Source organism: Chiloscyllium plagiosum, unplaced genomic scaffold (genome assembly GCF_037043375.1).
Source record: "Chiloscyllium plagiosum isolate Xiang-an unplaced genomic scaffold, Cpla_swu_hap1 HiC_scaffold_13, whole genome shotgun sequence".
Classification (NCBI taxonomy): Eukaryota; Metazoa; Chordata; class Chondrichthyes; order Orectolobiformes; family Hemiscylliidae; genus Chiloscyllium; species Chiloscyllium plagiosum.
In genome coordinates this window covers 25,085,829-25,651,351 of record NW_028270151.1, presented here as the reverse complement: position 1 = coordinate 25,651,351, position 565,523 = coordinate 25,085,829, and the positions used below count along the sequence as shown (strand labels likewise).

General features: G+C 43.1%; 4 protein-coding genes and 1 pseudogene across 12 annotated transcripts; 1 reads left to right on the top strand and 4 right to left on the bottom strand.

Annotated features, from left to right (window-relative positions):
• Nucleotides 1-125,711: 125,711 nt before the first annotated feature.
• Nucleotides 125,712-129,785, bottom strand: LOC122556116 (ribosomal protein eL22-like 1). Its single transcript, XM_043702577.2, has 4 exons — nt 129,675-129,785; nt 128,294-128,398; nt 126,843-126,964; nt 125,712-125,965 (listed from the first exon to the last, which is right to left on the bottom strand). Exons 1-4 carry the CDS (start codon nt 129,681-129,683, stop codon nt 125,821-125,823), a joined length of 381 nt encoding a protein of 126 aa, XP_043558512.1. The 5' UTR covers nt 129,684-129,785; the 3' UTR covers nt 125,712-125,820.
• Nucleotides 129,786-131,373: 1,588 nt separating this feature from the next.
• Nucleotides 131,374-153,940, bottom strand: LOC122556117 (eukaryotic translation initiation factor 5A-1-like). 2 transcript variants are annotated; one of them, XM_087993381.1, is made up of 5 exons: nt 153,810-153,940; nt 146,414-146,601; nt 144,969-145,073; nt 135,508-135,639; nt 131,374-134,235 (listed from the first exon to the last, which is right to left on the bottom strand). In XM_087993381.1, the coding sequence occupies exons 2-5, from the start codon at nt 146,576-146,578 to the stop codon at nt 134,170-134,172; spliced, it is 468 nt and encodes a 155-aa protein (XP_087849507.1). In that variant the 5' UTR covers nt 146,579-146,601; nt 153,810-153,940; the 3' UTR covers nt 131,374-134,169. The 2 variants fall into 2 exon arrangements, with proteins under 2 accessions (XP_087849507.1, XP_087849508.1); XM_087993382.1 differs by having other exon boundaries at nt 153,919-153,937.
• Nucleotides 153,941-220,267: 66,327 nt separating this feature from the next.
• On the bottom strand, nt 220,268-263,234 carry slc2a2 (solute carrier family 2 member 2). 2 transcript variants are annotated; one of them, XM_043702579.2, is made up of 11 exons: nt 263,097-263,234; nt 258,622-258,717; nt 249,245-249,438; nt 247,358-247,482; nt 245,511-245,626; nt 243,699-243,861; nt 238,086-238,273; nt 236,856-236,960; nt 227,032-227,133; nt 224,511-224,714; nt 220,268-221,402 (listed from the first exon to the last, which is right to left on the bottom strand). In XM_043702579.2, exons 1-11 carry the CDS (start codon nt 263,130-263,132, stop codon nt 221,202-221,204), a joined length of 1,530 nt encoding a protein of 509 aa, XP_043558514.2. In that variant the 5' UTR covers nt 263,133-263,234; the 3' UTR covers nt 220,268-221,201. The 2 variants fall into 2 exon arrangements, with proteins under 2 accessions (XP_043558514.2, XP_087849506.1); XM_087993380.1 differs by lacking the exon at nt 249,245-249,438.
• Nucleotides 263,235-285,884: 22,650 nt separating this feature from the next.
• Nucleotides 285,885-550,668, bottom strand: LOC122556119 (TRAF2 and NCK-interacting protein kinase-like). Of its 7 annotated transcripts, XM_087993377.1 has the most exons (34): nt 550,306-550,668; nt 510,177-510,242; nt 415,019-415,075; nt 391,998-392,123; nt 383,135-383,245; nt 380,014-380,104; nt 375,969-376,099; nt 373,314-373,368; nt 373,100-373,178; nt 372,037-372,212; nt 370,334-370,400; nt 369,353-369,560; nt 356,924-357,040; nt 349,086-349,172; nt 346,819-347,010; nt 344,258-344,662; nt 336,037-336,201; nt 334,689-334,949; nt 331,935-332,041; nt 330,592-330,767; nt 328,075-328,172; nt 323,429-323,452; nt 311,178-311,377; nt 309,273-309,402; nt 305,078-305,245; nt 300,057-300,159; nt 298,464-298,634; nt 296,768-296,911; nt 296,330-296,464; nt 290,182-290,282; nt 289,956-290,105; nt 288,873-289,032; nt 288,644-288,783; nt 285,885-287,996 (listed from the first exon to the last, which is right to left on the bottom strand). In XM_087993377.1, the coding sequence occupies exons 1-34, from the start codon at nt 550,360-550,362 to the stop codon at nt 287,913-287,915; spliced, it is 4,542 nt and encodes a 1,513-aa protein (XP_087849503.1). In that variant the 5' UTR covers nt 550,363-550,668; the 3' UTR covers nt 285,885-287,912. The 7 variants fall into 7 exon arrangements, with proteins under 7 accessions (XP_087849503.1, XP_087849504.1, XP_043558519.1 ...); XM_087993378.1 differs by lacking the exon at nt 323,429-323,452 and having other exon boundaries at nt 550,306-550,666; XM_043702584.2 differs by lacking the exon at nt 344,258-344,662 and having other exon boundaries at nt 550,306-550,664.
• Nucleotides 508,817-509,077, top strand: LOC122556897 (signal recognition particle 9 kDa protein pseudogene; annotated as a pseudogene).
• Nucleotides 550,669-565,523: the final 14,855 nt, after the last annotated feature.

Genomic DNA, 565,523 nt, shown 5'->3' with positions numbered 1-565,523 from the left:
TATTTCTAGGGGGTTGCAGCATAAGAATAAGGAAGTCTTACTGCAACTGCACAAGGTGTCAGTGAGATGTCTCTGGAGTACAGTGAGTATTTTTCACAGAATCATAGAATTCCTACAATGTAGAGCCAGGCCATTCGGCCCATTGAGTCCACACCAACCATCTGAAGAGCATCCCACCCTGACCCCACTTCTACCCTAGCCCCATATATTGCATTTCCTATGCTTAATCCACCTAGCTTGCACAACCCAGGACGCTATGAGCAATTTAGCATGGCCAATCCACCTAACCCACATCTTTGGATTGTGGGAGTAAACTGGAGCACCCAGAGGTAACCCATGCAGACATAGGGAGAATACACAAACTCCCCTCAGTGGTTAGCACTGCTGCCTCACAGCACTAGGGTCCCAGGTTCGATTCCAGCCTCGGGCGACTGTAGGTGTGGAGTTTGCGCATTCTCCCCGTGTCTTTGTGGGTTTCCTCCGGGTACTCCGGTTTCCTCTCACATTCCAAAGATGTCGGGTCAGGTGAGTTGGCCATGCTAAATTGCCCACAATGTTAGGTGCATTAGTCAGAGGGAAATGGGTCTGGGTGGGTTACTCTTTGGAGGGTCAGTGTGGACTGGTTGGGCCGAAGGGCCTATTTCCACACTGTAGGGAATCTAATCTAATCTAATCCCCACAGACCTTTGCCCAATGTTGGAATCAAACCTGGTCCTTGCTGCTGTGAGGCAGCAGTGCTAACCACTGAGCCACATGCTGCCTGTTTTGGTTACCTTATTTAAAGAAGCTTATTATTTCATTTTAGGTTAACTTGAATGATTCCCAGTTTGAATGGGTTGTCTTGTGAGTAACAGTTAACGAGATTGGGACCTAACTCATTGGAATTTGGAAAAATGAGAGGTGCTCTCATCAAAACATATGGATTCTTAATGAGCTTGACAGGGTAAATGCTGAGAGGCTGTTTCCCCTCATGGATTAAGGGGTGTCAATTTAAGATTGAGATGAGGAATTTCTTCTCTCAAGTATTTATGAGTCTTCAGAACCCTTTGCTCCAGAGAGCTGTGAGTCAGAATTTTTGCGTACATTGAATGTTGAGATAGATTCTTAATCAGTAGGGGCATCAAGAGTTTGGAGAAAGGGCAGGAAAGTAGGAGTGAGGAATGCCAGATCAGCTATGATTCTATTGAATGGCAAAGCAGGATCGAGGGGCAGAATAGCCTACTGTAGTTTCTATTTTGTATAGTCTTATGGACTAAGACATGGGAGCAGAAGTAGGCCATTTAGACCATTGAGAGTACTCTCCCATTCAAGGAGATTATGGTTGCTCTGATAATTCTTAACTTCACATTGCTGCCTTTCCCCCATAACCTTCAATTCCCATGCTGATTAAAAACCTATCAAGCATGAAAATACTTAATGACACAGTCTCCATATTCTAACATTCCATTTGCCTGCTCTGTTAAAAGCTGAACACAGATGTTAGCTTTTTGTCAGTCATGCATGAGGACTCCCAAATTTCTCTTGTTCTCTAGCGTTCTGCAATCTTTCTCCATTTAAATAATTTTCAGTTACTCTATTCTTTCTGCCAGAAAACATAAGCAAGAAGACAATCCATTTTGGCCTCCTCCATTGGTTCCCAACATCACAGATGCAAGTCTTCAGCCAATTCAATTCACTTCATATGATATCAAGAAATAGTTGAAGGCATTGGGTACTGAAATGTCTAGGGGCCCTGACAATATTACACCAATAGAACTGGAAACCCGTTGCATACCCAGCCAAGATATTCCAGAACAGCAACAATACTAGCATCTAATTCACAATGTTAAAATTGCCTAGATATGTTCTGTATGCAAAAAGTAGGTCAAATCCAACCCAGTCTATTACCAACCATCAATCTATCTTGATCATCAGTAAAGCGATGGAAGGTGTCATCAACTGTGCTATCAAATAGCACATGTATAACAATAACCTGCTCAGTGATGCTCAAATCAGGCCTATACAGCTCCTCATCTTTTTACATCCTTGGTCCAAACATGAACAAAAGAGCTGAATTCCAGTGAGGAGGTGAAAGTGACTGCCCTTGACATCAAGGCTACATTTGATTGAGTGTGTCATCAAGGAGCCCCTACAGCACAAATGAATGGGAAGTGGGGAAAAAGTCTCCACTAGTTGAAGTCATATCTAGTAGAAAGGAAGATAGTTGTGATTGTTGGAGATCAGTCATTTCATTTCCCAGGCATCTCTGCAGGACTTCCTCAATTTAATGTCCTCAACCCAAGCTTCTTCAAATTCTTCATTAACGACTCTCCCTCAGAAGTGGGGATGTTTGCCGGCAATTGCACTATGTTCAGCACCATTCACAATTCTTTAGACAATGAAGCAGACTATGTCCAAATGCAACAAGTTCTAGACAATACCGAGCTTAGGTGAATATTCATGCCACACAAATGCCAGGCAATGAATATTTCCAACAAGAGAGAATCTAAACATCACCCCTTCTTGACATTCAATGGTATCGGTATCACTGAAGTTCCCACTATCAACATCCTGGGGGTTACCATTGATGAGAAACTGAACTGGTCATATAAACATATTGGCTATCACAGCAACTCAGGGACTAGGAAACTTGCACCCATAACTCACCTTCTGACTTGCTAACCTCTTCATTCACATATAAGGCACAAGTCAGGAAAGTGTGATGGAATACTTCCCACGTGCCTGGATGGTTGCATGACACCATCCAAGATAAAGTAGTCTGCTTGATTGGCACCACAACCACAAATATTCAGTCCCACCAATACCTTGGTAACAGCAATGGGTACTATCTACAAGATGCAATGCAGAAATTTGCCAAAGATCTTTAGATTGCACCTTCTAAGCCCACGACCACATCTAGAAGGACAAGAGCAGCAGATATATGGGAACATTATTTCCTGCAAGTTCCCTTTCAAGCCACTCATTTGTACTGGAAATATATTGCTGTTCCTTCATTGTTACTGGGTCAACATCATGGAATTCCCTTCCTAATATCGTTGTGGTTGTACCTATACCAAATGGACTGCAGATCACCACTTCTTTCTCATGGGCAACAAGAGATGCGAAATCAGTGCTGGCCCAGACAACCATACCCACATCCCAATACTTTTTTTAAGTACCTTTCTATAACTTCTTCAGTATAAGCATCCAATATTTCCCTTCTGATTCTACTTTTGTCCTGTTGATAACTGTGTCCTTTCTTTATATTGCCATGAAATTACGCCACCAAAGTACAGATATGCCATCTATATTTTACTTTATTATTTCTAACTTTGTAATAACCTATAATGTTTAATTCCCAGTCCTGAATTACCTATAGTTGGGTCTCAATATTTCTTAGTGTGCTTGAATCCCATCCTCCCAAGCATCATTGCCTCCAAGTTCCTAATTTGTTATGAATGCTCTGTATTTCTGTATTGGCATTTTAATTCATTTTTAATAGAATTTTCTCTCATCTTATGTTTCACCATCCTTTAGACTCCCATTCTATATATATTTATTCCCTTGGCATTAATATCCTCTCTTGCATTCCTCTTTTCTACATCCATTTGCTGTGTTCTGATTATATTTAAGCTACTAATCTTTCTTGTAGGTGGCTTCTCCTATTTTATGAGTTTAAAGCCCTTGTTACTCCCTACTTACCTTTTTGCCTCCCATTCTATTGATGCAGATTCTTCCTGTCCCAGAAGTAGTACAAATGTCCAATGGAAAGGAACCTGCTCTTTAACCATGTGTCAGTTCTCCTGAATTGTCTGCTTCTTCGCCAATTTGCACATGGCTTGGAAAATATTGAGAAATTATTACCTTTAAGTTCCTGTTTTTAAATTTGGAACTTAACTCCTGATAGTCTTTCAGCGGGACCTCCTCTCTGTTCCTATTTGTGTTGTTTGTTCTAACATTGACGACAAAACTTGGATTCACTCCCTCCCTTTATAATTCCTCTAAAGACAGCATGAGCTTTCCCTAATGCAACACACACTTAGTAATGCACCATTTGGGTTGGAATTTTCACGTATTAAAGTCAATACAAATCATTTATGGAGAGGGTAACTCTGCACTGGCTAGTATCATACCATACATCTCCCTTTGACATTCAGCAGCATTTCCTTTGGTAAATACTCCATAATCAACATTCTGGGAGTGGAAATTTAATTGGACCAGCTACATAAATACGTTGGATGCAAGTGTAGTTTAGAGGCTGGAAATTGTACCTCTAAAACCAGCTATAAGGCTCAAAGTGGGAGAAATGGAATGCTTACCATTTGCCTGGTTGAGTGCCGATCCAAAAACACTCCAGACTTTCTTAGGCATCCAGAACAAAGCTTCTCATTTGATTGGAATCTTATCACTTCCTTAAGCATCCATTTCCCCCACAGCTGGCACACATTGAGAGTATTATATGCCATCTACCAGGTACACTACAGCAACTTACTAAGTCTCTTTTAACACCATCTTCCAACAACACAACCTGTACTATATAGAAGGACAAGGGCAGCAATGCTTGGGAACACTGCCACCTGCAAGTTTCCCATATTAAAGGTAAAGTCATCACAGTCCCACGTGAGTATTGTTTAACAGACCAATATTTATATGTTCTATTAGGCAGCAACAAAATGGTTTTAGAGATTTACAGGCCTGTTATTATAAATCTATAGTTTTGCACAAACACCAGTTTCCACCTTACCATTCCTTATCCAGAAACAAATTATCCACTAGGGAAGAATCCATTTCTGAAATATATCACAACCCATTTGGGAAAGTGCTCTGAATCTCAAACCCCACCATTCCTAGTGTTGCCACAAAAATGAAGGAAACCAGGGGAGGCAGTGGTGTAGTGGTATTAATCCAGAGACTCAGGTAATATTCAGGGAACCTGGGTTTGAATCCTGCCATGGCAGATGGTGGAATTTGAATTCAATAAAAATCTGGAATTAAGAGTCCAACAATGACCACAAATCCATTGTTGAGTGTCAGGAAAAACCCATCTGGTTCACTAATGATCTTTAAGGACGGAAACTACCATCTTTACCTGGTCTGGCCAATATGTGACACCAGACCCACAGCATTGTGGTTGACTCTTAAAAACCCTCTGGGCAATTAGGGAGGGGGCAATAAATGCTGGCCTAGGCAGCAACGCCCTCATCCCATGAATGTGTTTTAAAAAATTACTCAGAATATACAAAGTCTGTTGGAATCAGAATACACAAAGTTTGCTCACTTGTCTGTTGGAATCAAACTTACAGAAAACACGGATCAGGTTCCTGTAATTAACAAGAACTACTATCTATTACAAATAAGTTCATTTTAATCACAAGTGAACTGCTATGACCTGTCTGCAGTTCTGAAGAAGAATCGCTGGACCCAAAATGTTAAATCTGATTTTTCTCCACAGATGCTGTTGAGCTTTTCCAATACTTTCTGTTCTTGTTTCTGATTTCTAGCAGTTTTTTTCTTGTTTTATGAAATGTGGCTTTTGGCTTTTGGCTTTACTAATTAACACTCTAATCCCCTTTTTAAAACCATTGCACACAGATACAAAGGTACAAACAAAAAGACAAAGTTGTTTTAAAGGTGGAGGGAAAAATGAGCTTCAAAGTATGGGGCAGGAAGGTTTTTTCAGACTGTTCAACATGAGTTAGCAGTTCACTTAATGGTTTCATATAGAGACATTAAGTAAAGAAGACAACACTTACTGAATATGGATATTTGGAAAGAAGTCACATCAGCCATACCAACTGAACAAGAAACTGTAATGTGTAAACAGGATGACTCTTCACTGAGATTTAACTATCTACAAGGTTGTTTTGCAGGTAAAAAGATTTTTTATTATTTCTAAAATTTTAATAAAACCATTTCTACTACTCTTTATATCATGTGAAATAATTATTGCATTTTCTTCTCTTGGCATAATAATTTGATGCTCTTTATTAAAAGTACTTTGACAGCTTTTCATGTATATGGTTAATGACTGCCACAATAAACAAAATCCAAAATAAAATGATCCTTCAAGTCATTGTTTAATAGACTAATATTTATATGTTCAATTAGGCAGCAAAAAATGGTTTCCGTGATTTATAAGTATGTTGTTGTAAATCTATAGCACAAATGCTAGGTTACAACCCACTCTTCCTTATTCAGAAGCAAACGGCCCCAACAGTGAGGAATCCATTTCTGAAATACATTACAACCCATTTGGGAAAGTGTTCTGACTCTCAAGACCCACCATTCCCACTGATAATGTTTCACTCTGGAACCTGATTTATCTGGTATTACCATCAGTTAGAACCATGAAACAATGATGACACTTCAGAAAATTGCAGTACTTAATAGTCTTTGCAGTAAATTCCTACCTTCCATTCACAAAGACTCAGCTCTTAACTGTTTTTACTGTTGTAATGCAAACAATTTGCACACAAAAAGATCCCATTACCAGCAAAGTGAGATGGACTGAATTATGTGCTTCAGGTTTTAATTAAGGATTGAAGTATTCGTCAAGATCAAGGTGTATATACCTGCTGTTCTTCTATTAGCACTCTGAGGCCTTTTATATCCAGGTGGCACCTTGATACACCACTATCTTAAAATCAATAAAGTCATCATATTCCTGCCAGACCAAAGGGCTGGTTTCTCATTTGAAAGAGACAACTGATAATCGTTCTTTTTATTTCAAAAATATACTTTATTAATAAAATAATTTGATGGTCTGTACAGTTGGTCATGCCATACATACATAAACATTTACATACTGAGATCAGAATTTATCATTTTCATATGCAGGTCTGTACGTTTATCAATCATATGTCCATATATTTAGCTGAGGCGTCAGCAGGGCCCAAATGACTGCGTGACCCCCGTTCTTTTTAGGCAGGCAGATGTTACATGGTGGTCTTTCCCCACCGCGCCTTGGCGGCCGCTGCCCCAAGCTTCAGCGCGTCTCAACACGTAGTCCTGGACCTTGGAATGTGCCAGTTTGCAACACTCAGTCGGGGTCAATTCCTTCAGCTGGAAGATCAACAGGTTTCGGACCGCCCAGAGAGCGTCCTTCACCGAGTTGATGATCCTCCAGGCACAGTTGATGTTCGTCTTAGTGTGCGTCCCGGGAAACAGACCGTAGAGCACGGAGTCTCGCATCACGGCGCTGCTCGGGACGAACCTCGACAAACACTGCATTCCTCTCCAGACTTCTTCTGCGTAGGCACATTCCAGAAGGAGGTGTGTGACAGTCTCGTCCCCTCTGCAGCCACTTTGAGGGCAGCGTGCGGTGCGGGAGAGAGTCCGAGCGTGCATAAACGATCTCACAGGCAGAGCCCTTCTCACCACCAGCCAAGCCATGTCTTGGTGCTTGTTGGAAAGTTCTAGCGATGAGGCATTCTGCCAAATGACTTTGACAGTCTGCTCAGGGAACCGCTCGATACGATCCGTCCTCTCCTTTTCCTGAAGGATCTCAAGGACACTATGTGCTGACCACTTCCTGATGGACTTGTGGTCAAAGGTGTTTTTCTTCATAAACTTGTCCACGAAGGACAGGTGATACGGAATGGTCCAACTACTCGGAGCGTTCTGCGGCAGCGGGGCCAGGCCCATCCTTCACAACACCGGGGACAGATAGAACCTCAGTACGTAGTGACACTTGGTGTTTGCACACCGAGGATCCACACACAGCTTGATGCAGCCACACACAAAGGTGGCCATCAGAGTGAGGGTGGCATTGGGTGTATTTTTTCCCCTGTTGCCCAGATCTTTATACATCAAGTCCCTTCGGACCCGGTCCATCTTTGACCTCCATATAAATTGGAAGATGGCCTGGGTGACTGCAGCGGCACAGGTTCTGGGAATAGGCCAGACCTGTGCCACGCATAACAGCAGTGACAGTGCCTCATACTTTATGACCAGGTTTTTTCCCATGATGGAGAGCGACTGTAGCTTCCATCTGCCTAGCTTCTGCCTCACTTTGCTGATACACTCCTCCCAAGACTTGGCGCACGCCCCAGCCCCCCGAACCAAATACCCAGCACCTTCAGGTGGTTGGTCCTGATGGTGAAGGGGATCGAGGATTGGTTGGCCCAGTTCCTGAAGAGCATGGCCTCACTCTTGCCTCAGTTTACCTTGGCCCTCAAGACCCATTCGAACTGGTCATATATGCCCATGAGTCTGCGCACGGACAGCGGATCTGAGCAGAAAATGGCAACGTCATCCATGTACTGGGAGGCCTTAACGTGCAGGCCTCCACTGCCAGGAATAGTCACCCCTCTCAGGCTCGCATCCTTCCTGATGGACTCGGCAAATGGCTCTATGCAGCACACAAACAAGGCAGGAGAGAGAGGGCAGCCCTGCCTGACTCCAGATCTGACTGGGAAGCTATCTGATTCCCACCCACTGATAATGGTTTATCCAGAGGACAAGAGGAAAGGTTGAGAAGGAGACTCATTCATGGTTAACCTCAGCTAGTGCAGGAACTGAACCCATGCTTTTGGTATTACTGACTGCAGTACGGTACTAGGTGTGTCAGTCTTGAATTTAATTACATTTAAGAAACCTGGTCAGACATGCCCATGACAAGTGGGACTTGAACCCAGATCTTCTGATCGAGTGGGAGGAACATTACAACTATACTCCATGAGACCTCCCCAGTCCAGGTTTTATGTTTAAATCTTTCAACCAGGTCTTGACCCTCACAGCTTTCTGACTCAGCAGCAAACTGTCAACTGTTACAATTAGCATATTATCAATGAACTAGCCAACTTTGCAATGAAAGAGGACGATGTGGTTGAAACTGCCAACATTTAGACATAAATGTTAATGAACAATCATCATTGCCAAATTGCCAATAGCTCCTCACTGAATTGAAGGAGATAGTGGAGGACAATAATGTCATAATGACTGACAACTTAAGCTACTTACTGCAATGAGTCCAAAAGCACTTAAACAAATGAAAATTGAAATCACTGGTGCCATGATAGAAATACTTAGAAGGCACTTCCTGATATTCCTTTTTCTTCTCAGCAATTAAACTACTGAATCTCTTTAATTACTTTACCCAAAATTGGGCATGAAAATGACAGAGAATGTGGGTGGTGGAGTTATCTGTATGACAAATATTTCCTTTCCACTGACTAAACATTGATTATATTTACCTTCAAAACAATTAATCTCCAGTTGTCACTGGCATTAATTATTCTGTCCCCAGTTGCCTTGGGGAGGTAGTACTGGATATTTTCTCAGAACAATGTGTTGAATGGGAGGCACTTGCTGGGTCACTACAGTGACCATTAAAAGTCAACCACATCAATGCATGACTGGAGTTACATGGAGGCCCGGACTCACTAATGATGGAAGATTAAGAAGACCTTGAAGGAAAAGAAGAAGAAGAGACAATGCAAAATAATGGATTCAGTTCTATAGAGAATGCAGAGGTAGGGGATCTGTGTGTAGATAAACATGAATCACAGGCCATGTTGAGAAAATTACAATTAACACAGATGAGATTCTTGGCTTTATAACTGGAAGCATGGCATAAAAGCAAAGAAGTTTCAACCAGCTGTTACAAAATGTTTAATTTGGCCTCAACAGGAGTAGGGTGTTCAGTTTACAGAGGCTGTGAAGGCATTTGGAAAGAATGCAGAAATGGTTTGGGAGAATGGTTCTAAAGATGAGAGAATTCAGTCACAGAGATATATTGATGAAGTTTAGATTGTTCTCTGTAGCGAAGAGGAGGTTGAGAGGAGGTCTGATTGAGGTTTTCAAAATCATGAAGACACTGTGAATTTGGAGAAACTGCTCCCATAAGTGGAAAGCTCAAGAAAAAGAGGTCCAGCAGCAACTGTCAAGAGAGAAATAATTAACATTTCATGTTCAATATGATTTTTTTTCAGGGCATTCTGAAGAAGAGTTGTATCAGATACTGCCAGATCTGCTGAGTTTCTCCTGCACTTTCTGTTTTTATTTCCGATTTCCAGCATTCACATTACTTTGCTTTTATTTTCTGATTAAAGGTGGGCAAAGGAGCTGCAGGCAAACTGGGGATTTAGGAGTTTTATTATTGCAGCGAACGTGTGGGTGCTGGAATGAGCTGACTGAGATTCTGATGGTGGCAGATTCAATCACAGCTTTGACAAGAACATTGCACAAGGACCTGAAGAAGAAAGAATTGTAAAGTTCAGGAGAAAACATGAGGAGTGGGACTTGCAAAGTAGCTCTTGGAACTCACAATGGACTGAATAGACTCCATCAGTCAAATCATTCCATGACTAATGAACTGGTTAATCTGTTGTAACAATCTGTCAGCTTCATGGTCACTTTTACTGACATCAGCTTTTTAAATTTGATTGTAAATTGTCCCACTTCCATAATGGCAGTAGAACTCATGGGTCATGACTCACTAGTCCAGGAACATAGCCATTTATGTTATTACATCTACAGCAATTTTGTATCTCGCAGTTTAACAGTGAATTTTAGCAAACTATTTGACTGAGGGGGTGCAGCATTGTATCGCTCTGTCCTTACAATAATTAAACATGCTAGTGCTGCATCATATGACTCTAGAAGGTGATCTGGAATGTAGAAACTTAAATAGTTTCCCCTTCCAATGGGGATAGAGTGGGTCAGGGTCTGAGATAATTTAGCCTGTTGTGCCTGTACTAGCTCTCTGGAACCGTTATTCACACAGTTCAATTTCACACTCCCAAACCCACAATTAGTTCAGGCAGAGACTTGGAGGGCAAATAAATAAAAGAAAGTTGCTTCTAGAAAGCCTTTCCTTGATCGTAATGTATCTGATAGTGTTCAATATCTAATTAAATGTTTTTGAACAATAATCTATGCTATGCTGATCTATAACTATGATGATCTGAGGTTTGCAAAGTTGAGTATGATAAGTACACTGCCTGTTGTAGATGGTAAAGGGGACATGTTGTATGATACAATCCACAAGTCATTGGGACATGTAACTCACATACTTTAGGCACTGGTACTCATATCACATCAAATTACACCACATTACATTATTCATTTGTATGATAGATGGAATGTACTCCTGGCTTGATGGCAGTAGCCTGTTAGTGACAAACACCACTCCTGTAAAGCAATAACATGAGATTCAGCTCTTGCTCAAACTTTCAGACACCATCCTGGGTAATCTGAGACAGAGTGGATACCATTCTGGGCAAAAACTGGTGGCTAAAGGTGCTATCATGAATCTGTGCAATATGTAACAAGTGATGACTTGATCATGGATCTCTTATAATGCAGAATAGCTTTGGCATTCCTTACCTCAGCATCAAGCTTGCACAGTGAACAAGTGACTAGGGCTCTATTAACAAGGTTGACAACAGGTTGATATTGTAGCACCTGGAATTGTAGGAATACCAACAGGTATATAAGGAGTCAAAATAGACTTCCAGGAGATAATAATATAGGAGCAAATGATATGTTTCTCAACTAATAAATCAAGGAAAGGGAGCTCACTTGATCACTCCATTTCAACAGTTTTTTAAAAGTACAGGATGGAGTTTATTGAGCTGTGTATAGAAACTCTTTGATGCAGATGCAGATTCAAACAAAGCAAACACATGTATCAGAAATGTGCAAGGAATAAAAGATTAGTGACATTCAATCAAAAATGTGCTTCTTTTGTAACCAACAAGGATGTTAGCAACAGCTAGGCCAAGACAGGATCACGTTGGCAACGTCACCTATGTGACCATAGTTGATGTCATTGAAACTGAGCTCAACAACATCAATTTACTATGTTCAAGAGTTCAATGAAGTGGTGGCACATCTAGATTTTCATGATTGAGTGGCATAGTGCAAATGTCAATAGCATCCTTGCCTACAACAGCAATATGCAATGCACTATATGTGTTTCAGATCTGGTGTGGTGCCAGATGAGTAGGGCGTATATCCAAAAGACTGCTGGACCAAATCAAACATCACATCTTAGTCCGTTCACGGTGAGGATCGTGCTGATTGTGTTCAACTAGCCTGTGTCTGCAAGGCTCAAAACAAGAAGGTGAGTAGAACCACATAATAAGTCTATTCTAAGTGGTGTCAGTTAAAGGATAAAAATTAGCCAAGGCACTGGGGAGAACTCCCTGAGTGTTTTTTAAATTGTGGTTGTGAGCAGTTTTTTTTCTAAGGTCCACTGCAGCCATTCCAAGGGTCTGCACATTGATGTGCTGACATCAATCCCAGTACAGGTTTCAGAAGTCACTGCTGCACAATGACCTCAGAGGTCTGCACAATAGAAAGCAAAATCAGAAGGAAAATGAGTTGTGGGTAGACCTGAGAGGGCAGACTGGGGCACAGTTTAATGCTTGGATCCAAATGAAGAACTCTGATAGTGCCGTGCTGCACTGGGAGAGCTAGATGGGAATTTATGCTAGTGTCTGAAAGGTGATTGAACTCATCATTTTCTGATTTTAAGGCAGGATGCATCTCACTGGCTCATATGTGAAGGGAAATGGGATTCCTTTAGAAAGAAAGTTGAAGATCAAACCTACAAACAGAAGTGAATTATTAGTGCCACTTTCATGCATATTTCATTGCATGAAATATTACCTGCTGTTGTCAGGTGCAACATAATATAAACAAATTCAAGACTTCAAATTACCTCTTGAAAAATGAACTACTTCACTTTCTTTAAGGAAAGCAGAAGGAAAATCTGCTTGAAACTCGCTTGATATTAAATGAAGTGCAACTTATCACTTATTCTGTTTTGTCAAAGTGTCAGCTAAAACAGGGTGAGATAGCACATCACAGTTGCAGTGTATTTCATTTACAAGATGCATTACTTCAAGGCTTCATCAGCAGCACTCCCCAAATATGTGATCTCCACCACCTCAAGCAGCAGACACATGGGAACACTGCCACCTGCAAGTTCACCTCCAAGACACTCATCATCCTGACTTATTGGTGATTCGATCATTATTGCTGGATCAAAGTCCTAGTAATCCTGACCAAAAATACTAGGGAATATTTTTGTCACACAGTGTGGTATACTCTGGACTCAGAGGCAGGGAGCCAGAAGGTAGAAAGGAAACTTAAATCAGCAAGGTGGTTTTAGATCAGAACCCTACTAGCTTCCCACCTCAAGTGGATACTAAGTTCTATGCAGGAAGGACCAAGTTCTTCCATGGTGAGGCATGATTGAGGCACTTAAGTGGTCAATTAAAAACTATTTAAGGGTCTATCCCTACCTAGACTGCATTGAGTTAGCTCTAGGTAGAACAAGAAGAAGTCAGTTGACTTGACTGGTATGGGCAGACTGTCAACTGGAGAATTGGGGGTTAGGCGGGGGAGTCCCTTACCCTGCATTAATCACTGCACAATTGAGAGATTGGACATAGGACGGGGTGGGGGAGCTAGTCTTCCCTCTGGCCTCCATGGCACCCTCATCCCCACAATATCAATATTCGAAAACTTCACTCCAATAGCACTCACTCTGGTCACTTTCCTTTATTTATTCACAGGATGTAGTGCCATTGGTTAGGCCAGCACTTATTACCCATCCTAATTGCTCAGAGTTCATTTTAGAGTCAGTCAGTCTATGTCACATGTAGGCCAGACCAGGTAATGACAGCAGTTTGCTTCCCTAAAGGGCATTAGTGAACCATGTTGGGTTTTCCCAACAATTGACATTTATTGTCTTAATTCCAGATTTTTATTGAAGTCAAATTCCACCATCTGCAAGGCAAGATTTGAACCCAAGTCCCCAGAGTATTAGGGGCGGCATGGTGGCTCAGTGGTTAGCACTGCTGTCTCACAGGGTCCCAGGTTCAATTCCAGCCTTGGGCGACTGTCTGTGTGGAGTTTGCAGATTCTCCTCGTGTCTGCGTGGGTTTCCTCTGGGTACTTCGGTTTCTTCCCACTGTCCAAAGATGTGCAGCTCAGGTGAATTGGCCATGCTAAATTGTCCATAGTGTTAGGTGCATTAGTCACAGGGAAATGGGTCTGGGTGGGTTACTCTTCAGAGGGTCAGCGTGGACTTGTTGGGCCAAAGGGCCTGTTTCCACACTGTAGGGAATATTATCTAGGTCATTATATTAATAGGAGAAAGTGAGGACTGCAGATGCTGGAGATCAGAGCTGAAAATGTGTTGCTGGAAAAGCGCAGCAGGTCAGGCAGCATCCAAGGAGCAGGAGAATCGACGTTTCGGGCATGATTCCTGAAGCAGGGCTCATACCCGAAATGTCGATTCACCTGCTCCTTGGATGAGGCCTGACCTGCTGCGCTTTTCCAGCAACACATTTTCAGCATTATATTAATAGTCTAGTGATAATACTACTAGGCTATTGTCTCCCCTTTTCCTGAGAGTTGGGAAGGTGTACTTGCATCAACAATGGCCTCCTTCACGATACTGCTGAATAATTTATGTCTTCCTCAATCGGGATCTTAACTCCACGGGCACTCACTGAACTCAACCACCAGTTGGGCAGCAGATTTCTGGAAGATCCAATGGGCTTTCTGTGGAACAGCTTCTGAAAGGAATAAAATGATACCTTTGCCAGGAATGTTCACATCCCAGGCAGGGAATGAGAAAACTGGTTACAAAAACCACTGTTATCAAACTCCCATACATAATTGTCCTGTCCTGCCAGACCCAAGCAAAGAATACCATCACAACCCACACTGCTCCCCCACCTCTAATTTCTGAAGGATTTATTTCTTGGGTAGTTCTGCCAGGATTCTTTGTACTTCCTGCAATTTCCCTGCTGATAGCCCCATCCCCTGTCTAGTTTACACTAGGAGATCGGAGAAAAGCATTTGCAAATTGCAGAGCCACCCAGTGATGTTAACATCACTCATCTACCCATCTCAAACAGAAGTAAAGCAACATTGTCAACAACAGCGACTCTATCTAGGATGTGAAATAGAAAGATTGTCCTACGGACATTTATAGGACCATAATTATTTAGTAGTGACACTGAGTTACATGAAAAAATATTAGACCAGGGGATTGTGGTAAGCTTTAAGGAGTAGCAATGGAGGAGACAGTGGTAAAGAAGTGCAGATGTTTAGGGAAGAAATTCCAGATCATAGAACCCTGGAAATTGTAGGCATGGCCACCAATTCAGCATTGATTAAATTTGGGAATGTGTAAGAAGCCAAAGACCAGCATTAACATTTTAATGGGCCACCGTGGGCAGCACAGTGGCACAGTGGTTAGCACTGCTGCCTCACAGCGCCAGAGACCCGGGTTCAATTCCCGCCTCAGGCGACTGACTGTGTGGAGTTTGCACATTCTCCCCGTGTCTGCATGGGTTTCCTCCGGGTGTTCCGGTTTCCTCCCACAGTCCAAAGATGTGCAGGTTAGGTGAATTGGCCATGCTAAATTGCCCGTAGTGTTAGGTAAGGGGTAAATGTAGGGTTATGGGTGGGTTGCACTTCGGCGGGTCGGTGTGGACTTGTTGGGCCGAAGGGCCTGTTTCCACACTGTAAGTAATCTAATCTAATCTAAAAAAAAATGGAATACAGCAACAACCTTAGAGAGTTGAAGGGCTGGAGGAGGTTACAGAGAATGGGAGAAGCAAGGCCACAGGTGGATGTGGTCGGATTTGGATAAGAATCTTCAAATCAAGGTGTGACTGGACCAGGAGTCAGTGATATCAGTGAGATGTCAGAGGTAATATATTGACATGGACAGAGAACTGTTTGGCAGTTAGCAGACTTTGGAATAAATGGGTCATTTCAGAGTGGCAGGCAGTGATGAGTGGGGTGCTGCAGGGTTCAGTGCTGGACTTCAGCTGTTCACAATATACATTAATGATTTGGATGAAGAAATTGAATGCAATATGTCCAAATTTGCAGATGACACTAAGCTGGGTGGCAGTATGTGCTGTGAGGAGGATGCTAAAGGGCTGCAGGGTGACTTGCAAATACTAGGAAAATGCATTCTATTGTGGATAAATGTGAGGTTATCCTCTTTGGTCACAAAAACAGGAAGGCAATTTATTATCTGAATGGAGGCAGTTTAGGAAAAGGTGAGGTACAACAAGACCTGGGTGTCACGGTGGAACAGTCACTGAAGGTTGGCATGTAGGTGCAGCAGGCAGTGAGGAATATAATGGCATATTGGCCTTCATAGCAAGAGGATTTGAATGCAGATAGTTCTCCTGTAATGTGCATTTCATAAACACAATTTGGCTGTGAATTGTGAATTGCAGACCTTTGTTTTATAAAGTGAACTCCCATTCACTGTTATATGATTCCAAACACTGTATTACCAGCTGGCTGTGATTTATTCTACAGGTGCATCTACTGCAACAGGTTGTCGTCTGTGTGTGTATTTTTTTGCTTCTCCTCCAACTAAGGTAGGGAAAGCGAACATTGGATTATTTTGCTGGAATGATTAGATTCCCTACAGTGTGGAAACAGGACCTTCAACTAGTCCACATCGACCCTCAGAAGAGTAACTCACGCAGACCCACACCCCCTAACAAATGCACCTAACTCTACGGGCAATTTAGCATGACCAATTCACCTAACCAGCACATCTTTGGACTGTGGGAGGAAACCGGAGCACTTGGAGGAAACCCACACAGACGCAGGGAGAATGTGCAAACTCCATGCAGACACTCACCCGAGGCCAGAATCGAACCCGGGTCCCTGGCGCTGTGAGGCAGCAGTGCTAACCACTGAGCCACCGTGCCACCCCAAGAATGCTTACTGGGATCATGCATAGAGGTGGGGGGGGGGGCTGGAAGTCAAGAAGCGGGTAGAGAGAGATAGAGAGAGTGTGAGAGAAACAGGGAACAAAAGAAGGTGCAGATATAATTACTGACTATCTGAACCTTCAACACACGGTGACTTTACAGGAGTGGGTGTATGTCTGTGGAAGGAGGGAGGTGTGAAACCACTCCCCACCCTACCCATACCTAAGTTATGCCTGATCCATGTTCACCCAGACTCCATTTGAAAGGAGGGTGGTGGATCTGAGAGTCTCGGCCCCTCATTCTCTCTGAAACTCAAGACCCATCAAAACCTCCAGCCATCAGAGTATTCCAGCCCTTTAGCCGCCCCTTCAAAAAAAGCTCAAGCTAAAAAAAAACTTCTGCAAGTTTCACGAAGTTTAATGGCAGAGAGCAGGTTCTGGGAATACAACAATACACTGGGAAATTTCACTTGTAACAACTTGGCATTTCTGTAACTAGTCAGAAATGGACAGGTTTGCTAAACTGGAGTCCCTAATTCTGTTTTTCCCACAAGCCCTATTACTTCTATTGCACGATTTTCTATAACATGACATCACACAGGAACACAACTACTGCGTTATAGGAGAACTACCTGTATTGGAGTAAGGATGTCTTGCTGCAGTTATACAGGACCTTGGTGAGGCCACATCTTGAGTATTGTGTGCAATTTTGGTCTCCTCGTCTGAGAAAGATCATTCTTACTCCTGAGGGAGTCCAGCGAAGGTTCACCAGACTGATTCCCGGGATGGCAGAACTGACATATGAGGAAAGATTGGATCAACTGGACTTGTATTCACTGGAATTTAGAAGATTTAGGGGAATTTCATAGAAACATATAAAATCCTGATGGGACTGGACAGGCTAGATACCAAAAGAATGTTCCCAAAAGAATGTTGGCGAAGTCCAGAACTAGGGGTCACAGTTGAAGAATAAAGGGTGAGCCATTCAGGACTGAGATAAGGAAGAATTTTGTCACCCAGAGAGTTGTGAATCTGTGGAATTCTCTCCCACAGGAAGCTATTGTGGCCAGTTTATTAGATATATTCAAGTTGGAGCTGGATGTGGTGCTTGCGGCTAAAGGGATGCAGATGTATGGGGAGAGGACAGGAATGATCAGTTACAATTGTATTGATAGTCGTGTAGGCTTGAATGACTGAATAATCTCCTTCTGCATCGATTTTCTATGTTTCTATGTTTAAATGAGTCCAGGGCTGGTGGACAGGATTGGCATGAGTTAGGAATGTGAGCCAAAGAATTTGAGTTTGCACTCAAGCTGCATTTTAAATCTCTCTGTGGCAAGTGGCAGGGTCAAAAATTATGGGCGCCAGTGTTTTGCCCTGGGACCCAAGCCTCTGAGCACAGTAGGGCCCATAGATCCCTAGTCCTGGATATTGGGTGCTGACTCCCTGACGGAAAATTTGCACAGCTATGGAATATAGAACAAGTGAGTTGACTTAATGGAATACAGTAACATTGGATCAAATATCCATCCACCGTACAGCAACTTTTGCAATTTCAATTGTTATCTCCATTGCAGGAGATCAGAGATTAGTGAGTAATTCATTGCTTTGCAATGAGGTTCAGCAATGACCCGACCTTTGAAGCAAGTTGCAATTCTGCAGTCGAGTCCTGAAATTCACTTTCAAGAGTCAAGAGTCAAGAGCAGCGTTATTTGTCATTTCTACCATATACAACTGATACAGTAAAAAACGAGATAGTGTTTCTCCTGGACCAAGATATTACATGGACAGCACAAACTACATGATCATACTTAGGGCGACATAAGGTGCATAAGAAGTGCAAAACACACAAGACAATTCTGAAAGTTGCAGTCAGTCAGTCACTGGAAACAGGCAAGAAAACAATGAGTCAGGCTGCTTAGCACTGAAAGTATCATGGGCTTCAAATTCACTCTTCGCTGTTGGGAACGTGCTTTCATTAATGATAAAATTGTATTGATGCACACTGAAATATAATTCTAAAAGAATTATTGACCTTTAGATAAAAGTGATGACAGGAAGGGGGGGCATCTGATGTAAAGGACAACCGCTGTTTGTCTTTGAGCCTGCTTCATATTCATACATTAACCTCTGCTCTTCCAGGAGCTGCAACGTAGCCTTAAATGATGAGGAATCTTGTGGACAAATGCTGCAAGCATTCTCGTTTCCCCAGCTGTCATTTATCCCACAATAAAATTGTTGCTGAAATTGTGAATACATCAAATTATTTCCTCTGGTTGGGGAGAATTTAAAGCCAGATCTATCAAGGAACATTCTTAAGCAAAGTGAAGATAGAATCTGAAACTCTCTCCCTCAAAAGGTTGAGAATTCTGCACATCAATGGAAATCTTTACAAGCAATTTGGAGAAAATGATGTTAAATAGAGTTCAGGTATTGCACATCAATAGTCTGTTAATCTACATGACCAGCACAACTAGCTGGATGGACTGAATATTGTCTCATTGATTTTGTTAATCCAATAGCATCCATGCTTTTAATTTCTTTACCCTGATATCATTCCTCTTTCTTCATTCAAATTTAAAACACCTTAAGGTCAAAGAAAATGCTGATTAATCAAATACTCCCTTTTTCCTTAGAATTCATAGAATCCCTACAGTGTGGAAACAGGCCCTTCAGTCCAACAAGTCTACGCCAACCCTCTGAAGAGTAGTCCACCCAGATCCATTCCCCTACCCTATTATCCTATATTTACCCCTAACTAATGCACCTAACCTACACAACCCAGAACACTATGGGAAATTTAGCATTGTCAATTCAACCAACCTGCACATCTTTGGATTGCGTGAGGAAACCGGAGTACCTGGAGGAAACCCACGCAGACACGGGGAGAATGTGCAAACTTCAACAACAGCCCTGATACAAACACTCTCAGGACAGTTACAGCTCAGGGTTAAATACAGAATAAATCTCCTTCTAATATTTTCAACTGAAAGGTAAGTTCCCTCTACTCTTTGAAGCAGAAAGTAAAGCTCCTCTACATTATCCCCATTAGTCAGAGCTCCTCTACATTATCCTCATCAATCACTCCCACTCCCTGAGTTCTATACTGAGTAAAGCTCCCTTTATTCTTTTAAACTGAAGGTAAAGCATACAGAAATTGAAGCTCCCTGTACATCGACACTGTCCCAGTCAAACACCCCCAAGACTGGTGTAGCATGGTATTAGATACAGACTAAAACTCCCACTAAAATGTACCTGTTAAACATTGCAGCTTCAGAATAACTTGAAGAATCTTACAATGGTTCACCAACTTGAGAATATGGGATTTGAAGACTAGCTCTGCATTGCTGTGGTAGAGCCAAGAGAGTGGCCAGAAAGGGAGGGTGGATGAAGGGAAAATGGAGCTTATTGTAGCAGATTTCATGGTTCAGTTTAGAGCAATCCTATCAGTCTGTCCTATTTTCTGAATGAGCATGACGCATCCAGGACAGATCAAGAGAATATAAGAGTGGGCAGCGACATGACAGAAATATTCCATCAGGAGAAAAGAGAGTAAATGAGATATTGCAACAGAGAGGTGGTGAAGGAAAGATTTCAAAGGAAACAAGAACAAGGATAAAGGGAGAAGGGGAAGAGATAGAATGAGAAGTAAAATGATGGCGAAATACAGTAAATTAAAGGAAACACTTAATAGAATTCTAAGAGGTAACACGACATCCTGCTCAGGGCTGAATGTAAATTTGGGAATAGGCAGAAGTGAGTAGTGCAGATGCTGGAGATCAGAGTCAAGATTAGAGCGGTGCTTGAAAAGCACAGCAGGTCAGGCAGCATCTGAGGAACATGAAAATCAATGTTTTGGGCAAAAGCCCTTCATTGGGAATTTGGGAATACATTGCTGCTCTTGTCTGATCATTGTAATCTGCATCTGATTATGGCACCTTACTTATCAATCTACTGAAGAAAATATATAGATGAAATAAATTGTATTACACAACAGAAGGACAAAGAGTTCCACATTATCAACCTGGCAGTTAAGGATGTTGATTATCTTCCCAAATGGCTACTATTCAATCCAGGCTTTAGCATCTCCAGTTTCTAGGAAGCTGGAAAATTACCTATTTGGAAAATCTATTTCATTCCCACATCAAATATTGAAATAACTTGTCAATAGGTTTAATTCTTCAGCTCTCCACCTGGTTTCTTGAGTTTTTTGAACTTTATTGTCCCTGGTCAATATAGATATTGAGCTAGAATGTCACTAGAACAGCAACATTTACATTGCAATAATCAAATATCATTCAACAGTTCCATTTTGTTGGTGTATTTGTGACTTTCCAATAAATATTTATTATGTTTTATTATTATTCAGGAACATGGATTCTAGATTCGATATAAATGGATTTTTGTTTTTTAGTTCTGTGAAGATTACCTGTTTTAGTTGAAGTATCAGAAGTTCATTTTTGTTTAGCAGCCTGCCCAAAATGTAATCTAATCCAAGCAAGGCACCTGATGTAATGCTTGCTGAAGTGCTTACTAAATTGACAGAAGAAGGGTTGTTTTAGTTTGGTGGTCTCCAGGCTACCAGAATGAGAAAGAGGTCTCAAGCTGTTTTAATAGTTCAAGTAGATAAGATTGAAGAAATCCCTGAGCTTTTCTTAGAGTTCAATGAGGAAAGTCAGTGTGTGTAAATGTTGCTGCAGAGATGGAGAGAATCATATTTGGTGAATGCACAGAAAGTCACTGAAAGGAAACACATGTGACTTTGTCAGTTAGGGACTTAGAACATAAAAATGGGAGTAGGCCATTCAGCCCCTCAAATCTGTTCTCTCATCCAAGGATATCACGGCTGATGTGTGGCCTAACTCCATATACCTCACTTTGATCCATATTCCTCAATGCATTTGATTAACATAAATTTATCGAACTCAGTTTTAAAGTGAAGATGGAAGCAATATTTCACTGGGTGTCTGGGAAAAAGATTTGAACCTTTTGTTTACGCTATTTATGATAAGATCTTTCCAAATTGTCTTTATAGTAAGGTTTTTTTCATTCCTTTGTGCAATAAGCTTTACTTCTTCAAAGTACATTGGCAGCCTCATGTGAAAGGTTAACCATCTCAGTAACCAAATTTTAAAAGTAAAACTTATGATCTTTCAATCAAGTCTCATTCTGGAATCTGACTTGTCCCAAAGCAACATTTGCTGGGATTCTAGCACCTTTCCCAATTTTTTGAAAAGCCTTGAATCAGTGCCTCACAGATGGTTTGCATAGCTGAAAATGTGTTGCTGGAAAAGCGCAGCAGGTCAGGCAGCATCCAAGGAGCAGGAGAATCAACGTTTCGGGCATGAGCCCTTCTTCCTGAAGAAGGGCTCATGCCCGAAACGTCGATTCTCCTGCTCCTTGGATGCTGCCTGACCTGCTGCGCTTTTCCAGCAACACATTTTCAGCTCTGATCTCAAGCATCTGCAGTCCTCACTTTCTCCTAGATGGTTTGCATAGTTTTGTTCTATTTGTTCACAGGGGTGAACATCACTGGCTAGATCCAGTGTTTATTTCACATTCCTAATTGGCCTGTCAAAGATGGTAATGAGCTACATTCTTGAATTACTGCAGTTTGTGAAGTGTCAGGGCACCAGCACTATTATTAGGAAGGGAGCTCTGGGATTTTGACCCAGCAGCAGTGATGCAAGAGTGATAAAGTTCCAAGTATGAGGAAAACAAGCAGGAGGTGGCATGCTCATGTATTTAATGTCTTTGTCCTTCTAGGTGGTAGATATTACAGGTTAGGAAAATGGTGTCAAAGGAGCCCTTGTAAATTTGAGCAATAAATCCTGTGGCTCCAATAGCAAGTCAAAGATTGGGAATTCAATGGTGTGTAGCTGATTTCATGACTCCCCAAAGCCTGTTCACCATTTACAGGGGTGTGTTGGAATACTTCCCACTTGTCTGAATGAGTGCAGCTCCCAAATCACTCAAGAAACTTGACTCCATCCAAGAGAAAGGAGCCTAATTCATTTATTCCATTCTCCCTCCCGCAACTGACCGACAGTGGTTATACTGTGTACCATCTACAAGATTTACTGCAGAAATTCATGAAGGCTCCTTTGACTACACTTTCCTAATCTTTAATGTAGCCACCTAGAAGGACAAAGACAGTAGATGCAGCGGATGCAGTAAATGATGTGTGTGGAGGTGCAGGTGAATTTGTGGCGGATATGGAAGGATCCCTTGGGGCCTTGGAGGGAAGTAAGGGGCGAGGTGTGCACGCAAGTTTTGCATTTCTTGCGGTTGCAGGGGAAGGTGCTGGGAGTGGAGGTTGGGTTGGTGGGGGGTGTGGACCTGACAAGGGAGTCACGGAGGGAGTGGTCTTTTCGGAACGCTGATAGGGGAGGGAAATATATCCCTGGTGGTGGGGTCTGTTTGGAGGTGGCGGAAATGACGACAGATGATACGATGTATATGGAGGTTGGTGGGGTGGTAGATGAGGACCAGTGGGGTTCTGTCCTGGTGGCGATTGGAGGGGGAGGCTCAAGGGCGGAGGAGCGGGAAGTGGAGAAGATGCGGTGGACCACCTCTGGGGAGAAATTGCGGTCTTTGAACAAAGAGGCCATAGCCAGACCATAGCGACACGACGGCTGGAGGAAGAGCGTCTCATCTTCCGCCTAGGAACCCTCCAACCACAAGGAATGAACTCAGATTTCTCCAGTTTCCTCATTTCCCCCCCAACCCTCGAACTCAGCACCACCTTCCTAACCTGCAATCTTCTTCCTGTCCTCTCTGCGCCCACCCCCACTCCAGCCTATCACCCTCACCTTAACCTCCTTCCACCTATCGCATTTCCAATGCCCCTCCCCCAAGTCCCTCCTCCCTACCTTTTATCTTAGCCTGCTTGGCACATTTTCCTCATTCCTGAAGAAGGGCTCATGCCCGAAACGTTGATTCTCCTGCTCCTTGGATGCTGCCTGACCTGCTACGCTTTTCCAGCAACACATTTTCAGCTCTGATCTCCAGCATCTGCAGTCCTCACTTTCTCCTAGAAGACTTATCAGCCTAAGTCTGACTATTGTCCAGGACTTGCTGCATATGAACGTGGGGTTGTTGCAGTGTCTGAAAAACTGCAAAATGTACTAAACGTTATAAAATCAATGACCCAATGACTGGACACCACAGACCAGAACAGATCATATCAAGGGTCTACAGAAGTCAGTAAGGAGAAACCTTCCATTGGTGGAAAGATTGTGATTCAGAGGACACTGATTTAATGGTATTGGCAAAAGAGCTAAGGGTAACATGAGGAAGAATTTTGTGCACAGCAGGTGGTTGGGAACTGGAATGTGCAGTCTGAGATTATGCTGGTGGAAGATTCAGTTTTGCCTTTCAAATGGAGATTGGAGTAATATCTGGCAAGAGCTATTTGTAGGGCTACATGGAAAGGTGAGTGTGTGGGACTGGCCAACTTTAACCCTGAGACGGCTGGAACTAACACAATGGACCGAATGGCCTACTGTGCTGTACGATTATACAGGACATGCTCAACTTATATAGAACACCAATTAGACTCACCTGGAGTATCATTTACAGTTCTCGATGACACATTATAGGATGAATGCAAAAGCATTAGAAGGAGTGCATCAAAGGTTTTCAAGAAAGGTACCAGGGATCAGACGCTTAGGAATATAGATTTGAAAAGTGGGTCTGTTTTCCTTGGAGAGGAGTGGGCTAATGCAAGATCTGATAAAAGTTTTCAAAGTCATAAAGAGTCTAGACAGAGTAGATGGGCAAAGATTGCTCCTGTTCATAAGAGGATCAAGACCAGATGGCACAAGTTTGCAACAGAAACAACTATGGGGTGAGCAAAAGCTTTTTCACACAGTGTGTAGTTAGGGTTTGGAATGCACTGTCTAGAAATATGGTATAGACATGTTCAAATGAGGGAATCAGATGATTTAAAGAGAACAATGTGCAGGTTAGGGGAACTTAGCGCATTAGCACTAAGCCAAAATTCTCAAAGAGTCTGCGTAGACACAATGGGCCAAATGGCCTTCTTCTGCATCGTAATAAATTTGTCATTCTGTGATATAATCTGATAAATCTAAGACTGGTTTCAGGTTTGGTCCCTGCTCAGAGATAACTCATGAGAAATGCCTTCCACATCCCCTTTTATAGAGGAGTACACTTTAAGTGTTTTTTCTTTCAGAATATTATCCATAATAGCTAATTACTATGCGTTTGCATGTGTGAGAGCGAGAGAGACATGCTTGTAGTTGTGAGTTTCTTCATGTGTATTTGCACGCTTGTTTGTATGTGTGCAGGCTTGAGAGTGTGCACTTGCATGTGTTTACACACACTTATAAGTTGCTTTGTTGTTCTCTCTCAATGCACTTCATGCTCAACTCTGCAGGATGGAGTTTTGCAGAAATACATCAGGCACAGATCCAATGTTGATATTTAATGAATTTCATTAGGGGTTCTTTTTGCAAATTATTTCTTCAAATGGTCTGTCTACTTCATAATGATTTTATAATGTAGAAGATATTTTCTAAAAAACAGTGAAGCTCAAAGTATTCCATTTCTTGCCGCTTGTGACTCTTCAGGTTAACAGCCACTGATTCTGAGCATTCAATGGGCTTGGCAGGAGCTAGCCCAATAAATTAAGTAACTTGCATTTCTCTAGCACCTTTCAGTTTTCTGATGTCTCAAACGCTTTACAACCAGTACAGTCACTTTTGAAAAGTCACTACTGCTATAGGAAACGGTGAAGCAAATTTGGACACAGCAAGATCCCACAAACAGCCATGTGATAACAACCTGTTTTCTCATGGTGTTGGTTGAATGATAAACAGTGAGTCGGGATATTGAGGAGAACACTATCCTCTTCACCAATGGAGTACCAATCAAATTGACTCAAAGGAGACGCATGTGCAAGGTTAAACTACTGCTGTTCTGGTTTTGAAGAGGACTGCTCTTCCTCTACAGAACTCAACAGAATCTGCATCCCACAGTGCTATATAAACAGTCATCAGATGTTGCACTGACTGCAAATGGAAGCACCAGAAGATAATAACCAAGGATAGGAAATTGTTCCAGATTGTGGGTCATAAAAACCATATCGTTAGAATCATATCTGCCCCTCAGAAAAACACAGACAAAATAAACACCAAGCTTCTGAAATTATAGCAATTTCAACTCATGCAAATTATTTGGACCATCCAATCACTATTTAACAATGAGAGGTGACAGCCTAATGGATTGTTAATCCAAAAACCCAGATAATTTGGGCGGCACGGTGGCACAGTGGTTAGCACTGCTGCCTAACAGCACCAGAGGCCCGAGTTCAATTTCCGCCTCAGGTGACTGACTGTATGGTGTTTGCACGTTCTCCCCGTGTCTGCGTGGGTTTCCTCCCACAGTCCAAAGATGTGCAGGTCAAGTGAATTGGCCATGCTAAATTGCCCGTAGTGTTAGGTAAGGAGTAAATGTAGGGGTATGGGTTGGGTTACACTTCGGCGGGTCGGTGTGGACTTGTTAGGCCGAAGGGCCTGTTTCCACATTGTAATCTAATCTAATCTAATCTAATAATGTTTGTAACCCATCACGGCAGATAGTGAGCAGATGAAATTGTTGTCAATTGTTTACCAATGCCCCTGAGAGAAGGTAACTGCCATCCTTACCTGGTCTGACTTACATGTGACTCCAGACTCAAAGTAGCGTGACTGACTCTTAACGCTCCTTTGGGTAGTTAGGATGGACAATAAATGCTGGTCTAGTCAACGATGTCCTCATTCCATGAATGACTTTTTTTTAAATGAAAGACTTCCATTTATATAGCACCTTTCACAATCATAGGATAAGCCACTTTACAGTCAACTGTTGTAGTATAGACACTGCTATAATGTAAGAGTTAAAAATCACACAACACCAGGTTATAGTCCAACAGGTTTAATTGGAAGCACACTAGCTTTCGGAGCGACGCTCCTTCATCAGGTGATAGTGGAGGGCTCAATCGTAACACAGAATTTAAATTTGTACACCCTAGTCCAACACCGGCATCTCCAAATCATAATGTAAGAGCGCATGCTAGCCTGGCTCTGCAATTTCCCACAAACTTTCTATTCTTTGATTTATGCTCTTTGCATTAATAACGTCACAGGATCTTTTCTGCCCACTTGGTTACATTTTGCTAACTATTTATCAGAGAGACAGTGTCAGCCTGGACTATGAGATCAGCTATCTGGAATGGAGGTACAACTGACAAGTCTCCGACTCTGAGATAAGGATCTGAAATAGAATTTTCGTGTAGCTCAAATTCCTAAAGATTCAAATTGGCCTCGGAGCTCCCCAGCTGCTGACAGCATCTTTATCAGTACGCATCATTTCATTTTATTGTCCATATAGACGGGTGTAAATTCCAAACCAAATTTTAATTTCTGCAATCCGGAGCAGACAGAGGCACCAATCCACTGACCCGATACTGCTCAACCAACGTGCTGAACAGCCTGTTCCAAAATAGTGGGGATTGGCAGGAGACCTGATTGCAAAAGGGAAGTGGCAGTGGCCCTAGCAATTTTTGTGGAACTGTGATCCATGAACCTACTCTTTTTGACTACAAATTAAAAACGTTCATGTTCATGAGCATTTATTTCAACAATGCATTTCTCCTCTTTCAATACACCAGAGTTGTAAATACAACTAGAGATAATGTAGATCAAGAATGAAGGAACTGATGGTTAAACAGAACTGCATTGTACTGATACAGTGATATTGCATCATTATCCCTCGTGAACTTTGCCTACCACAGCACATTCTGGGCAGCCCTTGATACAGGTCAATCTAGGTCTGAGTTTTTTTTCATTCATAGCATGTGGGTACTATAGGTGTTATATTGCCCAACCTTAATTGCTTATCGGCAGCTATGAGTCAACCATATGTTATGGATCCACAGTCACAAGTAGGCCAAACCAGATAAGTACAGCAGGTTTCCTGCCCAAAATTAGAGAACCAATTTATTTTTGTAACAGTAATTCTCAATCTTTGTAGAGACATGTGACCTGTTTTTGTTTTGAATTCCAGATTTTATTGAAAGCAAATTACGCCATTTGCCACTTTGAGAATTGAACTGATTTCCCAGCACATTATCTTGGGGGTTCTGGGTAGCTAGTCCATGACTGTCATAGAACCACTCCCATACTGCTGGAGCACTGTTTCTTTCTTTATCTATGTGTAACTATCTCTCATTCTCAGTAAGTCCTGCAAATTTCTTATCTACGTTCTAATGTACAGAATACTGATTACAATTCTCTAGCACTCCAGTGCTTCCTTTCTTCATTGAATCTCAATATCATAGATTAGATTACCTACAGTATGGAAACAGGCTCTTCTGCCGAACAAGTCCACACCGACCCACCAAGGAGTAACCCACCCAGACCCATTTCCCTACCCTATATTTACCCCTGACTAATGCACCTGACACTATGGGCAATTTAGCATGGCCAATTCACCTGGCCTGTACATCTTTGGTTTTTGGGAGGAAACCGGAGCACCGGAGGAAACCCATGTGAACGTCAGAATTCTATCATTATGTTAATCATCATTATTAACTTCTTTATTTTCCTTTTTATTCCATGGATTACATGAGATATTTGCAATTTTGGATTTTTTTTGGTTGGAATTATGAGAGGTTTGGCCTTAATTCTGAAGTATGTAGATAGGATAGGATCTGGAAAGAAAAGTCATGGATTTAGTTAGGAGCAGGTAGGATGTGTGTAAGAGTCTAAACTATTTTGCTAAACATGTATGCAAGGAATTTCTCATTTTGAGATCTCTTCCTCTCCTGACCTGTTCTTTGCTGCTGTGTATTCAGTGATCCCGATATCTCATTAGTAAACAATCAGTGTGGATTTAATTAAAGTCACAGCAAACACACAATCTGTTAGCAGCTAATTCACAACCTGCCTAGTTTCCTGAAGCAGAATAAACTGGATGAACTTTATAGAAATGACAGTTGAATTTTCATTTGTTTTTCAAGTTTTTAAATATCAACTATTAAGAAATAACTTGCATTGCCTTTGTGCAAACTCAGGCTATCACAGATGTTTTACTGCTGATTTGAAGTCCAAACAATGTTAGAACATAAGAACATAAGAAATAGGAGCAGGAGTAGGCCATCTGGCCCGTCGAGCCTGCTCCACCATTCAATAAGATCGCGGCTGATCTTTTGGTGGACTCAACTCCACCTACCCGCCTGCTCACCATAACCCTTAATTCCTTTCCTGTTCAAAAATCTATCTATCTTTGCTTTAAAGCCATTCAATTAAGTAGTCTCAATTGGTTTACTAGGCAGGGAATTCCATAGATTCACAACCCTTTGGGTGAAGAAGTTCCTCCTCAACTCATTCCTAAATCTGCTCCCCCTTATTTTGAGGTTATGCCCCTTAATTCTAGTTTCTTCCACCAGTGGAAGCAGCATCCCTGCTTCTGTCTTCTCTCGTCCCTTCACAATTGTATATGTTTTGTAAAATCCCCCCTTCATTCATCAAAATTCCAATGAGTATAATCTCAATCTAATCAACTCTCCTCATAAGCCAACCTCCTCAACTCCAGAATCAAACTTGTGAACCTCCTCTGCACCTCCTCCAGTGCTAGTACATCCTTTCTCAAGTAAGGAGACCAAAACTATATGCAGTATTCCAGTTGTAGCTTCACCAGCACCCTATACATCTGCAGCATAACCTCCCTATTTTAAAAATTTAATCCATCTGGCAATGAAGCACAATATCCATTTGCCTTCATAATTACCCGCTGCACCTCCAAACCAACTTTTTGCATTGAGAGAAAGTAATGAGAGAAACAGAAGAGCTAATTGACACACATCAAGGTCCGATAAACAACAATGGCGTAATGAAGAGTTGATCATGCTTTTGATGATGTCATTCATTCAGGGATGTGGGCTTCACTGATTAGAACAGCATCTATTGCCCATCTCTAGTTGCCTTTGAGGACGTGGTCGTGGTGAGCTGCCTTCTTGAGCCACTGCAGTCCATTTGGTGTAGCCACACCCACAGTGTTGTTGAAGAGGACAGAACACTGCACCTGCTCCTCTTCAGAGTAATTTTCTGATGAAAAGCTGGAGTATAGAAAAATGGAGGTTTTTTTTAAATCTACACAATGCAATAGTCAAGTCACACCGACAATACAGTGAGCAATTTTGGATCCTTTCATCACATCCCTAATGAAGAGCTTATGCTCAAAACGTTGAATCTCCTGCTCCTTGAATGCTGTCTAACCGGCTGTGATTTTCCAGCGCCACACATTTTGACTCTGATCTCCAGCATCTGCAGTCCTCACTTTCTCCCAGTTTTGGGTTCCTTATCAAAGGAAAGATATATTGGTTTGAAGGCACTCCAGAGAAGGTTGTCTAGATTGATCCTGGGTCTGAAGGAATTTTTGTATGAGCAGAGATTGAGTACATTGGGCTTGTACAAATTGGAATTCAGAGTGAAGAGGTTTATCAGAGATTTTGTAGAGGCATTTAAAATCACAGAGAATTTAACTGAGTAAGAAGGGAGGAACTGCCAACAGTGGCAGGAGGGTTTGTAACTAGAAGAATACAGATTTAAGAAGAATCAAGGAAAAGAAGAAGTTCTTTTTATACACAACAAGTTCAGATTCAGTCAAAACTTTCATATGTAAGGGGTTTGGAGTTTTAATTTGAAGAGTTTACAGAATTTAGTTTAATTGTTTACTGTAGCTAGAATCTAACTGTAATAGTAATTATTGTACAACAAACAGGGCCATGTTTTTTTTTATCCACTTGCGTGTGAACATTTGATAGTTTGGAGACTTTGTGTTTTATTTTAAAAGTTTTAACTTTGTGATGACTCCAGGAATAGTGGAGCTTGATTTCCAGCACACTACCCCAGTGAGTTGGAATAATATAACTGACCTTCCTCAGGTGAGGCACAGGCACACTATGACTGATGCAAATTTCAGTCAAGTCCTGGTATCATTTCAATTAAGTAGGCTTGGCCAAAAACAGCTGACAGAGGCCCAAGTTTCCTAGGCAACTCCTTGCCCATTTCTCTTTGTTGCCGTGTTAGTAGTTTCTCTGACCTCTGCTGTGCGAGGCAAACTCTTTTCTTCTTTCTCAGAATGTAGTCACATTCATAAGGTCAGCCCTAACTCTCCATTTCAGATTCTCTTTGCTGTGTCAGCTGTTGCTCATTGGATGACACTTTCATCACCACCTCCAAAGATTCAGGGTTTAAGTTCTGCTTTATAGACTTGACCATAAACACCTAAGCTGGCACGCAATGCTGTGATGCTGCAACTGTCATACCAGATACCCTAACAGCAGAAATAGCTGCTACCATGACTACCAAACATCCTGTTACATTCTGGCTGGAGGGACTGCAGTCTCCAGTCTCCAGAAAAGAAGCAAGCAGGCATGCTGTGATTCATGGAAAATCTGTTTAACTACAAGAACCTTCTTTGTAACTCTTAATCACTCATGATTTCCAAAGAAACCCTATTGTCATGAATACAGGTTATTAGATTCTAGCTAGTAGTAAACAATTAAACCCAATTCAGTAAGTTCTACAAGTTAAAACTCTAAACCCCTTACAACTTCTTCCATACACACAGACAGATAGGCAGACATGAGGTAACTATGAGATTGCATTGAAAAACAAAGATCACCCATTGTTTAGAAACAGGGTATTTATAATTACATTGGATTCTAGAAGGTGCGATTTCAGAAGTGCTTGATGTTAAATTGAAGCCCCCATCTGCCTCTTAGATAGACATGAGAATCATGCATGAATTCAAAGAAGAACAGGGATTTCTCACCAATTTCCTGGCCACTATTTGTCCACCAAACAATGACAAAAAATAGATTGTCTGAGCTTTAATCACATTACCGGGAGCTCACCTTATACATTTTGGCTGTGAAATATTGTGCAATAAAACAGTATGAACACTAAGACAAAAAATAACTCAAAAAAGGAGCAGCTGTTATTCTCCTGTCCTCCAGCTTGGGTCACTTTTAGAATATTGCCTGCAAATTTGGTCTCCTTCCTATCAGAAGGATGTTGTGAAACTTGAAAGGGTTCACAAAAGATTTACAAGGATGTTGCCAGGGTTGGAGAATTTGAGCTATAGGGTGAGGCTGAGTAAGCTGGCGCTGTTTGCCCTGGAGTGTTGGAGACTGAGGGGTGACCTTATCGAGGTTTACAAAATTATATGGGGCATGGATAGAATAAATAGACAACGTTTCCCTGGGGTGGGAGAGTCCAGAACTAGAGAGCATAAATTAGATTACTTACAGTGTGGAAACAGGCCCTTTGACCCAACCAGTCCACACCGACCCTCCGAAGAGCAACCCTCCCAGACCCATTCCCTTACACCTAACATTACAGGCAATTTAGCATGGCCAATTCACCTAGCTTGCACATTTTTGGACTGTGGGAGGAAACTGGAGCACCCAGAATAAACCCATGCAGACACGGGGAGAACATGCAAACTCCGCATAGACAGTTGCCTGAGGCAGGAATTGAACCCACGTCTCTGGCGTTGTGAGGCAGCAGTGCTAACCACTGTGTCACTGTGCCACTCATAGGTTTAGGGTGAGAGGGGAAAGATACAAAAGAGACCTATGGGGTAATCTTTTCGCACAGAAAATGGTGTGTATATGGAATGAGCTTCCAGAGGAAGTGGTGGAAGCTAGTACAATTACAGCATTGAAAAAGCATCTGGATGAGTATATGAATAGAAAGGATTTAGAGGGATATGGGCCAAATGCTGGCAGGTTAGGATATCTGGTTGGCATGGATGAGTTGGACTGAAGAGTCTGTTTTCATGCTGTACATTTCTATGACTCTATGACTTCAAGTGTACTTCATCATCGGTAAATCCCTTGATGGTGTGCTGTGGAAATGAAAGACATGATATAGATATGAGTTTTTAAGTATTTTTTCTGAAAGGTGTTTTCTTCAATATATGAATAAATAGTCGGTCACTTAAAAAGATTGTTCAGAATCAATCTCATTATTGTGGGTCTAGAGTGTCATATTGGTAAAGATCGGTTAAGGGCAGCAGAGCTTCCTCCCATAGATCACAGATGGGTTTAATAAAAATAAGTAACTAACATGGACATTCATTTTTTTATTCCAGATTATTTAAATAATTGAACGTAAATTCACCAGCTGTCATTGAATCATGTCAACTCCAGGTTGTCTCTGAAGGAGCTCCTCAGGGTAGCATCCTAGACCCACCCATATTCAGCTACTTCATCAATGACATTCCCTTTATTACAATATCAGAAATGGGGTTATTTGCCAATGATTGCACAATGTCCAGCATTATTTGTGACTCCTCAGATTCTGAAGCAGTCCCTGCTTGAACACAGCAAGATCTAAACAAAATTCAGGTTTAGGTTGACAGTGGCACGCAACATTCACAACACACAGGTACCAGGCAATGACCACCTCCAATAAGAAGGAATCTAGTCATTGCCCCATTGGCATTCAATGGTATTACCATCACTGAATCCCTCAGTATCAAAATGCATTCTTCAGAAATGTTTTTGGAGCAATTTCATTGACTAATCTGTTATGACACCATCAGAAAGCAGGTTATACTAGAAATGGTTTTGAACAACAAGAGAGGATTATATATTGGCATTGTATCAAAAATTCCTAGGTAACAGTGATCATAACATGAATGAATTTTACAGACAGTTTAAGGGAGAAAAGGTTTGGCCAAAGAATATTATTTGAAACAAGGGCAATAATGAGGGCATAAAAGCAGAGCACTTGAAAGTGAACTGTCAATTCAGGTTATGGGATTGGTCAATAGAGATGTAGTGACAAAAATTTAACGGGTGCTATGGACTAGGCCAGACCAATCAAAACATTCTTAAGCAGCCAGCCCAGACCATAACTTTGCAATTTGTTTTGGTAAAAGTACAGTGAAAATTACCAGGAGTACGTTAGCGAGGTTGACTACCAGGTTTTAAAATAGACAAAGATGTATTCACAAAATTACACAATGAAGCACAAAGAACAGAATAAAGAACCCCTACAGAACTCAGTCTGTCCAAACTAGACTTAATTCTGCTGTTCCAAATATATACAACAGTCCCAATAAGCAAACTCTCTGAAAAAAAGTACAAATGGAACACATGCTTACAGGTTGAAGTTAGAAGGGCAGAAGGAGAGAGAGAGAGAGAGAGAGAGACAGGTTTCACACTGCTGAACTCCTAACTAGTTCGGAACTAAATTGCTCAGCTGGAGAGCTGAACAGTCCCCTTTCATTATACAGGTCACTTCTAAAACATGGTAAAAACAATGACTGCAGATGCTGGAAACCAGATTCTGGATCAATGGTGCTGGAAGAGCATAGCAGTTCAGGCAGCATCCGAGGAGCTTCAGCAAAATCGACGTTTCGGGCAAAAGCCCTTTCATCAGGAATCATGACCACTTTGGCCTGAAGCTGCATCTGTTTACATATAAACAAAAAGGCCTCTCACTACCCTTTAATCTCTGTACTAAACCAGTCTAATTGGAACCAGGAGCTTGTTTATTACCCCTCTGGGGGAAAAAAACAAGGACACAGTATCCTTGAGAAAAGGAACAGCTTTTCAAAAAAAGAGACCAGTTTTGTGACAGGATATATTGCAGAAAACACAGAAAAGATCCAGCCCAACAAATAAGAAAATTTCTAAGGATGGCCCTGTCAGTCATGATTAACTAAAAAAGTCCAAGGAAGTGTTAAACTCAAAACAAAAGGCATATGGTTGTACAAAGATAGATGGCTGATCCGAAGATTGAACAGAATACAAAAACAGCAAAGAATTACTAAAAGATTAACAAGGAGGGTAAAATGAGAGCATCAAGAAAAAGTTGGCCAAAAATATAAAAACCTGATTGGAGTAGTTTCTTCAGATCTTTAAATAAGAAAAATAAAGTTAATGAAAAAGTTTTGGTCCCATAGAAAGAGTCCAGATAATTAGTAATAGAAGATAAAGATAGAAGACAAATTGAAGAGATATTTTCATCAGTTTTCCTTAGAAAGAATACAAATAAAATCCTGGAAAGGTTTCTTAGTCAGGAATTGAAAGGGAGGTATGTCATACTGAAGACATTGTAAGAGTTATGAGTTGACAAGTCCCAGTGCCTTTGGTTAATTTCATCCTGGGAACTTAAGAGAAATAGGTAGTGAGATAATTAATGTGTAGGCTTTAATTTTCCAAAAGTTGTTGGATTCAAGAAAGGTTCCTTTACATAGAAAATAGGTAAAGTAACTTTTTCATTATTAACTAATTTACTGAGGTACTATGAAGAAGGAACATGTGCTGTGAGTAAAAGGGAATCAGTGGATGCATTATAGTTGAATTTCCAGAAGGCATTGATAAGGTGTCACATCAAGGATATTGCAGAAAATAAAAGCTCATAGTTAGGTGGGTAACATGGATAGAAGGCGGCTAACAGGAAGCAAAGAGTGGGAATAAATGGTTCTTTCTTTCAGGCTGGGAGGATGTCATGAGTGACATATTGCAGGGGTCAGTGCTGGGCCTCAACACTTTACAAATTATATAAATGATGTGGATGAAAGGACAAGAAATATAGAAGCAAAATTTGCCGATGATAAAAAAATTAGGTAAGGAGCCAAGTTGTGAGGAGAACAATAAGAGTCTCCAAAGGGGTGCATTTAAGTCAGTGGGCAACAATCTGTCAAATAGAGTGTAAAGTGTGAAATCTTACATTTTGGCAAAAAGAATAAAGAAGCATATTATCTCAATGATGAGAGGTTTCAGAACTGTGAGATGCAGAGAGGTCTGGGTTTCCTAGTGCATGAATCAAAGAAAGTTAGTACACAGATACAGCAAGTGATCAGAAGAACCAAAACAATGTTGTGTTTTTTTGCAAGGGGAATTGAATGCAAGAATGGGGAGGACATTAATGCGGGCCATTGGTGAGACTTATTAAGGAGTACTGTGTACAGCACTGGTCACCGTCCTTAGAGAAAGATGTTCATATATTATAAGCAGTTCAAAGAAGGTTTACTAGACTAATACCTGGAATGAACTGATTGCCTTCTGAGAAAAGGTTAGGCCTGTATCCTCTGGAATATAGAAGAGGTGTGATACATATAAGATCCTGAGAGACTTGATCAGTTGGATGTAGAAAGGATGTTTCCTCATATAGGAGAATCTAGAACTAAGGGGTCACCCATTTAAAACAGAAATGAGTAAAACATCTCTCACTCAGATAGTTGTGAGGCTTTGGAATTCCCATTCTCAAAAGGCAATGGATGCAGAATCTTTAACTATTTTCAAGGCAGCGGTAAATAGATTCTTGATTTCCATCGATTCAGGAACGTAGAACTGAGGTTAAAATTGAATCAATCATGATTTTATTCAGTGGCAGAGCAGTTTCAAAAGGCTGAATCACCTATTCTTTTGTTCCATGTGTATTTGTACATTCATATAGAAGCTGAAACGTGCCAGGTACAGCAATTCAGAGGATAAAAACCTTGCAGCAAGCAATTCACTTCATGACTCCCCAAAACCTGTTCACCATATTCAAGGCACAAGTCAGGAATTTGATGAAATACTCTCTACTTGCCTGAATTAGTGCAGCTTCAGTAGCACTCAAGAAGCTTAACATCATCCAGGTCAAAGCAGAGCACTTGATTAGCACCACATTCATAAACATTTATTGCATCTACCATCAACATTCAGTTGCAGCAAGTGAACCATCTGTGTCAAATCACCAAATGGTCTTTAGCCAATACCTTCCAAACCCACAACCATCATCTAGAAGGATAATGGCAGCAGCTTTATGGAGACATCATCACTTGCAAATTGCCTTCCAAGCTACTCACAATACTGACTTGGAAATATATTATTGTCTGTCATATATTATTCACTGTCACAATCAAAATCCTCGAACTCCCTCCCAAACAGAATTATAAGCATAATTATACCAAATGGACTGCAGCAGTTCAAGTAGGCTGCTCATTTCCACCTTCTCAAGGGGCGATTAGAAATAAGCAGTAAATGCTCGCTCAGCCAGTGATGTTCAAATATCCTGAATGGATTTAAAACCAGTGTGTTTGGACCGTTAGCATATGCATCTGGATTGTTGTGGTTCTTTAATTGTATTAAAATTGAATAATAACAGCAGCTATTGTTAATTTAATCTGTGCTATTGATGTACATTAAATGGCTCTCTGGCTGAGGAATCTCATGTCTCTGTCTCAGGATAAGGGCTTAGCCATTTAGAACTCTACACTCAGGAAATTATGAATCTTTTGAATTCTCTATTCCAAAATGTTGTAGAATGTCAGTAGCTCAGCATATTCAAGATTATAATTGATAGATTTTTAGTGTGAGGCAATTGAGGAATATAAAGATCGTCCAGAAACTTGGACTTAAGGTAAAAGATCAGTCATGATTTTGTTGTATGGTGCAGCAGGCTCAAAGGGTCAAATAGGCTTTTCTTGCTCCAAATTCTTATGTACATATGTTCCTGTCAATCACAGACTTCAGTGGGAGCCTGCCTGCAATAGTAGTAGACTCACCAACTTTAAGGGCATTTAAATGATCATTGGATAAACGTATGGATGATAATGGAATAGTGTGGGTTAGATGGTTTCACAGGTCAGTGCAACATTGAGGGCTGAAGGGTCTGTACTGCACTGTAATGTTCTATGTTTGAAGTGATTCATGATCACTTCATTTGAGAGAAAAATTAACAGAAGCAAGAAATTCAAATATTTGATCTAAATTCTGTACAAATGCTGGATCTGTTCAGCATCACAACAGTTCTGTTTTAGATATATCAATTTCATCAACTCAGGTTTACAAGAGAAATTCCAACATTGCCTCTCTCACTTTCCAAATGATAGCTTGTAAAAGACATGCAAGCTTGTGAAAGACATGCAAGCTTTCAGAAAGAATTGTTTCCATCTACAACTTCCAATTATTTTGTCCTTATGTGTTGTCACTACTTGACTCTTCAATTCTTCTGCAAAAGCTCATCTACAATTCATAAAACTAAAGGTAAAGTCACCATAGTCCTCTTCTTTCATTAGAAAGAGACAACTGATGATGGTTTAACCTGAGGATCACCATGCTTTAGGCAAAAGGAGAAATTGAGAAGGGGGGACACTCATGATAACTTCAACCAGTGCACAACTTGAACACAATGTAGCAGCAAATTACTGCAGATGTTGAACACGCACTGTTAGCAATGACTTTACAGTGGAAATCAGTGTTAAATTAACACAAAAAAGCAGAGGCACTATAAGGAGACATTTTTAAGGCAGTGTGTTGTTCAGATCTGGAATATACTAACTGGAAGGGTATTGGAAGCAGATTCAGTAGTAATTTCAAAAAAGAATTTAAAAATGCTTAAATGAGAAAAATATCTGGGTTTTGGAGTAAAAGTAGGCTTGAGTAGGACTAAGTGGCTAGCTCTTGCAAGAAGCCAGCTTTAGCACAAGCCTCCTTCTGCATCATAAGTTTCTAGCATTCTATAAACATCAATCAACTCTTCTCCATTGTAGTCAGGTAAAAAAATGGGTCATTTCTATAACAGACCTCTGATCAACAATGCTAATGCAAAGTGTGACAAGACGTCACTGTTAGAGGTTTGCAGAGAACTTGGATGAATATGAGGCTAGAGGTGGTTACAAGAATGCAAATTTTAAAATTAAGTTGTTTGGAATGGAGCCAGTATGAGTCAGCGAGCACTGAGGCTGTGATTGATACAGACAGAGAATAGTGCACTGCTAAACTTAAATTTGTGAAGGATGAAAGGTGGGAGATAAGCCAGGACCGCAAAGGAGTGATTGTATCCAGAAGTTAAAAGAAACATTATTTATCAGTTGCACTTCAGTGTTGTATGGAAATTGGCATCTATGAGAAAGTCCTAGTAGAACCATCTACATTATATCTGGCTGAAAATACTTGTAAATCATTTCGAACCTGACATGATAGAACATGTTATGATCAATAACCTTCTTCTCCTGTTAGTTCACCATTATTCTCAATTAAAATAGTAGGACGACAGAACTTCACTCATATCCATTGTTTGAGGACAACTTAATGCTATCTACTGTTTTGGTGTTTCTTATGCTTAATATTCTGATTACTCATCATAGTTACTTCACCAGCTTCGTTTCTCATTTTAAGGTGTATCCTCTTATTTTTGGAACAGCCTACCTTGCTGCACATTGATGCAACACTTGTTGGTGATGGTTAGAGATACGTGATCCATGTCATCACAGAATTAGAAGGAAGGACTTGTATTTCACTTGATAAGAAACAAAAAGAACTGAAGATGTTGGAAATCTGCAACAAAAACAGAAATTACTGGAAAATCTCAGCAGGTCCAGTAACATCTGTGGAGAGAAATCAGAGTTAATATTTCAGGTCCAGTGACCTTCTTCAGAACTGATGATAGCTTGAAAAGGATGGTTTTTATGGAGAAGATAGAGGAGGGAGAGGGGAGGAATAAATGATAAGTGGAGGCAGAGCATAAAGAGAAAGAAAGACTGTTGGACGGACAAAGGATTAGATAACAGTCAGTCTCGGAGAATGAATAGCTGCTAATGGGGATTATTTGTGGCTGACAATGGGTTGTGTGTGCTAACAGCCCGTGTGAAGACAAGGCCTGGTGTTTGGGATGGGGAAAGCATGCAGAAAGGTGCTCAAACCCTAAAATTGTCAAACTTGATATTAACTGTAGAGTTCCAAAGTGGAAAATGAGTTTGCACTGAGCTTTGCTGGCGCACTTGCAGCAAACCTGAGACTGAGATGTTGGCCAAGGAATGCCGTCGTGTGTTGAGGTGGCAGGCAATGGGAAGTTCAGGATTAAATGTCGAGGAAGGGAAGATAAGAGTCAGAAGTTTACAAAATTATGAGGGGCATGGATAGGGTAAATAGGCAAAGTCTTTTCCCTGGGGTTGGGGAGTCCAGAAGTAGAGGGCATAGGATTAGGGTGAGAGGGGAAAAATATAAAAGAGACCTACGGGGCAATGTTTTCACACAGAAGGTGGTACGTGTATGGAATGAGCTGCCAGAGGATGTGGTGGAGGCTGGTACAATTGCAACATTTAAGAGGGATTTGGATTGTAATATGAATAGGAAGGGTTTGGAGGGATATGGGCTGGGTGCTGGCAGGTGGGATAGATTGGATTGGGATATCTGGTTGCCATGGAAGGGTTAGAGCGAAGGGTCTGTTTCCATGCTGTACATCTCTATGACTCTGTGACTCTTAGATGGACTAAGTGAAGGTGAGAGCCAGGTGAAAACTGGAAGTGAAATAAACTTTTCCAATTCCAGATAAGAGAGGGAAGCAGTACTGATGATGCCATTGATATATTGGAGAAGGAGTTGTGGATAGGGACCGGAGTAGGACTGGATCAAGGAATGTTCCACAAAGAGGCAGGCATGACTTGGGCCCATGCGGGTACCCATGGCCATTCCCTTTGCCCTTGTATTTCTCTCACATCTTATGTAAAGAGGTATCAATATGCTGTATAGCTCATTAAATACATTTTGAAAACATAGTCATGTTGTAATGTTGAAAACACATCAGTTAGTACACAGGAAGCTCCCATAAATCACTATGAGAGAAGAGAATAGTGATATTAGCTGGCTTGGTGATATTAGGTAAAGTATTATTGACTAGAGTACCCACAGTAAATGTCCCTGCTTGTTTTCAAACAGCAATATCTTTTGCATCCGATTGAAAAGACAGATTAAACGTTGCAATGGAAAGCAGGCAGCTCTAGCACAGCAGCAATCCACACCTCAGAAGATAGTCCCGAGTCCTCAAGTAATATCATTGAATCTGCTTTCAGCAAGAAATCAGATTGACAATGCCTCGGTGTGATGTCGTATCAGGAGAATTGTGCTTACATCAGAATTATGTTCCTTTCATTTTACAATGAAGCATAAGCTTGGAGAATCGGCACAAAGTGTAGAGTGAAATTTGAATCCTTCAAAGGACCACAGTTCACATTGTCAACTAAATCCTGAGCTAAAAAGAACAGCTGCCAAAACCCTTTACTGTCGACCTTCTATTTACTCAAAACCAGTTCAAAGAAGATTGATTGAAAACGTCACCAAGCTATTCATCGCAGAAGGGAACAAAGATGAGTCACTGGAATGAGTCAGTGAGAACATTGCGGAGTTTATATAGAATTTAAATGCCATATCTTTATTAAGGAAGTACACTTTAATTTGATAGTGGATAATGGATTTAAAAATATTAAATTGGATATTGTCAAAAGGATGATAGATTTCTTAATATTCTTAATATGCTTGAACAGAGAGAGAAATCTGCAGGAGTTTGAAAAATAAGTTTTTCTGATCTATTGTATTCCATGCCATCTGCTCATAGCTCAGTGGAAATATCTGTGTCAGCTGTTCATAAGAATATACAAATGAGGAGCAGGAGTAGGCCTTTCAACCCCTTGAAATTACTATGCTATTTAATATGATCATGGCTGTTTTGAATTCCATATTCATATCTAATCCTGATAACCTGTGACTTACTACCCTAACAAAAATATATTTCTCCTTGCCTTAAAAATATTCACTTATTCCACATTCACTTCTCTCTGTGGAAGAAAGTTCCAAAGTCACACAACCCTCAAAGAGGAAATAATTCCCTTCATCTTGATCCTAAAAGGGTGATCCCTGATTTTAAACAGTGTCTCCAAGTTCTGGACTCACCCTCAAGGGAAGACATAATTTCCACATCCACTTCCTCAAGACTAATCAGGATCTCATACACTTTATTCAAGTCATGCTTGGTCCTTTGAAAACAAGCCCATTATGTCCACCTTATCCTCAGAAAACAATCCACTCATTCCAGATACCAATATTGTCAACCTCTTCTGAACCTCCTCCAACTCATTTATATCCTTCCTTCAAGAAAAAAGACCAAAGCTGCACATAGTATTTGAGATGTGCTCTCACCAATGCCCTGGATAGCTCAAGCCTAAATCCTTACTTTTATGATCAATTCCTCTCATTTGAGTTGCAATCTAGAGTTTTAAGCAAATAATCCAGGCTAATCTACTCAGTAAAATGCTAAGGGAGTATTTCACCATCAGAAGTGTTCTATTTCAGATAAGGCATTTGATAGAGACACAGTCTACCCTCAGGAAATTAACAGGAAAAGACAGTAAAGGTAAAAATAAACTATATCCTCTGGTGGGGGATGTTGGAACTGGGGTGCATTGTCTAAAAATTAGGGCCAGACCTTTCAGGAAGTACTTCGACCAACAAAGCGTGGTAGAGGTTTGGGACTCACTTCCACAAATGGCAACTAGTGCTGGATCAGTTGGCTGAGGCAGATAAATATTTGTTAAACAAAGGTATTGAGAGATATGGGCAGGTATATGGGGTGAGGCCACAGATCAGCCGTTACATAATTGATTGGCAGAACAGGCATGAGCAGCTGACTGGCTTAGTTCTGTCCCTATTTTCCTTTCTAAAAGATTCCGTTGTCACGATTTCACAGAAAAGAGTTCTTCTGGTATCCTGTGCCTGTACTCATTCTCCATGCATGATGCTGAAGGAGAATTTTCTCGTAATTAATATGTGACTGCTTGTGGATCCTTCTGTATACAAATTATTTGCCATGTGTCCTACATTGCAACAAGAACTGGTTTGTGTGGTTTATTGTCACCAAACTTCTTTTCTCGACTTTTCTCTATTCCTTCAAGTGATGGGGCATTGATAAACAAAAGATGAACATTTTAATGAAAACTTACAAAAGTATATTGAATACTTATCAAACTTAAATGATCATTTTTGGGGTAACGATGAACTCCAGTCCATGCAATGTCCACAGGCCTACACTGCATCAGTGTCCACGCTGTCTCTCCAAGGACCATGGTGCGGACATTAATACTGAAGAGGGGCATATGGTCAGTGTTCCCATCCCCTCTATGGACTACTGCCTGGAGCTATAAACAGCTACCTTGGTGAGGATCAGGAATTGGTACATACCTATACCAATTGGTACATACCGATACCTGCACCATATCTATTCTGCATAGTGAACCCATAGATCAGGACCTCCTTTATAAATGGTGAGCCTAGACCATGACTCATTTTCAGTGATGGAGGATTGACCACAGATGAATTTAATTAATTTATTTATTGTCACATAGAGTCATAGAGTCATAGAGATGTACAGCATGGAAGCAGACCCTTCAGTCCAACCTGTCCATGCCGATCAGATATCCCAACCCAATCTAGTCCCACCTGCCAGCACCCGGCCCATATCCCTCCAAACCCTTCCTATTCATATACCCATCCAAATTCCTCTTAAATATTGCAATTGTACCAGCCTCCACCACATCCTCTGGCAGCTCATTCCATATTCTAGATCAGTGGTGCTGGAAGAGCACAGCAATTCAGGCAGCATCCGAGGACAGGCAAAATCGACGTTTCGGGCAAAAGCCCTTCATCAGGAATAAAGGCAGAGAGCCTGAAGCATGGAGAGATAAGCTAGAGGAGGGTGGGGGTGGGGAGAGAGTAGCATAGAGTACAATAGGTAGGTGGGGAAGGAGATGAAGGTGATAGGTCAGGGAAGAGAGGGTGGAGTGGATAGGTGGAAAAGGAGCTGGGCAGGTCGGACAAGTCCGGACAGGTCGAGTTACTGGAGGTTAGAAACTAGGATGAGGTGGGGGAAGGGGAAATGAGGAAACTGTTGAAATCCACATTGATGCCCTGGGGTTGAAGTGTTCCAAGGTGGAAGATGAGGCGTTCTTCCTCCAGGCGTCTGGTGGTGAGGGAGCGGCGGTGGAGGAGGCCCAGCACCTCCATATCCTCGGCAGAGTGGGAGGGGGAGTTGAAATGTTGAGCCACTGGGCGATTTGGTTGATTTATGCGGGTGTCTCTGAGATGTTCCCTAAAGCGCTCTGCTAGGAGGCGTCCAGTCTCCCCAATGTAGAGGAGACCGCATCGGGAGCAACGGATACAATAGATGATATTAGTGGATGTGCAGGTAAAACTTTGATGGATGTGGAAGGCTCCTTTAGGGCCTTGGATGGAGGTGAGGGAGGAGGTGTGGGCACAGGTTTTACAGTTCCTGCGGTGGCAGGGGAAAGTGCCAGGATGGGAGGGTGGGTCCAAGGGGGGCGTGGACCTGACCAGGTAGTCACGGAGGGAACGGTCTTTGCGGAAGGCGGAGAGGGGTGGGGAGGGAAATATATCCCTGGTGGTGGGGTCTGTTTGGAGGTGGCGGAAATGTCGGCGGATGATTTGGTTTATGCGAAGGTTGGTAGGGTGGAACGTGAGCACCAGGGGCGTTCTGTCCTTGTTGCGGTTGGAGGGGTTGGGTCTGAGGGCGGAGGTGCGGGATGTGGATGAGATGCGTTGGAGGGCATCTTTAACCACGTGGGAAGGGAAATTGCGGTCTCTAAAGAAGGAGGCCATCTGGTGTGTTCTATGGTGGAACCGCTCCTCCTGGGAGCAGATACGGCGGAGGCGGAGGAATTGGGAATACGGGATGGCATTTTTGCAAGAGGTAGGGTGGGAAGAGGTGTAATCCAGGTAGCTGTGGGAATCGGTGGGTTTGTAGAAAATGTCAGTGTCAAGTCGGTCATCACTGATGGAGATGGAGAGGTCCAGGAAGGGGACGGAGGTGTCAGAGATGGTCCAGGTAAATTTAAGGTCAGGGTGGAATGTGTTGGTGAAGTTGATGAATTGCTCAACCTCCTCGCGGGAGCACGAGGTGGCGCCAATGCAGTCATCAATGTAGCGGAGGAAGAGGTGGGGAGTGGTGCCGGTGTAATTACGGAAGATCAACTGCTCCACGTAGCCAACAAAGAGACAGGCATAGCTGGGGCCCATACGTGTGCCCATGGCTACCTCGTTTTTACCAGCTCATTCTATACACGTACCACCCTCTGCATGAAAAAGTTGCCCCTTAGGTCTCTTTTATATCTTTCCCCTCTCACCCTAAACCTATGTCCTCAAGTTCTGGACTCATCGACCTCAGGGAAAAGATTTTGTTTATTTATCCTATTCTTGCCCTTCATAATTTTGTAAACCTCTACAAGGTCACCACTCAGTCTCCGACACTCCAGGGAAAACAGCCCCAGCCTGTTCAGCCTCTCCCTGTAGCTCAGATCCTCCAACCCTGGCAACATCCTTGTAAATCTTTTCTGTATCCTTTCAAGTTTCACAACATCTTTCCAATAGGAAGGAGACCAGAATTGCACGCAATATTCCAACAGTGGCCTAACCAATGTCCTGTACAGCCACAACATGACCTTCCAACTCCTGTACTCAATACTCTGACCAATAAAGGAAAGTATACCAAACGCCTTCTTCACTATCCTATCTACCTTCGACTCCACTTTCAAGGAGCTATGAACCTGCACTCCAAGGTCTCTTTGTTCAGCAACACTCCTTAGGACCTTACCATTAAGTGTATAAGTCCTGCTAAGATTTGCTTTCCCAAAATGCAGCACCTCGCATTTATCTGAATTAAACTCCATCTGCCACTTCTCAGTCCATTGGCCCATCTGGTCAAAATCCTGTTGCAATCTGAGGTAACCCTCTTCGCTGTCCACTACACCTCAAATTTTGGTGTCATCTGCAAACTTACTAACTGTACCTCTTATGCTCGCATCCAAATCATTTATGTAAATGAAAGAAAGCAGAGGGCCCAGCACCTATCCTTGTGGCACTCCACTGGTCACAGGCCTCCAGTCTGAAAAACAACCCTCCACTACCACCCTCTGTCTTCTACCTTTGAGCCAGTTCTGTCTGGCTCAAATAGCTAGTTCTCCTTGTATTCCATGAGATCTAACCTTGCTAATCAGTCTCCCATGGGGAACCTTGTCGAAAGCCTTACTGAAGTCCATATAGATCACATCTACTGCTCTTTCCTCATCAATCTTGAGCAAATCTCAACTGCCTCCACCCAAAGTCTAAATGATGTCATTCGATTGGGTTGAGCTCAATATAGCATGGACATCAAATACCTTACAAAGTATGTGAAAAATACTTCAATGATTGTAAAGCACTTTGTGGAGACCTGTGGCACTGAATGCCAGTGTGCAAGTAGAAGGTCTTTGTTTCTGATTGTGGAAATATACAACCCAAGCACAACAAGCAGAAGAATTCACTCTTTTGCCATCCCTGTCTCCATATCCCATCTAGACAAACAACTTCACGAATGTGAATTGAATTTGCATGTTTAACACAGCCCCAGGCTTCAAACTGACAATCTCACACTTGGGGTTTATGCTTACAGCCCGATGTATTGTGAACACTTCTGTCTGATTTCCTTTCTCACTTACGGCTTTCACACTTGCAGCTTAAGCCATTGCAGTTTTCAACACTGAGATGCAGCAACAGCTGCAAATTTATTTTTCACTCTTGGCATGTAGGTCTCACTGCTAAGTCTGGCATTTATTTTCCATCCCTGCTCACCATGAGAAGGTGAGCTGCCTTCTCAAAGGACCGGAGTCAACGTGGTGAAGTTGGACCTGTAGCATGATCATGATACAATACAACTGAGTGACATTTTGAAGTCACTCCAGAGGGTGTTAAGAGTCAATCACATTGACACACAATAATAGCTGTTTATCAAGATTCAGCAAGGAAGAATTTACATTTCTATAATGCCTTTCACATTCTGAAGTGTTTTGCAGTCTGTGCACTACCGTTGAAACGTAGTCACTGTTTAAATGTATGAACCATACAGCCAAAAAACACAGAGCAGCTCACCCACCAAAGCCACATTTGTTTTAGAGATTTTGGTTGAAGCCTAAATATTCATGATGTGAATCTTCCATCTTCATCTTCAAATCATACTAAGGAATCTTTTACATGATCTGAGATGGTAGACAAACTCTCAAATTAATGCATCACCCAGAAAACATTCAGCATTTCCTCCAGTCTTGGCTGGTCAACGTACCCAAATTTCTGGAACTTGACTTCAATTCACACTTTGCTGAATCAGAGCCACTTAGTCTTAGCAAGGTAGGATAAAGGGAAAAAAGGAACTTATCTAAGGTTTGATTCACAGAGAGTGAATAGTTCTTGGAACGGACTGAAGAAGAGTTAGGCATGCGGCAATCCAGTTGTGAGGTGGGTGCTGGGTTTTCTGTTTGGATTAGTTAAGGTGGGCTGAATAGGCTACCTCATCTACAACCATAGAGTATGTTGACTAAGATCCAATTATTTTCAAGTTACCTCCAGTCCCACTGTTTGGGCTTTTCGCAACCCGACCGCAAGCTATGCATGACAGACATAAACAGTCTTCCCACTGTCATCAGAATCCAAAATATAAAACAAGCATCATGACACCTCCCAGTCATGTTCACTCACCAGAGGCTCCATGGCACCATATGAATTATTGTACTTTGTCGGGTCATAACTTCGTGTCACCGGCAAGCTGATGCTCAGGTTAGGGTCTGCTTTAATTTTCATTCTGCAATTTGTCAATTGCATGCACGTATATAAAGTTATTTCCGTACATAATAATTACTGTTGCTTAATTAAATTAAAATCTAATTAAATTAAAAGCTGCAATAGAAGACAAGCCCTTTACATTTATCTAAGTGCAGGTAGTGGCGAAGTGGTAATGTCAGTGACCTAGTAAACCAAAACCCCAGGGTAATTTTGTGAGAAGATTTGTAGCTCGGGTGCTCGTTGTTGTGGTTCTATTCGCCGAGCTGGGAATTTGTGTTGCAGACGTTTCGTTCCCTGTCTAGGTGACATCCTCAGTGCTTGGGACCCTCCTGTGAAGCGCTTCTGTGATCTTTCCTCCGGCATTTGTAGTGGTTTGAATCTGCGCTTCCGGTTGTCAGTTCCAGCTGTCCATTGCAGTGGTCGGTATATTGGGTCCAGGTCGATGTGCTTGTTGATTGAATCTGTGGATGAGTGCCATGCCTCTAGCAATTCCTAGAGGCATGGCACTCATCCACAGATTCAATCAATAAGCACATCGACCTGGACCCAATATACTGACCACTGCAATGGACAGCTGGAACTGACAACCGGAAGCGCAGATTCAAACCACTACAAATGCCGGAGGAAAGATCACAGAAGCGCTTCACAGGAGTCTCCCAAGCACTGAGGATGTCACCTAGACAGGGAACGAAACGTTTGCAACACAAATTCCCAGCTCGGCGAACAGAACCACAACAACCCCAGGGTAATGTTCTGGGGGCACAGGTTCAAATCCCACCATGGCAGATAGTTAAATTTGAATTCAATGATTAAAAAGCTCACCCAATGATAGCTGTTGTTAAAAACCTATCTGATTCACTAACGTCCTTTAGGTAAGGTAAGCTATCATCCTTACCCAGACTGGTCTATGTGAGATTCTAGATGCACAGCAATGTGGATGAGTCTTAACTCCCCTCAGAAAATGAGGGATTGACAATAAATACTGGCCTAGCTGTAAACATCCAGGTTTTATGAACAAGTTTATACAAGCACCAAAGTATGTTTTATACAGAATCAGTACATAGAAATAAAGTCACTTTTAATTCAGCCGTTAGTTTCCCAGCACTTCACAAGAAGCCAATAGTCTTTCAGAGTTCGATTTAAAGTGTTTGTGTACATGGAATCATAGTCCGTGAAAGCTACAGCACAGAAAACAGTCCTTTGTCCCAGCAAGTCCTTGCCAGTCAAAAACAGCCACCTAACTATTGTAACTCCATTTTTCAGCACTTGACCCATAGCCTTGTATGTCTTGACATCGCTTGTGTACATCTAAACACTTCTTACATGTTATGAGGGGTTTTGCCTCGACTACCCATACAGGCAGTGAATTCCAGATTCCCAATACCCTCTTTCTGGTAGGATCTTCCTCACATCCCCTCATAACCTCCTGTCTCTTAGCTGAAATCTATGCCCTCAGGTCATTGATCCCTCCACCAAGGGAAAAACCTCTTCCTGTCTACCCTGCATATACCCTTCATAATTTGATACATCTCAAGCAGTCTCAAAAACAGAAATTACTGGAAACGCTCAGCAGATCTGGCAGCATCTGAGAAGAGAAATCAGAATTAACGTTTTGGGTCTGGTGACCCTTCCTCAGAACTATCTCATCAGTCTCCACTTCTCCAAGCAAAACAACCCCAGTCTATGCAATCTCTTTTCATAACTAAAACACTGCAGCCCAGGATTGCCCTGGGAAATCTCCTTTGCACCCTCTCCAGTCCAATAATGTGAATTCTAGAATTGCACTCAATATCATAGAGATGCCCTAAGCAACCTTTATACAGTTCCAGCATGATCTTCCTCCTCTTAAGCTCTATGCCTCAGCTAATTAGATGATTAGATTACCTACAGTGTGAAAACAGGCCCTTCAGCCCAACAAGGCCACACTGACCCTCCGAAGAGTAACCCACCTAGACCTATTTCCCCTTTGACTAATGCACCTAATACTATGGACAATTTAGCATGGCCAATTCACCTGACATGCACATCTTTATGACTGTGGGAGGAAACCGGAGTACCCGGAGGAAATCCATGCAGACACGGGGAGAAATGTGCAAACTCCACACAGACAGTCACCCAAGTCTAGAATCGAACCTGGCACCCTGTTGCTGTGAGGCATTAGTGCTAACCACTGAGCCACCAGCTATCCCCTATACCTTCTTAACCACTTTATCTACCTATTCTGCTGCTTTTAGGGATCCGTGGATATTCACACCAAAGTCCTTCTGATCCTCATCACCTCCCAGGGTCCTACCATTTATCATGTATTCCTTTACGTTATTTGCCTTACCCAAATGCATCAACTTACACTATCCAGATTTAATTCCATTTGCTACTCGTCATCCCGTCTGACCAGTCATCTGTACCCTCCTGTAATCTAAGGTTATTCACCTCACAATTTGCCACTCCAACAATTTTCATGCCGTCCACGAAGTTACTGATCAATTCTCCTATATTCAAGTCTAAATCATTGTATAAATCAAAACCAGCAAGGACCCCAACATTGATCCCTGTGGAACTCCACTGGACATAGGCTTCCGGTCACAAGAACAAACCTTGAGCATCACCTCAATACCATATGGATATCTAAGTGCATTTATTCCTCCACAGTTTTTAGTTTGTCACTGACAGAGACACAAGAAGGTTTCTTTAACATAGTGTTAGAAGAACTGTGTTCACCAACAGGAATGCCAGTAACAAGAAGCCTGAACTTTTCCAGGCCATGAATGACATGAACAATGGAAATCAGTTGGGAAAATATGCTGAGAATAGAAAGGTGAGATTCCCAACGTTGAGAAAAAGAAGTCTGACTTTCCACTGAAAGTTTTAATAACTACATGAGAATCTCGCTAGTGAGTGGAAAAGGATTCTATTTACATACGTTAACATCTTATTATTGTGGAATCTTGTTTCATTTATCAGCAGCTTGCTATTTTCCAGAAGTGGAAGATACTACATTCCAGCAATTCTTGATAAGAAAATCGTAACAATAACCTAACAGCTACATCTCAAGGCATCTTCTGGGACCCTAGCATCAATGGCCTGTATCCTCCATCCACAGAGGTTGGCAATGGCATGAACCAGCCTAACCACAATAGCATGGCACATTTGGGACTGAATATAATATAGTTAAGCACTTCAGTACTGCAGTTCAGATCTCACCGGCACCTTATATTGCAACACTGCTGCCAGATTGCTTTGCACGTTTATGCATCAGAACTGATTACATCTTGGAGTTCTTGCATACGAAGCACTCAGTCAGTCACTTTGTCCTTACTTGGATGCTCACAGCATCTCTGCCTTTCCTTGCTTTGTCTTACCTTGCTTTGCCTTTTAACATAGGGAAATAGCCAGACAGTTTATCATGTTTGGCAGCAATGAACTGTGGAGTGCACTAGTTGATGGATATAACTTACTTGGACTTTCAGAAGGGCATTCATTAAAGTCCCACATAAGAGATTAGCATGTAAAATTAAAGCATGGGATTGGGGGTAATGTACTGTCATGGAGAGAGAACTGGCGGGCACAAAGGAAACAAAGACTAGGAATAAATAGAACATTTTATGAGTGGGAGTCAGTAACCAGTGGGGTACCATAGGGATTGGAACTTGGACCCTAGTTATTCACATTAATTAATCATTTAATGAGGGAACTAAATATAATATCTCCAAACTTGCAAATGACACAAAGCTGGTTGAGAGAATGCTTAGGTTCAATGAGTGGGCAAATGCATGGCTGATGAAATATGGATAAATGTGAAGTTATCCACTTTACCAGCAAAAACGGAAAGATAGATTTTTATTTAAATGACAATAGATTAGGAAAGGGGACATGCAATGAGACCTAGTTGTCCCTTATTGCCAGTCATTGAAAGTAAACATGCAGGAGCAACAAGAAGGCAAATGGCTAGCTTTCATAGTGAAGTTGAGGGAACAAAGATGTCTTGCTGCAATTGTATAGAGCATTGGTGAGACCACACCTGGAGTATTGTGTGCAGCTTTAAACTCCTTATCAAAGGAAAGATGTTCTGGCTATAGAAGAAGTGCAACAAAGGTTTACCAGATTGATTTGTGGGATGGCAGGACTGACATATGAAGAGAAACTTGATCTTTACTATATCCACTGGAATTTAGAGGGAATGCAGGCAAAATCTCTTAGAAACCTATAAAATTCTAACAGGAATAGACTGGGTAAATCTAGGAAAGACGTTTCTGATGACTAGCAAGTCCAGTACCAGAGGTCACAGTCTAAGGATTCAGATAGACCATTTAGGCTTGCTATTTTTCAGTAGCCCTGCAAATCTTTGTCCAGATTATTTATATAATATCCATTTGAAATCGACAATTGAATCTGCTCCACCAGCCTTTCAGATAGTAACGTCCAAATCAGAAGAACTCACTGCATAAAAATCTCCTTATCATCCTTTTGTCTTCTTTACCAATGTCTTATTTATCAATTATCTTAAGTCCCTGTCCACTTGAGCTGAAACAAACTCACAATTGGCTCACTGTCAATTTCAGGAAGTTTCATTGTGAGCCCAAATAACATTTCTCATACAGATTGGCACTGCTTTCATCAGTATCTATGCCTCACATCTGCATGCATTTACAGCACCACTTTTGTACTATCTTGCACTCTTGCTCACAAGTGTCAGGATCTTCCAATGTTTATGCTGCCAGCACCATATTTAAACCCCAGCTGCAAAGTATGTCAAACATCGCCAGCCTGGTCTGAAGAAGCCATCTAGGTCAATGTGGTTTCTGTGGGCTGGAAGAAGTTGATCTTCTATGCTCTGCAAAGGTAAGTGCCATCATCTTCTCTCTGCCACCTCACACTGATTCTTACTCTGCCATCGTACTCAGCTCCCAGCAAGGTTATTGACTACCATTCTCAATATTTAATGCAACATCTTCCTTCAATTACCCTCTCTCATCCTATCTACCAAGCTGCTAAAATGTCCTGCCTTCTGTGTTGCCTGTTCACTCACTTGGGCCAACTCTCCACTTTCCCTGACTGATAAAGGACCAGACCCTGTTTAACAAAAGTCATAGAAACATAGAAAATAGGAGCATTCGGCAGTTGAAGCCATTCATTGTGATCATGGGTAGTCATCCTACTCAATAGTCTGTTCCTGCTTTTGCTCCATTCCCTTTGATGCCCTTAGCCTCGTGAAATATGTCTGACTCCTTCTTGAAAACATTTAATGTTTTGGCCTCAACAGCATTTTGTGGCAGAGAATTCCACAGGCTCACCACTCTCCACATGAAGAAATTTCTCCTCATCCCAGTCCTAAGTGGCCTGCCTCTTATTTTGAAACCACAAACAGCCATTTTCTAGACACCTCAGCCAAGAAGAAGATACTTCCTGTTTGAACCTTTCAAGCTCTGGAAAAAATATATATGTTTGAATGAGATTACCTTTGATTCTTCTAAACTCGAGAGAAAAAGGTACAGTCGATTCAATGTTTACTCATAGGACAATCCCTCTATTGCATGGGTTAAGTTCATGAAACACCATTTCATTCCCTTAATGGCAAGTGCAGTATATCTCCCCTTCACATTTTGTGCTGTCTAGCGCTTTCAATCAAGGTACAGCACCAGGTGTTGGAGAAGATAACATCACAGAGTAGATCTGGGATTCAAAGTGGAACCTGGGAGAAGGAGTCAACAAACATCAAAAATTAATTACATGTCATTGTCAGTTGATAAACAGAGTATTTAGCCCAGCTTATCTCGTAGTGTATTCTTCACATCCCAACCAACTTTACTTCTCCTTATCAACATTTTTTTCTGCTCCCTAACACAAGAAGTTATAATACTGCCGAACCTGGAAATGTAATACAAAAATAATAAAACCTGAAATTGTTGGAAATATTTCAGCATCTTGGATAGTATCTGTGGAGAGACCTCTCCAATAACATTGTGGGTTTAGGGTGTAGGTTTGCTCGCTGTGCTGTAGGTTTGATATCCAGACGTTTCATTACCTGGCTCGGTAACATCATCAGTGGTGACCTCCAAGTGAAGCGAAGCTGTTGTCTCCTGCTTTCTATTTATATCTTTCTCCTGGATGGGGTTCCTGGGGTTTGTGGTGATGTCATTTCCTGTTCATTTTCTGAGGGGTTGATAGATGGCATCTAGAACAATGCGTTTGTTTATGCCGTTGTGTTTGGAGTGCCAGGCCTCTAGGAATTCTCTGGCATGTCTTTGCTTAGCCTGTCCCAGGATAGATGTGTTGTCCCAGTCGAACTGGTGGGTGTTTTTTCATCCTGTGTAGGGCTATGAGGGAGAGAGGGTTGTGTCTTTTTGTGGCTAGCTGGTGTTCATGTATCCTGGTGGCTAACTTTCTTCCTGTTTTTCCTACATAGTGTTTGTGGCAGTCCTTGCATGGAATTTTGTAGATGACATTGGTTTTGTCCATGGGTTGTACTGGGTCTTTTAAGTTTGTTAGTTTTTGTTTGAGAGTGTTGGTGGGTTTGTGTGCTACTAGGATTTCGAGGGGTCTTAGTAGTCTGTCTGTCATTTCTGAAACTTCTTTGATGTATGGTTAGGTGGTTAGGGTTTCTGGCTGTGTTTGGTGTGCTTGTCGTGGTTTGTTCTTGAGTATCCGTTCTTCTTGAATATGTTGTATAGGTGGTTCTCCTCTGTTTTCCGAAGTTCGTCTGTGCTGCAGTGTGTGGTGGCTTGTTGGAATAGTATCCTGATACAGCTTCGTTTGTGTGTGTTGGGATGGTTGCTGGTGTAGTTAAGTATTTGGTCAGTGTTTGTCGGTTTTCTGTATACGCAGGTTTGTAATTCTCCATTGTCCTTTCTTTCGACTGTGACGTCCAGGAATGCAAGTTCGTTGTCGGTTTCTTCCTCCTTGGTGAACTTTATGCCTGTGAAGGTGTTGTTGATGATGTTAAATGTCTCCTCTATCTTGTTTCGTTTTGTGATGACAAAGGTGTCATCTACGTAGTGGACCCAGATTTTTGGTTTGATGGTTGGGAGGGCTGTTTGTTCTAGTCTTTGCATTACTGCTTTTGCTATGAATCCTGATAGCGGAGATCCCATGGATGTGCCATTGGTTTGTTTGTAGACTATGTTGTTGAAAGTGAAGTGGGTGGTTAGGCACAGGTCCACTAGCTTCATAATGTTTTCGTTGGTAATGTGATTGATGGTGGTTGGTGTGTGTGTGATGGTCTCTTCTAAAAGTGTGGTAAGTGTTTCCTTTGCCAGGTCGATTAAGATGGAGGTGAACAGTGCTGTTACATCGAATGAGATCATTGCTTTGTCTTCCTCTATTTTGGTGTTTTTGATGATTTTTAGGAATTCCTGGGTGGAGTGGATGGAGTGCTGTGACTCTTCTACTAGGTATTTTAGTCTTGCGTGTAGTTCTTTGGCCAGTCGGTAAGTTGGTGTTCCGGGTAGTGAGACTATGGGTCTGAGGGGGGCTCCTGGTTTATGGATTTTTGGTAGTCCATAGAATCATGGGGTGTTGGTCCCGTCGGGTTTCATTTTCTGGAATTCCGTCTTGTTTAATTGTCCGGAATTGTAAATCAGGATTCATAGCAGAAGTGGTAATGTAAAGATTAGAACAAACAGCCCTACCAACCATCAAACCAAAAATCTGGGTCCGCTACGTAGATGACGCCTTTGTCAGCACAAAACAAAACAAGATAGAAGAGACATTTAACATCATCAACAACACCCTCACAGGCATAATGTTCACCAAGGAGGAAGGAACCGACAACAAACTCGCATTCCTGGACGTCACAGTCGAAAGAAAGGACAACGGAGAACTACAAACTGCGTATGCAGAAAACCGACAAACACTGACCAAATACTTAACTACACCAGCAACCATCCCAACACACACAAATGAAGCTGTATAAGAACACTATTCCAATGAGCCACCACACACTGCAGCACAGATGAACTTCGGAAAACAGAGGAGAACCACCTATACAACGTATTCAAGAAGAACGGATACTCAAATAATACAGTGCGCAGATTCCTCAAGAACAAACCACGACAAGCAGACCAAACAGAGCCAGAAACCCTAACCACCTAACCATACATCAAAGAGGTTTCAGAAATGACAGACAGACTACTAAGACCTCTCAGAATCCTAGTAGCACACAAACCCACCAACACTCTCAAACAAAAACTAACAAACTTAAAAGACCCAGTACAACCCATGGACAAAACCAAAGTCATATACAAAATTCCATGCAAAGACTGCCGCAAACACTACGTAGGACAAACAGGAAGAAAGTTAGCCACCAGGATACATGAACACCAGCTAGCCACAAAAAGACACGACCCTCTCTCCCTCATAGCCCTACACAGGATGAAAAAACACCCACCAGTTCGACTGGGACAACACATCTATCCTGGGACAGGCTAAGCAAAGACATGCCAGAGAATTCCTAGAGGCCAGGCACTCCAAACACAACGCCATAAACAAACACATAGTTCTAGATGCCATCTATCAACCCCTCAGAAAACGAACAGGAAATGACATCACCACAAACCCCAGGAACCCCATCCAGGAGAAAGATATAAATAGAAAGCAGGAGACAACAGCTTCGCTTCACTTGGAGGTCACCACTGATGATGTTACCTAGCCAGGTAATGAAATGTCTGGATATCAAACCTACAGCACAGCGAGCAAACCTACACCCTAAACCTCAACCTGAGCTACAAACCTTCACAAACCTTGCAACAATGTAGGTAGATTTACACCACAAAGACAGCAGTGGTTCGAGGAATCTCAGCGCCATCTTTCCAAGGGCAATAAATGTTATTCCAGTCAGTGGCACTCACATCCCATGAACAAATAACATAACAAGAAGATTCAAGAGTTCAGGTCGATGAATTTTCAGCAGATCTCGAAAAAGTTGGGAGGAAAGAAATGAATGAAAGGCAGGATGTGAGACAGAGGTGAAGGCAGGAGCAATTAAATGACAACAGCACTGACGGTACAAAGATAAAAGCTGGAGAGAAAATCAGTAACAGTAAAAGCTGTTTGAGGGAAACCAAAAGGCTTGAGGATCTGTTTTAAGTAAACACATAGATATTAAGCTGAGGCAGACCAGTTCTTTGTGTACACACTGCTCCAATTTCAGGAAGGATTTCCCACACAAAGGCCATTGTAAGTATAAACAGATTTATTACAGAGCTAGCACAGGCAAAGACCATGGCCAAACAAATGTTTTTCAGAGGCATTGAAAAGGAGATAGAAGGAAACAGGGGAAATAATTCATTCAATTCTAAAAATGGAAGGAGTGAAGCCTGGGGGAGCAAGGATACAGGAAGAAGCAATGGAACTGAGTTCAGCAAAAAAAAATTGAGTCAGGCTGGTCAGAGATGATGTCAGGAAGCATTTGTTCACATGAATGATAGTGGAAGTTAAGAGCCAAAATACTTTTTGAGAATGTGAGTCAATTGAAAATTTAAGGACTGATAACATTTTTGTTTGGGAAATAACACAATGGGTTACAGCTGGTAAATAGGCATAGTTTTGATCTCATGACTGAAGGAAGGATAAGCTTGTTTTAGAGCAACTGTAGCGAAGATAGATAGATTCCTGGGATGAGGTTAAAAATCACACAACATCAGATTATAGTCCAATAGGTTTATTTGGAAGCACTAGCTAATGCCTCCAAATAAACCAGTTGCACTATAACCTGGTGTTGTGAGTTTTTTAACTTTTTCCACCCCAATCCAACACCAGCACCTCCAAATCCTGGGATGAGAGCATTGTCTAAAGAAGAATGGTTCCCTAATAGTAGAAGAGGTGATTAAAAGCAGATAAAATGTTCAATGACTGTTTGCTCAGAAAGTGTCTCCCTTGGCTGGAGAATGTAGAACTGGGGTGGCAGAACACAGCACTGAGATGAGAAGACAAGTAGACAGTGAGTGGAAAGTGGAGACTGTAAGAATCATGAAGATAGCATTAATAAGGGGAAGAGTAGGCAGAGAGCAGATGAACGCTAAAGAACTGCTGACCTGAAGTGCATATACTTTAATTCAAGAATTATAGTGGGTAAGACAGATGAACTTAGGACTTTGATTGGTGCCGGGGAGTATAACGTTATTGCAATCACAGAGACTTGGTTGAAGGAAGGGCATGATTGGCAACTAAATGTTTCAGGATATAGATGCTTCAGACAGGACAGGGGGGGAAGTAAAAGGGGGTTAGGAGTTGCATTGCTGGTCAGGGATGATATCACGGCTGTGCTAAAGGAGGACACTATGGAGGGCTTGAGTAGTGAGGCATTATGGTAGAGCTGAGAAATAAGAAGGGTGCAGTTACATTGTTTGGGCTGTATTACAGGTCTCCCAACAGTGAGCAAGAGGTAGAAGAACAATAAGTAAATAGATTATGGAAAGATTTAGAGGCAACAAGGTAGTGGTGATGGGAAATTTTAATTTTCCCAACATTGAATGGGATACATTTAGTGTCAGAGGTCTGGATGGGGCAGAATTTGTAAGGAATGTGCAGGAGAGTTTTCTAGAGCAGTATGTCTATAGTCCAACGAGGCAAGGGGCCATATTGGACCTGATGTTGGGAAATTAGCCAGGCCAAGAGGTAGAAGTTGCGGTGGGTGTTTCTTTGGGAACAGTGACCATAATTCTGTAAGTTTTATAATACTCATAGACAAAGATGAGACTGGTCCTAAGGGAAGAGTACTAAACCTGGCCAAGGCCAATTATATCAAAATTAGGCAGGAACTGGGAAATGTAGATTGGACACAGCTATTTGAAGGGAAGTCCACAATTGATATGTGGGAGGCTTTCAAAGATAGGTTAAAGATAATGCAGGATAGGAATGTCCCGTTGAAAGCAAAGGGTGGGAAAGGTAAGATTGTGAACCACAGATGACAGGAGAAATTGTACAACTAGCCAAGTGGAAAAGGGAAGCGTACATAAGGTCCTGGCAGCTAAGAACAAAATGGGCCCTGGAGGAATATTGGAAGAGTAGGACCAGTCTTAAAGAGGAATCAAGCAGGCTAAAAGGGGTCATGAAATAGCTTTAGCAAGCAGAATTACAAGTAGGGATATTCTGGGTAACAACAGACCAGTGAGCCTGACGTCACTGGTGGGAAAGTTGCTGGAGAAGGTACTGAGGGATAAAATCTATTTATATTTAGAAATGAATGGGTTTATCAGTGATAGGCACAATGAGTTTGTGCAGGGTAGATCGTGCCTTACCAACTCAATAGAGTTCTTTGAGGTCGTGATCGAGTTGATAGATGAAGAAAGGGCTGTAGATGTCATTTACATGGACTTTAGTAAAGCGTTTGATTAGGTTCCCCATGGAAAACTAATAGAAAAAGTGAAGCCACATGGTGTGCAGGGTATTCTATCTAGACGGATAAAGAACTGGTTGAGCAACAGGGGACAAAGAGTAGTTGTTGTCGGGGGTTTCCTGAAATGGAGAAAGGTGACCAGTAGTGTTCCACAGGGATCAGTGTTGGGGTCACTGTTGTTTGTGATACACATATATGATCTGGAAGAGGGCACTGTTGGTATGATCAGCAAGTTTGCAAATGACATGAAGATTGGTGGAGTAGCAGAAAGCATAGGGAATGTCAAAGAACATAGGAGAATATAGATAGACAGGAAAGTTGGGTGGAGAAGTGGCAGATGGAGTTCAATCCAGGCAAATGTGAGATGATGCATTTTGGGAAGTCTAACTTTAGAGCAAATTATACAGTTAACGGTAGAGTGTTGGGAAAGGTTGCTGAGCAGAGTGATCTGGGAGCTCAGGTCCATTGTACCCTGAAGGATGCTGCACATGTGGATAGAGTGGTCAAGAAGGTATATGGTATGCTTGCCTTCATCGGAGGGGGTTTGGAGTATAAGAGCTGGGCAGGTCATTTTAAAATTATACACGATGTTGGTTTGGCCGCAATTAGAATACTCTGTACAGTTTTGGTTACCACATTACCAAAAGGATGTGGATGCTTTGGAGAGAGTGCAGAGAAGGTTTACAAGGATGTTGCCTGGTATGGAAGGTGCAAGCTATGAAGAGAGGTTGAGTAGGCTAGGTTTGGTTTCATTAGGAAAAAGGAGATTGAGGGGGACCTGACTGAGGTCTACAAAATCATTAAGGATATAGACAGGGTAGATAGAGATAAGCTTTTTTCCAGGGTGAAGGAATCAATAACGAGAGGTCACAGTTTCAAGGTGAGAGGTGAAAGGTTCAAGGGGGATACACGTGACAAATACTTTACACAGAGGTTGGTAGGTGCCTGGAACGCATTGCCAGCAAAGGTAGTGGAGGCGGGCATGGTAGATTCATTTAAGATATGTCTGGACAGATGCATGAGTAGGTGAGGAACAGAGAGATACAAATGCTTCGGAATTGGGTGATTGGTTTAGACAGTGGATTTGGATCGGCTCAGGCTTGGAGGGCCAAAGGGCCTGTTCCTGAGTTGTAAGTTTTCTTTGTTCTTTGACATTTCTTCACTCAGAGAGTTGTGAATCTTTTGAAATTTCTATGCCAGAGAACTATGGACGTTTAATCATTGAGTATATTGAGTTTAGAAGGATAAGGGTGGATCTAATTGAAACTTACAGAATACCGAATGACCTGGATGGATAGATGTTGGGAAGATGTTTCATGGGTAGGAGAGACTAGGACCCGAGGGTGCAGCCTTAGAGTAAAGGGAAGATCTTTTTAGAATGGAGATAAGGAGAGATGTCTTCAGCCAGAGAGTGGTGAATCTATGGAATTCTGTGGAGGCCAAGTCATTGAGTATATTTAAGACTGAGATAGATAGGTTCTTGAGTATCAAGAGAATCAAGGGTTATGGGGAGAAAGCGGAAGAATGGAGATGACAAACCTGTCAGCATGATTGAATGGTGGAGCAGACTTGATGGGCTGAGTGGCCTAATTTCTGCTCCTAAGTCTTATGATCTTATGGTCTTAATTGAGACTAAAATCATCAGGACATTAGATTCTATGGGAATCACAGATGTGCATACAGTATGACGAAAGGGAATCAAGACTGAAGTTCATCCTGATCATATTGATTGGAAAAACAGAATCAGTGAGCTAAATGACCTCTTCCAGCTCTTATTGCCAAATGCTTTCAAATTGGATTGAGATACATATCAGTAACAGGCTGAATGGCCTCCTCCTGTTCCTATGATTCAATATTCCTTTCTATGACATTTTAGAGTTAACTGTGATATTGTACAAAATCTAAAATAGGTATTTTGGCTAAATATAATATGACTGGTATTACAACATTGGCTAATACTGTGACATCAATATCTATTTCTAAATTTGGAGTTTCATACTGCAACCCTGATAGAATGAACCTGTATATCAGTGCGTACACAGCATGCATATTCCTGATCCAGCCATTGATTCTACCTGCCGTAAATGAAACAAACTTTCTGCTCTCCCAAAAAAAACTCTCATTTGTATTCTTGCCGAACTGTTCCTGAGACAAAGGTGGGACACATTTAGCAGTAACATGGAGTTGTATTTGAACTCCTTCTCAGAATGTTGCTGATAAGGCCACATTTACTGTCCAGACCTGGTTGCTCTGGGTATAACTTGTTGGTTTACTGGATGAATTCAGAGGGTAATCACAACTCAGTCATGTTGGTGTAAAGCTGGAAACACTGGACTAGACAGAATAACAAAAACAAGTTTCAGTCCCTGAAGTTACTAAACTGTTTTTTCTAACAATCTGGTCCAAAGCTTCCACATCCTTCCTATAACACGGTGACCAGAACCGTACGCAATACTCCAAATGTGGCCGCACCAGAGTTTTGTACAGCTGCAGCATGATCTCATGATTCCAAAATTCAATCCCTCTACCAATAAAAGTGAACACATTGTATGCCTTCTTAACAACCCTATCAAATTGGGTGGCAACTTTCAAGGATCTATGTACCTGGACACTGAGATCTCTCTGCTCATCTACACTACCAAGAATCTCACCATTAGCCCAGTATTCTGCATTCTGTTACTCATTCCAAAGTGACTCACCCCACACTTTTCCACATTAAACTCCATTTGCCACCTCACAGCCCAGCTCTGCTGTTTATCTATGTCTCCCTGTAACCTACAAACTTCTTTGTCACTATCCATAACTCCAGCCACCCTTAGTGTCATTCGCAAATTTACTAACCTATCCTTTTGTGTCCTCATCTAGGTCATTTATAAAAATGACAAACAACAGTGGACCTTGCGGTACCCCACTAATAACTGAACTCCAGGATGAATATTTCCCATTAAACACCACCCTCTGTCTTCTTTCAGTGAGCCAATTTCTGATCCAAACTGCTAAATCACCCTCAATCTAATGCCTCCGTATTTTGTGCAATAGCCTATTGTGGAGAATCTTATCAAACGCCTTACTGAAATCCATATACACCACATCAACCACTTTATCCTCACCCACCTGTTTGGTCACCTTCTCAAAGAACTCAATAAGGTTTGTGAGGCATGACCTACCCTTCACAAAACTGTGTTGACTATCCCTAATCAACTTATTCCTCTCCAGATGATTATAAATTCTATCTTTTATAACCCTTTCCAACACTTTATCCACAACCGTAGTAAGGCTCACATGTCTACAATTTCCAGGGTTGTCGCTACTCCTCTTTTTGAACAAGGGAACAACATTTGCTATCCTCCAGTCTTCTGGCACTGTTCCTGTAGACAATGACAACATAATGATCAAAGCCAAAGGCTTGGCAATCTCCTCCCTGGCTTCCCAGAAAATCTTCAGATAAATCCCATCCTGGCCTGGGGACTTATCTATTTTTTACACTTTCCAGAATTGCTAATACCTCCTCCTTATGCACCTCAATCCCATCTAGTCTAGAAACCTGTATCTCAGTGTTCTCCTCAACCACATTGTCTTTTTCTAGTGTGAATACTGATAAAAACTATTAATTTAGCACATCCCCATCTCCTTCGATTCCACGCACAACCTTCCACTACTGTGCTTGTCGTGCAACACAGCAATAAGATGAGTGTGAGTGTTGTCAATTGTGATGGAGATTTGAGGAGGAAGGTGAAGAAAAAATGAGTTGCAAATTGGAGTGCTGTGCAGCAGGACGAAAAGGAGTTCAGGCAGTGATAATTGCCAGTTGAAAGTTACAGAACTTTCACTTTGACGGACCTTATGAAATAATTAAACCTGTTGTACAGTGAATCCACACACTTGTTGCTCACTACATTTACCAATTTGCAACTATGTTGATCAGATCATGTAAATAATAAAACATTGACAAATGAATTACAATAGAGAAAAATACAAGGTCATCTAATTTTGATGTGAAAAGAATAGAATTGGATCAAGCTTTCAAAATGTTGATAAACTAGAAATGGTGGCAGTTCAACAAAATGTCATGGGGTCCAAATACAGGTATCCTTAACACATCATGAAGATACACCAAAATAAAGCCCGTACTTTGGCTGTACAAAGCTCTGGTTAGACCACACCCCTGGAATAATCTGACCCTTTCCGTGAACATTACCAAAAGATTAATATATTGGCCTTGGATGGATTGAAAATCCAGCACTACTGGACATCATCCAAAAAGCACAGAAAAACTTTGCTTGTGTGAAATTCTTCACATGAAGAGTGGTGGAAGTTTGTAATTCTGCTTCATAAATAGAATTAACTGTTGAATTGCTGCCATTTTGGTCTCATCCTTGTCAATTCTCCTATTCAAACAGAATTATTGCAATTTGCTGGAAGGACAACACTACTGGCGTTAGCTGTGCTTGCCTGGACTCACTAGAACAATTCATATAATTGCCTCCCCTGTGATAAACTCAGAGAGACTCTGAGATTTAAGAGACATGCTCCTGTCACACCGCACACCTATGTGGAGAATTCAAGATATACTCATCTGTTCTCTCCTAAATTAGACTGCCCGAAGCAACACTTGCTTCCTCTCAGTTTAACAGAACCAAAACTCTAATTATATGCCTCATTGAAGCTAAGCAGTGGATCTTACAACAGCCCTGTTTCGCACACAGACTCTGATTGTGTTATGAGCAAGGGTGGAATAGTGCATCATTGTTCTCGTCCCTCTGGTTGTAATATAAAACAAAATTTTTATTCCAGTTACCAAGATAATTAATTAAGTACCAAATCCATATCGTATTGTTGAATAAAAAAGTTTCATCAACCAAGTTTCTTAGTAAACACGATTATGGGAATTTTATTCAATTAAGGTGCAAAAATTAGTTACCATATACATTCAGTAATATAGATTAGATTAGATTAGACTAGATTAGATTAGATTATTTATAGTGTGGAAACAGGCCTTTCGGCCCAACAAGTCCACACCGACCCACCAAAGTGCAACCCACCCAGACACATTCCCCTACATTTACCCCTTCACCTAACACTATGAGCAATTTAGCCCGTATTTACATAGAGATGTAAGTACTTGTTTGTACTTATAAGTACTAGAGATAATAGTACACCACAATGATGTGGCTCAAGGGTTAGTACTCCTGCCTCATAGAACCAGAGACCTGGGCTTGATTCCACCTGCATGGAGTTACACATTCTATCCTTCTCTGTGTGGGTTCCCTCCGGGTGTCCTGGTTTCCTCTCACAGTCCAAAGATGTTATGGCAGGTTTTGGGCTGAATTGGCCTGCTTCAACCGTGTAGAGATTCAATGATACTTATTCCTCTAAATATTCCCTAAAGAACTCATCCTTCAGGGAAGTAGCAAAAAAAACTGATTTATCTGCAGAGATTGGCTTTCTTATAAAGAAAAGGGCATTTTGAGGTTGGATATTATCTTAAAAGCAAAAGGATAAAGCTTTGAACTTTTAGGAGTCTGTGGTCAAGTCACTGAAGTCAGGAAATACAATCTTAAGACGTTCGCTCAAACTTATTGAAAGTAACAAATGTTTTCACCCTGAACTAAACATGGATGTTTTCCTTCCAGAAATGGGTGATCTGCTCGGCAACTTATTCTTAGCAAGCATTTCTCCAACTCAGCTTGTTCTTACTTTATTTTCCTTCAACTGAACTGGATAAAACAAGAATCTCTCTGAGCCAGATGCTGTTCAAAACAACCCCAGCAGGATCCATAGCAAAGTCATTGATTATCACCAGTCATGTGATTTACAGGAAGCCTCATTTTATAAAAAAAACTCTCTAATGTCCACAGTCGACTTTCACTGACCTCTTTGAAAAAGCATTCAACCCTGAACATTGAATCACATTGAATCCAAAGTTGTATTTGCCCAATATCTACACAATAGCATGATTCATCAGGAATCCTGAGTAACTAACCATTCTTTCATAACTCAGGAAGAACTGAATTATCACTGTCGTTTCATCAGAGATAGCCTGGGATCTACCTTGCTGATGTGTGAGTCTCAGCACAACACTATGCAGACCATATCCCCACTAACAAAACTTGCAATTATATAGCATTTGGTATAATAAAATGTCCCAAGATGTTTCTGAGAGGCATAAACAAATTTGATACTAAGCCACATGCAGAGTTATTAAGTCAGATGACTGACATCTCAGTCAAAGAGGTAGCTTCTAAAGAACATCTTAAAGAGGTGAGGTGGAAGGGTTTACAAAGGGAATTCCTGAAATAGATTAGATTGCCCACAGTATGGACAGGCCCTTCAGCTCAACAAGTCCACACCAACCCTTCAAAGAGCAACCCACCCAGACCCATTCCCCTACATTTACCCCTGACTAATGCACCTAACATGATGGGCAATTGAGCATGGCCAATTCATCTGACCTGCACATCTTGGATTGTGGGAGGAAACCAGAGCATTCAGAGGAAACCCACATGGACACAAGGAGAATGTGCAAACTCCACACAGTCAGGCGGGAATCAAACCCAGGTCCCTGGTGCTGTGAGGTAGCTGTGCTAACCACTGAGCCACCGTGCTGCTCCAAATAGGGGCCTACGCGTAATGTTCTTTAATGAAGGAAACTGCAATCCTTTTATGGGCTGGCCTAAATGTGACTCCAGATCCACAGCAATGTAGTTGATTCTTAACTGCCTGTCCTCATCCCAAGTCCAATGAAAGAAAATGCAGTTGAAGGTACAACTAAAAAAAGTAAAGGAATTAAAGTCAGTAGTGGTCCAGCGGCCAGAATTTCTGGACAGCTGGGATTTCGTAGGATTGCAGGGTGGGAGGACATCACGGATATAGTGAAGCTTTTTAGGGATTTTAACATAATGTGAATTTTAAGTTAGAGGTGTTGCTGGTCAGGTTGTAAATGTACAGAAACACATACTTAGATGTGAGAATAGGCCATTCTGCCTGTTGATCCTGTTCCCCCATTTGATATGATCATGGTTGATCTGGCTTTGTCTGCGTACACCTCCCCCACCTCCACTCCCTCACCAGAACCATGATGCTATCAAATGAGACAGGCTGAAATGTTTTAAATATTTTGTGTTTATGTTGGACTTGCTGCTGAACATCTGGGCTGTTGAAGCAGCTGAACTGAATTGATAAGTGTTGATAACTATATACAGTATTTGTGCAGTATTTAGACTCTCCTATTTTTGAAGAATTTGTTTCTCTGCCAGTTCGTCCTTCAAGTGACATAGTGAAGTAGTCAGGAAACTACTCTCAAGGCCTTTGCCAAAGTTTGTAGTCACCAGGAAGCCATGCAAAAATAGAGCAGATTGACTGAACAGTCTCAATGCAATAAAAAGGCCTGCAGCACAATGCAGAGCATGCATTAACCCACCAATGAGAAAAAAATGATCAGTAGGTTACCATGGCAACTTTTAGCCACAATTGGTGAGGAATCAAGGCTGTAGGTCGACTCATCCTAATCTAATTTTATTTTTATTTATTGATGAGCTATGAGCATTGCTAGCTACACTAGCACATCTCAATCACCTTTAATTGTCTTGAGAAAGTGACACAGAGCTACGCTATTAAAACGCTGCAGTGCTTCGAATGTAGATGCCATTGGGGAGAGATTCCCAGGATTTTACTCACTTACTGTGAAAAAACAGCAATATAGTCCCGAGTCAGGATGGTGAGATACACAGACGGGAACCTGCAGGTGATAGCGAGCATATGCATAGGCTGCCCTTGTTCTTCCAGCTGGTAGAGATCGCAGGTTTGGAAGGTACTGTTGAAGGAGCTGTGGTGAGTTACTGCAGTGCATCTAGTAGACACTATACATTGTTGCCAAAGTGCATCAAAGATGTAGGGAGTGAATGTTGAAGATGGTGAATTGGATATGAGGCTGCTTTGTCTTGTATGGTCTTGAGCCTCTTGAATGTTGTCAGAGCAGTACCAATCCATGCAAGTGGAGACTGTAACATCACTTTCCTGACTTATGACTTTTCGAAGATGGACAGGCTTTAGAGAGTCAGGAGATGAATTACTCGCGACACGACAGGATTCCTACCCTCTTACCTCCTCTCATGGCCACAATAGTTCTATGGCTCGTTCAATCAGTTTCTGGTCAGTGGTAACTCTCCAGGATGTTGATGGGGTGGTTGGGAGGGGTGGGGGTGGTGGGCAGGGGGGTGAGGGGGAGGTGTTGAATTCAGAAATGGTAGGGTTTTGAATTCAAAATATTTCAAATAAAAATTAGATTGGTTTCTTTCAGATAATAATGTTTTGATATCCAGTATCTCAGTAATTTGGTACATAACATAGAGAAACACTTGTGAGGGGAAGGTGACCTTGGATTTTTGGTTCTCAAGTCTCTCCATCTCTGTGGATTTTCCCCACCTCATGGCTGGATCTATTGTCAACTCATTGACAGATATTGATCTCTGGGAAAGTCAACAACTCTATTAACATTGCATTATGTGCCTACTGAAGAGATGAATTCAAACATTTTTATTCGTGGTGCTACCTCTATTATATCTGTGACCAGTAAAGCACTTTGGTTCATTTGTTGACTGTAAAAGGCACAATATAAATGCAAGATATTGCTTCTTTTATATTTGTCTATTAATTGCTATGTTTGTTTACACACTCAGATCTTCCATTATTTAGAAGCAGGAGGAGGTCATTCTGCACATTGATCGTGTTCCACTCTTTGATGAAATCATGTTTGATTTTCATTCATTCACAGGGTGAGGGCATCACTGGCTAGGCCATCCCTGAAGGCAGTTAAGAGTCAACCACATAGTTGTGGGTCAGGCAAACCATGTAGTCCAGACCAGATAAGGATGGCAGTCTCCTTCCCTGAAGGACGTTAGTGAATCACATCGGTTTGTCTTGAAAATTGACAATAGATTCATGATCATCATTAGGCAGTTCATTCCAGATTTTCATTGAATTCAAATTCAACCATCTACCATTGTGGGATTCAAATCCAATCCCCAGAACATTACCTGGGTCTCTGGATTAACAGTCTAGTAATAATACCACTAGGTCATCACCTCCCTCTTTCCACATATCTTGGTTCCCAAACTCATAATGCCTATTAATAATAGAAATCTATGAATTTCACATTGGAGCAATTTCATTAATCTCCAACAGTCAGAGCTACTTGCGAGAGGGAGTTGCAGATGTCCAACCTCCCATTGTATGAGGGAGTGTTTCCAGACATTACCTCTGAATGGCTCTGGCTCTACATTTACTGCAAACCCTCTTGTTCTGGATTCATCTGCCACTTCACCAAGTCATTAAACCCCTCCATCTTCAGTATTCAAGGAGATAAAAGCAGTGTCAATACGATCTTTGTAAAGACATTGTAAGAAACCTGGACTCTTGCAAGGGTCTTCAGAAGATCCAAAGTCCTGGCATGGTCAGGGTCTCTGCTATCTGTGGCATGTTACTGTTCTCTCCTTTGCCAATTACACTCCCATTCTTCCAGAAAGTACAGTAAGCTATCAAGGCACAGAAGAATTTTGTGGGATTGGGGCAGCATGGTGGCTCAATGGTTAGCACTGCAGCTTCACAATGCCAGGGACCCAGGTTGGATTCCAGCCTTGGGTAGCTGTCTATGTAGAATTTGTATAATCTTCCCATGCCTACGTGGGTTTCTGCTGGGTTCTCCAGTTTCCTACCATAGTACAAAGATATACAGGTTGTCTGCAGTGTCCAGGGATGTGCAGGCTGGGTGGATTAGCCTTGGAGAAATGCAGGGTTATGGGGAACGGTTGAGGGGAGCTGGGTCTTGGGGGGTTGCTCTTCAGAGGGTTGATGCAGACTCAATGAGCCAAATGGACCCTTTTTCATTGTCGGGATTCAATGAATCAAAGCCTAATGGCATAGGAGAGCGCGATAGGGAGAACAAACTTGTAGAAAAGATAGAAAAAGTTCAGCTTGAGGTTATGCAATGAATATCAATCTCTCTAATTGCATATCGCAGATTGTGACAGAAGTTAATGAGAACACAGTAAAATTTCTTAGCTTCTGACAGATTAAATGCAATTTTGCTGAAAAACAGAATTTGCATCAATGTTTAACTCAGACAATCTCCAATCTAGCAATAACAGCCTAAAAAAAAATCATGTTTGACTGTTGATGACTATGAGTGAAGAGTTGTTTTCTGTAATACCCAAGGACACTAATATTGTGTCACTTTTAAACTCTGCCTAGCTGTCATTTTCAGAATGTTTATTTCATGTTATGTTTTGCCAATTTTCTCTGCTGAGTATCGCTGACTCTGACTCAGTGAAAAGCAACATCTCTTCATCATGAGCGGACGACATTAAAACAGGGGCACAAAATTGAAAAAAATCCCCATATTCAGTGAGCAGACAAATTATAAACCATAACCCTCAAGGGAAACCATGTTAAAAATTGACTACAGCAATCAATCACTGGAGTTTAATGAAGAAAACCAAAATTGTTTGCCTCTCTCATCCTGAGTCAGAAGTTGAGGATCCAAATCTCAGTATACAGACTCAAAAGCAAAGGTCTATGTTGTCTCTCCAGTGCAGTATTGAAAAAAATGCTGCAGTCTTTTTTTAGTTGACATATCAAACAGTTATCTTATCTGCCTACTTGGGTGGATGGAAAAGATCCCATAGCCAATACTCAGAGTACAGAAGTGAAGGATCCCCCCCCATGCCCTGGCCCAATATTTATCCCTGGGCTAATATTACTAACTTGGATGGGAGTAAGGGCAAGGTTGACCTAGAACAGCAGTAAGGACTAGAAATTCAGGAGGAAGAAGACTCTGAGTGCACTGGCTCTTCAGAGGAACACAAGAAGGCACTGAAGCTGATGTGGAAAGGGCAGCAATAGTGGTCCACTTAGTTGCTAGGGATGCTAGGGATGCAGAACCAGTGGGGTTCTGTCCTGGTGGCGATTGGAGGGGTGAGGCTCAAGGGCAGAGGAGCGGGAAGTGGAGGAGATGCGGTGAAGAGCATCGTCGACCACGTCTGGGGGAAAATTGCAGTCTTTGAAGAAAGAGGCCATCTGGGTTGTTCGGTATTGGAACTGGTCCTCCTGGGAGCAGATGCGGTGGAGACGAAGGAATTGGGAATATGGGATGGCGTTTTTACAGGGGGCATGGTGGGAGGAGGTGTAGTCTAGGTAGCTGTGGGAGTCGGTCGGTTTATAGTAAATGTTCGTGTTGATTCGGTCACCCGAGATAGAAATGGAGAGGTCTAGGAAGGGGAGGGAGGAGTCTGAGATGGTCCAGGTAAATTTGAGGTCGGGGTGGAAGGTGTTAGTAAAGTGGATGAACTGTTCAACCTCCTCATGGGAGCACGAGGCAGCACCAATACAGTCATCGGTGTAACGGAGGAAAAGGTGGGGGGTGGTGCCAGTGTAGCTGTGGAAGATGGATTGTTCCACATATCCTACGAAGAGGCAGGCATAGCTGGGGCCCATGCGGGTGCCCATGGCTACTCCTTTGGTTTGGAGGAGTCCCATATTCCCAATTCCTTCGTCTCCGCTGCATCTGCTCCCAGGAGGACCAGTTCTAATACCGAACAACCCAGATGGCCTATTTCTTCAAAGACCGCAATTTCCCCCCAGACATGGTCGACGATGCTCTCCACCACATCTCCTCCACTTCCCGCTCCTCCGCCCTTGAGCCCCACCCCTCCAATCGCCACCAGGACAGAACCCCACTGGTCCTCACCTACCACCCGACCAACCTCCATATACATCATATCATCTGTCGTCATTTCCGCCACCTCCAAACGGACCCCACCACCAGGGATATATTTCCCTCCCCTCCCCTATCAGCGTTCTGAAAAGACCACTCCCTCCGTGACACCCTTGTCAGGTCCACACACCCCACCAACCCAACCTCCACCCCCGGCACCTTCCCCTGCAACCGCAAGAAATGCAAAACTTGTTCCCACATCTCCCCCTCACTTCCCTCCAAGGCCCCAAGGAATTCTTCCATATCTGCCACAAATTTACCTGCACCTCCACACACATCATTTACTGCATCCGCTGCACCCGATGTGGCCTCCTCTATATTGGGGAGACAGGTCACCTACTTGCGGAACGTTTCAGAGAACACCTTTGGGACACCCGGATCAACCAACCCAACCACCTTGTGGCTCAACACTTCAACTCCCCCTCCCACTCCACCAAGGACATGCAGGTCCTTGGACTCCTCCGTCGCCAGACCATAGCAACACGACGGCTGGAGGAAGAGTGCCTCATCTTTCCCTAGGAACCCTCCAACCACAAGGGATGAACTCAGATTTCTCCAGTTTCCTCATTTCCCCTCCCCGCACCTTGTCTCAGTCGCAACCCTCGAACTCAGCACCACCTTCTTAACCTGCAATCTTCTTCCTGACCTCTCCGCGCCTATCACCCTCACCTTATCACCCTCACCTTAACCTCCTTCCACCTATCGCATTTCCAACACCCCTCCCCCAAGTCCCTCTCCCTACCTTTTATCTGCTTGGCACACTTTCCTCATTCTTGAAGAAGGGCTCATTCCCGAAACGTTGATTCTCCTGCTCCTTGGACGCTGCCTGACCTGCTGCGCTTTTCCAGCAACACATTTTCAGCTCTGTTCTCCATCATCTGCAGTCCTCACTTTCTTCTTGTAACAAGATATCCCAACTTTAATATTCATTCTAACTTGCAATAAAAACCAGCATTGCATTTGATTTCCTAGTTAGTTGCAGTACCTGCATATTAATTTTGTTGCAATTCATGCATGAGGACACCCAGATCTCTCTATTCCGCAGCATTCTGCAGTGTCTCTCCAATTAAACAATATTTTGCTTTTCTATTCTTCCAACAAAATGGATAACCTTATAATTTCCTACATTATGCCCCCATCTGCCATTTTATTCCTAATCACTGGACCTATCCAAACCGTTTGTATCTTCTCTGTGTCTTCCTCATAATGGAGTTTACGACCACTCTTGTATCATCAGTAAATTTGGTTACAATACATTTGGTGCCTTCATCCAGGTACTAATATAGATTATAAATAGTTGAGACCCCAGCTTTGACTGCTGTCACACTCCACTGGTTATAATTTGCCAGACTGAAAAAAAATCAATTTGTTCCAAATCTCTTTTTTCAGTGAGTTGTTCAATCTATCTTTGTTAATAAATTACCCACAACAACGTGCAATTCAGTCTTGCCCTGCAACCTGTTGTGCGAAATGATGCAAAACAAATTACATTTACAGGGAAGAGCAGAAACTTAGCAGTCTCACATTGTGTTAAACACCCTCATTGTATCCTCATGTACCTACTATGTGTTAGAATCATAGAATTTCAGTATGATAGAAACCTCTAGTGTGGAAGCAGCCATTTGGCCTATCGAGTCCATACCAACCCTCTGAACAGCATCCTACTCAGACCCACCACCTTACCCTATCCCTGTAACCGAACGGCTAATCCAACTACTCTCTCTGGATCAGTGGTGCTGGAAGAGCACAGCAATTCAGGCAGCATCCGAGGACAGGCAAAATCGACGTTTCGGGCAAAAGCCCTTCATACGTCGATTTTGCCTGTCCTCGGATGCTGCCTGAATTGCTGTGCTCTTCCAGCACCACTGATCCAGAATCTGGTTTCCAGCATCTGCAGTCATTGTTTTTACCTGGCTAATCCAACTAGCCTGCACATCCCTATTGGCCAAATTAGCATGTTCAGTACCAAACCACCTAATCTGCACACCTTTGGACTTTTCTTTCTCCGCTATTCTGAAGTGATGCAACCCTGCATCTTCAGCAGAGCTTGCAGACTCAGCTGATTCCTTGGATGATATGTTTGTCATATGAGGAGAGATAGAGTACATTGGGTCTGTACTCGCTGGAGTTTCAAAGAATGAAAGGGAATCTTGTTGAAACCTATAAAATTCTGACAGGGCTGAATGGACTGGATGTAAGAATAATGTTTCTCCTGTCCGAAGGGACTCCAAAACTAGGGACACAGTCTCAAAATAGGTCATTTCAAACTGAGATGAGAAAGAAATGTTTTCTTTGAGAGGAAGTGATTCTACAGAAATCTTTACCATACAGAACTATTGAGGCTGGGTCATTAAGTATATTCAATGCTGAATTTTTAATCAGTAAAGGAATCAAGAGCATGGGGATATGACAAGAAAGTGGAGATGATGAATATCTTATTAGCTATGATCTAATTGAACCACTCAATGGCCTAAGTGGTTCATTTCCACTCATATGGCTAACGGTCTTATAGACTTATCTTCATTTGGATCTGTTGTTGTTTTTTTCACTGTCACTGAGTCAAAATCCTGGAACTTCCTCCACAACAGAAGTATGGGTATAATTACATCCCATGGACAGTTCGAGAGACAGCTCATCACCACCATCTTCATGAGGGCAATTAGGGATGAGAAAGAAACGCTGACCTAGCCAGCGATGTTGCGATCTCAGGAAAGAATAAAATAAACTCCATCCATGCTCTGAAATATAGACATTTTGCAAGGTGTCACCATCTATTTTGCTACTTTCTATATCTTCCATATCCTTTTCCACAGTAAATACTGATGCAAAACATTTGTTTAGTATCTCTCCGATTTTCTGCAGCTCCACACAAAGGCCGCCTTGCTAATCTTTGAGGGGCCCTATTCTCTCCCGAGTTACCCTTTTGTCCTTAATGTATTTGTAAAAACCCTTTGGATTCTCCTTAACTCTATTTGCCAAAGCTATTTCATGTCCCCTTTTTGCCCTCCTGATTTCCCTCTAAAGCTTACTCCTACTGCCTTTATACTCTGAGAATTCATTCGATCTATCCTGTCTATACCTTACATATGCTTCCTTCTTTTTCTTAACCAAACCCTCAATTTCTTTAATCATCCAGCATTCCCTATACCTACCAGCCTTTCCTTTCACCCTAACAGGAATATACTTTCTCTGTATTCTTGTTATCTCATTTCTGAAGGCTTCCCATTTTCCAACCGTCCTTTACCTGCGAGCATCTGCCCCAATTCAGCTTTTGAAAGTTCTTGCCTAATACTGTCAAAATTGGCCTTTCTCCAATTTAGAACTTCAACTTTTAGATCTGGTCTAACCTTTTCCATCACTATTTTAAATCTAATAGAATTATGGTCGCTGGCCCCAAAGTATTCCCCCACTTTCACCTGAGTCACCTGCCCTGCCTTATTTCCCAGGAGTAGATCGAGTTTTGCACCTTCTCTAGTAGGTACATCCACATACTGAATTCAGAAAACTGTCTTGTTACAAATTCCTCTCCATCTAAACCCTTAACACTATGGCAGTCCCAGTCTACATTTGGAAAGTTAAAATCCCCTACCATAACCACCCTATTATTCTTACAGATAGCTGAGATCTCCTTACAAGTTTGTTTCTCAATTTCCCTCTGACTAATAGAGGGTCTATAATACAATGCCAATAAGGTGACCATCCCTTTTTTATTTCTCAGTTTCACCCAAATAACTTCCCTGGATGTATTTCTGGGAATATCCTCCCTCAGCACAGCTGTAATGCTATCCCTTATCAAAAATGCCAATCCCCCTCCTCTCTTGCCTCCCTTTCTATCCTTCCTGTAGCATTTGTATCCTGGAAAATTAAGCTGCCAGTCCTGCCCATCCCTGAGCCATGTTTCTGTAATTGCTATGATATCTGAGTCCCATGTTGGTAACCATGCCCTAAGTTCATCTGCCTTCCCTGTTAGGCCCCTTGCATTGAAATAAATGCAGTTTAATTTATTAGTCCTACCTTGTCCCTGCCTGCCCTGACTGTTTGTGTTCTCAACTGTACCAGTCTCAGATTAATCTCTTTCCTCACTATGTCCCTGGGTCCCCCCATCGCCTTACTAGTTTAAATCCTCCCAAGCAGTTCTAGCAAATCTCCCTGCCAGTAAATTAGTCCCCTTCCAATTTAGGTGCAATCCATCCTTCTTGTACAAGCCACTTCTACCCCACAAGAGATTCCAATGGTCCAAAAATGTGATTCCTTCTCTCATACATCAGCTCCTCAGTCATGCATTCATCTGGGTAAAAACAATGACTGCAGATGCTGGAAACCAGATTCTGGATCAGTGGTGCTGGAAGAGCACAGCAATTCAGGCAGCATCCGAGGACAGGCAAAATCGACGTTTCGGGCAAAAGCCCTTCATCATTCATCTGCTCTATCTTGCTATTCCTGCCCTCACTATCTCGTAGTACTGGGAGTAATCCAAATATTACGACTCTTGAGGACCTCCTTTCTAAATTCCTGCCTAACTCTCTGTAATCTCCCTTCAGAATCTCTATCTTTTCCCTTCCTATGTTGTTGGTTCCAATGTGGACAATGACCTTTTGCTGGTCCCTCTCCTGCTTGAGAACATTCTTCACCCTCTCTGAGACATCCTTGATCCTGCCACCAGGGAAGCAACACACCATTCTGATTTTTCGCTGCTGGCCACAGAAACGTCTGTCTGTACCTTGGACTACAGAATCCCCTAACACAATTGATCTCTTGGAACCCGACTCACCCCTCATTGCATTAGAGCCAGTCTCAATACCAGAAACTTGGCTGTTCGTGCTACGTTCCCCTGACAATCCATCACCCCTTACATTTTCTAAAACAGCATACTTGTTTGAAATGGATATAGCCACAGAAGGCTCCTGCACTAGCTGCCTACCTCTCTTACCTTTCCTGGAGTTAACCCATCTGTATCTGAGACTTTCCCCCCTTCCTATAACTGCCATCCATCCCATACTGTTGCTGTTGCAAATTCCTCATTGCTTCTAAGTGTCTCTCCAACTGATCCATTCGATCTGATAAGATTTGCAACCAACAGCATTTATTACAGATATAATCTGCAGTAACCCTTAAACTCTCTTGAAACTCCCACATCTGACAAGAAACGCATAACACTCTACTAATGGCCATTTTTGCTCCTTCACAATCTACAGACCCAGAAAATAACACCGTCTATTTACATGTTCTAGCCTGACCATGAAACCATTGCCAATTCTTGGAAACATCTATCTGGTTCACTAATGCCTTAATAGTTGATCATTAAACAACTCACTGGACTTGGAAGAAGTTGCACAAATATCCTCATCCTCAATGATGGAATAGTCCAGCATATTGTGCACAGAAAAGGCTGAGCATTTGGAATAATCTTCAGATAGAGGTGCCAAGTGGATGATCCATCTTGGCTTCCTCCAATGGTCCCCAGCATCATATATGCCTGTTTTCAGCAAATTCAATTCACTCAATGTGCTTTCAAGAATTGATTAGAGGCACTCGTTACTGTAAGAGCTATATGCCATGACAACATTTCAGCAATTGTACTGAAGGCTGTGTTCTAGAACTTGCTGCACCCCAGCCAAGCTGTTCCAGTACAGCGACAACAGTGGCATCTACTTAACCATGCAGAAAATTGCCCGGGTAGGCCTGTACAAAAAAGCAGGACAAATACAACCCAGCCAATTACCACCCCATCAGTCTACTCTTAATCATCAGTAAAGTGAAGGAAGATATCATCAACAGTATTATGAAGCAACACATGCTCAGCAATAACCTGCTCACTGACATTCAGTTTGGGTTCTACCAAGGCCACTCAGCTCCTGACCTCATTACATCTTTTGTTCAAACATGGAATACGGAAGATGGTTGTGGTGGTTGAATATTAGTCAAGCCAGATCCAGGAGATCTCTGCTGGAGTTCCTCAGGTTAGTGTCCTCGCTCAACTATCTTCAGCTGCTTCATTAATGATCTTACCTCCATCATAAGGTCAGAAACGGGATATTCACTGATGATTGCACAATATTCAGTACCATTTGCATCTCTTCAGATATTGAAGCAGTCCATGTCCAAATGCAGTAAGACCTGAACAATGTACAAGCTCAGGCTGAAGAATGGCAAGTAACATGTCACACAAATGCCAGGCAAGGACCATCTCCAATAAGAGACAATGTAACCGACACATTGGCATTCATAATTTGCGTACCTCATTATCAACATCCTGATGGTTACCATTGAGCAGAAACTGAACTGGACTCACCACATAAATGCAGTGACTACAAGAGAAAGTCAAAGGATAGGAATGCTGCAGCATGTAACCCACTTCCTGACTCCACAGAGCCTGCCAACCATGTGCAAGGTACAATTCATGACTGTAATAGAATGTTCTCTAAATGCCCACAACCTCATTCTGCAAAGCCACAGTTGAAAGAAAGAAAATATTGTATTTATTTATCATCTTTCACATGCTCAGGACATCCCCATCACACTTTACAACCAACAAAGTTCTTTTGCAGTTTAGTTATTGTCATAATGCATGGAAATATATGCACAGTGAGATCCCAAATACAGTGTTGAGACCATTAGTTGCTATATCTGGTGATTTTGGTTCAGAAATAAATATTGTTCCAGGATACCAGGAAGACACTCACAAGGCTTTCCTCAAATAGTGCCAGATGAGCATTTACATTCACAAGAAAGGTCAGCCAGATTGCAGTTTACTGTTGTATCAAAGATACAAAACCTTTGGCAATGCAGCTATACTGGTTTCTCAACCTAGTTCGTGAGTTAAGTCTTTGGAATGTAGGAGATGATGTCATAATCTTCAGATTCAGGTGAGAGTCAGTGATCCACTGAACCATGATGGCTCCTTGCCAAAATAAGGTATTTGTCCATTTGAAGACAGGAATGCTGGGCTTCCTCCACACATATCAGAATGTGATTAAGTACTCTCCACTCTCTTCAATGAACACAGTTCCAACAGCACTAACGCAGATCAGTACCATTCAGGAGACAGCCGCCATTCAAGTTGGTTCACTACATTCTCAAGGGTAATTAGAGATCAACATTACATGATGATCATATCAACAGTGCTCAGATACCAGAATGAATAAATTGTGCTTGAAAGGGTCAGCCATTTAGTTCTGAGATGAGAAGTCTCTTCACTCAGACTGAGGTGAAGTTTTGGAATTTCCCACCACAGAGGGCTACAGCTGCTCAGTCATTGATATTCAAAATAAGAGGGCACCCAAACAATTAAGGGATGTGCAGTAGTGTGTGAAGATAAGGTGGAGATAAAAGAACAGACATAATCTAGTTTAATTACAGGTAGGTTTATTGTGGCAAATGACCGATTCCTGCACCCGTTTCTTCTGTTCTTATATCTTTCAGAAGAAGTGCTGGAAGGGGAGGTCTACTTTTCTTCTTAATCTTGTCCATCCAGTTGTCTAAATCTTGCAAAGGCAATCTTAGATTCCCATCCCTTTTAGGCAAGTAAAATAGTTGGGTCAATATTCCATGAGTTGAACTCTTTTGAGAGGCCATTGTGCCTGATTCACTGGGGAAGTGCTTTCAATAAACCAAACATATGTAATTTTCTGAGAGGCAGATGTAGCGGATCAGAAGAACTGGGATATTCGCTATCCTTTATTTCTGCTTATTAGGCCAAGGCTTCAGGGATGGTGATAGAACATAGAACATAGAACATAGAAGAATACAGCGCAGTACAGGCCCTTCGGCCCTCGATGTTGCGCCGATCCAAGCCCACCTAACCTACACTAGCCCACTATCCTCCATATGCCTATCCAATGCCCGCTTAAAGACTGTTGTGATGGTGTCACAACAGTCTTAATTCTTAAAAGAAAAACAAATTATACTGGAGCAGATGGTTTTCATCAAGAATAGAAGGATTTCAATGTAAATAATGCTGGCTTCAGTCCTTCACATGTGGGTGATATCTTTAAACCGATCAGCTTCAAGCCATAAAACAGTGACTAGTCCATTGCATCTCCAGGAGGTGTGAGATGTTGTTCTGGAATAGTCCCAAGAACTGAGTTAGTGACAACAATAACTTGCACCCATGCTGTGGCATTAAACATCACAAGCTGCTCACAGGTGATCAAAAGCTTAGTGCATCTTAAAGGAAGAGAGAGAGAGAGACAGTAATAGATATGAAAGTGTTTAGAGAGGCAATTTCAGTGCTTTAGGCTTTAAGTAGCTGAAATCATGGCTACCAGTGGTGGAATGATCAAATTTGGGATGCTCAAGATGTCAGAATGAAAGGAGGGCAGAGATCTTGGAGAGTTGAGGGGTTGGAAGAGATTTCAGAGATGGGGAGGGGCAAGGCCATGAAAGAAAACAAAAACTTAAAATTTGAGGCGTGGCTGAATTGGCAGGCAGGAGTGAGCACACAAGGTGATAGTTGAGTTGTTTTAATTGTATTCTCCAGGTTCCATCATTAGCCCAGACTGAGACTGGCCTGATTTCAGTTTGTTGTTCCCAATCAGAAAACTGGTATAGACCCACAGAACACCACAACTCAAAAGTATTTGCTTGTGTATGGTATTATTCTCTACATAAGCTCCCCTGCAACATCTCTCCCCTACAACACCCAATCTAACCAAGAGATGGTGATGTAGTGGTGATATTACTGAGTTAGTAATCCAGAACTGCAGGTTAATGTTCTGGAAACATAGGTTCAAATCCCACCGTGGCAGACAGTGGAATTTGAATTCAATAAAATATCTGGAATGAAAGTCCAATGGTGACTATCAACAACAGTCAATTGTCATAAAAAAGCCTAAACAAAAACCAAAAGAACTGAGAATGCTGTAAATCAGAAACAAAAAGAGAAATTGCTGGAAATTTCAGGTTGAGTGACCTTTTCTCAACCTGAAACATTAACTCTGATTTCTCTCCACAATACTGCCAGTCCTGTTATGCTTTTCCAGCAATTTCTGTTTTTGTGTCATAAAAACCCATTTGGTTCACAAGTGCTCTTTAGGGAAGAGAATCTGATGTCTTTACCCAGCCTGACCTACATGTGACTCCAGACCCACAGTAATGTGGTTGACGTTTAACTACCCTCTGGATAATAAATGATGGCCAAGCCAGTGACACCTGTAGTCAAAATTAGAGTGGTGCTGGAAAAGCATAGCAAGTCAGGCAGCATCCGAGGAGCAGGAAAATCGATGTTTCAGGCAAAAGACCTTCATCAGGAAAGGCTTTTGCCCGAAACAGCGATCTTCCTGCTCCTCTGATGCTGCCTGACCTGCTGTGCTTTTCCAGCACCACTCTAATTTTGACTCTGATCGTCAGCATTTGCAGTCCTCACGTTCACCCAGTGAAACCTATATCCCATGAAGATCTTTCTTTCATTCAATGACAGAATACTTGTTTACACTTGTTAATGAATTCCATTCAGCAACCATCCTAGGCACTGGTGTCACTTGTTCTGCAGTTTTAAAAGTAGAACTTGCATTTACACAGCCTCTTTCATGACTCCAGGAACTCTCAAACTTACAGCCACAGAACTACATGCTGAAGTGTAATCCACACATGAGAGAAAGTATTCTTTTCTGATTGATAAAATATGGCAAACATACAACTAGCATTGTACTAGGTTTGAGCCAATATACATATTTTGCTCTCTTAAGCAAACACTGCTCAGAATACAGGAATCATAACTCACAAGTGTTGAGTTACATTTGTGGTATATTTGTTTCAAAGCTCATGTCTCGCTGATTCAGTTACTGGCACACATGAGCTGGTCAAAGCTTAAGTTATAATCAAGCTGCATGACCTCAGGTGCATCCTTCACATTCCATTTCTTCAAAAACATGCTCTTGTTGCCATATTTAGACAAAACACTAAGGATTTGACCTTATCAGGGGATTAAATTCTTCAGAAATGAACAAATGGCCCAAACTAATCTCAAAATAGCAGGGCCCCACTGCATTATTTGAAAGTCTGTGCACAGGAGAGTCTGTTCATTAACCAGAATATCTTTCTTGATCCCTATCTAGTAAACTGTGTTGGAATGTTTCTATGTGTTTGACCTATTTAACCCTGAGCTGAACGTCCAACTCCATATGCTTTCTATCATATGCATTACCTATACCCACCTCTATAAAGTGCCGCATTCACTCACTGGCCCCTATCTGACTACACTTTCATTTTAAGATTCTCATCTGAGTAGTTTAAGCTTTTTGTGATATCACTTCTCCCAATTTCAGTCACCACTTCCAGCTCAACAGCCCTTTAAGATGCCTGCCCTCCATCAATTCTGGCCTCGTTAGGCATGCCGAGTTTTCATTGCACTGTTCCAATGTCTATTTTAATGGCTCATGGTAACATTTTATTTGGTAATAATTCCTGCAAAGTAAATTAGGATGTTTTACTAAGGTTTAAGCTGTTGCTGTAGTATATCCATGAGACGGTATTTACACAGCGTATGTGTTGCTCGGAAATGTATGTGCATGTCTGAGAGCACCTCCATGTGAAGGGAAGTTTGTCTGAATGTAACAGAGTTTGTGAGTGATTGAATATGTGTCTAGAAATGTATGTGAGTATATCTTATGAAACATTACAGCCTTACAAACTGTGAAAATGTACAAAGCCAGAAGTTCAAGTCAAACAACAAAAGTAAAATATTGGATGTATTTATGCGTATGATCCATTGTATTGCAGGTGTGTAATATATAGAATCATAGAATCGCTATAGTGCAAATAGAGGCCATTCAGCCTATCAAGTCTGCATTGATTCTCCAAAGTTCATCCCACCCTATCTCTGCATTCACCTAATCTGCATATTCCTGACAATGTGAGGCAGCAGTGCTAACCACCGTGCCATCCCAAATATTGCCATTATTTGTGAACTTCATGTTAAAAGCAGAGGAAAAATTAATTTTAATTTTAGTTTCTGTGAAGGTAACTTGTTGTTTTAACTCAGATCAAAAAGTCATTTTGGACAGTGAACTAAAGACAGATTTCGAAGGAAGTGTGTGTCAAATTAAATGGCATAGCCAGTTATTTGGAAGTTAATTGTAGAATGTTTAGACAATTAAATTTGATGACCTACACAGAAATAGATGGTCAGGTATCACTCGTTGGTTGAGTTCAGAAGAGAAGTCATACCAGCTCCTTCTACTGGTATTTCTGCTTCGTCTTTCTTTATTTGGAGAAGTCTCAGGCTGTATGAGTTGCTAGAAATGTCCAGGCTGTCAGCATCGGGAAAACAATCTTCAGATTGTCAGAGCTGAAAAGGAGTTTTAAGCTTTTTCAGCAATCCAAGGTGAGGGTCTGGAAAGGGGCAGTTGATTCAGAAAGGGCAAAGAAAGGGTTGATATTTCAGAGGGCTTGAGTATCTGTGAAGGATATTGCCAGGAAATGTATTGAATTTTTCTTTTTGCTATTGATGAGATTTTTCCAAAGCTTTGTTTTTTTAAAAACTATTTTATGTAATGACCTTGATTTTTAAAAAAAGTGTACAATTGGCAGTCTTATGCAAATATGTTCTGTGACTGACCACCATGGCAGTTAAATTGTAAAAACACAAGTTATGATCTATCTAGCTAGGTTTCACTTTGGTATCTAACTTGTCCAGAATTACCATCAATTGAAATCATAACAAACTGTTCACTTGTGAGTCAGAAGGTTATACATTTGAGTTTAGTTTCAGAGACATGAGGATATAATTCAAGCATAAGGTACAGTGAGGGACAGCTGCGATCTCAAAGGTGCTATATTTTGGCAGGAAATTAATCAAATCCCTGTCTGACATCTGATGTTGCTGTAAAGATTCCCTTGGTGCTATTATGAAGATTAGCATGAGATGTCTACCCAAAGTCTTGAATCTAAGTTACTTGCTCATTCAATTTCAGTAAAACAGATTATCTGGTAATTATTTAATTTCCGTTTGAGGAAGCATGCTGTGCACAAGTTGACTGCTGTATTTCCTACAATAGAACAGAGACTACACTTCAATAAATTTCTCCAAATGGCTATAAAGTACTTTGTAACTTATTATTATTTTGTACAGCCAGGGAAATAATTATAATTTGATGTTAAAGTTAACAATCCAGTCAGTGACTTCTTTGCACCAGAATTGAAGTCTCAGGGAATGAGTTCAATGTTTCGGCAGTGGTTGTGGGTGGTCAGTCACATTCTGAGGTGTTCCGCATCTTCAACTTGTGGAGCAAGTGGACAAATCTCCCTGAGCCGTTCTCAAGCAAATTAGGTTTGTCCAAATGTTTCATGGAAGTGGTAACTTAGGAGTTTAGTGCTCAGGTCAGTTAGAGGGTTGAATACTGTTTTATTTATTTACTTAATGGGATGTGTGCATTGCTGGCTGGCCCAGCATTTACTAACAATCTCTAATTTCCCTTAACGAGATGGTGTTGAGCCACATTCTTGAACAGGTGTAGTTTCCATGGTGTAGGCACACATACACTGTTGTTAGGGAGGGAATTCCAGAATTTTGACCCAGCAACACTGAATGAATGGTGGTGGAGTTTGGTTGGGTTCAAGATCACTACAGGTTTGCTCCCTTGTCCAGAGGGTGGGGGATGTGGGTGGAATGTAGCCAGACTTCCATTGGATACAAAATCTCACAGTAACTCTCAGGGCTTTGTTTACCCTCTTCTGTGCTCTCAGGAAGGCCTCCATTGGGATTTGCAGACATAGTTAGAGCTATAGCCAACCAGATTCACTGACTGGTACTATTCTTTACATGGGATTTAGATGCCCCGATAAATCCTATTGGCTTTTCATGTGACTTCCAGCAGTTGGCCTGGATGTGCCCTCTCTTTCAACAATTAAATACATAGGCTTCTCTTCATCAATTTTTGTCTCAACACCAACTTTTGAGTCGTGAGGGGGACCTCTTCTCAGTTTCCTTTGCTTTCTCCACCTCTACCCTTTTCAGTTGGATGACACTGATTAAGGAGAAATTCTTCTGGAACATGAGTCTGTGGATCAATTCATACTCATCAGACAGTGCAGCTGCCTTCCCGGCCTCTGTTACTTTCTGTTCCTCAACGTGTGTTCTTATTGGGAAGGATATAGTTTTTAAACTCCTCATGGAGAATTAATTCTCTGAGATTTCAATACTCACACCCACTGATCAAAAGCAAGTTAACTTAAGCTTTCTATATTCCAGGGACATCCAGTCAAGCTGCTTTCTGAAGGTAGTTTTAGGTTAAACTCCCTTTCCTTCTCATGTCTTGGATTTCTCTCTCTTCTCTCCATGCTCTATCTCCTTTCTTATTTTCCCTTCCTTTTCTTTTTCCTAAATGTCTAATTTCCGCTGCTTCAATGTTAATCTCTCTGTTGCTATTCACTTCATCATCCTTAATTTCCACTGCAGACTGCTGCTCACCCCTTTTGAAACCAGGGTTTTCTGATTATGAGGCAAAATTACCATCCTAAATGCCTCACTAAAGCTTTTAATTGTCTGAAGGGCAGAACTTCTCGAAAGTAACTTCTCCAGATTTTCCTAGAAAATACATTTTACCAAAGATGAATATCTCTATAATTTAGTTACACAAACTCAAGAATACCTTCTCGCAGTTTTTGTCTCTTTTGTTTTCAAATTGATTTCGAAGGACAGTTTGCTTTCCCTAATCTACCTTATTCCTTTCGTATGAAGATTCAGATTCCAAATAAGGAGCCACAAACTTCCTACTGAAGAAGAGTTCTGAAGATGAATCATACTGGGCTCAAAATTTTAACTTTGTTTCTCTCTCCACATACATGCAAGATCTGCTGAGTTTCTACAGAATTCTCTGTGTTTGCTTCAGATTTCCAGCATCTGCAGTATTTTGCTTTTATTATGACCAGTCTGCAGGTGAGAGTTACCACTTTATTATCATCCTGGGTCATGACCATTGAAATGCCCTAACTTTGTTCAGCCTTAACCATGCTACCTTTCTACTTCAGATCCTTCAGACTTTCTGTTCCATCATTAGATTGGAAGACAGTGAGAAACTTTGTCAGGGGATTAACTAGATCAGATGGAGTCTTTGCTTTAACATTATCCAGTGCAAATTCTGTCTTGGAATTGAGACCTATCCCTTTACCTCCAAATCAAATTCAATATCATTTGCCATTGCAAAACTTTGGGCATTAGGGATGGCTGTATTAATACAGTTAGCAAGGAAGTTTGGACACTAGGAATGGCCATATTAATCCAGTCAGCAAGGTCAAGCTAACCACCACAAGCCCAGCACTCAATTCAATACCGTTCTGTTTCTAAATGGTTCCAGGGTCCTTTCTCTACCCAGGGCCGACAATAAATGTTAATTGTTTGAAGGAACAACCCCTTCAATACTGGAATGGTCACCAGCACAAACCAAACACAACCAGGACTTTGGGATTGATCCTGGGCTAAAAGGATAAATTATGAGGACTAGTTGGGTAAACTAGGCTGTAGAATTATATATAGAAGATTAAAAGGTGATCTACTTATGGTGTTTTGACCCCTAAGAAGGATTAAGGGATGCAGAGATCAGGTGGGAAATGATTATCTCTGATCCTTTTAAGTGGCAGAACAGGCTCAATTGGATGAATTATCTTCGCCAGTTCCATTTTTTTCTGTTCCGATCTTAAAGATGATGAAAGGATTTGAGAAAGACTATTCTCCCTGGTGGAGTAGTCCAAAACAAGATGAAAGAGATCTTTAATTTGCTCAAGGAGGTACAGGGGTGAAATTAGAAAGCACCTTCTCACAGAACATAAAGTGAAAAATCTGGACCTCCAAAAATGCTGTTGAGGCTGGGAGATAGAGGCTGGCTTGGATAGAGCTCTGAAGGGTAGTGGAATCAAGGTTTATGGGAATAAGGCAGGAACAGGATATTGATTGAGGATGATCAGCCATGATCATAATGAATGGTGGTGCTGGCTTGAAGGGCAGAATGGCCTACTCCTGCACCTATTGTCTATTGTCTATTGAGACAGCTAAAAATGGAATTGCTGAGGCTGAGAGATTCATGTAAAACAAAGGCTATTTCAGATTCCAGAACCAAAAGATATCAATGATGTCAGTTGTGATCTATTGATTGGCAGGAAAGACTTGAGATCTCTTCCTCTTTCTTTGGATAGAATCATCCTGGTTCCCTGAAGGAAGGTTCAGACGTGTGACCAAGAGACAAACAAAAGAATCTTGTGTCATTGGCTTCTGACCTCCTGCTGTGAGAAGAGAGCAAGGTCTTTGGGCATCTGATGCAGATGGGGTGGACAGTTCAAGAGGCTCCACATGCATAATCTCTTGGGTCTGGCCATGATGGTCATTAACAGGCCCAGGCAGTGGGTCAATCAAGGGTTTCTCTGCACCCAACGTCCTTCCTAGTTTCTGCTGCGACATCCATGCTGGGGTTTCCTGGAAGAGGGAACTTCTAGTGTCTGCTAGTATGTTTCAGCTCTTCTGCGATCTGTTGTCACAATGGGGGCTGGAATACACCATTACATGCTCTAAAATGATAGTTTAGAATCATTGAGTCATACAGCACAGAAAGAGAACTTTTGGTCCAACCTGTCTGCACTGACCAGACATCCCAATCTGACCTAGTCCCATTTGCCAGCATTTGGCCCGTATCCCTCTGAACCCTTCATATTCATATACCCATCTAAGTACATTATAAATGTTGGAATTGTACCTACCCCACACTTCCTCTGGCAGTTCATTCCATACACTCATTATCCTGTGTGTGAAATTTATGTTTGATAAGTTTCTTTCCTGCTTTGATTTTTCTTACCATAACCCTGGGTGGTTTGGTCTCTTTCTGATGAGAAAGTGAACTATGGGACTTTTACCTTTACCTCTTTGTTGGCAGAGCTGTCAATGCTAATTTGATTTAATTTTGTCCACCGTCTTATTAAAAAGAGAGATGAGCGATCAACCCCAAAGTCAAACTACTGGTAGTTGGTACTGCAACCAGTAACAAATGTGGCTTACTTTCTGTTCTAGACATCTGAATATTATTTATAAGAAATGTTTATGCATAGAAACAAGAGACTGGCATGAAATCTACTGTAATAAACACAGCAAGAGACCTATTAATGATAGTTTTAAAAAATTTCAATAAAGCCAAATCTTCAAAGGATAATAGAAGTGGTAAGTCAGGAAAGCTTATTTGAGGGAAATGGCTTTGAAGGAAACAAGGACAGACGTATTGGACTCTAAACATTAACTCTGTTTATCCCTCCATAGATACAGACAGACTACTTGAGTTTCTCCAATATTTTCTGTTTTTATTTCAGATTTCCGGCATCTTCAGTACTTTGTTTTTATTTATAACTTGCTACAAGGACCGGCTATTATCAAAGGATCCAAAGGGGCAAATACAAAATGAAGTCTTACCTGTGATTTAGCACAGAAGAAACTACAGAAGGTTTATGCACAGCCCAAACCATCACAAACGCAGAGGCATGGGATTGAGGGTGATTTAGCAGTTTGGATTAGAAACTGGCTTTCTGAAAGAAGTCAGAGAGTGGTGGTTAATGGTGTGCCACAATGATTTGTTTTGGGACCACTGCTGTTTGTCATTTTTAGAAATGACTTAGACGCAGGCATTGGTGGATGGATTAGTAAATTTGCAGATGACACTAAAGTCGGTGGAGTAGTGGACAGTTTGGAAGAATGTTACAGGTTGCAGGGGGACTTTGATAAACTGCAGAATTGGGCTGAGAGGTGGCAAATGGAGTTCAATGCAGCTAAATGTGAGGTGATGCACTTTGGGAAGAATAACAGGAAGGCAGACTGCAGGGTCAATGGAGAGGTTCTTGGTAGTGTGGATGTGCAGAGGGATCTTGGAGTCCATGTACATAGATCCCTGAAAGTTGCCATCCAGGTTGATAGTGCTGTTAAGAAGGCATATGGTGTGTTACATTTCATTGGTAAAGGGATTGAGTTCTGGAGCCGCAATATCATGCTGCAACTATACAAAACGCTAGTGCGGCCACACTTGGAATATTGTTTACAGTCCTGGTCGCCATCTTTCGGGAAGGATGTGGAAGTATTGGAAAAGATGCAGAGGAGATTTACCAGGATGTTGCCTGGTCTGGAGGGAAGGTCTTATGAGGAAAGGCTGAGAGACTTGGGTCTGTTCTCATTGGAAAGAAGAAGGCTAAGAGGGGATTTGATAGAGACATACAAGATAATCAGAGGATTAGATAGGGCAGACAGGGAAAGTCTTTTTCCTAGGATGATGACGTTAGCTTGTACGAGGGGGCATAACTACAAATTGAGGGGTGATAGACTTAAGACAAATGTCAGAAGCAGATTCTTTACTCAGAGAGTGGTAAGGGCATGGAATGCCCTACCTGCCAATGTAGTTAACTCAGCCACATTTGGGAGATTTAAACAATCCTTGGACAAGCACATGGATGATTGTGGGTTAGTGTAGGGGGACGAGCTGAGACTACTTCACAGGTCAGCGCAACATTGAGGGCCAAAGGGCCTGTTCTGTGGGACCAGATGGGCCAATGGGCTGAAAAGTAGCAGATGGAGTGTAATTCAGATAAATGCAAGGTGCTGCATTTTGGGAAAGCAAATCTTAGCAGGACTTATACACTTAATGTTAAGGTCCTAGGGAGTGTTGCTGAACAAAGAGACCTTGGAGTGCAGGCTCATAGGTCCTTGAAAGTGGAGTCACAGGCAGATAGGATAGTGAAGAAGGCATTTAGTATGCTTTCCTTTATTGGTCAGAGTATTGAGTACAGGAGTTGGGAGGTCATGTTGCGGCTGTACAGGACATTGGTTAGGCCATTATTGGAATATTGCGTGCAATTCTGGTCTCCTTCCGATCGGAAAGGTATTGTGAAACTTGAAAGGTTCAGAAAAGATTTACAAGGATGTTGCCAGGGTTGGAGGATTTGAGCAATAGGGAGAGGCTGAACAGGCTGGGGCTGTTTTCCCTGGAGCGTCGGAGGCTGAGGGGTGACCTTATAGATGTTTACAAAATTATGAGGGGGATGGATAGGGTAAATAGGCAAAGTGTTTTCCCTGGGTTGAGGAGCCTAGGACCAGAGGGCATAGGTTTAGGGTGAGAGGGGAAAGATATGAAAGAGACCTAAGGAGCAACTTTTTCACACAGAGGGTGGTACGTGTATGGGATGAGCTACCAGAGGAAGTGGTGGAGACTGGTACAATTGCAACATTTAAGAGGCATTTAGATGGTTATATGAGTAGGAAGGGTTTGGAGGGATATTGGCCGGGTGCTGGCAGGTGGGACTAGATTGGGTTGGGATATCTGGTCGGCATGGACGAGTTGGACCGAAGGGTCTGTTTCCATGCTGCACATCTCTATGACTCTATGTTCTATGTTCTAAAAACCGACTATCATGAAAGCCATCCATCCATCCATGGGGTCCATTTACACTTCTTGTAGCTGCGGAAAGGCTGCCAACATCATCAGTGATCCGTCCCACACCAGTAATGCTCTCCTATAACCTCTTCTGTCAGGCTGAAGATACAGAAACTTGAACACATGCACCAGCAGGTTCAAGAACAACGTCTTCCTTACCATTAATAGACTGACTAATGGAATCTCTAACTTCAAAGAATGTTGATCTTGCTTTGCACACCTCCTGAGAAGTGTAACCTGTGTGCCTCACTCTGTCCAAGCATCCTATGATCTGTATGTCATTGCTTCCTATAATCTGCTCACAAATAAAGCTTTTCACTGTACTTAGGAACATGTGACAATAAATCAAATCAAATCTATACAGATTTGACCAGGCTTTCAGACAACTTGCAAGATTGAACAAGAATCCAGAAACCATTCTTTCTCCCATGGTGAGTCAGTTAACTGTGCTCAGCATCAACAATGTCTCCTCACCTGCACCACTTGAGGTCTCACTCTTACTCAAGTGTGGTTGTTAAACCGAGTTAAAAATCACACAACACCAGGTTATAGTCCAAGAGGCTTATTTGGAAGTAAAAGCTTTCGGAGGGCTGCTACCTACCTGATGAAGCTTGTCCTTCCAAATAAACCTGTTGGACTGTAACCTGGTGTTGTGTGATTTTTAACTTTGTCCACCTCGGTCCAACACCAGCACGTCCACAACTTTGTTAAACAAGGGAGGGGATGAAATTGACTGACAGTTGAATGTTAAGAAGAAGTAGCTTCCATCACTATTTCCAGGAGAATGCAATGCTTTCGATCATCAACAATAAAAACTTGTATTTACATAGCATCTTTAACTAATAAGATGTCAGAGAAAGCTTCACAGGAAGACAAACGTAACAATGAGTCAGGAAGACGTATTATCTCCTAAGTGTTGATAAATGACTTAAAGAACAAAAGATAAGCAGAGAGGTGCATAGAGGAAATTCCAGAGCTCGGGGTCCAGGTGGCTGAAAGCACATCTATCGATGGTGGAGTGATGAAATTTAAAGATACATGAGAGAATTGGAGGAGCACAGAAATCTCAGTGAGTTATAGAGTTGGAGGAGATTATGCAGTTAGGAAGGGGCAAGACTGTGGAGGGATTTCAAAACAAAGATGACAATTTTTGACAAAAGCAAAGCACCTGAAACATTTTCTCTCCATAGAGGCTGCCTAACCTCAGCATTTTGAACTTTTTCTGCTTTTATTTGAAAATTTTGAAGACAAGCTCTGTCCGAACAATTGGAAACAGCATGGGTGACAGACAACGGGGACTACATACAAGGAGAGGACACAGAGATCAGAGTTCCAGACAATCTCACGTTTATACAGAGTAGGATTTGAGAGCCAGCCAGGCTTTGTGAAATTTAAAGATAACAAAGGCACAGTTAAGACTTCAGCAGCAGATAAACTAAGGCAGACATGGATACATGATCTGAATTTAGAGGGATATATGTTGTAGAGAACATTTGGACTTATCTACCAGAAGGTCAGAACAGCATACAACACAAATCTATTTATTCTGTCTCCAGCTTGTACCAGGTACAAAAGAGGTTGCAGGATCAGAGCCTTTCACAACATAATCCAGATGTTGTTTTGTTTATCAGGTTTCTGCAGGCACACAGGGTAGATCTCTGGCTTTCTGTGTTACTATAAAACAGGTGATAAGAAATTCCCAAATTGGTTTATATCACTCTCCATGTTTAATTCCGTAGGAATCGATAATTAAAACTGGCGGCTGACAGATCATCACCCCCTTCTAATTTTGCATACTAAGTCAAAATCAACCCCAATGTCTTGTAATCAGAATACCCTAGTTGTGGCAAATCAGAACCTGTGTATTACCTTGTTTAATGCAATATCTCTCTCTGTCCTTCACGTGCATGTAAAAGTTCCCGCAGCTATTACTTGGAAGCAGGGTGAAGAACTTCTCCCAGTATCCTGGATAGTAATTAATCTCTCAATCAGTTATGCAAGAATAGATTGTCTGGTTTACACATATTTTGAGAATTTGCTGTGTGCAAATTGGTTGCTATGTTTCCTACATTACAACAGTGACTACCCATCCAAATGCACTTCACTGGTGGTGAGTTGTTTTGGGATTCCTGATATGGCAAAAAGCACTGTAGAAATTGTAGTTGGGTTGAGAGGTATATTGTTGTATGATGAATAATCACTCTTTTTGTCATGGCTGGGATCTGGGAAACTACTTGATTAATAGTTTTCAGAAAAAGGGATGGAATTTGAAAACACAGTAATCATTGCTTTAAGAACACATTTTTTCAATCAAAAATATCAAAAATGAATGCTGCTCACTTGGAAAATATGCAGAAAACAATTAGCAGGTGCCCTGCCAAGCAAGCAAGTAGTGTTTGTTCCCTTTGAAGTGTAAGTTGAAAGGGGTTTTCTGCTGTTTTCTATATTACTGCATTCCTGTCGGCATCTGGACTCCACATGGCCATGGGCACACCTGCAGATCTCATTATCCCAGCTGGACAGACTGGAACACACACTTGGTAAGAGTCGGGCAGGGGAGAGCATGAAGAGAACATGAGAAAAAGGAGTGGAGGCAGAGATGAAACAGGAAGGAGAAGTGGCACATGGTCTTTTCCACTGCAAGGGGCGTCATATGCAAACACAATTTGTCACCAAAGTCCTCAATCTCCACCAAGCATCCCCAAAACACACATTCTCACTCACACACACATTGAGGATCAATTAACTCAGATAGCTAGAGTGTGGTGCAGAATGAGCCCCAGTGATGTGGGATTAATCTTCTGGCTGTGGTATGTCATGAAGACCTTACTTCCTCACCATATCCCACATTGTGTAGTATATCTCTTAGTTTTATATATAGTGCAATATGTCTCTTAATTATACATGGTAGATTGGCTTTCCCTGATGAAAAAAGACATCAATGGTCATTCAAGGAATATGGCTAATCACACAAATGTGGGAAAAGGACAGAGGGCATGACAGGACAAAAGGAAAGCCTGTGACATGGTGGATGACCGGAGGGATTAAATAGCAAAACGTTGGATTGAATTCAGAAGTATGGTTCATAAGGCCTTGGTGAGACCCACCTGGAGTATTGTATGCAGTTATGGCCTCCCTACATAAGAAATTAAATACTTTTATAGCAGAAGTGCAGCAGAAGTTCACTAGACTGATACTGGGAATGGCAGACTGTTCTATGAGAGATTAGATTGACTTGGGCCTATATTCACTAGAGTTGAGAAGGATGAGAGAGATTCAAATGTTAAAGATTCTAACAGAGCTGGACAGATAGCAGGGAAAGAGAAATGTAAAGGAGAGTGATCATGGAGAAAGACACATTTTAGATGAGATAACAATAGAATGATACACCATTGGAAAAATTGATAGTTATGGTTACAATCTAAAATTGGTAAGGTTTGATGTTTCTTTGTGGAGTAAAGGATGCTGCAAACTACTCTGGAAGTAAAGGAGAAGGCAAGGTCCAAAACCACGGCTATAGTCTTGCTAAATCATTGGTCAGGCCTCAACTGAGAAATTATGCTTAAATTCTGGGCTTAGATTTTAGAAAGGCCTTGGAGAGAGTGCAGAGAGGGCTTTTTAGAATAGGAGCATGTATGCAGAACAGTGATATGGAGAGGCTGAACAATCTGAGATTGTTCTTCTTAGCGTATAGAAGGTTAAGAGGAGATTGAATCTGAGCTTTCAAATATTGTTGGGAGTTTGATAGTGTAAATAAGGAGAAAATTCTTCCATTGTCAGTGGTAATGAATGCTGAGGTCTCAGATTCAGCACTAAAGAAGTAGCAGATGAGGAATTTTTTTTTAACCCAGTAAGTTTATGTAATCTAAAATGCATTACCTGAAGGGGCAATGGAAGTAGATCCAATAACAACTTTCCAAGAAAAATTGGTTAAGCATTAAAGGCAAAATCTTATGAAAGGTGGGAGCACGGGACTAATTGGAAAGGTCTTTCAAAAAGCTGACACAGACACAATGGGCCCAATGGCCTCTAGCAGCATTGTATCACTCCATTGTCTAATGGTAGGTGGCTGATAGGTTTGACCATGGACTGTAAGATGTAGGAACAGAGGCAGTCCATTCAGTCCATCGGTCTGCTCTGCCAGTCAATGAGATCATGACTGATCTTATAATCCTCAACTCCACTTTCCTACATTATTGCCAATAACACTTGATTCCCTTACCGAGTTTGTGTTGAGTCATAGAACCTTCCAGTGCAAATAGAGACAATCTGGCCCCATCCAGTCTGCACTGACCTTCCAGATAATATCCCACCTAGGTCAACCACCACCCCGCCCCACCCTGTCTTCATAATCACCTCTGCTGCACAACCCTAGACACCACAGACAATTTTGCACAACCAATTCACCTAACCTGTGAATCTTTGGATTGTAGGAGGAAATGGGAGCACCCGGAGGAAACCCATGCACACTCGGTGAAAATGTGCAAACTCCACACAGACAGTGGAGTCAAACTCAGGTCCCTGGCACTTTGAGGCAACAGTGCTAACCTCACCAGTCCAGGAGAGCACATTATTTGAGTCAGAGAAAACTAGTGTTGATAGCTTAGGTGAAAAACTGTGACAGACATGTTGACAAAAGACTGTGAGACAAGACACATTGTGTCACAGAGAGGAAGGGCGTTGGATGGAGATGACAGACGGCAGATGGTAAACTATTCTCAAAATTACACAACTTCCAAAAATGCCATGGCATATTTTATGTCCTCCCAAGAGCTGCTTAAAGTGACTGTAATATGCTTAGAAAAGCTGCATCCAGGTAATTGCAATGCTTTAACAGTCCTGACAACATCTGATAACAGAATGACACACAGCACACAAGTCTATTTATTTCTTCTCCAGCTTGTACCAGGTTGCAGCATCGGAGCTCATCACGACATAATCCAGATCTTGTTTCCTTCATCAGATTTCTGCAGGCACTGTTACCATGAAGTGGGTGATACTAGATTCTCAGACTCCCCACATTCAATCCCAGGGACTCAGTGAGTAAAACCGGCAGCTGGCTTGCAATTGTCCCCTTTTGACCTTCTCACACAAAGGTCAACCCCAATGTTTTGATATAACACTTCATGTGGATAGCATCCTGAAAATCAATCCCTGCTATTCCCAGAGTTATCACAAAAGTTAAAGATTTTATCAAAGTACACAGAAATCGCCAATTTACTTCTCTGTTGAGATCCAGGTTCACAGAAGACACAAGACAGTTTCAATTTTCAATAAGAAATGCTATTTATTACAATTAAATAGTTTATAGCTACAGATAAACATCTTTGAACTGTCAACACATAGTTCTACTCACTAAAACTCTAAGTCCTTCATAAAAACCGACCCTACACACATATTGACAGACTCACACACACAAAATAAATGGTGTTATTACAGAGGGAATAAACTGGAAAGGCAGTTCAATGCCCCCTGTCCATGTACTTCACTGAAATTTTGTTTTGATTTCAATTTTGACTTAGATTTTATTGTCATGTGTATTCAAGTACAGAAGTACAGGAGTATAGTGAAAATTACATCTTAAGGTACAAAGGTATTTAGGTACAAAAAACTTAGGTGGAAAGTAGCAAAAGGAATATACTTAAAAAGTTAAGCATTACCTTGATAGAGTAAGTTGAAAAATAAAGAAATAAGGTAATCGTTATCATTAAAGCCCTTCTAAATAAAACTAAAAGAATAAAGGAATAAAGTTAAAAGTGCAGCAATATAAAAGTACAATTGTTTGCCAAGACTTGCAGTACTTCAATCTCTCTCCTCAAGGTATTTTTTACTTCTTTGTAGGAGGAAGAGAATTAGTTCACAAATTGCAAAGTCTGTTAGTTACTGTTAAAAGCCACAGCTTACAACACTTGGGAAATTAAACTAACTTTCTTCAGGCTTTAATAGAGAGCCAGTATCACTGGAATGGACTGAATGACCTCTCTGCTCTGTTATCATTTATTCTTTCCATGAATTGAAATTCCATCTGCCCTGTCAGGTGAATGTGAAAGATCTCAAAGTCACTATTTTAAAGAACAGGGGAAGTGTCTTTGGTCAATATTTCTTCCATTTCACAGGCAGCTTCTTGAGAACAAGGATGACTGTCCTGAGAGAACAAAACAATTCAACATTGAATCTGCACACTCAGCTACACAAGGGCAGGTGGTGTTTGAAGAGTTGGGTGAATGGGATGCTCAGATTTTTTGCACATTCTTTCCACTGTTCAAGTTTGGCCTGTTGGACACACTTGAAATGATTGGTACCTTCACTGGTGCTTCTTCCCCAGTTAAAACAGCCTCGGACTCAAGGTTCCTACAATTCCGTGAAGCTATTACATTTTGGCATCAAGGATTTGTGGATGAAATTGAAGTGTTTCATCCTGTAACTGCTTGTCATAATGAGGTTTGGGGGAAAGAGTTTGTTTTGGAAGTCTTGGATCAGGCCTGCCCAACACAATTGATTAACCTTAATCAGCACACTGATTGGGGCAGCATGGTGGTTAGCACTGCTATCTCACATTGCTAGGGTCTCGGGTTCGATTCCTGCCTTGGGCGACTGTCTGTGTGGAGTTTGCACATTCTGCCCGTGTCTGCGTGGGTTTCCTCCAGGTGCTTCGGTTTTTCTCCCACAGTCCAAAGATCTGCAGGTTCAGTGAATTGGCCGTGCTAAATTGTCCATAGTGTTAGGTGCATTAGTCAGGGGTAAATGTAGGAGAATGGGTCTGGGTGGGTTACTCTTCAGAGGATTGGTGAGGATTGTTGGGCCAAAGGGCCTGTTTCCATACGATAGGAAATCTAATCTAAAATACTGGGGATGTTGACATGAGACAGGACACTGATATTGGAGAGTCGATTTGCAGAATTTTCAACAGGTATTGCTGGAGATATTTCTGAAGTGATTTGAAATGTCTCTGATGCCAGCAAGGAGGGCTAATGTCCTTCCATCACTAAATTAATTATCTGATGAGAATCACATTGCTGGTTGTGGGAGCTTGCTATGGACAAATTAGCTGCAACGGTTCCTACATTACAACAGTGACTATCCTTCCCAGAAAGTATTTCATTGCCTGTAGAGTACTTTAACTAAAATAGTGGAAAGTGCAATGGAAATATAGGTCTCATTTCACAGGCAGCAGGGGGGTACAGCTATTATAACTCAAGAGCTGAGTTCATGTGCTGAAAATATATTACTATTCACAGTCTCTTTGTTGTTTAATCTGTAGCAGTCATTGTTAAACCTGCTCACACTCGGGTGCGCAGATGCCAAATCCCACATCTGCTTTGGGCTATTTGCTCCATCAATCACCAACACAGGTGACATGCAGCACATATGATTTTCACCATGAGCGTGGCATTGAACTGGATGAGCTGAGGGCAGCAGTGGAGAAATCGAAACCATCTGGAACCATCCCAGGTTGTGGGGGGAATTCGAGAACTGTGAGGTACGTGCCTCCTTGCACTGTCTTGAAACAATAGCATTTTCAAGTTCAGCAAACAGCATCCCAAGACAGCAAAAGAACAGCTCTATTACTCAGTCATGTAAATTCAAGAAGATCAGAAAGAATTTGCATTCTCATTCTGGCTCAGCAGTTTAGGTTACACCCCACTCTGGAAATTTAACTCCTTCCCTCAACTATATCCACGTTTCTGCCCCCTCTCTAACATTCAAGCATCTTCCTGCAGTTCACAATAACACATTAAATAACCAACATCATGCTCTACTTCCTCCACTTCCTCTTGCTCCTTCTTCATTCTCCTCCCTCCGTCATTTTCATCCCACCTTCATTTTCCTTACTCCAGTGTCTTAGCAAACTATTAAGTTCACAATTGCAAGTTGATACACCATTATCTTTTTCACCTGCCATGTGGTTGTTACTGGCTGGGCCAGTATTGCCCACCCTGAGTTGCCATTGAGAAGGTGGTGGTGAGCTGCCTTCTTGAACTGTTGCAGTCCTTGGGATGTAGGGACACTCACAATGCTGTAAGGGAGAGAGTTTGAAGATTTTGACTGAGCAATACTGAAGGAATGACGATATATTTCCAAGTCAGGATGATGAGTGGCTTAGAGGAGAACTTGCAGGTGATGATGTGCCCGTGTGTCTGATGCCCTTTCTTCCGATGATTGACAGCTGTTGGAGGAGTACAAAGTGATCTGAAGATAGGCTTTGCCAAAAATGACTATTACATGTTGCTCACGATAATTTTTGGGTTTCACAAATTATTCCTTCCCTCCCATTTGTTAAATTCCAATGCGAGCCATTGCAGCGAAATATCAGAGAGCATGAGTTGCAGTTAACCTGTGCTCCACCCCAGAAAATATCACTGTCAGTTTCAGTCAAACACATCAACACTGTATATTCATTCTCTCAGGTCACAACGTCAAGTTGATGAGGCTATTATCAAATCTGTACCATCTACTCCTTGTTGGTATAGTCTCATCCCTCCCTGAAAAAACTTTTATTTTTTAGCTTATCCCCCTGTGTTGTAAATACCAGTTCCACAAACCTAAAGACTATACAACTCCAGAGAATAGAATTAAGTAATGAAAGAACACTGTATTGTTGGAGGTTCGGTACTAAAGGAATGCTGCACTGTAAGAGGTTCGGTACAGTGGGAGTGCTGAATTATCAGACATATCTTTGGATGAAGACATTAAACCAAGGTCTGTCCGCCCACTCATGTGGACAGAAAAGATATCACAGTCACTGCTTGAGAAGGGCAGAGAAGTTCCGCTTTTGTGGTGTTAAGTTGAAAATTTCTGGGAAAGAACCGATTGACTGCCCAGATGAGGCTCCAGCCTAATTCCAGAAACCATCAATTTCAGCTCAGCCAAAACCCCTCATCCTCACCAAATTCATTCACTATCATCACCTGTGGTCGCTGACCTACATTTATACCCAATCTGGCTTCGTCTTGATTTTAAAATTCTCATCCTCCTGTCCAAATTCTACCATAGCCTCATACTTTCTCAAGCCTCCACAACCTTCCACGTTCTCTGCTGTTCTCCAATGTTGCATAATCCCTGATGTTAATTACTCCATCATTGGTAGCTATGCCTTCAGCTACCTGGGAACTAAGCTCACTAATTCTCTCCCTAAATATCTCCACCTCCCTCTCTCTCTGTATCCTCCCATAAGTCACTACTTAAAATCCAGTCCTTCCACCTTGTTTTTGGAAGTCAGGCTCAGTGCTAAATTTCTTTGTGATAATGTTCCCGTGAAATGTCTTTAACTATATAAATACAGTAGGTGCTGTTTGCAGGTTCTGCCTGTATAGTATCAAATACTTCACATCTATAAATGACCAGAGTAAAAATAATTGATAAGAAGATTCTATTATTGTAAGAGAGGGTGTTCCCTCTAATTATATGTGGTTTTGAGATGAACTATTTGGGGATGGATTTGATTAAGTAGAGTGCCACACTGTGGGCAGCCTCATGCATTACACCTTCCCCACAGCTCAAAATCCAACAAAATCCACTTTGGGTACAATTCCAGAGTTGACGGTCACCCTAGGACATTCATCATGTTGAGAAGAACATCTGTACTTGTGTTTACACAACACATTTCATAACTTCAAGCTATCTTAAAGTACTGTCTCATGAATTAATTTCTTTTTCACGTGAAGTCAAATGTAGGAATGTAGGATATGAGGCATTCATTATACATAAAACAAGCTCGAAACAACAAAATGATAATGAGCAGAAAATCTGTTTCAGTGATTGCTAGCTGCAGGACAGTAGAGACAACTTCTCTGATCTTCTCCAGAGTGGCTCTGGGATCCTTTACACCAACTTGCGAAAGGGCCTTGGTTGAATACATTATCCAGCAAACAGCATCTCTGAATGTATTTAGGGTATTGGAGAAGGAGTTCAATCCATAGATTCTAACAGGACCTCCTACTGAGCCAGCTATTACTTACACAGACTTTCTCCTTCAGACAGATTCACATAGGGTTCAATCCACACGTTGCAGTGACATTCATAGGGTGTAAGCAGATTGGCAGGGATGTTCAGCTGTCAGAAAGAATTTGAATTTATGTGGTGTCTTTGGCGCCCACAAGACATCTTAAAGCACTTCATAATTGATACTGTCAAGGAGTAGTCACCTGCTGTAAATGTTGGAAATATGGCAACCAATTAGTGCACAGCAAGCTCCTAAAAGCAATAATGTGGCATGAACAAAATCATCTGCTTCAGTGATGTTGGATGAAGCCTAAATAGTGGCCCAGGGTACTGGAGAGATATCAGTTTTTCTTTTTCACAATAGTGCTGTGGTCCACTTGGAGAGACAAGACAGAGCTCTGATTCAAAGTCGCGTCTGACAGTGCAGCGGTCCCTCAATACTGCCCAAGGAATGCATTCAACTGTCACCCATGTCTCGGTGAATAGCCTCTTCCTGTTCCCGCCTTCCTGTATAACTACAGTAGATTAGATGGAGCGGTGTTTGTGCAGTGTGTCCAGGAAGCTTTTCTAACTCAGTATGTAGATTGTCCGACCAGAGTACCATTTTGGATTTGGTACTCAGTAATGAACCAGGACAAGTGATGGGCTTGTTAGTGGGTGAACATTTTGGTGATGGTGACCACAATTCTGTGACTTTCACCTTGGTTATGGAGAGAGATAGGTGCGTGCAACAGGGTAGGTTTTACAATTGGGGGAAGGGTAATTACAATGCTGTAAGACAGGATCTGAGGAGCATAAGTTGGGAGCATAGGCTGTCGGGGAAGGATGTCGTGGAAATGTGGAACTTTTTCAAGGAACAGATATGACGTGTCCTTGATATGTATGTACCTGTCAGGGAGGAAAGAAATGGTCGTGTGAGGGAACCTTGGTTGACGAGGGAGGTTGAATGTCTTGTAAAGAGGAAGAAGGAGGCTTACATAAGGCTGAGGAAACAGGGTTCAGACAGAGCAGTGGAGGGATACAGGATAGCCAGAAGTGACCTGAAGAAAGGGATTAGGAGAGCCAAGAGAGGGCATGAAAAATCTTTGGCGGATAGGATCAAGGATAACCCAAAGGCATTTTATGCGTATGTGAGAAACATGAGAATGACGAGAACGAGGGTAGGTCCAATCGAGGACAGTAGTGGGAGACTGTGTATTGAGTCGGAAGAGATAGGAGAGGTCTTGAATGAGTACTTTTCTTCAGTATTTACGAATGAGAGGGACCGTATTGTTGAAGAGGAGAGTGTGAAACGGACTAGTAAGCTAGAGGAGATACATGTTAGGAAGGAAGATGTGTTGGACATTTTGAACAACTTGAGGATAGACAAGTCTCCCGGGCCTGATGGGATATATCCTAGGATTATGTGGGAAGCAAGAGAGGAAATTGCAGTACCGTTGGCAATGATCTTTTCATCTTCACTGTCAACGGGGGTGGTACCAGGGAACTGGAGAGTGGCGAATGTTGTGCCCCTGTTCAAAAAAGGGAATAGGGATAACCCCGGGAATTACAGGCCAGTTAGTCTTACTTCGGTGGTAGGTAAAGTAATGGAAAGGGTACTGAGGGATAGGATTTATGAGTATCTGGAAAGACACTGCTTGATTAGGGACAGCCAGCACGGATTTGTGAAGGGTAGGTCTTGCCTTACAAGTCTGATTGAATTCTTTGAGGAGGTGACCAAGCATGTGAATGAGGGTAGAGCAGTGGATGTAGAATACATGGATTTTAGTAAGGCATTTGATAAGGTTCCCCATGGTAGGCTTATGCGGAAAGTCAGGAGGCATGGGATAGAGGGAAATTTGGCCAATTGGATAGAAAACTGGCTAACCGGTCGAAGTCAGAGAGTGGTGGTAGATGGTAAATATTCAGCCTGGAGCCCAGTTACAAGTGGAGTTCCGCAGGGATCAGTTCTGGGTCCTCTGCTGTTCGTAATTTTTATTAATGACTTGGATGAGGGAGTCGAAGGGTGGGTCAGTAAATTTGCAGATGATACGAAGATTGGTGGAGTTGTGGATAGTGAGGAGGGCTGTTGTCGGCTGCAAAGGGACTTAGATATGATGCAGAGCTGGGCTGAGGAGTGGCAGATGGAGTTCAACACTGTCAAGTGTGAAGTTGTCCATTTTGAAAAGACAAATAAGAATGCAGAATACAGGGTTAACAGTAGGGTTCTTAGTGAGGTGGAGGAACAGAGGGATCTTGGGGTCTATGTTCATAGATCTTTGAAAGTTGCCACTCAGGTGGATAGAGCTTGTAAGAAGGCCTATGGTGTATTAGCGTTCATTAGCAGAGGGATTGAATTCAAGAGTCGTGAAGTGATGTTGCAACTGTACAGGACTTTGGTTAGGCCACATTTGGAGTACTGTGTGCAGTTCTGGTCGCCTCACTTTAGGAAAGATGTGGAAGCTTTGGAGAGGATGCAGAGAAGATTTACCAGGATGTTGCCTGGAATGGAGAATAGGTCGTACGAGGATAGGTTGAGAGTGCTAGGCCTTTTCTCATTGGAACGGCGAAGGATGAGGGGTGACTTGATAGAGGTTTATAAGATGATCAGAGGAATAGATAGAGTAGACAGTCAAAAACTTTTTTCCCCGGGTACAACAGAGTGTTACAAGGGGACATAAATTTAAGGTGAAGGGTGGAAGGTATAGGGGAGATGTCAGGGGTGGGTTCTTTACCCAGAGAGTGGTGGGGGCATGGAATGCGCTGCCTGTGGGAGTGGTAGAGTCAGAATCTTTGGTGACCGTTAAGCAGCAATTGGATAGGTACATGGATGGGTGCTTAAGCTCGGACAAATGTTCGGCACAACATCGTGGGCCGAAGGGCCTGTTCTGTGCTGTATTGTTCTATGTTCTATGTTCTATGTACAGTATTTACAGACGAGCAGGGGTGTGCTCCCAACTCACAATCACCAAACTAAAAACGTGATCCACATATTGACTCATTTGTGTGTCTGGAAGCTTGCTGTGCACATTCTTTACATACACAACAGCGACCACATTTCAAAAAGGACTTATTTGGGTCCAAAGAGCTTTAGGAATCATGAATAAATATCTTTCTTTAAATTCCCTGTGCAATGTTGCAGTAAATTTAATAATGAGTTCAGAGAAACTCAAAATGAAGCAATGATTAACTGGAAAGCACCTGTGGAGGAAATGGTCTTTTCTGATCTGACCTATGAGTTGGAAAATGAGTCACCTCTGTCGAGAGGGCAGGAAAGGTCTTTCAGTCTTATAGGTCTTGTTTACACACACTTAGCTTCCTGTCAGGACTCCATCAGGAAATGGCTGTTTCAGAAAAAAAATGGCAAGGCCTCCTGTTGTAAAGCAGGATACAACAATTGACCACATCTTGTGTGCACATCTGGATGACATCACCAGGAGAAAAATGCAGGAAAAAAATTGGAAAATGTCACGTCACCTGCCCCAGAGGGATCATTCCATCTTGGGTACAGATAGAATCATACCATACAGAAACAGACTGAAAAGGGGATAGGGGACAGTTTTCTGGTAATCACAAGAACATACCTAAAGTTAAAAAGTTACTCACAGATAGAAAATGTGAACACATTTATCATATGTTCGGATAATACAATCACATGTATTAATTGGAATTTGATTATATGATATCATCATGTTTCTTAGCTTGAACATAATTAGACAACATAGTCATGAGTGCTAATATGGAATGTAGAGTATGTCAACGCTGTTGGTTAGAGGACTGGATGAGTAAATAAGTAGCTTTTTGATCAAAACTTATCTGTAGAAATGGTTGATTGGAAAGTTGTTATCACGGGAAATAATAATGGAAAAATGGTGTAAAATCTTTGTGTTTGTAATAAAGATTTGAGCTGTGTGGCATTTTTGATATGAAATCTCTTACTCATGAATGAATAAATGTCTGGACAAAGTAAGCCGAGTCTCATCTGGTCTAAGAGGGAATAAAAGGTGGAAATGACCCTGTTAGAGGCCATTTGGCCAATCTGTATGAGATCTATGAAAAAGCTTTTTAATTATTCCAATCTTCATTGTAGGAATTTGTCCTCTAATTCCCTTTTGAAAGTTATTATGAAATCTGCTTCCACCACCTTTTTAGGTCATGGCAACTCACTCTAAATCAATTTCCCTGAGTATACAGTGAATAGTTTCTGTAGTGATTGTAACAAGGCCAGCCAGGTGGGCCTCATAAAAATGAGTTCCCTGATTGTGGCTATTAATCTGGTCAAATCAGGGAACCCTAGCTGAAAGATATAAACAGAAGTGTCTGAGGCTCTGTTCTCTCTGACAGCTAGCTCTGAGAAAGCCGGACCAGGGTCAACTACTATGCGCATGTAAATAAATGGTGACTTGATGATGGGATACTGGCTGTTTTGGAGTTACTTCAATTTCTCATTCACATAACTTCCATGTTGTCAGTCTAAGATGCCTTCTGCCATGCTTCTTTCCCCCTCCCCTGGTCTCCTGTAATCTCACATTTTACATGAACTCACCTCATCCTATCAAACTCATAAAAGATCATCCATCAGACAGTGTCTTTCATCACTTCCTCACCTCCCTCAACCACATCTCCCTCAATTGCCAATATGTCCGTTTTTCAAAAGAAAACTGCCCCAAGATATTGGAACATTCACTCACTAAACCCTTTCACCCGCCTGACATTACCAACAAAGTTCAGTGACAAATAATCCTTCCTCCCACTCTCAGAGGCACTTTGTCCCATTCAGACTCAACTTTCCAATGTTTTCCTGGTCATATCCTCAACCATCCATAAACTTCAGCTCATTCCATATCCTAACCCATGCTCACTGACTGACACTGACTCACCTTTGTCCATCCTCGCAATACCTCCATTTTAAAATTCATACTGTTATTGTCGAATCATGCCGTGGCCTGATATCAGTGCCATTAATACAACAGAGTGTCTCAAGATGCTTCACTGTGGTGAAACAGGAAAAGATTTAGCAGCAGGCTTTGTAAGGCAATATTATCACAAATGATTTGGGAACATTTGATCAAAGTGGTGGGTTTTAAGCAGTGACAAAGGAAGGCAGAAAAATTTAGGGCTCAGGTAGCTGAAGGCACAGCCAACAATGTTGAAGCGAATAAAATCAGGAATACTGATCAAGCCAGAATTATTAGAGGATTACAGAGAGGACAGAAATGGGAGAATTTATTTCTCTTAGAGAGTGATATGACATTGATCCCTTTGCCTCAGAAGGGAGTGGAGATGGGTCAATGAATACTTTCAGGACAGCACTGGCCTGATAAACAGGAGAATAAAATGTCATTAGATACAGATGGGAATGTGGCATTCAAAATGAAAACAAATCAGCTATGATTTTACTACATGATAACACAGGTTTGAGGGGCTGAATGGTCTACTCCCACTCTTACTTCATGTGCTTGTATAGAGCTAGAAGATATTGGAGAGAGAAGTGGAGGGGGGGGGGGGGGGGGGGGAGAGCAATGGGGCTGTCTGTAAACAAGGATGAGATTCTAAAACTGAGGCATTGTTAAACTTTGAGCCAATGTTAGTCAGCGCGCAGATGGGATGATGGCTGAATGGAACTTGTTGCAAGCTAGAACCTGGGAATAGCAGAGTTGGGATAAATGTTGTGACCACTACCCTTCTCTTTCTTTCTAACAGGTGCTGATTTCAAACTTCAGAGCTCAAGGCTTTCTTCTCTCTCACTCTGTGACATGGCGATAAGGCCTTGCACCACTAGGAAGCAGGTGTATTAGAACAATGCACACTGCATTACATGTAGCCTCACTTTCCAGTTCATACAAACAAACTCTGTTTGTTTCTTGATTTTACACATCAGATAATCTGCAGTGGTGGAAATGAAGTGATGAAGTCAGCTGGTTATGACTGGGTCAGAAATCATGTCCGGGATTGAAAAATGACAGAAAGCTTCTAATTAATCCTCTCACTCCTCCAATCCAAGCTCGTAGCTATGTGGCGTTCAGGATGTTCAATATTTATTCCGTGATTAACACTGAATTCTAGCCGGACATCCTCCGGAATCTGGTGCTATTAGGTGGAGCATTGAGAGAAAGCCAGAATGACAGGAAACTGTTCCATTAGCAATTCTGAGAATGAAATCACAATTGTTTGATTGCTCTGTGCCATGTATTTTATAGGCACAGCAATCATTCACACTGATTACAGAGACTTCTAAATATAAAACATTCATACACCAAGAAGGTATTACAAGTTAAAATGGCATGGTTTCTTTAATTATTACTTCCTTCTTTTCTTCAAATGCATTGTAAGGATGTGAGCAGTGCTGTCAAATAAACAGAAATGTGCATTTCAATAGCACCCATTATGGCACTCCAAAGCATTTTGCAGGTGTCATTTTAAAGCATGGTTTTGATGTAAGAAATATGGCAACTAATCTGTGTACACAAGCCCCAGGGACAGCAGTGTGATACTGAATGATTGTTGTTTTTCTGGTGTTGGTTGATGGTTAACATTGTCCAAGGATAATGGGATGAAATCTACTGCTCTTCTTCATACAATTACAGGATTTCTGCCTCTAAGGGAGAGCATCCCTCAGCACTGAACTGGTAAGGAACCCTAATATTTTATGGCTGCCTTTGGAGTGGAGCTGGAACACACAGGCTTCTCACTGAGACAAGACAGCAATACTGTCATCTTCTTCCTCTGATAGACTGGTGAGCAAGGTTATATATTCATATACCCATCCAGATGTCTTTTAATTCTTGTAATTGTACCAGCCTCCACCATTTCCTCTGGCTGCTTATTCTATACATGCACTACCCAATGCGTGAAAACGTTGACCATTGGGTCCCTTCTAAATTTTGATCTCTCACCCTAAACCTATACCCTTTAGTTCTGGACTCCTCCACCCCAGGGAAATGAAAACCTTGTCTATTTACCATATTATGTCCCTCATGATTTTATAGAGCTCTATAAGGTCACCCCTCAGTCTCTGACGGTCCAGGGAAAATAGCCCCAGCCTACTCAACCTCTCCCCATAGGTCAAACCCTCCAACCCTGGCAACATCCTTGTAAATCTTTCAAGTTTCACAACATTCTTTTTTATTCAATCTTTCCTGATTGAATTTTTTGAAGAAATGACAAAGAAGACAGATGAAGGTACAGCAGTAGACATTGTCCTAATGGACTTTAGCAAGGCCTTCAACAAATTTCCACCTGGTAAAATGGTAAGTAAGGCTAGATCACATAGAATCACGGGAGGCCTAACCAGTTGGATGCAAAATTGGCCTGACGGTAGGAAACAGAGGATGGTGGTTAAGCGTTGTTGATCAGACTGAGGGCCTGTGACTAGTAGTGCCAAAAGGATCATTGCTGGGTCCACTGTTGCTCATTGTTTATATAAACAATTTGGATGAGAAAACAGGAGACATGGTTGGTAAGTTTGCAGATGACACTAAAATTGGTGCATAGTGGACAGTGAAGAAGGCTGCCTGACCTGCTGCGCTTTTCCAGCAACACATTTTCAGCTGAAGGGCTCATGCCCGAAACTTCGATTCTCCTGCTCCTTGGATACTGCCTGACCTGCTGCGCTTTTCCAACAACACATTTTCAGTGAAGAAGGTTACCTAAGAATACGATGGGATCTTGATCATCTGGGCCAGTGGGTGAAGAATGGCAAATAGAATTTGCTGCAGATAAATGTGAGGTTTTTCATTTTGGTAAGACAAACCAAGGCAGGACTTACACAGTTAACCATGGAATCCTTACAGTGTGGAAGCAGCCCATTCATCCAATCGAGTCCAAACCAAACCTCCAAAGAACATCCCACCCAGACCCAACCACCTACCTTATCCCTGCAACCCTGCGTTTCCCATGGCTAATCCACCTAGCTTGCACATTCCTGGACCCTATGGGAAATTTTGCATGGCCAATTCAGCTAACCTGCACATCTTTGGACTGTGGGAGGAAACTGGAGCACCTGAAGGAAACCCACGCACACACAGAGGGAATGTGCAAACTCCACACAGACAGTCACCCGAGGGTGGAATCAAATCCAGGTTTCTGGCACTGTAAGGCAGCAGTGCTAGCCACTAAGTCACCATGTCTCCCTACAAATGATAGGGCCTAGGGAGTCTTGTTGAACAGAGAGACTTAGGGGTGCGGTTAAATAGTGCATTGAAATTGACATCACAAGTAGACAGGATGACTAAGAAGGCATTTTATGTGTTTACCTTCATCAGGAGGAGAAAGTAGGGACTGTAGATGTTGGAGATCAGAGACGAGCGTGCAGTGCTGGAAAAGCACAATAGTCAGGCAGCATCCGAGGAGCAGGGGAAATCGACGTTTCGGGCATGAGCCCTTCATCCATCAGAGTATTGAGTAAACAGTTGGGATGTCGTGTTACATCTCTTTAAGTCATTGGCATGGCCACATTTGGAGGACTGCAAACAATTCTGGTTGCCCTGTTATAGGAAGGATGTTATTAAACTAGAAAAGGTACAAAAATGATTTACAAGGATATTACTGAGACTGAAAGGTTTCACTTATAAGGAGAGCCTAAATAGGCTGTGAATACTTTTTCCTGGAATGTAGGAGACTGAGGGGTGACCTTATAGAGGTTTATACAGTCATGAGGGGGACCAATAAGGTGAACAGCCAAGGTTCTTTCCCCAGGGTAGGGGAATCCAAAGCAAGGGGGCATAGATTTCAGATGAGAGGGGAAAGATTTAAAAGGGACCCGAGGGACACTTCATTCACACAGAAGGTGTTGCATATATGGGATGAGCTGCCAGAGGAAGTGGTAAAGGCGAATACAATTACAAAATGCAAAAGATATTTGGTTTGGCAAATGGATTGGAAAGGTTTGGGGGGATACGGGCAAAATGCAGGCAAATGGGACTAGTTCAGTTCAGGAAACTTGGTCTGTGTGGACGAGCTGGGCTGAAGGGCCTTTTTCCATGTTGTTTGACTCTCTGATTCTATATCCACAAGACTAATATAGTTGCCTTCACAAGACAGTCCCTGTATATCCAGGATCAGCATGGTGAGTCTTTTCTGGCCTGCCTGTCATGCCAGTGTGTCTTTCCTTTGATGAGGCCCAAAACTGTTCATAGAATTTCAGCTATTGCCTGTTTTGGCAAGACCTCTCTATTTTTATGCCACGTTCTCTTTCAAATAAAGGCCAATGTTCCATTTGCTTCCCTATTACCTGCTAAACTTGTAAGATGTGACCTCCTCTACCTCGATACCATTTTTAGAAGAACAGTGAAATGTTTCTCCGAGCTTAATCAAAGTTCGATTCAAATTTAACATAACATCTATGCATTTCACTCCTCCTTGATAAACCGTAATGTTTGATTAGCCTTTCTTACTACTTTAAAAATTGTACTGTAACAATGAAAAGTTTGAGTGATTTTAAAAGAGGATTTCTTCCTCCCAAATTGGACAACAGCACATAGCAATATTTCATCCCTTATTTCCCTTGAATTCTACTGTAAACAAATGCAATGACCATTGTTTTACAGAACAAAGCTAGGTTTAATACTTACTGTTGCATCCTTGACTGAGAATAGAAGCACAGGATACACTCTCTTCACTGTAGACAATTTTAGAATCAGTAGAATTGAGCTTAGGAGTGACAGCTTATTAAAGATACCCTGTGTCCTTGCTCCCAAATTCTGTACTGCGGATGCTGGCCTCAGCAACTCTGTGCTTTCCACTGCCTGGGTAGTCAGTAACCAGAGGAACAATTGCCAAATGATTTTTTGGGGAGATGAGGAGAATTGATTTCATGTCGTGAGTTGTTGCATTCCAAAGTATACTACTCGAAAGAGGGGTGGAGGCAGGATCAATAATAACTTTCAGAGAAATAGGCACTGTGCCACTGTGCCACCGTGGGCGGCACGGTGGCACAGTGGTTAGCACTGCTGCCTCACAGCGCCAGAGACCCGGGTTCAGTTCCCGCCTCAGGCGACTGACTGTGTGGAGTTTGCACATTCTCCCCGTGTCTGCGTGGGTTTCCTCCGGGTGCTCCGGTTTCCTCCCACAATCCAAAAATGTGCAGGTTAGGTGAATTGGCCATGCTAAATTGCCCGTAGTGTTAGATGCAGGGGTAAATGTAGGGGTAGGGGTATGGGTGGGGGCGCTTCGGCGGGTCGGTGTGGACTGGTTGGGCCGAAGGGCCTGTTTCCACACTGTAAGTAATCTAATCTAATCTAAACAATTTACTCCACTGAACCAACTAATGAATCCCAGAATAGTTACAGCAGAGAAGGATGCAATTTAGTCCATCATTTCTCTGCTACCTTTCTGAGGAAGCAGTTCAGCTACGGCCACTTTACTTTGCCCTATATGTTCTTCCATTTCAGATAATTGTCTAGTTCCCTTTTGAGTCCCTTGATTGAAGCTGATTCCACCATGTTCTCAGGCAGCAAATTCCTGATCCCAATTATGCACAGCATGAAAAAGATTTCTTAAGTTTTTTTTGATTATTTTGCCATTTACCTTAAATCTGTGCACTCTGTTTCTCAATGCTTCCACCAATAGGAACAGTTTCTCCATTTCTACTCTATGTAGACCACTCCTGGCTTTGAACAGTCCATGTGGAATCTTCCCAGACCCTGTACAGTGTGGGTTAAAGTGAAAAATTAGGCAGAATTGGGTGACATATCCAGCAACACTTTTCTCAACATTGAGACCAAAATTTCTGAATTTTCGATCAAGTCCTGAACCTCGAGGTGAGAATCGCACTGATGAGTGCGTGATGCCTATTAGCATAGATTACTGCTCATTATCACCCTCATTATTATTTAATCTTGCCTCATTAATATTTTATAACATTACAGTTCATTAAAGTCGTAAGAAAGCCTAATCAAACACCAGGGTTTATCAAAAGATAAAGTCCACAGGTGTTAACTTAAAGCTGTATTGAATCTTGGTCAGGCTCTCGTTCTCCCACTCACTAGCTAGAAACTAATTGGTGAGAATTCCTGATGTGAAAGTCAAAATAGATATCTGGTGACTCAGAACAATGTAAGAAACAGGAGCAAGGGATGGCTATTCAGTCCATCAAGTCAGCCATGCCATTCCATAAGGTTGAGGCTGATCTATCCCAGGCCTCAACTCCTTTTATATGCCAGTTCTTCATGGGTCTTAACTCCTTGACGTTTCAAAAATCCATCTACCTCTGTTTAAATACGTTCAGTGATCGAGCCTCCGCTTACTTAGAGAATTCCAGACCTGCATTACCCTCTGGGATAAGAAATTCCTTCGTTCTCAGTTTTAAATGTATGTTCTCTTATTCTGTAACTATCTCCCATTTATGCCCAATTGTGCAAACATCTTCTTAACATCCACTCTGTCAAGGCTCCCTAGAATCTTGTCCTTCTAACTGCTAATGAATAATGGCCTGACCTGTTCAGCTGTCCTTGATAGATCGTCAGAGGAACCTCGATTAGCTGAACGGGATGGGCAGGCACTATTTCATTCAGATAATTGATTATTCAGATAATCGATTTGATCTTAAATAAGGGAAGCCATACTAATCAAACACTGCTCTACCGGACAGTTTATTTAAATCTATAATTTCGATGAGTCTGCTATTGAAACAAATTAATCTTTGTATTCTGCAATTTGCAGGTTAAACTGAGAAGGACTAAACCCTTACCATCACATAAATATACAAAATCACAGCATTAAATAAAGTCCCGGACAGCTTCTACAATCACAAGAGTATTTGTCAGTTTCCATGAACTCAGTGTCGCGATAGAAAGACAGAAGTACTGCCTTGCACGTGCGTTTACTTTCACTGCCATTTTTTTCATGAACGGCCCAGTAAAGTGATGGCAATAAAGCACTTACTTTTGCAAAGGGCTGTTAAAAAAAGTCCAGTCGCTGTTGCTTGAGATGCTTGTGTTTCTTTGTTTTTGCCAGCATTTTCACATGTTCTTCAGTACTTCAGGTAATCCAAAATTCACTTACCCCTTTGGTGTAATGTTATTACGGGATCTTGAGAACATAGAACATTACAGCGCAGTACAGGCACTTCGGCCCTCGATGTTGTGCTGACCTGTGGAACCAATCTGAAGCTCATCTAACCTAAACTATTCCATTCCTTTCCATATGCCTATCCAACGACCATTTAAATGTCCTTAAAGTTGGTGAATCTACAACTGTTGCAAGCAGTGCATTCCAAGCCCCTGCTACTCTCTGAATAAAGAAATTACCCCTGACATCTGTCCTGTATCTATCACCCTTCAATTTAAAGCTACATTCCCTCATGCTAGCCATCGTCATCCGAGAAAAAAGGGTCTCACTCTCCAACCTATCTAACCCTCTGATTATCTTATATGTCTCAATTAAGTCACCTCTCAACCTTCTTCTAACGAAAACAATCTCAAGCCCCTCAGCCTTTCCTCATAAGACCTTCCCTCCATACTAGACAACATCTTAGTAAATCTTCTTTGAACCTTTTCCAAAGTTTCCACATCCTTCCTATAATGCAGTGACCAGAACTGTACGCAATACTCCAAATGTGGCCGCACCAGAGTTTTGTACAGCTGCAGCATGATCTCATGGTTCCGAAACTCAATCCCTCTACCAATAAAAGCTAACGCATCGTATGCCTTCTTAACAACCCTATCAACCTGGGTGGCAACTTTCAAAAATCTAATAACCTGGACACCAAGATCTCCCTGCTCATCTACACTACCAAGAATCTTACCATTAGCCCAGTACTCTGCATTCCTGTTACTCCTTCCAAAATGAATCACCTCACACTTTTCCAAATTAAACTCCATTTGCCACCTCTCTGCCCAGCTCTGCAGCTTATCTATGTCTCTCTGTAACCAACAACTTCCATCATTATCCACGACTTTACCGACTTCAGAGTCATCTGCAAATTTACTCACCCACCCTTCCATGCCCTCATCCATTTATAAAAATGACAACAACAGTGGACCAAAAACAAAGCATTGCAGTTCCCCAATAATAACTGAACTCCAGGATGAATATTTCCCATAAACCACCCTCTGTCTTCTTTCAGGTAGCCAAATTCTGATCCAATCTGCTAAATCACCCTCAATCCCATGCCTTTGTATTTTGTGCAATAGCTTACTGTGGGAAGCCTTATCAAATACCTTACTGAAATCCATATACACCACATCAACTGCTTTACCTTCATCCACCTGTTTGGTCACCTTCTCAAAGAACTCAATAAGGTTTGTGAGGCATGACCTACCCTTCACAAAACCGTGCTGACTATCCCTAATCAACTTATTCCTTTCTAGATGATTATAAATCCAACATTTTACCCACGACTGAAGTAAGGCTCACAGGTCTTTAATTTCCAGGGTTGTTTCTACTCCCCTTCTTGAACAAGGGAACAACATTTGCTATCCTCTAGTCTACTGGCACTATTCCTGTAGACATAAAGATCAACGCCAAAGGCTCGGCAATCTCCTCCCTGGCTTCCCAGAAAATCCTAGGATAAATCCAATCCAGCCCAGGGGTCTTAACTATTTTTACACTTTTCAGAATTGCTAACACCTCCTCCTTCTGTACCTCAATCCCGTCTAGTCTCGTAGCCTGTATCTCAGTATTCTCCTCAACCACATTGTCTTTTTCTCGTGTGAATACTGACAAAAAGTATTCATTTAGCGCTTCCCCTATCTCCTCTGACTCCAAGCACAACTTCCAATTACAATGCTTGATTGGCCCTAATCTTACTCTCGTCATTCTTTTATTCCTGATCTACCTATAGAAAGACTTAGCGTTTTCCTTGATCCTATCCGCCAACGACTTCTCATGTCCCCTCCTCGCTTTTCTTAGCTCTCTCTTTAGGTCTGTCCTGGCTAACTTGTAACTCTCAAGCACCCTGAGGCATCACACCTCATCCTAACATAAGCCTTCTTCTTTCTCTTTACAAGAGTTTCAACTTCCTTAGAAAACCACAGCTCCTGCACTCGACAACTTCCTCCCTGCCTGACCAGTACATACTTATCAAGGACTTGCAGTAGCTGGTCCTTGAATAAGCTCCAACTGTGCTCAACCTCTGCATTTCCTTCCCCATCCTATACATCCTAAATCTTGCCTAACTGCATTGTAATTGTCTTTCTGCCAGCTATAACTTTTGCCCTGCGGTATATACCTATCCCTTTTCATCATAAACATAACAGAATTGTGGTCACTACCACCAAAGTGCTCACCCACCTCCAAACCTAACACCTGGCCGGGTTCATTACCCAGTACCAAATCTAATGTGGCCTCACCCCTTGCTTCCCTGTCTACATACTGTGTCAGGAAATTATCCTACACACAATGGACAACAACTGACCTATCTAAAGTACTTGAACTATAGTATTTCCAGTCAATATTTGGAAAGCTAAAGACCCCCAAAACAACTACCCTGTAGCTCTCACTCCCATTTAAGATAATTTTTGCTATCCCATCCTCTACATCTCTGCAACTATTTGGAGGCCTACAGAATACTCTCAGCAGGATAACCTCTCCTTTCCTGTTTCTAATCTCAGCCCATACCATCTCAGTAGTTGAATCCTCAAACATTCTTTCTGCAACTGTAATACTTGACTAACAGTGTCACACCATCCCTTCTTTTATCATTTTCTCTGTTCTTACTGAAACATTTAAATCCCGGAACCTGCAATAACCATTCCTATCCCTGCTCTACCCATGTTTTTGAAATGGCCATAACATCCAATCCCAGGTACCAACCTATGCTGCAAGTTCACCATCGTATTCCGATGCTCCTGGCATTGAAATAGACAGACTTTAAACCAACCTCTTGCTTGCTGGTGCCTTCTTCGGATAATCCAAAATTCGGATAATTGATATTTGGATTATCGAGGTTCATCCTAGGCTAGTGAATCGCTTTTGAACTGCCTCCAATGCTGGCATATTATTTCTTAAATGCAGGGACCAAAAATACCTAAGAGCTATTTTCTTGGAGCTTCAAGGTTTCTCTCCGCAAGGCATAACAGGTTTTCTTACACCATTGCCCCAAACCTGAGTCATTAACTAGGTACCTATATAATGCCACTCTCGTCTGATAATAGCCAAATTATGCCCCTTGCTAAAGGTGAAAGTATTCAGCACTCCTCGAAAACCTGGTGCTGGTGAGATATTTCGAAGGCTCTTGTGCACCTGGTCAAGCAATGGCAGTCTGGAGCTGCCCTGAATAGTTTGTGACCTTTGGACATGGGATATAAGGTAGTATTGACATCCCACTCTGTGGTCAGGAAGCTCTTTCCCTATGACTGGCAGATGACACCACTACAGCCAGACTGGTCTGACGTAGTCACCTGTGTTTGTGGAGTGCCCAGCAATGCCGAGGAAGGTCAATTACCTCTCTGCTTCACCCAGGTAAATATCACCATCTTTTTTCTGTTATCTCACACTCACTCTGTGTATTCTACTGTACCCTCATCCCCCTCTACTACATTAGATCTCCGCTCAATCTTTCCTTCACTAAAAACAGCAATTTCAGCTTCTTCATGCTTCTTCATTCTTACATCATTGATATTAATTTTCCTCTGTTAATCTTACTCTGGATTGTTCCTTCTCCATAGATAGTCTAAAAATTGTTTCATAATGATCACTGTCCTTGGAAGTTCACCCTCTGTCACCTAATGCACTTGCTCTACCTCATTCCCGAATCAGGTCGAGCAGTGCCACCTCTCTCACTGGACTAGAAATATACTGCTGTAGAAAATTATCCTCAACACATTAGGAACTATAGGGATTCTCAGGAATTATAGGAACTCTTGTCCCTGCCTGTTCATTACTATCCTTGTCTATATTTGGATAATTAAAGACATCAATTATATCTCCTATATCCTGAATCTTTCTGTAATTTCCTTGCAAATCTGTGTCTTCATATGCTTCCTGTTAATTGGTGGACTACACCAAGCAGTGAAATTGCACATTTTTTGTTCATTATCTCCAGCCAAATAGATTATGCACTTATCCCTTATCGGGGTATTCACTCACAGAGCACTACACTACTGATACAATACTATGAACACTTTACATCCTGGAATATTTAATACCTAATCCTGACCTTATATTAATCAGGTCTCTCTTGCAGCCAGAACACCACACTTCCATGTGACTTTTTGCACCTGCACATAAATTTACATAAACCTAATTCAGGCAAATTCCGCAGCCTCCAAACTCATAGTCCCAGAACCCCCCAACCCCGGTTCTACTACTTCCCCAAAATCCACAAACCTGGCTGTCCCAGACGACCTATTGTCTCCACCTGCTCCTCCCCACTGAACTCATCTTCTAATATCTCAACATTGTCCTGTCCCCCTTGGTCCATGAATTCCCCACATACATTCGGGACATCACCCATGCCCTTCACCTCTGACTTTCATTTCCCCAGCCTCCAATGCCTCATCTTCACCATGGACATCCAGTCCTGTATATGTCCATCCACCATGGTGAAGGCCTCCAAGCCCTCCGTTTCTTCCCATCCCACCGACCAAACAGTACCCCTCAACTGAGACACTCATTCAACAACTTCTCCTTTGAATCCTCCCACTTCCTTCAGAACAAAGGGGTAGCAATGAGCACCCGCATGGGCCCAAACTATGCCTACCTCTTCATAGAATACGTGTAACAGTCCATCTTCCGCAGTTACACTGACACCTTTTCCTCCGCTACATTGATGACTGTATCGGTGCCACTTCATGCTCCCAAAAGGAGGTTGGACAGTTCATCAACTTCATTAACACTTTCCACCCTGACCTTAAGTTCACCTGGACCATCTCAGATACCTCCCTCCCCTTCCTGGACCTCTCCGGTTTCCATCTCTGGTGACCAATTCAACACGGACATCTATTTCAAACCCTCTGACTCCCACAGCTTCCTGGACCACACCTCTTCCCACCCCCAATCCTTACTCCACATCCAGCAGAGGTTTTCCTGCACATCCAAAAACCTCACCTACTGTGTCCTTTAGTCTGGATGTGGTCTCCCCCACAGTGAGGAGACAGCACGCCAACTCACGAAATGTTTCAGGGAACATCTCTGGGACATATGCTAAACCACCCCACCACCCTGTGACCAACCACTTCAACTATGTACATGGAGTCCATGTACATAGATCCCTTAAAGTTGCCACCCAGGTTGATAGTGCTGTTAAGACGGCATACAGTGTGTTAGGTTTCATTGATAGAAGGATTGAGTTCCGGAGCCGCAACATCATGCTGCAACTATACAAAACCCTAGTGCGGCCGCACTTGGAATATTGTGCACAATTCTGGTCGCCATATTTCGGGAAGGATGTGGAAGGATGGGATAAGGTGCTGAGGAGATTTACCAGAATGTTGCCTGGTATGGAGGCAACATATGAGGAAAGGCTGAGAGACTTGGGTCTGTTCTCATTGGAAAGAAGAAGGCTAAGAGGGGATTTGATAGAGGCATACAAGATGATCAGAGGATTAGATAGGGCAGACAGTGAAAGTCTTTTTCCTAGAATGATGACATCAGCTTGTACAAGGGGGCATAACTACAAATTGAGGGGTGATAGATTTAAGACAGATGTCAGAGGCAGTTTCTTTATTCAGAGAGTGGTAAGGGCATGGAATGCCCTACCTGCCAATGTAGCTAACTCAGCCACATTAGAGATTTAAACAATCCTTGGATAAGCACATGGATGATGATGGGATAGTGAAGGGGGACAAGCTGAGAATAGTTCACAGGTCGGCGCAACATTGAGGGCCAAAGGGCCTGTTCTGTGCTGTATTGTTCTATGTTCTTATTCCTCCTCCCGTTGTGCCAAGGACATGCAAGTCCACTGCCAAATCCAAGCCACCCAACAACTGGAGGAAGAACGCCTCATCTTCTGTTTAGGACTCTTCAACCACATGGCATCAACATCAACTTTACCAGTTCCCTAATCTCCCCTCTGTCCACCTCATCCCAGATCCAACCCTCCAACTCGGCACCGCCCTTTTGAACTGTCCTAATTGTCCATCTACCTTCCCACCTATCCGCTCCACCTTCCTGTCCAACCCATCACAATCACCCCTCCAACGTGCATCTACCTATCACCTTCCCCCACCCTATTTATCTCTCAGCCCCGTTCCCCCAACCCATATTCCTGATGAAGGACTCAGGCCCGAAATGTTGGTTCTCCTGCTCCTCAGATGCTGCCTGACCTGCTGTGCATTTCCAACACCACACTTTTCGACTCTGATCTAAAGCATCTGCAGTCCTCACTTTCTCCTAATGTTCTGTGCACCTTTCTGTCCCACTCTCGTATTACCTCCTGGTTTCAAAGCCCCTACCACATTTTTTAAATGCTTCCCAGTAGCTCAAGAAAATTTAGCCGTCAAGGACACTGGTCGATGCTGTGTTTAGTTGCAACCCATTCTTTGCCATATACTGAACAGGTTTGTTGCTTATGAAAGGTCCACTGTTATTGTTGGGTACTGGTCCTATCCCCTCCAAATCGCTGTAATGATTAGAAAAGCAAAACCCTTTCTCCTGCGACACCTCTCCAGCCACACGTTGATCTGCTTAATATTTGACTGCCAACCTCTGACCCACTGGGCTGGCTCAAACTACATATTCCATAAATCTCTTGACACTATGTTTAGTTAGTGTTTCTCTTGTGCTTCAATCAAATGTTGTCATGTATTGCCCTCTACTGGCACGTTCAGTAACCTGTAGGATATGTTGCACACTTTCAATGTGAAATTCCAATGTTTAAGACATTGATGGAAAGAGGCTTACAAAACTTAATCGGAATGATATGTTTTATTTATTTATGACCTACAATTTGGTGGGCACTGGCTTACATAGATTGCAGATACCCAGTATCCCAGTAAACACTTCCAGGAGAGGTACAGTACAGGTTTAGATTTAGACTAAAGTTCCCCTTATTCTTTTAAACTGGTAGTAAAGCTCCCCTTACACCTTTACAGTAAAAGTGAACCTTCCTCGCCACATTCCCTCAAACACTCCCAAGGAATATACAACATAGGTTTAGATACAGAATGAAGCTCTCCTTTTAAGCTGAACATAAGACTTCCTCCATTCTGCCCCGATCAAACAATTTCAGAACAGGTACAACATGGGGTTAGATACAGATTAAAGCTTTCTCTACGCTGTCTCCACCAAATACTCCCATGTCAGGTACAACATGGCATTAGATACAAATTAAAGCTCCCTTCAAGTGTCCCCAACAAGCAATCCCAGGATACATACAGCAAGGGGTTAGATAGAGATGAAAGTTCCCACTACTTATATAAACTGCAAATAAACCCCGTCTACTTACTTAAACAATGGTCCATCACACACTTTCAGATCAGGTACAGCACGGATTAGATGCAGAGTAAAGCTTCCTCTACTCTTTTAAACTGAAAGTAAACAAAGTAAATCTGCTTCGAATTAGTTTCTGTAAAGCACTCCCAGGACAGGGACAGAGTGGCGTTCGGTACACAGTAAATCTCCCTCAACACTGTCTCCATCGAACACTCCCATGACAGGAACAGCACATGATTAGCTACAAAGTATAGCTCCCTCTACTCTTTTAAACTGTAAGTAAAGCTCCACAACACCGTCCTGATGAAGCACTCCCAGGACGAACATCATGGGTTTAGATATAGTTAAACTGCAAGTAAAGGTTCCTCTACTCCCTTAAACTGCAAATAAAGATAATTCTTTTAAACTGAAAGTAAAATCTTCCTCTACATTGTTCCATCAAACACTCCCAGGATAGTACAGCACTGGGTTAGATACAGAGTACATCTCCCTCTATACTGTCCTGTTAAAATTTCCAGATAAATAAATACGGTGAAATTTAACATTTTACAAGTTTTTGGAGACTGCATAATGTTCATAAACAAAGAACGTGTTCATTTTCAAGTCTGCAGGTGAAGTTGTTTTCTGTTTTTCAATGAAAGGAAATGGAACAAGAGGAGAGTAAAGCCATTTTAACGTCACTTAGCCACCAATACCCCCTTCCTGATGCCCCAGGCGATCAGATCAGGTCAGGAAGGAATATGGTCCAGGTCAGAGAGAGATTAGGGAGAGTCTGGGACTTGGTTTAGATGGAGCTTTGAAGCAGAATCTGTCGTGCTGTGGAAACTGATTGGGTGGAATGTAGGAGAATCTATAACAGTGAAATCCATGACATATTCAACTAGAACTTTAAATCATAGCGGCTAACATTGCAACACACTACTGCAAGTAACTCATAAATGCTGATACATTGGATAAAAGGTGGTTGACAACCTGCGTGAGAAAAGTTTTTCACACAGCGAGTAGTTAGGCTAGAAAATGGCTGCCTGGTAAAGTGGTGGAGGTAGGCCCAACTGAGGCATTTAAAATTTTGACAGAAATAGTCAAGATGACATTTCTTCCTCTGGGAAACTGGAGCTGGGGGAAACAATTTAAAACAAAGGTTTTACTTAAGGCAGAGGGAAAGAGAAAATATTCTGTCAGCAGGTTAAGTTTGTGGAATTCGAGTGGTAAGGGTTATGTCATTTAATATATTTATGGTTAAGATAAGTAGATTCTTACTATTAAATGAGTCAAAAGATATGGGTGTAGGCAGAAAAATGGACTTGAGGGCACAATCAGGTCAGTTATGATCTTGCCAAATGGTGGAGCAGACTTGAGGGGGTGAATGGCAAACTCCAGCAGGGTACCCAAAGATGCAATTCAAGAGTGCTATTAAAAGAAACACAAAAGCCTTAAATATTAATCATGGCAAATAGAAAACTAGTTTGCAAATTGAAATAAACTGCAACAAATGCCAAGGCAAGAATTCTCTATCACAATGACATGCAGTTTCAAACCTCCAAAGTATCAGCAAAAACCAATCTGTATCATCACCAACAGGCAACTTCATACATGGCTTGTGTAGCCATCGAAAGAAATAGTCATTAATTTCATCTGACCTCCATCAACCACTCCATCTTGAAAACCTACCTTTGACCAGGATGGTGACCACCTGTCCCTCACATGGTTTAATCTTCCACAACAGTTTGAATGCATGTCTGTGAAATGCCTTCAAACATTTTACTGTTAAAATCACAAGATAAAGACACATCATTGTCCTCACAAACAATTGATTTCACTTATTTTGCATCCTGTGCCAATCACTTTAACCTAATACCATTTATTCACCAATTCTAAGCCTGACAGGGCATTTTGCGTATTTTAATTAGAGCATGTTCCACTGACCGATCCTGCTATTCTCTATTTTGTTACTTCTTCGCTATGTTGTAATTTATTTCAGTTAAATTCCTTATCTACTAAACATGGCACACAGTAAACTGGACAGTCAGGTGGACACCAACCCCAGCACCTAAAAAATCATTTTCTAAGTGACACAAAGAACATTTAAGCACAAGATGAACGCCAACTTCAGGGAAAAGCCACTCCTGAATAGCGTGGTGGCTGGAGACCTGGATGATTACATCAGGTGAGCATGGTGAAGGAGCAGCAGAGACTCCATAGACACTGCCTGGGGAATTTCACTATGTCAGTGGCCCAGCGGTATTGGCTAGACTAGTAATCCAGAGACCCTGGGCAATGCTCTGAGGACCTGGCTTTGAAACTCACCACAGCTAATGGTGTAATGTGAGTTCAATGTTTTAAGAATCTGGAAAAGACGAATGGTGACTATGAAATCACCGTCGATTCTGGTAAAATCCCATTCGGTTCATTAATGTCCATGAGACAAGGAAAGTGCTATCTTTACCTGGTTTGGGACAATACGCTGTTGAATAAGGAGTAAAGCTTCCTCTATCCCTCAACCTAAAAGTAAACTGAAAGTTCACTCGACTTTTGTGAGTTGAAATTAAGATTCCCTCAACACTGTTTCCATCAAATATTCCCAGGACAGGGATAACAAAAGGTTCCTCCACTCGTTTAAACTCAAAGTAAACAGAAAACAATTTTTACCTACCATATCTAAATCTCTCTTTCCTTCCCCCACTTGAATGGCTCTCCATCAGTTTGTTCATCCTCCCTGTAGGCCCCTATTGTCCACACATCTTGCAAGCATCTTGCAACTGCTAGACAATTGCAGGAGTTGAGATTCCCCAATTTTAACCCCAAGGTCCTCATAACTGCCTCACTTCACTCATCCTCCTGCCTCAATCACAGAACAATTTTGAATGACCTAATCTGGGAAACAGAAAGAATAGGGACAGTAGACCATGTGGCTCTTCAAGCCTTCTCTGCCATTGAACATGATCATAGCTGATCATCCAATTCTTTACCCTATTCCTGGCTTTGCCCATATCATTTGATCCCTTTAGTTATAAAAACGATACCCATTTCCTTATTGAAAGCTGTGAGAGAATGGGAAACCATTTTGATTTCGGAAGCCATTTTCTCTAGCTAAGTGTGGTCATGCCCATAATAGTGATGTCTCAAGCTATATATAGGAATTGAGTATGAACAAGCCATTTCCTAATCGGAATACATTAACTAAATGGAGAAAGTGAAGTCTGCAGATGCTGGAGGGGGCGTGAGCTGAAAATGTGTTGCTGGAAAAGCGCAGCAGGTCAGGCAGCATCCAGGGAACAGGAGAATCGACGTTTCGGGCATAATCCCTTCTTCAGGAATGAGGAAAGTGTGTCCAGCAGGCTAAGATAAAAGGTAGGGAGGAGGGACTTGGGGGAGAGGCGTCGGAAATGCGATAGGTGGAAAGAGGTCAAGGTGAGGGTGATAGGTCAGACTGGGGTGGGGGCGGAGAGGTCAGGAAGGAGATTAGGAAGGCGGTGCTGAGTTCGATGGATTTGACTGAGACAAGGTGGGGGGAGGGGAAATGAGGAAACTGGTGAAATCCGAGTTCATCCCTTGTGGTTGGAGGGTTCCTATGCGGAAGATGAGGCGCTCTTCCTCCAACCGTCGTGTTGTTTGTGGTCTGGCGATGGAGGAGTCCAAAGACCTGCATATCCTTGGTGGAGTGGGAGGGGGAGTTGAAGTGTTGAGCCACAGGGTGATTGGGTTGGTTGGTCCGAGTGTCCCAGAGGTGTTCTCTGAAACGCTCCGCAAGTAGGCGGCCTGTCTCCCCAATATAGAAGAGGCCACATCGGGTGCAGAGGATGCAATAGATGATGTGTGTGGAGGTGCAGGTGAATTTGTGGCGGATATGGAAGTTTCCTTTGGGGCCTTGGAGGGAGGTGAGGGGGGAGGTGTGGGCGCAAGTCTTGCACCTCCTGCGGTTGCAGGGGAAGGTGCTGGGACTGGAGGTTAGGTTGGTGGGGGGTGTGGATCTGACGAGGGAGTCACGGAGGGAGTGGTCTTTACGGAATGCTGATAGGGGAGGGGAGGGAAATATATCCTTGGTGGTGGGGTCCGTTTGGAGGTGGCGGAAATGACGGCGGATGATGCGCTGTACATGGAGATTGGTAGGGTGGTAGGTGAGGACCAGTGGGGTTCTGTCCTGGTGGCGGTTGGAGGGGCGGGGCTCAAGGGCAGAGGAGCGGGAAGTGGAAGAGATGTGGTGGAGGGCATCATTGACCACGTCGGGGGGGAAATTGCGGTCCTTGAAGAAGGAGGCCATCTGGGTTGTACGTTTTTGGAACTGGTCCTCCTGGGAGCAGATGTGGCAGAGACGAAGGAATTGGGAGAATGGGATGGCGTTTTCAGCTACATTAACTAAATGACCTGCTAATGGGATTCTCTCAATGACAATGACACTTCATCTCCACACCCACTGGCAGGAGCCCCAAGAGCTTTCTTTCTTTATGGGGTTAAAAATCACACAACACCAGGTTTAATTGGAAGCACACTAGCTTTCGGAGCGATGCTCCTTCATCAAGTGATAGTGGAGGGCTCAATCCTTACAGAATTTATAGCAAAAATTTACAGTGTGATGTAACTGAAATTATACATTGAAACACTGATTGTTAAGCCTTTCAGCTGTTAGAATAGTGATAGTTTAACTTCTTTCATGTGTAAATTACAAAACCTTTTTTTTAAAAAGTTGCATTCTTGGGTTAGCTGTTAACAATGGTGATAGCTGGACAATATGTTGAAGGTGTTGGCCCCCTGTGTTCTCTGTCTATGCCATGATTGATTCTAACCTAAAAAGTGAGATAATGGAATTTTACATAAATTCATGCAGTTTGTGAGCTCAGAGTTCTACATGAATGCATGCAGTTTTTCAGCAAAGTACAATGTAACCCTGCAAGTACAAATTCACCCCACAAAATATATGTGTGCATGTGGGTCTTTGTCTGTCTGTGTGTGTGTGTCTGTCTGGGTTGGGGGTTGTGAGTGTGAGAAAGTGTATGTGTGTGTGTGTAGTGAGTGCAGAGTGTCTTAAATCTGTGAGGGGTTGCATGTGTGAGTTTGGGAGTGTGCATGTCTGTGGGTGTCTGTGTGCGCGTCTGTGTGCCCGTGTGTATAGGAGTGCCTGTGTGTGTGTGAGAGTGTGTGTGTGTAGGAGTATCTGTGTGTGTGTATAGTGCAATGGTGGTCACCTATAATGTGACATGAACCGAAGGTCCCGATTGAGGCTCTCCCTATGGGTACCGAACTTAGCTATCAGCCTCTGATCTGCCACTTTTCTCTGCTGCCTGTCCCGAAGTCCATCTTGGAGGATGGTCACCCGAAGGTCCGTGGCTGAATGTCCTGGAGCACTGAAGTGTTGCCCAACTGGGAGGGAACCCTCCTGTCTGTTGATTGTTGTGCGGTGCCCATTCATCCGTTGTCGTAGCATTTGCTCGGTTTCCCCAATGTACCATGCCTCAGGGCATCCTTGCCTGCAACGTATAAGATAGACAACATTGGCTGAGTCACATGGGTACCTGCCATGTACAAGGTGGGAAGTGTCCCCACGCGTAATGGTGGTATCTATGTCCACACTCTGACATGTCTTGCAGCGTCTACCGTGACAGGGTTGTATGGAGTTGTCCTGACAGCCGGGCACCTTGCTGCGAACATGAATTTATGTAAAACTCCATTATCTCACTTTTTAGATTAGAATCAATCTAAACATCATGGCATAGACAGAGAACACAGGGGGCCAACATCTTCAACATATTGTCTAGCTATCACCATTGTTAACAGCTAACCCGAGAATGCAACTTTTTAAGAAAAAGTTTTGTGATTTACACATGAAAGAAGTGAAACTACCACTGTATTCTAACAGATGAAAGGCTTAACTGACAATCAATTTTTCAATGTATAATTTCAGTTACATCACTGTAAATCTTTGCTATAAATTCTGTTAGGATTGAGCCCTTCACTGTCACTTGATGAAGGAGCGTCGCTCCGAAAGCTAGTGTGCTTCCAATTAAACCTGTTGGACTATAACCTGGTGTTGTGTGATTTTTAACTTTGTACACCCCAGTCCAACACCGGCATCTCCAAATCATTTCTCTATGGGGAACCCTAACTAAAACAATGCCCCTGCAGGCAAGACGTCACCAAACTGCTTAATATTAATAACCACAGACCATGAGCCACTCTGCACAGGATGCTACTGATTGTTCAATGCTGGCATTGTTAGCCTTTTTTGATATTATTGAACTATCTATCGTAGTTAGACCTGATTTGTCTTGTGATCAACCTATCAACTGCAAACTGAGGGAAGGGGTTCTGACTCATCAGTGCGGAGCAGCCATTCTGTACCTGAGCCATCATTGACCTCTTTCTAATATCGTGAAATAAACAAGCGTGTCAATTTCACAAGGTCTGCACGTGAACTTGATTTGAATTTGGACAATTCTTTGACAAAAGTATTCAATGTTTTGGCCTCAACTGCTTGCTGTGGAGAGAATTTCACAAGCTCACCACTCCGGGTGAAGAAATTTCATCTCAATCTTAAATGGTCTACCCAGTACTCTTAGACTTTCAGCCCTTGTTCTGGAGTCCCTGGTCATTGGAAATGTCCTTCCTGCATTTACACTGTTTAGTCCTATTAAAATTATGCATGTTTCCATTGTTGATTACAAAAGATCTATATTCATATTGCATAAATGTTCTCTTCACCTACCTATAAAAACTTTTGCAATCAGCTTGTTTCCCCCAGGCTTCCTCAAAGGGGCGACATGGTGACTCAGTAGTCAGCAATGGCTGCTTCACAGTGCCAAGAACCCAGATTCAATTCTAGCCCGAGGCAACTGTCTGTGTGGAGTTTGCACATTCTTCCCCTCCCACAGTCCATAAATGTGCAGGTCAGGTGGACTGGCCATGTTAAATTGACCATAATGTCTCAGGAATGTGCAGGTGAGGTGGCCTAGCCATGAGGAATGCAGGGTTACAGTAGGAGGTGGATCTGGTGGGATGCTCTTCAGAGGGTCAGTGTGGACTTGATGGATTTAATGGCCTGTGTCCGCACTGTAGGGATTCTATGATTCCTCACTTACTCTTATTTTCACTACATCAATCCTTTGTTGAAACAGTTTTATTTTTTAATCTTCAGCTCTACTGTTCTTTTCGGCCAATTTATATGTCCCTTCCTTTGGATATACTATCCCTAATTTCCTTTATCTGCCATGGCCAGGTCATCTTTTCCACTTTACTTTCATACCAGAAAGACAAACCATCACACTTCCTCCACACTCTCTATACATGCCTGCCATTGCTTATCCAACATCTCAAAGTACTTTAGCTTACTCTTTTTAGATTCAGGACTCCAGTCTCAATCAACTATGTTACTTTCCATCTTAATAAAGAAGTGGTGCAACTGTTATTTGGAGCAAGTGTCAAGGTAACTTTGCTCTTTCCCTGAAACATCTGCTCAAGACTCCAACTCAACACCAAGCTAAACTTCCTTGAGCAACACTTACTACAGATGTGCTCACATCAACAACCCGCTGTTTCCACATCATGCATTCCTACTGTATCATATTTAATTTATAAATTACTGAGATCTGTGCTCAAATGAGAGCAGCCTATGGTCCAATAGGATAATGGCAACTTTACCTTTGCATTGTTTTTCCTCATTTTAGTTTACACTTAAAAAACACCAGTTACATCAGTCATCATCAAACTGGTACAACCGCCCTTAACAAGAGTTCATTTGCCAATTCATCAGGGCCCTTCTCACATTATAATGTCCTGACATATGCAAGGTCAAAAGCTTTAACACAATGTGTTTTTCAGCAAATATAAATTTCTGGACCAAACAACTGTTCTGTGAAATTATGATTTATTAATAAGTTAATAACATTTTATATAGATGCACTCTGAAAACCACTTTTTTTGTACAAGAGTCTTTGGTCTCCAAACTCAGGTTTCTGTTCAATCCTCCGTTTCTGACTCCTCTTCATCTTGGCTGATTTGGAAGTAGCGGAGCTCGTAGCTGTCTTTATCAGAAGCGATAACCCGCAGCCAGTCTCGCAGGTTGTTCTTCTTCAAGTACTTTTTGGTCAGGTACTTCAGATATCTGAGGGGGCATAAGAGATGCAGTCAAGATTACTCCCATCACAGTCATAACGCATGTTTCTTACATTACAGTGACTAAACTTCAGTTGATTCAACAATATAAAGTGCTTCAGAAGTTCTACAAAAAGCCCTATAAATGTTAGTATTATTCCGCCCAGGGTGAAGGCTGAAGCCTTCCTCATGGACAGGACACCATTCCACACAGTTCAGTCATTCCTTGCATTAAGTCAAGGTGACAGCATAATCAAGTTCTTCAGATTGAACATCAGTGAAACATCTGGCCCTTAAGCAGATATCTGCACGTTTTAAAGGTCCAATGGTTTTACTAACAACTGTCTGCACTGATACCAACAAAAGCTTAAGTGGCACAGGACACCACAATCAAGCCAACAGCATCATATCTCATGTGAAGCAAGGTACAGTGGCAATATGCTGAGAGAAGATCAGTCAATTAATCCAAAATTAAACCTGACACATCGAAATGGGAGTTGGATAAATATATGAATTTTGCAGGGACGACAACATTTACAGGCCAGTCAAATGGCCCATTCTTGGTGCTGTACCATGCTGTGATGCGTTTGCTACATGATTGGTTGCACCCCCACACCTGATGGTATTAATCAAGTAGCTTGCTCAGAGACAACATGGATTTTCAACCACAGCAGCATCGCACAAATGTCAAATATGACTCTTTCAATGCTCTGTACAACATGTAAATTAAGCATTTTTTATAAAAATAAAACTATTCAAAATAAATGTTGGCAGGGAACACATTCTTAAACCACTTCCGTCCTTGAGGTAATGGCACAAAGTCAGAACTCAGAAGCCTCAACCTCCCATTCCACCTCCGGAAATGACACAAGGAGCAAAATGTTTACCTTTTGGAAAACTTTTTGGCCGACGTGACAGTGATCTTGTTTTTCAGGCTCTCAATCTGGACAATGTTGCCTAGGTTTCCAGTCTTCCCACTGACCTTCACCTTCTCCCGCAGAAACTGCTCCTGTTATGGAACATAAAACCATGGGACACTAGGGAAGGAAACCCTAGGCACAGACTAGGGACGAGGACCCTAGCCAAAACAAAGCAGTTAGAAGGGCCAAGAGTTAAAGGGTGGGACAGAATGAAATTTAATTGTTTGTCAAAAACTCAAGTTCTAGGACCTTGCAGCTGCTAGTTGCCCTCTTCATTTTAGACAACAAAACCAGACTAAATTCAAAGCCGCCTCCTTCTCCAAAGTTATACTCGTTAAAATTCTAAGCCTACTCAGACACGTAACAGGACAACTAACTCAATTAATGTTGCCTTGGGATTTTTTCCAACATTAAAAGGTGTTTGTGGATGTCACAGTAAGGGTAGTGCCAATTTTTTCTGCAGTTAAGACTCCGTCATCTTGATGGGAATGGAGGTGCTGAAACACCTGGTAAAAGCATGCAGTTTCTGTGGAAATCATTCTATCAGAATGAAGTGCTGAATTTAAACCAATACTCACAAAGGGATCAGTACAGCAACAACATAAAAGGCAGTCATTATTGGTAACATTCTACAGAGTCTAACGAAACACAGCTGTTACAAACTATAGTGAACAGAAGTCATGAACAGAACACAGCAATATCTACTGCCATATGCAAGATTGGGGCACGGGGGCATAACCCATTTAATACCTAATATATTTTAAATCGATCCATGTCACTTAAGGCACCCACCTCCACTTAAATTGTGAATAGTCACACTAATATAAACCACCTTCATTTCATCAGCCTTTCTCATGGCCAATTTGTACGGGTGGGGGATTTTTGACCATCCTTGGAAGTATACCAATTCCCAGTGTCACTACCTATAAGGTTCAATAGTTATTATACAGGGTAAAAACACAGTTCTAACTGCCTCCTGTAGAAGCTGTGGAGATCCCACTCTGAATCGACTTGTTCCATGACACACAAGATGATAGGCCACACACTACTGTAATACCCAATCAATCCATCAACACTCAAAGGAAAATTGCCATTCCCACCTCGGAATCCAGAGAATTTGGGGTCAAGGCAGGCAGAAAATAAAGAGGGCAAATTGGTGTTTATGATAATGACCCAAAAGTGCTGGGGATACCCAGCAGGTCAACCAACACCTGGGAGAGAAAAAGGGAATTAATGCTTCGGGTTGACATTAGCATCTTCAACAAATGTTCTGACAATAGATTGCAGATTGGAAACATTAACTCTGTTTCTCTCTCCAGGTGCTGGCAAAACAAGCAAGCAAGCATTTTGAGCAAATTCTGTTTTTAACTCAAGACTTCCAGTGACTCCAGTAGTTATGTCGGTTTTAAATTCCTTACAAAGTTGCTGCAGTCAAGGATGCCATCTTCTACTGGGTTAGAGAGGTTGAGGGTGAATCTCCAAACAGGCTTCTTCTTGGCCTTGAGGTGTACAGATGACTTCTTCTGTGGACAGAAAGGAACATATGAGAAAATACAAGCACCAAATAGCCGCATCTCAACTACAAACTCTGACATTCAGGAGACAGGAGAGTGATGGTGGAGGGTTATGATCAGCGGTCTTCCACAAGGATCAGTGCTGGGTCCACTTTTGCTTGTTATTCATATACATGATTTAGACGAGAATATAGAAAGCATGATTAGTAAGTTTGAAAATGACACCAAGGTTGGTGGTATAGTGGACAGTGAAGGAAGTTATCTAAGATTACAAAGAGATCTTGATCAATTATCAATGGGCTGAAGAATGGCAAATGGAGCTTAATTTGGATAAATGCAAGGTATTGCACTATGGTAAAACAAACAAAGACAAGTCTTATACAATTAAAAGTGGGGCCTTGGGCAGTGTTTAGAACGAAGACCTAGGGGCTCAAATAACAAATTATTTGAAATTCGCATCACATATCAATAGGGCAAGGTGTTTACTATGCTTGCCTTCATTGCTCAGACCTTTGAATATAGGAGTTGGAATGTTATGTTGAGGAGGTACAGGAGGCCTCTTTAGGATCAGTGTCCAGTTCTGGTCGCCCTGTTTTGAAAGGGTATGACTCTGCAGAAAGTTAAGAGGAGATTTTCCAGGATGCAAGAGCGGCCTCATAGAGGTTTATAAAGTAATGCAGGGTACAGATTGGGTTAATGGTAGGTGTCTTTTTCGTCGGGTGGGGGAATTTCAAGAATGGGGGCACAATTTTAAGGTGAAAGGAGAAAAATTTAAAAAGGACATGAAGGGCAACCCCTTTTGTTTAAACAGTGTGTGGAATGACCTACCATAGGATGTAGTTTCTGGAGGCAGTTACAATGTTTAAAAGACATTTGGTTAAGGGCGTGAATAGGAAAGATTTGGGGCGGGGGGGGAAGCAGAAGAAGGCAAGTGGGACTAGCTTGGGATTACGGTCGGCATGGTCTGGTTGGAGCGAAGGGTCTGTTTCCATGCTGTATCACTGTAATGTTATCAAGTGGCGATAAAGTCCAGGCCGGTTGTCAAACAACAAGTTGATGGATATAATGAGTTACGTTTAAAAATGCAAGAAACAGAAGGTGAACTAATCTTCGGGACGATGCACAATGGCTCCCAGCTGCCTACAATGTGCCGCGACAGAGCAGAGTTTTAAAATCCAAGTATCTGGGACGGTTTCTGCTAAACCTTTGCCAACAGGCCACAAAAAATCTCGGCGCTGGCGGAGCAGTCAAGCTGTCGAAAAGCCGAGGCCTACTCCTCACTCACCGGCGCCATTCCTATTCCTCTCCTACTCCCGCTACCGCCAACAATAGAAAAGGACGAACACCCTCGCACCCTACTTTATATAGACACTGACGTCATGACGTCACCACGCAGATCGCCGCCGCCGCGGCAGACAATGTAAAAGGACGAACACCGTCGTACCCTACTTTATATAGACACTGACGTCATGATGTCACCACGCAGATCACCGTCGCCGCGGCCAAAAGAACGAACACGCGCACCCCCCACCTATCTGACACGGACGTCATAACGTCACCACAGATCTCATCCCAGCGACCAACGTACGTGTTCGCCTGTCACGTGACAGACCACATGCTTCAGTCCTCCCTTTATCACCATTCTTTTCTGGAAAGTGTGCAGGATCAGTGTTAGCTGCCCATCCGGAATTACCATTTTTGTGTTTTGCTCAGCCATTGTAGAGGTCAGATAAGTGTCCACCACCTGTCACCCTGGAGTCACATACAGCTCAAACCAGGATAACAGTAAAGCACATGTTTTTAAAAACAATTGGTGGTGTTTGTATAGCAGTTCACGAGGTATGCTATATTCCAGTTCTAAACAACTGATTTTCATTTTCAACGAGCTAACATATTCCTACAGCATTAAATTAGCCCGCACGATCCTCTTGATGAGAAGTTTTTGATAAATGTACAATACAGAGAAGACATTTTCACTTGGGAGACTAGAAAACCCGACACTACCCTATGGTGCAGTTGGACTATTACTTTATCTTTGCTCATGGGTTGTGGTAGCTTTTCATGTTCAAAATATCACTCACGTTTTAAATGATGTCATTGTTGTAATGTTGTACAAATAATATGTACTTCAAAAGACCTTGATTACTGAAGACTACAGAAAGTTTCCATAAATACAAGATTTCCCTTTCCATAAATTTAGGAATTTCTTTTAACCCAGTGGTGAAAAATGGAACTACTATCAAAGTAACTAGGTAGATGAGGGAAGGACATAAAAGAAAAAAAACTTCATTGCACCTCTCACACCATCATTCCTCATATGATCAGAGGCTCCTAACTGCTGCTAGACCATTACAAATGCTAGACAATATCAAAGATAATTTTTAAACTGTTCTCTGCTTAGATACTGATGTAAACTGATGTTTTGAGGTTTTGTTTTTTGAAAACATTGATAGTTTTTATTTTACAAGTAGTAGTTGCCGCCACAGTACTAAAAGGACAATAGAGTAGCTCTCAGAGACACAGATCATAAGTTTAACCCAAGGGTCACCACACCTCAGCAGAAAGCACAACCTGCATTGTAACCTCAGCTGGTGTGGGAATTGAACCTACAGTATTGGTGCTACTCTATCACAAACCAGTTAACCTAGCTATCTCGCTTAAAAAGTTCTGTTTTTCTCGCAACAGATGCCACGAGACCTTTTGTGGTGCTCCACTGCATTTTCTATTGTTAATCTAATCTTGTAAAATGTTCTGTACCTAAAATGTATATCTGACAACAGCCACAAAAGTAATCCTACTGTATTTTCTCCTACCACATACCACACAATATCTGTTTTGCAGCTGAACATCAATACAGCAAAAACAATGGGTTTTGTTCGGTGTTGCAAGTTCTACAATAGTATGGCGACTGGCTGAGTATTCATTCAAACAGCTGATGCAGAAAGGAATTGGAGGGGAAAAAAAACAAATTTAGTCGTCAGGAGAGCAATTATCTGAACAGGTTTTAATCGAAGTTTACAAGTTTTGTGCAAAACTCAAATTTGCATTAGCATTGCTTTATAAATGGCATCACAGGCATTCAGTTTAAACATCTTTTGATACAGCTTTTACTATTTGAGCCCTTATTAGTTGCAAATAAAAAAACCAGGTAAAATTAGTAGCCTGACTCATCTGCTGCTCAATTTATGCAGCAAGCACACTGATACTTACTTCAAAGGAGACCAATGCGATCTTAAATTGGCAAGAATTAGTGAAGTACATATACTGTGAATAAAATATCAAGGATGCTCTTTATTTGTAACAATTTCAGGAAGCTGACAGAAATGTCCATTCTGAATTTGATTTCTAAAGCAAAATAAGTTTTAATTGCATTACAAAACTTTCAATAAGATTTATCATGCATTTAAATATACGCAAATCAAAAGTGTAATATATTACATTAAAATAACTTGACAATTGCATTTTAGTCAACTATTTGATTTGTGCACGCAGATTTAAATCTTTTGAAATCAAATCTTGAGTATCTTTGCCCAGCTCAATGCATCAAATGGCCGGAGAAGGACTCCATTCATTCTCAGTGAAGCACTATTTACTATAGTTACAAAATCAAATAGTAGTGGTTTGCGAGGATGCTAACAATCACTCAACAATCCCCTTGTAAAACAAAATTTTCCACGCAATGGGGGAAGAATGAATGAAACAATTCCACTTTGCTACTTCTACCCCCCACAACAAAGAACACCAGACAAGCTGCGATTGTTCTCTATTAAGAAAGAATTATGGGGCGATGTAATAGCTGTTCCCAAAACTAACGAGGAATTTGGATATCCTAAATGAAAATATTTCACTGGCAGGGCTATGTAACAAGATGACAGATTTATGGTAATTGGCAAATAGCAAAGCAAGGTTGAGAGAAGAAATGGTTATATTAAGTTCCTATTGGAATTTGGTGACCATGGAATGGAAATAGATGCAAGAATAATTGTCAAGAACATACTGGAGTAATACTTGAAAGGAGGACCAAATTGCAGCGCTCAAGATAAACATTGATAGTTGGATTAACTGGTAGCTCTTTCAGACAGCTGGCATCTGTGCTGGCCTATTCAATTCCAGAAGGAGATTGCAGCTCATTTACTGCAAAAATGTGGCATTCCCAATACCAATCCTTAAACAATACTGTCACTTTATTACAAGCTGTTTAATACTGCAAATCTACACTCTGTGATTAGTTGCTTTACACTTCCTCCTTATCAGTCTTACCTTGCTCCACAAGTAACTTTCACACATAAGCTGAACTCAAACCTGGGTGGCTGTGAGAAAAGCACCCAATTTGCTACCTAGTAAATCATTCTCAAAGCGACTGTCCTCTAATTTCAAGCAACCTGCTGTAAAAGGATTGGGTGAAAGCCCAACCAATTGCAACCATTTCTGTACCAAGATGTAAAACTTAAAAAAGAACACAAATCTTGGATTTGGAAAGACAAATAACTGAAAATATTATTTCATAGCCATACATCAACCCAGAGTATTTCTATTACACTTTTTGAAATGGATTTCAAACAACCAAGTGGTCAAATACAAACTACATAGATCAGCAGCCCCACAAAACAGTATTTGTTAAATTACATACAGGTAGCACAAAGAAAGTCAGCCAATAGGCAATGAGTAGTCAGAAAAGATGGAACCCAGTAATACTCCCACATTACAGGAAAGGGTCGGGGATTGGGGAGCAAGGGGTGGAGAAGACAAGCAGGAAGAGGACACAGAAAATAAGCCTTTTGGGAACTTCTGTGAAATCCATTCTGTGTCCTGTTAAAATGTGTACAGGTCAAAATCAGCAAAATTAAAGTAGTTTTCAGGGATAAAGTTCAACTCTCACCACATGCACTTTTTAAAAATGTCACACCAGCGAGTGATGCATTGAACTTGGCAGTCTGATCTAGTTTGATACTGGAGTAAATGAGTGGGTGAGTATGATAGCTACAAGCAAGTAATGAGATTTCCATACACAGCAGCCCGTCCCTTCCACAAAAGGGTTTAACAAAATCATCTTTCAAGAATTTGTGTCTGACAAATACAACACAAAACGCACCTCAAAGACAAGTTCCAGGAAATGATTCACATATTTTAATCCTACTGCATGATAAATACAATGAAAGTAATAAGCAATTGAATATAACAATTTTTAGTCAGTCTTGAGACCTCAAGTGAAATTTTGCAGCATAATACAGTCTCCAGATTTATATAGACTTCTTTTATAATGAAGTATTTGGAAAAATTGCCCCATCTGCCCAGGACAAGCACCAAAATTGTATTAGTAGAATTTCCCAACACCTGGTGCAACAGATTTTTTTTAAAAAACTTAGCAGGAGTGTAACAGAGGTAATAGTTGCTCATGGCTGCTAAGTGTATTGTGTAGGCAACGCTCATTAAGCAATGAGGTTGGACATCAAACCACTCACTGGGCAGGCAGCTTTTGAAATTCACACTAAATGCCATTTCTACAAACAAAAATAGGATCAACGGCAGCGAATGTTACATCACCATACTTTTATTTGGGAGCACCAACACCCATGATTTAGTACAAAGCCAATCAGCCCGCAGCAACAACTTGACCAGCTAATTGGACAGCAAGGTCAAGTCCAGTCTGGTGCCATTTGGAAAAAAAAATTCGAAGGAAATGAGGTCGTGGTGTGAAGGCCATTACTTTGGCGATAGTTAACCTAATTAAGATCCAAGGTTTTGGCCTGAGTGGTCAGGTCTGGTCTCTTGATCCCTGTTTACTGTTTGGTCATATGCTTGATGCCAACAGCAGCCTCTTCATTCATTGCACTCAGAACTGTGATCTAGGTAGAAGAGAAAAAATAAAACATCAGCAAAGCTAGTCACAAATAGAGATCAGGTTTCATTAAGAACATCAGAAATAGGAAAAGTAGACTATTCAACTATATGTTAAATCTTCAGCTTCGTTACACATTATGAAGATTGAAATTCATCAGAAGGACCAGTAGACAGTATCAGCCTGCTTTAAAGGAAAGTTTGTTTCTAAATTCTGGGATTTGATAATAATCACAAAGATAACACAACTAAGTTTAAAAAGCACGATGTCAAAGTCCCAAGATTAGAGAGTTGTCAGAATAAACTGCTTCATTCAGCAGCCAAATATTTACTGTCAATTAATCTAGGGATTTGCTTTAGGAATATACCATGCAGCAAGCATCCAAGTATGGGCCGGGTGCTGGTAGGTGGGACCAGATTGGGTTGGGATATCTGGTCAGCATGGACAGATTGGACTGAAGGGTCTTTTTCCATGCTGTACATCTCTATGACTCTACACTGAATATGAGATGGAGTAAAAATTATCTTGGTGAGAAGACCAAACTGTAGTTCCAATCTTGGCCTGAATGGCCTAACTTTGATTTGAGGTAAGGATCAAGACCCCCTGACTACCTCACTATTGGTCTTTTACAGAAAAAAATAACTTAAGCACCAATTCATCCATCAAGTTGGTAGTTCACACCACTGTATTACTCTGCATGAGCAATACCAGCTGTTGCATGATCTGCTTCACATTTATTTGTCTCATGATGACGGCCAATGGATTGGTTGTATTTATCTCAGTGAGGCGAGACAAATGAGAAGGCACACAATAAATCAATTGGTGGCAGGTCAGATCCACACAATAGAATCTTCAAAAGAAAAGTCACTGACTGCAAGAAAGTGAACAGAACACCACATTGCTCTTCAGTTCTTTTTCCCACTTTTTTAAAACTCCCTAAAACCACCAACTCCTTGCTGATCATCAAACCACAGGCTAGTGCCTCATGGATCGGCCACATTTTCAAATAAGAGATTAAACATTAAGCACAGATGGGAAGCTAACAAATCTAAACCTGATCACTCCCAGTAGTAGCTGATAGGAGCAAATCAGGAATAAGAATCCTGGATTATGATCCATTTCACAAATCTCAGTTCGTAGAAGTTAGATTTAAACTAGAACATGAAGAAAGCTGGTGACTTCGCCATCCTGCAGTGCCATCCATAAATTTGCCAATGTCTTGAGGTTCTAACATTTTTATTGTTTTTTTCCACAGTACTGATCAGCCTGTTGTCCTTACCATTATGTCTTCAGAAGCTTCAAATCTCTGCATTATTTCTTTTCCCAGATCACCTTCTGCTAGTTTCAGATCCTCACGTACATCACCATTATCTGTCATCAGAGACAGGTAGCCATCTATAATTCCAATCAACTAGAGAAAACAGAGAAGTAGGAAAAATACAAAATTTATGAACATCTGCAGCAAGATTTTGAACTGATCATTGATAATTGCCAGTACAGCTCTGTGTAATTCTGCCACTACAAAGGCATTGCTGTGTTACAGCGATAATAAACAGGCAACCTCAATGCAGCTGATATTCCAAATAAATCTCAATAATCAATGTTAGTAGGCTAGTTGACTGTTGCTGATGGGGAGGGGTTGGGGCAAAGGATTATTGAAAGATCATAAAGATCAACCTTCCACACCAATAAGAAAATGATCATCCACCAGTTTGACTATTACTGCATCTACTAGACAAAAAAACAAATCCACCTCTATACCAATGCCAACTCCTGAAGGAGGTAAAAAGCACTTGGGGATAAAAAATTTGTGGATAATTTCATCCCAACTCATAAGCAACTGCCAGAAGACTTCAGCTGTCTAAAAATAATTGTTAGACAGGCAATCAAAAATAGCCATCCAATAATGACCCAGTCTATGTGGTGAAGCAGTATTATGCAGGATTAGAAAGGATTAGCCATTCACTGCTAAAGAACAAATGGTTACAGCACAGAAACAGGCCCTTTGACCCGCCAAGGATGCACCGACCAAGATCCTCTATCTAAACCTGTTGCCTATTTCCTAAGGATCTGTATCCCTCTGCTCCCTGCTGATTAAGATGTATCTAGACAGATACATGAAATGATGCTATCATGCCTGCCTCTACCACCTCCGCTAACAACACATTCCAGACACCCAACATCCTCTTCATAAAGAAGTTTGTGTATATCTCCCTTTTCCCCTCTCACCTTGAACTAGTGACCCCTAGTCATCGAGTCCCCACTCTGGGAAAAAGCTACTTGCTACCCACCCTGTCTATACCAGTCATGATTTTGTAGACCTCAATCAGGTCCCCCCTCAACCTCCGTCTTTCTAATTGAAATAATCCTAACCTACCCAACCTCTCTTCACAGCTAGTGCCCTCTATACCAGGCAGCATCCTGGTGAATCTCTTCTGCACCCTCTCCAAAGCATGCACATCCTTTTGGGAATGCGGCGACCAGAACTGTACGAGTATCCCAAATGTGGCCAAACCGAAGTCCTATATAACTGTAACATGACCTGCCAACTCTTGTACTCAATACTACATCTGATGAACGAAAACATGCCGGATGCCTTCTTGAACACTCTAACTACTTACATTGCCACATTCAAGGTACAGTGGACCTGAACACTCTGATCTCTCTGTACATCAATTTTCCCCAGGGGTTTTCCATTCACCAAATAGTTCACTCTTGAACTGGATCTTCCAAAACACATCACCTCACATTTGCCCGGGTTGAACTCCATCTGCCATTTCTCTGCCCACCTCTCCAATTTGTATTCTGCTGCATTCCCAACAATGCCCTTCACTATCTGCTGCTCCACCAATCTTATTGTCATCTGCAAACTTGCTAATCAAACCACCGATACCTTCCTCCAGATCATTTATGTACAGAGAAACCTATTATCCGGTATTCGATTATCCAAATTTCAGATTACCCAGGCAAGATTGCATGGTCCTGATGCTTGGCTTAACGGTGTTATCCGGCATTCAACAATCTGAACAAAATACCACCCACTCGTGTCATCTGGATAATCAAGGTTCCTCAGTAAATCACAAAAACAGTGGTCCCAACACGATCCCTGTGGGACACCACTGATCAGTTCTCCATTTTGAGAAACTCCCTTCCACTACTTCGGTCTCCTGCTGTCCAGCCAGTTCTTTATCCATTTAGCTAGTATACCCTGGACACCAGGCAACCTCACTTTCTCTGTCAGCCTTCCATGGGGAACCTTATCAAATGCCTTACTGAAGCCCATATATATGACATCTACAGCCCTTACCTCAATCAACTTTGTCACTTCCTCAAAGGATTACATCAAATTAGTATGACATGACTTTCTCTGCACAAAACCACATTGCCTATCACTGACAATCCCATTTTCTTCCAAATGTAAATAGATCTTATCCCTCAGTACCTTCCCTACTTTTGACGTCAGACTCAGTGTATAAATTACCTGGATTATCCTTGCTACCCTTCTTAAACAAGGGGGGGGGCAACAATAACAATTCTCCAGTCCTTCGGGACCTCACCCATGCTCAAGGATGCTGCAAAGATATCTGTTAAGGCCCCAGCTATTTCTTCTCTCACTTCCCTCAGTAACCTAGGATAGATCCCATCCAAGCTGGTGGAGTTGTCCACCTTAATGCCTTTTAGAATACCAAACACTTCCTCCCTCCTTACGCCAACCTGATCTAGAGTAATCAAACATCTATCCCTAACCTCAATATCCATCAAGTTCCACTCCTCGGTGAATACCGATGCAAAGTACTCTTTAATCATCCTATCCATTTTCTGACTCTCTGCATAACTTTCCTCCTTTGTCCTTGAGTGGTACAACCCTTTCTTTAGTTACCCCCTTGCTCCTTGTATTGATGTGACTGAAGGCCGATAAATCCTCAGGGCCACCCAGAGTACTTTAGAAAGTGATACTATAAGTAGTGGTCATCTTCCATGATTCTTTAGATTCTGAAACAGTTGCTGGATTGGATGGTAACTAATGTAATTTTGCGAGTCTAAAACGCGAGGTAGAGAAAACAGGGAATTATAGACCAGTGACTGGCTTTCTGAAAGGCGGCAACGAATGGTGGTCAATGGAAAATATTCAGCTTGTGTGCCACAAGGATCTGTTTTGGGACCAATTTTGTTTGTCATTTTTATAAATGACTTAGACGCAGGCATAGGTGGATGGGTTAGTAAGTCTGCAGATGACACTAAAGTCAGTGGAGTAGTGGACAGTGTGGAAGAATGTTGCAGGTTGCAGGGGGACTTGGATAAACTGCAGAATTGGGCTGAGAGGTGGCAAATGGAGTTCAATGCAGCTAAATGTGAGGTGATGCACTTTGGGAAGAATAACAGGAAGGCAGAATACTGAGTCAATGAAAAGATTCTTGGTAGTGCGGATGTGGAGATGGATCTTGGAGTTCACGTACATAGATCCCCGAAAGCTGCCACCCAGGTAGATAGTCCTGTTAAGGCAGCATACAGTGTGTTAGGTTTTATTGGCAGACGGATTGATTTCCGGAGCCGTAATGTCATGCTGCAATTGCACAAAACGCTAGTGCGGCCGCACTTGGAATACTGTGTACAGTTCTGGTCGCCCCCATTACAGAATGGATGTGGAAGCATTGGAAAAGGTGCAGATTTACCAGGATGTTTCCTGGTCTGGAAGGAAGCTCTTATTGGTAAAGGCTTAGAGACTTGACTCTGTTCTCATTGGAAAAAAGGAGGCTAAGAGGAGGTTTGATAGAGACATACAAGATGATCAGAGGATTAGACAGGGTAGACAGTGAAAGTCTTTTTCCTAGAATGATGACGACAGCTTGTATGAGGGGTCATAATACAAATTGAGGGGTGATAAATTTAAGACAGATGTCAGAGGCAGTTTCTTTACTCAGAGTGGTAAAGGCATGGAATGCCCTACCTGCCAATGTAGTAAACTCAGCCACATTAGAGAGATTTAAACAATCTTTGGATAAGCACATGGATCATGATGGGATAGCATAGGGGGATGAGCTTAGATTAGTTCACAGGTCGACGCAACAGCAAGGGCCGAAGGGCCTGCTCTGCGCTATATTGTTCTAGGAGTCAAAGGCATCAGCAGTGGGGAAGATGCTACAGTTCATCAAGGATTTTACAACAGAGCACTCAGGAAATAGTGGTAAAATGACAGTTACCATAGTTATCAAGGCATTCATGCTTAACAAATCTACTGGGAGTTTTGAGGATGTAACGAGAAGAGTTGATGGGGGTGAGGGGTCAGCGGATGTACTTCATTAGACTTTTCAGAAGGCTTCCAAAAAGGTCCTGCATAAGAAATTAATGTCTAAAATTAAAGTGTATGGAATTTGAGGTAGTGTGCTGAGCTGGACAGAAAGAATTCGGAGGGATAGGATTTACGACTATTTGGCAAAGCATAGTGTGAATAAAGGCAGTCAGCACGGCTTTGAGGAGGGCAGGTCATGCCTCACAAATCTTATTGAGTTTGTTGAGGAGGGGCCAAGACAGGTCAACGAAGGTCGAGCAGCGGATGTGGTGTATGTGGACTTCAAGGCATTTGATAAGGTTCCCCCCATGGTAGGCTCATTCATAAAGTCAGAAAGTATGGGATACAGGGATATTTGGCTATCTGGATTCAGAATTGGCTGGCTGACAGAAGGCAGAGAGTGGTTGTAGATGGAAAGCATTCTGCCTGGAGGTCATTGTTGAGTGGGGTCCCGCAGGGTTCCGTTCTTGGGCCTCTGCTCTTTGTAGTTTTTATAAATGACTTGGATGAGGAGGTGGAGGGGTGGGTTAATAAATTTGCAGCTGGCACAAAGGTTGGAGGTGTCGTCAATAGTATAGAGGGCTACTGCAAGCTGCAGCGCGACACAAACAGGATGCAAAGCTGATAAATGTGAAGTGATGCATTTTGGAAGGTCGAACTCGAATGCTGAATATAGGATTAAAGACAGGATTCTTGGCAGTGTGGAGGAACAGAGGGATCTAGGTGTGCAAGTACATAGATCCCTCAAAGTTGCCACCCAGGTGGATAGGGTTGTTAAGAAAGCATATAGTGTTTTGGCTTTCATTAACAGGGGGTTTGAGTTTAAGAGCTGCAAGGTTTTGGTGCAGCTCCACAAGTCCCTGCTGAGACCACACTTGGAATATTGTGACCAATTCTGGTCGCCCTACTATAGGAAAGATACAGAGGCTTTGGAGAGGGTGCAAAAAAGGTTTACGAGGATGCTGACTGGACTGGAGGGCTTGCCTTATGAAGGAAGGTTGAATAAGCTCAGACTTTTCTCTCTGGAGAGAAGGAGGGAGAGAGGAGACCTGATCGAGGTATACAAAATAATGAGTGGAATAGATAGTATCAATAGTTAGAGACTTTTCCCCAGGGCAGGATTGACTGGTACAGGGAGTCATAGTTTGACGATATTAGGAGCAAGGTATAAAGGAGATGTCAGAGGTAGGTTCTTTACACAGAGTTGTGAAAGCATGGAATCCGTTGCCAGCTGTGGTGGCGGAAGCAGTGTCATTGGGGATATTTAAGCAACTGCTGGACATGCACATGGATAGCAGTGAGTTGAGGGGTGCGTAGGTTAAGTTACCATATTTTACAGTAGGATTAAATCTCGGCTCAACAACATCATGGGCCAAAGGGCCTGCTCTGTGCTGTACCTTTCTATGTTTTATGTTCTAAACTGAAGTTACCTCATAATGCCAATATTAAACTACAAGCACCACCTGTCTGTTCATTCCATGGTCTTTCAGTTGCCACCACAACATAGTAGCTGCGAAGCAGATTTGGCAATGTCATCAGAGATAATTCTTTCCCAAGATTCAGCAAACATTCATGATGCTACAACCCAGAAACAGATCAATGCCTAAGCAAACATTTCCAAAAAAGAGTGCTTCATCGACTTTTACTCCTCTCAATGAACGAGGGCCGAGTTTATCTGTGATACTGCTGCTACTGTTCGGGACGAGGTGCCTCGCTGAAAATGAAACCTTCAATACAACAATGCAGACCACTAAGTCATCTGTACCATGTCAGAATTCGAATATCATTAATTCATCTCACATTCCCCCTTCCCCACCCCCCCAAACAAAATCCACCCCTCATCAAGATCAGAGCTCTGTAACGGACTGAGTGTTTTTCTGTATTTTCATAGTTAAATGTAACTATATTTCCACAATTGCTGCAGAGTTAGCAAGCTGTCAGTACAATACCTGTTGATGAATGAGGATAGACTGGAGAAGTTGGCCATGCTTTCCTTGGACAGAGGGCAGAGGGGAGATCTGACAGAAGTCTTCAAAATCATGAGGATTCTAACAGCATAGATGAGGAAAAACTGTTCCCACTCGCAGAAAGATTGCAAGTGATAGCTTATGACCTGGTTTTGATGAGGAGTTTGATGCACTTCCGAGTGCAGTGTTCTTACCATCAATAAATGACTTGGAGATTCTGGTGTTGGACTGGGGTGTACAAAGTTAAAAATCACAACACCAGGTTATAGTCCAACAGGTTTAATTGGAAGCACTAGCTTGTGGAGCGCCACTCCTTCAGGTGGTTGTGGAGTACACAATTGTAAGAAACAGAATTTATAGCAAAAGTTTCCAGCGTGATGTAACTGAAATTATACATTGTAAAATACCTTGTTTGTTGAGTCTCATCTGTTTGAATGACCATGATAGCTTCACTTCTTTCATATGTGAATCACAAAACCTTTTTTGCATTCTCAGGTCGACTGTAACAATTGGCATCAACCAGATAAGATGTTAATATGTTGAAGGTGTTAGCACAGTGACCCCTGTCTGTCATAATGTTTAGACTTATTCCAATCTAAAAAGTGAGTTAACAGAGTCTTACATGGATTCATGCAGTTTTTGAGCAAAGTACAATGTAACTCTGCAAGTACAAATTCACCCCACAAACATATGTGTGCATGTGAGTTTTTGTGTGCGCATGTGTGTACACACACTCAACCCCCCCACCCCAGACGGACACACACACATTTATAGGGTGAATTTGTACTGTCGAGTTACATTGTACTTTGCTCAAAAACTGCATGAATCCATGTAAGACTCTGTTAACTCACTTTTTAAGATTAGAATCAGTCTAAACATTATGGCACAGACTGGGAGAACAGGGGGCTAACACCTTCAACATCTTATCTGGCTGACACCAATTTTTACAGTTAACCTGAGAATGTTAAAAAAATTGTGTGATTTACATATGAAAGAAGTGAAACTATCATGGTCATTCGAACAGATGAGAGACTCAACAAACAATTAAGGTATTTTTCATTGGATTGATCAATGCTTATGGGCAAAGTTTGTCACTGCCTTCCCCAGATGACGCATCATGAAATTCTCCCACTTCTATTATATTGGAATTGGAAGAATTTGCAGGCGAACAATCAACTTGTTTTGGCCAGATTACAAACAAACTTTCTAATTAAGACAGATAAGGAAAAATTTATAGGGTAGTGAATCTGTGGAACACTTTAGCACAAAGAGTTCTGGAGGTTGGATCGCTAAGTATATTCAAGGCTTCAATGGAAAGATTTTTAATCAGCAAGGGAATCAAAAAGTTATGGGGAAGAAGGGGAGTTCAGGATTATCAGATAAATAGTGATCTACTTAAATGGTGGAGCATTCAGTGTGCTGAATGGCCTATTTCTGTTCCTACATCTTACATAAACCAAATATGAAATGATGGAAAAAAAATTCAAATAGTGAGTAGCCTGGATACAATACCTAGAAGTGTGATGGAGGCAGAGTCAATTGAGGCATTCCAGAGGACACTGGATGATTATTTAAACAAAAACTATATACAGCATTATGGGGAAAAGGAGCAAGTTCAGCATCAAATGAAAATGCTCAGAACTGGCAAGGACATGGGCTGAATACATTAACAATACTGCAATTCTGTAAAGAGTGCAGATTTTGTTTTAAGTAATGTTTGGGTCACTCCTTAACTAGCTAGTTCCACACCCTGTAAAATTGGCCTAAACCTGCAGCTAACACTTACCTGTACAAGAAATAGTCAAAGGTCATGTTGAACTGGACATATGCCAGATAATTGTGCCCTTCCAAAAAAACTGAGAAAATGCAACAACTCTAAACATTACCATCCCCTGACTCGAAATGCACTAATTCTAAGAAACACATGAATGATCTTAGGAAAACTGTTTATGCACTTACAAATTGTAAACCCTATGTATCTGTAAGGTCATGACTTGCAAATCTGTCTATTCATGCCAAAAAGTAACAACCATGGGAAAAATTCACAAATCAGCAAATTTTAATCTGCATTTTAAATGAACTTTGCAATCACAAATTTCATTATTTGCAGGTTTCTCAGGAACAGAACCCTTATGCATCCAGAGGAATGACTACTCAATTCTCTACATTTCTCCAATTTTAAGGTAATGAATGTAGAAATATAGAAAACCCACATCAGAACGCAGGAAATAGAAGCAGGCCTGCTCCACCAAACACTTCATCACAGATCATGTATCTCAATTCCATTTTAAACCATTATTCCCCCATACCATGGATGTCATCTGTCTTCAGAAAACTATTGATTTCTGTATTGAACCTGATTACAACGATAGAGATTCCACAACCCTCTGGAGAAGAGAACTTCAGAGATTCACCACCCTCATGAGTTAAGAAATTTTTCGTCTCAGTCTTAAATTGTCTGCTTACATCTGAATATGTCCACTGGTTCTAGTTTTACCAACCTAAGAAACATCAGATCCACAACGACTGTCACAACCTGTAAACAATTTTGTAAGTTCCTGTAAACAATTTTGTAAGTTACAATAAGATCACCACTCATTCTTCGAAGCTCGAGTGACTGTAGACCCAGTTTCCTCAAATCTCCATTGCATTCCCTCTGTGATAAAGGCATCATTCCTTAGTTAAGAGAACCAAATTGTACCCATTAATCTAGGTATGGTCTCATCAAGCCTCTATATAATTGCAACAAGACAGTGTAACCTCTGTATTTCAATACTCTTGTGATGAAGGACAACATTTCATTCACCTTCCTCATTTCTTGCTGTGCCTGCATGTAAATTTTTAGTGATTCATGAACAAGAAAACACAAGTCTCAGATTGCCATCAGCTGAATGTATGCCGAATAAAGAGTTTTTGCATGTAAATTCACTTTCTAGCTCTTGTTCTCAAGCCATTTATATTACAGGAATTCAAAGGCATGACAAATAATTTTTATTTTAAATGGATTGAGAGCTTTTGCATCAATCATACTTCCAGACAGAAGATTGCAGACCCAACAATGATCAGAGTGAATAAATTCTTAACTGTTGTTTATTCTTCTGAATTTTCCTTCATATTTATTCCTCCAATTGCTGGCTTCTTTGTTAAGAAAAAATAGGTCCTTCCTATCCATATTATGATGTCCCTTGTCACTTTTACATGCCTGTTTAATCTCTCTTTCCTTAAATAAATCTCACCAATCCAATCTTTCCTTGTGGTTAAAATTCTCCACTTGTTCAGATCTACATAAATCTTCTCTGCACCCCTCTATCACATTCTTGTAACTAGAACGCAAATGCCAACCATTTTCTCCTACAGCTAATAAACCAAAGAAAAGCATGAGAGCAAGAACAGTGAACATCATTTCATCTGACCAGTTAACATTTTTTGAGAACAGTTCTTAGATGATATTGGAAAATTTTTCAATTAATAACAGGATCTCACCTGATAATCATTCCTTGTGACTCTGGGGACACTAACGTTATGGGTAGAGGGACAGATATCTTCATATTTCTTTGCAGTGAATATATCAATACCAACCATGTGCACCTGAAAAAACAAGAAACACCAAACATATCACTAAATTTCAATATTGTACAACATTACTAGTCAACAATGTTCAGACCAGCAAACTATACAAGAACTCAGAACCTCAGCAGCAAATCTTAATTGTATACATTTATTTCCATACAATTCGCACACAAACTTCCATAGTCATAGACTCAAAAGACTTTGAATTATCCCTGTGTGGGTTAGGAAGTTTGCAAAACATTAGCTTGAAGGATAACTATTGAAGTGGCATAGCTTGTTAGACTGCTATTTCAAACCATCAGCAATACAAAGTGACCACTAAATTTCTCAGGGCTACTGGGGTCAGGGCAACAAATACGGCCTGCGTGCAAGACCAAGATTCACAAAATGAAAATACTGGTAGAACTGACTACGAAACACACCAAGTGGAACTTAACCATTCAAATCTAGACTCGGCGTTGAGTTACAAAATGGAGCTTCTCAATCTAAAATGTTTAATTTTATTTTGGCTTGGTCAACCATTCAAAAACATTTCAATAGCTCTCCTACACAAAACATTCATCAAAAGTGACTAAATTCTTCAATCCATTTAAAATATTAGAATTTAATAAAATAGTCCAGACACAAGTGAACTTTTTGTTGCTCTTTGGGGAAAGGAAAGTACAATCCTGATGGGGCAACACACAATGAGTCAATGCAGTCCAGATTAGATTCTACCAACAACTCTTCAGATAAGAAAGGTAAAAGCCAGGCTAGGGCATTAACTGTTGCCCAGAGACTGCTGTACTTCAAATACATTACTTACAAGATGCACTGCACAAATTCACCTGGACTCCTTAGAGAGGACCTTCGAAATGCATAACTAACACCGTTAAGATGGACGTGGCCAGCAAAGGCTTGGAGAAGCACCAATTGCAAGTTGTCTACCAAACCGTTCAGCATCCTGACTTGGAACTATATTGCTGTTCATTCTGTGTCACTGGGTTAAAAATCCAGCAACTCCTTTCCTAACAAAGTTATGGTCATAACTACATCAATAGGATTTTGGTGGTTCATGAAGGCACATCACCACCAACTTTCAAGACGAACCAGGGACGGGCAATAAATGCTGGCCTAGCCAGCATCACCCACATCCCATAAATATATTTTTAAAGTGTGAAAAACAATGAAAAAGACTTGATCATCTATTTTCATACTAAGAGATGATTTGAGAGTGGGACACCAAAGAAAATGGATCGAGGTGTACATGTTACCAAAAGAGAGAGAGTGGGGGGGGGGGGGGGGGGGGGGGAGAAGAGGGGGATATTAACATAAGGACTGTCAGCAAACTCAAGTAAAATAAAATTATGAGTAGAGACCTTGGCATGCCCATGCTTGCCAGTCTTGGATGTAGACATTTCAACAATTTTGCAGGGACGCCCTTTCAGAATCACAAATCCATTCTTGCGCAAAGCGGAACATTGCATCGGATAGGTGGTAGACGCCCCAGCATCTCCAGTGGTGAAATCTAGGTTGTCATCCATGGCTCTTAAGTTTAGTGGTGACACTAAAGAGAGAACAGTGACTTATTAAACAGCAAAGGCAAAAGAAATACAGATACATCCACATAGCCCATAAATAAAAATCAGATATAGCAAGGAAGATCCAGATACATTAATGGCAATTCATAGCGGTGATGCTGTAACAGTACTGGATAAAACGTTTGTACCAGATTAAAAAAGTGAAATGAGTAAGAACCCTTTCTGATTTTCTCATCCTTCACCTTTTTTTTGGGGGGTGGAGGGGTGGGAGGTTAATGATATGTCTACCCACTCCACTGCAGTTAAACAATAACACAATAACGTATTCATTAATTAAGCTGAATTCAGAAGAACGAGGGTTCATTGGATTCATGTATTTAAGACTGAAAGATGTTGACAAGGTGGATGTGGAATGTAGTTTTACTCTTGTGAGCAAGTCCAGGACGAGGAGACACTGTTTCAAATTTAAGGAGGCAAAAGTGAGGGCTGCAGATGCTGGAAACCAGAGTTTAGATCAGAGTGGTGCTGGAAAAGCACATCAGGTCAGGCAGCATCCAAGGAGCAGGAAAATCGATGTTTCGGGCAAAAGCCCTTCAAACTTAAGGAGCAGAGTGTACAAATGTAATAAAAACACAGATGGGACAAAGGGATAGAAGAACAGCGAAATGAATGACACTTCACTGAATTCAACATAGAATTTGGAACAAATTAAATGAATTGAGCTGACTGAGATCAATACCTTGCAAATGCAAGGTATGCGTAAATGTGAATTTACGCATACATTTGAATTTGTAGCATCCTGCAGTAAAGCTGGCTTTGAAATCTATGCCGTTAAACCCCAAACACCAATTTTCTCTTCAGTGACATACAAAATATTGCCCAATTCTTTATTAGCAGTTATTGATCAATCAGCTTCTGCTACTGTTCTACACAGTACATTCTAGATCATAGCAATGATCTAGTAACATTGGGAGTATTTCAATCAGGACAGTTCTAATGCCAAGCATCTTAAAACATTGTCAAGACTGTAGTGCTGGAAAAGCACAGCAGGTCAGGCAGCATCTGAGTTGGGGAAGCCCAAAACGTCAATTCTCCCACTTCGGGGGTGCTGTCTGATCTGCTGTGCTTTTCCAGCACTACACTCTCGACTCTGATCACCAGCATCTGCAGTCCTCACTTTCTCCATCTTAAAATATTGTCTCTGGCTAGCAACCCTCCTGTCACAGGTAAGTGTTTCTCATCATTTGTTCTATTAAAGCCACAAAAATGTCTGATAAAGGCAGATCTTAAGGAACAAATTACTCTCAGAAGATATTTCAAAATAAAACCCTCATTAATAAAGATGTAAGAAACCCTCATATCAAACTACTATTCACTCCTTAACAGATCACAGACCCTCCAGGATTTACTAACAAATATTTTTTGCTATAACGTTCCCAAATTTTAAGCACCCAACACCTGTAAAAGGTGGAAGTAGAAATTTATTCTAACAGATCTTGGTTATAGATATTTTAAGAAATTAGAACAAGTGACAGGAAATCTAATAATATCCTCTGTAAACACAGTAATCAAGGCGAGGACCAGGGTATTAAGGTAGCTTCACGGAAAGGACAAGTCCCCAGTGCTAACCCACACGTTAATTTACTCCACAATGGACACGGTGTCTTTACCACTAATCTCCACCCACCACCTCCCCCCAAACCATGGGCAACAGCTCCCCCCCCCCCCGACATCCCCAAACAATGAACAGCAGCGTACACCAACACTTCCCAAAAATGAAATGCCTCACCCACGCACATCCAAAAATAAGTCTGATATTTATTCAGTCCCCTCTCCGCACACTGGATGGAATATTTGCCCACCCTCCTCAAAGGGCAGTCTATGTACCAACACCCACTCAGTGAGCAATATATTTGTTCATCCCCCAGTGGACCCTAACTACCTCCTCTTCCCCCTCCCCCCTCACCTCAAAACACACACGTAGGATTTTTACTGCCACCCCACCAACACACACAATGGGTGGGATATTTAACCATCGGCAGTCCCTCGCAGACGAGGATGACTCTCTTCCCCTCTCAGGGAGAGTCCATAGCTGGCTGTATAGTTCAATGCAACTTCCACAGAGCCATTTTGGAGAGTGGGAATCACCACAGTTCTGTATACCATGAGCTTTGTGTCAGATCTGATGTTGTTATCCTCGAACACCCTTTTCCTCATAGAGCTGAAGACTGCACTACCACATTGGAGGCGGTGCTGGATCTCTTCATCAATAACTGCTATGGATGAGAGGACAGTCCCAAGGTATTGCAAGTAGCCAATGTTCTCAAAGGCCTCCCCATGGACCTTGATGATCAGGGGTTCACTCCACAATACTAGGCCAGGTTGGTAGAGGACCTTTGTGTCGCATATGTTCAGGGTGAGACCAATGCTCTGTCATGCCTCTGTAAAGTTGCTGACAATGCCAGAGTTTGTCCTGAGTTGGCACATATGCATGCATAATCCACGTAGTGTAGCTCAATGATGCTAGTTGGATAACTCATTTTGGCTTGAAGGTGGCAGAGATTGAACAACTGTAGGTGCGCTCTACTCCAGCAGGGAGCTTGTCAGCAGTAAGGCAAAGCATTGCAGTGAGGTAGATCAAGAAGAGTTTCAGGCAATGATGCAGCCCTGCTTGATACTGGTCCAAACAGGAATGAGTTGGTGGTGGAGCCATTTGTCATTACCACAATTTCCAGGTCATCGTGGAGGCGACAAAGGATGGTGACAAATTTCGCGGTGCAGCCAAAGGGAAGGCGGCCACTCCATAATGCCACCCAGTCAATAGTGTCAAAGGTCTTTGTAAGGTCGAAAACCATGTACGGGGTAGATTCTTTTCTCCACATTTCTTCTGCAGCTTTCACATGGTGAAAATCATGTCCCTTCTGCCTGTGGCCAGATGCCACACTATGATTCCAGAGGAGTTCTTCAGCCGCAGGGAGGAGATGGTTGAAGAGGACCTTGGCGACGAGATTATGGCAGCAATTCGGCCTACAATCTCCTGAAGCCAGCAACGGTTTTTTCCATTTGCTGCAAACATGGTACCAGGGGTTTCTATTCTGGGTCCAGTGGCCTACACCAGGTGTTCATAAATGCTCTCGATTAACTGACTCCATTTTTCACTCATTTCCACTCGTTTCTACATTACCACCTGTTAGCGTGCACACAGGCACCTATTGCAACTGCCTGCCTGCCTTCCCTCATCTGATATTCTTCTCGACCTGTCCTTCTTATACAGCTCCCAGGACTGAGGACCAAGTACCGCCGTCCTGTTTCCTGGCACTCAGAGTGGAGCCTAGCATTGGCTGCACAGCCCATTAACTCTCCTCTCACTTGAACACCTATTGTTGCTGCAGCAAAAACGTGTAAATTTCTCCTACCCACTTTCCCAGAATTGATATAAACCCTAGAAAGTTTATGACAACCACCCCAGCCTAGCACTTACATAACCTTCAGCAGTTTTATAACACTCAGAGCTGAGTCATATTATAATATTCTCCCAGACCAGTGACTGTGTAATCAACCCCAAGAGCCTGGTGATATAAAGTTCCCACCCAGTTCAATGCTTTTATAAATGCTTCCAGCCCAGTAATTTTATAACTCCCACCCAGCCAGCACTTATACAAACTCCTATCAGCAGAGTAATCTTTTAAACTACTCACTCCTAGTTCAGCAACTTTATAAAAAGCATCCCCCGCCTCAGCCGTGGGATAATTTACCTTCTCCTCCCACCAGCCCACACACAGGTTATTCACCACCCCACACAGACACAGGATCCTTACCCCCACCCAAACCCCACACTAATTCCCAACAGGTGGACATCTTACTTCTCAAACAGGCGGGATATCGTAACCCCACACCACAACACTCCCTCGACAGGCCAGATGTTGTGACCCCCCACCCCAAACGGGCGGGATGTTGTGACAGCACACCCGCAACAGGCGGGATGTTGTGATGGCACACCCACAACAGGTGGGATGTTGTACCCCCACACCCCCCAAACGGCAGGGTATTGTAATCCCACACTCCCCATCCCCCCCAACACGGACGGGATGTTGTGACCCCACACCCGCCAACGGGCGTGATGTTGTAATCCCACATCTCCCATCCCACCCAACAGGCAAGATAATGTAACCGCACACCCACAATGGGTAGGATATTGTACCCACCAAACGGCAGGGTATTGTAACCACACACCTGCAACGGGCAGGATATTGTAACCGCACACCCACAATGGGCAGGGTATTGTAACCCCCCCAACGGGTGGGATTTGTAACCCCGCACCCCTCCACAACGGGCAGGCCGTGGTAACCCCGCAGCCCCCCCACCCAAACGGGCGGGCCGTGGTAACCCCGCATCCCCACCCAAACGGGCGGGCCGTTGCAATCCCGCACCCCCACCCAACGGGCGGGACGTTCTAACCCCACACACCCCCAACGGGCCGGATGTTGTAACCGTGCACCCCCCAATGGGCAGGATGTTGTAACCGCACACCCAACGGGCAGGATGTTGTAACCGCACACCCAACGGGCCGGATGTTGTAACTGCACACTCCCCGACAGCCAGGATATTGCACACCCACACCCCCTGCCAGACAGGGTATTGTACCCCATACCTCACCAAATGGGCGGGATATTGTAACCACACACCTCCCCCCGACAGGCGGGATATTTCACCCCGCACACCCACAACGGGCAGGATGTTGTTACCGCACACCCACAACGGGCAGGATATTGTTACCGCACACCCACAACGGGCAGGATATTGTTACCGCACACCCACAACGGGCAGGATATTGTAACCGCACACCCACAACGGGCAGGATATTGTAACCGCACACCCACAACGGGCAGGATATTGTAACCGCACACCCACAACGGGCAGGATATTGTACCCCCACACCCCCCCAACAGGTGGGATATTGTAACCCCACACCTCCGCCCAACAGGCATGATATTGTCACCCTACAAACCCCCAACAGGCGGGATATTGCACCCACACACACCCCATCCCTCAGACAGGATATTGCCACCGCACACCCACAACGGGCAGGATATTGCCACCGCACACCCACAAAAGGGAGGATATTGTTACCGCACACCAACGGGCAGGATGTTGTACCCCCACACCCCCCCCAACAGGTGGGATATTGTAACCCCACACCTCCCCTCAACAGGCACAATATTGTCACCCTACACACCCCCAACAGGCGGGATATTGCACCCACACACCCCCCACCAGACAGGATATTGTAACCGCACATCCACAACAAGCAGGATATTGTTCCCCCACACCCCACAAACGGCAGGGTATTGCAACCCCACCCCACACCCCTCCCACGGGCGGGATGTTGTAACCCCCCCAACCGGTGCGATTTGTAACCCCACCCCACCCCCCTCAACAGACGGGATGTTGTATTCCCATATCCCCCACCCCACCCAATGGGCAGGATCTTGTAACCCCACACCCCACCCAACAGGCAGGATATTCTAATCGCACACCCACAACAGGCAGGATATTGTAACCCCCCCCGTCAACAGGCAGGATATTGTAACCCCACACCCCCAAGCAGGATATTGTAACCCCAAACCGCATCCTCCCAACAGACAGGATATTGTAACCCCACACCCCAAACAGGCAGGATATTGTAAACCCCCCCCCCCCCCACCAAATTAGGCTGGATATTGTAACCCCCCCCCAAATAGGCAGGATATTGTAACCCCACCCCCACCCCCAAATAGGCAGGATATTGTAACCCCACAACCCCCCCACCCCCACCCCCCTAAATAGGCAGGATATTGTAACCCCACACACCCCCAATAGACAGGATATTGTAACCCCACCCCCATAGGCAGGATATTGTAACCCCACAACCCCCCCATAGGCAGGATATTGTAACCCCACAACCCCCCCATAGGCAGGATATTGTAACCCCACAACCCCCCCATAGGCAGGATATTGTAACCCCACAACCCCCCATAGGCAGGATATTGTAACCCCACATCCCCCCCATAGGCAGGATATTGTAACCCCACACCCCCCCCCCCCCCAATAGGCAGGATATTGTAACCCCACACCCCCCCCCCCAATAGGCAGGATATTGTAACCCCACACCCCCCCCCCCCAAATAGGCAGGATATTGTAACCCCACACACCCCCCCCAAATAGGCAGGATATTGTAACCCCACACACCCCCCCAAATAGGCAGGATATTGTAACCCCACACACACCCCCAAATAGGCAGGATATTGTAACCCCACACCCCCAAATAGGCAGGATATTGTAACCCCACACCCCCCCAAATAGGCCAGATATTGTAACCCCACACACCCCCAATAGGCAGGATATTGTAACCCCACACCAATAGGCAGGATATTGTAACCCCACACCCCCCCCAATAGGCAGGATATTGTAACCCCACACCCCCCCCAATAGGCAGGATATTGTAACCCCACACCCCCCCCCAATAGGCAGGATATTGTAACCCCACACCCCCCCCCAATAGGCAGGATATTGTAACCCCACACCCCCCCCCAATAGGCAGGATATTGTAACCCCACACCCCCCCCAATAGGCAGGATATTGTAACCCCACACCCCCCGCAATAGGCAGGATATTGTAACCCCACACCCCCCCCAATAGGCAGGATATTGTAACCCCACACCCCCCCCAATAGGCAGGATATTGTAACCCCACACCCCCCGCAATAGGCAGGATATTGTAACCCCACACCCCCCGCAATAGGCAGGATATTGTAACCCCACACCCCCCCCCAATAGGCAGGATATTGTAACCCCACACCCCCCCCAATAGGCAGGATATTGTAACCCCACACCCCCCGCAATAGGCAGGATATTGTAACCCCACACCCCCCCCCCCCCCAACGGGTGGGATATTTAGCCCCAGATCTATTGTGCGTTTAAACAGAAACTCAGCGCTGACCTCTGAACCGGAAGCGCATGCAGTGAGGCCTACAGCCTCGGTCACAGCGGCTCCAGTAAATACGCGGCAGAGGAGCGTCCGAGCCGCAGCCGGTAGGGCTGTGCGGGTACCGGCGGAGCAAGCCGACCGACCGGCGGCGGCTGTTGCTGCCACTGCCCTCCTGTGAACACGGGCCAAACAAAGACCAGGGTTTTTTTTTTAAACCGCCCTCCATGGCCCTGCCAACCACCCACCCAGGTCCCCGCTAACCACCCACCCAGGTCCGGGATTGACTGTAAGGCTATCAGGCCTCCTCGCTCTGGGGCCGCGGGGACCGGGGACTTTACAACCCGCGTGGCTGGCTCGCACGCGCGCCACCGTCTCACCCTCCAACCGTTCAGGAAGAAGGCGCCGCTACACGCATGCGCAGTCCCCCAGACTGCGCCAGCGTGAAGGGAGGGGATCCAGCTAATGAGCAATAGCCCATACCCCTGCCACAACCGGGTACGTCATCACGCTGGCGAATATCCTCCCCCTGACTTTTTTTTATTTCAAAAATGTACTTTATTCATAAAATACTTTGATTATCTGTACAACTGGACATGCCATACATATGTAAACATTCCATTTGTTTGCATACCGAAAACAGAGTAATCATTCCTATTTACAGGTCTGTACAATTACATTTTTAGCTGAGGCGTCAGCAGGGCCCAAATGACTGTGCGGGCCCCCTGTTCTTCTTTAGGCAGGCAGATGTTACACGGTGGTCTTTCCCCACCGCGCCTTGGCGGCAGCTGCCCCAAGCTTCAGCACGTCCCTCAACACGTAGTCCTGGACCTTGGAATGTGCCAGTCTGCAACACTCAGTCGGGGTCGACTCCTTCAGCTGGAAGATCAACAGGTTTCGGACCGCCCAGAGAGCGTCCTTCACCGGGTTGATGATCCTCCAGGCACAGTTGATGTTCGTCTCGGTGTGCGTCCCGTGGAACAGGCCGTAGAGCACGGAATCTCGCGTCACGGCGCTGCTCGGGACAAACCTCGACAAACACCACTGCATTCCTCTCCAGACTTCTTCTGCGTAGGCACATTCCAGAAGGAGGTGTGTGACAGTCTCGTCCCCCCCGCAGCCTCTTCGAGGGCAGCGTGCGGTGCGGCTGAGAGTCCGGGCGTGCATAAAGGATCTCATAGGCCCTTCTCACCACCAGCCAAGCCATGTCTTGGTGCTTGTTGGAAAGTTCTGGCGATGAGGCATTCTGCCAAATGGCTTTGACAGTCTGCTCAGGGAACCGCTCGAAAGGATCCACCCTCTCCTTTTCCCGAAGTGTCCTTGAGACCCTATGTGCTGACCACTTCCTGATGGACTTGTGGTCAAAGGTGTTTTTCTTCATAAACTTCTCCACGAAGGACAGGTGATACGGAACGGTCCAACTACTCGGAGCGTTCCGCGATAGCGAGGCCAGGCCCATCCTTCACAACACCGGGGACAGGTAGAACCTCAGTACGTAGTGACACTTGGTGTTTGCATACCGGGGATCCACGCACAGCTTGATGCAGCCACACACAAAGGTGTGTATTTTTTCCCCTGTGGCCCAGATCTTTGTACAGCGAGTCCCTTCGGAACCGGTCCATCTTTGACCTCCATATAAACTGGAAGATGGCCCGGGTGACTGCAGCGGCACAGGTTCTGGGAATAGGCCAGACCTGTGCCACGTATATTAGCAATGACAGTGCCTCACACCTGATGACCAGGTTTTTTCCCGCGATGGAGAGCGACCGTAGCTTCCATCTGCCCAGTTTCTGCCTCACTTTGCTGATACGCTCCTCCTAAGACTTGGCGCACGCCCCAGCCCCTCCGAACCAATACCCAGCACCTTCAGGTGGTCGGTCCTGACGGTGAAGGGGATCAAGGATTGGTCGGCCCAGTTCCCGAAGAGCATGGCCTCTCTCTTGCCTCGGTTTCCTTGGCCCCTGAGGCCCGTTCGAACTGGTCACATATGCGCATGAGTCTGCACACGGACAGCGGATCCGAGCAGAAAACGGCGACGTCATCCATGTACAGGGAGGCCTTAACCTACAGGCCCAAGCTGCCAGGAATAGTCACCCCTCTCAGGCTTGCATCCTTCCTGATGGACTCAGCAAATGGCTCTATGCAGCACACAAACAAGGCAGGGGAGAGAGGGAAGCCCTGCCTGACTCCCGATCTGACTGGGAAGCTATCTGATTCCCACCCATTGATTGAGACTGCACTGACAATGTTGGTGTAGAGCAGTCTGATCCAATTGCAGATTCCCTCCCCAAAGCCCATTTTGGAGAGAACATCTCTCATATACCTGTGTGATATCCTGTCAAAGGCTTTCTCCTGGTCCAGGCTGATCAGGCAGGTGTCCAACCCTCTGTCCTGCACGTAGGCGATCGTATCCCTGAGGAGTGCGAGACTCTCAGCGATCTTCCTGCCCGGCACAGCACAGGTTTGGTCAGGGTGAATCACCGACCCCAGAGCAGACCTGACCCGGTTGGCGATTACCTTTGACAGAATTTTGTAATCCGCATTCAACAGTGAGATTGGTCTCCAATTTTTGAGTTCCTCCCTCTCCCCCTTCCGCTTGTAAATGAGGGTGATGATGCCTTTCCTCATGGATTCACTCATGGTACCTGCCCGAAGCATACTGACATACACCTCCAGCAGGTCCTGGCCAATCAAGTCCCACAGAGCGGAATAGAGCTCGACCGGTAAGCCGTCGCTTCCGGGAGTTTTATTCTTTTCGAAGGACTTGAGGGCCTTGGTCAGCTCGTCCAGAGATAGCGGCTGGTCCAGCCTCTCCCCTGTTCTGTCGTCTAAGACCTCCGTGATAGAGGACAGGAACGACTGGGAAGCCGTGCTGTCGGTCGGCTTCGCGTCATACAGACTGGCATAGAAGGATTTACCGATCCTCATGACGTCAGCCTGAGATGACGTTATCGAGCCATCTACTTCCTTCAGGCTGCTGAGCACGGAGCTCTCTTTGTGCACCTTCTGGAAGAAGAAACGTGAGCACGTCTCGTCCTGCTCCACCGAGCGGACCCTGGACCGGAAGATTATCTTGGAGGCCTCCAAAGCAAAGAGTGAGGCTTGCTGGCCCTTCACCTCCTTGAGGTCCTCCGTGACATCCACCCCCATCATCTGCAGCAGGAGCAGGTTCTGCATACTTTCCTGGAGCTGGGACAGTTTTCCCCGCCTCTCTCTCGCCTCCTGAACACCTTTGAGGATGAAGAACCTCTTGATGTTCCCTTTTACTGTTTCCCACCAGTCCGCTGGGGACTCAAAGAGAGGCTTCACGGTTCTCCAACCTGCGTAGTCCCTCTTGAGCTCCTCAATGTTTCCCGGGTTCAACAGCTTTGTGTTCAGCTTCCACGTTCCCTTACCAGCCCGCTGCTCGTCCTGTAGGTGACAGTCGGCCAGCAGGAGGCAGTGGTCAGAGAAGAACACCGGCTTGACGTCGGTGGATCTGATCAAGAGTGTTCGGGCCCCCTGACGTTCAGCAGTGAGCCCACAGCAATGACAGCTGCTTAGATAGGGTTGACACCAGGTTATAGTCCCAACAGGTTTATTTGGAAGCACTAGCTTTAGGAGCACTGTTCCTTCGTCAGGTGGTTGTGGAGTATAAGATCGAAAGTCACAGAATTTACAGCAAAAGTTGATAGTGTGATGCAACTGAGATAATATATTGAAAAAGACCTAGATTTTTTAAGTATTGAATGACCATGTTGGTTTCAGTTCTTTCATATGTAAATCACAGAACTTTTTAAAAGTTGCATTCTTAAGAGTGGGCGGCACGGTGGCTCAGTGGTTAGCACTGCTGCCTCACAGCACCAGGGTCCTGGGTTTGATTCCTGCCTGTCTGTGTAGAGTTTGCACATTCTCGCTGTGTCTGTGTGGGTTTCCTCCCACAATCCAAAGATGTGCAGGTCAGGTGAATTGGCCATGCTAAATTGCCCACAATGTTAGGCGTGTTAGTCAGGGATAAATATAGGGTAGGGTAGTGGGTTTCTCTTCAGAGAGGCGGTGTGGACTTGTTGTGCCAAAGTGCCAGGGCGTTTGCCTGAAACGTCGATTTCGAAGCTCCTTGGATGCTGCCTGAACTGCTGTGCTCTTCCAGCACCATTAATCCAGAATCTGGTTTCCAGCATCTGCAGTCATTGTTTTTACCTCTGTTTCCACACTGTAGAGAATCTAATCTTAACAATAGGTGCCATGTCAGCCCCAATAATGTTTTGAAGGTGTGAGGTGCCCTGTTTGTGCCCCAATGTTCAGACTGATTCTATTTCTAAAAAAAGATTTACAGAATCTTACATGGATTCATGCAGTTTTTGAGCAAAATAACATGTAATTCTGCAAGTACAAATTCACACCACACACTTGTATGTGTGTATGCATGTATGTGTGTGTGGAGGGGACTGAGTGTGAGAGAGTGTGTGTACATGTTTATGTGGGAGTGTGAGTGTAAAGGGGTATAAGTCTGTGAGAGAGTATGTGTGTCGGTGTGAGTTTGGGAGGGTATGTGCGACCTTATGAGAGAGAGCTTGTTATAAGAGAGGGCCTGCATGAGTGTATGGATCTGTAGGAGTGTCTTTGTGTGACTGTGTCTGTCTTTCTGTGCATGTGTCTTTCTGTGTCTGTAGTGTAGTGGGGTCACCTGTAGTGTGACATGAACCCAAGGTCCCGGTTGAGCCCATACCCATGGATACTGAACTTGGCTATCAGCGTCTGCTCGGCCACTTTGCATTGTTGCCTGTCCCAAAGTCCGCCTTGGAGGATGGTCACCCAAAAGTCCGAGGTCAAATATCCCGGACTGCTGAAGTGTTCTCTGACTGGGAGGGAGTACTCCTTTCAGTTGATTGTTGTGCGGTGTCCATTCATCTATTGCCATAGCCTCTGCTCGGTCTCGCCAACGTAGCATGTCTCAGGGCATCCTTGCCTGCAGCATAGGAGATAGATAATGTGGGCCGAGTGACATGAATACCTGCCGCATACTTGACATACAACCTTGTCACAGTAGACGCTGCAAAACGTGTCAGATTCTTCAACACAGATACCACCATTACATGTGGGAATACCGCCCAACATGTACACGGCATTCTTAGAACACTTTAAAGACAAGAATATGAGACTATTTCATTGGAGTCTTATGTTACAGAATTTAAATTAAAAATCATAAAAGTTGTGGGTCGTAAGAATGTTTTCATAGGTACATTATCATGGACTTATCTGATAAAGTAGATGAGATTTTTATTTAATGTTTTATATAGCTATATGGGAAGAAGTTAAGGTGAACTTATATTCAAGTTATCTGTATGTTAGGGTAATGTGTTTAAAAAATAGAAAAAAAAGCCACCTTTATGTTATAGTGGTTCGTTTTTCTTAAGGGGGAGGTGTTATGAAGACATGGGTATACAGTAACTTTCAGAGAGTTAAAAGCTAGCAGAACTACGTGACTGCACCAAGTGCTCTGAACAAGATATAATGTAACGTGGTTCAGTAGCTAGGGTAGCTGGTTGCCTGGAAATGACAAAACAGATTCAAATTAGGCCAATGAGTTTAAATTATACCCCAAGAAATACTAAACTCCAATCAAGTTTGGATTTAGTATATTGATTATCTTAAAAGCCAATGACACAATCCGATGCTTTGGGAGAATAACACCAGGGAAAATTGAACAGTCGAGAGGAGAACTGCCAAGCCACCAACATCTGCAGACAGCCCAGAGAATAGCTCTCTTAAAGGTACCTTTATCAATCAGTGACCTGTGAAACAGAAATCCCTAAGAAGAAAAGAAGACAGTGGAAGACAAGATTTGACATCTGGCTGATTTTGAAAACTTGAACTTTTGGTAAATCTTAATCGGGGAGATTTATCGGACTGGTATTGTAGAAGGGGAAAGCATAAGATAGGTTAGAGGAAGGAGTTATGAATAGTTGTTAGTTAATTATTCTCTGTTATGCCTTAAGAAATAAAGTTGTTAATTTTTACTTTAAATAGTTCTTGGCCACTCAAAGTTTCACTGGTTACTGCACAGGACAAATCTTTTCTGTGTTGCTGCTTTAAATTAAGCAGGAGGATTTACCCTGTGTCAGACTATAATCTAATGTTGTGTGATTTTTAGATTTGTACACCCCAGTCCAACACCGGCACCACCAAATCATGACTACTTAGATAGAGTCATAGAGATCTACAGCACGGAAACAGACACTTTGGTCCAACTCATCATGCCGACCAGATGTCCTAACCTAATCTAGACCTATTTGCCAGCACTTGACCCATATCCTAAACCTTTCCTTTTCATATACCCATCCAGATGCCTTTTAAATGCTGCATTTGTACAATGAGCTACCTCTGGCAGCTCATTCCATAAATGCACCGCCCTCTGTGTGACAAGTTTCCCCTTAGGTCCCTTTTATATCTTTCCCCTCTCATCCTTAACCTATGCCCTCTAGTTCTGGACTCACACTTTGTGAGTGAAAAAAACTTTGTCTATTTATCGTATCTATGCCCCACATGATTTTATAGACCTCTACAAGGTCACCCCTCAGAGTCTGATGCTCCAGGGAAAACAGTTCCTGCCTATTCAGCTTCTCCCTTTGGTTCAAATCCTCCAACTCTGGCAACATCCTTGTAAATCTTTTCTTACCCTTTCAAGTTTCACAACATCCTTCCAATAGGAAGGAGACCAAAATTGCACACAATATTCCAATAGTGACCGAACCAATGTTCTGTGCAGCTGTAACATGACCTCCCAACTCTGATACTCTGTGATGTGAAAGCATGCCTAATGCCTTCTTCATTATTGTATCTACCTGCGACTCCACTTTCAAGGAACTATGAACCTGCACTTCAAGGGTCTCTTTGTTCAGCAACATTCCCCAGGACCTTACCATTAAGTGTATAAGTCCTGATCTGATTTGCTTTTCCAAAATGCAGCACCTCACATTTAACTAAATAAAACTCCATCTGCTACTCCTCAGCCAACTGGCGATTCTGATGAAGTACTTGAAGCAACCTTCTTTGCTGTCCACTACACCTCCGATTTTGGTGTCATCTACAAACTTACTAACTATACCGGCTATGTTCACATCCAAATCATTTATATAAACGACGATAAGTAATGGACCCAGCATCGATTCTTGTGGCACACCATTTGTCATGGGCCTCCAGTTTATAAAGCAACCCTCCACCGCCACCCTCTGTCTTCTACCTTCAAGCCAGTTCTGTATCTAAATGGCTAGTTCTCCCCATATTCCATGAGATCTAACCTTGATAACCAGTCTGCCATGAGGAACCTTGTTGAACACCTTACTGAAGTCCATACAGATCACGTCTACCGCTCTAGTCTCATCAATCCTCTTTGTTACTTCTTAAAAAAAATTCAAGCACGTTCATGAGAAATGATTTCCCATGTACAAAGTCATGCTGACTATCCCTAATCAGTCCTTGCCTTTCCAAATACATGTAAATGCTAACCCTCAGGATTCCCTCCAACAACTTGCCCACCACCAATGTCAGGCTCACCAGTCTATAGTTCCCTGGCTTTTCCTTATCACATTTCTTAAATAGTGGCACCAAGTTAGCCAACCTCCAGTCTTCTAGCAGCTCAACTGTGACTATCGATGATACAAATATCTCAGCAAGGGGTCCAGCAATCATTTCCCTAGCTTCCCACAGAGTTCTAGGGTACACCCGATCAAATCATGGGGATTTATCCACTTTTGTGTATTTCAAGACATCCAGCACCTCTTCCTCTGTAATATGGACTTTTTGAAGATGTCACCATCTATTTTCCCACATTCTATATCTTCCATGTCCTTCTCCACATTAAACACTGATTCAAATTACTCATTTAGTATCTCCTGCGGCTCCACACAAAGGCTGTCTTGCTGATCTTTGAGGGGCCCTGGTCTCTCCTTAGTTGGCCTTTTATACTTCATGTATTTATAAAAACCTTTTGGATTCTCCTATGCGCCAAAGCTATCTTATTTCCCCTTTTGCCCTCCTGATTTCCCTCTTACGTATACTCCTACTGCCTTTATACATTTCTAAGGATTCACTCGACCTCTCCTGTCTATAACTGATGTATGCTTTCTTCTTTTTATAGACAATAGGTGCAGGAGTAGGCCATTCTGCCCTTCGAACCTGCACCACCATTCATTATGATCATGGCTGATCATCCTCAATCAGTATCCTGTTCCTGCCTTATCTCCATAACCCTTGATTCCACTATCCTTGAGAGCTCCATCCAACTCTTTCTTAAATGAATCCAGAGACTGGGCCTCCACTGCCTCTGGGGCAGAGCATTCCACACACCCACCACTCTCTGGGTGAAGAAGTTTCTCCTCATCTCTGTCCTAAATGGCCTACCCCTTATTTTTAAGCTGTGTCCTCTGGTTCGGGACTCACCCATCAGTGGAAACATGTTTCCTGCCTCCAGAGTGTCCAATCCTTTAGTAATCTTATACGCCTCAATCAGATCCCCTCTCAGTCTTCTAAACTCAAGGGTATACAAGCCCAGTCGCTCCAATCTTTCAACATAAGATAGTCCCACCATTCCAGGGATTGACCTCGTGAACCTACGCTGCACTCCCTCAATAGCCAGAATCTTGACCAAACCTCAATTTTTCTCGTCATCCCGCATTCCCTATATCTACCAACCTTTCCTTTCACCCTAACAGGATATACTATCTCTGGACTCCCGTTATCTCATTTTTAAAGGCTTCTCTTTTCCAGCCATCCCTTTACCTGTGAACATCTGGACCTAATCAGTTTTGCCCAATGCCTTCCTCCAATTTAGAACTTCAACTTCTAGATCTGGTCTATTCTTTTCCATCACTATTTTAAACGAATAGAATTGTGATCACTAGCTCCAAAGCGTTCCCCGACTGACACCTCTGTTACCTGCTCTGTGTTATTTTCCAAGACCTAGGTCAAGTTTTACACCTTCTCTAATAGGTACATCCACATACTGAATCAGAAAGTTTTCTTGTACACATTTAACAAATTCCTCTTCATTTAAACCCTTAACACTATGGCATTCCCAGTCTATGTTTGGAAAATTAAAACCCCCCACCATAACCAACCTACTATTCTTACAGATAACTGAAATCTCCTGACAAATTTGTTACTCTCAATATTAAAAGGGTTATAATAAAATCCCAATAAGCTGATAATTTCTTTCTTATTTCTCAGTTCCACCCACATAACTTCTGGATGTATTCCCAGGAATATCCTCCCTCAGTAGAGCAGTAATGCTGTCCCTTATCAAAAACATCACTCCCCTTCCTCTCTTGCCAACTTTTCTATCCTTCCCGTAGCATTTGTATCCTGCAACATTAAGCTGCCAGTCCTGTCCATTCCTGAGCCACATGTCTGTAATTCCTATGATATCACTGTCCCATGTTCCTGATCATGCCCTGGATTCATTTGCTTTCCCTGTTAGGTCTCTTGCATTGAAGTAAATGCAGTTTAATTGACCAGTCCTACCTTGTTCTCTGCTTTGTTCCTGCTTGCCCTGTTTGACTCACTCACTTTCCCAACTGTATCAGACTCAGATTGATCTCTTTCCACACTATTTCCCTGGTTCCCACCTGCCTGCTCTACTAGTTCGAATCCACCTGAGCAGCTCTAGCAAATCTCCCTGCCAGTGTATTAGTCCCTTTCCAATTCAGGTGAATCTGTCCTTCTTGTACAGGTCACTTCTGCCCAAGAAGAGATCCCAATGATCCAAAAATATGAATGCTTCTCCCCTTCACCAACTCCTCAGCCACACATTCATCTGCTCTATCCTCATATTCCTACCCTCACTAGCTCGTAGCACCGGGAGTAATCCAGATATTACTACCCTTGAGGACCTCCTTTTTGAGTTCCTGCCTAACTTTCTTTATATTCCCTTCAGAATCTTATCCTTTCCCCTTCCTATGTCATTACTTCCAATGTTACAATGACCTCTTGCTGGTCCCTCTCCTCTTTGAGAACATTCTCCTCTATGAGATAACCTTGATCCTGGCACCAGGGAGGCAACACACCATTCTGATTTTTTGCTGCTGGCCGCAGCAATGTCTATCTGTGCCTCTGACTAGAGAGTTCCCTGTCAAAATTGATCACTTGGAACTAAACGTACCCCTCATTATATTAGAGCCAGTCTCAATACCAGAAACCTGGCTGTTTGTGCTATATTCCCCTGAGAGTCCATCACCCCCTATATTTTCCAAAACTGCATACTTGATTGAAATATGGATAACCCAGAAGACTTGCACTATCTGTCTAGCTCTCTACCTTTCCTGGAGTTAACCCATCTACCTGATTGTATCTGTGGCTTTTCTCCCTTCCTATAACTGCCATCCATCCCTAGCTCTTGCAAGTTCCTCATTGCCTTTAACTGTCACTCCAACCAAACCATGTGATCTGATTGCATTCGCAACCAAATACACTTCCTACAGATATAATCATCAGTAACATGGAAATGCTCCCTAAATTCCCACTTACGACAGGAAGAGCGTGTCACTCTACTAAAGGCCATCTTTGCTCCTTCACAATCTACAGACCCAGAAAGTAGCACCGTTGTTTTGCTCTAAAAAAGTGATCCAAGCTAACTTTATACTAATGTTTTAAACTTTTAAAATTTAATCAAGACAGATCTCAATAAAATATATAATCAAGTAAGAACCCACTCTACTCACTACTGTAGACTTACAGCGAGGTTTGGATCAAATCAGAGAGGGTTGGACACTAAACTCTAACCAGATACACACAGACAGTGGGATCTCATCAGGTAGATAGACACAGACAGAGACCAGACACTGGTATCTCCTAGAATGATAGAATCCTTGTTGTGTGGAAGCAGAACATTCAGCTTGAATTCACACCGAGCCCCCAGGAGCATCCACCCAGACCCAGACCCTTACCCTATTCCTGTAACCTACATTTACCATGGCTAATCCATTTAGCCTACACATCCCTTGACACCTTGGGCAATTTAGCATGATCAATCCATCTAACCTGTACATCTTTGGACTGTGAGAGGAAACTAGAGCACCTGGAGGAAATCCCACACAGACATGGAGAAAATGCAACCTCCACACTGACAGTTGGTTGAGAGTGGAATTGAACCCAGGTCTCTGGCGCTGTGAGACAGCAGTGTGAACTGTTGAGGCACTACGCCATCTGGTAGATAAACACAAACAGAGTTAACCACTGGGATCTCATCAGGTAGGTCGATACAGACAGGGCCAGGTACTGCTATTTCATCAGGCAGATGGACTCAGACAGAGTCTGGCACTGGGATCTCATCAGGTGGATAGACGCAGACAGGGCCAGCCATAGACATCTCATCAGGCCTGACCACATACTACTTAAAAACATATGTCACTTCTTCCTTATTTTGGAAGATGTCATAAATCAATGAGCTGAGATAAAGCAAGAGAGAGACCTAAATTTACTGATGACAGAAGGATGACTAGAAAGGTAAGTTGTAGAAACAGCATCAGGAAGCTATGAAGGGATATATAAAAAGATAAGTGAGGTTGATGAAGATCTCGCAAACGAAATACAATGTGAGGAAATACGAAATTGTCCATTTTGGCACGAAGATTTAAAATGATGGTATCTTCATGGTGACAGATGCAGAGCTATGTAATATAAAGAGATCTGAACGTCCTAATGCGTAAATCACAAATGGTTAAGATGTGAAGATGCTAGAGTTGGACTGGAGTAGACAATGTCAAAAATCAAACAACACTAGGTTATAGTCCGATAGGTTTGTATAAAATTGCCAGCTTTCAGAGCTCCACTCCTTCCTCAGGTGTGGTATGATAGGGAAGTGTAAAACACAGTATTTATAAGCAAAATGTTCACAACTTTAAAACTAGCTGCCCTTGTTGAATCCTTTAATCAGTTAGGAGGTAGGCTGCTGATTAAAATGCAAAATCCAGATTCCTTTCAAGTCTTTGTCCCTAGATAATTAAAGGTTTTATCAATGTACAAGAGGTGATATCTTAGGTTAGACAATGGACTTTAGGTGTGAGGTTCCGCTTCAAATCTGTCTATTTTGTAAGTTGAGGTCCAGTCTTATTTATTTGCCAGAAAGAATCTTGAATAATATAATTCCCGTGTGTGTGTGTTTGTGTGTGGGTGAGAGAGAGAATGTGTGTCTGTGTGCTTGTGCGTTCGTGTGTGTGAGAGAGAGAGAGTGCATTGTGAGGGACCTTAGAAGACACTCATCCAAAGATCAGAGGCTGAATGTCCTGCACAACTAAAGTGGTCCCCCACTGGGAGGAAACCCCTGCTGTGTGTTGATCATTGTGCCGTGTCCATTCATCAGTTAACGTGGTGTCTACCTGGTTTTGCCAATGCACCATGCCTTGGCATCCTTGCCTACATCATGTAAGATAGACAACATTGGCCGAGTCACATGAGTACTTGCCATGTTTGTAGTGGGTGGTATTCACACATGCGACTTCATTAAATAGGAAAGAGAAGGTTGAAAGATACTTGACAGTGTTTAAAATCATAAGCAGTCCACTGGACACGGTTAGTATGCAGGCAAAACATCTAATTAGGAAATTGAGTAGAATGTTCTCATTTATTGCTTGGGCAGTTCAGTACGAAGGAAAGGAGGATATATTTCAGTTATTCAGGGCAATGGTGAGAACATATCTGTTTTATTTGATGTAGTATTAGTCTCCATATTTAAAGAAGGATTTAAATATGTTGGAAAGAGAAGGCTTACGAGACTAGTACCTGGAATGAGTGGGGAAGGGGGTGATGGTGGAGGTGGTTGGCAGCGCTGCTTATGAGGAAAGGTTGGACAGACTAGGCTCATAGCCACTGTTTAGGAGAGTAAGAAATGACTTGCTGAAATGCATAAACGTTTGAGACGTCTTCTTTGGGGGGATGTGGTAAGGATGATTCCGCATGAGAGAATCTAAAACTAGTGATCAATGTGTAAAAACAAGAGGTTAACCATTTACTCCAGAGAAGAGAATTTTTTCTCACAGAGGTTGGTGAGTCATTGGAACTCTTTTCCTGAAAAGGTGGCAGAAGCAGAGTCTTTGAACATTTTTAAGGCAGGTGTAGATAGATTCTTGCTAAACTGTTGATTGAAAATCAGCAGGAATGTGGAACAATTAGATCAGCTATGATATTATTGCATAGCATAGCCAGCTCAAGGGGCCAGCAGGACTATTCATGTGATCATATGTGGTTCTTATGCCAGTTACCGTAAACCTCTGTCCTCTGATTCCCCACTCTTCTTCCAATGGGAATGTTTTCTCCCTAGCTAGTCCGTCTAGATGGCTCATGATTTTGAACACTATCAAATATCTTTCAACCTTCTCTTTCCTATTTAAAAAGGTCTCAACTATATCAAGACATCATTAAAGTCTTTCAGCCCCAGAACCATTCTCATGAATCTTCTTTGCATCCTACCCAATGCTCCTAAAATGTGGGATTATAAGAACCATATTCTTTGAATGAAAACTGGAAGACAATAGAGGTCTGGGACCCAGGGTGCAAAGAGTTTACCTTATTATGTTTTGGAACTCAAAAGTGGAACTGTGCTGTTTTCACTTTATTCTTTACAATAAAATCAAGTGACCTTTTGCGAAAACATAATTGTTTAGAGAGTGAAGAGATATGTTTGTTTTAGACAAACCACTATAAAGCAGCATTAGGCTGCAGATTGCTAAGCAACAGCTTTTGGACCTTTAGTTTTTCTTTTGCCAAAGACATGGGCATAGGAAGTTGAAAAGAGACTGTCAAGAAGCCTGTAGTAAAGACAGGTCCCCCTCTCTCCTGGAATAGACAAAAAGCCCTTCAAGTTCTTTAGACGTTTGCAAAGAAGCAGTGCTGTTGCATTCCCACTCACTCTCCCTTTATGTGAGAGTAAAAGTATTGCTCAAAGACTCTGAAGATTGATCTGCCCACTCAATAAAATACCTGGACCTAAAAAGCTGCCTACCCAATTTGAGATCTTCCAATGCCTTGCGGCTGACAGTAACATGATTTCGTCATTGAAAACCAAAAGAACTGTGAGAAAATCACCTCATTCCACCTTTAAGATTTTGACTTTTGATTCACAGGATTTTCTTAGTTGCCTGATTTTTCCCACCCATAATATTTCTGCAAGTTATACGTCCCATCTTGTGCTGTCTGTGAATGAATATGTGTGCATTTGCATTTATGTTTGCGTAGCAGTATTTAATACAGAAAACTTTATTTTAACTGACACCTTATGAACTGGCACCCATGATAACCCAGCAAAAATTATATACCTGAAATACCAGAGGTTTACTGTATTATAGTGATATCTGAGTAATCAGTTGAGTGAAGGCTGTCTGCCAGTCAGATTCATTTAAGGCAAAGTATTATTATTTCATTGATTTATGCTATAAATAAAGTATAACAGTGATATGCATATATACTCCCTGCATTATGTTTCATTACTTAGTGTGTGTCTTTCCATTTGAATATTTGATCAACCAGTTGGCTAGATAGCATTTAAAAATATCACAGCATACAATGAAACAGGAAGCAGAGAAGAAATCAAAAACTCGCAATTTTGCTATTGGAGATAAAGTGGTAGTGTTCCTTCCAGTGGTAGGTGAACTTTTAAAAGCAAGTTTTAGTGGATCATATCAAGTTGAACAGAGATTGAGTGATGTGAACTATTCGATAAGGGCTCCAGGCAGAAAGAAATCTCACAAAGTGTGTCATGTGAATATGCTCAAAAGGTATTTTGACACGGAAGGAAAACAAAAGGAAAATGGATTATTGGTTACAACACAGAGTAAAGAGCCAAGTTCAGAAGATTCTGAATTGGACATTGCTCAAATTAAATTGGACAGTAAGGGAGTTGTCAAAAATTGAGATAAATTATTAAGTTATTTTCCAGAAGAAAATCAAAATGACCTGAAAGAGTTATTATCATTGCATGGGAAGATATGTGGAAGTAAGCTGGGAAGTACTACCCTAATTATGCATGATGCAGATATAGGAAATGCTGATCCATTTAAAAAACATCCTTATAGGCATAACCCTCTAAAATTAGCACAGGTTCAAAAGGAGATTGAACGCATGCTCCAAGATGACTTAATCAAAGTGAGTTACAGTGACTGGAGCTTGCCCATAGTAACTGTGTCAAAACCAAATGGTACCCAACAGTTATGTGTGGGTTGTCACAAAATCAATACAGTTACAAAGTCTGATTCATATCCAATTCCACGTTTGGAAGATTGCATTGAACCCGTGGGACAAGCAACTTACATTTCTAAGTTGGACTTGCTTAGAGGGTACTGGCAGGTATCTTTGTCCAAAACAGCAGACAATTTTGGAATTTGTAATGCTGAATGAACTGGATCAATTTAAAATCATGCTATTTGATATGAAAAATGCGCCAGCCATATTTCAGAGATCATCAATCATCATAGAATCCCTACAGTGTGGAAACACGCCATTTGGCCCAACAAGTCCACACTGACCCTCCCAAAAAGCAATCCATCCAGACCCATTCCCCTACCATTCTATATGTACCCCTGACTAATGCACCTAACCTACACATCCCTGATCACTATGGGCAATTTAGCATGGCCAGTTCACCTAACCTGCACATCTTTGGACCGGGGGAGGAAACCAAAGCACCCAGGAGAAACCCACGCAGACACAAAACAAATGTGCAAACTCTACACAGGCAGTCGCTGGAGGCTGGAATTAAAGCCGGGTCCCTTGCACTGTGAGCCACCATGCTGACTAATAAGATTATCCGATTGTGTAGTTGATATTGATGACCTGGTGATTTTTAGTCACACATGGAAGGAACATTTGCAACATTTATCAGAATTGTTCAATCAACTTCAGGAGTCAGGCTTAGTGATAAACGTGGTTAAGAGTGCCAAAGCCCAAGGAGCCTTCCTGGGCCATGTTATCAGACATAGACAAATGGCCCCATGGGATGCAAAAACAAAGGTAATTGAGGACTTTCCCATACCATTGACAAAAAGAGCAGGACTATAATTTCTGGGATTGAGTGGGTTTTATTGGAAATTCATATCAAATTTTTAAAGTGGGGCTACTCCACTCACTGAGTTATTAAAGAATGGCAAAATGTTTCTGTGGACAGCAGACTGTCAGAAGGCGTTTGACAGCCTGAAAGCTGTGTTAATCACTGCCTCAGTATTAACCACGCAAAGCCATTTAAGGTGGCTATTGAGACGAGTGATGTGGCTGTAGGTGTTGTGCTCCTACAAGAGGATGACAAGCAGATAGAAAAACCAATTGGGTCCTTCTCCAGGAAACTGAACAATCATCAACAGAAATATTCAACAGTTGCGTAGGAGACTTTAGTTTGGTGTTGGCATTAGAACTTTTCAGCATTTATGTTACCAGTAACGTATCTGAAACAATCATATACACTGATCATAACCCATTGAAATTTGAGGAGAAATTTAAGGACAAAATTTCCAGACTGTTTAGATGGAGCTTGTTGTTACAGCCATTCAATTTGAACACTGTACATGTGGCAGGATGAGAAAACATCATTGCTGGCTTATTGTCGAGACTTCTATGAGAAACAGAGTCATTCGGTGGCAGGAATAAATGGACTGAAACAGAGTAGTAGTGCATGGTTGCATGTCTATAGTCAATGTAGTGTATATATGTTGTGGCTACTAACAATGTAAGATTAATGGGTTTTAAAATGAAGCCATCTTTGGATACTGATGATTCACTTCTTTAAGGGGGGGGGGAGAGGGGGGATGTGACAATGTTGCCTCTTTAACAATGTTATTCTGTCCAAGTTTTATTTGAGAGGGGCTGTAAAGGCAGAGGTTCTGATATGTCTGGAAATGTCTATTTGAAAAGGCTTTTAAGTTTTTTTTTAAACACTTGTAAATTAAAGGGGAGTGGCTAGTTCTCCCAGTTCATGGTTTGGTTTGGTTTGGTTTTAGCAAGCAGTCTATTTGAAACTGCTGGTCAGGTTGTTAGCTGGGAACCCAGAAAAAGTGTTGGACCCAAGGAAACAGCTCCATGACGATCCTCTCCCTCTCTAACATCTCTCTCCTGTAAGAACCTGTGTTTGAATTGACTTTTTTTGCCAAGGGAGTGTTATGGGATGTTGCAGGAAATCGGAACAGCTTTGTTAAGTTATGTTTTCATGTTGGTTGGGTTTTCAAACAGTTATGTTATTTTAAATTTGTTTTTCTTTTGTTTGTGTACAAATAAATTCTGTTTTATTTAAAACTGAGTGGTTGGGCCAACTGCACCACTCCTGGAATATCCATATTACAGCTGCTTAAAACAACTAGAAAAGTTAAGGTCTGGACTACCTTTTTGAAATGTTTTGAAGGGTTCTGGCTTGCTCCATAACAAATTGGATATTAACACTGTTATGGACTAGGCCAGACCACTCAAAACATTCGTAAGCAGGCATCCTAGGCCAAAACTTTGCAATTTGTTTCTGTAAGTGTACAGTGAAAATTATCTGGAATAAGTTAATGAGGTTGACTACCAGGTTTCAAAACAGATAAAAATGTATTCACAAAATTATTCAATGAAACATAAAGAACAGAATAAAGAACCCCCACAGAACTCAGTCTATCCAAACTAGACTTAATTATGCTGTTCCAAATATACAAAACAGTCCCAATAAGCAAATCCCCTTTAAAAACAGCAAAAAAATGGAACAGATGCTTACAGGTTGAAGTTAAAAGGGCAGAGAGAGAGAGAGAGTTTCCACACAGCTCACTGTTGAACTCCTAACTAGTTCGGAACTGAACTGAACTGAACTTCTCAGCTAGAGAGCTGGCCACTCCCCTTTCATTCTACAGGTATCTTCTAAAACATGACCACTTTGGCCTGATGTCTCATCAGGTTTACGTATAAACAAAAAGGCCTCTCAATACCCTTTAGTCTCTGTACCAAACCAGTCTAACTGGCACCGGGAGCGTTTACAAACTCTGAAAAAAACCAAGGATATAGTATCCTGGAGCCAAGGAACAGCTTTTAGAAAAGAGGAACCAGCTTTGTGACACCTTCACCCCCTTAAAAAAAATGAACCATCAACACCAAAACATGACTTCACTTTTAAAACTCTTCTAAAACCCGGTTAGTAGTCTAAACACACATATACACTGTACTAACTATAAACATGCAAACATGCACAACCACATGCAAATTCATGCCGCTGGATCCCTGCCACTGAATGCCTCTGTATCTCATTCGAGCCTCAATAATGCATCGGCACTCACATTTTTATGATCTGCCACATGCACAATTGTCTGCAACAACAAGCTCCATCTAAACAGTCTGGCATTTTCGTCCTTAAATTTTTCCACACAAGTAAATGGGTTATGGTCAGTGTATCCGATTGTCTCAGATGCATTGCTGGTAATATAACTACTGAAATGTTGTAATGCCGACACCAAGCTTAAAGTCTCCTTCTCCACTATTGAATATTTCTGTTGATGAACGTTCAACTTCCTGGAAAAATACCCGATGGGTCTTTCTATTCCCTCGTCATCCTCCTGTAGGAGCACCAGACAGACACCCACATCACTGGCATCAATAACCACCTTGAAAGGTTTAATGTAAATCGATGTGGCTAATACTGGGGCAGTGGTTAACACAGCTTTTAGACTGTCAAATGCCTTTTGACAGTCTGCTATTCACTGAAACTTTTTGCCCTTTCTGAACAATTCGGTGAGTGGAACAGCCACACTGCTAAAGTTCAGCACAAACTTCCGGTAAAATCCACTTATTCCCAGGAACTGTAGTACTACGTTTTTCATCAACAGTGTGTGAAATTCCCCAATTATTTTCGTTCTCGCATCCTGTGGGACCATTTGTCCATGTCCAATAACATGGCCCAGAAAGGTGACTTGCGCTTTGGTAAATTCACTTTTAGCTAGATTTATCACCAAGCCTGTCTGCCGAAGTTGATCGAGCAATTCCAATAAATGCTGTAAATGTTCCTTCCATGAGTGACTAAAAATCACCAGGTCATCAATGTACACCACACGGTTGTGTAATCCGGCAATTACCTTAATAGTCAGTATCTGCAATGTGGCTGGAGTGTTTTTCATACCAAATGGCATGACTTTGAACTGATATGGTCCATTTAGCATTACGAAAGCTCAAATTGCCTTGCTCTCTCTGAAAGAGGTACTTGCTAGTAGCCTCTGAGCAAGTCCAACTTAGAAATGTAAGTTGCTTGTCCCACTTTTTCAAGACACTTCTCCAATCGTGGAATTGGATATGCATCAGTCTTTGTAACGGCATTGACTTTGCAATAGTCCACACATAACCGTTGGGTACCATCTGGCTTTGGCACCATAACTATGGGTGAGCTCCAGTCACTGTACCTCACTTCGATTCTGACATCTTGGAGCATGTGCTCTCTCTCCTTCTGAACCTGTGCCAACATTAGAGGGTTATGCCTACAAGGATGTTGCTTAATTGGAACAGCACCTCCTATATCTACATCATGCACAATTGGGTTAATACTTTCCAGTTTATTTCCGCATTTCTCCCCATGTGATAGTAATAACTATTTCAGGTCTTTTCCATTTTCTTGTGGAAGGTAACTCATTAATTTATCCCAATGTTTGACAACTTCCTCATTGTCCAATTTGATTTGAGGAATATCCAATTCAGAATCCTCTGAACTTGGTTCTTCCTTCTGTGCTGCAATCATTAACACCTTCTCCTATTGCTTTCCTTCTCTATCAAAATACCTTTTGAGCATATTCAAATAAAACAATCTGTGAGATTTCTTCCTGTCTGGAGTTCTTATCAAGTAGTTCATCTCACTCAATGTCCTCTCAATTTGATAAGGTCCACTAAATCTTGCTTTTAAAGGCTTACCTGTTACTGGATGTATCACCAATACCTTATCCCCAATTGCAAAATTGCAATTTTGTTACTTCTTATCCGCTTCCTGTTTCATTGTATGCTGTGATACTTTTAAATGCTGTCTAGCCAACTCTCCAGCTCTGTTTAATAGTTCTCAGAAATTTGACACATAGTCCAAATGGGTGGTCTCTGAATTCTGACTTATTAATTTCTCCTTAATCAATTTTAACACTCCTCTTACTTCACTCCCAAAAGTTAATTCAAATGGACTGAATTTGGTTGATTCATTTGGTGCATCTCTGATAGCAACAAGTACAAACAGAGCTCCCTTATCCCAATCATCTGGATAATCCTAACCATAAACCTTCAACATGGTCTTTAATGTTTAATGCAATATCTCCATAACCTCCTTGAATAGTTTGGATGTGAAATTTGATCCTTGATCTGACAGGATCTCTACTGGCAGTCTGTATCTAGTAAAAAATTTAAGTAATTCTTCTACAACACTTTTAGCTGTGATGGTGCATAATGGGAATGCCTCTGGAAATCTAGTCGACACATCTATTATTGTTAATGAATACTTATTCCCACTTTTTGTTTCAGGTAGGGGACCTATACAATCAATCTAGACTCTTGTGAAAGGTTCCTCAAATGCTGGAATAGGTATTAAAGGTGCAGGTTTTATTACTGCCTATGGTTTTGTGATTAGTTGACATGTATGACACGTCTGGCAAAATTCAACTACATCCTTGTGTAGTCCAGCCAGTAAAAATGTCTTTGTATTTTAGCCTGTGTTTTCCTCACCCCTAAATGAGCTCTAAGTGGTAGCTCATGTGCCACTTGCAGCAACTCTTTTCTATACCCTACTGGCAAAACCATTTGATGAATCTCTGCCCATTTCTCATCTGCTTGAATGTATGATGGTCTCCATTTCCTCGTTAAGACATCATTTGTAAAGTAATAACATAGGGATTCATTCACTCCCTTTCTCTGTAAATGTCTTTTGATATAATTGTTTTAAGTGTTCATCTTTCTGCTGCAATTCTATCAGCTTAGCAGAGCTAAAGATACTTGTATGTTTACCTATTTGCTCATGCTCTGCACCACTTCTCTGATCAAAAAAAGTCTCGGATAACGGTATGTCAGCTTCCTTTTCTGTGCCTTTTGATCTCTCCTGCTTTAACTTGTGCCTCTATGATCTTGTGATCACACAATCAAGGAAGATTCCTGGATAAACATCCTTCATGTCTTCAGTTGCCTGCATCTCCACTTGCTTTTCAATTAGAGTAGGCAGCATGAATCAGTTATATCATTTGCAAGACAAATTGTATTCCTGGAGTTGAGAGGTTGTCCAGTACTCTTACCACAAATTCTCCACTCTTCTCTTGACTCTCTACCTCACTTTACATAATTTAGCATTTTTGGTCTCACCATTAATTCCTGTTACCAGTGCCTTTTCTGGCAATAGTTCCTCCTTAATCAACCTCTGATCATCTTGTACACTCTGAGGCAGTTGTCTAAATTCCCTTGAGCTTTTTGTTGCTAGTCCAACAGAACCTCCAGGCTTATCTGGTTTTCCTACATCTGGCTTTTTCCTAGCCCACCAACACTGTGATTTCGAGTGGCACTTTATTACATTGAAAACACTGGAACTATTTAACTTCTTTGTACCCCTCAAGGGTTTCTTTTTTACCCTATGGTAAATTATCCTTATGATCTTCACTGAGATCTACCTTTCCCTTTCCATGTGAGGGTTTCTCTTTGCCCCAGTTTCTAGCCCTCATGGACTGAAATTGATTCTGGAAGCCAAACTGAATTTTGTGGATCAGCTCATAATCATCAGCCACTTCAGCTGCTAACCTTGCCTTTTAACTCTCTGCTCTTCCACATGAGTTCACACTACTTCCTCACTAAGGTTATCTTCAGCCTTTATTGCCAGCCTTTTAAGCTGACTTACCTTTTTCAGTGTCAGTCTTTGAAGTTCAAAAGCTTTCTCTTTTTCTTTCTCTGCTCTCTCATTTCCCTCTGTTCTGCTGCTCTCTCTTTCTCCCTGTTCTGCTGCTCTCTTTTTCCCTCTCTTCTGCTTTTAATCATAACTCAAACTGTTTCATTTCTGCTGTCCTTTCTTTCACCTCTAACTCAAGCTGCTTCATTTGTAATGGAATTCCTGCCATCTCCATAGATTCTGATGGTTTCTCCAGCAAGTTAACATGCTGAGCTACTGATGTAATTATCTTTCCTTTCTTCACCAAAGCAGGCAGTTCCAATTTCAGCTTCTCTGCTAATTCCTACAGCTTGGTCTTATTCACCATTTGCAAAATTTCCAAAGTCACCGCATCCACGTCCAGTAAACTTTTGGCAACTGAAAGAGCCATTACTATCCCAAGCTTTGTCTACACAACCATACCAACACCCGAAATAAAGACACTAGCACCAACCACTCGCTGTTTAAAATCCCGCAAAGCACCCTCAATCTGTTATGGATTAGGCCAGACAACTCAAAACATTCTCTATCAGGCAGCCCAGACTATAACTTTACAATTTGTATCAGTAAGTGTACAGTGAAAATTATCCAGAGTAAGATGGCGAGGTTGACTAACAGATTTTAAATCAGACAAAAATGTATTCACAAATTACTCAATGCAACACAAAGAACAAAATAAAGAACTCCGACAGAACTCAGTCTTAACAAACTAGACTTAATTATGCTATTCCAATTATATACAACAGTCCTGATAAGCAAATCCCCTTTAAAAAAAGAGTAAAAGACATGTAACAGATGCTTACAGGTTGAAGTGAGAAGGGCAGAAAGAGAGAGAGAGTTTCCACACAGCTCACTGTTGAACTCCCAACTAGGTCTGGACTGGACTGGACTGCCCAGTTAGAGAGCTGACCACTCCCCTTTCATTATACAGGTCACTTCTAAAGCATGACCACTTTGGCCTGAACTCTCATCTATTTACATGTAAACAAAAAGGCCTCTCAATACCCTTTAATCTCTGTACCAAACCAGTCTAATTGGCGCTGGGACCATTGACGAACACTCTGAAAAAACCAAGGACATGGTATCCTTGAGTAAAAGAATGTCTTTTAGGAAAAAAAACAGCTTTGTGGCAGCACTTTGGGAAGTCTTGAGGAGTAGTAGGACTTGATTACCTGCACACCACACCCATCAGAATTGTAACAGTATACAGATTTAGACACAATATTCCAGTGAGGTAAAGCAGTTTCTTAAAAACGTTCACCATCTTTACTTTTATATCTTTTACCATGAGTTACAAAGACTCGGTGTTTCCTGCATAAGGTTCAGTGAGGCAACTTTGTATCTGTACAGTCAATGTCCCCTTTTATTCAATTTTGAAACTTGACTTAAGCATTAATGACATTCTTTTTGTCAACATGTTCCTTAAAAATGTATTGATTTAAAAGTTGTCAACATAGTAATATGTGGATGAGGAGTGGAGCTGGAAGGAGTACAGCAGGTCAAGCAGCATCAGAGCAGCATCATCAGGACTGCTGAAAGGTTCCAATCTGAAACATCAACTACCCTCTTTCTCTGATGCTGCTTGACCTGCTCTGTTTTTTCCAGCTCCACCCTTTATCCACTCCGACTCTCCTCACTAGCTCCAGTGTATTGATGTAACACAACTCCTTATAAACACTTAATTTGGAAGCACATTTTGGAAGAATCGTGACCTGAGTATTGAAGAGTGTACAAATAAGTTGGCATTGTAAGACTGGTTCCAACCCTGCTGAATTTTCCGATAAAAAACCATGAACCAGTAGTGGCTGCCTTTTTTATACTAATGACCTTGGTTGATAAGGCTGAGTGAGTAGGAGGAGAAGTTTTCTGATAAAACCCAACCAACTTGTCTCCAATTTCCATCCAATCAAGGTTTACTTCAGAGGTGATTATGGTAATTATATTGCTATTTTTAGGGATTTTAACATCTGCACACTTGCCCCTCAAGTTACCACCTCCTCTCTGAAGATACTTATTTCATGCTTTTTGATAGTCTATCCAGCTGTCCATTCATCATGAATCATCCCCAGGAGCAAACATCACACTTTGGGGGTAATTCTGATCAAAATGTTCTAAGAGGGAAATTACTATAATGGGTTGGATGGCAGTTTATTACACATTGACCTCAATGATGTGTAAATGAAACCCACATTGTACCCAACACTGTTTGGTAGTCAATGGATGGATGAGGTTAAAATTGACTCTTTGAATCTGTAAGTGGCTAGTTTCCAAACTATTCTGAATGATACACAATGATTGTTCAGAGACGAAAAAACTGCAGATGCTGGAATCCAAAATAGACTGGCAGGATGCTGGAAGAACACAGCAGGCCAGACAGCATCAGGAGGTGGAGAAGTCAATGTTTTAGGTGTAACCCTTCTTCAGGACTCGGGGTGGGCGTAGGGGCAGCTGCAGATAAAGGAAGGGTTGGGGTCAGGGTGATGCAGTAGGGATAGGTGAAGACAGGTAAAAGGTAACGACCTGGTTTGTCAATGGGATGAATGAATCCAATTGGTTGCAGGGACCGATGGAAGGGAGGAGGTGGGGCTGGGAAGGGAGTTAGGGAATGGGGAGGGAGGTTATTTGAAATTGGGGAACTCAATGTTGAGTCCTCCAGGCCGTAGGCTGCCCAATTGGAAGATGAGAAGTTGTTCCTCCAATTTGTGCTGTGGTTTGCTTTGGCAACGGAGGAGGCCAAGGATGGTTATGTTGGAAAGGGAGTGGTCAGGGGAATTGAAATGGGCGATGACTGGGAGGTCTGGTCGGTCCCTACAGACCCAGCTGTGATGCTTGGTGAACCGTTCCCTAAGTTTACATTCGGTCTCCCCGATGTAGGGAAGACCACATCTGGAGCACCTGATGCAGTAAAGTAGGTTACTGCAACCTACTTCTCTACAGACCGAACTTAAACTTAGGGAACGGTTCACCGATCATCGCAGCTGGGTCTGCAGGGGCTAACCGGACCACCCAGTCACTGCCCATTTTCATTCCCCCGACAATTCCCTTTCCAACATGATCAACCTTGGCCCCCTCCATTGCCAAAACGTACCACAGCACAAATTGGAGGAACAACGCCTCATCTTCTGACTGGGCAGCCTACAGCCTGGAGGACTCAACACTGAGTTCTCCAACTTCAAACAACCTCTCTTCCTATCCCCAACTCCCTTCCCAGTCCCTCCACCTCCCTTCCACCCCCCCCCCTCCCCCGCCACCAACCAGATTCATTCCTCCCACTTACCAAACAGGTCGTACCCTTTACTTGTCTTCGCTTATTCCCACTTCACCACCCCGACCTTGACACTCCCTTTATCTGCAGCTCCCCCCACTTCCACCACAATGCTGAAGATGGGTTACACCTGAAACGCTGACTTCTCCACCTCCTAATGCTGCCTGGCCTGCTGTGTTCTTCCAGCCTCCTGCCTACACCTTGATTGTTCAGCGTGCCAAATTCTGTGGAAGGCTTGGTTAATTCCTTACCATTCTAAGGTAAGGGAAACTGACTTTTATTGTAGGATCTGTTTTGCCTCTGATTCATGCTGATAATCATGAACAGGTAAGGTCAATAACTACTCTTAAAAGCTGAGTTTGATAGATTCTTGAGTGACAAGAGAGTCAAGAATTTAGGGCAGAACTGAGGCCACATCAGAGCAGAAATGATCTTTGCTAATGAGACAACAGCCTAGAGTGACTGAATGACTTAGTCATGCTTTTAATTAATTAATCTGCTCCATGTACATTTCACTTGGACAAAGCTCAGCTACCTCAGGGCTTGACCTTAGGACATTGCCTCTCAACAGATAGTGGTGAACCTTCTTGTGATTGACTACAACTGAGTGGTTTGCTAGACCACTACAAATTGTAATTAGGAGTTGGATGTGGGACTGGAGTTTTGTGCAAGCCCAGACTGGATAGGGACAACATGCTTCTTTCCCGAAAGGAACATTGGTCTATCAGTGACATATTTATGCCCCACAATCACCTGATGAAGGAGAAGTGCTCTGAAAGCTTGTGCTTCCAAATAAACCTGTTGGACTATAACCTAGTGTTGTATGATTTTTAACTTTGTCCACCCCATTCCAACACTGACAGTTCCAAGTTATGATGATGCAGTTAGGTTTCAATACATTTTAAAAGATGAATTTGAATTCTCAAAATGTCAAATGTTTACAGGACTAAGTTAAAAATCACACAACACCAACTGTGGTAGTGACTACAGCCTGATGAAGGAGCGATGCTCCAAAAGCTAGTGTGCTTCCAATTAAACCTGTTGGACTATAACCTGGTTTTGTGTGATTTTTAACTTTGTACACCCCAGTCCAACACTGAAATCTTCAAATCATGTTTACAGGACTGTTAACCTTGGCCAATTTGATTGCACTCTCACCTATTGAGTTACAAGTAGGTAACATGGATTCAGGTCCTACCTCAGAGTATTAAATATAAAATCTAGGCTGGCACTAGAACAAACAGCCTTCCCATCCATCCAACCCAAACCTTGGGTCAGCTATGTGGATGACATCTTTGTCATCACAAAACGGAACAAATTAGAGGAAACATACAACACCATCAACAATATCCTGACTGGCATAAAATTCACAAAAGAGGAGGGGAATGACAACTGACCCCCATTCCTAGATGTGACAGTTGAACATACAGTTAATGGAGAGCTTCAAACCAGTTTCCATAGAAAAGCAACACACACAGACCAAATACTTAACTTCAGGAGCAATCATCCCAACACACACAAACGGTGCTGCATCAATATATAATTTCAACGAGCTACATCACATTGCAGCATCCAAGAACTACAAACAGCAGGAGAAAAATACCTATACAACATTTTCAAGAAAAACGGGTACCCAATAAACATAATCCTCCGATTCCTCAGAAACAAACCCAAACAAGCAGAGAAAACACAACCAAAAACTATAGCCACATTACCTTGCATCAAAGACATAACAGAAACGACTTCCAAATACTCAGACCCCTTGGCATCATGGTAACTCACAAATCTACCAACACACTTCAACAGCAACTAATGAGCCTAAAAGATCCATTAGATACTACCAGCAAAACTAACGTCATTTACAAAATACCATGCAAGAACTGTAAAAAACACTACATCGGACAAACAAGCAAAAAACCTGCCACCAGGATACATGAACACCAACTAGCCACCAAAAGTCACGACCTATTATCACTAATTTCCATATACACAGACAAAGAAGGACACCACTTGACTGGGACATTACGCAAATCCTATGACAGGAAAAACAAAGACACACCCAAGATATCTGAGAGGCCTGGCTTTCTAACTGGAACTCTATCAACAAACACATTGATTTAGACCCAATTTCCCTTCCCTTGGAAAAAAGAACTGGAAATGACATCATCCACCTTATGAAACCAAGACCTATAAATAGAGAGGCAGGATATATCACCAGCGCATCACCAGAGATTCGCACTTATGATGTTACCTAGTCATGATGATGAAACGTCTGAAAACAAACCCTCCAGCTCAGCAAGCTAACTTACACCTATATCTGTAGCAGATTTCAGAATTTCAGCATGTCCTGAAGTGCTTTCCAGCCAATGAAATATTGTAATTGTCATAACATAGGAAATGCATTGCAAGCTCCCATTAACAGCAATATGATAATGGCCTGATTATTTGTATTGTGATGCTGCTTGAGGGATCAATTTTGGCCAGGAGCCAGGGAAAACTCTTCTGCACTTCTTCAAAGAGTGGCCATGGGATTTTTTTTAACCTCCACATGATGTACAGGATCTGGTTTCACATTTAATTTAAAAGATGGCACCTCTGGTCGTATAACACTGGGAGTGCCAGCCTAGATTTTATATTTAATACTCTGGGGTAGGACCTGAACCCATGTTACCTACTTGTAACTCAGTAGAGTCATAGTGATGTACAGCATGAAAACAGACCCTTCGGTCCAACCCGTCCATGCAGACCAGATATCCCAACCCAATCTAGTCCCACCTGCCAACACCTGGCCCATATCCCTTCAAACCCTTCCTATTCATATACCCATCCAAATGCCTCTTAAATGTTGTAATTGTACCAGCCTCTACCACATCGTCTGGCAGCTCATTCCAAACACGTACCACCCTCTGCGTGGAAACATTGCCCCTTAGGTCTCTTTTATATCTTTCCGCTTTCACCATAAACCTATGTCCTCTAGTTCTGGACTCCTCGACCCCAGGGAAAAGACTTTGTCTATTTATCCTATCAATGCCCCTCATAATTTTGTAAACCTCTATAAGGTTACCCCTCGGACACCGGCGCTCCAGGGAAAACAACCCTAGCCTGTTCAGCCTCTCCCTGCAGCTCAGATCCTCCAACCCTGGCAACATCCTTGTAAATCTTTTCTGAACCCTTTCAAGTTTCATAACATCTTTCCAATGGGAAGGAGACCAGAATTGCACACAATATTCCAACAGTGGCCTAACCAATGTCCTGTACAGCCGCAACATGACCTCCCAACTCCTGTACTCAATACTCTGACCAATAAAGGAAAGCATACCAAACGCCTTCTTCACTATCCTATCTACCTGCGACTCCACTTTCAAAGAGCCATGAACCTGCACTCCAAGGTCTCTTTGTTTAGAAACACTCCCTAGGACCTTACCATTAAGTAAGTAAGTCCTGCTAAGATTTGCTTTCCCAAAATGCAGCAACTCGCATTTATCTGAATTAAACTCCATCTGCCACTTCTCAGCCCATTGGCCCATCTGATCAAGATCCTGTTGTAATCTGAGGTAATCCTCTTCCCTGTCCACTACACCTCTGATTTTGGTGTCATCTGCAAACTTACTAACTGTACCTCTTATGCTCGCATCCAAATCATTTATGTAAATGACAAAAAGTAAAGGGCCCAGCACCAATCCTTGTGGCACTCCACTGGTCACAGGCCTCTAGTCTGAAAAACAACCCTCCACCACCACCATCTGTCTTCTACCTTTGAGCCAGTTCTTTATCCAAATGGCTAGTTCTCCCTGTATTCCATGAGATCTAACCTTGCTAATCAGTCTCCCTTGTCGAACGCCTTACTGAAGTCCATATAGATCACATCTACTACTCTGCCCTCATGAATGTTCTTTGTTACTTCTTCAAAAAAACTCAATCAAGTTTGTGAGACATGATTTCCCACGCACAAAGCCATGTTGACTATCCTGAATCAGTCCTTGCCTTTCCAAATACATGTACATCCTATCCCTCAGGATTGCCTCCAATAACTTGCCTACCACCGAGGTCAGACTCACCGGTCTATGGTTCTCTGGTTTGTCTTTACCACCCTACTTAAACAGTGACACCACGTTTGCCAACTCCAGTCTTCCGTCACCTCACCTGTGACTATCGATGATACAAATATCTCAGCAAGAGGCCCAGCAATCACTTCTCTAGCTTCCCACAGAGTTCTCGGGTACACCTGATCAGGTCCTGGGGATTTATCCACTTTTTACCGTTTCAAGACATCCAGCACTTCCTCCTCTGTAATATGGACATTTTGCAAGATGTCACCATCTATTTCCCTACAGTCTATATCTTCCATATCCTTTTCCACAGTAAATACTGATGCAAAATATTCATTTAATATCTTCCCCATTTTCTGTGACTCCACACAAAGGCCGCCTTGCTGATCTTTGAGGGGCCCTATTCTCTCCCTAGTTACCCTTTTGTCTTTATATATTTGTAAAAACCCTTTGGATTCTCCTTTACTCTATTTGCCAAAGCTATCTCACGTCCCCGTTTTGCCCTCCTGATTTCCCTCTTAAGTATACTCCTACTTTCTTTATACTCTTCTAAGATACACTTGACCTATCCTGTCTGCACCTGACATATGCTTCCTTCTTTTTCTTAACTAAACCCGCAATTTCTTTCATCATCCAGTATTCCCTATACCTACCAGCCTTCACTTTCACCCATACAGGAATATACTTTCTTTGGATTCTTGTCATCTAATTTCTGAAGGCTTCCCATTTTCCAGCCATCCCTTTACCTGTGAACATCTGCCTCCAATCAGCTTTCGAAAGTTCTTGATCAGATATCCCAACTCAATCTAGTGTTTCTTTGGCCAGGTTGATGTTAATTGATGTGAAAAGGGCTGCAATATCAAAATCGACATTTCGGGCAAAAGCCCTTCATCAGGAATATAGGCAGAGAGCCTGAAGAGTGGAGAGATAAGTGAGAGGAGGGTGTGGGTGGGGAGAAAGTACTTTGTTGGAACTGCACTCATCCAGGCAAGTTGGTAGTATTCCATCACACTCCTGACTCGTATCTTGTAGATGGTGAACAGGCTTTGAGGAGTCAGGAGGTGAGTTACTCACTGCAGTATTCCTTGCCTCTGACCTGCTCTTTTAGTCACTGTGTTTATATGGTTATTGGATTGCTTTTGTCGCCTCTACAGTGGAATGAGGAAGGTTTTCTTTCTTGGGTAACTGCTTAGTTTGATGCAGAGGATCTCTTGTAACATGAGAATGTTTGTTGAGAAGTTCGGCAATGTGGTCCCATCACCGTTATATTACTACTCTCGTATCAGTGATTTGTTCATTCCCATCAACTTGTGTTTAAAACAAAGGTTGTGATGTGTGGGCTGATTGCACGCTATAAAAGCACGATCATACCTGTCAGCTAGATGGTGCAGTTCATTAGATTATACATTCTTCCATTCATTCAGAATCTCTCTTAAGGCACGGTGAAGTATACATTTAGTACTTTTAAGCCTTGATGCTTGTTGTTGGCCCTTTGGGGACTATTGAGGACTCAAAAGGGCAAGCTATTTCATTTAAGAAGATGTGAAATATTTTCATCATTCTTGCCAAACAGGTCTTAGTGCTTACAGAATCCTAGGATGTCTCCTGACATCCTAAAGATCTGACCATGGAACTGTTTCCATTCATCTTCAACATTACTTGTATGTGGATGGTTATATTTCAAAATAGTGTCAAGCTGTGTATCAAGGTTTAAGGCAAGAGAATGGAGTCTTCAGTTTAGCATTGAGCTTTGTCTATGCCTGGCAAGTTGATATTGTGGTTGGGCCTTAAGACTCTGTCATGGATCAGCTGGTGATATGCCCAGTCAATTCATTGTTTGTTTTGCTGTTATTAAATAACTGCGAACTAGAACCCCAATCATTGGGAATGACACTGCTTCATGCAAGATAATCCAACATCATGACTTGTTGTGCAGACTTCAACTCACCACCCCCAAAAATCATCTGTTCATGAAAGTACATTTAATATTGTCAGAACACCAGGTCAGAACCACATGCACAGATATACAGCAGAGGGAGCTGTAACTTCAGGATAAAACCGAAGATGAGCCTGATAAGTAAAACCTGTTATTAATAAGATTTTAAAAAGGTTAATACACAGCATGGAGGGCTGTTATGCCAAACATAGTGCACTATTATACAGAGTTCAGCCCCCAGACACCTTTGACTACAATAAACCACTCAACTGTCAGTTTAGATTATAGCTTGTGTATTGTCTGGGACTTCTACCTTCTGTATCACAGAGAATGCTACCCACTAAGCCACAACCCTTTTGTGCTATAGCTATTTTATGATTCCTATCTCTCCCATTATATTCAGGGATTCTTTTTCTCCCTGCAACTTAATGAAAGTTTTTGTTTTTGTTTTTTTTTATATCACCTGTTTTGGACACATAATGACACCCATCCATGGTAGATGGGACTTAATCCCAAAACCTTTTTGCCTAGAGGTAGAGACACTAGTATCAAACCTGAGTAATTATGATCAATATGTTATTGATCCCAGTGTAATAGCCTTGATTGTCAATTACCGGACGAATAAATAAATGCATTTATTTATTTGTTCATGGGATGGTGGGCATTGCAGGAATTTGCTGTCCATCTATAATTGCTATTAGGAGTGGTTAAGAATCTGGAGTCAGGAGTCGCATATAAACCAATCCAAGTAAAGACAGTAGATTTTCTTCTCCAAAGGACATTACTGAACCAGATGTGTTTTTCAAGTTATAGAGACCTCGCAACAAAAAAAAGCCTTTTGGCACGTCTGGTCTGAACCATCAAAACCAACCACCTAACTATTGTAATCCCAGTTTTGGGTCCTGTATCTAAGAAAGGATATGCTGGCATTGGTGGTGGATCCACAGGAGGTTCACAGCTGTTATCCCAGGAACAAAGGGTTTGTCATACGAGGAGCGATCTGTACTAATTAGAATTTAGAAAGATGAGGGGGGATCACATTGAAACTTAGGGAATAGTGGGAGGCCTGGATAGAGCACACATTGAGAAGATGTTTCAATGAGTAGGAGAAACCAGGACCAAAGGGCACAGCTTTAGGGTGAAGGGGTAACCCTTTAGAACAGAGATGAGGAGTTATTTCATCAGCCAGAGGTTGATTAATTTGTGGAACTCATTACTGCAAAAGGATGTTGAAGGCAAGTCATTGAGTGTCTTTAAGACAAAGGTAGATAGGTTCTTGATTAGTGAGGGGATCAAGGATTATAGGAAGAAAGCAGGAGAATAAGGTTGAGAAACATATCAGCCATGAATTCCAGAGCAGACTCTATGGGCTGAATGGCCTAATTCTGCTCCTATATTGTATGGTCTTATGGTCTAGCACTTGGCCTTGGATTGGACTTTCATGTCTTAGCATTGCAATATACATCTAAGTACTTCTTAAATGTATGAAGGTTTCTGCCTTTCCTTTACAGGCAGTGAGTTCCAGATTCCCACCATCCTCTGGGTGAAAATTGCTTTCCTCTAAATCTCCTGCCTCTTCTTGGATATTGATCCGTCCACACTGGGAAAAGACTTTGCGTTGTCTACTCTCTTACTAACTCTGGATAGGTTTTGATCTCAGCAAAGCTAAATGCAAACCGAAAGAACTGTGGATGCTGGAAAGCAGAAACTGCTGGAAAAGCTCAGCAGGTCTGGCAGCATCTGTGGAAAGAAATCAGAGTTAATATTTCAGGTCCAGTGACCCTTCCTCAGAACTGCCAAGAGCTAAATGCTCACAGTCACTATTATACAACACACTTTGATCAGCCCAGAATGTCCCATAACAATTAACAGCAAATTAAGTACTTTTTGAAGTATTTTGCCTGTTTAATGTAGAAAGTGCAGTGGGCAATTTGCACACAGCTAGCTCCCCAAAACAATAATATGATAATGACCAGATAAACTCTCTTAGTGATGTGAGCTGAGGCATAAATATTGACTCATAACACTAAAGAGAATGGAAACAAAAGAAAAATAATGCAGATGTCGGAATCTGAAATAAAAATAGAAATTGCTGGAAGTAGACTGCTGGGCGAACATGCTTAAACTCCAAATGCTGGTCAAAGGTATCTTGCATCATATAATTTTTGTTTAATCTGAATATTGGCATCACAATGCTTCAGAATTTAGTGGCAATGACTTCAAAAAGTTGAATACTGGCCAAAAGCATCCCATCACATGTGAAATTTCCGAGTGTTCTAGGAGGTGGAAAACATCACTTGATTATCTCTTCTGTAGGTATAACAATTACATCTACTGAATGCAATAAAAACTTGAATGATTGATGTGGGTCTTGAATGGGAATGGGTTTGAAGTGCAGCAGACACGTTCTTTTTGTTGTCATGTATTGGTCCCTCAGCCAGCACAGCATCTGCATCAATTTGGTGCACTTGCTATGATTGGGATCATGTCACATCAGACTATGATTCAGCTGCTTGGACTGGGCGGAGAGCACCCTCCTGTTTAGTCCAGACAGAGCATGCTTCATCATTCCTGCTGTGCGAGCACTATTGGAGCAGGCAATGCAGTAAATGCTGCGGATCTGGGAGAATTGGAGCAGTCTTCCAAGGAAGAAAAATGAGGATATTGGGGAAAAGGAAGATATCCTTGTGCAAAATAGCTCAGATATGTCAGGTGCTACAAACCGGACAGGACATCAGATTCAGTCGATGAGAGCTGGGTGCAGCAGATCATCAAATACTGTTGAATATTTGTTAGTCATTATGCCAGTATTTGCTTTGCACTGTGGTGGTGAGCTGCAGCCTCTACATATTTGGTTGGTGTTTGTTTTTGATTGGTGTAAGAGAATCTCCTATTTATAAATGGGTGATTGCTTTCCTGAATGTGATGTTCCCCTACTGGACAATGATAGTTTGTGGATGTCGAGTAGGAATTTGGACAAAGTAGCAATGGCTTAGAGAGGGTCTTTATATAGGTGTAACTAAGAACAGGTAAAGTGTGACCTGGTGGTTAAGCAGTGACTATGATGAGAGAATGGAGTTGTTGTGTGTGGTGGAGTATCGGTCATGCTAGCTATGTGCTATAAGCCGTGTGACTGCTCTGCCATCACATTGCCCATAAGGGCAATGCCAGATGCCCAATGCATATCCGAATGCACAGCAGCCTTTTAAAATTGGCTCAAGTGCCAGGGATGCTGGTCTTTTGGCAGATATCTGCTCAATGGCAAGTTAGTCCAGGAATGGCAAGTGGTAGATTGAGGCTAAAATCTGGTGAGAGAATTGGCATAGGAAATGAGTGGTAGTTAATGAGGTGAGTTTGATAAAGACACATTAAGAAATTGTGCTAGACCTTGCAGCATGGAGCCTTCCTCAAGACTCGATGAACAGGCACATAGTCAAAGAAACATAAGATTCAGCCAAATGTTTCAGGTCACCTGCCTGGCATGAGATGTTTTGTATCTGTCCTTAAGGTAGAAGACACTAAAAGCATCCCAGCAATTGTCAAAAATCAAGGGCCAAAAGGGATTGAGGCATAGAAAATGATAAATAAATTAATAACAGACAGTCAACATGTAAAGGGCAGGTCTAACAAAGTTAACTGAGTTCTTTGACACAAGCAAAGACTTCCAGAAAGCATGGCAGGTTGGTTAGCAAATTTAAAGTGTTTGGGATTGGGACCTTGGCAGAATAGATTAGAAATTGGCTAAAAAATTTTTAAAAAGAGGTAGCTAGAGATGAGCATTTCTTAGATTATCGATGTTTGAAAATGGTGTTGACCAGGGACTAGAGTTAGGACTCCTCCCCTGAGTTGGAGTTTGGTGTTGAGGGCAAATTGTATTGTGACGATGACATGAGGCAACTTCAGAGGGACATTGACAAGTTGGCCAATGGGCAGATACCATGCAAATACATTTCAATGCCGAGAAATGTATGGTAATACATATTGATAGAAGAAACACAGACAGACAGTACAAGGTCAATGAGAGGATAGCAGGAGCAGAGAGACCTTGGTGTTCAAATGCACAAGCGGCCAGACAGATTCAAACAGTTGTTAAGAAAGCTTAAAGGATCGTTGGGTTTATAAATAGACACATGGAGCATAAAATCAAGTTGTTGGTGGTACACCTCTACAAATCATGGGTCCGACCACATTTGGAATGTTGTGTTTAGTTCTGAGCACCTTATTTAAGGAAGGAAGTCAAAGTCCTGCACAGAGTGCAAAGGAGATTTACTACAGTAATACCAGAATGGAGGATTTTAGATACAAGGAAAGATTAGAGAGATTTGGGCTTATTCTCTTTGGAGCAGAGATAATTAAGAGGCAACCTCATTGAGGTTTCCAAAATTATGAATAATATTGACTGGGTAAAGAAGAATATTTTGCTTCAATTAATTGGTATGTCAGTAACTAAAGGCTACAATTTCAAGATTGTCAGGAAGGGAGCCAGGAGTGAGGTAAGGAGAAACTTCTTTACTTAAGAGAGTTGAGAGGATTTGGTGTGTGCTGCCTGGGAGAGTGGTGGATTCCATAGCAGGTTTGAAAAAAAGAGCTGGGTAAACATTTGAAAGTGATGAATTTGAAGGATTGCAACGACAGAGATGGAAAATGGTATCAGCTAGGTAGCTGTTTTGGGCGAAAGTGAGGATTGCAGAAGCTGGAGATCAGAGTCAAGATTAGAGTGGTGCTGGAAAAACACAGCAGGTCAGGCAGCATCCGAGGAGCAGGAAAATCGATGTTTCAGGCAAATGCCACAGCTTTCTAAATGTCTTGCTGCTACTTTCGTTCCAATAGATTGCAATATTCCAATGATAGATGTTAGGCCTACAGCTTCCCCTGATGATATTCATCATAGAATCATAACGTTTTGCTGTAAAAAAAGGAGCCAGTACAAACATATGGGCTGAATAGCCTCCTTTTTTTACCGCAAACGTTATGATTCTATGATGAATATCATCAGGGGAAGCTGTAGGTCTAACATCTATCATTGGAATATTGCAAGCTATTAGTACGAAAGTAGCAGCAAGACATTTAGAAAGCTGTGGCAGACTCAACATTTAAAGAAGGGAAATCATGTTTGACCCATGTATTTGAGTCCTTTGCCAATATAACAAACAGGATGGAGAAGGGGAAACAGGAGATCCAGTCTATTTGAATTTCCAAGGCTGTTCCATAAAGGTACCACATAAATAATTATTACAAAAGATAAGGGATCCTGTTTTTGGAGCTTATATTTAATCAGATATAGAAGAATGTCCAAATAATAGAGAACAGAGGTAAGTGGGTTATTTCAACATTGGCCACAAGCAGGGTACCTCAAGGAATGGTGCTGAGGCCTCAGTTTGTCTTCAGTGTTGGATGAAGGGACTGAGTGTATTGTAACCAAATTTGTTCCTAATTGCCATCTACAAAGATGGATTGGAAAACAAGTTGTGAAGTGAGCACAAACAGTGTACAAAGTGTAAGGATCGTGTTTCTTTACATTGTGTGTTTAAAAAAAACCTGTAGAATGAAATGAGAAAGAGTTATTATAAATCCAGTGTTTGAATGGGTGGCTGTATGTCTTGAAAGCAAGTAACCCAATTTCCACTGCATACATTATGTAACTGTTTGAATTACAGTTAATTCAGAGCCGAGGGAGTGTAGTAATGCAATAAGAAGTTAACTGGTCTATGGAGAAATGATGACTTATCAATGACAGAGACCTTTTTGCTTGCATGTCAACAACTGTGTGATTGGTTCTCGGATAACTGAACAGCTTGGGGCTGTGAACAAGTTATACAGAGAAGGAGAGATATCATAGTCATCGAGATGTACAGCATGGAAACAGACCCTTTGGTCCAACTCGTCCATACTGACCAGATATCCTAACCTGATCTGGTCCTACTTGTCAGCATTTGGCTCATGCCCCTCTCAACCCTTCCTATTTATATACCTTGATTTAGAGATGCCGGTGTTGGACTGGGCTGTACAAAGTTAAAAATCACACAACACCAGGTTATAGATGGAAATGTGTTGCTGGAAAAGCGCAGCAGGTCAGGCAGCACCTAGGGAACAGGAGAATCGACGTTTCGGGCATTAGCCCTTCTTCAGGCCCGAAACGTCGATTCTCTTGTTCCCTAGATGCTGCCTGACCTGCTGCGCTTTTCCAGCAACACATTTCCATCTCTGATCTCCAGCATCTGCAGTCCTCACTTTCTCCACCAGGTTATAGTCCAACAGGTTTAATTGGAAGCACAGCAGCCTTCAGAGCGTCGCTCCTTCATCAATGAAGAAGCGACACTCTGAAAGCTAGTGTGTTTCCAATTAAACCTGTTGGACTATAACCTGGTGTTGTGTGATTTTTATATTTATATACCCATCCAGTTACCTTTTAAATTTTGTAATTGTACCAGCCTTCCACCACTTCCTCTGGCACCCTCTGCATGAAAAAGTTGCCCCTTAGGTCCCTTTTAAATTTTCCCTCTCATCCTAAACCTATGCCCTCTAATTCTGGACTCCCCCACCCCAGGGGAAAGACTTTGTCTATTTACCCTATCCATGCCCCTCGTGATTTTCTAAACCTCTATAAGGTAACCCCTCAGCTTCCAATGCTTCAAGGAAAACACCCCCAGCCTATTCAGCCTCTCCCTATAGCTCAAATCCTCCAATGCTGGCAACATCCTTGTAAATCTTTTCTGAACCCTTTCAAGTTTCACAACATGCTTCTGATAGGAGGGAGACTAGAATTGCATGCAATATTCCAAAAGTGGCCTAACCAATGTCGTGTACAGCCGCAACATGACCTCCCAACTTCTATACATAATTAACAGACCAATAAAGTAAAGCATACCAAATGCCTTCTTCAAAATCCTGTGTATCTAGGACTCCACTTTCAAGGAACAATGAACCTGCACTCCAAGGTCTCTTTGTTCAGCAACACTTCCCAGGAACTTACCATTAAGTGTATAAGTCCTGCCCTGCTTTGCCTTTCGAAAATGCAACATCTCACATTTATCTAAATTATATTCCATCTGCCACGCCTCAGCCCATTGGCCCTAGATGTGTACAGTTCTTCCCCAGTTGGGACAGTCTCTCTGTTCTTTGTAGACAAAACTCACCCCTGATGAAGGGCTTTTGCCTGAAACGTCGATTTCGCTGCTTGTTGGATGCTGCCTGAATTGCTGTGCTCTTCCAGCACCACTGATCCAAAACTCACTTTAAACCTAGCACACTATATGCCTTCTTAACAACCCTATCAACCTGGGTGGCAACCTTCAAAGATCTATCTACCTGGACATGGAGATCTCTCTTCACATCCACACTGCCAAGAATCTTACCATTAGCCCAACACTCTGCATTCCTGTTACTCCTCCCAATGTGAATCACCTCAGAATTTCCGCATTATACTCCATTTGCCACCTCTCGCCCTGCTCTGCAGCTTATTTATGTCCCTCTGTAACCTGCAACATCTTTCCACACAGTCCACAACTCCACTGATCTTAGTGTCATCCACAAATTTGCTAACCCATCCATCTATACCTCATCCAGGTCATTTATAAAAATGACAAACAGCAGTGGCCCCAAAACAGATCCCTGTGGTACACCACTAGTAACACCAGGTTAAACTTCTCCCATCAACCACCACCCTCTGTTTTCTTTCAGCTAGCCAATTTCTGATCCAAACCACTAAATCAGCCTCTATCCCATGCCTCTGTAATTTCTGCAATAGCCTACCATGGGGAACCTTATCAAACGTCTTTCTGAAACCCACATACACCGCATCAATCGCTTTACCCTCATCCACCTGTTTGGTCACCTTCTCAAAGAACTCAATAAGGTTTGTGTGGCATGACCTACCCTTCACAAAACTGTGTTGGCAGCGTGATATCTCTCAACCTGGTCTCTTGGTGGCTCGTGGTGCATCCCGGCCTGGTGTCTCGATCACTCATGCTGAACCCCAGCCTGGTCTCTTGGTGGCTCATGCTGGGAACCAGCATGGTCTCTCGGTGGCTCATGGTGGTTCCCGCCTTGGTCTCTTGGTGGCTCATGCTGTGTCCTACCTGGTCTCTCGTTGGCTCATGCTGGGTTCCGGCCTGGTCTCTCAGTGCCTTGTGGTGGGTCCCCGCCTGGTCACTCAGTGACTCATGGTAGGTCCCAGCCTGGTCTCTTGGTGGCTCATGGTGGGTCCCAGCCTGGTCTCTTGGTGGCTCATTGTGGGTCCCAGCCTGGTCTCTTGGTGGCTCATGGTAGGTCCCCGCCTGCTCCTTGTATGATTGGTGGTGGGTCCCAGTTTGGTCTCTCAGTGTCTCATGTTGGGTACCGGCCTGGTCTCTTGGTGGCTCATGTTGGGTCCCAGCCTGGTCTCTCGGTGGCTCGTGGTGGGTTTCAGCCTGGTCTCTCAGTGGCTCATGTTGGGTCCCCGCCTGGTCTCTTGGTGGTGTCATGGTGGGTCCCAGCCTGGTCTCTTGATGGTGTCATGATGGATTCCAGCCTAGTCTCTTAGTGGCTCGTGGTGGATCCCTGCTTGCTCCTTTTATGACCTGTGGTGGGTCTGGTCTCTCGGTGGTGTCATGGAGGATCCCAGCCTGGTCTCTCGGTGGTGTCATGGTGAGTTCCGGCCTGGTCTCTCAGTGGCTCATGCTGGGTCCCGGCCTGGTCTCTCATCGGTGTCATGGTGAGTTCCGGCCTGGTCTCATGATGCCGAGTGGTGGGTCACTCGATTGCTCACAGTGCCTCTCAGCCTGATCTCTCAGCATTATGTCAGCCGGTCTCTTGGGGGCTCATGGCAGTATTTCAGCTTGGTGTAAAAGTGGATCCTGCCCAGGCATTTTTCTGAGGTAGGGGAAGAGATCGGAGAGGTGGCTGTTTCTGCAACAGCGGTGGTATCTGCGGCAGCGGTATTGAGAACAGACAGCTGAGGTCTCCCAGAGAGCAAGATTCATCAAAGATTGTTGAACTTCTAACTTATTTCTTTATTCTCCTGGTTTAAACTATGGAAGTCTTTAATATTAACTATTATCTTTTGTCTTTATTTTTCTACTATTCTATGAAATAATGCTTAACATTTTATCTCTCATTTCTCTTACTACTTTGCACCTAAAATTTCTGTACTTGGTATTTAAGCCACATGTGTGGCAACATTATGCAGTTTTCGTTGTACTCCTGTTGTTCTGTACTTGAATACATAAGATAATAAAATCTAAAATCTAAACCTACTGAATTATTATTCCCCTCTGCTAGGAACCTACTTTTCCCTGATGTCTGTGAGTGTGTATGAGAGAGAGAGAAAGAGAAGAGGCATTTATAAGGACAGTATATTTTTATTTAGTTGTATGTACTGACAGTTTATAATTGTTTATCTGAAGCTAGAGTCTAATTACTAGTAGTAAATGGTAATTCTTGTTCAGTAAGAAACCTGGTCTGTACCTTCTGTCAATCTGCACCAGGAAGTCAGTTAAATAAGGGAACCTTGTATACTTTATAAAATGTTTAACTTTTGTGACTACTCCATGAAGAGCAGGGTTTGATTTCCACTGCACTACCCCAGTGAGTCATAACAAAATATATATGAATAGATTAAGTAAATGTGCAAAAAAATGGCAGATGGAGTATACTGTGGGGAAAAGGGAAGAGATCCACATCAGTGGGAAAAATAGAAACGCGATAGAGAGAGATTAAAGATTGCTGCTGTACAAAGGGATCTGAGTGATCTTGTTTATGAAACACTGACCTTTGGTGTGCAGATACAGCAAGTAATTAGGAAACTAAGTGGAATATTACTTATTACAAAAGAATGAGTTTTGTATACAAATATGAAAGTCTTGTTAGAATTGTGCATGGCATTAGTGAGATTATATCTAGATTACTGCATGCAGCTTTGGGTTTGTTGTTGCATTTAAGGAATGTTTATTACGTTGACTCCAGGCATGAATCCTCCAGCCCTTGCTGTGACTGTTTTCACCTGCTTGTCTTCATAACTGTCCTGCTTCCAAATTGTTGCCTCCGGTGTTGCCAAGGGTCCATGCTCGGCCTCCTCATAAATTCAAATCTGTATTGTGCCCCTCAGCAACATATCTGGCAGAATAAAGTCAATTTTCATATGTACACCGATGACATCCAGTTCTACCATGTTATCCAGTCTGGATTTCTCCACTGTTTCTATGTTATTAGACTGATTTCCTACAACCAGCACTGAATAAACTGACATTCCTTCTTATTATATATTGGGAATACTGAATATCTTTATGTTTCCCCTTTTAATTCACATCTCTGGCTTCCGACTCCATCCCATTTCATTGCGACACTTTGGTGTCACGTTCAAGGAGATAATGATATGCTGTTCTTCCAGTTTGCGCTGAGCTTTGTTGGAGCACTGCAACAGGCCTGAGACAGTAATGTTGACCATGGTGTTTCTGGGGCCTTCGACAGTGAGGAGGGAGGAAGTAATTGGTAGGTGTTACACCTTCTGTGATTGCATGGGAAAGTGCCATGGGGGTATGGCAAGATGTTGGGAATGGAGAAGGAGTGGAAGGGAACATTTTTGCTTCCTTCTCTTTTTAAGCATAAATGTATCACACTGGTAGTTTTCCAAACCTCTGGAACTTTTCCAGAATCTCAAAATTCTTGGAAGAATACTACTAATGCATATACAATCTCTTGAGCCACTTTCTTTACTATCCTAGAACGCATTCCATTAGATCCAGAAACTTATGCCCCATTAGTTCCGTAATTCTTCTTTCTCCGGTGTTAATTATTGTATTAATTTCCTCTCCTCTATTTGCCCCTTGAATATTTAGTAATTTTAGAATGCTGTTAGTTTATCAAAACTCTACTATCTCGATTCACAGCAAGTTTGTTCCCCTTCACCGCTAAGTTTTATGACATATCCCGATAAAGTTTTGACTTTAAAATTCCTACCTTTGTTGTGAAATCCCTCCATGTCCTTACCTCTCCTGTCTCTAATCTGCTTCTCCCCCACAAGCCCCCAGGATATTCACCACTTCCAATTCTGGCAACCTGAGCATTCCCGATCATAAGTGAAACAAGAACAGAAACAGTTGGAGAAACTCAGAAGGTCTGGAAGCCCTAATGCTGCAAGACTTGCTAAGTTCCTCCAACACTTTCTGTTTTATCTCAGATTTCCAGCATCTGCAATATTTTAGTTTTATTCAAATCCCAGTCATAATTGCTCCACCATCAGTGCCAACACCTTCTGTTACCTAAGCTCCAAGCTCTGAAATTCCCTTTCTTCACTTCTCTGCCTTTCTACTGATTTATCCTCCTTCATGACACCTCTTATAGCCTAGCGCTTTGACCAAATGTTTGGTCATCTGACCTAATATTTATTTAACTGCCTCGGTGTCATACTTTTATAATGTAATGTGCAAACTGTTATTGTTCATGAAGGTGTTGTCTTACAAGGAAAAGCTAGGCAAGATGGGCCTATGCCCTTTAGAGTTTAAAAGAGTCAGAACTAATCTTATTGAAGCATAAATAATTTTTAGAGGACAGGACAAATGTCCCTTTGTGGTAGGCCTTGAACATGTTAAAGAAGTAGAGTGGTGGAACGGGATTGTCTCCTGTTGAAGGCAGAGATATGATGGAATTTCTTCTCTCAGAGGGTCACGAATTTTTGGAATTCTCTGCTCCATAGAGTTGTGGAGGCTCAGTCATTGATGATATTAAAGACTGGATTGGGCAGATATTTGCACAGCAGTTCAGGCAGCATCTGAGGAGCAGGAAAATCAACGTTTCGGGCAAAAGCCTCTATTCCTGATGAAGGGCTTTTGCTCGAAACGTCGATTTTCCTGCTCCTCAGATGCTGCCTGACCTGCTGTACTTTTCCAGCACTACTCTAATTTAGACTCTGGTTTCCAGCATCTGCAGTCATTGTTTTTACCTGGGCAGATATTTGAACTGTAGGACAGCAGAGAAGCGTGAGCAACTAGCCAGAATGTTGAAAACAAGTTCAGATTCAGCCATGATCTAGTGAATCATGAAGCAGACTCAGAGGGTCACACAGCCTACTTGTGCTCTATCTCCTGTATGGTTATGTGCTTACATAGAAGCTTTTCCATTGTCGTTCAGCTATGGCCATCTCAGAAGCAAGGTCTATTGGTAGAGCAGGATACATGTGACAGGACTGTGGATGATTTGGAGTTGTGGACTTTACAGTGATTGTCAGCTTTGGGTATAAGTCAGCATTGGTCAGAAAATTGTGGGTCAAATCCAGAGGTTTGAGCACAGAATTCAGACTGACAGTCTGAATGCAGTCCTGAACATGCAGTACACTGTCTGAGGTGCTGTTCATCAGGTGAGTTAAAATGATGCACTGTCAGCCACACAGGAAGGTGTAAAAGATTCTACATCAGAATTAGATTAACAGGTAGGTTCTCACTTATTTCCTGAATCCAATATTTAAACGTAAACCAATATAAGAAAATCACAGATGATTTGGTTATTTATCACATGGCTGTGGTAACTTGCAGTTCAGCCACTGTATGCCACATATTGTATGGCAACAGTCAATACACCTCAACAGTAATCCATTGGCTATAAAATGCAATGAGGTATCCTGACGTAGCGAAAAGGAAGTTTACGTTGTGCATTAGCAACACTCTTACTGTTAAACTGGAGCAAACTGTGGGATTTTCGTACAATCTTTTGTTCAGTATTCAGATCTTGTCCAATAATGATCAGTAGAAATGCCTCTCTTTACTGAGTATCACCTCAGTCATAAAGCGTATTTGGACTTGAACTTATTTCTCTGATCAGTGAAAATAGTTTAGTTTTCTAAGTTATTTTGTGGGTTCTCATAAGTTTAATGTGTTCCTGTCAATCTCTTCTTAACTTTCATTATTCAAATTACAGAAAACATGTTTATCTAGTCCTTCAATAACAAGCTCCAATATTAATTTGGTGAATCTTTTTGGTTTTTAGTGACATAACATCTTTTATTTATTCACATGTTGTGGGCATCAGTGGATAAACCAGCGTTTACTGCCCGTCCCTAATTGCCCAGAGGACAGTTAGAGTTAACCAGATTACTATGATGGAGAATATGAAGTCGCATGGGATCCAGGATGTTCTAGCTAAATGGATAGAGAACTGGCTGGGCAACAGGAGACAGAGAGTAGTAGTGGAAGGGAGTTTCTCAAAATGGATACCTGTGACCAGTAGTGTTCCACAGGGATCCATACTGGACCACTGATGTTTGTGATGTATATATAAATGATTTGGAGGAAGGTATTGGTTGCCTGATTAGCAAGTTTGCAGATGACACTAAAATTAGTGGAGTAGCAGATAGTGAAGGGGACAGTCAGAGGATATAGCAGAATATAGATAGATTGGAGAGATAGTCAGAGAAATGGCAGATAGAGTTCAATCTGGGCAAATGCGAGGTGATCTATTTTGGGAAGATCCAATTAAAGAGCAAGTTATACAGGAAATGGAAAAGTCCAAAGGAAAATTGACATACAGAGAGATCTGGGTGTTCAAGTCCATAGTTACCTGAAGGTGGCAATGCAGGTCAGTAAAGTGGTCAAGAAGGCATGCAGCATGCTTTCCTTCATTGGACAGTGTATTGAGTGCAAGTGTTGGCAGGTCATGTTACAGTTATATAGGACTTTGGTTTGACGCATTTGGAATACTGCGTACAGTTCTGGTCACTACATTACCAAAAGGATGTGGATGCGTTGGAGAGGGTGCAGAGGAGGTTCACCAGGATGTTGCTTGGTATGGAGGGCACTGACTATGACGAGAGGTTGAATAGATTAGGAATATTTTCATTAGAAAGATGGAGATTGAGGGGTGACCTGATTGAAGTCTACAAAGTCATGTGAGGTTTGGACAGGGTGGATAGCAAGAAGCTTCTTCCCCAGAGTAGGGACTCAATTACCTAAAGGTTATGAGTTCAAAGTGAGAGAGGAAAGGTTTAGGGGAGATATGCGTGGAAAGTTCTTTATGCAGAGGGTGGTGGGGGCCAGGAACGCATTGCCAGCAGAGGTGGTAAGGGCAGGAATGATAGCATCATTTAAGATGTATCCAGACAGATACATAATGGGCAGGGAGCAAAGGGATACAGATCTTTAGAAAATAGGTTTAGATAGAGGATCTGGATTGGTGCAGGCTTGGAGGGCCGAAGAGCCTGATCCTGTTCTGTAATTGTCGTTGTTTTTTGGTCTTTGAATATGACCATTGCATTTGACTTCCTATCTGCCTACTGAACATGCCTGTTAATCTGAAGAGAATCCTAAACTGGGAGTCCCAGATTTCTGAAACCTTTCCCCATTTAGAAAATAGCCCATACCTCTATTTTTCCTACCAAAGTATATAACCTCACCGTTTCCCACCTTGTATACCATCTGCCACTTCTCTGCCCACTCTCCTAACCTGCCCAAGTCTTTCTGCAGCCTCCCCACTTGTTCAACATTAGTTGTCCCCCCACCTAACTTTGTGTCAGCTGCAAACTGAGCAAAAATGTTCTCGGTTTCTTCATCTAGACTGTTAATTTATAACATTATTAGCTCTGGTCCCAACACAAAGTAAATGCTACTCCATTAGGGAGAAGCTGGTGTAGCAGTAATGTATCTGGACTCACAATTCAGTAGCCCATGTCAATGCCTTGTGAGGCAATGAGTTCAAATCCCACCATATCAGATGGTGGCATTTCAAATCATAAAATCTGGAATTGAAGACTATTCACAGTAATGGTGACCATGAAACTATCATTGATTAATTACTATTTAGAGACAAGTTCAGTAGCACTTCCTGACTTAGCCTATTTGAGATTCAAATCAATGGCAACGTGATTCATTCTTAACCTCCCCCAGAAATGCAGAAAAAGCCACTCAGTTCAAGACAAATGAAGGATGGGCAACAAATACTGGCCTCACCATTGATGCCCAGATCCCTATCAAAGAATAAAGACAAACTTCATATATTTGTCTTGGTTCTTTATGTCATGACACCATGTCTGTCATTTGCAGCACTGGAAATGGAAAGGAAGTGATAAGCAGTTTCCACAAAGATTTATATTGACAATTCATTATATTTGTTGATGATTTGACTGTACAAGACAGAACTTTATTCCTAGGCTTGCCAATCACATAGAGTCATAGAGTCATAGAGATGTACAGCACGGAAATTGACCCTTCAGTCCAACTTGTCCTGCCGACCAGATATCCCAACCAATCTAGTCCCACCTGCCAGCACCCAGCCCATATCCCTCCAAACCCTTCCTATTCATATACCCATCCAGATGCCTTTTAAATGTTGCAATTGTACTAGCCTCCACCACTTCTTCTGGCAGCTCATTCTGTACACTTACCACCCTCTGCATGAAGATGTTGCCGCTAAGATCTCTTTTATATCTTTCCCCTGTCACCCTAAACCTATGCCCTCCAGTTCATGACTCCCCCTCCCCAGGGAAAAGACTTTGCCTATTTATCCTATCCATGCCCCCCCATGATTTTGTATACCTCTATAAGGTCACCCCATCAGCCTCCAACGCTCCAGGGAAAACAGCCCTAGCATATTCAACCTCTCCCTATAGCTCAAATCCTCCAACCCTGGCAACATCCTTGTAAATCTTTTCTGAACCCTTTCAAGTTTCACAACATAGGAAGGAGATATGAAGGAGACTAGAATTGCATGCAATATTCCAACAGTGGCTAACCAATGTCCTGTATAGCCATAACATGTCCTCCCAAATTGTGTACTCAATACGCTGACCAATAAAGGAAAGCATATCAAACGCCTTCTTCACTATCCTGTCTACCTGCAACTCCACTTTCAAGGAGCTATGAACCTGCACTCTAAGGTCTCTTTGTTCAGCAACAGTCCCGAGGACCTTACCATTAAGTGTATAAGTCCTGCTAAGATTTGCTTTCCCAAAAAGTAGGACCTCACATTTATCTAAATTAAACTCCATCTGCCACTTCTCAGCCCTTTAGCCCATCTGATCAAATCCCGTTGTAATCTGATGTAACCTTCTTCGCTGTCCACTACACCTCCAATTTTGGTGTCATCTGCAAACTTACTAACTATACCCTTTATGCTTGCATCCAAATCATATATATAAATGATGAAAAGTAGAGGACCCAGCACCGATCCTTGTGGCACTCCACTGGTCACAGGCCTCCAGTCTGATAAACAACCCTCCACCACCACCCTCTGTCTTTTACCTTTGAGCCAGTTCTGTATCCAAATGGCTAGTTCTCCCTGTATTCCATGAAATCTAACCTTGCGAACCAGTCTTCCATGGGGAATCTTGTCGAACGCCTTACTGAAGTCGATATAGATCACGTCTGCCATTCTGCCCTTATCAATCCTTTGTTACTTCTTCAAAAAACTCAATCAAGTTTGTGAGACATGATTTCCCACGCACAAAGCTATGTTGACTATCCCTAATCAGTTCTTGCCTTTCCAAACACATGTACATCCTGTCCCTCAGGATTCCCTCCAACAACCTGCCCACCACTGATGTCAGCCAGATCCATAGTTCCCTGGCTTGTCCTTACCACCTTTTTTAAACAGTGGCATCATGTTAGCCAACCTCCCGTCATCAGGCACCTCACCTGTAACTATCGATGATACAAATATCTCAGCAAGAGGCCCAGCAATCACTTCCCTAGCTTCCCAGAGTTCTAGGGTACATCTGATCAGGTCCTGGGGATTTATCCACCTTTATGCGTTTCAAGACATCCAGCACTTCCTCCTCTGTAATATGGACATTTTTCAAGATGTCACCAACTATTTTCCCACATTCTATATCTTCCATATCCTTTTCCACAGTAAATACTGATGCAAAATACTCGTTTAGTATCTCCCCCATCTCCTGTGGCTCCACACAAAGGCTGCCTTGCTGATCTTTGAGGGGCACTATTCTCTCCCAAGTTACCCTTTTGTCTTTAACGTATTTGTAAATCCCTTTGGATTCTCCTTAACTCTATTTGCCAAAGCTATCTCATGTCCCCTTTTTGCCCTCTTGATTTCCCTCTTAAATATGCTCCTACTGCATTTAAACTCTTCTAAGGATTCATTCGATATACCCTGTCTATACCTGACATATGCTTCCTTCTTTTACTCAACCAAAACCTCAATTCCTTTAGTCATCCAGCATTCCCTATACCCTACCAGCCTTTCCTTTCACCCTAACAGGAATATACTTTCTCTGGACTCTCGTGGTCTCTTTTCTGAAGGCTTTCCATTTTCCAGCCTTCCCTTTACCTGCGAACATCTGTGCCCAATCAGCTTTTGAAAGTTCTTGCTTAACACCGTCAAAATTGGCCTTCCTCCAAGTTAGAACTTCAGCTTTTTGATCTGGTCTACCCTTTTCCATCACTATTTTAAAATAAAGTTTGGTGACTTAAAAAGTTGTGTAATTGAGATCACAATATTATAAATTGTTGCTGATGACTAAGTGAGTGGCTGAAATTATTGTGTATGGATTTCAACTGAGGTACATGTGAGATAATTTTTGATGGAAATGATTCGATCATATATTACTTAACTGGGGAAAAGCTAGGAATATTGAGGGTTCAAAGTGATGTAACAGTCCACACACACAGATTAGTATTATTCAATACCTTACAAAAATTGATTAAAAGGGCTAATGGATAGTTAACCTTTTTAACAAGAGAATTGGAATATAAAGGGAAGGTTTTTCCACAGCTGTACCAAGGTCTGAATATTAAAGTATTGTATACTGTTCTGCTTGGGCACCTTAGAAAGGCCTTGGAAGGAGTATATTCACTGGGATGATATGAGGTACATTACTTCATTTTATTCCCTGGAATATTGAAAAAGTCAGAACCTACACAACACAGGGTTATAGCTCAACAAGTTACTTAAAATCAAAATCATTTGGAGCAGCATTCCAAAAGCTTGTGATTTTAAACAAATCTATTGGATTATAACCTGATGTCATGTCACTTCTGACTTTGTCCACCCTAGTTCAACACTGGCATCTCGACAACGTGGAATATTGCAAGTTAAAGAACTGTTTGAGGTTTCTTGGTTTTGAAAGGTGATGAAATGGTAGATTTCAGGCTGTTTCTCTGATGATAAGAAGGGTCTAAGAGAAGGGAAAATAATCATAAAATCAGAGCCAGGCAATTTATAACAGAAACGAAGAAACATTTCTTAATGCAAGTGTAGTCGAAATGTTGAACTCTTTGCCACAAAAGAAAGTACATACTAGGCTTCAATTAGTATTTTAAATCTGACATTGGTCGATTTCTGCCAAATAAGTGTAACTGTCCAAACTAAATGGATGAATTTAAGATAGAGATCAACAATAACATCACTGAATATAGAAGATTAAGCTGGAGGGGCAGAATGGTCTTCTTATTCTACGTAGCCTTAGGTGTTCACATTATAAAAGACATTATCAGCAACATCTGAAAACTTGAAATATTCACTAGCCAACAGCTTCTTTTAAAAACCTGTAAAGAATGATCTGTTGTTTATTGTTATTTGCATCTCTGGTTCCAGATGAGATACACCTTTTTTCAAGATTGTGTTCAGCTCACGCAAAGGGCTAAGGCTATATTTGCTATCTGAAAGGGAAAGGAAAATCACTGCATCATTAGGCCAAGCTGATTGGGCCAATGGTTCTCAGGAGAGCAGGCAATATAATGCAATAGGAGCACTTAGTTTATTAATGAGTGTCATTAGTCATTTACAGATGTTGTTGTGGAGCTTTTTCGCTGATAAAATGTTTGAAGCTTCATTTGAGGCAGTTATGCATTAACAAGACAACAGTCCTTAACCTTTTGCTTTTTCCTCATGATGGAATCTAGCCAGAGGTATGAAGCAATTGCTTTATAAATTGAACAACTCACTGCAGGGCAGTACACCACTCAGTTTGATTTCACAAGCATCTGAGTTAATAAAGGTTAGATGACTTGGGGAAAAATTCAGAGAAACACAAACGAATGGAAGCAATTCAGAGTGGTGCTCAAAAAATTCAGATTTCTTGGGTCTCACTCAACTCAGAAACATGACCATTGAAACTCAGAGGATTTTCTATAATTCATAAAATCTGCAATATCATTACCTTCTCTCAAGGTTCCTAATGCTTGGAACCTTCCTGAATAGAAGAACATCCCAGCATTTCTCAGGAACGTTGTCAACGGAGTTGTCTTAAACAAAGCTCTTGGTTTTGGCTAGTATTGATCAATCAACAACTATCAGAAACTCAATTATTAGTTATCCCATTGTTGTTTGTGAAATCTTGCTGTGCAACAATTGTCTGTTAAATTTGCCTGCATTATAGCATTGAATTTACTTTGAAACAGTACTGCGTTAGCTTGAAAGCACTTTGGTTCATCTTGGGGTCACGCACGCTGCCTGTACAGATGCAGAATCGTATTCTTTTTGATCAGGATTTGAATTCAGCTCTAATCAGCAGAGGGGTTCTGAGTAAAATTGTGGTTAGTCTGGTCAAAAAGCGTAGGTTAGCTCACTAACCTAACAGAACAGAATCCAAGTTACTGCCAACTATCTAATAGAATGAAAAAAATACAGCACAGCAAAAGGTCCAACATCATATGAAATAATAATACAATATCATCCAGTTTCATTATATAGAGAACATTCGGTCCATCTTGTCGCTTCTGGCTCCTTGAATTAATCTAACTCTGCCTGCTCTTTCCACAGAGCACTACAAGTGAATATTAAATTCCCCTTTTTGAACGCAACTTGTGAAATCACTTCCAATACCCTTTCAAGGCAGCATATTCCAGATCATAACAGCTGATACATATTTTGAAAAATCAAGAAATGCTGTGAAATTTACTAGCTACCTTAACTTGTCAGTGAAGTGCCTCAAAACTATTCATGCAGTGAATTCTATTAAAATTTATCAATCTTGGTACACAACAAGATAATACAGCTCATCTGCACCAGTAAAGCTGCACAAACAGTAGTTTACTAGGCAAACCGCTTGCCAAAGGAGGAATGGTGGCTAGGATACTGGGAGAATTCCCTACTCTAACAAAGCATACCTGGAGTAGTTGCAAAATATCAAACTGAACAGCCAGCAGGGATTAGAATACATTTTTGACTGATGCAGCCTTAAGAGGCTGAAGGGCCTTTTTCTGTAATGTAGAACCCACACTCCCTTATTCCTCCTTCCTGCCATCAGGCTGCATAAGTTGTCATAGCTTTTGAATCACACTGTTTAAATCATGTGACTTTAAAGACTCTAAGGACAAGAGTTCTGGCTTTGCGTCATGTGAAGGCAAGTTGCACTAAAAATTGTATTGTTTTGTATTCAAATTTCTGCTCATCAACTTATTTGCATAGCAAAGAACATATAACCTGACATGAACTGGTGCAATTGGGCAGCATTTCAGATCTACATTTGTGGTTAAAATAAAAGATATGCATTAAAATATATTCCTTCATATATCTTAGAGTTGTAGCTGGAGCAGTTTGATTAATACACCTAAAATTGGGTTAGTGCAAAGAATAACACCAGTAAATGTCATTATTCCACCAGAGAGAATTTTTTAACAAAATTGAAAATGACTTTTTAAACCAGATAAAATGCCCTTCATGAGCTTCATTGGTATGAATAGTTGGTTTTATGGTAAATTGAGGTTTCTTTTTCAAAAAATGCTATTATGATTTTGTACCAGATTCACAGCAAAGTTACTGAGGAAGGGTCACTTGACTGGAAACATTAACTCTGATTTCTCTTCACAGATGCTGCCAGATCTGCTGAACTTTTCCAGCAATTTCTGTTTTTGTCTCTGGTTTACAGCATCCGCAATTCTTTCAGTTTTTATTTAGCATGTACTTAGCTGTTTTCAAGGTAGAAATCTCCCCACCACCTTCTTCACAGCATTTATAGATGGGCAGTCAATCTTAGCCTTGCCGGTGAAACCCACATCCCATTACTGACATTAAAAATGGACACTGGTCTTAAAGAGTGATTAGCACTGCTGCCTCACAGCACCAGGGTCCCAGGTTTGATTCCAGCCTTGGGTGACTGTCTGTGTGGAGTTTGCACATTCTCCCTGTGTCTGCATGGATTTCCTCAGGGTGCTCCGGTTTCCTCCCACAGTCCAAAGATTTGCAGGCCAGGTGAATTGGCCATGCTAAATTGCCCATAGTGTTAGGTGTGTTAGTCAGAGTGTGGGTTACTCTTCGGAGGGTCGGTGTGGACTGGTTCGGCCGAAGGGCCTGGTTCCACATTGTGGGGAATTTCATCTAATTTAATCTAATCAAAGTTTCAGACTTTCAGGTAATCTTTATATTTTTTTTCTCATGTTATTTCAGCAGTCTTATTGTTCAGGTTTGTGCTGTCTCCTTTACTGTTGCTGGGGTGCTCTTTAAAATTTTTCCCATGTCCTCATTCAACCTAGGAATAGTCTAGAAAATAGGAGTTCATATCCCACCAGTCCAGTTTGAGAATTGAATTCAGTTTCATAAAATCTGAAAATACGGGTCTAGTGTCAGTATAAATGAACATGAAACTTGGAGTGACATACGAACCCAATTGGTGAATGTTGATTTAGGGAGGAAAGAATGCAGTCTTTAAAAGTCTGGACCTCGTACAGGATTCTGGTCCTGCATGAAAATAGTTGTTTTTTCAGTGCATTCTAAAAGCATGTCACTTGCAATTTGGAACATTAGCATAGAAAATAGGAGCAGGAGTAGGCTGTTTGGCCCTTTGCAGTAATACTATTTCTTTCACATCATGAGATGTCTTCTTTCAGTGCAGTAGGGGGGAGGGGGTAATGGAATGTGGTTACTGGAACATGATCAATAGGTAAAGTGCAATGTGTTTTGTTCTTAAATCCCCATTTGCAAGTCAGAAATGACCAATTCTAGCATCGCAAATTAAAACAGTTGACCGATTGAATATCAGACAGCATTCCTTCTCTTTGTGCAAAGGACTGGCTTTTTACAACCAACCTTGACACAACAGTCACAAAGTCAGCAGCAAACACTGCATGAACCTGTCATTTGCTCAATCCTTTGGCAAAATGGGAAAGAGTAAGCTAAATCATCAGATATTTTTCAGCAATAAATAATTGCTCACTGGACTCATTAACCTTTATGAATATTGATTATGTTTTATTTGCCTTCAACTGCTTGAATCCTTTTGACACTAATAGAAGCAATTATTAGCTGGAGTAGTTAAAAAATGATAGAAGGCTGAAAGTTCAAGCCAACTGTTATCTCCAAAAATTCTTGATTTTAAAGACAAAGTCCATCTCTGTTACAGAGTCTGTTGAACGCTTGCACGTTTTCTACATGCTGAATGCTAATTGGGTGGCAGGTGATTGTAGAAAATTGTTTGTAAACAAGACAGAGAAGTTCCTCTGATAATAGAATTAAGGTCAGAGGGAACTGGGGAGCAATTCTCCACTAATTGGAGTTATTGGAGTAGGGATCCTGGAGAACCATGCAGGATTCCACATATCTGATCCTCAGCCAAGGGCAAACCTCTGGATTAAGTGTGTAGTGGTAAGGGCCAAAACATGGAGCTGGTGCACCTGTTGGGGGATGGTAACTAGAATTGTCAATGGACCACTTTAATTTAATTATTCCTGTTCCCACTAGGATTCAATACTGGCTCAGGGATTGAATGTGACCACACTTCCAGAGAGTCATTCATCTGGCACAAACTGCTGGGGTTACCAGCTGGGGGTAAGGGAAGATATCCCTCGTTCGTAGGCACCTAATGCTCAGTTGAGGGACCCAGACTCTCAGAAAGGGTGTCCCCATTGCAAACCATCTTCTGCCCTTGCATGAAATACACCCCTGCCCACTCGCCCCCTCCCTACAATCTGCAACCTAACCTATTTACCTCTTGAGACTCAATTCCTCGTGGTGACCCAGTCTATTATTAACACTAAAATAAAACAAAGAACTGCAGATTCTGATGATCAGAAACAAGAACAGAAACTGCAGGAGAAACTCAGCAGGTCTGGCAGCATCTGTGAAGAGAAAGCAAGGTTGATGGCAGCCAGAGATTGGGCACCTGCTCGGCCAGATAATAGATGATCCCAGGGTTCCAGCCATTAATAGTTTTGTGAAACTGCACAGACAGGCACTGGGACAGTAGTGGCGGTTGTGAGAGTTGGATTGAAGGATGGAGGATTCCACCAAAGTTATTTGTACCACAATGGCCCGGTATGCATGCATCTGGTTGTCTCCATGGCCAAGTTGGTGACTGCTATGGAAAGCCAGGTCTAGCACATTCAATGTCTCACATATGCATGCGAACCTGCACTCCATTGCTCTAACCATGGAAGCTCAGCAATCGACCTCACTTCAGGTGCCTCATTCTCTTAGGGAGACCAGAGGTAGCTAGCAGGTTCCCATTGAAGAAAGCAACCACACACTGAACCCCAACAGCTTTCTCTCAGAAAACTCCAGAGATATCTGGCCCCTTCACCTGCCCAATGTCAAAGCTTGCAGAGTCCAAACTGAGGAGGGTGTGCTTGCATATTGACATCTTGATGGTGACATCTTGAAAAATGTCCATTATACAGAGGAAGAAGTGCTGGATGTATTGAAACGCATTAAGGTGGATAAGTCCCCAGGACCTGATCAGGTGCACTCTAGAACTCTGTGGGAAGCTAGAGAAGTGATTGCTGGGCCACTTGCTGAGATATTTGTCTCATCGATAGTCACAGGTGAGGTGCTGGAAGACTGGAGGTTGGCTAACGTGGTGCCACTGTTTAAGAAGGGTGGTAAGAACAAGCAAGGGAACTATAGACCAGTGAGCCTGACATCGGTGGTGGGCTAGATGTTGGAAGGAATCCTGAGGGACAGGATGTACATGTATTTGGAAAGACAAGAACTAATTAGTGATAGTCAACATGGCTTTGTGTGTGGGAAATCATGTCTCACGAACTTGATTGAGTTTTTTGAAAAAGTGACAAAGAGGATTGATGAGGGCAGAGTGGTAGATGTGATCTATATGGACTTCAGTAAGGCATGGGAGACTGGTTAGCAAGGTTAGATCTCACGGAATACAGGGAGAACTAGCCATTTGGATACAGAACTGGCTCGAAGATAGGAGACAGAGGGTGGTGGTGGAGGGTTGTTTTTCAGACTGGAGGCCTGTGACCAGTGGAGTGCCACAAGAATCGGTGCTGGGTCCTCTACTTTTTGTCATTTATATAAATGATTTGGATGTTAGCATAAGAGGTATGGTTAGTAAGTTTGCAGATGACACCAAAATTGGAGGTGCAGTGGGCAGCGAAGAAGGTTATCTCAGACTACAACAGGATCTTGATCAGATGGACCAATGGACTGAGAAGTGGCAGATGGAGTTTAATTTAGATAATTGTGAGGTGCTGCATTTTGGGAAAGCAAATCTTCGCAGGACGCATACATACACTTAATGGAAAGATCCTCGGGAGTATTGCTGAATAAAGAGACCTTGGAGTGCAGGTTCATAGCTCCTTGAAAGTGGAGTTGCAGGTAGATCGGATAATGAAGAAGGCATTTGGTATGCTTTCCTTTATTGGTCAGAGTATTGATTGCAGGAGTTGGGAGGTCATGTTGCGGCTGGACAGGACATTGGTTAGGCCACTGCAGGAATATTGCATGCAATTCTGGTCACCTTCCTATCGGAAAGATGTTGTGAAACTTGAAAGGGTTCAGAAAAGATTTACAAGGATGTTGCCAGGGTTGGAGGATTTGAGTGTTAGGGAGAGGCTGAACAGGCTGGAGCTGTTTTCCCTGGAGTGTCAAAGGCGGAGGGGTGACCTTATAGAGGTTTACAAAATTATGAGGGGCATGGATAGGATAAATTGACGAAGTCTTTTTCCTGGGGTGGTGGAATCCAGAAATTGAGTGCATAGGTTTAGGGTGAGAGGGGAAAGAAATAAAAGAGACCTAAACAGCAACTTTTTCACACAGAGGTGGTACCTGTATGGAATGAGCTGCCAGAGGAAGTTGTGGAGGCTGGTACAATTGCAACATTTAAAAGGCACTTGGATGAGTAGATGAATAGGAAGGATTTGGAGGGATATAGGCTGAGTGCTGGCAGGTGGGACTAGGTTGAGTTGGGATACCTGGTCAACATGGACCAGTTGGACAGAAGAGTCTATATCCATGCTAATCATCTCTATGACTCTACGACTCTCTATGAGCAAGACACTCTCAGAAGGCTAGGATCCTCTAGGCCCAGACGCCTCCAGATACAACTGACCAAATCTTCCATAGCAAAAAGTCCAACTTCAGAACAGACTCCCTCCACACCAGCTGCAGAAGTTGAATCTTTATTGGGATGTAGTGGGAAGGAAAGAAAGAAAATACTTAATGAGGACATATAGATGGCAAGGGTGACACATCACTGTAATTATGTTCCACTTTTTAATACAGATATATGTGTATTTGCACTCTTAAAATGTTTATTTGTAGTGCAGTGGTAGCATCCCTACCTCCGGTTAAAATGGTTATCCGAGTGACTTTGTCACTATCATACCTGGTTCAACCACAGCTATTTGAGAAATAAGCAGCTTCTTCCGATATTTGAAAGATAAAAGAATTTGTAATTGCCATGTATTGCTCACTGCTAACAAGAAATAGACTCCTTGACTGCAGATAACCTCAGATGTTAGAAATCCTTGAACTGTGACATTGATGACTGCAGCCAAGACATTGGACTTTAATATAGACAACACTAAGGTTAAAAGCAATGCAGAGATGGGACCGAGATTGAACATTTCTTCCACGCTTAGAATCACCAGTCGTGATTCCATACATCCCTGGAGGAAAAGATTCATTCTTTGTAACACTTTTTTCAAGAAAATTCACTGTCATTCAAGTCTGGCAGTTCATATGTCCGCTGTCCATAATGTGCAATTTCTCGCAACAGATCACGATATGAAGTATTGCCTTTTTCAAGTTAAACACTAATTTAAGGATACTGAAGCATTTCAGAGCAGTTGAGCAATTGACAAACATTCTGAAATGTTGGATGGTAGCCAATGAAGGAAGGGTCAAAAGCAGAGGCCTCAAGGATTACTCGTGATGTGGAGCCTGTCATGATAGCCTTCACTGCATACTTGGTACTATATGCTGAATGAAGCCTAAAGAGAAACTTAACCTTTATACCATGTGATATTTGTGAAGTATCTCACTGACTGCTGCTTTCTCCCTTACAGTCAATAAGACATGTAATGGTTAGATACTTGAAAGTGAGATTGCCGAAGGATAATCAGATGGATAAAAGAAAACATTTATCCTATGGAAAAGGTCATAGATTTCACAAATAACCAGCTCTGCATGTCCAATGCACTAAGCAGAGCTGCTTGCCAGAAAACCACAGCAAGTTGTCAATTAAAGGATGAACAAATCCACCTCATTCATTCTGGAAATGGATTTCAATTAAATTATTTCTGGCTTTTCATGCTTTGCTCTGCTATGCCCTCTTGGATATTTTCCTTCCAGTTAATGCCCTAATCCTCATCCTTATCTTCATCCTCAGAAGATTGCTATCGAGCCCCCATGTCCTCTAAATTCCGGGCATTCTCACTTTGTCAGCTCCAATTGTGAATGTGACAGCAAAGCAAAATGATGTAACTCATCCTTTATGGACTACACTTTGTGACAACTCACTGGCTGATGCTGGAAATCAACCCCCGTTATTCCTGGACTTCCCACGAATGTGAGAATTTAATTAAACTACCAAAAATCCCAATTTGACTGCCTGATTGTTATCATAAGGTAATAAGATGGAGGAGCAGAATTGGGCCATTTGGCCCATCGAGTCTACTCTACCATTTAATCATGGATGATACATTTCTCAGCCCCATTCTCTTGTCTTCATGATCCTCTCACTAATGAAGAATTGGTCTATCTCTGTCTTAAATTCACTCAATGACTTGGCCTCCACAGCTTTCTGCAGCAATGAGTTTCACAGATCAACTACACTGTGATTGAAGATATTTCTCCTCATCTCAGGACTAAAGAGCTGTCCCTCACTTTGAAGCTATGCTTTTGGTCCTAGTTTCACCTACTAGTTGAAACATCTACTCTACATTCACTCTATCCAGGCCTCTCACTAATCTGTACGTTTCAATCAGATCCTCCTCATCCTTGTAAACTCTATCAAGTACAGACTCAGAGTCCTCAACTGCACCTCATATGACAAACCTGTCATCTCCAGGATCATTCTTGTAAACTTTCTCTGAATCCCCTCCAATGCCAGCACATCCTTCTTAGATATGGGACCCACAACTGCTTAGAGTATTCCAAATGTGGTTTGATAACAGCCCTATACATCATGAGCAGTACTTCCCTGCACTTGTATTCTAGTCCTTTCGAAATGAATGGTAACACTGCATTTGCCTTCGTAACTGCCAACTGAACCTGCATGTTAACCTGAAGAGAATCCTGTTCTGGGACTCCCAAGTCAATTTGTGCTTCAGATTTCTGAAGTATTTCCCTATTTAGAATATAGTCTCCACCTCTATTATACCTACCAAAGTGCATAACCTCACACTTTCTCAGATTGTATTCCATCTACTACTTGTTTGTCCTACTATCCTAGACTGACCACGTCCTTCTGCAGCCTCCCCACTTGATCAACACTAGCTGTTCCTCCATCCATCTTTATCTAAACCGCAAACTTAGCAACAATGTCCTCAGTCCCTTCGTCCAGACTGTTAATGTATAACGTGAATAATTGTGGTGCCCTTTGGAACTCCACTGGTCACCAGCTGCCATCCTGAAAAAAGCTCCTTTATCTCCATTCTCTGCCTTCTACCAATCAGCTAATTCTCTTTCTGTGCCAAATTTTGCCCTTAACACCATGGACTCTTATTTCATTCAGCTGCCCCTTGTGCGTCTCTTTATCAAAGGCCTTCTGAAAATCCAAATAGATCACGCCTGCAGGCTCTCCTTTGTGTACTGAAGAATGTACAAGATGTACAGCATGGAAACAGATCCTTCAATTCAACTTGACTATGCCAACCATATATCTTGAATTAATCTAGTCCCATTTGCCAGCATTTAGCCAATATCCCTCGAAACCACACTTATTCATATACCAATCAGATGCCTTTTAAATGTTGTCATTAAACCAGCCTCTGCCACATCCTCTGGGAGCTCATTCCATACAAGCACCACCCTCTGCATGAAAAACTTACCCCTTAGCTCCCTTTTAAATCTTTCCCCTCTCACCTTAAACCTATGCCCTCCAGTTTTGGATTTCCCTAACCCGAGGAAAATTCTTTGACCATTCACCCTATCCATGCACCCATATGATTTTATAAACCTCGGTAATGTCACTCCTCAACCTCCAATGCTCCAGAAAAAGTAGTCCCGCTTATTCAGCCACTCCCTATAACTCAAAGCCTCCAACCCTGGCAACATCAGTGTTAAACTTTTCTGAATCCTTTCAAGTTTAACATCTATCCTATGGCAGGGAGTAACTTGCTGGTCACCTCTGCAAAGAATTCCAACAGATTTGTCAGGCATGACCTCCCCTTGATGAAACTATGCTGACTCAACCCGATTTTACCATGCAATTCCAAGCACTCCACAATGTCATTCTTCATAGTGGACTCTAAGATCTTATCAATGACCAAGGTCAGGCTAACCAGATTACAATTTTATGTCTTTTGTTCTTAACTTAAGAAGTTAAACCAGGGTGTAATATTAGCCTTTTTCAGTTCTCTGGAACCCTCCCTGACTGCAGTGATTCCCAAAAGATCACCTTCAATGCTCTACAATCTCCTCAGCTAACTCCTTAAGAACTCTGATGTGTAGTCCATCTGGTCCAAGTGATTTATTCAGCTTCAGACCTTTCACTTTCCCCAGCCCCTTCTCCTTGGTGATGGTCACTACACTCACTTCTATCCCTGGCTCTCTTGAAGTTCTGGTTTGCTGTTGGTGTCTTCCACTTTGAAGACAGAGGCAAAATACCTCACAGTTCCTCTGCTGTATCTTTGTTCCTGTTACTACGTCTCTAGACTCATTTTCAGCAGTCCAATGGTGCTGGAAGAGCACAGCAATTCAGGCAGCATCCGAGGACAGGCAAAATCAACGTTTCGGGCAAAAGCCCTTCATCAGGAATAAAGGCAGAGAGCCTGAAGCGTGGAGAGATAAGCTAGAGGAGGGTGGGGGTGGGGATAGAGTAGCATAGAGTACAATAGGTCAGTGGGGAAGGAGATGAAGGTGATAGGTCAGGGAGGAGAGGGTGGAGTGGATAGGTGGAAAAGGAGCTGGGCAGGTCGGACAAGTCCGGACAAGTCCGGACAAGTCAGGGGATCGTGTTGCTGGAGGTTAGAAACTAGGATGAGGTGGGGGAAGGGGAAATGAGGAAACTGATGAAATCCACATTGATGCCCTGGGGTTGAAGTGTTCCGAGGCGGAAGATGAGGTGTTCTTCTTCCATGTGTCTGGTAGTGAGGGAGCGGCGGTGAAGGAGGCCCAGGACCTCCATGTCCTCGGCAGAGTGGGAGGGGGAGTTGAAATGTTGAGCCACGGGGTGATTTGGTTGATTGGTGCGGGTGTCTCGGAGATGTTCCCTAAAGCGCTCTGCTAGGAGGCGCCCAGTCTCCCCAATGTAGAGGAGACTGCATCGGGAGCAACGGATACAATAAATGATATCAGTGGATGTGCAGATAAAACTTTGATGGATGTGGAAGGCTCCTTTAGGGCCTTGGATGGAGGTGAGGGAGGAGGTGTGGGCACAGGTTTTACAGTTCCTGTGGTGGCAGGGGAAAGTGCCAGAATGGGAGGGTGGGTCGTAGGGGGGCGTGGACCTGACGAGATGCGTTGGAGGGCATCTTTAACCACATGGGAAAGATGCCCTCCAACGCATCTCGTCCACATCCCGCACCTCCGCCCTCAGACCCAACCCCTCCAACCGCAACAAGGACAGAACGCCCCTGGTGCTCACCTTCCACCCTACCAACCTTCGCATAAACCAAATCATCCGCCGACATTTCAGCCACCTCCAAACAGACCCCACCACCAGGGATATATTTCCCTCCCCACCCCTCTCCGCCTTCCGCAAAGACCGTTCCCTCCGTGACTACCTGGTCAGGTCGCCCCGTGGCTCAACATTTCAACTCCCCCTCCCACTCTGCCGAGGACATGGAGGTCCTGGGCCTCCTTCACCGCCGCTCCCTCACTACCAGACGCATGGAAGAAGATCGCCTCATCTTCCGCCTCGGAACACTTCAACCCCAGGGCATCAATGTGGATTTCATCAGTTTCCTCATTTCCCCTTCCCCCACCTCATCCTAGTTTCTAACCTCCAGCAACACGATCCCCTGATTTGTCCGGACTTGTCCGACTTGCCCAGCTCCTTTTCCACCTATCCACTCCACCCTCTCCTCCCTGACCTATCACCTTCATCTCCTTCCCCACTGACCTATTGTACTCTATGCTACTCTATCCCCACCCCCACCCTCCTCTAGCTTATCTCTCCACGCTTCAGGCTCTCTGCCTTTATTCCTGATGAAGGGCTTTTGCCCGAAACGTCGATTTTGCCTGTCCTCGGATGCTGCCTGAATTGCTGTGCTCTTCCAGCACCACTGATCCAGAATCTGGTTTCCAGCATCTGCAGTCATTGTTTCTACCTTCAGCAGTCCAATGTCCACCCCTGCTTCTTTCTCTTCTTTTATACCTCCAAAAAACCTTTTGCAATCTTCTTTTATATTACTAGCTAGTTTACTCTCATATTTCATGTTCTCCCCCCTTCTTGCTTTTTTAGTTATCCTCTGCTGGTTTCCAAAGGCTTCCCAAATTCTCTGGCTTCCCACTAATTTTCACCGCATTGAATGCTTTCTCTTTTGTTTTTCGCTGCCCCAATTTCCCCTGTCAGCCATGATTACCTTGTCCTCCCCTTACTGTTTTACTCAGGACAAAAGCAAATTACATCAGGTTCCTTCAGCAACAGAGAAAATACACATGGTTTATTGTTGTGTACTTCAACATGAATAGTAAAAGAAACAAAATTCTAACTTGTACATATAAACCTACACACACACACACACACACACACACAGTGTCTTCCTTTTGCCTTTTGATTTTACAATTGTTTCTTTCAGCGACTCTGAACATAATTTTTCTGTACTTCAGATAGAAGTTTGGAGTCAGTTGCTTTTCAGAGAGAGAGAGAAAAATAACTGGAGATTTCTTTGTTTCTCCTTGTTTTTATTTCCCTCACAAAGTCCATGTTAATTTACAGCCTGACCAATTAGGGGGTTGTTACTGCTCCGACAGTAATTAATTCAGGTGACCTGAATGTCCCCAAAAAGTAACATTATCTCTCATGCATCAGTTAGCTTCATTTGTTTATTTTCCAAACTGCAGATAACTCTTGTACATTCTCCACTTTTAAAGGCTGTGTCAATCTTTCTGATTTTCAGTCCACAGCCTAAAGAAAAGAGATGGTCTCTTAAAACAATTAGGCCATGCTGAAGCGATCCAGGCGTCAAAACTTCATCATAAGGAGAGGAGTCTGTAAAAGTGTCATCAGCTATGCTTGTAGGGGATAGCCCTTGTCTCCTAGGAGCTATACTTATATGACCCAAGGATCTTGGCTAGAAGCAGGAACTTGTGATTGTCTATTACATAGGCATCATGGTCGCTCCCAGCTTGCCAGCTCCCAGATCTCCTAATTCAATTGAACATTGATAAACTGGAAACTATGAATTTGGCAGGTTGTAGTCAGGGCACTTATAACAATGTGGGTGCAGGCTATAGTGCCCTACACCTGGGGAGCCAGCAACAGTGGAGAATTCCAATGCCTGGCTATTGGCCTTGCGGAACTATATATTTATTAGGATATAAAAAGGTAATTTGGTTCACCTTATCTGCCTTGGTACACTAAAATAACATTATGAATCAGTGCCAATCTCCTACCTGTGCCCCATAATCCTGGATATTATTTCTATTTAAATCACTTAATACCCTCTTGATTGCCTGAATTGTGCCTGCCTCCACCACACATCGAGGCAGTGAATTCCATATCCTAACGACTTGCTGTGTGAAAATGTTTTTTTCTCACCTCACATTTACTTTGATTACAAATTATCTTATATCCTTGCCCTATGGTTCTAAATCTGGAATGAGCAGGAATTGTTTCTCCTGATCTACTTTGTCCAGTCCCACTTAATTTCGAAAACTTGCACCAAATCTCCTCTTTGCCTTCCTCTCTCTAAGGAGAACAATCCTAACCTCTCCAATCTAGCCTCATATCTGAAACTTGTCATCCCTAGAATCATTCTTGTAAACCTCCTCTGCACTTTCTCCGCTGTATTTATATCCTGGTTAAAGAGTTCTGCCCAAAACTGCACAAAATGCTTCATCTGAGGTCTAACAATTGATTCTTGCAAGTTCAGCATAACCTCCTTGGTCCTGCGCTCTCTGTATCTTTAACAAATCATGGCTGCTCCCTTCACGTATCCTGTCATGTTTAGTCTTCTGCACATATACTGCTGCACACTCTTTAGGGTCGCATGCTTGATTTTATACTGTCTCTGCATGTTCTTTCAACCATGGTTTATCACCTCACATTTTCCCTGCATTGAACTTCATTTGCCATCTGTCTCCCACTCCATCAATTTGTCAACGTCCTTTTGACATTTCTTCACTGTCCTTCTCTCAGTTTACAGTGCTTACAAAGCTTTGAACCATCCATAACATTGGAAATTATTTCCCAAGCACCAAGGGCTAGGTCATTAATGGTTATTAGGAAAAGGAAGGGTTCCAAAACTTACCCCAAGAGAGCTCGGCTACAAACCTTTCTCCTGCTCCTTAGTAATTTTCTTGTCCATGTTTATTCTATGAGCTATAGCTTGTCACCCAAGTCTGTTGTGTGACACTATTATCAAATGCCTTTTGGAAGTCTGCATATACTACGTTTCTCAAGTAAGAATAGAAATATTGAAATAGCATATGAATAAAATGAGTTAGGCTAATAATGTGAGGCAAATGCATGGAATTTCTAGTGAAACTCTGAAATTGGTGTTTGAAGCTTGAAAGGAAAATCAAGAATTTTTCCAACCTGTTTCATTTTGCTGTATCTTTCTAAGACTCTTCCCCATGCCACTCAAGGGAGTGGAAAATTCCACCCAAAGTTAACATTTTGAGTCTAGTGCGATCCTTCTTTAGAACTGTTGGGGAGAAAGCTGCAAATCTGAAATGATAGAAATGAACAGCGTGCAATATTCCAGCTCCAACTGGACATAACAACTCATCCCTTCTCCTACTCATCCTCCTTTTGTAATGTGTTTTAATAAAATACAGTACATTACAGAGGCTTTCTTTGTTGCATTTGACATCATGATAATCAAAAGTCTTGAAGTAAATTTCAGTAACCAACTGTTCAATCTGTTAACAAATTAATTTAATAAATTGTACATGAGTCTTTTCAAAAAATACGACTAGATGTGTTAATGGGACTTAAATCCATCCTCAAACATTATAAATCTCTGCATAGCAGATGACATTTACTGAGAGGCAGGCAGTGAGTAATATGCTGCTCTTTGGATCAGCTTCCATGAATTGCTGGTGTACATTATTCTATATTATCACTTCCTGATCACAACATCCAGGCCTACTACTCTGAATACCTACTCAGCCTGCCCATCCCTCTCTAATCCAACTCCATGCCACTCTCCCTATGATTGTATCTTTTAAGATCAGGAGTGAGATCGTAAAATCCCTACAGCATGGAAGCAGGCCATTAGGCCTTTCAAGTCCACATCAACCCTGTGAAGAACATCCCACCCAGACCCATCCTATCCCTGTAACCCTATAATTCCCATGACTAATCCATCTAACGTACACAACCTGGACACTGTGGGCAATTTAACATGGCCAATCCACCTAATCTGCACATCTTTGGACTGTGGGGTGAAACCAGAGCCCCTGGAGGAAACCCACGCAGACACGGAGAATGTGCAAACTCCACACAGACAGATGCCCAAGAGTGGAATCGAACCCAAGTCCGTGGCACTGTGAGGCAGCGGTGCTAACCACTGAGCCATGGCACCACCTATGCTATGATTAATGTTGCAAAATTAATCCTAAACATTCTAAAATGGCTCTCAGAGACAAAAGATTGGATCAAGCACTGATGGCTGATGGGTTCAGGGCTGGTGACTGATACAAAGTCTGTCACCTTGAGGAAAGAATTAATGAATACCTCAATTGTTGCTTCCCCAGAGTCTGGTATGCCAGTAAATCACCAGTGAAGATTCAGTTCAATCCTCAATTCACCCATTTTCAGTGCTTTAGCAATCAGACAAAAGTTACTATAAAAGAAATGAACAATTATAGATGAATAATTTAATTAGAAACTTTACATAAGTACTTTTCCACTTATGATCTCCTCCATAGACTTGCAGTATTCCATCACCTCCCTTTCAAACCAGAATAACAGAAGGACTACAAGTAGGAGGTAGGGAGAAGCAGTGCACACTGCTCAAATGGCCTAAATCTGTGCAAAATATATTTTCTTCTGGTCAATGGAGAAGCAATGATTCAGATCACAGATCTTGATGAAAACCAAGCTCCAACAATATCTTTGGTGGGGACTTCCCCTTTCCCAATGCTAATTTGAATTTGGCATCCAGTCTAGGGTATCTCCATGCATTCAGCAATTGCGATGCTATCAAATAAGCAACCTAAGAAGAGGAATATACTGATTATCCTTCACTTTTTAAAACTATTTTGCAATATTATTGTAAAACTATATTTTGTTTTATTAAAATGGAAACTTCTTCCTTTACACCATTATATAAAATTTTTGATTGTTCAGCGGTACTTGTGACTAAATATGAACAATACAAAAAACTGCAGATGCTGGAAATCAGGAACAAAAACAGAAATTTCTGGAAAAACTCAGTAGGTCCGACAGCAGATATGGGGGAGAAAGCAGAATTAACATTTCGGGTCCTTGTGAAGAAGGGTCACTGGATCCATATCGTTAAATCTGCTTTCTCTGCACAGATATTGCCAGATCTGCTGAGTTTTTCCAAAGGTTTCTGGGGGTTTTTTTGTAACTAAATGCACTTAAAAACCTGGGAAGGTTTCAATGAGGTGTGACATTTTGTGGGTTGTTAACAGCAAGATTACAACTTAGAAGGTACAATTTTCATCAGTCAGTGATTTTGACAGATTGTCACCTACAGACACTTCAACAGTGCACCCTGCAGAGGAGCAGAAAACAGCAATTTCTGGATTTCCACATTTAACTATGCATGGCAGAAGTTGCTGGCAACTTCAAAGGCTAATGATGACATCATTAAAAGCACAAAATCCTGGCTAATATTCTTCTCGGCAGGATTTAAGAATACTGTTGGGTAGTTAATAATAACTTTAAAGCTGCATGGCAATAACACACTGAAAAGCATGGCCTTCAATAAAAGGAAGTAGGGAAAAAAATCACAACTTGTGTGGCAATGAATGTACATGTATCTTTGTACATCAGATCGCCATTTCCCTTTGCATTAACATGAGTGAAGAAAAGAGATGGAAATGTGTTGCTGGAAAAGCGCAGCAGGTCAGGCAGCATCTAGGGAACAGGAGAATCGACGTTTCGGGCATTAGCCCTTCTTCAGGAATGAAGAAGGGCTAATGCCCGAAACGTCGATTCTCCTGTTCCCTAGATGCTGCCTGACCTGCTGCGCTTTTCCAGCAACACATTTCCATCTCTGATCTCCAGCATCTGCAGACCTCACTTTCTCCTCATGAGTGAAGAAAAGATCAGGCAGAGTGCACAATAGGCACCACTTCACTCCTTCCCCAAAAAAGTTATATTCTATTTCCAAAATCCTTTATCAGTTCATCTGAAATGGCACTCTCATTTTAGCAGATGGTGCTAATCCAATGAACACAATGGAGTTCATTTCTGTTTTACTCCAATCGGGCAATTAATTTCATTTAAACAAGGTAAGTGTTCATCCACTAATTCCACGCAGAGTAATCTCAAACTGTTTCTCATTAGCACCATTATTATTGTGCCCTAATGTCATCAATGTTCATCTCTAGTGATTTGATTAATGCTCAACTGTCACTTAAAAGAACTTTTTGTTTCTCCCCAACTCCGAACCTTTTCAAGTGAAAGTGTTCAAAGAAAACAGACAGAGAAAGAAATTGATGATAACCCTCCAGGGCAATTTACCCCAGAATCCAGGAATTAACCTGGAGTCACCAGAAATTTAAGATTAATCATGGACAGTTGACAGAATGATCTTGTGCATCCACCTCCAGGACAGCATTGGAACAAAGGGCAAAGAGACAATCCAGGCCACACTGTGATCCAGCTTACACTGGGATCCAGCCCAGACTTGCACCAGCCCACACTGGGAAATCTGTTTTACTAAATGTGTTCATTTAGTCATTCTTTGTACAATATCAATATGCATTGTAGATGGTTCTGGTTCCATCCAACAGCAAGGGAAGATGCACAGCAATTTTCCAACATGTTTCCCTCGAGTTACTGGTACACCTTTTAACATGGTTCCTGTTTCAGTCTTAATTTGAATCCATTCACCGCAATATGCACAGTAGAAAGTTTCAGAATCTGATCTTTTCCCTTTGTCCATCCATTAGGCCTCTGTACTGCCCAAATGTTCTAGTTCAGTGGCGGAAGCTTTGAGTTGGGCTGATGACAATTTCTTTTGTCGGAATCCTTGCACGATCTGTTCAAATGTCTTTCCTTTTGTCTCGGGCACTTTGAAGTACGTGAATAAGGTGAAACCAAAGAGCAGCCCAGCAAAAATGACAAATACATAAGGACCACACAGCTCCTGTGGAGAAAATGTGGAGAGAATGTCTTCAAAGGAAATAGTGATCAATCAGCCTGAAGAGGATTGAGTCAGAAATAGTTCCCAATTTGTACTTGAGTTATATACGCACAAATGTTTATAGCAAAACAGGAAGCAAACTGGTCCAACACTGCTAGGAGAAAGTGAGGACTGCCGATGCGAGAGTGTGGTACTGGAAAAGCACAGCAGGTCAGGCAGCATCCGAGGAGCGGGGAAATCGACGTTTTGGACATAAGCCCTTCATCATGAACAAAACTGCTGTTTCACAGCACCAGAAACCCGTGTTTGATTCTATCCTTGGGTGGCTGTGTGGAGTTTGCACATTCTCCTTGGGTTTCTTCTGGGTGCTCTGGTTTGCTCTCACAATCCAAAGATGTGCAGGTTAGGTGAATTGACCATGGTAAATGTGGGGTTTTGGGGTTAGGGGAGGTGGCCAGATCTGGGTGTGATGCTCTTTAGGGGGTCGATGCATACTCGAAGGGTCAAATAGCCTCATTCTGCACTGTAGGGATTCTATGATTCTATGAACTTAATACTAGTCCCTCTATCTCACCATAGTTCTCTATCAATCCCATTGTCCTGAAACCATTCTCTTCCTCCAGATCTGCAAATTCCTCTGTTTCAAATATCGACCTAATTTTCCTTTAGAAGGTGCAATGTTCTCTGTTTCAAGCACTTCCTGTGGCACCTCAAGAGGAATCTTTTTCAGGGATTACAGCAAAATGGCAAGTGAGTTGCTCTTGCCTAGAGGCAGCTATGACTGTATAAGCCAAATGGCCGTCTGTGTTGTAACCAATCCACAATTTTAAAGTATTTCCATGTTCTAAAAATGCTCTGTGCAAAGAAATTACTCTTTCACAATCTTAGAATAGTTTGTGATGCTTCATTGCTTAAGCTCCAACATAAGATTGCACTTTTTACCCTTACAACATGTCAAAATCCTTCATTGCTCTATAATTGTTAATTTCATTGCCTGTCAATCTTGTCTGCTTCAGGTGAAACAGCTGTCATGTCACAAGTTTCTTTTGTCAACTATAGTTCCTGACCAGTGGATAAATCTGATGCATCAGTCTACTTTCTAGATTGACATTCATTCTAATGGGGCAAAGCCTCGAGTTGGAGATTGAGATAGTGTCCCACAGCTTCCAAAGTCACCACAGATCAGACCTTTGAGTGTAGGAGTTGGGATGTAATATTGAGGCTGTACAAGGTGTTGGTGAGGCCTGCTCTGGAGTACTGTGTATAATGCTAGTTGCCCTATGATATGGTTAAATTGGAGAGGGTTCAGAAAAGATTGACCAGCATGTTGCCAGGAATAGAGAGTTTGAGTTATAAAAATAGGCTAGATGGGCTGGGATATTTTTAACTGGAGTGTAGGAAGTTCGGAGATGATCGTATTGAGGTTTATAAATTGTGTGGGCCATAGATAAGGTGAAGAGCAAAGGTCTTTTCCCTTGGGTGGGGGGAGTTCAAAACTAGAGAGCATATTTGCAAGGTAAGAGGAGGAAGTTTTAAGAAGGACATGGGGGGCAACTTTTTTACACAGAGAATGGTTCAGTAGATGTAGCTACAGTTGCACTGTTTAAACAACATTTCGATAAGTGCATAAATATGAAAGGTTTGGAGCAATATAAGCTTATTGCAGGCAATTGGGACTACTTTCATTTGGGAATACGGTCAGCATGGACTAGTTGGACTGAAGGGTCTGTTTTCATGCTGCACTACTCTATTTTTCCACTCTTCGGATTTCTTGCCTAATTGGGATTGGATGCGTTTGCACCTGTACACTGAAGACCATGGCAATAGGCTGGAATATAGAATTTAGAGAGATCTCTAAATGCATCACACACTCTTAGGATATAATTTCATTCAGCTGTTCCATCAGGGAAATTGATATGATGCAATCCACCAATTAGTTTGCTGACTTTACATTCCACTAAGGTGAATGCAGAACAAATCCTGAATAAAACCTCGGCATAGATTTAGGGTGATTGGTTGGTGGATTATAGGAGACATGAGAAAAACTTTTCTCACCCAGAGGGTGTTGCGTGTCTGGAATTTTGCATTTGGTTTGGTAATTAGGGAAGAAACTGATGTCAAAGAAACCTGGCTCTTCACCTGAAGATCTGTATTCTGCAAAACTCCAGACTGGGACCTACTTACTGGGATTAGGATGGGCAGCATATTTATTCAGCCAGTGCAGACATGTTGAGCTCAATGGTCTCTTCATTTGCTGAAATTTTTTTAATGGTTCTATAAAACAACATTTTGCACTGATCAGATCAGAGTCATGCCAACAAGATTAAATAAAACTGTGTTATTCCTTATTTCTGTCTACATGACTTTGGGCACTGTGCTTCTTGGTTTTCACTTCGTCTGCTCAATAAAATGAAATCTTTGTCTGCTACAGTCATATGTCACTGTCCCAATTTACACCAATTCCCACTCACACCCTCACTGCTGTGCTCATCAACATACAAATGGTCTCCCAGTTAAGCAACACTTTGATATTCAAAATCTCTCCTATCTCAGTAAGCTTCTTCAGCCCACAACCCTCTGAGATCTTTTTGCTTCTCTAATTCTGGCCTCTTGCACATCCCTGATTTTAATTGCTCTAACATTGCCCTGGACCCAAAACTCTGGAATTCTACTACTCTGACTTATTCTGCTATACTTTACTCAGAGAGTAGTCAGGGTATGGAATGCTTTGCCTGCAAAGGTAGTAGATTCGCCAACTTTAAGTACATTTAAGTCGTCATTGGACAAGCATATGGAAGTACATGGAATAGTGTAAAGTTAGATGGGCTTCAGATTGGTATGACAGATCGGCGCAACATCGAGGGCCGAAGGGCCTGTACTGCGCTTTTATGTTCTATGTTCTATATATACGCTTAAAATGCTAACTAAATGCAAATTGTGATGGAGTTTAGGAGTGAGTGATTTTATCATGGTCTTAGCATGTTGGGGGTATAGCATTAGTGAATCCTGGAGATATCACCCTTTTGAACAAAGACACATTAAGATGTCAGTTTGGATTATGTCTTTCCAGACTTATATGTCATTGAAAAAGCAGGTTGTAAATTCCCTTACCGCAATGTATGGGAAGCACATTCCCACGATGAAATTACAGGTCCAATTGCAGAAACCCGCAATGGTTATAGCAGCTGGCCGTGCCCCTTGCCGAAATAACTCAGCTACAATGAACCAAGGGATCGGGCCTGGTCCAATCTCGAAGAAGGCTACGAAGATAAAGATAGCTGACATGCTCAGGTAGCTCATCCAGGTGAAATTGTGCTGTGGGTAAAGAAGGAGCATAAGAACATAAAAACTGGGAGCAGAAGTAAGCCTTGAGTTTCCTCTACAATTTAACATGATCATAGCTGATCTCATCTGATCTCAACTCCACTTTCCCACCCACTCTCCATAATCTTTCAACCCATTACTAATTAAAAATGTGCTATCTCCACCTTAAATTTAGTTAGTGCTCTGGGAATCCACTGCACTCTGGGATCATGAATTTCACAGATTCACAACCCTTTGAGAGAAGTAATATTTACTCATCTCAGTTTCAAATCTGCCATCCCTTATCCTAAAACTGTGCCCTCTCGTTGTAGCTTGTCCTACAAGAGGAAGCAATCTTTCTACATTTACTTTGTGAGTCCCCTTTAGTACTTTACTTGCCTCAATTAGATCTCGTCTCTTCCTTCTAAACTCTAGTGAGTATAGGTCTAAACTGCTCAATTCCTCTTCATAAGAAAAAACACGTATCTTTGAAATCAATCAACTGAATCTCATCTGGACTTCCCCCAGTGCAAAAATTATATCACTTCAAAACTGTACGCAATAGTTCAGGTGCAGTCTAACTAACGTCATGTACAATTGCAGCGATACTTTCCTACCTTTACACTCTATTCCTATAGCAATAAATGCCAACATTCAAGTTGCCTTCCTTATTATCTGCTCTGCCTACATATAGTTTTCTGTGCTTCGTGCACAGAGATGCCCAGGTGCCTCTGCACCAATCACTCTATAGTTTCTCTCCATTTAGGTTATAAATTGTCTTTCTCGTCTGCTGACCAAAATGGATCACATTATGCTGTTCTACGTTAAACTCCATCAGCCAAAGTTTAACCTATTCACCTAATCTATGCATTTCCATTTGTAAAATTCTTATTTCTTTATTGCAACTTACTTTCCCACCTAATTTTGTGTCATCTGCAAATGTGGCTGTAATATCATCTATCCCTCCATCCAAGTTATAAACACAGATTGTAAATAGGTGGGGCACAAGGACTTAACTCTGTTGCACCCTACCAGTTCTATCTTGCTAAATCTCTTACACTAACTCTCTGCATTCTATTGGTTAGTCAATCCTCTATCCAAGCTAATAAATTGCCCCTAACCTTGATTGGAGCACTCTGAAAATACAAAAAAGAGACATCAGAAAAGAATCAAACCAGAAATGAGAGGTTAGAAATAATTAGAAATATTGAACATGCTGGAATTTTTATTTGAAACAAAAGCTGAATATGAACCAGATGGACAGCTTTATGATAGTGAAAGGGTTAGTAGGTTAGACAGTGAAAATGTTTCCATTGGTGGCAGCCCAGAACTAGATAGGGCCACAAATGTAATCAGACAGGAAATTCATAAAAGAAGTCTTTACCCAGACAATAACTCATTACCACAAAGAGTACTTACAGTAAATCAGAAGAAGTTGGATACACACGTGAGAGTGAAAGGAATAGGACAATATGCTGATAGGATCAGATGAAGAGACATAAAAAGAGGCTTGTGTATTGTGTTATGGTTAATGATCAATTTAGCAATATACCTCTGAAAGTTATACCCATGAAATCATCACTGTATTATAGCATGTAACCTGAAGTTATAAAGTTCTCATATTCTATTTTTTTCAATGGTTACAGCCTGGTGGTATTATCACTGGGCTGTTAATCCAGAAACCCAGATAATGTACTGGGGATCCAGGTTCAAATCCCACCATGACAGATAATGGAATTTCGATTCAATAAGAGGGTAGAATTAAGAGTCTAATGACTATGAATTCATTGCTGATTGCTGGAAAAACCCATCTGGTTCACATGTAAATAAAGGGTGACTTGATGTTGGGATACTGGCCTCTGTGCCGTTAGTCCACAGGTATATATATATTTGTAGATAGGGTAATAACTATCAAGAAACCAAAGTGATTTCCTTTTGCATTAGAATATTAGTACTTTCAGGACAAAAGAAATTTCTAACAATTGTCTAAACTAAATGAAAGGTGCCTATTTCTGTGCTGTGGACCCAATTAAAAGTAGCTAAAAATAAACGTCCAAGGGTAAAAGTAATCTGTCTGTGAACTCTGTCAGGTGACCAAACATCTTGATGGTGTGTGAATAAACTTTTAAAAGTTTGCCATTTGCTGTGAAGGGTCAAGAGTGTGCTGCTGGAAAAGCATAGCAGGTCAGGCAGCATCCGAGGAGCAGGAAAATGGACTTCTAAGGCTACGAGTGGCACTATGCAAATACAAAGTCTTTCTTTACATGTTTACAGGTGCATACATGTGCCTTCTCTCGCTGGATACATTTTGTGCATCAAATCCACTCACCTGGAAAACTAGCCCGACTGTCATTAGAAATGCACAGCTGCACATCCCTGCCAGGCCTATTATGTAGAGAGACCGACGGCCAGCATGCTCCACCAGGAAGACCTAAAAAAAATACACGTCAGAGGAAGCAAAATATGTCCAGTCTAGAAGCAGTGATCCTGCTGCTTCTCAGAGACCATAGCCAAGATTCCTCCGGCTATGCAGCAAGCCTTCTTGGATGGATCTTGCCTGTTGTTTCTTGTGCAGATATCCTTGTACATCAGTTCTTCAATTTTCAGTACTGTCCTAACACTAAAGCTATAGATTAGCATTTGGGAATATTTCTACATATATTGATACCAAGTTCAGTCTTAGGAATATAGAAGGAATAGAGGGCCATGAACACCCAAACATGATCATTCTATTACACTAGGGCAGATCTAATTCTCAAGGAGGATGATTAGATTATATTAGATTAGATTACTTACAGTGTGGAAACAGGCCCTTCGGCCCAACAAATCCACACTGCCCCGCCGAAGCGCAACCCACCCATACCCCTACATCTACCCCTTACCTAACACTACGGGCAATTTAGCATGGCCAATTCACCTAACCTGCACATCTTTGGACTGTGGGAGGAAACCGGAGCACCCGGAGGAAACCCACGCAGACACGGGGAGAATGTGCAAACTCCACACAGTCAGTCGCCTGAGGCGGGAATTGAACCCTGGTCTCTGGCGCTGTGAGGCAGCAGTGCTAACCACTGTGCCACCGTGCCGCCCACAAAGGATAAAGTGAGGACGGCAGCTGCTGGAGATCAGAGTCGAGAGTGTGCTGCAGGAAAAGCACAACAGGTCAGGTAGCATCCGAGGACCAGGAGAATGAATGTTTCAGGCATACGTCCTTCATCAGGAATCATTCCTGATGAAGAGCTTATGCCCAAAATGTCAATTTTCCTCCTCCTCAGTTGCTGTCCAACCTGCTGTGCTTTTCCAGCACCACACTCTCGACTCAGATCTAATTCTTAACTCTATTTATTCACCTTTGGTCCGTTAGTCTAGGTGGCCAACAAATATCTAACAATCACTGTCTTATAAGGCTCTAATTTCATCCCACAATCCATTGCCTTTGAAAATGAGAATTCCAGAACACCACTTCTCTTTGTGTGGAAAAGCTCGTCCTCTTTCCCCTCCAATCTGTCCAGTTCAGAGTTTAGTGCTAGTCTTCATATTTTTAATGTCCCCATCAGCAGAAATGGTTTCTCTTTATGCCTGATGTAATTGAAACTTTAAGTATTTTAAGTGCCTCTTGATGTGTGATCCTTAATGGTTAATGGTAATAGGCTTCCCAACTTTTGTTTATTTTCTTTCATGAGATGTGATTATGTTGGTGAAGCCAACACTTATTGCTCATTCATAATTGCTCCTGAAAAGATGGTGATGAATCACCTTTTTAAACTGCTGGATAGAAGCACTGTAACTAAAACTGCATGTTTTTTTGCAGGATACAGCTGAGGACATGTCCTAGGGGCATTGTCTCTGGGCTAGTAATCCAGACCCCCATGGTAATATGGATTCGGATCCCAGCATAATAGATGGTGGAATTTGAACTTACTAAAAATCTGGAATTAAAAAGCCAGCCTGATGGTAACACTGCTGTAAAAACCCATTTGGTTCACTGATGTCCTTAAGGAATAGAAATCTGCTGTCTTGTACCGTGTGGCCTCCATATAGCTCCAGACCCACAGCAATGTGGTTGACTCTTAACTAATGTCTAACAATTCAGGATAGACAATAGTTGTTGGCCTAGACAGAGTCACCAATATCTCATGAACAAATAAAAATTTCCACAAAGAATACACCACATTACAAAAGGAGCAAGGGACCTGGCTGATAGTTGAAGGAATATTTCCAAATCAAATCAGCTGAGCTATGTCCTGAGGTTGTGCAAGGTCCTACAGAATTGTTTATTCTTGTTTTGTCCTTCCTCATAATACTTTGAACTATTACTGCCCTTGACTGTAAAATGTTATTTATTCAATTCAGTTTTGATAGTGCTCTGGATTACTAGCCCAGAGACAATACCCCTAGGACATGTCCTCAGCTGTGTCCTGCAAAAAACATACAGTTTTAGTGCTAACTAATCAAAATTAACAATTGGAAATGGTATCGTGAGCCAACCCCACACGTGGACGGAAACAGTTTAAGAAGGCAGCTCACTGTAACCTTCTCAAGGACAACGAGGGACATGCAATAAATGCTGGTCAGCCACTGACACCCACATTCCACAATGAATAATGTTTTGCAAAACTATCCCCATCCTGAGAGCTATAAAACAAATAGCAAGTTACTAATTAAAGGATGCTGTGTAATATGCAGCACATCAACAGCATTGATGGAGAAAAGGAGATAGACTTAATATTTCAGCTGATAATTGACTTTGAGTCCTTGCTCGGGCACCAAGTTTGATGATGACTGGTATCCCTTCAGTGAAAAAAGATCTATTCGTTATAGGTCAACGGTCTTGCATAAGACAGCTAAGACCTAAAAAGGGGATAATTGACATCACAAGATAAGCTCTGTCCATCAGGATATGGAGACCTGTTCCTGGAAAGAGCTAACTAGTTCTCCAATGTTCAGCTCTGCTTCTCATTATGTGCTGGTTACCAATACTGTGTGGCAATGTTGTAAAAGCTGGAATGTGAATGTACTCTTAAATTGAGATGTTTCATAAGAGACCATTATATGTCTTAGATGTAGTGGAACTAGCTATCCAAAAATATGAAATAAATAAATTTTGTTTAACTAAGATCAAGCTTACATTTCTGCCTAAGACTTCATATGGATAACTATTCCTGCAAGGTATCAGTAGCCTAGACCTATACTAGAAAGAAGGATTGGTGGCAATGAATCCACCCAAGATATCCCAGGTCATATTTGGCATTCTGAGACATTGACAGTAGTGACAAATGTTTCAAATATAAGAAGTTATAGCAAGCCAAATCACCACGGGGGTTGGGGATAGAGGTGATGATTGTGATGAAAAACAAACTGGCTGTCATCGTCTGATGTCCATGAGCCCATGATATAGCTCATGATGTTCATCATAACAGGGATCTCTGACCAGTAGTCACCAGTGAGAGTCTCGGTTGATTGTTCTGAGGACCGCTGACTGAGATTAATTGTAGGTCAGCTAATTATTTGCACTGAGAACAGTGATCTTAGCACAAACTGGCAATGAAACCTTGGACAGCCCGAACCTTACTCGCACAGGTGAGCATTTTGGGAATGTTTGCTGTATTAAAAATATAAGTATTTGTTCATCTGATAGCACCCTTGCCTGTGAATTAGTACTTATGGGTTCAAACTCTGTTAGAATTGAAGGTTCCCAAGATTAACTCCTGAGATTAAGGAAATGTCCTATGTGGTAACTTGTGTTGCTTATGGAATTCAGTAACAAATCCTCTTTTCTTGACTGTGTTCAAGGGTCTATTTTGGTAGAGGGTCAAACATTATTGAGTACTAGCAAGCAGATGCTCTTTTCTTAAAAAAGATGTAATTTATTGCATGACAGCAATTAAACTGGTATGATAGACATTGGTTTGGATATTCTGAAGAGTGGCAATCACAGAGAGATTGTCACTTTACTCCTTTTGTATTAGTATTGAACTCCGCTCAGAGTTCCAATCTTGTTCTCCTTCAGACATGCAGAGTGTAGGTAGGGATTTTGTGAAAAAGAAAAAATAATTGCCCCTCCTGTGGCATACTCAGGGGAAGTCAAACCATGCTCCCATTGCACCAGTTAGTGTAATGCATTTTGTGATGTAAGCATCCAGCAGTACAGCCAGGATCTTTGACAGCTGTTCTGAAAGGCTAAATATATAAGTGTGGGTTTAGGGTGCCAGGTATGTAAGGTGTCAAGTGAGTAAGGTGTCAGGTGTATGAGGTGTTAGATACCATGGAAGTGAGTTGGTGAGAGTACAGGCCCAGCATGGTCCCTTTAAGGTGAAATAAAGGAGTAACAAGCCCCAAGGAAACTTGGATGTCGAGGAATTTTCAGAAATGGATAAGAAGGAAATGAGAAGCTTTTAAAAAGTTCAAAAGATGCCCTAGTGGAGGACAGAAAAGTACTGGGGGTCCTTAAGAAAGCAGTTAGGAAACCAAAGTAGGGATATGAAAAAACACTGATTGGTAAAATCCCAAGAACATATATCAAGGGGAAAAGGATAAGAGGGTACAAGTTGGGCCCATTAAGGACCAAGGGGCATTGTTAAGGGTTAAACAAGGACTTCATATCATTCTTTACTCAGGAGTAGATAGATGTATGCACAGAATTCTAGAAGCAGGATTCTGAGGTTCTTAAGCAGTTTGGCAAAGGAAATGAACTTTTAGCCTTTTAAGCCCATCTAATTGGATGATTTGATGGGCTTAAAAGGAGACACATCCCCAGGTCCAGCTGCGTTGTATACCAGGTGCTGCATTTTGGAAAGGCAAATCAGGGCAGGACTTATACACTGAATCATAAGGTCCTGGGGAGTTGCTGAACAAAGAGACCTTGGAGTACAGGTTCATAGCTCCTTGAAAGTGGAATTACAGGTAGATAGAATAGTGTAGAAGGCAATTGGTATGCTTTTTCTTATTGGTCAAAGCATTGAGTAGAAGAGTTGGGAGGTCATGTTGAGGCTGTACAGGTCCTTAGTTAGGCCACCTTTGGAATATTGTATGCAATTCTGGTCTCCCTCCGACAGGAAGGCTGTTGTGAAACTTGAAAGGGTTCAGAAAAGATTTACAAGATGTTCATAATTTCATAAGATTTAGGAACAGCTGTTGCCAGGGTTGGAGGGTTTAAGCTGTAGGGAGAGGCTGAATAGGCTAGGGCTGTTTGCCTTGGAGCGACGGAGGCTGAGGGGTGACATTATAGAGGTTTATAAAATCATGAGGGGCATGGATAGGGTAAATAGACAAGGTCTTTTCCCTGGTGTGCGGGAGTCCAGAACTAGAGGGCATAAGTTTAGAGTGAGAGGGGAAAGATTTAAAAGGCACCTAAGGGGCAACGTTTTCACACAGAGGGTGGTGCGTGTGTGGAATGAGCTGCCAGAGGAAGTGGTGAAGGCTGGTACAATTACAATATTTGAAAGGCATCTGGATGGGTATATGAATAGGTTTTAGAGGGATATGGGCCAATTTCTGGCAAATGGGACTAGATTAGGTTAGGATATCTAGTTGGCATAGATGAGTTGGACTGAAGGGTCTGTTTCTGTGCTGTACGTCTCTATGACTCTATGACTTTGTGGGAGAGAAGGAAGGAAATTACAAGGACTCTGACCCAAATGTTTAATTCCTCTTTGGTGACAGGGGAAATGCCAGAGGGTTGGACACCAGCTGATGTGGTTCCATTTAGAAACCATAGAATACCTCCAGCATGAAAGCAGGCCATTTGGCCCATCAAGTCCACACCGGCCCTCTGAACAGCATTCTATCCAGACCTACCCCAACCTCCCTACCCTATTCCTGTAACTCTGCATTTCCCATGGCTAATTCACCTGACCAATATATATTTGAACATTATGAGGCAATTTAGTATGGCCAATCCACCTAACCTGCACATCTTTGAACTGTGAGAGGAAACCTGAGCACCTGGGTGAAACCCATGCTGACACGGGGAGAATGGGCAAACTCCACACAGACAGTCGCCCGATGCTAGAATTGTACCTGGGTCCCTGACGCTGTGAGGCAGCACTGAGCCACCATGCCACCCACTGAGCCACCATGCCACCCACTGAGCCACCATGCCATCCACGAGCCACCATACTGCCATGAGGTGCCGCACGTTTCAAGAAGTGTGGTAGGGATAAACGAAGGAATTATAGATCAGCAACTCTCCCATCAGTGATGGGGAAATGACTGGAAAAAATTCTGCAGGAGAGAATCAATCTCTATTTGGAGAGACAAGTTTGATCAGGGATAGGAGGCATGGCTTTGTCAGAGGGAGGTCTTGCCTGACAAATTTGATTGAATTTTTCAAGGAGGTGACCAGGTGTGTAGATGAGGGTAGTGCAGTTGATGTAGAACATAGAACATAGAACACTACAGCACAGGAATAGGCCCTTCAACCCACAATGTTGTGCTGAACATGACGCCAAATGAAAGTAATCCCTTCTGCCTGCCCTTCATCCATTTCCCTCCATTCCTTGCATATTCGTGTGCTTATCTAAAAGTCCCTTAAATACCCTTTTCATATCTGCCTCTACCACTATCCCTGACGGTGCATTTCAGACTCCTACCAGTCCCTGTGTAAAAACATGTGCCCCTCACATCTACTTTGAACCTGTACCTTCTCACATTAAACGAATGCCCCTCATATTAGACATTTCAATTCAAAGGAAAAAAAATCCAGCTGTCAACCCTATCTATGCATCTCATAATTTTACAGACTTCTACCAACTCTGCTCTCAGCCTCTGCCACTCAAGAGAAAACAACCTGAGTTTTTCTAGCCTTTCCTTATAGCTCATACCCTCCAATCCTGGTAAACCTCTTCTGCACCCTCTCCAAAGTCTCTGCATTCTTCCTGGAATGGGGTGACCAGAACTGAACGAAATACTCTAAATGTGGCCAAACCAAAGTCTTATAAAGCTGCAACATGACATCCTGAGTCTTGTACTCAATTTCCCATCCAATAAAGGCAAGGATGCCATACGCCATCTTTACCACCCTATCTACTTGTGTGGCCACTTGCACAGAGCTATGGATTTGAACCCAAGATCCTTCAATGATGTTCAGAGTCCTGTCATTAATTGTATACTTTTCATTAACATTTGATTTCCCAAAGTGCAGCGCCTCACACACACCTGGATTATACTCCATTTGCCGTTTCTCCACCCATATCTACAATTGATCTGTATCCCACTGTATCCTTTAATAACCTTCTACACAATCCACAACTGCACCCATCTTTGTATCATTTGCAAACTTACTGACCTACCCGTCTACATCTTCATTTCAGTCATTTATATATATCACAAACAGTAGAGGTCCCAGTATGGATCCCTGTGGAACACCATTGGTTATGGGCCTTCGGCCTGAAAAACACCCTTCCACCATAGCCTCTGCTGTCTATGGGCAAGCCAATTCTGAATCCACACAGCCAAGACACTGTGGATTCCATACATCTTAATCTTCTGGATAAGCCTACCATGAGACACTTTGTTGAAAGCCTCATGAAAATCTATGTAAATAACATCCTCTGTTTTACACTCATCGACTACCTTTGTCACCTCCTCAAAAAAATTCAATCAAGTTAGTAAGACATGACCTGCCCTGCACAAAGCCATGCTGACTATCCCTAATTAGGCCATGCTTTTCCAAATGTACTTAAATCCTATCCTCAGAATTTTCTCCATTTAGTTTACATGGATTTCAGCAAAAGCTTTGACAAGTTTCCATATGGGAGACTAATAAAGAACATAAAAGCATATGGGATCCAGGGTAACCTGTCAAGTGGGTTCCAAAATTGGCTTAGTGGTAGGAGAGAGAGGTTGGTGGTAGAAGATGCTTGTGTGACAGGGGCTGGTGTTCAGTGGCATACCACAGGGATCACTGCTGTGTCCTTTACTGTCCCTGATGTACTGTATATTAAAAATGTAGATGAGAATCAGAGCTAGACAATAATTAAGTTTGCAGATGACACAAAGATTGGTCAGATGGTTGGCAGTGAGGAAGAAGGTCTCAGATTACCGGAGGATACAAACAGCTTGACAGGATGACAGAAGGAATTTAATCCTGATAGGTGTGATGTGATACACTTTGGAAAAAGAAACAAGACAAGGGAATACTCATTAATGGAAGGACGTTAGGAATTTCCAAGGAACAGAGGGATCTTGGGGTGCTTGTCCACAGTTCCTTGAATGTGACAGGACAGATTAATACAGGAGACTTGTCTTCAACAACTATCGCATAGATTATAAGTACAGGGAGGTCATGCAGTAACTGTACAGAATCTTGGTTAAGCTGGAGCTGGAAGACTGTGTATAGTTCTGGTCACCACATCATCGGAAGGATGAGATTGTACTGGAGAGGATGCAGAGGATATTCACTGGGATCTTTCGGGTGATGGAACAGTTTAACTATGAACAGTGTCTGGATAAGCACAGGTTGTTTTCTTTACAGCAGAGAAGGCTGAGGGGGTCCTGATTTGAGGCGTATAAGGCTATGATGGACATGGATAGGATGGATAGAACACAGACATTCCCCTTAGCTGAAGGGTCAATAACAAGGGGGCATCATTTTAAGCTGAATGGAAGGAGGTTTAGTCAGGATTTGAGGAAATTGTTTTCACCCAGAGGGTAGAGGGAACTGTCTGGGCGGGTAGTTAAGGCAGGGATCTTTTAAAAGTAATTGGGTGAGCACTTCAAGGTTATGGGTCAAATGCTGGCAAGTGGGACGAGTGTAGATTTAGAGTGATTTATGTTGGTGCAGACTCTTGATGGGCCAAGAGGTCTCTCCTGTACTGTATGATTCCATAATGGCTTGCCTCAGGTAGGTCAGATGGCTGTATCGGGGTTGGCAGCATTGGGGGATGGGTTATGTCGGAACTGAAAAGGTGGGGGTGGATGTAAGGGCTTGTGGAGGCTTGTCAGGGTTGGTTACCGGAAGATTTAGGATGGTAGGAATGCAATGAATATTGGGGCTGGTGTGTGAAGCAGTTGACACCAGGGCGGCAGTTGGTTGAGGGAATCTGGTTGGAGATGTTGTTGTGTTATAAAGGGTGTTCAAGGAAAGGGTAGGCGGGGCAGGGGGGGGGTGGAATTGTAATCTAAGAGTTTAGCTTAATAGCTATTCAGGAGTTGGTAGGCTAGTAATCATCTACCTTTCCTTTAGTTATTCATGAATTTCTCTGACAATAATGAGCCTTGAAATGCAGAGATATTTCCCATCGGAATCTTCCATTTGCGGACTATTCTGAAGGAGTCTGCTGTGTCTGGGATTCCACTGGCTCCTGATGTACAATTCCGGCCTATGCTTCTCCAACAAATCTATGGCCATAGGAATATCCTTGTTACTAAGGCTATGAGTAGACTTGTTTGTACTGAGAAAGATCCTTAAAATGTTTTGCCTTATCACCACCCAAATCAGTATGACATCATCAGATTGGGTGGAGCTTAATGCACTCTCCCTTTAACAACCATTACGTTGCAACAAAATTATGGAATCTAAAAGAATGAGAGGTGATCTCATGAAAATCTATTAAATTTTCAGACATTGGTAAAAGAGAAAGAGATTTCTCCTGGTCAATGTTTATCCCCAATTGACTAACTAGTCATCTATCTTATTATTGCCCGTGGGATCTTGCTATGTGAAAACTAGCTATGACATTTCCTATGTTACATTAAAAAGGTAAGGTAAAGTTGCGATAGTCTCTTATTAGAGAGAAATGATTGGTGGTGGCTTAACCCGAGGAGTTGGGAAGTACAGTCCTTCATGGTAATCTCAGACAGTGTGGGAATTGAACCTGTGCTGTTAGCATTATCCTACATTGCAAACCAGCTGTCCAGCTAACTAACCTTCCCTGGTTATTATTTATTTAATATTTAATTGTATATTAATGTTTGTATTTATGTGTATTATTTTGTAAGCTTATAAAAACGTGCTAAATTTTCAATAAAAATATCAATTTAAAAAAAAAACCTAACCTTCCCGCTTCCCTCACAAATGTTAGAACAGTGAATACACATCATATATTTCACTCCTGGTGATGTCCTGAGATTGTAACTTAGGGCTATCAAAATCCATGTCTTTTTCTTATTCATCAGGAAAGATTCCAAAACCATGTTTTTCTGACTACTTACTGAAACCACAGTGAAGATGATGTTGACCACTCCAACCCCTATGGTAGCGTACACAGGGTGTGATAAACCAGCCGTTCTGAAAATAGATGTGGAATAGTAGAATATCTAGAGGGAATGAGAAGGAAGTGTTATGACAAAAAGTAGCAGATATCTGATACTGGATCAAACTGAAGGTTTGGGAAGTGCTATTGGACCTAGAAGATGCCTGGTGATTTGAGGTTATGATCTCATGACCTCTGAAATTAAGATCAAAGTACAACCTTCCCACTTCACTTAGACTCACTCCTTGGAAACTGAAATAAGACAAGAAGCATAGGAACATACAACGCAGAAGAAAGCCATTCAACCCAAATGTCAGTGCCAACACTTTAAAAGCCCCACGTTCTCCTACAAGCTTACATGTATTTTTGTCTTTTACAAGCATTTTTTAATTCCTTTTTCAAAGTCACTGTTGAATCTTCCTTCACTCCTCCTCCAAGCAGGACCTTCTAGATCACAACAAACTCACCGAGTGATGTCAAATCTTCCACATTCACCCACTGTTTCTTTTGGGGACATTACAAGATAAAGGTAAAAGTGTTGCCCTGGAGGATGCAGCAGTTAATGATAACTGACAGCTAACTACTGAGTTGTGTTGGATTTCAAACCATGCAGTTGCCTCTGATTAGTCAGGGTATTGATCTGAGAAATGAACTAGCAAATGGCTGTCACCTACTTTGCTGAGTTGAGACAGGTGAACTGCATATACATGTTCTTTCTGGACTACATAGAGCCTTGTGTACGAATGTTTGTAGCTTCTACTATGTGCATGTGTGCCACACTGCAAGCCTGACTGATCATTTTAAATTGGTTGGCACTGTAATTCTTCACACATTCAGAATTATCCAGCAAATGTTATTCAATTGCAGAGCCACAGTTAATATTAGACATTGTTGTGGGTTTTGCTCGTACAGACTGTTGGATGAGGCCAGTACATTGTATTCTCAATAGCAAACTTCACACCAGTCATAGTCCACTTGCCCACTAATCAGCATTCTCCTCTTCTATGGTATAAATATAGGTTTTCCTTTACATTGGCATTCTTATAAATTGTCCTAATATGTGCACGATGAAAAACTTCAACAAGTGATTACTTTTTCAACAATACTCAAGATCTGTACTGCCAAACTGTTACTTCAGCATTAACTTGAATAGTAAAACCTCAGCAGAGCTGCTATTGTTGGCACTCACTGCATTAATTCCAGATAATTGCTGGGATATGTGCAGCATCAAGGCAACGGTGAGGGGCTGTCTGTAGTTGGAAGAGCAGAACAGCTGTGCCACGGACACCTTCTTCTCTTTCTGGATTTCTTCCTTCTCCTTCTTCATCTCTTCAATGTACTTGTCCGTGTCAGATATCTGCAGTAATCTTTTCAAACCTGGCAAATGCAGAAGGCCAAACAAATTGATCACCAAGTCATTGCACAGAACAGAACAAGCAAACACGTAAATATTGGCCCCTGTAAACAAAGCAGTTCTCCCTTCATGCTGGCCTCAGTGCAGCAACAGCGCTGGGTGACAAACTACGAATGTTACTTCGAAACCAAAACAGAAATTTGCTGGAGAGACTCTGCAGGTCTGGCAGTATCTGTGGAGATAAAGCAGAGTTTGTGTTTTGAGTCCAGTGACCCTTCTTCAGAACTGCTAGATCTCCGGCTCAGCAATTTCTACTTTTGTTTCAGATCTCTATCATCAGTGGTTCTTTCTTTTATTTTAGTGAGTCTTTCTCTACACTATTCTTATCAAACACTCCGAAGACAAGTACAGCACTTTCTACTGAGGGACTTAAGCCTCATAAGCAAGCCTAACTTTATGTGGAGTAACACGGGGAAGCTCTCTCCGGTACCCTCAGACAATATTTACCCCTCAATTTAAATAAACAGGCACTACCCTGTCATGAGCACACTGGTGTATGTGGGAGCTTGCTGTGTGCAACTGCTGTGCTTTCCTCCATTTCAGCAGTGCCCGCATTCAAAAGTGTTATTTCAAAGTGCTATAAAACATATTGAGACATCTGAGGTTGTAGACGTCACTGGAGAAATGCAAGGCTTCTTATATCTCAGAAGTGGGGTCTCAAGAAATTCCCACAATCAGAATTCTGTATCTACTTCAGAACTGCTTTACACATGTAATGATTTAAAATATTTCTAAAGAGAAAAATGGAAATGTGAACAGTTCAAGGAATTCAGAAATGAAATTTGAGCAGAACTGAAGGTTTCATCCCACTGTAGTCCAAAGTTTCTTTATTTCACTTCCTATTATGACTTTTTGTTGATGTAAACTATATAAATTGTTTCCTGGAGACCTAAATTTATCCCAACGTTATTCTATTCATGGTGACATTATTTTCTCATTTGAGGCATGTGACATGTGACAACATCTGGGATGGTCAAAAATTGATGACTATTTCATACGTGAAAAATGCAACACACCCAAAAGACTGAGCCAGGTTTTAGTTCATTTAGAGTCATAGAGATGTACAGCATGGCGACAGACCCTTCGGTCAACCTGTTCACGCTGACCAGATATCCCAACCCAATCTAGTCCCACTTGCAAGCACCCAGTCCATATCCCTCCAAACACTTCCTATTCATATACCCATCCAAATGCCTCTTAAATGTTGCAATTGTACCAGTCTCCACTACATCCTCTGGCAGCTCATTCCATACACGTACCACCCTCTGTGTGAAAACGTTGCCCCTTATATGTTATCTCTTTTATATCTTTCCCCTCTCACCCTAAACCTATGCCCTCTAGTTCTGGACTCCCCGACCCCAGGGAAAAGACTTTATCTATTTATCCTATCCATGCCCCTCATAATTTTGTAAACCTCTACAAGGTCACCCCTCAGCCTTCAATGTTCCAGGAAAACAGCCCCAGCCTGTTCAGCCTCTCCCTATAGCTCAAATCCTCCAACCCTGGCGACATCCTTGTAAATCTTTTCTGAACCCTTTCAAGTTTCACAACATCTTTCCAACAGGAAGGAGACCAGAATTGCATGCAATATTCCAACAGTGGTCTAACCAATGTCCTGTACAGCCGCAACATGACCTCCCAACGCCTGTACTCAATACTCTGACCAATAAAGGAAAGTATACCAAACGCCTTCTTCACTATCCTATCTACCTGCGGCTCCACTTTCAAGGAGCTATGAACCTGCACTCCAAGGTCTCTTTGTTCAGCAACACTCCCTAGGACCTGACCATTAAGTGTATAAGTCCTGGTAAGATTTGCTTTCCCAAAATACAGCACCTCGCACTTATCTGAATTAAACTCCATCTGCCACTTCTCAGCCCATTGGCCCATCTGGTCAAGATCCTGTTGTAATCTGAGGTAACCCTCTTCGCTGTCTACTACACCTCCAATTTTGGTGTCATCTGCAAACTTACTGACTGTACCTCTTATGCTCGCATCCAAATCATTTATGTAAATGACAAAAAGTAAAGGGCCCAGCACCAATCCTTGTGGCACTCCACTGGTCACAGGCCTCCAGTCTGAAAAACAACCGTCAACCACCACCCTCCGTCCTCTACCTTTGAGCCAGTTCTTTATCCAAATGGCTAGTTCTCCCTTTATTCCATGAGTTCTGACCTTGCTAATCAGTCTCCCATGAGGAACCTTGTCGAACGCCTTACTGAAGTCCATATAGATTACATCTACTGCTCTGCCCTAATCAATCTTCTTTGTTACTTCTTCAAAAAACTCAATCAAGTTTGTGAGACATGATTTCCCACGCACAAAGCCATGTTGACTATCCTGAATCAGTCCTTGCCTTTCCAAATACATGTACATCCTGTCCCTCAGGATTCCCTCCAACAATTTGCCCACCACGTTTGTTGCCATTCCTGTTACAGAGTTAGAAACTTAGAACTTCTCAATTAGAAAAGCAGTGAGGGGAAATCTTGTGTCTGCAGTATCTCTTCCATTCTAGTGTGCGTGTTCATAAAAGCCTCTCTCAGTATATAACCAGCTCTCCCTGGGGTGAATAATGGTCACTCTCATTGAAGAAGAATTCTGTCAGACTTTTGCTCGCCTTAATTACACAGTGGGAGTGCTGCTTTTTGGATGAACTCTGTTGCTAGTTGAGGCTGGGCAGGGGAGTTCGCCCTATTGTCCTCACTGTCCTGATTAATATTAATCGCTCAGTCAAATAGTGTCATTACTCTATTGCTTTTCATGGGAGTTTGCTGTGCAAAAGCTGTTCGCTCCATTTACTGCATTACTGACATCACTCTGAAAAGTATTTATTCAATTGCAAAGTGATTTGGGATGTTATGACGTGTTGAAAGTTAAATGCAAGTCTTTTATTTTGTTTTAACAGCGCCTTAGCAGGCACACCCAAACAGAAAGACATAAAGAGACACATAGAAATTCATCTGTACACGCAACTAAATGCCAAATTAAACAATCATTTGCCCCACCTCTGCTCTGCCTTTGACAAGCCCCTGCACTCAGCCAATCTGAGCTGAGAACACAGCTAGTGATTAATCTCAAACACTGAAGGATGATTGCTACAATACCTCACCTCATTCAACCCGGATTCTTGCCACTTCCCAGCCTGAATTTACACTTATTAAATATATTTTTGTTTTGTGGAGAAATATTTTGTGCTAATAGATTCTTAGGGCTTGATTGCCATTGATAAATCATCGGCTGATGTTCTGATCATTGTTCCTGTCTGTCCAAGAACACTTGCTGACCCTCCCCTGCCTAAACCAATATGCTTGCCAGCATTTTCCCTCTCTTCCCAGATGTGGTGAGTCCCTAATGGGGGTTGGTTCGCTCAGTTGGCTGGTTGGCTCACAATGCAGAACAACACCATAGGCACATGTTCAATTCTTGCAGTTTTCATACAGGATTCTCCTTCCTAACCTCTCCCCTCACCTGAGGTACGGTGACACTCAGGTTAAGCCACCACCGGTCATCACTCTTTAATGAGAGAATGGGGACCTTTGGCTGTATAATCCAATGGGAACCTGAAACTTCATTCAAATAACTTCCTGTCATTTCACTCAGATCATTTATTCCTTCACCTCACCTCCCAGGTCAAAGTCCAGCGCCTTTGGACAACACAGTCTGAGGCTTAAGAGTCACCTTTAACATTCAATTCACTTTATACTGCTAGTATTAAAAAAGAAAGCAGATATGTATATGCACATACACAAATACTTTCAAACAGACCGAAACTAAATGCCAAGTTGAACAATGTGTTGCCCCACCTCTGTCCAACCAGTAACACACCTCTGCGTTCAGCCAATCAGAGCTTAAAGTATGTCTGGTCAAACATGTCTGTTGATGAATCATAAACACTATCCTGTTACAGTAATGCATTCAACACTGTTATGTTGAAAGCACTCATTCAACCTGAATCCACGTCATCACCAATCCTTATTTACTGTTTCAAAGCAACACCCTTTTGTAGAAAAATATTTTAGGACGCTCAGGCAATACTTCAAGCAATTTGTCTGCATGATCCAGGCCTCCTATCAAAGCGTTCCTAATCCATCCAGTAAGTTCCTCCCCATCCATCCCTCTGGCTCCCCCAAGGGTATGTGCTCATGATGCTGTATGAGAGCCTGAAACTCTGTAAGGTCCTCATCCAAAAAAGCACCTTCTGAGTATCTTCCACCATGTAGGGCATCACATTTGAGACCCTCATCTCCCAGCATGACCAGCCACAAGGATGATCAAGCACATTTTTCAATGCATTTACATTGAGTAAAGAACTACAACAAAGGAAAACCTTGCACCAAAGACTCACTAACATTGGCTGAAATTATATCTCTGGACAGAAAACAGTACTGGGCTTAACTTGGGTCAATGACCCAGAACCAGATCCTTTCCCATAGAAACACAAAAAATAGGAGCAAGAATCCATTTGAGCCTGCAGCACTCCTTCAGTACTGACCCTCTGACAGTGCAGCATTCCCTTAGAACTGACCCTCTGACAGTGCAGTTCTCCTTCAGTACTGACCCTCCGACAGTGCAACACTGCCTCAGTATTCACCCAATGACAGTGCAGCACTCCTTCAGTACTGACCCTCTGACAGTGGAGCACTCATTCAGTACCGACCCTCTGACAGTGGAGCACTCCTTCAGTACTGACTCTCTGACCGTGCAGTACTCCCACAGTACTGACCCTCTGACAATGTAGCATCCTTCAGTACTGACTCTCTGACAGTGCAGCACTCCCTCATTACTGAACCTCTGACAGTGCAGCACTCCATCAGTACTGACTCTCTGACCGTGCAGTACTCCCACAGTACTGACCTTCTGGCAGTGCAGCACACTCTTAGTACTGACCTTCCAACAGTGCAACACTCCCTCAGTACTGACCCTCTGACAGTCCAGCACTCCCTCAGTACTGATCCTCCAACAGCGCAATGCTCCCTCAGTACTGACCCTCCAACAGTGCTGCACTGATCTTTTGACAGTACAGCACTCAGTTATTAACCCTCAAGAAGTGCGGCACTCCCTTTGTACTGACCATGTGACACTGCAGAACTCACTCAGCCCTGGCCCCCTGATATTGAAGTGCTCCCTCAGTACTGACATTTCAACAGTGCAGAACTCCCTGAGTACCAATGTGCTAATAGTGCAGTACTCCCTCAGGACTGACCCTCTGACTGTGCAGCACTCCTTCAGTACTGACCCTCTGACTGTAAAGTGCTCCCACAGTACTGATTGTTTGACAGTTCTGCACTCACCCAGTACTGACCCTCCGACCATGCAACACTCCCTCAGTACTGACCCCTGGGCAGTGCCATAGTCCTTCGGTATGACCCTGCACTCCTATTCACTCACTTTTCCTTGCTGCATCTTCTCTTCCAAGTTTTATGTAGAGGTAGCGAGGACTTTCAGGACAGAAGGGTAGCAGGATGGTCTGTAGAAGGGCTGGCACACCTGAAAGGCCAAGAATTGCAGGCCACAACCGATCATTACCTAGCAGGAACGATAAGCCAAACACCTACAAGAATGGAAAATAATGAAATTCACTTTAATTCCTGTTGTGCTTTTGTAAATGTTGCCTTTCTCTTTTTATTTCCCTGCATTTTTGTTTGTGGACTGACAAGGGGAAAGAACTGTTTGAAAGTAAGTAACCTGGCACTCATTTTTAAGCAGCTGCTGGGGATGGGTGAGGTGGTTAAGTACAAATGGAGATTAAATTGCAGCAAGTAGCTGATTGGTGTGTGGACTAGTGACTAGTTATCCATCCCAAAGGCCTTCTGCTTGCCTTTCTGGTTCTCAACTAGCTTAACAGCTTGGGGTGATGAATAAGACAGAAAGAGCCATCAGACACCCACATCCCTCATGTGAATAAAATAAAGTTATGATCCTCTTATCTCAACCAAGTCAAGCAGGAATGGCCCTGTTCCATCCCAGCACTCTGTTTACTCAGTCTTTGGTAAACTAGGAACTAAGACAATCAGCCACAGCATCATTAGCAATAGTGAATGAATAGCCAGAAATCCAAATGCTAATCCAAAAGAGTTTTCCTCAGTATGTAGGGCTAATACTTTATACTCAAAAAACCTCGCAAATCAAAATCAACAAAAGTTGGTTTTGCCAATGGCACCCATTCTTAAAAGAATGAAGTAACGCTAATAATATCTTTAAAAAAAGCTCAAGTCCCTCCACATATCCGCATTGACTCTGCTTAATCACATTATGGTTTTCTAAGTGCCTTGTTACCACATCCTTAATAAATTATTTTAAAGTTTAGTCATCGTTATCATTTAGGAAATACATTTGCCAATTTGTGTGCAGAAATCCCCCACAAATGGTAAGGTGATCATCACCAGGTCATCTGTCATTTCTTAAGAGGTTGTTCAAGGGATAAGTATGAGCCCAGAATTCCCTTGGAATTGGAACTAGCTGATTGTTTTACCACCCAATGTACCGCTAGCTGAGTGAACAGATGCCGCAATGGTAACTGGGATGTTCCTTCATTGTGTACAGGTTAGGTAATTCATTCCACCCTCAGCCGTGACATTGCACCCAACGCCGTCTTTATCACAACTTCACCATGCACCTCCCTCCCAAAAACACACACTTCAGAACATGCCACTCAATGTACCGCTGGCTGAGTGAACAGATGCTGCGATGGTAACTGGGATGTTCCTTCATTATGTATAGGTTAGGTAATTCATTCCACCCTCAGCCGTGACATTGCACCCAATGCTGTCTTTATCACAACTTCACCATGCACCTCCCTCCCAAAAACACACACTTCAGAACATGCCAGACGGTTAGCCCTTACAGATCAATTCAACTGTGGGACAATTGGCTCAGCCTGAATGGTCTCCTTTTGTGTTGCCCTAGTCAATGATTATTCAATAATTCAAAATGTAACAGTATGTGAAGGCATCTTCACTACAGGCAGTTACACCATCGCCTTCTCAAGGGTCAACAAAGGAATGGCAATGTCAGTAACACCCAAGCCATGACAGGAAATAAGGCAAAATAAAATATAATGCTTTGTTTGTAACATTGAGCAGTCTCACATCTGTGGCAATGATAGCTTTGAATTGAGAGAACTGGTTGATCAATTTTGATAAAGGTTACTTTTCCGGCTCAAATCTCACTGCATGCACAAAGCTTCTTGAAATGCTTTACCTGGCTGAGGAGGATACCCGTGACGATGGCTAATTGATGCATGGTGCCCAGTGCCCCTCGCAAACTGGTGGGTGAGATCTCTCCGACATACATGGGTACCAATCCTGAAGACAGCCCTGAATGAGTTAAAAAAGAGTTTGATTAGTTTTTGAAGAAGCATTTAAAGAACAATGGCACCCAAAGTTAAAGAATTCCCTTGATGAAATCTGCGCTAAAATCAACATCAACAAGATTCAAGTGTCAACTTATTGCTCCAATAATATGTCTCAGTCAGACATGTCTGTTGGTTGCTAAGGAATCTTGAAGAGAAATGTACTCTTTTTTTTAATAAAGTCTTCTCTTGCCCACCTTTCCTGAGTGCAGAGTAAGGTATCTAATGTCCAAGATATAACACAAGCATTGTATTTTAGACACCTGCTATGCAAAATCTCTGGATTTTATTTTCACTGATGTATAGAAATGAAAATCTGAGGTTTTAGTGAATTGGCAACATCCCAGTTCTTACCAAAAGGCTCAGCTTGAATTGTGTGACAGGGTTAATGTGGATAGGTCATTTCTCCTGGCTAGTGAAGATAAAAACAAGGAGCATGGTCTTAATATAAGGGACAGGTTCTTTAAGACTGAGGTAAAGAGAAGTTTCTTTCAATCATAGGGTGGTGAATCTTTGGAATTCTCTACCCCAAAGAAATGTGGAGGCAATCATTCAGTTTATTGCAGATAGAAATCAATAGATTTACAGTCATAGAGTCATGGAATGGTGCAGCACAGAAACAAACCCGTTGGTCCAACTCGTCCATGCTGACCAGATATCCTGAATTAATCTAGTCCCATCTGCCAGCACTGGGCCCATATCCCTCTAAACGCTTCCTAATCATATACCCATCCAGATGCCTTGTACCAGACTCCACCACTTCCTCTGGCAGCTCATTCCATATATGCACAACACTCTGTGTGAAATAATTGTCCTCCTCACCTTAAACCCACGGCCTCGAGTTTTGGACTCCCCTACCCTGGGGAAACACCTTGCCTATCACCCTATTCATGCCCCTCATGATTTTATAAACCTCTATAAGGTCACCTCTCAGCCTCCAAAGCTCCAGGGAAAATATCCTCAGCCTATTCAGTCTCTCCCTATAGCTCAAGCCCTTCAAACCCAGCAACATCCTTGCAAATCTTTTCTGTGCCTTTTCATATTTAAAAACATTTTTCCTATGGCATGGAGAATTGAATTCAATCTTCCAAAAATGGCATATCCAATGTCCTATACAGCTGCAATATGACATCCCAACTCCTATACTCAATACACTGACCAATAAAGACAAGCGTACAAAATACCTTCTTCACTACCCTGTCCACCTGCGATTTGACCTTCAGGGATCTATGAACATGCATGCCAAAGTCTCTTTGTTCGGCAACACTCCCCAGTATCCAGATTTATGGATACTCATGACATCAAGGAATATGGAAATAGTGCAGGAAAATGCCATAGCGGTCAATGGTCATTTCTGATCCAATTGAATGGTTGAATGGCCTACTCCTGTTCCAGCTGCCCACCTTGACACTTAAGAAATCTGCAGACAGAAAACATTTCCCCTTAATTCTCAATAGGGTTTGGCACAGTTTAATCCTTAAGCTTTTCATTTCTGTAAAAGCCAGTTTACTTAATTCGGCTCAAGGTTATAAAATAAAATGTCACAACGCCAGAGTGACTTGACACTTCCTCTAGATCCACAGCAAGTTCTCCTTATATCCAAATGGAAGTTATCAAGAAATTTTCAAAGCTCATTCAAAAATTTGTAAGGTTGCGAGCCACATTAGAAAAATAATTCAAAATATTGATACTTTACCGCAGTAAATTCCAGTGATAGCCCGTCCTGTAATGATGAGGATGTGCGATGGGCCAAATTTGGCCAATCCCATGAGAAGGGCACCAACTATTGCAAGGATATTTATAGCTAACATAGACTTCAGTCTAGGAAAAGAATCAAATGTTAATGTTATTTCTTTGAATATAATCCTATTCAAACATCCCACTTGCAGAGAGATACTTACAGCCCAGTTCATGTAATGAGGCTGGTTGTCCAAGTTCAGTTCTAAGGGCTTTCATAGAACCATCAATGCAAGGCTATTTGGCCCATTCTGCCTATGCTTAAAAAGCTATCAAACTGGTTTCAATTCCCCATTCTATCCCCATAGCCCCAATAAACATTTTCATTGAATCTGTTCCCATCATGCAGGTGTTCAAGACAACAACTGGCTGCCTGAAAAACATCCTCAATTTCTATCTTGTTTCATTTTGCGGCTTATCTTAAATCTGTGCCCCTCTGGCTACCAGCCTTCCTGTCACAAGAAGCAATTTGTCCTTAATTACTCAATTAAATCACAAAAATTATTTTGAACATCTCTATTAAATCTTTCCTTTAGAGAGGTCTAACTGTCAGGAAACACAATGCAATAAGACAAGTTGGACAAGAAATTGTTATGAGCTGATGCTAAGTTTTGAGGGTTGACCGGATGCAGAGCTAGACTGAGAAGTGGCAGATGGAGTTCAAACTGGAAAAGGGTGAAGTGATTCATTTTGGAAGATCGAATTGGAATGCAGCTTACAGGGTTAAAGGCAGGATTCTTGGCAGTGTGGAGGAATAGAGGAATCTTGGGATCCATGTCCATGGATCCCTCAAAGTTGCCACCCAAGTTGATAGGGTTGTTAAGAACGCGTATGGTGTGTTGGCTTTCATTAGTGGGGGACTGAGTTTAAGAGCTGCAAGGTCATGCTGCAGCTCTCTAGAGCCCTGTTTAGACCACACTTGAAATATTGTGTTCAGTTCTGGTTGCCTCATTATAGGAAAGATGTTGAAGCTTTAAAGTGGGTGCAGCGAAGATTTAGCAGGATGCAACCTGGAGTGGAGAGCACGTCTTATGAAGAAAGGTTGAGGGAGCGAGGGCTTTACTCATTGGAGTGATGAAGGATGAGACGTGACTTGATAGAGGTATACAAGGTGATGAGAGGCATAGATAGCGTGAATAGTCAGAGAATTTTTCCCAGGGTGGAAATGGCTATCATGAGGGACATAATTTTAACATGATTGGAGGAAGGTTTAGGGGAGATGCCAGAAATAGGTTCTTTACACTGAGATTGGTGGGTACATGGAATGCACTGTCACCTGTGGTAGTAGAATCAGTTACACTAGGGACATTTAAGCGACTTTTGGACAGGCACATTGATGATAGTAAAATGAAGGGTATGCAGTTTATTTTGATCTTAGAGTAGGATAAAAGGTCGGCAAAACATCGAGTGGTGAAGAGCCTGTTCTGTGCTGTACTGTTCTATGTTCTAAGGTCGAGCAATAAATGCTAGCTGAGCTAGCAATGCTGACATGCCATGAATAAATAAGTGAAAATAAAACCTTGCATTTTTCACAAAGTAACCAAGGCAATGGGTGTTGGCTATTCATCTGTAAAAACATCCAGTCAAACTCAACCCTTGACCTGCTTATTCTCTAATAAAGCTCAATAATGATGAACTCAAAAGGGGACTTTCACCTCTTCACTCATTCGTATGCGCTTAAGGTGAATTGACTATCCATTTTGAAAATATGACATCATTTTAGGTGTTCCCATCTCTGGGAGCATGGGGAATTTAAGGAAGAGGGCAAAAATTATAGTTGATCTTGTTCAGTTAAAAATTGCCTAAATATTCTGAGCTTCAATGGTGACTTAATTAAAATTCATACCTGCCCAACCTGTCTGCTAGACATCCAACAAAAAATGAAGAAAACATTCCACCGATACAGAAGATGGAGACAGAAACAGTCCAATAAATGATGATTCTGCGATCTTTGATAGGGTTGGGTGATTGTGTGAGATTGGTGGCCATTGTCTCATTCTGGTCAATGTTGAGGATGTGAGCATAATGTTTCTCAATAATCTGCAAAGAATTAGAAAGCCACATTGAGGGGTATTATTTTCTTTTCATTTACACCTCCTCCAGAACCACCTCCTTTTTGCTTACTAATTCCATTACCATCACCTTTTGCATCAACCTCTTTACAGAATCACAGTATTTTTGTGGTGCAGAAGGAGGCTATTCGGCCCATTGCATCTGGTTTGGCTCTTCAAATGAGCTTAATGACTTTGTGTCATTCTCCTGCCTTTCCCCCACTCCTTTGCATATTATTTCTAATTAAATTACCAATCATTCTTGAATGCCTCATTGAAATCTGACTCCATCGCACTTCTTGGCCATGCATTCTAGACCCTAACCACTCGTGTGAAAAGTCTTTCCTCACCTCACACTTGCTTCTTTTGCAAATCACTTTAAGTCTCCCTCAGCTATCCCTCTTCCCAACCAGATCTTCCTTTTGTTCTTTCTTCCCCCCACTTCCTTTTGTAACCTCTGTATTTGCTCAATACTTGTACATCTCTAACTTTACCCAATTCTGACAAATGTTCATCAATGTGATCCATTAACTCTGTTTTCTTTTCCTCAGAAGCTGAGGGTGTTTTTATTTTATATTTGTATTTTATCTGAGAGCTACCATTAGCCTTTTGCGTATCGTAGCTCCTCAATCATTGACTCTTCTTATTTTCTGATCTGGGGACATGGGTTGGGGGAGCATTGTGTCCTTTCTTATTACAAAGTTTGTAGTTGATGCTTCTTGATTTGACTTGCATCATTTTTAATGCTGCAGCTCACTAAGCTTTGCTCAGGAACACCTCCAAACCTGTCACTTCCACTGACATAGAAAAAGGAAATATCGTCATTTCTGAGTTCCCCTGAAAGTCACATATGCGATTCCAATTTAGGTATACATTACTAATTCTTTTACTAATACCCAGTAAACCTCCTGGAATTCCATCCCGAACAAAATAGTGACAGAACACATTCCCAACCCTACACCTGACTACACACGACTGCAATTTTTTTTAAATTTCAAAAATATACTTTATTCATCTTTGTGTATATACATAGTAACAAATGCATTCAGTTCTCTGCAGTAGCAAATCAAAGAAACAAAAAGAAAATTGGAGTTTGACTCTATCCAAACAAGCTAAAGACATCTCTTACACATACAAGACTATATTTACATGCATTTGTGGCACTAGCAGGGTCCATTCACTGAAACTCCCATTTAACTTCAGCAAAATACCTCAGATAGTGCAATAGTTCAGGAAGAAAGTTCATTATCTCTTCAGAGTGAACTAAGGACGGACAGTAATTGTTGGCCTTGCAAGTTGTGCCTAAACACTTACAAATTGTGCTGACTTATTTTGATCATAATACTCCTTATCACTAGAGAACTAAATTGAAGAAAGAAAGGCCTCGTATTTAAATAGTGTCTTCACCACCTCAGTGTTTCTCGGATAATGAACTGTATGTTTTGAAGCCACTGTTATAATGAAACCAGGTTCTGCAAACAGCAATAAAATAAAGACCACTCGATCTATTTTCCTGATGGGCTGAGTAATAGATATTGGGTCAGGACATCGGGGAGAACATTCCTGTTCTTCTTCTTAATAATATTGCTCTGAATTGTTTTGACATGTTTTTGTGCTGGACTCACCAATTCTCTTGGATGGCTCACAGTTTCACCTTCAGTAATTTCAATATCAGTAGTGATGCATTACATTCTCTATAAGTTCACAAGAGACAGAATTCCATTGGATCAGTGGAGGTGGAATATTAGTGTCAAAGGAAGCTATGCAATTGCTAAACCTATAGAAAGCAAATCTTAGCAGGACTTATGCACCTAATGGTAAAGTCCTAGGGAGTGTTGCTGAACAAAGAGATCTTGAAGGTGCAGGTTCATAGCTTCCTGAAAGTAGAGTGCAGGTAGATAGGATAGTGAAGAAGACGTTTGGTATGCTTTCCTTTACTGGTACAGCATTGAGTACAGGAGTTAGGAGGTCATGTTGCGGCTGTACAGGACATTGGTTAGGCCACTTTTTGAATATTGCGGAAGGATGTTGTGAAACACGAAAGAGTTCAGAAAAGATTTACAAGGATGTTGCCAGGGTTGCAGGATTTGAACTATAGGGAGAGGTTGAGTAGGCTGGGGCTGTTTTCCCTAGAGTGTCAGAAGCTGAGGGGTGACCTTGTATAGGTTTATAAAAATAATGAGGAGCATGGATAGGATAAATAGACAAAGTCTTTTCCCTGGGGTGGGGAAGTCCAGAACTAGAGGGCATAGGTTTAGGGTGAGAGGGGAAAGATATAAAAGAGACCTAAGGGGCAACTTTTTCATGCAGAGGGTGGTACGTGCATGGAATGAGTTGCCAGAGGAAGTGGTGCAGGCTAGTGCAACTGCAACATTTAAAAGGCATCTGGATGGGTACATGAATAGGAAGGGTTTGGAGGGATATGGGCCGGGTGCTGGCAAGTGGGACCAGATTGGGTTGGGATATCTGGTCAGCATGGACTAGTTGAACTAAAGGGTCTGTTTCCGTGCTGTACATCTCTCTGAGTCTATGACTCTATATCAAACCTAACTTGCTGCAGGGTGAACCTAACTTGTTATTACTGCCCAGGTATGATTCAGATTGTGATTAAAAGAATTGCTGGCAGCAATGAAGTATCTTTCAGTAACTCCAGTTCTTGGAGTTCAATAGCTGGTGGAACGCGTAAAACTGCAGAAAACTGAATCACTTCAAAAATAATTCTATTTTCCAGGCAAAAGAATCCCAGAAAGGAATCCAGCAGCCCATCTACAAGATCTTATATCAATCACTGGCATAGAACTGAAGAAGCTAAGGGAGGGAAACAGGGGCAATGGAAATGTTAAATCAATCAACTAGGGAGTCATAAATCTGAGAGACACAGGAAATGGGGAATTGAAGCCTGAGAGAGAAAAATGAGGGATTTATCACTGTTAGAAATACAGGTCTCTTTCAGAATCTATCAGAAGAGCTCCAGAGCTAACTGAGATCAAATATCGCTTTTTGGACTTTGTTTAGACCTGGGTAATTGGCATTGTGGGGTTGGAGTGTATTATCTCCCCCTCCAATATTATTTTGATTTAGTTCTCTCCCTTGTCCTCCTGCATTTTTTATTGTTTTTTGCTTTTGTTAAATTCTCCCCAGAGGGCAATATTAGTTATTTGGTTAGTTACATGATTGGGTGATTTACTGTCATGATTTATAAAATAAAACTTAAAAAAAAGCTGTGTTCTCAGGATCTGTGGTACATTGAAGGCACCCTACCTCTTCTACCACCCTATCACCTGTTCCATAGACATGTCAGATCAGATTGGTTAAAAATAGCTAAAAAATAAAGCTGGGTTCTTTGTTCACAGCTATTATTGGCACCTGTTTTCAATCAAGGTCACTCCCTGGTTGGCATTCCCCTTGGGCACCATTGCCATTTGTTCTACTCGCTCATCCTCCAGTATGCCCCTTTGTCAACCATAACAAAAAAAGCTGTGTCCCATGGAAAGTTGGCTTCTAGACAGGGAAAGTGTCACGAAGGAAAAGGTGGAAATGATTGTTTGTGCTACACTGTGGATTTACAATGGAACTTATAAACTCTTGAAAGTCATTTGCATAATTCAATGTTTGAATATTGGTCTGTTAAACAGGATTTGGTGTTTTTGAGAGCACAGAGTGAATTCACGAACCTCAGGGAGGGGTGTAAAGGATCAGGAGGTTGAAGCAGGGATATATGGAAACAAATGTCCGAGACATTATATGAGAAACTTAGGGACTCAGAGAGGGAAGCTGAAAACTGGGAGTTTCAACAATAGAATTAACATTTGGGATCATGAGGCCAAGTGACCTGGAGCCAAGAAACATTGAGGATTGTTGGAGAGGGAGAGGCCAGAATCGGAGAGAGTTGAGTATGCTTCACTGAGTGAGATATACTACCAAACACTACAATGGCTCACACGGTATTTGTCCATCACATTCATCTCTTGGATGATCTTTTGCTGCAAGAGCTACATTTTTCTCCTCATGACCAGCTGAAATCAAAGAACAAAGACAATAGGCACAGGCCCTTTGGCACGCCCCTTTGCCAATACATGATACCTTCCTAAACTAAAAAGCTTTTGCCTCTATGTCATCCGCATCCCTCAATTCCCTGCCTATATATGTATCTGACAAAATGCATCTTAAATTTTGCTACTGCATCTGCTTCTATCACCTAATCTGGCAGCATATTCCCGGCACTTATTGCTCTCTATGTAGAAAGTTTGCCTCTTACATCTCCTTTAAACTTTCTCCCTTTTATGTTAGATCTATGTCCCCTTGTAATTGATATTTCTAACCTGGAAAAAAGACTCTAACTATCCATACTATCCATGTCTCTCATAATTTTGTAAACTTCTACCAGCTTCCAAAGTTCAAGTGAAAACAATCAAGTTTGTCCTATCTCTCCTCATAAAACTACTACCTTCTAAACCAGCCAACCTTGTAATGTTTTTCTGTACTCTCTCCAAAGCTTCCACATCCATTTGGAACTGTAACCAATATTCCAAATGCGGCCTTACTAAACTTCTATATAGCTACATCATGACTTGCCAATATTTATACTCTATGCTCCAAGCAAAGAAGACAAGCATGTCATACACCTTTTGACCACTTGTATTACCACTTATAGGCAACTGTGGATCTGTACAAATGGATCCATCTGTATGTTAATGCTTCTAAGGGTTCTGCCATTTATTGTACAGTTCCTTCTTGTATTGGACATTCCCAAATGCATCAGTTTACATTTGTTCAGATTAAATTCCCATCTGCCATTTTGCTGCCCAAGTCTTCAGGCTATCTACATGCTGCTGCATTCTCTGGCAATCCTCCTTCCTAACCACAACTCCCCTAATCTTTGTGTCCTCTGCAACCTTACTAATCAGACCACCCACATTCTCCTCCAGATTATTTGTATATATTATAAACAACAGGGGTCCCAGCATTGGTCCCTGCAGATCACTACTGGTCATAGATCTCAAGTCAGAAAAACACTCTTCCACTGCTACTCTATGTCTTTTTTTTATTTATTCATGGATGCGGGCATCACTGGCTAGGCCAGCATTTATTACCCATCCCCAATTGCCCAGAAGGCAGTAAAGAGTCAACATCGGAGTCATATGTAGATCAGACCAGATTAGATTGGCAGTTTCCTTCTGGCACATTAGTGAACCAGATGGTTTCTTCTAACAATCGACAATGGATTCATAGTCATCATTACCGTCTTAATTCCAGATTTTTACTAGATTCAAACTCCACCATCTGCCATTGCAGTAGTCGAACCCAAGCCTGCAGAGCGTTTCCTAGATCTCTGGATTAACAGCCTAATGGTAATGCCACTAGGCCATCATCACCTCTATCCAATTTACCACCTCACTGCAGATCCCATGTGACTTCACTTTCTGTATCAGCCTTCCATAAAGGACATTGTCAAAGGCCTTGCTAAAATCTATGTGAATGTGGTTGTAAAATAAAAACAGGACAACATAAAGAAAGCATTCTACAGCCAATCATGTACCTTTTTTTTGGAAACATAATCTCTGTGATAATACAGGAAACATGGTAACCATTTGTGCATAACAATTTCCCAGAAACAGCAATTAGATAATGATCAGGTAAACTGTTTAGGTGTTATTGCTGGAAGGATAACTATTGGCCAGAACATCTGACAGAATCTATCTGGTCCTCTTCAAAATTGAGTTGTGATACATTTTAAATTCACCTCAGAGAACGGGTACTTTAAATCTCTTGCTTGGGTGATTTAAACAAAGAAACAATGTTTCAGGATATCAGACTTGTATTTTAATACCGAGATGAGGAGAAATGCTTTTTCTCAAAGGGTCATTGGAGTGTGAATTCCCTGCCCTGGGGGATAGTGGAAGCTGCGTCTTTAAATTTGACAAGCGAGTCCAAGCTAATGGACACAGACAGGAAAGTGCAGTTGAGATCACCACCAAACCAGCCATGATCTTATTGAATGATGGATCAGGTTTGAAAGGTTGAATGGCTTACCTCTGTTACTATGTTTGGTTCTTTCTTGTGTTCCTGTGTTAGCCTTGATGCCAATCAGTTAGGTTTAATTAACTTATAAGAAAGAGACCAAAATGTGGGCTGATTTCAAGTAAATTAGTCACTAGACAACCTGTACACAAATCTTTCACAGTATCTAAACAACAAATAGGATTGGCACTCCTTACTTCATCCCCAAGTGATATTGGGACATGGCCAAAAGTCATAACCTCCATTTCAGTCTAATAAGAAAACCTCATGAATGTGAAATAAAAGCTCCCACATCTCTCATAAATAAAGATGTAGCTCAATGAGTCTGTAGCTTGAGGATGAAATCTGAGCAAGCTTTCTAGTGTGGTACTGAAGGACTAGGCAAAAGTGAGGACTGTAGATGCTAGAAATCAGAGTCTAGATTAGAGTGGTGCTGGAAAAGCACAGCAGGTCAGGCAGCATCCGAGGAGCAGGAAAAATCAATGTTTTGGGCAAAAGGCCTTCATCAGGAGTGAAGGCAGGGAGCCTCCAGAGTGGAGAGATAAATGGGAGGGGCTGCTGCACTGTCCAGAGGGCAGTCTTTTGGCTGAGTTATTAAACTGAGGATCCCATCTTCCCTCTTGGTGACCATAAATGATCACACAACATTGCTCAAAGAACAAGAGACAACAGCCCAATTTTTAACTTTTCAAACTTGCTTTCAAATCCTCCTTGGCCACATTCTTCTGTTATTTCCTCCAGCCCACAATCTTCTGAGACCTTTTCCAATTCTAGCTTCTTGCTTATCTCTAACTTTTAACTCTTTTCCCACTGCTGTGCCTTCAGTCACCAGAATCCTGAGCTGTGGAATAAGGGGAAAAAGATGGCCTAGTGGTATTATCACTGAACTGTTAACCCAGAGACCTAGGTAATGTTCTGGAGGAGAAAGTGAGGTCTGCAGATGCTGGAGATCAAAGTTGAAACTTTATTGCTGGAACAGCACAGCAGGTCAGGCAGCATCCAGGGAACAGGAGATTCGACGTTTCGGGCACAGGCCCTTCTTCAGGAATGAGCAGAGAGTGTTCAGCAGGAGAAGATAAAAGGTAGGGAGGAGGGACTTGGAGGAGGGGAGTTGGAAATGTGATAGGTGGAAAGAGGTCAAGGTGAGGGTGATAGGTCGGAGTAGGGTGGAGGCGGAGAGGTCAAGAAGAAGACTGCAGGTCAGGAAGGCGGTGCCGGGCTGGAAGGATCCGGCTGAGACAAGGTGGGGGGAGGGGGGATGAAGAAACTGGTGAAGTCCAAGTTCATCCCCTGCGGTTGGAGGGTTCCCAGTCGGAAGATAAGACGCTCCTCCTCCGACCGTCGGGTTGTTGTGGTTTGGCGGTGGATGAGTCCAATGACCTGCATATCCTCGGTGGAGTGGGAGGGGGAGTTGAAATGCTGTGCCACAGGTTGGTTGGGTTGGTTCGTCCGGGTGGCCCAGAGGTGCTCTCTGAATCGCTCCGCAAGTAGGCGGCCTGTCTCCCCAATATAGAGGAGGCCACACCGGCTGCAGCGGATGCAGTAGATGATGTGGGTGGAGGTGCAGGTGAATCTGTGGCGGATATGGAAGTTTCCCTTGGGGCCTTGGAGAGAAGTGAGGGGGGAGGTGTGGGCGCAAGTGTTGCACCTCCTGCGGTTGCAAGGGAAGGTGCCGGGAGTGGTGGTTGGGTCGGTGGGGGGTGTGGATCTGACAAGGGAGTCGCGGAGGGAGTGGTCTCTACGGAAAGCTGATAGGGGAGGGGAGGGAAATATATCCTTGGTGCTGGGGTCTGTTTGGAGGTGGCGGAAGTGACGGCGGATGATGCGCTGTACATGGAGATTGGTGGGGTGGTAGGTGAGGACCAGTGGGGTTCTGTCCTGGTGGCGGTTGGAGGGGCGGGGCTCAAGGGCGGAGGAGCGGGAAGTGGAGGAGATGCGGTGGAGGGCACCGTCGACCACGTCGGGGGGGAAATTGCGGTCCTTGAAGAAGGAGGCCATCTGTGTTGTACGTATTTTGAACTGGTCCTCCTGGGAGCAGATGCGGCGGAGACGAAGGAATTGGGAGAATGGGATGGCGTTTTTACAGGGGGCAGGATGGGAGGAGGTGTAGTCCAGGTAGCTGTGGGAGTCGGTAGGTTTGTAGTAGATGTCCGTGTTGATTCGGTCGCCTGAGATAGAAACAGAAAGGTCTAGGAAGGGGAGGGAGGAGTCCGAGACTGTCCAGGTGAATTTGAGGTCGGGGTGGAAGGTGTTGGTGTAGTGGATGAACTGTTCAACCTCCTCGTGGGAGCACGAGGTAGCGCCGATACAGTCATCAATGTAGCGAAGAAAAAGATGGGGGGTGGGGCCAGTGTAGTTGCGGAAGATGGATTGTTCCACATACCCTACGAAGAGGTTCTGGAGACCTGGGTTCAAATGCCACCATGACAGATGGTGGAATTTGAATTCAATAAATATCTGGAAGTGAAGAGTCTAATGCTGACCATGAATCCATTGTCAATTGTCAGGAAAACCCCGTCTGGTTCACTAATGTCCATCAAGGAAGGAAATTGTTGTCCTTACCCAGTCTCGTCTACATGTGACTGCAGATTGAGGGCAATGTGGCTGACTCTTCACTGCCTTATGGACAATTAGAGATGGACAATAAATGCTGCCTGGTCAGCGATGCCCACATCTTGTGAATGAATACAGAAAAAAAAGTCCTCCATAAACACCTTACTCCCCCACCTCACTACTTCTTGCTTTAACACAAGGTTTAAAATCTACCACCATGTCCAAGTGTTTGATCATCTATCCTAGTTGGTGGTTTGGTTGAAAATTTAGTTTGATAAAGCCCCTGTCAATCACTTTGAAATGTTTTACCAAATAAAAGGTGCAATGGAAATTGTTGTTGGTGTCCTGGCCAATATTTATCCTTCAACAAACATCAATTACAAAATAGGTGATCTGGTTATTACCACATTGCCATTTGTGGGAACATGAATTGGTGATCTCATTTACTGCACTTCAATAGTCAATACACTTCATTGGTTGCAAAGCGCTTGGAGATTCTGAGGTTCTGAAGGGTGCTACAAAAATGCAAGATTTTGCTTTCATAGGACAAGAGGCCAAGGGTGAAGCTGCCATTAAGTACACTGATGAGAAATCTTACCGCCTGGGGTGCATTGATAACACCGAGTCCATAACCAAATTGTAATGAGCCAAGCACTGCTGCAAAGACAGAGAGAAGCAGCAATCCTGTCACTTCCTGAAAGAAGATAATGAAAAACTCAACTTAGAAGTTCAACCAGTCATGAGAATCAATCATCAACAGGGTGATTACCAAAAGCACTTTTACATGACGGTAGGCATTGGAACAGAAATGAGGAATGAAGAAAAGGAATTGGGAGGTAAGATGAGGAATGAGGGAAGACAATAGGTAGAGGTGAAGAAATGAGCAGTGGGACAGGGAGGGAAGGAAGGGAATGAGGAGGGAGAGGAGACAGAATGGAACCAAAGCTAAGGAAAGAGGAACAAAAGGAAGGAATGGAAGGGATGGGGGGAGAGGACTGAGTGGAGGGATTGGCAGGTAAGGGGAGAAATGATTTGAGAGAATGGAAAAGGAGGGGTAGGGACAGGAGGGGGTATGAGGAAAAGGATTAGAAGCAAAGCTGAAGAATGATGGGAGGAACTAGCAGCAGAGGGAAGGAGTGAGGGATGGGATGGGAGGTAGGACTGAGGGGAGAGAATTGGAGGGAAGCGAACACTGAAGGAAGGGAGTTAGAAACAAGGGAAGGACTAAAGGTGGGAATGGAATGAAAGGGAAGGAAGCTTTGAGTTGTTTTCCAAATATTTGGAGACCCACGATTTTGTTGTGACACCAGCCTTGGCTGCTTCAGATCAGATTAAACAGGAAACTGAAATTTTCCAGGCACAGATCAAATCAATTGTTTGCTTATAGCTTTTGTTGATTGACAGAATCTACCTTGTAGTTACTTTAACATTTAAAAGGCACAGTGACATCAGCCGGGCAACAGAGCATGTGCGATGTTACTAACAACATCTCTCGTTAACTGTGCTGTAATCACTAATCCCAAATTCACGATGTTTAAATTATAGTTCTTAGGCTACCTGGTGAGACGTCATCACCACAGGGCCAGAGAATAAAGGAAACCTCCCCAGTCACCCACAAATACCTTCCTTTCCTCCAAGCACTGCTCATTGACCTCTGCAGGAGACATTAACACTTCCTAGCCCCACTGTCCACCAATACTGTCCGTTCAGGTAAAGATCAGGGACAGGTAATACCTCTGATACCCTTACCCTGTGGCCAAGGAGTAGACACTTGTGGACTATGTCAGCACTTTTGGTGTGGGAAGAAATCAGGAGATCATTAACAAAAAGCAAATTTTTAAACGTGGTCAACTGGTTGTGGACAGCTTTCAAAGAAATTATAACCTTCTAGGAATCAAAAATGCTGACAAGCCCGAGCCCAAACCTGCGAGTGTTCAATGATGTCTTTGTACTGTATATAAATACTCACACATTCCCCAGAGATCCCCTGTAAATTTTGACATTAGACCCGAGATTCCTCGCAACTACGACTACATTCCCAGTGACCTCTTGAAAATCATACAATCCCGACAGTGTGGAAACAGACCAATAGGCATTCGAATATACACGGACCCTCGGCAGAGCATCCCACCCCTCTATCTCTACATTTCTTATGGCTAGAATCCTTAGCCTGCACACAAAGGGCGATCCGCCTAACTTACAAATTTTTAGATTGTGGGAAGAAACCAGAGCACCTGGAGGGAACCCACCCAAACATTGGGAGAATATCCGTGTGGAGTTTACACAGAAGCTCAAGGCTGGGAATCGAGCGCAGGTCAGTAGCGCTGTGAGGCAGTAGTGCTCACCACTGAGCTAGCCCGACACCCTAAGCTGCTAGTACATTCCCTCGTGAGCCCTTGTAAACACTGACATTAGCCTCAGGACCCCCAGTAAATGCTGAAACATTCCCCAAAATCCCCTGGCAAATGCTGACATTGGCCCCAATAAATACTGGCACATTCCCAACATAACCCCTGTAAAAAAATTACCTCAGCTGCGCGATTCCCATTAAATCCTGATACATGCCCCAAAAATGCCTTGAAAATACTGACATACTGCCCGGAGAGCCCTGCAAGTACAGTCACACTCCGTACTGTCACAGTCCCCAAGACTCCCTCCTGCAAACACTGACACAACTAATCGAACCTCTTATAAATGCTGACAGACTCCCCAGGGAGCCCTTGTAAATCTGGATACTCTCAGTAATTGTGTTTATTTGATTTTTTTTTTAAACATGCAACTAAGTTGACTGTGTTTCGGAGTTTGTTGCACTGTCAGGAATGGGTTAATATTTACTGCTGATCTCAGTTAACCGGATCGATAGTTGCAGATGGTCCTCAAGGGCCACAGCTTCAAATTAAACGGCCGACTAGAAATCTCTCCGAATCTCCCTTGGTAATCATCACAATGAGCAAAGATCGTTTGATTGAACATAACTGGCAACATCCTGGATTACGAACCTATGATTAGTGAAATTCAGTTAAATTAATTTATTCCTTCCTTTCTTGTTAATGCTAACCAAGAGTTTTTGTTTTAACTAGATTTTTGTTTCTCTGCGTTTCCTGCTCTTGCAGATAGCACTTTGAAACCCACTTGGCTCCGAATCAGAATGTCTTGTTGCAATCCATTGCAGGGATTTGAACAGGTAACAAACGTGGACATGCAGTGCCACACTAGGGGGATGTTACACTGTTGGCGAGTCAGTACTGAGGGAGTGCTGCACTGTCAGGGGGGCAGTATTGAGGGACTGCCGCGCTGTCAGAGGGTCAGTATTGAGGGAGTGCTGCACTGTCAGGGGGGCAGCACTGAGGGACTGCCGCGCTGTCAGAGGGTCAGTATTGAGGGAGTGCTGCACTGTCAGGGGGGCAGTACTGAGGGACTGCCGCGCTGTCAGAGGGTCAGTATTGAGGGAGTGCTGCACTGTTAGATGGGTCAATACTGGGGGAGTGCTGCACTGACAGAGGGCCAGTACTGAGGGAGTGCTGCACTGTTAGATGGGTCAGTACTGAGGGAGTGCTGCACTGTCAGAGGGTCAGTACTGAGGGAGTGCAGCACTGACAGAGGGCCAGTACTGAGGGAGTGCTGCACTGCCGGAGGGTCATTACTGAGGGAGAGCTGCAGTGTCAGAGGGTCAGTACTGAGGGTACGCTGCATCGTCAGAGGGTTAGTAAGTGCTGCGGGAGGGCTGCACTGTCAGAGCGACAGTACTGAGGGAGTGCTGCACTGTCAGAGGGTCAGTACTGAGGGAGTGCTGCACTGTCAGAGGGTCAGTACTGAGGGAGTGCCGCACTGTCAGAGGGTCAGTACTGAGGGAGTGCCGCACTGTCAGAGGGTCAGTACTGAGGGAGTGCCGCACTGTCAGAGGGTCAGTACTGAGGGAGTGCCGCACTGTCAGGGGGGCAGTACTGAGGGACTGCTCCGCTGTCAGAGGGTCAGTATTGAGGGAGTGCTGCACTGTCAGGGGGGCAGTACTGAGGGACTGCCGCGCTGTCAGAGGGTCAGTATTGAGGGAGTGCTGCACTGTTAGATGGGTCAATACTGGGGGAGTGCTGCACTGACAGAGGGCCAGTACTGAGGGAGTGCTGCACTGTTAGATGGGTCAGTACTGAGGGAGTGCTGCACTGACAGAGGGTCAGTACTGAGGGAGTGCAGCACTGACAGAGGGCCAGTACTGAGGGAGTGCTGCACTGCCGGAGGGTCATTACTGAGGGTACGCTGCATCGTCAGAGGGTTAGTAAGTGCTGCGGGAGGGCTGCACTGTCAGAGCGACAGTACTGAGGGAGTGCTGCACTGTCAGAGGGTCAGTACTGAGGGAGTGCCGCACTGTCAGAGGGTCAGTACTGAGGGAGTGCCGCACTGTCAGAGGGTCAGTACTGAGGGAGTGCCGCACTGTCAGAGGGTCGGTGCTGAGGGAGCGCCGCACTGTCAGAGGAGTGTTTCTAGGTTTGTACTTGAGGCGCCGTTTGACCTCTGAGATGGATCTAAAGTCATCTCAGCCTCATTCGGTCCTGACTAAAAAAAACCTAAAGAACTGCCGATTTTTTTTTGTAAAAGCTCAGCCGGTCTGGTGGCATCTGCGGAGTCACCGGACAGGAGAGGTTAACTCTGATTTCTCTGCACAGATGCTGCCAGACTTGCTGAGCTTTTCCAGCAACTTGTGTTTCTGTTTCATTATGTCCTGAGTCCAACACGTTGCTGTTCGCGCGAGCCACAAACTAGTTGCTGAGGTTCCTTCTCACCAACAATTACATTCCAACCCGTGAAAAAATACTTGATTTGACTCTGATGACTTGGCACATCCTGTACTCACGGAAGACGCTATAGAAATTCCAGGTCATTTCACAACAGGTGGGACGCTGTGATCCTCATCGAGTGAGTGTCTGTGTGTTTGAGAGAGACAGAACCGGCAAAACTTTCTGATCAGACTGAGTGCGGCTCAGTGAGGAATGGGACAGGTCCCGCATGTCCCCAGGAAAATTGAAACACGCCGGTATCCCGGGCTCGGTACTAATGGTATCTCTCACTGGCTCTTACCTTTCCCGATCGGCTGTCTGCGCTGATCTTCCCCATCCCCGGTGCGGAATTCCAAGTGATAAAAGTACCTGAGAGCGAAGCTAACACTGGCACCTGGATCCTCCCTATTTAACTGACGTCCGCTTTCACATGTTAAAGGGGCAGACCTATGAACCTTATCGATGTGTGTGTGTTATGTGTCAGCCTATGGGAAAGTCAGTGAGAGTTTGAGAGAGGGTCTGAGTTTGCCTATCAGAGTGTGCTCGTGTGCACCTATGACCAGCGGGTTGGAGTCAGGAGCAGAGGTGACAAGGAAGGGGAAATGTTTAAACGATCATGTTCCATTTAACAGAGTTCAGGCAGATCAGTGGCAAAGTTGCGAATGGCAACGACAGAGCCATTGAGAAAATCACACCCTCAATGATTTCCTTCGAGGGTAATCATGAGGGGAATGCGGGAGTGGTTAATAAGGGCAGTTAGGGGCAGGGGTAATATGAGAAGTGGTAGAGTGGGTGGTAATGGCAAAGTAATGGGGCATATGGATGAGTGAGTATTGAGGGAAATAGGGGACTGGGAAAGGGTGAGTGGGGTCATGGATAATGAGGGTAGTGGGACATTGGGTATCAAGAAGAGGAGGCCCAGAGTGGCTGGTTCATCACATCTTATAATAGAATCCCATGATGTCGAAGCAGGCCATTCAGCCCATCAAGTCCACACTGACCCTTCAAAGAGCATCCTACCCAGATACACCCCAACCACGCACCCCCCATAACTAATCCACCCAGCCTGTATGTCCCTGGACACAATTTCGCATGACCAATCTACCTAACCGGTACATCTTTGGGCACTGGGAGGAAACTGGAGCTACCTGAAGGAAATTCACGCAGACACAGGGAAAAGGTGTAGACCTCACCCAGACATTCGCCTGAGGGTGGAATCAAAAGCAGGTCCCTTGTGTTGTGAGGCAGTAATGCTAACCACTGAGCCACCATGCTGACTTATTGATTAAAAGCAACAGCTAACAGCAACAGAGGGAAAATAAATTGGCTTTCTTTGGGTTTTATGTGGTTCTCACTGCAGAGAAGAACAAACCTCCTCCCTCTCTGTGGGTGCTGAAGCATCTGGCTATCTCATTCTTAGCCAAACTGTTCATCCATGTGGGAGCCAATTGCAGAGAAGTTGGCAAGTGAGCTGTTGTCATTGACACTGACCAATCAGCTAGTTGTTGCTAACCGAGTCTCTCTTTGTACAAAACTTCCGGCTCCAGTTCATCTGTAGTAACCTCTCCCAACGCTTGAACAAGCCTCATTGTAAATGGCACTTAGAGTGTCAGTAACCTGCATTTTAAAAGTTCAGCAATCCCTTCCACAATTCCTGTTCTTTTTATAAAAACAGTCCTCTTCCCACTCCAGTCCACAATTGAAAATACAGCGAAAGGTCTGAAAATAATCAGGGCTGGTCAACACTGGTTTATTTATTAGGACTGTCTTCAGCCTCTCAAAGACTGTCTGGCATTTGCTGACTTTTGCTTGTTTCTTTAGCAAATTGTGTTAATATGGAATACAAATTTCAGGAAAAACCCACAAATTCCTAAAATTTGCATGATTTCATGATTCCAACTCTAACCTTAACCCTAGTGCAGTTTGAAAAACAGAGAATTCTATTTAAGCAATTATTGTCACTCATTATTGTCCGACAATATGCCTTAAGTCAGTTACTCTTGCTTTTGCAAATGCACTTTTGTCAAATTTTTTTACTAAGCCAGCCAACTGTAATTGCTTAAGCAGGTCTTCTGCTAACCTTACATGTTCTTCCCATGTGTTATTATGTACCGGAACATTACCTAAATACAGTTATGAACCTCAGCTACAACTTGATTCATAAGCCTCTGGAAAGTAGCTGGGGAATTCTTTAACCCAAATGGCATCAACTTTTCATTTGTGGAACTGATTTGGTGCAACAAAGGCAGATATTTCTTTGGCCCTTGATGTCAATGACACTTGCCAATGCCCCTTCAATAGATCAATCTTAAAAAGGATGAGACAATGTCAGATGTATCAATGTAGGCTTTCAATTGTGGAATTTGGTACAAATCTGTTTTAACTGCATTAACTGACCTATTTTCTGTTCAGAGTCTGGTAGATCCATCTGCTTTAGGAGCTAACACTACCGGTGAACTCTAACTAATTTGACTAGGATTAATCAAGTGGCTTTCTAACATATATCAAATCTTTGTTTCCACCTGAGTTTGTTTCTCTGGACTGAATCAATAAAGATGCTTGACTCTCCTATATCCACATCATGTCTAACTAATGTATTACATCCACATGTATCTCTACAGATTACATTGAATTTCCTAAGTGGACACACAAGACCCTCCTGTTGTATTTTCTCTAAATATGCGTACATAGAATCAAACTGTCCCAGTATTTCTGTGTTGGCTAGTCAAATTGTATGAGGTTTTGCTTTGAGAACTATCTAGCATACCTTCCACCTCACTCTTACTGTCTCTGTAATCTTTCACTACTCTTTTCATGTGACACATTTGTTCCTCGTTAACCTCTTTTCTGCATATTTATATGATATAACTAATTCCTCGTCCTCCAAACAGCAGTATTAATAAGTCACTTTATTAAACCTCTTAACTATTTTGTATGGGTCACTGTATTTTCCTTTCAAACATTCACCACGTAATACTAATTTTCCCACTAGCAAAGCTTTAGTTGCTTAGGGCTAATTGTTTTTCTGCCCATTTTTTCACTTGCGCTTATGAAACTTTAAAATGCTTTTATGTCCCCAAACATGCTTCTGTGATACATTCTAGAAACATGGACACATAATCTAACATTGAGGATTCAAATTTTTGTTTCAAGAACTTATCAATTTTATAAGGCCTCTATTCTTATGGTCTAAATCAAATCAAATGGACTAAATCCAGTAGATTTATTTTGGGAATCGGATAACAAACTGAAAGAAATCTAATCCTTTGTCTCAATCCTGTGGATATTCATGAGAGTATACTTTAAATGTGGTTTGAGAGTATCTCTCTAAACTCTCCAGAACATCCTGCAGGCAATATACAGTTAAACTTTATTTTTACCCAAACTGGTCATGATTTCCTGGAAAACCTTAGACATTAAATTAGAGCCCTAATAAAACTGTATCAATAATGGGTAAAGGAATGCATTAACTTTTCCACCACTACCCTATTCTTTACAGGAATAGTTTCGGGAAATGGTATTGTCATTTTAACAATTGTAATGATACAGTGTAATCGAAGAATAAATATTGGATAGGAAAGGACATCAATAAGAAATCTTTAGTTTTGTTTGAAACAGTGGCCATGGGATTTTTCACATCCCCCGAAGAGATCAATCAGGACTCCATTTAACACCTTATCCTCAAGAGCACATCATTCCCTCAGTGCTGACTGGTTTCTCAGTCTAGACTGTTTGCTCAAGTCCCTGAGGTAGGACTTGAACCTATAACCTTTTGATTTAGCAATACGGGTGCTACATTCTGAGCATATTCAACACATATACCGTGATGGCTGAAATTTTAAAATTGTAGGAAAAAGCAAAACTTTGTACCTACTGGATATCTGAAATAAAAGTGGTAAATTATGGAAATATTCAACACGCCAGACAGCATGCAAAGAGAATGAAAATCTGTTTCTCTGCTGCCTAACGTGGTAACCTTTTCTGTTTACTTAAAGTCATAAGACCCTGAATAGAGGCTTGGAAACATTGTTCAGAGTTGTGAAATGACAGAATATTGTAGCAGACTCAAGCCTCCTAACTGTCATGTTGAGATTTGCTACTATAAGAAAGTCATGAGTTAGAGCGTAAGAGTTGCATTCTCCTTCTGATGAGATTGGTACACTCCAAGTAACAGTCATCAGTGATAAATTTCTTCTACTATCGTCTGCCCAAAGGCAGATCTGACCCTTCATGCCATGGCTTCCTCCTTGGATTAGGACAAGAATGCAGATTGTGAATTTCCTTCAACCGGAACATGGATTGAATTCTATGGTGTCCAAGCCAACTGGTTCCTCCAAGGAGTAGAGTTTCTGTGGCAACATACTTGGACAAGAACATTGTCACCTAGAACTGTGGACAGTGATATTGGAGGCTACAACATCATTTTATTGCATGGCTGAACTGGAATCTCTTTCAATTAAACAAAGGGAATGCTGGAAAAATATAGCATCTATGGAGAAAGCAACAGAGTTAACATTTTGAGTCTCGTATGATTCTTCTTCAGAACTGTCTCCCACACTTACCTCGACCTGTTTGGCTATGTTATGAACATACCTTTCTTGGCTATCAGGACAGCACAGTGGTTTAGTGGCTAGCACTGCTGCCTCACAGCACCAGGGTTCCATTCTGGCCTGGGGCAACTGCCTGTGTGGAGTTTGCACATTTTCCCTGTCTCTGCGTGGGTTTTCTCTGGGTGCTCCAATTTCTCCCTACAGTCCAAAGATGTGCAGATTAGGTGAATTGATCAATTGTCCATAATCCAGGGATATAGAAATGCAGGGTTATAGGGTAGAGGATGGGTTTGAATGGGATGCTCTTCAGAGGGTTGGTGTAGACTTGATGGGCCAAATGGCCTGCTTCCATACTGTAGGGATTCTATATTTAAAAAAAAGTCAAGTCCTGGAGCGGGTCTCAAACCCAGAACATTGAGGCAGGGCACTACCCACTGGATTGCATGGTCTTATACTCCTGATAGCCAGTTAGTGAAGGATAAAACTGTCGTAAATATTTCTTTAGTTTAGATTGAAAAACAGAGAGAAATATTACAAGTAAATTCAACATAGTGTCAGTACATGTATCTCTATATGTACTTAAGAAATACCTAATGCACTTCACGTACTGTATCGTTAACCACAATTGTTATTATTGACAATCAGTTTGGAACTACCAATTTAAAACAAACATACACAGGTATCTGGATAAAATGAGGTTGAAATTCGTTTCAGAAAACAGAAATGTGACCATTTATATTTATTCCTTCACAGATGTAAACATTGCTGAATGAGCCAGCATTTATTGTGCATTCCTAATTGTTCTGGAGAAATTGGTGGCGGACTGCAGACTTGAATTACTGCAGTTCTAAAGAAGGATCACCAAACCCAAAATGTTAACTCTGATTTCTCTGCACAGGTGCTGCCAGACCCACTGAGCTTTTCCAGCAATTTCTGCTTTTGAACTGCCACAGATCGTGTAGTGCAGAGCTATTCACATTGCTGTCCAGTTCAGTCATTTTTAAGACTTTACCAGCAGCAGTAAAGAAACAACGATATGGTTCCAGGTCAGAATGGATTGTGACTGGAAGGGAAACTTAAAGGTAGTGCTACTTGTGCTTCTTGAGTGTTATTGGAGGTGCATTGATCCAATCAAGTGGCGAGAGTTTTACCTTCCATTACATTCCTGACTTACAAAAGGTGGACAGGCTTTGGAGACACAGGAGGTGACTTACTCTCGGCGAGGTGATGGCTTAGTGGTATTATCAATGGACTGTTAATGCAGAGAAGCAGGTAATGTTCTGGGGATGCAGGGTTGCCGGAGCAGACGGTGGGAATTGTAATCAATGAAAATCTAAAATGAAGAGTCGATGACCATGAATCCATTGTCAATTATCAAGAAAAACCCACCTGGTTCATTAATGTGCTTTACGGAAGGAAAGTGCAATCCTTACTTGGTCTGCCTACATGTGACTGCAGACCAACAGCAATGTTGTTGACTCTTAACTGGCATTTGGGCAGTTAGAGATAGATAATAAATTAGATTAGATTAGATTACTTACAGTGTGGAAACAGGCCCTTCGGACCAACAAGTCCACACTGCCCCACCGAAGCGCAACCCACCCATACCCCTACATTTACCCCTTACCTAACACTACGGGCAATTTAGTATGGCCAATTCACCTAACCCGGAGCACCCGGAGGAAACCCACGCAGACACGGGGAGAACGTGCAAACTCCACACAGTCAGTCGCCTGAGGCGGGAATTGAACCTGGGTCTCTGGCACAGTGCTAACCACTGTGCCACCGTGCCGCCCACGGCATAGCCAGCAAAAGCTTCATCCTATGAATGAATAAACAAAACAAAACGCACTGCAGAATACCCTGCCTCTAACCAACTGTAATAGCCACAGTATTTGTATGGTTGGTCCAGTTTCATTTCTGAAAGAAATGGGCATAAGCACTTCAAACGTCGATTCACCCGCTCCTTTGATGCTGCCTGACCTGCTGCGCTTTTCCAGCAACACATTTTTCAGCTCTGATCTCCAGCATCTGCAGTCCTCACTTTCTCCCAGTTTCACTTCTGGTCAATAATATGCTCCAGGGCATTGATGGTAGGCAAAGTTAGTTATGGTAATGGCATTCAGTGCTAAGGGGGAATTTTTAGATTCTCTCATCTTGGAGATGATCATTGTCTGGTATTTATATGGTATGAGTGTTGCTTGCTACCATCTGGATGTTGTCCAGATCTTGTAGCAGATGGGCATGAACTGCTTCAGTAAAGGTAGTGTCACATAGTCCTGGGGGACCATAGGTGAGAGAGAGAGAGAGAGAGAGAGAGAGAGATGACTGGTAGTGACCTTAACCTGAGGGTTACCACACCTCAGGTGAGGATTGAGGTTGAGAAGGATTATGCAATTATTATTAAATACCCTACTTCTGACCCTTTGATGGACTGAAGATCATGAATAAAGGACATGTGGTCCGAGGTACTACCCTGAGGAAATTCTATACAGAGGTCTTGAAGTTGAGAAGATTGATTAGCAATGAATATATCTTAGATGACTGGAATGCATCAGCAACATAACATATACTTATCATAGAAATCTTCATACACAGCCACAATGCAGCATAGAAATGGAAAAGGAGTTGGTGGTTTGTTGGAACTTAAGCAGAAGGACAAGAGGTTTAAAGTTGAATTGTCGGAAAGTTGAAAATCAATGACAGTAAGGCCAAATGTGAAGGGTTTGTTGCTGGAGTAGAATTTTGGGTGAATATATTAACATAGGAATTGGAAGAGGCCTGTCAGTCTATGGAGCCTGCTCCACTATTTAATATGATTATGGCTGATCAAACACCTCAATGACTTTTATCCAACTGTCCGCAAAACACTTTTTGTCATTTGTGATCAGAGATCTCTTAATCTCTACTTTAAACATAGTGATCATGATTTGGAGATGCCAATGTTGAACTTGGGTGTACAAAGTTAAAAATCACACAACACCAGGTTATAGTCCAATTATAATTGGAAGCACACTAGCTTTCGGAGCGCTGCTCCTTCATCAGGTAGTTATGGTCCTAAAAGATGTGCCCCTTATTTTTAAGTTGTGTCCCCAGAGTATGGTTTCTGGAGCCTGGAACAGTAGTGGAATAGTTAAGTCTTTAGGTAATGATTACATGGATGAGTGATACAATAGTAGGAGGACTAAAGCACAGTTAACCTCAGTGATACTGTTACTACTACTGGCTGTATGATCAGAGGTTTTTGATTCTCCAGAGAAAAATTCTTCATCCTATAACGTCATGACCATAGCATGCTCAGACCACAATAAATAAACAGATTGCTGGGTACAAAGTCAGATTTGCTTATCAAAAATTAAGAGATGTGATGGGCAATCCCTATTTTATTGATACTAAATCAATTATTTCTCAAGCATTCAGAATTAAACTCGTTCTTAGTTAAAACAATACATTTCCATTAAGATTCATCTAAAGAGTACTAACATTCATCAATTTATCTGTTTCAGCAATGGTCTGGAATTCAAAAAGCTCCAGAGTCAACAGACTATTCATAACTCACTGCAAGTGGACAAAGTTCATCACCAGACATTTGAATTGTGTAACATTCAATCAAGAGCCAGACCATTAAGTGTGTAATCCAAGTTAATAGCGTTGTTGTATTAATATTATTAACCTACTCCCTTGTTGTTGAAACATTTTGAGTTGGGATATTCATGCAGTAAAGAGTTTACCAAATGTAGGCAGACAAGAATGGCAGATTTCCTTCCCTAAAGGTTATTAGTGATCAGATGGGCATTTTACAACATTTGACAACAGTTGATGTTCGCCAACCAATATTAATTACCTGGATGCCATTAGTTTTTTTTTAATCCCAGGTTTATTAAATTACTATAGTAGACTTCGAACGCACATCTCCAGAACATTAGCTTGGGGTTCCGGATTATTAGGCCACTGTCTCCCCATAGTTATAGGGCTGGAAGAAAATAAGTTTTATTCAGGGATTTCCAGGGTTTAGGCCAAAAGCAAGGGTAGGCACAGTAACAAATAGTGAAGCAATGATAGTCAGGGGAGGCATAAAATGACAGATTGGAGGGAATCCACAAGATTGGAAGAAGTTATTGATACAGGGAAGAGTGTCAAGACAGGGAGGTTCCAGAGATGAGGAGTATAAGGGCTGTGGGGTGTTCTTGAAATAGGGAGGCATATAGTAGATGAAGGAGATTATATAGATGTAATGGCCTAAGAGCTAGCAGAGGTTATAGAGAGATTGGTATGTCAGGGGAGTTTACAGAGATGAGGAAGGTTGGAGGCATTAAAGGACGCTGCAGGGATAAAGAAGTTTTCATGGGCGAGAGGAGGCTAGGGAGCTAGGCTAAGATGTAGGATTGGAGGAGTTACAGAAATAGGGTAGTGTAGGGTTTGGAGCAGTTTGTAGAAGTAGGTTGGAGGGTCGAGGGTTTGAGGAGGTTGATGAGATAGAGAGGAATGTAGGAACTAGATATGGTTACTTTTGTAGGGATTGGAGGAGATTGCAAGGATCATGACAATATGGGAGCTAGAGGAATTTAGGAAGATAGAGAGGTTTGTAGGAGCTAGAGGTTTTAACACAGGTGTGGATAAACATTGGGCTGTAGAAGGTTACAATGATATGGAGGGTTAGAGAGACTAAAGGGGAGATATAGGTAAAGAAGAGTGTATAGGCTGAAGGAGGTGGAACAGACAGGTAAATATGTAAGTACTGGAGCAGGTTAAAGAGTTAGGGAGGTTTAGTAGGGCTGGAGAAGATGAAAAAGATGGAGATGGTATAGAGGCTGGAGGAAGTTACAGAGATTGAGAGGTTTGTTGGGTTTAGGGGAAGTTACAGCGATGGTGAGTGTTTGATGAGTTGAGGAAAGTGTCAGTGATAGGGTGGATAGTAAGTGCTGAAGGATGTTAAAGAGATAAAATGGTTGGAACAGGTAGAGAAGGTTATAGAAATAGGGAGGAAACAGAGACCGGGGGAGTTTGCGATGATAGGGGAGGGCTGTAAGAATTAAAGGACGTTACAGGGATGAGGAAGGATGCAGTCACTTGTGTCCCAGAGCAGAACATTAAGACTTAAATATGTCTCAGAGTCAGTATGTTATTACAATTTTAAGAGACATATTCATGAAATCAGCACTGCATTGTAGCATGCAACCTGAGGGTGCTGGATTCGGACTTCATCTTATCTTGGGTCACTTGAAGCATGACACTCAACTGGAAGTATGCTCCTCTGCTGTAAACTTCTAGCTTATATTAGGTCAGATAATCATGTGCCTGAGGAATGTAATTTTTGTGCATAAAATCAATTAGGATAAATATCTTTTAGATTTTTTATACCACAAGATCCGCAATCATTGCCTTATGTTATAGGAAATAACACAGCATTGCCTCATCTGGAAAAACATCCAACTGGAGGCAAACTCACACACAATAGGTCAGGGTGAGTTACCGTTGACTCTCATGACTGGTTAGTAGGCTATTGTCTCAAACATCACTCTAGATACTGAAAAGTGAAGGGATTTGAGGAACAGAAGTGGACACACAGGCCCTCAAGCCTGTTCTGAGATCAATTTGAGCATGGTTAATCTATACCTCAATTTAATTTTTTTCTGATTTTCCCACAACATAAAGGTAAAATCACCATAGTTCTCTCAGATCATAGGGCTGTGCTGTCACTAGAGAGAGAGATGACTAGTGATAATTTAACCTGAGGATCACCATGCTCAGGCAAGGGGAGAAGCGCAGGAATTAAACTGGACTGTTGGCATCACTGTGCATTGCAAACCAATTGTCCAGCCAATTGAAATAGCCTTTGATTTTTTCATATTGCTCATTGCAACAAAAGAAAACAACCAATCTGTGTTTTAACAGTTCAAATTAATCCTCCTACAACAGTGTTCTTTTATTTTCAGGAAAAAGTTCCAATTTTCTATGAATTTTAGTAATAGGAGGTGATTCAGCATATCTCACAGAGTGAATCTTCAGAAGCCAAGCTTTGGGCAAAATGTTAAAGTAAGAGCCCCTCTATAAGATCTCCTTAAACCTTTATGCAGGGGTTGTAATTAATCTTTGAGAAACAATGTAACGTTTTCTTTGGATATGATTACAAAATCCATCACAGCAAATGGTAAATTTGAACTCAATAAAAATTTGGAGTTAATACCTGGTCTAACCGTGACCGTGAAACTGATTTCAATGGTCAAAAGAATCCCATCTGGCTCACTAATGTCTTTTAGGGAAGGAAATCTGCCCTTCTTACCAGGTCTGGCTTCCAAGTGACTCCAGACCCACAGAAATGTGGTTTACTCTTAAGTGCTCCTCTGAAATGACCTAATTATTTTGAGAGCAACAAGGGATGGGAAGCAAATGCTGGCCTTTCCACATCCTGTAGAATAAATGATTTTTTAAAAAATCAGCTTGTTGTCCAAATCTAAGTTTGTGTTCACTGTGATTTCTGACATGGTCTGAAGGATTTATGCTTGCAAACTGGTCAGAGATTCCACTATCATGCTGTGAACCCTGACAGATTTTGAACATTAACAGACCTTTTGACTATCAGCTAAGACAAACAGATAATGCAGTTGTGATAAGAACTGGAACATTCTGCAACTGGTTATCCTTTAAGCTCTTTTTTGTCAAAACAAGTGTACTATTAGGGCTGGTCTGTACCAGAAGGGGCACCTTATTGGCAGGATGGGCAAAGTGTTTTGGAAACTCTTGATCCAGGAGGAGATGACTTGCGTTATGGAGTGCCACACACAAATGTCATAGTGATGTGTGTTACACTCTCACATCGCAAGTTTGCTAATAAGAACACAAGAAATATTTCCTTCAAATCTTTCTTTGCCAACTGCTGCTCCTTCAAATCTGTAAAGTCTGCAGCACACATTCCTTGATTAGCTCACATCCAGTCATGAGAAATTGAATATTCTTGTTTGTAAATATTTTCTCTTGTGATCCTTACTTAGTTGTGTTTCTGATAATTTGGGTGTTAATTGGTCTGCGTGATTCCTCAGCCCCTATTTTTGCAAATTTAGACTTTTAATAAATACTTTACTAATGAAGTTGAGAGACGTTTTCTGAATATGCCTTGGATCAAGATGTTCTTTCATTCTAAAATCGAAGTTAGCTTTGTGTCTCAGTGTCTGAGCTTCAGTATTTCAGACTAATAATTGCATGGATACCATGGAACATAGGAACAAGAGAATGCAATTCAGCCGCCTTCTGTCAATCCACAATCAAACTTGTTCTGTCATTGAATGATATCATGGGTGACCTGCACCATAGCTTCATCTAATCACCTTAATTCCAAATTCTTCAAATGCACTTATCAGCAACAGTCTGATGAGCTCAGTGTTGAAAGCTGTTCCTGACTCCCAGCATCCACCACCCAGTTTGTATGAGTGCTTTTGATTTCAACGGTCCTGGTTAAGAATAAGTACCTCTTGCTTCTACTCTTGAATGATTTGCCTGTAATTGTTGGATCCAGCTGTGAAATTTTATGAGTAGCAAATGTTGAAATTTGTGCTTAAGTAAAAAGGCCAACTGAATGTTGACACAGGGCCGACTATCATCCTTTCTGTGTAAATACAAATTAGCATTACCCATTTGATTAATTCAACTAAAGTGGCAGTGACCAGTTTCAATAGAGTTGTGCAAATATTTGCTCCAACAGGCAATGATTGATGAACCGAACAAAAAAACACAATGCTTGAGGAGAGGTTTTTGAATGAACCCTGGGGCTGATGACTCGATGACTTCAAGTTAAACAAAAAGGACATCGCTTAGAATGAAGGGCAAACTTTTTGTGGCCATTCTTCTGCTCACGTAAAAGGAATATTTCACACATTAAAACAGAAATCACTGGAAATACTCAGCAGGTCTGGCAGCATCTGTGGATGGAGAATCAGAGTTAACTGTATCAAATCTATGACCCTTCACAGCACCAATATCAACAAAAAAGTTGGACATTGAACCTCATTAGGGTGGAGGGTCACATTTTATAAAGAGTCCAAACTAAAGTTAAGGAGGTAGTGAACTTTAGGAAGGGGATTCCAAAGCTAAGATGTCAGTTTCATAAGGTAGACCTACCAATGGTGGAGTGATTAAGATAGAGGATGCACTTGTTGAAGGAGTGCAGAGATCTTCATAGATCATGGAGTCTCTACAGTGTGGAAACAAGCCCTTCGGCCCAGCAAGTCCACACTGACCTGCAAAGGTTAACCCACCCAGACCCATTATCTTACATTTAACCTCTGACTAATGCAACCAATCTACACATCCCTAAGTAGACAATTTACCACAGCCAATTCACCTAACCTGCACATCTTTGGATTGTGGGAGGAAACCCATGCAGACAAAGGGAGAATGTGCAAACTTGACACAAACAGGCACCCTGAGGCTGGAATTGAACCCAGCTCCCTGTGTTGTGAGGCAGCAGTGCTAACCATTGAGCTACCGTACCACCCGAGATCTTGAAGGGTTGTTGGACTTGGGGAGTGATTAGAGAGATTAGGACAGGAAAAGAGGGATTTGAAACCAAAGATGGGAATTTTAAAACTGAGGTGATATTGCTCTGAGAACACTGCAGGTCAGTGAGCACAAGGGGGTGATGTGAGAATCGGGTCTTGGCATCAATTACGCTTGAGTAGCAAGTAGATGAGCTGAAGTTTAGGGGAGATGGAAGGCAGTTGGAACAGCATTGGAACAGATAAGAACAGAGATAACAAATGAGTTGAAACAGGGAAGGAGATGGGCAATGCTGGGAGTAGACAGTCTCAGTGTTTGTGAGGAAGTGGGCACATCTAAGCATCAATCTATCAAGACTACTGGCTTTATTCCCCTGAGGTTAGAAGGCTGAGGGGAAGTCTAACACAGATATTTTCAAACATTAGTGGCTTATAAAATCCTTCTCTAAAAGGAATAGCAATCATGGATTCCACACATACAGTCATATAGCTGTACAGCATGGAAACAGACCCTTTGGTCCAACTCATCCATGCTGACCAGATAATCTAAATTAATCTAGTCCTATTGGCCAGCATTTGGCCCATATACTTGAAAATCCTTCCTATTCATATACCCATCCTGATGCCTCTTAAATGTTGCAATTGTACCAGCGTCCACCACTTCCTCTGGCAGCTCATTCCGTACACGCACCTCCCTCTGCCTGAAAAGGTTGCCCCTTAGGTCCTTTTTACATATTTCCCCTCTCACCTTAAAACTACGCCCTCTCAGTTTGGACACCCCCACTGTAGGGAAAAGACCTTGTCTAATTACTCTATCCATGTCTCTCATGGTTTTACAACCTCTATAAGATAATTCCTCAGCCTCCCACGCTGCAGGGAAAGTAGCCCCAGCCTATTCAGCCTTTCTCTGTAGCTCAAATCCTCCAACCCTGTATAGATCTTTTTTGAACCTTTTCAAGTTTCACAATATCCTTCCTATAGCGGGGAGACCAGAATTGCACATTGTGCATCTAAATTAATGAAACAAAGAACTGTGGAAAATCTGAAACAAAAATAGAAACTCAGCAGGTGACTAGACTTGAAGCATTTATTCTGTTTTCTCTCTACAAATGCTGCCATACCTGCTGAGTTTCTCTAAATGTTAATACCTGTGAAAACTTGAGTTTTGGCAGTGATTCTTTAGCATAACAAGTGAATTAGAGATGATATCATGACTTCTGTGTGAAACAGATTATGGTGAGGGAGAGTCGCTCTAGATCAACCTCACTTTCACATTCAAGTACAATGGATTCCAGTAGCAGGAGAAAGTTCAGTTAACTGGAGATGACTTTGGATGCAATGATGCCTTGAGCATCTGATCACACTGTTTTTTGTAGAGAACCTCTCTGTTGTGTCAAAAGTGAAGGAAGATGTTGGAAATGCTCAGAACCACACCACTCTCCCACTATCACTCCTGGGAACCCAACATTTGCCATCTTTGCAGAGGTGAGGTGAAGGGCAGGCCATAATACACACATATGCATTCACAAACCCAGCTCATCAGCTGCCTGCACTCATTTTAGATTTTGAAATCCTTTGTGCCTGAACACTTTGTTGATAAATTGGACAATAATATTACTTGGCTGTTTGTGGTATGACATAAACTCAAGTCTACATATTCTGAAGTTGACTTTGACCTTAAGATGATACTCCAGTGCGTGGATAATCTTTGCTGGGCATTTGCACTCATTGCTTGAAATGTTGGAGGCTTTAATTCTTCTCAACCCTTTGTTCCCTAAAGTATTAAGACAGTTAACAGCTGGAGTCTTTGTCAGTTATCTGTTCACCTATGAAGTGCAGGTTCATTATTTTTTTGAATAACTGCAACTCTGACACCTACAGTCTTGGGTAACTGAGGATTCCCTGGTAATCCAGATGCCCATTTCAGTGGTTCTCTCAGCTCACTTTGTGCTGCACATGGCAGTTTCAGCCTGCTCCCATATCCTGCCTTATATCAAACTTACCTACAACCACTGCTCTTGGCTATTGAGGACCCCCACAGAAAGTCTCTGTGGAATGGGTAAGTAGGCTATAGAGGCTGAACACCTGTTTTAACCATGAATTCATGGTGCAGATGGACCAAACTCTACCTCATACAAATGATAAAGACTCCAAATCAGGTCATAGAAATTTGGAATCATGCAGCATTAATGGAGGCCACTTAGCCCATTGATTCTGTAACAGACCAGGTTCTGAGGTGTTTCATTGAATGAGTTCTTATCTCTCTAGCCATAGACTACTGATGGCAATTGATTAATAATGGGAGGCATGATACATAATTCTTTTGCACTCAAATTATCCCCAGACATTACTGCCATTGCTGCTCAATAACCTTCCCCGCTCGAATCCCCTTCCATCAACTCTGGCCAGATCCTCCCTCATGCCTTTGTAGTTACCTTTACTCAACCGTAATATCATTACATCTGATTCCAGCTTCTCCATCTCAAACTGCAGGGTGAATTCTATCATATTATGGTCCTTAACCTTAATGTACAACTCCCTTCTAACAGAAGGATGTTGTGAAACTTGAAAGGGTTCAGAAAAAAATTGCAAGGATGTTGCCAGGGTTGGAGGGTTTGAGCTATAGGGAGAGGTTGAATAGGCTGGGGCTGTTTTCCCTGGAGTGTTGGAGACTGAGGAATAACCTCATAATGGTTTATAAAATCATGAGGGGCATGGATAGGGTAAATAGACAAGGTATTTTCCCTAGGATGGGGGAATCCAGAACTAGAGGGCATAGGTTTGAGGTGAGAGAGAAAAGATATAAAAGGGACCTAAGGAGCAACTTTTTCACATAAAGGGTGGTGCATGTGTGGAATGAGCTGCCAGAGGAGGTGGTGGAGACTGAAACAATTACAACATTTAAAAGGCGTCTGGATGGGTATATGAATAGTTAGGGTTTAGAGGGATATGGGCCAAATGCTGGCAAATGGGGTGAGATTAGGTTAGGATATCAGGTCAACATAGTCGGGTTGGACCGAAGGGTCTGTTTCCGTGCTGTACATCTCTATAAATCTATGACTTTAAGTCTGCCTCATGACACTGCACCAAATTGAATTTTTGGAAGTGCTTAATAAAATAGGGCAGCACAGCTTTGCCAAGTGGAGGCCTTGCCAGACAAGTCTGTTAGAATTCTTTTGAGGAGCTAATGAGCAAGTTATATAAAGGAGAGCTAGTGGACATGATTCATTTAGATTTCCAAAAAAGCCTTTGAAAAGGTATCACACAAAAAGCTGCTAAATAAGTGCACATGGTGTTAGGGGCAAGGTACTGGGATGGTTAAAGGATAGGCTGACTATCTAAACACAAAAGGATGGCAGCTGATAACTAGTTGAGTTCCACAGGGATCCATGTTGGGACCACAATTGTTCATGTTATACATTAACAAGCTGGCCAACAATATTGTTGATATGTTTACAGATGACACAAAGACATGTTAAGGGGCAGGTAACATTTAGGAAGTGGGGAGGCTGCAGAAGGGCTTGAACAGACTGGGAGAGTGGGCAAAGTGACAGATGGAAAACAATGTGGCAAAGTGTGAGGTTATGCACTTTGGTTGGAAGAAGAAGCATAGTCTATTTTCTAAATGGCAAAAGTCATCAGAAATCTAAAGCACAAAGAAACTTAAACATTCCAGTTCAGGATTCTGTTAATGGTAACATGCAGGTTTAGTTGGCAGTTAGGAAGGCAAATACAATGCTAGCATTCACTTTAAGGGGACTAGAATATAGGAGCAGAAATGTACTGCTGAGGCTGTATATGGTCTGGTCAGACTGCATTTGAAATAGTGAGCAGTTTTGGGTCCTGTATCTGAGGAAGGATTTGATGGTGATGGATGGGGTTCAAAGGAGGTGTACAAGAATAATCCTGAGGATGAATGGTTTGTCACATGTGGAGCAGTTGAAGACTCAGGATCTGTACTCAATGGAGTTTAGAAGCATGAGGGGGAATCTCAATGAAACTTTCAGAATACTGAGACAGCTGGATAGAATGGATATGGAGAAAATGTTTCCACTAGTAATAAAGGCTAAACCTGAGGGCACAGCCTCAGAGTGAAGAGACAGCTTTTTAGAACTGAAATGAGGAGGAATTTCCTTGCCAGTGTGTGGTTAATCTGTGGGACTCTGCCACAGAAGAAAGTGGAGGCCAAGTCATTAAGTGTCTTGAAGATAGAGATAGATTCCTGATTAATGAGAGCAAGGGGAGAAGCAGGAGAATTGGGTTGAGAAACATATCAGCCATGATTAAATACTGGAGCAGACCCGAAAGGTTGTATGGCCTAATTCATCTACTATATCTTGTGGTCTTATGGAAAAGCCACTCTTGTCACTTAATTGCTGGAACTAGTACCCACTGCATCCAGATAGGGGTAGGAGTGGCTAGAATATAAATGGGATAGTTTGTGATATTAAGGTTTTATTTCAGTTGAGAAATGACGTCCATGCTACTGATTGAAATAACTGTTTTGGGCTAGGGCCTCAGACCAACAGGTTTCTCTAAATCTCGAATCCAGTTACTGACATGGAGGTGCTGGTATTGGACTGGAATGTGTAAAGTTAAAAAACACACATTAATTGGAAGTACTAGCGTTTGGAGCGCTGCTCCTTCATCAGATGGTTGTGATCACAATTCCAATTAAACCTGTTGGATTATAACCTGGTGTTGTGTGAATTTTAACATTGTTACTGACAATAGTTCCTGTGCGAAGATTGCCACCTGCAGGAAGAGAATGAGATACTGTTTGAGGTCACAAATAAGCATTCAGAAATTCTGTACATTGATGAAAGCTTTTGCATTTCCGCCATGACTTTCACAATTCCTATATATCTTGAAATGTGTCACTAACAATGAGACACTTTTTTATTCAAATGTAGTCCTTTAGTTAGGATTGGAAATACAGCCACCCATTTATGCATAGCAAGATCCTGAAACAGTAACATTCCTTTTTTTTACAATAGAGTCATACAGCCAGACCCTTCAGTCCAATTCGTCCATGCCGAACAAGTTTCCCAAACTAACTAATCCCACTTGCCTGACTTTGGTCTATCTCTCTCTAAAACCTTTCCTATTCATACCTGTTTAAATGTCTTTTAAATGTTCTAACTGTACCTGCAGCTATCACTTCTTCTGCCAATTCATTCCATATAGTAACCGCACTCTGTGTGAGAAAGTTGGCCCTAAGTTACCTTTTAAATCATTCTCCTCTCACCATAAAATGATGTCCTCTGGTTTGAACTCCTCTACCCGAGGGAAACAACCTTTGTTATTCATCTTACCCATGTCCCTCGTGATTTTATAAACCTCTACAAGGTCACCCCTCAATCTCCTACACTCCAGCGAAAAACATCCCTGCCTATCCAGTATTTCCTATACAACTCAAACTCTCCAGTCCCAGTAAGATCCTGGGAGAGCTTTTCTGCACCATCTTCAATTTAATAAAGTTAAAAATCGCAAAACACCAGGTTGTAGTCCAACAGGTTTATTTGGAAGCACACTAGCTTTCGGAACGCTGCTTTCTCATCAAGTAGCTAGTGGGGCAGGATCATAAAACACAAGATCATAATATCCTTATCAGTTACATGACCACATGATCGTGTGCTTTCAATTCTGTGTCATATGATCCTGCTCCACTAGCCTGCTGATGAAGGAGCAGTGCTCTGAAAGCTAGTGCTTCGAAACAAACCTGTTGGATGAAAGCCTGGTTTTGTGTGATGTTTAACTTTGTCTGCCCCAGTCCAACACCAGTGCTCCTCATCATGGCTACCTTCAATTTAATAATAGCTGTGTGACCAACACTGTACACAGTACTCCAAAAGTGGCCTCCCCAACCTCCTGTACAGTTTCAACAGGACATCTCAATTTGGGGCAGCATGGTGGCACGGCGGTTAACACTGCTGCCTCACAGCACCAGAGACCTGGGTTCAATTCCCGCCTCAGGCAACTGTCTGTGTGGAGTTTACACATTCTCCCCGTGTCTGCGTGGGTTTCCTCCCACAGTCCAAAAAAAAATGTGCAGGTTAGGTGAATTGGCCATGCTAAATTGCCCATAGTGTTAGGTGAAGGGATAAATGTAGGGGAATGGGTCTGGGTGGGTTGCGCTTCGTTAGGTTGGTGTAGACTTGTTGGGCCGAAGGGCCTGTTTCCACACTCTAAGTAATCTAATCCTGTACTCAATGGTTTGAACAATGAAGGCAAACAGGCGAAACACCTTCTTTACTGTCGTTTCTACCTGTGACACAACTTTCAAGGAACTATGTACCTGAACTCCTCAGTTTCTCTTTTAGAACATCTTTGCTCTCCTTTGTAACAGTGATCATGTGATCATGTGATCTTTAAGGCTATCGTGAGAGGGCAAATAGGTATTTGGTTTAACTTTTGAAAGTTGGTGCATTGATAGTGCAGTACTGTCTCAGTACTAGCATTGGGCTTGGCAGGCCAGTTAACATGCATGAATCTCGAGGGTGGAATTGATTCCATTATGTCTGCCTTCAAGTTGAATGCAATATTCACTGAGCTCACATCTTGGCTTATCAGAGACTCTCTTTGTAGGTCTTTCTGCTACCAAGGTTGGATTGTCCTCGCAAAATTCAATTGGTGAATGACAGACCTGGAAGGTGTTACCTGGAGACCAAATAAATTACAACAGGCTCGTCACAGAATCTTCTAGCCTAGGTAATGCCATCTACAAATCAAAGCAAAACATTGCTATTGTTTTAAATGCTATTAAAATACTAATGTTGGAGATCCGAAATAAAAATTGAAAGTGCTGGAGAAACTCAGCAGGTCTGTGGAGAGGCAACATTTTAAGTCTAATATAAATCTTCTTTGGAAGATGCACTGAGATTCTGTTTTTAATTACTGAAAATCTATATTGCTGACATCAACAAACAAACCCACCAAGTCTAATCCCACAACCTTCAAAATTTCAAAAATCAATTCATCAAGAACAATTTGCATTTACATAGCACCTTTAACGTCACAAAATATCTCAAAGTGCTTCACAGAAATTACAAAAAACCTAGGGCAGGAATTTTTAAATGGTGTGTTGTCTGAATTCCAACAATGATTTGGGGGAGAATGCATCAAACTGATAGAATGTAAATGTTCTGGGGAATGGGAATTGGCTGGAAATGGGATTTCTGTTGCCTCACTTGGGAATCAGTCCCACCTCAAAGAACTGTCAGACAATCGGGTCGTGGGCCACACTTTGTTGCAAAAGTACTCACAGACTGCACCAGCTTGGCTTGGCACTACAAACAGTCCACAGAGTCCCAGAGCCCATGTCAGGTAAGGACAGAGTCTTAGGGTGGGGAGGAGAGATGAGGCCCAGGGAGGTGGACAGGGGATGGGTGAAAATCTTGCTGGGAACTGGGAAGGATAGAGTAGCCAGGGATGCCAAAATGATCTGGGAGTGTGGTCACTGTTGAGAGGAGGTTTTTTGATAGAGGTACCCACCTGTTTCTCATTGACATGGGCCACTTTCCAGGACTAACCTCTCCATTAACTCCTTCTGAAAGCCTAAAAATTGAGGCCAAGTGTGGAATTGCCATTACTCGGTCAGTTAAGGGCCTCAGTGGGATAAGGGTGGGTGGCTATAATTACAGGGAAGTCAGGGTGGGAAAGGGGAACAGTGAGAAGGCTCTCCAGGAAATTTACAGCCCTCCCCCCCCCAGCCCATTACGACAGCCTGCAGATGGTGAACCATAAATTTTGACTCAAAATTAGGCACCAAGCTACACAAGGCAATATTAGAGCAGATGGCAAAAACTCTGATGTTTTAAAAATCACATTAAAGGAACAGATGGATGGAGAGAGCTGGGTTGGATAAGGGGATAGTTCCAGAGCTTGGATCCAGGCAGCTAAAGGTGCAGCCATCAGTGACAGAGCAATGGAAATCCAGGATGCTCAAGAGGTGAGAATTAGAGGAGTGGAGAGATCTGGGAGGCTTGTGGGCTGGAGAAGGTCACCAAGGTAAGGAGAAGCAAGGCCATGGAGAAATATAAAGAACTAATTCACAATTTTAAAACTAAACAGGAATAGGAGGAGGTCCATTCAGCACCCCGATATGTTACACAGGAACAGGGGTGGCCTCCTTATGCCTGTTGCACAGGAAGAGAAGGAGGCCCTTTCCCTCCTCGATCTGTTGGACACAAACAGGAGAAGAATCTTCATTCTTTCAATCTGTTACACGGGAATAGGGGGATGCAATTCATCCCCTCAAGTTTACTTCACCAATCAATTCCAATTTCCTGACTTGGGTCCATAAATACAATGAACTAAATTCCATCAAATTTTGAAATTTTCAGTTCAGCCCCACTCCCGGACTCAGGGAGTACCTCTTGGCATCACCACCGAGGATGCCCTACTCTAATGTTAATGCTCTATCCCCTTGTTCCACACACCAGAGGAATTCGCTTTGTAGTACCTACCTCCTCAAATCCTTTGTCGTTTTGGCAGAGGGCACAATGGGGCTGTGACTGGGTAATAAGCATAAGACTACAAGCAGCATTACAAAACATATATCATTTTCCTTTAAAGAAAACTCTCTAAATCGTCGACTTCCATATGTCAGTGTGAGTGTGAACAGAATGTGTGCTCTCCGTCTAATTCATCATCGAGTTCCAGTTCAGGGTCATGAAGAAAACTTGGCTGCTTCCACCCGAATGCACAGATGCAAAGAAAACCTGGGAAATTACAGAGGGTTAGTGCTCAGATTACAGTATTGGCAGAATGTATAGGAGTGAATGTATTTGAATGGTTCAGTGTAGTGTAGTGATTGTAATGCGGTCAGGCAGTTAGATTTTGATTGGGGCTGTTAACCTGGTCCAATCAGGGAGCCCTGGCTGACAGATATAAATAGGAGTGTCAGAGATTCTGCTCACTCTGAGAGCTGGCTCTGAGGATGCCAGACCTGTGTCAAGTACGATACATGTGTAAATAAAGTGTGACCTGAGGACAGGATACTGACCTCTGTGAAGTTATTTCAGGCAGTTTATATATTGAATAACAGATACCTGGGAGTGAGCCACAGCTTGGAATCTAATCAAGTAGTTCAGAGGGTCTATATATAAAATAACACATCTCTAGGAGTGAGTTACAAACTGGAATCTAATCAAGGGGTTTATGGTAATTAATATGTAACAGATATCTGGGAGTGAGTTACAGTCTGTAAACTAACCAGAGGTTTTGAGGGTGTTTATATGTGGAATAGTAGATACACAGGATGAGTTCCAGGCTGGCATTTAATCGAAAGCTTCAGGTGAATTCCTTTATTTACTTGCGGTTTATCTTTCTAAAAAGTAGAATAACAGATACTCAGAGCTGAGTTGTAGACAGAAATCTAATTGAGAGGTTCAGGGTGGTTTATACATATATAGAATATCAGAATCCCAGAATCCGAATCGAGCTCAAACTCAAATCAAACTCAAACTCAGGGGTGAGTTACGGATTATGATCAAATCAAGGGGGTCCAACAGAATTTATAAAATAACAGACAGATGGGAGTGAATTAGACACTGGAATTGAAGGATTTGGTGTGGATTATGCAGTGTATTGACTAACACGTACCTGGGCGTGAGTTAGATACTGTAATATAGACAAGGGGTTAAGGTGAAATATGCATAGAATAACAGTTACCTATAGTGAGTTACAGACTGGAACCTTAACCCGTTTTGGCTTTTGCATTTTTAAAACAATGTGACTTATATATAGAATAATAGATATTTGGGATTGAGTTTCAGAATGAAATCTAATTGGCGATTCAGTGTGATTTATGTACAGATTAATAGATATTTGGGAATGAGGTACAAGCTAAAATCTAATCAAAGGTTTCAGGGGTTTCATATCTACAATAATAGACCACCTGGAATATGTTACAGGCTGGAGTCTACTGTAGGGATCAGGATGTTCATCAATAGAATAGATACCCAGGAATGAATTACAGACTAGATTTTAAAGAGAAACCTAAAGAGCAGGGGATGTCTTTTGAAAGTACTATAACAAAAAAAGTAAGAAAATGACACATTTAATTTATTTTTTAAAAAAAGCTTCAAGCTTGACTTAATGCCTGCTGTTAAAACAGCTACACACAAAATGATAAAAGGAGGTAGGTTAAAAAACAGGAAATTACATAGATTGATCCATGACAACACTCTAATCCGTAATCAGCCATGCCCTGCAGCTATTTAAGGAAAGAATATTCTTCACATCACTCAGTTCAATCATAACCATTTAGACAGATACACAAGTGGGTTCTATAGAGGAGCAAAACTCATCAAGCTCCCAAATAACACACGCTACGTCCCCACTTTTTGTCCCCAACCCCTAACCACCCCCTCCCCCTCACAGGATAATTCATAATGTAGAAATCCTTTTCTTCTTTTTGGCTTTTGCATTTTTAAAACAAACAAAACGCCACCAAAATGATTGAAGGCCGGGCACACATGACTGAGTAACATCTGTGACCACCTCCTTAGCACTGATGTGTCAACTTCCAGCCTGCCTTCACTTCCAGTTTCGTCCTTTGCTGCCAATCTACCAAGCATTTGATTAAGATAAACATATGTGCAACTGCCTTCCCCCACCAAACAACCAAGGACAAGGTTGGAACATTGAGCAAAATCCAGGGTGTGGGGAAGAAGGGTTTCCGATAGTGTCAGGACAGTAATCAGCCATCCATACCTGGCCTGGCATGTGTGCACCTCCAGACGCATAGCAATGAGGTTGCCTGTTAACTGCCCTCGGAAATGGCCGAGTGAGCCACTCAGATCAGAGGTCTTTAGAAATGGGCAACAAACGATAGCCTTGGTAATGATGTCCACATTCATGAAAGAATTGCAGGAAATATCCACACCATCTTGGGACTATTGGAATAAATTCATGACTGGAGCCATGGGGGAGGGGTCAGGTGTGGTTGGCAGGGAGGAGCAAGATGTTGGGAACACCCTTTTTGATTGGAAGTTTTGTCTGGCACTGAACCCTTTCACATCACTCACAAGGATTTTATCTCCAAAATGATCCTGCAGCAGCCCACTCTCCATTGTCCTTTTTCTCCTTTCTGTCATCTCCCTCGGTTCCCTCGCCCCCTCCCTCCCTCTTCTCTCACCCTCTCTTGATCCTTCCCGGCAGTTTTTAAAAAGACTTTTCGCCAGAAGAAATGCTCCATTTTCTCATGTTCCCAAAGTGACATTATGGATTCCTTTCGGACCAGTCAGTTCAACAGGAATGGATCCTCAAAGGAAATTCTTCAGATTAAATATTAGTGAATTGAAATAAACCCATTAATTGAAGAGTCTCAGAGCCTAACACTAGTTTATAGTCAAAATGTGAATACACTTCTGTAAATTAAGCCACCCAGCCACATACTGAACCTTTCCACTAAACTAGTGATAGAATTACTATGTTGTTCTATCAGAGTTGAAATTAGTAGTAATTCTCCTTTAAAATATTGTTTTCCCTTTGTTATGAGCAAAACATTTATCCCATAGTTAAACTATCAATAATGACTGCCCCTTTCTTTTCCAGGCCAGGTGCTTTGCTTCTGATGATCAGAAAGAAAACTAAGCTTTTGGGGAAAAAATGGTGGTTCATTTGCCTGCTGATACCAGCAATAACCTCCCCACCCCCAACCCCATCCCTGGCCATTCCCACAACTATCTTTATCATCGCACAGAGCAGCAGCATCATGCTCTCCCTCAGTAACTCCCTCCCTCTATTCAGTTCTGGCACAGTGTAGCCAGCAGGAAAATAACCCCAGCACCTTCAGGACATCCTGATGCTAAGAGGTCTTCACAGCTGGTTTCGATGTTGAGGGTTTTCCCTCCAAGACCCTTGCCACGCACACAAAGTTTACCGGGACTTAAAAAAAAATCATCACTATCATCTCAAGATACGCAACACAGGCTTTGTTATATTGCATTAGTCCTTTTATATCCGTGACATCAAGAGGCTTTTTCCTTTAAAGGTTAGAAATCTCTCTAAATTGTCGACTTCCATATGTCAGTGCGAGTGTGAACAGAATGCGTGCTCTCCGTCTTGTTACCAGTTCATCATCGAGTTCCTGTTCAGGGTCATGAAGAAAACTTGGCTGCTTCCACCCGAACGCACAGATGCAAAGAAGACCTGGGAAATTAGAGAGGGTTAGTCCTCAGATTACATTATTAGCAGAATGCACAGGATTGATTTACAGGCTGGAATGTAATCGAGAGGTTTATATATATCTAGGATAACAGATACACAGGAGTGAGTTACAGGCTGGAATCTAATTGAGAGATTTAGAATAACGTACCCAGGAGTGAGTTACAGACTGGGATCTAATTGAGAGATTTAGAATAACGTACCCAGGAGTGAGTTACAGACTGGGATCTAATTGTGAGTTTCAGGGGATTATGTATAGAATAACAGATATCTAGGACTGAATTACAGATTGGAGTTGGGGCTGATGTTGTCTTTAAACTGTGTAACCTTGACGTTGCAACAAAATCTAGATGTTCCTGCATAGACTGAACACTAGTCTTCCCCGTTATGTTATCACATTTGCGGATATGAATGAAATATTAAAGGGCTGTTCCACTTAAACAAATATAGGTCATACACACAAATGAAAGGAGGGGAATCATCGATCTGGTGCTCCTTTGTCTGCAATGTTCAGCTCTACAAAGTGCAGACTAACCTCACAGTAATCAAGGGAAACAGACATTGATCATGCTTTCAACCCAACGTTAATGTAGTTGATTGCAGTTTCATCGAGGACAGGAATAGCTTCTCACCTTGTCATTTCTCTCGCACAGAAACTTCAGGCGTTGCGCTCTCTTGTGCATGAAAACCCCATCCAGGTGCCCAGTCTCCACTGACCGAATCTCAATGGCCTTCTCGCCCCAGCCCATTATTTGACTGGAATGGATGTAGGCTACAGTGAAGAAACAGGAAGCTTCATTATGCAGGTGGCTGTCACTGAGGGATAGGCAAACAATGAGAGGAAGCTCTCTATGTCCTTACCAACAGATGTGGGCATCTCCCCCCATTGCAACACAATGTCCTTGGTGATTCGCCCATAAGTATTGACATAAACGCCCTCATCCTCATAGCACAGCAGCATTTCCATCCCATCCGTTTTGGGGAGAATGATGAGAGCATGAGGTGTGACGTTGCCCTGAATCTAGTTTGAAAATTTTCACAAACATCATTAATCAACATGGAGAAAGATAAAAGCTGAGACAGAAAGGGCAATCAGGGAAGGAAAGAGACAGCGAGACAAGTAAGACAGACAAAGACACAGAAAAAAATGGATAGAGAGAGAAACAGAGAGAGAGAGAGGAGAAGGACAGCAACTGAGATGGTAAGAGAAAGAGAGAAATAGAGATCTATAAAAGATGACAGGATTCTGTCTTTCAAAATTAAGTTGACTTTTACATTGACCAAGAAAAATGAAGGAGATTAGCTTAAAAGTTCCAGACCAGAAGTGTTTAGTTAAAATTCTGAATGTATTAGTTAAAGTTGAGCAAATTTAGGCTTGGTTATATGATGATATCAGGGAGAAGACTATCAGATTCTCATGACTGAGAATTGAAGCCCCAGCTAAGCTGAACCCTATGTGGAATAGAGAAGGGAATTCTCCCTGATATTCAAGTAGAGTGGTGGGATGCTATTGGAAGTAATGAGATTGTATTTTATTGTGAAGCGTTTGAGTTTCAGTTACCTTGTCAAAACCAAAAAAAAAAAAATCTCTCAAGCCAGATTTCAATCTGGATCTGACTTGTCCAGTAATAACATCAGCTGGAGTTATAACAGAAGGGTGGTTGGAGCAGAGGCAATGGTAACTTTCACAAAGGATTGGATAAATATTTCAAATGCAACAATCTAGAGGACAATGGGGAGGAAAGAGTGAGAATAACTGAATAGTTATTTCAAAGAGCTGGCTCAGATATCATGGCAAATGACATCCTTCAGTGTGATGTCATTCTAAATCATTACAACACAGACAATGTTGTAGGGTTACATGTTACTTGGACTGTGGCAACTAGGACAGAAGGCTTCTCAAACATGGATCAGAGTGTGAGAACAGTGGAACATTGCACTTACATGTGACGGTATGTAAATGTCATAGACATTCCCTGAATCGACATCGATCACGTGGAAACCAGTGTGAGACCCATAGATAACCTTTAACCTTTGCCCCTCTTCCACCGTCAGGTCAACCAGTAATGGTTTGTGTTGAAGATCTGCAAAAGACTGTCGAGAGAAGCTCATTATTTGAAATGGCTGATGGGAAAAACAATAACATGAGTTTGTTTTGTAAAAGTTGTACCTTGAAGGCCATGAATTTGTGATAAGGCTTTGGTGCCCAGGCATAAATTTCTACTGCATTCTTCAAAGCGATTACGAGGAACCTAATCCTCTCGTATTTAACTGCAAATTGAAAGGAAACAAAAGAATTGGTGGAATTGGCAAAAAAGGGATAGAACACAGAACATAGAAAATTACAGCACAGAACCGGCCCTTTGGCCCATGATGTTTTGCCGAGGATTATTCCTAATCTAAAATAAAATAACCTAATCTGTGCACTCCTCAATTCACTGCTGTCCATGTGCATGTCCAGCAGTCGCTTAAATGTCCCTAATGACTCTGCTTCTACCACCACCGCTGGCAATGCATTCCAAACATTCACGGATCACAGCAGAGGTAAGGAGACAAAAGGAGAAATTGTTGAAGGAATTCAGCAGGTCTGACCACATCTGTGGAGGGAAAGCAGAGTTAACATTTTGTTAACATTAACTCTGTTTTTCTCTCCACAAATGCAGCTAGAGCTGCTGAGTTTCTCCAGAAATCTGTTTTGGTTTCAGATTTCCAGCATCCAGTTTTATGTTTTGGCTTATTTCAAAGGTGAGGGGAATTCCTTTTAAATTCAGTGCGTTATTACTCTCTATAATACTCTGTCTGAGACAGCGATGGAGGCAAATTCAATAGGAACTTTGAGAAGTAGATTAGTAACTTCCAAATTACTTGTAAAGGGAAAATAGCGAGTATGTGGAACTAATAGAATCTTATAGATTAGATTACTTACAGTATGGAAACAGGCCCTTCGGCCCAACAAGTCCACACCGACCCGCTAAAGCGCAACCCACCCAGACCCATTCCCCGACATTTACCCATCCCCCTAACACTATGGGCAACTTAGCATGGTCAATTCACCTAAACTGCACATTTTTGGACTGTGGGAGGAAACCGGAGCACCCGGAGGAAACCCACGCAGACACAGGGAGAATGTGTAAACTCCACACAGTCAGTCGTCTGAGGCGGGAATTGAACATGCGTCTCTGGCGCTGTGAGGCAGCAGTGCTAACCACTGTGCCACCGTGCCGCCCACTTATAGTTTGGAAAGGAGTCTTTTCCATGTGAAAAAGACTTGCTGTGGGCCCCACGATAACTAAAAGCTCTTTATACCATAATGATGTTATTGGGCATGTGTACTTAGGTAAGCTCAGACTCTATTTAAGAACTTTTGTGAGAAACAGGGGAGATTGAAACAAAGTGGGCGGCACGGTGGCACAGTGGTTAGCACTGCTGCCTCACAGCGCCAGAGACCCGGGTTCAGTTCCCGCCTCAGGCGACTGACTGTGTGGAGTTTGCACGTTCTCCCCGTGTCTGTGTGGGTTTCCTCCGGGTGCTCCGGTTTCCTCCCACAGTCCAAAGATGTGCAGGTGAGGTGAATTGGCCATGCTAAATTGCCGTAGTGTTAGGTAAGGGGTAAATGTAGGGGTATGAGTGGGTTTCGCTTCGGCGGGGCGGTGTGGACTTGTTGGGCCGAAGGGCCTGTTTCCACACTGTAATGTAATCTAAAAAAAAGGTGTGGCAAACAATTTTGTCTTCACAGAGGAGGATACAAACAACATCGCAAGAATGTTGGGAAATACACTGTCTAGTGAAAGACAGGAACTGAAGAAAATCACAATTAATACAGTAATGGTGTTGGGCAACTGATGGGATTAAAGGCCAACTAAACCCCATGGGCTGGCAATGTATTTCCCAGAGTACTTAAGGAAGTGGCTTTAGCAATAATGGAAGCAATGGTTGTTATCTTTCAAGATTCTATAGACGATGAATAGTTCCAGTGGATTGCTCAGTAGCTGGTGTAAACCCATTGTTTAAAAATGGAGGTAGAGTCAAAACAGGGAATTATAGGCTAGTTAGCCTGAAATCAATAGCGAGGAAAATATTAAGTACACGATAAAGGATTCGATAGCAGAGCATTTGGAAAACAGTGATCGAATTGGAGAGAGCACGGAGTTATGAAAGGGAAGTCATGCTTGACACATTCATTGGAATTTTTCAAGGATTATTATCTGAACTGGGCGAACCAGTGGTTTACTTTGACTTTCAGAAGGCTTTCAATAAAGTCCCATATAAAGAGATTAGCAGGCAAAATTAAAGCTGTAGTGTACTGATATGAATAAAGAGCAAGAATCAATAGGTTATTTTCTGAGTGGCAGCCCTGTGACCAGTGGGGTAAATGCAGGGATCAGTGCTTGGATCCCAGCTATTCACAATATATGTTTATGATTTAGACGATGGAACCAAATATTATACCTCCAATTTTGCAGTCAGCATAAAGCTGGGTGGAAGAGTGAGCTGAGAGGAGGATGCCGAGATATTTCAGCGTAACTTGGACAAGTTGAATGAGTGGGTAAATGCATACAGTATAGATTAGATTAGATTCCCTACAGTGTGGAAACAGACCCTTCAGCCCAACAAGTCCACACCAATCCTCCAAAGTGTAAACCACCCAGACCCATTACCCTCTGACTAATGCACCTAACACTATGGACAATTTAGAATGGCCAATTCACCTAACCTGCACATCTTTGGACTGTGGGAGGAAACCCACACAGACACGGGGAGAATGTGCAAACTCCACGCAGACAGTTGCCCAAGGCTGGAATCGAGCCTGCGTCCCTGGTGCTGTGAGGCAGCAGTGCTAACCACTGAGCCACCGTGCTGAGGTTATCCACTTTGGTGGCAAAAATCAGGAAGGTGGATTATTATCTGAATGGTGATAAATTGGGGAAGGGGAAGTGCAATGAGACATGGAAGTCCTTGTACCCCAGACCCTGAAATTACACATGGAGGCACAGCAAGTGGTGAAGAAGGCAGAGGGCATGTTAACCTTCATAGCCAGAGGACTTGAGTACACAAGCACAAATTTCTTGCTGCAATTGTACAGGGCCTTGGTGAACCACACCTAGAGTATTATGTGCTAGCTTGGTCTCCTAATCTGAGGAAGGATGTTCTGACTGTGGAGGGAGTGCAGTGAAGGTTTACCTCCTGGGATGGTAGGACTGACGTATGAAGAGGGACTGAATTGGTTAAGATATTTACTCTAGTTTAGAAGAATGAGGAATGACCTCAAGAAAGCCTGTAAGATTTTAACAGGACCAGACAAGGAAAATGCAGCAAGGATATTCCCAATGACTGGGGAGTGCAGAAGAAGGGGTCTCAGTCTAAGAATATGGGTAAGCCATTCAAAAGTGAGGAGGAGGAGAAATTTCTTTACCCTAATAGTGATGAGCCTGTGAAATTCTCTGCAATAGAAAGAGGCAAGGCCAAAATATTGAACATAGTTCTTAGAGCTAAAGAGATCAAAGAGTATAGGGCGAAAGAGGGTATAGGGCGCAGAGCAGAATGTCAGCCATGATCATGCTGAATGGTCTACTCCTGTTGCAATTTTGTACTTAGTCACTAAATGCTTAACTCACTTAGTAAATAAGGTTGATGCTTGTTAAGATGTTAACTCAGTTTTATCTTTTGTTTGTGGGGTATAAATGTTTGTGGATTAGTGGTGCTGGAAGAGCACAGCAGTTCCGGCAGCATCCAAGGAGCTTCGAAATCGACGTTTTGGGCAAAAGCCCTTCATCAGGAATCATTCAGGATGCTGCCTGAACTGCTGTGCTCTTCCAGCACCACTAATCCAGAATCTGGTTTCCAGCATCTGCAGTCATTGTTTTTACCCCCTTATAAATGTTTGTAGCCTATCCCTAATTTCTCTTAAAAGGTGGGGGTCATCACTTCCTTTGAATCACTTCTGTTCTTGACCTGGGATTAATATTATGGAACGGAAACCTGCAACCCATTCTAAAAGATGGGAGACTTAACAGCAATCTAGGTTTGTTCAATATATCATTTCATTTGCATGACACTGTAATCTTTGGCTGTAAATTCTGTGTCTTATGGTCCTGCTCCACAGCTACCTAATGATGGAACAAGGACTGTCATTAGAATCTCTGCTTTTCCTGATATCTATGGCTTAGATCTTGGTCTGCAGGGAACAATTTCAAAAGTTGGGGATGATAGGAAATTTTGGAAAGATTGTGAACTATGAGGAGGATAGTTTGGAACTGCAAAAGGATGTGGACAGGTTGGTGGAATGGATAGACATATGACGAATGAAATTTAATGCAGAGAGGCATGATGTGATTAATTGCAGTAGAAAGGACACAGACAGAAAATATAAAGTAAAGCTTTCAATTTTTCAGGGGGTGTAGGAGCAGAGGGACCTGAAAGTATTTGTGCTTAAATGATTGAAGGTTGCAGGACAGGTTGAGAGAGTGGCTTATTGAGCAAGATATGAGGAACTTCAGTTACGTTCAAAAGTTGGAGGAGTTGGGACTTGCTGCCTTGAAGAGAAAAAAGTTGAGAGGAAATTTGATAGAGATACGCAAAATGTGTTATGAAGAATGGTCTGATTCCTGATGAAGGGCTTTTGCCTGAAACGCTGATTTTCCTGCTCCTCAAATGCTGCTGTGCTTTTCCAGCACCACTCTAATCTTGACCAGACCTGTAATGTCAACTCTGCTTTCTGTCCACAAATGCTACCAGAGCTGCTGAGCTTCTCTAGCAATTTCTGTTTTTGTTGCAAAATCATAAGGAATCTGGACAAAGTAAAGAGGAAGAAGCTGTTCCTATTGGTGGAGATATTGCAAACCAGAGCATACAGGTATTTGGTAATACTAAAACAAAATAATGGCAACAAGAGGAAATCTTTGTCATGCAGTGACTCGTTAAGATCTCAAATATGCCACCTCAATGTGGTGGAGACTGATCCAACTGAAGCTTCCAGAAGAAGTTGGGTCTCTAAGTGAAAAAGAAAAAAGTGCAGGTCGATGGAGCAGAGACAAAGATGCGACAATAAGTAAATCGTTCCTGCAGAGGGCCAACATGGACATGATGGACCGAATGGTCTTTAGATTAGATTACAGTGTGGAAACAGGCCCTTCGGCCCAACAAGTCCACACCGACCCGCCGAAGCGAAACCCACCCATACCCCTACATTTACCCCTTACCTAACACTACGTGCAATTTAGTATGGCCAATTCACCTGACCCTGCACATCTTTGGACTGTGGGAGGAAACCGGAGCACCTGGAGGAAACCCACGCAGACACGGGGAGAACGTGCAAACTTCACACAGTCAGTCGCCTGAGGCGGGAATTGAACCCGGGTCTCTGGCGCTGTGAGGCAGCAGTGCTAACCACTGTGCCACCGTGCCGCCCACCACTCTCCTCCTATCGTGTCACAATTCCACATTTCCTAACTCAATGACCAATTCTCTGCCATTATAGAAAAGGGGAAGTGATTAGTTGTCAGAGAATTGAGCCCAATGGATCAGAGACCACAAAGAAGGATCATAGTGAAATTGGCAAGCAGTTTATTACACAAAGCGATATCGTGGAAGAGAAATTAACCAGGCTGACATAGAACTGATTCTCTGCACAGATGGCCAAATGCTCTTCCCCGAACAGAAAGTGTAGGCATATTTTTGTAGGGGTACAACACAAAGGTGATCATTGTAAAGCAGTTACAGTACAATGGTGAAAGTTGTAAACAGATTAAAACAAGAATAAACAGAATGGAAATTAATCAAGAGTCCAGCAGTAGCAATTCATTTATAATTGACACAGGAGATTCCAGCCATCTCCGTGAGTGGGTGAGAATGTCTTCTGGAGGATTCTTCATTGTATTTCTCGGCTGTACAAGTATGTGAAAATGTCCCTTCTCCTGGCATCCAGGTGCATCCATTCTGTTACTACTACGAGCAAAGTCTTCCGAGGCCTGTTTGTTTATGCGGTATCGGTTTCAATGGGAAATGAGCCTGCCCTTAATGTGTTGGGACTGCAGTGTTGATCGGGGCTGGGAGCTGATTATGAAAAGCTATTTTAGGGAGTGTATTCCCTGGGCTAGAAAGGGCTTGGCCATGTCTGGTTTTTACGTTAGCCTGTTTGGTCAAGACTGGAGCACTCTGAGTAGTTTCCGTATATGTTGGCAGGCTTGATTTCTGTGTTTTGCAGGCCACCTCCCGTGGCCATGCTGTGGGTGAGTAGGGTGGCAGACCCTTTTCCCACATTGGTTAACATCTGCAAAGTCTATGATGATCAAGTAATGCACAACAAATTTGTTACATACCAACTTTGTAATGTACGCAGCCCTCCAAATCACCAACTGTGGTCCAACCCTGTTTCTTCTCCACCTCAGGATCATTGTGCAATATCCTATTCTTCAGCCAAGACAGGTAATACACCCTCAATTTATTCTTCTTACCTGTTCAGTGGACAGAATGCATCAAAATGAACTTTTCTTTTCACAGCACCAGGTCACAGTTTGTCTGGCACAATTGTTACATGTTAAATCTCAGCTGATCTTTGCTGCTGTCCTTCTCAGTAAGTTGCATTTTCATGACTTTTGAATAATGAATAAAGTTTACTCTGCCTCCGCCTTTCCAAACCTCAGAAAGACTTTAAGACAGTTGGATTAACTTGTTAAACTTGAATGATCAAAAGTTTCTTTTAAGCTGTTTACTAATGGCTGACATGGACCAGGCATATATGCCAAGTGATCCCTTACCAGAAATCGTCACAAGAATGTTGAGACCCTCCAGAACATCCATCTGATGGAAGCGCCTCCTATTGATGAGGTTGTAAACCTTCCCCTGGCCACTTCTGTCCAGTAACATTAAACCATTTTCTGTGCCCACCAACAGGTTCACTCCTGTAACACAAGGAAAACCAGAATAGCTATTAGGAAGAGATTGGTGTCCAGTAGAAATAAATCAGATGCAATCTTTCCTGATATCTAAACTTTTCGTCCTCACCAAGAACATGGCCAACTTGGAGCAGATTCTTATCCCTCCTGTTGCCTCAAATTCTGCTTTTATTTGTTCACACCACTTTCATCAAGATGATCACCATGGTTTGGGGAAATATTTAACCAGCTCAATCTAACTGCTGATGGGACTGCGTAGTCAAGCTTACAAAGTGCAGTCACACTAGTTCCTGCTCAACTGAAATCAGATGCTGTCTGACAGCATCACAGTCCAACATGGACAAGGACTGAATGGGGAGACATACATCGACAAACAGACACAAGCGCACCCTAGGAATATATGTTAGCCCAGCCAGAGCCACCCACATCCCATGAATGGAAGAAAAAGCCCATTTACACAAATAATGCTATTATGAAGGGAGTACCAATTTTCTTTTACCCAGTGACGCTAAAGGAATGTGAATATATTTACAAGTCAGGCTAGTGAGTGAATTGGAGATAAACTTGAGGTAGTAGTTTTCCCATTTATATGATGCTAATCTCTTTTGAGATTGTAGTGGTCATTGGAAAGTGTTGTCGAAGGAGCTTTGTCTTGGATGGTGTCAAGCTGCTTGAGTGTTGTTAGAGCTGCACCCTTCGGGCAAATGGGGAGTATTCCATCACCTTGTGGATGATGAAAGCCTTTAGGCAATCAGGAAGTGGACTACTTGCTGTGGACTTCTTAGCTTTGGACTTATTCATGTAATTACAGTATTGATATGGCAAATTCAGTTTTTGGTTATTAGTAGATCCAAAGATGTAGATAGTGGGGATTCAGAAATATCATTAAATGTCAAGGGTGGATGGCTACAGTTTTGCTTGTTGTAGATAGTCATTGTCAAGACTCTTATTTGCTGTGAATGTTACTTGCCATTTGTCTGTGCAATCCTGGATATTGTCTAGATCTTTGAACATGGAGTGCGCAAGTACCCAAGGTTTTATGAACAGTGCAGAACATTGCACAATTGTCAGCAAATATCCCCACTTCTGACCTTATGATGGAAGGAAGGTCATTGATGAAGCAACTGAAGAAGGTTGGACCTATGACACTACCCTGAGGAGCTCCTGCTGAGATGCCCTTGAGCTGAAATGACTGACCCCTACAACCACAACCATCGTCCTTTGTGTTCTGTATAAGTCCAATATTTAGTGGACCCAGATAAACCATATTGCACACTGAGGCTCCAGATGCCACTCCGACCTACCTAATAACCTGAGCATGAGTAGTGATGGAGTTTCAGCAAGTTCAGCCTGGTGACAAGTATGTAGGGGACAGTGGCTGAAGCCTAGCACTGATCTCAGTCTAGATGCTTCTGCTGCTGCCCCAGCAGAAAAAAGTACAAGCGTGGGTGAAGAGCAGAGTGGGATTAATGTGAGACCTCTCATGGTCACTTGAATGATTCCATTGAGGAGAACAGGGAGATCTCAGGGGTAAGAATGGAGATGATAGGCAGCTCACCCCAGAGTGCGGCACAGAGTATTTCAGAGTTGAACCGCTTCTTGTATTTCCGAATCTCCGGGGTGTCACTATGGGGTCGGATGTTTGTTGGGTTGACATTTACCACAGAGATCTTCCGAACTTCATTCAGCTTTGCCTGTTCCTGTCGGAGCATCTCACTGGAGAACATTGCTGGGAAAACATAAGAGCCAATTAAAGTCACTGGAGGAAAGGGCACCCTGAGGTATAACTAATGATACCAGAGAACTACCCTGACCACTGTGAATTCTCTGTTTCATGATAGGATATGCAGCAGCAAAGTTGTGCACAGCAAGATCCCACAAAGATCAATGCATTAATGACCAGATTGTATCCTTTATTGATGCTAACTGCCAGTTAACTGTTGGCTGAGTACTGGGGAGAACTCTGCTGCCCTTCATGGAAATAATGTGGTGGTATTTTTCACCTTTGGCTGAGGGGGATGGATGGGTCTTCTCCAATGGATGGATTGCTTGCCAGTGAAGCACATCCTCTGGATTGCACTGTTGGTGTCAGTGGATCATGGGATCAGGTCCTCAAGAATGAATCTCACAGTATTGTAAAATCGGAGCTGGAAGTGCTATCCACAGAATCCTGACACTGGTTTATTTTCTCTCTTGTGGACAGCTAGACCCCTTACCCTACACCTCCCTCCCCCACCACCAAAAAAACGCCGACATGTTCTGCATGTTGTTTTGTGGGTTGCATATGTTACTTTGCCGACTCCTTTCCACTCGTTGCTCATTTCCAGCAGGCAGCAAAGAGCGGATCATTACAGCAAATCAAGCTCAACTAACGTCAGTCAAGAAGACTGCCAGGTACTGCTGAGAAAAACGTTTTTAAAAAGCCACTGAATTGTAAAGCAATTGCTTTAACAATTCAGATCCTTGGTGGTGAATTTAACCTCAACATCACCATGCCTCAGGTGAGGGTCAAGGTCAAGAAGGTGGGTCACCTTAGCTGGTATGGAATCAGACCTGAGCCATTACCATCAATCTGCATTGCAAACCAGCCATTCAGCTAAATGAGCTATCCAACTCTAAGTGGTAATGTCGCTGGACTACCAATCCAAAGACTCAGGCCAATGCTTAGCAGATATCAGTTCAAATCCCAATTCTCCATTGAGTGAGATTCAATGCAATTATAAAAAATCCAATTAAGAAAGCCAACTCAGTAATGAAGGCACAATTGATTGTGAAAACCTGTCTGGTTCACTAGTGTCCTTAAAGACAACTGGTGTTGTCTACATGTGATTCCTAATGCACAGTAAATATGGTTGCCTCTAAAGTTCCTTATGAAACCCCAGCACATCACTCAGTAAAAGGATATCTAGGGATGGGCCATAAACATCAGCCTTGATAGATACTCCCAAATCCCATATAAAGAATAAGATGACAGGCCTATGATTTGGGGAATGGCTTTAAGACCAGGACATTCTTACTAAGCCCAGAGTGCTATCTCTCAGCCAAGACTGACATCTTATCATTGCCCTGGCAAATGCAAATCTATGGATGGTTCTGCAAAGGTTAGACCCTGAGGTGGACACTGTCCTTACCCGTTGCAATTGGCACTTACCTGTTGCTGATGACTCTTCCTCACTGCCACTGGGTGATGTCTGAAATACCCTGGGGTCCACAAATGGAGTGAAGGATGATTTTGTGCCTGTGCCCCGGCCATACTGCAACACAGAAATACACCGTTTCACTCCAAGTATTGTATCTTGGTGAAGCATTAATGCCTTGGAGCTTAAAGCAATAACAAAACCCACCTTTACATCATATCTTTAGTGGAGTAAATTATCACTAGATATTTCACAGGAGCATTATCAACTACAGCGCTGATCACAATCAAAGCAACATGAGGAGATATTTGGACAGGTGATCAAAAAGATAGGATTTAAGGATAGTTTTCAAGGAGGAGATAGACAGCAAAAAGGAGACACAGCAATATGCCCTCTAATTTCTGCTTGCTGTGCACAGCTGTTTTACTCAACGGAACAGTCCTTTTAAGAGTGAGGTGCTGTCATGTATGCCCTCATCTTAAAGGGAACATTGCCCATGAGCAGCCTCTGGTCTTCATACAGCACATTCTCAATTGCAACATGACCACAAACTGTCACAATTTTGAAGGAACATTGGTAGCGAGGTGGAAAGGTTTAGGAATGAGCTTCCAGAGTTTAAACTACAGGCAACTGAAGATGCATTTGCCAGTTCTGGAGAGATCAAATTTAGGGTTGCAGAAGACACCAGAATTGAGAAAGCACCAAACTCTTAAAGGATTGAAGGTTTAAGGAAAGAGGTTAGAGAGATAAGGAGCAAGTGAGGCCATGAAGGGATCTGAAAGCAAGGCCAACTTCAGGGCCTAACTACTGCCATCTGTTCCATGAAGGAGTTTTGTTAGAGTCCAATGTGAACCACTCGTTCAGTGACCTAGCCAAATTGGAATCATTAGACTGGCTGACTGCAGCTTGAAACACATCCAGTCATTCAAATGGAGAGCAGCAGATACATGGAGAAACCACCAAGCAAGTTCTCCTCCAAGCTTTACACCATCCTGACTTGGAAATATATCACAGTTCCTTTGGTGTCACTGGGTCAAGTCCTGGAACGCCCTCCCTAATAGGTAGGTAGACCCCCATGGTCTACCTACACCAAATGCAGTTGAAGAAGGTAGCTCACCACTACCTTCTCAACAGCAATTACAAGTGGAAGATAAATACTGGTCCAGCCAATAGCATCCACATCCTATGAAAATAAAATTTTAAAATTATCAGCAGCCATAACATCTTGATCTCAGTGGCCTGAAGGAATTTAAAATGTGATTGACTCTTAACTGCCCTCCAGGCAATTAAGGATGGGCAATAAATGCTAATTTGCTGGTGATGCTTACATTTTGGTGAATGAATCACACAAAATTTGTTAAGTTAGATTTAGAACTTGGTGTCCAGGTTTAAAACCAGCATTGCAGATGATAATAGAAACCATATAACATCCCTCAGAAACATGATTATTTTCAGACAGCAAAGCACCCAAAACAATAAATTAAATAACCAGATCGTGTATGTCATTTCAATTGTTGGCTGATAAATAGATACTACTCTAACCATAGTGTACTGAAATTCCCATAGTCCAACTCTTGCCCAGCACTGTCTCAGTACAAAAATTCAACAGTGCAGCATTCCCACAATATCGATCCTTCGACAGGGCAGCACTCCTTCAGTACTGAATCTTCCACAATGTGGCATTTCCTTAGCCCTCAACCACTGGCAATATGGTGCTCCCTCAGTATTGACACACTGACAATGTGGTGCTCCCTCAGTATTGCATGAAAAAGACTGCATTATAGGTTCAAATTAGAAAAGTTGAGCAGAGTGAAGACATTCTGAAATCCTGAGCAGACTGAGTTGAAGGTGCTTTTCATCCAAAATTGACTGAGTGTCAAAGCTGTTGGCAGTTTACAAATTATTTCTACATCTCCCTCGATTTCTTCCATGCGTTCCTCCCTTTTGTGACCTTCCCTTTGCACTTTGTTCAAGTGTTAGTTGTTCATGCACAATGTGTAAGAGATTCCAACAGAGAGCAAGATGTGGTCACCCGCTGTTCACATGCCTATATTATTTGGTAGAGGTCACTACGAGGAGCAATGCTGGTTTTCAGCTTCTTTCAGTGTGAGGGCCCAGGTTTAAATCAGCTTTGATCTGCCAATGCAATATCTCTTTTATTGCAAAACATAGAATAGACATTGAACTAGGGTCAAAATGTCCTTTTGAGATTCACTAAAGGACTATCTTTTGATGTGCTGCAGGATTTTGGTTTTGGGGGCTTGGTTTTGATTTTTAGTGGTTTTGTAGGTTTTCAGGTGAGATGTATTCTTTCCCTCTAATTCATTTATTACGTGATGCCAACACACACCAATAATATCTACTGTATTAAGATTGACAAGTGAACTCACACTGGAGCAGAATTAGAAGAATTTGTCACTGTGCTCAGTAATGATCAACTCTTCTTAAACATGAGCACCATGTACAAGGGAAGCATTAATTTAGACACGAGAATAGTTAAGTTGGCACAAGACATGAATGTAAGTCAGTAAAAACAAAAGGTTTATCCCCCAAAATGATGGCACACACTTCTACAAGAAACGTCCCATGGCCTTAAACACACCTTCCAATGACTAGTGAAGTCGCAGTGAATGCACTTCCATTGCATATTCCCAAAGGTTGAATACTATAGCCAGGCAGTTTCTACCTCTTTTACTGCTCAAGCCTCAATCACTCATTTGAATTTAAAATTACCGTGAGATCCAAGACACCTTTCCCAAGTATGGAGCTCCAAGACTTACACAACCTTAAAATGGAACGTTAAACAAGACTCCTTACCATCCCCGTAGCCCCGTTCTGCTCACTTCACCCGAGAAACTAGAATGTCTTGTCTCAGACAAATGTGGCCCTTGATTCTGGCCTCTGCTAAAGCCCACTTCCACACCCCTCACCCCAGTGAAAGGGTCCATCAGCATCTCTGTTACCATTTATTTAACTAACTGTTCACTGTTACTCCATTCACAGCAAGGCTCAGCCTGTCATTGGAGGAGTTGCTCCAAAACATTTTCCGCCTTGCAACTTAGATTGGTCATCTCCATGAGTGAATTTATCAAGGTGATTTGGGAATATTTGGGGGCAGACTTACTCACAGACCCTGTGTATTTTCAGTGTTGCATTGAACTCTAGATCCTTGCTATTCTTATTACAACCAATCGTTATATATTCAAACTGCACCTACCTTTTAGGATAAAATGGATGCAATCATGTGAACTACTCTGAAATCTTCTTAACAAAAGGCAGGAATTAGGATTGAAAGTGAGGCTCAGACTGTTGTACCGACAAGATGGCGAAGGGTAATTACACTCACGTATAATGGCAGCAATCTCCAAGTTTGCAAGGGGAGACGCTGAGTCTCCCAAAGCACCAAAATCAAACTAAAAACTGTAAAATGCCCATTTACTTCTATGATCAAAGAGAATTTGTGTCAAAAATAGCTAACTAGCAATCCTGTTGGCACACATGTTCCACAGGGAAGAGAGCAGAGAAAAGTACTTTTGATATCACAGGCTTTTTGAATAAGCAAGGAATATGACAAACAGTGAACAGAGAGGGGCATGGTCTCTAGTCAATGACATGTCCTGTAGCCATTAAAGGGTTCCAGATGATTTGACCTGGTATGGTCAGAGGGGAAAATCATCAGAACAGCTCTTACCGCTACTGGGGAATTCAAGAAACTATGAAAACTGAGGAAAGCACTCAGAGTTGGTCACTTAGAGTATGGTAGAATGGGGATGCAGGAAAATGCTGGAAGTTGACAGTAACTATGAATTGCTTGACAAAACAGAAAATGCAATGGGTAGTAATATACAAGTGAAAGGTTTCCTTCAGTAGTTTAAAGCATAGGCAATGCAAAGTCACAATAGTGCCCGTGGACCATAGGGCTGCTCTCTCATTAGAAACTGAGATGATTGATGGTGTCACCATGTCTCAGGCGAGGGGAAAACGTTGAGAAGGAAAATTCTTCATGGTAGCTTCAGTTGTGAGAATTGAACCTATGTATCATTGTATATTGCATACCAGCCATCTGACTAACCGAGCTAATGGAATTTAAAGAAAAATGCCACGAAAGTGAAAATAGACTTTAGTCAATGATACTTCCTTTGTTACAGTAAAACCTTATGTCATTCATTCAGCTCGCAACTGGTCATTCTTTTTTTTTTAGTAAAAGAGATTGATCTTCATGGAGAATGTAACATTCTGTATGGCTCAGTCCTGAATGCCACCCACTTACCAGCTCCGTTACTGGGGACGATTTGGTGGTTAAATAACATCAACATAAATCTTGAACAAAATCTTGAACATTCTACACTTTCCTTTGGTCCCAAATCGTTGAGGTTATTAACAAGTGCAGTACCTCAATCTTGATCCAACCTCAATTAGCAATGGATTACCGTGCTTAAACGGCAGGAAGGGTGAAAGATATTACCTGCCTTAGGCTACTGATTTCCCATAATCTGTCATGTAAGAGCTAAAGAATGTGCCAGGATGTTACTAAATACCAGTTGGTATAATGCTGACTACATTCAAAGCTGTGACTCCAAAATACAAACCCAAAGTCAGAATCTGCTGAACAGCTTCTACCAACTCTTTGGGAGCCTGGCACCACAATAAGTTAGAAACTAGGCAACTATCTGGCAGTGAGTGGGAGCAGCTAGAGGCAGGAGAGGTGATGGGGTGGCAACTTAAAAGAAAAAACATGCAATTTTGGTAAGAAGTCAATGTCAAGTGGAGGTCCCAGTGGTTTAGACAAGAACTCGTCACAGAACAATTATTGCAGACCCACCCAAGGGAAGCAAGGGAGTGTTGCAGGAAACAGGGCCATTGACCCCTTGTGTTCCATGCCAGCTCTTTCAAACAGCTGTCCAATTAATCCCATTGCTGGGTGTTTAAGCTCTTCAGCTGAGTTCTTTGTATAGAAGTGGCAACTTGAGTGAGAGGATACATTCCTCCCCATTATATTGTACCCCACACCCACATCACCACCACCACCACCTACCCCAGCTGCTGAGTCCTTTTCCTGAGCGAGTTGAGATGTGGTTCGCCCAATTGCCTCGGTTGGTGTAGTGGCAGGAGACTGGCTTTGCTGCACCAGATCGGGCAGATTGGTGTGGCTGGCAAAGCCGTTACTGTCAACATGGCCAGTCCACTTTATGTCACCAGAATTCTGCAGAGACACAGAGAGACAGATAGATAGATAGATGGATAGATAGACAGGACAGATGGATAGACAGACACAGACAGGTGAAGCACAAACTGCTAGCTACTGACACCCACATCAGTCAGCCTCATAATGGCACCATCCCCTCCCTACCACAGCACCATCCCCAATCTAGCGAAGCAAGGGAAGATGGAGGTGAGGAAAACATGTAACAGGCTGGGACAATACCAGGGCTGCCAACTTCACCAGATGAGAGAGAGAAAGACTGCACTTCCATAACTGGCTTTCACAGACACAGGACATCTAAGAGAGCTTTACAGCCAATGATTTTTCTATTGCAAATGTGGCAACCATTATAATATAGGAAATGCAGCAGCCGCTTTTACAAAGCAAGCTCCCACAAACAGGAGTCTGATTGTGAAGAGGTAATCCTTTTGTTTTTGTGATATTGGTTGTGGGATATAGAATGGTCTGGATACTGGGGGTCAACTTCCTCTGCTCTTCTTCAAAATAATGATTGTGGAATTGTTTGGGTCCACCTGAGATGGCAGACAGCATCCTGGTTTAACATCACATGTGAAAGAGAGTACCTATGACAGTACAGCACTCCCTCAATACTACGCTAGGAGAATCAGCCTGAATTTTAGGGCTAAGGAGTGGAGTTTGAACCAAAACTTTTCTGACTCAAAGGCAATTGAGCTACAATGGGCCCTTCAACTCCTGGAGGTTTCATGCTCCCACCAGTGGTCATGCAACATGCTTCCTTTCATGATGTTCCATTAGCCAATTGGCTTGTTCTCAGCTGTCAGTCAAACATTCATAGCACTAAGACAAAAAAAAATTTTTTTAATTGTCCCTGTAATTTTTCTCCTGAGTTTTCTGGAAGTTTATCTTCCAATGCCTGGATAATTGTTAGTCCCCAGACAACAGAGAGATCAAAATTTAGTGCATAGCTTTGATTTAGGTTAGCACAGTGAGTCAATGGTTAGCACTGCTGCCACACAGCGCCAGGGACCTAGGTTCAATTTCAGCCTCGGGCGACTGTGTGGACTTTGCACCTTCTCCCAGTGTCTGTGTGGGTTTCCTCTGAGTGTTCCGGTTTCCTCCTACTGTCCAAAGATGTGCAGGTTAGGTGAACTGGCCATGAGAAATTGCCCATAGTGTTCAGAGGTGTGTGGGTTAGGTGCATTAGTCAGGGGAAATGTAGGGGAATGGGTCTGGGTGGGATATTCTTTGGAGAGTCGGTATGGACTTGTTGGGCCACATTATAGGGATTCTATGATTTGAGTTAGAACTAAATGGATCAGGTGGTGTAACTCCAAAGCCAACTGGATAGGCGCGAACTTTGGTCTACTTCCTCAAAGAAGTGTCGACCCTGAAGTGACATGACAGATGTCAAAAAGTAAATAATTCAATGGCATGATAGCATCACTAACATTTAGCTATTGGACAGGAACTGGGGACAGTTTGAATGGTCAATATTTTGGGCAGAGTTTCTTTTCCCTGAAGGTAGTGATGCCTCAGGAATGTAGTTGGTATGTTGGGTGATAACTCTCTCCAGGAGGGGTCCAGACCAGCTCCTGACCTGGGCAGAGATCACACCATTAAAAAGGCAAGTTGTCTTCATAGAGAACACGGCATCTTCTTGATTGCCTGAGTAGGTTTTGATCACTTGAGGAGGTGAGGAGAGGGAATTGGGGAGAGGCAGTGGTCAGAGGACAAACCTCTGCAACATTTTTCCATCTTTGGTCAGAGTTATCATTGTTTTTTTTTGTTTCTCCTAGGTGTTTATATGACTGCATAGGGAAGGATATTGGCTTGAAGTTTGAGTGTTTAATTCCATTGTTCTTGCCCTTATATTGTGGTGCGGTCTCAATGGTCTGATCTTGTCCATAAAAGGTTGAATGATGATAAAATGGCAGCTTCTGACAGGATTGAGCCAAGTTGCAGGTGCAGGGACAATCAAACATTAGGGGAAGAGAAAGGTCCAAGTGCCGGATTTTGCTCTTTGATTCAGAATGGAAGGATCAAAGTGATACAGAGGTCACAAAAGTTGCATTAGTTGGTGAACAGTAACATGGCAGCAATTTTCCATGAACTGACCAATGAGAGTCTGGGCTTACTGTCCAATTCAGGATGATGGGTGAACTCTGGACGTCAAAGAGACCTTCTAACATGGAAGAAGCAGCAGGATGCATTCCCAGGGAAGAAAGGGCAACAGAGCGTCTATGATGGAGCTGTCCCCTCTGCAACTTCTTTAATCTACTCAGCAGCCAGGCCACCGAGAAAGGGAAACCTATCCTTGGGGTGCAGATACAACCTGGGATGTGGGTTGGCCCTCAAGCCTACTTGCTGACCAGCTCCCTCACACCCGCACCAAAACCTCCACATTCACCTCCAAGTCATGCACCATCCAGACTTGCAGTTCCTTCAGTGTCAAAATCCTTGAGGTCCCTTCCTAACAGCAGCAGTTTAAGGAGGCAGCTCATTACCCCTCCTTCCAGGGCAATTAAGGATGCAGATGTAAATTCCAGCCTTACTACCACTCTGCATCCCAAGAATGGATAATTAAAAATCTTTCCACTTCTTGAAACTGAAAGTCCAGCGGAGTCAACATACAAAATTGGTCAAGACAAGACCTTTGATAAAGTTTATTTGAATTCATTGCAGGGAAGAAGGGAAAACAGGAGGAACAGAAACAAAGGAAAGATTGATTAAAGTTATCTTGCCCAGCAGTAGTCATGTTACCTGACAGCTTTAGTGCCAAGTATCAAGGCCAGGCTTGTCTGTGGATATATTAATCATTGAAGATGAAGAACGTTTGAGAGTTTTACATCATGCGTTTAGTTGAAGTTAAATTTAGAAGCTATGTTTCTACATCATGCCTCACCTTTTTACTATCAGCCAACAAGGCACAACTTGGGCAATTTGAGAGAGCCCAGTGCTGTAGGATGGAATCAGCAATGGATTGGAGAGGCACATACTTAGTCTTTCACCTTCAACGCTTGACAGGAAAGGAGCTTACTTCCATCAACAATCTTTGGACTTGACTGAGCAGTTCAGAATCACAAAGGGTTTGACAGAAAAAATGGAGAGAAACTACCCAGTGCCAGTTAGATCAGTAACCAGAAGGTACAGATTATAATCCATCAAACAAACAAACCAGAAGGCAGGTGAGGAGAATTGTTTTTTAGATAACTCCGCAAGTTGTGATCTGGAACGTGCTGCTAAACAGGGCTAGACTGAAACAAAATCTAACAGAACTTTCAAAAGTGCATTGGACAAATACTCACAGGGAAAGGTTTGCAGGCTATAGTGAAAAGAAAGAGGGGTGGGATTAACTTGACAACTCCTTAACAAAGCCGACACAGGCACGAATATCTTCTTCCTGCATTGTGTATTCTCTGATTCCTTGGTTGGCACTCCACTTGCCTGAGCCAGTGACAGGTTGCAACTTACGTCATTACATTTCAAGACTAAAATAACATCAGAGAAGCTCTTGCCATGAAGAAGCCCTATAATAGTTGGCAGAATCATTGCAGTGAATGTATGGAGCCATATTGGGAGCTCCACATCTACTCCACCACATCCAGCGTGTAAGATCATCTTTTGCCCATTGCAAAAAAAAGGTTACAGCCTTATATCAAAAGGATATTCCCTAGATAAGACAATGATAGTTCCACCCCAACTGCCATTGAGAATGGATGTATCTAGGATATTGCAATGAGCAGCAGCAGTTCTTGCCTTTGATTTTTATTTCCATCTCCTTCAATATTTATCTTTTATTTACTCCACCTGTTTCTTTCTTAAATTCAATGCCTTTCTATTCATCCCCTTCTCATTGGTCCTCAAACCCCTCTCTCTGACTCCATAACCTGCAGGTGATCTTCACTAATGACCACATTGCCTTGCTCAATTTAATTTCTTTTGAAATTATGCAGATGAATTAATGAAAGTTGGGTTCGTTCCTTCCAGAGCTGTAATTACAAAGTCATTTGGTTTAACTATCTTTTCACACAACCCCAACACCTACCTCCCGGATAATCAGGGTCCCATCTCCTGAAGCATTGTTGTAAAGGTCAGATGGCAGAGCTCCCTCTTGCATGCCCATCAGGCCGTAGCTCTCATTGTACTGCTCGCTGCTAGCTGGTGCAGAGGACGGCCTGCAAGGTAAGGACCCAGACTCAAGAGTGGGCAGTTTATTTGCAAAGTATCCCAGAGCTGTGGACCCTAACTTCCACCAGTGACAAACAACAAAGGGAGTGAGAAAGGAAAGAAGAGAGGAAAGGAGACAGAGAAACACAGGAAGGGAGAGAAAAAAAGGAGGAAGAAATGGAAAGTAAAATGCAGACAGGAGAGAAAAAGAATAAAAATAAAAGACAAAAAAACCTGGAATTTCAATAGCACTTTTCATAACATTTCCAAGCAGTCTGTAGCAGCTGTGTTACTCCTGAGGTATTGTCTTGTTGTAATGTTGAAACCATAATAATCAATGTGTACACAGCAAGATCCTATAAACAGCAATGTTAAAGATTTTTGTGATATGCTTGGGAGATAAATGCTGACCAGAGCCATGGAGGAATTTCCAGATTCTTCTCTCAAATAGTGCCATGGGATCTTTTACATCTACCTGAAGGGATAGATTGGGTCTTGCTTAAAATTTGCAGTTCAAAGGCAGTACTTCTGAAAACCTGGTCCTGCACTATGAGTGGATTTAATGCTCAGGTCTCTGCAGTGAAACTGCAATCCCCAATCCCCACTGAGTCACAGCTGACTCTTTGTAATTTGAAGCTTTAATACAGTTTATGCAATCATGGACTTTGCTCATAAACCAGTAACCAACAGGTTAACAACAAAAGCCATGCTCACAAACATAACGTGCTGTTAAAATGTTGAAACACTGGTAGATGGTGGGCAGATTCACTGAATGGGGACTGTGAGAACTGTGATAACATTCTAATCAAATTATAGGAAGAATATAATCATGCTGGAGACAATCTGAGGAGATATATGGGGATGTTGACAGAAATTGTAAATTTTAATGATGAGGTAAGTTTGGATGTTTCTTCACAATACAAGCGGCTGAAGGGATATTTATGGAGCTGTATAAAATTCAGAGGGGTCCAGATAGAATGGCTACAAAGGACTTATTTCTGAGTACAGACATCAATGCCAAGGTAAAACATTTTAAAGTAATTTGCAGTGGGTTGGGGCAGGTTGGGGAGAACTTCTTCCACCCATAGGGTCACTGTCTGAAAAGGTGGTGGAGATAGAAACATAATATTGCAAAATTAAACAAGTTCTGGACATGTACTCAAGCTGCTCTAACCTGCTGACCCCTAGGACAAAGGCTAGAAATGGGACTGGGAAGGATAGTTCTTTAACAGCACAGAGAAAATGGGCCAAACGGTCTCCTTTCAGGGCATAGATTTTTGATGCTCCTATCCAAGGTTCAATTCTTGATCTCATACATGCAATCACTTCAACAGTGATCACATGTTCCATTTTACCCAATTATTACCTTTTTGTTAGGTCTTCCTCACTGCTCCAAGTCTCAGGATTAATTGTGCTGCACTTCCAAACAATTTTAGTAATAATCTTTCAGTTTTGGCTGTTGCTAATCAAGTTCCTATCTCTAATTGCTCATGTGGAGATGGTTTTGACCTGCCTTTTTGACAAGTGAGTGACTTGCAAGGCCATTTTAATGAAGAGTCAATCCCATTGCTTGGAGCTTACACTTACACATAGGCCCAGACTGAGAAAGGATCACAAATTCCTTTCTCTAAGTGACATTGTTAAACCAGCTACTTTTTTTTAAGGTCAAAACATAATTTCATCGTTATCAACGCTGAAATTAGTTTCTCATTCCATGCTTATTTACTTAACTGAATTATGGTATGCTCTGTGTGGGGTAACTGGTATTTAAGACTTCCCTTACATTATCCTTGGAATATCACTGACTGGGACTGTCCCATCCTGTGCCTCATTTTCTGCATCTTCTTCCTCCTCCTCCTCTTCCTCATCCTCACTGCTTTCCAATTCTTCACTAGACGACGAATAGTCAGTGACTTTAATTGGAGGTCGTGATGACTCTTCATTACGAAGCTCCCGCAATTCTTTGGCCAAAGCTGTCAAGTCCTAACAAAATAAGTAACAAAAATATTGATTAAATAAACTTATCAAAAGCTGGGAAATTAAAATTTCAATCAGTATTCACAAGAAACAAAACGCGACAAAGCAAAGCTTTGGCATTCGAAGATGGAGAGGTTTTGGCAATCAAAGGCTTTTCTCCAGAAAAGGCTCAAAGCAAGACATCAGGGAGTGAATTTGAATAGGTCATTAGGACGAAAGAAATGTTCTGTGTCAAAGTTGTCAGAAAGCAGCGAGTTTTCCTTCAGATTTTCTCAACAGTTTGTCCAATTTCCAAGACTAACTAATATTTTAGTTAGTTTTGTTTTGGAAATATTTCCACGGAGGCATTATAGTCTGTCAATGGTGTTCTGTTATTTCAATCTTGAACAGCATGTGTATGGGGTTATGAAAGATGACAGAAGTCAATCACCATTATCTTAGGGAAGGAAGGGAAGTTAATGATCACGATGGTTATTTGGGCCAGCCAATCACCCACACAAGAGTTGGAAGGCAGATGACAGAAGAGACCGAGGACATGAGGGCAACACAGAGCTTTTGTGTTTGAAATCTGTGTAAAGTTCCAGGTCCTGCAACTTCAATAAGGTTAAAAGAGGGCCCCATGCAAATAACCTCTTTTAGGTAACCAGTTACTCGCAAGGTACATTTTCCCTTCCGTTCCTTTCCTTTGATAGTGATGGAACTCAGTGCCCTCTTAATTCAAAGAAGTCCACACTAGAGATAGCAATCACAACCAAAGATAGGAAAATTGCTTCTGAATGGCTTGAAAGATATTAGGACTGTGCTATTTGTTTGCTCTATTTCCCCAAAATTCTTGGAAATATGGTCCCATAACACAAGTACAATCTGCCACCAGTGTAAATAACCACAATCCATTCAGAGCTACAACCTTTTGATATAAAGTAGAAGGTGTACCAAGTACCAGCATGGCCCAAACCTCTGCACCTAATACCCAGCAAACATTTCCTCTTTTCCTTTGCTAAGGTTGACTCCATGGGACATTGAGGAGATTTGACAAAGTTGTTGACCACCAGCAAGATGTGACTCCTCAGAGGCTGACATCCATTGTCTTATCCAAGGACCCAATGAGAACATATGTGAGGACCAAGCTACTTGATTACTTAGGGCATCCTGCATCTTTATGGAGGGGACCAACAGGCTTACAAAGCAATAGAATATGGCCGCATTACAGGGCAACTATTCGAATAATTATACTCAGTATGGAACAGTATGCAAGCATAGAAAAACAGCAGTGCATGGGTTCAAAGGGGGAAAACATTGTAAAAAGGCAAAAGTAATGGCTCTTCACTTAAATATACATAGTATTCAAAACAAAATTAATGAATTAGTGGCAGAAGTACAGGTTAATGGATGTGATTTTATAGCCACTATGTTGACATGGTTACGAAAAGATCAAAATTGGGAATGAAACATTCAGGGCTATGTGAATTTTTGAAAGGCAATACTGAGAGGCCTGGGTACAGTGGACATGGAGAAGATGTTTCCACTGATAGGAGGGACTAGGACCTGAAGGCACAGCCTCAGAATGAAGGGCCAACCCTTTAGAACTGAGATGAGGAAGAATTTCTTCAGCCAAAGAGTGGTTAATCTGTGGAACTTATTTCCACAGAAGGTTATGTAGGCGAAGTCATTGGAAAGGAAAGGATAACAAAAACGTGTAACTGTAAGTCGATTAGCTTAACATTTCTCATTGGGAAAATGTTACAATCTATAAAGGATACAACATTAGAGCCTTTAGAAATATATAATATGGTCAAGTAGAGTCGGCATTATTTCATGAAGGGAAAAATCATGTCTGACAAATTTAGTTGAATTCTTTGAGGAGATAACAAGCAGAATAGATAAAGGGGACCAGCAAATGTATTACATTTTGGATATTCAGAAAGTATTTGGTAAGTTACCACATATTAGGCTGCATGATAAGAGTCTTAGGAGGTAAAATATTAGCAGGAATTGATTGGTTAACTAATAAAAGACAGAGGGTGGGGGCATTTTCAGGATACCAACTTGTAACTACTGCAGTGGCTCAGGGATCAGTGCTGTGATGATAATTATTTACAATGTTACTAACATGGATTAGGAAAGTGAATGTACTACAGTAAAGTTTAATGGGAACACAAAGATAGATGGGAAGGTAATTGCCGAGGATGAATCAAAGAGGCTGTAGAGGGATATAGATAGGTGAAACAAGTGGTCAAAATAACTTGGCAGATAGAGTATAACATGAGAAAATTTGAGATTATGCAGTGTGGAAGAAAGAATAGAGGAGCTAAATATTATTTAATTGGAGAAAGACTGCAGAAAGCTGTAGTACAGTAGGATTTGGGAGTCCTCATCCATGAATCACAGAAAGCTAATATTAATTTTCAAGGTTATAGGAGATTTAATGGAGAATTGGCTTTTATTTCAAAAGGAATGGAGCACAGAAATAGGGAGGTCTTGCTGAAACTAAACAAGACACTAGTCAGGCAACACCTGGAATACCATGAACAGTTTTGGTTCCCATATCTAAATACATATACGTTGGCATTGTAGCAGCTCAGAGAAGGTTCACTGAGCTGATCCCAGATGTGGAGGGATTGTCTTAGTAGGATAGGCTTGTGCTCACTGGAATTTGGAAGAAGGTGACCTTATTAAAATATGCAACATTCTTACGGGGCTGGACAGGGTAGATGCAGAGAGGCTGTTTCTCTTTCTGGGAGCGTCTAGGAGCAAAGGACATAATTCTAGTGTAATGTATGAGAGTAAGGTCCATTTAAAACAGAGATGAGAAGGAATTTCTCCCAGAGGGTAGTGTATCAGTGAAATTCTTTGCTGCTCTGTGTTATAGAGGCTGGGTCACTAAGTAAATTCAAAGTTGAGATTGGAGACTAAGAAATGTGCATCGAGTAACTCACCTCCTGACTCTACAAAGCCTGTCCACCATCAGAAGGCACAAATCAGGAATGCGATGGAATATGCATCAGCACAGCTCCAACAACACTCAAAAGCTTGATAATGATACATCACAAAGCAATCTGCTTGATTAGCACCATATCCACTCTCTCCACTACTGATGTCCAATAGCAGCAATGTGTACCATGTACAAGATGCACTGCAGAAATTCATCAAGGTTCCTCAGACAGTACCTTCCAAACCCATGACCACTTTCACCTTGATGGACAAGGGCAGTAGACACATATAAATATCACTGCTTGTGTGTTCCCTTCCAAGCCATTCACCATCTTCACTTGGAAATATATTGCCGTTCTTTCAGTGTAGTTTGGTCAAAATCCTTGAATTTCTTCACTAATGATATTTTGGATCTATCTACAGCAGTGCACTGCAGTGGTACAAGAAGGTAGCTCACCACCTCCTTCTCAAGGGCAACTAGAGATGAGTAATCAGCGCTGGCCCAGGGAGTGACACCCACATGCAATGTTTGAATTATTGATGTTTCATTCTAGCTAAACGATACAGAGTAGGATAGGAGTAGAATTCAAAAAAGAGAAACTATGCTCAAATTGTTGTCAATAACATTCCTGCCTCTTCTGATTAATTTCCACTAATCTAACCACATCAGTGGTTAGAACCCCTCCGGGGGAGGGATAGGCTAATTATAAGAACTCTTGAGACAAGTTCAGCAATGGGGGTATAATACAGATTGCCATTTCTTCAATCAGTATTGAGGAGCAATCTTTTCATTACCATAATAGTCATAATAGTCAAAGCTTTCTTTGCTCTCTTGGGTCACATACAGTTTGTATAATGAAGACATACTTCCTCATATGCTATTGAAGATTAACACCTTGACGAACATTATTAAAAGAGCTGATTTTGTCACTTTCACATTGTTCTTTGTCGTATCCTGCTGTGCACAAGTTAGCTGCCACGTTACAAACGTTGACAATGTTTTAAGAGATACTCCCATTGGCTGTGAGGTATATTGGGACAGTTTGAAAGCTGCTGCAGAAATTATATATTTTTAAAAATTACAAATTTTGTCTGTATTACTCAGACTTCATGCAGTCACACTGATTATACACGTTAGAGTAACTGGTGAATATTGGAATGAGTTACACAACCCTTCATTTAGAATGGGATCAAAAACCCATTGTGCATACTACTCAAATTGATATAATTGGCATAACCCCCATTCACAGGCAGTCACTGCTGACCTCTCCCCTAGCTGATGTTTTCAGAGCTCATTGTGGCACTAGACTTTACTCCTGTTTTTAATAGTGCAATAATGTTCTTCCTAACATTTCTGTCCCAGGGTTGCTACAGTGTTCCAGTGAAGCTCAATGTAAGCTGGAAGAACAGCACCTTGTTTTCCACTAAGACATATTACAACCTTCAAGGCTTGACATTGAGTTACAAAACAATAATCCACAAAATCTGCACTCCATAATGATCACCCTTTCCTCCCCTAGCAGCCTCCTCCCTCATTGTGTATTCAGTTTACATGGGGTTGCTCTTTGTAGATTATCTCTCTCTGCCATTATCACTTACTATTAACATCCACTATTTCTCTTTATTCATTCTCTATTAAACCTCTTCATCTCACTACCTCGATCCTCCTTAAGATTTTCTCTAACAATGAGCTTTTTAACCAAGGTTTTATCAATCCATTAAGTGGTTTGCCATCATATTATGTTTGATAATGTTCTTATGAAAACCATTAAGAGTGTTTTGCTACCTTAAGGTTGCTAAATAAAGGCATTGTTCCAGGAGTCCCAGACTAACATGCAGGAATTGAAATTCTATTTTATTTTGTTGGTCTGATTCACTTCAAATTCAGCGAAAACCTTCAGCATTGTCCCAAAGAGTTTCAAACTCAAGTCACTTTGCAAAGCTTGATACAAAAACACAGCAAAGGTGAGTAGATAGTCTTCCACAGCAAACACCACAAACACAACCACATCCAGCATGTCAACACATTACAAGAACAACTAATTATTCACACAACACCAAACCACTGGAACACTGAGGAGGCCTGAAGTGCAATTGGTCAACTGAGCAGCACCTTTAAGTTGTGTTCAGCCTTTGAACAATTGCATGAAGAGCAGGCAGTTGTGAGGGTGGAATTCATGCACAGTTTCAGCAATACAAAAGCACCTGAAGCATCAAAGGTTAAAACACACATAGCCTGTTAGGTCAGAGTAGGCCACTGTGCCTCACACGCAATACATGCAGATGTTCAGAAGCTAGCATTTGCAAAGCATTACTCTTACCATTTCTCCCTACATTAGTGACCGAGGGGTCAGCATGGGGAGAGGGTTCAGGGAGAAAGAAAAAAAATAACTACCACACGACTTGGCAAAAGAAAACCAAAAGAAACTCAGAGAGGGTTATTCTGTGAATCTCAGTTATCCTTCGATTACTCATTAATTGTCCAGGTTGGGGTGATGAATAGTGTGGAATTCAGCAGAGAACAGTAACAGTAACAGTATATGGAAATGATCATCGTTTAGCCCAACAATCTGAGCCATTTCAAAAGTTCAGCAAAAGGATTAAAGAGCAAAGGAGATGCTTATTTATTACATTCTGCAAAACACAGCCTGAAGAGGCAATGGCAGCAGATTTAATAATACCTTTCAAGAAAGAATCATAATATGTATTTCAATAGGAAAAAAATGCAGAGATATGAAGATAAAAAATGGAGTGTGGAAGTAATTAGATAGGCCTTCCAAATAGCCAGCACAGACATGATGGGACAAATGGCCTTATTCTGTGCTGTATATTCCACAAACTAATTTTTTCAAGATAATTTTGATTTTGTTGGATTGGCCTAAAATTAAGGCCCCAATCTGAAGACATTCAAAGGATCACAGAGGTTGACACAATGATGCTGTTGTGTTCTCTAATCTTCATCCAGAAATCAACAGAGATTTTGTTTCAAATTGAAAATAGCTGCACTGTTTCTTCAAACTCCAAACACACAACTGCAGGACACCTTGCAGTAATTAAAGAGTTGGTTTCTGCAGAACACAGTCTTGAAGGCAACTACCTGGTGCATCTCCCTCAACTGGGAGGGTCAAAGACATCTTCAAAATCCCAGCCAGAAAGCGAGAAGACAGAATAAGTTTCCTCCATCTTTTAACCCTGAGTACCACATTGATAGGGTTGCTTTTTTAAGAAGCTGTGCCAATCTTAACCCTGCCAAAATACAGTCTCTCCTTGTAGCATGGCCTGAAGAGATAACTGAATGTGCCCAGAACTACCACAAATTGGTGACTGAAATGTCAATTTCAATTAAAATGAAATCTTGGGCATTGGCTTTAATTGATTAGATAACAGAATGGGATAATCTGGAAGGTTATATGAAATTCTGAGGGAGAGGAGGAGGCTAAATTAATTGGGCTGAAATGGTTTGTTTCCTTAGCTTTGAATGTTATGCATGGGGATTGGGTTGGGAGGAATTAAGACAGTTTATCAAGTGACCATAGCTTGAAAGTGCTAAAGGGTTGAGGCAGTATTGGGGGTGGAGAACGGGATGTACGACCATCATTAGTCATGTTTTTTCTAGCTGTCTCACACGTGGAACACAGCCTTTTGGTGCGAACGGCAAGATTGAATAGTTTGCTACCACTGGAGTCCTGAATGTGTCAGAGGGCTGCTGCAACCAAGGAAAACTCTCCCAACCCCATTGTCTTGATCCCACTGCCCAACTAAAGTTTGAATTTTTGCAAGTATAACCAGTATTTTATTGGGAGAAATTTCCAGATTTTGACTACACTTCAACACAGAATTATATTATCGAATCCCTATAGTGCAGAAAGGGGCCATTTGGCCCATCAGGTCTGTATCGACCTTCCAAAGAGCATCCCACCCAGACCCAGCCCTATATCCCCAATAATCCATCTAACCTACATATCGGGGAAAATTAGCATGGCCAATCTAAATAAGCTGCACATCTTTGGACTGTGGGAAGGAACTACAGCACCCGGAGGAAACCTATGCAGACACGAGGAGAATGTACAAACTCCACACAGACAGTCACCTGAGGCTGGAACTGAACCTAGGTTGCTGGTGCTGTGAGGCAGCAGTGCTAACCACTGAGCCACTGTGCTGCCCCAAAGAAGAGGTTTGTGAAGACGTTTTCTGGACACACCCCCCTGATGTTTGCCCTGGCTCTAATCTGATCTTTTGCACATTTGTTGTGGAGTTTTCCACAAGAGGAAATAGTTCCTATCCATCCACACATTTAAATCCTTTAATGATCTAAAATGCCTTCATTCAATCGTCCATAATCTTCCAAACTTATATCATTCAAACCTAGGTTACGCAACCAATCTATGCAATTCAAGTTTCTAAGTCCTGATATCATCCTGGAGACTATAACTGCTAATGATGATCTCAGAAAAAAAAGTGCCAATTTCCTTTCCAAAATTGCACTGTAGCTGCATTACTCAAGAACTGAATTAAACCCAGCAGCCAAATGCTGCAAAAAGCATCCAAATTTGGTCTGGATTTATACCTAAATTCCTCTTTTGAAAATTAAAACGTCAATTAATTCAGAGGACCTGAGGAGATACCCAGCCATTAACACCAAACCACAAGAATCAAGGTGGGAGAGAAGTGCCAGGGAATAACAGAGAGCATTGGGCTCACCTTACCAGGTTCCCATCCAGTGGTTTTGATGCAGGGAACTGTCAACACCTCGCACCGCATCCCCCCCACCAAACCCCACCTGCCAATTCCCCCAACCTGATCTGGACAAACACCCAAATTAACAGTGAGACCTTCATGTCTCCTGCAAACCTTTGTTGGAGATTTACAAGCTTCTTAAAGAATCTTGGTGAAGCAGATTGCTCACTTACCATAACAGACCGTACGATATAGGAGCAGAAGTGGGCCATTTGGCCCATCGGGCATGCTCCTTCTTTAAGTGAGATCATAACTGATATGATAATTCTCAATTCCATTTCTTCTGTCTTTTCCCTATAACTCTGAATTCCTTTCTTGGTTTAAAAAAGCTATCTATCTCAGCCTTGAATATAATTAATGATCCAGCAACTAAAGACCTCAAAGATAAAGAACTCCACAGGTTAATTCACAGCTGAAAGGAAACGTTTCTCCGTATTTCTTTTTTAAATAGATGAGCCTTTTCCCTGAGTTTACACTCTCTAATCCTAGACTTTCCCACAAGGAGAAACGACCTTTCTATCTCTATCCCATCAAGTCCCGAAAAATGTTGTGTTTTTCAGTCAGGTCTCCTCTCATTCTTCCAAACTCTAATAAGCACAGGCCCAACCCACTTGACTTCTCCTCATAAGATAATCCCTCCATACCCAGTGTACCGTCTCAAGACTGCCTCTAATATAGCGTATCTTTCCTTAGGTAAGAGGACCAAAATTCTTCAGAGTATTCCAGCTGTAGTCTGAGTAGTACCTTATACGGCTTTAGTAAAACCTCCCTAATTTTTATGATTTGTCACCTTTAAAATAAACAGTCCATTTGCCTTCCTTATACAGCAAATGGCAGTATCCTGAGTAGTATCAACATACAGATGGACCTAGGCGTACAGGTTCACAGTCCCCTGAAAGTGGCAACACAAAGATAAGGTGGTTCAAGAGGCTTATGGGATGCTTGTCTTCATTGGCCAGGGCACAGTGTATAAAAATTGGCAAGTCATGTTACAGCTGTATAGAACTTTAGTCAGGCCACATTTGGAATATTGTGTACAGTTCTGATTGCCAATTTACCAGAACGATGTGGAGGCTTTGGAGAGGGTAAAAAAAGAGGTTTACCAGGATATTGTCTAGTTTAGAGAATATTAGTTAGGAGGAGACAAACTTGGTTGGTTTTCATTTGAACGTCAGAGGCTGATAGAAGTCTGCAAAGTTCTGAGGCATGGCTAGAATGGATAGTCAGAGTCCTCTTCCTCGGGTTGAACTGTCAATTTCTTGGGGACATAAGCCTAAGGTAAAAGGAGGAAAATTTAAAGATATGAGAGGCAGAATTTTACATGGAGGGTGATAAGTGTTTGGAAATTGCTGCCAGAGGGGGTGGTGGAGGTGAATATGACAACAATGTTAAAGATGCACCTTAACAGATACATGAATAGACAGAGAATACAGGGATATGAACTGTAGAGAGACAAAAGGTTTTTAGCTTAGCAAGGTGTCTTGTGTCCATGCAGGCTTGGCGGTGCTGTACTGTTCTTTGTAACATCTAATTCAGCCTGTCACACAAACTAAAGCCCAAGTTAGCCATGCTCAGTAACATGGTTATTGGGATTTCCCCCAATGTGTTGTAACACATTTTGACTCAGCAACATGGAGGGCAGTGTGTTCTAAGGCAACCCCTAGAAGATATTGTTGGACCTTGAGAGGCAAAGTGTAGGTCCGACTCAGGGCAGCAACTGTTCACAGAGAGCTAAGTAGGGAGTTTAATTGCATCAACAAAGAGCAGAAGGACTACTGTCTCCATGAAGTAATTATGGACTGAACCTCTCACCATTATGGTCTGACTCAACACTCCACACAAATTGGGTCCAGAATACACGAAGTTGGTTATGCATGGTAACATTGGTCTCTACCCAGGCAACCCCCACTATACTCATCCTTAATGCACGGACACACAAAGGTAATCCCTCCTTAGAAAGCACAACAATGAATATTTTCATACAGGTTAGTGCATTAACAATGGGAACAAGATAGTTCTGTTGATATTAAAAGATTACTGCCCCAACCTGACAGTCCCTTCTCAAAATCTCACACTTGTCCTCATATCCAGATTGGAATTTTGGGTTTGCCAAGCTTCCAGAGTGAGCCTTCAGGGTTAATCTTCAAGATGCTGTACACATAAATGTGAGGCTTTGATGCATTTTGGTAATCCTTAGAATTTAACAGTCTTACTGAGGTTGAGGTGCAGACGGATACAAGAGATCAGACACAGAAATCATTAAAAGCAGTTACGCAGCTTCACAGGGTGGTGCTCCAGTGGTAATGTCACTGGATGAGTAATCCAGAAACCCAGTCCTATTTTTCTGGAGACCTAAGGCCAAGCTGGAATTTGAATTAAATTTAGAAATCCAGTTAGAAAGGGGATTTAAGTAATGGCGATTGTATAACCATTGCCAATAGTTGTTAAAAACCCATCTGGTTCACTAATATCCTGGAGGGAAGAAAATCTGTCATCCTTATCTGGTCTGATCTACATGTGGCTCCAGACCCGCAATAGTGCGGAGAAGTGTTAATCGGCCTAGCAGCCACTCAGTTCAAAAGCAATTAGACATGGACAATGAATGCTAGCCTTGTCAGCTACACTCACACATCATTAAGGAACAAATTTTGAAAAATGCTGTCCTGTTGATCATTGACAGGGGCATAATATTCAAAAGTAAGAAGTTTATATGAAACCTTTACAGAAGCTGCTCAGACCATATGGAATATTGTGAACAGTTCTGATCTCTACATTATTAAGGTATTGTGCAGGCACGTGCAAACATACAATTTAGGAACAGCAGTAGGCCACTCTGCCCCTTAAGGCTGCTCCTAAGATCATGGCCAATCTGATATGGCGCAACTGCAAGTACAGAAAAAGATAGACACGGATATTAATGAAGAGGTTGGACCAAACAGGAAAGATTAACCAGCCTGTGATTCATTTAGTGAGAAAGAGAGGCCTGAACCAGATAGAAGTTTTAAGGTTACATTTTCAAAAGATGAGCTGACCTCTCTCCCTATTTTTCTAAAATTGATTCACAGGAAGAGACATCACTAGCTAGGTCAGCATTTACTGCCCATCAGAGAGGGCAGTTAAGAATCGAGAGTGTTGTGTTGGAAAAGCTCAGCAGGTCTGGCAGCATCTGAAGAGCAGGAGAATTGACGTTTCGGCATAAGCTCTTCCGAAGCGGGGATTCTCCTGCTCCTCGGACGCTGCCTGATTTGCGATGCTTTTCCAGCACCACACTCTTAACTTTGATCTCCAGCATCTGCAGTCCTCACTTTCTCGCAGTTAAGAGTTGACTACATTGCTGTGCATCTGGAGTCACATGTAGTCCAGACCAGCTAAGGATGGCAGTTTCCTTCCCTAAAGAACATTAGGCAACTAGAAGGGTATATCCAACAAATTGACAATGGATTCAACGGTCATCATTAGAATCTTAATTCTAGATTTATTTTTAATTGAATTCAAATTCCATCATCAGCCATGGCAGGAATCTCAGCTGGGTCCCAGAACATTCCCTGGGTCACTGAATTAACAATCCAATAATAATACCAAAACGCCATTGCATCCTCCATATATTCCTTTTGTACAAAGACATCGCCTCATGTATAACTATGCACCCTGGAGGTGGGTGTATAATTACTGGACATTCTGGAACTATGCTAGAACATTGATAACCATGAGTTCTGAGGCTGGGGTTGGGTGCCAATTTCGAACAAGGGTCTGGTCGCTGAGGGCACCAACATTTCTTCTTTCCAAATCTGATTGGATTGGCAGAGTGGTGTCACCACTCATAGGTGGGAACTGATCTAGTGCCCATAAATATATGAGAGTCATGATTCAATCCAATCGGGAAGTCAGGAGAAACCTTTTTACCCAAACCGACGTGAGAATGTAGACGTTGCAACAACAGGGATTGGTTGAGGTGAATAGTATAGATGTAGTTAAGGGGAAAACATGAGGGAATAGAAAGATACAGAGATACGAGTGACATGAACTGGGGATGGAAGGACGATTATGGATAGTAAAACATCAGTGTAGAGTAGGTGGGTTGAATGGCCTGTTTGCATGCTGTACAATTTATTTAATTCCAAGCAGTGAGAGCAGGCCTGGAAGAAAATTGACATTCATTTCAAAATGTATACCAATCTCACCAAACTCTTCTGTTTCTTAATTATGAAATGTATCAGAGCTGGGAATTTGACCAACAAGAGTGACATGTCCAACCTGAGCTGGCCATTCCATTCTTCACACCCTTCTTTTTGTTCAAAGAAAAGGAACAATATAAAAAGCTCACAATGCCATCATGGTTTGTTGCGAGGTTTCATGGTGTGTTCTTTCTGCATGAAAGATGGCACTAACCTCATCTATTGCTTTCTTATAACTCTGAGAAGAAGGCAAAGTTAGTCCAGGATCGAGGCAAGAGAGAAGTCAAAGAAACAAAGAGATAGCGAGAGAGAGAAGGAGAGAGAGAGAGAGAAGGTTAAGAGACAAAAGGAAAAAAAGGAAATGTTAGTTCAAACACCAAGGATCAGTTCAATCAAAAAATAAATCACAACAATGCTCTGCATAATAAATAACTCCAGCAATCCGTGTAGTTTCAATTTCCAACAAGGTTACTGATTTAGGGGAAAAATGGGCAAAACCAAAATGGTGCTTGAATTCATGCTTGCTGGCAGCTGCCTTTATAGCCAAACAGGTCATTTTGATGCCATGCACCGAGACAGCGCAGATAAAGTGACAAGGCAGTGTGCACACTTCAGGGACACAGAGCGGGTCCTTTAGAGGCTCCTCTGAAGCCCCAGAGCGGGCACTTAATGCATCTTCACCGCTCACAACAGTTATTGAATATCGCGAAGTTGGTTGGTGGATGTGAGATTGTAGTGGGGCAGGGTGGGGTCAGTGCAGGTGGGAAAACTTCAGGAAGCCAAACCTAAATTTATTTTGCATGCAACTTCCCACACTGACCAGCAGAGGTGCCTGGACAATAATCAGAATCAGTAAAATCTCAGTTTAATTTCCACCTCACTGGAACCCACATTTTCATATTTGAACAGCCGGTTCAAACTGTAATAAGTTAGACATCGTACAGTCCCTCGTGCAGTGCTCTACAGTGCTCCATGGTCAGAATTTATATCCTTCTCTATGGCATGTTTGTGGTGGAATGGGGGGCAGGGCAGTGGGTGAGGAACCCCACCCCCATACCACCAGTGACAGCCTTCCCACTCTGTGGGCAGTGGATTCGCTACATGGCAACCTGTTAAACCACAACAACGCGACGGTCGGAGGAGGATCGTCTTATCTTCCGACTGGGAACCCTCCAACCACAGGGGATGAACTTGGACTTCACCAGTTTCTTCATCCCCCCTCCCCCCACCTTGTCTCAGCCGAATCCCTCCAGCCCGGCACCGCCTTCCTGACCTGCAGTCTTCTTCTTGACCTCTCCGCCTCCATCCTACTCCGACCTATCACCCTCACCTTGACCTCTTTCCACCTATCACATTTCCAACGCCCCTCCTCCAAGTTCCTCCTCCCTACCTTTTATCTTCTCCTGCTGAACACTCTCTGCTCATTCCTGAAGAAGGGCCTGTGCCCGAAACGTCGAATCTCCTGTTCCCTGGATGCTGCCTGACCTGCTGTGCTGTTCCAGCAATAAAGTTTCAACCTGTTAAACCCTGTTGGTTTTGCTTGTGGGAATACCCCAGGGGGATATGGGGGGTGTGGTTGCTGTCCCTTGTTGAAAGGCAATCAGTGCTGGAACAGGGGTGTGCCCTCCCCCTGCCAGAATGGGAGAGTGTCCGAGAAGAGCCACCCTCTGCCCTCGTGGGTGACTCCCCTTCCACCATCATTCACCTGCTTTCTGCTTTCATCTTGGCCATCTTGGGACTTGGGTGGGGTGTAATACCAGAAGCAACCACAATCTCCTATTGGTACTGTTGAGCAGTTAAGAGCTGCCAACCTCTGATAAGGTGGCAGCTCTCAGTGGTTGGGAATTCTATCTCAGGGGTCTTTAATCCCAGGGATGTTCCTCCACTACCCCGTTAAATGTCTGATATGGAGTTATTTAATATGGCAGACCATACTGAAAAAGAGGCAACTTGAGACTTTTGTTGTTTTCAGGGCAAAACCCGTGGCCCCACTGTTCAATACTGATAGCACTTTTTTTTCTCTGTGTTTTATAATATATATTTTCACGAATTCATTGAATTGTTTTCCTTATTGTTCAAAACAAGAGGTTCTTTTAAAAAATCCAGTTCCGTTGGCTACATGATCACTGGGTCAAGGAGTTGTGTTGAAGCATATCTGGAATCGCACACTACAGGATCAGGCCAATCAGCCCATCATGCCTATGCTCACTTTTTATGTTCAAACAGAGTATTTGACTATTTCTAAAGCAGAGGTCGATGGACTTCTTGTTAAACAAGAGTGTGAAAGGTTGTAAGGAATAGGCAGAATGTAGTGTAACCACATCAGCCATGTTGTTGTTCAATGGTGGATCAGACTGGAGGATCGTAATGGCAGCTAGCTTGTATGTTCACATGCTGGTCAAGAGAGAATGGTTGTGAGTGGAGGAAGGTTGATAACAGGGGCCCCCATGGATCAGTGTGGAGACATCTGCTTTTCCTGATCTATATTAATATCGTAGACCTGGGTGGATAGGGCACAATTTTGAACCCTGGGGATGACACAAAAGCAAGAAGGGTTGGGAACTGTGAGGAGGATAATGATTGACATCAAGAGGACAGAAAGAAGCTGATAGAAAGATGGCTATATGACCAATGCAAATGAATACTGTGAAGTATTGAATGATATATTTTATTATAAAGAATGGGGAGAAGCAATATTAGACATGAAGAATGCAATTCTAAAGACAATGCAGGAGCAGAGAGCCTTGAGCATATTGTGCGCAGATCATTAATGGTGGAATGGCAAGATGATAGAAACTAATAAAGCATCAAGTGAGCTAGGCTTTACTAATAGGGGCGTAATGTACAAGAGAAAAGAGATTATTATACAACCAAGGAATAAGAATAGGCCTGCTCCACCATTCAATAAGATTGTGGCTGATCTGACTTTAACTTCAATTCTACATTCCTGCATACGCCTGATAACGTTTCATCCACTTGGTTATCAAGAATCTATCTACGTCTTCCTTAAAAACATTTCAAGATTCTGCATTCACTGCCTTTTGAGGAACCTTCATTAACTTACTCCAAGTCTTTATAAACATTGGTTCAGCCTGATTTAGAGGGGGTGGTTCAATTTTGAGCACCTCACAACAGGAGTTATGTGGAGGGAGAGAGGGCAAATTGTCCAGAATGGTATCAGAAAAGATGGATTGGAGAAGCTGGGGTATTTATCCTGAGAGGAGAGAGAAGGTCAAGACAAAATTTGATTGATCAAACTCATGAGGAGTCTGGACAGAGTAGACTGGGAGAAGATGAGTGCAAAGATCTAGAACTAGTGGGCACTGGGTTAAGGTGGTTGGTAAAAGAATTGGTGGCAACAAAGGGAAAACCTTCTCATGCAGTAAGTAGTTTGGATCTGGAATGCACTGCCTGAAATTATGATAGAGGCAGATTCCTGGAGTGGCCAGTGGTGCAGTTGTAATATCACTGAACTAGAAATCCAAACACCCAGACTGAAGCTCTGAAAGTGTGGGTTTGAATACCACCACAGCAGCTGGTGAAACAAACATTCCCATTTGTAAAATCTGGAATATTGGATGGTGAAGAAAGTTATCTAACAGTACATCAGAAACTTGATCAACTGGGCCAGTAGACTGTAGATGGTAATAAATGCAATGTGTTGCATTTTGGTAAGACAAACCAGGGCGAGACTTATACAGTTAATGCTAGGGTCCTGGGGAGTGTTGTTGAACAGAGACACCTACTGGTGCAGGTGCATAGTTTCTTGAAAGTGGTCTCACAGGTAGACAGGATGGTAAAAACGATATTTGGTACACTTGCCTTCATCAGTCAGAGCACTGAATACAGGAATTGGGACATAATATTATGGCTGTACAAAACATTGGTAAAGCCACATTTGGAGTACTGCATATAATTCTGATTGCCCTGTAATAGGAGGGAAGTTGAGAAGGGAAAGATTTTAAAAAGGGACCTCTGGGGCAATCTTTTCACACAGAGGTATAAGGAAAGATCTGCTAGAGTAAGTGGTGGAGGCGTGTAAAATTACAACATTTAAATGACATTGGGACAGGTACATGAATAAGAAAAGTTCAGAAGGACATCTACCAAATGCAGGAAAATGGGACTAGTTCAGTTTCGGAAACCAGGTTGGCATGGATGAGTTGGCTGAAGGGCCTGTTTCTGTGCTGTATGACTCTCTACGTGGCCAGTCTCTGTAACGGTGCCAACAAAATTATCATTGTAAAAAGCCTTCTGATCCAAGAATGTACTTCAAAGAGGGGGAAATCTACAATCCTTACCAGTCTGGCCTACATGTGACTCCAGACCCACAATGATGTGGCTGACTCTGAACCGCCCTTTGGAATGGCTTGGCAAGCTACTTCAGTTCAAAGACAATTATGGATGGGCCTTGAAAGAGCAAGTCAGTGATTCGTGGTTTTTAAAAATTAAAAGAGTTGAATAAGATCCTGAACAGAAAACAAATTTGCTGAGCTACAAGGAAAAAAAGGACTAGGCAATTTACTTTTGGCAAGAATTGCCTGGACAGAATGGGCTGAATGAGCTCCCTCTGATTCTATGAGGCACCAAAAGAGATATATCTGAAAAGGAAAAACATGCTGGGCTACGGAGGAAGAATCGGAAAAAGTGCATCTAAAGGGTAGCTTTTTTTCAAAGAGTGGCTACAGGCTGAATTAACTCTTTCTGTGCTGCAAGTTACAATTATACATAGATGAACACTGGGAAATAACTAGTCTGACATTCTACGAGCAGCAAGCGCATCCAATTCACAGAGTAGATGTGTGAGTGGATTTGTGTTTATGGAGTACGATTTAGTATGAGGTTTTGAGGAATGCTTACAGCAGGTCTCCCAGGCCGTGTCAACTCCCGGCCCTCTTCTGGTTTCACTCGCGAACTCTCGTGAGGGAGAACTGGTGATCCTTCAGGCTTCCCTGTTCCTGCAACATTACAAGATCACCACACTGAAACCTGCAAAAACACTTCCAATAACAGCAATCTGCATTTGTAAAGCACCCTTAATGTGGTAACATGTCCCAGGAATCACAGGAGCTGGCACTAACAAATTTAGACACCAAGACCCAAGAAAGAGATATCAGGTCAAATGACAAAAAAACCTGATCGAAGGGGTTTGTTTTAGGAAGTGTCTTCAAGGACGAGGGGAAGTAGGGAGGTTTAAGGAGATGATTCTCAAGTTTAGGGTCCAGGCAGCTGAAAGCATGGCTGCAAAAGGTTGAGAAGTTATAATCAGGATACCTCAAGAGGCCAGAATTGAAGGAGGGAAGAGACTGAGAGGGTGTCGGACTGGACTAGATTGCAGATGTCGGGGTGGGTTCATGGAGGAGTTTGACCATGAAGAACAGAATTTAAAAATCTGCATATGAAAAAAAAATCACCTATTTAACATTAGAAATAGAGGACATCACATTTTTAGCACTCAAATATCCAAAAAAATTATTCAGCACCAGAATTTGGTGTGTTTTTGCTTAAGGACTAGCCCTCCTTCAAATCACGGAAAGTTGAGGGTTTTCCAGTCTCTCACAAGTGAATGTTTAGCTGAGATGGTTTCCCAGGGCCTTATCTAGCAGTGCACACAGATAAAGATCCCAGCTGCATGTTGTCTCAGAATAGGAGACCTAATAATATTTGATAGAAATCTAATGGACCAAATGACCTCCTCCTACAATTCAGTGTGCTGTTTTGCGTTGCAAGATCCAAAATTTGAACCCTTTCCAGACTGTCCAGGAATCAAAACAGCCAGACTGACACCTGGCTGGGGAGTCATTAAGGAAATTGCAGATTTAGAGAAATAGACTATTTGGCCTAACTGCTCGGTGGTAGCCAATGCTTCACAGGAGCATTCATAACCCCCTCTTCCCTTCACTTTTTATTCCTTTTTCCCTCCAGTATTTATCCAGCTACTCCTTCACTGTGTCTATGCTACTCACCTCAACCACTTCCTGTTGTAACAAGTCCCACATTCTCAGCTTCTTTGCTGATAAAACATTTCCTTGAATTCCCCTTCGAATTCATGAAGGACAGTCCTATAGTTATAAAACTCTCATTTTCAACTCTCTCACAAGTTGAAGCTTCTTCTCCACTTCTTCCTTAATGAACCTTCTCAAATTTTAAAGCCTGCTTTTTCTGTACTCATTTAGTCATTCATGGATATGGATCTCCTCATCCTATAATTCAGTGAAGAGCATAGGAGGGCATACCTAAAAATGAGGTGTCAACCTAGTGAAGCTACAACACAGGACTACTCACATGCCAAACAGTTAAGGCAGAATGTCGTAGAAGGGCTAACTGGTCTCACAGACAATGGATCTGATTTAAGCTCTGCAGTTAGTTCCTACATATTCGGTCATGAATGGTGGTGGTCAATGAAACAAAAGGTAGCAGAAGGGGCTTCCACACATGAAATGTCCCCATGACTGGTGACTGGGAAATTTAGCACATCCGTGCAAAAGTATTTTGTGACAATCTTTAGTCAGAAGTGTCGAATTGATAAATTATCTCAGCCTCCACTGGAGGCCCCCAGCGTTATCAACCAACTCAATTCATTCCACACGAAATCAAGCCAATGGACTGACTTGGCAGCTCACCACCACCTTCTCAAGGGCATTTAGGGGTGGCCATTAAACACTGGCCCAGCCAGTGACACAGACATCCCATGAATGAGCAAAAAACGACTTTAATGTTCAGAGGAGGTTCATTAAGGCAGAAGTGGAGAAGAAGCTGCCATGTGTGGGAGCATTCAAAATTAGAGGTTATAAATATAGGATCAAACTTTATAAATCCAATGGGGAATTCAAAAAAAACCTTCTATACCCAAAGATGGTGAGAATGTGGAACTTGTTACAACAGATGGGTAAACACATTGATGAGGGAGCTGGATAAACGCGAGAGAGAAAGGAATAGAAGGATCAGGGTGAGGTGAAGAGGGAGTTTGGTCAGCTCCTGCGAAGCATTAACTCTAGCACAGAGGAGTTGGGCCAAATGGCCTGTTTATCTTAATCTATTGAATTGCCTTAATTTGTTCCCCAACTTGGGGAGTGCTTCTAATTCCTGGACATTTTGGAGTGCAACACAGCACACAGTTTGCAGTGAGTCAAAATCTAGCATCTACATAGCCACTAGTGTTGTACCTAAACAATGTTGACATCTCCCACTCCACACTTCAGTCCTTCCCCAAAATTCATTTCTCTCATCCTCCTTTTCACCCTCCCATTCACCACGTCCCCAAAAAATGATCCGCATCCTTACCTTCACGACCTATCATTTATCCCTCCTCCACCCTCACCCATTCCTTGCTGTCTCCCTCCGCCCTCCCTATAACCTCCGTTCAGTCCTTCTTACCCCGGATTTGGTTGCGCTCATTGGATCCACTTTGGGAGCCTGGTTGGGAACTGCTCTGGGATCCACTCTGGGAGCCAGGTTGGGAACTGGGAGTGCTGGAACTGGATGAGCTGCCACTGCTGGTACGTTGCAGGGGGGTCTCCAACAGGTTCTCGTTCTTACGCAAGTCGGGATTACTGCAAGGGAAACCAGATAAGGGTCAAAGCTAAGCATTCCGCACTAAAACAAAACTTCTGGAAATATCTCTATGAACAGCCCAGACCCATCACAGAGACTGAGGGACTGGACATTGACTGAGGAATCAGACACTAGATACAGACTGAGGAACCAGAGACTGGACAGAGACCCAGGGTCCAGAGACTGGACAGTGGCTGAGAGACTGGACAGTAGAGAGACTAGAAATCAGAAGATGGGATCAGAGATGGGACAGTGACTGAGAGACCGGAGACTGAGGGACTACAGAGTGGACAGTTACTGAGGAACTGGGGTGTGGATAGAGACTGAGGGACCACAAACTGGACAGAGACTGAGGGACTGGAGTCTGGACAGAGACTGAAGGAGTCAAGACTGGATAGAGGCTGTGGAATTGGAGACTGGACAGTGACTGAGAGACTGGAGTCTGGACAGAGACTGAAGGAGTCAAGACTGGATAGAGGCTGTGGAATTGGAGACTGGACAGTGACTGAGAGACTGGAGTCTGGACAGAGACTGAAGGAGTCAAGACTGGATAGAGGCTGTGGAATTGGAGACTGGACAGTGACTGAGGGACTGGAGTCTGGACAGTGACCAAGGGACTGGAGATGGACAGAGACTGAGGGACCAGAGGCAGGACAGAGGCTATGGGACTGGAGACTGGACAGCGACTGAGGGATTGGAAACTTGTCAGTGACTGAGGAACCAGATACTGAAATTAAGCCGAGGGAATCAGAGCCTGAACAGGTCCCAAAGAAGATTGTGGTATTAGTATAACGTTACTGGACTAACAATCCAGAACCCAAGCTTGACGTTCTGGGGACATGGGTTCAAATCCCAAAACAGCAGATTGATAAACTTGAATGCAAAATAAAATGTAGTAGAAAACCAAATGGCAATCATGTAACTACTCTCAGTTGACATAAAAAAGAAATTCAGTTCACTAAAACAATCACAGAGAAATCATTGACTTCAGAACTGGTCACAGAGGGTGAGAGCTGGAGGTCAATGAAGATGGGAGAACACACAGAGCCACTATATTACTACAACCTTGTCTCATCAATTCTGAAATCGCAAACCAAAACAAATTTGCTGCAATGTCTCCCAATAACTTTAGAATTATTCAAAATCCTTCCTTCATTCTTTATTACCTTGCTCTGATTAACTGGGCACTGGGCCGATTAGCCAATCCACTGCTGTTTCCGGGTGAACTCTTGCGGCCAGGTGCTGGTGAGATGGATGTTGTTCTCTGAGGGACCTGATAATTAAAAAAACAAGGTACATGATGAAGAACAGTGAGTCAACAATGGGGTCAACAGAGAGATGAAAAAGGCAATCATGTGGTTACTAAATTGGTCATAAAGGAGAGAGAAGTGCAGAATTTCATGTCAGAGTCAATCTTTATTGTGTTGCTGAAGATTGGCGATGACCAAATTGAGATCTTTAAATGACAAAGAGATTTAGTAAGGTAGGCAGAAAGAAACCATTTCTACTGGCTTGGGAAAGTTCAGAACAAGGTGACATAACTGTAGAATTCAAGCTCGGCACTTCATGGGAGGAGTAGGGATTGTTCTCCTGGGAAAGATATGAAGACATATGAAAGTATATCAAATCAAAAACAGTTTAGATTGAGTACACCTCCTTAGCTACAGAGAGTGGAAATCTGGAACTCTGTCCCTTGCCCAAAAAATCTTTAGAGACTGGAGCATTCAGGGCTGCAATTGGTAGGTGTTTAGATGGATGATGTGAGTGAGGTTTAGAGAAAAGGGCAGGTGGAATACAAATCAGCTGTGATCAAATAGAACGGCAGAACAGGTTCTGGGGACTGATTGACCTCTCTCTGTTCCTATCACTGAGAATGATTGGAAACAATTTTCCATTGCCAGGTGGACTGAATGAGACCATATATTTTGTGAACGTTATACCGAGACTTGCTTAGGAAGATGCTTCATCCTGAAGTGAGTCACCTTGACCCATCAAGGCATAGCTTGGAAAGTGGTTTCCAACACTTAGTGATTTAGACCCAACAAACAGATTTATCTCAGCATTGTAGTATCAAACACCATCTCAGAAAGTGCTTCATTCATCCACAATCAATCACTCACACTGAAGTGCAGCATTAATATGCAAGCAGATGTGGCAGCCATTTGTGCAGAGCAAGACTTCAGAAGCAGCAATGGGATGAACATTCAGTGAGCGAGCTTCCTGGCAGTGTTATCAGAGAGAAGAATGTTGGAGCTTATGATAACGCATAAACTCCCCACAATGGTAGAATGGGATTTTAATTTCTGTAGAGGGCAGGTGCATGGTCATCGTCATTGCTTGGCGGTGGATTTTAAAGAAATCCCTGTGAATAACTGCTAATGCCATTTATGCAAAATGCACCTTACATCATAAAGCAGAGTGTCTTGGACAATACAGCTCTTCCTTACACAGCACTGAGTGTCTGACCAGATTATGAACTCATGTCTTGGACTGAGACTTTAACTGAGATCTGTCAACATTGTGTAAGAATGCCACGAACTGATTTGAACCAAATTCCCAAATCCCCACACTGACTCTTGGGTAAGCAATTTGGGGAGCTGCCAAACATGGAAATATCTTTCAGGGTAGGAGTTAACTGTTGAATACAACTACAATTAAACCCTCTTTATGATTATGTTTACTTGACAGGTATTAACTGTGGATCTCTTCAGACACCAGATAGCATTTGAGAATCTCCACAGGAATTCTCTTTGGAATAGGAACAGTTAAGGAACGATTCATTGGAGATGTTCAAATTCTCAGTCTATTTCCCCGACTTCAGATTCACCAGGCAAAATAGGTAAGGCATTTTGCTTATCAGCTTTCAAATGATGTGGAGAGAGAACTGACGGGCTGAATGACCGTCTACTATACTGCAAACTAATGACTCTGACTAGAGAAGCAGAGACTCTTCTCCTTGGAAACATATACGGGGACACTTGCAAGCAGTCAAAATTATGTCCAGTTTGGATTGAGTACATAGGAAGAAACCATTACCAGTAGTAGGAGGATTGCGAACCAAAGGGAAACGGACTGAAGGACAATTGAAGGAAAGAAACATAGGCAAGAGGAAACAATTTGTTTCTTTTAAGCAGCAAGCTATGTTGATCTGGAAAACTATTAAGAAGAATGGGAAATCCCCAGAGTCCTTTCCGCGAGACAGCACAGGATTGACGGATTGTCTGGCTTTCTTCTGAGCTGCACAATTCTATAGAAACAGTATTAACAGTCCCAAAAGAAAAACTGAATAACCTCCCACATTCTATTAGTCTCAAAAGCAAAATAACAGCAGAAGACTGGAATACCTGAAGATTCAGACTGACAATGTGGCTCCAGATATCTCATCCCTTTCATTTGCTGAGATGCTGACCTAACGTTCCACCACTGGATGGTGCTAGACCAGGATGCCACCAGCCTGGTTGGATTTGAGTATCTTACTAATACTAATGTATGGTACACCCTAAACCTATAGTATACCAACCCTCCAAGACTGTCCTAGGTCTCCAGAAATCAAAGATTAGCCCGGTCACAAGCAAAAATCAAAAACTAAAAAAAAGAGAGGCTTATTTAAATTGCTGCTAACACTTTCTCTTATTTGTTCAAAAAATGTTGGGAGATGGAGGGGGATGAGGACAGGTTGTTGGACAGTCAAAAACCATCAATTTGCAATCGAAGCATGTATTTATGTTTTAAATTGGTAACGATAAGGTTGGTGTCTGGAATAGTAGGCTTACTGAGACATCAGTGACAGGGGCTAGGTGTGACTGGGGGCCATGGGCTGACAGCTCCTGGAATAATGTCAGGACTTGACCACCCTACATTGGCCTCAGTACAGCCTTACAGAGAGAGAGATGAGGTATGATGCACGACGAGTTGATTACCTTGGGTGGGGTGTCCTCCTCTTGCCTGTGCCAAACGTTGCCCCCACACTTTTCTTCTCTTGACCCAATGCGGGGAGGGAGGGGCGGGGTTTCTGATGTGGGGTCGGAGTTCTGCCGTGGCATTTCGGCACGATGTGACACTAGCCCCTCTTGTGAATGGAAAGCGCTGGACATACTCTTAGTTGGCTGCTCGTGAAGGGACTGGGAACCCGTCATGGAAGTGCTGTGCGGTTTCAAAGGAACCAGGTGAGCTACTTGGACCTGCGCAGAAGGAAATTAGAGTTACCTCCCAGATCTGCAAATCCATGACATCATCTTGTGGCGGATTGAGGCCAAACATAAGGTGTTTGTCACACACACACAGAGTGACTATCACAAGGAAGGGAATTTCTGTGCATGAAAATAATGGAGCCTTATCCTCTGGAATCATTGGAAAAGCAGCTAGACACAATGATGATGGGGTGAGGGTAGGTGGGTGATGGGGGGGTTATTGAAGAAAGGAGACCAGGCGGCTTTCCTACTTTCCTTGAGGTCACTAATGGCCCTGTCTCCTGAACTTTGACCTTGTGTTTCACTCCTTCCTAACTCTTATCTTCCAAATGTTTCTCCATTCCTGTTATCTTATTCAGACTTCCCAGGATCAAGCTCCAGTGGATGGGATTCAAGGGCATAAGACTCCAGCAAGATTTGAGACCAATTTGGGCTGGCCTAGAGTTCTGTCGTTCTGAAACTGACTTGGCACAAGCAGAGGAACAGGGATAGCAGCACAAGAGAAAGTGTAAGTGTATGAGAATTTCCCAAACCCAGAGATTCTCACCATTAGGCATAATTATCCAGGAGCCTCCCACAAACTGTGAAATTACAAAGGGATTCATTTGTCTGAACATGAGGAACTGTTTCTATTTATGGGGCAGGGGTAAATAGAATGCACAGTGGGAAGATATCAAAATTCCCTGGCCATAATGGTCATTAATAAATCCAATTGGAAATTCACGAGAAAAGTTCTTTACCCAGACATTAGTGAGAAGCACACCATACCTTGGTGAGGTACAGACAAAAACAGCACGAATGTATCTGAGGAGAGGCTGAATAAATACATGAAGGAGAAAGGAAGAGAAGGGTATGTTGACAAGGGGAGATGAGGTATGACAGGAAGAGGCTGGTAAGGAGTATGGATGCCAGCAGATGACCATGTAGGGCTGAATGGTTTCTTCCGCTGTTGTAAAATTCTACGTAAGGTTGTGAAGCAGGCATAGCATCTTCAGGAAGCATTAGCAATCCAGAGTATTTCAAGCAGTCCTCCATGCACGCAACAGGTGAGGATTGTAGGAACTATTGACTTTGCTACCTGAGGCTCTACAGGTCTATGCATTGGTGGGGTTCGTGCAGCCTGCACTGCACTGCTGCTAAATGATTCAGAGCGAGGCGGCATGCTTGGATCAGACATCCTGTTTCCCATCTTATGTGGCATTGCCGGCGAGCTCTGGCGGTTTAACTTGGAGCGTTCCTCCACCTAGAACCAAGGAAGGGTGAGGAGAGGGTGGATGGTGAGAGGAAAGAAAAGCAGTGTTAGCAACATCAAAGTAACACCTTCTAAAACGTGTGTTGCAAATCTCTCTCAACATTCACCATAACATAGAGCAGAATATAACATATCCATATGGTGCCATGGCAAACAGACCATTCAGAGGTCTGTGAATTTATTCCCATATTTCTTGGATTGAACACTTTCTCTGCAATTGACCTAAGACAACACATTCCGAATTCATCAGAAGGAGATAGACTGAAACAGAAAGTGAATTTTGGAAGATAAAATCAAATCAGTAAATAAAATGCTGAGAATTGACAAACACTGTACTTACAGATTCAAAATGAAAGCTTTCCCATATTCTTAAATCTCAAGGGGTCTCACCAGCTGAGATTTCAAGGATCTGAGACAGTTGGAATAGTGCTTTGTTAAAAGTCTAGGTCTCAGATTGGGTCAAAATTTTAAAGATTTGAAATATTCTGCTTCTGGTTAAAAAGAATTGTATTGCATGTATCAGGGCCACACAGTTAGAGTCCTTTTGCATTCAAAGCAGATGAATAACAGAAACCAAAATATAGCACACCCAAAGCACACCACAGTTGATTAATTTCTGGTACAGGCTTATCTGAAGCTGATAGTAATTAGTCAGACTGCACTGCCTCTTGCAATATTTTTGGTATATTTGCAGTCATGTGATATAATTACACATTGAATAGAAATAAAATGAAGATTTCAAAGGAACTTAGAGACTTTCAGTGGCAGTACTAGTTACTAAATCCTAATCACTTCAGGCAAGCATTCCCAGACATTGGAAATCCAATTATGGAGAGATCAGGAAGTCCATCAGATCCACAACCCTCAGCAGCCCAAGAGAAAATAGGAGTAGCCAAGATAGGTTTAAAGGTCAGAGCTGCATCAGGCGACAAAACGTATTGTCTTCAATGTTCCAAATCGATAAAAATCCAAGGGAAATCTTTTTCAAAACATGAAGTTCTTACTTCTAAGAAGTGCAGGTTGGTTTCTGAATGAGGCCTTTCAGGCTAAGCTTGGAAGTCCAACAAATTGAGAATCAATCCCTGACCCCTCTCACTGAGAGTTCGAGGTATTTAGCCATTTGTCTTGGGTGGATGCGAGATTCAAGTTGAAATGTTTGGCAGACAGTCTTTGATTTACAGCTTAGCCTCTGCAGCACACCAGAGACCTCTCTATTCTTAGGATCTTCCACAAGTCACAGCTGAAGAAAGCCACATTTCATCTTCACACTTGGAAAGGAAGATCAGGAATTTTCCCTTACCACAATAGAGCTGGTCACCTAAACATGCCCTATTGTCACCTTAAATCCCAGCAACATTAAGATTTTACCTGGTCTTAAGCCATTCAATTATCTTTAATCTTTTCCAATTTATTCATTTACAGGATGTGGGCAGCAATGGCAAAAGCAGCATGTATTATTTTCTCCTAATTGCCCAAGGGAAAATAGTGGTGAGCTTTTTTCTTGAACCGAGGTTCTTGGTGAGGAGTAGATACACCCTCTATGCCATTAGGGAAGCAGTTCTGGGATTTGACCCAGTGACACTGAAGGATTGGCGATATATTTCCAAGCTAACATGTCCAGTGGCTTGGAGGGGAACTTGCAGGCAGTGGTGTTCCCATATACCTGCGACCCTCGAACTTCTAGATGGCAGAAATCATGTGTTTGGAAGTTCTTGATGGAAAAGTCTTTGCAAGTGGCTGCAGTGCATCCTGTGGATGAGAGCCACTGCTTCCACTGTGCACTGATGGAGGAGAGAATGAATGCTTAAAGTGGTGAATGGGTACTGATCATTTGAGATACTTTGTCTTGGATGTTGTTGAGTTTCTTGAGTATTTTTAGAGCTGCACCCATCAAGGCATATGAAGATTATTCCATCATACTCCTGAGCTGTGCCTGGTGGATGGTGGACAGGGACTGGGGAATCAGCTGATGAGTCATTCTTAAGCAGAATACTCAGCCTCAAACTTGTTCACTCGAATGACAGTATTTATGTAGCTGGTGAAATTACGTTCAATATTATTTACCAGTATGTTAACAGTGGAGAAACTGATAATCCCATTTAATGTTAAGGAAAGGGTTGTGAGACTCTCTCTTTTATTAGGTAAGGTCATTGTCTCACACTTTGTGCACATGAACGATAGAAGCCATTTATCAGCCCAAGCCTGAACGTTGTTCAGGTTTTGCTGCATTGAAGCCACTGTTGCTTCAACATCTGGGGGAAATCTGAACGATACTGAATGCTGTACAATTGTCAGTGAATATCCCTACTTCTCCCCTAATGTCATTCCTGAAGAAGCTACACATGGTTGGGATAGAATACCACTCATAAGAACCTATGCAGTGAATCTCTGAGGCAAAGATGTTTGGTCTCCAACAACCCACCTCCCTTTGGGTTAGATTTGACTTCAACCAGTGGAGAGATTTCTTCCTGATTCCAATCGACTCTAGTTTTGCTAGGAGTCCTTGATGCTGCACATTGTCAAATGCTGTCTTAACGCTGAAGGCAGTCATTCTCATGTCACCTCTGAAATTTTAGCAGATGCTTGAACAAAGAGGTCAGGAACCTAACGGCCCTGATGAAACCCAAACAGGGCTGGGTTTTTGCTAAATAAATGCCTCATGTCATTGACACCTTCCATCACTTTGCTGATAATCAAGGGTAATGAATTATGGGATGGCAATTTCTCAGATTGGATTTGTCCTGCATTTTATGAACAGGACACACCCGAACAATTTTCTACGTTGCTGGGTAGATGCCAGTACTGTCACTGTAATGGAATAACTTGGCTAGGAGCACAGCTAATCCTGGAGCACTAATCTTCAGTACTACTGCAGGCCTGTAGCCCATAGCCTTTTCAGTGTCCAGTGCCTTTAACTACCTCTTGGGACCATGTGGAGTTTAGACTGGCATCTCTGATTTGGGGAATGCAGGAGGTGACAGAGATTGGTCATTCACTCAGCCATTTTCAATAATTCCAGGATTAGTGTTTAATATGAAAAATCTAGCAAGGGGAAGTCAGTACAAAGTGGGTGAGTTTAAGTTCCCATAGTTTCTGCTCTTGCAGGAGCTGACATGACTTTTTATAGGTCTGGAAGTATTCAGGATAAGGAAGCAACAGAATACAGCTGCCATTCAGTTCAGGCCAATCGCGTTTTCAGTTTCTTATTGACATTGCACACTGTCAAATGTTTTGAAAGAACAATTTCGGAAAATGTCTCAAGTCGATTTGTAATGGTCACTACATTCTTACATGTTCCTTTAGTAAATGGGAAAGCTCACTGGGAATACCATAATCTCCAATAAATCCAGGGTTCCAAGGATCTTGAACCCTTTGTTTAAACATTAATTTTTGCCATGTTGTCATTTGCTCAGTGCTTGCTGCCCTTCAGAAGGTGCTGGTGGGAGTTAACCAAGTACACTCTGTGTGGTGAAGGTACAACCACAGTGCTGACATATGGCAAGTATGATGATTTTGACACAGTGACCATAAAGGAATGGGTGATAAAAGTCCCACTCAGGATGGTATGTGATTTGAGAGAGGATTTCAGCAGTAAAATTGTTTCCACACCCCATGTTGCTATTGTCCCAAAGCAGAGTGAAGCTGGATGTTTGGAAGGTGCATCTAAAGAAACAAGACCCCTCCTCCCTCTTCAGTTTCATGTTCTTTTGTAGCCTACTGGTTTTGACTCTGGCATGATTCTAATCATTATTTCACAATTTACCTCCCTCACTGCTCAAACTGAACACAAAGTGCATGGAAGTACATACATTAAAAACAAAAAGGGCAGCCACTGACCTATTTAAAATATATTGCAAAAGACCAATGATAACTAGTTTATCGTGTGACCATTTTTCTAACTATTCATTCTTAAACCTAAATCTGGCCAAGCCCTCCCCATCTCCCTCAAACCGTCTCCCTGAAAATCTCCCAAAGATCCCTGCACTCCCCCAGTTTTGACTTCTTGCCCTTTCCTGCTATTAGCTGCTCCATCATTGATGGCCATCCTTTCAGTTAACTGTGCCTTTCCTAAGCTTCTTCACCTCTCTCTCCTCCTTTAACTTGCTTTCTTCTCGGTGAGGTTAAACCACTTCTTTGGCTAAACATCAGATTAATTTTATCTGCGAAATGCCTTGAGACATTTTACTAGATTGTAGCTTCAATAAAAAAATGAAAATTTGCTGCTGATGCCAATTGGTTCACAATGGATGAAGCTTTGAGAATCACTTCCAGATCCTAATGCAATTAGGCATTCAGCTACTTCCTGCGAGCCCCATGAACCTCGTACCTCAAGTATAGCTCATCATTCTCAACTTAGCCTTGACAATGATGAGGGGAACTGGCATTAGTACAACAATAAACTGCGCAATGTACAAAAATGCTGTCAGAAATATGTCTACATTGAAAAGTCTGAAGATTAGTAGACCAGGACAAGAACTGCAGCAACTTGGGGAAGGCATTTATCACTCATATTAATTGAAAGCATATGAAAGAGGAAGGGATTGAGAGGGTAATGAAGTAGCCACTCAAATTGTCACTGGATTAGTGGAGTGAATGTAGATCCACTAACTGTATATAAGAATAGCCCATTGAGCCCTCTTCACCAGCCAAATAGATCATTGATGATCTTTTACCTCAATGCTATTTTCCTATACCTATATCCCTTGATGTCATTAGTGTCCAGAAATCTATTGACTTCTGTCTTGAACCTGCTGAATGATTGACCTTCTTCAGCCCTGTGGGACAGAGAATTCCAAAGATTCACCACACTCTGAGTGAAGAAATACTCCACACTCTTAAAATGGCCAAGACTACACCTCCAGGTAGATGCGACAGATCTCTCTCGCTTCTATTCAAACCAGAGCAGAGAAGTTCTCACTGGCATCCGGGGGCAATATTTATCCCAAAAACATCAGTGAAACAAGAACCTGGTTATTTTCCTCATTTGTGCAAGTTTGGTTTACCTAGATGATCTGTTGCATTTCCCCACTCCACAGCAATGCCTATCTCCAAGAAATGTCTTATTAGCTGTCAAGTGCTTTGGGACGTGAAAGCTACTATAAAAATGCAAGCTTGGCCTTTATCGTCCTCTTAAGTAGAAAAAGTAGTAAATAACGATGCAGTCTATTCAGCAGGTAATGTATCATTAGTTGGCACTGGGCCTTACAACCATGTCTCTGGTTCAATTCCTGCTGTGGCTTGAGTTAGCTAAGTCTGCCAGGACCAGTATTGTTTTTAATAAAACTGATCTCAGAGCCTTGGTCTTAAGAAGGGATAAGGAGAGGAGAATGCACAATTGTAATATCCAGTGACTTTGGCTGGAAAGATCAGCTAAGGGCCTTAGTTGATTACAAAGAGTGATGTAGTAAGAGTAACAACACATAATCTGTACTAGGTTGTGAGGACAATTGTTGTCCTTTAAACAGCTCCTGTTATTACTAGACAAGAAAGCCAAAAGGTGGGAAATCCGATTAGATTCTTAAAGGTATAATGCCAGATTGCAAATTTTGTTTGCTCAGTTCCATTGTCTACTAATTTTCAGATGCCATATTTCTGTTGAATACATCCACATGATATTTTGAAGCAATCGATAGGCGTTGTCTTGGACATCTACAATTTCTTGTTATTAAACATTTCCAGCAATGCTATCCCAACGTGTTGACTACAGAGCAGATGGATCAGTGCACAGGGGCTTCTTCTATGATCTTAAGAAATGTTTCCTCTCTTGAGAAATCTAGAGGAGATTTGTGTTTGACAGAGTTAATATAGCAAGTTCGGCAGGTTATTGATGTTCATTGATTAATAAATTGACCAAGTAGATATAAAGGGGGAAGCAGGTGGAGTTAGTATGTGGAAAGAGTTGTAAGATTGAGTAGTCGGGTACTTGTGGAGCAGCAGTAGTATCCCTTATTCTTGACTAGGAGGCCTGGGCACAAGTCCCACCTGCTCCAGAGAAGTTTACCATCTCTGAGTATGTTGGTTGGATAATATCTAAGATTGAACAGTGACAGCGTGCAGATTTCTGAGCCAGAAAGCCTGGGTTCAAGTCTCATGTGCTCTAAAGATACGTAATAACATCCCTGAGCAGGTCATTTTGAAAAAAAAATTGAGTGGTTAATAAACTCTATCAACAAAGAAAGGGGTCTTGGTTTGATATCTCACTGAATGACTTAGATTGAGATTGACAAAAGTCTTGCCAAAAGACGTCTAACGCAAATTTCAAGAGCACATATCCCCCAGTTAAACAAATACGATGGTCAGAATGTAAAGTAAGAGTCACCGTACTACTAGAGGGCCATAGGCTGCTCTCTCATTAGAGTGAGGTGACTGGAGATGAATTTAACATGAGGGTCAGCATACCTCAGGCAGGGTTTGAGAAGGTGGACCTTCTTGGTGACCCTAGGCAATATGGGAATTAAACCTATGCCGACTGAATCCCTTTACAATTCAAACCAGCCAGCCAGCCAACTGAGATGAGACAGACTCCACTCCAAACTAAGCTCCCCAAGCAAGTGAACTGGTGCTCAGAAGAGTGTAGGCCTGGAAAAGAGTGAAACAAGAACAAAAATTGCTGGGGAAACTCAGCAGGTCTGACGGCACTATTGGAGAGAAAGCAGCATTAACATTTTGGATCTAATGACTTCTTCAGAACCCCAGTTTTTCGGTTCTGAAGAAGTGTAACTAGACCTGAAAAGTTAACTATGATTTCTCTCCACCGATGCTGCCAGACCTGCTGAGCTTTTCCAGCAGTTTTGTTTTGTTTTGGATTTCCAGTACCTGCAGTCTCTGGACTGTTACAGGAACTGTGATGAAACCACTCAGGACACCCTTATGGAGATTAGTGCATTGACAATAAGGCACATTAATTTGGTGAACCAGACAGTGAACATTCACATGGACTGACAGACTGCAGACCCCTCCTTTGTCCAGCAATGTGAGACCTCTGGGGGCAGCATGGTGGAACTTTCAATTCACTGGCATCAGAAGCTGAACGGCACCATTTAGGAAATCCAGTAACCTGCATTTGCCTGAGACTACTCTCAGGGCAAGACAAAGAGAGAGGGAACCCTGGGTCGGTTTCTGGAGTTTGAGGGGAGGAACACCAATTTTCATGTGTTGGGCTGTCTGCTGATTGGAGGCTAACGTTATTTTCCCTCCATTTTTGATAATTGTCTGGCTCAATTTCCAATCTCAAAATTGGAGTGTGGCACAATCTGATTGTGAGGTCTTCAGTTTCTGGAGACAGCATTGAGCTGTCTGATTGTCCCTGTCTCTGGGGAGTACTATGCGGGGAAATGGGCGGCAATTTCTCTGAGGAGGACGGTGTAGGAGAACCCATGAGTGTGCTGTACTGGGCGTAGTAGCTGTGGGAATGGGCACAGCCTGGCAAGTGGTCGAGAGAGACAGAAAGAAGGCCTGAGGATGTATTGTGGTCCAGGGGTCGGAGGAGTGAGGGAAACTCAAAAGGGGTGTTGCGAATGGTGTGAAATTCGGCAGAGCCAGCGCGTGGGCGGTTAGACAGAGCAAAAGGGATGATGGAAGAGGGGTGGGGATCAGCAAGATTTGGGGCACTGGCCATCTTTTTCAAAAAGAGCACACAGGTGGGCTGAGGGACCATCAAATTATGTGAGGGCAATCTTTTGAGATCTGACAAGAAAGAGGCTGGGGAAGAACAAGACAGAAAGTCCTCAGGGGAATCTGGAGACAAGCTACAAGGAGATATCGAGGAGAGAGAACCATGGTGAGGAATTGGTGCAGGCGTGCTCTCTGTTTCATTGGATGTTCCTTCTTCAGAGATCTGTCTATCATAATCAGGGTTCACCCTTATCTCAGGAGTAATTGGAACTTTCTCTACCACCCCACCAGGTTTCATGGTGAATCTGTAATCTAGGGGCCTTGCAGTTTTATCTACTGGCTTCCTTTTCTTTTTCTTAATTACTCCACCATAACCAATTGTAAAGATGTATTCATCTGAACGCCCTCGTGGTTTTGCAGAGGTGGCCTTTACATGTTTCTTCACCATGACATTGCGTTCAAACTCAAAGGTTGCCTCCAGTGACGGTTGTTGCTGGGTCTGTGACCGTAACCGTGGTCGTGCCGGCCTGGCCTGGTCTGGGGTGGCTTTGTAGGCACGTGATTTCTTCTTGGTCTTTGCTTGGGCCTGGAGAGGGGACGTTCCTGCTGGACCTGCTTGATCCGAGTCCAGTACGGTCAGGGCTTGGCGTGAGCCTTTTCCATTGACGAGAGGAGAGGCGAGAAAACTGGGAATCACAAGGTGTTGTCCAGAACTGGGATGCGGGGCCAAATGGTGAGCGGGCTGCTGATTGGTGATGTCACTGAACGATGGCCACTTAGTGGCAGGCACTCCTTTGGGTGGGCGTCGAGGAGAATTACTGAGCGATCGCTTCTGTACCTGGGATTTGGATGACAGAATTATTTGTTCAAAAACAAAAAGCTCAAACCTACCTGGGATAGAAACCAGAGTGATATTAGAATGAGCATCCACATGTTTCAACGTTGGCCAGACAGAGCTGACCTCAGTAAAAAAGAGGGCTTATATAGTGTATAAGAAATATGTCTCTCCCAGCATTGGAGCAACAGGAGGCAATTCAATCCTCAATCCTGATTCCATGATCTATTTGGATCATGACTGATCTGTACCTCATTTATCAGCCTTGACTTCATAATCCGCTCTACCCTTTCCCAACAAAAAACAATCTCAGTCTTGAAATGTCCACATTCTGTAGCCACCATACTGATTGGTTCAAATACTGGTAGCCTGTGGGAGTGGGCCTGCAGCAGCCAGAAACTTGCCCACATTACAGTCCAAATCAATCAGAGCAAGTATACAGAGGCTGTATGTTGGACTCACATGGTTAAAAAACAGTTGAGGATGGTGGGTCATTCAGTCCCTCCAACATGTTCTACAATTCCATCAGATCATAGCTGCTCTGTACCTCAACTCCAAGTGATCATCCAGCCATTTCTGACTGAAATTCCCCACCCTTAGCAAAGACCCTCCATCCTTCCTGAATAGGCAAAGTGTACATTCAGATTAGTGGATTCACCCTTTGAAGAAATATCGTTCTCCTTCCCCAAATTCCAGGAAAGATGTCAAACACTCCAGGACAACTGGAGGTTGCATAAATTGAAGATTAAATGCAAGAGTAAATGGGCGTTAAAAATATGTAACATATTGGGGACAAAAAGCCTCTTTGAACTCTGAATATTTGAAATCAGGAAAATGCCCACTTAACTCTCACAGTCAAAATTATCCATAAGGATAAGAAAGTATCTTTTTTGCTTTCTGATTCGTGTGGACAGGTAGATGATTGACATGTGAAGCAACTAATGCTGGGAGGGTGGGGACTGTTGGTGGTCATGTGATCTTCAGGGTTATATTGAATTAGTTTTATATTGAATCCACAGGGGACAAGAATTCTGATAACTCTCTACAACATTCAGGCAATTGTAATAAAGTGCAAAGACATATTGACCTTCTCAATCAAAACACTTTGAGGACATTTTCTTTTCTTTCTCATTGCTACCTTTTCCTCATGGCGCCCGTGGGCTATTTAACAATGAGGATATCCCTGTCAATCCAGCAAAGGGTATGGGACGAAGATTAGAAGCAGAATCTCTGGTTAAATTTAATGCCCCAAATCCAAGGTGTTTAGCACAGTTTGAGTTCCCAAACACTGTGCCTACTGGTATCACCTGGAGCAGCCCAGACTGAATGACTGAGGGACCCACTGAATAAACTGCAGGAGGTTTCAATCCTTGAGTTGCAGGTGTGGAGTGGACACAGATTCCACCTCAGCCTAATAAGTAGGTCTACCACAGGCCTAGGAGGTCCTTTGTTGGTTGTGTGTACACATGTCTGCAAAAGCACAATGATGGGGAGATAAAAGAGAGAGAGAGGAGTTGGGGAAGAGAGGGAGAATAGAAGAATCAAGGGACATTTAAGATGTGGAGGGAGGAAGGAGAAGATAGAGGTCTGGAGTAAGGAAGGGGGTGGTGAGGAGGAAGAGTGAGGGGGTGGGGAGGAGAAGGAAGGAGGCAACAGGGTGAAAGAGAGAGGAAGAAGGAAAGAGAAAGGAAGGAGCAATAGAGAAAGAGAGAGAAAGCGAGAGAAAAAGCAAGAAAGAGAGGGAGAAAGAGAGAGAAAACAAAAGAAAGAGCAAGAGAGAGAAAGCAAGAGCGAGAAAAAGCGAGGGAGAGCAAGAGAGATATTGAAAGTGAGCAATCATTGGGGCAAAACATTCAGAGAAGGCAGTCAATGTTGACTAACTTCCCCAAAAGGATAGTCAAACATTGTCACACTGTGTAACACAGTCTAGTTGCTCCTGGTCTAATGCAGCATGTGATGTTGGATTGTATCTTTTATATTCAGCAACCATTACAGGGTCAAGTCTCTCCACAAGACTCTCTCAGCTAAGGAAATGAAAGGAACCAATTGGCTCACAGTTTAACAACCTAATCAACACCAATTCCCATTCTCTTCAATGGTAGCACAGACACAAAGTGACAGTGCAAATCAATCCAGGAGATAACAATTAGACTACCTACCTCCTTGGCCCAGGCTGGCTTCTCCGTTGGGTTCATACTGTCCTTGTAGTGATAAAGTGCCTTCTTCTCACCAGATCTTGGCTCCAGCTGTTGCTGCTGCTGGAGAGACACCAGATAAGCCCGTTCCTGCTGCAATTGTCGTTGTAGTCGTTCCGCCTGACGCTGTTCTTCCAGCTGCTTTCGCTTGTACTCCTTTCAGTCGGAGACCAAACAGAAGAGAGTGTATAAAACCTTCACCGTGTTTGGTAGTGACAACTGGTGGAAGGACTAATCCCACAATAATCAAGGTTAAGAATCATTCCACTCAGTGTGAGAATTTCATCTAATCTATTCGGAACTACATTCAAGCCCAGATCACATTTGCATTTGTCATTCCAACAAATACAGGTACAAACACATTTAGGGCCATATGAAATGAATTCTATTTTTTCCTATTCCTTTTGCAAACTGGCATTTAAATAGTCAGTTGAAATTTCTCAGGATGTTCATTAACTTGAACTAATGCAAGACAATGGCATGAAATCTCATTAAACTCAATAAAAGTTGCAATAATCCACATGCCTCTCAATTGGAGTTTGAAAGTATTATGGAGAACAAAATTAAGCCCTGGAGGGAATAATAGGATAAGGGTCTAGGATCATGAATGCGTACCCTGATCATCCAGTTCCAAATGTTAGTTCGGTTTGTCCTATATGCTGGGAGTGCTTTCTTGGCTTGTACTCAGGACGCAAGCACTTGGTTGCAAGACGACCTGGAATTTGGGGTACAACTCTGCTCTCCGCTAGTCAAGACTGTCTGCAGAGGAAGCAGCTACCATAAAGCAAATTGGCTCAAGCTGCCTCAGTTTATTAGGGTGGTTTAGAGGATGCCTTTGATGAACTGACAGGGAACAAGCTTAAGGAAGAGTTCCAGAGTTGAGATTCAAGACAGGCATGGTTCTACAGTTAATTAAAGTTTGGGGAGAAGGACATGACATAAGCCTATAGGATGCAACTTGGTATATCAGTTGGAGCTGGCTGGAGGGAGAGGAGACGGCTTGATTAAATATATATTCCTGCTTCTGATATGGCCATCCCCAATTGCCCTCAAAATGGTGGTGGTGAGTTGGTTCCTTTAACTGCTGTTGTATGATTTTGGGTTCTGAATGCACTGGGAGAGTCGAGGTAATGGGAAGTCGGTGCAAGATGATAAGCACCAGGGCTAGGATGCAGGGTCAGGGTGTGTACTGATGGAGTTAATGTCTGGTGAGGTTTGGGCGGCCAAACGAGGCAATGTCAATGTGGCTCAGGGTTTTAGTGAGGAGAGGTTGAGGTGAAGGGTGGAAATCAGGGTGGAAAAGGACAATCCTGATTACAAAATCCAAAAGGAATTAAGACTTAATATTTATTAATCCCTCACTCGGAGTAGAGTTTCAGAGAGTGCAAGCTGTTATGTTTGACCAGAATAGTCTCTCAGATCAGTGGCAAACTGCACAGTTCACTAAATGCATTGAAACTGTCCATATCTATTATAATGGGTTGATGAGTTTCTCACTCCTGTATATTGTTTCTCAGCTGTTACAGGTTAATAATTACATGCTCAAATTATAATGTTCTGGCAGAATGGAAGACAAAAGGAAATCCAAAGAATTCTCCATTGTCTAAACAGTCCACATGAAACTCTCCTTGGACAAGTATAGCACAGGGTTAGATTCAGAGCAAAACTCCCTCTACTCTTTTAAACTGAAAGCAAAGCAACCTCAATGGTGTCCACATCAAACATTCCCAGGATAGGAACAGCATAAAGCTCCCTCAAAACTGCCCCCATAAAACACTTCCAAGTTAAGTCCAACATGGATTCAGACACAGAGTAAAGCTTCCTTTATGCTTTCAAAATGAAAGTAAAGCTCCCTCGATATTGCCCTCATCAAACATTCACAGGACTGGAATGGAATGGAATTAGGAATGGAGGGAGGGAGGGAGGGAAAAAAAGAAGAGGAAGAGACAGCAGTCCTATTAAAATAGCCAGATATTTAGAAACAATGCAACACAGTTACTTGGAATGATCTAGTAGAATTAAATTCAACATTTCATTCCTGCTCTTTTATAACTCATCAAAGAAGCTAGTTGAGTTTATGATGGATCACTATAGGTTTGTAAACTTTTTCTCAGGCAAATATACAATGCACAATGAGGGAACAACATGAACAAGGGAGGAAATTGGAGGTGGAATTGTGAATAAGGGGCTAGGCAAGCTTTGGTTCCAGGTAAATAATATTGGTGCATTACCAGTAGGAGAGCCTGCTCCTGCAGAAGTTGTTGTTGCAAGATCTCTAACTGCCTCTGTTCTTCCTCTAACTGCCGCCTTATGTACTCCTGCAGACGTTGAGGAGAGAGATTTGGAGAGACAGAGAGGAAAGGAGAGAGAGAGAGAAAAAAAGAGAAAACAGGAATGATTTCTGAAAAGGAGGAGAAGGAGACAGGAATGCCTGAGATTCAAGAAGCTTGAACCAAACTGAACTGAGACATACAGTAGTTCTGTTTCTGGACTTACAGTCCAGAGGCCTGACCTAATAATCTATAGTCATGAGTTCAAATCTCACCATTGCACCTGGGAAATTAAATGTAATCAATTAAATAAATAGGGAATCCCAAGTTAGTATCAGCAATGATAACCAAGCAAGTTGTTGGATCATGGTTGTGTAAAATTATGTTGAAGGAAATCTGACATCCTTACCAGGTCTGGCCTAAATGTAACTCCAGATTCACAGCAATGAGGTTAACTCTGAAATGGCCTCACAAGCCACTCAGCTGTGTCCACGAAGATAGCTCACCATTTACTTTTCCGAAATAAATGTTGGATCTCACCAGCCAAAAATAAAAGGGTTGCCCACCACAGTTGCAGATTTAGATTTGCAAATTCTGCGGGTCTTCAGGCCAGTGGGATCTGCTGGAAGTCTGGGCTACAAGGTTTGCCTCACTTTTCTTGAGGGGGGCACAGATTGTTCCTGCAGCTAAGAATGTGGGTTGGTTGTGTATTGCTAGTGGTAGCCTGTGTTGTTCCACTGCAGGCCTGTAGGAGACGCCCTTGGACCAGTGAGCTCAACCAGTTCCATGTTCCATCCCACACTTGAGGAGAAAGTGAGGTCTGCAGATGCTGGAGATCAGAGATGGAAATGTGTTGCTGGAAAAGCGCAGCTGGTCAGGCAGCATCCAGGGAACAGGAGAATCGACGTTTCGGGCATTAGCCCTTCTTCAGGAATGAGGAAAGTTGGTCCAGCAGGCTAAGATAAAAGATAGGGAGGAGGGACTTGGGGGAGGGGCGTCGGAAATGTGATAGGTGGAAAGAGGTCAAGGTGAGGGTGATAGGTCAGACTGGGGTGGGGGCGGAGAGGTCGGGAAGAAGATTGCAGGTTAGGAAGGCGGTGCTGAATTTGATGGATTTGACTGAGACAGGCTGGGGGGAGGGGAAATGAGGAAACTGGTGAAATCCGAGTTCATCCCTTGTGGTTGGAGGGTTCCTAGCCGGAAGATGAGGCGTTCTTCCTCCAACCGTCGTTTCGCTGTGGTCTGACGATGGAGGAGTCCAAAGACCTGCATATCCTTGGTGGAGTGGGAGGGGGAATTGAAATGTTGAGCTACAGGGTGGTTGGGTTGGTTGGTCCGGGTGTCCCAGAGGTGTTCTCTGAAACGCTCCGCAAGCAGGCGGCCTGTCCCCCCAATATAGAGGAGGCCACATCGGGTGCAAAGGATGCAATAGATGATATGTGTGGAGGTACAGGTGAATCTGTGGCGGATATGGAAGTTTCCTTTGGGGCCTTGGAGGGAGGTGAGGGGGGAGGTGTGGGCGCAAGTCTTGCACCTCCTGCGGTTGCAGGGGAAGGTGCCGGGAGTGGAGGTTGGGTTAGTGGGGGGTGTGGATCTGACGAGGGAGTCACGGAGGGAGTGGTCTTTACGGAATGCTGATAGGGGAGGGGAGGGAAATATATCCTTGGTGGTGGGGTCCGTTTGGAGGTGGCGGAAATGACGGCGGATGATGCGATGTACATGGAGATTAGTGGGGTGGTAGGTGAGGACCAGTGGGGTTCTGTCCTGGTGGCGGTTGGAGGGGCGGGGTTCAAGGGCGGAGGATCGGGAAGTGGAAGAGATGCGGTGGAGGGCATCGTCGACCACGTCGAGGGGGAAATTGCGGTCCTTGAAGAAGGAGGCCATCTGGGATGTGCGTTTTTGGAACTGGTCCTCCTGGGAGCAGATGCGGCGGAGTCGAAGGAATTGGGAGAATGGGATGGCGTTTTTACAGGGGGCAGGATGGGAGGAGGTGTAGTCCAGGTAGCTGTGGGAGTCGGTTGGTTTGTAGTAGATGTCCGTGTTGATTCGGTCGCCTGAGATAGAAATAGAAAGGTCGAGGAAGGGAAGGGAGGAATCTGAGACTGTCCAGGTGAATTTGAGGTCGGGGTGAAAGGTGTTGGTGAAGTGGATGAACTGTTCAACCTCCTCGTGGGAGCACGAGGTGGCGCCGATACAGTCATCGATGTAGCGGAGGAAAAGGTGGGGGGTGGGGCCAGTGTAGTTGCGGAAGATGGATTGTTCCACATATCCTACGAAGAAGCAGGCATAGCTGGGGCCCATGCGGGTGCCCATGGCTACTCCTTTCGTTTGGAGGAAGTGGGAGGATTGGAAAGAGAAGTTGTTCAGGGTGAGGACCAGTTCAGTTAGTCGAAGGAGGGTGTCTGTGGAAGGGTACTAGTCGGTACGGCGGGAAAGAAAGAAGCAGAGGGCTTTGAGTCCTTCGTGATGGGGGATGGAGGTGTACAGGGACTGGATGTCCATGGTGAAAATAAGGCGTTGGGGACACCAGTTTCCTCATTTCCCCTCCCCCCAGCCTGTCTCAGTCAAATCCATCAAATTCAGCACCGCCTTCCTAACCTGCAATCTTCTTCCCGACCTCTCCGCCCCCACCCCAGTCTGACCTATCACCCTCACCTTGACCTCTTTCCACCTATCACATTTCCGATGCCCCTCCCCCAAGTCCCTCCTCCCTATCTTTTATCTTAGCCTGCTGGACCAACTTTCCTCATTCCTGAAGAAGGGCTAATGCCCGAAACGTCGATTCTCCTGTTCCCTAGATGCTGCCTGACCTGCTGCGCTTTTCCCCATCCCACACTTGGCCAAACTCATTTTTCTCTTCATTGGATACTTCAGTAACGTCCATAATGGAAACTAAAACCATTATTGAAGTTGGGGTTTGGACACCAATCAATTCCAAAGGATAACAAAGGTGGCAGGAGAGTGAGCTCTGTATATGAATGGGTTTTAACTACTTTTCTTCTCACACAGAGAATGAATTTAGTGTTGTCATTACCTTCTGAAATTCAATAACAGTTTCATTACAGAGCCCTGCTCTGAGTTTGTGATCACGTTCAGTTCAATCTGATTCAGCTTTCAGTCATCCCTTCAAAGAGCAACACTTTTGTTTTAAGAACAGGTTTTTTTTAGCAAGTTTTAAAGAATAAAGAGCAACAGACATAATGAGCAGAAATTAATCCATGAAATTTGATTGCACTGAAAGACATTAAATACATTTCAGATAGAAGTCTGTGGGAGCAGCAATAGCTTCAGGTAATTTGGGAATTGTGGCTCCAGAGAGAATGAACTGAGCTCAGGGTTAAAGGAGACAGAGAGAACTGGGGCTAGGGACAAATCCAAATCTGACCAAACATCATCACTGACCCAAAGCACAAAAAGTGCTGCTAATGTGCAGCACAGATTGAGTTGCCAATCCTTAAGAAACTGTAGGTTGGTCTCTTGGATGCAACTCATAATTAAGCAAAATTGTAGGTAACTTTGAAAAAATTTGCAATTTTCCATTTTGCATTTTTAATAATAGCTTTGTTGATTGGTTTCGGAGTCGGATGGTTAAAAAATTCTGACAATCAAGAATTATTCAACAAGAATTATCCAACAAAGTCCTGAAGAGGCTGCTCATTTCCACTGTCATAGCTCAGTATGACATGAGGATTAAAAAGGTAAAAACAATGACTGCAGATGCTGGAAACCAGATTCTGGATCAGTGGTGCTGGAAGAGCACAGCAATTCAGGCAGCATCCGAGGACAGGCAAAATCGACGTTTCGGGCAAAAGCCCTTCATCAGGAATTTTTGCCTGTCCTCGGATGCTGCCTGAATTGCTGTGCTCTTCCAGCACCACTGATCCAGATGACATGAGGATTGACATACTAGGGTTGTGAATTTGGAAGGTGATGTTTGAGGAGCTTGGGTAAGTTATAGCAAGTGTAAAGCTTACAGGATTCAGGTTTTTGTGTTGCTATGAAGCTGCTGAATCAATTATAGCATGACAGTGGAACTTTTCAAATGATAAGGGGAGGAGGCAGGGTGAATGCATGGAGTGGACTTCTTAAAAGCTACAACGTCAATATGTTTGGGTGGGGGCTAGCAATTGTGTTTTTATTGTGAAACCCACAGGAGTAGGTCATCCGTCATTGGCCATTTCAAAATGGAGACCAAGTGTTGTGAGGGTGGGATGAGTACTCTGCTTGACGTCCCTCTGCTGTTACGCAGCATGTTGGAGCTTATGGTTTCAGCTCTAACATGAATGAGATCACGATTATTGGACAACAGGACAGGAGGGCAAGGATTGCACAGTAAAATGTCTTTGATTTTGCCTTAGCTGTGATGGTTTTTTGCCAATTGATTTTGTGAGGGCAAAGGTATACTACAGATTTAAGTGCCAGAAGGTGGCAGGAACTGTAGTCATAGTGATGGGAGGTCATATGAAGAGCTAGTGGCATAGTGGTAATGTTAAGGGGCTCAGGCTAATTCTTTGGAAATATAGTTTCAAATCTTACCACAGCAACTGGTGGAATTCAAATTCAATTAATAAATCTGGAATTGAAAACTGATGACCACAAAGCTATATCAATTGTTGCTAGAACTGATCTGGTTCATTAATGCCCTTCGGGGAAAAAAATCTGCTGTCCTCACCAGGTCGGGCCGACCAGATCCACATTAATGTGGCTGACTTTTAACTGTCCTCTGAAATGGCCCTAGCAAGCCACTCATTTCAAGGGAGATTAAAAAGTGGACAGCAAATTTTGGCCTCATCAGTGACGCCCCATCCCACGAAAAAATAAAGAAGTGGCCTCTTAATAATAGGTAGCCCAGATTCATTAAATCCTAAAAATGTTAGAAATAGGAGCAGAAGTAAACCTTCTAGTTCCTCAAGCCTGCTCTGCCATTCTATATGACGAGGGCTAATTTTGAACCTCAACCCTATATTCATTATCCCTGTATTCCTTCATTTATTTAGTGGCCAAAAATGTATAAATATCAGTCTTGATCATACTCAAAAAGACTCACTCAGGCAGAACATTTTTAAGATTCTCAGCCTACTGCACAACAAAATTTCACATCAACTTTGTCCAAGATGGCTGACTTCCTTATCATCAAGCTGTGTCCTTGTGTTTTAACTGTATAACCTGAGGAAAACAGCCTTTCAGCAGCTACCCTGTCAAACCCTTGTAGAATAGTATACATTATAATGTATATGACCTCTCATTCTTCAGAACTTCACGGAATATAGCCCCAGTCTACTCAATCTCTCCTCGTAAGACAGCCCCTTCACCTCAGGAAGCAATCAAATGTGTCAGTTATTGAGCAACTCCCTGCAATATCTCACTGGACTTCAAGTCTCAATGACTCATTCTTTTGTATAAGCTGTCAGAGCAATTCCAATCCTCAGCCCCTTGAGAGCTGCACAGCTCAGTGTCACTCCCACTAATACCCACCCTCAACCTTCAAGCCTCCATAGGAAGCATGAGTGGGAAAGGCATGAAAATTACAGCTTCTCTGAACAAGAAGAGAAGTATTTTAAAAAAAAAGAATAAATATTTCTCCTGTAATTTTTGAACTGATTCTTTCTTTCACAGAAAGGCCTGATCTGGAGTCAATGTGTTTTGGGTGCCAGTCGACAGGCTTGGTGCGGCCACAGCACAGATTCAGCGGAACAATGTCAGAGCTAAAATGGTTAAGTTGTGAATCACAGAAGGGGTGCAGCACAGAAAGAGGTCATTCAGTCCATCATCTCTGTTTTCAGAACTCTGCAAGAGCTTCTCAACTCGGTGTCACTTCCTTCCGTTTGCCTACAGCCCTATAATTCTTTCTCTTTGAGTCTCCTTTTTGAATCCTGCCTTCTCCGGCAATACATTTCTGATTTAACTGCTGCTGTTTTTCTTTCTGATATTGCCCTTGGTTTCTTTGTCAATCACTTTCAATCAATACTTCTGGTTCTTGTATTCAAACCTGATCAAGTATATTCCAGGATGTTGTGGGAAGTTAGGGAAGAAATTGTAGGGCTCCTAGCAGAGATATTTCTAATATCCATAATCACAAAAGAGGTTGGATAGGCTGGGACTTTTTTTAACTGGAGTGTAGGAGGTTGAGGGGTGACCTTATAGAGGTTTGTAAAATCATGAGGGGCATAGATAAAGTGAATAGCAAGGGTCTTTTCCTGAGGGTGGGGAGATTCAAGACTTGGAAATATACATTTAAGGTGAGAGGAGAAAAATTTAAAAAGGACACGAAGAGAGTGGTTTGTACGTGGAAGGAACTGCCGGAGTAAATGGTGGATGTGGGTACAGTTACAACATTTAAAAGGCATTTGGATAAATAGATGAGTAGGAAAGATTTGGAATGATATGTGCCAAATGCAAGCAGGTGGGACTAGTTTGGTTTAGGAACATGGTTGGTGCAGGCTAGTTGAACCAAAGGGTCTGTTTCCACGCTATATGGCTCTGTGACTCTATGGGAGTAGAATCTCACTATCCACTCTGTTCAGTCCCATCATGATTTGGCCACCTCTGGTTGTATAGTTGTATTCGCTCATGTGTAAAAGGCGAAGAGGTGATTAAATGTAGGTGTTTGAGATTATTGTATCCAAAGAAATTTTCTCTTTCCCTATTGTGAGGAAGAGTTTGTTCACACAAGACACAGAGCAAATCTGCAGCATTCTTGTCCAAAATAAAAAACGAAGGGATCAGCAGATCAATTTCCAGACAGCTGATCATGTTCCAGATACATGTAAATGGAGTTGAAATGCAGAGACTAATGTGGCCTCAGTAAATTGTTGAGACAGTTTGAGAGGTTGAATGATCTCCTGTTCTTATAACAAGTTTGAAACCCAGATTCTTCTTCCCTCAAAGTAATTTCAACAGGGGGAGCAGAGAAGTGGGGCTGAAGGAATCGGGATTGTTGTCGTACAAAATCTCAGGGTGGCTTCCACCTCAGCCCTTTGCCCAAGGCTGAAAGCATTGCCTTGCTGCACTTCCAGCCAGTACCACTGGTGAGAGGGAGGGCGCTGAATCGGGATAATGTTGAAAAAATGCAAGCCAGCCTGGGGGGGTCAGTATAATAGAGCAGTCATCTTACCATATTTATATTCCAGAGAATGCCGGTTCAAATCCCACCTCAGCAGTTTGTGAGTTCAAATCCAGTTCTTAAAAAAACAGTTTTGGTAAAAAATGGCAATGAAGCTGTTGGATTACTGTTAAAAACCCCACTGATTCTGTCCCATGATGTCACTCTAGTCCGACACCAACATGGTGAACTCTTAATGCTCTTTGACGCATAACCCATTTGCGATGCTACTATCACCATTTCAAGGTGCACCTCGGGATGGGAAATTGATGCCAGCCTTGTAAGTGATGCCTATGGCCTCAGAAGAAATTAAGAACCAAGTTTAGGAATATACTTGGCCATTGAGTGATGGGAAAATGCTGACAATTCTCCCTATCAGGTCGGTGATTTGGGTGAGAGTGGGGCAGTGTCATTACATCCATTCCCCATTCACTTCTCCCCCTGTTACATTGTCTCCATGACTAACAAGAAAGTGCAATGTAGACCTGTCCAGTGTTAGACCTCGATATTGGTTCCAGAATGCACTGGGTAACAGTGGCTGCCATGAGGGCTATTGGATTAGGAAAGGGCACAGAGAAAACACAGGAGAAGACACCGAGATGTAAGTGGTGTTACAAGGCATTACATTCCCCAAGACCCTACATCCAGCCTTGAACAACATGTTTTAAATCCAGCTACCTAAAGACACTGTGCTTACCTGCTCCCGTTCAGCCAGACGTCTCTCCTCCTCTCTCTGGAGTCTCTCCATCTCCTCATATCTTCTCCTCTGCTCCCTCTCCTGCTGTTTCCGGTGCTCCCGGTCTCTCCTTTGTTGCTGCAAGTGCCAGAGTAACGTAGAGTGAGAGAAAATGGGATGACGAGAGCAAAAAGTGTTAAACCTGACTAATTATTCTTTATATTTCCCCTCCCACTCCACCCACCTGTTCCCTCACTATCCTCAGGGTCAAAGTGCCTCCCTATGGCTACTCTCCTCCTTCCCAACACAAGACAGGAGTAAAAACATCTGTAAGCCAACAGACAGAATTTGGAAGATGATGGACCCTCCAAGATGATTTGTTGTGGGAGATACTTAGAACAGCAACATCCCATAGTTAAGTAGCTTCTTCAACAAAGGAAAATGTCCCAAAGATTTGGCATCAAATATTATTAAACAAAATTGAACACTGAGCCACATACAGCAACCGACAAGGAGATGTTAACATTTTTTTGAATGATGCAGGTTTTAAGAAATGTTTTAAAGGAGGCTAGGGAATAAGTTTAGAGTTGGAATCCTGGAGTTTCAGGTTTAGGGATGTGAATGTACAATCTCCAATGGTGCAATGATTCAGAATTGGAGGTGGAAAAGGAAGTAAAACTGGAGGAGAGCAGAAATCTTGGAAAATTTTGGGGCTGGAGGAAATAACAGAGACCGGAAGCAAGGTGGGGAAGCCATGGAGGACTTTTCAAATAAGACAGCTTTAAAATTGCTGGACTGGGTGCCAACATGGATTACTGAGAACTGGAGATAATGGGTGAATGGGCCTAGATACAGGTTAGAATATGGGACAACATGAATTTAACTGAACTTACATTTATGGAGGGTGAAACATGGGAATTTCCCACACGATCCAACTGTGAATCAAAGAGCAGACATTATGGGCTATGCCGTGCACTATTGGCTGTGGAGGTATGGGGTACTGTCCGTGTGTCAATTTCAAGACTATCCTGCTGCTGGCGATAATGACTAGGTGGGGGGTTGTCGTCTCAATGAGGTCAACTGACACTGCTAAAAGCTCAATAAGAATTTGTCAAGGCTGGAACTTCATTTTTTTTTCAAAGACATGATCAGTTACTCCCACCTTTAGAACTGACAAATTAAATGGAACCTGGAAAGAGTGGGAAGCCAGTGGGTTGATTGATTGGTAAGTATTGGTGAGTTAGAGTCATAGAGTCCTACAGCACGGAAACAGGCCACTCACCCCAAACTGGTGCATGAAAACCAGTCAGTTCCCTTTTTCATTGAGGAGTTAGCATAAGAAACTGGAACTTTAAAATTTTTTTTAAAAAATAAGAGTAAGTAAAACATTCAGCTAACTTCCCAATATTTAAGTTACATCAACAGAAGAGAAATGAGGAGCTAGTGTATTTTTGTTTAAGTATTACAGGTTATTTGTAGTGGCAGTCATTACTATCTGATAGATGAATGGGAGACAATAGTGCATAGATTGTGCCATGTATAATACCTAGAATGTTTTCCATATCCTAATTAATGATATGTGCAAGAAGTGTCGGCAGTTGTTGCAGCTAGAGCAACAGCTGGTGTCAATGCAGCACGTTTGTGAGGTTGAGATATTTGTGAACATTTTGTTTATAGATGGGGTCATAGAATCTGTACAATGTGAATAGAAGCCAATCAGCCCATTGAGTCTGCACCAACTTTCTGAAGAGCATCCCACCCAGCTCCCTACATTATTCCCACTTTACAATGACTGATCCAAATAGCCTACATATCCTTGGATACTACTTTCAATTTGACATGGCCAATCCCCATAGCCTGCACAGCTTTGGTCTGTGGGAGAAAACCACAGCACCTGTCTGAAGTTCACAGAGACATGGGGAGAACATGCAAATTCCACACAGATAGTCACCCAAGGCTAGAATCGAACTTTGGTCCCTGGCACTGTGAGGAAACAGTGTCAACCACTGAGCCACACCTAGCAGTTTAAGAGTACTCAGGGAGAGAATGAATAGGCAAACACCAATGTGATAAGGCGAATTAGCTCTTTCTGGGCTGATCTGATTTGAGATAATGTGCATATCAAGAACTTAACACAAAGTGCTCATAGCCAGGCTCTCTCCAAGTGGATTTGAATCATAAACTGAAGATACTTGAAATGTTTTTGGGTGAATGGGGAAATCCTCCTTTGTAAATCCACAAAGGCATTCACAGTTTCAAGAAAGGCCAAGAGGAAAGGGACTCAATGCTTCCCGAAAGAAATGAGACAAACACCGAGGGAAAAAAAGGAGTAGAAAGATTGGCCAAGTTGTGGGAGATTGAAAGGGAGGACCTTTGTCTGGAACATTTAACACCAGCAAGGACAGTTAAGTTGAATGTCAAGATTAGTGTGATGCTGAAAAAGCACAGCAGGTCAGGCAGCATTTGAGGAGCAGGAAAATCGATGTTTCGGGCAGGAGCCCTTCGCCAGCTTCCTGACCTGCTGTGCTTTTCCAGCACCACTCTAATCTCCAGCATCTGCAGTCCTCACTTTCACCTATTTCAGATGAATGGCCCGCTGAACATTCTATATAACATTATGTGGTAGACCTTTTATTTGTTCATGGGTGAGAGCATTGCTGGTTGGGCCAGTGTTTATTATTTACCCTTAGTAACCCTTGAGAAGGTGGAGCTGAGCTGCCTCCTTAAAATGCTATAGACCACGTGCTGTAGTTGGATCCACAATACCAGTTGTAGGAAGAATAAGAAGAGAAGAGGAAGAGTAGGGAGTAGGAAGAAGTAGTAGAAGGAATTCCAGGATTTTGACCAGCATCATGGAAGGAACCGCGATATATTTCAAAGTCAAATTTTGGTATGGATAGGGTAAATAGGCAAAGTCTTTTCCATGGGGTCGGGAAGTCCAGAATTAGAGGGCATAGGTTTAGGGTGAGAGGGGAAAGATATAAAAGAGATCTACGGGGCAACCTTTTCACAGAGGGTGGTAAGTGTATGGAATGAGCTGCCAGAAGAAGTGGTGGAGGCTGGTACAATTGCAACATTTAAGAAGCATTTAGATAAGTATATGAATAGGAAGGGTTTGGAGGGATATGGGTCAGGTGCTGGTAGATGGGACTAGATTGATTTGGGATATCTGGTCGGCATGGACAGGTTGGACCGAAGGCTCTGTTTCCATGCTGTACATCTCTATGACTCTATGAGTGGCTTGGAGGGGAATTTGCAGGTTGTGATGTTCCCATGTATTTGCTGTCCTTGTCCTTCTAAGTGCTAGGTGTTAAAAGCTTGGGGAGTGCTGTCAAAGGAGCCCAGATGTGTTGTTGCATGGAATGGTACACAATGTTGCTACTGTGCGTCGGTGATGGAGTGAGTGAATGCTGAAAGGTGATGGACGGGGTGCCAATGAAGCAAGCTCCTTTCCCCTCAACAGTGTTAAGCTTCTTGAATGGTGTTGGAGCTTCACTCATCTAAGCAAGTGGGGAGTATTCCAGCACACTCCCGACATGTACCTTGTAGGCGGTGGGCAGGCTCTGGGGGAGTCAGGGGGTGAAATGCTCACTGCAAGCCTGTTTGTGTTTCCAGTCGTGCGGTAACTGGTCATTCAGGGAGGCATTCGTGGAGGATGCAGCAATTATAATGCCATTGAATATCAAAGGCCAATGGATTTTCTCTTTTGGAGACAGTCATTGTCTGGCTGTTGTGTGGTGCAAATGGTATTTGCCACTTATCAGTCAGATATTGTCCAGATCTTGTTGCATTTGCACATGGACTGCTTCAGCATCTGAGGAGTCACAAATGATGCTGAACATTGCACAATCATCAGTGAACATCCCCAATTTTGACCTTAAGATGGAGGGTTAGGCCTTGTCTAACTAGGTTTGCTCTGGTTTCCTCCCACAATGAATTGTGCAGGTTAAGTGAATTGGCACGCGAAATTGCCTATAGTGTTAGGTGGAGTTAGTCAGGAGTAAATGTGGGGTAATGAGTCCGGGTGGGTTACTCTTCGGAGAGTCGGATTTGTTGGGCCGAAGGGCCTGTTTCTACACTGTTGGGAATCTAATCAAGCATTGACAGCTTATTTTGTACTAGGAACGATTCCAGCAAAGAGCTTCCCTCAAATTCCCACTGATTTCAGTTTTGTTTGACTCCTGGATGCCACACTCTGTCAAATGCAGCCTTGATGTCAAAGGCAGTCACTCTCACCTCACCTCTGGAATTCAGCTCTTTTATCCTTGTTTAGGCCAAGACCATAATGAGGTCAGGAGCTGGATGGCCCTAGGAACCTGAACTGAGCATCAGTGATCAGGTTATTCTTGAGCCAGAGCCATTTGATCACACTGCCAATGAGCAATTTGATTAATTCGCTGATGACCAAGAATAGTCTGATGGGGCAGTAGTTGTCCAGGTTGGATTTGCCTGCTTTTTGTGGACAGGATGTACCTGAACAATTTTCCATATTGCTGGGTAGGTGACAGTGTCATATTGTACTGGAACAGCTTGCCTAGGGAGCACAGGTCATCGGCATAGAATGTTACAAGTAGTCACAGCTTTTTCTGCACCCGGTGCCTTCAGCCAGTTAGATATCACACTGAGTGAATCAAGTTAGGAACCTCTGGAGGGAGCTAAAATGGATGATTCACTCGTCACTTCTGGCTAACAACTGTTACAAAAGGGAACCTTGATTATCCGAATATCAATTACCAAATATCGGATTATCTGAAGGTGATTTCCAGGTACCGATAGAAACGTTACATCAAAGAGCTGTTTCAACCCTGATCTCATCTTTTGTCTACAGGTACAATGATTAAAAACTAACTCGACTCAGTGAAATGCTGCCGAGAACAGGCACCGTCTCCAAATGGCTGACCACCCGCCCTCTCTCTCTCTCCCCCAACACTTTCTCTGGAGTTCTACACAGGGGTGAACCCTAAATGCTCCCCTTGCCAACATTGTCCAGTACAGGGCAGAGGTGGAACCTATCAAAAGGTTGTGTGTGCCTGTCTGTGTGTGCATGCTATTTGAAGACTTACCCACAAAGGCAGCAGCAGTCTTAATGTGGGGGGTGGGGGCGCAAACGGAGGGTTCGGATGGTGGGTGGGGAAGGATTGGTGTGTGGGGTTGGGGCAGCGGGTTTGGGGGGCGGGGGGGCGGATGGTGGGGTGGGTTGTGAGTGGAAGGGTTTGGGGACGGGCGGGATTAGGGGCAGGCAGGGGGATGGGATGGGAGCGGACGGGCTTGGGGACGTACTTTATTGGGGGCGGGCGGGGGGGGCAGGGTGGGGAAGGACGGGGTTGGGGGCGGACGGGGGTGATGGGGAAGAACGGGGTTGAGGGCAGGCGCGGGGTGGGTGCAGACGGGGATGGCACCTTGCACGCAGTGTGCTTTTGCCTAGTGTCCTGAACAGGGAGAAGACTTCACAGAAAACTCCGAGCCCCAGAGGAAATCAATTAACCGAATAATCAATTATCCGAACGAAATAGTGCCCATCCATCTTGTTTGGATAATTGAGGTTCCTCTGTAGTTCAGCCTTGTATTTTGCACGTATGTGCTGGGCTCCTCATTCATTGAGGATGGCAATAATTTTGAAACTCCCTCCCCCCACTGAGTTATTGATTTGTCCACCATGATAAACTAGATGTGGTACAACTGCAGATCTTAAGTTTGAAGCATTGATTGTGGGAACACTTAGCCCTGTTACCATTTGCTGGATATGTTATTTGGCATGCAAGTCATCGTGTTTTATAATTGCACCAGGTTGGTGCCTCAATTTCAGCCACGCCTAGTGCTACTACTGCACTCTTTATTAAACCAGGGATGATCTTTTAGCTTGATGGGAATAATCACACAAGGCATGAAGTTGCAGATGCTGGTTAAACATAACTTTTCTGCTGTGGCCAGTTTTGTGTTGCTAGATCCGTTCAATATCTGTCTCATGTAGCAAGGTGATAGTGCCACAAAACATGATGGAATGTATCATCAGCATGAAGATGGGACTTTGTGTCCACAAGGAATAAGTAGTGGTCACTCTTACCAACAGACAGATGCATCCATGACCTTGAGCTTAGTGAGGATGAGGTCAAGTACATCCTTCCCTCTTGGTACTTCACTCAACAGCTGCTGCAGGTCTGGTTTGGCAGTCTGTCCTTTAGGATTTGACCTGCTCAGTGGGAAGCAGTGCTGCTGACAGTGAACTCCCCTGCCCAGGCTATATTCTGTGCCCTTAACACCCTCAGCAACTTCCTCTAAGTGGTGTTCAGTCTGAAGGAGTACTGATTCATCAGCTCAGGAGTTTTCCTTGTCCTTGCTTGACCTGATGCCATAAGACTTCAAGGGTCCAGAGTCAATGTTGGGACTACCAGGACAGTTCCTTCTTAAGTGTTTCTGGCTCTGTTACCATCTCTGTTGGGTCTTTCCAGTCAGCGGGATACTTAGGGATTGTGAGGGTTTCTGGGATATTCTCTGGATGGTATGATTCCACAAGAAGCAAGTCAGTAATATCATAAACTGGTATTCACTCACAGTCAAATAACTCCCCCATCCTAACCACAGCCCCACCTCAGCTCTGGAAGGTGGATGGATTCTGGATCAGCAGTTTCACTGCAGCCAACTGACTCACATTAAGGAAGCAGTAATGTACAATAGTTTAAATGTCGTGTTCACCGTGTCCCAAAAGAATAACTTCCAACATTTCAACTTAACATAGAACATAGAACAATACAGCGCAGAACTGGCCCTTCGGCCCTCAATGTTGTGCCGACCTGTGAACTATTCTCAGCTCGTCCCCTTATAATATCCCATCATCATCCATGTGCTTATCCAAGGATTGTTTCAATCTCCCTGATGTAGCTGAGCTAACTACATTGGCAGGTAGGGCATTCCACACCCTTACCATCTCTGAGTGAAGAATTTGCCTCTGACATCTGTCTTAAATCTATCACCCCTCAATTTGTAGTTATGCCCTCTTGTATAAGCTGACGTCATCATCCTAGGAAAAAGACTTTCACTGTCTACCCTATCTAATCCTCTGATTATCTTGTATGTTTCTATCAAATCCCCTCTTAGCCTTTTTCTTTCCAATGAGAACAGACCCAAGTCTCTCAGCCTTTCCTCATAACAGCTTCCCTCCGGATCAGGCAATATCCCAGTAAATCTCCTCTGTACCTTTTCCAATCCTTCCACATCCTTCCTGAAACATGGTGACCAGAAGTGTATACAATATTCCAAGTGTGGCCGCACTAGCGTTTTGTACAGTTGCAGCATGTTATTGCACCTCCAGAACTCAATCCCTCTACCAATGAAACCTAACACACCTTAGGCCTTCTTAACAGCACTATCAACCTGGATGGCAACTTTCAGGGATCTATGTACATGGACTCCGAGATCCATCTGCACATCCACACTACCAAGAATCTTTCCATTGACCCAGTACTCTGCCTTCCTATTATTCTTCACAAAGTGAATCACCTCACATTTAGCTGCATTGAACACCTCGCAGCCCAATTCTGCAGGTTATCCAAGTCCCCCTTGCAACCTGTAGTATTCTTCCACACTGTCCACTACTCCACCGACTTTAGTGTCAGCTGCAAATTTACTAATCCATCCACCTATGCAGTGGTCCCAAAACAGATCCTTGTGGCATACCACTAGTAACCGGACTCCAGGGTGAATATTTTCCATCAACCACCACTCACTGCCTTCTCACAGAAAGCCAGCTTCTAATCCAAACTGCTAAGTCACCCTCAATCCCATGCCTCTGCATTTTCTCCAACAGCCTACCATGTGGAACCTTATCAAAGGCTTTACTGAAGTCCGTGTATGCCATGTCAACTGCCCTACCCTCATCTCCATACTTGGTCACCTTCTCAAAAAACTCAATGAGGTTGTGAGACACTACCTGCCCCTGACGAAACCGTGTTGACTATATCCAATCAAATTGTTGCTTGCTAGATGATTATAAATCCTAATTCTTATAAACCTTCCCAAAACCTTTCCTATAACAGAAGTAAGGCTAACTGGCCTATAATTATCTGGGTCATCTCTACTCCCCTTCTTGAACAAGGGCACAACATTTGCAATCGTCCAGTCCTGCGATACTAAACATGTAGACAATGATGACTCAAAGATCAAAGCCAAATACTCCAGCACCTCCTCCCAAGCTTCCCAGAGAATCCTCGGATAAATCCCATCCAGCCCAGGGGACTTGTCTACTTTCATTCCTTCTAGAATTGATAACACCTCTTCGTAACTAACCTCGATCCTTTCTAGTCTAATATCTCGTATCTCATTCTTCTCCTCTACAATATTCTCCTTTTCCTGAGTGAAAACCAATGAGATTTCCACAGGGTCAACACTCAACTTCCCACTTTTGCCTTTGACTGGACCTTAATCATCCTTTTATTCCTTACCTATCTGTTGAAAGCTTTAGGGTCCTCCTTTCACCACATGTAGTGTCTCATTCCAAATATTAGAAATCAAATGGGGCAGCTGAATAGGACAACAAGATACTGCCTCAGTTAGCAGTCATTAGAATCATCCCATTCTTGGTATTAAAACTCTTTGTAAAAGAGTATGGGGTGAATGGAAAGGGGAAAGAAATGTTGGTGGGGGCTTAAACAACACACAACAGGGTTGTAATAGGTTCATTATTGTGAATGATTGGCATAATCTATGCTGAATGTTATGTTACTGGCTAGGCCCAAGCTAAAATACTGTGTCTATTTCTGCCCACTGCAGTTTCAGAAGTCAAAACTTTGGAGCCAGTGGGGAGTTTTACCAACATTGTCACAGTGATGAGGTTTTTAATTCTGTGGAGTGATTGCTGAAGCTGGGATGGTTGATCCAAGAGCAGAGGAGGTTAAATAGATCAAATAAAATGCATTCAAAGTCTTGAAAAAATCATGATAAAGGTGGATAGCATCTGTTTCCATGGGCAGGAGGTTCAGTCACAAGACTACACAGATTTAAAGTTGTGGACAAAAAAACAAATAGGTGCAAGAACATTTTTTTAAGTGTCAAGTCGCTGTGGTCTGGAATGCACCATCTGAAAAGACACTGGACATAAAACCATCAGCAACTTTCAAAAGGGAATTAGATACATTTTAAAAGGGGAAGTTTTTCAGTGGGGCAAGTGGGGGTTGAGTGGGATTAATTGGTTAATGCCTTCAAAATGTCAATGCAGAGTAGATGAGCCAAATAGCCTACTCCTATGCTGTGCAAGCCTCTGAATCTACAATATGAATAGTTAACAACTCTAATATCATGTCTTCGTAGAATCACAGAATCAAAGAGTTATTACAGTGCAGGAGGAGGTTATTCAGGTCCTTATGCCTGCACCTACTCTTCAGATGAATATCATTATGTACTGGCATTCTCCTGCCTTCTCCCCATACCCTTGCTCATTATTTCTATCCAACATTATCCAATACCCTCACAGAGTCATGGAGTCATAGCCATGCACAGAAACAGACTCTTCAGTCCAACTCATCCATTATGACCAGATATCCCAACCTAATCTAGTTCCATTTGCCAGCACTTGGCCCATATCCCTCTATACCATGCCTATTCATATACACATCCTGATGCCTCTTAAATGTTGTAATTGTACCACCTCCACCATAGCTCGTTCCATACATGCACCACCACTCTCTGCATGAAAATGTTGCCCCTCAGGTCCATTTTAAATCTTTCTCATCTCACCTTAAACATATACCCTCTAGTTTTGGACTCCTCTACCATGGGGAAAAGATCTTGGTTGTTCATCCTATCTATGTCCCTCATGATTTGAAAAACTTCTATAAGATTAACCCTCAGATAGAAGGCAAGTTAGATGAGCTAAATGGCTGCCTTGTATTTTCTATTAACTTGGAGTTGGATGGACCTGGATCTTTTTCTTTATCCTATGTCATTGATACAAAGAGATGTAGAGAAATCTATAAGGACACAAGCTTATTCACATTGTTTATTCTTGCACATGAGCTTCCCTTACCCTGGTCCTTGCTGAGTCAGCTATTCATTCTATAGAATCAGTCATATTCGCACCAAAAGCTAGACAGGAAGGAGCCATTCTTCCCTATCCTGCCAGACTCAGAAACAATAGCAACATTCAAAACTACCAAACACACGTCAACAGAAAAGGTTATATTTCCATCAAATGCCCCCTCACACTGCTACTCAATCACATCGTTTTATAAGAAACACTGAATTGCTGACCAGTGAGAGGGGATGTCAAAGGGTAAAACGAGAAGAATAGACCAGAAATCAATAAACAGGACATACCTTGGCTAAAAAATAAACATTATTTGAAGAGAAAGAACATAAATTTAATCAACTGGTAACAGGCAGGAAGACATTCAATGATGTGGAGAAACTGGGATTGCTCTTCTTGGAGTGAAAGATTTAAGAGGAAATTTAATTGGGGTGTATAAAGCCATAAGTTGTAACGCCCATAAGTTGTAACGTAAAGAAATAAAGTGGTTTTGTTACTGAACAAAGCAGGCCAGAGAATCTGAGCCCTAATGGAAACACAAACAAAGATGTGCATTTTTATAGTGAAGCATTCCACACAACCACCAAGCATCTCAAAATACTTTACAGCCAATAAAGTACATTTCAAATGCTTCAGCATTTCAACAACCAATTTTGCACAGAGCAAGCTCCTAATAACAGCAAGCTATTAAGCCTATCAAGAGTGTTTACTATTCAAAAATGTTATGGCTAATCTGATTGTAGCTTTAACTCCACTTTCCAGCCCCATCTCCTATAGCCCTAAACTCCCTTGCTGATCAAAATCTGTCCAACTCAGACCTGTATATATTCAATGATCCAGCCTCTGCTGGTCTCTGGGAAGCAGCAGTATTATAATGGTCAGCTATTTGATTTTTGTGACGCTGATTGAGGGACCAATATTGAAGGGATAAATATTTGACAGCACACTGGAGATAACCTCCCTGCTCTTCAAAATAGCCCGAGGAGATCTTTTCCATCCACCAAAGCAGTCTGATGAGGCCTCAGTTTAACATCTCATCTGTGGTCAAACTAGACACAAGTTAATTTACCTCATGGCTGCTGGGAGATATACATGTGAGTAATTAAATAAATCTGAAGTGCATAGTTGGCATCTGTAATGGTGACCATGTAATTCCCAAGTTATCCCAAAATCTCGCCTGATTGAGTGATGACCTTTCAGGAAGGACATCTGCTATCCTTACCTGGTCTGGCTGACTTGTGACTCCAGACCCACTGCATTATTGATGACTCTTAACTGCTCTGTGAAAACGCCTTGTAGCAAGTCACTGAATGTTAACACGATACTACCAGGAGGGCAATTTGAAAATGGATAATGAATGCTGGCCAGTGATGTCCATGTCCTGTGAATTATTTTTAAAAAAATAACTGACAAAAGAATCAGAGAGCGGGAGGAGAGTTCCTTTTAAAAAATGCAGCAAGTGCATCATGTGGAACACTGTAATTGAAAGGGTACTGGAAGCAGTTTCAGAAATTTACTTCCACAAATTATTTGGATAAATCCTCAAAATGGACCGTTTTCCAGGATAATAGGGAAGGATTAGTTATCGGATTAATTGGATAGCTCTCTCAAAGAGATCTGAGGGCTGACTGCCCTCATTCCAGGCTCTCTACTTTTGTGTTTCATATGAAATTAACAGGTTAAAAAAAAAGCACGTTACCAGATGGTTTTTGAAGCTGTGGATCAATTTACAATGTCAAAATAGGGATTGATAGGTTTTGACAGCAAAGGCTATTAATGGTCACCAAATGGTCTAGCTAATGTACAGATCAGTCAGGATTCTAAGTGAATAACAATCAAGCAAAATGGTCTCTTTCAGTTTTTACGCTGCTGCTGAGAAGAAAAGGCATTCTCATTTCTAAAGCAACTTTCTGAACCTCATGCCATCCAAAAGTACTTCACTGAATGTATGAAAATTTGCAAAATGTAGTCACTGTTGCACTGTAGGAAATGAGGCTGTCAATGTGCATAACAGAAAGCTCCCTCACACAGCAATATAACGATGATTAGACAGTGAACTTGATTGAGGGATGAATATTGACTTCAGAACACGGTGTGGGGGGTGGGGGGGAGGTGGAGGCAGGAGTCTTCTTCCTCCTCTTTAAAACAGTGCTACTGAATCTTTTACATCCATTGGAAAGGGTAAATATGCTCTCTGCTTCAAAATAAAAATGTATGGATGGTTGCTCAAAAATGTGGTTGGGCTTGAAACAATAGTGATGCAACACAAGACCAAAATGTCTATGAGTAGTCATATGAGCTGCCCCACAGTGCTAGACCCATACAGGCAGCTTCCTAGAGTGTCCATCCACATCCACAGAAATGTGCAAAAAGAATTAGTGCCAGTCACAGTCAAGGCTGGCTGTTCTTCACCCTATCCCAAGCCCTATTACCTCTTCTAGTCTCCGCCGTTGCTCCTTCTGCTCCTCAATGCGTTTCTGCCGCTCAGCCAGCAGTTGGCGCTTGTGCTCCTCGTTTTCCCGCTGCTGCTGCTCCTGCAGCTGTTGCCTCTTGATGGCCTCTGACCTTTCCTTGTTGGCCAATTGCAGGCGCAGGAAGTCTCGGCGGAGGGTGGATTCTCCAGGCAGGTTCACGATGGAACTGGATGAGGTAGGTGGGGGTAGGGGGTGGGAAGTCATTAGATTGTGCATTATCAGGAGAGCTGGAGAACCTTCAACATTGCAGCTTGATTGGAGAAGAGTATTGGTGTGAGATTCAAAACTCAGAAGCTATCCCTGACCTCAATTACAACAAAGCTCAACAAATTGGCTTTGTTGCACTTCACTGTCATATTTGTGCCCAGAAAGAATTTATGAAGGTTCCTAAACTCTTCACAGCTAATAAAATATTTTCAACAGTGTGCTCAATGTTGTAATAGAGGAAATCCATTCATCAATTTATGCAGAGCAAGCTCTCAAAAGCAGTGATGAGGTAAAATGACTAGATCATCTGTTTCAGTGACATTGATTGAGGGATAAATATTGGCCCCAGGACTTTAAGAGCTCTCTTGTCCTTCTGCAAAATAATGGCCACATGTTGCTTTATGTATACTCAACAAAGCAGACAGATTCTCAGTTACCGAATACATCTAAAACACCTCGGACAGTGGAACATTCCCTCACGACCACAATGGGACTATCAGCTCAGGATAAAGTCTCAAGTCTCTTGAATGGAAATAAAACCCAACTTTGGACTCAGACAACAGCATTTCCCACTAATACATGGAGATACCAAGGACAACTGAAATCCCAACGGTCTTCATTTCAATTAACAACACTGAAGTCAACAAATTGGAGGGAAGAAAGAATCCCACACTCCCCTCCCCACCTCCCCTCTCCCCCCCCAAGTCCTCCATTTGATTCAAGCTCAGTTACCTTGGTTCTCCGAATTCATGATCTTCCTCCTCTTCCTCGCTCCCACTGTATTCGTATTCTGTCTCATCTGTAGTAATCACAGAAAAGTCATGTGTCATATTAGGTTACAACACTGTATATTTCTGTGACAGTTTTAATGTAGAAAAGTTTCCAAGATGCTTCACACAACATTATTAAGGTCAGAGACTGAGCGAACAGAAGAAGAAATAAAGAACAGTGACCAAACAAATTAATTGAGAGAGAGAGAGATGTTTCAAGGAACTCCCTTAAAGGAGAGGGATTTAGAGAGGTGAGATGGTTTAGGGAGAGTATTTCACATTATGCAGCTGAAGATGTGACCATCAATGGTCAAGTCATGAAAATCAGAGGCTTGGTGGTGCTGGTTTAGAGGGCCAAATGGCCTACTCCTGCAACCTGTTGTCTATTGTCTATCAGAATTAGAAGCAGTCATATAATTTGGGGCAAACTGGAGGTAGAGGCTGGAGGATATTACAGAGATCATGAGAATTGTGGGGGCTGATGGTGGTGACAGATATAGGGGGTTTATTGGGCCTGCAGGAGGTTACAGTGATATAGTAATGTAAATAATTACAGGACAATAAGATCTCATCAATAATCCAACCAGGCATGCACCCCTGATAAAGGGTATTAAGTGGATTGAGAGCAAGGGGCAATGTAAAGACTTCTGGGTAAATCTGTGGTTACATTCTTGAATATTTGGCGACACTATGAAGATTTGAGGCACCAAGGGGAAAGAAAGAAGAAAAGAGCTGTCTGTGTAATGGAAGCACATTACCCCATTCATCTAGAGTCAAAGAGACATGGAGATGTACAGCACAGAAACAGACCCTTCGGTCCAACTCATCCATGTTGACCAGATATCCTAAACTAATCTAATCCCATTTGCCAGCACTTGGCCTATATCCCTCTAAACCCTTCCTATTCATAAATCCATTCAGATTTTTAAATGTTGTAATCATACCAGCCACCACTGCTTCCTCTGGCAGCACATCACATGTAGCACCCTCTGCGTGAAAAAGTTGCTCCTTAGGTCCCTTTTAAATTTTTCATTTCTCATTCTAAACCTATGCCCTCTCGTTCTGGACTCCTCCAATGCAGGGAAACGACCTTGTCTATTTATCCTATCCATGCCCCTCATGATTTTATAAACCTCTATCAGGTCAGCCCTCAGCCTCCAACATTCCAGGGAAAACAGCCCCAAACTATTCATTCTCTCCCTATAGCTCAAACCCTCCAACCCTGGCAACATCCTTGGAAATCTCTTCAGAACCCTTTCAGGTTTCACAACATCTTTCCGATAGGAGAGAGACCAGAATTGCACACAATATGCCACGCGCAACATGCATTTTTGGTATGTTATTGTATGTTATTTTATGGTTTAAACTCTGATTAAACTCAACATATCCACTGTACGAGGAGCAGTTAGTTCTGATTGATTAGATAATTGATACTATCAACAAAGTGGAAAAAAAAACAAAGACTTATCAAGACCAGGAACCAGCGAGCAATGTGGGCACTGGCAAATTACATCTAAATTTTTAGTTGGGTTCAAGATGGATGGAGGTGGGAGCACGTATCTCAGTTCAGTTCAGACAGCATTGGAATAGTCAATAGCTGAGGTTCATAGAGGAAGAAAGCAGACAACAGTTCTCCCATATTCACTGTTGAAAACTAGTACTCACCTTTCTCGCCTCTCTTCTTCTTGGTCCGGTCAATGTGGTCCTTGAGTTGGATCCGGACTTGCCTCTCATTGAGTTGGTCCCTGATGAAGGGATGTTTCAGCAGCTGATCTGTCGCTGGCCTCTGCCCATGATTCTTCACCAAGCACCCCTCAATAAAAGACACAAACTTCTTTGACCTGGGGAAGAGTGAAGGAGAAAATCAAGAAGGAAAGTGCATGGGGTGGCTGACAGATGCCAATCACCATGCCACACATCCACACCTCTGAATGCCCTGGATTGAAGTAAATGGAACCCACCTCCCCACCCATTAAAAAGTTGCCATGGTTTCTCAGTCACGAAACCAGCCTCCATTCTGTCTGTCAAGGGGACAGGTAACCAGACCATGGCAAGATGAGGCCCTTAAGTGGCGAGTCAGAAATGTCATTCAAAGACCTTCTTACTCAGTGCATAATTACAGAGGTGACTAATTTGGATTCTGCCTCCAAAAGCCTGATGTAACAACATTTATGTTATTCCACATAAGAAACTGGATAACATAGGGTTGAAAATCCAACCGCTGACTATTGTACATAAGGACTGAATTCACAGGCACATCCGCGACCAGGCTAGTATTAGACTATTCGATTATCAAAGAGGAGCATACTTCAAATGATCATAAGATGATGTATGAGACCTATATATCCTCAGGTCACAAGATATGTGTGGTGAGCAGATTGCTTAAAGGTACAGTGATCTATTGGGTTTATTTAAGGTATATTGGCATGGGGACACAGTGATTAGCACTGCTACATCACAGCACCAGCGATGCGGGTTCAATTCCAGCCTTGGTCAACTATATATATGGAGTTTGCATGCTCTCCCTGTGTCTGTGTAGGTTTCCCCTCACAGTCCAAAAATGTGTAGGTTAGCTGGACTGGCCATACTAAATTGCTCGTAGTGTTCGTTGATGTGCAGGATAGGAGCATTAGCCACCAGTGGGGATTGTTATCCTTTTCTCTGATAGAATAACCAAAATGGAGACAGTACTATACAGTCACTTGGCATCTGACCTTGCAATACTCACCACTTTTTGGACTTCAATCGAGGTGGTGGGTTCCTCGGGATGAGAAACAAGGCCCTCATTGGGTGCATGTCACACAGGGCTACAGGAAAAAAGCAGAGCAAACGTGATTGAGAGAGAAGAGAAGTTGCTACAACCACAGCAGATACAGGCAAAAGCCGAACAAAAAAAGTAAAAGGCAAAGAATTCAACAGAAAGGGCGAAAACTAAAACTTACGTGGAGCTCCTTCGGCCATTTCCATAGCAGTGATTCCCAAAGACCACAAATCACTCTGTTAACAAAAGTAGAGGGATTATTAGAAAACCAAATCAAAATTAAAGAAAAATGTAGAGACAATAGAGTAGTGGTGATGGGAGATTTTAATTTTCCTAACAATGACTGGGATACACTTAGCGTCAGAGGTCTGGATGGGATAGAATTTGTAAGAAGCGTCCGGGAGAGTTTTCTAGAGCAGTATGTCAATAGTCTGATGAGGGAAGGGGCCATATTGGACATGGTACTGGGGAACGAGCCAGGACAGGTGGTAGAAGTTGCGGTGGGGGATTTCTTTGGGAACAGTGACCACAATTCTGTAAGTTTTAGAATACTCATAGATAAAGATGAGCATGGTCCTAAGGGAAGAGTACTAAACTGGGCCAAGGCCAATTATATCAAAATTAGGCAGGAGCTCGGAAATGTGGATTGGACACAACTATTTGAAGGGAAGTCCACATTTAATATGTGGGAGGCTTTCAAAAATAGGTTAAAGGTAGTGCAGGATAGGCATGTCCCATTGAAGGCAAAGGATAGGAAGGGCAAGATTCATGAACCGTGGATGACAGGAGAAATTGTACGACTAGTCAAGAGGAAAAGGGAAGCGTACATAAAGTCTAGCAGCTAAGAACAGAACAGGCCCTGGAGGAATATTGGAAGGGTAGGACAAGTCTTAAACTAGGAATCAAGCGGGCTAAAAGAGGTCATGAAATAGCTTTAGCAAGCAGAATTAAGGAGAATCCCAAAGCATTTTACTCTTATATAAGAAGCAAGTGGGTAACGAGAGAAAGGATTAGTCCACTAAAGGATAACTAAGGAAGGCTGTGTGTTGAACCTGAGAGAATGGGTGAGATTCTGAATGATTACTTTGCATTAGTGTTCACTGAGGAGAGGAACATGAATCTTGAGATTAGAGATAGAAGTTTGATTAGTCTGGATCACATTGGCATCAGTAGGGAAGATGTGTTGGTAGGCTAGAGGTTATTAAGGTGGACAAATCCCCAGGACCGGATGGGATTTATCACAGGTTGCTGAGGGAGGCGAGAGAGGAAATAGCTGGGACCCTGACAGATATCTTTGTGGCATCCATAAATACAGGTGAGGTGCTGGAGGACTGGAAGGTTGCTCATGTTGTCCCCCTGTACAAGAAGGGTAGTAGGGATATTCTGGGTAACTACAGACCAGTGAGCCTGATATCGGTGGTGGGAAAGTTGCTGGAGAGGGTACTGAGGGATAGTATCTATTTATATTTAGAAATGAATGGGTTTATCAGTGATAGGCAACTTAATAGAGTTCTTCGAGGAAGTGACCAAGTTGATAGATGAAGGAAGGGCTGTTGATGTCATATACATGGACTTTAGTAAGGCGTTTGATAAGGTTCCCCATGGTAAACTAATGGAGAAAGTGAAGTCAGATGGTGTGTAGGGTGTTCTCGCTAGGTGGATAAAGAACTGGTTGAGCAATAGGAGACAGAGAGGAGTAGTTGAAGGGAGTTTCTCGAAATGGAGAAAGGTGACTAGTGGTGTTCCACAGGGATCAGTGCTGGGTTTGATTCCCAGTCAGTAGGATTTGATCAGTATGTTAGGTTTATTTTCATTAGAAAAAAGGAGATTGAGGGGGGACCTGATTGAGGTTTACAAAATCATGAAGAGTATAGACAGGGTGGATAGAGACCAGCTTTTTCCCAGGGTGAAGGATTCCATAATGAGAGGTCACGCTTTCAAGGTGAGAGGTGGAAAGATTAACGGGAATACACGTGGCAGGTACTTCACACAGAGGGTGGTGGGTGTCCAGAATGCGTTGCCATCAGAGGTGGTAGAGGCAGGCACGGTGGATTGATTTAAGATGCGTCTGGACAGATGCATGATTAGGTGGGGAGCAGAGGGATATAGATGCTTAGGAATTGACCGACAGGTTTAGACAGTACATTTGGATCGGCTCAGGCTTGGAGGGCCGAAGGGCCTGTTTCTGGGCTGTAAATTTTCTTTGTTCTCTTGAAAAGCAGAAATTGCTGGAAAATCTCAGCAAGACCGGTAGCATTAGTAGAGAAAAATCAGAGTTACCATTTCAGATCCAGTGACCCTTCTTGAGAATACTGTATCAGAAAACCGAAGAGGTTTAAACCAAAAAAAAAACCCTGGCAGGGATCATGCCATCTCTGGCAGATGGAGGAGGGGGAAAGGGACAGCAAGGGTCACTCACTTTATCAGCTCTCTGCCCAGAGTCATCAATATATTCTCCAACACGAACAGGTGAAGGGACAGGCTTTGAATCCACCTCGGTCAGACTGGGGATCAAACCCCATGCTATTGGCAATGAGCTGAACCAGACTAACCACTGAGCCAATGAACCGAAACCGACCAGTTACACCAGGAGTCCAAGATGCTGTGGCAGTAGACACTTTTACCTGCACGTTGTAGCCTAGAGTTATGAACAGTCATTAAAAGCTCCAATGTCTTCCCAAGAGTCTCTCCCACTCTCGCTGCCTGCCATTGGCACTGCCTTCTCAATGATCCCCAGAATGAGCATTTAAAATAACAAAGGTGACCAATCACATTGTGGTGTGAGAAAATACATTGCAGCTGGCTGCAACCTTTAAATAAATAATTCAATGTTCACCTTGAAATCGTAAGTGGCATCTGGATTCTCATCACAAGCTATCACTTCGGGTGCCATCCAGTAGGGTGTGCCAATGAATGTGTTCCTCCTCCCTACTGTCCGGTCAAGCTGCGCGCTCACTCCAAAGTCAACTACATCAAATCAAAACATATAGAGCATTAATGAATGTCCTTGACTAATCAGACTGTGCTAGGCACTGCCAAGGTACTGCCAAGGGAAAGGATGCTTTGTGCCTCATTTCCTCCTTCCTGGGTTTACCAACTCTCCAGCAATGCTCTGGGGTATCCAAGACGGTTAAAGATTAGGGTACACCTTCAAAATAAAAAAGGGGTGAATACTTCCTGGAATTATTGTTGCAGGCTTCCCAACAGTCAGAGGGAGATAGAGGAGCAGATATGAAGGCAACTCACAGGAAGTTCATAGACAAACAGGTTTATAGTTGCAGGGGATTTCAACATTACTAACATTAACTGGGATTGCCTTAGCGTGAGAGAATAAGACAGGGTGGAATTTTAAAAGTGCATTTAGGAGAACCTTTTTGTGCCAGAACGTAGATACTGGAGCTAAGGTGGTGCTGGACCTAATCCAATGGAATATATTCAGTAGAGTGATTGAAACTTCAGTGGAGAAGCATTATGGGAATAGTGACCATAAATCTGCAAGTTTCAAAGTCATTATGGACAGGAATATAGGCATTACAGAAGTTAAGTATCTAAATTGGGGGAATGCCAATTTCAACATTAATAAACATGATCTGGCAAACATGGACTGAGAGCAACTAATTGCGGTTATGTCTATATTTGGAAAGTGGGAGCCCTTTAAAAATAGTGTAGTGAGAATTCAGGGCCAGCATGTTCCTCTAAAGATGAACAGCAAGGAAAGCAAGTCCAGGGAAGTCTGGATGTCAAGGGATATTGAGAGGTTGAAAAAGAGGGAAGCATACATCAGGTACAGTTCATTAGAAACAGGACAGCCCTTTAAAGGAATAGAGAGAGTGTAGACAGCAAAGAACGGCCATGAAATATCTTTGGCAGATAGGAGTAAGGAAAACCCAAAGCATCTTGTAAGTATATTAAGAATAAGAGGATTACTAGAGAAAGAGTAGGGCCTATTAGAGACCAAAAGGATTATCTGTGCATGGAGCCAGGTGAGGTCTTAAATAAATCTTTCTCAGCTGTATTCACAAAGGAGTAAAACATTATAGCATGGGTTTCAGTTGGAATAGTGAGGTTCTAGAACATGTTATGATTAAAAAGGAGGAGATATTAGATTTTTTTTTAAATTCACCAGTGGAATGGGAGCATTGCTCACTGAGCTAGCATTTACTACTTATCCCTAGTTGCCCTTAGGAAGGTGGTGGTGAGTTGCCTTCTTGAAACTCTGCAGTCCATGTACTGTCAGTAGATCCACAATGTCCTTAAGGAGGGACTTCCAGGATTTTGACCTAGCAACATTGAAGAAACAGTAATATAGTTCCAAGTCAGAATGGTGGGTGACTTGGAGGTGAATTTGCAGGCTGTAATGTTCCCAAATATCTGCTGCCCTTGTCCTTCTGGATGGAAGTGGTCATTGGTTTGGAAGCTGCCAAGGGTCTATGGTGAATTTCTGCAGAGTATCTTCTAAATAGTGCAAACTACTGCCACTGAGCTCCTACGGTGGAGGGAGTGGATACTTGTGGATGTGGTGCCTATCAAGTGGGTTGCTTTGTTCTTGATGGTATCAGGTTTCTTGAATGTCAATGAAGCTTGACACCATCCAGGCAATTGGGGATTATTCCATTACACACCTTACTTGTAGATGGTGGACAGGCTTTGGGGATTTAGGAGATGACTTACTCAAGTCAAGATTTCTTGTCTGAACTGTTCTTGTAGCCTGTTGTTTATATAGCTATACCAGTTCTGTCTTGACCATGGTAACTCCAGGATGTTGATAGTGGGGGATTCAGATATGAAAATACCATTGGATGTCAATGAGACAGTTAGATTTCCATCTCTTGGAGATTGCCATTGCCTGGCAGCCGTGTGGTGTGAATGTTACTTACCACTTGTCAGAACAGTCTAGTTCTTGCTGCATTTGTACATGGACATCTTCGGTAACTGAAGAGTCATCAGTGAGCTTCCCCATTTCTGACCTTATGATGGAGGTAAGATCATTGATGAAGCTGCTGAAGATGCTTGGGCCTAGGAAAATACCCTGAGGAACTCCTGCAGAGATGTCCTGGAGCTGAGATGACTGACCTCAGACAACTACAAAATTCTTTGTACGTGTCAAGTATAATTCCGATCAGTGAACAGTTTTCCCTCTGATACTCATTGATTTCAGTTTTGTTAGGGATCCTTAATGCCACAATGATAAAAAGCAACCTTGATGTCAAGGACTCTCATTCTCAGCTCGCCTCTGGAATTCAGCTCTTTTGTCCATGTTCTAACCAAGGCTGTAATGAGGTCTAGAGCTGAATGGCCCTGGCAGAACCCAAACTGGGCATCAGGGAGCAGGTCACTGTTGAGAAAGTGCTGCTTGATGATACCTTCCATCACTTTACTGATAATCGAGGTGGGGTAATTGGCTGGATTGGATTTGTCCTGCTTTTTGTGTTCAGGATGGACCTGGGCAATTTCCACATTGTTGGGAAGATTTCAGTGTTGTAGCTGTACTGGAACAGGTTGGCTTAGTGTGTGGCAAGTTCTGGAGCAGAAGTCTTCAGCATTAAGAAATATATACAGATACTGAATACTGCAAAGGTTGTGGTCCCTGACATTCTACTGGCAATAGTATTGAAAACTTGAAAACTGCTCCTCCTGTGAATTGTTTGATTGTCCACCCATATTCACAACTGGATGTGGCAGGACTGCAGAGCTTAGAACTGATCGATCGGTTGGGAAATTGCCAGAGTTTGGAAAGAAAAGAAAGTCTGTTTGATGGACATGATTCACCCAATTGGTAAGGGAGAGGCTGTTTGTTTTCCGTTTGGCCATGAGTGACCCAAGCAGAAATGCACCGAGTGACCACTAGAGGGAGCATGCGCAAGGCAGCACCATGAGAGGAAAGACCTCAGATGACGAAGCCTCCAGGATTACATCCCATGAGAACTGGCAACCTCGTTCACTTTTTCTGGCTATATTGTATAAAATTCTAACAGGGATAGAGAAGCGAGATGCAATGAAGATCTTTCCCCTGGTTGGGGTGTGGAGAACTAAGGTTCAATGTATCAGGATTAGGGATAGACTATTTAAGACTGAGCTGAGGAACTATTTCTTCATTCAGAGGCTGGTGAACCTGCGACATTCCCTCCTGTGGAAAGCTATGGAGTCCAGATCACTGAGTATATGCATGATAGAGACTGATTTTTGTTTTCAATGTTAAAGGCACCAGGCGCATGGAGAGAAAGTGGCAATATGGTATTGACATCAAGGATCAGTCATGATAATACTGAATAGCAAGGTAGACAAGAGAGGTCAAATAGCCTTCTCCTGCACCTAGTCTCGATGTTTACGCCTCAAAAAATTGAATAATACAACAGTTACGTGGTTCAGAGATGTCAGACAAAGAGAAAAACATGGGCAGGATTGACCAGGATAACTCCACACAGAGCTAGAGGGAGCTTCCCCTCATTGACTCGGTGATCAATCCAGGCCCCTGTGTGGTACTGGGAGGCATAGATTGGTCTGTCCAGATACCACAACAACGTCTGGGGATTCTGAGCCACAAAGAGGACCAATAGTTGCAAGGTGAAGAATTGAACAATAGATTTTTATTGGATAATGGCAGAGGATACGGAAACAACATGAGCACTGCAACGAGGTAGGTATGATCTGACTGAAAATCAGGGAAGAGGCTTAAATTGACTGAATGTCCAGATATTATTTGTTGGTTATTACACACTGCGAAAGAAGATAAGAATAGATTTGGTTCCAATGGTCAACAGCCAGGTGCAGTCAGAAAGAATGGAAGGATGGGCACCATGTCCAGAAAACCAGTTCCTGGTAACAGGACCAAGCACCTTGGGAGACCAGAGAGAAGTTGAAATAATCAAACTTGCACTCACCCAACTTGACTTCAGCATTCTCTGTCAACAAGACATTCTGACCCTTGATATCACGGTGAATGACCTTGTGTTGATGAAGATGAGTCAGGCCCTAGAATCATAAGATAAAGCAGTCACCAGGTATTCAGCAGTAAATTCAAACTTAGAACTGAGCCAACAGGTGAGAAGTTAGCTGAAGCAACAAATCTCAAATGCAAAGCTACTGTCAGGAAGGGCAAGCATGTCATGGGGAGGGACTAGGAAAAGATCAATTGGCTCTCTAATGTCCTTTCGGGAAGGAAATCTACCATCTTTACCAGGTCTGGCCTATAGGCGACCTCACACCCCTAACAACAGGGTCGGCTCCTAACTTTCATCTGAAGTCATTCATTTATACCAAATCACACAGTCAATGGGGATTCTGAAAGGCAGCTCCCCATCATCTTCTGAATGGCAACTAGAGAGGAGCAATAAAGGCATATCTGGCTAACAATGCTCACACTCTGTGAATGAAGAGGTTGTTACAGTGGCCCAAATGCTGAGGGGTTAAATGAAACAAAATGAGAAATTGCTGAGAAAACTCAGTAGGTCTGGCAGCATCTGTGTTAGAATGGAAGAAGACGGAAATGTTAATCTCCTGTCTCTCCACAGATGTTACCAGACCTGCTGAGTTTTCCCAGTAATTTCTGTTCTTGTTTCTGATTTCTAACACCTACAGATTTTTTTGTTGTTCACGGAACAATGGATTCCATCTATATTTGCCTCTGTGGCTGATGGACGTCAAAATTGGAAATGGTCTGGACACAATAGACGAGGTGAAACCATTCCCATTGACTGTGGGTCAAGAACGAGTTCTAAAGTATTCTGAAAAAGAAGCAACTGTGAGATGAGAAAAGAAAAATTCACACAGCAAGTAGTCAGGGTCTTGAATGCACTGCCTACGGTGGGAGCATGTTCAAATGAGGTATTCAAGTGGGAATTAGATTGTTATTTAAATAGAAATAACATGCAGGGTTATGGAAAAAAGCAAAACTTGTCACTAAGCTAAAATGCTCAGAGAGCTGGTTTGGACATAGAATCATGAAGTCATAGAGATGTATAGCACAGAAACAGAGCCTTCGGTCCAACTCATCCATGCCGACCAGATATCCTAAACTAATCTAGTTCGATTTGCCAGCACTTGGCCCATATCCTTCTAAACCCTCCCTATTCATGTACCCATCCAGATGCCTTTTAAATGCTGCGATTGTACCAGCCTCCACCACTCCTTCTGGCAGCTCATTCCATACACGCACCACCCTGTGTGTGAAAACGTTGCTCTTTTGGTCCCTTTTAAATCTTCCCCCTGTCACTCTAAACCTATGCCCTCTAGTTCTGGACTCCCCCACCCCAGGAAAAAGACCTTGTTTATTTACCCTATCCATGCCCCTCATGATGTTATAAACCTCTATTAGTTCAGCCCTCAACCTCCAATGCTCCAGGAAAAACAGCCCCAGCATGACGACCGAATGGTCTCCTTCTGCACTGTAACAATTCTGCGAATCAGAGGTCACTGATTTAAATGCCTAAAAGAAGCGGCAGTGGCATGAGGGAAAGCTTTTTCTTTCTGTTATACAGCAAGTTGTTAGGGCCTGCAGTGTACCGCCTGAGTGTGATGGAGACTGCTTCAATAAAGGCTTTCAAAAATCAACCAGCTAATTATATGAAGCTGAAAACAAACACAGGCCTATGGGGAAAGGAGGGGAGAGCAGGGTGAGGTCAGAAGCTCTTAGCAGAGAGCAAACACAAATGTGATGGGTAGAATGGCCTCTTCGTGTGGTATGATGATTCTATAGAATTTTTGACTTGGTCAGCATCCCATGGTGCTTCAGTGCAATATAAATTGGGCAAAATTTGAGACAACGGGCATACTAGATCAGAAAAACAACATCTTGGTCAGAAGTCAATTTTAAGTGACATGAAAGAAGAAGCTGTAGAGAAGTATAGAGGAAACTAAATACATGAATTATGAGAATTAGACCAGCAGTGACGTGAAAGGGGTTGTGGGGTGGGAGGAGATCATAGATATAGGGAGGTTGCAAGGGATTCAAAAACAAGAGGAAGAATTTTAAATAGCGCTGGTCCTGACCTCACTGCCTCTTGCAATTTTGTAGAATCTGACAATGGGACAGCACAGAAGGAGACATCATTGAGAAATTCAATTAGTCCCACTCCCCCCCTTCATTCTTTCTTCACACCCTTCAAGTATTTAACCAAATTCCTTTTCAAAGGATTGAATCTATATCCACTATCCCGTCAGGCATTGCATCCAAAAATCTTACCAGTTGTTGCTGAACAATCGTTTTCCCCTCATGGCCACAACTGTTCCTATTGACAATCTGAAATCTGTGCTGTCAAGTTACTGGACAATGATAAGGCATTCTGGCTTACCCAAAGACATTAAACACAGTGTTCAATCATTCCAAACACAGATATTTCTAATAGTGAGCAATCAAACAATATTTTCTTTTAAATGTTCATTCATGTGATGTTCATTCATGTCACTGTCTCAGCCAGTATTTATTACCCATCCCTAATTGCTCAAAGGACCGAGTCAGTCACACTGCTGAGGGTCTGGACCATATAGGCCAGACCAAGTTAAAAGAGCAGACTTTTTTTCCTTAAAGGGAGACAGAAGGGATTTTTGAATGTTATAACACATCAGTGTTTACATGGTCACCAACTTGTTTATAATTCTAGATTTTTAGTCCACCATATTGAGTTTCAAACTCATGTCCCCAGAACATTGATCTGTGGTTCTGGATTAATCCATTACAACAGGACCACTGTCTCACCTCAAATACAATGAATATTAATCAGTGGCACCAATATAGGATGGAAATGGTTTTCTTGTGGAAATGGAGAAGAAACACAACAAATGGGTGGCATTTCTTAGAAGTAGCAATAAATAGCTGTGAGACGAAGGCAGGAATTATGAAATGGCTCAGATCTTATAATTCCTCAATTCCCTTTTCCTATACCAACCCATTTTTATAAAATTTCTCACAAGGAAGAATCAGATCAGCACAATATGATTTCCATTCCCATTGACCAGGGCTGCATTAAAGCATCCATTTCAGATGTGTAAAAGAAATGTCTGTACCCGCAAGATCTCCCTGCAGATGTAGGCGATCCACTCTTCCTTCAGTGTGTTCCCTTTTGTGTTCTTGATCAAATCAGTGACAGATCCAGCTCCGCAGAATTCCATCACCAACTGTCGAGAGACAACAGCAATATTGTAGGAAGCAAATGGCTCAGTAACAGACAATCCTTCGATTTTACATAAGGTGACACTCTTCATACACTCACTTCACAGCAAATTAGGCAACAACCAGTCTGCATCGTACAATTAGATTCATAGAGACACAGAGGCCATTTGGTCAATCATAACTGTGCAGGCTCTTTCAAAGAGGTGTACAATCAATTAAAACGCTCTGCTCTTTCTTTATAATCTTGACATTTTTACTTGTCAAATAGTGATCCAATTCCACTGGAAAGTTACAAACGAATCTGTTTCAGGCAATACATTTCAGATCACAAGAACCCATTGTGTAAAACAAAAATCTCTATATCTCCCCTAAATCCTTTACCATGTATCTCAAGTCCGACTACTGATTCTCCTGTCACAAGGACCAGTTCCTCCTTTTATACTTCATTAAAACCCTTTGCCATTGCCAGACCATCTCCAATCACAACCTCAATGTTCTTCAACCTGAAGTGATTCATGTAAGTTATAATGCACAAAGGCTTTCACAGTTGGCGCAGGTGTTGGCAGGGATGGTGCCATTTACATGTGGCATTACCCAATTGGCAATGAGCCCAAGCTTCCTGCGCCTACCATCTGGAAACTTGCAGCTGATTTATTTTCATTCCAGCAACATCTAACAAAGTAAAAGGTTAGTACGTCAATGCTGGGAGAAATCGGCTAGGGGCTGAAAGGGCTGAAGGAATGATGAGGGGAAAGGGAAGTGTGTGGGAGAGACAAAGACAGAGAGAAAAGGAGAAAGAGAGAGAGAGAGACAAAGAGAGAGAGACATCTAAATGGGTGGGGAGGACCAGAGAAAGAGAGAAGAGGGAGATAGAGAGAGACAGGATAAGAAAGAGAAGGGAGAGAGAGAGAGGAGAGGAGAAGGAAGAGAGAGAGAAAGAGAGAGAGAGAGAGAGAGAAACATCTGAGTGAGTGGGGAGGACCAGAGAAAGAGAGAAGAGGGAAGACAGAAAGAGAAAAGAGAGAGCAAAGAGAGGATAAAGAGACTGTGGAGAGGGAAGAGAGAGAGAAAATAAAAGAGAAAACAGAGAGGAATGAGAAGAGATTTCCTAGATAAATTGGGAAGCCTTTTAGAGATTCAGAGTTAATTTATGTTGGTTCTCACCTCCCCACCCAAACACCCTATTTTCCTACTGAAATATGCAGTGTATTGGCCTGAACATTATCCCAATTTAGATGGTAAAAGCCCTCTCCTCTTTGGGGATCCTATCAACTCGTCTGATGGTCCTCCCATCACTTCCAAAACCAGAGTCTAATGATCCCTGGAACTGGGTTTGACACTGCCAGTCATCTCTTCAATGGGAAACAACTGTGCATTAACAAAACCTTTGGAGACAAGCGGACCACATTGAAGACCATCACCGTCGGGACTGTGGTGAAGACAGTGGACACATCGCTCGCTCTCACCAGCCAAATGTTAACTTCTATGACAACAGTGCCTGTTTAATGTTGAGAGCCACACTGCTGGATTTCTGTTCTTGTTTGTTGTTGCAACACTGCCCTCTGCCACATTTTGTTGAGCCTTGAATTTGAAAACATCTCTCACTCACATAGTTAATACCCTCCCACACAAGTATTTCACCCCCTCTTTCTCCTGACCTCGTCCCCCTCAAGGCCTGGCACAGTCATCAAGTTTTCTGGTTAATTAATCCTCTCAGATAGTTGAGGATCTCATGTTTCGACACACAGCTTAATTACTCCTCAACTCATTGAATCATAGGATCCCCACAGTGCAGAAAGAGGTCATTCAGCCCATCAAGTCTGCACCAACCCACGAAAGAGTATCCCACCCAGACTCCCTACCTTATTCACGTATCCTGCATTTAGCATGGCCAATCCATCTAACCTCCACATCTTTGGACTGTGGGAGGAAATTAGAGCACCCTTTCTGATTATTCTGGTTTCCCAATGATGGAAATGAAAGGCTCAGTATTTCAGCACAAGTTAAATGTTTAAGCATTACAAAATTCTTTGTGTTATCTCTCTCTTTCTCTCTTCCTTTAAGATGTTCCTTAAAACCTATTTCTTTCACTAAGCTTTTGGTTGTCTGTCTTATTATCTCTTTATGTAGCTCATTGTCAATTGCTGTCTGATTCATGCTCTTGAGAAACTCTCTGAACTTGACTGTTTTAATAGTCTCCTTGATGATCTCCTATCTTCAATCACTCTGACAACCTGTAATTATTTCAAACCTCTGCTGCCATTATCAAAACCCACTCCTCTCAGAAGAGATGCTTGCAGCTGACATTCAGTTCAGTTAGGGTTTTCTTTGGGTAGACTTGCAGTCAACAATCCTTGTAACACTAGTCTATGGGGCTTATTCCCATTATGTGATGAAGAATTAACCACAAATAAGTCTTCAGCAGAAGACGCATGTACTCAAATAACAAATAGCTCATTACATACTAACTAATACAGCTTAAGATGATGAGCTACATTAATGCCTGGTAAGAGACACTGTTATCTCCTCAGATTTATAGTAACTAGCTCGACTGAACATGGTTGTAAACTGTGGAATGTAGAACTAACAACTTAGAACCTTCTCACTCAGAAACAATATTTTATATGTTAGAGGGAAAAGCTATACTAAAGTTTCCAGTTAATCCCTTCCGACCAACTGTCTTATATAATTACTTTTGAAGTCCTGTTCGCCTACCGTCCCTGTACTTGTTGACCTAAGCTGACCCCTCCAACTCGTAATGCCTTAATTTTGGAAAGTTCTCATATTTATTTTATCTCCTCTTTTAGGAAGCTGTTTGAAGCCCCTTGATTTGACCAAACCTTTATGCACATGCCCCAATATCTCCCTAAGTTGCTCCCTGTCACATATTGTTTGATAATACTTCTAAGAAGTGTCTTGGGTTATGTTCCTACATTGAGGGCACTATATAAATGCTAATTGCTGCTGCAGAGTCTTCACAAAATGCATATTTAAAAACATTCTAACATTGAAGCAACTCCTCAAGTACAAGACACGTACACTATTCTCAATGTAATCGTCATAAGATCTGAAAACTAAAAGGATGAGCAACAGTCTCGGAAGAATCATAGAATCCCTACAGTGTGGAAATAGGCCCTTCGGCCCAACAAGTCCACACTGACCCATACCCCTCCCCTTTATTTACCTCTGACTAATACACCTAACCTACACATCCCTGGACACTGTGGGCAATTTAGCACAGCCAATTCACCTAACCTGCGCAACTTTGGACTCTGGGAGGAAACTGGAGCACGGGGACACAGACACAGGGAGAATGTGCAAGCTCCAAACAGACAGTCACCCGAGACTGGAATCGAACTGGGGTCTCTCCTGCTGTGATGCAGTAATGCTAACCACTGAACCACTGTGCTGCCCCAAGCCAGCAGCCACCAGTGTTGGTGTAGTAGTAATATTATTGGACTAGTAATTCAGAGGCCCAGTTAATGCTTTGGGAGTTCCAATCCCACCAAGAAAGCTGATGGAATTTTAATTCAGTTCAAACACCTGAGGTTGATCTTATTATTAGTCGTGGAGATCACAAAACTATAATTAATTGTCATAAGGGTTCATCTGGTTCAGTAGGGTCCTTTAGGGAAGGATATCAGCTGTCCTTTCCCAGTCTGGTCTACACATGATTCCAGATGCACAGCAATTTGGTTGATTCTCAACTGCCCTCTGAAAAGACGTAGCAAGCCATTCAGTTCAAGGGCAGTTAGGAAAGAGCAACAAATGCAGTCTTGCCAGCAATGCCCACACAGCGTCATAGAGATGTAGAGCATCTTCAGTCCAACCCATCCATTCCAACCAGATATCCCAACCCAATCTAGTCCCACCTGCCAGCACCCGGCCCATATCCCACCAAAACCCTCCATTCATATACCCATCCAGATGCCTTTTAAATGTTGCAGTTGTACCAGCCTCCACCATTTCCTCTGGCAGTCCATTCCACACACGTACCACCCTCTGCTTGAAAACGTTGCCCCTTAGGTCTCTTTTATATCTTTCCCCTCTTACCCTAAACCTGTGCCCTCTAGTTCTGGAGTCACCCACCCCAGGGAAAAGATCTTGTCTATTTACCTTACCCTTGCCACTTATGATTTTATAAACCTCTATAAGGTCACCCCTCAGCCTCTGACGCTCCAGGGAAAACAGTATCAGCCTGTTCAGCCTCTCCCTGTAGCTCAAATCCTCCAACCCTGGCAACATTCTTGTAAATTTTTTCTGAATCCTTTCAAGTTTCACAACATCTTTCAGATAGGAAGGAGACCAGAACTGCATGCAGTATTCCAAAACTGGCCTAACCAACGTCCTGTACAGCCACAACATGACTTCCCAACCCCTGTACTCAATGCTCAGACCAATAAAAGAAAACATACCAAATGCCTTCTTCGCTATCTTATCTACCTGTGACTCTATTTTCAATGAGCTATGAACCTGCACTCCAAGGTCTCTTTGTTCAGCAACACTCCCTAGGACTTACCATTAAGTGTATCAGCTGAAAATGTGTTGCTGGAAAAGCGCAGCAGGTCAGGCAGCATCCAGGGAACAGGAGAATCGACGTTTCGGGCATAAGCCCTTCTTCAGGAATCACTGAAGAAGGATTCCTGAAGAAGGGCTTATGCCCGAAACGTCGATTCTCCTGTTCCCTGGATGCTGCCTGACCTGCTGCGCTATTCCAGCAACACATTTTCAGCTCTGATCTCCAGCATCTGCAGACCTCACTTTCTCCATTAAGTGTATAAGTCCTGCTAAGATTTGCTTTCCCAAATGCAGCACCTTGCATTTATCTAAATTCAACTCCATCTACCACCACTCGGTCCATTGGCCCATTTGATCAAGATCCCGTTGTAATCTTAGGTAACCTTCTTCGCTGTCCACCACAGCTCCAATTTTGGTGTCATCTGCAAACTTACTAAATATACCTCCTATGTTCATATCCAAATCATTTATATATATGATGGAACGTAGTGGACCCAGCACCTATCCTTGTGGCACTCCACCAGTCACAGGCCTCCAGTCTGAAAAACAACCCTCCACCACCACCCTCTGTCTTCTATCGTCAAGCCAGTTCTGTATCCAAATGGCTAGTTCTTCCTGTATTCCACAAGATACAACCTTGCTAACCAATTTCCCATAGGAACCTTGTTGAACGCGTTACAGAAGTCCATATAGATCACACCTACCTATCTATTGACCAAAGCTGATTTTAACTCACAAATACGTCCATTCAAATAATTTGCATAAATTTCCAGTCCATACAAATCTAACAAGAGCTTGGACTTCTGCAATTTCAGCGTCACTTTTTATTTCCCTATATATGAAAGAAAAATTCAGTGAGTAACTCTCAGAAGTCGCTCATTGGCGTAAAGCACTCTGTGATGTCTGGAGGTTGTGAAAGGCATCAGAGAAATACAAGCTCTTTCTTTTGCAATGCTTTGTATGAAGAAGCTTTCTTCCTGTTCACTGTTACAAATCACTTGTAATTAATCCCATTTGAAAACTATTATAAATTATTTGTAGCACAGAAACAGACCATCCAGTCCAAGTACTTCACACTATCATTTGCATTCCATCCCAACCTATCCCCAGTCCTCTTCACCTTTACTCCACATGATACCCCTCTGTTCCTTACTCCTTTATTCCTTTTTTTTGTTTATATAAAGAAGAATTTTAATGCTAATTATTACTTTATTTCTTTATTCTCCTACTTATCCTACAAAGGTAATGCTTAACCTTTAAAACTTTGTTTCTTTGACTATTTTGAACCTAAGTTTTTTTGTACAGGGGTACCTTTGTACCAAAGATGGTGCTGCATGTGGTGAGATTATATACTTTTCAATGTAAATCTGTACTTGAATACACGTGACAAAAAAATCTAAATCTATTTTCTGATGGTTTATCCAGCTTCCCCTCAAACACATCTGCACTGTTTACCTCAATGATTCCTTGTGGTAGCCAGTTCCATGTTCTCACCAGTCTTCCTGAATTTCTCATTAGATTTATCAGCATTTTATAATTTTAGTGCCTGGCTCTAGTCTACCTAAGAAAGTGGTATCATTTTCTCAGCAAACAACCCATCAAACACTTCTTTAATTTTAAAGATGTCTTTCAGGTCACATCTCAAAGAATCCTCATAGCATGGAAGCAGGCCATTTGGCTCATCGAGTCCACACCAACCCTCTGAAGAGTGTCCCACCTAGACCCAGACCCAAAATCCTGCATTTACCATGGCACATCTTTGGACTGTGAGAGGAAACTGGAGCAATCCCACACAGACATGAGGGAAACATGCAAACTCCACACAGACAGGCACCTGGACTGGAATTGAGCTGAGGCCCCTGGCACTGTGAGGCAGCAATGCTAACCACTAAGCCACCATGCCGCCCTTCTCAGTCTCAGTTTTTTCTTTTCTAGAGTAGAGAGTCACTGCTTTTTCAGTCCTTCCTAATAGACATGAATAATTTCCCAACATTCTGTTGCTTTGAGTTGTATTTGGACTTCCAGAAGGTATTCAGCAAGGTTTCTCACAAAAGGCTAAGTTCTAAGATAAGAGTCATAGTGTTGGAGGTAGTATACTGGCATGGATAGGGGATTAGTTAATGGATAGGAAATAGCGAGTGGGGATAAAAGGTTATTTTTCAGGTCGGTGATCGTAACCAAGGGTTCCACAGAAATCAATGCTGGGGCCACAACTGATTACAATATACATGAAAGACTTGGAAGCAGGAAGTAAATGTACTGCAGCCAAATTTGCAGATTACATGAAAATAGGTCAAACGCTGGTTGCGGAAGGGATACAAACAGTTTAAGAGGAGAGAGTGATATGTTAACCAAGTGGCCAAAATGTTGGCAAATGGAATATCTTGTGGGAAAATGTGAAGTTCATTGCGGAAGGGAGGACAAAAGAACACGGTGGCTCAATGGTTAGCACTGTTGCCTCACAGCACCAGGTACCAGGGTTCAATTCCAGCCTCAGGCGACTGTCTGTGTGGAGTTTGCATATTCTCCCTGTGTCTATGTGGGTTTCCTCCCACAGTCCAAAGATGTCTAGGTTAGTGAATTGGCTGTGCTAAATTGCCCATAGTGTTCAGGGATGTGTAGGTTAGGTGTATTAATTAGGGGGAAATATAGGGTCCGGGAAATGGGTCTGGGTTATTCTTCAGTGGTTCGGTGTGGACGTGTTGGCCTAAAAGGCCTATTTCCACACTGTAGGAATTCTATGATGAACTGAATAATATTTAAACGGAGAAAAACTGCAACACAAAGGGACTTAGAGATACCTGTGCACAAAACGTATAAAACTAGCACACAAGTGCAGCAGGTTCTTTGGAAGAGTGTAAGAGTAGGGAAGCTTTACTGCAATTGTACAAGGTGCTGGTGAGACCAAACCTGGAGTACTGAGAGAAGTCTTGGTCCCCTAAAAAAGGAAAGGTATTATTTCAATGGAGACAGTTCAGAGAAGGTTCATTAGGATTATCCCCGGTGTGGAAGGATTGTCTTATGAGCAAAGATTAAACAGACTGCAGCTCCACATATTGGAGTTGAGAAGAATGAGAAGGCATCTCATTGAAACACATGGGATTCTTAAGGGGTTTGATAGGGTCAATTCTAAGAGGATGTTTTCCCTCATGGGAGAGTCTAGGACCAGAGGGAACAATAAAAGGGCTGCCTGTTTAAGATGAGGAGGAATTACTTTGCTCAGAGAGTTGAGAGACTTTGGAACTCTTTGCCGCAGAGAGCAGTGGGGGCAGAGTCCCTGTGTAAATTTAAGGCAGAGATAGTGAGATTCTTGATCAGTAGAGGAATCAAGGGTTATGGGGAAAACACAGGACAGAGAGCATTAGGAATATTGGATCAGCCATGATCTGATTGAATGGTGGAGCAGGCTTGAGCAGTTACATGGTCTACTCTTGTTCCTATTTCTTATGGTCTTAATCTAGTAACTTATCTTTCTTTGCACCTTCTCCATCATTTCTCTGTCCTTTTCATCGTATGGTAAACACAGTACTGAATAGAACATAGATCATATCACAGAATCCCTACAGTGTGTAAAGAAGCCATTGAGTCTGTGCCAAACCTCATTCCACCCTAAACCCATCCCTCCATCCTATCCCTGTAACTCCACATTTACCATGCCCTGCATATCCTTGGAGACAACAGGGCAATTTATCATAGCCAATTCCACCTCGTCTGCGCATCATGTGGGACGAAACCAGAGCACCTGGAGGAAACCCAGACACACACAGGGAGAACATGCAAACGTCACAATGAGGGTAGAATTGAATGCCGGGCCATGGCGCTAGGGCTAACCACTGTGCCACCGTGCTGCTAAAGGTTCAATACACATCGAGCATCATTCCTCTGTTCAGTGCGACATTTCAATTATAGGAATTAGTCTTATCTACTTGGAATAGTATTAAATCATATCTCGTCTTCCCCTTCAGAACAAAGACAGTGACAATCTCAGGTACAACTTGCCCTTGATGAATATTATCTCTGCTACAAACTATTGCGGGTTCACCCACTAAATGAAGAACAATGGCCCAACAGTGGATGACACCTAAAGAGCAGAAGAGCTTCAAAATAGCCTTAAGGAACTGTCTTTGTTGGATGGTACCCCTCTGCAAATAGCTCCAACTTTATTGCATGCTGCAAGAAAGAACTTATTTCAATGCAACACATCTGACTCATCATGAAATAACATTGGCATCAATTTACCCAAAGCTGGTCATCCACTCCAGGAGGATTCTTTTTAATGAAGGCTCCATAATAGGTGGCAACATTTCGATGGTGTGAATACTTCTTTAGCATATTAATTTCCTGTTTGATCTCCTCCTCTTCATCCTGTGAAAATAAATGAACATGTTTGGAAGTAGTTAGTTATGTGAACAATCGGATGAAGTTTTGAGGCGATTTCATATAACGCCATATCAACATTTGCACAAATTACTGGAAGGCGCTGAGTCAGGTAAGCAATGTAGTGAATAAAGCAGATGAGATCCTGGGGTTTATAAATAGGAGGACAGATTCAAAATATCAGGAAAACAGGCTAAACTGTGTGACCCCAGCAATGTATTGTGTCTAATTCTCAGCACCGCACTCCAGAAAGGACAAATGTTTGATTGTCAGGGAAACCCAAGGAGGTGGGGGGAGGGCTGGAATGGCAGGGAACAGGAAAATAATTTGAGTTAAGGTCACATTCAAATCAGCCACGGGCCTAATAAATGGTGGAACAGACTTGATGGGCTGAATGGCTGACAACTGGTCCTGTTTCATCTGATCTTACTTGAAGGCTTTGGATGGAATGGTAGGATAACGTTTCTGGATTTGAAAACTATTTCTAATGAATAAATGTGAATTTTTAAAAAGTGAGTATCAGTTATTGTGATCATGAAACTACTGGATTGTCACAAAAGCCCAAGTGGTTCATATGTCCTACAGGGAAGAAAATCTGACATCCATATCTAGTTCAGTCTACACGTGACTCCAGGGGCACAAGGTGATTTATTCTTAACTACCCTCTCAAAACAGCCCAGCAAGCCACTCAGTCTTGCGAGAACTACAAGGACCTCCGTGATTCAGAAGGCAGTTCACCACCATCTTCCTGTGGGAAAGTAGAGGAGGACAATAATTGCTGGCCTAACCCAGCTATGCCCACAGCCTATAAAATAATAAATTAAAGACAAGCAATTCTTGAGCATCATTCTGAGGATGAAAGGCATACAGTTATGTGGATTGATTGGAGATGTTAGGGCACCAACTTAAGACTGAGATGAGGGGAATTTCTTGTCTGCACGGTTTTGAACCTTTGCATCTCCTTACCACATGAAGCTGTGGGGTTCAAAGTCCTTGTGTAGGATTAAGGCTGAGATAGATTCTTGATCAGTAGGCGAATCAAGGGTTACAGGGAAAGGGCAGGAAAGTGGACATGAGGGATGTCAGACCAGCCATGATCCTATTGAAAGAAGGAGCTGGCTCAAAGGAAGGGACTGACTGGCCTACTCCTGTACTTATTTTTTATGGTCTGCTGTTCTCCAAAGAACAGAAAAGGCAGCGAATGATAGTGGTGTTAATAGTCCAGAAGCATTTAGATAAATAAAAGAAAGAGAAACAGATTCTGAAAATCTGATAATCAGAAGACACAGATGTCAACTGGATTGGCAAAGGAATTGTGGAATGAATGAAGAAAGTTTGGAATGCACTGCCCCACTTGAGTGATGGATATATATTCAGTTAGGCCCTGTAAAGGGAATGAGATAAGTACCTGATGGGGATGTATGGAAAGAGGGGATAGTGGGACTGACGAGTGTGCTGTTTGGAAGGAAAAGCAGTGGGTGAGTGGCCTCCTTCTTGCTGTAGTGTGCTGTGATTCAATTCAGTATCAGTTTGATTTCAAAATGATTAAGTGTAACCACCATGACATTAATGGGTAAGCGAGCTAATGAATTGTATGAAACAGAAAACCCATTTCCTGTTGTCAAATGAGCAGCTTTCCTGTTCCTCATGCCTCACCTGAACCCAGCTTCCTGTTGATGTCTCACATTTTCCTTTAACTCTTGTTGATGCAGCAAGAATGTATTATTTCCACTTTGACAATCAGAGATTACTGGAGAATAGAATCAGGCGACAGAGAAAGAGAATCTTTTATGTGACAAAGTGCTGTGGTCCAGAATCTGCTGCCTGACCTCAGTGGTGAAAGTGGATTTAATTACAACATTTTGAGGGATAATTAAATAAAACTTTCTATTTCAAGTGCTTATAGGATCTGGGAGAGCAGCAAGAGGACTGGGACTAATTGTAAAGCTCTTTCAAACAGCCAGCAGAAGTAAGATAGGACGAATGGTTTGCATTTGCTGCTGCTTGATTCTGTCATCTATGTTATGAAAACATTTCTGGAGCAAAAGATCTCCTTGGAAGGAACTTATTTAGAAGAGTCTGCAGTACTTGAAAATAACTCTTCAAAAACTATGACGATCTCGGTCTACTCACTAATTTACTGTGAGACAGAATCACACTAAGTGAGTTTGGTCATAGGATATTGATTGGAGCTAGATGTATTTTTATAAGTTGTCATGGTTACCATTCCTGATGCTATCTTCAGATTCCAGATTGTAATTAATTGAATTTACATTCACCAGCTGCCATGTTGGAGTTTTGACCTCATGCCCCCAGAGCCTGGGTTTGATGATAATTAGCCCATTGGCATTAACCACGACACCACAATCTCCTCAGACGGTGGTGCAAACCTGGGTCCATGAAGCTCACTCCCACTCCAATTTTTATACTCTGCCCAGGTTTTGCCTTAAGGCATTTGCAAAGAGGCTATGGCAGAACAGTCACTGGGCTAGTACGCTGAGGCTCAGGCTAGTGTTCAGAAGACACAGATTGAAATGCGACCGTGGTGGCTGGTGCAATATAGATTCAGTTATTTAACATTTAGGACCTAAAACTAGTCTCAGAAATAATGGCCATGACAACTTATTATAAAAATCCATCCAACTCCTCTGGGACTGATCCTTACCTGGTCTGACCCACATGTGACTCCAAATCCACAGCAATCTGCATCATTTGGATAAATGTCCTAGCAAGACATTCAACTGAAAGGCAATTAGGGATGGGTAACAAATGCCAGCCTTGCCAGTGCACCTGTATCTGATATAAGCGTGTATCATCTCAAACTCAATTTCATCAGTTCAGCAATGCTAAGACAGCATCTTCCAAATCCACAGCCCCTCTCTTCCAGCAGGACAAGTACAACAGATATACTGCCATCGCCCAGAGAGTGGTGGCTGTGTGGAATGCTCTGCCCCAGAGGGCAGTGGAGGCCCAGTCTCTGGATTCATTTAAGAAAGAGTTGGATAGAGCTATCAAGAATAGTGGAATCAAGGGTTATGGAGGTAAGGCAGGAACAGGATACTGATTAAGGATGATCAGCCATGATCATATTGAATGGTGGTGCAGGCTCGAAGGGCAGAATGGCCTACTCCTGCATCTATTGTCTATTGTCTATTATCTATAAGTTCCCCGTCAAGCCACTCACCATCCTGACGTGGAACTGTTTTGACATTCTTTCAGTTTGGCTGGATCAAAATCCTGGAATTCCCTCCCTAACAGCATTGCGGGTTTATGTCCAGAGTGAAAAAGTGTGGCACTGGAAAAGCATAGCCGGTCATGCAGCATCCGAGGAGCAGGAGAGTCAACGTTTCAAGCATACGGACTGCAGTGATTCAAGAAGCCAACTCATCAGCACCTTCTCAAAAACAACCTGGGATGGGCAAAACAATGCTGGCCCAGGCAGCGACATCCACATCCCATGAATGAATAAAATAAGAAAAATTTAATGAATAATGATTTTTGACTTCCAATTTCCCATACAATCCAATATCCCTTAGGGTCTGTGTTGCTTTGAGGAATCTCTTCCGAAAGACCACCCAAGCTGGTGAAGAAGCTGAGGAGGTGCCAACCATTTTCGATGGCCCCAATTGGAGACTAATACAAAAATAAAATGTGGCTATAAAAACTTTTTCAGCTATCCCGAGGTGGTGAAAGATTCGGCACAAATGCAAGTCAGTGTTTCTTTTTCTCCATAAAGGGCGAAAATTTCCAGTGACATCAGTTTAAATATTGTCATCAGATTAATAATCTCAGCTCCTTCAATTAGTTTCAGCTAAGCGGTTCATTATTGGGTGAGGGGAGGGGGCATTACGTAGACAATCGAGGAGGTGGGAAACACTCAAGTACAGATTTATTTTCACAAGAAGTGAATGAGAAATGGGATGAGAGATGAAATAATTACAGAAATTTTACCAGAGTTGATATTGCCAGGAATGTCAAAGCTAGGCCCATCATTAAGATCTCATCGTTAAACTGGAGGGAGATGACAGGACCATAATCTACAGTCAGAACTGTGACTGCTTTGGAACAATAATGTTTCCGTCATGTGTCACCAGATTTCTAAAGATGGCTGCAGGGAGGAGATGCTGTTGAAAGCAGAGTGCTTTACCACCTATAGTCTGACAGGGGCAAAGTGAGGTGAGGACAGATAAAGCACACTTGAACTACTCTACTCAAAATACAAAGCTAGTTTCAGCTCAGCAGTACTGGAAATGAAAGTGAAAATGATGAGAAATGCGTGACACGTCAAAGTGTACTTGTCATCTCACTGTGTCAGGCAGCAGCAATGGCAATGGATGTGAGGACACAGCATAGCACTGTGTCTGAGAGGGCGACATTTACACACCCACTTCTCCATCAGTCAGGGTAGGCAGCCCTTAAAAAGCCTAATCACTGCATAAATTGTTAAATAACAACAACACACCATATGCACCGGTACTGTACCCCAGGGTTATACAGTGACAGATTCGTCCCCACCAGACCGGCATCCCAAAGTTATACAGTGACAGACCTGTCCCCACCAGTACTGTATCCCAGTGTTATACAGTGACAGATCAGTCCCCATCAGTACTGTATCCTAGTATTATACAGTGACAGACCTACCCCCACCAGTACAGTACCCCAGTGTTATACAGTGACAGACCTGTCCTCACCAGTGCTGTACCCCAGTATTATACAGTGATAGATCTGTCCCCACCAGTACTGTATCCCAGTGTTATACAGTGACAGATCAGTCCCCATCAGTACTGTATCCCAGTATTATACAGTGACAGACCTACCCCCACCAGTACTGTATTCCAGTGTTATACAGTGACAGATCAGTCCCCATCAGTACTGTATCCCAGTATTATACAGTGACAGACCTACCCCCACCAGTACAGTACCCCAGTGTTATACAGTGACAGACCTGTCCTCACCAGTGCTGTACCCCAGTATTATATAGTGACAGATCAGTCCCCACCAGTACTGTATCCCAGTATTATACAGTGACAGACCTACCCCCACCAGTACAGTACCCAGTGTTATACAGTGACAGACCTGCCCCCACCAGTACTGTATCCCAGTGTTATACGGTGAGAGACCTGTCCTCACCAGTATTGTATCCCAGTATTATACAGTGACAGACCTACCCCCACCAGTACAGTACCCCAGTGTTTTACAGTGACAGACCTGTCCTCACCAGTGCTGTACCCCAGTATTATACAGTGATAGACCTGTCCCCACCAGTACTCTACCCCAGTATTATACAGTGACAGACCTACCCCCACCAGTACTGTATCCCTGTGTTATACAGTTACAGATCAGTCCCCATCAGTACTGTATCCCAGTATTATACAGTGACAGACCTACCCCCACCAGTACAGTACCCCAGTATTATACAGTGACAGACCTACCCCCACCAGTACTGTATCCCAGTGTTATACAGTTACAGATCAGTCCCCATCAGTACTGTATCCCAGTATTATACAGTGACAGACCTACCCCCACCAGTACAGTACCCCAGTGTTATACAGTGACAGACCTGTCCTCACCAGTGCTGTACCCCAGTGTTATACAGTGACAGATCTGTCCCCACCAGACTTGTATCACAGAGTTATACAGTGACAGACCTACACCCACCAGTATAGTACCCCAGTATTATACAGTGACAGACCTGTCCTCACCAGTACTGTATTCAATGTTATACAGTTACAGACCTGTCCCACCAGTACAGTACCCCACTGCTATGTAGTAACAGACCTGTCCCCACCAGTGCTGTACCCCAGTGTTATACAGTGACAGATCTGTCCCCACCAGACTTGTATCCCAGAATTATACAGTGACAGACCTACCCCCACCAGTACAGTACCCAGTGTTATACAGTGACAGACCTGCCCCCACCAGTACTGTATCCCAGTGTTATACGGTGAGAGACCTGTCCTCACCAGTATTGTATCCCAGTATTATACAGTGACAGACCTACCCCCACCAGTACAGTACCCCAGTGTTTTACAGTGACAGACCTGTCCTCACCAGTGCTGTACCCCAGTATTATACAGTGATAGACCTGTCCCCACCAGTACAGTACCCCAGTATTATACAGTGACAGACCTACCCCCACCAGTACTGTATCCCTGTGTTATACAGTTACAGATCAGTCCCCATCAGTACTGTATCCCAGTATTATACAGTGACAGACCTACCCCCACCAGTACAGTACCCCAGTATTATACAGTGACAGACCTACCCCCACCAGTACTGTATCCCAGTGTTATACAGTTACAGATCTGTCCCCATCAGTACTGTATCCCAGTATTATACAGTGACAGACCTACCCCCACCAGTACAGTACCCCAGTGTTATACAGTGACAGACCTGTCCTCACCAGTGCTGTACCCCAGTGTTATACAGTCACAGATCTGTCCCCACCAGACTTGTATCACAGAGTTATACAGTGACAGACCTACACCCACCAGTATAGTACCCCAGTATTATACAGTGACAGACCTGTCCTCACCAGTACTGTATTCAATGTTATACAGTTACAGACCTGTCCCACCAGTACAGTACCCCACTGCTATGTCGTAACAGACCTGTCCCCACCAGTGCTGTACCCCAGTGTTATACAGTGACAGATCTGTCCCCACCAGACTTGTATCCCAGAATTATACAGTGACAGACCTACCCCCACCAGTACAGTACCCAGTGTTATACAGTGACAGACCTGCCCCCACCAGTACTGTATCCCAGTGTTATACGGTGAGAGACCTGTCCTCACCAGTATTGTATCCCAGTATTATACGGTGACAGACCTGTCCCCACCAATATTGTATTCAGTGTTATACAGTTACAGACCTGTCCCACCAATACAGTACCCCACTGCTATATAGTAACAGACCTGTCCCCACCAGTGCTGTACCCCAGTGTCATACAGTGACAGGCCTGTCCTCACAAGTACAGTACCCCAGTATTATTCAGTAACAGACCGGTCCCCACCCCTTCAGTACCCCAGTATTATACAGTAACAGACAGTCCCCACCAGTATTGTATCCCATTGCTACATGACAGACCTGTCCCCACCAATACTATACCTCAGTGCTATACAGTGACAGACCTGTCCCCACCAGTACTGTTGCCCAGTGTTATACAGTGACAGACTTGCCCCCAGAGATACCGTATCTCGGTGCTACACAGTGAAAGACCTGGCCCCACCAGTACTGTACCCCAGTTTACACTGCAACACCTTTTGCCACCAATACTGCACTCCAATGATATTTTCTATTTATTCGTGGAATGTGAGCGTCATTAGCTGATCAGCATCTATTGCTAGCATCGTGAACCACTGCAGTGGGTTGACCCACAATGCAAAAAGGGACGGTATTTTCAGATTTTGACCCAGCGAGAGTGAAGGAATGCTATATATTTCCTAGTCAGGATGGTGACTCGCTTGAGGGGAACTTGAAGGTGTTGGTTGCTGCCCTTGTCTTTCTAAATGGAGGTGGTTATGGGTTTGAACGGTATTCAGTGACTGACCTACTCCAATACTGCTGTACCCAGTGTCATACATTGAAAGACCTGACCTCACCAATACTGTACTCCAGTGTTACACAGTGACAGACCTGTCCCCACCAGTACTGTACCCCAGTGTTGTGCAGTGACAGACTCGTCCCCACCAGTACTGTACCCCAGTGTTGTACAGTGACAGACCTGTCCATATCAGTAATGTACACCAGCGTTATACAGTGGCATACCTGTCCCGCCAGTAATGTACCCCAGTGTCACACAATGACAGCCCTGTCCCCTCCGGTACTGTATTCCAGTGTTATACAGTGACAGACCTGGCCTCACAAGTACTGTAACCCACTGCTACACATTAATAGACCTATCCCCACCAGTACTGTACTCCAATGTTACACAGTGACAGGCCTATCCTCACGGGTATTGTATCCCACTGTTACATAGTCACAGACCTGTCCCCACCAGTACTGTACCAGTGTTATACATTAACAGACCTGTCCCCACCACTATTGTACCCAGTGTTATATACTAGAATGGCCCCAGCTATGCCTGCCTCTTCGTAGGATATGCGGAACAGTCCATCTTCCACAGCTACACTGGCACCAACCCCCACCTTTTCCTCCGCTACATCGATGATTGTATCGGCGCTGCCTCGTGCTCCCACGAGGTGGTTGAACAGTTCATCCACTTTACCAACACCTTCCACCCCGACCTCAAATTTACCTGCACCGTCTCAGACTCCTCCCTCCCCTTCCTAGACCTCTCCATTTCTATCTCGGGCGACCGAATCAACACGGACATTTACTATAAACCGACCGACTCCCACAACTACCTAGACTACACCTCCTCCCACCCTGCCCCCTGTAAAAATGCCATCCCATTCTCCCAATTCCTTCGTCCCCACCGCATCTGGTCCCAGGAGGACCAGTTCCAATACCGAACAACCCAGATGGCCTCCTTCTTCAAAGACAGCAATTTCCCCCCAGACGTGATCGACGATGCTCTCCACCGCATCTCCTCCACTTCCCGCTCCTCCGCCCTTGAGCCCTGCCCCTCCAATCACCACCAGGACAGAACCCCACTGGTCCTCACCTACCACTCCACCAACCTCCATACACATCGTATCATCCGTCGTCATTTCCGCCACCTCCAAACGGACCCCACCACCAGGGATATATTTCCCTCCCCTCCCCTATCAGCATTCCGAAAAGACCATTCCCTCCGTGACTCGCTCGTCAGGTCCACACCCCCCACCAACCCAACCTCCACTCCTTGCACCTTCCCCTGCAACTGAAAAAATTGCAAAACTTGCGCCCACACCTACCTCCCCCCTTACTTCCCTCTAAGGCCCCAAGGGATCCTTCTATATCCGCCACAAATTCACCTGCACCTCCACACACACCATTTACTGCATCCGCTGCACCCGATGTGGACTCCTCTATATTGGGGAGACAGGCCGCCTACTTGCGGAACGTTTCAGAGAACACCTCTGGGACACCTGGACCAACATTCCCAACCACCCCATGGCTCAACACTTCAACTCCCCGTTGTTGTGGTTCTGTTCGCCGAGCTGGGAATTTGTGTTGCAGACGTTTTGTCCCCTGTCTAGGTGACATCCTCAGTGCTTGGGAGCCTCCTATGAAGTGCTTCTGTGATATTTCCTCTGGCATTTATAGTGGTTTGTCTCTGCTGCTTCCGGTTGTCAGTTCCAGCTGTCTGTTGCAGTGGTCAGTATATTGGGTCCAGGTTGATGTGCTTATTGATTGAATCTGTGGATGAGTGCCATGCCTCTAGGAATTCCCTGGGTGTTCTCTGTTTGGCTTGTCCTATAATAGTAGTGTTGTCCCAGTCAAACTCATATTGCTTGTCATCTGCGTGGGTGGCTACTAAGGATAGCTGGTCGTGTTGTTTCGTGGCTAGTTGGTGTTCATGGATACGGATCGTTAGCTGTCTTCCTGTTTGTCCTATGTAGTGTTTTGTGCAGTCCTTGCATGGGATTTTGTACACTACATTGGTTTTGCTCATGCTGGGTATTGGGTCCTTCGTTCTGGTGAGTTGTTGTCTGAGAGTGGCTGTTGGTTTGTGTGCTGTTATGAGTCCTAGTGGTCGCAGTAGTCTGGCTGTCAGTTCGGAAATGCTCTTGATGTATGGTAGTGTGGCTAGTCCTTTGGCATGCGGCATGTTCTCGTTCCATTATTTTTCCCTTAGGCATCTGTTGATGAAATTGCACGGGTATCCATTTTTGGCGAATACATTGTATAGGTGTTCTTCTTCCTCTTTTTGCAGTTCTGGTGTGCTGCAGTGTGTTGTGGCCCTTTTGAACAGTGTCTTGATGCAACTTCTTTTGTGTGTGTCTGAGGATGTCACCTTGACAGGGGACGAAACGTCTGCAACACAAATTCCCAGCTCGGTGAACAGAACCACAACAACGAGCACCCGAGCTACAAATCTTCTCACAAACTTTGAACTTCAACTCCCCCTCCCACTCCACCAAGGACATGCACGTCCTTGGACTCCTCCATCGCCAGACCATAGCAATACGACGGCTGGAGGAAGAGCGTCACATCTTTCCCTAGGAACCCTCCAACCACAAGGGATGAACTCAGATTTATCCAGTTTCCTCATTTCCCCTCCCTCCACTTTGTCTCAGTCCCAACCCTCGAACTCAGCACCACCTTCCTAACCTGCAATCTTCTTCCTGACCTCTCCGCCCCCACCCCTACTCCGGCCTATCACCCTCACCTTATCACCCTCACCTTAACCTCCTTCCACCAATTGCATTTCCAATGCCCCTCCACCAAGTCCCTCCTCCCTACTTTTTATCTTAGCCTGCTTGGCACACTTTCCGCATTCCTGAAGAAGGGCTCATGCCCGAAACGTCTGATCTCCAGCATCTGCAGTCCTCACTTTCTCCTAGAAGGTTATGCACTAACAGACCTGTCCCCACCAGTACTGTATCCAGTGTTATACACTATCAGACCTGTCCCCACCAGTACTGTACCCAGTGTTATACAATGACAGACCTGTCCTCACTAGTACTGTAGCCCACTGTTATTCAGTGACAGACCTGTCCCCATCAGTACTGTACGCAGGGTTACACAGTGACAGACCTGACCTCACCAGTACTGGGGTACAGTACTCCAGTGTTGTACCGTGACAAACCTGTCCCCACCACTACTGTACCCCAGTGTTATACACTGACAGACTTACCCCCACTAGTACAGTATTTAGTGATATCGAGTGACAGGCTTGTCCCCACCATTACTGTGTCCCACTGTTATACAGGGACAGACCTGTACCCATCAGGACTGTACCCCAGTGCTAACTAGTGACGGATCTGTCCTCACAAGTACTGCACCCCAGTCTTATACAGCGACAGATAAGTGCCCACCAGCACTGTACCAGGTGTTATACAGTGACAATCATGTCCCTATCAGTACTGTACCCCAGTGTTACACGGTGACAGACCTGTCCTCGCCAGGACTGTATCCCAGTGCTACACAGTTACAGACCTGTCCTCTAGGGACTGTACCCAGTGTTACACAGTGACAGGCCAGTCCTCACCAGTACTGTATCCCACTGTTACACAGCGACCGACGTGTCCGCACCAGTACTGTACCCCTGTGTTATACAGTGACAGACCTGTCCCACCTGTACTGTGTCCCAGTGTTATACATTGACAAATCTGCCCCACCAGTATTAAGTCCCAGTGTTATATAGTGACAGATTTGTTCCCACTAGTACTGTATTCAGTGTTGTACAGTGACAGACCTGACCTCACCAGTACTGTACCCCAATGTTATACAGCGACAGATCTGTCCCCACCACTACTGCACCTCAGTGTTATAGTGACGGACCTGTTCCCACCACTACTGCACCTCAGTTTTATATAGTGACGGACCTCTCCCCACCAGTACTGTACCCATTATTATACAGTGACAGCCCCATCCCCACCAGTACTGCACCAGTGTCGTACAGTGACAGACCTATCCCCACCAATGTCACTCCCTAACCACCCGACACGCGGAGGAAGAAGCCCTCATCTCCTGCCTCGGGACCCTCCAAACCCATGGCATCAATGTGGATTTCAGCAGTTTCCTCATTTCCCCTCCCACCGCCTTTTCCCAGATCCAATCTTCCAACTCGGTACCGCCCTGATGACCTGTCCTATCTGTCCATCTTCCTTGCCACCTGTCCACTCCACCCTCCCCTCTAACCTATAACTCTTACCCGCCCCTCCATCTACCTTTTGCACTGTCAGCTACCTTCCCCCCAGCTGCATCCTCCTCCCATTTATCTCACCACCCCCTCGGCTCACAGCCTCAATCCTGATCAAGGGCGTTTGCGCAAAACATCAACTCTCCTGCTCCTCGGATGCTGCCTGACCTGCTGTGTTTTTCCAGCACCACACTCTCAACTACCCACCAGTACTATATCCCAGTGTTATACATTCACAGACCTGTCTCCACCAGTACTGCATCCCAGTGTTATACAGTGACAGACCTGTCCCCGCCAGTACTGTACCCCAATGTTATACAGTGACAGATCAGTCCTCACCAGTACTGTATCCCAGTGTTATACAGTGATAGACCTGTCCCCACCAGTACTGTATCCCAGTGTTATAGTGACAGACCTATCCCCACCAGTACTGTATTCCAGTGTTATACAGTAACAGATCAGTCCCCACAAAAGTACTGTATCCCAGTGTTATACAGTGACAGATCAGTCCCCACCAGTACTGTGTCCCAGTGTTATACAGTGGCAGACCTGTCTCCACCAGTATTGCATTCCAGTGTTATACAGTGATAAACCTGCCCCCACCAGTACTGTACCACAGTGTTATACAGTGACAGATAAGTCCCCACCAGTACTGTGTCCCAGTGTTATACAGTGACAGACCTGTCTCCACCAGTACTGTATCCCAGTGTTATACAGTGACAGACCTGTCCCCACCAGTACTGTATTCCAGTGTTATACAGTGACAGATTTGTCCACACCAGTACTGTATCCCAGTGTTATACAGTTACAGACCTGTCCCCACCAGTAATGTACCGCAGTGTTATACAGTGACAGACCTGTTCCCACCGTACTGTATTCCAGTGTTATACAGTGATAGATCAGTCCCCACCAGTACTGTATCCCAGTGTTATACAGTGACAGATCAGTCCCCACCGGTACTGTATCCCAGTATTACACAGTGATAAACCTGTCCCCACCAGTACTGTACCACAGTGTTATACAGTGACAGACCTGTCCCCACCAGTACTGTATTCCAGTGTTATACAGTGACAGACCAGTCTCCACCAGTACTGTATCCCAGTGTTATACAGTTACAGACCTGTCCCCACCAGTAATGTACGCAGTGTTATACAGTGACAGACCTGTCCCACCAGTACTGTATCCCAGTGTTATACAGTGACAGATCAGTCCCCACCGGTACTGTATCCCAGTGTTACACAGTGATAAACCTGTCCCCACCAGTACTGTACCCTAGTGTTATATAGTGACAGACCTGTCTCCACCTGTACTGTGTCACAGTGTTATATAGTGAAATATCTGTCCCCACAAATAATGTATCCCAGTGTCATACAGTGTCAGACCTGTCACCACCAGTACTGTACCCAGTCTTGTACAGTGACAGACTGGTCCTCCCCATACTGTACCCCAGTGTTATACAGTGACGACCTGTCTCCATCAGTACTGTATCCCAGGGTTATACAGTGACAGACCTGTCTCCACCTGTACTGTGTCACAGTGTTATATAGTGAAATATCTGTCCCCACAAATAATGTATCCCAGTGTCATACAGTGAAAGGCCTGTCCCCACCAGTACTATACCTCAGTGTTATACAATGACAGACCTGTCCCCACCAGTACTGTCTCCCACTGCCATACACTGATATACTTGTCCCCACCAGTACTGTGTCCCAGTGTCGTTCAGTGAAGGAGCTGTCCCCACCAGTACTGTAGCCCAGTATTATGCAGTGATAGACCTATCTGCATCAGTACTGTACCCCAGTTTTATGCAATAACAGACCTGTCTGCACCATCACTGTACACCAGTGTTATACAGCGACAGACCTGTCTCCATCAGTACTGTACCCAGTGCTATACACTGACAGACCTGTCCTCACCTGGAGTATACACCAGTGTTATACAGTGACAGACCTGTTCCCACCAGTTCCGTACTCCACTATTATACAGTGACAGACCTGTCCCCACCAGTTCCGTACTCCACTATTATACAGTGACAGATCTGTCGCCACCAGTTCTGAACTCCACTATTATACAGTGACAGACCTGTCCTCACCAGGACTGTACCCCACTGTTATACAGTGACAGACCTGTCGCTACCAGTTCTGTACTCCACTATTATACAGTGACAGACCTGTTGCCACCAGTTCTGAACTCCACTGTTATACAGTGACAGACCTGTCCTCACCAGTACTGTGTCCCAGTGTTATAAAGTGATATACCTGCCCTCACTAGTACCATACCCCAGTGTTATACAGTGACAGACCTGTCCCAACAGTACTGTGTCACAGTGTTGTACAGGGACAGACCCTGTCCCCACCAATACTGAGTCCTAGTGTTATACAGTGATAAACCTGTCCCCACCAGTACGTGTCCCAGTGTTATACAGTGACACACATGTCCCCACCAGGATTGTACCCCAGTGTTATACAATGACAGACCTGTCTTCACCAGTACCATAGCCTAGTGTTATACAGTGACAGACCTGTCTTCACCAGTACTATAGCCCAGTGTTATACAGTGACAGACCTGTCCACACCAGTACTGTGGCCCAGTGTTATATACAGGGACTAATCTATCACCAACAGACCTGTACCCAGTCTTCTACAGTGACAGACCTGTCCCCACCAAAACTGTTCCTCAGTGTTATACAATGACAGAACTGTCCCCACCAGTTCAGTCTCCCACTGTCATACAATGACATACCTGTCTACACCAATAGTGCACCCAAGTGTTATACAGTGACAGACCTATCCCCACCAGTACTGTACCCCATTATTTTACAGGAATAGACTTGTCCTCACCATGACTATGCCCCAGTGTTATACAGTGACAGACCTGTCCCCACCTGTACTGTGTCCCAGTTTTACACATTGACTGACCTGTCCCTACCAGTACTGTACCCTGTGTTGTACAGTGGCAGACCTGTGCCCACCAGTACTGTACCCCATTGTTGCACCGTGACAGACCTGTCCCTACCAGTACTGTACCCCAGTGTTATACAGTGACAGACCTGTCCTGACCAGCACTGTGCCCCAGTGTTATACAGTGGCAGACCTGTCTCCACCAGTACTGCATTCCAGTGTTATACAGTGACAGACCTGTCTCCACCAGTACTGCATTCCAGTGTTATACAGTGATAAACCTGCCCCCACCAGTACTGTACCCCAGTGTTATACAGTGACAGATAAGTCCCCACCAGTACTGTGTCCCAGTGTTATACAGTGACAGACCTGTCTCCACCAGTACTGTATCCCAGTGTTATACAGTGACAGACCTGTCCCCACCAGTACTGTATTCCAGTGTTATACAGTGACAGATTTGTCCACACCAGTACTGTATCCCAGTGTTATACAGTTACAGACCTGTCCCCACCAGTAATGTACCGCAATGTTATACAGTGACAGACCTGTTCCCACCGTACTGTATTCCAGTGTTATACAGTGACAGATCAGTCCCCACCAGTACTGTATCCCAGTATTATACAGTGACAGATCAGTCCCCACCGGTACTGTATCCCAGTGTTACACAGTGATAAACCTGTCCCCACCAGTACTGTACCACAGTGTTATACAGTGACAGATAAGTCCCCACCAGTACTGTGTCCCAGTGTTATACAGTGACAGACCAGTCTCCACCAGTACTGTATCCCAGTGTTATACAGTTACAGACCTGTCCCCACCAGTAATGTACCGCAGTGTTATACAGTGACAGACCTGTTCCCACCGTACTGTATTCCAGTGTTATACAGTGACAGATCAGTCCCCACCAGTACTGTATCCCAGTGTTATACAGTGACAGATCAGTCCCCACCGGTACTGTATCCCAGTATTACACAGTGATAAACCTGTCCCCACCAGTACTGTACCACAGTGTTATACAGTGACAGACCTGTCCCCACCAGTACTGTATTCCAGTGTTATACAGTGACAAACCAGTCTCCACCAGTACTGTATCCCAGTGTTATACAGTTACAGACCTGTCCCCACCAGTAATGTACGCAGTGTTATACAGTGACAGACCTGTCCCACCAGTACTGTATCCCAGTGTTATACAGTGACAGATCAGTCCCCACCGGTACTGTATCCCAGTGTTACACAGTGATAAACCTGTCCCCACCAGTACTGTACCCTAGTGTTATATAGTGACAGACCTGTCACCACCTGTACTGTGTCACAGTGTTATATCGTGAAATATCTGTCCCCACAAATAATGTATCCCAGTGTCATACAGTGTCAGACCTGTCACCACCAGTACTGTACCCAGTCTTGTACAGTGACAGACTGGTCTTCCCCATACTGTACCCCAGTGTTATACAGTGACGACCTGTCTCCATCAGTACTGTATCCCAGGGTTATACAGTGACAGACCTGTCTCCACCTGTACTGTGTCACAGTGTTATATAGTGAAATATCTGTCCCCACAAATAATGTATCCCAGTGTCATACAGTGAAAGGCCTGTCCCCACCAGTACTATACTTCAGTGTTATACAATGACAGACCTGTCCCCACCAGTACTGTCTCCCACTGCCATACACTGACATACTTGTCCCCACCAGTACTGTGTCCCAGTGTCGTTCAGTGAAGGAGCTGTCCCCACCAGTACTGTAGCCCAGTATTATGCAGTGATAGACCTATCTGCATCAGTACTGTACCCCAGTTTTATGCAATAACAGACCTGTCTGCACCATCACTGTACACCAGTGTTATACAGCGACAGACCTGTCTCCATCAGTACTGTACCCAGTGCTATACACTGACAGACCTGTCCTCACCTGGAGTATACACCAGTGTTATACAGTGACAGACCTGTTCCCACCAGTTCCGTACTCCACTATTATACAGTGACAGACCTGTCCCCACCAGTTCCGTACTCCACTATTATACAGTGACAGATCTGTCGCCACCAGTTCTGAACTTCACTATTATACAGTGACAGACCTGTCCTCACCAGGACTGTACCCCACTGTTATACAGTGACAGACCTGTCGCTACCAGTTCTGTACTCCACTATTATACAGTGACAGACTTGTTGCCACCAGTTCTGAACTCCACTGTTATACAGTGACAGACCTGTCCTCACCAGTACTGTGTCCCAGTGTTATAAAGTGATATACCTGCCCTCACTAGTACCATACCCCAGTGTTATACAGTGACAGACCTGTCCCCACCTGTACTGTGTCCCAGTTTTACACATTGACTGACCTGTCCCTACCAGTACTGTACCCTGTGTTGTACAGTGGCAGACCTGTGCCCACCAGTACTGTACCCCATTGTTGCACCGTGACAGACCTGTCCCTACCAGTACTGTACCCCAGTGTTATACAGTGACAGACCTGTCCTGACCAGCACTGTGCCCCAGTGTTATACAGTGGCAGACCTGTCTCCACCAGTACTGCATTCCAGTGTTATACAGTGACAGACCTGTCTCCACCAGTACTGCATTCCAGTGTTATACAGTGATAAACCTGCCCCCACCAGTACTGTACCCCAGTGTTATACAGTGACAGATAAGTCCCCACCAGTACTGTGTCCCAGTGTTATACAGTGACAGACCTGTCTCCACCAGTACTGTATCCCAGTGTTATACAGTGACAGACCTGTCCCCACCAGTACTGTATTCCAGTGTTATACAGTGACAGATTTGTCCACACCAGTACTGTATCCCAGTGTTATACAGTTACAGACCTGTCCCCACCAGTAATGTACCGCAATGTTATACAGTGACAGACCTGTTCCCACCGTACTGTATTCCAGTGTTATACAGTGACAGATCAGTCCCCACCAGTACTGTATCCCAGTATTATACAGTGACAGATCAGTCCCCACCGGTACTGTATCCCAGTGTTACACAGTGATAAACCTGTCCCCACCAGTACTGTACCACAGTGTTATACAGTGACAGATAAGTCCCCACCAGTACTGTGTCCCAGTGTTATACAGTGACAGACCAGTCTCCACCAGTACTGTATCCCAGTGTTATACAGTTACAGACCTGTCCCCACCAGTAATGTACCGCAGTGTTATACAGTGACAGACCTGTTCCCACCGTACTGTATTCCAGTGTTATACAGTGACAGATCAGTCCCCACCAGTACTGTATCCCAGTGTTATACAGTGACAGATCAGTCCCCACCGGTACTGTATCCCAGTATTACACAGTGATAAACCTGTCCCCACCAGTACTGTACCACAGTGTTATACAGTGACAGACCTGTCCCCACCAGTACTGTATTCCAGTGTTATACAGTGACAAACCAGTCTCCACCAGTACTGTATCCCAGTGTTATACAGTTACAGACCTGTCCCCACCAGTAATGTACGCAGTGTTATACAGTGACAGACCTGTCCCACCAGTACTGTATCCCAGTGTTATACAGTGACAGATCAGTCCCCACCGGTACTGTATCCCAGTGTTACACAGTGATAAACCTGTCCCCACCAGTACTGTACCCTAGTGTTATATAGTGACAGACCTGTCACCACCTGTACTGTGTCACAGTGTTATATCGTGAAATATCTGTCCCCACAAATAATGTATCCCAGTGTCATACAGTGTCAGACCTGTCACCACCAGTACTGTACCCAGTCTTGTACAGTGACAGACTGGTCTTCCCCATACTGTACCCCAGTGTTATACAGTGACGACCTGTCTCCATCAGTACTGTATCCCAGGGTTATACAGTGACAGACCTGTCTCCACCTGTACTGTGTCACAGTGTTATATAGTGAAATATCTGTCCCCACAAATAATGTATCCCAGTGTCATACAGTGAAAGGCCTGTCCCCACCAGTACTATACTTCAGTGTTATACAATGACAGACCTGTCCCCACCAGTACTGTCTCCCACTGCCATACACTGACATACTTGTCCCCACCAGTACTGTGTCCCAGTGTCGTTCAGTGAAGGAGCTGTCCCCACCAGTACTGTAGCCCAGTATTATGCAGTGATAGACCTATCTGCATCAGTACTGTACCCCAGTTTTATGCAATAACAGACCTGTCTGCACCATCACTGTACACCAGTGTTATACAGCGACAGACCTGTCTCCATCAGTACTGTACCCAGTGCTATACACTGACAGACCTGTCCTCACCTGAAGTATACACCAGTGTTATACAGTGACAGACCTGTTCCCACCAGTTCCGTACTCCACTATTATACAGTGACAGACCTGTCCCCACCAGTTCCGTACTCCACTATTATACAGTGACAGATCTGTCGCCACCAGTTCTGAACTTCACTATTATACAGTGACAGACCTGTCCTCACCAGGACTGTACCCCACTGTTATACAGTGACAGACCTGTCGCTACCAGTTCTGTACTCCACTATTATACAGTGACAGACTTGTTGCCACCAGTTCTGAACTCCACTGTTATACAGTGACAGACCTGTCCTCACCAGTACTGTGTCCCAGTGTTATAAAGTGATATACCTGCCCTCACTAGTACCATACCCCAGTGTTATACAGTGACAGACCTGTCCCAACAGTACTGTGTCACAGTGTTGTACAGGGACAGACCCTGTCCCCACCAATACTGAGTCCTAGTGTTATACAGTGATAAACCTGTCCCCACCAGTACGTGTCCCAGTGTTATACAGTGACACACATGTCCCCACCAGGATTGTACCCCAGTGTTATACAATGACAGACCTGTCTTCACCAGTACCATAGCCTAGTGTTATACAGTGACAGACCTGTCTTCACCAGTACTATAGCCCAGTGTTATACAGTGACAGACCTGTCCACACCAGTACTGTGGCCCAGTGTTATATACAGGGACTAATCTATCACCAACAGACCTGTACCCAGTCTTCTACAGTGACAGACCTGTCCCCACCAAAACTGTTCCTCAGTGTTATACAATGACAGACCTGTCCCCACCAGTTCAGTCTCCCACTGTCATACAATGACATACCTGTCTACACCAGTAGTGCACCCAAGTGTTATACAGTGACAGACCTATCCCCACCAGTACTGTACCCCATTATTTTACAGGAATAGACTTGTCCTCACCATGACTATGCCCCAGTGTTATACAGTGACAGACCTGTCCCCACCTGTACTGTGTCCCAGTTTTACACATTGACTGACCTGTCCCTACCAGTACTGTACCCTGTGTTGTACAGTGGCAGACCTGTGCCCACCAGTACTGTACCCCATTGTTGCACCGTGACAGACCTGTCCCTACCAGTACTGTACCCCAGTGTTATACAGTGACAGACCTGTCCTGACCAGCACTGTGCCCCAGTGTTATACAGTGACAGACCCGTTCCCACCAGTACTGTAGCCCAGTGTTAGACAGTGTCAGAGCTGTCCACACCAGTACTGTATCCCAGTGTTATGCAAAGACAGACCTGTCCCACCAATACTGTACCCCAGTGTTATACAGTGACAGATAAGTCCTCACCAGTACTGTGTCCCAGTGTTATACAGTGACAGATCAGTCCCCACCAGTACTGTGTCCCAGTGTTATACAGTGACAGACCCGTTCCCACAGGTACTGTAGCCCAGCATTATACAGTGTTCGAGCTGTCCACACCAGTACTGTATCCCAGTGTTATGCATGGACAGACTGTCCCACCAATACTGTACCCCAGTGTTATACAGTGACAGACCTGCCCCCACCAATACTGTATTCCAGTGTTATACAGTGACAGATCAGTTCCCACCAGTACTGTATCCCAGTGTTATACAGTGACAGATCAGTCCCCACCAATACTGTATCCCAGTGTTATACAGTGAGAGACCTGTCCCACCAGTATTGTACCCCAGTGTTATACAGTGACAGACCCGTTCCCACCAGTACTGTAGCCCAGCATTATACAGTGTCAGAGCTGTCCACACCAGTACTGTATCCCAGTGTTATGCACTGACAGACCTGTCCCACCAATACTGTACCCCAGTGTTATACCGTGACAGAACTGCCCCTACCAACACCGTATCCCAGTGTTATATAGTGACAGACCTCTCCACACCAGTACTGTATCCCAGTGTTATACAGTGTTAGACCTATCCCCACCAGCACGTTACCCCAGTGTTATACAGGGACAGACCTGACCCACCAGTACTGTACCCCAATGTTATACAGTGACAGACCCATTCCCACCAGTACTGTAGCCCAGTGTTATACAGTGACAGACCCGTTCCCACCAGTACTGTAGCCCAGCATTATACAGTGTCAGAGCTGACAACTCCAGTACTGTATCCCAGTTTTATGCACGGACAGACATGTCCCACCAATACTTTACCCCAGTGTTATACAGTGACAGACCTGCCCCCACCAATACTGTATTCCAGTGTTATACAGTGACAGATCAGTTCCCACCAGTACTGTATCCCAGTGTTATGCACTGACAGACCTGTCCCACCAATACTGTACCCCAGTGTTATACCGTGACAGACCTGCCCCTACCAACACCGTATCCCAGTGTTATATAGTGACAGACCTCTCCACACCAGTACTGTATCCCAGTGTTATGCACGGACAGACATGTCCCACCAATACTTTACCCCAGTGTTATACAGTGACAGACCTGCCCCTACCAACACTGTACCCCAGTGTTATATAGTGACAGACCTCTCCACACCAGTACTGTATCCGAGTGTTTGACAGTGTTAGACCTATCCCCACCAGCACTCTACCCCAGTGTTATAGAGTGACAGACCTGTCCCACCAGTACTGTACCCCAATGTTATACAGTGACAGACCCGTTCCACCAGTACTGTAGCCCAGCATTATACAATGTCAGAGCTGTCCAACTCCAGTACTGTATCCCAGTGTTATGCACTGACAGACCTGTCCCACCAATACTATACCCCAGTGTTATACAGTGACAGACCTGCCCCTACCAACATTGTACCCCAGTGTTATATAGTGACAGACCTCTCCACACCAGTTCTGTATCCCAGTGTTATACAGTGTCAGACCTATCCCCACCAGTACTGTACCCCAGTGTTATAGAGTGACAGACCTATCTACATCAGCACTGTACCCCTGTGTTATAGAGTAACAGACTTGTCCACATCAGTACTGTACCCCAGTGGTATACAGGGACAGACTTGTCCACATCAGTACTGTACCCCAATGGTATACAGGGACAGACTTGTCCACATCAGTACTGTACCCCAGTGGTATACAGGGACAAACCTGTCCACATCAGTACTGTACCCCAGTGGTATACAGGGACAGACTTGTCCACATCAGTACTGTACCCCAATGGTATACAGGGACAGACTTGTCCACATCAGTACTGTACCCCAGTGGTATACAGGGACAAACCTGTCCACATCAGTACTGTATCCCAGTGGTATGCAGGGACAGGTCTGTCCCCACCATTATTTTATCCCAAACAACGACTCACTGTTTGTGCCTTTCCTTCACCACGTTTTCAATGTCTCATCACCCCAGTCACCATTCATGTGTTCCTTGTTTAATTCACATTCAGAGATGTTCAAACCTCTTTGGCACATCCTTCATTTCCAACCATCACCTCCCAGATTAGACAACCTGTACAGTTATTCCACCCCTACTGGTGGCTCACATGGAGCAAGGCGGAGTCCACTCCACTCTTTATTGCTCCCTCAGCAAATATCATCTAAATTGTGTCCGTTCTCTTCTTTCCATTTATGTTAGGAAATTCTGACCTTCCACACATTCCCATCTTCTATACATTGTGATTTGGGTCCTCTCCTAAAGCACTGGGAGGAGGTGGAAAGAGGGGTTGAGAGAGAGAGAGAGAGGTGGGGAGGGAGGGATTAACTGTGAGCTGATCTACATGAGACGGAGCTCTTGACCCTGTGGTGTGGCTGACACTAGTTTATAATCCCTAACGTCAAACCATGAGATTGCCTATCAGTTTGGTAATGTTTCACACCGAGGTAAAAACAATAACTGCAGATGCTGGAAACTAGATTCTGGATCTGTGGTGCTGGAAGAGCACAGCAATTCAGGCAGCATCCAACGAGCAGCGAAATCGACGTTTCACACCAGCCTATCCCTTGAGCTATTTGAGGAACTCAAAGGTCTACATATGCATGACTGTCTGTTACCATATTCAGTCAGTCAACAAAAGGAGATAACTCACCCCAGTGACATCCATAACCTTGATTGCAGCAAGTTGACCTGTCTTGACATGTCGACCCTGCAGAGAAAGCAAATTATCACAAAATTAGTGAAGTAAATGGCACACAGGCCTGGGGCTACAGGGTCACTATCACAAGCTCTAAAATACACACACATATCACAGGCTTTAAAATACACACACACATACACACAAACACACACACACACGACTGAAGACGAGTTGGCCACCCATGGCCCAATCAGTGTCTGATGAAAATGTCATGAGTTCAAGTCCCATTCTCAGGATGTAATCATAAATTCCAGGTCAACAATCTGAGTGCATGTCTCAGGGAATGCAATACTGTCAGGAGATCAGCACTGAGGGAGTGCTGCCCTGTCAGAGGGTCACTACTGAGGGAGTGCTGCACTGTCAGAGGGTCACTACTGGGGGAGTGCTGCACTGTCAGGGGGTCAGCACTGAGGGAGTGCTGCACTGTCAGGGGTCAGTACTGAGGGAGTGCTGCACTGTCAGAGGATCAGGACTGAGGGAGTGCAGCAGTGTCGGAGGGTCAGGACTGAGGGTATGCTACACTGTTGGAGGGTCAGTACTCAGGTCTCACCACTTGCAGGGTCATTTAAAATGTTTAACATTTAATCAAATTATACCCAAAATTTCACAATGTACCCTGTTCAATGACCTACCTGTCAGACCTTCCTTATCAAAAGAAACTGACCAGGGTTTCTGTCCTTAGCTTAACCTACTATTTATCACGAAGAAACAAATTCCAACCATTGGCAAACAAAAATATGAATTATCAACAAATATCTGTCCTGGCTGAAACTTTAACGCTCTTCTTAAACCTCCACATGTGCGTGTAGAGTCAAAATGTGTGGCGCTGGAAAAGCACAGCAGGTCAGGTAGCATCCAAGGAGCAGAAGAATCGGCATTTTGGACATATGCCCTTCATCAACTCTCCTGCTCCTCGGATGTTGCCTGATCTGCTGAGCTTTTCCAGCGCCACCTTTTTCGATTCTGACTCTCCGGCATCTGCAGTCCTCACTTTATCCTCCATATACATGTAAACAGACACAGGCAAACAAACATGGATTCTATTAATGACAAAAGTGGGTTATACTGAGGAAACACAGTTCAACAGCATCAGCCCCCAGGATTCAATAGTGCACTCTTTTTGCTGTTCCAGCCCTTCCAATCTCTGAGATTCTTATTCTTTTAAAGTTATTTCAGGTTTTTACTGCAGATATACTGCAGTAGGCACATAACTTTTGCAGTCTTTCAGTTTCTGGTTGGAGGCAACAGCTGATAGCTTGCTATTCTCTTCCCCATGTTGCTATCTTCCAGGTCTCGGTAACTCCACTGCTGAGAGAGATTGAGGCAGAGCCTTTCTTTATTGTAATTGAAAGCTTCTAGCCCTGTACTGTGCAGACTTGCTGTGATGTCTTGGACATCTTCCTACACAAAGCAACAGCGCAAACATAACTCCTAATGCATTGCAATAAATTGTGCAGCAGCACATTCTACAGTTCTTGGTTTACAGCAGTATTCAATCTCCCTTTTTTTTTAGATAAGATTCCTTACAGTGTGGAAACAGGCCCTTCGGCCCAACAAGTCCACACCGACCCTCTGAAGTGTAACCCACCCAGACCCATTTTCCTCTGACTAATGCACCATGGGCAATTTACAATGGCCAATTCACTTGACCTGCACATCTTTGTGACTGGGGGAGGAAACCCACGCAGACACAGGGAGAATGTGCAAACTCCACACAGACAGTCACTCACGGCTGTAGAATCGAACCTGGGACCCTGGTGCTGTGAGGCAGCAGTGCTATCCACTGAGCCACCGTGCCGTCCACTGAACAACAGTGCAAAATAAAGAAAGATTAAAAGACGCAGCTTTTTTAAATCAATGTCATGATTCACTGGAGTAGGATGCTGGAAATCAATATCAACTGTTTTTGGATTAATCACATAAGTTAAAGATTTTATCATAGTTTGCAAAATTCCCCAAAGTATCTTTCTTTTTTAAGCCTAGGTGACAGATAGCACAGACTAGGTTTCAATTCTTAACAAGAATTACTGTTTATTACAAATATATAGTTCTAGCTACAAGTAAACGATTATAAACTATTGATGTGTAACTCTGCTAGTTAAAAATCTAACCTCCTTATGAACTCTGCTACATATACATAAAGAAAAAAAGAATGGGTGTTATAGGCAGAGGGAAAGACAGAGAAGAGAGTTCAATAGTCCCTGTCCACATGGTTCACTGAGATGCCACCTTCCTTTTCAGAGATCTAAAGGTTTCTGGCTATCATGTGCACACCCACAAGCGAGAGCCAATCACATGACTGTTGGCAGGCAGAAGGTCTTTGTCATCTGAATCTGGTCACCACTTCATAGACCAATCAGCTACTTGTTGCTGGCCACTTCTCCCTTTGTACACACACCATGTCTCTAGCTCATCTGCCATAGCCTCCTGCACTACTTCAACAAGAACTTTGTAAACTGCACTTAAAATGAGTGCTGGTAGCCTCCTTTTAAAAAGGTCAGCAATCCCTTCCCCAATTCTTGGTTTTTAAAACAGCCCTTATTGCATTACAGTCTGCAATCAAAAATACAGAAAAGTAAAAATAAATGACCTTTACAATAGATGTAAAAGATTCTATGACATGAGTTCCAAAGAAAAGCAAATGGGTTTTCCCCAGTATTCAGGTGAACACTGCACAAATATTGCATATTAAACTAAAAGGAAAATAAAAGGAGAGCAGTTTTAATTGTTGACCAGACAGCGGTCAAGGAACTATTGTAGAAACAGGCCATTTGAGGCTGCTCTATCATTCAGTCAAAAATTTGACAGTCAAGAACTATCCAAATAGCCTTTTCATGTTCAATATGTTTGTAAGTAACGAAAGATGTTGCAATAAAATGGAGTGTGAACAGATCTCCTGCTGTGAACAAATGCAGGAGAAACATTCTCAGTCAATGGAGAGCTCAGTAGAGAATCTTTAATTCCTGGAACCACCAGGATGCTCCTCGAGTCAAAGTAACTCCTACTACAGGTTTGGAATATTTACTTTGATGGAGGAAAGATTAGGTAAAGCAGAGGTGCTAATGTTAATGCCGCGCTAACTTTATTATCCTTCACCCTCTGGTTTTCTCCCCATCGCTGTCAGTATCATGTGATCTTACTTACAAACGCCTGCATGAGATGGCAAGACCAGACTAGGTGAAGAAATGAGGAGAAGGGTGAATATGCCTTGGCCAAGTTCATGCATGTGCTCTCGGTTACATTTGCAGTAACAAGAGGCACCACAAGGGGACAGCAATCAAGAATTTCAAATGGTTGGCAATGGTCAGTCTGGACATGGCTGACAAATGGGGAAGAAATTAAATATGTTACAAGCACTTTCATTTTGATATCAAGAGTAATTTAGATGTAATTACTTGCTGTTAGTCACAGTTCAGTGGCATAACTCAGACATCATGCTGTGAGTCATCCTCCCTGATGTTTATTGGTCTGTAAGGGTCTGAAAGGGTTAATGTTTGATTGCATGCAGTAAGCATTACCTACTCTAATGATGCCATGCAGGCCTGTGGTGGGAGGGATGTAGGATTTTGTGGTGAACAGACCTAAGAGCAGGTCTTCCCAACAGTCTCTGGAATGCTGTAGAGCCTAAGCTTAAAACCTGTACATAGTTGCAGAGATGTAATAAATAATGTTTACTCTACATCTCTTCATATTGGACCAGAAGATGGCAACCCTCAAACAAGTTAGACCATATACGTGCCTAAAGAACACTCATACATTGGAAGATGCGGATGGCCACACATGTAACAGTCCCACACTTGATGTGCTGTAATGAGGAGTGCTGCACTGTCAGTAGTGTCCTTTGAATGAAGCACTAAACAAATTTCCTCATCTGCTCTGTTAGATGCAAGTGAAAAGATTCCATGGCAATATATCACCGGTGAGATCACCCCTATGCATTCTCAATATTTATCCCTCAACTGGCGTCACAAAAAAACCGAAACCAAAAGAGCTGCAGATGCTGTAAATCAGAAGTTGCTGGAAATGCTCAGCAGGTCTGGCAGCACATTTGATGAAAAATCAGAGTTAACATCTCAGACCCTTCCTCAGAACAGGACCTGAAACGTTAACTTGGATTTCTCTTTACAGCCCAGACCTGCTGAGCTTTACCAGTAACCTCTGTTTTTGTTGCTGATTGTCTGCTCATTATCACATCATCTGCTTGTGAGATCTTGCTATGTGAAAAACAGAAGCTGTTTCTCCTGCAGTACAGCAGTAATTACACGAGCTAACACTACCCCTGATTGTGAAGCACACAGATTTGTGAAAGGTGCTATAGTAATGGAGTAGTTTAGAGATACTTTCAGTGGACTTATGATTCAGACCCAGATTAATATTCTGGAAGCATGAGTTCAAATCCCATTATGACAGTGGTGACCTTTAAATTCCATAAAACATAGATTTAAAGCAAACTTAACTTGTCATAAAAGTCCATCTAGTTCACTAATGCCCTTTAAGGAGGGAAATCAGTTCTTACCCAGTTTTTCCTACATGTGACTCAATAGAGGAAAGTCACCAGGGAAGGTTCATCATCAAGAAATTCTGAGGAACAGAGTGAGTAGTTGGAATTTGCAATAATTTTTGTTTGCAATCCTGTGAGGAAGCTGCCAGCTCTCAGGAAACTGACGCTTGTATTCTCAATCCCAAAAGTCAGTTTAAAAAAAGCTCCAGAAACAGCCGGCATCTTGTTGATTGTCCAAGCAGTAATTAAAATAGCGTTTCAGTTGGAAACTGTCAGTGACTTACAACCTATGCATCTTCACTCTGTAACAGCCCCAAAGCTCAATCATCACATGCAGATCTCGCTTCAGTGCAAATCACCAGAGAATAAATGCTGAATAACGATCAATCTGCTGTACCAACCCAGTGGGCTTATTGTCAAACTCACTTTTAAAAAAAAGAGAGACAAAAAGGAAATAATAAAAACAGATGCTGGAGATCTAACTGACCAATCAACACCTTCAGGAGGTTGGAGTTAAGAGTGCAATGCTGGAAAAGCACAGCAGGTCAGGTAGCATCCGAGGAGCAGGAGAATCGACATTTCATGCCAAAGACTTTCATCATGCCTGAAACGTCGATTTTCCTGCTCCTCGGATGCTGTCTGACCGGCTGTGCTTTTCCGGCACCACACTCTCAACTCTGATCTCCAGCATCTGCAGTCCTCCCTTTCTCCTACTTTCAGGAAGTTTTCAACTTGCTCAGGTCCCATCAGTTAACATCAACTTACATTTCTGTAGCGCCTGTCACTCACCACTAGCTGATTCACAGGAATTGTAAGCAAGATTGGTCACTGCACTGCATGTGATACAGGAGCAGATAATCAAACATTTGGTCAGATGCAGCTTATAAAAAGAGTATTAAAGAAGCAAGGGGGACACAGCCAATTCCAGAGCTTTGGAGATTTGAACAGCAAATTCTGTTTATTTTAAAACGACTTATCAAAGGCTGAATTGAGGTGCATTTCACAAATCAATCACTCCAGCCACCCCCAAGTACAATGCAAAAAGACTTGATACAAATGAATTTTGAAATACTAAAATCCAGAATGCTGAAGAAGCTAGAATTGGAAGAGAATAGAGATCTCAGAGTATCTCTGGAGTTGGTGGAAATTATAGAAATAAGGAAGTTACAGAAAATAGGTTCTGACTTGACTAAACGGTAAAAGTCAACAGAGCGAAGGGTTGCTTATGACCAAGGATGACAATGTAAACAATTGTTGTGTTGCTGGACCTGAAGCCTGTGGTGGTCAGTGAATACCTGGGGAGTCCAAAGTATTGTGAAGTTCGAAGGAGTAACTGGACGTCAATTAAAGATCAGCAAGGCTAATCAGCTTGAATGATGTTATAAACTTCGAGGTATAAAATATCATTGAGGCTGTTAGTGGGAGGAGAGTGAGAAGAGAAAAAAAGAGATTGCAGAAGGAGAGAAATACAGAACAGAAGACAAAAGAAGGAAAAGAAGTGCGGAAAATTGGAGAGACAAGAAAGACATGGAAGGAGATGGTGAGGAGTAGAATCTTATGGGATCAAGAATACTAGTGTCAGTATCTTGAGAGTTTCCTCACAGAATTATAAACAAAGCAACTCTCCACTCTGTTCCTCAGAATTCCTTCTAAATTCAATTCCCCTCATGACCTCTCACCCACCCCAAATAGAGGTCAGAGTTCCTGTTTGTCTGTGGGTGTCACATCTGGATTGTCCCAGTTTCTCCAAACAGGCAGAGAATTTCCAATCATAACAACTTGCTGGTAAATGACATTTCCCCCCCTTATCTGATCTCAGATTCTTTACCTTAAAAGTATCCCCTTGATTACTGACCCTCTCACCATTAGACACAGTGTAAACTTATTTATTCTGTCAAAACCATTCATAATTCTCATGGTGCATAAGGCAGTTAGTGCCTGAAAGGGTTAACTGATATCACAAGATACGCTCTGTCCATGAGGATATAAAGGTCTGCTCCTGGAGGGAGCTAACGAGAGTGGCTGGCGTATGTGCAATGAGTTCACTAAAGTTCATAGAAATTATAGAATCCTTACAGTGTGGAAATAGGCCATTTAGCCCAACTGATCCTCCAAAGAGTAACCCACCCAGACCCATTCCGCTAACCATTACCCTACATTTTCCCCTGACTAATGCACCTAACCTACGCATCCCTGAACACTATGGACAATGTAGCATGTTGCAGAGAGGTCCTGAATGATTGCCTATTAGTATTAATGATATGTGGCTAGAGTAACAATCATGTGTTTTTACATGTAATGACTTACTAGTTACTAAGTAATATGTAATAAACTTTTACAGTTTAGTCAAGTCAGAGCCTATGTTGTGCCTTGGCATTGTGTTGGTATCGTTCCGCACATGACATCAATATCTCAACTAATACCATAGAAATACAGTAGTGGGCCATTCGGTCTTTCGAGTCTGCACCATCCTTCAATATGATCATAGCTGATCAAGCAACCTCGGTATCCCACTCCTGCTTTCTCTTCATTCTCCTTGATCCCTTTAGCTGCAAGGGCCACATCCACTTCCCTCTTGAATATATCTAACCAACTGGCCCCAACAGCCTTCCATGGGAGAGAATTCCACAGGCTCACAACTCTGAGTGAAAAAAATTCTTTCTCAACTCAACCCTGAATGGCTTACTCACTACTGTTGACAATATGTTGACAGCGCAGCACTGGCGTATAACTTAAAAATATCTAATATCTCAATGAGAACTCCCCTTAACCTTCCCTGCTCCAATGAGAACTATCTTGGCTCAATCGTCTTTCCACATGACTGACATACCTTAGCCTTGGCACCCTTGCCATAAACCTCTACACCCTCCCCAAGGCCTTGGCATTCTTCCTGAGCGTGATGCCTGCAATTTACGCAACACTTGCGCTGGTTTATTGCCAGATTCAACAGACGCCAGCCAAGCATAGCAACTCCCCGCCGGTTGGTCACTGGTGAGGCAGGGATATTTGGGGCTGGGTTTCTGCTCTTCAGTGTTATCCAGGAATGCCTCCTGGAGAGTGAAGAGTGTGAATATTGCTGAAGTGAGGAGGAGGGAAGACAAAATGAAATTCAGCTTCTCCTCCCAGCTTGCTGGCACTACTTCTGAAGGAGGTGACTAGAAATGGATACAGTAGTTGCCAAATTCTGGAGAAAAAGGTCAGATGTGGGGAGTAAGTCGTTTCCAAGTTAATATATCTCTCTCCTCAGCCTCATCCTTCCTCATTTCTATAATGCAATAACACTCCAAAATTTCAAATGTCACCCCCGATATTAATTGCTGGACATTTAGTGATTGTACTTTAAGCCCGTCCTAAAACCCCTCCACCTCTCTCTCACTTTCCTCATTAAACACATTCCTTTAAAGCTATCTCTTTGACAGAGCTTTTGATCACTTGTCTCATTGTTTAATCTGATTCAGGTATAAAGCTCCAATCAGCAATCATTCCGCTGCAACATTTTGCAACATTAAAGGTGCTATGTAAATGCAAGGTGATTCTGAGGGTCTCAAAAGCAAAAACAGAATGGGAATGTCAATTCTCTGTATTTGGTGTCCACATTCTTACCCAGGGAACAGGAATAAGCGTTTTTGTCTCATTGGGTGAACAAGTCTCTGTCTGTGTAATTATAATTAACAGGTATCGAGCCCACAACAGTGATTCACAATGTCCCTCCTCCAAATGGCATTTTAATCTGCCAAGAGACTGCAGAGGACAAGAATTAAACATATAATTAAGCTTTCATTGTTTCCTTGTTCGGTATTGAGAGATCACTGAACCAACCTCAACACATGCAGGCTACAATGGCTTGATTCCAAAAAGCCAACATTAAAAAAAGGACAAGGAAGATTGTGGCTTTGAAATTGGATTCACTTTTTCCTTGGTTGTTCGGATCCTCCTGGTAACCTGAGAGGTATCTAGGAACGGAAATGATCAGATCAACGTAATAATTATTCACCTCCAGAAAGGCATACGAGTCTTGTTTCTGTATGTCTGGACCCATTGGAGTGGTGCCCTTTGCAGGAACACAATACTGGCCGGGGGGATAATATCCCCCTCGAAGGACATGACTGGCTGACAAGTGACCAACCACTCCCAATGTCACAGGACCCAAAAAGAACCCACACAGCCATCTGAAATCCCAACCTGGAGCACAGTCTACACTCTGTGGAGATAACTAACCATAGCCTGGTGTCCCTGCAGCTCAATCCACTTTCCATTCTGACTCTGGCCGCCTCACTCAGACTACCGACCACACACTGAAGAGACAGAGGGTGGCCTCTGACCAGTGGTGTACTGCAAGGATCAGTGCCAGAGAAACTATTGCTCTTCATTTATATAAACAATTTGGATGAGAATATAAGACATATGTTTAGTAAGTTTGCAGATGACACCAAAATTGGTGGTATAGCTGCTGAAAACAATGCAAGCTAAAGATCACAGTAAATCAGGCAGCATCCATGGAGAGGGAGAGAGCTAATTTTTTGAATCTAGATGACTCAGAGCTAGTGGTACAGTTAGCAGTAAAGAAGGTTATATGAAAGTACAACAGGATCTTGATCAGGTGGGCCAATGGGCTGAGGAGTGGCAGGTGGAAGTTAATGCAAGGTGCTGCATTTTGGTAAGACAAGCCAGGGCAGGACTTATGCAGCTAATAGTAGAATCCTGGAGCATGTTATTGAACAGAGAGACTTACGGGTGCAGGGACATAGTTCCTTTGGTAAGACAAGCCAGGGCAGAACCTATGCAGTTAATAGTAGGATCCTGGAGCATGGTATTGAACAGAGAGACTTACGGGTGCAGGGACATAGTTTCTTGAAAGTGGGATAGACAGGGTGGCGAAGAAGGTCTTGGCACATTTACCTTCATTGGTCAGGGCATTGTGTACAAGAGTTGGAAGCTGCTGAGATTGAAGGATTTGAGTTCTTGGGATAGCTGGGATTTCTTTCTTGGAGCATAGGAGGCTGACGGGTGGCTTTACAGAATCATGGAGGGCATTGATAAGGTGGTAGCACAGGGTAGGAGAGTCCAGAACTAGGGGGCCTAGGTTTAAGGTGAGAGGAGAAAGACTTAAAAGGGACCTGAGGGGCAAATTTCTCACAAAGAGGGTAGTGTTTGTATGGAATGAGCTGCCAGAGGAAATGGTGGAGGTGAGTACAGTTATAGCATTTAAATGACATTTGGACAGGTACATGGTAAGGAAGGTTTAGAGGGATTTGGGCCAAATGCAGGCATATAGAGCCAGTTCCGTCCAGGAAACCTGGTCGGCATGGATGATTTATGCTGTATGAGTCTGTGCTACCCTGACAAATCCAGTCCTGGTGCCACCACAACCATTCACTCTGTATCAGCTGAACCTTTGAATGGATTGTTAACCACAACATTCTCCATCCTCCCCAGTGATGTAAATAAACATCATTTGGTAATTGTCCCGCGCAGACCTGGGAAAGGTGGGAGCACAGGCTTCAATGTTCTTCTTCTGGACATTGCTTTGTATTTCATGACAGTTCGTTGCCTCCTGTCAGATTACTTGAACAGTACCCCAAGTCAGGAATGAGATGGAATACTCATCGATTGCTTGGATAACTGCAGCTCGAACAACACTCAAGAAGCTTGGTCAAAGGAGCTTGGCAACACATTCACCACCTTCAGCATTCAACTTCCACTGACACTCAGTAGCAGCAGTGCGTGCCATCAACAGGATCCATTGCAATTATGCACCAAGGCACCTTCAACAACATGAGAATATCACCTGCAAAGCCCCCTCCAAGCTGTTCCCCCATCCCGACTTGGAAGTACATCACCGTTCCTTCAGTGTCACTGGGTCAAGTTCCTGGCATGCCTTCCTAATAGCAACTTGGGTATCACTACACTATGTGGATTTCTTTCAGGAAGGTAGCTCATCACCAACCTTCTCAAGGGCAACTAGGGATTGGCAATAAATGCTGGCCCAGCCAGTGATGTTTACAGCACAGGAAATGGATATGTTAAAATGCCTCAATTTTCTTTCCTAAATTTTCATTCCCACAGTGGATTGTTTCTGTGCCTGTGACACCCTGGGACTGGGCAGTATTCTCATGGTCTCAATGACTTGAAGGCTCTGTCAATCTGTGCCCAACTTTACAGTTGAGAGAAAGGTCCCCCTAGTACAACTCACTCCATAGTTTCTGCCATCTATGGCTAAGCAGATAATACTTATTCATACTGTGTCTGAAAGTAGTAGGTTCAAATCCCACTCCAGACACAAGGTAACAATCTACACTGACCTTCCTGTGTAGTACTGAGGAGTACTGTACTGTTGGATGTATAGTCCTTTGAATAGCATTGAGGGCTCTGCGTACACACACACAGCATAAAAACAACAAATAGCTTGTGTTTCTCTCCTGCTTTTCACAACCTCCAATTCCTTCAGAGCCAGTACGGTTCCTTTTTGAAGTGCAGTTGTTGTTGTAATGAAGGAAGATTACAGCCAATTTACACTCAGAAAAATCCCATAAGCAGTGTAGCGGTAAATGGGCAAACAATATGTTTCAGCCATATTAATGAAGAGTGGGGGTGATTCCCTTGCTCTGCTGAAAAATAGCAGAGTATGATATTTAGGATCTGTCTATTGGGGTCCCAGTTCAACAAGACAGCAGCATGCCCTCAGTGAACCCGGGCTCAGTACCACCTCCTGGTGACTATTCATGAACCACTCTGGCTATGACTGTGACAAAGCTGTGATCCGACTCTGTTGAGATTGGAGATTGGACAGCAGAATGTGAAAATGTGCAGAAAGTGAAAGAATGGAGAGAGGAAAAGAGGGAGGGAAGAAGGAAATGACCCTATAATTTCTGTGTTATGGTGACATGAAGTCAGGGCAAAGTATTCAGGTGCAAGTTGATTCACACCCTCACCCTCTCAAACACAATTCAATGTTTATACAGCGTGTTCCATAAACACAACCAGTCAAAAGAGTGGAACATTTGAAGAAAACATACCTTCTTCAGTTAGTTTCCAAAGAATTCCAACAAAGCCTGGAGCAAATCCTTGTTGTATTAAACAAAAACAACTTGGTAACAATCTCAGAGAGCATCTCATAAACAAGAAAAGTAGCTCACTTTGACAGGCAATGGCATCATAGTGTAGATCTGATCAGCCATTCCCCACCTTTCCCAACTTTTACCTGCAAACGGCACCCAAAGCTGGGGCATATTAGTACTGCACAGAAGGGAAAGAACTGGTGAATGAGACACACACTTGTCCCACTCATCATAGACACTTCAAAGTGGAGGACCAATATGACCAGTATGTTAGAACATAAGAGCACGGAGCAGGAGTAGGCCACCGGGTTCCTCGAGACTACTCTGCCATTCAATAAGATCATTGCCTGATCTTTTCCATGAACTCAGCTCCACTTACCCGCCCACTCACCAAAACCTTTCATTCCCTGACTGTTCAAAAAGTGAGGACTGCAGATGCTGGAAACGAGAGTTTAGATCAGAGTGGTGCTGGAAAGGCACAACAGGTCAGGCAGCATCGAGGAGCAGGAAAATCGATGTTTCGGGCAAAAGCCCTTAATCAGGAATCCTGACCTGCTGTGCCTTTCCAGCACCACTCTGTTCAAAAAGCTATCCACCTTGACCTTAAAGACATTCCACAAGGTAGCCTCAACTGCTTCAGGGCAGGGAATTCCATTGATTGACAATGCTTTGGGTGAAAAAGTTCCTCCTCAACTCTGTCCTAAATCTGCTCCCCTTCATTTTGTGACTATGCCCCCTATTTGTAGTTTAATCTGTTTCCACATATTAACATTTTAAGAACTCTGTTTCTCTCTCAGGGTACTGTCTTGCCAATGAGATATTTTACCAGTGCCCAGACTGAACTCTAAGATCTCATTCTGGATCAATGGTGCTGGAAGAGCACAGCAGTTCAGGCAGCAGCGGAGGAGCTTCGAAATCGATGTTTCGAGCAAAAGCCCAAGGCTTTTGTGTTGTGTTTGTTTTTAGGCAAGGTCTGTAGACTGGTAAAAGGGCAGAAATGGTTTCTCGTAAGGTGATGTGCTCTGCCTGTCAGATATGGGATATCAAGGAAATTTTGAATGTTCCTGGACGCTATGTCTGCAGGAAATGTGTGTGGTTGTGAATCCTAGTGACAGTAGGAAGAGAAAGAGAGAGTGGATGGATGTGAGGCTGAGGAGCTGATGCAGAGGGCAAAGATTCATTTGCACATTTTTGCACCATTGGGATCTCTTCAGAAGTAGAAATGACCTGCATAAAAAGGGTAGAATGCGCCGGAATCAGAAGGGGACCAATATCCTGGTGGGAAAATTTGCTCGTGCTATTCGGGAGGCTTTAAACTAGTAAGGTGGGAACCAAAGCAATAGTGAGATAAGAGAAAAGGCTGAGGCTGGTACAGTATATCAGGGGTGAAAATGTGTTGCTGGAACAGCGCAGCAGGTCAGGCAGCATCCAGGGAACAGGAGAATCGACGTTTCAGGCATAAGCCCTTCTTCAGGAATGAGGAAAGTGTGTCCAGCAGGCTAAGATAAAAGGTAGGGAGGAGGGACTTGGGGGAGGGGCATTGGAAATGCGATAGGTGGAAAGAGGTCAAGGTGAGGGTGATAGGTCAGACTGGGGTGGGGGCGGAGAGGTCAGGAAGAAGATTGCAGGTTAGGAAGGCGGTGCTGAGTTCGATGGAGTTGACTGAGACAAGGTGGGGGGAGGGGAAATGAGGAAACTGGAGAAATCCGAGTTCATCCTTTGTGGTTGGAGGGTTCCTAGGCGGAAGATGAGGCGCTCTTCCTCCAACCGTCGTGTTGTTGTGGTATGGCGATGGAGGAGTCCAAAGACCTGCATATCCTTGGTGGAGTGGGAGGGGGAGTTGAAGTGTTGAGCCACAGGGTGGTTGGGTTGGTTGGTCCGGGTGTCCCAGAGGTGTTCTCTGAAACGCTCCGCAAGTCGTTTGGAGGAAGTGGGAGGATTGGAAAGAGAAGTTGTTCAGGGTGGGAGGATTGGAAAGAGAGGTTGTTCAGGGTGGGAGGATTGGAAAGAGAAGTTGTTCACCCTGAACAACTTCTCTTTTCAATCCTCCCACTTCCTCCAAATGAAAGGAGTAGCCATGGGCACCCGCATGGGCCTCAGCTATGCCTGCCTCTTCGTAGAATATGTGGAACAGTCCATCTTCCACAACTATACTGGCCCCACCCCCCACCTTTTGCTCCGCTACATCGATGACTGTATCGGCGCCGCCTCGTGCTCCCACGAGGAGGTTGAACAGTTCATCAACTTCACCAACACCTTCCACCCCGACCTCAAATTCACCTGGACAGTCTCAGATTCCTCCCTCCCCTTCCTCGACCTTTCTATTTCTATCTCAGGCGACCGAATCAACACGGACATCTACTACAAACCGACCGACTCCCACAGCTACCTGGACTACACCTCCTCCCACCCTGCCCCCTGTAAAAACGCCATCCCATTCTCCCAATTCCTTCGTCTCTGCCGCATCTGCTCCCAGGAGGACCAGTTCCAAAAACGTACAACCCAGATGGCCTCCTTTTTCAAGGACCGCAATTTCCCCCCGACATGGTCGACGATGCCCTCCACCACATCTCTTCCACTTCCCGCTCCTCCGCCCTTGAGCCCCGCCCCTCCAACCACCACCAGGACAGAACCCCACTGGTCCTCACCTACCACCCCACCAATCTCCATGTACAGCGTATCATCTGCCATCATTTCCGCCACCTCCAAACGGACCCCACCACCAAGGATATATTTCCCTCCCCTCCCCTATCAGCATTCCATAAAGACCACTCCCTCCGTGACTCCCTCGTCAGATCCACACCCCCCACCAACCCAACCTCCACTCCCGGCACCTTCCCCTGCAACCGCAGGAGGTGCAAGACTTGCGCCCACACCTCCCCCCTCACCTCCCTCCAAGGCGCCAAAAGAAACTTCCATATCTGCCACAAATTCACCTGCACCTCCAAACACATCATCTATTGCATCCTCTGCACCCGATGTGGCCTCCTCTATATTGGGGAGACTGTCCGCCTATATGCGGACCGTTTCAGAGAACACCTCTGGGACACCCGGACCAACCAACCCAACCACCCTGTGGCTCAACACTTCAACTCCCCCTCCCACTCCACCAAGGATATGCATGTCTTTGGACTCCTCCATCGCCAGACCACAACAACACGACGTTTGGAGGAAGAGCGCCTCATCTTCCGCCTAGGAACCCTCCAACCACAAGGGATGAACTCGGATTTCACCAGTTTCCTCATTTCCCCTCCCCCCACCTTGTCTCAGTCAAATCCATCGAACTCAACACCGCCTTCCTAACCTGCAATCTTCTTCCTAACCCCCCCCCCACCCCAGTCTGACCTATCACCCTCACCTTGACCTCTTTCCACCTATCGCATTTCCAATGCCCCTCCTCCAAGTCCCTCCTCCCTACCTTTTATCTTAGCCTGCTGGACACACTTTCCTCATTCCTGAAGAAGGGCTTATGCCTGAAACGTCGATTCTCCTGTTCCCTGGATGCTGCCTGACCTGCTGCGCTATTCCAGCAACACATTTTCACCTCTGATCTCCAGCATCTGCAGACCTCACTTTCTCCTCACAGTATATCAGGGGCACAGACAAGGGCTTGGCAGAGAACGAGGTAAGACTGATAAATTAAACTGCTTTAATTTCAGAGGGACCAGCAGGAGGTCATCGTACACATTGGTACCAGTGACATAGGAAGGGAAAAGGATGATATTCTGAAGGGAGAATATAGAAAGTTAGGCAGGAATTTAAAAAGGAGATCCTAGAGGGTAGTAATATCTGGATTACTCCCGGTGCTACGAGCTAGTGAGGGTAGGAATAGGAGGATGATGAATGCGTGGCTGAGGAGCTGGTGCATGGGAGAAGGATTCACATTTTTGGACCGTTGGAATCTCTTCTGGGGTAAAAGTGACCTGGACTAGAAGGGCAGACTGCACCTGAATTGCAAGGGGACTAATATACTGGCAGGAAGATTTGCTAGAGCTGCTTGGGAGGATTTAAACTAGTTGGGGGGGAGGGGAGGGGTGAGACCCAGGGAGATACTGAGGAAAGAGGTCATTCTGAGACTGGTACAGTTGAGAAAAGAAGCGAGTCAACCAATCAGGACAGGTAGGGACAAGGTAGGACTAATAAATTAAACTGCATTTATTTCAATGCAAGGGGCCGAACAGGGAAGGCAGATGAACTCAGGGCATGGTTAGGAATATGGGTCTGGGATATCAAAGCAGTTACAGAAATGTGGCTCAGGGATAGGCAGGACTGGCAGCTTAATGTTCCAGGATACAAATGCTACTGGAAGGATAGAAAGGGAGACAAGAGAAGAGGGGGAGTGGCGTTTTTGATAAGGGATAGCCTTACAGCTGCACTGAGGGAGGATATTCCCGGAAATACATCCAGGGAAGTTATTTGGTTGGAACTGAGAAATAAGAAAGGGATGATCACCTTATTGGGTGATCTTATTATAGACCCCCTAATAGTAGGAGGGAAATTGAGAAACAAATTTGTAAGAGATCTCAGCTATCTCAGTAAGAATAATAGAGTGGTTATGGTAGGGGATTTTAACTTTCCAAACATGGACCTGGACTGCCATGGTGTTAAAGGTTTAGATGGAGAGGAATTTGTTAAGTGTGTACAAGACAATTTTCTGATTCAGTATGTGAATGAACCGACTAGAGAAGGTGCAAAACTTGACCTACTCTTGGGAAATAAGGCAGGGCAGGTGACTGAGGTGTCAGTGGGGGAGCAGTTTGGGGCCAGCGACCATAATTCTATTAGATTTTAAATGGTGATGGAAAAGGATAGACCAAGATCTAAAAGCTAAAGTTCTAAATTGGAGAAAGGCGAATTTTGATGGTATTAGGCAAGGGCTTTCAAAAGCTGATTGGGGGCAAATGTTCGCAGGTAAAGCGACGGCTGGAAAATGGGAAGCCTTCAGAAATGAGATAACGAGAATCCAGAGAAAGTATATTCCTGTCAGGGTGAAAGGAAAGGCTGGTAGGTATAGGGAATGCAGGATGACTAAAGAAATTGAGGGTTTGGTTAAGAAAAAGAAGGAGGCATCTGTCAGCTACAGAAGGATAGATCGAGTGAATCCTTAGAAGAGTATAAAGGCAGTAGGATAATAATTAAGAGGGAAATCAGGAGGGCAAAAAAGGGGACATGAGATAGCTTTGGCAAATTGAATTAAGGAGAATCCAAATGGTTTTTACAAATACATTAAGCACAAAAGAGTAACTAGGGAGAGAATAGGGCCCCTCAAAGATCAGCAAGGCAGCCTTTGTGTGGAGCTGCAGAAAATGGGGAGATACTAAATGAGTATTTTACATCAGTATTTATTGTGGAAAAGGACATAGAAGATATAGAATGTAGGGAAAGAGATGGTGACACCTTGAAAAATATCCATATTACAGAGGAGGAAGTGCTGGATGTCTTGAAATGCATAAAGGTGGATAAATCCCCAGACCTGATCAGGTGTACCCTAGAACTCTGTGGGAAGCTAGGGAAGTGATTGCTGGGCCTCTTGCTGAGATATTTGAATCATCAATAGTCACAAGTGAAGTGCCAGAAGACTGGAGGTTGGCTAACGTCATGCCACCGTTTAAGATTGGCGGTAAGGACACGCCACGGAACTAGTGAGCCTGTCGTCGGTGGTGGGCAATTTGTTGGAGGGAATCCTGAGGGTCAAGATGTACATGTATTTGGAAAGGCAAGGACTGATTAGGGATAGTCAACCTGGCTTTGTGCGTGGGAAATCATGTCTCACAAACTTGATTGAGTTTTCTGAAGAAGTAACAAAAAGGATTAATGAGGGCAGAGTGGTAGATGTGATCTATATGGACTTCAGTAAGGCGTTCGACAAGATTCCCCATGGGAGACTGGTTAACAAGGTTTCATCTCACGGAATACAGGGAGAACTAGCCATTTGGATACAGAACTGGCTCAAAGGTAGAAGACAGAGGGTGGTGGTGGAGGGTTATAAGGCTGAAACTTAGGAATAAGACTGGGACGATATTGTGATTGATTTATAGGCCCCAGTAGTCAGTGGAAATTGCGAAGCAAATTTGTAAAGAAATCTCAGACATTTGTCAGAAAAATAGGATTAAAATGGTAGGGGATTTTAACTTTCCAAACATAGGCTGGGATTAGAATTGTGTTAAGGGCTTGGATAGGGAGGAATTTATTAAGTCCATGCAAAACAAATTCTTATTCAATATATAGATGTACCCACAAGAGAAGGAGCCATTCTTGACCTTCTCTTGGGAAGCAAGACAGGGTAAGTGACAGAGACATCAGTGGGTGACCACTTTGGGGTAAGTGTTCATAAAATATTAGTTTTAAAATAGTTATGGAAAAGGATAGAACTGATCAAAAATTTATAGTTCTAATTTGGAGTAAGGCCAATTATAATGGTATTAGACAGTAACTTTCAAAAGTTGATTCGGGGGTTGCTATTTGAAGGTCAAGGAATGTTGGAAGTGGGAGGTCTTTAAGAATGAGGTAATGAGAGTTCAGAGGCAGATAGGTGTAGGGAAAGCTGGATGACTACAGAAACTGAGGCTCTGGTCAAGAAAAAGAAATAGGCATTTATCAGGTATAAACAGCTGGGATAGAGTGAATCCCTCTAGTAGTATAAGAACAGTAGGATTACGTGTAAGAGGGAATTCAGAAGGGCAAAAAGGGCACACGAGAGAACTTTGAGGAGAAAATGAGGTCTGCAGATGCTGGAGATCAAAGTTGAAACTTTATTGCTGGAACAGCACAGCAGGTCAGGCAGCATCCAGGGAACAGGAGATTCGACGTTTCGGGCACAGGCCTGAAAGAAGGGCCTGTGCCCGAAACGTCGAATCTCCTGTTCCCTGGATGCTGCCTGACCTGCTGTGCTGTTCCAGCAATAAAGTTTCAACATGAGAGAACTTTGGCAAACAGAGGTAAGGAGAATCCAAAGATATTTTAAAAATATATTAAGGGCAAAAGAGTAACTCGGGAGAAAATAAGGCCCCTTAAATATCAACAAGGAGATGCGTGAGATACAAAATGAGTATTTCACATCAGTATTTACCATAGAGAAGGAGATGGAAGCTAGAGAACTTGGGGAAATAAATTGTGATATCTTGCTAAGTGCCCATATTAGAGGACAGGAGGTGCTGGAGGTCTTAAAAGTCATAAAGGTAGATAAATCCCTGGGATGTGATCAGGCATTTCCCAGAACTTTGTGGAAACCTAAGGAAACAATTGCTGGGCACCTTGCCGAGATATTTGTGTCATCAGTAGCCACGGATGAGTTGCTGGAAGACTGAAGGTTGGTAAGTGGTGCCACTAGATAAAGGCAATAATGAAATGCCACGGAACTATAGATCGGTGAGCCTTATGTCAGTAGTGGATAAGTTGTTGGAGGAGATTCTGAGGGATAGGATTTACATGCATTTGGAAAGCAAGACTCATTAAGTATAGTCAACATGGCTTTGTGTGTGTGAAATCATATCTCACTGACTTGTTTAAGCTTTTTGAAGAGGTGACAAAAAAGATAGATGAAGGCATAGAGGTAGATGTTGTCTATATGGACTTCAGTAAAGCATTTGACAAAGTTCCTCATGGGAAACTGGTTAGCAAGGATAGATCATATGGGATCCAGGGGGAGCTGGCCAATTGGACACAAAATTGACTTGAAAGTAGGAAACAGAGAGTGGTGGTGGCGGAGGGATGCTTTTCAGTCTGGAGGCCTGTGACCAATGCCACAAGGATCAGTGCGTTTTATCATTTTTATAAATGATTTAGATGTGAATATAGGAGGTATGGTTAGTAAGTTTGCAGATGACACCAAAATAGGTGGTGTAGTCGACAATGAAGAAGATTATCTCAGAGTACAATGGGACCTTGATCAGATGGGCCAATGAGTCAACAAGTGGCAGATGGAATTTAATTTAGATAAATATGAGGTGTTGCATTTTGATAAGGCAAACCAGGGCAGGACTATACACTAAATGGTAGGGTTCTGGTGAATGTTGGTGAACAAAGAAACCTAAGAAAGTGGAGTAGCAGGTAGATAGGGTCGTGAAGAAGGTGTTTGCCTTCATTGGTCGTAACATTGAGTATAGGAGTTGGAATTTCATGTTGCAGCTGTAAAGGACATTGGTGAGTCCACTCTTAGAATACTGTGTACAATTCTGATTGCTCTTCTATAGGAGGGATGTAGTTAAACTTGGGAGAATGCAGAGAAGATTTAAAAGGGTATTTCCAAGGTTAGAGAATTTGAGTGATAGGGAGAGGCTGAATAAGCTGGGTTCTTTTTCCCTGGAGTGTCGGAGACAGAAGGGTGACTTTATAGAGGTTTATAAAATCAAGAGAAGCATGCATTGGGCAAACAGATAAGGTCTTTTTCTGAGGGTGAGGGAATATAAAATTAAAGAGCATGCATTTAAGGTGAGAGGGGAAAGGTTTAAAAACGACCTGAGAGGGAACTTTTTCACACAGAGGTTGGTGCGTGTATGGAATAAGCTGTAGAGAAAGGGCAAGAGTCACTCTGAACTAACAGGAATTCACCACAAAGTATTTCACAAATGAAGTTCAACACAACAAGTACATCTCACAACACAGCGTGGTGCAAAGTTTGGCAATACAAAACTGTCAGCATTACATTGTAACTCAGGGATAGAGTGTGAACCTAGACTTCGCTGCATTGGAGTGCTTTGAGGAGAGTATAGAAGGAGCTTTACTTCAATCTGTGCTGTAATTGTCCTGGAAGTATTTGATTGGGGCAGTGTAGATTGGGCTTTACTCTGTATTGAACCCTGTGCTGTAATTGTCCTGGGAATATTTGACTGGGACATTGTAGAGTGGGTTTTACTCTAAATCTAACCCTGTGCCCTGGGAGTGTTTGTAAAGGGACAGTGCTGAATGACGTTTACCCTGTACTCTACCCCATGTTGTACCTCAGAGATGTCCTTAGATCTTAACTGCCCATGTTTTGACCTGATGTATGTTATCGTCAGCCCCCAAACCCAATAACTCACTGTTCAGATTCTGAATGTATGAACTCACTGTTCCTAAATTTTAGTGCAAAGAGTTAATGTTCAGATATAAATAAGGCAATCTACATCAACAGTAATGTAAGCTCACGTGACTATCAGTTCTAGGAATTGGTTCTGTCTTGAAGCCTCAGGTAGTGACTTGTTCTACTTATAGCTAGAAGTCATTGTTCATGATAAATTAACACTTCTTCAGAAATGATCTGACTGTACCCGATCAGCATGGATTAGAGAATGGGAAAGTGTCTGAAAAACCCGTTGGAGTTTTTTTGAGGATGTTACTGGCAGGAACTGGTAAAGGGGAATCAGAGGATAAGATTAGTAGACTTGATTTTTTTCAGAAAACACCCAATTAAGTTCCCTATTGGTAGATTAGCAAAATTAAAGTACATGAGATAAGTGATACTGGGATTAAAGATTGGCTAACAGGCAGAAAAAAAAGACTAGGAATAAATAGGTCATTCACCATTGGCAGGCTATGACTACTGGAATACCACAAGCATTAGTACTTAGGTTCTGCTGTTCACAATATATATCAATGATTTTGAGTTGATGATCAGATGTAATATTTCCAAATTTGCAGAGGATACAAAGCTAAGTAGGAATGTGAGGAAGATATGAAGCAACTTCAGGAGGATTTGGATAGATTACTGACAGAGCAAGAATGTGGCAGATGGAATATAATGGGGAAAATGTCAGATTATCCATTTTGGTAGGAGGAACAGATGTGCAAAGTATTTCTTAAATGGTAAGAGGTTAGAAAGTGTAGATGCACAAATAAATCCAGTGTCCTCATCAATCAAGTCACTAAAGGTTATCGTGCAGATGCAGGAAGCCATTAGAAAGTCTAATGGAACTAAGAAAGGCTTTTATTTCAAGAGGATTTGAGTGTAGGAGTACTGAAGGACAGACTCTTGATTGGAGTATTTGGAGTACTGCAATGAAGTTTCCTTCCCCTCACATTAAATTCATTCACAAGATGTGGGTGTCGATGGCTAGTCCAGCATTCATTACCCTACTAGTCCAGAGAGCAAGTGAGAGTCAACAACATTGTGGTGAGTCTGGAGTCACAAGTAGGCCAGACCAGGTGAGGGTGGCAGATTTCCTTCCCTGAAGAACATTAGTAAGCCAGATGGGTTTCTCACCCGACAATGGTTTCACGTTCATTGATTCTTAATTCCAGATTTTATTATTAAATTCTAGTTCCACCATGTGACTGGCAGTATTCAAACCCAAGTCCCCAGAACATTACCTCAATTTCTGGATTAATAGTCTAGCGATAATACCATTGCATATTATTAGGCATATTATTACCATGGAGGGAATAAAAATAAACATTCATCGGACTCCAACACTGGCATCTATTTAACAATATAGAAAATTACCCAGGTACATGTTGTTCACTAAAAATAGGACAAATCCAACCTAGCCGATTACCAACCTATCAGACTACTCTCGAGCATCAGCAAAGTGATGGAAGGGATTATTGATGGTATTATCAAGCCCAATAGCTCAGGAATAATCCATCACAGATCCTCTAACTGGGTTCTGCCAGGGCCCCTGGCTCCTGACCTCATTACTGCCTTGGTCCACATATGGCCAAAGAGATATATTTCAGAGGTGAAGTGAGTCACAGAATCATACAGCACGGAAACAGGCCATTCAGTCCAACTCGTCCATGCCAACCAGGTATGCTAAACTGAAGTAGTCCCATTTGTTTGCATTTGGCCCATATCTCTCTAACTCTTCCTATTCATGTATGTCTTTAAGTGCATTTTAAACATTGTATTTGTACCCACCTCTACCACTTTCTCTGACAGCTCATTCCATGCATGCACCACACTCCGTGTTACTCCTCAGATCTCTTTTAGATCTTTCCTCTCTCACCTTAAATCTATGACCTGTAGATTTGGACTCAACCCTTGGAAAAAGACCTTGACCTTCAGCTTATCTAAATCCCTCATGACCTCTATGAGATCACCCCTCACCTTCTGAAACCCCAATCATAAAAGTCCCAGCCAATTCAGCCCCTCCTTATAACTCAAACCCTCCAGTCCTGGCAGCATTCTTGCGAATTTTTTTCTGTACCCTTTCTAGTTTAACAACATGCATTTGACTGAGGATGACATCATGAAGCCTGAGCAAAACTGGAGTCAATGGCAATCAGAAAAACTTCTCCAAGGTATGGTTAGACTCATACCTAGCCGAAAGGAAGATGGTTGTGGTTGGTGAAGGTTCATCATTTCAGACCCCAACATCATTGCAGGACTTCCTTCAGTGTCATGGCCTTGACCTAACTATCTTCAGCTACTTCATCACTAACCATCCCTCCATGTAAGGTCAGAAGTGGGGGTGTTTGCTAGTGATTGCCTCAGGTATTTGAGTTGTTCGAGTCCACAAGCAGCAAGACTCAGACAACATTGAGACTTGGGCTGATTAGCAGTAAGTAATATTGGTGCCACACAAATGACAGATACTGACTATCTTCAGGAAGGCAGAAACCATCCATTGCCTCTTAATATTTCAAAGACTTACCTTTGCTGAATCACACATTATTAACATCCTGGTAACCACCATTCATTAAAGATAGTCAATATAAATAGTGTTGCTACAAGAGCAAGTCAGAGGCTGGGAATCCTGTAGCAAGTGACTCACCTCATGACTCCCCAAATCCTGTCCACCATCAACAAGGCACAAGTCAGGAATGGATGGAATACGCCCCAGTTATCCTGGGTGAGTGCAGCTCCAGTAACAGTCAATGAGTTTGGCACAATCTAGGATAAAGTAACCTACTTGACTGGCACCTCACCCATCACCTTCAACGCTAATTTCCTCCATCTCTGATGCACATTGAAAGCAATGTGTACCATCAGCAAGATGCCCTGCAGTAACTCACAAGCCTCCTTTAAAAGCACCATCCAAGCCCACAATATCTAGAAGGGGAAGGGAAGTAGATGCGTGGAACATGACTACCTCCAAGTTCTTCTCCAAGTCACACACTGTTCTCCAGAATTTCAAATCCTGACAGGATATTATTAAAACTTACAGCCTACTGAAAAGGATTGGTGCAGGTAAAAATGTTTCCCCTGTTTGGAGAGCCAATTTAATATTAACAGGAAAGCCATTTAGGATTATGATGGGGAGAAATTCTTTTATTCAGAAAGTTATGAATCCTTTCAAACTCTCTATCCTAGTGGGCTGTGAAAACTCAGTCACTGAGTATGTTTAAAGAAGAGATTGATCAATTTCTAAATACCAATGATGCAAAGGGATGTGGGAATAGTGGACAAAACTAGACAGCCATGATCATACTGAATGGTGGAGCCAGCTCATGGACTGAATGGTCCATTTCTTTTCTCATGGTGGGTAAACATTAAACATAAGGCCTCAAACAACTCCAATCCCAAACTCAACTGAAAACAACTCCAGAGGGTGAGACCAGGAAAAAACTAACATGTCAGATCCCACTATTGGAGGCATTTGAGTTGCACCATGGAATAAAAGAGCACAGAAGGAATCCACTCAGCATCTCATTCTATATCAGCCCTTTCAAAGGGCTCTCCCTGACTCTTTCCCAAAGTCCTGCATATATCTACCTTTCAAATATTTATAAAGATATCACTGAATCGACTTCCACTGCTCTTTCAGCCAACAGACTCCACATCAAAATAACTTGCTACGTAACTGAAATGACTGACTCATTTCTCTTTTGTCATATAGTTTTATGCTGGAATTATGAGTTTGGGTTCTAGGCAGAATAAGGAAAGGTCAAGAACTGTTTGCCAGCTTGAACTTCATTATTACATATTTGTTACATACTAAGAATAAGTATAACAATATGTGGTATCCAGTGAGGTACCAGATTCTGATCCTACTGTTACATTATTGGAAATTATTCCATAACTTCTGCTGCCTAATGCCAATTGGTCTTCTCCACATCCTTCTTCGCACTTGTATCTCACATTCTCATTATTAGACTTCAAGCTTCCACTCTCTTCTTGCTCTCATTTCCCACCCCACCCACACTGTGTTACTTACGGTCAGTGAAGAGCAACTCCGTGACATCATTGCAAGGTTGCTTCGGGTTCCTGAAGCCCTTCAAAGAAATCTCCTCTGTCTCATCTCCATGTCTTGAACCTGTCCTAAACTATGTTGTTCATTCTGGCTGCAGCTTGTAAACATTGTGTAAAGCTTCAAGCAGACTATATGCCTCAATTGTCTGAGCAGAAAAAGGGATGTATCCAATGTACTATACTAGGCCAAGAGTCCACAACTCCCACCTCTGATTACTGAGAAGATGATTTGTCCCCTATGCCACTAACTTTTAAAGCACTGGTGTATCTCAAGTAACAAGGACTTGTACTTACATACCAGTTTTGACACTCAATAAAATATTCCAAGGTGTTTCATTGAGCCACATAGTGGATAATAGGACATAAAACCAAAACTTTCTCAAACAGAGAGAATGTATTAGAAGCATCCTAAAAGGAGAGCAAACTGAAAGAAATTATGGAATGAGCCCTGAGTTTGGTGCCCCGCCAGCTGAAAACATGGTTGAGGGGCATTAGGAAGTTGCAGAGATAGGGAGGGGGGTTAGTCCACAGAGGGACCGGATGAGAATTTACTTCTCCATTCATGACTACAAATATTTTCTCTTTTAAATTATTGCAATTTTTTGTAATATCCTGGGATATTGGTTACTCACTGGAGAAGCAATTCAATATTTTCTAATCAGCCTGGTCAGAGATGTGATTAGATACCACTGGAGCAGGTGGGATTTGAACCTGGCCCTTTGGCTCAGTGGTAGGGGTACTACCACTGTGCCACAAGATCTCTCTGGAGATGCATTTATTTTCTATTAATGAAACTGGCTTGTAGTGTAGATTTGTTAATTGAATTAACTTCCCTGAATTTCTGCGGTGAGATTTGGTCTCTGCTGCAATAGCCTTGGATTCTGGTTTACTCGTCCAGGGACGTTACCACTGTACAGCTGTCAGCCTCTCGGGAGATGCATATAACACAAAAGTGTTGACACTCTGCACTGGACCCAAGTAGAGGCTGTGATCTCCACCAACACTCCCCATCTGTTATATAAGGTCTGAAAGGGTTAACTGAGAAGCTTTGATATAGCTCCACCCACCAAGATACAAATGACCATTTCAGACAAGCTACTTTAGTTATTAGTCAGTTCTGCAGTCTACTGCCAGGTAGCATAAACCTAATTAGGGGACTATTTCTTCCGAGATAACAATGTGTCTTATCTTTTGTTAATCCAGTTATCCAGTTTTAAGCCAATGTAACCTGTTATTTAAATGTGCATTAAACTATCTTCGTTTACTTCAGTCTTTCTCTCTTCTGCTAAAAATGTATTAATGGTTAATTCTTCTCTACTTAATACTAGTAAACCCCATAGACTATTGTTACAAAAGGGGCTGTTGGCAGCAAATTTAGCTGTGGCTGTCTCCTGCAAAATACTAACCTCTCACTATCACTCCTTTAGCACATCAACGAACCTCTGTGAACCATTCAATAGCAACCCATGTCTGCTCAACCCAGCAACTTCCTCCATCCCCCTCAATCATTTAGAGCTCAGACACACACACACAGATTCACTCTCTCTATCTCTGAGATACGCATAGTTAAAACAGGAGTGCAAGCTCATAAAGGTTTCTACTTAAATGCATAATTCAACAGTAGAACAAAGCCTGTTTTATTATCAGTCCATCATTCTAGTGAAGAAAGAAAACAAGGAAACAAAGTGAAATATGTGTCTCCCTGTTAGGATTTACTGAATTCCAGTGAACATTTCTATTTTTAGAGTCCGAGTAATGAGTGAACTATGCTGGAGTGTAATGAACCCTTTTTGAAAGGCAAACAGCGCTTGGGACTGTTGAGTTTTTTCTTTAAGCACAAACGTATTTCATTTTCTCTTCGTAACGATCCGACCATTGTGTGGCTTTTAGGTTAAGAATTTATGAACTGCAACATCAATAGCCTGGGAAAGAAAGGCATTTAATTTGAAGTCATGCCTTGGGGCTATACTGGACTTAAAACACAGCCTTCAGTTGATGAGCACAATGAAACCTCCATGAAAAGCTTTATTGACCAAATTGCTCCTGCTCCCCAGCCCAACAAACACATCAGAGTGTGAACACGTGACTTGGTGGAACTGTGATCCACAATTAATCTCTGTCTCAGTCAAGAGGTCATGGGGTGATCTAATTGAGGTCTTCCATTTGAGTGAAAGAATTCATAGAGTAGATAGGTAGAAATGATTTCCTCTGGAAGTCCAGATTCTTCTTTTTCCAAAAGGTTACAGATTTGCCAGGCCAAAAAAAAATTACAAACCTATTTTTCACTCAGCTGAAATTTCACAATACGAGTCAGATGAAAATATTGCAACAAAAAGGTCATCAGCCTAAACCATTAACTGCTTTTCTCTCTACAGATACTGTTTAACATATTGGTTATTTCCAAAATTCTTCTGTTTTAAAAACACAATTATTATTTGCATTTATATTCTGCCTGATTGCCAAACAGCCAAAAGCATTCCACAAGAGTACAATTTGACATTAACCTTCAGAAAGTATAATTAAAGAAAGTGAGGAGGACTTTACAGAATGGTTTCAGGAGTGGGGTTACAAAGAGCAATAAGAAAAGTTGCATTGGACTCGAAATGGTAACTCTGTTTCTCTTTCCACAGATGCTGCCAGACCTGCCAAGTTTGTCCAGAATATTCTGTTTTTTAGTTCAGATCTCCAGCATCTGCGGTATTTTGCTGTTATTTGAGCAAGAGGGATTTAGTGGGCGTGACTGGGTTTGGGTTCATCGGCTGGAGAACAGCCTCCCTCAGAACTTTGCACCTTCCCAGGGCTGAGAGCCCTGGGGTGGAAATCCTACTCAGCGAGAACCCGCATTGCTGCTGAACAACCAGGCCTGGTGCCTGCTGCTGATAACCTGAAAGCTGGGGTCAAAGGGAGATACCCAGAGCAGGAGGGAATGAGGGTGGAATGGAGCTCACAGACAGCCCCCATCTGCCTGACAAGGAAGGACTACCCATCCCCGCCATCTCCCCACCACAAGGATTTTGGGGCTGTCTTTGAGAAGCAAGAGAGACCATTCAGTTCCAATTTAATCTCAGAGATAGCATTACACTACAGTAGGCTCCGAAATAATTAGAATAATTGGACTGATTAACAAGCCTAATCAATTTATTTTTGCTACTGACAGGCAGGCATTCATATGGGGCTCCTTCTGCACCCAGGTTAATTGGACACAGATTTTCTGATGCTTGAAATCTAATGTTGGTACTGCCATCCAATTCCTCTAAACCTCACCATTATGCCCACTCCAGCAACTCCATTCCATTCTTACAAGCATGTTGGTAAATCAACAAACACTTTATACAGAACTGAGTGCTGTGTGAGGACTTTATGACCCTGGAGCAACCTTGTGATAATGTCACAGAGGTGCACATCACCTGGTATAAAAAGCAAAGTGTGGGCAGAGCCAGAGCACATTAATAGAATGTGGAACTGTACACCAGGCCAAATTAACAACATGCTTATGAACACACAAAGACAAATTAGTCCTTCCCTAATGTAGCCATACTATCAGAATAACATATTTGAATAATATATAGCTTTACTTTGAAGTCTAAGTTTGAAGACAGTCCTTGGCATTGCCTTCATTTTGACCAGTCTATAAAACTCAGTGTGGTATCAAACTGCATGATAAAAGAAAGAAAAATAATTATGTTTTCTTGTTGACAATGTATATAAACTTTTCCCAACACCTGCAATTTTTTTTGTTTTAAACCTATAAGGTGATGAAAATGCAAGATGGAAATAATATCACCTCATAAATGTTATCTAAAAATTCAATCTGATTCTTCTGAACTCATCGTTTACCAATTCTTGCTAACGTATATTGGGTCATGGTTAAGTACTACCTCCATTTTGAAATTCTTTTCCCTGCTTTTTAAGTCATATAATGGCCTCACCCCACCCTGATCATTTCATCTTTTCTCGTGCTGCAACCCTCCACAATCTCTGTATTCCTCCTACTGGCATCTTGCGGATCTGCACTGATGGCTATGCCTTTACCTGCCACGGGTCTGTATGCTATGGAAATCCCTCCTTCAGTCTCATCGCTGCTCTATCCTCTTTGCAAATGCTCATTAAAATCTATCTCTTCGACCAAACCTTTGGTCACATGACTTAATAACGCTTTATGTCATTCAGTGTCAAGGTTTTGACACCGTGAAGTGCTTTGAGGTTTTTCTTAACAGCAAAAGTAGCCTACATAAATATAAGTTGTTGGAAAAGTGAAAGTAGTTTTAAATTAAATTAGTAATTAGATTTAGAAATTAATGGACTTGGAGGTCCCATTTTGCAGCATCAAATATAGGACAAAGTAAGGGAGATTTGATTTCAGAGCTTTAGTGATGCTGGCAAGACTAACATTAAAGACTCAAACCCTGTGAAGTTGTTGTTAATGGGTAGCTTTCTTGAACCACCACTTTCTTGAAGTGGGCGGCACGGTGGCACAGTGGTTAGCACTGCTGCCTCACAGCGTCAGAGACCCGGGTTCAATTCCCGCCTCAGGCGACTGACTGTGTGGAGTTTGCACGTTCTCCCTGTGTCTGCGTGGGTTTCCTCCGGGTGCTCCGGTTTCCTCCCACAGTCCAAAGATGTGCAGGGCATAGACGGAGAACACAGGGGGCCAACACCTTCAACATATTGTCTAGCTAACACCAATTGTTACAGCTAACCTGAGAATGCAACTTTTTAATAAAAGTCATGATTTGGAGATGCCGGTGTTGGACTGGGGTGTACAAAGTTAAAAATCACACAACACCAGGTTATAGTCCAACAGGTTTAATTGGAAGCGCGAGCTTTCAGAGCGCCACTCCTTCATCACCTGGTGAAGGAGCGTCGCTCCGAAAGCTAGTGTGCTTCCAATTAAACCTGTTGGACTATAACCTGGTGTTGTGTGATTTTTAACTTTGTATAAACACAGACTGGATAATGGCAACAGATTTCATTCTACAGGATAAATTAATGAACATGCTAGGTTTCCCCAAAATTCTGACAGTTTCACAGTCACTTGCATGATATTATCCTTTTTTTAATCAATATTTTAAAAATTAATTCAAATTCTCAATCTGCTGAGATGGGACTTGGTCTCTTTGACTGAGTACGATAATCACAACATTCCACACAACCTTTTATGAGTCTCCACAACAACTATCTCAAAATAGGGGTGACAGCCATGACAATGATCTGTCAGTATTGGATATTCATTGTTTATTATCTGCATTCAATTGCACCAAGTGGCAGCCATTAACTGAGGAAGTCATGAAACTCTGACTTCTGCGTAGATGTCTGTAATGTGTATTTCTGTGAATATCTTTATTTTTAAAAATGTTTAAAGATTACATCCCTTTCTCACCTTCTTCACACTGCTTTCTAGAATATAATATTGAAGTAAAAATGAAACTCAACTGACCCAAAGCCATCTCAGTTCACTCTTTATAAAAGGGACAGTCAGACAACACAATCTGTGGAACCAAAAGGGATTGGTTTATGTTACACAGTGATAAGGGACTTACAGCTACTTTTAAGGGAATAAGTGAATGACTGCATTCTCTAAAATATTCTCCAAAGCGATTCCTCACTCTCAACACCTTTCCTCGCTATCTAGTCCCCTCTCATCTCAACCCTCTCCCTTTCTCTGCGTCCCCACCAAAGGTACTGGTTTACAGTTGAGATCCTGGCGATCTTAACACAAGTGACTTTATTTGATGTACAATACTGGTCAGTACATATTGGCAGTCCAAGTCCAAAAGACTGCAAGAGGCTTCAGAATCATACCCAATCATTTGCCTCTGCCAATATCTTACATGCTCATCCCAGCTTTGGGAATCTAGATAGCAAATAGAAGTAAAAAGTCTGGAAAATGATGTCTGAACTCCTCCACCTTGACAGCTGAGGGGCTCCACTGTTTCAAGCACTGGACCAGCTGAGAAGAATGTACTGTGCAGCCAAGCAAAGATTCAACCTGGTCCCTCCAGATCCATATGGATTAACATTGCATTCCACACGTGGCTGTGTCATGTGGAATGCAATGAAGCCAACACGTTGCATCATTAGTATAAATGTTTTTATCCAGTCACTAAAAGGTCCAATTGTTCCTCTTTGGTACTGCAACCCAGAATTATTGATTTTCATTAGGCTCGCAAAGTAAACTCAAAATGATCCCCCTCTTATAAAACGAAAGTCTTGCCTAAAACAAGTGGCAAAACTGGTTCATATCAAAGGTATAATCTGGATTTTTTTTTCCATTCACTCATGGTACATGGCATTGCTGGATGGCCAGTATTTCCTATTGCCTGTTCCTAGTTACCCTTGACAAGGTGGTGGTGAAATGCCTTCTTGAATCACCGCAGTCAGTGTGCTGTAGATTGATCCACTATGCCCTTAGGGTTGGAATTCCAGGATTTTGACCCAGTGACATTGATGGAATGGTGATGGTGAGTGGCTTAGAGGGGAATGTTGTGATCCCATGTGTCTGCTGTCCTTGTTCTTCTGGATGGAAGTGGTCAGGGGTTTGAAAAGTGCTGTCTGAGGATCTTTGATGAATTTCTGCAGTGCATCTTGCTGTGACTGAGTGTCAGTAGTAGAGGAAGTGACTGCTTGTGTGGGGATGGGACAACTAGAGATCATGACTGGCTGTTTCTGATTAGCCAGCAGCTCTCAACGGGCAAAACAATTCTGCCCGGAGGGGTCCTTGATCCTAGGGAAGACCCATTGCTATCCAGTTAGCTGCCTGATTGGGAAGGTTCATTGCAACATGCACAAAGTCAGCCAACTCAAGAATTTTGCCAGTTTTACAGAGGGTGGCAAAGCCCTGTGTCTTCGTTACTTCCCTAGGTGTTTACGAGGAAAAAGTCAGGCAGTGGTCTTAAGAGAATTTGTTATGCAATTCTCTTCTCACACATCAGTACACTCAGTCCAATAGATTCTGAATATTACATTGTGAAGACTTGTGGATGATTAATATTTTATAAAGTTACTAATGGATGCTGAAAGATGAAAGCAGGAGGATGTTAAAGACTAAGGTGCATTGTTCAAGAGAAATATAACATACAGTAATAGGGTTGGGGAATGGGTCTGTGTGGGATACTCTTCGGAGGGTCGGTGTCGACTAGTTAAGCCAAATGGCCTGTTTCCACACTTTAGGGATTCTATAATTCTGTGATAACCTCTATTTATTTCCAGCCTTACACTACATCACAAAATACAAAACTGCTTCACAACCAATGATACACATTTTTCAAAAAAGATTAGATTAGATTTGCTACAGTATGGAAACAGACCCTTCAGCCCAACAAGTCTGCACTGACCCTCCAAAGAGTAACTCACCCAGACCCATTATCTTTCCCTATATTTACCCCAGACTAATGCACCTAACACTATGAGCAATTTAGCCTGACCTGCACATCTTTGGATTGTAGGAAGAAACTGGGAACCCAGAGGAAACCACACAGACACAGGGAGAATGTGCAAACCTCACATTGACAGTCACCCAAGGCAGAAATTGAACCCAGGTTCCTGGTGCTGTGAAACAGCTGTGCTAACCGCTGAGCCACCATGCTGCTTTTGGGAACCTATTCATTGGTTGTCTTGCAATTTATGCCTCTACTAATAATGCCTAGGAAACTTTATGCTTTATTACCTGTCTCACAATCTATGCCGATAAAGACAGATGCAAATATATACCCAGGTCCCTCTGCTCCACTGCCCCGTTTAGAAATGTGTCCTTTATTTTGTACTTTGTCTCTGCGCTCTTCTGACCAAAGTGCATCCAATTACACTTCTCCACATCGGACTTCATCTGTCACCTAACTCCCAATCAGCCAATGTATCAAAGTCTTGTTTGAATTTATTCCAACAGATGTTAATTGTTTGCTGAAGGACCAAAAAATTAGAATGAAAGGACCAGACACAAAACGGAGAGGCTGAAGGTAAAGTCCTAGTACCAATGGAAGACAGGGTGACTAAATATGCATGTGTTTAAATCAATTCTCTGGACAATGGGCAACACGATTAGCACTGCTGCCTCACGTTGCCAGAGACCTGGATTCGATTCCAGCCTTGGGCAACTGTCTGTGTGCAGTTTGCACGTTCTTCCTGTGTCTGTGCGGGTTTCCTCCCACAATCCAAAAGATGTGCAGGTTAAGTGAATTGGCCATGTTAAATTGCTCATAATGCTCAGGGATATGTAGGTTAGGTGCATTAGTCAGGGATAAATTTAGAGTAATTGGGTAGGGAAAGGGTTTGGGTGGGATACTATTCGGAAGGTTAGTGTGGACTGGTTGGGCCAAAGGGCCTGTTTCCATATGTTAGGAATTCTATGTTGGTTAAGAACAAGATAGCTGTGGAAGATCAGTGCAATTCCTTTAAATAAGCAGGCGAGTGAAAGCATTTTAACTGCTGGTTTATCAACAGCAACAGTTATGGGATGAAACAAGGTATCACACACTTTCAAAAAATATAATGGAACTCATGAGACCAGAGACTAGGAACCAAGAGGCAGTCATTAATGGGTCAATGAAATAAGTTGAACAGCTAACTAAAGATAATTTGTCAGAGTAAGGAGTAATGTGGGATTTACAGTCAGGGACAGGTCTCTCGGAAGGAAGATTAAAAAATGAGTACAGACAGAAATTGTATTAGACAGAGGCAATGACAGAGGATTTTTAGATTAGATTAGATTAGATTACTTACAGTGTGGAAACAGGCCCTTCGGCCCAACAAGTCCACACCGACCCGCCGAAGGGTAACCCACCCATACCCCTACATTTACCCCTTTACCTAACACTACGGGCAATTTAGCATGGCCAATTCACCTGACTTGCACATCTTTGGAGTGTGGGAGGAAACCGGAGCACCCGGAGGAAACCCACGCAGACACGGGGAGAATGTGCAAACTCCACACAGTCAGTCGCCTGAGGCGGGAATCGAACCCGGGTCTCTGGCGCTGCGAGGCAGCAGTGCTAACCACTGTGCCACCGTGCCGCCCATGAGGATCTGAAGTGAATGAACGAAGACCGCTTTGCAAGGGAGTAATTCGGGAGTAAATGCAGGGAAACCAGAGCACAGCCACAGGCTCAGATAAAACAGCAAACGAGGGGGTTTCCAGAGTAGTGGTGTATGACCAGGCCCCTGATCCCCCAGCACAATCATTCCCTAGCAATGTCTGTGATGAACAAAACCATATATGGACAATGTGATGCCAATCAATGGGGAGCCAATCAGTTTGTGATCCACTCTGACACTGATAATTTGAAAGATTACACATTTTATATTAAAATATTGGAAAAAGTCTAGGCTATTTGCATGTTCTGCAGACTGTACACAAGCATGAAGAGGCGTGAAATTGCCAAAGTTTGCACAATGAAGCTATCACCTTCGTTATACAACAGTATGCCCTCAGATAGATGGACATACCCCAGGGAGTATGGTGAGGCACCCAGGAACAAAGTTATAAATGAAGCTATGTGTCAGGCATATGGGAGATCTCTACAACTCATCAAACAATGTGTAGCAAGGGCAGAGTGAAACAGTAAAGTGAAAATGTATAGCACACCACAATGCTATGGACAGAACATCAGATTGGGCTGATTTACAGGGAACCTGCACAGTCAAATGGCTAAGGGTATTGATAGCTGAATTATGCCTGCCATTGTAAACTAACATAGGGTAGTGAGACCCTAATTATTGAATACCACGGATGATCAAGTAAACTGGAATGCTGCTCTGGTCCATCAAAATATCCCCAGAGAGAGAAGATCAGCAACATGCTCTCATTCTGTTCCATTTCAGTCTATGATTCCCTGACTGGGAGTCTGAAAAATCAAATTTGTAACAAGTACCTAATGAGGGAAGATCTACAAGATTTAGTGTCTGAGGGAAAAGTGTCATAAATCTTCTTGACACCTGTGCCCCACCTTCAGCATAAATGGAACAAGGCTCAAAAATAGCAAAGAATACATTCAACATTGCTAATCTCACAATCTCCTTTCAACTTGGGAAAAATGATGGTTTCCACACAGCCCATTAAGTGAGCAAGAGTAGAAAAGCTTTTTGTTCGATTACCCAGTGGTAAGTGATTCACCCACTTGGAGAAATTAATAAAAAGGTGTCTCTCAAAAGCTTTTCAAACTATTTGCTGGAAGGGCAAACACATCATTTCAAGGTAAATTCATTTTATTGCTGCAGTAAAACACTCAAGAAAAAATATTGCAGGAACAGCCTGAATTCTGCTCTAAACGTAGGAGCTCATGTTGGTTTGGAACCGGGATGGCAGGGTTTGCAAAATGAAAAATCACAGAGTAGCTAGTATGCAAGCACCTGATCTACAATTTCTATTTATTTCATCCACATCACTGTGTGTTTCTAGATAGACCATTTATTTTGAATGTCCTCAACTTAGCACTGGGAATTAAGCACTTCCAATTCTAAACACCCAGCAATGTTAAGCAATTCATTCAGGGAAGAAAACGATAGTCTTTCTTTGATGTGGATTAGAGTCTAGATCTGAGTCGTGCTGGAAAAGCACATCAGGTCAGGCAGCATCCGAGGAGCAGGGAAATCAATGTTTCGGGCAAAAGCCCTTCTTTGATGTGGGCCTCCTACATCACATCAAATTTTTCCAAGACTAATTCAACTTGACACTAAATGGTAACTTCAACAGAAGTGCCCAGAGCCATAAAACAAACAATATGAACTCTTAACTCTGGTACTGAGTTCCCTCGAAATCCACCTCAATCTCAGAAGAGCCATTGGACTCCATTTCCAGGTAACAGCTGTTGTCAGCTGTGGATCAGTGAGCTGTGTACCCCCTCCTCCCCACCTTGGTGAGAAACGGGTCTTAGTTTCAAATCCCACTCCCTGCATTGTTGTATTTTCTGCTCAGGTCTCTGGAGTGGGATTTGAAACTAAGACCTGTTTCTCTAAAGGAACCTAGCGGTGCCAGAGTTACTTTGAAGAGTGGACCAGTTGAGTTCTCCATCATGAAAAAATTGCTCAAAAAGATCCGCAGGTTTGGCAGCATCTATGCAGAGAAAGCAAAGTTAACATTTTGGGTCCAGTGACCCTGCCTTAGAACCTGATTTAATATCCAGCTTGCAACCAACATCATTACCTGGTTATTATAACATTGCTGCTTATAAACTTGCTCTGGTCACTATGTATCCCAATATTAGAACATTGGCTACACATCAAAAAGTCATCCATAGGATGTGAAGCACTTCGGGATGCCTAGAAGTCATGAAAAGCTCTAAACAAATGCAAGCATTTTGAATGTTACAGGACATCATTCGAGACCCTCATTTCTGACCAAACCATGAGCTCTCATTCCAAAGAAAAATGGTGTTGACATTAAAAAGGAGCTGAAATATTGGCAAAACTCCCAAGAATGTATGCTCATCCCATTCAAATTTTAGTGAGCTTGCTGGGTTTTTTTGTAAATTGCATGTTGCAAAAAAGCCTCAATTCAATAAAACCTGTCCCTGTGGCCAGTCTACTAATTCACCCAGTGCCAAGATAAAACCTTCTCAGAATTGAAAGACACAAGGCAATGGAATGGATTCTGTGATAAAACTGACAGAGACAAATCAACCCTCGAGGTCACTGAGCTGTGAAATGAGACACTGAGCAAACTAAATCTAACTGCACTGGAAGAAAGATTTATAAGAAGGAAGAGGCACAGTAATGGAACTGGTAGTGATGGATGTAGAGAGAACTTTTTTTCAAAAACCTGGGTGAAGGAAGCACATTATTAAAAATCTCTGTTGGTGTAGGTGTGGGATCCTTGGTCCAATTCTGTGTCTGACTGTACAGCTAGTGAAAGCAATCTTTCCTTTCTAGAGTGAACATCAGTGGACAGTTGGGGGTTCCAACTACCCGACATCCAATCTTCTACTGTTGAACTTATCCAAAAACTCTGCTGCCTGGACAGTATCCCAAAGGGCACCAAGTTTTGTTCACACATTACCTTTTCTCAGATGAGCTGCAGTGGCTTCTGGTCTGGAACTGCCCTGAATTAGATAGGTCTCAAATTCTTCTTTCAAATTGCTGTATGATATTCCCTACTCCCTACCTCCAAAATCTCCTCTAGCCTCCACAACACTCCCTATCTCTGAAACATCCTCCAGTGTCTTTGACACCAATCTCTGCAACTTCCTCTAGTTTCTATCACCCTCCGTATTAATGTATCCTGTTTCAGTCCCGACAATCTCCCCATTTGGTACCCTCCTCCAGCCTCTATGACTCTCCCAATTACCTTCTCTATCACCTCCCTATCTCTGTAACCTCCTTTAATGCTGACAATCCACTTTGCCATCATAACCTCCTCCAGTCCCTTGTCCCTCTCTAGGGAGACCAGCAACCAGAGGAAACCTTTCCAATAAGGACTCAACACTTTCCACGCAGGAGGGAGTGGGTTCACTGCTCACTTGGGGATTGGGGGGAGTGGCTGGGACTAGGAAATCAAAAACTTTGGAATGTGATAAACTGCTGAGTTTTTTAATTACATGCTGGTTTAAGGAAACATTTAGAAAGTCATTACAGTACTTATCAAACAGAGAGCAACCTACCGTGTTAATTACCAGCTCAGGAGCTATACTTATATCAGCGAGATTGATTTCTGATGGAGCTCGCTGAATGGGCAGAACGAGAGATGGAAAAAAGTCTGCATTTTGATAGCACCTTCAACAAACTCAGAATGGTCCAGCAGAACTTTACAGCCAATCAACCACTTTTGGAGTGAAGGTAGCACTGCAATGTAGGAAATGGCAATTTCTATACAGCACAATCCCATAATTAGCAACTTGATTATGCTAAGGTCACATTAGCATAGGGATCCCAGTCAGGTCCATTATCAGGCAAAAATGAAACTTTCAAACTGTGCCCATCGAATTTTAAACTATAATTTAAGACAAAGTGGCTTCACAATCTTCCGTACATCCTGAAGGAAGTCATTTTTGAGCAATTTATGTGTGTTGGGAGAGTTTGTAGAAATACACCAACCCAGCTCTCATAGGAATTTAGGATTAAGAGCAGGCCATTCAGCCCATTGATCCTGCTCCACCATTTGAGATCATACTTGATCATTTACCTCAATGCCAGATTCCTGCATTACCTCAGTTGCATATGATACCAATAATGGCTAGACATCTGTCAAGCTCTGTCTTAAACTTACTTATGCATCACCAGCTTTCAGTACAAAGACAGCAGGAGGGAATGACGAGTCGTGAGAGCCCCAGATTGAAATCTTCCTTCTTTATTGCCAAAAAACAAGAGCCGCTACACTGACTGTTGAATCCTTCCCACAATTGCCTGTCCTATTGCTTATTCCTTCTGAAATCAGCTGACGTAGCACAGGATAGCAACTACACACAACTACAATTTTCATTTACATAGCACTTTTCATGAGATGAAACATCTCTAAGTACTTCAAAGGAGCAGTTATCAAAGGAACGATTATCAATCAGAATTTGACACTGAGATGTATCAGGGCAGATTAGGTGTGGCGATCAAAAGCTTGGGCGTAGCCAGAGAATTTAAGGAGTGCCATAAAGGATGGACAAGTGGTAGTTAGGTGGACGCTGAGATTTGGGGAAGATATTCCACAGTTTGGGGGTCAGGCTTGCACACCAATGGTGAAGCAATGGAAATCCCAGGGCCTTGAAAAGCACAGAGATCTCAAAGAACTATGGGACAAGCAGAGATTACAGACAGACGTGAGGCCACAGATTGATTTGAAAAGAAAATGTGACAATTTTAAAAACAATGCATCAACGACAGTGAGCCAACTGGTTAAGATACATGCAGTTTGAATTAACAACAGAAAGTGAAGGACAGGTGATTGGCAAACCAGTCAAGTTAAAAAAAATCTGGTAACAAGGAAGGCAGAAGACTGAATGGATTGTAAAATGTTCTTTGAAAAAACGTAATGTTTTCTCAAATCAGACTGTGTATTGAAACGGGAGTGTCTTCAGATTTACTTCTGATCTCTTCTCCTATCCTCTCTTCCTAAAGATACTGGGACCTTCCTTCTTTCATAAGACACCGGGCAATGTGATTATTGCCCATGTCTGGGAGTGAGATCAAATTTTGCTTAAAACAGTGGAACAGCAAAATCAGGTTCTGTGACCTGGAGTGACTGGTCAGTTTGACAAATGCTGACCAGCAATTCATGCAAGCATTCAGGTTTGACCAATAATGTGTTTGTGGCTTTGAGTTGGACTGATGCACTGTGACCCACTATTGTCAACATCAGATGTAAATAATGCAAGGAAATCTTTCCTTTGAAATCATTGTTGGAATCAGTGCAGTATTTTCCAAGTAAGCGCATGAAAAGGCCTAAAAAAGCCACACTTGTTTGAATTTGAGATTGACGAGATAGATTTGACAGTTGCTGGAAAATGTTTGTCTGGAAATGCATGTATACTGAATTGTTATTACAGTAATTAAATAGCATTTGTTTAGTCACTTGTTTTGTGGTACATTTCTCAGGTAAAACGATTATTCGTGTTGTTTTAACAATGTTACTGACTGACGCAATATATTATTCCAAGATGTTGCAAAGCAATGTTAATAGATGCATTGTGGCATGTAACCACACAAGGATACAATAGAACGAGTTGACAAAAGATCAGACAAACAAGAATCATAGCATCGTAGAATCCCTACAGTGCAGAAGGAGGCCATTTAGCCCATCAGGTCTGCACCAATTCTCCAAAGAACACTACACCTATACCCAGCCCTCTACTCTATCCCTGGAATCCTGCATTTCGTAGCATCATATAGTGTGGAAACAGAACATTTGGTCCAACTTGTCCATGCCAAGCAGATGTCCTAAATAAATCTAGTCCCATTTGCCAGCATTTGGCCCATATCCCTCCAAACCCTTCCTATTCATATACCTATCCAAATGCCTTTTAAATACAGCAATTGTACAAGCTTCCACCACTTCCTCTGGCAGCTTATTCCATACACGTACCACCATCTGTGTGAAAAAATCACTTCTTAGGTCCCTTTTAAATCTTTCCCCACTTGCCCTAAACCTATGCCCTCTAGTTTTGGATTCCCACACCCTGGAGAAAATACCATTTTCTATTTATCCTATCCATGCCCCTAATGATTTTATAAACCTTGATAAAGTCAGCCATCAGCCTCCGAAGCTCCAGGGAAAACAGCCACAGCCTATTCAGCCTCTAACTATAGCTCATACCCACCAACGTTGTCAACATCCTTTTCTGAACCCTTTCAAGTTTCACAATGTCCTTCCAATAGGAACGAGACTAGAATTGAACACAGTATTCCAAAAGAGACCTGGCCAATGTCCTGTACAGCCACAACATGACCTCCCAACTTGTATACTCAATGCATTGACCAATAACGGCAAGCATACCAAATGCTTTCTTCACTATCCTGTGTACCTGGGACTCCACGTTCAAGGAACTATGAACCTGCATGCCAAGGTCTATTTGTTCTGCAGCATTTCCCAGGACCTTACCACTAAGTGTATAAGTCCTGCCCTGATGTGCCTTTCCAAAAATGCAGTACCTCACAGTTACACCTAATCCACCTTGCCTGCTTGTCTTCGACACTACAGACAATTTAGCATGGCCAATCCATCAAACCTGCACAACTTTGGAACTGTGGGAGGAAACCTGTGAGAACTGTCATTAAAATGAAGAGACAGCGAGAAATAGGAGTGACTCAGTGGTTAGCACGCTCATGGATCTAAGGTTCAAGTACAAGTTGAGACTATTAGGCAGAGTCTTATCAGGATCTGAGTGACATGGGTTAGGCCAAGATGAGTATCGATTCAGGCAAGAAGTTCAGCAAGTCCCATCCAACGACGAGATCATCTCAATACATCTTGTTCACTTTCCTCAAAGCAGCTTGGTATGACTTTCACTGGCGAGTTTCCAATTGACACTCGTTGTTACTTATTACTTATTGTTTACTGCCCCACATGTCACAGCTTGTGACCATACCAAACTTGTCATGCAAATTAACCATCAGGAAGATTCAACATGGAAACCACTGTGGGTTCTTGGTCACTTGCTCCAAAAGACATCTGCGTTGGACAAAGGGTTTCAACATTGTGAGCACACTCCAAGGACTCCCCATCTGCATGGACATTGACATCTGACATATGCCAGCTTCTAAGAACACTCATGCCACATTTCCAATTCACTCACAGAATGGTTCTGCACTTCAATGATATGCTTTAGGCTGCACTGGCAACTTCTACTGTAATGCTGCAGTAAGGACACTGTGAACTCAGGGACATGCACCAAGCTCATGGAGTGGACCAGACAGCATAACCAGGCTTTTTACTCACTGTCTTGTGCTCACATACCCTGAGCCTGCACAGTATCCCTGCCATGCATTGCATTGCATTGATTTTTCACACATTACCCCATCAGCCAGAGATACCAGCCTCATATTACTGCTGTCTTGTTGTGCACAGACGCAAAGCCAGGAAGCTTGCCACAGTTGGAAGTTGACCTCCATCCAGTCAAAGGAGATAGTTTTTGCTCAGGGGATGTCAGCACATGATGTCAACAGAAGCCTCCATTCCTGTCCAGGTCCTGCTCAAAAGTGGCCACAGCAAGGATTCCCTGATGCTAAGGGATGCTAAGAAACCAAATGACATGCAGAATCCATCTTAACACTTACTTCCCTATTGTGATCCATTTTCCTTCTGGAATGGGTTAGAAGTGGGTATTATGGAAGATGAAAATGGTGGCACAACTATCACTGTTGGTGGAAGTGGGGAGGCTTCTCAACTGAGTGAGTCAGTGGCACAGAAGGCATGCAGGGCTAGTGGAAGAAGGAGGTTGATGTGTGTGAGTAATAGTGAGGGAAGACGATATAGACAATAGTGAGAATGGTAGAGCATAAGCCTTGGTGGGAGGTGGATTCTGTAACATAGTGAGCGCGAGAAGGACCAGACGACTGGGGCTGCATTAGATCAGTGGGAAGCTCGGGCCAGGGTTGTCATAGTGGGGTGTTATGGCCTCCACAGCTGGTACAGGGGGAAGAGGAAGTCCCTCTTGTGCATGACCCCATCTAGCGGGAGCTCCAGGAACAAGCCTGCAAAAGGGGACGCTTATTCAGGGACAAATGTCTGGAACAGGGCATCTCAGGTCTGTCAGTGCTTGACTGGGTGCACAATGACGCTGGCACTAGTGATCTTGATCAAGGCCAGGATCTGTGATGAGTGATGAGTTACTCCAGAAACAGTGGATTGTAAATTGGGGCAGAAATCTAATCTGATACTTGCTTTGGAGATACCAGTGTTAGACTGGGGTGTGAGCTGAAAATGTGATGCTGGAAAAGCAGAGCAGGTCAGGCAGCATCCAAGGAACAGGAGAATCGACATTTCAGGCATGAGTCCTTCTCCAGGAATGAGGAAAGTGTGCCAAGCAGGCTAAGATAAAAGGTAGGGAGGAGGGACTTGGGGGAGGGGCGTTGGAAATGCGATAGGTGGAAGGAGGTGAAGGTGAGGGTGATAGGCCGGAGTGGGGGTGGGGGCGGAGAGGTCAGAAAGAAGATTGCAGGTTAGGAACGTGGTGCTGAGTTCAAAGGTTGGGACTAAGACAAGGTGGGGGGAGGATGAATGAGGAAACTGGAGAAATCTGAGTTCATCCCTTGTGGTTGGAAGGTTCCTAGGCGGAAGATGAGGCGCTCTTCCTCCAGCCATCGTGTTGCTATGGTCTGGCGATGGAGGAGTCCAAGGACCTGCATGTCCTTGGTGGAGTGGGAGGGGGAGTTGAAGTGTTGAGCCATAGGGCGCTTGGGTTGGTTGGTCCGGGTGTCCCAGTGGTGTTCTCTGAAACATTCCGCAAGTGGGCGGCCTGTCTCCCCAATATAGAGGAGGCCACATCGGGTGCAGCGGATGCAGTAAATGATGTGTGTGGAGGTGCAGGGAAATTTGTGGCAGATCTGGAAGGATCCCTTGGGACCTTGGAGGGAAGTAAGGGGGAGGTGTGGGCACAAGTTTTGCATTTCTTGCGGTTGCACGGGAAGGTGCTGGGAGTGGAGGTTGGGTTGGTGGGGGGTGTGGACCTGACGAGGGAGTCACGGAGGGAGTGGTCTTTTTGGAACGCTGAAAGGGGAGGGGAGGGAAATATATCACTGGTGGTGGGGTCCGTTTGGAGGTGGCAGAAATGACGACGGATGATACAATGTATATGGAGGTTGGTGGGGTGGTAGGTGAGGACCAGTGGGGTTCTGTCCTGGTAGCGATTGGAGGTGCGGGGCTCAAGGGTGGAGGAGCGGGAAGTGGAGGAGATGCAGTGTAGAGCATCGTCGATCACATCTGGAGAGAAATTGCGGTCTTTGAAGAAGGAGGCCATCTGGGTTGTACGTTTTTGGAACTGGTCCTCCTGGGAACAGATGCGGTGAAGACGAAGGAATTGGGAATAGGGGATGGCGTTTTTACAGGGGGCAGGGTGGGAGGAGGTGTAGTCTAGGTAGCTGTGGTAGTTGGTCGGTTTATAGTAAATGTCCGTTTTGATTCGGTCGCCCGAGATAGAAATGAAGAGGTCTAGGAAGGGGAGGGAGAAGTCTGAGACGGTGCAGGTAAATTTGAGGTTGGGTGGTAGGTGTTGGTAAAGTAGATGAACTGTTCAACCTCCTCGTGGGAGCACGAGGCAGAGCCGATGCAGTCATCGATGTAGCGGAGGAAAAGGTGGGGGGTGATGCCAGTGTAGCTGTGGAAGATGGACTGTTCAACATATCCTACGAAGAGAAAGGCATAGTTGGGGCCCATGTGGGTACCCATGGCTACTCCTTTGATTTGGAGGAAGTGGGAGGATTGGAAAGAGAAGTTGTTCAGAGTGAGGGCCAGTTCAGTCAGTCGAAGGAGGTTGTCAGTGGAAGGGTACTGATTGGTCCCCACGCCGATCTCCGTCCACATGCCTAACCCCGCCCCCACGCCGATCTCCATCACCATGCCTAACCCCGCCTCCACGCCGATCTCCATCACCATGCCTAACCCCGCCCCCACGCCGATCTCCATCACCATGCCTAACCGCCCCCATGCCGATCTCCGTCCCCACGACGAACCCCACCCCGCCCCGATCTCCGTCCCCACCCCGATTCCCGCCCCCACGCCTAACGCCTCCCCCACTCCCAGCTCCAGCCCTGCCGTGATTTCACCATCCCTCCAGAACTACCCCTCTCTGAGGATGAAAGATCAGTCCTCAGCAGAGGCCTCACCTTCATTCCCCTATGCTCTCGGATTAATGAGTTCAACACGCGGCGCGACATCGTACAATTCTTCAGCCACCTTCGCCACGGCGCCTACTTCTTCAACCAGGATTCTTGCCCACCCGCTGACGACCCCCTTCTCCCGTCTCCAACACACCCCATCCACCTGGACACCCTGTGCTGGCCTCTTAACTGCACTCGATCTCTTCATAGCCAACTGCTGACGCGACATTAACCGCCTCAACCTCTCCACCCCTCTCACCCACTCCAACCTCTCACCCGCGGAACGTGCAGTCCTCCACTCCGTGTGTTCCAACCCCAACCTCACTATCAAACCGGCAGACAAGGGAGGCACGGTAGTAGTTTGGCGCACCGACCTTTACACCACTGAGGCTAAATGCCAGCTCGCGGACACCTCCTTCTACTGCCCCCTTGACCATGGCCCCACCTCCCACCACCAAACCATCATCTCCCAGACCATCCATAACCTCATCACCTCAGGGGAATCTCCTATCCACCGTCTCCAACCTCATAGTCCCACAACCCCGCACCACCCGTTTCTACCTCCTGCCCAAAATCCACAAATCTGACTGCCCCGGCCGACCCATTGTCTCAGCCTGCTCCAACCCCACCGAACTCATCTCTGCATACCTCAACACGGTCCTGTCCCCCTTAGTCCAAGAACTCCCCACCTACGATCGGGACACCACCCACGCCATCCACCTCCTCCATGATTTTCGCTTCCCCGGTCCCCAACACCTTATCTTCACCATGGACATCCAGTCCATGTACACCTCCATCCCCCATCACGAAGGACTCAAAGACCTCCGCTTCTTCCCTTCCCGCCGTACCAACCAGTACCCTTCCACTGACACCCTCCTTCGACTGACTGAACTTGTCCTCACTCTGAACAACTTCTCTTTCCAATCCTCCCACTTCCTCCAAATCAAAGGAGTAGCCATGGGCACCTGCATGGGCCCCAACTATGCCTGCCTCTTCATAGGATATGTGGAACAGTCCATCTTCCACAGCTACACTGGCACCACCTCCACCTTTTCCTCCGCTACATCGATGACTGTATCGGCGCTGCCTCGTGCTCCCACGAGGAGGTTGAACAGTTCATCCACTTTACCAACACCTTCCACCCCGACCTCAAATTTACCTGCACCATCTCAGACTCCTCCCTCCCCTTCCTAGACCTCTCCATTTCTATCTCGGGCGACCGAATCAACATGGACATTTACTATAAACCGACCGCTACCTAGACTACACCTCCTCCCACCCTGCCCCCTGCAAAAACGCCATCCCATATTCCCAATTCCTTCGTCTCCGCCGCATCTGCTCCCAGGAGGACCAGTTCCAATACCGAACAACCCAGATGGCCTCCTTCTTCAAAGACCGCAATTTCTCCCCAGACGTGATCGACGATGCTCTACACCGCATCTCCTCCACTTCCCGCTCCTCCGCTCTTGAGCCCCGCCCCTCCAATCGCCACCAGGACAGAACCCCACTGGTCCTCAGCTACCACTGCACCAACCTCCATATACATCGTATCATCCGTCGTCATTTCAGCCAACTCCAAACGGACCCCACCACCAGGGATATATTTCTCTCCCCTCCCCTATCAGCGTTCCGAAAAGACCACTCCCTCCGTGACTCCCTCGTTAGGTCCACACCCCCTACCAACCCAACCTCCACTCCCAGCACCTTCCCCTGCACCGCAAGAAATGCAAAACTTGCGCCCACACCTCCCCCCTTACTTCCCTCCAAAGCCCCAAGGGATACTTCCATATCTGCCACAAATTCACCTGCATCTCCACACACATCATTTACTGCATCCGCTGCACCCGTTGTGGCCTCCTCTATATTGGGGAGACAGGCCGCCTACTTGCGGAATGTTTCAGAGAACACCTCTGGGACACCTGGACCAACCAACCCAACCACCCCGTGGCTCAACATTTCAACTCCCCTCCCACTCCACCAAGGACATGCAGGTCCTTGGACTCCTCCATCGCCAGACCATAGCAACACGACGGCTGGAGGAAGAGCGCCTCATCTTCCGCCTAGGAACCCTCCAACCACAAGGGATGAACTCAGATTTCTCCAGTTTCCTCATTTCCCCTCCCCCCATCTTGTCTCAGTCTCAACCCTTGAACTCAGCACCACGTTCCTAACCTGCAATCTTCTTCCTGACCTCTCTGCCCCCACCGACACTCCGGCCCATCACCCTCACCCTAACCTCCTTCCGCCTATCGCATTCCAATGCCCCTCCCTCAAGTCCCTCCTCCCTACCTTTTATCTTAGCCTGCTTGGCACACTTTCCTCATTCCTGAAGAAGGGCTCATGGCCGAAATGTCGATTCTCCTGCTCCTTGGATGCTGCCTGACCTGCTGCGCTTTTCCAGCAACACATTTTCAGCTCTGATCTCGAGCATCTTAGACTGGGGTGTACAAAGTTAAAAATCACACAACAGCAGGTTATAGTCCAATGGGCTGTTGGTGTGATTTTTACCTGATACTTGCTGTTAGCATTGAAACGCCAATTAATGCGATGGGTTTGGAATAATTTGGTAAGAAAACACACTCGGCCTCACAGTGAGAAATTTCCATCAATGTTGATGCGATTCGTACTTAAAATCTTAGAATCACACAGTTCAGAAGTGGCTGTTTGGCCCATTGGGTCTGTGCTGGCAAAAATATACTGCTGCCTACACCAGTCCCACTTCCCACACTACCCCAGAGTCTTGAATACTATGACATTTTATTTGTTCATCCTCTGCCCCCTCCCACCCCCCGGCACTTCATTCCAGACCCCCTACCACCACGTGGATGCAATCGATTTTCCGCAAATCCCCTCTAAATCTTGTCCCTTTCACTTTAAGATGATACCCATTTTTTATTGAGGCTTAGTAAAAGAAATGTAAGATCCAATCCTCTGAGTTCAAACTCCAAGCTACCACTTTCAGAGCAGTACTGAGGGAGTGTATCAGTGAGGGAGTGCTGCCTTATCAGATTAACAGGACAGAATAACCCTTGCTTGACTGCATTTGAGACTGTTGGTGCATGTGTAACAATTCCAGAAAAAACTGTTTGTCTGAAATTGTTACTTGTCTATCAAATTTTTATAATGGTCATTAAGCAACATCCTTAAACTTGGAAGTCTTATCTGATCTTTTAAAAGATGACATGGCACTAAATGACAGAAAGTTGTCTGGGACAATATTGTTTAACAAATCACAAGCTAATAAAAGATCTATTTGAAGGAGAGAGGGAGAGAAAGAAAAAGACCCAGAAGGAGAAATCAGTAAAATTTGTGAATGACACATTCTGGTTTGAATAGTCTTGTGTACTTCAAAACGGAAGTCCAATTTGATCAGGATTTGGAGGACCAGTGTTGGACTGAGGTGTACAAAGTTAAAAATTGCACAACATCAGGTTGTAGTCCGACAGCTTTATTTGGAATCACTAGCTTTTGGAACGCTGCTCCTTCATCATACACTCACGCAAACCCTCTATCATACACAGGCTCTCATACGTTTACACATACACTTCCACACTCACACATGCACCCTCTCCCAGACTTATACTCCTTTACACTCACACACATACACATACACATACTCTCTCACAGACACTCATAACCCCCCCGCACGTATACATTCACATGCACACACACAGTTAAGTTTGTGGGGTGAATTTGTACTTGCAGAATTAGATTTTATTTTGCTCAAAAACTGCATGAATCCATGTAAGATTCGGTAAATCCCTTTTTAAAATTTGAATCAGTCTGACCATTGGGGCACAGACAGCCTCACACAGGGCACCTCACACTTTCAATGCATTATCTGGGCCAACATGGCGCCTAACCCCGAGGGGAACACTACCACTGCTCATGACTCCGCCCCCATTCCCCCCACCATCACACCCACTCCAGGTACTGGCTCTGACCCCACTCCCAGCTCCACGCCCACACCAGATCCCAGCTCCCAGCCCTGCCGAGTTTTCACCATCCCTCCAGACCTCCCACTCACTGAGGACGAACTATCAGTCCTCAGCAAATGACTCACCTTCGTCCCCCTCCGTCCACGCATCAATGAATTTAATACACGCCGTGACGTCGAACAATTCTTCCGTCGCCTCCGCCTCCGAGCTTACTTTCACAATCAGGACTCCCGCCCACCTTCCGAGGACCCCTTCGCCCACCTCCAACACACTGCATCCACCTGGACACCCCGCTGGCCTATTACCTGCCCTCGACCTCTTCATTTGCAACTGCCGCCGGGACATTAACTGCCTCAACCTGTCTACCCCCCTCCCCCACTCCAACCTCTCACCCTCACAACGCGCAGCCCTCCAATCCCTCTGCTCCAATCCCAACCTCACCATTAAGCCAGCGGATAAAGGGGGCGAAGTGGTAGTCTGGCGCACTGACCTCTACACCGCTGAAGCCAAACGCCAACTCGAGGACACCTCTTCCTACTGCCCCCTCGACCATGACCCCACCCCCTATCACCAAACCATCATCTCCCAGACCATACAGAACCTCATCACCTCAGGAGATCTCCCACCCACAACTTCCAACCTCATAGTCCGGGAACCCCGCACTGCCTGGTTCTACCTCCTTCCCAAGATCCACAAGCCTGACCACCCTGGCCGACCCATTGTCTCAGCATGCTCCTGCCCCACTGAACTCATCTCTACCTGTCATCAGAAATTCCCCACATACGTTCGAGACACCACCCACGCCCTCCATCTCCTCCAAGACTTCCATTTCCCCGGCCCTCAATGCCTCATCTTCACCATGGATATCCAATCCCTCTACACCTCCATCAGCCATGACCAGGCCCTCCAAGCCCTCCGTTTTTTCCTCTCAAGACGTCCGCAACAGTACCCTTCCACCGACACTCTCATTTGTTTGGCTGAACTGGTCCTCACCCTTAACAATTTCTCCTTTGAATCCTCCCACTTCCTCCAGGGGTATCCATGGGCACACGTATGGGCCGCAGCTATGCCTGTCTCTTTGTTGGCTACGTAGAACAGTTGATCTTCCATAATTACACCGGCACCACTCCCCACCTCTTCCTCCGCTACATTGATGTCTGCATAGGTTCCACCGCGTGCTCCCGCGAGGAGGTTGAGCAATTCATCATCTTCACCAATACATTCCATCCTGACCTTAAATTTACCTGGACCATCTCTGACACCTCCCTCCCCTTCCTGGACCTCTCCATCTCCATTAATGACAACCGACTTGACACTGACATTTTTTACAAACCCACCGACTCCCACTGCTACCTGGATTACACCTTTTCCAACCCCATATCTTTTAAAAATGCTATGCCGTATTCCCAATTCCTCCGCCTCCGCCGGATCTGCTCCCAGGAGGACCAGTTCCACCATAGAACACACCAGATGGCCTCCTTCTTTAGAGACCACAATTTCCCTTCCCACGTGGTTAAAGATGCCCTCCAATGCATCTCGTCCACATCCCGCACCTCCGCCCTCAGACCCCACCCCTCCAACTGTAACAAGGACAGAACGCTCCTGGTGCTCACCTTCCAACCTACAAACCTTCGCTTAAACCAAATCATCCGCCGACATTTCCGCCACCTCCAAAAAGACCCCACCACCAGGGATATATTTCCCTCCCCACCCCTTTCCGCCTTCCGCAAAGACCGTTCCCTCCGTGACTACCTGGTCAGGTCCACGCCCCCCTACGATCCACCCTCCCAACCTGGCACTTTTCCCTGCCACAGCAGGAGCTGTAAAACCTGTGCCCACACCTCCTCCCTCACCTCTATCCAAGGCCCTAAAGGAGCCTTCCACATCCATCAAAGTTTTACCTGCACATCCACTAATATCATTTATTGTATCCTTTGCTCCCGATGCGGTCTCCTCTACATTGGGGAGACTGGGCGCCTCCTAGCAGAGCGCTTTAGGGAACATCTCCGAGACAACCGCACCAATCAACCACACCGCCCCGTGGCCCAACATTTCAACTCCCCCTCCCACTCTGCTGAGGACATGGAGGTCCTGGGCCTCCTTCACCACCGCTCCCTCACCACCAGACGCCTGGAGGAAGAACGCCTGATCTTCCACCTCGGAACACTTCAACTCCAGGGCATCAATGTGGACTTCAACAGCTTCCTCATTTCCCCTTTCCCTACCTCATCCTCGTTTCAAACTTCCAGCTCAGCACTGTCCCCATGACTTGTCTGGACTTGTCCTACCTGCCTAGCTCCTTTTCCACCTATCCAATTCACCCTCTCCTCCCTGACCTTTCACCTTCATCTCCTCCCCCACTCACCCATTGTACTCTATGCTACTCTCTCCCTACCCCCACCCTCCCCTAGCTTATCTCTCCACGCTTCAGGCTCACTGCCTTTATTCCTGATGAAGGGCTTTTGCCCGAAACGTCGATTTCACTGCTCGTTGGATGCTGTCTGAACTGCTGTGCTCTTCCAGCACCACTGATCCAGAATCTGGTTTCCAGCATCTGCAGTCATTGTTTTTACCTTGCCTATTGTTAAAGTTCACTTGAGAATGTAACTTGTAGAAAGTTCTGGAATTTACATATGAAAGAACTGAAACCAACACGGCTATTCTAAATGATGAGAGATTTAACAAATAATCCATGTCTTTTTCAATCTATAATTTCAGTTGCATCACACTGTAACCTTTGCAATAAATTCTGTGTCCTATGATCTCTTACTCCACAATCACCCAATGAAGGAGCAGCGCTCCGAAAGCTGGTGCTTCCAAATAAACCTGTTGGACTATAACCTGGTGTTATGCGACTTTCAATTTGATCAGAACATTTGTTTCCCAGTTTTGACATTTTTTATAAACTGGTTTTTGCCTTCTGGGGAGAGAAAGAGACTACAAGCAGGACAGAAAAGAGGAGAGCAAGACATTAAATGTGGAGTCAACCTGTCACAGTACCTGAATATCTTGTATGTGATTCAGGAGACAGTGATCTTGTTTTGGGAGCTGCATTGTGATCTAATATCTTGGGAGTGTGTCCCTCATACAGTCTGATCACATACATCACAGAATTTCACAGTGTTTTGCATAGAGCAGTGCAAAATCTCCTGGAACACAGAGAATCTCATTCAATGCTCTGCACCATTCCAGTTCTATCCGTAAGATAAGTCACATCAAATATCATCCATTCTCCTTCTGACCTTACTTTCTTTCTCCCAAGAACTGACCCTGATAATCAAGATCTACATCAGGCACTTGTATAATGCTCAAACATCTCAAGATACTTTACAGGAATGCAAACAAGGTTTGACACTGAGCTACATATAGGGATATCAAGAAAGATGGCCAAACTCCTGATCAAAGAGCATTTTTAAGAGGGAGAGGTTTAGCGAGGGAATTCCAGAGCTTAATGTCCAGGCTGTTGAAGGCACAACTGCCAATTATGGAGTGATGGGAATCAAGGACATGAGGAACTGAATTGAAAAGGAGGAGCATGGAGATCTCCAAGAGTTGTCAGGCTGGTAGAGGTGACAGCCCTATAACTTACTTCTTTGAATATTGATAAAACTGAGCATCTCAATACACACTTCAAAAATACTTCATTTGCAAAAAGCACCAAAGGATGAAGAAAGGCAAATTGGGTGGATGAAGTCCATTTGTGTAGAGCAAGGGACTAGAGCTGTTACGCTGACAGATTTTAAAATTGTTTTCAAGGGATGTAGGCATCTCTGGCAAGGTCCGAACTTGTTACCCGCTCCTACTTGCACTGGAACTAAGCAGCTGGTGAGACCATTTAAAAGTCCACCACATTGCAGTGGGTCTGTAGGTCAGACCGAGTAAGGACAGCAGAATTCTTCCCAATAAGGGCATAAACAAACAAAAGGTAGTGAAAACACGAAGTGCTGGAGATCACCGCGGGTCAGGCAGCACCCAGGGAGAGAAAGCAAGCTACCGTTTCTGACGAAGTCATCTAGGTTTAAAACGTTTACTTGTTTTCTCTCTATAGATTCTGCCTGACCTGTTGTGATTTCCAGCATTTTTTGTTTTCAGTACTGATTCCAGTATCTGCAGTAATTTACACGTATAATGAAAAAGGTAGGCTTTTTTTGAATGACAATAGTTACATGGTCACTCTTGTTTATTAATCTAAATCAAATTTTGCCACTTTAGGCAGGGGGAAGATAGATTTGAACACGTACACCCAGAGCATTAGCCTTATGTTCTGGGTCACCTCGCACCAGTGACATTACCACTATAGCACTACATCATGTTGGACTAGTTCAAAAAGTATCATTAAAGACATTAGATTACATGGAACTGGGACATGGGTAATTACAGTTCAAGTGAAATCTGACTGAAACACATCTCTATAGATAGTTTCTGTGAGTTTAGTTTGGAAATCTCACCTGTCAAAACCAGCAAGACCTAATTGTGATATTTGTACAGAGTACACGGAAAGCATTGAAAATATGCAAAGAATGAATACGAAGAAAACAGCAGAGAAGTTAAAAAAATTCTTAGGGCACAATACAAATCTTATCAAGGAACACAAAACTGCAAAACAATCAATATGAGCATAAATATGAAAAAAATTATGAACATGAGGATAGCACCACCAAGAAAAAAAAATGGCAAAAATGTTAAACAATTATTTTGCTCCAGTTATTTATATAGGAGATCACTCAGGTGAACATGACGGCACAAGATGAGATTAGAAATGATAAAAACATTTTGAAACAAAGATGAGGAATAGTAAATAAACTAATTAAATCAAAGAGGATAACGCTGCCAGTCTGGATGAATCAGAGTTGTGCATTTTAAAAGAATCAAAGAAAGAGATAGCAGAAGCATCTGTACAGCTTTTTAAAAATTCATGAAAGAAGGTACAGTGCCTGAGGGCTTACGGATAGATAACACAATACACAAATTCAGGAGGAGAGACATAAAGCTGACCAGGGGAACCTACAGGGCAGTCAGTAAAAATCACAACAAAATTCCTACGAAATAAAACTCTCAATCAAGATGGAGAGAGAGATACAGTCATTTCTTCTATAACACAGTGGTTGCATTCTTGAGCAACCCGGCTTTATAGAAAAATTATGCTTTAGAAACAGCACTGAAAGTGTTGGTGCTGTAATCGTACTACAGTCAACACACGTGTTAAACATTCACGCTGTAGAAACAGCGTCCCTAATTCAGTAAAAGTGAAGACTGCAGATGCTGGAAATTAGAGTAGAGAGTGTGGTGCTGGAAGAGCACAGCAGGTCAGGCAGCATCCGAGGAGCAGGAGAATCGTGTTTCGGGCATCAGCCCTTCATCATTCCTGATGGAGGGCTTTTGCCCAAAACATTGATTCTCCTGCTCCTCGGATGCTGCCTGACCTGCTGTGCTTTTCCAGCACCACACTCTTGACTCAGCATCGCTAATTCATCAAGCATGTGACAGCGAATTTGTTTTGCGTAATAACAGAATGGCCTATGGTTGCTTCTGAAACTATGGTCCTAAATCTTAGCAAAGGAAATTACGATGGTATGAAGCTTGAGTTGACTAGGATGGATCGGGAAATTTTACTGAAAGGAATGGCAGTGGCAAACATTCAAAGAGCGCATGGGAGATCTATAAAAACGGTTTCATCCTGTCTAGTGCAAGAATGTAAAGAGAACAGTGGCTAAAGCATGGTTTATGAGGGAAGTTGGACACAGTATTAAATCCAAAAAAGAGGCTTACAAATTGGCAAAATAAAGCAATAGCCGTTAGGATTGGGAACAGTTTAAAAGTCAGCTAAGGAGAGCCAAGGGATTGATTAAGAAGGGGAATATAGAATATGTGGGTAAGCTTGGGCAGAACATAAGAACTGACTGTCAAAGTTCCTATGGGTATGCAAAGAGTCATAGAGTAATACCACTAAAGGGACGCTAATCCCAACTTCCTGCACTCGCTCTGTATGCTTGAATGTTAAGATGTTTCAAGTGCTCATCTAAACATTTTTAAAAAGTTGTCAGGTTTACAGCCTCCACTACCTTCCCAGGCAGTGCAATCCAGATTTTCACCATCCTCTGAGTGAAAACAGTTTTTCTCAAATCCTCTCCAAATCTCTTGCCCCTTACCCTAAACCTTTGCCCCCTCAACGAAGGTGAATATCTGAGTTCTATTCACTCTGTCCATACGCCTCATAATCTTATACACCTCAATGCTATCACCCCTCAGTCTTCTCTGCTCTAAAGAAAACAATCCAAGACTATCCAGTCTCTCCTTTTAGTTAATTGCTCCATCTCAGGCAACATCCTGGTGAACCTCTGCTTTACCCCCTCTACAACTGTCACATCCTTCCTGTCATGAGGTGACCAGAACTGAAAAAGATTGCTAATGTAAGTCCCTTATAGGCAGAATCAGTCAAATTTATAATGGTGAACAAAGAAATAGCTGATAAACTAAACTAATAGTTAGCTTCTATTTTCACAGAGGAGGACATGAATATTGTTTCAGAAATGATGGTGAACACAGTGAGAGAGAGGAACTGAAGCAAATCCATATTAGAGAAATGGTATTGAAGAAATTGATGGAAGGCTTACAAATCCCCAGGGTACTTAAGGAAGTGGCCCAAGAAATAATGGATGCACTGGTGGTCGTCTTCCAAGATAGTTTAGACTCTGGAACAGTTAGTATAGATTGGACGGTAACTAAATGTAACCCCAGCATTTAGAAAGGGCGATAGACTAGTGAGTCAGACATCAGTACAGGGGAAGATGCTAGAGTCTATTATCAATTATTTGAGAGCAGAGCACTTAGAAAACAGTGATAGAATTAGACACAGTCTGCATTGATTTACATAGGGAGGTCAGGCTCAACATATCTACTGGAATTCTTCAAGGATATAACAAGTAGAGTTAATAGGGGGAGCCAGTGCATGTTTGGACATCTCGAAGGCTTTTGACAAAGTCCCACATAAGAGATTAATGGTAAAATTAAAGCGCATGGGATTGGGCATAGTGTACTGAGATGGACAGTAAATTGATTAGCAGACAGGAAACAGAGGAGGAACAAATGGATCTTCTTTTTTCTGAATGGCAGGCAGTGACTAGTGCATACCATAGGGAATGGTACTAGGACTACAGCTATTCACTATATATGTTAATGATTTGGATGAGGGAAATCAATGTGATATCTCAAAATGTGCAGTTGACAAAAAGCCAAATGGAAGGGTGAGCTGTGAGGAAGATGCAGAGATGTTGCAGTATGATTTGATCAGGCTGGGTGAGTGGGCAATAGCATTGCAGGTGCAGTGTAATGTGGATAAGTATGAAGTATCCACTTTGGTCGCAAAAATAGGAAGGCTGTAATTCGAGAGGGGGAAATGCCTAACAAGATCTGGGTGTCCTAGTGCACCAGTCACGGAATGCATGCAAAATGCACCAGTCAGTAAAGAAGGCCAATGAGATGTTGGCTTTCATAGCAAGAAGATTTGAAAACAGGAACAGGGATGTTTTGCTGCAATTATACAGGGCATTGGTGAGGCCACACCTAGAATATTGCGAGTAGTTTTGGTCTCCTTATCGAGGGAAGGATGTTCTTGCTATAAATGGTGTGCTGCAAAGGTTTATCAAATTGATTCCTGAGGCGGTAGGACTGACGTGTGATGAGAAATTAAATCAATTAGGATTGTAGTCACTGCAGTTTAGAAGAATGAGGGGGATCTCTCAGAAACCTATAAAATTCTAACAGGATTTGAAAGTTTAGATGTAGGAAGGGTGATCCTGATGGTGGGGAAGTCTACAACCAGTAGTCATAGTTTAGGATAAGGAGGGAACCCTTTAGGACAGGAGAAATTCCTTCATCCAGAGAGTGGTGAGCCTTTGGAATTCACCACCTCAGAAAGTGTTTTCAAGAAGGAGATAGATATAGCTCTTGTGGTTATAGGGATCAGGGGATATGAGGAGAGGCGGTGATTAGGGTGCTGAACTCAATGATCAGGCATGATTGTTTTGAATGGCAGAGCAAGCTTAAAGTTCTGAAACCAAAAGAGAAAATGCTGGAAAATCTCAGCAGGACTGGCAGCATCTGTAAGGAGAGAAAAGAGCTGACATTGAGTCTAACTGACCCTTTGTCAAAACTAAAGCAGAGAAAAGAGCTGATATTTCGAGTCTAACTGACTCTTTGTCAAAACTAACGCTAAGCTTAAAGTTCTAATGGCCTACTCCTGCTATCTTCTATATTTCTATGTTTCGAAAGGGACAAATTAGATAAACATCTGCAAGGCAAAAATCGCGAGAACAGATTTCAAAAGGGAAAATATTAATTCATCTATCTCTCTGAACATTTTGCGGAGATACCAGTGTAGACAAGGGTGATTTAGTTGAGGTAGATGTACTTTGAATTCCAAACACCCTTCATTAAGGTACCAGATAACACAAGAATTAATAAGGACATCTTATATGAAGTCACAAGGGAAACAGTAGAATACAGGTAGTCAGCTGCTCCCAAGACAGAAAGAGTAAATGTCAGCTATTTTGAGTGACAGAAGGTGACAAGTGCTAGGATCACCTTTGCTCACAATTGAAGCAAATTACTCAGATATTGAAAACTGATCACAATATTTAAGCTGGAACATGACACCAGAGGTAGCACAGAGTAAATATTGAAGATGAAGAGTGCAGGTTCATAGCTCCTTGAAAGTGGAGTCACAGGTAGATAGGATAGTGAAGAAGGCGTTTGATATGCTTTCCTTTATTGATCAGAGTATTGAGTACAGGAGTGTTGCGGCTGTACAGGACATTGGTTTGGCCACTGTTGGAATATTGCATGCAATTCTGCTCTCCTTCCTATCGGCAAGATGTTGTGAAACTTGAAAGGGTTCAGAAAAGATTTACAAGGATGTTGCCAGGATTGGAGGATCTGAGCTACAGGGAGAGGCTGCACAGGCTGGGGCCATTTTCCCTGGAGCGTCGGAGGCTGAGGGGTGACCTTATAGAGGTTTACAAAATTATGAGGGGCATGGATAGGATAAATAGGCAAAGTCTTTTTCCTGGGGTTGGGGAGTCCAGAACTAGAGGGCATTGGTTTAGGGTGAGAGGGGAAAGATATAAAAGAGACCTACGGGGCAACGTTTTCACGCAGAGGGTGGTACGTGTATGGAATGAGCTGCCAGAGGATGTGGTGGAGGCTGATACAATTGCAACATTTAAGAGGCATTTGGATGGGTATATGAATAGGAAGGGTTTGGAGGGATATGGGCCGTGTGCTGGCAAGAGGGACTAGATTGGGTTGGGATATCTTGTTGGCATGGAGGGTTGGACCGAAGGGTCTGTTTCTGTGCTGTGTATCTCTATGACTCTATGACTCTATGAGGGTAAGAAGAAAACATAGATGCAGTGTGGAATTTTATATCTTCTTATCTGGGGTAGGATAGAACTTGAGCGTTGCTGAAAATAAAATGTTTTGTCAGTTTACATCCTGCACTCAGAATAATTTGCAAGAATGCCAGTAAACAGGAAAGCCAAAATTTATTTATAGGAGGAGAGTGCTGATTCATTAATAGGTAGACTCAGATTGGTAGAGATATTACCATGGAGAATGCAGCAGTTAATGATGATTGACTGTTAACTGCCAGGCTTTGTTAGATTTTAAACCAGGCATATTGAATCAGATTGGTCAGGATATTATCTTGGAAAATGAACAAGCAAAACAACAGCATGGTAACTTTGTTAAATTGAAATAGGTACAGTATGTGTCAAGCTCTTTCAGTCTACAAAAAACAGAGACCTGTGGATTAATATATGTACTTTCCAGTCTACCTAAGTCCAACATTGCAAGCCTGACTGACAATCCTAAATTTATCCTCAGCTTAATTACTTGCTCAGGATTATCCAGCAAATGTTGTCCAATTGCAGAGTCCAGTTTTACAAGTTGTTACGTAAGGAGTCATATTTCCCATCATGGGACAGAGTAAAATTATTGGGGTCACACAATAAAAATAAACATCTCCGAGTTGCAGTGGGTATGAAGGAAAATGGTTTTCTCTCAGAGGGTTGCAGGTCTTTAGAAGCCTCTTCTCCAGAAAGCAGCGGAGGTTTGCCATTGAATATTTTTAAGGTACAGTATACAGATTGTTAATTGACAAGAAAGCCTAAGGTTACAGGAGGTTGTCAGGAAATCCAATTGGTGCATCCAATCAGCCATGATCTTATTGAATGGCGGAGCAAACTTGAGAGGCTGAATGGCCTACTCATGTTCCTAATTCTCATGCTCATATATCGTGAAAACTGAGAATCAATAATGTAAAAATTCAAATGATGAAAGCTGATAAGGCAATTACGAAATTACAAAAGTTAATAAGGCAATTGAGATTTACCTCACTAGGAACAGATTTGAAAAGTAGTAAGTATATCCTAAATATTGGCTAGATTCTACATGACATACTGTGTAGAACATTTGGTCACATACTGTAAAAAGGATGTAGAGTTGATGGAGAAGAGAAAGAAAGGATTTATAAAGAATGATGCCCGAGTTAAAGAGTTCTATCAGTCAGCTCCAGAGGCCCAGGTTTTATCCCAGTCTTGGGCAGTTGCCTGTGTGGAGCTTGCACATTCTCCCCATGCTCCGGTTTCCTCCCACAGTCTAAAGGTGTGCAGGTTAACTGGATTGACCATACTAAATTGCCCGTAGTGTACAGTCTATGTGGATTAGCCATAGGACGTGGAGGGTTACAGGGATCGGTAAGGGGCTGGGTTTGGATGGGATGATCTTCAGAGAGTCGGTGCAGACTCAATGGGGTCCTTCTGTACTATAGGAATCCTATCCTAGTCAAGATTAGAGTGGTGCTGGAAAAGCACAGCAGGTCAGGCAGCATCCGAGGAGCAGGAAAATCGACATTTCGGGCAAGAGCCCTTCAACAAGAATGAGGCAGGGAGCCTCCGGAGTGGAGAGATAAATGGGAGGGGGGTGGGGCTGGGGAGAAGGTAGCTAAGAGTGCTATAGGTGGATGGAGGTAGGGATGAAGGTGATAGGTCAGAGAGTTGGGTGGAACGGATAGGTGGGAAGGAAGATTGGCAGGTAGGACAGGCCATGAGGATGGTGCTAAGCTGGAAGGTTGGAACTGGGGTAAGATGGGGGGAGGGGAAATGAGGAAACTGGTGAAGTTCACATTGATGCCCTGGGTTGAAGTGTTCCAAGGTGGAAGATGAGGCGTTTTTCCTCCAGGTGTCCTATCCTAGGCCAGGCTACCCATGCTGATGGACACCTCTCAGGTGTAGCTGCACTACATTCAACACACACCTAACTAATCATCAACAAGGACTCAATTTTCAAATACCAACATCACAGTTAGCACCCACTGCAGGCGCAACCTGGGAACTGCAGCCTCAGAGGTGGTTTCAGGACCTTGAGCCCTCGAGGACAGTTTTGCTTTATCAAAACACAGTGCTCGGTGAGGGATAGGGGACCCATTTGTCTCTGATTATTAGTTCAGCAAATTCTTTTGGAATCCCTTTTTTACGCAGGTACACGAGACAAATGTAATTCTTCAACCTGTTTTTCACAAACCCAAACAGGCTGGTGCACATTGCTGCGCTGTGGTTGGGATGACTGTCAGGCCAAAGAAATATGTTGCGTTTTATCGTGGAAATTATCAGGTTCACAGAATGCAGCATTTAGCCTGTTCACTCTTATTACACAATTACATATTCATTTTGCCCTTGTAAGACACCAAAAGGCTCCAACATGGCTGCCGCCCAGTTTGTCATTGCCAGCAGACAGGCAGTTCCCATCTCCTGGCACACAATGCCGCGAATTAAAAAATTTGCACTTAAACATGGCATCCAAAGACTGCTGCAGTTCAGACAGACTTATTGATTGTACCAGAGCTCCATGTTGAGCTGCACATGAGAAGTCATTCGCAAGCTTTACTAGATATTCCTTCCTGTTTTGTCAGACACTTCATTCAGTTGGGCCGACTTTGTGAAAACACCTGCGCCGACCATGAGGCAGGGTCTTGTACACAACATCCCTGAGGCCCAGCAGAGAAAGGAGACAACAGATCCCGTTCCACGTGCAGAACTTTGGCAAAGGCATTCGGCAGATCATTCCAAGCAGCTCAGTGACGCGGGTATTCTGTGCTGCACGGACTGTTCTCAGGAACATACACTGACACAAACATCAACTGCACCTGGAAGACCATCAACCTCAATGCAAGATGCTCTATTCTCTGCCCGAACCTTGTTGGTCTTCCAGTACAAAGAGTTGCTTTAAAGAAGTGTTGCAGGCTGGCATATTCTGAGGTCCAGGATGACATACTGAAGGAAGTACTAATACTTGGGATGGCTGCCATAAAGGAGAAAGGCTAATATCCTCCCCACCATCATACACAAAAGGGGCTGGGAGCAATGGGCACAGCAGAGAATGTTATCAATAAAATATATTTTAGGAGGCAACTCGATGACCATACTGGTTCACTTTCCTCTTGGAAACAGAAGGCAGAGTGGTGATCTAATAGAGGTTTGGAATATTATGGGTGATTTCAATGGATTTGATTCAGAATATTTGCACTCGTGGGAAATATTTGATGGCCTCAACATATCCCACAGTGAACTCAGAAGAAAATCCAGAACACTAGGAGAATGTGGAACTTGCTGCCTACAGACTAACTGAGGTAAACATTAAGGACACCACAGAGAAGGGAGAAGGATATGGATGGTTATACTGATTATGTAAGATAAGAAAAGATAGGAGACTCAGAAAGATTATAAACATTGGTATTAACTATGTGGGCTGAATAGCCTGTTTTTGTGCTTTATATTTTATACAATGTAAATATAAATGTGTTTTCTTTCTCAGATCTTCAAAATACACCTTCCCTCCTCCTTACCTACTAAGGGGCACAGTTACAAAAGCTACCAGATGGTTTTCTGCACATTCTTTTCCCCACCCTCCTCACTCTCCTACCTATTTGCTACGTCCACCTTTCCCCTGCTTCCCTCACTGGGTTGCCAAGAGCACCCACAGCTTCCTTTGCTGCCTTTTGGGTGAGGCCAGTTGACTCCACATTTACCCAGGAATCTGGACTTCTGTGAATTGTGTAATCCGGGAAGTGATCACTTCTTCCTCTATCACACCATGAAGCTATGTTAGGAAGGAAAGATAACAGACAGTGGTATTCCTCCACACCTCCACACAACTTTGAGTTGGAGACAAGTTATGATCTAATCCAATGGGTTGGGAGACCAGACAGGCCGAATGGCCGAGTCCTGTTCTAATAAGTGCACTTTCAGGAAATGCTGGTGACATCATTATTTTGCACTTAAGACTGGGAAAATATTTTGCAAACACTTCGAGAAAACAGCAACACCTTAAAATGAGCAAACACTGCTGGGAAATGGAGGCACTTATTACAAAGTTATAGGGTATATTTAGACAATTACATAAATATCAAAACTCTTATAGCATTGTCCTGCTGAATCATCCAGACTGTTCAGAATACTGATTCAGCATCACGCCAGAACCCATGTCTGATCTTGAACAAATATTTGAACAAATTGTTGTACACCAGTCCCACCCTCGCTACAATCACAGTTACTCAATCAAACCTACACAAAAACAGGAGGAGGATGTTCAATCCCTTAAGCATGTTTCAGTTAGATTATGGTCAACCTGTACATTCACTCCTAATTCCATTAGTTCTTTAACCCTCTATATGCATAATTCCAAATGTCTATGAATCCCAAGAACTTTTTTTAAAATTCATGGCAAGTAGCAGTAATTGACAAGACTAAAATTTAGCACTCATTCTTATTTGCCCTATAACCATGCCTTCCAAATTGATGGTCATTGCCATCCAGGAGGACAACGGTTGCAATTAATGGGACAATAGATGGGAACGTGGATTTGAGGTTACAGCCGCATTCTTATTGAATGGCAGAGGAGGCATAAGGTGCTCAATGGCCTCCTCTTGCTTCTAACTTATATATTTGTACATGTGCTAATTTATGTGTGCATGAGGGTGGAACGGAACGTGTGCACCACTTCTGTTTTCTTGCACAGGTTCCAACATGATTACAATTACAATCTAAACATCGTGCATGGGAGATAGGTGATTCCATGGCAGGAGTAGAATGCCAATAGTAAAACCTGCCCCAGCTGCCAATGCCATTGTTACAGGCGGGCAATAACAGAGCACTGTGGATTGAGAAATTGTTTGTCGTGGTCACAGCATTCCAACAGAAATGATTATGACTAGATTCCCTACATTGTGGAAACAGGCCATTTGGCCCCACCAGTCCGAAGAGTAACCCACCCAGACCCACGTCCCTCTAACTAATGCACCTAACACTATGGGGCAATTTAGCTGAGCCAATCCACCTGACCTGAATATCTTTGGACTGTAGGAGGAAACCGGAGCACCCGGAGGCAACCCAGCAGATACGGGGAGAACGTACAAACTCCACACAGACAGTCGCCCAAGGCTGGAATTGAACTCGGGGGCCTGGTGCTGTGAAACTGCAGTGCTAACCACTCTGCCACTACAAGCCTACTGCACCTGGTATTCCCAGGTGGTCTCCCATCCAAGTACTAACCAGGCCTGAGTCTGCTCTGTTTCCGAGATCAGACAAATCAGGTGTTTTCAGATGAGTATGGCCGTGGACTAACCTAACTAACTCCATTGCCAACTTCACACTGAAAGCATAAAGGGGGCACAGGTATCTTTTTCAAATTTATACTTCACTTGTAAATATTTTGCATTACATTGGTTTCACGTTACTCATGTGTGCATCATCGATATTTGATGAGACTAGCTTAGTCAGAGAGCTAATTATACTGCCATGTCTCGTGGTTGGCTGATGTTGATGGGGATCCAGGGAGTTAGGGACATTTCCTTATTATGGAGGAAACAATGTCATACTCGTTTGTTTATTCTTTACAGAATATCTTTATCTTCATGCTGTTTGGCACGGCTGAGGTTGGAGGGTCTGCAGGCTCTCCCTTTGAGTACTGTAAAAGGCCTTCCCTAAGAGCAATTTCCACAGGAGTACTTGAAACGGTGTAGGTGTAAGGAATCTGCCAGCCAACCCTACCCATAACAGGTGCACATACAGACAGCACTGGGATCATACTTTAGGTCCTTCATTTTCCAATTGATTGTCCATGGCAACATCCCCTCATCACCCACAAATGCATCCCTACCACCATCACACCCACAGCTTCAAGCTCTTACCACTTCACCCCTCCAAATCCTCCAAACCCACTCCACATTCAACCTCATCACAGACTCAGCCTTGCCAACCTGGTTGAGCTGCCATTTCCTGTTCCCTTCCTTTGCGCCGCAGAGTTCAACAGAAAAAACTGTTGACCACAGATGTAATTGCATGGAGCTGACTAGTGCACACCGCTTTTCAACAGACCTGAACCAGATGCCATAAGATTCTTGTGCACCACTGACCCCAAGTTGAAAGTTACATGTAATTTAAAAAATTTCACACTGTTAAGTATTCATAGCATGTAACTCAATTGGCACCTGCTGTGCATACCACAAACACACCACGGATTCAATTTTCACATCTCAACTTGCCATTGGGGAATCAAAACATTGACTCATCATTATCACATCATGGGAAAACAAATTCTCGGTCATCGCCACATGGTGGGCAAGAAAGCTCAAGCTCATACCCTTCCACCCGAAACCTCATTTCTGCATTTTCCTTTTCTTTGTTGGTGTCACTCACAAAGCCATCACTTATTGTCCATTGGAATACAAGCTTTGCTTGATCATTTCAAAGGAAGTTTAAGCAGTTACCATATTGCTGTCATTCTGCAATCACAGGTAGGCTAGATCAGGTAAGAATGACAGATTTTTTCTCCCCTCAAGGACATCAATTAACCAGATGGGCAAGTAGACGAAGTGGCTCCACAAATATCCCCATCCTCAATGATGGAAGAGTCCAACAAATCAGTGCAAAAGATAAGGCTGAAACATTCGCAACAATCTTCAGGAAGAAGTTCTGAATGGATGATCCATCTTGGCCTCCTCCAGTGGTCCCCAACATTGCAGATGCCAGTCTTTGGATAATTTAACTCACTCTATGTGATATCAAGAAACAGTTGGAAGCACTTGATACTGCAAAGGCTAAGGGCCCTGACAACATTCCAGTAATAATACTGAAGAACTGTGCTCTAGAACTGACGGAATCACTAGCCAAGCTTTGGGCTCCATCCGGGCCACACAGCTCCTGACCTCATTACAGCCTTAGCTAAAATATGGAATAAACAGCTGAATTCCACAGATAAGATGAGAGTGACAGCCTTTGACATCAACGTCATACTTGACTGAATGTGGAATCAAAGAGCCCTAACAAAGCTCAAATCCATGGGTATCAGGAGGAAAATTCTCCACAGGTTGGAGACCTTGAAAAATAAAATGGCAATGCTTGTTGATAGTTAGTCATCTCAGCTCCAGGACATCTCAACAGGAGTTCCTCAGGTTAGTGTTCTCGGCCCAACCATCTTCAGCTACTTCATCAATGACCTTCCCTCCATCATAAGTTCAGAAGTGGGGATGCTCGCTGATGATTGCACAACATTCAGCAGCATTCATATCTGCTCAGATATTGGAGCAGTCCATGAACAATTGTAACTAAGACTGGACAATATCTCATGCTTGAGCTTAGAAGTAGCAAGTAACATTGGTGCCACACACTGCTAATAACAGACAATCTAGCTATCACCCCTTGACATTCTATGGTGCCACCATCACTGAATCTCCCACTATCAATTTCCTGGGAGTCACCATTGACCGGAAACTCAACTCAACTTGCCATAGGGATACTATGGCTGCAAGAGCAGGTCAGAGGCTAGGAATGCAGTGGCAAGTAACTCATCTCCTGACTTCCCAGAGCACGTCCACAAGGCACAAGACAGGAGTTTGATAGAATACTATCCACTTGCCTGATCAATGCAGCTTCAACAACACTCAAAAAGCATGACACTATCTTGGACAAAGGAGCCCACTTGATTGGAACCACACCCACATACATTCACGCCCACCAATACCGATGCTCAGCAGCTACAGTGGGTAGCATTTACAACATGCACTACTAAAATTCACTGATTCTTAGCCAGCACCTTCCAAACCCATGACCATTTCCATCTAGCAGGATATGGGCAACTGATACATTGGGACACCTCCACCCGACAGTGCTCCTGCAAGCCATTCCCCATCCTGACTTGAAAATGTATCGTTGTTCCTTCACTGTCACTGGGTCAGAATCCAGAAATTCCCTCCCTAAAGGCATTGTGGGTCAAGCTACACCAAATGGACTGAGCAAGTCAAGAAGGCAGTTCATCAGGCAACTGGGGTTGGGCAATAAATGCTGGCACATATCCCATGTATGAATAAATAAAAGAAGAAAATTCCTACATTGCCACAGAGGAATCTGTACCTGTACCCCACAGCACCAGTCTCTGTCACTCGATAACTAGGCCAGTGTCATTATCAGCACACCACTGTCACAATGCTTATCGTTTATACCATCAGTTCATGGCAATTGCCTGTCATACTTTTGTACACCTCAATCAAATCTCCGCTCAATCTTTTTCACCTCAAGGAGAATAATCCCAGCATCCCCAATCATACTTTGTCATTAAAAACCCTCATCCCTGCAACAGTCATAGACCCGCCAGCTTTAAGGACATTTAAATGGTCATTGGATAGGCATATGGTTGAGAATGAAATAGTGTATGTTAGATGGGCTTCAGATTGGTTCCACAGGTCAGTGCAACATCGTGGGCCGAAGGGCCTGTACTGCGCTGTAATGTTCTAACTGCTTTGGCAAGTTGATTAGTTACGTTCCCCACAGTGTGGAAACAGGCCCTTCGGCCCAACCAGTCCACACTGACTCTCCAAAGAGTAACCCACCCAGACCCATTTCCCTCCGACTAATGCACCTAACACTATGAGCAATTTAGCATGGCTAATTCACCTGACCTGCACATCTTTGGACTGTGGGAGGAAATTGGAGCACCCGAAGGAAACCCACGCAGACACAGGGAGAATGTACAAACGCCACACTGACAATCACCCGAGGCTGGAATCAAACCTGGGACCCCGGTGCTGTGAGGCAGTAGTGCTAACCACTGAGCCACTGTGCCACCCCATCCCACCCCAGACCCTCTCATATTTCCTCAAATATGGTGACCAGAACTTGGTACAATAGTTTTGTTGTGGGTTTACCAGTGGTTTATAAAGCTCATCATAGCTTCTCTGTTTTTATATTCATGAAGCTCATGATTGTACATGCTTTGCTAACCAGTCTCTCAATTTGCTTTGTTACCTTCAAGGATTGACGCACCAGACCCGTGGGTTCTACTCTGCTAGTGCACACTTTAGAACATGGGTTGATTTTGACTTTAGCAAGAATTTCAGATGAAGTGTGAAGCAAAGAATTTTGTGAAATGGGACAACCAAATCAGCCATGTTGGCATGGGATGGAGTTACATACAGACCCAAACTAGGTAAAGGTATCAGGATTTCTTCACTAAAGAATACTAGAGTTGGGGTTTTTTGCAGCAATGATATTTCAACTGATATTTCAAAATGAATTCAAATTCACAAAACTGCCAGGCTGGGGACTGAGCTCACACTTCATGAATTATTCATCCAGTAACATAACCATTATTTGTGAGCACGTTAATCTTGCTAACTTGAATCTCCTGACAGCGTTCAATGAGGAAATGCATCATGCAGTGCCAGACTCCACCATTCCAGACAAAAAGGCCCGGAATTTGTGTTTTTTCTTTATTTATTCCAGGTTTATGGACATCACTGGTTGGGCCATCATTTACTGCCCATCTATAATTGCCCTGGAGAAGGTGGTGGTGAACTAACTTCTTGATCCACTGTAGGCCATGGGGGTGTAGCTATGTCCACAACTCTGTTATAGACAGAGAGTTGAAAGATCTTGAACCAACGACACTGGGAGAACAGCAAATTATTTTCATATCAGGATAGTGAGTGGCTGGCAGTAGTGTTCCCATGTAACTGCTGCCCATGTCCTTCTGGATGGTACTGATCAAGCTGTCTAAGGAACTTTAGTGAGTTTCTGCAGTGCATCTTCTAGACAATACACACTGCTACAACTGAGTAATAGATTCGTAGGATATGTCATCTGAGATATGGTTGAAGATCATGGATTAGTGACCTTTGGCTGGAAAGAATATGGCACATGTACACAACTGAAAACATATGGATCAGAGAAGGACAGGACCCTTCTCAATTCTTTCAAGGGTAACTTCGCATCCAAAAACACAAGGCCCGCAAGAGAAGAATATCAGTTGAGCCACAGCTGGAACTATCAGACCCCAAATAGTGTCTGACCTTCCAGAGAATACACTAGGGAAGTCAGTGTTTGTGTGCTGCCAGAGAGAAAGAGAGAGAGAGAGTGGGAGAAATTGCTCCCAAACTTTCACAGAACACATTGGAAAAATAATTCTTAAGGTGCGAACAATTCACTCCATTGAACCAATGAGAAAGCTAGGATAAGTCAGCAGACTTGTCTAAGAAGGTAAATGCCAATTCTCCGTTAAAAACAAGAACAACCCGTATTTCTGTGACTTCAACAACAAACTAAAACATCCCAAGGTTATTCTGAGATATAAAAAAAGTATTGTGAGAAAGCCAAAATGGGATTTGTGATGTCAGGTGTTCAATCGTTTATTCAAATAGGCAGTTTTTAAAGTAGCTTTTTGAAGATGGCAACAGAGACAAAAATCTGGGTTTTGGGAGAGAATTGCAGAGTTAGGAGTCCAGGTATCTGAAGTCACAGCCACCCAATGGGTTTGTTTTAGAGGGTAGAAAGGGAGGGATTTATCAGAGTGTTGTGAGAATAGATTACAGAGTTGGGGGTGGGGCAATGCAGGGATTTGAGAGTAAAGATATTAACTTTATTATTATACGTTTCTGGATCAGGAGCAATGAGTGAAAGAAATTCCAATGATCTAAGATAGGTATACTTATCTTAGATCATTGGAATTCAGTCAGGGAAGTATTGAATTAGTTAACAGGAACTCCACCCTTATGAAAATTAATTCTGCAAGGTTTCACACAAAATTCACGAATGATTGTGGTCATGGTATGGTTCCAGGGAGAGCTGGAATGGTGAGGTATTTTCATTCTCCCCAAGCCAGGAACCTTTTTCTATCAAAGTTAAATCAATCAAGGGAAGATGTGACAGGTACAAAATTAACAACGAAAACAAATTAAAGCATGTTGTGACTTGATCTGAGTTTGGCATTCAATCAATTCAACTTCACCCTTTTCTCTTTCTGTCTCTCTGGGCGCATGCCAACTTTGAATTCTGATAAAGCAGGGATGAAAGATGTTGCAAAACTTATTTCAAAGGGTTTTAGGTCATGGGGTGAGCTGAAGAAGGAGAGCTTGATCGGAGATAGAATGGAGGAGACAGTAAGTGGCAAGATAGTGGAGCAATAAACATCCAGAAGCATCACTTACCCTATTTCACCTCTTACTCACTCTGAAATTTACAGAATTCTCCTTCCCCTTCTTTGCAGCTGTCTGCCAGTGGAAGGGAAGTGGCAGATTGGTGGCGATGGTGAGGGGCTTGGCATTAATCGCAATGTTACATTCTATTGCCTATTGTCTATTGATTTTCCTGCCCCAGGGAAGTTGTTTCTGATCCTAACCAATACACAAGTAGCCTTAATGAATTTCTGCAGTGAATACTATGGATGGTACACACTGAGTACAGTGGTGGAGTAAGTGAACATTTGTGGCTGTGGTTCCAAACTACAGCCTGTGCTGTGTTAGTTCATCTCAGCCAGAGTTGAAGGTCAAGGATTCAAGTGGTTTGGAAGAACAGATGGACCAATGGACTGAGAAGTGGTAGATGGAGTTTAATTTAGCTGAATGTGAGGTGCTGCATTTTGGAAAAGCAAATCAGAGCAGGAACATAGAACATAGAACATAGAACATAGAACATAGAACATAGAACATAGAACATAGAACATAGAACATAGAAGAATACAGCACAGTACAGGCCCTTGGGCCCTCGATGTTGCGCCGATCCAAGCCCACCTAAACTACACTAACCCACTATCCTCCATATACCTATCCAATGCCCTCTTAAATGCCCATAAAGAGGGAGAGTCCACCACTGTTACTGGCAGGGCATTCCATGAACTAACGACTCGCTGAGTGAAGAACCTACCCCTAACATCAGTCCTATATCTACCCCCCCTTAATTTAAAGCTATGCCCCCTTGTAATACCCGACTCAATACGCGGGAAAAGGTTCATACTGTCGACCCTATCTAACCCCCTAATCATCTTGTACACCTCAATCAAGTCACCCCTAAACCTTCTTTTCTCTAGTGAAAACAGCCCCAAGTGCCTCAGTCTTTCCTCATACGATTTTCCTTCCATACCAGGCAACATCCTGGTAAACCTCCTCTGCACCCGTTCCAATGCCTCCACATCCTTCCTATAGTATGGCGACCAAAACTGCACACAATATTCCAGATGCGGCCGTACCAGAGTCTTATACAACTGCATCATGACCTCAGGACTCCGGAACTCAATTCCTCTACCAATAAAAGCCAGTACGCCATATGCCTTCCTCACCGCACTATTTACCTGGGTGGCAACTTTCAGAGATCTGTGTACATGGACACCAAGATCCCTCTGCTCATCCACACTACCAAGTATCCGACCATTAGCCCAGTACCCCATCTTTTTGTTATTCTTCCCAAAGTGAATCACCTCGCACTTAGCTACATTGAATTCCATCTGCCACCTTTCTGCCCAGCTCTGCAGCTTCTCTATATCCTGCTGTAACCTGCCACATGCTTCCTCACTGTCAACAACTCCTCCGACTTTCGTATCATCCGCAAACTTGCTCACCCAACCTTCTAACCCCTCTTCCAGGTCATTTATAAAAATGACAAACAGCAATGGTCCCAAAACAGATCCTTGCGGAACACCGCTAGTGACGGCACTCCATGAAGAAACTTTGCCATCAACTACTACCCTCTGTCTTCTTCCATCCAGCCAATTCCTAATCCAAACCTCCAACTCACCCTCAATGCCATATCTCCGTATTTTCTGCAGTAGCCTACCATGGGGAACCTTATCAAACGCCTTACTAAAATCCATATATACCACATCTACCGCTTTCCCCTCATCAACCTCCTTCGTCACCTTTTCAAAGAATTCAATAAGGTTTGTGAGGCACGACTTGCCCTTCACAAAACCATGCTGACTATCCTTGATCACATTATTCCTATCCAGATGTGCATAAATCCTATCCCTTACAATTCTCTCTAAGACTTTGCCCACAACAGAAGTGAGACTCACCGGCCTATAGTTACTAGGGCTATCCCTACTCCCCTTTTTGAACAAGGGAACCACATTTGCTATCCTCCAGTCTTCTGGGACTACTCCTGTAGACAAAGAGGACATAAAAATCAAGGCCAATGGCTCTGCAATCTCCTCCCTTGCTTCCCAGAGAATCCTAGGATAAATGCCATCAGGCCCAGGGGACTTATCTATTTTCACCTTTTCCAGGATTTCCAACACCTCTTCTCTACATACCTCAAAGCCATCCATTCTACTTATTTGTGCCTCAGTATTCTCATCGACAACAATGCCCTGTTCCTGAGTGAATACTGAAGAAAAGTATTCATTCAGTGTCTCCCCAATCTCTTCCGCCTCCACACGCAACTTCCCCCTACTATCCTTGACTGGACCTATTCCTACCCTAGTCATTCTTTTATTCCTAACATACCTATAGAAAGCCTTAGGGTTTTCCCTAATCCTATCTACTAAGGACCTTTCATGTCCCCTCCTTGCTGCTTTTAGCTCTCTCTTCAGGTCCTTCCTGGCTACCCTATAACTCTCAATCGCCCCAATTGAACCTTCACGTCTCATCTTGAGATAGGCCGCCCTCTTCCATTTAACAAGGGATTCCAATTCCTTATTAAACCACGGCTCCCTCGCACGACCCTTTCCTTCCTGCCTGACAGGTACATAATTATCAAGGACACTCAATAGTTGCCCCTTGAACAAGTTCCACATATCATTTACACTCTTGCCTTGGAGTCTACTTTTCCAAGCCACACATCCTAAGTCATGCCTCACCGCATCATAATTTCCCTTACCCCAGCTATAATTCTTGCCCTGTAGTACACACTTATCCCTCTCCATCACGAGTGTAAAAATCACCGAATTATGGTCACTATCCCCAAAGTGCTCACCTACCTCTAATTCTAACACCTGGCCTGGTTCGTTACCCAGAACCAAATCCAGTATGGCCTCACCTCTTGTTGGCCTGTCTACATATTGTGTCAGGAAACTCTCCTGCACACATTGAACAAACACTGACCCATCTAACGAACTTGAGCTATAGCTTTCCCAATCAATATCAGGAAAGTTAAAGTCCCCCATAACAACCACCCTATTACTGTCACTCATCTCCTGAATCACCTTCCCAATCCTTTCTTCAATGATTCTAGGACTATTAGGAGGCCTGTAAAAGACTCCTAACAGGGTGACCTCACCTTTCCTATTCCTAACCTCAGCCCAAACTACCTCAGATGGCAAGTCCTCATCCATCGTCCTTTCCACCGCTGTAATACTATCTTTGACAAGCAATGCCACACCTCCCCCTCTTTTACCCCCACCTCTGACCCGACTAAAACATTTAAATCCCGGAACCTGCAACAGCCAATCCTGTCCCTGTTCTAGCCATGTCTCCGTAATAGCCACAACATCGAAGTCCCAGGTACCAACCAACGCTGCAAGTTCACCTACCTTATTTCGTATACTTCTTGCATTGAAGTATACACACTTCAAGCCACTTCCCTGTTTACAGGCACCCTCCTTGGAAATTGATGCCATGTTCCTCACCTCCCTACACTCCAGGCCCTGCACCCTGAAGCTACAATCTGGGTTCCCATGCCCCTGCCGAGTTAGTTTAAACCCCCCCCCCCAAGAGCACTAGCAAACCTCCCCCCAAGGATACTGGTTCCCCTCAGGTTCAGGTGTAGACCATCCTGTTTATAGAGGTCCCACCGTCCCCAGAAAGAACCCCAGTTATCCAAAAACTGGAACCCCTCCCTCCTGCACCATCCCTGAAGCCACGCATTTAATTGTTCTCTCTCCCTATTCCTCGACTCTCTATCACGTGGCACGGGTAACAAACCAGAGACAACAACTCGGTTTGTTCTAACTCCAAGCTTCCAACCTAGCTCCCTGAAAGCCTGTCTAACATCCTCAGCACTCCTCCTACCTATGTCGTTGGTGCCAATGTGGACCACGACTTCGGGTTGCTCCCCCTCCCCCTCCAGGACCCGGAAAACACGATCAGAGACATCACGTACCCTTGCACCTGGGAGGCAACATACCAAACGTGAGTCTCTCTCGTTCCCACAAAACCGCCTATCTGTGCCACGAACTATCGAGTCCCCAATTACGACTGCTCTGCTCTTCTTCACCCTTCCCTTCTGAGTAACGGGGACAGGACTTAAACACTTAATGGTAAGTTCCTGGGGAGTGTTGCTGAACAAAGGGACCTTAGACTGCAGGTTCATAGTTCCTTAAAAATGGGGTCGCAGGTAGACAGGATAGTGAATAAGACATTTTGTATGCTTTCCTTTATTGACCAGAGCATTCGCTTTGGGAGTTAGAATGTCATGTTGTGGTTGTACAGGACATTGATTAGGCTACTTTTGGAATATTGTGTGCAATTTCAGTCTCCTTCCTATTGGAAGGATGTTGTGAAACTTTAAAGGGTTCAGAGAGGATTTACAAGAATGTTGCCAGGGCTGGAGGGTTTGAGCTATAGGGAGAGGCTGAATAGGCTGGGGCTGTTTTCCCTGGAGCGTCAGAGGCTGAGGGGTGATATATAGAGGATTATAAAATCATGAGAGGCATGAATACGATAAATATACAAGGTCTTTTCCCTGGGGTAGGGGAGTCCAGAACTAGAGGGCATAGGCTTAGGGTGAGAGGGGAAAGATTTAAAAGAGACTAAGGGGTAACTTTTTCACGCAGAGGGTGGTGCGTGTATGGAATGAGCTGCCAAAAGAAGTGGTGGAAGCTGGTACAATTGCAACATTTAAAAGGCATCTGGATGTGTATATGAATAGGAGGGGTTTACAAGGATATGGGCCAAGTGCTGGCAAATGAGACTAGATTAGGTTAAGATATCTGGTCAGCATGGATGAGTTGGACCAAAAGGTCTGTTTCAGTGCTGTACATCTCTATGACTCAATAACTCTACAACAGGGCACACAAGTGAAAGCATATGCGATGAAAGGCTACAGCTAACAAGGTGAGCTTGCTCCTATCCCATATAAAACAGGCTTCCTTCTGTTATTCACTCAGTTGTGGGACATAGTCTGAGAGGCTGGGTGGGGTCCAGAGCAATACACCCCCACAATGATGGAGCCTTTGGGAAGAAAGGGAAAAACACCCTCAGTACAGAGAAAATGTCAAGTTGAAGGAGAGAGTCATGATTCTTCACAGCTTTCCTGTGATTTCAGAAATAGTTTACACTATGGCTTAGAATAGTACCAACAGAAACAAATTAACCAACATGTAGCTCTCACCCACACAGCAACCCTCACAATGTGTTGCAAACTTATAAATTACAGAAAAACTTTTTGCCAATGTCATGCAAAGGCGTGCACGTGTGCCTTCATCTCTCGCTGTGTGTGTTGTGGCTGTATTCTGTCACATTTCTATGCACTGTCTGTCAACCAGGTCTATCTCCTGTGTCTGTCATTGCACCCATGTGCACATCTCTCTCTCTCTGGAGGTTCTTCTTTTGCCTCTAGGATGCAGTTGAAAACTACTGGGTGAGGGATTCCCACATGAAAAAAAAAATCAGTAGACGATCATCTTAGTGCTCCACCATTAAATGCCATTGTGGCTAATCTTCAGCCTCAATTCCACTTTGTGCCAACACCAGATGTCCCTTGTTTTCCTGAAAGACTAAAAATCCGTAATCCTCTTGAGTAAAACATTCTGAAGATTCAGATACCTTTAATTGACAGAGAAGTGGAGAAATGGTGTCATCAAGCTCTTATCCTCCACGCCCCAATGTTCTAGATACCTCACTCAGGCAACGACGTGCCACATGGAGGATAATACAGGTTTGGGTAAAGTTATCCACTTTGATATTATGATGTAAATTGTGGTGGCTTGGGAAAGTTGATGTACAAAGCGACCTGGGTATCCTTGTACATGAAAGCAAGCATGTCGGAGCTGCAAGCAGTTCATTTCAATCATTCATAGGATGACGGCCTCGATGGCTTTATTGACCATCCCTAATTGCGTTGGACAAGGTGGTGATCAACTGCCTTCTTGAACTGCTGCTCCTCTGGGGACACACACAATACTGCTTGGAAGGAGTTCAAGGACTTTGACACATTGACAGTGAAGGAACACCGACATAGATCCAGAGTTAGCTCGGAATTTATAGTGAGGAAGGCAAATATATTTCATTCTTCATCGCAAGAGGATTCAAGTGCAGGAGCAAGGAGATTTAAATGTAGCTATACAGGGATTGATGAGACCACACCACAAGTATTATGTGCTGATTTGAAAGGTATACTTGTCATAGAAGGAATGCAATAAAGGTTCACCAGATTGATTCCTGGGACGGTAGGTTTACTTTGTGAGGAGTGATGGGTCAACTGGGCATATGCCCATTGCAGAATTGAAGAATGAGAGGGCATTTCATTGAAATGTGTAAACGTTTGACCAGGCTGTACAGACTGTATGCAGGGATAATGCTTCTCCACGTTGAGCAGTATAGTACAAGGGGTGATGGTCTCAGGTGTTTAGGACAGAGATAAGATATGATTAGAGAGAGAGAGTACAGCCCCTTAAAGATCAATGAGGTCATCTTTATATTGAACATCAGGAGATTGGAGATATACTAAATGAATATTTCACTTATGTTTTTACTGTGGAGAAAGAAATGGAGGCTATATAACTCAGGGAATTAAATATTGATGTTTTGAAAATAGTTCACAATTCAGAAGAAGTAGTGCTGGAGGTCTTAGAAAACATACTCTGTGAAAACTCTGGACCAGTCGATGTTTAGGGGATTTTAACTTTCCAAACATCGACTGGGACTGCCATAGTGTTAAAGGTTTAGATGGAGAGGAATTTGTTAAGTGTGTACAAGACAATTTTCTGATTCAGTGTGTGGAAGTATCTACTAGAGAAGGTGCAAAACTTGACCTACTCTTGGGAAATAAGACAGGGCAGGTGACTGAGGTGTCAGTGGGGGAGCACTTTGGAGCCAGCGACCATAATTCTATTAGGTTTAAAATAGTGATGGAAAAAGATAGACCAGATCTAAAAGTTGAAGTTCTAAATTGGAGAAAGGCCAATTTTGACGGTATTAGGCAAGAACTTTCGAAAGCTGATTGGAGGCAGATGTTTGCAGGTAAAGGGACGGCTGGAAAATGGGAAGCCTTCAGAAATGAGAATACAAGAATCCAGAAAAAGTATATTCCTGTTAGGGTGAAAGGGAAGGCTGGTAGGTGTAGGGAATGCTGGATGACTAAAGAAATTGAGGGTTTGGTTAAGAAAAGAAAGGAAGCATATGTCAGGTATAGACAGGATAGATCGAGTGAATCCTTAGACGAGTATAAAGAAAGTCGGAGTATACTTAAGAAGGAAATCAGGAGGGCAAACCGGGGACATGAGATAGTGTTGGCAAATACAATTAAGGCGAATCCAAAGTGGTTTTACAAATATATTAAGGACAAAAGAGTAACTAGGGAGAGAATAGGGCCCCTCAAAGATCAGCAAGGTGGCCTTTGTGTGGAGCCACAGAAAATGGGGGAGATACTAAATGAATATTTTGCATCAGTATTTACTGTGGAAAAGGAAATGGAATATATAGACTGTAGGGAAATAGATGGTAACATCTTGCAAAATGTCCAGATTACAGAGGAGGAAGTGCTGGATGCCTTGAAACAGTTAAAGGTGGATAAATCACCAGGGCCTGATCAGGGGGAACCGGGGACCCTGTGGAAAGCTAGGAAGTGATTGCTGGGCATCTTGCTGAGATATTTGTATCATCGATAGTCACAGGTGGGGTGCCGGAAGACTGGAGTTCGGCAAACGTGGTGCCACTGTTTAAGAAGGGCAGTAAAGACAAGCCAGAGAACTATAGACTGGTGAGCCTGACCTCGGTGGTGGGCAAGTTGTTGGAGGGAATCCTGAGGGACAGGATGTACATGTATTTGGAAAGGCAAGGACTGATTCGGGATAGTCAACATGGTTTTGTGCGTGGTAAATCATGTCTCACAAACTTGATTGAGTTTTTTGAAGAAGTAACAAAGAAGATTGATGAGGGCAGAGCAGTAGATGTGATCAATATGAACTTCAGTAAGGCGTTTGACAAGGTTCCCCATGGGAGTCTGATTAGAAAGGTTACATCTCATGGAATACAGGGAGAACCAGCCATTTTGATACAGAACTGGCTCAAAGGTAGAAGACAGAGGGTGGTGGTGGAGGGTAGTTTTTCAAACTGGAGGTCTGTGCCTAGTGGAGTACCACAAGGATCGGTGCTGGGCCCTCTACTCTTTGTCATTTACATAAATGATTTGGATGTGAGCATAAGAGGCACAGTTAGTAAGTTTGCAGATGACACCAAAATTGGTGGTGTAGTGGACAGCAAAGAGGGTTACCTCAGATTACAACAGGATCTGGACCAGATGGGCCAATGGGCTGAGAAGTGGCAGATGGAGTTTAATTCAGATAAATGCGAGGTGCTGCATTTTGGGAAAGCAAATCTTAGCAGGATTTATACACTTAATGTTTAGGTCCTAGGGAGTGTTGCTGAACAAAGAGACCTTGGAGTGCAGGTTCATAGCTCCTTGAAAGTGGAGTCGCAGGCAGATAGGATAGTGAAGAAGGTGTTTGGTATGCTTTCCTTTATTGGTCAGAGTACTGAGTACGGAGTTGGGAGGTCATGTTGCAGCTGTACAGGACATTGGTTAGGCCACTGTTGGAATATTGCAAGGATGTTGCCAGGATTGGAGAATCTGAGCTCCAGGGAGAGGCTGAATAAGCTGGGGCTGTTTTCCCTGAACCGTCGGAGGCTGAGGGGTGACCTTATAGAGGTTTACAAAATTATGAGGGGCATAGATAGGATAAATAGACAAAGTCTTTTCCCTGGGGTCGGGGAGTCCAGAACTAGGGGGCATAGGTTTAGGGTAAGAGGGGAAAGATATAAAAGAGACCTAAGGGGCAACTTTTTCATGCAGAGGGTGGTACGTGTATGGAATGAGCTGCCAGAGGATGTAGTGGAGGCTGGTACAATTGCAACATTTAAGAGGCATTTGGATGGGTATATGAATAGGAAGGGTTTGGAGGGATATGGGCCGGGTGCTGGCAGGTGGGATTAGATTGGGTTGGGATATCTGGTCGGTATGGACAGGTTGGACCGAAGGGTCTGTTTCCATGCTGTACATCCCAATGACTCTATGACTCTATGACCTAAATGAGTCTATGCCAGGATATTGTGGCAAGTTAGGGAGGAAATTGTGGGGCAGATTGCAAAACATGGGTGAAGTGCCAGAGGACTGGAGGGTGGCTAATGTTGTGCCTTTATTTAAAAAAAGCTGTGAGGAGAAGACAGGGAACTATGGAGTCTGACATTGGTAGTGGGTAAGTTGTTGGAGGTAATTCTGAAAGATAGGATTTACATGCATTTGGAGAGGCAAGGAATACTAGGTATAGTCAGCATGGTTTTGTGTGAGGGAAATCGCATCTCATAAATTGGCTGATTTCTTTTGAGAAAGTAATCAAAAATGTGGACAGGGTGGTAAACGTTGTTTACTTGGACTTTAGGAAAGCCTTTAATGAGGTAAACTAATTAGTAAACTTCGATCACATAAGATTCAGGGTGAGCATGCCAATTGGATACAACATTGGCTTTATGTTAGGTGGTGGAAGGTTGTTTTTCAGACTGCAGGCCTGCAAACACCTGTGAGCTAGAGACTGACATGTCCACTTTTGTTTGTCTTTTGTAGAAGTGATTTGGATGCAGTACAGGAGGCATGATTAGTAAATTTGCAGATGACACCAAAACTGGTAGTATAGTGGACAGTGAAGAAGGTTATCTAAGGTTACAAAGGGATTTTGATCAATTAGGTCAATGGGCTGAGGAGTGGCAGATTGAGTCTGATTTGGATAATTGTGTGGTAGTTGATAAAATAAGCAAGGACAGGACTTATACAATTAAGAGTACACTCTGGGTAGTATTGTCGAATGGAGAGACCTTGGGTTTCAGGAATATAATTCTTTGAAATTTGTGTCTCGAGTGGACAGGATGGTTAAGAAGGCCTTTAGTATGCTCGCCTTCATTGCTCAGACCTTTGAGTACAGGAGTTGAGACATCATGTTGAGGTTGTACAGGACATTGGTGAGGCCTCTTCTGGACTATTGGGTGTGATTCTGGTTACCCTGTTATAGGAATCATATTATTAAACTGGAGAGGGCTCAGAAACAATTTGCCAATATGTTACCAGGAATGGATGGTTTGAGTTATAAAATAGGCTGAGACATTTTTTCACTGGAGCATCGGAGGTTGAGGGGTGACCTTATAGAAGTTTCTAAAATCACGAGGGGCATAGATAAGATGAATAACGAAAGTCTTTTCCCTAAGACGGTGGAGTTCAAAACTAGGAGGGGTATTTTTGAGGTGAGAGGAGAAAGATTTAAAAAGGACACGAGGAGCAACTATTTTATACAGAGAGTGGTTAGTGTGTGGAATGAACTGGCAGAGGAAGTGAAGGATACAGGTAAAGTTACAATGTTGAAAAGACTTAGATAAGTATATGGATAGGAATGTTTTGAAGGGATATGGAGGCAAGTGTGACTGGTTTAGTTTAGGAACATGGTCAGTGTGAACTAGTTGGTCTGAAGAGTCTGTTTCCCTGTTGTGTGGTTCTATGACTCTATGATTCTAACTTTCCTCAGAGGGGAGTGATCCTGTGAAATACTGTATATAGAAGGCTGTGGAGACCAAGTACTTAAGAAAGAAATTAATAGAATTCTAGACACTGTGGGGAGAGAGCAAAAATACGGTGTTGAGATGGGGAGCTAGCCGTGATAATGTTGAATGACCGAGCAGTCTCAGTGGTCTGAATGGCCCATTCCTGCTTCTATCTCTGACATTTTGATGTTTCTAAAGTCCATCTGAGAAGCTCTTCAGGATCTTATATATTACAGTGCAGAGCAAATATCAATCAATTTATTCAGGTGCTTATCATAGAACAACCTCTTTTTTTTTTCACTTGTGGGACGTGGGCATTGTCCATCCCGAGCTGCCCTTGAGGAGTTGGTGATGAGCTGCCTTCATGAAACATGAGCTATAGGTAGACTCATAATGCCATTAGGGAAGGAATTCTAGGATTTTGACCCATCAACAGTGAAGGAATGGCAATATATTTCCAAGTCATGAAGGTGAGTGGCTTGGAGGGGATCTGGCAGGTGGTAGTGCTCCCATGTATCTGCTGCCTGGTCCTTCTGGATGGAAATGGTCATGTATTTGGAAGGTGCTGTCTGAGGATCTTTGATAAACTTCTACAGTGCATATTGTTGATACTACACATAGCTACTACTGAGTGTCAGTGGTAGAAGGAGTGGATGTTTGTGCACATTGTGCCAATCAAGAGGGCTACTCTGTCCTGGGTGACATCAAACTTCTTGAGTGTTGTTAAAGCTGCACTCCTCCAGGCAAGTTGGGAGTATTCTATTATACTCCTGACTTGTGCCTTGTAGATGGTGGACAGGCTTTTGGAAGTCAGCAAGTTACTCTCTGCGGGATTCTTAGCCTCTGACCTGCTCGTAGCCACAGTATAGTGTCATAATCATAGAGATGTACAGCATGGAAACAGACCCTTCGGTCCAACCCCGTCCATGCCAACCAGATATCCCAACCTAATCTAGTCCCACCTGCCAGCTCCCGGCCCATATCCCTCCAAGCCCTTCCTATTCATATACCCATCCAAATGCCTCTTAAATGTTGCAATTGAACCAGCCTCCACCACTTCCTCTGGCAGATCATTCCATACACATACCACCATCTGTGTGAAAAGGTTGCCCCGTAGGTCTCTTTTACATCCTTCCCCTCTCACCCTAAACCTATGCCCTCTAGTTCTGGACTCCTCAACCCCAGGAAAAGACTTTGCCTATTTACCCTATTCATGCCCTTCATAATTTTGTAAACCTCTATAAGGTCACCCCTCAGCCTCCAACGCTCCAGGGAAAACAGCCCCAGCCTGTGCAGCCTCTCCCTGTAGCTCAAATCCTCCAACCCTGGCAACATCCTTGTGAGTCTTTTCTGAACCCTTTCAAGTTTCACAACATCTTTCCAATAGGAAGGAGACCAGAATTGCACACAATATTCCAAAAGTGGCCTAACCAATGTCCTATACAGCCACAACATGACCTCTCAACTCCTGTACTCAATACTCTGACTAATAAGCAAAAGCATACCAAACGCCGCCTTCACTATCCTATCTACCTGCGACTCCACTTTCAAAGAACAATGAACCTGCACTCCAAGGTCTCTTTGTTCAGCAATACTCCCTAGATCCTTACCATTAAGTGTATAAGTCCTGCTAATATTTGCTTTTTCAGTTTCTGGTCAACAGTTGCCCCAGGAAGTTGATAGCAGGGATGGTTGTGCCATTGAATGTCAAGGGGCGGTGGTTAGGATGTCTCTTGTTGGATGGTAATTGTCTGGCATTTGTGTGGCACAAATGTTACTTGCCTCTTTTCAGCCCTAGCCTGGATATTGTCCAGTTCTTGTTGCATTTGAGCACAGACTGAGAAATCTGAGGAATCTTGATTGGTGCTGAACATTGTGGAATCTTTGGAAAAAATCTCCACTTCTGACCTTACAATGGAAGGAAGGTCATTGATGAAGCAGCTGAAAACACTACCCTGAGGAACTCTATCCTGGAGCTGAGGTGACTGAGTTCCAACAACCACAACCATCTTCTTATGTGCCAGGTATGACTCCAATCAGTGGACAGTTTGCCCGATACACATTGATTCCAATCTTGCTCGGGCTGCTTGAAGTGACAGAGCTGAAAATGTGTTGCTGGAAAAGCACAGCAGGTCAGGCAGCATCCAAGGAACAGGAGAATCGATGTTTCGGGCATAAGCCTGAAGAAGGGCTTATGCCTGAAACGTTGATTCTCCTGTTCCTTGGATGCTGCCTGACTTGCTGCGCTTTTCCAGCAACATATTTTCAGCTCTGATATCCAGCAAATGCAGTCCTCACTTTCTCCTGCTTGAAGTGACAGTTGACTGAATGTGGCCATGATGTCAAGGGCTGTCACTCTCACCTCACCTCGGGAATTCAGCTCTTTTGTCCATGTTTGAACCAAGGCTATAAACAGGTCAGGTTTTCTGTGTTATTGTCGGAAGGTTGATAGGACTCATAGCCTTTGCAGTGTCCAGTGTCTCCAACTATTTCTTAATGTCATATTGAGTGAAACGAAATAGTTGAAAACTGGTATCTGTTTAGGTGGGAACCACTGAAGAAGGCAGAGATGGATCACCCATGTGGCACTTCTGGCTCAGGATTGCTGCAAATACTTCAGCCATATTTTTATCTCTGATGTATTGGACTCTTCCATCATTAGGGGATGGGGATATTTGTGGAGCCTCCTTCATTCATCACCATTCAGGACTGGATGTAGCAGGAATGTGGAACTTAGACCTGATCTATTGGTTGTTTGATGGCTTAGGTGTGTCTATTGTTTCTTGTTTTTGCTGTTTAGCATGTTAGTAGTCCTGTTTTGGAGCTTCACAACTTGACTTCTCATTTTTAGGTAGTCCTTGTGCTGCACCTGGCCTGCCCTCCTGCACTCTTCATAAAACCAGAGGAAGTTTGATGGTAATGGGTGAGCAGGCCATGAGGTTGCAGATTATGCTGGAGTACAATTCTACTGCTGTTGATGGTCCATAGCGCCTCATGGCTGTCCAATCCTGAGTTATGATTCCTGATTTGGTATATCCAATTTAGTCTGTCCCACTTTGCACTGGGACAGTGTCACACAACATAATTTAAGGTAATAAGAGGTGGGACCTCTTCTCCACAACTAAAATGGCAGGGAGATGGGAACCAATGCAAGGCGTCAGAGGACAGCGAATCAAGGACAGGGACAAAAGACAGAGAGGAGAATATGGCAGAGAAATCATGGAAGGCCTATTTACAACTGAGATAGATAGATTCTTGATCATTAGGGGAATGAAAGGTTATGGGGATAGGGCACATGAGGAATGTTGGATCAGATATGATCCTACTAAATGGCAGAGCAGATTCAAGCGGCCAAACCGCCTATTACTGTTCATAATTATATAAACTTAACTTAAATTCCTGCCCTGGCAGAATTCAAACCCAGGTCCCCAGAACATTAGGTGAATTTTTGGATTCATAGTCCCATGATAGTACCAGGAGGCCATTGTCTAGCCCACACCAGAGTACAACCTTCACTGTCCTTCCTTCATCACAAGTATAGATAAATGTAAGGTGCTGCATTTTGGAATGCAATTCAGAGCAGGACTTATACTTAATGGTAAGGTCCTGGGGCATGTTGCTGATCAACGAGACCTTAGAATGCAGGCTCATAGTTCTTTTAAAGTAGAGTCACAGGCAGATAGGATAGTAATCTGTTTGATATACTTTCCTTTATTGGTCAGAGCATTGAATACAGGAGTTGGGAGGTCATGTAGCGGCTGTACAGGACATTGGTATTCCACTTTTAGAATATTGAGTGCAATTCTGGTGTCCTTCCTATTGGAAGGATATTGTGAAACTTGAAAGGGATCAGAAAGGATTTACAAGGATGTTGCCAGGGTTGGAGGAGTTGAGCTATAGGGAGAGGCTGAATAGGCTGGGGTTGTTTTCAATGGAGCATCAGAGGCTAAGGGGTGACCTTATAGAGGTTTATAAAATCATGAGGGGTTGGTTTGGGTAAATAGACAAGGTCTTTTCCCTGGGATGGGGGAGTCCAGAACTAGAAGGCATAGGTTTAGGGTGACATGGGAATGACATTAAAGGGAGCTAAGGGGCAACATTTTCACGCAGAGGGTGGTACGTGTATAGAATGAGCTGCCAGAGGAAGTGGTGGAGGCTGGTACAATTGCAACATTTAAAAAGCATTCGAATGGTACATGAATAGGAAGGGTTTAGAGGGATACTGGCCAAGTCATGACAAATGGGACTAGATTAGATTAGCACATCTGGTCGGCATGAATGAGTTGGACCGAAGGGTCTGTTTCTGTGCTGTACATTTCTATGACTCTATGTTCTTCCTTAAATATCACGATGAGAATTCCACACAGCATTCCAGGTGGGGCCTCATCAAGCCTCCTGACAATTGCTGCAGAAATTCTTTGCCAAGTATGGTGATTCGATTGCAATAAAGGCCAACACAGCATTTATTTTCCTAAGGCTTGTTGTAGCTGCATGCTAAACGTTTGGGAAAGCAAAGCTGGTTCTCCATCTCTGTCTTTCTGCTTCCATCTCCTCTCCGTGTGCACCCCCCCCCCCCCCCCCCCACTGATTTGTACAATCAATGTACACCTAATTACCGCCGAATTAATACATACATCGCTTGTTCCCTTGTTCCATTGGGTCTCAAACATCCTTCCAGACTTTGTTAGATGAACCCTGGAAATGCTTAACTGAAGGAAGAGCTCAAGGGGAGTGCCTTCAGTTCATGACAACAAAGGGAACATTGTCTCACCTCAACTATGTTTTGCCCCGAGGCTTCGCTCACCTTGACGATTGATTCCCTCAGAAGGATACAATAGTAAATCTAGCGAATGACACATACAGGTCCAACCCAGTATACTCCAAAGTGGAGCTCCAGTCAGACAGTATTCATTTCCAAATGTTACCCATGTTGCCTCTGGGCCAAGACAGGAAGTTCCCAGTGCAGCTAATGTGAAAGCCACAGCTTCACTGGTGACAGGAAGATCCAGGCCAATATTTTTTTTTACCAACTTCTCTTTCTGATCCAGTAATAAAACAATCTACCTTCTGGTTGATTCTCACTCTCAGTATGCAGTATCTCCACAAGTTTGTCCATCATTGGACACAAATTCCTTGCACTTGACTAAATTCACTCTTTTGACTGAAGAGGTTCCATGAATGCAAACTTGCAGATTGTTATGTGCAACACTTCACACTTACCTGTCATTTTAAGTGCAATTAATTATTCCTAACCATATCCAAATATCAGGAACTTTCTACTTCATTTATTTTCTCAGCCTCATTGAAAAGGTATGAGCTCAGCCAAGAAATCCTTCTGGACTTGAAACGATATTTCTATTTCTCTTGCGACAGATGCTTTGAGACATGAGGAGTTTCTCCAACATTCTCTGCCTTTGAAAGAAACTTTTCTATCATTTTCAATCCACATTGAGTAAACAGATATCAGGAGATGCATTCCAGTGCAAAACACTGTCCTATCAATACATTCTCGTTGCAATTCCCTGAACAGTCTGAGCACAATGTCTGGATAAATTTTCAATGCTAAATATTACGTACTGTACATTTGATACTTCCATTTGAAACTAATCCCTATCCTGTAATGCCAGTGTATAGAGTTAGCTCTGGAACTCAACAGCCTATTAGTGACAGAAATCAAGTCAGAGCGCAAGAATTCATATCACTTTACTTGCCATTTAAGATTTTGAGGCAGAGGCTGGATGACCTGGTGTGCTCTATTTATTTGCTGTGCAGACAGTAGTGTGAATCTCCTGTTTACTTGCAACAAGTACATAGGGGTGACACAGTGACTCAGGTGATTAGCACTACTACCTCAGAGCACCAGGAACCCATGTTCGATTCCAGCCTTGGGTGACTATCTGTTTGGAGTTTGCACATTTTCTCCATGTCTGCATGGGTTTCCACCAGGTGCTCCAGTTTCCTCCCACAATCCAAAGATCTGCAGGTCAGGTGGGTTGACCATGGGAAATGCAGGGTTACAGGAATAGGGCAGGGGTTTGGGTTTAGGTCTGAGTGGGATGTTGATCAGAGTGCACTTGATGGGCTGACTGGCCTGCTTCCACACTGTAAGGATTATATGATTCTAAGCAGAAAATGACAGGTGAAGTTCCAGGACCTGCAGGCCAAGCCAGTAGCAGAGACACTTCCTTTTCTCTAATTCAAACTGTTCAAAAAAATGACATGGAAAAGAAAATAAACACAACGAAGTGAGGAGATGGGTGGGATACCATAGTCTGTAATTCTTCCCCAAACCAGTATGGATCGCTTATTGTTGGCAGGAACAACCCTGGGATAATAGTCTGTCAAGACTGAAGCTCAGATGTACTCATATCGAATGGTGTCCCTTGGGTTTATGTTAACTTCACACAATTATCCTGATGTCTTCAGGGATTAAAGATTAAGCTCCAGGGCACATCCGCCAAATAAATCATTGTGGGTTCTCTCATTCTTTGAAAAACTTTATTTTATTTAAAACATTGCAGAAGATTGAAGAGAACCAGCTGTTTGACTTTTGGGAGATGGGAGATCCTGTGATGGAGCCTCCAGGAATATGTAGTTGAACAGAGTTGGCAACCCTCATCCACAACAAAAGCAATGTTTACAATGGAGCCAATTAAAGAAAATTACTATAAATATTATGTTTGTTTTTCATTGGCATCTTGTGAGACATTTTATACAAAGATCTGACCCACAAATTCACAACATGGTCACTTAAAATGTGGAATAAAAAGGCAGGCAAACAGGAATAAAACTGTCTTTCCAAAATTGGGTTTTACATGGAGGGTCTAGTGGGGACAGGTCTGTCATTGTATCACAATGGGACACAGTACTGGTGGGAACATGTCTTAACACTGGGGTACAGTACTGGTGAGGTCAGGTCTATCACTGTATAACACTGGGGTACTGTACTGGTGAGGTCAGGCCTGTCATGCATAACACTGGAGTACAGTACTGGTGAAGTCAGGTCTATCACTGTGTAACACTGGGATACAGTACTGGTGAAGTCAGGTCTATCACTGTGTAACACTGGGATACAGTACTGGTGAGGTCAGGTCTGTCACTGTAAAACACTGGGTACAGTACTGGTGGGGGCAGGCCTGTCACTGTATAACAATGGGATAAAAGTGCTGGTGGGGATGGGTCTGTTACTGTGTAACATTGGGGTAGAGTGCTGGTGGGGACAGGTCTATCATTGTATAACATTGGGGTTTCATACTACAAAGAACAAAGAACAATAAAGTACAGGAATAGGCCCTTTAGCACTCCAAGCCTGCGCCGACACATTTTGCCCTTCCATACTAAATCTGTCTACAATAACAGGATCCAAATCCCTTATTCTCTTCCTATTCATGTATTCGTCCAGGTGCTTCTTGAAAGATGCCATTGTGTCTGCGTCCACCACCTCGTCTGACAGGGTGTTTCAGGCACTCACCACCCTTTGTGTGAAAAACATGCCTCGCACAAGTCTTTCAAACATCCCCCCTCACACCTTGAACTTGTGTCCCCTAGTAATTGACCCTTCCACCCTGGGAAAAAGCCTCATATTTTCCACTCTATCAATGCCATTCACAACCTTATAAACTTCTATCTGGATGCCCCTCAACTGCCTCCTCCTGAAAACAAGCCCAGTCTAGCCAACCTTTCCTCATAGCTGAAATCCTCCATAACAGACAACATCCCAGTAAATCTTTCCTGTACCCTCTCGAAAGCATCCACATTCTTCTAGTAGTGTGGTGATGAAAACTGTACGCAATATTCCAAATGTGGCCTAACTAGAGTTCTATAAAGCTGCAGGATAACTTCTTATCCTTATACTCATGCCCCTTCCAATGAAGGCAAACATGCCACAGACCCTTTTTGCTGCCGTACCTACTGCTTTGCCACCTTCAGTGATCTGTGGATCTGCACACCCAGATCTCTCCGCAAATCAATACTTCTAAGGGTTCTGCCATTCGCTGTATAATTGCCATCTGCACTTGACATTCCAAAATGCTTTTCCTCACATTTATCAGAATTAAACTCTGTCATTTTTCTGCCCATGCCTCCAACTGATCTGTATCCTTTGAAAATCCTCCTCGCTATCTGTGACTCCACCAATCTTTGTATCATCTGCAAACTTACTAATCAGGCTAGCCACATTTTCCTCGAAATCATTTATGTTGATCACAAACAGCAGAAGTCTCAGCACTGATCCCTGTGGAACACCATTAGTCACAACCCTCCATTTCAAAAAGCATCTTTCCACCATTACCCTCTGGCTCCTATGACTAAACCAGTTCTGCATCCATCTTGCCAGCTCACCCTGACACCATGAGACTTCACCTTTTGTCCCAGTCAGCCATGAGAGACCTTGTCAAAGGCTTGACTGAAGTCCATGCAGACAACATCAACTGCTTTTTAATCATGAATCATTTTCGTCACCCCCTCAAAAACTCGATGAAGTTCGTGAGGCATGGCCTCCCCCACACAAAAACAATCTGTTTATTACTAATCAGTTCATTTGCTTCTAAATGCTTATAGATCTTGTCCCTGAGAATCTTTTCCAATAATTTTCCTACCACTGACATGAATCTCACAGGCTTGTTTTTTTTCCTGGATTATCCCTGTAACCCTTTTTAAGCAATAGGATAGTGTTAGCTATTCTCCAATCCTCTGGGACCTCACCTGTGGCCAACGAGGATACAAAGATGTCTGTCAATGCTCCAGCAATTTGTTCTTCTGCCTCCATCAATATTCTGGGATAGATCCCATCAGGACCGGGGAACTTATCTGTTTTAATACTTATTAAGATGTACAACATCTCTTCCTTTTTAATAGTAACTTGGCTTAGAAATTTGACACTGCCTTCCCTGAAGTCATCCTCTACCAATCCTTTCTCTTTGGTGAAAGCTGCCACAAAATATTCATTTAAGACCTTCCCTACATCTGGCTCCTCACACCTTTGTCCTTGAGTGGGCCTTTCTCTGGCTACCCTCTTGCTTTTTATATATGTATAAAAAGCCTTGGGATTCTCCTTAATCCTGTTTGTGAATGACTTTTCATGACCCCTTTTAGTCCTTCTAATTCCTTGCTTAAGTTCTTTCCCAGCTGAAAATGTGTTGCTGGAAAAGCGCAGCAGGTCAGGCAGCATCCAGGGAACAGGAGAATCGACGTTTCGGGCATAAGCCCTTCTTCAGCCCTGAAGAAGGGCTTATGCCCGAAATGTCGATTCTCCTGTTCTCTGGATGCTGCCTGACCTGCTGCGCTTTTCCAACAACACATTTTCAGCTCTGATCTCCAGCATCTGCAGACCTCACTTTCTCCTCTAAGTTCTTTCCCACTTTTCTTATGTACTTCAAGGGCTTTGTCAGTTCCTATCTTCCTAGACCTTACGTTTGCTTCGTTTTTCTCTTTGACCAAGGTCATAACATCCCTGGTCAACCAAGGTTCACATAACTTGCCATACCTAACCTTTATTCTCACAGGAACGTGCCACTCCTGAATTCTTAACAACTGCAGTTTGAGATGCTCCCACAAGTCTAATGTAGATTTACCCTCCAACTGCCACCTTCAATCAACATTCTCCAGTTCCTGCCTAATATTGTTGTAGTTTTCCATCCCCCAGTTTAACACCTTCACCCAAGGACTACTGTTATCCCTATTCATGAGTAACTGAAACCGCACAGTATTATGGTCACGACTTCTGAGTGCTCCCCCACTGAAATTTCACTCACCTGCTCGGGCTCATTTCCCAAAACTAAGTCCAGTATAATCCCTTCCCTGGTTGGACTACTTACATACTATGTCAAGAAACTTTCCCCAATGGTCCTTACAAATTCTGCTCCATCAAAGCCTAGCACAAAGTGAGTCCCAGTCAATACAAGGGAAGTTTAAATCACCCATCACAACAACCCTGATGTTTGGGGTGGCACGGTGGCTTAGTGGTTAGCACTGCTATCTACACACACCAGGGTCCCAGGTTCAATTCCAGCCTTGGGCAGACTGTCTGTGTGGAGCTTGCACATTCTCCCTCTGTCTGCATGGATTTGCTCTGGTTTCCTCCCACAGTCCACAGATGTGCAGGTCAGGCGGATTGGCCATGCTAAATTGCCCATAGTGTTAGGTGCATTTGTCAGAGGGAAATGGGTCTAGGTGGGTTGGTGTGGACTTGTTGGGCTGAAGGGCCTGTTTCCACACTGTACGGAATCTAGCCTTTTACATCTTTCCAAAATCTATCTACATATTCTCTCCTGGTGGGGATAAGTCAGTCACTGCATAACACTGGGGTATTGGTGGGGATTGGTCTGTCATTGTGTAACACTGGGGTAAAGTACTGATGGGGTCCTTCTCTGTCACTTGCCTACACAGCAGAGTTATCTGAGGTGAAGGCTCGATAAACCTATGTGACCCATGTTCAGAGTTTATTTTTCAAAGCCAGAGACAATAATCTTAACACACAGCTTCTTGTACATTCACCCAGTTAGCTGTACTGAACCACATTCATTTCAAGATCTGAGGTAATCCACCATTTCCTGTCAGTAACATACAGACTTCAGCCTATCTGGGTCAGCTGCTCTGCCACATCTTCAATGCAAATTGACTTGACTGAGAAAAATGAAAGGACTTACATTTATAAAACACCATTTCCGTATCTGACATGTCCCAAAGCAATTGACTACCACTGGAGTTTTTATGTTCAAATGTTAAGGATAATAGTAATGTAGAAAATGTATCACTCAATTCACACACGGCAAACTCCCACAAAATGTGATGCGATAATGATGAAAGCATGCGACTTTCTGGCATTGGCAGAAGGCCAATTATTAGCTAAGACAGTGGGGTCAACTCCCCCACTCTCCCTCAACATACTACCACAAGATCTTTAATATTCATCCTTGGGCCAATATTAAAAGATGAGGGTAACATGGGGATGCGACTCATTTAAGAAAGGCAACTGGTGGTGGTTTCACCTAAGGGGCACCACACCTCAGGTGAGAGGTTGAGTCCTGCATAGTAGTCTCAGCCAGAGGCAGGAATTGAACCTGTGCTGCTGGTGTCAATCTTCATTGTAAACCATCTGAGCAAACCAATCCCCAAAAGTAACATGAGTCCCTCAACCAACATCACCTAAAACAGATGAGCCGATCGTAATGTCAGTTGTTCGTGGAAGCTTCCTGTGTACATAGTAGTTGTTGCGTTTCCTTCACTAAAAGACACTTCAACAAGTACTTCATTGGCTGTGATGATTTGGAGATCACCTGCTGAAGGAGCGTTGCTCTGAAAACTAGTGTGATTCCAATTAAACCTGTTGGACTACAACCTGGTGTTGTGTGATTTTTAACTTCATTGGCTTTGAAGCACTTTGGGAAATCTGGTCTTTCGATTAAGCACCACACAAAACCAAAAGCTTTCCTGCTTCGAAAGAAGACAAAAGGCATTGATTACGTGTGTTCATTTGCAAATGCTGCCTTGTTGCAACACAATGTGGTCTAACGATAAAATCTTTGGCCGTGTACGATGAGAAAAGACAGACCTGCAAACGATTTGTGGATTTTCAATAAAACAGGATATAAAGACATCTGGGTTATCATTGGAACCAGGCACTGACTGCTGTCAAACCTTTCTGTGGGAGGCATCAAACTGTGCAGAGTGTTTACTTTGACAACCTTTGCTTGGAAGAGCATGAAGATTAAAACTCCAGGTACCTCTGAAAGACTTCATCAAAAAGGGAACCACTGAGTGAATCAGTCTCAGCGAATGACTGCCACCAACTAACAGCTTCCAACTCAACCAAACCCAAATTGGAAGAGAAGTAACCGTATACGGAAGAATAGGGAGGTAAGGAAGGGAACCATTCCTGTAGGCCTCAAAAGGAAGGCTAAGGACACATCTCCAATTTCCAAAATGCATGATTTTTTCCAACACCCCTCTGCTGCTTCTTTCCCCCCAAAGCAAAGTTCACTGCCTTCCTCACGCATCACCGCTGAGGGAAAGTGACTGACAGTCTTTAAACAAGGCCATCCAAGGCCCTAAAGGAGCCTTCCACATCCATCAAAGTTTTACCTGCACATCCACTAATATCATTTATTGTATCCGTTGCTCCCGATGCGGTCTCCTCTACACTGGGGAGACTGGGCGCCTCCTAACAGAGCGCTTTAGGGAACATCTCCGAGACACCCGCACCAATCAACCAAACCGCCCCGTGGCCCAACATTTCAACTCCCCCTCCCACTCTGCCGAGGACATGGAGGTCCTGTGCCTCCTTCACCGCCGCTCCCTCACCACCAAACGCTTGGAGGAAGAACGCCTCATCTTCCGCCTTGGAACACTTCAACCCCAGGGCATCAATGTGGACTTCAACAGCTTCCTCATTTCCCCTTCCCCCACCTCATCCTAGTTTCAAACTTCCAGCTCAGCACTGTCCCCATGACTTGTCCGGACTTGTCCGACCTGCCTAGCTCCTTTTCCACCTATCCACTCCACCCTCTCCTCCCTGACCTATCACCTTCATCTCCTCCCCCACTCACCTATTGTACTCTATGCTACTTTCTCCCCACCCCCACACTCCTCTAGCTTATCTCTCCACGCTTCAGGCTCTCTGCCTTTATTCCGGATGAAGGGCTTTTGCCCGAAACGTCGATTTTGCTGCTCGTCGGATGCTGCCTGAATTGCTATGCTCTTCCAGCACCACTAATCCAGAATCTGGTTTCCAGCATCTGCAGTCATTGTTTTTACCTCATAGATTTAAAATAGCCCAGTGTTTCAGAACAGAGGGACAGAGAGTTGCAAACTCTTTTGTCAGATATTCAAACCTACAAGATTGTAAACTCTCATCCTTGCTTTCAACTCCCTTTAAAGGTCTGGCCTTCCTTATTTCTGAAGTCTCCTTGAGTCTTACAACTCTCTGAGATCAATGTTTTAGATTAGATTAGATTTTAGATTAGATTAGATTAGATTACAGTGTGGAAACAGGCCCTTCGGCCCAACAAGTCCACACCGACCCGCCGAAGCGAAACCCACCCATACCCCTACATTTACCCCTTACCTAACACTACAGGCAATTTAGTATGGCCAATTCACCTTGACCCTGCACATTTTTGGATGGTGGGAGGAAACCGGAGCACCCGGAGGAAACCCACGCAGACACGGGGAGAACGTGCAAACTCCACACAGTCAGTCGCCTGAGGCGGGAATTGAACCCGGGTCTCTGACGCTGTGAGGCAGCAGTGCTAACCACTGTGCCACCCACCAATTCAGGCCTCTTGTGCATCATCCGATTTCTATTACTCCACTGTTGGCAACCATGCCTTTAGCTGCCTGGGTCCAATTCTGGAATGCCTTGCTTAAATGTCTCTGCATCTCTCTTCTTCAAAACACTGCAAACGACCGATCTGACCAACAGCACCTTTTGTGATGCAATCCCCAATTTTTATCCATAACATCCCTGTGAGGCACAATGGAACATGTTACTGTGTTGAAGGTGCAAAACACCTCCATATTGTTGTTGTTTAAAATCAGACGCTGCTTCTCTGTTTCTTCTATTTATATAGCATGAGTTACAAGGTGTGTGATTTATATCTACTTTAATAACATCTATTTTAGATTTTGGGTTTGACCTAGTGACATGTGGATTTTGGTCAGTCTGTCTATGAAGGGGTTGAATTGTTAACTTGCAAGTACTTCTGGAGCAACGGTGATTTCTTTAAGAACGCAGTTCGAGACAGCAATTTCTGGAGAGTAACGGGGCTTTGTTTACATTGGGATGGATTATGAGCAAACACAGTAAACAGTGTACTGTTTTAGGATTCAGATAGAAGATTCTGGGTTTCTGAAGAACTTAGGAGAAACATCAATGGTTTCGAAAGAAAGCTTTCTCGGTTCCAGTTTGGGAGCTCTCAGAAGTCTTGGCTGGAGCTAGATGTGTAAAAACAATGACTGCAGATGCTGGAAACCAGAGTCTAGATCAGAGTGGTGCTGGAAAAGCACAGCAGGTCAGGCAGCATCCGAGGAGCAGGAAAATCGACGTTTCGGGCAAAAGCCCTTAATCAGGAATACAGGCAGAGAGACTGAAGGTGGGAGTACAATAGGTGAGTGGGGGAGGGGATGAAGGTGATAGATTAGGGGGGAGGATGGAGTGGATAGGTGCAAAAGAAGATAGGCAGGTAGGAAGAGCTTCAGGGCAGAGGAAATGACCTGGGAGTTGCAGTGGGAGAGGGACTCCCTGAGATTCTTGTAGAGAGAGGAGGAAAACTTCTTCAAGGCAGGCATCCTTGCAAGAGGATTTGCAGTAGGGTTAAAATCAACTAGGTAAAAACAATGACTGCAGATGCTGGAAACCAGAGTCTAGATTAGAGTGGTGCTGGAAAAGCACAGCAGTTCAGGCAGCATCCGAGGAGCAGTAAAATCGATGTTTCGGGCAAAAGCCCTTCATCAGGAATACAGGCAGAGAACCTGAAGGGTGGAGAGATAAGTGAGAGGAGGGTGGGAGTGGGGAGAAAATAGCATAGCGTACAATAGGTGAGTGGGGGTGGGGATGAAGGTGATAGGTTGGCGGTGGGAGGGTGGAATGGATAGGTGGAAAAGAAGATAGGCAGGTAGGACAAGTCATGGGGACCTCGGATGCTGCTCCTCGGATGCTGCCTGAACAGCTGTGCTTTTCCAGCACCACTCTAATCTAGATGTGTAACACAGTTGCTGCTGAAAAAGTAAATAGTGTAAGACTGTTAGGAAATCAATTACTCCAGTGTAAGCTGTTCAGTTTGAAAGTTGCTACAGCATTCAAACAGGATGTGGGAATCGGGAACTGGGGATCAGGAGCTGAAACCTGGGATGGGACCATGGCCTACATCCACAACTGGGAGGAATTTGTAAAAGCGGCTGAAAAGCTGTGCCTCACGGAGCCCATGAAGGTTCATGTGGTCATTAAGTATCGACACTGCGCTGGGCTTCTCTCTGTGAAAGTGACTGATGATGTTGTGTGTCTGCAAAACAAGATAGACCAAGCTCAGAATGTGAAGAAGTTTAAGAAGTTCCAGAACCAGTTGATGCATCTCATAGTTTCCCGAGAATCTCGCTGCAACCTGATGGAGATGGACTAAGGAGCAGTATTTTTTGCTGAGCCCACTTATGGAAAAGCTAAAGAGAACTTGTGTGCAGAGAATCTATTCGAGATGCAAGCCTGAAAAACTGATACAGGTTTGGAAGGGAGATGTGAATGTCTTAGAGGATAGAGTCTGAGGATGGAGACTGAAGGTGAAGATTACCTGAGGAGGCTGCAGTGAAAGTGAGAGTGAGATGGGACACACTGCAGCTACTGAGCATCAGTGTTGGAAGGAGGGTGGTTGGGATATTTATTACATAGATTGCTTTGTCCCGGACAACATTGAGCTTCAAGTGTTTTCCATTTTAAAACAAGTTGAAAGATAATTGTGTGGTTTTAAAAGAAACACCAAATTTCACTCATGTCCCACAAGTGGGGTTGCCAACTCCGATACATTCCTGGATGATTTTCCAGGTCACAATGGTCCTACTGCTTCATTCCTTCCCATTGGTGAGATGACATGGAAATACAGTACCATGTTATCCTGCAACCCAATGACCAATAAGAACGCAGGCAGGCTGTTCCAAAATGGTAATAAGTCATGAATCACCAACAAGGCCAACCAAGGCTCTCATCTGCAATATTTTCACAATTAATAACGAGGTTCAAAGACTAGACACTTCTAAAACATCATTTTTTAGAACTCTCCTTGCTGGCCACAGTGTCCTGGAGATCAATTCCTGGATATTGTCGGGCAATTCCTGGTGTATTAGCAACCCACACCTTTGATTCGATTACTGGCCTGTGTTTTTTATTGGGACGTTATATGATTAAGAAGTAATCAGGGAAACTTTACTTAGGGAAGGAGCCAGGAATTAATCCCCCTGAATAGTCACCTCCCCTAAGTTTAATATCAGGTGCAGCTTTTCATGAGTTACAGAGAGTTTCTGAATGTCGGAGGTTTGTATGCCATCCTGAAATAGCACAGGCCAAGCCCTAGAGACACGCACAACCACAAACTCAAAGAAAACTCTGTGACACTTGGTGCTCAGACCAGTTAGCATATTGCACACACTTTCAGTGCCATCAGATTGATTCTTGCACTTCTTTCCCAACAGCAAAAACTTACAAAGAAGACAAATAACTGCAGCATTTACCTTGTACACCTGTCCATATGTGCCATTGCCAACAAGTTCCACCAGTTCAAAAATACCAGCTGGATCCTGCAAAAAAGAAGGAATGCAGAGAGAGAGATTGTGTTACAACTCGTCAATGAATGCAAGTTATTTAAACAATGCTCACAATACAACAGTTAGACGCATCCGGAAGTTAAACCATGTTGCATCTCCACAGCTTCTCTATAAAGCATTTTGGAACAGGAGGAGGCTATTCAGACTCTCAATTCATTCTTGCAATATGGCCAAGCCAGTATTTATTGTCTATCCCTAACTGCCAGAATGCAGTTAAAAATCAACCACATTGCTGTGTGCCTGGACTGACATGCAGGCCAAGATTAGATGAGATCTCTAAAAGGTATTAGTGAACCAAATGGGTTTTTAACAATATTTAAGCCTGGCTATATGGTCGCCATTAGACTAGTGGTTGTTTTTAATGGAGTCAAATTTTACATGGAGGAAGTTGAACCCATATTCCTGGAGTATTGTCTGAGACTCTGGATCAGTAGTCCGGTGACACGACCATTATACTATGGTCTCCCCATGAATTTGCTATTCACTAAAATTGTTACCGAGCTCTAGCTAACTTCCACAACTTTTAATTAGCTCTCTGAACTAAAATCTCAAGTGATTCCAACATCTGCATTGTTTGAGGGGCAGTGTTTGAGATTTATACAAATCACTATTGATCTTGCCCTCTTTTGAGGTTAGGCCCACTTGCTCTGGACACTTTCACCAGAGAAAGTTGTTTCTCTTTTCATTGAATCTCATTCATTTTGAGCACCTTGATCAGTTTGTCCTTCTAAGTCAAGGGCTATAGTCAGTTCACAGAAGGGCTATGCCACACATAAAACATTAAACACAATAGATGCACAGAAATTTTAAAAAAATGCATTGCTACGGTTTATGAAAAGAAAAGGAATTTTCCCAAATTCACCATGAGCAGGTGATCTGAATTAGATTAGATTAGATTCCTTACAATATGGAAACAGGCCCTTTAGCCCAACTGGCCCTCTGAAGAATAACCCACCTAGACCCATTCCCCTACCCTATATTTAACCCTGACTAATGCAACTAACACTATGGTCAACTTAGCATGACCAATTCATCTGACCTGCACATCTTTGGGACTATTTGCTCAATTTTGTTGTGCACCAACTGGCCACATTCAGACCTAGACTTGAGAATGTGGTGCTGGAAAAGCACAGCAGGTCAGGTAACATCCGAGGAGCAGGTGAATCAATGTTTCGGGCAAAAGCCTCCTCCTCCTCAGATGCTGTCTGACCTGCTGAGATTTTCCAGCAGCACACTCTTGACTCTGATCTCCAGCATCTGCAGTCCCCACTTTCTCCACATTCAAACCTAAGCAACAAAAAAACAGCATTTTGCAAGATCTTCACTGGCAACCCCAATGAAAGGTTGTAAAGAGCACTGGATAAATGTATGCTTCATCTTTCTTTGAAATGATTGAAGGAGAAGAGCAACAGAGTCAGAGAGACAGAGTCAGAGATTATTTCTTTGTGGGGGGAGCCAGAACAAAGGGTCAAACATTAAAAATTCAAGCTAGCCTGTTCAAAGTAGTAGTGCTGTATGATACTATGACTCTTGAACAGATCTCTTAAATAAATCTTTGACAGAAAAATCCATCCTTTTCTTCATTTGATTGAGTTGGATTCATAGGTTCTTCTGTATGTATACAATCTCTGGTGTTCCCTTCTCCTGACCTGATGACACCTTCTCAGCTGTTTCTCTCCCATATCTCACAGTATGGGTGTTCACAGGCTACTTGACTGCATCAGTCATCACAGTCCAGCCAGACCCACATCTCACTCTCACACTTTCTTGCAAGAGAATTGTTGGCGACACCTCTTTCCAAGTTCAAACAACAACTTGCAATTACATGTACTGCTACAACACTGGTATCTATCTGACCATGTGCAAAACTGCCCAGGTGTGTCCTGCACACACAAAACAGGAGAAAACAACCTGAACAATTATCACCATTTCAGGCTATGCTCAATAGTCAATGAAGTGATGGAACTGTCATGAGCAGTGCTTTCAAGCAACACACACTCAGCAATAATCTGCTCATTGACATTCAGTTTGAGTTCTGCAACACAGCTACTGACCTCATTTTAGCCTTGGATCAAGCATGGACAAAAGCGCCAAATTCTAAACGTGAGATGAGAATTATTGCTCGTGAGATCAAGGTCACATTTGACTGACTCCTGGTGAAGGGTCCTGACCCGAAACGCCACTCTCCTGCTCCTTCAATGCTGCTTGATCTGCTGTGCTTTTTCCAGCTCGACACTTTACTGACTCATACTTCTTCAAGCCACTCACTGTCCTGACTTGAAAATATATCACTGTTCCCTCAGTGTTGCTGGGTCAAAATCCTGAAATTCCCGTCGTAACAGCATTACGCATCAACTTATTACTCAACACCTGCAGTGGTTCAAAATCGCAACTCACCGCTGCCTTCTCCAAGGTAATACGGGAGAGGTAATCACTGATAGCCTAGCTAGTGAAACCCACATCCCATGAACAAATTAAAACAAAAATCTTACTTTGCTCTTCACAGGATTGGAAGATGTGAAATTGGAGGAGAAAGCCATTTGGCCCCACGAATCATGCACTTTTATTCAATATAATCATGACTGACCTGGTTCTGGCCTCAACTATTGCATCCTGTCTGTTCCTCTGGACTTTGGTTCTCTATTTTGTAGAGCAAAATCCTGAAATTCCTGCAGTAAAAGCATTATGATCAACCCATTACTCAAAACGCAGCTCACCACTGCCTTCTGCAAGGTAATACAAGAGAGTAATCAATGCTAGCCTGGCCCTGAATATATTCAGTGCCCCAGCAGGGAACAGAAATGCAAAGTCTCAGCTGCTCACAGTCCCTCAAGCAAGCTTCTTTCTTTTATGTCATTGGTGTTCCAAGTAACCAGGACAACTGGATCCTCCCTCTCACACTCTAATTCTTCTCCAGCCCTAAAGTGGTGGCCCTAACCTGTGCACCAGGCAGGCAATGCAGCCTTGGGATTTAAGTGATTGAATGCAGAGCTTAGAACTATCACTCAACCGTTATCCATGTTTAACCATGATGCACTGTGTTAAATGCACCATCCTGTTTGAAAACACTATGTAATAAACCTACCTGTTCTTTCAGAGCACCCTCCACAGTGGGCAGACTTGAACAAGATATGCTCAGCAGGAGAAGAGACTGAACAGTTTCCACCTTCACTGTCTCAGACACATCCTCACCACCTCTGGGCAGGAAAAGGTCACAAACTCTGAGGTTATGGCTAATTCCATCAACACACACTCATTGTTGAACCAATGACGCCTACACAGACTGAGCCACATTCATCAGACAGCTGGTGGCCAATCACCTTCTGTACTGTGAAATGAGCCATGGGTCATGACCTGCTGATTGCCCACACCTTGGCTACTAGGACACCTGCAAGTGAGATTGCAAGATGGTGGACATCGACAACTGGGAGACAGTGACCTCTGAAGGGCACTGTAAAAGCTGAGCAGAAACAAAAAGCTCAGCCATTGACAACTGAGCCTTGAGATCCAATGAATTGCGCAGTTACTCAGCTCACTGTCTTCTGAAGTCTCAGAGTGGGGGTCCTGAGTCGGACCAAAGAACAATTAACTGAAGCTGAAACATTAACTCTGACGTATTTCAACAGATGCTGCTTGAACTGCTGAGTTTTTCCAGCAATTTCTGTCTTTGTTTCTGATTTTCAGCATCCGCAGTTCTTTAAGATTTTTAACAATTAACACGGCGTTTGTAGCCAGAACACAAACTATCATCTTACGGGACAGATTGCTTCGTTGCACAGAACATTACAGACTCTTCAGGCCATCTCCTCAGGCCACGGTTTATTCGACACATATGTCTCACACTCAAATGAGCACTTCCCCTGCCTGGCCCTGTATCCTTCTATTCCCTTCTCCCTAATGCGTGAATCAAGCCTCTGCACTAATGCATCACCACTCACTGCTTCAATCACTCTGTATGAAGAATTTCTTCTTAAATTCTTTATTCGATCTGTCAGTGACTATCTTATATTTATGGCCCCTTGTGTTCAACTATTTCAGATCATAACCACTGCTCCCATTTTCTCTGACAGCAGCTGGTATCATTTACAGATCCACATGATCCAGTGTTTGCCTTGTTTCTTTATGAATCCTGTAACTATATCCTTTTTGCAAAGGAGTCAGCTGTAGCTCAGTGGGTAGCACTCTTACCTAGGAGTCAGGGAGTTGTGGGTTACACTTGCAGGAGCACGGTGGCACAGTGGTTAGCACTGTTGCCTCACAGCGCCAGAGTCCCGGGTTCAATTCCTGCCTCAGGCGACTGACTGTGTGGAGTTTGCACATTCTCCCCGTGTCTGCGTGGGTTTCCTCCGGGTGCTCCGGTTTCCTCCCACAGTCCAAAAAATGTGCAGGTTAGGCGAATTGGCCATGCTAAATTGCCCGTAGAGTTAGGTGAAGAGGTAAATGTAGGGGAGTGGGTCTGGGTGGGTTACGCTTCGGCAGGTCGGTGTGGACTTGTTGGGCCGAAGGGCCTGTTTCCACACTGTAAGTAATCTAAAAGACTTGAGTTGAGTTCAAAAATCCAGACTAGCAGCCCCAGAGCACTGCTGCACTGACAGAGTTTCACCCTCCAGGAGGACAGAAAAGGTCTTTTGGTGCTGACTCCATGAAGAACAGGAGAGTTATCCCCAATGTCTGATGTGTTCTCTAGAATTATGATGTTAATTCTGGTAACACGAACACTGACATGAGAGGCAGAGACAGAAATCATAGACCTCATTTTGAGCACACAGTGGCCTCTCACCCCCAATCTGAACACTGTGGACTCCATATGTTATTAGACAATGATGTACATCAAAATAAAATTAAATACATTACACTTCCATCATGGATATCTGTAGAGATTAGGCTTGATCCTTTCACAGTTTAGATCAGAGTGGTGCTGGAAAAGCACAGCCGGTCAGGCAGCATCCGAGGAGCAGGAAAATCAATGTTTCGGGCAAAAGGCCTTCATCAGGAGTAGAGGCAGGGAGCCTCCAGGGTTATCTTTCCACCCTGGAGGCTTCCTGCCTCTATTCCTGCTGAAAGGCTTTTGCCCGAAACGTCGATTTTCCTGCTCCTCCAATGCTGCCTGACCTGCTGTGCTTTTCCAGCACCTCTCTGATCTTGATCCTTTCACAGGCTGGTTGACTATTTTTTTCTGATGGATGGCAAAGTTCAGCAGTAATTATTCTGGATGAAGCTGATCGCTTTACACAAGAAGATCACGCTTGGTATAATGGTACACGGAATTCTCTGAAAGATACACCCTTGCTTGATCATTGAGATACGAAATATCACAAAAATGCCCTGCTTAAAATTTAACTTCCAACCAATGTCAGATGAACAAAACAGACCATTATCGCATTGCTGGGCTGGGGAGCATGCTGTAAGCAAATAGCTCCTGTATATCCTACAAACAACAGTGAAGATATTTCAAGAAATTCTTCATGGACTGCAAGGTGTTTTACAATATCCTGAGATATTCAAGGTGTTATTTAAATGCAGGTCTTTCTTATGCCATCATTGTTTTCCTGATTTCCGTTCTGATATACAGAGGAACCTCGATTATGTGAAATCAATTTTCCAAATATCAGATTAACTGAAGGAGATCTTGAGGTCCCGATAGAAACATTACATCAAAGACGTGTTTCCAACACTGATCGCATCTTTGTTTACAATGATTAAAAGTGAACTCGGCCTAATGAAACGCTGCCGAGAACAGTCCTGGACTGATGGGAGCCCAGGCACCTTCTCCAAATGACCTACTGCCCTCCCTCTCTCTCTCCCCCCACACACTTTCTCTGGAGTTCTACACATGCATGTACCCTAAACTCCCCCTTCCCCAGATAATCTCTCCAATATTATCCTTTACAGGGCAATGGTGGAACCTGTCAAAACGTTGCAGCAAAAAGTTGTGTGTGTGGCTGTGGGTGTGCGTGTGCGTGTGTGTGTCTGTGTGTACGCTATTTGAAGACTCACCCCCAAAAGGCAGCTGCAGCAGTCTTGTTTTTGGTGTCCAGTCTGGCTGCCCCAGAGAGGGGAGCATGTGGGGGGACAAGGGGGACAGTGTTGGATGGGGTTGGGGGAAGGGGACCAGTGTTGAATGGGGTTGGGGGTTGAGGGGGAAAGGGAACCGGTGTTGGATGGGGTTGGGGGGTCTGGGGGCGCGGGCAGGTGGCAGGGCTCACGCGTGGTGTGCTGCTGCATGGGACATGCTGTTCATCTCCTGAATGGGGAGCGGACTTAACAGAAAACTGTTAAGAGCCCCAGAGGAAAGGCATTGAATCAATTATCCGAACGATGTCTGCTCATCTCATTCGGATAATCGAGGGTCCTCTGTAGTTCTTTCTTCTTGTTTTTTCTTAAACTCCTTCCCTTTCCCGGCTTCTGCTCTTATTAAAAATTGGTCCAGTTTGCCATTCAGCCGTCCTCAGGCAAGGCAAGGGGCGGTGGGGTCTGCCTCCTAAACAACACCTCCTGCTGCTAAGACACGGCGGCCTTGGTGAGTTACTGCTCCCCAGACCTAGAATGTCTTACAGTAATGTGCCATCCCTACTATCTGCTGCGTGAGTTCACCTCTACTATCCTGACATCCCACCCTATGTAGAAGTGAAGAGTGCACTTGATGTCGCATATAACGCTCTAAGCAGTCTTGAGACGGAATACCCCAAGGCCTTGATCATTGTGACCAGTGACTTCAAGCAGGCCAATCTCCAGAATTTGCTACTGCAATACCATCAACACGTCTCCTGTGCCACCAAACACCCTTGACCATTGCTATACAACCATCAAAATGCCCACCTTTCCATCCCCCACCTGCATTATTGAAAATAAGCTCACAATGCTGTGCTTCGCCTCCCAGCTTACTGAAGCAGAAGGACCCAGCACAGAGTGTAGTGCAGAACTGCAGAATCGGTCTGAGGCAACAGAAGGGCTTCTAGGGGACTGCTTAAGAGTCAGTGGGCCTGTCCATATTCAAGAATCAGTGGCCAACCTAAATAAGTATGCCACTATCATTACAGGCTTCATTAGTAAGTGAATGGAAGATTGCATGCCAAAGAAGTAAATCTGAATATTCCCCAAACCATGGATGAACTGGGAGATCGACTCCCTACTAAAGTCCAGGTCTGACGCATACAAGTTGGGCAACCCCTATCTATACAGAAAATCCAGGTGTGACCTTCATAAGCCCATCAGAGATGCCAAGAGACAATATCAAACTAAGCTTGAGACCCAAACTGACCATATGTTCACCCGTCATTGTGGCAAGGATTGAGTGACATAATGCGCTACAAAGTGAAGTTGAACAGAATTGTGGGTGACAATACGTCCATAACCTCTGAGATCAATGCGTTCTACACTCACTTTGAACAGAAGGTCAGTGAAATGATGTCACCTATCCCAACAATCACAGCTGAACCTGTACCCACAGTCATCACCACAGACGTTAGTTCAGCTTTCTTGAGTGTGAACCCATGGAAAGTGACTGGCCCAGATGGAGTTCCTGGCCATGCACTCAGATCCTGCGTGAACCAGCTGGAGTATTCACGGGAGTATTCGCTGACATCTTTAACCTTTCCTTTCTACGATCTGAAGTCTTAAACTGTTTCAAGAGGAGCTCCATCATCGGGGGGCCAAAGCAAAATCTTGCAGTGTGCCTCAATGACTATTTCCCAGAGGCTCTCGTCTCCATAATTATGAAGTGTTCAAGAGGTTAGTCATGGATCGCATCAACTCCAACATACCAAATTGCTTTGATTCTTTACAATTCATGTACCAGCGCAACAGGTCCACAGCAGATGCCATCTCCTTGGCCCTACACTCATCCTTGGAGCATCTGGATAACAAGGACACCAACACTTCTCCAGCATTATCCTTAACACCGTTGCCCCGCAAAGATGCGTACTCATCCCTCTTCTATATTACTTATACACACACGTCTGTATGGCCAAAATCTGCTCCAACTCCATTTACAAGTTTGCTGATGACACCACCATTGTAAGGCAGATCCCAAACAGCGACAAGACAGAATACAGGAAAGAGACTGAGTGCTTAGTGGCATGGTGTAAAGACAACAATACCTCCTTCGACATCATCAAAATGAAGGAGCTGAACATTGACATCAGGAAGCAGAGTGGAGGCCGTGCCCCTGATGGAATAAATGGTGCTAATGTGGAGATGGACAAGAGCATCAAAGTCCTGGGAGCGATGATCATCAACAATTTGTCCTGGTCCACCCCCAGACAGTCAAGAAAGCACACCAATGTCTCTACTTTCTCAGGAGACTAAGGAAATTCAGCATGTCCAGACTCTTACCAATTTTTATAGATGCATTGTAGAAAGCATTCTATCCAGACGCATTACAACATGGCTTGGCAACTGCTGTTCCCAAGACTGCAAGAAACTACACAGCGTTGTGTACACAGCCCAGTCCATCACACAAACCAGCCTTCCATCCATTGACTCCGTCTACACTCCCACTGCCTTGGGAAAGCATCTAACATAACGAAAGACCCCTCCCACTGCAGTTATACTCTCTTCCACCCTCTTCTGTTGGGCAGAAATATAAAGTTTGAATGCATGTACGAATAGGTTGAAGAACAGCTTCTTCCCCTCTGTTATCAGACGTATGAATAGACCTCTGCAATGTTAATTCTGATCTCTCTCTCTGCACCTTCTCTGTGGCTATAGCATGGTAATCTGCACTTTGTTCTGCTACCCTGGTGCACTTTACATGGTACGATCTGCCTGCATAGCTTGCAAAACAACACTTTTCACTGTATCTCAGTATACGTGACAATGATAAATCAAACGCAATGATTTGATTTGATTTGATCTGATTTATTATTGTCACATGTACTGAGATACAGTAAAAAGTGTTGTTTTGTGTGCTAACCAGCCAAATCATACGTTATGTAAGTACAAAGTTAAAAAACACACAACACCAGGTTACAGTCAATCAGGTTTTGTGATTTTTAACTTTGTCAACCCCCGTCCAACACCAGCACCTCCAAGTCATTGCACAAGTACAGCAGAATGCAGAATACCAGTGATAAATAGTGACTGACCTGAAACACTGACTCAGTCTCTCTCTCTCTCTCTCCCTCTTGCCAGAGGCTAACTGACTTGCAAAGAAAAATAGTTTTTTTTCCTTCCTGTCACATTTCCAGCACCCAGAGTGTTGTGCATTAGACATTCTGGATGCACCCACTACTTTTGCCACACCCACTGTTGCAAACTCTGATAGTCAATAAGCTCTGCACAAAAATCATCTCTTTATGGAAAAAAAGGTCAACATTCTTCTATTCTTGCAGTTTTCTTTTCATCTTCCAATTGTAGCCTGCAATTCCAGGCTCTTAATTTACTCATCATGGGAGCTTGAGGAGAAAGTCCAATTCATTTGTCAGTTGACTCAGTGAGATTGCAGCCAGGATGATGTGCACAGAATTCAGGTTACCTGGACCATACAGAATTTGAATAGGGAAGGGAAAGGAGGGCATCAATCATGCTCCTGATGATCACACACTGTGCTTCCTGATGCGGCAAGAGGCCATATGCTCTCATTGAATGCCAAGTTCCTCAATTGAAAAACTGGCTGATGATATTAATTTGTCATCACCAAAAGATCTTCATGCAAATTCACAACAAGCTGCACTTGTACCAAGCTTTTATTGCAGTAAAATCTTCTCAGCTGCTTCGCAGTGGAGATTACCATTCACCAGATACGGGACTAGCCATATAATGAAGAGCTTTTGCCCGAAACGTCAATTTTCCTGCTCCTCGGATGCTGCCTGACTTGCTTTTCTAGCAACACACTCTCAACTCTAGCCATATAAATGTTGGGTTACAAAAGCAGATTAGAGGCTGTGAATTCTGCAGCAATTAACTTAACAGCTGTCCAAAACTTGCCCACCATCTACAAGGCAGGAATCAATAATACTCAAGAAGGTCATCACCAGCCACGCCAAGGCAAGGCTTGATTGGTATCCCATCTACCACCTCCAACATTCACTCCCTTCACCACTGATGCACAGGGACAATACTGTGTACCATTTACAAGATGCACTACAGCATATCGCCAAGGTTCTTTTGACAGCACTTTCCAAACCTGTGACCTCTATCATCCAGAAAGACAAGGGCAGCAGATACATGGGAACACCACCATCTGCAAGCTCCCCTTCAGGTCATGCACTATCCTGATTTGGAAATATATTATTGTTCCTTCAATGTTGCTGGGTCAAAATCCTTCCCTAATATCATTCAGTATGTCACATGGAATGCAGTGGTTCAAAAAGGCAGCTCACCACTGTTTTCTTAAGGGTAACTAATGCCAGCCTTTTCAATAGTAGCCACATCCTACAAACATGAACTATCATGTCAACATCCCATTCACACTAAAAGGCCCCAACTTGTATAAATGCTCGTGGTTGTTATGACCCCTCAATTCCCACATTATCCAAATCAATATATCTTCGTAAGGCCTAGGAGATCAGCTGCGGTTTATTACACCAAGGGGAATGGAAATCCACAGGTCACTGCCCCAAGAGGTTTTGGAATACAGGGCATCAACTAAAGTTTTAGACCGGATTGAATCGATTTTTGTTACACACGGTGATTTCATTTTACGCAGGAAAGGTGGAGCTGAGCTAGAGATCAGTCATGATCTCATTAAAATGGTAGGACAGACCCAGAAGCAGAGTGGCTCTCTACTGTTCCTGTGTTCTAACAACTAGTCAGGCCATTCTCTGGCACAGAATTGTTTATTTTCTCTCCTTCTTCAAACACTACTTGTCTCCACATTTTCTCTCCTCATAAAAGAGGCATGTCAGCAACAGATCAAATATCTTATTGAGACCTTCAGAAAGGATGAACGGAAATGGAAAAGACAAGGTATTGCTATGCTCATCAATAGAAACATTATTGTTGAGAAAGTGGTCATTCAGTTCAAGAAGATACTGCCAATGCAATTCGGGTATAAATGGATCACAGGAACAGGAGGAGACCATTCAGTCCCTTGGGGATATTCTATTCTAGCTCTGATTTTAAAGGCTGTGGATTCTTTCTTGCATCATGTCTCTTTGTGCCACCACAATAATCACCCAGAAGGTGTTTCTATAAATCAATCCTATAAAACTCTTTGTGGGCCTAATGAAAGGCCAAGAGACAGCTAGTCAAATCTAAGCACAATTTTGAAAGATTGTAGGATTTGCAAGATGCAGTAGTTGTCACATGTACTGAGATACAGTAAAAAGTGTTGTTTTGCATGCTAACCAGCCAAATCATACCTTACATACATACAGCAGGATAATAGAACAGAATGCAGGAAATTACCCCATAATATTGTACACCCAAGAGATTGTCATTCAAGTCATTCAAGCACAATTTTGAAAGAGCCATATCGAACCTGAAACAAGAACTCTGTTTCTCTCTCCTCAGATACTGCCTGACCTGTGGAGTTTCTCCACCATTTCCTGTTTTTATCACGCTAATCTCTGTCCTTTGACTACAGACTGAAACTCTTTTCACCTTCAGTTACCTCCACCATTCCCACTGAGGACCATTCCTTGCATTTGTTCAGTGTTCTGCTCCCCTAAGTCCTCTGCATAATATCTTGAGACCTGTTGTAAATTAAAGGTATTTGCAAGCAGCTATTGTTGTTGATACGAACAACCGAAAACATTTCTGAAAATGAATCCATTGTCACCAACAAGTTTGGTCTTGGCTATTGTGCACATATTGATTTCAACAGATTATTATCAACATTGTTCGCCAACTGTTTGAATGCAGCTTGGTGAGTTTCCTTCTCGTGCTGTATTCAGCAATCACAATAAGTAAATTGGTTCACAATTAACCTCTTCTTCATCTTTCAGTAAGGTGCCTGCCTGTAAGTAAAAACTCAGGAGGTATTTTGTTTCAACTTTGTTTACCATTCAAACGTGTGATGGGTGAAGAGGTTGGAGGTCATGTGACAAAACCTTCAGGAATACAGGTACATCCAACTACAGTCGAAAACCCAAGGCACTAAACTCCAAAACCTGACCATAGCTGAATCAAGTTCAGAATTAAAGACTGGTGTTCCCCATTACAGTCTCTTGTGTTCAACTGCATTGCAAAATTGATTATTTTGTGTGGGGTCTTTCTACCCTGAAGTGATATGTAAGCATGGATATCCATCTTTCTGGTCTAATTAAAAGAGCCTTGTTCAATATACAAGAGGAGGTTTATTGTATTACTATTTACAGATTACACAAATCCGACCCATATAAATATGGTCTACATTATTACAGAGCTGAAAATGGTTGCTGGAAAAGCGCAGCAGGTCAGGCAGCATCCAAGGAGCAGGAGAATCGACGTTTCAGGCATGAGCCCTTCTTCAGGAAGGAGCAGGAGAATCAACGTTTCGGGCATGAGCCCTTCTTCAGGAATTCCTGAAGAAGGGCTCACGCCCGAAACGTCGATTCTCCTGCTCCTTGGATGCTGCCTGACCTGCTGCGCTTTTCCAGCAACACATTTTCAGCTCTGATCTCCAGCATCTGCAGTCCTCACTTTCTCCTCCTACATTATTACAGAGACTGTTATGAACACACTAGGTCCCAGGTCTGTCTCCTTCAAGCTCCTTCATTACTTTACTCGGGTCCCTATCCCATTGTCACAGGGAGTGGTGCTTATTGCACTTAATTATGTATTAAGCCTTTCAAATCCATGTACAGTAACTGTTCTCAAATCGCCATTCACATCTCAGTCTAAAAGAAAGCACAAAGTTCTCTTCAACTGTCCTGGTCCTCACATGATACCTCTGATTTACATTTTGCTGGAGAATTTATCATATCATAACAACAGCCTTACACTCCCAACTTGCTCATCAGCTTCACTGTTTTTTTTTCAATCCAATCTCTCAATTCCTTTCCCTTGCCCAATTAGATTATTCCTAACATCTAAATTAAACCACTCTTATTTAAATTATCCAAGTTGTGGTAAACAACAAGTGAGTCAAAGAGTGTGGTTCAGGAAAAACGCAGCCCGTCCATGCAGCATCCCAAGAGAAGGAGAATCGACGATTTGGGCATAAGCTCTTCATCAAGCGTCATGCCCAAAACATTGATTCTCCTGCTCCTCGGATGCTGCCTGACCTGCTGTGCTTTTCCAACACCACACTCTTTGACTTTGATCTCCAGCATCTGCATTCCTCACTTTCTCCTACACAACAAGTGACTGTGGGCCTCAAAAAATGTCAGTCAATCAAAGAGAACCAGAATGGAGTTGTAATGGTCGGGTCATGCCTCAGTGTAATAGTGGCTAAATTAGTGGATAAGGAATATTTGTGGATGTCAGTTATATCGACTGACCCCAGAAGGCATTTGATAAAGTTCCTCCTAAGAGTTTGCTTGCTAAAGATGGGCTCAAGGAATTAAAAGCAAATTATTGGGAAGTCCACTCAGCAGCTGGAGAGAGCAAGGGTTTCTGGACAGATACTGATGTGATTGATAACATCCCACAGTATCCAGGTTGGGTCGTTAAACATTCATCATATTTTTTAATGAGCTGGAAAATGGTACTGAAAACCACATATTCAAATTTGATAATGGCACGGAAGTAATCAAGCAATCTAAATGGGTGATGCTGATAAATCTGATGAATGAGATAATAGATTACACTGACTGCAAATGTAAGGTCTTCCATTCAAAGAGGTAAATTTCTAAATGGTGAAAAGCTAGAAAGGGGCGATATCTGATATGACTTGAGGGGTGTGGGGGAGTTTACATCCAAGTTCATGGATCATGTAAATGGCAAAAATTAGGGAAAGAAAACAAGTCAACAGATTAACAGAATCAGTATATCAGGTGGACTAGATTACAAGGGGATATAATGTAGGGATATGTAAGGGGTATAATCAAGATGCTCTTGGGTGACATGAAAATTGGTAAGGTGGTAGAAAGTGAAGAAACTCATCATAAATTGCAGGAAGATATCAATGGGACTGGTCAGACAGGAAGATCAGTGGTAAATAGAATTAAACTTGGAAAAGAGTGAAGTAATACTTTTGGAGAGGTCCAACAAAGCAAGGGATTAAACTATGAATGTTAGAACCCTAGAAGATACTGAAGATCAGTGTGTATTATCCACAGATCCCTGAACATGACAGGATGGATGGTGAAGAGGGCATTTGGGATACTTGCCTTTATTAGGCGAGGTATTGAATATAAGAGCAGGGAGATTATGCTGGAACTGTAAAAGATAAAGTCACCACAGTTCTACTAGAACATAGGGTTGCTCTCTCATTAGAGACCGATAATTGGTGCTGGCTTAACCTAAGGGTCACCATATCACAGGTGAGAAGAAGAGTCCTTCATGGTAATGTTCAGCAAATGTGGGAATTGGACACTCTTAGCATCACTCTACATTGGAAATCACTCATCCAGTCAACTTTTTAAAATTCATTCACAAGATGAGGTTGTCACTGGCTAGGCCAGCATTTATTATTAATAATAATTTATTAATTATTTAAGAGTCAACCACATTACTGCAGGTCTGGAATCACTTATGGTCCAGACCAGATAGGGATAGAAGTTTCCTTCACTGAAGAGTATTAGTGAACCAGATAGTACTGTTTTTCCCCAACAATAATTTCATGGTCACCATTAGAATCTTAATTCCAGATTTTTATTGCATTCCAATTCCACTAACTGCAGAACATTATTGTCTCTCTGGATTAACAGTGCAGTGATAATACCACTTGGCTGTTGCATTCCCTGCTGAGCTAACTGAAACCATTGGATCTCTACAAAACACTGGTTAGGCCACAACTGGAGGATTGCTTGCAATTCTGGTCACCACATTATAGAAAGGATGCGATCACATAAGATATTTATTGAAGTGATGGAGGGTCACATTTATGAGGAAAGATTGAATAGGCAGGGGTTGCTTTCCTTGGAGCAGAGAAGGTTGAGCGGAGACACGACGGAAGCCTATAAGATTATAAGGGGCATAGATAGGGTGGATAGAAAGGCTATTTTTCAATAGTAATGGATTAATAACTGGGGGCATAGATTTACGCTAAGGTGAAGAAGGCTAAGAGGAGATTTAAGGAGAGTGGTGAGAGTCTGGAACTCACTGTATCAAAATGTGGTTGAAACAGAAACTCTTAAAACATTTAAGCAATTTTAACATTTTCACTTGTGATGACATATGGTTCCAGAGCTTTGGGACAAAAGCTGTTCTTTGTTGCCTGAATTGTGTTGATCTCATTCTTTACTAACACAGTTACCCTGCTTCCTCTTCCTTTCCGCCTATCCTTCCAAAGTGTTTCATACGCCTTAATACTCATTTCTCAGCCCCATGTTACTAACTAAAAGAACAAATAACAAGCACTACCCGCTAAGAACAGTTCAACAGTAATGGAAGGTAGGAAAAGAGAGAGGGAACTCAACTTCTCATTTGTAACCATGTCTCTATAATTGCTATCAGATAATTATCACTTATTTCTATTGGTGCCATGAATCCATCTATCTTCTGGCAAAAGTCATATGCATTCAGATAACTTGTCTTTGACTTTGCCTTTTAATCAGTTTATCCTACTCTAATCCTACTTGCTGGATACATTGCCTCATACTCAATTTGCAAGGACACTGCTTCAAGGAAAGGCCATCCGAGTGGAACAGATCAGACTCCAAAAAAATCACACACCAAAGAGAAGTTTGCAAAGTCCCTATGAGACTAGTCTCTTTCACCAGCAAGAAATCCCATTCATCCAACTTCAACATCCTTCCCACTTGGTGCAAAATATGTCTTGTGAGCTGTTAGCATCACAGAAATGCTGCACTGTGCAAGCCCAGTACTGAATAGTGTGGCATATGAGGATCAATCAGCATCATAGAGCTTGGTTGACAGTCCAGATGTCAGTGCTAGAAATACGAGGCCCTTTAAACATCAATTAGAACAGCGAAAGAGTTGAGTGAGAGCAGTTGATGCACACCAGTCTTTATATTAGTGCAGTGTTACGAGTGTGAGACCATCATTGAACAGGTTGATTAGAAAATATGTGTGCTGTGATAGTGTATCTATTTCTGAACTCGAAGGCCTGGGTTCAAGTCTCACTTGCATCAGAGCTCCATAATAAAATCTCTGAACAGGTTAATTAGAAAATTATCTTCAAAAAGGGATGATTTCTTTTCCGTACAACTCCATTTCAGTTGAGTTCCCTCTCTCTTTTTGTACCTTCCCTTACTGTTGAACTGTTCTTAGCCGGTAGTGCTTGTTGCTTGTTCTTTTAATTAGTAACATGGGTGGTTAAAAAAATCCAGTTACGTAACAGCATGTCTGAACAGGAAAAGACAAAAGAAAAGGTTCTTGAGGGCTCTTTGTGGCATTGTTCCTTCCTCTAGCCTAGAAGACTCAGATTCATATCCCACATGTTTCAGAAGTGTGTTATAACATGTCTGAAGAGATTGGTTAAAAATATTCAAAAGCATTTGGTGAGCAATTGTTGAAGACAATGGCAGGACACATGGACCTGGGTTCAGACCTTACTTGTTCCAGAGATGGGTCATGACATCTCTAAACAGGATGTTTAAAAAAAAACGATACAATTGCTGAGCTTGGCTTAGTACATAATCTAATTTGGTGCGATCACTTTTAAAAAAAGTTTGAGATCTAGCCCTGAGTACAGAGTGCCTCAGCAGACATGTTTTGCCTATTAACTCTAAAAAAAATCCTTCTCTTTATATATCCATCTCCAGATCTCCCAGTTAACAATTTATAATACACAACCCTTAACAAACACTCTCCAGCAGAGCTATGCAGTAACACAAGACTGGGCTGTGTTGTTGTGGGCAGTATTTGTTCTTTGGGTGATTCGGTGGTGGGTTTTTTAAACAGAAAGAGCTGGGCTCCCCTCTAGTGTGTGTTGGCAAGGAAGTGGCGCAGAAGGGAGATGGGAAAAGTGTTTCTGCTAAATGATTGATTTACAATAAAACCCTTTGTATATCTCCAAACATCTTTTGCTCCCTAAACCAACTTATGGATATTGGTCTGAAATTAAGAATCTACCGATGACAATTGTTAATTCTCGGAAAAACCCATCTGGCTCGCTAATGTCCTTCAGGGAAGGAAATCTGCCGTTCTCATCTGGTCTGACCTACATGTGACTCCACAGCCTGTGTAGGGATTCCAATGATCACCACCAAGAGCGGCTCCGCAGCAGCTGTACTGATCAGGCTGGTTGGGTCCTAAAGGACAGCTGGGTCTGCGGCAGGTTGATGTGAACCAACAAGAGGGAAAAACATAGTTGACCTCATCCTTACCAGACTGCCGATTCTGTCCATGAGAGTATCAGTAAGAGTTACCACCGAACAGTGGAGTTGAAGTCACAGCTTCACCTTGAGAACGCACTCCATTGTATTGTGTGCCAATATCAGACTGCTAAATGGGACAGACTTCAAACAGATCTAGCAACTCAAGACTGGGCATCCATGAGGTACTGTGGGCAATCAACAGCACAATCTGCAATCTCATGGTCAGCATATACACCACTCAAACATTACCGTCAAGCCAGGGGATCAACCCTGCTTCTATGAAGAGTGCAGGAGGGTGAAATGAGGTGTCAAACTGGTGAAGCTACCAAACAGGGCTATTTGTATGCCAAACAGCACAAGCAGTGAGCGATGGGCAGTGTCAAGCTAAGTGTTCCCACAACGAAAGGAGCAGATCTAAGGTCTGCAGGTGTTTCACTTTGGTTAGGCAAACCAGGGCAGGTCATACACAGTTAAGGGTAGGCCCTGGGGATTCCTGCCGAACAAAGAGACCAGGTTCATGGTTCCTTGAAAGTGTAGTCATAGATAGATAGGGAAGTGAAGAAGGCATATGGCATCTTGCTTTCATTGTTCATGATTTGGAGATGCCGGTGTTGGACTGGGGTGGACAAAGTTAAAAATCACACAACACCTCGTTAGAGTCCAACAGGTTTATTTGGAAGCACTGGCTTTCGGAGCTACCTGATGAAGGAACAGCACTCCGCAAGCTAGTGATTTCAAATAAACCTGTTGGACTACAACCCAGTGTGATTTCTAACTTCATTGGTCATAACATTGATATAGGAGTTGGGGTGTCATGTACAGGGCAATGGTGAGGCCACTTTTGGAATACAATTCTGGTCACCTTTCTACAGAAAATATGTCGTTAAACTTGAGAGGGTGCAGAAAAGGTTTACAAGGGTGATGCCTGCATTGGAGGGTTGAGAGATAGGAGAGGCAAAATAGGCTGGAGCTAATTTCCCTGGGACATTGGAGGCTGAGGTGTAACCTTATAGAGCTTTATAAATCATGAGGGGCATGGATAGAATAAACAAGACCTTTTTAACCAAGGTAAGGGAGTCCAAAATTAGAGGGCATAGACCAGAAGACCATACGACATAAGATCAGAAATTAGGCCATTCAGCCCATCAAGTCTGCTTTGCCAGTCAATCATTTCTCAATACATTTCTGATACATTTCTCAAACCCATTCTCCCTCTTTCTCCAGTAACCTTTAATCCCCTTGATACTCAATAACCTATCCAGCTTAGTCTTAAATATACTCAATGACCTGGCCTTCACAGCCTTCTGTGGCAATGAATCCACAGATTTACCACTCTCTGGATGAAGACATTTCTCCTTATCTCCGTTAAAAGGTCTTCTCTTTAATCTAAGGCTGTGCCCTCGGGTCCTCGTGTATCTTACCAATGGAAACATCTTCCCAGCAACTACACAGTCCAGGAAATTCAGGATTCTGTATGTTTCAATTAGAGCCCCCCTCATCCTTCAAAACCCCATTAAGTATAGACTCGGAATCCTCAAACATTCCTTATATATTAAACTTTTCATTCCTGAGACCATTCTCATAAACCTCCTCTGAACAAGCTGCAAGTCCAGTACATCCTTCCTAAGATGTGGGACCCAAAACTGCGCACAATACTCCAAGTCTGGTCTGATCAGAGCCTTATACAGTCTCAGAAATATATCCCTGTTTTTATGTTCAAGTCTTCTCAAAATAAATGACATCATTGCATTTGCTGAACTACTGACTCAACCTGCAAGTTTACCTCAAGAGAACCCTGACCTAGAACTCCCAAGTCTCCTTGCACTTTAGACTTCTGAACTTTCTCCCCATTTAGAAAATTGTCCATGCCTCTATTCTTCCTATAAAAATGCATGACCTCACACTTTCCCACATTGTGCTCCATCTGCCACTTCTTTGACCACTCTCCTAACCTTTCCAAATCGTTTTGCAGCCTCCCCACCTCCTCAATGCTACCAGTCCCTCTACCTATCTTTGTATCATCTGCAAACTTAGCCAGAATGCCCTCAGTTCCTTCATCTAGATCATTAATGCATAAAGTGAAAAGTTGTGGTCCCAACACTGACCGTTGCAGAACACCACTTGTCACCAGCTGCTGTCCTGAGAAGGGCCCTTTTATCCCCACTCCCTGCATTCTCGCAGACAGCCATGCTTCAATCTATGCTAGCACTTGCCTCTCACACCATTGGCCCTTATCTTACTGAGTAGCCTCCTGTGCTGCACCTTGTTAAAGGCCTTCTTGAAGTCCAGGTAGATAACATCCATTGGCTCTCTTTGTTCTAACCTGCTTGTTACGTTCTCAAAGAATTCTCAACGATTTGTCAGGCATGACAGCTCCTTGAGGAAATATGCCGACTTCACCCTATTTTACCATACATTTCCAAGGTTTAAAGTGGGAGGGTAAAGATTTAAAAAGGACCTGATAGGTAACTTTGTCACATGGAGGGCGAATGAGCTGCCAGAAGTAGTGGTAAAAGCGGTTACAATTGCAACATTTAAAAGGAATCTGGATGGGTACGTGATGAGGAAGGGTTTAGAGGGAAATGGGCCAAATGCTGGAAAATGAGACTAGGCCAGATTGGGATGCCTCAACACGGATGAGTTGGGCCAAAGGGTCTGTTTCTGTGCTGTGTGACTCGATGACTCTATGTGCAGGTGAGGTAGATTGGCCATGCTAAACTGCCCTGTCATGTTCAGGGATGTGCAGGCTAAGTAGATTTAGCCATCGTGAATGGGTTGGGGGGGATGGTGAGGAAGTGCCTCTGGGAGGAATGGTCTTCCAGGTGCAGACATGATGCAATGAATGGCCTCTCTACACTGTAGCGATTCTAAAATGATGCTACGACTCACCATACAAATATAATAGTTACAAGAGTAGATCAGAGGCCTGGAGTCCTGCAGTCCTCACCGCCTGAGTCCCCAAAGCCTGTCCATCATCTACAAGGAGCAAATCAGGAGTGTGATGGAACATTCCCCACTAGCCTGGTTGGCACCACATCCACAAGCATCCACTCCTTCCATCATCAAACTCAGTAACAGCTTTGTGTACTAACTAAAATATGCATTAAAGAAATTCACCAGAAATCCTTAGACAGCACCTTCTAAATCCACAGCCACTTCCATCTAGAAAGGCAAGAGCAGCAGTTACAAAAACAAACTATGACCATGAAGTTCCCTCTCAAGCTACACACTTGGAAATATATCATTGTTCCTTCACAGTCGCTGGTTCAAAGTCCTGGAATTCCCTCCCCAAGGGCATTGTGAGTCTAGCTATGTACGGATTGCAGTGGTTCAAGTAGGCAGCTCATCTAACACCTTCTCAAGGGCAACTAGGGACAGGGGAAAATTGCTGGCCAGCCAGAGACATCCACGTCTCACAAGTGAATAAAAACAAGATCAGAAACAGACAAAAAACTTTTTAGAATTTTGTTTCTGAGGTAAAATGGGCAAAGTAGAGCTCACAATCAGCTTTGTGAACAAGGCCTGACTAATTGTTTATTGCTTCATCTTGGCTTGGCAACTGCAGCACCTGAACCCATCGGAATTGCAGGTCATCCCATGGGTTGGGCAGTACCTCATCCATATTGAAAATAGTCTTTAAGCATGTTGATGTGTGCTGGTTGGGCTATAGGCATCATTTGGTTAAGAATATCCACTGTTGATAACCCACCTGCTCCTTCCTGACCTCACAACCTGCCCACGGACAGTGATGGGCTTTCTTGTTTCGGTTTTTAGATTTTAGGTTTTATTTTCATATGTACTCAAGTACAGGATGACAGGAGGGCAGTGAAATGTTTACAATGTCGCCAATCACAGCACCATTTTAGGTACTAGGTTCAAAAGGAGAAGAAAAAACAAATAATCTAAAAGTTCAACATTAACGTCCTTCTCAGTATAAAGTAGTAAATAAGAAATTAAGTTAGAAGTTCCAAATTACAGTCTTTCTTTCGCGATGGGCCTGCAGACACTCCACACTGGGCTTTTTCCACAAGGGTATCTCACCCCTGTGCTGGGCTCATTCTCTGTCCCACACTGGGCTCAATCGCTCTCTCCCCCTGCACTGGGCTGGCTCGATCTCTCGCTGCCCCCAAACTGGGCTGGCTCGATCTCTCTCTCCCCCCGCACAGGGCCTGATCTCTCTCTCTCTCTCTCTCTCCCTCTGCACTGGGCTCAATCTCACTATCCCCTTAACACTGGGTTCCATCTCACTCCCCCGATCCCAACCAACTCCGCACTGGGCTCAATCTCTCCCCCAAGCTGGGCTTGATCTCTCTCTCCCCCCGCGCTGGGCTCGATCTCTCCCCCCTGCGTTGGCCTCGATCTCTCCCCCCTGCGTTGGCCTCGATCTCTCTCCTGCATTGGGCTCACTCTCTCCCCCGGGTTGGCCTCGATCTCTCTCCTGCATTGGGCTCACTCTCTCCCCGTGTTGGCCTCGATCTCTCTCCTGCATTGGGCTCACTCTCTCGCCCGTGTTGGCCTCGATCTCTCTCCTGCGTTGGCCTTGATCTCTCTCCTGCGTTGGGCTCACTCTCTCCCGTGCGTTGGGCTTGATCTCTTGATCCCTGGGCCTCGCCACTGCCTTCCAGTCACCAACCACTGTCTGGGTTCACCAGCTGCCTCTCAACAGGCAGCTGGTGTCCTGCTCTGATGCTGCTCCAGGCTCCCAGGCCTTTCTTCAGTACCACCGACCACCTGAGTTGTGCCTGGGCACACCAGCTGCCTCGTGAATGACCACCAAAGTCCTCGCTCTGGGTCCCAGACCCCGCTGCTGCCTCCACGACCAAGCTCGCTCCAAAAGGTAGAAGAGATAAGAACCAAAAAGAAGGTAAAAAGCAAGAGAAGAAGAAATAAATGCTTTCGGAGCAGACAGGTTCTGGCTCAGGACCCCTACTCCATCTCCATCATAGGCTGTCGACTCTAGGTTTGACCATCAGATGTTTAGTTGTACCTGCTGAAGTGACACTTCGGCTAACTCGCTTAACATTCCTGCTGAACGGCTTTTGTCTGAAACGTTGATTTTCCTGCTCCTCGGATGCTGCCTGACCTGCTGAGCTTTTCCAGTAACCCTCTAATCTAGATACCCTTAACATACTAACTAGCCCTGAGTCACTTTGTACAAGAGATGTTTATCACAGTTTTTGGTATCGACGCATGTTAAAACCATAGGCACTGTCATGTCCAGGCTAGTAAAAATCAACTTGTTTACTAACTGCAGGACACTTCTCTCAGTCCACTATGCTCCAAGTGACCCCAGTAACATGGAAATTAAGACCTTTATACCATCAGGTCAATGACAAAATACAGTGATGGTATCGTCAGCATGTCTCTTAAAGGTGCATTTCACACTAGCTGCAAGACATATCACAATACTGTCAGAACTCCTCTACCTTACATCGCTCTCTCCATCTTTCTCTTCATTTTCAAGTCACTGCTTCTGTGCTTTTTTTTTCTTCAAGCTTTTGATTGGCTGTCCCTCTGTAGCCTTGCAGTATTGGGTCCAACTGTGTCTCAGTATCCATCCCGTTCCAAACACTGCGGTGATGCAATGTAACTGAACTAGTAACAACCTTGTTCTATGCTGTAACACTCCTGTGAAGCATTTTGGAGTGCGCTAACATTTAGAAAGGCGTTATATAAACACAAGTTGTTGTTGAATTGTCCTTTCCCAGCTTGGGGTTCATATACAAAGTTAAACAACGGCAAGAAACCAACATTTGCCATCACATATTTATTTATAAACCAGTCAAAACGCAAGAGAAGCCCAGGTATTTGAACCAGTGGCTATTCAGACAAGGTGATCTTGAACTATTGATATGCAGCAGTTAGCAGCACATCACCACCTTCCATGGCCTTCACAGATGGGAATAAATACTGGCCTTGCTGCTGCCAACCATATCCCATAAACAAATGTAAAAGAACACACAAGGACATGGGTTCAGTGCAATTTGCTCATCCCACAATTGGGATGCTTTACAGAGGAGAAAGTGAGGTCTGCAGATGCTGGAGATCAGAGCTGAAAATGTGTTGCTGGAAAAGCGCAGCAGGTCAGGCAGCATCCAGGGAACAGGAGAATCGACGTTTCGGGCATAAGCCCTTCTTTTGACATGTCACCTCAGAAGACAGAGTCAACACAACTTAGTGTGAATGAACAGGTCAAGTCTTGATGAAGCAATAGGTTTCCCTATGATTCAAAAAAGGAAGCCACGTCTCACAAAGAAATGTGCCAGGTCACGTTATAAATGAGTCAATGCCTGCTTCAAATATTATTTCTCAATAACATGCATCACATGAGTATACTGGTACAATGGCCCATAAAATGGGATTGTCAACATTGTTGAAATTCTAACACATTATAAATGGATCAGAATTGTTTTATCCATTAAAAAGATCTGGGCCAAAACTTATCTTCCACCTAAAATCATTAAAACTCCACTGGCCACTGGCAAACTGCTAACTTTTTTTAAAAATTCACTCACAGGATGAGGGTGTCTTTGGCTAGGCCAGCATTTATTGCCCATTCCCAATTGCTCAGAGGGCAGCTAAGAGTCAACCACTTTGCTGTGGGTCTGGAGTCACATGTAGGCCAGACCAGGTAAGGATGGCAGATTTCCTTCCCTATAGAAACCAGAGGGGCTTTTCCTGACAATCAACAATGGAATCATGGTAATCATTTGAATTTTAGATCCAGATTCTTTTATTGATTGATTGAGTTATTGTTGGCACATGTACAGAATAACAGAGAAAAGTGTTGCTTTGCTTGCTATACAGGCAGATCGTACCATAAAAAGTGCATCATAGTAGCAGAACACAGTGCAGAGACCAGAATTATCATTTGAGAGGTCTTTTCTAAAGTCTGATAACAGGGGAAGAAACTGTTCTTGAATCTAGTTGTATTTGTATTCAAACTTTTGTTTCTTCTGCCTGACAGAAGAGCGTGGGAGAGGGTATAACCAGGGTGGGAGTGATTGTTGATTATGTTGGTTGCTTTCCCGATGTAGTATAGATGGAGTCAGTGGATGGAAGACTGGTTTGTGTGATGGACTAGGCTGTGGTCATGACTCTGTGTAGTGTTTTGCATTCTTGGGAAGTGCAGTTACCATACTTCACAGTGATACACCCAGATAAGATGCTTTCTCTGGTGCATCTAAAAAAATTGGTAAGAGTTTTTGTGGACATGTCGAAATTCCTTAGTCTCCCCAGGAAGTAGTGACATTGTTGTGCTTTCTTGACCATCAGTCATAGCAAGATTTGAACCCCACAACAAGGTTGACTTCCTGGATTAATCGTCTAGCAATAATATCACTAAGTCCTTGCCTACCCCTAAACCACTTCTGCCTGTTGTGTATATATTGGCTGCTGCATTTCCTATGCTATAATAGTCCCCACGCTTCAAACATTAATAGCTTCATTGACTGTGAAGCACTTTGGAACATCCCAATGTTATGAAACCATCACTAGCTTCCACCCACTCCCCCATTCCCCCAGAGAAATCCAAGTTCTTCCTTTTAACATGCCCACTGGACTGAAATCAGGTTGAAAACATTGGATGTTTTCTCTTCCATCCACCAGCTCAACACTGTAACAGAAATGCTAGACTAAAGGAGTGAGTTCAATGCACTGACTACCTGCTTCTGAGTCCATAGGTTCCAGGTTCAAGCCCCACTACTGACAGTCCAGGCAAGTGAAGATAAGTGGTCTCCAGCTCAGAATATTGGGTTGATAAACACAGTTGTATTCACAAGTATGATTATACATCAATGATCAAAGGCTTGTCCTGTGTAGCAGGTGATACAGAACAAGATGGTATTCTTAACTATGAGGAGAACAGCCTAGAACATGCGAAGGACGTAGTTAAGTGGGTAGCAAATGAAATTCAGTGCAGAGAAGAGTGAGATGATGCATTTTGTAAGGAAGAACACCTAGAAACAACACAAAATAAAGAATGCAATCCTGAAAAGGGTGCAGCAATAGGAGAACCTGATTGTATATCTGCATTAGTCATTTAAGTAATAGAGTCATCGAGTCACAGGCCCTTCGGTCCAACCAGTCCATGCTGACCACAATACCAAACTAAACTAGTCCCATCTGCCTGCACTTGGCCCATATCCCTCCAAACATTTCTTATTCATATACTTATCTAAAAGTCTTTTAAATGTTGTAACTGTACCCACATCGACCACTTCCTCTGGAAGTTCATTCCACACACAAAACAGTCTGAATAAACAAATTGCTACTCATGTCTTTTTTAAACCTTTCTCCTCTCACTTTAAAAATATGCCCCTAGCTTTGAAATCCTCTCCCTAGAGAAAAGACATCTACCACTCACCTTATCTGTACCCCTCATGATTTTATAAACCACTATAATATCACCCCTCAACCTCCTACACTCCAGTAAAAAAATGTGCCAGCCTATCCAACCTCTCCTTATAACTCAAACCCTCCATTCTTGGCAACATCCTGGTGAATCTCTATTGAACCCTCTCCAACTTAGTAATATTCTTCCTACAACAGGGTGACCAGAACTGTACACAGTAGTCCACAACAGGTTTCACCAACACCTTGTACAACTTCAACATAAAGTCCTAACTCTTATACTCAAAGGCCTGATTAATGAAGGGAAACATGCAAAATGCCTTCTTAACCAAACCTGAAAGAATTATGTCCATGAACCCCTAAGACTCTCTGTTCTACAACACAAACATGGCGCTACTTTTAATAGTTTGTTTTACCAAAATACAGTACCTTGCATTTATAAATTAAACTCCATCTGCCACTCTTCAGCCCATTGACTCAAATACAGTCCATTGAGTCATAGAGATGTACAGCACAGAAACAGACCCTTCGGTCCAACTCATCCATGCCGACCAGATATCCCAACCTAATCTAGTCCCATTTGTCAGCATTTGGCCCATATCCCTCTAAACCCTTCCTATTCATATGCATATCCAGTTGCCTTTTAAATGTTGCAATTGTACCAGGTTCCACCACTTCCTCTGGCAGCTCATTCCATACACACACCACCCGCTGTGTGAAAAAGTTGCCCCTTAGGTCCCTTTTAACTTTTTTCCCTCTCACCCTAAACCTATGTCCTTTAGTTCTGGACTCCAACCCAGGGAAAAGACCTTGTCTATTTACCGTATCCATGTCCCTTATGATTTTATAAATTCCGAGAAGGTCACATGTCAGCCTCCGACACGCCAAGGAAAACAGCCCCAGCCTATTCAGCCTCTCCCTGTAGCTTATATCCTCCAACCCTGGCAACACCCATGTCAATCTTTTCTGAACCTTTTCAAGTTTTACAACATCCTTCTGATAGGAGCGAGGCTAGAATTGCACACAGTATTCCAACAGTGGCCTAACCAATGTCCTGGGCAGAAGTGGGCACTGCAGAAGCTGGAAATCAGACTCCAGGTTAGAGTGATGCTGGAAAGGGCACAGCAGGTCAGGCAGCATCCAAAGCGCAGGAAAATCTATGTTTCATCAGCCTGATGCAGGGCTTTTGCCCAAAACATCGATTTTCCTGCTCTTCGGATGCTGCCTGACCTGCTGTGCTTTTCCAAACCACCCTAACTAATGTCCCGTACAGCTGCAACATGAGGTCCCAACTCTGATGCTCAATACTCTGACCAATTAAGGAAAGCATACCAAACATCTTCATTATCCTGTCTACCTGTGACTCCACTTTCAAGGAGCTATGAACTCACACTCCAAGGTCTCTTTGATCAGCAACACTCCCAAGGACCTTACCATTTGCTCTGATTTGCTTTTCCAAAATGCAGCACCTCACGTTTATCTCAACAAAGCTCCATCTACCACTCCTCAGCCCAATGGCCCATCTGCTCATGACCCCGTTGTACTCTGAGGTAGTCTTTGCTGCCCACCAAGCCTCCAGTTTTGGTGTCATCTGCAAATTTACTAACTATATCTCCTATGTTCACATCCAAATTATTTACATAAATAGAACCATAGAATCCCTATAGTGTGGAAACAGACCCTTCGGCCCAACAAGTCCACACCGACCCTTCGATGAGTAACCCACCCAGACCTATTCCCCTACCCTATTATTCTATATCTACCTCTGACTAATGTACCTAACCTACACATCCCTGAAGACTATAGGCAATTTAGCATGGCCAATTCATCTAACCTACACATCTTTGGATTGTGGAAGGAAACCAGAGCACCTGGAGGAAACCCACGCAGACACAGGGGCAAATGTGCAAACCCCACACAGACAGTCACCCGAGGTTGGGATCGAACCTGGGTCCCTGGCACTGTTAGGCAGTAGTGCTAACCACTGAGCCACCAACTGATGAAAAGCAGTGGCCCCAGCACTGATCCTTGTGGCACACCTCTGGTCACAGGCCTCCAGTCTGAAAGGCAACCCTCCACCACAACTCTGTCTTCCACCTTAAAGCCAGTTCAATTGATCAAGATCTCTTTGTAATCTAAGGTAACCTTCTTCACTGTCCACTATGCCAACAATCTTTGTGTCACCATAAACTTACTAATCATGCCTTCAATATTTTTATCAAATTGATTTATATAAATGACAAACCTTGTGGTACGTCGCTGGTCACAAGCCTCCACTGTGAAAAACAATCCTCTGCCATTATCTTCTGTTGCCTATTGTAAAACCAATTTTGAATTCAATTGGCAAGCTCACCTTGAACCCCACGTGATCTAACTTCACTAATCAGCCTACTATGCGGAACTTTGCCATCGGCTTTACTAAAGTCCAAACAAACAATGACTACCGCTCTAACCTCATCAAATTTTTTGGTTACTTCCTCAAAAAACCCAATCACATTTGTGAGACATGATTTCCTCGCACAAAACTATTCTGACTATCCCTAATCATTCTTGCCTCTCCAAATGCATGTAAATCTTCTCTTTCAGAATCGATTCCAACAACTTACCCGCCACCGATGTCAGACTCACAGGTCTATAGTTTCCAGGCTTCTCCTTACATCCCTTCTTAAACAAAGGCAGAACATTAGCCAATCTCCAGTCATCCGACACTTCACCTGTAGTTATAGATGATACAAATGTTTCTGCAATGGGCCTGCAATTCTCTCCCTAACATCTCACATATGCCTGGGATAAAATAGATCAGATCCTGGAGATTTATCCACTTTTATATTTTCTAAGACCTCTAAAACTTCCTCTTCTGTAATGGGAACTGTTTTCAAAACATCAATATTTATTTCCCTGAGTTCTCTAGCGTTAATTTCTTTCTCCACAGTTAAAGCTGATATGAAATATTCATTTAATACCTCTCCTGTTTCCTGAGGTTCAACACAAAGATGACCTCTTTGATATTTAAGGGACCCTACTCTGTAGTTGACAGGACAGGTTGAGAGAATGATTAATAAAGCAGAGGGTATCCAAGGGTTTATTAATTGAAGCGTAGAGTGCAACAGCAAGGAGGTTATGGTAAACTTGAATTAGATCCTGGATTAGAGTGGTGCTGGAAAAGCACAGCAGTTCAGGCAGCATCCGAGGAGTAGGAAAATCGACGTTTCAGGCAAAAGCCCTTCATCAGGAATAGAGGCCTGCAGGGTGGGGAGATAAGTGAGAGGAGGGTGGGGGTTGGGAGAAAGTAGCAGAGAGTACAATAGGTGAGTGGGGGAGGGGTTGAAAGTGATAGGAAAGGGAGGAAAGGGTGGAGTGGATAGGTGGAAAGGAAGATAGGCAGGTAGGACAAGTCATGGGGACAGTGCTGACTTGGAAATTTGGAACTGGGGTGAGGTGGGGAAGGGGAAATGAGGAAACTGTTGAAGTCCACGTTGATGCCCTGGGGTTGAAGTGTTCCGAGGCGGAAGATGAGGCGTACTTCCTCCAGGCGTCGGGTGGTGAGGGAGCGGCGGTGAAGGAGGCCCAGGACCTCCATGTCCTCGGCTGAGTGGGAGGGGGAGTTGAAATGCTGGGCCACAGGGCGGTGTGGTTGATTGGTGTGGGTGTCTCGGAGATGTTCCCTAAAGCGCTCTGCTGGGAGGTGTCCAGTCTCCCCAATGTAGAGGAGACCGCATCGGGAGCAACGGATACAATAAATGATATTGGTGGATGTGCAGGTAAAACTTTGATGGATGTGGAAGGCTCCTTTAGGGCCTTGGATGTAGGTGAGGGGGGAGGGGTGGGCACATGTTTTGCAATTCCTGTGGTGCAGGGGAAGGTGCCAGGACGGGAAGGTGGGTTGTTGGAGGGCATGGACCTGACCAGGTAGTCACGGAGGGAACAGTCTTTGTGGAAGGTGGAAAGGTGTGGGGAAGGAAATATATCCCTGGTGGTGGGGTCCGTTTGGAGGTGGCGGAAATGTCGGCGGATGATTTGGTTTATGCGAAGGCTGGTAGGGTGGAAGGTGAGCACCAGGGGGGTTCTGTCCTTGTTACAATTGGAGGGGTGGGGTCTGAGGGCGGAGGTGCGGGATGTGGACGAGATGCATTGGAAGGCATCTTTAATCACGTGGGAAGGGAAATCATCCACTGACATTTCCGCCATCTCCAAACGGACGCCACCACCAGGGATATATTTCCCTCCCCACCCCTTTCCGCCTTCAGCAAAGACTGTTTCCTCCGTGACTACCTGTTTAGGTCCACGCCCTCCAACAACCCACCCTCCCATTCTGGCACCTTCCCCTGCCACTGCAAGAATTGCAAAATCTGTGCCCACACCTCCTCCCTCACCTCCACCCAAGGCTCAAAAGGAGCCTTCCACATCCATCAAAGTTTTACCTGCACATCCACCAGTATAATTTATTATATCCATTGCTCCCGATGTGGTCTCCTCTACACTGGGGAGACTGGACGCCTCCTAGCAGAGCGCTTTAGGGAACATCTCTGAGACACCAGCACCTATCAACCACACCGCCCTGTGGCCTGACATTTCAACTCCCCCTCCCACTCTGACGAGAACATGGAGGTCCTGGGCCTCCTTCACCGCCGCTCCCTCACCACCCGACACCTGGAGGAAGAACGCCTCATCTTCCGCCTCGGAACACTTCTACCCCAGGGCATCAATGTGGACTTCACCAGTTTCCTCATTTCCCCTTCCCCCACCTCACCCTAGTTCCAAACTTCCAGCTCAGCACTGTCCCTATGATTTGTCCTACCTGCCTATCTTCCTATCCACCTATCCACTCCACCCTCCTCTCTGACCTATCACCTCCATCCCCACCCCCATTCACCTATTGTACTCTATGCTACTTTCTCCCCACCCCCACCCTCCTCTCATTTATCTCCCCACCCTGCAGGCACTCGGCCTCTATTCCTGATGAAGGGCTTTTGCCCGAAACGTCGATTTTCCTGCTCTTCGGATGCTGCCTGAACTGCTGTGCTTTTCCAGCACCACTCTAATCCAGAATCTGGTTTCCAGCATCTGCAGTCATTGTTTTTACCTAAATTTGTATTAAATGCTAGTTTGGCTTCAGCTGAGTATTGGAGTCGAAAGGTGTGGCACTGGAAAAGCACAGCAGGCCAGGCAGCATTCAAGGAGCAGGAAAGTTGACGTTTTGGGCAGGATCCCTTGTCATGTGACTTGTCATATTGAATGAGGCATTCCTGCTGAAGGGCTTATGCTCAAAATGCCGACTCTCCGGCTCCTGATGCTGCCTGATCCACTGTGCTTTTCCAGCTCTGACTCTCCAGCATTTGCATTCCTCACTTTCTCCTGCCGCTGAAGTGTTCTTTAGGAGAGATGGGAAGACATTGGAGAAAGTGCAGAAGATGATTATGAGAATGGAATCAGGGATGGGGTATTTCTGTTATGAAGACAGATTGGAGAAAATGGGTCAGTTCTGCTTAAAGAAGAGGGATCTGATCGAAGTTTACAAAATCATGAAAGATCTGACCAAAGTAAATAAGGAGAAGATGTTCTCATTCTTATGGGAATTGAGAACGAGAAAACACAAATTTAAACTATTTAGCAACAGAACATGATTTGTAGATGCTGGTGTTGGACTGGGGTGTACAAAGTTAAAAATCACACAACACCAGGCTGTAGTCCAACAGGTTTAATTGGATGCACACTAGCTTTCGGAGCATCGCTCCTTCATCAGGTGGTTGTGGAGTACACAATTGTAAGACACAGAATTTATAGTAAAAGTTTACAGTGTGATGTTACTGAAATATATATAAATTGAAAAAGGCCTGGATTGTTTGTTAAGTCTCTCATATTTTGGAAAGAACTGAAACCAACAAGTTCATTCTAAAAGATGAGACACTTAACAAACAATTCAGGTCTTTTTTAATATATAATTTCAATTACTTCACACTGTAAACTTTTGCTGTAAATTCTGTGTCTTACGATCTTATACTGTTTCTCAGTATTCTCCTTGACAACACTGTCTTTTTCTGGGTGAATACTAACAAAAAGTATTCATTTAGCACTTCCCCTCTCTCCTCGGACTCCACGCACAACTTCCCAATACTATCCATGATTGGCCCTAATCTTTCTCTTTTATCCATGATATACTGAGAGAAAGCTTTAGGGTTTTCCTTGATCCTATTTGCTAATGACTTCTCATGTCCCCTCCTGGCTCTTCTTAGCTCTCTCTTTAGGTCTTTTCTGGATAACCTGTAACTCTCAAGTGTTCTAACTGTACTTTCATGTCTTCTTCCTCTTGACTTATTTAGTAAACCACAGCTCCCTTGCTCGACCACTTCCTCCCTACCTGACAGGTACATACGTAAGATTAGAGTGATGCTAGAAAAGCACAGAAGGTCAGGCAGCATCCAAGGAGCAGGAAAATCGACCTATTGGGTAAAAGCCTTCCACATCCATCAAAGTTTCACCTGCACTTCCACATATGTCAGTTATTGTATCCATTGCTTCTGACGCAGTCTCCTCTACATTGGGGAGACTGGATGCCTACTCGCAGAGTGCTTCAGAAAACGTCTCTGGGACACCTGCACCAATCAACTCCACCACCCCGTGGCCAAACATTTCACATGCAGCTCCTAGGCCTCCACTATCGCCACCCCCCTCACCACCCGATGCCTGGAGGAAGAACTCCTCATCTTCCACCTCAGGACTTTTCAACCTCAGGAAATCAATGTGGACTTCACCAGTTTCCTCATTTCCCCTTCCCCCCACCCCACCCCGCAACCTTCCAGCTCAGCACTGTCCTCATGACCTGTTCCATCTGTCAATCTCCCTTCCCACCTATGCGCTCCACCCTCCCCTCTGACTTATCACCTTCACCCCCACTTTCATCCATCTATTGCACTCTCAACTGCCTTCCCCCAGCCCCAGTCCCCTCCCATTTATCTCTCCATCCCCGAGGCTCCCTGCCTCAATCCTGATGAAAGGTTCCTGCCCAAAACGTAGATTTTCCTGCTCTTCGATGCTGCCTGACCTGCTGTGCTTTTCCAGCACCACTCTAATCTTGACTGATCTCCAGCATCTGCACTACTCACTTTCACCTCGGTATATACTTAACAAAGGCACACAGTAGTTGGTCCTTGAATAAGCTCCACATTTCAACTGTGCCCATCCCCTGTAGTTTCCTTCCCCATCCTATGCATCCTAAGTCTTGCCTAATCGCATCATAATTGCCCTTCCCCCAGCAATATCTGCAGTATATACCTATCCCCTTTCATTGCTAAAGTAAACATAACCAAACTGTGGTCACTATCACCAAAGTGCTCACTTGCCTCCAAATCTAACTCCTGAGCATTGATATGAGGAGAAACCTTTTCATGCAGTCAGGAACTAGGGTCTAGAAAAAACTGCCCTAGAATGTGCTGGAGATAGGTTTGATCTAGTTTCTAAAAGGAATTTGGTGGTAATTTGGAAAGGAACTATCTTAAAGTGAGAAGGCAGGAGAACAGCACTGGGTGAGGTGCTCATTTGGACAGCCAGTGTATACTCTACGGACTGAAAGGCACTCCCCACTGTGATTCTCTGCCTGCTGGTTAGGAGTGACCACATCTAATTTCTCCTTGTATAGGTTATGAAAGCTCACAAAATCATTCCCATTACACCAGGATGACTATCTGAAAGGAAGGTGGTCAAAAACAGAGAAGGAGCTTTCACGTTGCAGTCTGTCAGCATTTCAATCAGCCTGTGAGTACTTCATACTACACTACATGAATATAAGTGTGAAGACAGCAAGGCCCATTGCAACACATAGGTGAGACCAACTAATAAGGCACAGACCACAAGAACACCTGAGAGAGAGCAATCAGGAGTAGACCATTCGGCCTAAGGGTCTGCTCCATGATTCAATGCGATAATGACTAAATATGGGCTTGAACTTCACTTCCATGTCCATTCTCCAAGAGGTCAAAAATATTTCAAATTTTAAATGATGCATTTTAAAAAGCATTTTTAAATATTTAAAAATGTAAGGCCCAATACTAAATAATCATGAATGATACGACAGTGATTCTTGTGCATGTATCGTGGAGTAATAAGGCATTGAACTCGCAATCCAGAGGCTCAGGCTGATATTCGGGGGTGGGAGGAGGGGAGCACAGGTTCAAATCTCACAATGATAGCTGGCTATTAAATTAATGAACCTGGAATTATTAGTTTTAAAGTAGTGATGGAAAAGGACAGACCAGATCTAAAAGTTGAAGTTCTAAATTGGAGATATTAGGCAAGATCTCTCAAAAGCTGATTGGGCACAGATGTTCGCAGGTAAAGGGACGGCTGGAAAATAGGAAGCCTTCAGAAATGAAATAATAAGGGTCCAGAGAAAGTATATTCCTGTTAGGGTGAAAGGAAAGGCTGGTAGCTACAGGGAATGCTGGATGACTAAAGAAATTGAGGTTTTGCTAAAAAGAAGGAAGCATATGTCAGGTATAGACAGGATAGATCAAGTGAATCCTGAGAAGAGTATAAAGGCAGTAGGAGTATTCTTAAGAGGGAAATCAGGAGGACAAAAAGGGGATATGAGATAGCTTTGGCAAATAGAATTAAGGAGAATCCAAAGGGTTTTTACAAATACATTAAGGACAAAAGGGTAACTAGGGAGAGAATAGGGCCCCTCAAAGATCAGCAAGGCGGCCTTTGTGTGGAGCCGCAGGAGATGGGGGAGAAGCAAACTACTTATTTAGTATCAGTATTTACTGTAAAAAGGGACATGGAAGATATAGAATGCAGGGAAATAGATGGTGACATCTTGAACAATGTCCAAATTACAGACAAGGAAGTGCTGGATTTTTTGAAAGGCATAAAAGTGGATAAATCCCCAGGACCTGATCAGGTGTACCCTAGAACACTGTGGGAAGCTAGAGAAGTGATTGCTGGGCCTCTTACTGAGATATTTATATCATCGATAGTCACAGGTGAGGTGCCGGAAGACTGGAGGTTGGCTAGTGTGGTGCCACTGTTTGAGAAAGGTGGTAAGGACAAGCCAGGGAGTTATAGACCATTGAGCCTGATGTCAGTGGTGGGCAAGATGTTGGAGGGAATCCTGAGGGACAGGATGTACATGTAATTGGAAAGGCAAGGACTGATTAGGGATAGTCAACATGGCTTTGTGCATGGGAAATCATGTCTCACAAACTTGATTGAGTTTTTTGAAGTAGTAACAAAGAGGATTGATGAGGGCAGAACAGTGAGCATGATCTATATGGACTTCAGTAAGGCATTTGACTGGTTAGCAAGGTTAGATCTCATGGAATACAGGGAGAACTAGCCATTTGGATACAGAACTGGCTCAAAGGTAGAGGACGGAGGGTGGTGGTCGAGGGTTGTTTTTCAGACTGGAGGCCTGTGCCACAAAGATCAGTGCTGGGTCCACTACTTTTCATTATTTATATAAATGATTTGGATGTGAGCATGAGAGGTATAGTTAGTAAGTTTGCAGATGACACCAAAATTGAAGGTGTAGTGGACAGCGAAGAGGGTTACCTCAGATTACAACAGGATCTTGATCAGATGGACCAATGGGCTGAGAAGTGGCAGATGGAGTTTAATTTAGATAAATGTGAGGTGCTGCATTTTGTGAAAAAAAATCTCAGCAGGACACATACACTTAATGGTAAGGTCCTCGGGAGTGTTGCTGAACAAAGAGACCTTGTATTGCAGATTCATAGCTCCTTGAAAGTGGAGTCGCAAAGACAGGATAGTGAAGAAGGCATCTGATATGCTTTCCTGTCTTAGTCAGAGTATGGAGTACAGGAGTTGGGAAGTCATATTGTGGCTATACAGGACATTGGTTAGTCCACTGTTGGAATATTGCGTGCAATTCTGGTCTCCATGTTATTGGAAAGATGTTGTGAAACTTGAAAGAGCTCAGGAAAGATTTACAAGGATGTTGCCAGGGTTGGAGGATTTGAGCTATAGGGAGAGGTTTAATAGGCTCAGGCTGTTTTCCCTGGAGTGTCGGAGGCTGAGCGGTGACCTTATAGAGGTTTACAAAATCATGAGGGGCATGGATAGGATAAATACACAAAGTCTATTCCCTGGGGTGGGAGAGTCCAGAACTAGAGGGTTTGGTTTAGGATGAGAGGGGAAAGAATTAAAAGAGGCCTAAGGGGCAACCTTTTCACTCAGAGAGTGGTACGTGTATGGAATTAACTGACAGAGGAAGTGGTGGAGGCTGGTATAATTGCAATATTTGAAAGGCATCTGGATGGGTGTATGAATAGGAGGGATTTGGAAGGATATGGGCCGGGTGCTGGCAGGTGGGACAAGATTGGGTTGGGATATCTGGTCGGCATGGACGAGTTGGACCAAAGGGTCTGTTTCCATGCTGTACATCTCTATGACTCTATGAAAGCTAGTCTCAGTAATAGTGACCATGAAATTTCCATTGATTGTTATACAAAAAAAGTCCTCTCCGTTTTACTTTAGGAAAGGTTATCTGCCATTCCTGCCTGCACATCACTCCTGACACACAGCAAAGTGGCTGACTTTTAGCTGCCCTCTGAAATGCCGGAGCAGGCTGCTCTGTAGAGGCGTTATTTTTTTATTCATTCATGTGATGAGGGCATCGCTGGCCAGGCCAGCATATATTGCCCATCCCTAATTATCCAGGGGGCAGTTCAAAATCAACCACATTGTTGTGGGTCTGGAGTCACATGTAGGCCAGACCAGGTAAGAATGGCAGTTCCTTCCCCCAAAGTATATTAATGAAGCAGGCTGAGGAGTGGCAGATGGAGTTTAATTTAGATAAATGTGAGATGCTGCATTTTGGGAAAGCGAATCTTAGCAGGACTTATACACTTAATGGTAAGTCCTAGGAAGTTTTGCTGAACAAAGAAACCTTGGAGTGCAGGTTCATAGCTGCTGCTTGAAAGCGGAGTCGCAGGTAGATAGAATAGTGAAGGCAGCATTTGGTATGCTTTTCTTTATTGGTCAGAGAATGGAGTACAGGAGTTGGGAGGTCATGTTGCGGCTGTACAGGGCATTGGTTAGGCCACTGTTGGAATATTGTGCGCAATTCTGGTCTTCCTATTGGAAGGATGAAGTGAAATGTGAAAGGGTTCAGAAAAGATTTACAAGGATGTTGCCAGGGTTGGAGGATTTGAGCTATAGGGAGAGGTTGAATAGGCTGAGGCAGTTTTTCCTGGAGTGTCGGAGGCTGAGGGGTGACCTTATAGAGGTTTATAAAATCATGAGGGGCATGAATAGGATAAATAGACAAAGTCTCTTCCCTGGGGTGGGGGAGTCCAGAACTAGAGGGCATAGGGTGAGAGGGGAAAGATCTTCAAGGGACCTAAGGGGAAACTTTTTCATGCAGAGAGTGTATGGAATGAGCTGTCAGAGGGAGTGGTGGAGGCTGGTACAATTGCAACATTTAAAAGGCATCTGGATGGGTAAATGAATAGGAAGGGTTTGGAGGGATGTGGGCCGGGTGCTGGCAGGTGGGACTAGATTGGGTTGGGATATCTGGTTGATATGGACAGGTTGGACCAAAGGGTCTGTTTTCATGCTGTACATCTCTATGACTCTATCTATCATTACTGGATTAACAGTCCAGCAATAATATCACTAGGCTGTTACCTAGTGCTGGCTTTGCCAGTGTTACCTATTCAAAGAATAAATTAAAAATGAAGCGGTACAGAATTCTCAAATCACAGTCCTGTGACTAAATACATTTCTCCTCATCTCAGTTCCATACACCCGAGAATACACCCTGATGTAAAACATATCAGAATCCCTGCTGGTTTCTGAACCACAGGCCCTTTTCTTTCTTGGGGGGTGGGGGGAAAGGGGGAGAGTAAGATTTGGTTGTTGTTCTTTCCATGCAGAACACCTCATTGATTTGGAAGGAAGGGCAGGCAGGGACTCGCTCCCAGTAAAACAGATCCAGATTCCCGCTCCACCCAACACGATTAAGACAAGCTGGAACCAAACTCCAGCAGCTCCAACCCTGGAAGACAGTGGCCATGTAATTTTCACATTCCAAGGCAGAGCGACAGTATCAGATCTCAAACAGTACTCCTTGACATGACTGGTTTCTTTCAAACACACCGACATGGTTTGGCAATCAGAGAGGGGCTGCTCGACAATCAGCTTTCCCTTTCCATACTATCCCACCCACTCAACTCACTTGTGGCTAGTTTGTATTCAGCCAACTCCTCCACAAGTCAGAACACAGAAAGAGGCCATTCGGCCCGCACAGACGTGGTTGACAATTGCTCCCCTCCGTCCCTATATAAGCCAGTGGCTCCAATCTCGCCCATTTCCCTCACCCAATTCAACTCGGAATATTGAACTGCTAAACTAAACCGACCAACCTTCGGGTTGAGGATGACAATGACCTTGTGCATTTACATAGCATCATTCATGTACTACAAGGTGCTCATCGCGAAACAGATTTTGGGCCTGAGCTCCATAAGGAGACGTTGGGACATACAGCCTAAAGCTGGATGGAAGAAATTGGCTTTAATGATTGTTTCCGAGTGATTCTTTCAGGAGCGGTTTTCAGAACCTAGGGGTCATGCTGAAAACACACACTTCCCAAAGGTAGGGCGATGCAGTTCCTCAGGAGGCGAGAATTGGAAGGGGGCAGTGATCTCGGGCGGCCGGACTGAGCTTTCAGAGAGACGAGACGGTGGAAAGAAATGAAGACAAAGCAAGGATCCCTTCTTTTGGCAGAGTGTGACAGCTCGGCTGAAAGACTTCACAAATCCCCTGCTGTCAGTTTGCCAAGTTTGGCAGTGAATGGAGGGAGACAGCGCTTTGTGAGTTAACCCGTGCCACTTCTGCACTGGCTGCCTCACTTGTCCCGAGAAACCACACAAGCTGGAACTGGGAGAGAGGGCACTGAACCTGAAATCTCGACTTCTTCCCCCTCCCCCACCAGCATGCGCATTGACACGACAGTCTCTTTGAAAATGCCACAGAGCTGAATTGTTCAGACATGCTATAGCAAATCAAGAGACAATTAGCCAGAAAGCTCCTTCAGTGCTTTGGAACAAAGCCCTACATTACACTCCGAAGTGACTCCACAAGAGATTTCTTTTTGATAAACAAAGGGAATACCACCATTGCCAAATTCCACAACCAACCCCCCCTTCCCACCCCCCCCCCCCCGTGATTGTTAGTTTCCCCTCCTCATACTCTTCGCCACTCCAGCCCCGCTCCTTAGCACTCAGTCCAACTCGCTCCCCCCCCCCCCCCCCATTCCCATCCGTGCAGTCCCTCCCCCGTCTCCTCCTGGTCTTTTCTCCTGCCTTTCTCACCCAGGCACCGTTACACATGTACAATAACCAACATGGTTTGATAAGAGAGGTCATGACAGGTCGTTAAAAATATTCAGGACTCTCTCACTCACTCTTCTGACCAGATGCCCATTAGTGAAATGTCCCAAGTTTCGACAGGCTATTTTAGATTCACAACAGGAGTGATCGCGTTTTGTATCGAAACGATTCCTTCCCTTGGAAGAATTATGTTAATGAGCGCCTGTCGCTGATGACAGCTCCTATGGCTGTAGCCATTAACCAACAGAGGGTCCTGTACTTAGGATTCACATCGAGATGGAATCTCTCATCCGCAAGCTTTCCCTACAGGACCCTTTGAACACTACTTCCATACATGCGAATGCATTTTGTATATGTTGAATGAAACAGCACGATATCCCTGGCCCGGATCCTCTCCCATTATCCAGTTGTATTTTTTTCTCTCTCTGAGTTACTATAACAGCTGAGACTGCCCCATACCTGGTCTCTAACCAGCAATCTCAATTTCACGGAATGCTTGAAAATAAGCAGCAATTCATTTTCTGCAGAGAAAATTGAGGAAGCTTTTTTTTAACGGGAGACTCTGCAAAGGCATGTCGTGAAACACTGTCTAGATTTAAGAGCGCACACAAACACACACAAGGCAGCAAAATGCCTTCAAATTGATATAATTCACTGCGGGAATGAGAGAAGGTGGTGTGTGTGTGGGGGGAGGTGTAGTCGATGAATGAAAAAAAATCTAAACAGGTTCCATTTCACCCCATTCATTGTGACATTGCGTACAGTGAGCTTAATGGAGTGATGAGCTTAATACTGTACACATAAACACAAGCAGCTCGGTTTAAACGTGCTATTTATTCTATTGTTCTGCCAACTGGCTACAATTTTGAGACAGGGCAGGAAATATAGATTGTAACATCGCACATCTTTGTGACACACAGCTGCTACATCGATGTGTTGGAGATTGTGACAGTACTACGGAGGGAACAATTTATCTCCCGGAAGAAAGCAAGATCTGACACAAGGAGAGTTCTGATCTGGGTTACTTACCCTCAGAGCCGAGAGGTCGATTTCATCCAGGCTTCTCGCTGGAGAGTCGCTCGCCATGTTAATTTCACCCGAAAACTGACACAGCCAGGAGCTTAGTCCTTATCTCTCTCGCCTCTCTCTCTCTTCACTGCTGGGCTTTATAACGATTTAAAACATATCCTTCCGCTCAATGACAAACAATCAGCAGGACAGGTCTTTCACATGTGAAAAGAATAAGGGCAGAGGGGGAATGGTTTTAATTTGTCCTAATTTCTGGTGACACCACAGGAGGCAGAGAGTTAAATTACTGCAGTCCTATTCTGTGATGGGTCCTGTTCAGAACAACTGCTCTCTGCAAAGCGCCCACACAATATATAGCACACACACACACATCGAGCAGGCTCTGCAGAATCTGTCAATCACAGCATCCGGGGAGGAGACAAACAGCAACACGCCGGCTGGAAACCTACTTTGCTTTCAAGAAACTGCAACCAGTCTTGAAGAGCATATTATCGCTGCGAGGACAAGCAGTCTGGCCACAACAGCAAAAGCATTGGCATGGCAGGCCTCTTCCTTAAACAAGAATCGCTATTCAGGACCTTGCACTTCCCCCACTTGAAATGTCACGTTCCTGAAACACTTCACCCATCTGTTGCCGAGGCGAGGGCTAAATTCTGGGAGCAGGTTGCACGGGCAAGACTTGCAATTCCCCTGGGGGCTTGAGGGACGTGTAAGGTTATCAGCGGCAGGCAGCAATGTGAAGTTGAGGGTGCAGTGAGCGATAATCTTATTCACTGGCAGCATTGGAGTTGGCGAGAAGGGGCCAGGTGCTGATCCTGATTCCTATGTTCAGTCCCCGGACTTTGCGTTTTGATACAAATGAGTGAGTGGTTCGACCATTTCAGACGGCAATTATTGGTATTAGTCTGGAGCCACATGTAGGCCAGACCTGGTAAGGGTGGCAGATTTCCTTCTCTAAAGAACTCTAATGAGCCAGATGGGTTTTTATGACACTGACCACTGCCATGACATCATTACTGGGACGGGTGTTGTGTCCAGTTTTGTTAATTAAACTTAACTTTCACTCGCTACCATGATGAGATGTAAGCCTGTATCCTCAGTAGCTTGGCCTTTGCAAGTTGCATACGTCATCCTGACTTGGAACAATATCCCTGTTCCCTTGGAGTCACAGGGTCAAGAACCTAGGACTCAGTTCCCAAATGCATTCTGGCCGTCATCACAACAAGTGGACTGCAAGAAGGCAGCTCAATACCACCTTCCCAACTGAGTAACAAATGCTGGTGCAGCCAGCTGGCCTCACATCCCGTGAAATAATTTTTTTAATATAAAAGGCGGAACTAGATGAGATGTTTTAAGATGATAAAAAATGAGAATAAACCTAGAATTTGGCTGCCCACATCCTAATTCACACCAAGTACCTATTTTCAGAATTACATTGCTCAATATATATTCACAATGTCTCAATTACAAATGTTTATTCTTGTGCTAAATCCATCCATTGCCTCAACCCACCATATCCTTATTTCTTCTTTACTTGCATGGCCTCTGCACTCCTCCAATCCTGGTCTCTCCTACAGCCCCAATCATTCTTGGTCTGCCATTGATACCTGTCCTTTCAGTTGTCCAGGAGAGGGCAGGAAATGACCTAATAGCATTATTGCTGGACTGTTAATCCAGCGACTCAGGTAATGTTCTGGGGACCTGAGTTCAAATGTCACCATGGCAAATGGTGGAATTTGAATTCATTTTAAAAATTCTGGAATTAAGAGTTGAAAGATGACCATGACTACATGTGACTCCAGACCACCAGGCTAACTCTTAACTGGTTGACTCTTAACTGCCCTCTTGGATGGGCAATAAATGCTATCCTAGCCAGCCACACCCTCATCCCTTGAATGAATTATTAAAAGCTAAAGCCTCTGCAATTTTCTCCTAGACTTCTCTATCTCTTTCCCTCTCCTCCTTGGAGTAACTCCTTAAAATCTAACCTTTCAGACCTTAGAAATCCTTATGCAGCATTCATGTGAAGCAATTTGGGATATTCAACCAAATTAAAAATGCTATATAAATGCAAGCATTTTTGCACATTTTAATTAATGAACAGTCATATGAAGTTGTTGGATCAGGTGCAATACAAGCCTATGGTATGTCACATCAAAGGTCAATTGTACTCAATCCCTTTTTTTAACAATACCATTTGAAATTTATTTGCCTGCATTGATGTTGGAAATTGCCTCTGTAAATGGATCAGACGGCAATTTGACTCGGCTGTCAGTGTTGATACTGGTGTGTCTCCGCATCTGGTGTGGGGAAGTGGAAGTGTAATCATAAAATGAAGATTTGGCATAATTGGAACCCATTATGATTGTGAATGTAAGAATTTGGAATGGAAATGTTGACATGAAGGGTGCACAGACAGAAGAGTTTTAATAAACAGAAATAAGAAAAAGCTGCATTTCTAATATAGCTTTCATGACCTTAGGATGTCCCAAAGTGCCTAAAGAATCCTCGAAATAGAGTCACTGTTGTAATGTGAGAAAAGCACACAGCTAGATCCCACAATCAGCAAAGTTATATTAACATAATAATCTCCTTTCAATGGTGCCAACTGAAAGAGTAAAATTACCCTGGCAGATTGGAGAGAAAGCCTCTGCTCACTTTCAAAATAATAGGATTGAATTTTTTCATCCATCTGAAAGGTTAGGTGAAGCCTCAGTTTAACCTCTATAACTATATATTTACAAGCTTCCTTTTAATCTAAACACCTAGTGATTACAGAATCCAGTTCGTGAAAGACTGTTACAAATAAATCTCTAAAATGTAATCCTGTAAATGTTTCACCTGACAATCTTTGAATAAAATGATTTTTCTCAGTACAGTATAGAGTCATAAAGTCATACTACATGGAAACAACACCCTTCGGTTCAACTATTCCATGTTGACCAGATACCCAGCACTTGGCCCATATCGCTCTAAACCCTTTCTATTCATGTACCCATCCAGGTGCCTTTTAAATGTCTCCACCATTTTATCTGGCAGCCCATTCTATACAAGCACCACAGTCTGTGTGAAAAAGTTAGGTCTCTTTCAATACTTCCCCTCTCACCTTAAACCTGTACCTTCTAGTTTTGGACTCCCCCACCTTTGAGTATTCATCCTATACATGCCACTCATGATTTTATAAACCTTTATAAGGTCACCTCTCAGCCCCTGATGCTCCAGGGAAAACAGTCTCAGCCTTTTCAGCCTCTCCCTGTAGCTCAAACCCTCCAACCCAGGCAACATTTTTGTAAATCTTTTCTGAACGCTTTCAAGTTCAACAACATCTTTTCTGTAGCGGGGGAAGACTAGAATTGAATGCAGTATTCCAAAAGTGGCCTAACCAATGTCCTGTGCAGCTGCAATATGACCTCCCAACTCCTATATTGAATGTCCTGACCAATTAAGGCAAATGTACCCAATGACGTCGTCACTATCCTATCTACCTGTGACTCCACTTTCTAAGAACTATAAACCTGCACCCTAAGGTCTCTTTTTTTCAGTAACATTCCACAAGCCCCTATCATTAAGTGTATAAGTCCTGCTCTGATTTGCCTTATCAAAATGCAACATCTCACATTTATCTAAATGCAACTCCTCAGCCCCTCTGGTCAAAATCCTGTTGTCCCCTGAGATAACCTTCTTGTCTATTTACTACGCCATCAATTTTAGTGTCATCTGCAAACTTACTAACCATACCTCCTGCATTTATATCTAAATCATTTATATAAATGACAAAAAGCAGCGGAACCAGCACTGATCCTTGTGTCACACCGCTGGTCACAGACCTCCAGTCCTCCTCCCTCTGTCTCCTACCTTCAAACAATTTTGTATCCAAATGGTTAGCTCCCCTTGGATTCCAGGTGATCTAACCTTGCTAACCAGTCAACTATGCCGAAACCTGTCAAGCACATTTCTGAAGCCCATATAGACAACGTCCTTCATCCTTCTGCCTTCATCAATCTTCTTTGTTGTTTCTTCAAAAAACTCAGTTAATGAGACAATTTCCCACACACAAAGTCATGTTGACCAACTCTGATCAGTCCTTGCCTTTCCAAATAAGTGTAAATTCTGACTTTCAGAATTCCTTCTAACAACTTACCTACCATTGATATCAGGCTCACCGGTCTATAGTTCCCTGGCATTTCCTTACTACTTTTCTTAAATAGTGGCACAATGTTAGCTGACCTCCAGTCTTCCGGCACCTCACCCACAGCTGATACAATGTTTTACAAGAGGCACAGAACTCACTTCGAACACTCCCCACAAGGTTCTTAAATAGCCGTAATCAGATCCCGGAGATTTATCCAACTTTCTGTGCCTCCTCAACTGTAACATGGACACTTTTCAAAGTATCACTATTTATTTCTCTGAATTCTCCAGCTTCCATATCCTTCTCCACAGTAAAACCTGATGTGAAATAGTCATCTATTATCTCACCCATCTTCTGCAGTTTACTCATAGATGGCCTCGTTAATCTTCAAGAGGCCCTATTCTCTCCCTAGTTACTCTTTTGTCCATAATGTATTTTTAGAATCTCTTTGGATTCTCCTTAACCCTATCTGTCAAAACTAAGTCATGTCCCAATTTTACCCTCCTGATTTCCCTTTGAGTATACTCCTACTGCCTTTATATTCCTCTAGGGATTCACTTGATCTCAGCTGTCTGTACCTAGATATGCCTCCTGCCTTTTCTTGACCAGGGAAGGTCTCAAATTCACAAGTCATCCAACATTGCCTACACCTACCAAACCTGACCTTCACCCTAACAGGGACATCTTGACTCTGGACCTGCTTTATCCCATTTTTGAAGGCCTCCCCAGTCTATTCAAGAAGAATAAGAAGCTAAGTAAATGTGGAGATCAATCAAAGATGGCATTTGTGCGACAGTTGGAGATGGCCTTCGTTCAGGAGATCAAAAAACAGAATCAATTTGGATAGACATGAGGATTGGGGGGGGGAGTAATTAGCAAATATGGTCTGTAGTCTCTGTAACATTCACTACAATGTGAGACAGAGTATACATAAAGAAACATTGAGTGATCAAGGGATATAAGAACCATGGGTAATTTTAATCTAAACATAAAGTGGAAAAATCAGTTGTGTTGTCGAAGCCTAAATGAGGAGTTTAGAGAATGCTTCTGAGTTTCTCAGAGCAGCCTCTTTGAAACTGACTGGACAGCAGGTTATATTAGACTTGATACTGTATAATGTAACAGAACTAATTAATAATCTCACATAAAGGCACCCCAAGCTAGCAGTGACCAAAATATGATTGAATTTTGCATCATGTTTGAAGGAAAGACAATAAGATCTAATGTTAGTATCTAAAAATTAAATAAGGGCACCATGTGCACATAAAAGCTGAGCTCGCTGCAGTGGACTCGCATTCTAGAGTCATAGAGTCATACAGCATGTAAACAGGCCTTTCGGTCCATCTTGCACATTCAAACTAGTTTCCCAAAGTAAACTAGTCCTATTTGCCTGCCATTTGGTTCATAATCTCCTAAACCGTTCCGATTCATGTACCTGTCCAAATATCTTTTAAATGTTACGACTGTGCCAAGAACTACCTCTGGCAGTTCATTCCACGAAGGAACCACCCTTTGAAAAAGTTGCCCCTCAGGACACTTTAAATCTTTCTGCTCTCATCTTAAAAATATGCCCTCTAGTTTTCAATTCTCCTATCCCTAGGGAAAAGACCTTACATATTCAACTAATCTATGCCCCTCATGATTTTATAAACCTCTATAAGCTCTCTCCTCAACCTCATTCAGCAGGTAACATTAGATCTAGAACAATATTAATATCGGGGTTTTTGCCCCACTCAGTGGACATTCACCATTGGACTGGGTTTGTGAGACTGGGACCATAGACTTTCATCATTGGATTACGGTTTGTGGGACCATGGATTCTGAGATAGAGCCAACCCCAGTGCCAGCCATCATCAGTCCCCAGAGTGGAGACAAGGCAGTGAGACTGATTAGTTTGCAAATACATAAAGTAGCTTAAGTGATAGATTAACTCATTCGCTTGTACATACATGAAGTAGATTAAGCTAATAAATTTGCTATGTTGAAGTGAGTGTCTTCCTGTATTCACTTTGATCAGACCTTAAAGAACCCAGTAGGTACTGTTTCCATGCTTTACAGCTCTATGACTCTATAACTCTAAGTACTTTCAGCCTACCAATAGGACCCAGCTTTTGGCAATTTACATCAATGACTTAATACTGCAAGCTGGCCCTCTTGTGGCACAGTGGTAGTGTTTCTACCCCTGGATTGAGAGACCGAGGTTCATAATCCTGTCTGCTCTAGAAGTATGTAATAATGTTGCTGAATAGATTGGGTAGGAAAAGTGGGTTAAATTTAACTTCTAAAAATTAAATGCAGGGAGCTCAGGCATGGAAGCTAAATTCACAATTAACACCAAGAAGGTATAAGGAAGTGCAGATAAATGTCGAAAACTTGAGTAAGTGGGTAACTATCTGACAAATGTGGGAAATTGTGAAGCTGTTCACTTTGGAAGAAAGAATAAGAAGTGTATCTATAATGCTTAAACAGAGAATGACTGCAGAATTCTGAGATGTGATGGTACATGAGCCATAAAAAGTTAGAATGCAGCTTCTCCATGTAATTCAGAAGACAAATGGGATGATATCCTTAATTACAAGAGGAATTGAACATAGCAGTAACAATATTATGATTCCATTATATGGAGAATTAGCAAGGTAACATCTTGAATACCATGGCAGCTTCATATTTCAGTAACAATGTACAAGTGTTGGAGGCAGTTCAGTGAAGTTTTACTCAATTGATATCTAGAATGAGTGGGTTGTGTTTTGAGCATACATTGGGCAGATTATATTTGATTTCACTGGAGCTTAGAAAGGTGAGGGACAAGTTGATTGAAATGCTTAACATCTTGAATGATCTTAACAGGATGGAGGTGGAAAGAATAAATGACTCCCTGTGCGTCAGAGAGAACTAACGTCACTTTTAAAATTAGGATCATTTTTTGGGACAGAGGAGAAGTTTTTATATGAGACTTTGGGATTCTTTGATTCAGAAGGTAGTGGAGCAGGTATCATTGAATTTTTTTTAAGATGGAAGTGGGTAGATTCTTGAAAGGCAGAAGAATTAAGGGTTTTTTTGGAAGTAGATGTTAAGATGTAGGACAGAAATAGCCATTCGGCCCATTTAGTCTGCCCTGCCATTTAATGAGATCATTGCTGATCTGATAATCCTCAAGTCCACTTTCCAGCCTTTTCTCAGTTAGCTTCACTTCCCTATCAGATCCCTGGCAACCCTCAAGGAATTCTTATTGATCCACTACACTTTGAGAGAAGCGGTTCCTCCTCACCTCTGTTATAACTGGATAAACCTCTTGCTCTGAGATTATACCCTCTTGTAATAAATTTATGGAAAGTACAATATAAGAAAACAGCAACGAGTGCATCATATGGCTGGACAGCTAGTTTGAGTTGCAGAGTGACACCAACAGTGCGGGTTCAATTCCTGTACCTACAATTCCTGTATCACCTGCCTTCTCACCCCCACTCTTTGCCTGAAGCATGGTGCCCCTTATGTTAAACCCACAATGAGTTGTCTTTTTTAAGGAAAACCTGTTCTGAGACTCAGGTAAATTTACCTTTATGTTTGCGTGATCTCACAAGAAAGTTGCCCCTTCACTGGCATGGTCAACTTGGAAATTTGAAGGCTGTTTAATACATTCTGGAAGAAGGAATTGGTGTCTGTAAACATAATCATGAAGCTATTGAGTTTTCAGGGCACTTTGCTATCTTTCAGGGAAAAAGAGCTGAGCAGCCAATCCGGTCTGGGTTTTTGTGTGACTTGAGATCTACACCAATCGGATTCATTCTTAACTGTCCTCTGATGTAGCGCCTCACTCAGTCATGTCACACCTCGGGCAATTAAGGTTGCGAGCCAATGACAGCCTTGTCAGTTTTGCCCATACCCTTGTAAGTCAGGTATTTTAAAAACAAACTATTCTAGGACAGAATGATGGCATTCATTCAACATGATTATTTTGTATTTCTTTTGGTAGTAGCTTTATGACTGTGTTAATGGTCAAATGGTGTACACAGTAACTTTTTATGGATCTCTCTTATTTAAGCTAACAATAGGCTTTGGATTTGTCATGTTAGGAAAAGATAAAAGCAAATTTATTTTTGTTCTGTGCTTGTTGGTGCTGGCTCCTTGCTGGAGAAAAAGCTTATGAAAGTTGGTAACAGACACCAGCAAAAACCTGTACGATGAGAGTGGCCATTTTGTTCATCTTTGTTCATCTAGAAATAAATCGACTGTATTTGAGAATCCTGGCTTTCAGGATATTAATTTCCACTGGTCTGATCAGGGTCCAAACCCCATACTGATTTTTTTATGATAAACTTATGGGACGTGGACCTCACTGGTTGGGCCAGCATTAATTAGCCTTTCTTACCTGCCCTGGAGTAGGTGGTGGTGAGTTCATCATCGAAACCCTACAGTGTGGAAACAGGCTATTTTGCCTAACAAGTCCATACTGACCCTCTGAAGGGTAACCCACTCAGACCCATTTCTCTACCTTATTACTTTACATTTCCCCTGACTAATCCACCACACCTACACGTCCCTGAACACTATGGGCAATTTTTAGCATGGCCAATCCACCTGACCTGCACATGTCTGGACTGTGGGATGAAACTGGAGAACCTGAAGGAAACCCATGCAGACATGAAGAGAATGTGCAAACTTCACACAGACAGGTGCCCGAACTTTGAATCAAACTCGGGTCCTTGGTGCTGTGAGGCAGCAGTGCTAATCACTGAACTACCAAGTTGCCTTCTTCAACTGCTGCAGACTGTTTGCTGTAGGTAGACTCACAATGCCATTAGGGAAGCTGTTCCAGGATTTTGACCCAGCAACACTGAAGGAACGGTGATATATTTCCAAGTCAGGATGGTGAGTGGCTTGGAGAGGAACTTGCAGGTGGAGGCAGAGATATCCTGATGTTGCAGATGCCCTATCCTTCTAGATAGTAGTGAACATGGTTTGGAAGGAGCTGTCTGAGGAGCAGTGGTGATGTTTTGTGATGCATCTTGCACAAAGTGCACACTGCTGAGACACAACATCAGTGGTGGAGGGAGTGTCTGTATATGGATGTAATGTCAATGAAGAGGATTGCTTTGACATGGGTGATGTCAAGCTTGTTGTGTATTCTTGGAGCTGCACCATCATTCTCCGGACTAGTGCCTTGTTGGTGGTGGACAAGCTCTGGAGAGTTGGAAGGTGAATTAATAGCTACAATATTCTTAGTCTCTGTGGCTTTGTAGCCACAATTTCTACATGGGTAGTCCAGTTCAATGTCTGGGCAATGGTTCCCTCAAGAATGTTATTGGTGGGGCATCCAAAAATGGTAATGCCTTTGAATAGAAGGTTAGACACTCTCTTTTGTCAGAGTTAATGCCGTATCTGTGTGGTGCAAATATTATTTGCAATTTGTTGGCCCAAATATGAATATTGCCCAGGTCATGCTGCATTTGGAAATGCACTGCTTCAGTATCTGAGGATTCACAAATGCTGCCCTTGAATCAGATGTCTCAGAATCATACTCCAATACAATCTGCAACATTGTTCAATCAGCGATGAACTTCTCTGCTTCTGACCTTATAGTGGAAAGAAAGTCATTGATGAAGCAGGCTGAAGATACTACCTTGAGAAACTAGGGCCTTGTGGAGCAGTGGTAATGTTTCCCTTTTGGTTCCCTTGCTCTGGAAGGTGTGTAATAACATCTAAACAGATGAATTAGAAAATATGAACCAGCCTGTTAAAATGTTAGAGCCTTTATAATGCTGTGCTAGTGTCCCTGCCTCTGAGCCAGGAATATTGTAGCCATACTGGAATATTTGGTTAGGGCAAGTTCTGGAGCACGTCTTCAGGATTATATCTGGAATTTTGAAAGGGCCCATAGCCTTAGCAATACAGGGCCTCCAATTGTTTCTTGATATAATTTTGAGTAAATTGATTTAGCTGAAGATTAGCATCTATGATGCCTGGAATCACAGGAGGAAGCTGAAATGGATCATCAGCACTTTGGGTTTCAGCCTGTCTTTCTCACTGATGTTCTGCACTCCCCTATTGTTAAGGATGGGGATGAGTGTGGATCCTCCTTCTCCAGTAAGTTGCTGATTATTTACAACCAGTCGTGACTGGATGTGTGAGGACTGCAAAGCTTAGATCTGATCTATTAGTTGTGAAATTGCCCAGCTCTGTCTATCACTTGCTGCTTATGCTGTTGGCACATAAGTAGCCTTGTTTTGTAGCATCACCAGGTTGCCACCTCATTTTTAGACATGCCTGGTGCTCCTTCCAGTATGCCGACCGACACTTTTCTTGGCACTATGTTGATCCAATAGCTTGATGATACTAGTTGGGGAGGGTATGTGGTCATACCAGGAGACAGTGAGATCAGCAGATGCTGGAGATCAGAGTTGAGAGTGTGTGGCTGGAAAAATACCAGGCCATGAGGCTGCATATTTTATTGGAGTATGATTCTGAGACACTTGATGTCCCACAGTACGTCATCAATCCCCAACTTTGAGTTGCCAGGTCTGTTTCAAGTCTATCCCATTTAGCACGTGATAGTGCCACACAACATGATGGAGGGTATTCTCAATGTGAAGAGGGACTTTCTTTCCACAAACACTGTGTGGTGGTCACTGCTAATCATTCTGTCGTGGATAGATACATCTGCAGTAGGCGGCTTGGTGAGGATGAGGTCAACCACGTTTTTATCTATTGTGGGTTCCCCCACCACTTGCCTCTGACCCAGTCTGGCAGCTCGGACAATACTGATACTGCTGAGCCACTCTTGGTGATGGACAAGAAAGTCCCCATCCTCAGTAGTTTCTGTGTTCTTGCCACTGTCAGGGCTTTCTTCAAAAGGTGGTCAATATGAAGGAGCACTAATTTTTCAACCGAGGGGGAATGGTAATTTTCTGGGTGGTGGTAATTTTAACAGAGTAATTAACCAGGTAATTAACCAGGTCATGGATCAATTGTGGTTTTTACAACCCCACTTGATTTCAATTTCCACTTGTCCATTTTACATTATTTCTAGGTCCCTTTTCTCTATGGCAGAACATCCACATTCCCATTCATCCCTCGATCCTTTGGCCTTTCCCTTCACTGAAATTAGGACTCTGGCTTTATTACCCATCTCATTCGCATCGATTGAAGCAAAACACTGTGGATGCTGGAACTCTGAAAATAATCATGAGAAGTGAACCGACCTATAGAGAGAGAAGCAGAGTTCAATTTCAAGTTCAATGTGAAGTTTCTTTGGAACTGAGGAAGAGTCAAAGTGTAACAGAGCTTGGAAAGACAGAGGGTGAGAAACAAGGTGTGGAATAAAGTAGAGGGCAGAAAAGATTAAATGACAAAAATATCATGGAACAAAGAGAACAGGAGATTATAACGTTTGTAGGAGAGATAGAGTGAATTTTAATGTCAGAATAATGAACAGCTCTGTCTGAAAGCAAAAAACATGAGAAACACAATTCATACTGCACATAATAAACAAAACTGGGAGATAAAATTGTTAGACTGAAATTATTGAACTGACTGTTGAGTCTAGAAGGTTACGTGTCAAGGTTAGAAAGTAAGGTGGTATACCTTTAGTTTGTGGCAGCATCTGTGGAGAGAAATCAGAGTTTACGTTCTGGGTCAAGTGACCCTTCCTCAGAACCGATGGTAGCTCAGAAAATATCAGCTTATCAGCAGAAGATCGGGGTGGGGGACTGGGGTAAGGAGTATACAATAGGTAGAGATAGAGCACAAAGAGAGAGAAAATCAATTGGACAGACAAAGGAATGGATAACGAACTGTCTCGGAGGGTGAATAGCTATTAATGGCCCTCTGTCAGGTCCATTCCTGATGAAGGGTTATGCTTGAAACGTCGACTCTCCTGCTCCTCGGTTGCTGCCTGACCTGCTGTGCTTTTCCTGCACCACATTTTTTGACTCAGTCAGGTTCAATCTATCTCCTGCACATTGGCCCTGACTCTTCTCTTCCCTCCCACAACAGCAATAGGGTCAACCTTGTTCTCACCTACCATCCCACCAGCATCCACATCCAGAGGACCATTAGTCACCATCTCCACCACCTCCAGTGAAATGCCACTACCAGACACATAGAGTCATACAGCACAGGAACAGACCCTTCGGTCCAACCAGTCCACGCTGAACCTAATCCTGATCTAAACTAGTCCCACCTGCCTACTCCTGGCTCATATTCCTCCAAGCTTTTCCTATTCATGTATCCATCAAAATGTCTTCTAAACATTGTAATTGTACTCGCATCCACCACTTCCTCAGGAAGTTCATTTCACACATGAACCATATTCCCTTCCCCTCCCTTGTCAGCATTCCACAGGGATTGTTCCCTCCTGGACACCCTGGTCCACTCTTCCTTCACTCGCAATACTACCACCACCACCCCCAAGAATTTAACAGCACCTTCTGCTGTAACTGCAGAAAGTGTAACATCTATCTATTTACTTCCTCCCTCCTCAGTCTCCAAGGGACTATATCTACCTTCCAGATGAAGCAACACTTTACCTGTACTCCACACAATCTAGTCTACTGCATTCACTGCTCATATTGTGGTCTCCTCTACACTGGGGAAACAAAATGTAGACTGGGTGACAGCTTTGCAGAATACTTGCATGTTGCCTGTAAAAAAGACCCTGAGCTTCCAGTTGCCTGCAACTTCAACACACCACCCTGTTTCCTGACCAGCATCTATGGCTAAGTCTTGGTTCAGTACTCTAACAAAGCTCAGAGCAAGCTGAAAGAACAACCCCTTATTTTCCGCTTGGGAACCTTGCAGCCCTCTGGACTCAATGTCGAGTTCAATAACGTTATGACTTGAGCTCCACAATGTCCCAGCCCCCTACCCTACACCAGGTCTTGTTATCACATAGTCTGCTATTACACACAACCCACTGTTAGCCACTAACAGTCTCCATTAACAGCTATTCACCCTCCTAGCCAGATCATTATTCACCCCTTTATCTGTCCAACTATTCTCTCTCTTTGGGTTCTATCCCCACTTATTGATTACTCCTTTCTCCCTTCCCCCACCCTATCTTCTGCTGAAACATTGACATTTTCATACCTCCATCAGTTCTGAGAAAGGGTCACTGGGCCCGAAATGTTAACTCTGATTTCTCTCCACAGATGCTGCCAGACCTGCTGAGCTCTTCCAACAATTTCTACTTTGTTTCTGTTGACAGCATTCCCAGTTCTTTTGGTTTTTCCTTCCATTTGCGTTGGGCTTCACTGGAACACTGTTGCTGGCCAAGAGAAGAAATGTAAACCAAAGGCCAAGGTGATGAACTAAAGGCCAGAAATGTAAACCAAAGGCCAAGCAACTGACGGAAATACAGGGGTCATGCCTGCAGATTGAGTGAAGGTGTTCTACAAAGCCGTCATCCAGATTTTATCTCATGTTCTCGTTATGGAGGAGTCTGCAGTGTGAGCAGTGAATACATTGGTCTATATTGAAAGCAATACATGTAAATTGGTCTTACAGAACAGAGGGTTGACCTCGACTGGGTGTTGCAGATTGACACATTCCAAGGTCCATGACTACGTGCTGAGGGATGCACTAAAGCTTGGGGCAACTGCCACGAAGGCACAGCGGGGAGAGACCACTGTCTGAGGTCTTCCTGCTGAGGTTAAAAGTGGGTCCATTCAGTTATTGGAGCCTCCTGGTGCCTTAAATGCATGTAAATACAGCCTGGATCAAGTAAGAGATACTTTGGTTTGTTTGGATAGAGGCAATCTCTAATGTTTCTGTCCTTGATATGCCACTGTACAGAACTGAACTATGTTTGTGACTATAAAAATATATATATTTTTATAAATAAAGTATATTTTGAAATTAAAAAAACCTGGAAGGAGCTTGGAGCCTTGGTGAATAAATAAGGAAGAAAGAGGTTAAAGGGCAGGTGTTATGTCTCCTGTGTGCATGAGGAGGGGTCGAAAAAGGGGGAGTGTAGCAGTGACTGAACTCTGAACTAGGATGTTGTGAAGGACATGGTCTCTCAGAATACTGACAGGGAAGGGTAGGATGTGTTTGATGGTGTGTCCTGTTGAATGTGGCAACAATGATGGAAGACAATTTTTGTAATACACAGATTGGTGGAATACAAAGTGAGGAATAAGGAGAATTCTACTGCAGAGGGAAGAGAAGGAATGAGTGTGGAGGTCAGGGAAATGGGATGGCACAAAGAAAGGCTCTGTGGACAGGGGGAATCCTTGTTTGAAGAAAAGGAAGATGTTAAAGGCATTATCATCAGAACAAATGCAATTGAAAATGGGGAACCGGAAGGACAGAATGGAGTTCCTGTTGGGGACAAATGCAAGGAGTAGATTTGGGAATCAGTGGGTTTATAATAAATATCAGAGAAAGCCAATCCCCATAAATGGTGACATAGAAGTTGAGGAAAAGAGGGAAGTGTTAGAGTTGGACCATGTGAATGAAAGGCTAAAATCGGAAACAAAGCTGATGGATGTTTTTGTCTGAAGGTGCGAGCAGGAAGAGGCACCGATGCAGTTATCAATGAACCAGAAAAAGAGTTGGTAGCGAGGGAGGGCCTGAGTGGGACTGGAACAAGAACATTCATCTCCTTTTGAAGTCAGTGAGCCCAAGGATTAGATTTTCAATTTAATGACTAAGTGTAAAATTGGTGTAGTGGTTCACAACCACCTCTTAGAAAGTGCATAATTGTAATTTTTATTGATTTCAGAGATTTTCCACTTGCTATACTTTTTGATCATTATTTTAATGGAGGGAAAATAGTGAGTCATACATGCCAGCTGCGGTTCAGTGGGTAGCACTCTCAACTCTGAGTCAGAAAACTGGAGATTACAATCCCACTACACAGACTTGAATACACAATTTAGAAGGAGTGTTGCACTGTTGGAGATACGATCTTTCAGATAAGAACTAATGCCATTTGCTGTCTTTTGGGTGAATGATCAGAGGTGCTGTGTAACCTTAGTTCAGAGAAGCAGGACAGTTCTCTGCCTATTGTAGATTATTGCTATCTTTCAACTGACATCACTAGGAATGAGTATGTAGTCATTTATTGCATGTTTGCTTGTGGGATTTT

Bases quoted from the DNA above. Each gene is read 5' to 3' on its own strand.
- LOC122556116 (XM_043702577.2), bottom strand. The intron at 126,965-128,293 runs GTAAGGAATTTA...GTTCCATAACAG, and splicing joins TCCTTGACTGCAGCAACTTT to GAGCAGTTTCTGCGGGAGAA. The intron at 125,966-126,842 runs GTAAACATTTTG...ATGCCCCCTCAG, and splicing joins GCCAAAAAGTTTTCCAAAAG to ATATCTGAAGTACCTGACCA.
- LOC122556117 (XM_087993381.1), bottom strand. From the start codon at position 146,578: ATGGATGACAACCTAGATTTCACCACTGGAGATGCTGGGGCGTCTACC. The intron at 135,640-144,968 runs GTGAGATCCTGT...TGTTTTCTCTAG, and splicing joins TCACAAGGAATGATTATCAG to TTGATTGGAATTATAGATGG. The intron at 134,236-135,507 runs GTAAGGACAACA...TCTTCTACCTAG, and splicing joins AAGCTTCTGAAGACATAATG to ATCACAGTTCTGAGTGCAAT.
- slc2a2 (XM_043702579.2), bottom strand. From the start codon at position 263,132: ATGGGGAAGATCAGCGCAGACAGCCGATCGGGAAAG. The intron at 245,627-247,357 runs GTAAAGTATCAA...TAACTCATTCAG, and splicing joins TATCACTGGAATTTACTGCG to GGCTGTCTTCAGGATTGGTA. The intron at 236,961-238,085 runs GTGAGTGCCAAC...CATTCCCTCTAG, and splicing joins AATTATCTGGAATTAATGCA to ATATTCTACTATTCCACATC.
- LOC122556119 (XM_087993377.1), bottom strand. From the start codon at position 550,362: ATGGCGAGCGACTCTCCAGCGAGAAGCCTGGATGAAATCGACCTCTCG. The intron at 369,561-370,333 runs GTAACTGAGCTT...TACCTCATCCAG, and splicing joins CATGAATTCGGAGAACCAAG to TTCCATCGTGAACCTGCCTG. The intron at 289,033-289,955 runs GTAAGTGCAATG...TTTTCAAACTAG, and splicing joins ACATTTACATACCGTCACAT to ATTCAGGGCAACGTCACACC.